The sequence below is a fragment of the Drosophila santomea genome, chromosome 3R (assembly GCF_016746245.2).
Source record: "Drosophila santomea strain STO CAGO 1482 chromosome 3R, Prin_Dsan_1.1, whole genome shotgun sequence".
NCBI lineage: Eukaryota > Metazoa > Arthropoda > Insecta > Diptera > Drosophilidae > Drosophila > Drosophila santomea.
In genome coordinates, this window is record NC_053019.2 from 18,791,130 (window position 1) to 19,343,060 (window position 551,931).

A 551,931-nucleotide genomic window follows, 5' to 3' on the forward strand; every position below is an offset into this window, starting at 1 on the left:
TGCAGCATAATCAGGAATTCAAGTCGTGCGACAACAGAAAAACTGATTTTCCAGCCTGGGGGCAAGTGGAAAAAAGAGGTGCAGTGGCAAAAATAGGAAAGAAGGAGCCAGCAGAAGAAGCTGTGGAAGCGGAAGTACAAATTCAACATCTTGCCATGTTTGTCTGTTGACTGACAGTGCAATGTGTGTGTGTGTGTGGGTGTGTGTGTGTGTGTGGCAGATATGTCCTCTGTCTGTTTGCAGATACAGATAAGATGTCTTGCACATATGCACATACTACGAGTATATGTACGTGTGGAGGTGCACATGCTGCACATAGGAGTCGCAGCTGAACCGAAGCTTTATCAGCGGCACCTGGAAGCGTGGCAGCTGCCACTACGTGACTCCTCGCCAGGAGTTCGCCAAATGCCGATTTTTATGAAGCGAAACACATAGCACTAGCTGGCATAGCTCTCCTAAGTCTAGCCTAAAAGAAATGTCAAATTAGATGCAGTAAAAACAAAGAATGTTATATTATATGATTATAAGTATTGAAAAATACATTGAAAAAACGAAAACATTAAAAAAGGATCAAAATAGAGAGACACTATTAGCTTAGTCTTCTTTCAGTGCAGCAGCAACTGAGAACAAAATGAATGCCGCATGCTAATGCAAAAACTTTTTTCATTTCTACACTAATTTGGGTCATTTCCTTAAAGTGCAGCTGGCGTAGAATCTTAGCCATGTCTTGGGGCGAAAGCAATTACAGATAAGATCGACTCATTTCACAGGCCTTTGGCTTTGGCTTCAGCTGCAACTTGAGCTGTTTGCCAAGTGTTGAGAATTTCGCTTTTCACACTTGCCACACTTGCAACACTTGCAACACACCGGCGATTTGCGATAAGCATCGTCCACTGTCACTTGCATTCTGGGCACACATGCATATTGCATTCGACTGTCGGTTTTCGCTTTCTTTTTGCCCAGTGACACAGATTGATGGCATGCAGCTGATTAATTGCAATTTGCGTCATAATTCTAGCACCCAGTCGCAGCTCTTCTCCTTTTCCTGGTTTCCCAAAGGTTGGCAGCGGCCAACAGGAAGTGCAAGTCGCCCTGGGGAACTCAAGGTGCCGCCAGTCATTGAACTTAGGCGCTGAATAAGAATGGTGAAATTTTGAAAAAAAGAAAGTAAGAAATTAAATTAAGTGTAAACCAAACTTGCAACTCGACCCTTCCAATTAAAACTTGCCCTTTTAGTTTCTTTTTTTTTCGCACAGTAACAGCTATTAATATTAATTAGGTGCCTTTGTCTGGTTCAATCAAACTGCATTCTATTCAAATGTAATTATCATAATATAGACAAGTTTGATACAGCACCCCACCCCCCTTTTCCCTTCAATGCCAAACAGTTTGAAAAGCAAACCAGGCAGTCGCTTCAATTTGCAAAGGGTTTTGACATAGAGGCTGTGATATTCGCTGATTTTCGCTGATGAGGGTAATTAAAAAGTTTTCACACGCCCACAGAAACCGCAGCAGAATGCAGTCAAATTGGCTGTGATGCAGGAATTGTAATCGTTTTGAAATCTATATGGGGTTAGGATGAAGGATGCAGCAGGATGTTAGGATGTGGCAATGGCTGCTGCTGATCTCCTGCTGACTAATTCCTCAAAGACGAGGGGAGAGCAGACGCACTTCCTTCAGCTTTTTGAGTCATCGAGAATGACGACGTCAACGACTTTGACTTTGTGCAGCAAAAACTTTTGCGTCTGCCAAAGTTCTATGACAAATTTTTGTGATTATGCAGCCTTCGCCAAAAAAAGCACAAAAATATAGTAGTATAGGGTGTTTTTTTTAGAGGTATAGAACTTTAAATTGCAATAAAACAACGATGGATTATTCGATTGACATGAATTTTATTGACATGAAAGATAATCTTGTGGCATTACATTTTAAATATGATTTCTGGCATATGACCGCCACGGCTGGCTCGGATGTAGTCCAATCTGGACGTCCAATTTGCAATGACTTTTTCCAACATTTGGCCGTATATCGGCAATAACACGGCGAATGTTGTCTTCCAAATGGTTTAGCGTTTGTGGCTTATCCGCATAGACCAATGACTTTACATAGCCCCACAAAAAGTAGTCTAGCGGTGTTAAATCACAAGATCTTGGAGGCTTATGAAAAATCGGGAACAACAGCAATCTCGTTTTGGGCCCATTCGACGAATCTACGCCTTGCTTGATGATCGTTTGGTTTCAATTCTTGCACGAGTTGGATTTTGTAAGCACGCATGACGAATTGCCAAACCAAACTGAGAATAAATCACTTGACAGCTGTTAAATCGGTCGCCATCTTGAACAGTAATGCCAACTTAAAGTTCTATACCTCTAAAAAAAACACCCGTTAGTAGTAGTCAAATTTCCTATGCATTTCTTTGCGGGGCATGCAAATTAGATTTTAAATAGTTTTCGGTTTGATTGCCGAGCATCGTAGCTGCGCAGATCAAAAGCCTAATGCCATTGCAATTTTGCCATTTCAATTTGACTAATTTGCAAAAGGCCACTGACTGAGTGCCTTAAAGTCACTCGCTGGACCGCATTGAACTGCCAGGATCGAGCAACCCTTAAATGCATTCGACTTTTGCTTTCAGGCTGCGCATTTGCAACTCCCCCCATCCACCCCCTTTTGCGGCCACAAAAGCAACTAATTAAGAAATTAAAATAAAAAAATGTGCAAAAAAAAAAATGGCCAAAAAAGTGAGCAAAAAGCCGAGCGAATGCACTTTGCATGCAAATTTTATAAAAAATTTAACACAACAGCCAGCCGAGTGCAACGGCAAAAAGTGCAACTCTTGCAGAACGCCCAAAAAAGTGGGAGGGGCTGGCCTGGCCTGGCCTGGCCTTAACCCCTTGTCGCTTAACCCTTTTTGGCTCTCATCACCTCGCTGTTACTCGCCGCAAAACGATGACAATGACAAAAAAAATGAACGCTGCACAGCCACAGAAATACCTTAAAGGTCTTCAAAAAGGCAGCTGCTGCTAGGACCTAGGGTTTGAGATAGGCTTTGGTTGGGCAGTTTGACGGGGGGTTGGGGTTCTCAAACAAAGGACCCTGGATACCTGCAGCACCAGCCCCCACCAATCCCCCTTCCTAGCCACCAAACCAAAAGGGACAAATTGCGAAAATCCGCAGCGCTGTTTTCGGTTTCTGATGCCCTCAAACTGTGTTTTGTTTGTAAGTTTTTCCCTTTTTTTTTTTATTCGCCCTGTTCTGTATGCAATGCAACGGAAATGTGAATGCACCGTAAAGTGAAGTGAAAAATGCACTTGAATTTTCCTATTTTTCCCTAACTGTTAAATCTGCGCCAAGGTTTTCCTTCTCTTTTTGATTGTATTGTAATTTTCGATGGCCAAAAAAAAATGTAGAAATTAAAATGAGGGCAGAAAACGAGAAACAAACGTAGGCATCATAATTTTCACCCCACCTCATCTCATCTCTCTAAACGGTCGTGGGTGAAAATGGGGCGGCGGGCTGGGGAAAAACGGGGCGTGGCATGTGCATGTGTAGAACAAGAACAACAGCGGTAAGAAGAACAACAATGCAGGCGCCCACGTACCAACGCCAGTGGTGAAAGGTGCCCTCAGTGGGTTTTCGATGGGTGGAAGAAATGGGAATTTTTTCCACTTTTTTTCCACTTTTTTCTTGATTTTTTGTACTTTTTTTCGTCGAGACAGGTGAGAGGGATTTAGGTGTTCTTGTTAGCGTGCTGCTTGTTCATCAACAATGCAGCGTTGTCGCCGCTTCTTCTACTTCTTCTTACGTCGTCTTCCAGGAAAATTCCATTTTCCGTGGGGGAAACACACACACATGTGAGTCCTTGCAGGATCCTAAATCACGCCGAAATCATTTCGAGCTGTAAAACTACGACTAGCTTACAGATTTGTCTTAATTATGGTCGGTATTTCGGGGCGAAACATTCAGGCATTTAAATTAACAAAAACTTTAATTATAGCTTATACAATAAAAGTCTACAGAGGTGACTTTTCTCGCTCTATATTCATACAAATCAAATTTATTCATATTTAAAGAGTTTATATATTGTTATTATTATTAAATAACTTGTAATGCTGCATATATCATATACACCTGAATGCTGGAACTTTCGTAGGTCGCTCTTTATGTTTCTAAAAATCCACTTAAATACCATTTAATAACATATTTATCGAAGACTCATATTAACTAACAGATACCGTGGATGTGGAACAACTTAGCCAGGGTATTTAATACGCCCCTCAACTCGAGTGCACATCCCTTTTCTTATGCGCCCGCTGACTCCACCTGTCCCCTCATTTTCCCACACCAACAAGTTGGTGTTGCCGAAAAAAAAGAAGTGTAGGAAATTAAAAGAATTTTTGTTAAAAGCGCTTCAAGTGGGCACTGCGATGTCGTTGTTGTTGGCGTCTCCTGGCTGCGTCATCCATCCACCTGTCCTGCCACTCTGTGTGTGTGTGTGTGTGTCTCTTGACTTGAAACACCTCATATTCACCTGTATGTGTGTGTGTGTGTGGGTGGGGGTTGGGGGATTCCCCCCACTCAGCTGAACTCGGGTGCAGTGACATGACGACAGCTTCGCGCTTTTGGCTTTGACGTTTGCTGCTTGATTTTCAGCTGTAGCTTTTAATTTTTATTTTAATTTTAATTTTTTGTCCGTTTTTTATTTATGTGAATAATTTGTGGGCGACTCGCGAGAGTGTGTGGGTGTGGGTGGGTTCTTGCCGAGTATTCGTGTGCTCCTGTGGCTGTGTGTGTGTGTATGTGTGTGTGGGAGCGCAATGTGTGAAGAGGCATGATGATTTGTTGGGTCTGTATGTGACAGGCATTTTTGATTTCAGCTGCCTGCCGCGAAATTCTGGAGCATTTTCTATGGAAACCGATTTGCATTTAACCTTTGACAATCCAATATTTAGCTCATCAATTTGCGGGAAAAGGTGTATTTGGATTTTTATCCTTTTAAAAATAAGGAACGTTTTGAAAAGAAGAAAAGTCTCATCTAGGTATTTGTATATTTTTCAAATAATATGTGATAGATACCCTTAAAACTTACTTCTAAAAAAGCTTATTTATGTACCCTAATAAATATTTTATTTAGTGTATTAACTGCGGTGTGCTGATTGCAAGAGTTTCGCTGTCACTGCTGTATTTGGCCAAAACCATTTTTTGTGATTTTATTTGGCTTTTAATTTTGTTGTGGCTTGTACTTGGCTTTTACATATTCTCCCCCTCCGGATCCCTGCCCCCTCTCCCCACCCACTTTCCATTTGCCTTTGGGGCACTGCCATGCTGTTGATGCCACACGGTGCTTTGGTGCTACCTGGCTTAGCATTTTAGCGATGCATAATTAATCTGCGAGTGAAAAGTATGGGATGGTGGCTTCCCTTTCACTCTATCATTCCCCTGCGCCACTTCAATAAAATATATCTTTTATTTTATTTTTAGTGCAGCTTTTCACTGCTGAAAAAATGTTTTTCATGTATCTGATGATGCACCATACACCCCCACTTCCCCATCGCTTTTCTTTCCACTTTGCATGGGGAAAAGCGCAAAAATGTGACGGGCACGCTTGAGTGCGGCTCTCGTACCCCGTGTTTTTGAGCCCTTAAACTTTCTTTCTTTTTGGGCCAGAAAGCCCTGGCCATGTTGTGTATTGTTTGTCAAACAACTTGAGAGCCGAAAGCGGCAGCAACTCCTCCTACCTGTCTTATGTGTATTTTTTTTTTGCTTTCTCAATGGGGGTAATGACTTATAGACTACCCCAGATATATCTTATATGTATATATACCGCATCTAGCTGGAGTTGAATTCACAACGTCTTGGTTAATCAGGGGTTAAGGGATTGAGTTTGCCAAGGGATCGGAGTAAGCCATGCATGAGCGACTGGGCCATTGTTGCGTGGCCTTTTTAATTGGCCAGCCCGCTGACGGGTTAATGTTGCAGCAACTTCTTTCGCACATTTAATTATGCTCGCCGGCAACAAACACCAAAAAAAAAAAACAAAGGCGAACGCATTACATTTTTAATTTGCAGAGCGGAATCCCGCTTCCTCACAAAAAAAAAAACTGCTTAATTTTCAGGAGTGTTTGCTTAGATTATTTCATTAAATTGACCAGAGCAGGACGGGACAAAAGACGGGCTGGCCTTTGTGCAGGACAATGCCGAGAGCGCGGACAAACAAAAGTGTTGTGAACGGCAAGGCGAAAAAAGTTTGGCCAGACTCCCAGGACTCCACTGCCATAAACGATGGACTTCGAGGACGAAGGACCTTTGGGGTGGCCAGCCGAAGGGGGTGGAACGTGCACTTAATTAAAGATAAGAATTAACTGCTGATTAGTAGTTCTTCTTTACACTTGACACTGTGCTTGCTGGCGCTAGTCCTTCTGATGCTGCCACTACTCCAATACTCCAGCTACCAGCTAGCAGCTACCAGCTCCTCCAGCTAACAACTCCCAGCTCCTGGTCCAAGTCAAAGTCCAGGCACGTAGCATCCGCTCCTTCGTCTTGGCCTAACGAGGTTTTATTTTTGTTTCCCCATCGCCGCCGCCGCCGCCCGAAAAAGTTTAGTTTGCGTTTTCACGGACCTAATGTAGCCAAATGATTTATGCACTTTGCGCAGACAGAAATTGGGTGGGGTTTGCGCACATGCACTGGCCGCATTTGCGATAATTGATGTCCAGCAATGCCTAGGCCTCCTTTTGATACCCTCGCCGAAAATACATCGACTTTGGAGCCAAGAATGCCAAGCATTCACACTTCTTTTGCAGAGTAATTAACTGCAACTAGCACTGCAAAGTAATCTAAGTAAATGCACTTTACTAAATGATGCAAAGATACTTTTTATTTGCAACTTCATTTGTAAACGAGTAACCCTGAGTTGAAACCTGATTTAAAAGAGTATGAACAGCAGCGACTCTGGATTCACCTGCAGCTCTTGTGTATAATTTAATGCTTCTACGTGTTAATCACGGCAATTAATGTGTGCCTCCGCTTTTGTCCACCAACACACGACTGGCCCCGCCCCCTCGATTGTCCTTCGAGCACATCCTTCAGCCAGAAACTGAAACACCAACCGAAACAGCTACAGATACAGATACAGATACAGATACAGAAACATACATTGCAGGCAGACACAGATACAGACACATACACAGATACAGTCACGAAATGAGCTGAAGATACAGATGCAGACCCATAAATATCTGGCACGTTCAACAAGGCGAAGGGAAAAACTTTCGTTGGCACTTGGCTTAAATGCCTCATTTTCCAGTCATTAAATTTCGCTGGCCGCTCTCACTGACCAATTTCGTTGGCCATAAAATCGTATCAAAAATGTTTTGCTTGGTGGCAAATGTTCGGGGCTACTACCAAACTACAATATGTCCAAGTCAACTTGTTATTGACTCTCTGTCTCGGTTCTGCGAAGGCTTTTGAAATATGTTGACAATGGCGCCAGCAACAAAAGCTAAATATAAATACTCAACCCACCAAAAAAAAAAAAAAACAGCCCCCCATTTATGTTCTCAAATTTTCAACCCCGCAAGGCAATTGACTTTTCGATATGCTTCCCTTTTTTTTTTTTGGAAGCATCAGCAAAAGTCCTCTAGTTTCTTTTCCATAGTTTTTTCCCCCAAATTTCCCGGGGGCCAATTTGTTGGGGTAAGGGAAGTGGGGAAAAGTGCGACAAATCAAAGCGTTACAAAGCTGAAAAATGTGTGGAAAAGTTGCAGTGCAATTTATTATATGCTTTGGATTCTGCAAATCTAGCTGATGTTGTTTTTCCTCCTCCATTTTTTTTTTTGGTTGCTTCACTGCGGAAATGTTAAATATTTGTTATTGCAGTCTAATGTTTCCGGTTTTGCGAAAGACAACAGCCAGGGATTTTTTTGAGGCCATGCAAGAGTATGATCGAAGAGTTGTATACTCATTGTATGAACATTACAATAAACATAATATATATTTAAATTCAATATAGTTCAGCATCTTGAACTGAAACAGATCGTTGAAGATCGTAGCAGCTGATTACTGATTTCATCGCCATTTAAATTAAAAGCCCACTAATATACCCAATAGAAGGCTATTCAATATAAAAATGTATTCTGGCAATGAAAACTATTAGCCCCAGTCATAAATCTTCAAGACCAAAGACCGTGCGCCAAAGGAATGGGGCTGTGTTTCATGAAATGGAGTGGTGAAGAGAGGGGGGAGAGGAGGGGACTAACCACAAGAACCGAGCTCCATTTGGCTGCACAGACGACAGTGGCAAAGTCTGGGCCAGACATGGCACAATTATGACCATTTCTGATGCATAACGCTGCATCCATAGAGCTTTTAATGCAATAAACAAGCGACTGCAGCGTCATTAACACTGACAGGCAACGGGGAGTGGGGTGAAGCTGAAGTGGGAGTGAAGGGTGAAGGGGGGAGGGGAGGGTAGGGGAGTGAAGATGGCAAGGAGCATTCCCGGCCTTTTGTCGCTCACTAATTGTCTGGCCTGGCCGAAATGTGCAGCGCATGCATGCAACGCAACGCAACGCAACGCTCCAATTCAGGTGTGTGTCAGTTGGCCGATGTTGCCACAAAACACTTTGCCGTCAATTGTCAGCTGTTGGCTGTTGGGTACGCGTTGCAAGCAGTGATGCGAATGCCAGGCACTTTCTCCACAGGGTACACAATTACTGGATAAGTTACTGGATAAAAGGTGGAAATGCTTAGCTACCCTGCAATGTGATAAAAAACCAATAAGGAGTAAGTTAAAGTGTCTGTCAAACGAAGGAAATATGGCATGGTTTTAGTTACTGAATAACTAGTGTTGCTTACACTATATACACTATATATCTCAATAGATTTACTTATTTCTTAATAGTACCTAGTTGAAGTAGGCTGCCTGCCATCACTGCCATTGAGTAGTTGTTTTAAGGCCGCTGCAGTTGCGAGTTGCTAGTTGTAGCCAAACTCACTTAGCAGCTGACAATGACAGTCGCCTGCCTTTCTTCTCCCGCACCACCAGCAGCAGCACCACCACCTGCAGCAGTAGCAGCAGTAGCAGCACCACCACGATTACCACCACCCCCTTCAAGTTCACCTGCGTTAATAGCCGCCTGGCAGCCAAGTGTCTGGGAAAGGCTTTGCCCAGTTGCCTAAACGACATTGTCACTTGCGGTTGGTTGGGCGCACCATCTCCTGCTGCTCGTACATCCTGCACGTCCTGTTCGTCCTGTTCGTCCTATTCGTCCAGTTCGTCCTGTTCGTCCTGTTTGTCCTGTTCGTCCTGTTTGCGGCTTCTGCAGTCGAGTTGCCATCGGTTTATGGCAGCTTGAGCAGCAGCGACAATGAGCCACGCTGCTGCTGCTGCACTGTGTAGTGATAAACATGCGCGCTTTTCGACACAAATCAATTAGCAATTGAATATTGGCGAACTGAAAGACGCAAAGACGGCGCAAATGTCCGACGGCCAAATGACAAATCAACTGAATGTGCAACAGCAGGAACAGCATCCGCTGCTGTCAGCCATCTCCGGAAATAATTATGCGTAAGCCATGCTCAAAGCCATTGAGATGCTGGCGGTATTTGCCATATCCAATTAAATTTGATATAATTTAGGTGTAGCACAGTTAAATCTCGTAGAAATTGCATGTCCTTGCAAAGAGAAAGTTAAGTTATATAAATAACAAAACGGAGTTTAGTACTTTAAATAATCAAAATGTCATGTTAAACCATCTACTAAACAAGGGATAGATCAGTTTATATAGATCATATTTAAAGCTCCAAACCATTAGTAAAGTTCAAATTCAATGCCGAGACTGTTTAGCAAACTTCTGTGCTAAAATTCAAACACCTACTTAGTGCTTACATCTATGGTATTCTACTTTATATAAGCAATCGATTAGGAAAGTCTTGCAAGAGTTGAATCAGAAGCAACAGGATTCAAGATTAAGTGATGCAGTGCCGGAGTGCCGGAGGCAACTGCATTCGCAATCGACCCCTGGCCCAAAAGACGGCCACTGCCGACGCGGACTGATACCTCAGGCACTTAGCCGGGCTAATGTGGGGCACAAACAGGAGCGGCGTCTCAACCACACACAACCACATTGCCCCCCACACCCCCACTCACCCACTCACTCACTCACTCACTCACCCACTCACTCACTCACCCACCTCTTAACTTGCCTTGCAGTCAAACGCAGCGTGTGCATTACTATCCCAACCACTACAGCCCGAGTCACTACTTGCCGGGCCATTACCACCAAGGACACCAAGGATACCAGGGATACCCAGGATACCCAGGATACCAGGGGCAGCAGGGACGACCAGCGCTCCTGGCGGCCGCCAGCAGCCACAACGGTGCTTATGCGGCCACGGCGGCTGGCAGCGGACACTCCGGCTACGGGTAAGCAAAGAGCCACCGCTGCACTGAGAGAAATACCTTGATACTACTAAGTATAATCTTCCTGAATGCCAAAAAAATGAAATAACTGATATGAACTATTAATACTTATTCTGGGTAATAGGTAACTAATAATAAGAAACTAAAGTAACGCATTGTAGTAGCACTTATTTCTCACCGTGCCAAAGTCAAACCGGAATCCCCGTCCAAGTTGCGCGTCTCTTATGCCAGTTTGAATTTTACAGCGGCATCGAGCCATCCGTGGAGTACGAGTTGGACCATGACCCCACCTCCTTCCATCCCAGCAGTGCGGGCAGTGGGCCCGCATATCCATCTGCCCACCATTCGCCACCGCAACCACCACCACCACCACCGCCGCCTCCGTCCACCAAATCGTCAAAGAAATCGAAGAAGAGCAACGGCTCGGTGATGAACGCACTGACGCTGCTCTCGTTCTTCTTCTTTGTGAACATGCTGCAGAACTGCCTGAAGGATCACATGGCGGACATGAATCCCACCGTGATGGTGCTCACAGCCAGCGGCACTCGCAACCGTTTCAACAAATTAGCCGAGATGAATTCACGCGAACAAACCTCCTCCACCACGGCCACCGAATCGGTAACAGCAGCGTCAGCGGCAGCGGCATCATCTTGGAATCATCAGGCTGCAGCGGCGGCTGCTTTAGTTCCGGCCGTGGAGCCCAGTCCATTGCCGCCCTCCATTGTTACGCCCACGGTGGTGCTGCAATCGCCATACGGCGGTCACACGGAGATGGCCAATAATAAGAGAAAACCACCACACCATCGCCAGCCAACGGAGTACCAGTCGCATCCCCCCGATTATCGGCCCCATGATGATGATGTTTATAATTACCATGGGCAGCACAGACCACCGCCTCAGACCTTCTCCACCAGCGCCAATGATGCCGATTTCTATCCTAATCGCACACACATCGACCACTCATCCCGGCCCGACTTTGAATCGGACTCCAACTCCAACTCCAACTGGAACTCAAACTCGAACTCGGACGCGGGCGGCGATTACTATCAGCACCACTACAACCCGTATGCCGGTATGGCGGCGACCAGCCACCAGAGGCATCCTTGGTCTTATGGCAGGCAGCGTTACTCATCCGCACCGTGGTCTTCAGCTTCGTTGGGCGCTCAGTCGGGCGTGAGCTCTTACTTGGATAATGCCCAGCGCCGGCAAGGTGATGATGATGACGATGCTCATGGTTATGGCGATGGCAATGGCAATGGCAATGGCTATAGCTATGGCCACAGGGATACGAATACGAATAGGAATAGGAATAGGAATGGGAATGGGAATGGGGATGGGTATAGGGATGGGAATGCAGATGAGGATGATGATGATGAGGATGGTCAGCAGCGGCGACGCAGCGATGCTTTCTATACTCGCACACGCATTAATTGAATGCAAGAATTCCGCGCACATTTCCATGTTGCATGGTGGGGATGTGCTGCATTAACCCATTGCACACAACAAAAACACGTGGGGGTGGCATTATGTGGATGGGTAAAACGATTTGAATGGTTTTTCTTTTTTAGCACAGCTAAAGCAGCGTTTATGGCTTATGGCTTTTTACATGCTGCAAATATTAACTACACTTTGCTGGCAATTTCAAAACTCAAATACTAAATTTAAGTAACTTCAATTCAGATAAAGTTAATAATTTAGTAAATTCTTTTAGAAAAGCGTATTAACTCTTAACTAGAAAATACTAATAAAAATAATAAAAAAATAAAAGTAACATTGCTCTTAAATGTTTTAAGTCAAGGGTTAAAAATGCTCAGCTTACATGTACTTATAATTAAAAGCAAACAACGTGCACAAGAGCTGACAAAAAATGAATGTGGAATAAAAAGGCGGTGGGGCATTCGTGGCAGCCAGACACCCGGCAAGTTGGAATCGTAATGAGAATAAATGCTAATTTGTTGCACAACAAATTACAAGTGCCCCCAGATTTTTGCCCCGTCGCTTGGCTAAGACTTTATTTTATTGCCTGCCACAGGCAACTAAGTTGCAATTTCCCGGACTCCTCACACTCCACACACACACACACCTCACACACCCGTTTGTCTAATACAAATCTGTTGCATTGTTATTCGTACCTTACTTATTTAGTGGGATTTTCTTCTTGGCCCCACAATAATCACGGCCAATGAGCCGTTGCAAAAGCAAACTCGTGTCTGTGAGATTGTGGCAGCTGTGGTTTGGGGTAGCTTTAATTAACACATTTAGCGCAATTTAAAATGCATTTTGCCATTTGGCGCGCGTGCACTGCAAACAATGCTATCAATTTCAACAACTTTGATTAAACGTCATTTGCAGCTTGCAGCTTGCCGCTTGCAGTTTGCCGTTGCATGTGGTGATGCCTCCGACTGATGCACTCTCCGTTTTTTTTTTTTTGTGCCACCATGGCTGGTGGAAGGCCATGGAAAAGGGCTGAAGTTGAAGCTGGCAATTGGCATTGTCAGCGCTTCGGCTGCGTCGCTCCCCTTTTGCTTCATTTGCAATTAAATGCACGCAGTTGCAGCAGCAGCAGCAGCAGATGCAGATGCAGTTGCAGCAGCAGTTGCAGATGCAGTTGCAGCAGCAGTTGCATTTCGGCCTCCAACTCAGTCGACACTCAAAAGCGTAATTTAAAATTCTCTTGGCTACCATTTTTCGAGGCCCTTTCTTCGCTTTGTGTCGCTGATATGGCTGGTTCCAGTTGCTGGCTGCCAGTTTTCCACGCATCGCGACTGCCTGACTGACTGACTCACTCTGACTCACGGCACGGTACCCGGCACACGGTGCGTATGAGTTATGCAGCGACTGCATGGAGCAGCCACCAGGAGCAGCAGCACCACCATCACCATCACCAGCCAGCCAAATGAAGTTAATATAAATTTTGCTTTACAACGACGCTAGGCGCACGTGTGTGGCTCTGGCCGTTTATATACGTGTGTATGTATATAGCGACTCCTGGGCCTGCCATATATTTAAATAAATTTATGACTTTAAGTGCAAAGTGGCAGCTAATGCGTGATTTTTGGAGCCAACACAAGCACGTAACTGGCGTAAGTGCCGCTCAATGGAACTCGAGTCGCTCGAAAAGTGGCTGCCAGCTAGGAGATCGAATCAGTTCATGATGATCAGGGGTTTATGGATGTATCTTTCAGCTATCTTTAGCAGCATCATATATATGTAAAGTAGAGTTGGCTATCGATAGCTATCAACGTGCCCACTAAGGGATAGCATTACGATAGTTTTTAAGGAAGTAACATCACTAGCGTCGAGAAAATATAGCGAGTGCAAGGCATACGAAGAGCAGAAAATTACCATAAGATCGTAAAAAGTTAGAGTCCAGTTGTCAAGTTGAAAGTAGTCGTCGAGGGATCAAGTCCGAGCATATAAGTTGGTGTGTCGGAGGGTCAAGTCGTCGAGTCGTTGAGTCTTCAAGTTGCAGCCATCGCCAGCAGAGCCGAGGAGGCGCCATCTCAGTTAATTGTCATCCCGCAAGCTTTTGTTACACATCCAGCATAATTCTATTAATAAACTGGCTTTAATGCCTTACATATATTAGATGTATATTCTATGTTCCATTTGCCAATCTCAGCTTTCCTTGGCACAATTACTTTGATAGCGGACTTTCAAATGTTTTCGCAAAAGTAGTAAAGCACTAATGAAGTGAAAATGATTGCGCTAGAACATTTCAGTACTTACGGAAATCTCTAAGATCCCTGATAAGCACTCAATCCACAGTAAACCCACTCCGGCCAGACCTTCGTGATTTTATTACTGCAGCAACTACCCAGCTGAGATCATAAAAGTGAAAATTCTCATTACCCAGCGGAGGTCCAGAGGATGATGAAAGCGATTTCGTATGGCCACTGGCTTCTGGCCGCCTGCACATGACACATTATCCACAATTAAACATGCAATAAATTTACTTTAAACACGCATAAATTTATAATGTAAGGACAGGGTTTTTTTCTCCGTTTTTTTTCGCCGTTCATACTCCTTTTTGTCAATATTTTTTTGCCGTTTGAAGTTCATTAAAAAATAATTAAAAATTGTAATCGACGCAATTTTGTGCCTGCCTTTGCACAATAATTTATGCTCACAATAAGCACAAAATGAAAGGGCATTAATTTGCACTCGTGTCAACTATAAGTGTGCGGTAGATAAATTAAAAGTAAACAAGTGCATAAATTTTGTAAAAAATTATTAAAGTTTCACCCACCATCACCAACACTAGATAGCTTAAGTTCCCAGCGAGATATTTAAGATGATTTTCACGCCTTACGCTGGAATCCTTTTACTGAGCTGTCTGGAAAAAAAAACACATTGGGAAAGGTAAGGGGAGGGGGGAGGGGGCTCTTTCAAAGATCTCGGTGGTATTTTGCTACAGTTTTATATGGCAAACAATTACGGTAAGTAATTTATTTCTGCTCAACTGAATTAGAAATCTCTTAGCACTAAGCCAGTTTCCTGAGGGCTGTTACCCACCAACACCAACACCAACACCAACCCTTCGAATATCCGCTTGCTTTTCCCCGCAATTTCCCAGACGTGGGATTGTGTGTGCGTGTCTGTTTATGAAGATACAATAAGATATGCAAAGAAAATTAATAGTACTACATTTTTTACAACACTTTTGTCTCGACTGCTGGCGCAGCTAGTGCGATAATTCATTGCCTGCCTGACTCCTAGTCCGTCCTTGTCTATCTGTGCCTCTCTCTCCCTCTCTCTCTCTCTAAGCGCCACGCACTTCCTGCCAAATAACCCCCCCTTTTCTCACAGTTACACTGCTACTTCAGATGTACATATTTATTTATTTCAATTTAGCTGAAATACTTTTCTTTTTCAGTAATGATTTAGATTAACTTTTAAATGAACTGAAATCTTTCTAAAACTTTTCTGTTGCTCAGATCTAATTCTAAAGGTATAAGATGGATTTTTTTTTCCAGTGCACTGCTACAACTGCCATCATTGCCGTTACTTTCGTGCTATAATCGGCTTAGTCTGCGCTTACGGTTTGCTTTTTGCATTGCCTGCGCACTTGTGTGTGTGAATTGTATGGCTATATGTATATTTGTAGTAGTTGGCATTGTGGGCCTGGCATTCGGAGTCCTTCGTAGGTGGCTCCCTTTTTGTGCTCGCTTTGTCTGTTTTGCGCCAAAAGGTGTTAAGTTGTTATTTTATTGCATTTTATTTCATTTAGCCCGGCTCACGCTCACACAGCCTTGCCATGCGCTACTCGAAAGGAGTATTATGACTTTATTGTTCAATTGGCAATTCGAGTTCCCAGTTGAAAATGAGAAGATTCCTGGCCATGTTTTAAGTGGTACGCAGATGGTGGCAATACTTTGTACAACCGTTTATCTTTTCATTTTCAATAAAATCAATTTGCCCAGCTCAAGCTAAAGGCCAAAATCCATTTTAATTTGAAAAGCTTACCTGTTTTGATTGGATTTATTTAACTATTAAACGTAACAAGCCTTCATTGCTGTGTCAAATAAATAAATAAGAGTTTAGGGGCACAACACTTTTGTAATCCTTTATCTAACTTGTTTCAGTTTCTTAGTCTTTGAAGATACGAGAACGGTTCGAAATAAGTAAATCATTTAGCAATAGCAAAATCAAGTGCCTAGCCGTAAGGTTGAGCCATTTTCTAGCCTACTACTACTACTACTACTACTACTATTACTACTAAAGCGCAACACTCGAGGGCAACCGCAATTGTCACGTGCCTGGACTTGGCTTTTCTTGGCATGCTTCATTTATCACACACACAGTAAAATGTGTCAACGTTGCATGCAGCGGTTGCAGTTGCCGCTTGAAGAGCCATAACTCATAGACAACACTCGCCCCCTCTCTCTCTCTCTCTCTCTCTTCCACCAACCAGCCATCCGTCTCTCTCGCACTCGAGTTGGTCACATAAATGTCACTGCATGTGGCACAATTGTGTCGCAATTGTTGTGGCGAATAAACACGTCATAAACCGTTGGCTATCTTCAATGGCTCGTTGAAGGGCCTCAAATGCACAGGAAAAAAATAGGTGGTGTAGGCCAAAAATTCAGATAAATTGGGATAAGTTTGATGTTTTATCTAAAAACAGAAACTTTAACGAGATATGTATTATAAATAAGGAAAATATGCACCACATCAATACGAAATTTTTGTGTTGGTCAGCTAAAGAAACTCAAAACAGGGAGCAAATAAAAAGTATGGCACTCTCTGCACTTGCAATTCAATTACACTGCACAAAAAGGAGCAATATAAATAGTACACATGCCACAGAGATAAAATATCTATTAATGCCCATAGATTGCTCCGGTTTTAAGCTAGCTACAAATTCAATGTGTGCACACAATTCAGTGCCAAATGGGATTTTGGCCGAACGGCAGCGAGTGTAAGCCATGGCCAAAACGAAAGGAGCAACAGAATCGACTAAACTTTATGTGCATGCTAAGAAAAGTGCTGCAGGAGCGACACAGACACAGTTACCAACACCGATACCAACACCGACACCGACACGGACACAGACGTGGACCAAAGGCACACGGAAGTGAAAACGTTTCACACTCCAATTGCTGGTACAGATCTCGCCCTCTCCCTCTAACCCTCTCCCTCTCTCTTACTCTTTCTATCAGGACTTTCCCTGGGCAGGTTCTAGTTTTTTTCCGCACTTTCCATCGTTTTGGCAAAGTTTACGCTGGGACAGCAGGCACATAAAATAGTTTTAAATAAGAAAAGGCGAAAGCAAATAAACAATTCCATTTCTCTGCCACAGCGGTGGGCCAGAGGGGCGGGGGGAGGGAGGGAGGCGTGTCGGGAACACACACAATGAATGTAAAGCCTTGGCGCATGAAACTGAAAATATTTCGTAGCATACTTTGCAGCGCCTGCACTGGCATACTAACACACACACACAGTGCACGGCCCACATGCATGTGTGTGTGTGGGTGTGTTTGTGTGTGTTACGACTTCCGTTTTAGTGGCCGTGTGAACTATTTACATGCACACGCAGGAAGAGCGTAACTGGTGAAATATTTAAAGTTAACTATTAAATGCTTTTAAGCATCCTGCAAAAGCAACATTCAGATTTTAGTTGTGAACTATAGTTTTATTATTAAACATATAAAAACCAGCGCTTAGACTGTATTTCATGCTCAATTTGGTTGAAAAGTAACTAAAATGAAAGGGCATCAGAGAACAGAGAAAAGGGCTGACAGCATGGCGGCTTGATTTAAATTTAAATACGCCTGTTTGTAATTAAATTGACTTTTACCAATGGCATTCATTCATATTTCGCCGTTGTTGTGCCACTTTTGTTGCTCATTCAGTGGGTGCTGCTGCTGGTGCGGATGTTGGTGTGGCAGAGGCAGAGGCCAAAAATTATGCAACTGCAGCCGCGGCGGTGCAACAGCTGTTGACACATGCCGCCAGCGGCCATTGTTGTATGGCCAACACCACTGCTGACAATGGCTGCCAACGCCCTGCCACACCCACACTTATCCCAGATCCCAGGCCCAATCCCAAACCCAATCACAATCGCAATCCCAATTCGCGAACTCCAGCATTTTTGACCGTGTTAATGGCGGCGCCACAACAGCACATAAATGCCATTGAGATTTGGCTTCATGCAATTTTAACGCTACAGGGCACACGCACACACACACACATACACTGATAGAAAGAGAAAGGCGAAGAGTGGGTGAAAGTGGGAAAGGGAAATGGACATGGAAATGGAAATGGCAACACAGCACACATTTTGCCCAATTTATGACTTTATTTTAATATAATGCCAAATGCTATTTGACCAGTGTCCATTTCAATTTCGTTTTCAATTTATGAATCATTTTGAAACGCAGCGCGAAAAGTATAAAATTGCTAACATTTTGGCAGGTATTGGAACTATTTATTTGTTTTCTTTCCTATATTCGGCCGCAAAATACATCCAGGGATGCAGGGAATGCATCTTTCTATCCTGCATCATTTTCTTTCCTATATTTGGCCGCAAAATGGTTCATTATAACGCCCGTCCGCCATTTCTGTTGCTGAATTCTGCGGTTGCCTAAACCCGCCTTCAAGCGGGGAAAATGAAAACAAATAATGGCACAATCGCCTCGCCATCTAAACCAATTAAATACCATTTATAAATATAATATATATATATTTTAGGAGTTTTTTTCAGTCTGAAAACACATATTTTTGACTGATTTATAGTACATACGAAATACTAGCTATATTTATGCGTTTATCTGAAGTGCCTAAAAGTGCATAATGCAGGTATCAGCAATGTATGTATGCACATAATGCCCCAATATAACAGCGTATTTAGGGTATTAAAACCTGATACAAGAACCAAATTGGAACGCTGGCGACAGGCTGCCATTTGCATTTTGTCCAGTTCATTTCAGGACGGCGTATAGATGCTCGGCATCTAGGCATAAATTCTATTATAAATAACATTTAGAGTGAACCGACGGCCAAATGCTGGGGTTTTGCATTTGTCAGCGCTGGAAATTGGACCGAGAATATACATGCATACATACGTACATATATAAAAGTGTATATATATTTGCGTATATGGATATCCGACAGAGGAAAATACAAATTGCGGTTTCTAAATTGAACGGCGAGTGTTTTTCGATGGTGTGTGTGCGAGTGTGTGTGTGTGTGTTTGAGTGTCTCTGCGCTCGACGCATAATCAGATTTGTTTATTCAATTTTTCATGAAATTTTCTTCGGCTTTTTTTTTCGTTGCGGTTTCGAGGCCGTCCAACTGATTGAGTGGCAATGGCATCGCGCTCTTGTTACATTAATACTGTTAAAGATTAAAGGGGATTTCGGAAGTTTCTGCGCCCAGCTGGCTTTATTTAATATCGTTCAAATGCGATGTGTGCTCTTTAATGGGATTTAAAGTAGGCCCATTTTGCGTGGCTAGCACACAATTAGTGGTAACTGAGTGGCAAATGTCATAAACATTCCATTGAAACGTACTTCTCGCTCAATCGGCATAATGAAAACAGCGTGCCGTGCTTCAATTAACATTCTCCCATGCCCGGCTGATAATTATCAGTCCTAATTAACGTTTCATAAACTGTAACGGGGCGGATTATCGGCGTATTACGTATACGACGTGTGTGCCGGCTCCAAAAGGGAAATTAATCAAATTAGCTTCGTTAAGCCAAAGCAGCGAGCGACTTGCGATGCCCACCAGCAATTGCTAAATGTAAACAATCATATGTGAGATAAATAGCAAATGAATATCACAGAGCAAAAAAAAAAAAAGAAAAAATAAAAACGAGTAGCTGGCATCAGCGACCGCAACAAAAACAATTAAGCAAAATTGTCATAATTACAGCAGCACAAATACAGGCAAACAATTGCCACAAATTGTGACAATTTGCCGCCTGATTAATGAGTGTCTGTGGTTCGGTTCTCCGACAGACAAAACCAGCGCGGAATGCCAGTTGGGCAGATGCGAGATTATTTGCGGTCATATTTTATGGCCTGAATTTGAAAATGATATTCTCGCACAATCTCGCAACGATTGTAACCGAAAATCAGGTGTCTGAGCGGAATTCGATTTTACCAATAAATATTAACAAATAATTTGAAGACAATTTTCTAATGAGGATTTTGCCGAAACTTGAATCGTGTTAGAGGAACATAGTTGCTCCGTCTTAAGGTTTGAAAATGCTTTAATGAAATTAAAAGTTCCTGTAGTTCAACTTAATGTTCCAATTCAATTAACATCAAGCGATGGTTAGTTTTCATAAGGAAGTACTGAGATCTTTGTACCGATTGTCAGCTGTCAGCATATGAGTCCACAATACACTTCGTTTAGTTGAACACTTTCAAGCTCACTGCTCAACCAGTTTATTTCCTGCACTACTTAAAATCAGTTATAAAACATGGACTTGCAAATTCGGGTCGCAATAATTCTGATATTAATGACACATTTCAGTCAAGAGACGCTGGAAAATGTGGAGAGTCTGCAGCTCAGGTTTCTCAGCAAACTCGTTGATAAGATTCGACGAGAAGAAGTAGTTGAAACGATGCTAATATTGCAACACTCAGCTATGGAGTGTGAGATCCAGGATTGGAATTATCCAGAAATTCCTACGCTGCGTCTGAACGAATTTAATATTATAGAAGTCAGAAGACATTTTAACAGTGTGATAATGGCCCTTGTTTGCATCTGTAACGATTATGGAATGACTCTGCTCGAAAGTCTGGCCAAGGACTTAAATCGAATGCGACAGGCGCGAATTATCCTGTGGATGGACAAAAAACTAACACATAATTTACTTAATGTGATTGCCGCTCAAGTGGAGAAACATGAGTTTTATCAAATGATTATCCTTGAAGCTACGCAACATCCGATGGACACAATACCGATACGACGCCTTGACATTTTTCCAAGTATTAAATTTGAAAAAATCGATGATATTTTAGACCTTAAAGGACCCATATTTTACACGCCCGAGGAAAACTTCAAAGGCAAAGTCTTCAATCTGCTGCCTGATTGGGAGGCGACCATGTGTATCAATGTCACTTTATCGCCAGGTGTTTCGATACCCATAGTTCGAAATAGTGACTACGGCATTATCCAGTTCGCCTTCATATACAATTTGAGTTTCAGAGTTTTGAATGCCTCGTACAAGTTGCCAGTGGACGGCACATCTCTGGTTCCCGACATCCAATTGAAAACCCAAGTGCACACGAATATGGAAAATTTAAAGAATTGGAATCCCCACGACATATCCTCGCTAATGGTTGCTGTTCCCTGCGGCAAAGAGCTGAGCATCGAGGAAGTCTTCAAGCAACTGGATGTAAACTCTTGGCTGCGACACATTTTCTTTGTCTACATCATATTCGTGGTGGCTGAAGCCTTTATACTCGTTATAACCCACAGAATATCCGGCAGATCCTGCCGCTTCAGCCATCTAATTCCAGTGCTAAATCTTCGTGCATTTCGAGCTATTTTGGGCATGTCCTTTCCGATCAGTCGAAGATCTAGCCTATCGCTTCGTCAGCTTTTTCTGGCAATCAACATTTTTGGACTGATCTCCAGCAGCTTCTTCAACTGCAAGTTGAAAGCTGTCCTGATGAAGCACTCCGACCAGCCACACGTTAAAAACTTTGAGGATTTACGAGACAGTGGACTGGACGTAATCGCAGGACCTGCGATGGATGCATTTCTAAATAGTGAAACTGGAGCTGATTTCGTTAGGAACAAGTTGATAAACTTGAAGTCTGTTAGCCAGTGGGAACAGATTGAAATGCTGCTGAACGCGAACACCTACAACGCATACCTCATGTTCTCAGAGAACTGGGAAGTCCTGAATAAATTTCACAAATACTACGGCCGCAGCTTGTTGTGCAGGTCCAAAAACTTGACCATCATAGAAGCTCTGCCCATGACCTATATCCTCAAGAATAACTCCATGCTGGACAGGAGCCTGTTCAGGTTTATGATGCGATTGCATGAGCACGGCTTTGTGGGTCATTGGCTGAAGCAATCACCATACATTCTGGGCAAAGCAGTCAACACAACTATTCAGCGAAATTATGTGGAAAGAGAAAAGGCCTTGTCACTTCATCACTTCGAATGGCTTTGGTGTATTCTTGTCTGCGGCTATGGGTCTGCAATTATTGTTTTCATCATTGAGATCGTTTTTGGGGGTCAGAGAAAAACCCGCCATAGTGACATATCTCATGTGTAAGGGTATTTTATTAAACTAATTTTATTTACATCGTTTTCTGCTCATGGATTAATGCTTGTGCACTTGAAGTAGCATTTTGCTCTGACATTTGATGACACATGCAGGATATGAATGCATGTGACTGCACTACCTATATGAATATAAAATTGTATTCTTTCTATGACCGTTTTTAATCAATATACCCAGGTTACAGATAATCGACCTCTTAAGTTAATGAAACTCCTTAAACCTCATCTATGATCATGTCATTCAAAGTTGACAGCTGCCATCTGATATCAGGAAATGGAAATTGCAGAGGCGTAAGTGGGAGTTAAATTGCAGTCAGTTTGACTTGAAGATCGTTGGTTTAAATACGAAATGGCATTGCCGGGACAGTTAAAGTGCTTTAATGTATTTCTGCTACTTCTTTTAATCTACAAGCCATCCGAAGGAACTGAGAATCAACATGAGATATTTCTAAACACTCTGCTGCAAGCTGTTCACAGTGACCGTCCAGTGGATACTTTGTTTTTACTGCACCAAAGTAATTGTTTCAATGGTTCGCTACAGGACTGGAATCCTTCAGGAATTCCAACTCTGCGCTCAAATGAACTGACTGCATTTGATTTGGAACAGAACTTCAACCACAATGCATTGGCTTTGGTTTGGTTAACAAGGAACTCTTTCAGAGAACTTTTGAATACACTGGCAAAAACATTCGATGGCTTGCGGCAGGAGCGAATAATTTTAATGATTCATCAGAAACCAGATCCAAGTTTTATTGAGGACATCGCCCATGAGCTGAAGGATCTACAATTTCTGCATTTGATAGTGCTAATTGTTCGGGAAAAATGGAATGGAAAAGTTTCGGCATCCACACTTCGATTGCAACCATTTCCGGCACCGCATTTTAAGCAGATTGGCAATATATTTGCGATCAAAAAAATCTTCTACCATTTCATAAATTTCCACGGAAGGGTATTAAACGTAAAACCAAGCGATACTCGAATATTATTTGTAGCTTTGACCGAATTGTTCGTAGAATTCGCACACAGGCACAACTCAACCTTTCAAATCCAAAACTCAACAATTAAGGAAGAAGATAACTATGACATCGATATGAACACACATCTGCACAATAGTAAATCCTTTTCGGATCACAAACATATTGCGATGGACATGAACTCAAATTCCCTGATAATTGTGGTGCCATGTGGCACGGAGTTAAGGGGCCTGGATATTTTTAAGGAACTGGGATTGCGAACTCTGACCTGGTTGGCCCTGGTTTTCTACATCACCTTCGTGGTAGCGGAGTCGACCTTTGTGTTTATATCCAATCGCTTTAATCGCCGAAATTTCAGCATGAGATATACAAACCCGTTGGTGAATCTTCGAGCAATTAGAGCCATTTTGGGCCAGGCTTTTCCCATCTCCCATCGATCCAGCCTATCAATTAAACATTTTTTCGTTTTTATGAGTCTATTTGGGACACTCTTTGTTGGCTTCTTCGATTGCAAACTCAGATCCTTTCTGACCAAGAAACCCTATTACTCGCATATAGAGAACTTTGCTGAGTTGCGGCAAAATGGATTGACTGTGGTGGTGGATCCACATACGCGACAGTTTATTGAGCAGGAAATCAGTGCTGACTTCTTTAGAGTTGAGGTTCCCAATGTTAAGACTGTCACATCTAGGGATTTAATGAATCTGGTGTATTCATTCGACATGAAATGGGCCTTTGTGTCCCATTCGATTCCTTGGCGTGCTTTCAAAGAGGAAATGAAATCGTTGAATCTAAAAATCTTATGTGAGAGCAAGAATTTGACCATCCTTGAGAACGTGCCGCTGACTTTCTCACTACGCAGAAACTCCATATTTAGTCGACACCTCCGGCATTTCATTGTTAAGAGTGCTGATACGGGTATGAGCACTTACTGGTTTAAAATGGCTGGAAAAAAGATGAGAAAATTTATTAAGACATCTCTGCGTGGATTTGAAGAGCAGCTTTCTTATCAACCACTGTCATTTGAGCATTTCAAATGGCTGTGGGCTTTACTTTGTATCGCCTACGTCATATCATTCATCGTTTTCATGATGGAAATACTTTGGGCCAAATACCAAAGACGCCCTAGAAGCTTTGGCATTGTCTAATGTTTGGAAAATATAAGTAATGGAATATTTTTTAATCAGCAAGCACCTCAAATATACATATATGTTCACCAAAAAGATGCTATTAATATCACGAGCTTGAAGAAAAACTATGTATTGCTTATGAACACAAAATAATGCTTTTACAAATATCAAAAGAGATATATATTTAATAAAGTTCACTCTAAACCGTTTTATTGTTTTAATTCTATTTATTTCCGTTTTGAAAGTTAGCAAATTGCAATTGATTAAAAAATGAAGCCACTCTCTCACTCAATCACTTTTTTCTGAACAAGATGGAGCCCAAGAAGTAAGAAAAAATTAATTTGTTAAAACGCTCATATTACATAAACTTTTATTCAGAATCACACTTATAAACTTTTAAATTTAGTAGAGAAGTACATACTTATGATATTTTGAGCTAAGCAAAATTTTACTTTATGTAGTTCTCAAGTATCAGGATAAGTGAGGCTAATAAACATAAACATAAATCAAGATACATCCTTATTAGACTACTAAAACGTATAATTTCTTTGATTAACACATAAAGGCGTTAGGTTCCCTATTCTCGAGGGGTTTCTTCCTCCTTTTAAGTGAAATCTCAGCAAGAAACACTATCATCGAAATGCTGTAGCCCAGGATAAGTAAACACCACAACCAAGTCAAGTGCTCCATGGAAAGAGGAAGTACTGGGAGTACCCTGTCATTGAAAATGGTGATTTCTTTTAGATTCTTATCATTACTTCTGGGAATATTTTTTCGCCAGTGATTGGTAATGCCAGATTCCTCCATTATCGTTGTAAATCTCATCAGCGGCCACTCCAGTATCGAATTGTTTCCCAAAATAAAGACTCTCGGCACATTCCTGGCGATTACCAAGTCCACTGAGCTGCAGTGGGCTCGTACCCCTTTGGATCGCTAATAGTTTCGAATAGCAAAAAAATTATCAGAAAATAAAGCAAAGGCGTAACCGTCTTTATGCGATATGAGAAATTTCTCTCTTTCTGCATAGGTCAATACTGCTTTTCTTGGCATATATTGCTTGATGTCCTCCAAAGCGAATTTCTCTTCAATGAAATTGTTCGCATCTTCATTTATAACAACAGTCAAGCCACTGGACTGCAACTCTTTGAAATTGGTGACCTGAGTGCGGGGATAGGGCTTTGTAAGCATCGAACTCAGCTTGCAGTTGATAAAGATGCTGATAATCATTCCAAACATTACAATTGCCAAAAAGAGCTGGTGCAGCGAAAGACTCGATCTTCGAGGCAATGGAAATGGTAGACCCAAAATGGCCCGAAATGCATATAGATTCACCAGCGGATTGAGGAACTCCTGGTGATGCGGTTGGGTGGAAAACCGAAAGGTTACCTTAAGGAAAGTTATCTCAATCAACACGAATATGATGTAGACTAATATAATGTATAAAATCCATTTCTGGATAAGTGTCGCAGGGAACGACAATCAAAAGCGACGAGAAGCTCATTGGCGTTCCAAAGTCTATGAGCTGGGATAAATTATTGAGGTATATAATGCGTTTTCTTAGCTCGATATCAAAGCGATCTACATCATTAAAAAACTGCAAATTCAGGTTGTATTTCTTTGCGAATTCAAAGACTTCTATGTCTTCGAGACGAGAAATGGGACAGTTCCTAATATTACCCATTTCTATAGTCCAGTTATAATCGTGCTTCACAATAGCCGTCTTTCCATGAAAATTCAACTCGTTATTCACAAACTCAGAGTCATTGAGGTGCCAGATATTTTCAATTCGCTTAAAGTGGGCACTAGGAAACGGAATTAGGCGATAGAATGACAAAGGACCTTCTGGCCCAACTTGCAACACCAAAAGATGCAAGAGTTTGAATTCTGTTGCTCTGTTTGAAATCTCTTGGAGGAAATCCTCTTTAGGTTCCATTTGGGTCCACAGTATTAGTCGCTGTTGTCGCATGTTCCCAAAAGTTTCGAATACATTTCTCAGCAGCCTGATGTGTTCACTTTCGCCCATACAAACTATAGTCAAAGTGCGGCTGTTAAAATTGTCCTTCATCCTTATTTTTCCCTGATCATCAGTCCTTATAGTGGCCATTCCATGGGAATTCCAGTGCTGAAGATTGCAATTGTAATGCAGATGATGTTGAACTATCACCAGTGTTTTCATCTTAAGCAGTTTAATCATCAAACGCACAACTTTGTTGAGATATTTTAGCTGCGGGAATTCGGTTTCCTCACTAACAGTTTGGCTCTACAGAAGTATAAATACCATAGTAAATTCAATACAAGTGACATCTTTTGCACTTCACGTAGTTTTGTCACCTCTTGCAAATTAAGACTGAACTTTAAACTAAAAACTATTTTGGTATTGGTCGCCCATTTACGTCGTATTGAACTATAATATCTTAATTGACAGCTGTCAGTTTTAATCTGGATTAATTTAATGGCTTTTCGCGTCTGCTTAAGTGACATTGAATGCTTAAGATATGACTTTCTCCTGTATGGAAATGTTATATAGAATACATTACAGAATATATTTATATATATTTTGATGTGCTCTTTTGATAAGCTTATTTTCTTGCTATAATTAAGTTTTTAGGTGTTAATGAAATAAATTGAATAACCATGATGTGCTTATTTGAGCAAAGAGATTATTGCTTTAAAACCTTTTCTAAGCGATATCGTCACCTTCGCTTGATCTTTCCCTCATGTTGCATATGAATCGGTTCCTGTTCTTGACAAGTATCTCAACAATGAAGACCAATGTGGCGATACTTTCTCCGATGATCAGCAGATGCCATATCCAGCTCAAGTTCTCAATGGACAGTGGAACTGGTCCTGTATTCTTCTTGGGAGAAAAGGTGATATTGTAAAATTGTTTTACAGCATAAGGAAGTTTTTCATTCCAAGCATTAGATAATCCCGTTTGCGGAATATAGTTGATGAACCTTGTAAGCATCCATTTCAAGGCAGAATTGTTCTCTAGGACATACATTCGTGGCAGATTCCAGGCAATGGTCAAACTCTCGGATTCGCAAAAAACCCTTTCATCCAACGGTCGTTGAATCGCATTTAACAATTTCCACGTAGGTGTGTACATTATATAGCTGTAGCTATCGTTTAAACTCAAAAGCATTCTGAGTGTTTCCTTCTTTTCGACAATCAAGTAGTTGGGTAGCACTCGATCAAAGAATTCCGTATCGATGTGCGTCTTGATGAAGGAGTGCGTATATGCATCCGTAATAGTTATCAATCCGCTATCTCGCAACTCATTAAAGTTTCGCACCTGCGGATTTTGGGCTGGTTTCATGAGCAGCGCACTCAGTTTGCAGCTCACAATATTGCTAAAGATCAGGCCAAAAACGCTGATGACCAGAAAGAGTTGGCGCAGTGAAATGCTTGATCTGCGAAACTCCGGAAATGGTAGACCCAAAATGCCACGAAAGGCACGAGGATTCAGCAGTGGACTCAAGCAGGTCAGGCGGATTCCACGATTGCATATCCTGTGGGTTAGCCAAAGTATTAGGGTTTCTATCGAAACAAAAATCACATAGGCAATCGAAAGGCAACATATCAATTTCAGTACACCCAATTTCTGAAGTACATCCATAAGACGCCACTTTTGACTGCAGGGAACTATGACGATCAGTGAGCAGGCGGTGTTGGGACTTACGAAGGCCATCTGGGTGGGAAAGTCCTTGGTTATGAAACGTGGACCCAGCTGTATATCGAAATGACCCGATTTCGTATCATTTTGGTCATATAATTTCAAACTTAAGTTGTACTTGATGGCGAACTGAATAATTTCATAGTCTTTGAGGGCGGACAAGGGTATAGGACCTGATGGCGACCATACTTTAAAGCTAATGTTTGAATTCACACTTTGCTTCACAATGGCCGTTCTACCTTGAAAACTTAGGCCATTTTCGAATAGAGCAGCCCCTGTTATGTCGGATATATTGTTTAATCGGTTAAACTGTGGAGTCGGATATGGATTCATGCGGTAAAGTGCTGGTACTGCGTTGGGATCATCGTTCATTGCCACAATTGTTAGCTGCACAAAATTATACCGATTGGCTTGCTGGGAGATGTAGTTGAGTAGGAACTCTGTGGGTTCGCTTTGGCTCCACAGTATGATCCTCTCCAGCCTCATGTTGTCCATGGCATTGGCCAGGCTGTCAAGGAGCCCATAGTCCGAATCATTGCCAATGCAAGCTAGTGAGACCGCTTGTTCATTGCAGTATCCACTTATTCGGATGGGTGCCATTTCATTGGCCCTCAAAATAACCCATCTACGTGGATTCCATTGGTCAAGAAGACAGTGTTTATCCTGACTATGCCTGATTGCCATTATGGTTCGAATTTGCCGAACCTCATCAATCGCATTGATGAGCTCTCTGAGGAACTTCAGCGACGGACTCTACATTCCTTGGGAGAGTGATAGATACATCAGTGGTACCACGAGTAATATTAGCACTTTCGACATTTTAAGTCAGCAGCTTAGTCTTAGCAGCTCAGGAATGTTGGAACTGTACTGAATACCCAGGAAATTACTGACTTAAGAAAGGAACTTAAGCAATCGTTAGATAGCCTGCGACGACAGCTGTCAACTGTTGTGCAAACCCATTTTCGTAATTAATGCAATTACAATTTTAAAGTTTGGAAGCTCTGTACTTCTATGAAAAAGGTAGTAGGAAGTATAATATTTAAGTAGCATTATATGAGAAGAGATTATATAGCGATGATTTGGGTTTATTTTATGCACATATAGAATAGTTCATCCTCTAAACACATCGAAATAGCTTTCTGTTGTGTAAGGCAATAATCAAACTCAAGTGAAGAAAACAATCAAATCGGTTAGCTTTCATTTTCCGGCATATTATTGCCCCAATCCCAGCTGCTGATCCGGAAAATATTTGCCTCTGCCACTGTGCATGTTTTTCCACATTTATGGGTCAACTGATGCTGCCATTCCCGCTCCATTTGTGTGTGCAACAATTGAGATACAAAACGAATCCGTAGGTTAACCGATTCCATTTGCCTGATGCCAACTGATCGACGCGTCGAGTGGAGACCGGCATCCAAAGTCTATCGATAGCGTCGACCGAGCGACAATTTTCCTCAACGGAGGCAGCAGCAGCACTTTTCCTCGCGGAAAATGATCAGATACTTTTGCAGTCGTGTACCGTTTGCTGAACCGTTTGGAACGCGAGCGCCGTGCGACGAGCGGCATTGTGAAAAGTGAAAAATGGTTTTTCCGCCCTGGGCAGTCGATGCGCTTGGGACGCCCGAGCATGTGCCGTTGCCTGTCAGCGTTTAACAAGTGTTTTCCCCCCAGTTTTCCCTCAGTTTTGCCCCCCAAAACAATCGCATCTTTAAACAACTTGTGGGCGTGAGCCAAAGCGGAAATGAGAAAATTTAATTTTAACAATTATTAATTGTCATGCGGTGTCAAATCAAATTGTGCCTGTGTGTTTTCGTGCTAATTGCGTAAATAATCTCTTGAAGTAATTACCTCACATGACTCAAGTAAGCTGCAGCTTACACAAGTACAGTCGATTAAAGTGCCTTTAAGTAAGTTTTTCCCCGAGAAAACTGCTTTGCATATACTTAAAATGAAAATAAACATAATTCACAATGAAATCTGATGATCAATACTCATTTTAGCGGAATATCTAATGTGTAGTAACTTGTGTATAGTAACCTAATGTTGTTAATGTATATATCTTAACTGCAAACTAAATAAATACCTATTGAAAACATTACTTTAAAATGAGCTTATGTGCCATCACTTTGGATACGTATTACATATTTGTTATTGTTTGGGCTTCTGCTTTCCGCTGAGATACACTCGATTAACTCGCTCAACACCTCAAGGCGTTCCTGTCGCAATCAATTTCTGTCGCCTTTCTGCATTAATAGTTTCACTAATTTTGAAATTTATTAGATCCCCTCGCCGTGGCTTACATATCTGTTTTATGTGTGTGGTAAACAGTTTTTATCACCTCCACGGGCAGTTTTGGGCTTGCAAACTGTTTGGAAAATCATCAGAGCGGCTAAGCAGAAAAGCAGACAGACGGGCTAAAAAATCTCTCTCATCCGAAAAGGCTAGTGAAAATATTAACCCGTCCCTGGGCGACGGCAAATCTCTGGCCGGAATGTTTTTTGGATCCGCTGCCTCATCTGGCTGATCTCTGGCATCAGTCAATGTCAGTTGGCCCAGTGCCAGGTCGGCTGTGTGGGCGGCGACAAACAAACAATCGTTTGGCTGTGGAAATGTAAATAAATGTGGAGTGGAGTGTGGGGAAAGTGCTCGAAGTTGCTGCACCTTGTGGCAAAGTATCTTGTATCTATGTATCTGAAATCATGACCACATTTGAAATTGAGAGTACTGCACCTTGTGGCAAAGTATCTTGTATCTATGTATCTAAAATCATGAGCACATTTGAAACTGAGAGTACTTCACATCCACCAATCTTCTTCTTTCGGCCAAGATGCGTGTGATGCTAGACTAGAAAAATCATTTTCAAGTGGATTTTGTAGCCAGTCTTTTTAACACTGAACAGTGCGTTTCATACAGCAGTTAGCTTAAATACACAATTGATCTAGAAATGGTTTAAGTATATCATGGAAAAATATACCTTTTAAACCTTTCAAAAGTTGTTTCACATATGATCCTTCTCAGATTTGATAGTTGTACAGCACATACAAAAGCATCATCCATATAGACCCGAAACGCACTGTACAAATCCAAACTGTTGATATGTACTGCCATATATTTCTCGATTGCTAACACATGTTCAAGCGACGACCAAGCATGCAAAATATTTATGGCATATTTTTTGTTGGTGGCATTTTTTGTGTCAAATTACTTTAATTTCTATTAATTTTTTCACCGCCTCCAACGCGACGCACGCTCGCCAGAAATATAAATATTTTAACACATTTTTTTTATCAAGAATTCTTTAATGGCTTCTATTGACTGAGTTTTTGGGCCTATGGACTGGGCATTGGCATTGGCCAAGTGCAAAATTTATTATACATTTATCATTTGGGCACCACTTTTTGTGCCTTTTATTATTGCGTTTCTGTTTTGCTTCACATTGAAAATGTTTATAATTTTTGGTTTGCTTTGGATTTCTGAACTTGTGCAACAATTGGCAAGAAATAAAATGTAAATTCAACAATGATATAAAGTCGGTGCCATCTGGTTGAAGGCTGTAAACTTGAACGACTTGCGAAGTGGGTCAGTGTTTCTTCTAACACAAAAAATAGAGGAAATAATTATATTTATTGATTTGGAGTGATTTTGATCTTCCATATAGGAATTTCCATTTCATACCCATTATACTTGACTGCATCATTTCCGTTTCTGAATTTCGTGCCAAAAGTAAGAGCGTCATGCACTTGAACAAACCAGATCTTTCCATCTTTTTTATTTCTTGCCAGCACCTTTGCTCAATTCCCAAAATGTTGATCATTTGGAGGCGTTTGGTTTTTATCTATATAAATTTGAAAAGGAAAAAAAATCGCAAATATGTGCAAATTGCGCAGCTGTCTTTTAATGCAAATTGTTCTCAGAAACATTAATTTCACTGTCGGCTTTCCTGGAATAATTCTCATTCGTTTTTTATGGAAAATCCTATTATTCAATGCCGATTATTCCATACATTTTTGAACTTTTAATGAATTTTGACCTATATTTCATGTAATTAAGCGATACAAATATTTAATTACTCATTAAAAGTCAAAGGGAAATTAATTAATTTGTATATCTAAGCTGGCTCATCTATAAATCTTCTCAAACATCAATTACAGTGATCTGGCGCCTGATTTTCCTCTTCATTTTCATTTCCATTTTCAAAGTGACGTCAATGAGAGGCCCTACGAGAGGCATTTTCCGTATGGTTATTTATAGTTTTATTCCGCCGATTTCGCTGCTTTGGAAAATCTGCGGGTCTGTGTCTTATTTTATTGCTGCCTATAATTGGTTCGTTTATGTGCGGAATGGCAGAGAGCATCCTGAACTTGAAATAGAGGCATGGCAAACGGGAGGGGAAACTAGAGGGGGGTTTCTGGTCATGGAGGAAGTTGCAGCAGGATTATGATGTTGTGCGCGGTGCATCGAAATTGGTCTATTTCTGGCCAGCTCGCTGCAATTTGAACTTTGGTTTCAGCGGAAAGTCTAATGACTCAAGAGCAGATCTTTAAAGGGCACTGGAAAAAACACACAAATCGTGAAGAAACTTATTTAGGGGTTGACGACATCTTTGCTTTACTTGGCATACTTTTAGGAGTTTACTTAAAAGTACCACATTAGCATTCGCATTTAGTAGGAATTTTACTTAATATAGAGTTAATTACTAAATCTTAAGACCTAGTATTTGAATCAGCAAATCACTTTATATAGAGTTCATTACTACTTATTAAGACATAATATTTAAAACATTTTACTAACCCAATTAGATGAATAATTTTCACTTTTCCATTGTGTTCATTTGCATGCTTACCTACTGCAATTAGCGATTTGTTGTTGCTCATCGAATGACACATAATGACGCATTGCTTGTATCTGTTGCCACTAAAGTATCTATAGAGATATGGTCTCCCACTTTCCATCCATCAATTAATATGCACAAGCAATTATCGAGTTTACCATATTCGGTATACTTAGTTTTGAGTGCCTATGCGCGCGTGTTGTGTTCTTCTGTAAAATAATTAAAACAAATTATGCCATGTGCCTACATAATACTGAAAAAAGAGTATGATTTTATTTGATTAATATACAAAAAAAATAAGTTTACTATAGAATTTAAACCTCTTTTGATTAAAAAATATTTAAAACTGATGCGAGGAAGATTTATTTTAATATTTCAGTTGTCAACCAGTTCAAACTTCATGTCTTTGTGATCTTTCATGTCTTTGTAAAGCCTTCAATTTACCACTACCTTAACTTACTAGCTCTTTTATATGTTTTGCCTTTTCTACACAAAGTTCTATTGCTAATTATTTTTTGAAGTGCACTAGTGCTCACACACGCCGCAATGTTGTTACTCGTATTTGTCCAGCATTATTGTCATCATCATGATAATCCTAATAATCATCATTGTGGCTGTGGAAGACTCATCACTTGGAGTGCCGACTGAGCGACAGTCGCAGTTTATCCGCCGACCAAGTCGAGTCAGTGAATCCGCCAAATCATATTTGTACATATATATTCACATAATACATATTATGCGGATAATATGCGGATAAACTAATTGACGACAATTAAACCGCCCATCCACTAAACCGCCGAAACTAATATAAAATTGTGAAAATATTTTCAACAGGTTGAAAGCATTTAAAATACAAATAAATTCGAAATAATTGCAACAAAGCAGCAACGATTTGTTTATTAAACGAAAAGCACACAGACGAGCAAAACCCCCCGCAAAAACGAAGGAGAATAAATGGATATAAAAATAAATTAAAATAAAATAGCAGAGGCAGCGGGAAAAACTCGCTAAGAGAAAGAGCGAAACATGTTCAATTTGCTGCGAAGATCGCGTCGCGGAAAAGCGCACAAGATCGTCGGCGATGAAGATGGCGATGTGGATGTGGATGTAGATAGAGATAGAGATAGACCCTTGAGATACAGTCAAATTGGGCAGATATCTGCCGCCGCTCAAAGAGCAGAAGAACCGGCGGTAAGAGCACGACGGGCGGTGATCGAAGAGCTGGAGGACTTTGCCAGCGACTTTGACAACGACAACGACACAAACAGCAGCATCAGCGGTGGCGACGAAGAGCGTTTAAAATTAGCAAAAACAGCTGCTAATGGCCGCTCCGACAATTTGTATATAAATAAAATGGGCGGCGATGGGCGGCGGATGGAGGTGGATGGGTATGGGACGTATTCCTCGGCCGCTGATCGAAATGCGGCTACCAGCAGCAGTCAAAACGAGGCAGCCAGCGTGATCGCGAGCAAAAGCTGTGGCGGTCAGCTAATTGGCACTATCGAGATTGAGAACGATATCGATGGCCCCACAACCATAACACATCGCCATCGACAACGCCACGAAGGTGAGCAGCAGAAGCGCCAATCCCTGCTCTCCATTGCCAGTTTCAAGTTGGCTGGGGGCCATACCAAGGATACTAACGAAACCGAGCCGAAAAAGCGTAAAACTCTGCAGAAGAGTCGCGATTTTCTAAGCGACATTTTCATGGCGCGTGGTCGAAATCATCAGCGTCAAAAGCAGCAACAACAGCAGCAACAGCAGCAACAGCAACAGCAGCAGCAACAACAGCAACAACAGCAGCAACAGCAGCAGCAACAACAGCAGCAACAGCAGCAGCAACAACAGCAAAAGCAGCAGCAAATTGCCGCAGTGGCAGCAGCCAAATCGCATAAAAGTAATGCCACAGACGTAATCGCCACCGCAACACACCTTGAAACGAACTCCGACCCCGCGCTCGCATCCACGACTACTTATCAAATGACTTTGGCTAATAATAGCCCAGAGAATAGCGGCCAACGAAGAGCGATCGAAGAGAAAAGTAAGCCAACTGGAGTGGAGAAGTGGCAAGAGAACCACACAACACAGAGTTTTCATTTTCCCGCAGAGAGCGAGCATTTTCCCCGACAGATCGAGCCGGAAAAAGAGCCGCGAGCAGCCAACATGCGTTCGTCTTTCATTCAAGCGGCAAACGTTGAGCGGCCAACAGCAATTGCCGAACAGCAGCAGCAACAGCAACAGCAGCAGCAGCATCCGCAGCAGCAACAGCACGGCGATGCAATTGCTGTTCTGCAGCAACATCTGGTCAGCAAGCAGCAACATCAGCAGCAACATCAGGAACAGCAGCAGCAACATCAGCTGCAACAGCAACATCAGGAGCAACATCTGCAACAACAGCAACATCAGGAACAGCAGCAACAACAGGAGCAACATCAGCAATCAAGTGACATAACCATGGGCCAAACCAGCGCCAAACCGAACGAAATCAGTTCGGCCCACAGTTCGCGTGCCAGTACGCCACGTGAGTTCCGTGAGTCGGTCGTGATTCCGCCGCAGGCGCCGCCGAGGCACCAAAAGTCACCGGAAGTGCCCAGAATCACGGTGGAGGATTGCAGTTTGCCGGAGGAGCAGCCGTCCAAGACGCCGGAAATATACTACGAACTAAATGAAACAGCGGAGGATACGCTGAACATCGAGGAACTGAACGAGGCGCATATCGAAACGCTGGAAGATGAGGTGTTCGCCACGGATATACCCGCTACTATCTATCAAAACTCGAATGGTCGCCCCTGGACGCGACTGAGTCATGTGAAGCTGGAGAATGTGCAGGAGGAAGCCGAGGATGAGGAGGAGCAGGAGGAGCAGGAGGAGCAGGAGGAGGTGGACGATGACGACGAGGCTGTGGATCTGGACTATGAGCCACATATGTCCGGCAGCAGTCAGTCGAATGGCAACTCGCGTCAATCGGCGAGCAGCGAACGCAGCGCCCTGAAAAGTGACTCCAATTTGAGCAGCAGTTATGCGGATTCCGGGATCGGGGAGCAGGAATTGAATGCACCACAGCAGCAGCAGCAGCAGCATCAGCAGCAACCACCGCAACCACCGCCGCGCAGCTCATCGCACATGGCAACCAACCAAAATGTGAACCACACCTTCATACGCGATGGCAACTCCACGGACTGCGAGGAGACCTTTCTGCAGTGCGACGAACTCGACGACATTGAGCGTTTCAGCGAGTTCAGCGAGCGATTGGTATGCATCGAGAGCATCAGTCTGCCGGATGTGGTTGTCGAGTCAACGACCGCCAATGCATCCACATCAGGAGCATCATCATCAGCAACAGTAGCAGGAACATCAACAGCACCATCATCATCATCCACAAGCACAAATGGCGGCGATGCGCAGATCAACATCAATATTGCCAATGGAGCGGGGGGCAATAGCCTGGGCAATGTGCACTTCATACCCATCCACGTCGAGGGTCGCAGTCGCAGCAACAGTCCCAAGCAACGCAGCCGGGACGACAGCTGTCTTGGCCAGGACATGGCGCCCAGCATCGAGATCGTCGAGGATGGCAGTGTGCTCAACAAGCCGGCGCGCCAGGAGAGTCCCTTCGACAACCAGGAACTCAGGTGAGCTACTTTTAAATGAGGGGGATATTAAATGGGATTTTAAAAATTGGTTCTGATTAAATATGATGAAAATCCATTTAATAACTGGGAGTTTCTTAAAAGAAACGAAATCATAAATGGCTTACAAGATCCATTTATTATTTCATTATAAATGTGTCTTGTATTAAAAGCACTATCAGTAAATCATTCTTCTTGAATGTCACTGGTGGCGTATACGTGATATTTGCTAGTCCAAGCAGCTGCGGCATCAAGTGCGGCGTATTTACTTAATCGCAAGCGCATGCCAACAATTTTGCCATTAATGTGGCACGATGCAGCCAATTTATCTTGATCTTTGTGTTATGGAACATGCCTTGTGATCTGGTTTCTCTTGCCGGGAAATCCATCAGCGGAAATTTCCCTCTCATTTGCTTTGTGGTTTTGCGTTTTCCGCCAATTCGATTTCGCGTCGAGTTTTCCAGTCAGGGACGACTATTTTTAAATGGATCGGAACATATAAGCTGTATACCCAATTTGATTAGTGAAATATTTTGTGGCATAAGCCAATCAAAGATTGGTTTAAAGACAACTTTTTAAAATGATAAAATTTTATTAGTTTCAAAAGAAAACTAAGCTCATTCGTTAGCAAAAAAGTTTAGAAGTGATTCGACTATGGATAATTTCCCTACACAAAATTCTTTGTGCAAATATCATATCTATAGAAGCGAACAGAAACGAATTCCTTAGAAAAGCCCACTTGTTTTGGCTACTGTCTCGCATTACGTATACGCAGTGTGAAAGGTGGCATTGTTTGGCCTTCGCCGATATGACAGATTATGACAGCCGTGCGGCAAGTGTCTCATAGCCAAATTGCGACAATTATTTGTACATTTTATATATTTTTATGTAAATGCTCGTGTTTAAAATAATAATAAACATTCGATTTGTGTGCAAAATCAGTTGAACACCAGAACGGGGGCAAAAATAAATTCACTTCGTCATTTCTCGTTTGGCTTTCGTTCGCGTTATTTGCAATTTTGTTGGCAACATGTTGGTCAGTTCCCACGCTCGTTTTTTGCGCACTCAGGCAGGGGGTATATCATTTATGATCTATAGTTTGAACTAGCAGTGTAGGATACTTAGGAAATACTTCGGATATTTGATAAAAAGTAAAAAGTCTTGTATTTATACCATATATAAACTTGTTTTAAACTTGTGAGTTTTAAATAACTTTAACTTCTAAACTGAAGTTCTGTTCTTAGTGCTTTGATTAAAGAGAGTTTTCTCAAATTTGAATATAGCTTGTATATACCTTAAAGTTCATTTTCCAGAGTATTCCTTGCCTCGACTTGGCTGATCTTCAGCTATTTCCCTCAATCATATTTTCCCATGTGCATAGAACACGATCTGCCTGCTCTAGTTTTATTCGCCTTGCTTATTTTAGGCGTTGTGCAAATAAAAAAGAGACAAGTAAATTTTGAAACGTTCATATTTAGAGCAAACTTGTTGAGGAAGTATATGGGATAAGATGGGGGCCGAGCACTTGTGGAATTTAATTTGGGTTGTTCTTGATTTTGGTGGATAATTGATTGGACATAAGGGAGGAGGAGGAGGAAGACGAGCAAGAGGTGGAAGCGCATCCTCCACTTGGCCAGCTAGCATTGAAAGATTGAGATTGTTTATTCCGCCGGCACATGCGGCGTATGCGTAATTTGCCTCGAATAAACTAATGGGCATCTTTCCCGAAGCTTCGGCTGCTGTTTCCTTCACTTCGCCACCAGTTGTTGTTTATCTAATCCCATTTAATTATCAACTTGGGCATAAACAACAAAAGAATCCAAGCTGGCAACTATGCATTTGCCTCGCAAAGTTCACAGGCACCGGCAGAGATGCTCTTGCCAAAAATAATTCAAATAACTTTCAATCTAAGTACACAAGTTGCATCTGTCCTTTGTATCGTATTCCCATCGTATTCTCACTCTCTATAACGCTGTCTATCTTTATCTCCAACTATCTCTACAGACAACACAGAAACGCGTGTCTCAAAATTTGATAAATGCACATTGTCTATACCAAAGTTATGGGACAGTGAGGAAAATCAAAATAATTTTCATTAAATCTATAAATCAAACAAAGTGGAGGGATTTGTTGTAGTGTAATATTAATACTTTATCTATGTTAAAGCTTCTTTTGAGGATCCTGCAATTACAATTGAAGTACTCTTTCAACTTTGACTTTCTGGACATTTAATTGATATTCCCAGTATCCCTTTGTTATCAATTTGTCACTAGTGAAACGCACTGTATTCCTAATAGAGAGCGAGGAAATAATAGAGAGTTGGCAAAATGCGCGAACAAAAACAGCGGAAAAACGTTGATTTATAAATAAACTTTGCGCATTTTCGCAGCAACCGAGAATCGACTAGGATAAATTCAATTAAAACGTATTTCATTATTGCGTTGAAAAGCCAAAACAAAACAAAGCAAAGCACAAGCCCATATATATTATATAAAAATGTATCTGTATCTTTGTCTACGTTCCCGCATCCGTAGCTATAGATCTCGCTACGTATTGTATCTCAACAAATTATGGTCGAGGAAGACGTTGGCAATGTCTTTACACCTCATTCACGTTTAACGAGCTTTTCCATTCAAATTACGTCAGGCGAATGTCTAGCTATAGGTAAAAAGCGCTGGGATATTAAAAATAATATAAAAATAATAATTATTATTATATTTCTGCGGTTTTCCATCTATTTATTTATACCGTTCGTGCTGCGTGCGCGGAAAACGTTTGTGATTCATTTTGTTTGTGTTGGGGATTATTCAGTGACAAGATTTGTTTGAAAAATTCGTCTGACAGTTGAGCTGTACTGTCTAGGGATTTATGTTTTTTTTTTTATTCTATTCCCACAATTACTCATCCTTCGCTTTTGGGTTCCCAGAAAGGAGCTGAAGCAGCAGAAGGCTCGATTCGCCAGCCAACTGGACGAGGCCCACAAAAATGCCAGTCAACTGGAGGCCAAGGTGGGCGACATGCAGTTCAAGATCCAGAAACTAGAGCAGGAACTCTCGGTCAAGCAATGGAATGTGGAGAGTAACTATCATATCATATGGAAAACATTTAGGGAGCCATTCAAATCATATCTTTTACTTTTAGGACTGCAGGGCGAACTGAGTGCAGCTCACAAGGACGATGAGTATGTGCGGAAAAAGCTGAAACTTCTCGAGGATGAGAAGGTCCACCTACGGCACAAATACAGCGAAAATCAAGATGAATTCCAAAACAAATATGGTGAGCATAGTGCTATTTATTTAATAAAACTATTATACAATAACATTTGTCATAATTCATTATCTATTATTTATGATGGCATTTATGGAGTAATTAATTTCCGATTATGAAGGCAATTTATTTGAATTTTTTTGAATTTTTCTCGTTTTTTTCAGACGAACTTGAAGCTCAGTACAACGAACTAACCGAGAAGTACAAAGTGACGCAGAGCCTGGCCAAGAGCCTGCAAACCCAACTGGCCTGTGCCCAAGTGGAGGCCGAGGAGTGGCGCCAGCAGGTGGAGCGGATCCGAGCGGATCTGGAGGAGCAGATACGCATCCTGAAAAACGCGCTGGACAACTCGGAGGCGGAGCGCAAGATCTGCGAGGACAAGTGGCAGAAGGAGTTCGAAATGCTCAGGACGCACAATCGAGGTGAGATTTCTATCTATAGATAAAATATAAATATAATATTTTAAATAATTTATAATCGATTAAGAGCGCGAGGAAACGCTGATGACGGACTGCGAGTGGCAACTGCGGCAGATGCAGCGGCAGTGCAAGGACAAGACGGACAAGTCCAACTACGAGCGGAAGCAGGCGTCCGCCAAGGCGGAGGAGCTGGAACTGGAGCTGCAGTCCCGGAGGAGGGAGTCCGAGATGCTGCGCACCTGCCAGGCGCAGGTGAACTCGCTGCGGGGCGTGGTCAGCGAACAGGAGCAGTCCATCCAGACGCTAATGGACCGCATCGAGAATCTGAAGGGCGATCTGCAGTCGGCCAACGAGAATCTCGAGGCTCAGATCGAGGCGGTGCACAAGATCAAGTATCAGTGTGATAAGTGGGTACAATTCGGTGTTATCAAAGGGATTTACGACTAATGAGTATGCCACTTGCAGTGCCATCTATGACAAGGAGCGCCAGATGATCTACAAAATCGATGAGGTGCGCAATGAGGCGGCCGCCTTCTGGGAAAACAAACTTTAGTAAGTCAAAAGTCCTTTTTATATGTGATGTATGTAGAGTGAACATTGATTTATTTACAGCACAGAGATGACAAGACTGACAAATGAACTGGAGTCCGTGTATGTGGACGAGCGCCGCGAGGCGTTGGACAAACTGCAGAACGAGCACATCGAGGAACTCAGAGCGCTGACCAACAGATACACCGCCAACGAGGAGGAGCTGCGGGCTGAGGTGAGCTCATACTAACTACTATACTAATATAACTTAATTAAAATATATACTTTTATATAGATTGATGATCTGCACGAGAATCTGGAGCAGAAGAAGCAGGACTTCCTCAGCCTGCGCGAACGTTCGGATAACGCGCTGCTCCAGACGCGAATGCATTTGGATAAGGCCGATCGCGAGTACCAGAATGCCATGTGCCGCGAGGAGGATCGCCGCGTGGAGCTGGAGGAGCGGCTCCAGAAGGAGTTCGTGGCGGAGAAGGCCGAGATGGAGGAGAAGTTCCGCGAACGCCTGGGCCAGGTGAAGGAGGAGTTCGCCAAGGAGCTGCAGCTCTCCACGCAGGAAATGGTCGAAACACATCGAAAGGAGCTGGGTAAAGATAACAATTGCTATATATATATAGCTCATGGATTATTGTAAATATTCCAATTGGCAGACTCTCAAAAGGCCAAGTTGCAGGCGGAGAAGGAGGAGGCGTTGCAGGAACTTGTGGAACGACATCGCGCGAAAATGGCCGCTGCCGATGAACGAATCAAGTGAGTGCTTGCAATGTGGCATGCCCCACCTAATAGTGCCCCTCCCCCCTGACCGCTGCTCCGTATCAAATTGCCCGAGGAAACGACACCATTGGCTTGCATTGAATGTCTGCATCCTACTTATTTGCATCCTTGAACTCGATCCATTATCACATGAACTCGTATTCTGTTTCTCTCGTTTCTCTCATTTCATTTCATTTATTGGATCAGCATGGATCAGCGTTTAGGTCCAACGACAGCCTCTCCAGCCCTGTGGGCGTTCGCAAAGGGGGCGTGGCCGTATATGCCCACACTATATGTGCTTTATCTGACCATGTCGCCGCTGATCGCCATCGCATGCCTGGTGTTCAATATTGTCGCCGTGATCTATATCAAATACCGCCACCTCCTAGCGCGCCAATAAAATATTAATATCATCCCCTTCGTTTCACGCTTCAAAATGCTCCTTGATTTCAATTCAAACTCTGGGTATATCATCGAAAAACCTCCTGTAGATTGTAATGTCATGTCATGTTTGTTGTAAAGTTGGGAGGAAGTAATTATCTTTTCTGGAATGCAGCTTGTCACACGTTGTCCTTCTGGTGCGAATCTCCTAATTATTTACTTTCTTTTTCTCGCTATGTGTGTGTATCCACTTCAATCCACCACCCACTCTATATAACCTGAATAACCCCCACCCGATTCCGAATCCGAATCCGATTCTGCATCCGCATACGTATCCGCGCATCTGTATCTGCATCTGTATCTGCATCCGTATCTGCATCTGCATCCGTATCTGCATCCGCAGCGATGTAGAACTTCGGCACCAGCGCAATCTCAAGGACCTGAAGGCGGCCTACGATGCCGAGAAGGCGGCGCTGGACAAGCGCGACATCAGCAACGCCAACGAGATCGAGCAGCTGCATCGCAAGTGCCGCTGCCTGACCAACCTGTAAGTGCCCCCAACCCCCAACCCCAAACCCCCAAAACCACCCACCAACCAAACCCACCCACTTTCACCCCAAGGTCGGAAACTTAAGTCCAAAAAAAGATGAAGTGAAGTATCAAGTGAAAGATGAAGTGAAATTTGTTCTATGGAAACATGATTCTGTTAGTTATTGTTTAGGTAACATTTTAGAAAACGTTTTGAATTTTGGAAAAGCTATTATATAGATTTATAGATAAAGTATAAAGATAAAGTATAAACTATTGCACTATTTCTTACAATAATTTACTTTAGCTATGAGGTTGTATTCCAGAATATTAAGAACTTATAAAACGAAGTACACAATCTAGGAAATTGGATTTAATTACTTATAAAACGAAGTAAATAATTTAGGAAAATGGATTTAAGAACCCGACCCGTAACTCTTTATATCTTTACCCCAAACTTCAAACTTATCTTACTTTTGCTTGTCCGTGTTGTGGGATGTTGTACGCCAACTCAGTATCCAGTATCCGTATCCGTGTCCGCCTTGAATGCACCATCACTACATATTACTATAGTAAATATTGAAGAAGCTTTGAAATCCTTTTTCCGCAGATTCGAGGAGATGCGCATGCGATACGAGCGGCGAGATCCTCGAGCGGAGGATCTGCGTGAGATATCCGAGTTGAGGACGCGCTGCGAGAGTCAGGAGCGGGATTTGTATGTGCTGACCGATCGGCTGCGGGAAATGCAGATACAAATGTCCGAGATGCAACAGAATGGGGAACGCAAGGGGCAAGGTGGGAAGGCGGTGAAGAAGCCGCCGCCCAAATCGATAGCCACCAGCTGTGACGTCATATACGAGGAGAACGAGGAGCGGGAAACGCCCGACAAGGAAAATGGTGAACTGGAGGAAGAGGAGGAGGAGGAGGAGGAGGAGGAGGTGGAGCAGGAGCCCAGCGACACGGAATCAAATCACACGATCGAGGTCAATGGAAAATGCGATCGGATCAACGAAGATGACGCCCATCTCATCACCGCCGTGTGATCGGTCAGATCTTCTATAGATATACATATATCTATATATATATAGATCTTCCAATTTTGTGGCTGTATTCTTCGAGATCCCCAGGAGTGGATGTTCCAGGAGCAAGGATGTGTGATCCCGGGTGCTTTGGTGTGCTTCATGTGCTGCCCTCCGTATCGCTGGATGCGGAAACCGACCCACTCAACCAAATCGCTCAAAGCTTGAACTCATAAAAATTGTAAATGAAATTTCTGAATTGGTTTCTGAAACCGCTAAAAAAACAAAAGGAACGAATAAATGTACATATTTTTAATTAATTTATTGAGGCATATATTTATTTAATGAGAAAATCAAAATGTTTATTGCTGGTACTTAGCAGCTGTTAGCTTAACAGATGTCTAGCGATGTTAGGTCGAGAGAGTAGCGTGTGAGAATTTAGTTCTTAAGAGAGGCGCATGCGCTCAGATGTACTAAAAGAACTAAGCTCGTCGATTTAGTTCGGATTTCAAATATAAAAAAGCATTTGTGGCGCGGCTTAATTTAAATTACCAAGGGCATTTACTACTACCAATTAATACCCTTTTATATTTAATAATATAAAGTGCATACAAAAAAATTAAATACATTTTTGTGCAACATTTGTTTTTAAAAAATCCTAAGTTCGAAGCCCTCCGAACTCGAACACAACCGGTTGCATCGAACCGAAAAAGTGACCGTTCGCGCGCTGTGCGTGTGACGCTAAAAATGCCAGCTGAGGCGACCAACATATACGAATATATACGAACGCATTTATCGCCGCGCGGTCAGTCGTCGAAATGTTCGAGATCCGGTCGTTTTGAAGAACCAGCTCGAGCGGTCTTGTCGCGTGAAATTGAAACTGAAAAAGCCGGCAAAACTGAAGCAAGTGTGTTGTGATTCAGAATTGAGCAAAACGAAAACGGTGGCCAAAACGAGCCGTTTAATGAGCAAACAAGCTGGCCAATAACCAATTACCATTTACCATTTACCATGCCATCAAGGCATCGTGTAACAACGCAGACACAACCGGCAGCAATTAGTTAATTTGAAACGTCGTGTGTGTTCCTCTCCAAAAAAAAAAAAAAGAAAAGAAAAAAACAAACCAAGTAATTTACCAAGCATTTAAACTGCATTTGTAGCATAACACTTTAGTGGCGCGTAGGAGAAAACAGCAAGGTCGTTAGGGGTCGAATGCGAAATTGTTTGTGATGCAAGTGACAAAATCAAAATTGGAGTAAATAGGTAAAAGTTGTAAGAAAGAGGAGACACGGATATTTCCCCTTTTCGCCTTTTTGGCCATTTCTGTGAGCATCTTCGCGTCGCGTAACGGTAAATCTTTGCGCCCTGCGTGTCTTCGTGTGCGTGCGTGTTTGAGTGTGCGTTTTTTTCGGTTTTGTTTTCATCTCCTCCTTGCCGTCCTCCTTCTGCTTCCTTCCACCTTCAATTGCCATCTCCTAATTTCCACTACGAACGGAGAAACACGAAAACGAAAAGTAAGTGCCGCTACTTTTATTCCTCCTATGTATGTCCATATATGTGTTATTGTAAAAGATTTGCAGCCATGTGTATGTGTGTAATTGTGTGTGTGAGGGAGATTTCGTATGTGCGATAGTGTGTGTGCAGCCTCCACCAAGCGCCGCATTTAAAGGATATTCCTAATCCGTTTTATTGATTGCAGGGCAGAAAGGAGCGGCGAAAAAAACAGCAACAACAACAACTACACAGCTGGAGTGCTCAAATTGTTTGCGTGTAACTGTGTGCGTTTTTTGTCTATGTGTGTGTGTGTGCTCGCCCGTGTTTAGTTTTGTTGTTCTCGGCAATCTGTGCCGCTTTTTTATGTTTTTATTCCCTTCCCATTTCCACTCTATCCTCATCCTCCGGGGTTGTTGTTGTTGTTGTCGGTGATTTAGTAGTGCCTGCTGTTTTCGTTTCGTTTCTTCTTTTTCTCCCTCTTATATCCCTCTAATTCTGACTCCTGGCCGGCTTTTTGTTGTTGCTGCCCACAGATTTCCTGACAAATGTTAATTATTTATGCAACACTTCCTTTGCACTCTGCATTTTGTTATACAACTGTCCATTTTCACTCCTTTGGCTTAAATTGTATAAACACTTCCTAAATCTCTTGAAAACTTCCCTTTTGAGATAGAAGAACTTAAAAAATTAAGAAACCACTTTTATAAACATTGTTTTATTGATGCAGAAAATGATGCACAGCAATAACAGCAATCAGAAAGACATTTAAAAGTTCAGAAATGTCTACACAATGATTTATTTAAAGTACCTATCAAACCTATGTATGAACATAATTAATTGCTGTCTCGACCCATAATTAAACGTCAATTAACAGAACATTGATTATTTCTGTTTTCATAAGGTGCTTTCAATATGTTGACTCTTATCTGTAGACACTCGATTGAAATGTCTTTTAAACACCTGTCTTGCCAGTGTCAAAATAAAACCTTAAACTGCCGACTTTAGACGCCGAAATGATTGTCTTTTTAAATCGCACAATCACACCTTCTTTTGCCGTGTCTCCCTTTTTTTTGCCTTCTTGTTTGTGGCCGCTTATCTGTGCTTATAATACGTGTACATTTTCGCTGCGTTCCATATCTCGGTGAATAACTTCATCAGAAAATTAAGCGAAATATGCCTGGCACCTGCCCCCGTGGGCATAACTCAATAATCACATCAAATGTCTCCACTGGACTTGCAGCCGTGCTCCCTCCAGATGCCTCCCTCCAGATGCCCACTTCCTGGAGCAGCGGTCGCAACACCTCCTTAAGAGGTGTGTCCACTGGTCTCCCTGGTATCGCTGGCCACCTCAACTCCCAGATCTTGGCTGCCCAGCCTTTTGCAGCTCCCCAGCCCCCCAGCCTTTTCAGCTCCTCAGCCTTTCCAGCTAATGCCGCACAGCTGCGCGCCATTTAAGTCGCTGACAAGTGTTTTGCCGGCATCTCCGGAATGCGACGGATACGGTGGCAAGGTGGGGAGAGCCGAGGCCCAGAAAGAATCGCCTGCTTCCACGGTTGCTGCTGCCACAGAAGCCGCAGCAAAAAGTGGCAGCCAACATTGCTACCAATCATGCGATAAGCGAGAGGAACACTCTTCACAGCTGATGCTATTTTACCTTACAATTGTGAGAAAAGTTTAGGCAAATACAGTGCGGGTTAGCAAATTAGATTTTCTGGCTGGTTATCTGGTTTTGATACTTTAAAAAGCCTTTATTCGTTCTATGTTGAACACTTTAATGGACTCCATTAGGCAATTAGTTGTTGGCAAACAACACATAATTGCACATCTACAAAGTGTGCAATTATACGGCGAGTAATTGGTCAAAACAAAATTTACATAAAAGCACAGTTGTCTCGATGATTTTGCACTATTATTAAGAGTCATTAAAAATTCGCTTGAAATGTATACAATTATGAATGCAAAATTGGTAGAAAATTCATGGAAGTTTCCATAGTTTTGCATTAAATTTAAATTGTTTCGCATTAAATGCAGGAGACTACGTAAACCCAACCAAAGAAAGCAAAAGTCGCATCGGCCTTTACACTTCCCACACTTTTCAATTAAAGTCTACGTTTTTTTTCGCACTTTGCCAGCAAGTTCGTGCAACTTGCAGGCGAACAACGTGTTAACATGGCCAAAAGCGGTGGGAGACTCGGGACTCGGGCTAATGAAGTGATTAGACTGCGATTTTGCTGATGTTGTTCGCTTTAAGAGTATACGAAAAAAGCATAATAATAATGGAAAAGAAAAAAAAAATGAAATTGGATGGGGAAAACTAACAAAAGGCCGCGTGCGCAGCCATCAAACGAAACGAAAAGCGTGCAACTGCAACAAAAACACCGGCAAGAACAAGAGCAGAGGAATGACCTTATATTGCAACTGCAAGTCAAACAAAGGGCCGCTAATGGGTGGCATTGAGGGGGGGGGGGAGGGGGGGGGAGGAAGGTGTAATCCCTGCCGAGGACCGAGCACAGAAAACCGAGAACCGGTCGATGCCCATTGCCCAGTGCCCATCGCCCAGTGCCCATCGGAGTACGCTTTCCGAACGGAGCGGCTACTGCGGGGCAATTGGGCCAAAAGCATAAAAATCAGTCAAGAGTCGCCTTCGCCAACTCCGCTCAGCATTAAAAGCGACAAACAAACAAACAGACGGACACTGAGCCAAACAAAAAAGATGTATTCCCCATAAAGATAATCACAGATATAAAGTGGGATTTATGGTACTGATAGGCATAAATGTATATCTTAATATGTGAGTTGTAAAACAAGGCTTGGAAACACAATAAATCAGACGCGGAAAAGTTTGTGACGATTCAAATATTCTCTTTAAAAATTCTATACTTTTTGTTTATAGTTTAAAATGACGAATGAAAATGAAATGCAAAAATTGACCTATGAAATCTTATCTAAAGAAGTAGATTGCCATAGCTTAAATCAATTTCGTACCTTCGAGTTCTTAAAGTTATAGAGTAAACTTTTCAAAGGTATTACCCTCTAAATTTCTTTCTGTGGACAAACAGGAGTGCAACTCCCCAACTGGGAATGGAAATGGGAGTGGGACTGCCGACTGGTGGACTGTAGACCGGGGAATACGAATGGCACTGTGACTGGGCCTCGTACTCGAAATCGCACTCGCACTCGCACTCGCAGTGGAGCTGGATCTGGATCTGGACCTGAAACCTGGACACTCGCATCCAAAAGGCCGCCCGTGCGAGCGCAGGCAGCGCTAAAATCGATTTTCTCGCAAACTTGGCCAGGACGGGCAGCCGCAGGCCAACAACTACTCGCTGTCCTCGGCCCTCAGTGCTCTGTCCTGCTCCACATTGCCCCATTCCCGTTGCCATTCCCATTCCCACTCCCAAGCCCACTTCCATTCCCATTCCCAATCCCAGTCGCAATCCGCCGGCTCCTGCTCCTGAGCCTCCTGGTATTCTGGCTGTAATGGATATGGTCGAGGCGCGCGCGGTTTTCGTACCCGAGATCCTCATGGATTATGGGGGTATACTGCGTTTGACCATCAAAATGTAATGGTCAAAAGGAACCACTTTTGTTTGCTTGCTTCAAGCTTTAAGCTTTAAAAAGAGTAGTATATCTTTAAACATAAACTAAGGAATGTTGAAGACAGTTTCTAAAAAAAAGTGATAGTTTTTTATGTGATATACGATTACATTACATTCCTTTAAAGTTTTGTATTTAAGGCGTTCTTGAAACACAAAAAAAGTACTAGGTATTGCATAGTCGTAAGTACGCTCCACTGTGCCTTGCTTACTGGTTAATGATGATGCTGCTAATGATGATTCCTTTGATGACGACGACGATGATGATGTTGACGATGCGGATGATGATGGGGATGATGCGGCGACCACGGTTTCGCTGATTTCGCTGCTGGGGTCTGCTGGTGCAGCTAAAATTGCAAGTCAAACTGTCGTCGCTCGGCGTTGTTTAGTTGTTTTACCCGTGGCATGGCGCTGCTCCTTCCTTCTCACTCTCAGCATTCTCTCTCTCTCACTCTTTCTCCGCCTTGGTAATTGCAATTGCAATTTTCTCCAACTGCAGCAAGTCCGGCTCCTCGGACTTCATAGCCATCGTCATCGCCATCTCCATCTGCGGCTCCATCTGTGGCTCCCGCTCATTCTGCTCCTGGGGGTTAGTAAATCTGCAAATTGCATTCGACTAGCGAATTTAGTGGCAACCGGAGTCAAGTCCATTGCTCTGAGTTATTTAATTTGGGTTATAAATAAATTTGTTTAAAGCAATAATTCGCCTTCCGCTGCGGGAAGGTAACAAAAAAAAAAAGGATAGGTTTCGCTGTAATGTTTGTTTGAGATCTATAAAAATTTTTGTTTTATTGGATGAGTTTATGCCCAGAATGCTTCCTACTTCAATAGTTTGATTGATTACATTTAAACATAGTGTGTTGAAAATATAAGGGAAACACTAAGTCTACAATGGCTTTTAGTTAAGACAAGCATTTTGAATAATTACCAAACTAGTAATAAAGGCAAACATGATTCTCGCTGCACTCTACATCTTCGGGAACACAGTCCTCTTGAAGTTTCAAACCAAACAGCAATTTATAAATGCAATAATCAGTTCCGAGTGCCACACTCACTCACTAACGAATGGTACTAATTGAAATCATATTGCATCCACAGACTGCCGGTAGAGTGGGGTCTTTCAGGGCGGACAGTGGTGCAGAGGTGCAGAGGGTGGAGGTGGGCTGTCAGGAGGCCAAACCAATTCCCGTGAAGAACAACATAATTCGAGGCCAGCAGGGATGAGGGGCAACTATGTGATATGCTGCTGCAGCAGTGCAGCATCCAAGACGAGAATCTACAATCGAGCATCTAGACACGCAAGCAGCAGCAGCAGCAGCAGCAGCAACAACGGCAACAGCATTTGCATTTGGCCCGGACAGCAATTACCGGAGTTGGCTCATGATGTTGGCCTCATGATTCTCGGCTGGCCTGAAGCCTTTGCCACCTGCTTGTCTGGGAAATCTCTGGGTGTCTTCCCCTGCCCGAGACCCGTCATATTTGCAGACGCGGCCAAGATAATAGCACTAAAGATGCAGTTAGGCATACTTCCAGTCATTACTACCGTTCATCTACATTTGTCTGCACTGCCGTTGTGTGACTTTAGGGCCTTAAGCGAACTTATAAATTTAAATTCCACAGTATCTTCTTATCGTTATGTGTGTGCTATCATCTTGGCCGTCACTGTGGCTGCGTGTGTGTTCCCAGCAGCTTAACTGACGTGACTGTCAATAGAGGGATGGGAAAGTGCGAGGGGCATGGGACGGAGGAGCGCTTCGCGTTTTCATGTTTTTCAAGTTGTCTGCAAACGACACCCAGCGACGTCGCCTTTTGCACTGATTTTTGCCTTGGCGCTGCTCTGCAGGCTCATCACAGAAAAACAACAACAAATCAACAGCGGCGGGGGCATCAATGACAACCAAACAACAAGCAGCAAACAAAATCACGAATGCAAGATATGCCAGATCCAGATGTGTCCGACTTGCAGATACCCATGGTATTACTTAATACATAGCTCTTGAAATTGAATATCTCAAAGATATCATTGTATCTTATAGAAGCAATAGTTTTAGTTTAAGGTTTAAAAGAATTGATATATAAGTTCTGCATTTGATTGAAATTTCCAAGTTCCTAAGCTAAAATATTGAAGACGTAACTATCTGTATTAGATCATAAAACACCTGTTAACGTTTAGACATCTAGAAAGCCAATATACCTTGTGTATCCATGAGATACAAGGACGATGATGACGACGACATCGTTTTATGGAGGATAGACCTTGGGCTGCATCTTGCAACCCTTTAGGAATCCCTGAACCCATTCCATGCCATATATCCTGTGTATATAAGGATGGAACCCGCATCATCTCATTCAAAAAGAGAGCTTTGCTGCATTTTTCCTACTTCCTCCGCTGCTCTTGTTGCTCTTCCTGTTGTTGTTGTTGTTGTTGCTGTTCCTGCTGCTGTTGATGTTTTTGTTTATTTTGTGTACCGAGTTCTTGTTGTTGTTGTTGGTGTAGTTGTTGTTTTTGCCATTGCTTTAATTATTGTTCCGTTTCGTCTGGCATTTGCCGCTGCACTTTTTCTTCATGTTTTTCTGTTGTTTTTTCATCAGTTTTTGTTTTGGTTCTTGTTTTTTTGTTTTGTTTTTTATTTTGTTTTATTGCAGTTCTTCTGCATTTCCAGTGATGTGGTGTGGGCGAAAGGAGGGGGTGAAAATAATACAATAGGCGCACCGAATCACTTAAATCATTCACAGCTTGGGGCGGATGTGTAATGGATACGGCTGATTGAAGAGGGAAATAGTCATGTAGTGCACAAATGCATCAGTTTCTGCAGGGTTTTGTTATTATCGTTGATTTTGTTGGCTCTTCATCACTAGGTATGATTGGAATTTGCATAGATGTGTATAAACGTGTATAATAATTCGAATATTTAGCATTGCTTTCTAAAACTAGATATGAAAAGGTTAAAACTACTCGAATAGCCTGATCTAAATGTGTCTCTATAGCAATCTCATAGTTTCACTTGGTCTTAAAAGTGAATTTCAAACTAATTACCATGCTTAAAGAAGAGGCAGAATCCCTAGAAATTCTTGTACCTGCTTGCAGCCAGGTACCTGTTATCGAGTGCCCACCGTAAGAGGCTTAGTCCAAAAACCTTGTGCTGCACTCTGCTCAATTGGTTGCGCTCCACTCGCTTGATAAGATCGCTGATCCATTAATTCGTTTCGGCGCTCTGTTATTTTTTGTGATCTCTTACCCAAATCCTCTTTTTTTTCGACAGTGAACGATGCCAGTTGGTGATTCATTTTCGACTTTTGTGCGATTACTCCTCGCATTGTTTGTTCCGTTGGGGGGAGATTCTCGCATGTAATTATTTTAAAGCGTTTTCCACTTTTTTTCATATTTTTTTTTTTTTGCTATTAAATGTCTGTGGAAATGCAATTGCAACGATGCTGCCGACTCTCACCCGTGAACTTCTAAAATCCAAAGCGAGACCCAACCGCCCAAAAACATTTCACTTTTCTTTGTGCCAAAACGAGTAAAAACAAAACTCACAAAACACCAACACAAAAAAAAAAAAGAAAACTCGAAATGAAATAAAAGAAAAACACAAATAAAATGCAAAAGTTCGAAGCCCCCAGAACGCTTTTGCCGCTTACTTTAACTGCCACGGCAAAAGGAGCAGCAGCAGCAGCAGGAATAATACAAAATAAAAGCCGAACGAAATGAAATAAACAAATCAAAATGGAAGAGGACGAACCACGAATGCAGCCAGGACCTGCTGGAGTTTTCCAGGCTCCTCGGCGAACTGCAACGTTCCAGATACGTTCCCATTGCAGCACGGGGAAAAATAATATTGATCATGAAAATGTCAGAGATAGTTGTTATTCAAGAACTTGGCTCAGAATACAGAAAATCAAATACTTCTCAAAAGAAACTTAATTTTATTTAGACACATATTCCATTATGATTATAATTTAGAAGCATGGATATCAATTAGCGCCTAAAAGGGTTTAACCAGTATTTTTTCTCCGTGCCGTTGTTAGCCATTTTTGTGTGACTTAAATTGCATTTTATTTCTGCAACGTTGCAAAACATTTATTTACTTTCATGGTTTGTTGAGTATTTGCCAAGCCACAAGGAACTACTGCAACGAAACGACAAGGCATGAAATTCGCCAAGGATAAGCACGATGATGATGTAATGATGACGATGTGGCAGTGGCAGCGGCATAGGACGACGACGTCGGAGTTTCAAACAGGCCCTGCGAACAGGAACTGTTGACTGCTTTTGAACTTGTGCGTCGTCGTCGTCGTCGTCCTCGGCAATTGCATCCTTAGACAATGACGCGTCCATAGAAGGCGGCAGCAGAATGAGTTGAATTCACTGAGCTCCAGACATTTTGACAATCGACAGTCCTCTTTTTTTTATAATTTTTCTGTATTTTTTGGCGGTTTGGCAGGGGTGTGCCTTTTAAGTAGCAAGCGGATTTCGCAAAGGGCTTCGAATTGTTATTATATTCATTTTTTGTTGTTGTAAATCCCCCTTTTCAAAAGTTTGTCTTTTCAACATTCTAAATTACGAATTTATAGCAAATGATTTAGACTTTTGAGCATAAAGTATTATTTTTAATTGCGAAAATTCTTTCTCTTACAGATTTCGAAGACCAAAATATTGATGAACTCAATTTTACTATTTGACAAATTGTAAGTATCATTCTTTATTATTTAGATAAAGTTTTGGTGTTTAGTGCATATTTTGCCTTAGAAAATTTGTTGTCGGGCGGATTACTCAGATGAAGATTTTTCAACACGCCGATCGGATTGAAATTGATGAGGCCTGTGCCCCGAAAGTTGCCTCTGCTGCCGCAATTATGCGCTAATTAAATGCTACATAATTTTTTGAATGCCGAAGACAACTAAAAAATGCATAACATATGTTGTGCATCCCGAAAACGCTGCGTTCTCGATCTGAACCGCCGTCTGGGTATCTTAAGCCAACCAAACAAAACCAAACCGATGAAGAAGCCGGAGAACCAGAACCAGAACCACCGCTTTCATGCCCTGTGTCTGGTCTGGGTGAATTGTGGCCTCATGCCTCGGGCTCGGGGCACAAGAAACAATTTTCAGTTGGGGCACACACAAAGAAAAACGAAGCAGCAGCGTCAGTGGCAGTGGCTGTGGCAGTGGCTGTGGCAGCGGCAGCCATAACCATAACATGTTTTCTTATTAATTATAGTTTACGCAATGCAGGGGACAGGCCGAAGACAACAACAGTCACAGTCACTCAGTGATCGAGACTGGCTGGAAGGAAGCTCGACTTGACCATGTGCTCCTCCTCCAGTTCTTCCTTCTCCGGCTGCAGTTCCTCCTCTAAAAAAAAACTAAAAAGAAAAGAGTTCACTTAATTTGACGCACAAATGTCAGTCACAAGATGTTGTTGAACCGCGTCAGTTGGTCGGTTGGTTGGTTGGCTTGGAGTTTTTTTTTCGGTTCGTTCGCCTTCACAGCCCGGCTGCCTGTCGTTACTTTAGTTGTGAAAATAACTCAATAACTAATCCTTTTTGATGGTAGAAAAAGGGTTGGTTATTTGCCGAGGGCATTTGGGTAAGTCAAGGCGAAGCATGTGGCAAAGAGGCTTCACTACTCAGCTGAGCGGACTTGACAATAAAAATTATCATAATTATATTTAAATTAATATGCAACAAGGCCCGAAAAGAAGAAAAATAACCCAAGCCGGCAATTTCCGCGCGCCGGACAAATTACAGGAAATGCCAAACACCAAAGGGGTGCTTCTAGCGGTATGTGTTTTTGGTGTTAGTTCACAAACTGTTTATATTAATTAGGAACCCAGAGTAGCTTCACACTCCGCGTATATTACCATAGAAGTCGCACCCACGCGGCTCCATATAAGAGTCCATTTATGACACAGCCTTCACGGAAGGGCAACATATTTTATATGACTGTTTCAGTTGAATGAGTTCGTTTTCACACCTTTCAATCAATGAAATAGAAACATACACTCAGAAAATTTCAAGTTTCTTTAGTACTTTCCATCAGCAATTCAAAATGTTCAAGCGTTTTGTTAAAGAATGACTTTAATACAGTTTCTCGATAATCCCGAGCGAGCTTAATGTCATTATCGCTGCTCAAACTTCATCTATTGGCAGTCAAGAAGTTGCTAAGCCCACCGACAGACTGAAGGAGACTTTAAGCCCCTTTCGACTCGGTTCCAGCCAATCGGACGGACTGAACACTGAACACGATGGTGGGGCAAATTAATCTGGGAGCAAGACAAATAACCAAAAACTTGTAACAAATGCGCACGACATTAATTATGCAAACCGAAATAGAAACAAAGAAGAGACAACAAAGCGGACTAAATTGTTCAGTTTGCTTTATCTAAATCATGAGCGGCATTTTAAAAATCATTAATCATCGATGCTGATGATTCAGGCGACGTGAGCAGAGCAACTCGAATTCGATCCGAAATGAAATAGAAATCGAAATAGAAATTTAGCATAAGTTATGCCGAGTTTGAAATTAAATAATTAAAATCACATTGCTGGCCGGCCGTATGTTGAATTAACTTAATTATTTAATTTATTCCCATCGAGTTGTCATCAAAAATGCAATAAAAAAGCCGAAATCCGTAAACTACAAAACATTTGTCAAAGCCGCCCGCTCATCGGGCTGAAATTAAAAATTTGCATAAATTTGCAATTGAATTGCACAGAGCGTGGGAGTCGACAATATTAGTTTTTAATTGCCATATAAATTATAAATAAATTCACGCTTCTTCCGCGCATTTCCACGCATTTGAAACGCGAATAGTTTGCATAAATTATACCACTGAATTCTGCCTGAGTGACTGGCTGACTGACGGGCTGACTGACACCTGGCGAAAGAATTGCCCGAAAAATGCATGACAATGCAAATTAATTAAAATATTTATAAGCTTGTACCGACATGCGAGAGGATGTGGTACAGGTAATTGATAATTAAATGAGAAGTGGGCAGAGGGAAAAATAACTAAAATATTTAAAGATTAGTACATTTTTGGATAGGTCAATATTAACTTTTGCATGCAAAGAAAAAAAAATATTATTAGTTCCCACACTAAGCAACACTTGCCATTTAGCTCTGGGCTTCATTAGTTTAACCTCCAAAATTGTTTATTATTTATGACTTTCATTAGGCTTAACTGCTATCCTCTTTTTTCAATATTTACAAGCATTTAAGCACTAAATAAAAAACAACTAAAACAACAAATGGATAAAGCTTTGTTTACATTACGAATTTCATGTTAGATTTATTGGGTTTTTCGTTTTTATGTCATTATTGCTGCGGGGATGGTCTATAATTTATTTAATGATGCTTTTAATGTGGCTCGATTGGAGTTTTTGTTTTGTTTGGTTGGTTTGGTCGGCAGTCATTTTCGCTGGCCATAATAATGGTGTTTAGTGGGGCTTTGGGCTATTTGCATTGCATTTTACCCACCATATGCATAATGAGTTTAATTGTCGGTTCGTTACTTAATTGAATACATTAATAACAAAAGCACCGATCGCGCTCCACAGCGATGTGTGTGCTTATGTGGATTACAGGCCGAACGAACAACTCTTGACATTTAAGCCCCGTTTTCAAGTCAAATTAAAAGCAAATAAAAATCCGGCGACAGCGGACCACGTTGTTGCCTGTTGGCTTCACATACATGGCTAAGAGTCAGCGATTTAGATAGCAATAAAATGCAGCTCACCTCACTGAACTGCACATGCTCCATTACCAATTCAGAAATCTTTAGGCCGTGCGGCTAGAGAGCAATGGGGAATGGGGAAGCATGTTGCAACAACCACGTCAACAACATTAGAGGAGTCACGAACTGCGGCAGGAACACGCTGCAGCAGCAACAGCGCAGCAGCAACCGCAGCAGCGACTGCAGCGAGAGCAATATCAAAAGCAAATGCAACATCGGCAGGAGCAGCAGCGGCAGCGGCAGCTAAATTGTAAACATAAACAAAACATTTATGACTATTTACAGTTGAGCCCAAGACTTGAACTCCAACTGCCATCGGTTTCCATTTTTTTTTTCTTCGTTTTTTTTTCAGGGCGGGGGGCTCTTGTACGTGAGCAATATCTCTAGTTGTTGCTGTTGCTGCCGTAGATGTTGCTGATGAAGTTCAATGAGTTTTCGGGTGTGAAAGGGTCAATTGTGTAAATAGAAACGAAAAACTGTGAACAGCAAACACACAGCTACAACAGCAGCAGCAACAGCAGGAGCATAGCAACTAGGCAACCGAAATCGAACAGGGAAAACATACAGATGAGGAAAATGCAGGGGAAACAACGGGGTCGAAAGAACTCATAAAAATATCACACGCATATAGGAAAAGCATTTGCGATAAGCATTGCACTATGCAAACAATCAGGGACAAATACAAACAGACAACGAGCGCACACAATCGGAGTACCTAGAACCCAGATACAGTGGGCACACGCATAAGTGGATTTAGAAAGAGAATTTGTGAAGGGTCTTCGACACAGGTTAAAACATTTAAAATAAGCTTAATTATTTAACAAAGCGTTTTTGTGTATCATGTGCATGACCAACATACTTTAAAGATTGCTTAAATTATTTTCCTAATTTATTCAATAAAAATATATTAGCGATTTCTCCCACTTAGCGGTCAATCACTGTTAACAATAAGGTTCAATTGCCATCGAAACTGGGAGTGGGCAATAGATATAGAGAGAGAGTCATAGGGTTTTTATATTGAACCAGACAGTCGCTTTTTTTATGATGCAATTAAACATTGTGTTTAATGCATTTGTAAATAACAATAAATAAAAAACATTTACTACAGCAATCACGATAATGCAGCCAGGGGCATTTCAGTTCGGCGGGGGTAGCGATAACGCGATAATGAAGTTGAAGTTTCGAATGCCTCTCACATGGCGAGCTGCTTTATTTGCCTACAGGAAATAAAATTGCCATAAAAACCGCTGTCTCTGTCCAAGCGCGTCTCATAAATGCATATAAATTATGACAGTAAATACGATGGTGGGTGATGGCGGTGTGCGGGGGGATTTTCAGCGGTAACTGAAGCTCATCTAATCTAAGCCCGGCCTTTTAGACCAGCTGGTTGAGCATTTGACGAGGCAATTTCGGTTTTATTGCAGCCGTCAAGTGTCATTATAATCGGGCATTTAATGGCAACTCTTCAGTTCAGTTGTGGCCCACATGTTTGCTCCTCGCTTTTTCCTCGATTTTTCAGAGAAGGCTTCTGCTAATTGATTTTGAAGTGTGGGCTTCCATTTGACATGCATAATCTGCATTTAAGTGTCTTGGGCGCCAGCGTTGACAATTGACATGGCATTAGTTTCGGGGTGAACAATAAAAATTAATCCTAAGTGGCTTTGAAAATATAACGAATTTATTGAGCTCCACTGCCAATTCATGTTGTACAATTTTTGAGATGGGATTTATGACTTTATTGCTTTGAAATGCTGTCAAGGGATTTATTTGGATTTTCTTCGCTAAAATTTTATAATAATTTGCTAGAAAATTGCGATGCAAGTTAGATTTGCTTTGTTTACTTACCTTTAAAATACCTTGAGCGCAATAGAAAGATTAACTGCATACATTTGGATAATATTTAAGCCTGTGCCATTTAGTTACTCAGTATTTAATCAAAGGTTTGCTTGTGGCTGTCGAGTTTTATCAAAGGTTTTCCGCACTTACGAGCCATTTACATATTTGACTGCCTTCAAGGGGTCGTGCGTTAGTCCTTTATCCCGCAGTGCAATCAATGCAGTTCCCCCTTGGATTTTTATTGCCTTTTTTTTAGTATGTGCGTGGCAGGATGCAAATGCAGCAGGATCAACAATAGAGCTGTCAAAGATGCAAATGTCGAGTGTGTGCGTTTTTTATGTCCCAACCTCTTAGTAGGGTTCTCAATCGATTCGCATCCGCAGGCTACTTTAGGATTTTCATTGTTTTGGCTAGCAAAACAAAAAGCAAACCCCTTCCCATCCGTGGGAGCCTGGGTTAATTGAAACCACTCGCAGAGAGGTCTCAATGTCACATAATACTCAATCAAATTAGGGCTCAAGTTGACTCAAGTAATTAAATCTAAAACCAACAATTGCCGCACTTGAAACCTAAGAAGAGGCAGCCACGGCACGCACACACTTCGTGGGTAAACTAGCCGTAAATAGCAACAATTTTCATATTAATTTTCATAATTTTCCAATGTTGACAGCAGAGTAAACACAAATACACGTTGGCAAACAAAGGGCAAGGAACGCCAGGAAAGGAAAGGAGCAGGAAAAAAATGTGTAAGGGATACTCGGACACAGGACAATGGGGGGTAAAACACTGAACCTTGGTCACTTGTTGGTCAACGGCAACCTGCTGTGAGAATGTCAGAGTATGTATATATGTGTGTGTGTGTATCTATGTGGCGACAATTTGCCTAATAACACTGGGCCAAAAGAGCGGATGGGCAGGAGATCGGGGGTGTTTGCCTTGCTTTTCAAACCTATTGGGCACCCCGTCTCCTGCCTTGCGGTTAGTTTGAACTGTTGACTTTGCGGTGAGCACTTTAAATTGATTAAGTTGAATTTGTCTAGCGGCGCCACCGCCTTGCGGTCTTAACCCACCTGTGCCCCCAGCCACCCCCCAGCCCCTTAACCCATCCATCCCAGTCGGATACTTAATGCCACACAAACTGCAGCTGCTCTTTGATTAATTCATGTGTGGAGTGCGGAATGGAGGAAAGGAGTCTGCTCTACGACTCTGTAACAACTCGTGAGACATTAAAACACTTGAATGCCAAAAAACTTTGCAGCAATTTGTGTCGACTTGGCCAGAAGGAGTTTTCAAGCTAGAGTTCGCGTTCGCGCTCGACTTTTGCTGAAGCCTCAAACTCTGACTGTGCACGCGGAAAAAAATGTTTAGAAATTAATTATTAACTTCAATGTTTTCATTGTACTTTTCTATATACTAATGTTCTCAAAGGATTGCCAAAAAGGATATTACAAGACCTTTTAAAAATGTGTGGGATAACCTTTTTGGTTTCCTATAGTATCTACTTATTGCTAGCCCAAACTTTATGCTTTTTTCTCCCTGTATCCCGTCACTTTGTTTGGCTGACTGGGCTGGCAAAAAAACTTTCCAAGTCAAGCGTTGAAATTAAACTTTAGAGCGAAATTGTAAGTGCCCCCAGACAACAACTAAAGTTACAAGTCACACAACAAAGGCAGTCAAGTGAGCGGACAAGAGCGCATCCTGGCAATACAGGGACAAAAGGGGGCAGCTGACAATGAGTTGAGAATGTCATCCCAGCCGAAAATTAATTTTCCAACGCCCAGAAAGAACACACACCTCATCAACTTTGTCATTTTTGCGTATTTTACTCTTTGCTCCACTTAAAGTTTTTGCCCCTTAAAGCGGTGCTCACCTTGTCGAGCGATTTTTGTGCAACGTCATTTCATGCTTGAACACGACGAACTGACCAGAAGTTGTAAACTGTGTTGCGAGGAAGATGGCCCGAAATGAAACTTTTGCTGGCCAAACTAACCACAAGATTCCTCTGGTCCGACAGTCTGCCAAGTTATCCGCTTGCCACCTCCACCTCCAGCCCTACTTTTAGCCAACACCACCCGATTCTCCACTCCTTTCACGTAACTCCACTCTCTACTCCACTGGCAATCATATCAAAGTGTCAATGTACATGGTCAGGCTGCCTTGGACTTGCACTTTGCATTTGGTCAGCACGAAAACAAACTCAAACACGAGGAAAAAGTGTCGTCCAAATGAAGGGAAACTCATGATACTCTAGGAAACGTTTTAAAAAATATATCACATTACTTTTAATGTGGTTACTATATTACAAAATTAAGCCTAAGCTAAGGATTTTATGTAAATAAATACTCTAACACTACACATGTCTCTGTTCATTTCAGTTGAATTCAAAACAGACACTGACGCACAAGGAAACCTGTCACTTGGGAACATAAAGGTAAGTTTGTAAAATCCAAATTTAATTTCAATGTTGATTTTGTAGGCTGCTTTAATGAATTCCTCTTGGGTAATAAGGTTAACATCTGCTTGCTCGCGTTTTTTTTTTGTAATTAAATTTACCATTTTGTTGGTTCTTTTCTTAAGCGCTGTAATTAATGTCTTGTGGCCCCGACGTCAAGTGTTCACTGTACTTGGTGAGAGTACCTATTTCAGCCGCTGCAGTTGCCTTCTGCTGAAGAGCCCACCATGTCTGGCATGAGCCTACAATCGACGACGCCTCCACACACTTCACTTGTCTCCCCACTATCCTTGCCTGGAGCCCCCAATTCCCCTATCCCCCTATCCTCCCCTCACCCACTCGATTTGGCCCCGCCCCTTGTCCCACGCCCCCTTTGTCGCCCAGTCTCTGTCTTGTCCTGATTCCCGCGCCCCAGCTACAATTGCAATTTGTGCACTTTACGCTGCCAGTTTGAAAATTGTGCACACATTCATGGGGCAAAGTGGGAGGGAAAAGCGTGGGCGGGGTGGCAAGAGTGGGGGGACTCCACAAAATGTGGAGTCTCAGTCTGAGTGAAATTTTTGTATCTTGGCGAGTTTGCGCGGAGAATGTACCAACTTGTCGTTGCACTTGAAAAATATTGGCACTTATAAGTTGCTGATGAATTCACATTTATAAAAGGTGCGAACGCACTTTTTACACCATTTATTAATGGTCCAGCTACCAAAATTATGCCAACTTGTAGTTTATTTCAATTTCAGTTAAATTTCTTTTTTAATGCACTGTTGCATTTCTCCACCTGTATTGCCGACCAAATCTTGCTAGTCATTGTCGACGTTGTCGCCCGAGATGGAAGCGTGCAACACTAGCTGCATGCCACATAGTTGCTTCTCAATTGAAAAAGTTGCTCATTTTTACACACTTTATTTTTGGTGCACTCCTGGTTTCAGTTCAGTTCAGTTCGGAGTTTGCCGTTTGGAGTTTGGGCTTTTGGCTTCGATCGCTGTTCCCTTGTTGCACTTACAACTTGGAACATTGTTTCAGCACTTAAGCGACACACACACCAGGTGAAAGAGGAGCCAGAGGTTGAGGTGGAACTGATTGAGGGGGATCGGTATCCAAAAAAAAAAAGGAGGAGGAGGAGGAGATGAGCAGGGCAACAGCATATACCCTGCCCCCCACAGAGATGTGTGCGCTCAAATGTTTAAACATTGTGGCAGCCGCAGGAAAAAAGTGGGAGGGGTTTTCCCCACAAAAGCAATCCCAAATACTGAACCCAAACTAAACCAATCCACACACAGATTCAGATTGGGGCAAACACGCTCACATACACATACAGAGAGAGAGAGAGCAACGAGATGCTGCAGCCTTTTGTTTGAAGTTTGTCTTCGAATGGAAAACTTTTGTGAAAATTAATTACGAATTCGTGAGGTCAATCGTTTTTCGGTGATAATCGAGTGGGTGCCAAGCTCTGGAGGGTGTTTTCCTGGGAACGAGTTTATGTGTAGGGACGGGGGACAGGGGACAGGTTGTTTACAAGCGCTTTACAGCAGGGGGCGGCTATCCCTTCTGTTCATTTTCTCCGACCGCCCGCCCCGGAACCCCTCTCTCTTTTTGTGGATGCCATGCTGAGTGTGTGCGAGTTGGAGTGCATTTTTGGTATTCTCACTTCCTACTTGGCATTTTCCAAAACACTCTGCCTCATCATCGGCAGCCAAATGGATTTTGGGAGGATCCCATGTGGGTTTCTTTGAATACCCTTACCAACAGATGATTGATTATCTTTTAAAGAAACAAATTTAACATTCTTATTTGTTGTGCAGCTTAATTATAATTTTCTTTTCTTAGGTATACGAAGTGCATCTATAAGTCTAGCTTCCTTAAAGTTCTACCCTTCACTGTTTGGCAGTTGGTTTTTGCTGTTGGCTAATAATTTGGTAATTTGCAGTTTTGTTGTCGTCAACATTGTCGTGCCAAAGATTTTATAATTTTCTTCAGATTTTCGGAAGTGGCTCCCACTGCTGTTGCTGCTGCTGTTGTGGCAAAGTTGCTGCTGCTGCAATTTCTGTTGCTGCTGCTGCTGCTGTTGCATTTTGCATAATTTTCCATTTGGTTGTGGCTTGGGCTTGTTGCGTGTCTGCCCCGGCAAGTCGTGAGGCGTAATTAAAGAGTTTATTTTATGATTTGCGGTTCGTTGATGCCGCTGCTGTTGCTCTTGCTGTTGCTCTTGCAGCAGCTTCTTCAGCTCCTTGCTGGATGCCTGGGTGGCCCGAAAGTCGAAGTTGATTTTCCAGATGAGCGTCTTTTTTCCCAAAGGTGCCTCGCAGCTAGTCGGGCATGGCATGCAGGCAGCCTGGCATTGGGGATCCGAGGATCCGAGGAGTGAAGCAGTGAAGTAGTAGTCCCAGCCAGCCGGTCTGTGTGGCAGCCTTTGACGTTGTCATCGCACTTGTCAGCGGCACGACATTGTCCCCGCAAATCCCCGATCTGAAAACGTTTTCGTGTCCTTTGCCAGGCCCTTGAGCCATTCGATGATGCTGTGTCGTCGTCTTGTTTGCTTTGGCATATTGGGGAGACATCCTCGACAGGCACTAATTTTAACTAAATAACTTTGATGAGTTGGCTTTCGGGCGGGCTGGCCTGGCCTGGCCGTAAGGCTTAAGGGCAACCAAAAACCTTTGCTCTCGAACCCCGAGCTTAACCTTTGTTTAACCTTTCTTAAGCTGCAATCGTTACATTTTTTTTGTTTTGTTTTGTGCGCCCAAGAACATATTTGTTTAGGTGCTCGATGGGATGTCCTTTAGGAAAGGATTGTATTTGTATATTTAATATATTCAACGCACATATGGCGTCGACTGGAAACCGAAAAACCCCTGCCTAAATGCTTTAATTAAATGAAATCTCATGGTTTTCGGATGGATCAAGGGGATGGGCGGGGGGATACAGGACATTGGCCGGTCCTGTAACACGTTTCACAGTTGCACGCACAACTATGCGAGATGCTGGTCCTTCGACGTTGAAGGTTGGAGGCGGGGTAATGGCGGAGCACCGAGCACCCATGGAGGGTTGTCAGAGGTCTGGCATTCAAAAATTGAAAAACCAAAATTTAAGCTGGGCCAGCTTTTTGAATTTATGACCAAATGGCACACACACTCACATGGAATACGCATGGGAATGCATGTAAAAACTATAAAGGATCAGCCCAGCCACATAGTGTAAGGGGTGCTGGATTGGATTGGGTTGGGGGTAGTTTTTGCCAGCCATTTTTGGGGTGGCGATTGCGTAACACCACGTAATGGCATGAGCAACGAACATATATTATATGCGGCGGGACAGAAGGGAGCATCGCCATGCAGGAATGGAAAATACATTTGATTAAAAGTTGATAAATTACCTCTAATACATTAGAGCGGACACGAAATCGGAATTGGCTCGCTTGTGTAGCGAAAAACTATTCAGTGTCTGAGTTGTAAATAAGTATGTGGAATAAAAGGGGTTTTTAATCGTATATTAGTTAAAAATGTACCTTTTCCTTACATATAAATCACTTTTTGTTCATTGCCTAAAGAACACATTTCAAGAATTATAGCAACACAAAGGCACAACCTATTTCAAAACGCTCAAAGAATAGAAACCTGTTCGTTGCCTGGCGATTGAGAGAGATAATTTTCCGTACCACTTTCTAATTACTTTGTGTCGCTTCCTCCCATTGCAAATCCTCTTCGATTGCTGCACTTTCGATGCCTGCAGTTACCTAAGCAGGTATTTCGCATTGGCTCAATGAAGATACATGCCTTGGCAATGGACGGCACACTCTCTCCTTTAATCCCAAAACCAAAATCGGAGACTGGAGACTGGAGGGAAAGGACATGCCTCCTATCTCCATCTGCTGGCATAATGTGACACGTTTCGGGGTTGTTTTCTAATCCCAAAACGAAGCAAAGGCCAGAACATAGAGTAGTGGGCTCTTGGGCTAGGGGAATGTGCCACAACCTGACACTCTGGTGTCGGAGTTGTGAAATCAGGCAGCAAAAATTGCTCGGCTTACCTGAGCAGCAGCAGGACCAGCAGCATCAGCATCAGCAGCAGGGCCAGCATCAGGTCTTCATATGCCATATGTATCCAAGGGATACGGCCGAAGCAGCAGCTGTAAGATGGACACACAAAAAGACAATTATTCATGTATGCATTGGACTATAATGCTCTGCTCAGCTTGAAACTCACCTGAATGGCTTGAATAGCTTGAATGGCCATGCAGCATTTCACTTTGCATTATGTAAAACATTTTCACAGGCGACAAACATTTGCATGATTAACCATAATTGAAAATCCGAAAGAGACAACGGCGGTGGCGTTGGCAGTGGCAGTAGCAACTGCTGCCTTCCTGGATCGTAAGTCCAATCAGTAGCGCTCCATTCAACTCAATTTATCTACGCATGCCAGGCAGCCAACCTTCGGATTTCGAATTTCTCAGCTCCTCAAATCCCCAGCTTCCCAACTGCCTTGTCAGTAGTGAGTCATTTCAGTTCGGTTTAGTTCAGCTAACTTGAGTGGAGTCACCTACGGTTGGGCGGAGATTTGCTTTTCCGACTTTCGGTGCTCTTTTCCCATTTGGAGTCCACGCCCATTTCGGCTGCCTTGAAATGCGATGAGGTTGGTCTCATTCTTCGGGGTCCACCAAGGTTGACTTTCATAGGTTCGGCTCGAAAATTGCTAGAAAGTTGAGAGCCTATCATCGTGTAACAATTATAGCCATAATTTATGGTCAGGCAAAACTCGGGGCTTAATAAAGTAATTTTGTAAATATTTCACGGTGCTTTGATTAATTTAATAAATAGTCTTAGCTACCTGATTCGTTTAACTTAAAATACATTGCTCAAAAAAGAATTTTATTTTGTTTTGCTTGAGTAGGTGTAATTGAAATTCAGGGAAGCTTAAAAATAAATTTTTGATGGAAATTATTGATGTGAAACTTTTTTGAAAAAAGAACCCGTTTCAAATGGGAATTTCGTGCTTTTACCAGACCGACAGCTTTGACCCGTAACTGTAATTTGAAACTCATTCATAATTGAATCTCGGTATGTTGTGCTGAGGAAAATGCTTCCTGCTCATTAATGTTGCAGAAGGCGAAAGGTAAGGAGTGGTATTGAGGCAAAGGTAATCAGTCAAGTGCAACTTTTTCCAGGTCTTGCCTCATTTTCAGCCCGTTGAATGCCAGTGGCTTTTGTTCTTTGGGGGCTAATGGAAGGCTTCCTGTTTAGACGGGGTTTTGTTGCTTTAATTAGTTGATCGCACGTGATAGGAGGGCCAGCAGCACTTGTATACCTTTAGCTCTACCTGCTTACCTGCTAACCAACTAAGCCACTATCTCTCTCGCTTTGGTTGTTATATTAGCACTTGTCCAGCTTTAAATTGCTTGTAAAGATTATCTATGGAAAACTCACACTCAATTTGCGCTCTCCAACTTCGGCGTGCATATATGAGGTAGTAATCTGTGCAAAATCTTAAGTAGCTTACAATGAGGGGCGTTGGTTGTGGCCTGGCCCGAAGACAATGCAGATTGCAAATGGTGGGGTTTGGTGTAGCTCGTTGTGGTGGGGGTGGCAATGTTGTGCTTGGTTACCAATACCATCATCTAGACGTATATATATATCCTACACTTGACCGTCCATTCTCTATCCTTGTAAGCCAAAGGATACATAAATTGCAGATGTGCGGAGTCCGAGGAGCGGACAGAAATTGCTTGGCAAATGCACAGCTGTTGCCAACAAATCTACAAGCAATTCGAGTTTCAACTGAAATAACAATAATACCCCCACTCACAAATACACACTACCACATACATATATTGGAGCAACAGCAGTTGTTGCTTCCGTTTCATGTCCTTGTCGCTCCTTATTGCTTCTGCTGCTGTTCTAGTTATCCTTGTTCTTGTAGTTGCTGTAGCCGGCTAGTTGTCCTTCCTTCGTTCGTTTGTTTGTTTGTAATTTGATGCGCGCTTTTAGTTAATTGTGGCATCAGGACATGAACATTTCGGGCTATGCGCAATAACTATGCCTCTTTCGCTGGCGCCTTCTCAGTCGCAGTGTTGTGACACCAGCGGTACAGTGCGTCTTATTAATATAACTACTAAGAAACAACAAACCAAAAAAATGATTAATTAATTTTTATTTTTACAGTTTCAAAGTCTTTATAAAATATGAGATTAAATATATAAAATATTACATTTTCAATGAAAATACATATATTTTTGAAACGCAATGCCCCTACGTGTGCATAGCGTCTGTAAATTGTCGGCCAAGTGACATTTTGTCGCAGTTGTTGCTGCCCAGTGGGTTGGCCACTCTTATTTCTCGGCTTTTGATAGCTTTGTTAGCCAAAACCATATCGAGGTTGGGGAAATTGGTTGGGGAAAATTGGGTTTTAAATTTGCGATGCACTTGTCACCCATGCCCAACCTGCCTGGCATATTTTAGTTAATTAATTTTGTGGTCAAGTGCACGCAAATCGTCTGATATGGATCCCACAAATATATACGCCTGACTTTGATTGGCAAGTGATTTTGAGTTGTCTGGGCGGTTTTTGCAGTCTCCGAATGGGCGGAATGCCATGGCCCCTTCTGGATTTAATTGCATTTGCCAAATGCCGAAAAGGTGAAATGAAGCCTATTAGGCTCTCTGTCGCTGGAATGTTTTTGTGTGAGTTTATGTGAATTTAAAACCGATGCATTCTGCATTATTGCTCACAAATTCACACACAACCAATCGAGTATAATTGGAAATTGCGGTTGTCCTTTCATGTCAGATGAGATGGCAAGTGGCTGCTGTTTTCTCAATTCATCTTTTGGTTATTATCAATTATCAAAAAGATGAGCTAAAATAATTGATGTCAATTCGTATCTTACTATGAAATAAATTTGGAAATATTCCAGTAGGAAATTATTGAAAATATAATTATTTATTGGTTCCTGAAACCCGACTTTTTAATAACAAACACATTAGGGATTGCATAAAAATTTTGGTTTACAGCATGGGTTAAAATATACCGTCTCAAAAATTCCCAATTTATATGAACCTTGCTTGTCAGAATTTGAATGTGAATTTGGCCTGATTAATTAATTATACAACCTTACTTCCGCCGAAAGCTCAAATGGCCTTGCCCAAATCAAGCCAAAATGTTGAAGCCACTTCAGTTTTCAGTTTACCGCGATTTTCTCGTATTGCTCTTAACCCGTGCTCATTACTAATTGAAGCACTTTACGAAAGTTACAAATTTACAATATTTTTCGCCGTAATTATGCTTGGCATATGCGCGTATATTTCAACAAGTTTGGCCCATTCAACAACCCCTCAAATTGGGGTTAAAAAATGTATCGAAGCACGAGTTTCCATCACCCTCAACACTTTTCCACATGCAAAACGAATGGAGTGGAGGCCAAACCCACTTGACCACTTGACCAGTTGGTCATCGTTCGGGAGTCACATTAGTCATCTTTGGCTAAACGCTATTTGGGTTTCGCATTTCAGACTTTTATGCAGGGATTCTGCGAGCTCTGCCCTTCTTTTATTGGGTTTCTCGAGTGCGACTCGATGGGTTGGGGGTCTTGGGTCCACTGATTAGCGTTTTGCATGCGAAATGCATAAATCACTTTGGAGGCGCGGAGAAAACGAGTGGAAAAATGGGCAAAAAAAAAGAAATGGACAAAAACGAGGGATATTCCGACGGCTGCAATTGCCATTTGGTCTGCGGCGACGTCGTTGACATTTTTATTGCCTGAGAAAATAGAATTTTTTCTTTATTTACTCGCAGCTCTAGTTGCATTTTGCCTCTTTTATTTGTATGCTAAAAACAAGATTTAGCTGCATAAATTTCGTTTTTATCGCAACTAAATGGCCGCAAATGCTCAGCGGTTGATATGCTGGGCTAAATAAAATATATTGACAATAAATAATACAACAATATCAAGGAGTGGGAGGAAAATGGCAGTGGAAGGAAGTCCTTGGCAGTGGGCGTTGATCTCAATGGCCGAGTCATAAAAGCTGAGTATGCATGGCATGAATCATGGCCTATAATAAAATTAACTGATTGTTAAGAAGGAATAACATTTTAAGCTCAGCGAGGACCAAAATTAAAGAAAAGAGGAACGTGAAATGCCTAATGACACATATACAGACCTAAAAGTTTAAGAGCCGTTTTATGTTAGAGATAAATACAATTGCAATTTAGAATAAAAAAATTGTGAAAATCTCTTGCTGCAGTTAAAGTGTGCTGGATAATAAAAAAAAATATAATTAAGATAGTTATTTTCTAATTGCTCGTTATTTCGCAATTTCGTAGGCAATAATATAAATATTTAGCGGCTGCCCGCCCTCAAAAGCATCCAGGACCATTTGGTCCTCCTACCCGCTCCTAATATGCAGCATAAAGTCGTAACTTAATTTACTGCTGGAGGAGGAACTACTGCTGCTGAGAACGGGAAAAGCTGGAGCCATGGCTAAAAGTGTAATAAGGAAAAGTCTTTTACTAATTGAGGCCAAAGAAGCAGCGGCACAAATTATGAGCACGAAAAGAAAATAATAATTTTATTTTACAGCTTTTTTTTTTCTTTTTCATTTTTGTGCTTTGTTTTTGCAGTTGCTATTTGCTCCTTAATAGCCGTCAAGATTCTGGGAAAGAAATAAAGCAAACGGCGCAAGGCACACAGAAGAGCCAAAGATGAACCCTTTTCTCAGGCTCCCCAAATGTGCGCAAGCGTTGAGCTGTGAAAAGGCACAACAGCAACACCGCAGCAACAGCAACAGCATCAGCAGCAACACTGCAACAGCAACAAGAAGTGGCAGCAGCAACAGCGACGCGAGGCAACCAAGTGAAGTGGCGTGTGGCGTCATCAGGTTGCAGATGCTGTTGCTGCTGCTCCATGGCCGCCTGAAAAAAATGCGTTCTACTTAATGTTGCATGCATTTATAGCAAATATTTCCCATGCCCCACGCCTTGGCCTGCCCACAATTGCTAATGATGCAGGAGCAGTTCAGCAGAAGGAGCGACTCAAGGAGCTGCACCTAAACAAAAAATTATTAGTAAAGGAAACAAAACAGTATTCTAATTACATTATTTTTATAAAAAAGATGCTTCAATCTTAATAATTATCGTCCTAAAAGAGTATATATTTTGGATTCAATTTTAAATGTTAGATGAGTACTAAATGCATAAATGAAACCTTTTTTTGTTTGGGTGTAACCTTCGCTGGGTGCCACATCTCATGGAGATCCCATTCCCAGCTGCTGCCGCTCCTGCCAGTGCAACTTAGTTGGCGCTCTTGTCATTAAGCAGCGCAGCATTTACAGTTCTTGCCCGCTGGCTCCACTGAGCTTGGCTTACTGCTTTTCGATTTAACTGCTGATAGCTTTTGAAGTTAGAGTAAGTTACGTAGTGCACTTGGCGCACACTTATCTATCATTATCATCAGTAACACACACACACACACACATACACACGCACATCGTGGCAACTTTTCTATTACGCTGCAAACTGCACTTATCGTCATCATCAGCAGCAGCAGAAGCAGCAAAAGCAGCAGCAGCAGCAGTATCTGCAACAGCAGGCACAGCAGCAACATCTCTACTTCAAGTGCAGAAGCAGCAAGCAGGTCGATGATGACGATGCAGCCGAGGAAGGAAGCGAGGAAGCACTGGGCCGGGTAACGTCCACTCTAATCACTGTATGCATCAGGCTTGATGGCATTAGTTGGACTGCTGGGAGCTGTGGAGTTGAGAACTGGGAAGCCGAAGCTGCCACCGCTGGATGAATGCCACTTGAGTTGTTGCCATCTCAGCTCTCAGCTGACGCCGACGATGACGATGAGTGCGGACTGTTTGGCAGCTGTTGATTCCCGCTCCCGCAGAGCGGTGCAGTGCGTTTCGGCGATGTAAGGTCAGATTCGTTGGTTTCCAAATGGTTGATCAGGATATGGGAAGGTGTAGCAAACTGTCGAACCACATTGACTATACTCAGATAAATTTTATTATTTATATCTTAGCCAACCAGTGAAATAGATAAAGCAGAGAAATTTTAACGATGAATTTAAGGCCAAGAATCTAATAATAATAATACATCATTAATGTATACTATCAGCACTTAAACTGTACTGTTAATAAAGAAAGACTCTTTTTATAGCCTTGTTTACTTATAATTAGAGTGAGATATTTTTCCATCGCTCAGCTTCGTTGCCACAGTCTTTTAACGTTCGCGGAAAACTGTATCTAACCATCTCTCGTTTGCCCTATCTTTTTTCTCGCTCCCCAGCCTGCGGCCTAATTTTGTATAATTTCTCTGTATTTTTTTTTGTATTATGAATTTGCTGGAAAATTGCAATTTTATGTGCAATTTCTTGTGGCCATCCTCCTGCAACGCCCGGCTCCTTTGCTCAGCCCCGTTGGCTTACATTTATTAGAATAATTTAATTGCTTATTAAATCATCTTTGCCTTCATGACTCCTTTTTTCATATTTTCTCTTATTTTTTTTCTGTTTCGTTCTAGGTGAGTTTGTTGATCTACTACGGGGTCTGTGGACTAATTAGTTTTGCTGTTGTTGCGGCGTTTGCTGCTGCAGTTGCTGCAAGTGCAGCTGATATTACTGATGCAGTGGCCGGTGCAACTTTATTAACTGCTCGAGGTTTCAATCTGCGGCTGTCAAATTAAATGAAATTTACACTTTACCGTTAAATTGGCAGGTACGTTAGAAAATTGCCCAGCCAGGTTCATAAATTTTTACACGGGGCTCTTTTGTGTACATTTTAAAGTTGATGCGGGCCAACGGAAAGCGACTGCACCTACTCCCCAACCATTTCCCCAGCATTTTGCCCCACAGTAACGGCGTCCGATTTTGACACAATTTTGCAGTTGAGCGGCATAAAAAATAAATATAGTTATAGAGAGCAAGGAGTGCAAGGGTTGGACTGTCCGGATTGGATTCCCCCGGCTCTATGTATTATGCATTTGGCATTTCGTCATCCATCCGTCCTTTCTGCCACTGAAATTCCAGCTGCATGCCTCAATGCACTTTGCGCTGAAATATAGAAATTCCACTATTTGGTTTCTATTGCTCTGCTTGTTTGTTACCCCTTTCATGCAACTGGTTTTTGTGTGCATCCAAAAAGGAGGAGGTACAAAAAAATAATGCTTACAGCAAATATAAACATGCAAAAAAGTTGAACAAACTCTGCTTGCTTTACGTTTTTGTTTTTCCCTTTTTTTTTCGAGTTTTAGCCTTCAGGGCGGAGGTTTGAGTCCATTTCGGAAAAACAGAAATGAAGGAATACAACAAATAATGCAAGCGAGCCGATTTTTGTTGTTGCACATAGAAAGCATAATGCAGCATTGAGAGTCGCCTGGGATTAGTCGTTTTGGGGGATACACTTTCACTTCCCGAGGAAGTTGATGAACCGAAAGTTTAATTTAGACTTTCGTGTTTGTTTGGGGTGAATCGTAAAATTTATGGCGTACTTCTAAAGGGCTTTGGTGGAAATTGAGTATAGAATTCTTAAAGATATTAATACGAGCGTTGAGTTTGTTTTGCCTTTAAAAAGAATCAGCCATGGCCTAAGAGATTAGAAACTTTAAAATGTCATCATATGCTTTTTAAATATATTTAAATTCATGCCATACTAGGCAACTATGTATAATAGTGTCATATGCCCTGGCCTTTGAGAACTTAATGCTAGAAATGCTGGACAGAAAGAGAGATGAAAAAATAGGAGAACCATGAAATGGAAACTGCAATCCAAATATGAATCAAACCATGGCCCAGGCAGGCACGACCCAAAACCAAATGGGCCAGAAGACCAGGAACGGGCGAAGAACGGAGGAGCTGGCTTTATGGCCAGCATGCTGGCCACTTCCCCGCCCTTGCAGGCCTTTTGGCCAACTGGACCAGAGATGTCTGTCTGCTGCTGCGGCTGTTGCATTGTCTTGTGGCTTTTGGCTGCAGTTGCACTTGGCGCTGCTATTTGGGTTTTTATTTAGTTTTTTTTCTGTTGCTTCGGCTTTTCCTTTTTACTTTTGCCGGCATTTGGCTTTGACCAATGGCCAGGGCGTGTTGCCTGTGTGTTCCCTATGTTCTAGGCATGTTTTGGTTTTGTTAAAAAACATTTCGACATACGTTCTTTGTGAGCTGAGTGTGTGTGCATTGCATTGTTGTTGTACCATAGTTGCAACATGGTTTTACACATGTCCAGCTGACCTAATTCCACGAATATTTAAATTTGCTTCAAGCTTGTACAATGTTTATTACATTTTGCGTTATGCTAAATTCATATTTGATTTCTGTTTGAGCTGGAAAATTGTATTCTCGCAATGGCATGCGAGTATGAATCAATTAAGAGCACAGCCTCCCTCAATCACAAATGTTATTTGGCCGCAAAAGTCCTAAATCAACATGGCCATAATCCAAATATGTGTACCCCTAAAAGGTCGCGAAGTGTTGACAACATTGAAAATGTTGGTTCAAACTAAAGTATTTGTGTAAATATTGTTTGGCTGGCATTTGATTTCTCGGGCTAATGCTAATTTTCATTCTAGCAAAATCAGTAAATAAACAAAACTTAACAATGGCAATTGTTGTTTTCCACGTTTTCCCCGTTTTTCCGGGTAAAACTGCAGTGCCACAGAATCAACCACCGAAATGGATGGAAACATGTTTTCATTAGTCGAAATTATTAGATGGCTAGCCGTTCACCCCCCGAATGTGATTTGATTTTCCATATTGTTCCAAGCACGCTCTCTCTATTCCTCCATATAACGCTCTATCCATTTGGGCAGTCATCAATACTTGTCGCACAAATCCTTTACACCATCGAAAGGAGCACCCCAGCGTTCTGGGAAGTTCATTTATTTTGTGTTTAACAGCATTTAGGGATTGGAATTTTCCACGCATTGTCTTATTTGCACACCCCGAAATCCAAAATCCGGGGGTTGCTAAATAATTTATTTCTTTTCTGCCCGTTAATGCCCTTCAAGTGTTCGCTGGAAAGCGTAAAGTCCTTTTTAGGCCTCCTGATTTGTCCGTGGATTAATTTGACCCTGAGCCAGTATTCTCTCCCTTTTCTCGGATATTTAATTTATTTGGCCCTTTTTGTCTAAAAACTGACCACGCAAAACTTTGGCCTTCAAAAAATGTTTTTGAAAAAATTTTCGCTTCCCCCGCACAAAAAAAAAAAACAAATGGAAAAGAATGAAAAGAAATCAGCGCGCAAAACCCCAAAAAGCAATTTCTATGCACAGGCAACAACATAAAGTCAATTTACAGCACGAGCCCTGAAAGAAAAACACACAGGAAAAAATATATATAAACAAAAAAAACGCGAACCAAAATCCGGGACCAAAGTCAGGCTGCCAATAAATCCGTAACGAATCCTTTTGCCAACAGCAGCGGCAAGAACAGGAAAGGATCTACGCTTCAGTGCATTTTTGATGGACGTATCCGAGCGTAGCATATTGATGGCAAGTTTTGCGCATTTTACGGATATTGCACAATTTCTTTTTTATTCTTTATTTGGGCTTTGCACTCTCACTTGCCCGAAAAAAATGATTAATTATACTGGCAAAATGGGCGTGATTGAGGCAAACGTTATGCGAGGACTTTTAATTGGCTTTTGAGTCATCGACTAATAAAGATTAATTGTTTTTTAAGAGCAAAAATGTTGACAACAATGCCGCCGGCCGAAAGGGAAGCAAAAGGCCGAAGGCAAAAAAGGCCTAAAGCAAGAGGCAGGAGGAGGCAAATGTGTGTGGAAATGGGAATTATTGGTAGAGTTTCAATGGCAAAGGACACTCGGATGCGTCGGATGGCCAGGACATGGCAGGACAGTTTATCTATGTCAGCACAGTGGTACGCACTCAATTGGAAGATTAAATGCAAGCCTAACAACAGTCTGCTCGCGGTCTCGTTCGGGTGTGATCTCTTGAGTACAGTGCGTTTTGTGCTTATAAGGATACAGGCGAAAATGGTTGTTAACATGCAGATTTTCAAATGCTCTAAAGAGGTATCCAAAAGTATATTATAAGTAATCATTGAGGCTTTAATTAATCGTCTGAATGAATGATTTCAGATCAAAAACCAGATTTCAAGTAGCAATTTCTTAGATCAATAAACAGATTTCAAGTAGCAAGTTACAATATTTTGGGCTAGCATATACTTACGCTACGCACTGTAGCCCATCAGTCTGCGAACCAGCCACTTGCCAATGCTGCACTTTATATTTTTTTTGTTGCGTTTTACTTCAGACAATGTGTTATTGTGTTCCCCCGCTTCTCGATTTCGGTTGCATATGCGGTGGTGGCTACTGTGGACCGTCCATTGGCAGGTCGAAAGAACGAACGAACGGTTCAAATGGGCCGCTCGATGTTGCTGCTGTTGCGCTGTTGCCCTGTGCTGCTTGCTGTTGCTGTTGCTGCCTCATCCATTTTTGCGTATGAATTGCAAAACGCCGCACATATTTCACGTTATTGTTTGGTGGTGCTCTCCGTCTGTCTGCTCGTCTGCCTGTGGCTTCCAGTTCTGGGTAAAGCAGGTAACCCGCCTCCTCCTCCTCAGATCCGATCCGATCCGTTGGCATTCCAAGTCGTGCCACACATTTGATATATGTTTTGGTGTCGAGCATGAGTTAACTGTGTCACAGGCATCGTAAATTTTCGCCACATTTTCCAAGGGTTCGATGAAAGGAGTCGAGTCGAGTCGAGTGTGTGGAGCGATGTGTGGAGTGCGAGGAGTACTGCATTGAAATTGCTAGAAATAATCGTAAAATGATGAAGTCGTCCGCAGCAATATGAACTTCAGCTTGGGGACCGAAATAAATGATTTGTGTGTGTCCTGAGTTTGCATTTCTCCGGGGTGGCGGCACTAAATTATCTCATATTTCTTTAGCGTTCACTGAAATGGGTATATGTATGTGTATAAATGTATATCTAAATTAGTTGAGTAGTTGTATTGGGGACTAATTAGGCGGCTGCAATTGCACTTTCAAGTGGCTGACAGCAATGACAGGATATACGTTGTATACCTTCGTATGTATGTACATACATACATGTGTTCGGATATGTCATGAAAAATGATACACAAAACCCGCTTTGGCCAAGGGGCAGCTGCCCCTCGGATGGATGCCTTCTGTCTTTTATTTGCTGCCTCTGAGCCCTTTTGTTTTATGCCGCCAATGGGCCTTTTGTTGTTGCTGTTGTTGTTGGCCTGGGGTCTCTCTTTCGCTCCTTTTCGAGTATAATTTCGTTTAATATTGTTCATTTTAGTTGTGTAATTGTGCGACGTTGTCAAATGACAACTCCACCTCCTTACTCGCTTCCTTCACTTTCGTTTTTCAATTTTTCATTTCAACCGAATTGTTGGCCATCCTCTTCCTTGGTTTTTTTTTCCTTCTTTTTTTGCCGTATTGTTCTTGGCCGCAGATCAGTTTACAGGCTATAGGGAACCCAGCCTGGTCGAGGGTCGCGTGGGTATCGGATATATATATATAGATATATGTATATATATAGTCCTTCTTGGTACCTACCTGCGTCCTCAGAGATCCGCAGCCCTGTCATATAAGGTTTGAGGTATAAAAGTGGCTTAAAGGGCAGCGCCACATTTTGACATGACATTCTTAGGTTTTTATCAGATCTAAAGCAGCAGTCAGTCGGTTGGAAAATTTTCTGCTCTTCCCTTTAAAAATGCGTTGTATATATCGTATCGTAATTTTCATTAATGGTCTGTGGCGACTCAGTTTTATGAGGCATCTGTCTGGGATGAGATGAGATTCTGCTAGGCCAATCAAAATGATGAAATTTCAATTCTTCGCCGTGGGTTCTACCATGTGAAATTCGAGCTAGTTGAGTGGTTTTTAGGGTAATGCGGCCTGACACTGATTTGGATATGTTGTGAGCGAATAGATTTGACAGGATTGAGATGGGCATAAACTGTTAAAAGGTTAGGATCTGATACGGATTGGTCTGGTCCTAGGGTGTTTAGGTGAAGATGGCGGCAAGATCTTGATATGCAATTTGAAGCGTTTGAAACGGAAATGAATTTAAGTAGTTGAAGAGTAGGAAAATATAAATTATTGGTTAGAAATGGCAAAATTCTGTCGCAAATAAGATAGATCTATTAATACATATCCCGATTAATCACTTATAAAGCCGAAGTAAAGACTTAAGGCTTTTCATGATTAATTAGCAACTGAAAGAAGTAAGCTATTAATGTTTTTGCCCGCATTGTGTTTAAAACAAAATGTGGCTAAAGATAAAAGGCAAACAACTCACGGGCTTTAAGCCCAAATTTATAGAGGCAGCTTGATGATGAAAGTTGCTTAAAGATAACAAATTGGTTCGATCATGAGGCGGATACAAAATCTTACAAGTTTCCCAAACTTAACAAATTGCTGCGATCATGATGATGGCCCATGATCGAAATATCTTTAGTCAAGGCCTTTGTTATCATAGTCACGCCTATCGAACGCTTGTTTTCTCAATTGTATCTGGCGGATCGAAGCACACCGTTTAACCCCCTGTTGCCGGAGCTTTGCCAATATCCCGTGGCGAGTGCGTGAGGCGATCGAAGAAACGCACTTGGAAGTCATTAATCAGGGCCCACTTAAACACATTTAAACGCTTACGAATTGTAACGAGCCCGACCACGATTTATTTCTTCTTTCGATTGTTTTGTGTGCTTTTTTTTCTTTCTTTATTATTATCATTATTATTATTATTATTATTATTATCATTATTGATACAATGCCGTTTGTGTTAACCGTTGCCATAAATTCACTTTAACCGATGACGACGACGCATGCGCCGCTGCCACAAAGACGGCGATGAAATCTCAATAAGAGAAGCTGTGGGGACACAAGTAAGAAAACGAGATCGCTGGCAAATCGGAATGTAAATTTTGTCGCTTCCCGGGAATTGATTTATATCTGCTGCATGTCTGTTGGCGGCGGCCCCTCGTTTGGATTGGATTGGCTTGGATTGGCGTGGCGTACTTCACTCCACTTTATTATTCATTGGAAACACAAGTCGGTCTGATGCTGATGAACCATTCGAATGGAGTAAAAATTAAGCAGAAACTCTACCCCGACAATACCCATAAAACCAACCGATGGCAAAATCAAAGCCATAGCAGCCACGCAGCGTAGTAAAAGCCAATGTCGGAGCTTTGAATTTCAATTAATTTGACTGACTGCCTGACTGATGGACTGCCCGAAGGGAGGAGAACCTCGTAAATGTGGGCTTTTTCATTTTTATGGGTTAATTGCCATTGTAGGTTCGCCTCGTTTCGGTTCAATCAAAGGCAAATGGCAAAAAATAAAGGCGAACAGGAGGGAAGAGCGCAAGTTTATTTATCTTCCGCTTGGGAAGAATTTGTTGTGATTTATGTGACTTCTTGGGGTTACGAAAATTGATAAAATATGTGACGGCAAAAGGAAGACGACAATCTGGCACATTGACAAAATGCTAAATTGGAAATTAATCAATGAAAATTGAATGCAAAATTAATATTTATGGGACAGCTTTTGCACAAACGCCGAAGTCCAATTATGGCCATCAGATTTAAATATGAAATATTATTCGGATTTGTTTATTTCGCATAAAATGGAGCAAAAGGAAAATTAAAAATTCATTAATGCATTGGTAAACAATTGCGCCAAAGTTGGTGGTTGATAATTATATAAAAATTTCAAGAAAAATTAATTTCATTTATCATTTCAACAATTCACTTTATAAATGGCAAAAGGATAATAACAATTAGGCCTGCGGTTAAGAGCGAATTGAACTTTATATTTAAAAAGTTGCATATCACCACAACATAATGGTCACTTAAAATAAATTTCGACCATCAATAAGGTTTTTCATACGATAAAATTGACTTAAATCGATGTTTACAGAAACTTAAAGTTTTCCCCATTCGGCAACCGCACACATCAAAATAATAATCATTGTAATTATAGTCGAAGCCATTGTAATAATCATAAAATTGTGAAAAATATTCAGACCAGTGGACGAATAAATTGCCTTGCCAACTTTTGACCATTTTCCCCCACACTTTTTTCCCTGCCAATCCTTAACCCTTTTCCGCCTGTCTGCCGTACACAAATTATGCCTGCATTTAAGTAATTGTTGCAGCCGATGACAACGCTGCTGTTGCATGTCCTCCACTGTCTATCTCTGCCACTTGCACTGACAGCAAAAAATACGCAAAAATGAAAGAGTGCATATAGTGTGTATATTTGTACATATCTGTATATATGGAGTGGAAAGCAGGACAAAGCGGAATTCATAAACTGCAGCGACGACAAATTGATAGAGGGCAGGCAGGAAAGGGGGGCCAGGGGAATATGCACATCGTATAAAATTTTATGAAACGCCATAAAAATATTTATAAAATTGTCACCAAGCTACATGTTTACGAGCATTTAAAAAATGATATTTCCAATAATGCGAAAATTATACAGATAAAAAAGGGAATACTTAAACTGATTACACCAACGGAAATTACACAGATCGTTGAGATAGGAAACGTATGGTGTTAAGGGTATTTAATGGGGTTTCTTTATAGTTATGGAAAAGGAAAGATATAATATTTGAACTGAAATAAAATTATATTGCAAATTTTGCATCTTTTATCAAAATATATTCAAAGTAGTTAATAATGTAATATCATATTATATTTTTCAAGTATTACATTGGTTTCTGAAAACAATTTAGATCGATTCCTAGACATTTTCTTTATGGTTTTCACAGGGAGTACGCTTCATTGATTTCGCCCAGCTTTTGACAGTTGAATGCATTTCTGATGCTCATTTCAAGGGAGTGGGAATAGTTTGGTCCATGTATCTGCAGTTCCGAAATGGCGTGAGTGTTGCACGTGTCACTAACACAGCAGGCGGTACTGGGATGTGCAAAATCGAAAGAATATTTCACACTTGCTGACCCGAAGCGATTCCATGCACACGCAATTCGAAATTGACTAATCCAAAGAGCATTCCTGACACTTGCCTTACCACCACCACCACCAGCAGCACCGCCTCCCCCCTTAGAGGTTGCCTTCGTCACTAATGACTTGGCACTTTTCGCAGGACAGCAGCAGCAGCAGCAGCGGCGGCAAAATCAGGAACAGCAGGCAGGCAACCTGTGCCACGCCCTTGGCTGTCAGGCATTTGTCATATTTCTGTCAAATAAGCGCTTTTAATATTGATAGCTGCCGCCTGCCACTGTCAACAGGATGTTGGCCTCAGCGCGTTTTCAGCGTTTTCAGTTCGCAAAGTGTGGAGGACTCCGAGGCTCAGAGCTTCAGTGCTTCAGATTCCTTCCAATCCCACGGAATCAGCTCAGTGCAGCTCGGAACGCAATCAGGCGTTTTATGTGAGCAGCTTAATGTGAATTTATTGCATTTCAGCCAGTTGCCACCCGCTTCCTGCTCTTCGCCCTTACATAATGAGTCTCCATTTATTTCCTTTTCATCTTTTCATTTTTTTTTTTTTGTTTTTTGTTTTTTGGTATATTTTTTTCTTGGGTTTTCCTCCTCTTGAAAATAAATCAATAAGTATGCAAACGTCTCTCGCTGAGCTGCCAAATTTTGATTATGAGGGTTAACGATTTAACATTTCATGGGGTCAGCGTAATGATGAGGATTTATGGGATGCCAGTTCGACTTAACTGTAGCGCCATTTGTTTGCCGCACTGAACTAACAAATAAAGACAAACATTTTACATCATGGAACATTAAAAACATTAACTTAAGACTTAAAGTTGGTGTGGGATTTCCAAAGGCACAGTTCGTTGAAGCCACCTGCGCCTTTTTTTCTTATAGTACGAGTATCTTTTTGTTTGACCACCCGCTGCGCTTGAATACCGAAAAAAATGATATAAATTTATTTATACTGCGCCAGAGAGCTTTGGCTCTGGGGCATATTTGCCTTTCGCGAATGTGTGTTTCTTTTCGGTTTTCGGTTTGCAAAATGCAAAATGAAAAATGCCAAAAGGTCATCAGCTTTTGGGCCCAGCATGAAGCATTTTCGCTGGGAGAGTAAAAATTATGATTGCAACATTTGTGGCTTAGGCGATGGGCTTGGGAGATCATTATTAGACGGCCGCAGAGTGGATACTTTTTTATTATACGCAGCTATAGCCCTTGGTTATGGGTTATGGGTTGTAAAACTAGAGTAACAACATCAATCGGTGGCCGTGATACTACTTCAATTGAAGGCAATTACGTGGTGAGCCTGTAGGCAATGAGATACACCAGATAGTGCAGTTTTATATGGGTAGTGTGTTTAATTGGCTGAGAAGATTTAGTGGTTGCAATAAACTACACATGGTTTAATTAAACAAAAAATTAATAATAACATAATAAAATAATAAACTAAATTAATGTGCCGACTAACTAAAATTTTAATAGGCATATTTGTGCATTTATTTGTGCAATTTACCTAATTCAAATAAACGAACACGATGTAACTTAAATCATTTTTAGCAATTAAAAAATAAACGTTTTTATTGCTGTAATTCAGACCATATACATTACGAGTTGAGTATAAAACAGAAAACCCTTTTTTGAACGGGTTCTGTTTTATATTTATTAATTGAAATTAGCATTTAGACAGATAATTATCAAATCGAATGAAGGCGTAATTTATAGACAAACTCTGCTTTCAATTAGCCATAACAATAAAATATTCTGTTTGCTATTACGGCTCAATCAATAAGTATTTAAGTTTCACATCCCAAGAGACCTGATCTGCAGTGCAAGATTCATATATTGCAGCAATGGCAACCTCTTTTGAGTCAATTGCTGCTTAATTGCCAGCCAAGACTTCTTGCATTACGACCTGTCCCATTGCTTCGTGTTCGAGCAATCAATTCCTTAAAGTTTACACAACAATTGCGGTTTAATTAGAGTCATGCATACTACATTATAAATGCCAAAGCCAGACATGTGTGTGAATCTGAAACTAAATCTGGTTTTGCTCATGGTTTTCGCCCCGAGACAGGGACAGTTTTCAATATTTATTGCTGGGTGTGGCATTCAGCCCCCCCGGTTCACCTGCCGGTATTGGCAGCATTGGTATTAAAAAGGGGCTAGTCTAGGGTTCGAAATTCGTAATTAATTTATTGAATGCGTTCGCCTGCTTTCGGTTTCACGTGAATGTGTGTTTTAGCCCGGAGGTTGTAAAATTTTAATGTCCACTTCATTATCTCGACTTGAGAATCTAATTACCAAAAGTGACTGCAGTCAGGTCGCCTCGGCCCAGTTCCGTTCCCTTTTTTCGGGACATTCTTGAAGTGCCCAATATATATATATATATATGTGACAGTGAATCGTTTTGGCTGCTTTTTTTGTTCCTGCAGCTGACGCCACAAAAGTCAACAATTTTCTGGGCTCAATTAAAAGAGTCGAAGTGAAACCGAAACTTGGCTGACTGCCGACTTGGCCGGGCCTTTATTATCTTGATGAGCGGCCAAACTATTTTACGAGCTCAACAACAAGTTAATTAGCCGTTGGTATTAATGCCCCCAGTGGCGGCAGTTGCTTGAAACAAAAATTTTATGTTGTCAAATGGATTTTGGTGGCCTCTTCGCCGTTCCACTTCCTATCATTAATGAAGACGCCCTGGTCTGTCGGCAATTTATTTGCTTTTCTCCTCTTATTTTTCTGTATAATTTTTATTGCTCAATGACTCCGGGGACTATGCAAAAATTGTTGAAATATATATATCTGTATATATACAGGGATGTGAACAGTGACTGTGTGTTTGCTCAGCTAATGATTATAATTAGATTGCGCAGAAGTGCGTGGACTTGGCCATCTTAATTGCCATTAAGTCAAAGTCGTGGACCGGTGAGCGTGTGAACATTTTGTTTATGCCGTTTCCGTTGCGCACCTGCAGAAAAATAGATGTAAGAAAAAACCAACAGAAATAATGATAAATGAAATCAACGAAAAATTGTTTCGCCTGGCTGTGCAAATAATTTTTAATTAAATGGCGATTGCGCATACGCCGCGTGTCCCGCCAAGATGTAAGATAGATAAATCGCCAGACAGCCAAGTGCCAGCTGACACAGCTGTTGGCGACGTGTTGCAATTGCTGTTGCTGTTGCCGCTGCAACTGCAACCACTGCACCATGCCATAAACTCAACAATCCCAATTGTAATTTGCTTGGCCGTTTATTGAGCCGCAATTTGATTTGCTCGGCAACACCTCTCACAATTGTCTTAAACTAAGGCCAAGAGTCAAACACGATCCCAATGACAGCGTTTTAATGTAAAAGCAATAAAAGAGAACCACAGGCCAAACCGACCGACAGACAAATTAAAATGGCCAAGGAGACCCTACAAAAAGAAAAACACAAATCTGAGAAAAATCGTTTCTGTATTAAATGCGTTACGACAACACGCCCACACGGCATCAATTTGTTGACTGAAGCCAACAACTGCAACAAGTCCGGCCGGCCACAATTTATTCGATGATGTTGCATTAAATTGTTGTTCGCATCAGTTTGGTATAGTTCTCTTTTTTTATTTTTTTGGCCCCTGCCCCACCCGCTGTGCCCTGCGTGGGAGGAAGATACGAAATTAAACAGAAACAAAAAGGGGAAAACCCAAAACAAAAGCAAAACAAATCGAGCCCCCGACAAACTTTGACCCCAAATAAAAAAATGCATGCCAATAGGTCGGAAGTGAAAGGGTTGGGTTGTGTGTCATAGGCACCCAGAAGCGCTGGCATTTAAAATTATGTCGGTTTTATAATAAAAATGTAATGTATTATGATTGAAGTTGGTGTGGAAGTGGCTAATAAACAGCTGGTAATTTCAATAATGTCTATGGATGTCAGAAATAAAAAAAATTTCCAATCAATTAAGACCATTAAATCGTTTTAAATTCGTTCTTTTTTTTTTGCCAATAACTCAAAATGAATTTTCCAATCAATCTGCCATCGAACGTTTGCCCACTTTAGCCACACATTTTCCATAAAATCACTGAAATAAAAATACTCAAGCTCGTAATTGATTCCATAGACTCTTCAAAATCACTTTCCCAGCAATTTGCGATTGATTTCCGCTTAGCGCAGCAAGTAAAAGTTCAATTCATGACATTTGGTCGACAGTTTTATTGGTGAATAATTGGTCATCATTGAAGTATTTGTACGGCGAACTCAATACCGAATACCATCGCCGAACCCGTCCATGATTGATCTATTCAATGCCAATGAAAATGAAAATGGAAACAAAGCAGCTGCCACACCAGGCAACAAAAACAACAAAAACAACGAAAACGACAACAACGCAGCCACAAAAGTAAAGGAAAAACTAGAGAAGAGCGACTGAAAAAACAAGAAATCAGCTTAGTCACTAGTCACTGGGAAAAGAGGTGGGGTGGGTGGTGCTCCATGGTTCTGGGGAGTGGAACATAAATTATATGATATGTTTGTCCTTTAACGAAAGGTGTGGGGGTGGTGAGATTGGGCGAGGCCTTCTGGATTATGGGAACGATTATACCTGGCAACTGGAAACGTAAAGGGTGTGCTAGGATTCTAGATTGTTTGGATTTACTAAGTTGGACATTTTAATTATACCCGTTACTCGTAGAGTAAAAGGGTATACTAGATTCGTTGAAAAGTATGTAACAGGCAGAAGGAAGCGTTTCCGACCATATAAAGTATATATATTCTTGATCAGGATCAATAGTCGAGTCGATCTGGCCATGTCCGTCTGTCCGTCCGTCTGTCTGTCCGTCTGTCCGTCTGTCTGTCTGTCCGTCCGTATGAACGCTGAGATCTCAGGAACTACAAAAGCTAGAAAGTTTAGATTGGGCATACAGACTCCAGAGACATAGACGCAGCGCAAGTTTGTCGATTCATGTTGCCACGCCCACTCTAACGCCCACAAACCGCCCAATACTGCCACGCCCACACTTTTGAAAAATGTTTTGATATTTTTTCATTTTTGTATTGGTCTTGTAAATTTCTATCAATTTGCCAAAAACCGTTTTGCCACGCCCACTCTAACGCCCACAAACCGCCCAAAGCTGCCACGCCCACACTTTTGAAAAATGTTTAGATATTTTTTCATTTTTGTATTAGTCGTCTAAATTTCTATCGATTTGCCAAAAAACTTTTTGCCACGCCCACTCTAACGCCCACAAACCTGCACTTCTACTAGCTGAGTAACGGGTATCAGATAGTCGGGGAACTCGACTATAGCGTTCTCTCTTGTTTTAATAATAAAATAGCTCAGATTGATGAATATACTTTATTTAAGTAGCTATCAGAACTATACTGAGTTTTTGTATTTTTGTATAATATGTTAATATTTCATTTAATGGGTATCTTGGAATCTATATTGCAATTTAGCATTTCTATGCGCTTCTCCTTTTGCGACTGCTCGTTGACGAGTCAAGCAACCACTGAAATAATCCATTAAAGATAAACTAAAAGCAAACACTAAACTTTAGTGCTAAGCCTGTGGAAACCGCAGTGCGCCCACAACACACCCACCCACTCACTCACTCACTCACTCACTAGCCATGAATGGATTGATAATCAATCATTTATCAATGAACGAGGAAGCCAAAAGCGCGGCACACGCCTTTCCATAAAAATATCGTCTGTGTGTGTGTGTGTATAAGCTTTTAGTTTGCGTTAAACGCCTCATGGATTCTCGAAAGCGGAAGCAAGTTTTCGAGGGGGTTCCCACCCATATATGTTCGAATATATATATATGTATACATACGTCTATGATGGAGCGATATGTGTGCATGAGCAGGAATGCACGCATTATAAGCCCTTTACCTAGATAAGAAGTTCGTTTCCCAGTCGCAAGATTGTGGGAATTTTCGATGGGGTGGCGAAATGAAGTGAGAGGGCGTGTGCAGTTGTACAAACCGCAGCTGCTACTGGATTTAATTAATTTTCTAGCATTCTGAGTTTGATTTGAATCTCGGCGGCGCAACGAACGTCATCAACATCAATTGTGGCAATAGCCGCGGGCTCTATTGATTTGTGCGAGATATATTATGGTGGGAATACCAGATTTTCCTAGAGGTTCGGTTCCGGCCATGGATTGGCGGAGGGTTGGCTGGTTGGGGGAGGGTGAGGGGGGTTATATCATCTATTTTGCATAGACATATGCGGGCTCACCATATGCGGCCAGCCATTTCAAATTTATGCAATTTTCCGGCCGCTTTCTAAATTATTGAAAATAAACGTTTTTCGCTGACTACTAAAATTTTCCCCACTCACCATTTTCATTTTTTTTTTTTATCCATTTTTGCAGGAGCAATGCGGCGGAGCGGTGGCGCCAAACAAAATGTGAGGATAAACCAGAGTTGGAGCCTTCTGGGATTATGCTAAAAATGCTCAAAGTGCGATATAAATTTTTATGAGTGTACGCGCTGAATTTTTACGACTGTCTAGGGGGCGGGGAAAATAAATTAGAGAAAATGCCCCAGGGAGGACGATTTAAAACAATACAATAGCTTAAAGTGGCAACGGAAATTGCATGCAACCAGAAGGCGTGGCACTGGTCGCCCCCCCCACCAAGCACGTGACGCGCACACCAAGCCAACAACGTAACCTAATAGAAGCCATTTTGTAGCGCTAATTCGCAGGACACACGTAAACACAGCACAGCTCCGTCTTACGTAAAAACACCACCCATCTGCCAGCGCGGAAATCAACCAGAAACCATACACTCACCTCATCCTCACCGTCACCATCACCATTACCGTCATCATCATGGCCGTTAGCAATATTGTGTGCGAGTGGCTAAGAGCTTTGGGCCTGGCCCAATACGCAGAGAGCTTCCTGGACAATGGCTACGACGACCTGGAGATCTGTAAACAGGTCGGTGATCCCGATCTGGACGCCATCGGCGTCGAGAATCCTGCCCATCGACACAAGCTGCTCAAGAGCATCCGATCGCTGAGGGAAAAGGGCGCCGCATCCGTCTACTTTATGCTCAACGATCCAAACTCGCTCTCGGGCAGCATGGAGATCCTCTGCGAAACACCACCCAACAACGAACTGGAGCTCGTCCTGCGGGAGCAGCTGGAGACGGACGGTGTCCGGCTCACTGCGCATCCATACTCAACACCGGTAAGTGCAGCATTTTATATGTGGGTTACATCACCATTAAAGCCCCTCGAATTCTTTCCCCCAAACATACTAAAGTTGTGCTACAGAAAATTCAACTTGGCAAAGTCGTGCCGAGCATCATTAACATGTCAAATTCGACTCCCCTGGCTGATATGGAATATATCTGAGGCGTGGCCAGTCAAGGGGGGATTTGGGGGGTTTAAATATCTATTAAAAAGTATCTGCCCCTGCTGCCTGTCATAAAACTTTCAATCCAGCATGCTGAAATAACCCGCACACACCCGCTGCAGGCCAAACTTTGGCCAGAGCTTTCTATTACGAAATCCAATTGCAAACAAAACTGAAATTGCACTCGCCCGGTCCCCTAAACTATGAAATAACCCTCCCTCTATTTGGGTTGGGTTCCGGTTGAACCCAGCCAGTTCCATTGCCGCCCACATCGAAAAAAAAAGAAGATAGGGAAGCGAACCAGCTATGCTGCTCCCTGGCGAAAAACTATTCAATGTCAGTTTACATACTTAAATTAAAATTCTCGACATGCGAAGCAGAATCAAATAATGGAGAAGGGCAAAGGAATACCAGGAGCGGATCCGGGGTTTCGGAGGGGGAAACGGGGATTGGGGGATCCCAGGGGCAGTTGCATCGTTGGCAAATGTCAACCCGGTCTGGTCCGGTCCGCACTTGACAGTAAAATGGAGAACATTTAAACAGAGGCAAAGCAGCAACTCCACCTTCGGTCTTTGGTCTCCTCTCATCCAGATCCAAGTGCTCAACACCAACTCTCCGCTGACCAGTGGCCTTTCTGTATGGGAATGGGAAGCTTTTAGCTTTGGCTTCGCCAGTGTGACTATATAGTATAACCCCTTATCCACCGACTCGAGATTCGAGACTCGAGTGTCATGTTGCTCCATGCCGGTCTCCATTGTTCTCCACTCAGCAGCGAGGTGCTTCTCTCGTGCTGCCCCTTCTCGTCGTCATTGTACCCGAATCCCCGAATCCCTGAATCCCAGAAACTGTAACTCCAACTCCTGGCCAAAGCATCTCCCAGGTAGGCGACATATCATGTGTTACCAAAAAGGCACCGATGGCCCCGAAAATGTTTCGTTTTCTGACCAGCAAATCCACCAGGTGCACTGAGAATGAAGTGTTGCAACAAAAAATGAAGGAAAAAATCACAAAAAAAAAAGTTCTATAGATGTTATAACAATGATTCGACTTTGTTAGGTAAACTTAAGATTTTAATAGGATTTTTTTTTACACAAATTCGATTTCTGGTATTGAATTTCCCTGAATTATTTCCAGTGCAAAGGAGCATTTAAAAAATACCTTTAGCCTTCTGGCTTCAGGTTCTGGGTTCTGGGTTCTGGTTTTATTGCTGCGAGCGAGTGTAATTAAAATAATGCCAAAGAGCAGACAAGTTGCCGGATAAATGGCAACATTTGATGGACTTCTTCTTTGAAGCTATGGGAAAAGGCTAAAGATGAAGCGGCAGCCCCGGCGGAAGTTTGATTTATTATGCAAAAATATTTCGCAGCTTAAAGTTATAGCCCCTCCAAAGAAAAAGAAATCTTAGAAGAAGAAACCTTTTCAGCAGAGACTAAGAATTTTGCACATCAGTTCAGTGAAATGTGATTTATTTATATGAGCCAGGATATCGCGAAGGATGGGCACACGAATGGAGTGGAATGGAATGGTCGGCAACGTTGGGGGCACAAATCACGTCATTGAGTTGTTTTCATCAAAAGGGCAGGCATGCAGAGTCTCAGATTTTTAGTCGCAGTCTCAGTTTCAGATTCAGTTTCAGTTTCAGTCCCTCATTCATTCATTCATTCAGTCACTCACTCACCGGTCGTCTCCTTCACCGTTGGCCAGTTTTGTGTGTGCGCGAGTATTTTTATCCCGAAAACTATCTTTGGGGCCTGACGACCAACAACCAACGGACAACAGCGGACAACCGACAACCGTCGACGTCTTGCAGTTTTGTATCTGCGTATATATCGCTGGCATACAATTTTTATTTATTACTCATTCAGCTGCAAAATTGTTCCTTAATTGCCCATATCAGCTGAGAAATGAAATTTATTACCTGGCGTGTGTATATCGCCAGTGTCCAGTCGTCTTCCTCCGCCAATCCAGTCTTCTCCTGTCTGTTTGTATCTTCGCCTGTCTGCCGCATCATTATCAGGCTCAACTGAACCCAAGTCGGGCTCTCGGACTCGTAGTTGGAGTCGGGAGTCGGGAGTCGGGAGTCGGGAGTCCATGGAATCGGCAGATATTTTCCCCCAGCTTCATCGACATCATTAGTTTTGTGCGCAGTGCCGACAACGTTTTGTATATTTACTTAATATTGCATTCGGTGCTCCGCTCGCTCTTGGCCAAAGAAGCCATGACCATTTATCTCGGACTCCGAGGAGCAGCCTTCTGTGATTTCTGATTTCTTATGCCAATTTACTTGGGACTGGTCGTTGAGGTTGCTCCACATTGTTGGATGAGCCAGCCATACGGCCATTCAGCCATCCAGGCATTCTCATCATCCAACAAGCAACATCATCATCATCATCGTCATCATCTGTAGCTGTGGAGCCACCATAGATCAAAAGACAGTTTGCTTTAGTTTTCCCTCCTTTGCCGTTGTATAAATTTATTTTATGTGCCTTTAGCCTTGACCAGGTCAAGTTGGTTGTGCTCTTTGGGGTCGTCTCCTGTATGTTTCCTCTGTATTTTATTCTTCCTGCCCGCTGACCGAACGAACAACTTGGCTGACTTTAAGTTATTTCTGCACCGGGGCTTTATTGATTTGTCCTCTTTGATCTTCTGGCTGAGCTGTGGCATGATTTCATTTTTATGAACTCGAGTTTGGATTGTCTTTTTGCCCCTTTCCTTGGCTTTCCTGGATTTTGCGTAGCGTGGCAAGTAATTGCCGCAATTCAATTTGTTCATTTTGCCTACGTGCTGTGTGGCTTTATTATTGTTGATTTTACTCGCCCATTATGGCGGAACTTTTGTAGGAAATTGGTCAGTTGGTCGGTGCTGTTCTTGTCTGGTCTTACTGCTCATTTACTTTCGATTATGTGCTGCCCCTGAATTGAAATTAATGGGCAAATATAAATCATGTGTGTGCGGGAATTATAGTTTAGGTTTCATATCTCCAAGAAATGCCATAAATAACATTGATTATCTGCGAAACAAATTTTCTAAAAACACATATGACCCTTCAAGTTTTAAACTTTTCTTGTACATTTTTAAGTCGCTTTGAAGTTTAACCCTCAGCTTAATATTATAACTCTGTTTGTAAGGGCAAGTTTCAGTTGCTGTTTATTTAACCAAGGGTGAAGTTCTTCAACCCAGAATCTTTGACAGATTTCATCTAAATCTCTATTAACCATCGCCCCAAACCCTTTGGCCAATTAATTTTGGTAAAGTCTTCAGCAGCTGGAGTGAGTTTTCTTTCATTTACCCGCATTTCCTTCGACATCTGCATACATCTTGAGCCTGCATTTTCCAGCAGCTAGAATTCAACTTTTGTCATTGCACTAATTAAGACAAAAAGCGGGAATTGTTATGGAGTTTTTCATCATCGCCCCCCGCATCGAAGCAGAAACATCAAAGCAGCCAATTTTCCAACTCCCACCCTGGGCGGTGGAAAAAGGGGGAAAATTTGCATAGCTTTCACCATTCAACTTAATCAAGCATTTAACACCAAAAAGTAAAACTGCGAAACCATTCATTGCTCATAAAAAATTAAAGTCTAATTGTGCGCGGCGGCAAAAAGGAAAATGAGGAAATTGGTGGAAACGCTGAAATCGGTGTGGAAATGGTGGGGGCCAAAAGGGAATCCATGTCCAGGGCAACATTGTATTTTTTGTTTTGTTTTCCTTTCACACCGCCTGCCATCCGTTTTGGACCCTAAAACTCGACTGAATGGCAGCGGGAAAAGCCCTCTTCAAAATATATATCCGCCTCCTAAGAGGAGCATGAGCTGAAGCACAGGAACAGGAATTGAAATTCGAGCAACAGGAACAGGAGGTAGGAGGCAGGACAACGGCAAACCGAACCGTTTGCTAACGTGCTGCGGCTGCGTGCTTTTTAATTAATTTAATTGCAATTTAATTACGCTTGCTATTTAATTAAACACATTGAACAAGCGAACGCGAACAAGTTGGCCGTTACATTCCGACGTTTGCTCAAGCCCAATTGCATGTAAGTACGGGTTGTGCTTTTACTTTTTCCGGGGGGCGGATCCTTGGCCCTCTAAAAATTTTGGCAATAGTCTTTGCTTTATTTTTTGGTGGCTTAATTAGAGCCGACTGCACAAGTTTAATTGATTTCGTTAGCTGATAAAGAGTTGGCCCTTTCAGTTGAGGGGTGTGCAGCAAATTAGTAGAAACATTTCATGTATGAATAAACTTTCGAAATGGAATTGGTTTTATAGAAACTGAACATCTGAAGTTAAGTGGTACAAATACCTCTTACAAATACCGCAACACATTTCCGACACATAATTTAGTTTGCCAAGTGTGTAATGACTTTTTCCTCACCATTTTTGAGATACATTGTTACATCCTGGTTTCAGCTGTTTGCTCCCCATAGACCTGGATAATTTGCAGCTCCGTTGATAATTGACGATTAATTTAATAGAATGCCCAAGTTGGGAGTTGTGGACACTGCTCTTTTTTCTGTGTTTTTTTTTTTTATTTTGTTCCTACTTTCCTGGCTGCCCGTTGTCGGCATGCTCAATTGTGCGAAGTTATTTCGCATTCGCCGCAAAGTGGCACCAAAATGCTGTCGTCGCCTGTCGCCTGCCTGTCGTGGCGGTTGGCTGTTTCCTCGGTTTGGTTAGTTCTAAACAACTTGCCACATGCTTCGAAGCTGCAGCTATGGAGCTATGGGGCTGGGGAGCTGGCAAGCTGGCGAACTGTGGATCCATGGACTTGGCCTTACTTGGAGTTTATCTCATATTTCACATGCCGCCGCAATTACTGCGGCTACTTACTGCTGCTGCCATTTGCTCCCAGGCCCCCAAACCCCAAGCCCCAAACAACTCCAGTGTCAACTGGCTGGAAAAAAGAGTAGGAGCCGCCGTGTCCGCTGGCTTGAAATGTTTCATAAATACTTGAGCAACGCGGCAAACATTTTGCTTATAAATCAAAAAGTGACCACGGCGGTTTCTCTTTCTCCTTTTCTCCGTTTCTCCGTTTCTCTCTCTCTCTTTGCTAGCTCGTTGACAGGCGCTTATAAATCTTGTCGCGCACTTCGCGACCAGCTTCCCCAATGGACCACGGTGGGCCCGGACCAAAAGCCCAGGCTGGCATCCACCGACAGCGAGGACGACTTGAGGACGTGGAGTTGGCCTGCCCAGTTGGCCAGTGCAGCCTACGCCAGAGCCACTTGTGCGTTTCATATAACCAATTACAGAAAACAGTGAGAGACAGCGCGTGGTAGGAGCTGCGACGAGGATGAGCGGTGTGGAGCGGACTTGTCCTTTATTCAATTTGTTTCCAAAGACTTTTAGCTTTTTCATACCCTTGCCTTTGGAGTACCTTACAATTTATGGCAATCTAAATAATATACAAATGTTTCATGTTATTAAGTGATATCTTAAATCCTTTCTGCTAGTGCGAACTCTTCAGATTGCTTCAAATTAAGCTTTGGTCACACAACCCATTTAAATGTGACCATCGTATGCGGATAAAAGTATATTAAAGTTCGAATTCCGATTACTCTACTCTATCCCATTCCAACTTGTTAGCCTTAAATTTATGTTATTCGAAAGGAAATATACTCATTGGCAGCAACACAGCTGAAAAAAGCAGCGATGGGGGGGAAATGCGATAGCTAAACAAATCGCATTCGAGTTGACATAACTCGCTGTCAATGTGTCGTCTGTATGTCTCATAGTTGCTGCCGCTGTTGCTGATGTTGCTATTGCTATTGCTTTTGCTATTGCCATTGCTGATGTTGCTGCTGTTGTAGCAGCAATTACACATTTCACAATTGTGCCACGCTAATGATGGGAGTCCCACGTCCAAAGCGCCGTTGACAACTGCCTGTAGATTTTTGTGACATTAGCCAATTGTACAATTGCGTGGAGTGAAAGGCGGCCTAGGAGCATAGAGTACCGACTTCATTGCTCCGTCCCCAGATCTCCTGACTCAAACGGACTCTCCTTTGGCTTTGGGGTGATTGTGCTGTCCAGTCCATTGATATGCCCGTCGCTGCTAAATGTCAATTAATGTCATCAACTTAGTAGTTGGCTTCTCCTCCGTCCTTTTGCTTGTATTCCTCGTTTTTCGCTTTTTTCCATTTTTCTGGTTTGGTTTTGCTTTTCAGCCTTTTGAACGATTTCGCTTTTAATTGGGCGTTCGGCCAGCGACCAGCCTAGATTTTTAGTGGGCGGTTCTATAGGCAGATTCCACTGCTCTTGACTTCAACCGCTGAATGATTAGCAACCAGCAAGTGAAAGTTGTTTGCCTGACACATTTACTGCCTGGCAAGGCAAGGCAAGGAACTGCATTCAAAGGGACTTCGTCCTCGTTCCTCGTTCCTCTCTCCATTCCATTTCCATCTCTATTCCTTGCTCTAGATTTGGGCCGGGTTTTTCAAGCTGAAGCTAATTAGAGCAGTTCCAGGCTGCATGCATAAATCAAACATTGCACAAATGCAGCGGAGGTCCAGGGATGTGCTGGTTGTAGACGCATCCTTGGATTGCAGTTCTGTTTGCAGTAATTAACAAGCAGCTGCAGCGATTAGAAACGAGTTACCAAAAAAAAAGGAAGTATGAAATTATTGTGCCACTCAATTACGACTACTAAATACCCAAACATGCCAAAGGAAAATTTAAGCATTTACGGTGTAAGGCAATATTTAAATATATTTATATATTTATTTATATATTTATATTTATATTTATTCTGAGGCTTATCAAGAAGATGTGCCAAGAGTTTTTAAACAACCTCAAGATATCACAGCACCCCAAACTAGGGTATAAATGCAAATTTCAGTGAATCGAAAAACTGTTGCAGCTAGATCGCAGATTCGCAGCAACTGCCTAGTCTTCTCCCAAAAAAAAAAAAGAAAAATAAACCTGGTTGCAAATGTTGTGCAAATAGTCACAGAATTTGGTGCAAACGCAGCTCGGGGCCACGAAGAGATGGGAATTTCTGGGGTTATAGGTGTGGAGTGTAGTAGAGTGGAGGAGTGGAGGCAACTCATATCTGTTTGGCTCCTCAGCTCATGGATTTTTGGGTCGCTTTGGTTTGAGTTTTTGATTTTTGCCTTGGCCATGTTGTCATAACTCTCCCCATGCCGAGATGGATGCTTTGGCTGTTGCAGCGGGTGGAGTAAAAGGTTTCACTGGGGTTCAGGATGGGGATATGGTCGTTCACGTTGCGAGATGTTGTTTGGCTTACACTAAACGACATAAGCATAAATCTCACTTACCTACAACTTGATTTACTTACTTCTGTCTGCCTTTCTTCCTCCTCACACTGCTCGCTCTCTCTCTCTCTCTATCTCTCTTTCGCATTCTGTATCGGTCTCTTTCTCTGTGCGACGTCATAACGAATGTGGCCCTGTCAACATTTCAACTTTGCGCCATTTATGTTGGTCAGCCGCCTGCAGTTTTCTGCTGAGCTTTGAGCTCCAAGTCGTGGACATTGGGTGTGTGTTTTCCAGTGTGTGTGGGAGTGGGTGTTTCACGTTTATTTCTGCATGTGCAGACATTGCCCTCTGTCTCTGCTCGTAGGCGTAGCGTTTTCCCTTCCTATCTCCTGTTTCCAGTCTCCAAAACTGCGAAAAATGATGAGCGAATTATTTATCATTGGTGTCGTTTCATAAGAATTACATTTTTAAATAGCAAAAAATATTCCAAAAATCTATTTTTTATATTTTTCTATAGTATTTCTACATAAGCAAGCATCTAATATTAGAAGTTTCTATGCTCATCTGAAATGTTGAGTTTCATATACTTTTTCTCTCTGTGCAGGAGTATTTCATGGGTTACTTCATAAATATATTTCCTGTTTTATGGTGGTCCACTCTCACTCCGATACGTTACTTATGATTCATTTGGCAATTTGGGGTCGTCTGACATTTGATATAAATGTTGAACATTTTGTGCAGCCTCGTAAGGATTTGCATAATGATGATGATGGCGATGATCATTGATGGGGCTAGACTAACTAGGTTGGGGGTTGTTACGGTTGTCCACCAGCATGGGTTAAGCCATCAGCTTCTTTCACATGACACGCCGGTGCCATAAATTTACAATTCCCCCGAATCGGTTGGCGTCTAATCCCTGGACTCCAAAACACAACCAACCAACCAGGCACAGCTAACAGCCACACCTCACTAAATACATTTCCATTTGGCGGCCACCTGCACCATTTTATCACCTCGGAAAAGGCTTGCACGCAAAAACCAATTTGGAGCACCCACACAAAGGAGGAAATTTAGTTGTTAAACTCAAACAATTTCAACAATATTTCTGCACATAAATTGCCGCCATTGGAGGGACACTTGTCCCCTTGCGTGCCCCTCCCTCGGTTGACATTGTTGCACCATTCAGTTCAGTTGCATCCGCTGCAGTTGTTGCGGTGGCTGCTCCCCTTTTTCTCCTTCCTTTTCTTTCTTTGGCTTTTTTTGGTCAGTCAACGACTTCGCCTGGGGGTCATAAATTTCCACTCGGCGGCGGAGGGAGCACCGACGACATTTGGCATTTTCCCTGCATGTTGCTTCAAGTGAATTATGTTTGGCAGACGCAACTGCAACAGCAACTGCAGCAACAATGAGCTCTTATTTATTTATTTGCATTTAACTTTGGCTTAATTACTTTTCCAGCCATCGGAAAGTGCACATTGATCAGAGGCATATTTTTAGGAGCGTATTCATTGTTTCCTTTAGTTCGTTTTGAAATAAAAGATATTATTTTTAAGGACATCGTTTTGCTGAAATTCATGCCCTATAAGATTGCCTTCCATTTGGCCACTCCACATTTCCTGAGCCCTAATTACTGGCCATACATAATCGCTGGGCTCCTCTTGCGGCTGCTTCCTTAATCCAATGCTTTGCCAGAATCGGACCCCTTGATTTGCTCGATAATATTACATTTTCATTAGCCTGTCCGTTCGGCTGCCTGCTGGCTGCTTAATTAATTTTAGTTGATTGTGCGACGCGTGGCATCTGTGGAGTGTCCAATAACCAGCCGAATTTCGAGCGCCGACCGGGAATCTTATCTCCTGACGACTCGCATTCTGGCGATTCGATTCGTTTCGCTTCGCTTTGAAGCTCAGGATGAAGCTCGCTCATCAACGGGTTTTCGCAAGCATATCAGTTTTCATAATTGGCACTGCCCATAGTTTGCCGGTGGTTGTTGTTGTTGTTGTTGTTGTTTCTGCTTTAGTTGCGCAAACATTTCATGTTCAAGCTTCCCACTCAAGTGGACATTTGAGCCTCCTTTTCGGCCGGGTCTCTCATCAGAGCTCTTCGGAGGAGACGGAGACGGAGACCCGACTTCAGTTCTGGTCCATTGCCATGGCAATGTTTATGTTGTTGCGTTGTATCTCTGCTGATATGTGCAGCATCATCACCTCATTTAGATATGCGATATGCAAACGCTTTGGCTACGCTTTACGACTGCCGTAGCAAAAGATGCACACGGAGAAAATGTATCAAAATTTTTAATTTCTACAATTTAAACAGCTTTTAATGTGACCTTGCAGTGTAAAATACAGAATTTCTTAGTTTTATTTTTTAAGCAAATATTTCAGACTGAACAGTACTAAAGGAAAGGCATATCTTTTAAAAATATGGTTTTACATTACTGAACAGTGTTTTCTCCCTGCACATGTGTCTTTGGGTCTGTTTTTTTTTCCATTTGCAACTCGGTTGTCGTTGAACTTGACCCTGAGGCTAAGCCAATGAAGAACATGCGCCTTAAATGCCAGAAACCGACTCGGACACGGATGCTTCCTTTACAGTCTCGAGACTGCAGACTCCAAACTCCGGTTCCCAGTTCGTGTTGCTTGGTGCCAACGCATTGCACTCAATGAAATGAATTGGTTGACATTAGTAAGCAGACGAGTGTTGTTGCAGTTGCAGATGAAATTCTAAACGGGCCGAGGGACTGGACCGAAGACCATGACCAAGAGGTGTGAGAAGTGGTTGTGGGTCTTAGCTGCCTTTAAATGGGGTATATATGTCGGATTGTTTAAGCGAAAATTGAGATGGAGTCGGATCGCTTAGGTTGCGAATGGTCAGGCCGATAAGATACGAAAATTGAATTGGTCTGCTGTATGTGGGAATGGGATGCTTGGGAAGGTGCTACCACAAAATGCAGGAATTAATCAGAATAATGCCAGGATAAACAGAATACTGTAAATATCCTATGGTTACAACTACATTGAGCAGTGTGTAAGATAACAGATAGCACATCAAATATGCAATCTAGAAGATAATTGCAAATACAATTATGTTAAGTTTACTTCGTAAAAAAGTGTATCCATTGCTCACTGAAACGTATATTCTTAGAATTCCTGAAATTTGTTGATGCAACCACTTGCAAAGCAATTTATTTCTATTTAAATGCTTTGTAAATTCCTAACATTATTAAACGTTTCTCATCCGCGAACGTTTAATATGCCATGACCGAGTTAGGTTCATCATGACAATTAAGCAACCATTTTCAGACGTATGTATATACTACCCATGTATGAATTCAGTTCCATCTGTCATGGTCTATCAAAAGTGTTGTCACTTCACAGCTGTCTGAGCTGCTCAGGCCCAATTCATATCAATTTTCATATAGCACCCAACTGCAGCTTCATTTCCCAGATACATTCTCTCACTCACAGCCTCGCATGCATAATAATTTCTGCCTCAGTCCCTTTATTCCCTAGATTCTCCGCCTGATTCCCCCCGAATCCCCCGGTTAGCCTCCCTTTTCTATCCTGGCTCCATCCATAAAACACCCAACAGACTGAGACGGGACTCAACCCAATTCCATAAAGCGAAAATCTCAATGAGCGTGTGGGGGGAGGCATTCACATCCATATCCCATGTCCATATCCATATGCTAAAACGAATTCGCCGTGGCGCACTTGTCTAAAATGACATAATTTACGGCGTAGCGCAGTGCCGCAGTTACGCCCACCCAACAGGGCGAGGAATTTTATAAATAATATTTCACTTGTACATATGAAAATTACCCGGTCTCTCGCACGGTTGTAAACATACAGTGAGCGAAAAGTGTGCAATGCTTAATGTCACCATAACTCTTAGACGATAATGTAGACATTTTGTTTTAAAACTATAAGTATACAATTCATAATTGTATAAATTTATATGCTTACATATTTTTAAAGCTTTTCTCATTTGCAACATAGTGGTTTTCTATTAATTGCAATTTCTAGAAACAATTTTGCCGCAGTGAATGCGAATGCTTTGAATGTATTCATAGGGCCTCGTGCAATTTCTTGACTCTGCTCTGAGCTGTATGTTGGTCTGTCGGCTTTGCTCTTATTGCCAAATAAATTCGTGCAGCAGTGAAAATGAAATGTGTAAAATATGTGGCACGACTGTCTGAGCCGCAGGCAGCAGCGGCCAACAGCCAGCGGCAGAAAGAAGGAGGAGGAGGCCTTGCCCCAAACTTACGGCCCCAGCTTGGGGCAAAAGCCATTTTTATATGGTTTTCACTTTTTGTGAGTTGCTTGCTTGCTGGCTGTTGTGTTCTGTACTGTTCTGTTCGCTTGTTGATTGTAGTTGCAGATGTGTTGCCGTTGCCACACCGCAGCAGCACCAACAGCATCAGCACCAGCAACACTGTCCTGCCCCAAACTCCAGACCCAGTTTCGGTTGCCGCTTCTCCACCGCTCGGCCTTAATTAACTGCTTATGAATCTGCATATGCAGAGGCAGTCGTCCTCCCTTTGTGTGTAGGTGCTGCTTGCTGCTTGTTGCAAACTCGAAAAAAGCGGAGAAAAAACAGCAGAGAGATGTGGAGAAGAAACCAGCAAAAAAAAAAAAAAAAGAGAAAACAGGATGCTCATTTAAATATTTAATGAAGTGCCTGTGTTGCTGCAAGAGATCTAGGCTGCAGCTAATCGTGCCAAGCTCCCCACATGTAACAGTTTCTGTTTTTTTCCCATCTACACTTTACTTTTCATTTTTCCTTCTCTTGATTTTTGGTTGTGTTTTATTTTTTTGGGCGCCCAGCACCTCTTGACCCATTTCGAGGCTGTCTTTAATTAGAAATTAATTGCAACAAAATCGGGCGGGGTAGAAAAGATACAAGAGTATAGAGGAAGTTACGAGCGGCGCCTGCAGCGCCTTGAATTGATGGACATGAGCTCGTTGGAAGACTTGGCTTGACACATGCCAAAACAGGCAACAAACTATGAGGCGGCCTTAGTTTTTTATTGGCATTGGTCTTGTGCACACGAAAAAAAAGTTTCTTCACTGTTATAATATGAAATAATGAAAACTTGAATCAAGAAGCAAAATGATGGAAAAAGTAGCAAAAGCGCTTTGATAGCTTGCAAGAAATTCAGCTTTTAATGGCAATGAAATAAAAGGAGCTAACGATTTTCTGTTGTGTACTTGCTGTGGCTTTTTTACTTATTTATTTCGGTTTGCATTACATGGACATGCCTTCAATTCAGTTGGCAACACCTTTCAGTCAAGTCATGGTCTGTCTGGGGTCTGGGCTCTGGCTTTTGGTCCATTGTCTGTAGGGCTTCACTGCCGGTTTCACTCCGCACCGCCTACACATGGAGCTGGGTGATTTTTGCTTAAATTTATATTTACTTTTGCCCGGCTGTTGGATGGACCTCATGTTGTTATCATGTGACATATGTGCATCAACGCCCCATGTTCGTTCGAGGCCTGTCAACGCGGCCCAGAAAGACACCCGTGGTGGTGATTGTATTGGTGGTGCCGATGGTGGAGCTGCACTGCTGCTGCTCCTGGTCGTAGTCGTGGTCGTGGTGGTGGTGGTGGTGGTGGAGTGGAGTGGGTCCAAGATTTATGCTGACAACTCGGTGTTTGATTGGCAAATGGATGGGGTCGTGGCTTCGGGGGAGCCAGCGCGTCGTATGCGTAATTTGACAAGTCTTAAAGTTACCCGTGATTTAATGCCGAAGAATACACACCCAATATACACACAGCAAAACTGCAGCCAGAGAAGTGGCAACTTCCGCATGCCGCTAATTGGCAGGAGCTGTGTGGCAAGCTGGTGGCTGTAGGCGGGGGGCTGGTGGGGCAGGAGCCACAGGGGGCATCCTTGGCTGGCAATTAACCCGCATTGCCCCAGTCGCCGGGTAGTTGAACTCCAAGTCAGGCTTTTGTTCTCTCCTATGTGCTGGGCTGTGCTGTGCTGTGCTGTGCTTTGCCTGCACCGTCTTTCTTTTTTCGGCAATAAACTAATGAGCGACAAAATGCAAAAGCCGCAGACTAGTGAGAATGGGACATTTAGGGTGGGGTATTCACACTTGGCATGCAACCTACACTTTGAAAAATGTATATAAGTACGCCATAGGAAACTTAAAAAGAAACAAAATATCTGTAAGATAGAAGTTCAAATATCTCTACCCTTTTCTCGAAATAATAATAACTTAACAAGAAGTTTCAGCGAGCTTAAATTCAATCAGTTGCCAAGCACTTAGAAACCAAGTTTTTCTTTTAGAATTTCTAAATAATAAAGTAGGCAAATTGATGCCTCTTCTTTGAGTGCAGCCTTGCCTGTTCTGGGCCTTAATTAGAAGGCAACTGCCAGCGACCAAGTTGGCTTAGACGCTGACGATGACACCCAAACAACTTGCAACTATGCACTATTAACCCTTTGTGCCTCATGTGACTGTCTGCCAGCGAATGTATATATGTGTATGTGTGTGTGTGTGTGTGTGTGCATTTGCTATTGCATGCGGGTGTCCTCGGCAAATCTCATTTAGCAATTTAGCCGCACACCCACTCGTTCGCCTTGGTATCTGTAGTCTGGCCCGGTTATGCCGGCCCTGTCCCTGTCCCTGTACCCATGGCTCCATGGCCGCATGGCTCCACGGATCCGTGGATCCTTGGCTCACGTCCATCAGTCGTTTGCTCGTTTGCCTGCTCGCTCATTTAATTAACAGTCGCGCGCCACGCCATACTCCTCGTGGAAAAAAAAAAGGCAAAGTAAAGGAGGCTGGGCGGGCTCCATTTCTTTTGGTTCTTCTCTGAAACCGAACCGAACTGAACTGAAACTCAAACTCAAACTCAAACTCAAGCTGGAGCTGGAGCTGAACCGAAGCCACATCTATAGCCAAAGTTGGAGCCTGGCTCAAGGCGTGCTGCTGCAATGATTCTTTCCATCCCTTTGACGGCAGATGAGCAAGTTGCATGTTTTTTTAATTATGAATTATCGTTCCGCCCCAGAGGAGATGGCTGCTTGACTGACTGACTGACTTGCTGCAGTTTGCTTGGCTGGTGGATTGGTGGATTGGTGGATTGGTGGACTGGCTCGCATGGAGCTTGTTGCATTTAAATGACATAATTATGGCGCATAAAGAAACTCCCACACATGCGGCGGCGTTTCAAAGGTAACCAGCCAGCAGCAGCAGCAGCGTCAGAGAAATGCAGACAAAAGGTAATGTTCTGCCCCCATACCGCTTGGTAAATTAAATATTTCCGAACTGGCGGCAGACAACTTGAAAAATTCCCGCACAACAAAATACGAGTGCCAAACAATGCGAAAAAATACAAAAAAAAAAAAGAATCTTTATTTTCTATTTATATTGTATAACAATTTTTATTTGCACTGCCGGAGCCACTTAACTGCCACGCCCCCAGCAGACTGCACTTGAGTTCCTCTTCTATTTTCTTTTTTTTTTTTTTGCCCAACAGAGATTCGCAAAAATTTGGACAATTGAGAGCGTATTTGAGCGTTAAGGCGCATATTATGTGTGCAAATATATTGCTGGGGAAAAAAAATTTTGATTTCAATTCTGTTTGATTTATATGTATTTTCTGTGGGTTTTTTTTTTATTGTTGCTGTACTTCAGAGTGAAGGCCACTTGTGAAAACCATTTTCATTATGAGTGGTGGGCAGCCACCAAATATAAAAAAGTGTAAGTGGAATAAAAATAAAATGTGTAATAAAACTGCAAATAGAAGAAATAAAATTCCATATCGATTTGAGCACACAAACAAAAGTCGATGGTCTAAACAAATAAAATGATGAGCGCCAATGAAGCGGATGCTAAAATGTTTGACTCTCCAGGGGAAAAGAAAGGAATCCTTTTTGAAAAGGAAAGGGCACTTTGTTTGTGTGAATATGTGTTTATTATCTAGTACAGTAGTTATCCCTTAAAGTTATCAGTAAAATATACACGAAAGGAAACAATCTATGATTCCTCGTGGAATCAATATATATTTATATAATTTCGCATTTCATATGTTGCTGTTTGCATCATCGCACTTTGCGTTTATTCACTGTTAACCAATTGCTGCAGATTGGTTTCGATTTTCAAGTGCAATGAAATTGATGAAGCACCAAACTCTTGCAGGTTTTTGTATTGCATTTTAGTTCAATTTTAGTTGAAGTATTTAACTTAATTGAAATTCTGTTTGACTTTTCACATAAACAAAAATCAAAAGGGATAGGCAGACACTGATAAAAATATAAAAAAAAAAAAAACTAACGCAAATGGATAATTAAAGCTGTTCAAGGCAAAAACTGGATATCAAAGAAATATCGCTTTCGGGCCAACAGTCAGCTTAATGAGAAACAATGTCAGCTGCAACAACTAACTAAGCTTAACTCGGTTTGAAAATAATTATAATAGTAGTTATAATCATTCTAATGAATCCTTTATGAAGAACTACATTTTCCACTGCAATTAAAATGCAGCGAACCCCCAAAAATAAAAAGTACAATGCAGGGGACAACAATAGAATGCCTTCGCATAAAGGCTAATTAACTATCGATTGTTTTTGCTAGTGATTTAATTTTTTCATCATTTTTTGAGCGAAACTTATTACATGGCAATTATAAATGCCCGGCAATGGGTTTGCAATTAAGCATGCATGAAACCACAAATTTGCATTAAAAGCGCACGCAGTATTAGCAATTGAATCGAAAATAGTTTTTATCTATAAATACGAGCGTAATTTTAAGCTGATTAATAAAAATGCGAAAATTGAACGCAGGCTTAATAATCCTTCAGCAGCTTGGTTAAATTACTAATTAAAAGGGGAAATTAATGTTGGAATGGTGCGGAAAATCCCTGCCTGGCCCTGCAAAAAGGAGCGTGCCAATGAATAATAAATGATTTTAGTTTGCCACACTTCAGTTGCTCCACTTTATGGCATTATAATATGATAATTTCATCAGTAATCTAGACTGAGGCTTAAGTAATAATTAATTTTATTGATCGACAGCAGCAATAATTGCCCTGCTTAAGATTCGAAGAACGCATGATAAATGGCCCGGTATTTTGGGCAGTCATTCATCAAGTTCGTTGGCTTGACAAAAACTTAACAACTACATTGCTTATACGCAGTGTTCGCGCTAATGAGCCTTAATTGCTTCACCCGAAAACTAGGCAACACTTTGCAGAAAATTTAAATATCCAAACACACGCAGCTGGGAAAAAGACCTGGTGCGAGGCTGTTAACTAACTGTGTGGATCGTCAACACCTACGACACTTGATTTATGACCCACTAAGGCACTACCTCCCCAAATTCCAAAATTTCCTCCCCACAAATCTGCAGCGAAATGAATTCCTAAAGCTTTGCTACTATGACTGCTCTATGTAGCACTTAATGGTAATGCATAAAAACGCACTTAAATAATCCCACGCAATTAATCCAGCATACCGGTTTCGTATTTTATTTGTAGCTTTCTTTGCTTAATTGGTAAACATTTTGTTACACTTTTACGAGCGCCAAGGTGAAGGCAGCAAATCAGCCATCACTCTGCCACATCGAAGAACAGAAAGACAGAAAAACAGAAGTCGCAGCTTGCTGCACAGTGGAGTTCGTTCGGTTAATGGAGCAACTTTTAACAGCGTTTACACACACCCATCAACCATCCAGGCACACACGCACCCAATTTAATATGGCCTTTTTATTGTTGCCCGCTACTTGCCTTTGTTAATTAAAACACAAACACGTGCAGTACGCATAAAATATTCAGCAGGGAGTCCCCAGTCCCCACCTTATAAGGCCACATGCCCTATCTCTACGCATATCGCCCCAAAGCAGAATGATATCATGCCGTTTACACTATGTTTTTTATGACCCACATAGAGTTGTAGGAATATCTGAGGCTGGGATCAATTGGACGTTGCAAGAGAATATCAAAAACATTAGTGGAAACATTTAAATTTAAATATCACATACAACATTCAAGCCTAGCTTAAAGTGTAATCTGTTCCCATTTTAAAAACCACACCATATATGCATCCGAAATAATTGTATGTTGTATGCCCACATTTTTCGCTTAAATGCAATGCAAATTTAATCCTTTTAGCAAGTCGTTTTCATTACATTAACGAGACAAATAACATTTTGGTTTTATCAAAATATTTTTTCAAATTTACTTTCAAAGGGCGAGCAATATAATAAAAAAGCAAACAAAATGCCCAGTTCGTGCTCCTTTGGCTGTTTCATTTTTTTACGCCTGTTTGTTTTAAGCGGCAAGAATATTTCAGTTATGCTTTTTTCACATGCCGCGGCAATCATATTCGTTTATCCGCATCCATATCCCTTTTCATGTTTGTTTGCTTGCTGTTATGTGCAAAACAATTTCATGTCCCGTTTGTGTCCTCTCTAGCTTTTTTTTTCATTATTTTTTTTTTGTTGCTTCTGGTTTGTTGGTTTCGCTGCAACATTTTATGAATGCCAAAAATGTGCGTGTTTCTGTGAGAAGACGGATACGGCTGGTTGCAAAAAGGTTGATGTGAAGACTTCAATTATTGAAATGTTTTTTTTTTTAAATAAAATATGTAACAGCTTTAAATTTGTTAAATGATCAATTGGTTACCTTTATAACAAGGAACATTTCAAGAAACCCATTTCTACAAATTCACATCTGTATCATTTCGCTTAGTTTGTAATTCTTGGAGCGCTTTCAATGCCAAAAATATGTAAAATTCTGTGTTTCCTCACCGTAAAAAAGCGGGTAACAAAAACATGAAATGCTTTCGTCATAAAAGATGCAAAAAGCGTCGACATGCCAAAGGATATTGTGTGATGATGAGGAGTGATGAGGTGGCGCCACGAAAAAAATGCGAGATTTGGTTATGCAAGAGAACAGAAAAATCAAGTATACGCAGCGTCAGACAAATGCAAAGTGGCAGGCAGCAAAAAGCGAAAGGAGAATATGTGAGTGCGAAGCCATCATGTGTTCATATGTATGTGTGTGTATGTGTGTAAATAAGGACGAAAATTCCTCAAACATAAATATGAATATTCCACAGCTTTAAGCCCGCACACTTTAATGTGCTGAAAATGTGAATTAAATTGAAATGGGTGCGACGGACGGGACTCGACTCGACTTGATTCGGCTGCATCTACAGCTCGCAGTTCGCAGTTCGCAATTCATGGTGGTCGAGGGCCTGTCACGTTGTCTGCGGTCGACACAACTGAAATTCACCTTGAAACGGCCACAGAAATGATGTGTCCAGTGCAGTTGGGCCGTTGGGGCAGCTGCCACAGTCGACCGCAAAAGAGTTAAGAGTTGGCAAAAATCTTGATGCAATTATTCATATAAAACGCAACACGCACGAACTGCAACGATACGATACGAAACGGAACGGAACGAGCCCTAGATGCAAAAGACCCTCAACAAGTTGAAGGTGTGTGCCCAGCGGCAACAGCTGCGACCCGATCCTCCGATCCTCCAACTCTCTGATCCTCTGATCTTTTGGATCTATCTCAACGCCACTGATCCTCCACTGACAGTTTTCCTGGGAACTTGGTCATGGGCATGGGCAGGGAATTCAGAACACCGGCCCCAATGCGAAATTCATTTGTCATGCTTATAATTGTCCCACTCCGTTTCGTTCGCCAGCCAAATTGCAATTTTACGGAGCAAGCTCGGAGTATTTTTTTTTTTGTTTTTAGTTTTATTTTCCTGCCGCTCTTGTTGTGCGTGGCCCGCAGATTGGCCAAGCCAGCAATTTTAATGAAAACGTTTTGGCCCAGCCCAGCACTGGAAAAAAAAACTCTCTAGGATGGAAATTCTAGTCATTAACGGAGGAGGATGAGTTCATCTTGACGTAGTTAAATGAAACAAGGGTCCTATTAGTAAAAATATATGCTGTATCTAAAATTGGACACGATTATGGTGAATGCTAGGTGTTGGTTTACGGACTTTCTCATTTGAATTTCGTCTTGCCATTGGGCCAGTCCTTTTTTTTTTGCGCAGTGCATCCCTTAGTTTGCGTCTGAGATCCTGGACTGCCTTCACGTAGCCCTTGGTTCTGGCCGCCGCCTGTGTGTGGGGCCGCCTCGATTGCTGTCAGTAATTATGCTTAATTTTTGGCTGTTTGTTTGTATTCCTACGTTGTTGTTTTTTGTTTTCTTTATTTTCTTACTCCGGGCGCGAGCAAGCAAGCAGTTTTCTTGGAGGCGCAGTGAAAGGGCATTCGTGGCAGTTGAAACATTTATTTCGGCTGGCCAAGAATTCGGCATCCATTCCATCCATCCGGGTTTGGGAAGCCAGCCATCGCCATCTCATGGCTTTTGTCTGTATTAAGTTGTTTGGCAGCTGCTGCCGCTTTTGCTTCCGTTGGGATAAAAACCGAGGATGAGACTGCGACTGCGACTGAGAATGGGGATGAGGATGAGAACGAGAACGAGGAGTCCGAGGATGATGATGCCCGGTTGGTACGTTGTTTAAAATTGAATAATGCCCGCTCATTTGGTTTTATGACATTTCGATAATGATGATTGTGTGTTGGCTGCGGCCTTTGTTCTGGGCTTAACTTTATAAGGCAAACAAATTGTTGTAATTTGGCCGCAGCGCCAAGAGTTAAAGACCGCAAAAGTCAGAGTCAGTTGGGCCAAGACTGTCGACATTGACGGGGTAATTCAATGCAGCGAAATCGTATAATTCCCAGACAGCGGCGATCAAAACGCTCACTGAGGAGCAACAAAAAAAGCAAAAAGAAAAACACAAGAAAAAAAAGAATAAAATCCGAGGCTGAAAATGAAATCGATCATGATTGAAATCGAGCAGAGCAGAACAGCTTCGCTTCGTCTGCGTCTGCAGCATCGAGAGCTTCGAGAGGGCGAGTGTTTTGTGAAACATCAACATTTTGACAGGCACACAAATCCTCTTGAAAATGAGATTTATAAAACACAGCGATGCGGCCGCAATAAAAACCCGGCGAAAAAGGGCAAAGTCATTGTCAGCCGAGTTGCGCTTGGCTGCGAAATCTCAAAGGCAAACAGAACAATAAAAAATGTAGAGGATATACCAGCACAGTGCTGGTCAAATTAGTAGAATCAAAAGTGACTTTACAAAAATTAGTTCTAATCAAATACAAATATGATTAGCAAAGATGGATTCAAACGACTTAGCATAAGAGCATGCTGATCTTAATAATGTTCAGCATTTCTGTAAGTTGAATGATTTCTAGCATATTAATAAATAAAAAGGTCAAATGATTATTCTGCATAAGTTTCCCATAAGTAAATACTATTGCTGCGACCCCAAGTGTAGAGATACACCTTTAATCGGGCAGCCCCCGATGTGGTTTAATGTGTAACATGTAGCCAGGTCGGACTGTCGACGGTGGTGGAGCTGTGGAGCTGCATGGTGGACCGTGTTGTTGCCAATGTTGCTGCCTCATGTTGTCGCGGTCTTCACTCAGGTCCCGACTCGAGCGTATTTATTTTCATTTCGAAGACATTGTAGTGTCATTTCAGCGACCGCAGCATGAAAAGCAAATAAAAGGCAACAACACAGCACAACACAACACACTGCCTCGCATCACATTGCAACGCATCCCGTCCGATCCGATCCGATCCAATTCGATTCGATGCGATTCAATTCCAGTCCGAATCCGAATCCGTGGAACAATCCGGTGCTTTGCTGCAGCTTTTAATTAAGCCAAAGAGCAACCAGTTGCTGGACGTCTTCGTCTCGGCCAACTGACTGAATAAAAAGATGAAAAGAAAAGCAATACACAAAAGAAGTACAGAAATAAAAACAAAAATAAAAAAAAATGAAGAAAAATAATTTATCTGCCGCCGCGCGCGTGTATCTGTATCTGTTTATCCGTATCTGTATCTGAGCCCGGCAATATGTATCTCTCTCGCCTGACGATGTTGCATTTGCTTTGTTTGCTCAAGCCTCAGTTTTAGTATCGGTATCAGTCGCAGTCGCAGTCACAGTCGCAGTTGCTCTGTCCTCATCGCTGTCCCGCTGAGCCAGCAACACCCCAGATCTGTGGGCTCACTGTGCGTTGGTATACCCTGGATTTACGGATTTCCTAGGGTATGTCGCATTGTTGTCTCTAGTGAGCCTGCAATTTGTACACTTCTGTTTCAACATTGGATTGCTCTAAATGCCTTATCAATAGTTCTTCGATTGAGCATTGATATTATAGATTCGACAGTTATACTAAACAATATGTAAACACTACGTAAAGTTCTCTATTTATGTTTCAGCAGGTATGGCCCATTCGATAGACCTCTTTTGGCGATTACTCCTGGTTTTTTTTTTCTTTTTTTTTCTTTTTTTTTTTTTTGCGCAAAACCCAATCCAAAGTCAGAGCTCAGGCTCAGCCGCCCGGCAGCATCTCACGTTCATGCGTGGCCACATTTTTTGCAGCGCTGCCTGCGTTTTGTTCGTTTTTATGGCAATAATTGCAACTTGATGACTTAATTGCGGATGCAACTTGTTTTCCAGCTTCAACCTCAGCTCCGCGTATGCCTGGAAATTGAATTTTTCCACCTGGCCTCCACCCGTCTGGCTCTTTACTTTTTTTTTCGCCCCTGCCCGCCCCATTTTTTAAGCAGGATATGCTTTCATTACTATAGATAGATAGATAGCTCGTGGATAGATTGTGGGGGGAGGGGGGAGGAGCAGTGGTTTGCGACTGCAATTTTCCCCATTGCATAAGCAAATAAAAATTCATTAATTTATGACTGCCAACGGGCAGAGCAAACCGAAGTTCCAGTCAGGACCCCGGTCGTCTCCTCCGCAGTTTGGAGTTTCGAGTTATTTTTATAATCGCAGCAACGTGACATTTATGCGAGTGTTCATGTAAATGATTATTACGTGCCGCAGACTGAACGAAACCAACCGACGGCACCCCGCTGTCTCCACTATAGAGTGTTTAGCTCCCCATACTCCTCCGTGGCCTCCCCAGCCAACCAACCAACCAAGCAAGCAACCAGATCCAAGTTCCAAGTTCCCACTTCACAGAGTTGTTTGCCCAAGTAGATTTCATTTGATTTATTCGCCCCAGCAGCACTATCTCCCGCTCCTTTCCATCTTCTGCTGTGGCAGCGCCAAAGTAATTTTATGTTTAATTAAAAAGAATTCTGCGTCATTTGCTTGGAGAGTCTGCTCTGTTTTGATGGACATTCTTGCTATTCACGCTGCCACACTGCCACGTTGACTTGCTGTCGATTGTTGTTTGTGCTTGTGTTGCTGTTGATATTTATGTTTAATTATAGTTAACATGTTTTGTGTCTGTAGGTTTTTGTTGGCATCGGAGGGTTAAATGGAGGCAAATGGGAATGTCTATGTCTGTGCACGACTTTGATGTTCGTTTTGTAATTACATTGTGTGGGCCATATTCAAATCGAGTTGGGCTCTCTGATGTGTGTGGACCGATACAGTGCGTATCGGCGCTTTAAGACGGCTGTCTGTCAATCAGCGGCTAAGTTGGACAGGTTAGTTATAGGCTGTTGATAAATGGTGTTTTTCCGGTAGTAATAACTATAAGACAGTTTAAATTGAAGTTTTGCAATCCGTTACAGATACTTTCCTTGAAAAGCTAACTATCTTTTATTTTGAAAATATGTTGGGATGAATTTATGGGGTAATAAAGTACTTACAGAAATTAAAACTTTTATAAATAAACAATAATATGCGAAACATGCTGCAACCCCTGAAAAACATCGCATTGCGCGATTAAAACTTTCTCATCCAACCACTTAACTTTGATTGATCGCCCGGCAATCAAATGAACCTCATTTGTAGACCCCAAAAGCTCTTTTTATTTTAACTGCAATTACAGAAATTCAAGACAACAAAAAACACACAATTTAATTAACATTTCTCTTTTTCCCTTTATTTTTCGTTCCAGGTAAGTTGTTTAACTCCAACTGAAAAAGCCAAAAACTTCTGCAGGCCATATCGAAACGTTTTGTCAGACATTAAAATCGAAACGTGGGTTAAATGTAAAACGTAAGTGACTTCAACTTCCACCGAAAATACAAACCGACTTCCAACTCGTACAAATGCCAAGGGGGTGGGGGGAAAAAAGGGGAATCAAAAATTGATAAGACCCGCCCCGCTACGTAGGGAGTTTAAAAACTCATTTAGTGTCCAATCAAGCGGCCATAAAATAAAGTCAATAAATCAAGCATAAAAGTAACAAATGCACGGCCAGTTCACAGATAACACGCACACTCACACACACACACACTTTGCGATGGGGATACAGATAGGCACCCATACAGATGCACTTGACTGCATTTCAATAAAAATTCGATACGTTTTGAGGTTGGGATTGGAGTTTTGGGTTGGGGCTCCTGCCGGACATTGAGATGGGGTAGCCCTGTAGTCTTCCAACTCCAACTCCTCCTCTTTATCAAGGTGTGATGATCACTTGCGTGCCATCGGCGCCTGACTTGCATTTCAGAGCATCGCCACCTCGGCACCTCCAACCTTTTTATCCCCACCTATACCCCCTCCACACACACACAAACTTCCCTTTGAGAATCAATAAAAATAAATCGAAATGTCACAGCGCTGCATGTTTTTTCAAGTGTGAGGTCCCGCAGCTCTCAATCTTCCTCCATAAAACACACAAGCACACACAAAAAGCTCTGAAAAACTGTAAATGACTTTGTGGACAGCCAAATTCATTGGAAATTCAATCCGCCAACTAACGCTATATATTAATTTCACAAAATTGGAAATTAGTTGCCCTTAAAGCTATTGAATTACCCGTCAGTGGGCGAGATGCAAAGCTGCAGAGAGAAAAATACTTCATCAGAAGTATTCAATGTCTTTCCACACAAGATGCACCTCAAAGCCATAAAATATGAACAAAAATATTTAAACTATATCATATATCTGTATGATATGGTATTGGAGCATAAATTTGAGTGTTTCACACTACACCCATTTGAAATATGTAAATGTTTGATATGATGCCAGATCGAACTGATTACATTAAGGGCAAGCAGGAAAAGATGAAAAGCATTAATATGGTAATGGGGGGGTTTGATTTTTTCGCTGTGTGCGTTTCGATTCAGAAAAATCAACAATCGATTGTTCGGGGCCGCACATAAATCCCCGAAATGAGAAATGTGTGGCACACAGCATCGCAGTGCCCCATCAGCGGGGGTCTCCGTGATCCCACCCCCCTTCGTGCCCACCCTTTTTTAAAAGGGTCCAAGCCCAGAGCCAACGACTATCCACAAATTGGTCGTGTTCAGCTTTAAATCGTTTTACGTAGTTTCCATCGAGACAAGTTTCGCGGCCCCGTAAATGTTTGCCAAATGTGGCGCTGTTTGTAAATCACGCACGCTGCAAGTTGCACGCAACCGTCGTCGATCGATTACCGCGCTCTTTCGCTCCCGTCTCCCATCTACCCGTCTCTTTCTCAGTCGCAGATTCGGCCGGTACAGCGGCCCCCCACCGCCTTTTGGATCGCCGGAGTATGTTAATCTTGGTCAGCCGTGACTTGGCTGGAACCCCCTCCCCGCTGCCCGCTCCGCACCTCGTCTTAACCCATACCTCCTCACATGGGTTAAAATTTATGCGCTGTTCAAACGGCGCGTAATAAATTTGTTTGCTCTTCAACTGTGTGCGCGCATGTTCATTGAAATTGTGGCAAGAGAGGAGACAAGTGGATAGGTGGCAGGAGGGGGCAGGAGGGAAGCGGTATCAAACCGAAACGAAAGTAGGCTCATACCCCAGTACGAATTCCAATACCCAATGCAATGCAAACCCAGTTCCCAATTTCAATCCGTGCTCCAATACTGCTACACTAAGAATAAATAAAATAAAACCCACACCGGGACTAACCAACTTTAATGTCCGGCAGTCAATAAAAATTCAATCAAGTTCGGTTGCAAAATAAAGTCTTTTGACCGCTTTAAACAAACTGTTACCAGAAACAATGTGGCGTTTCGTAGACGAATGCCTATAAAAACCTTTAATGGAAAATACCAATCTTTAAGTATTTCAAATCTTCACTTTTAGCACCTTAGAAATGAATCATTCTTTTGTTTTGGATGGTAACCCATTCAGGACAATCTCCCATTTTCATCCGAAAACCTCCTATTTCTAATTAAAGCCCGATTTGCTTTCGCAGTGTATTGCATTGCATTGCCGCCAACGGCCACTTCATTTTGTAGCTTTTAACAGCGTTTCAGCATTCTTCTGTATTTGTTTATCTAAACGTTTTATTCATTTGTGGGGTTGCTCCTGGCTGCCAGCGTGTTGTGTTCTGCATTCTGGGTTCTGCGTTCTGTGCTGTGGAGCTTGCAACTTGGAACTTGCAGCTTGCTGCTTGGGGTTCCCGTGGCACATTGCTTTATCTTCTTGGTCAGTCTTTTGGCTTTTGCAGTTCGTGCTGCCGTTCCCGGCGGCCTAATTGATGCGCACTTGGCTGGATTGCTGGTGGTGGTGGGATTCATTTCGAGCACCCCCTTCCTTAACCCCCTATTGCCGGAGTTTTGCTGCGCATGCGCAACATTCACACTTTGCCGGCTTCAGTCGCCGGTTGTCGCTGTTCGCCCGTCGCCATCTCCGAGTTGATTGCACATTTTATTTGCGCATTTATTTGCATTTTTTCTCACACCCAAGTCCAGTTGGGTTTCAGTTCGGTTCAGTTCAGTTAAGTTCCGTTCCGATCCGTTTGGTGCCCCTTGTTTGTTTTGCTTGCCAATGCCAATGCCAATGCAATTCAATTGTCTTCCGAGTCTTCTGAGTGAGCGCTTTTCGTCTTGGCCCTCTTCATTTGTTTGTTTGTTTTTCCATTTCTGCTGCTGCTGTTCCTGCTTTTGCTGCTGGGGGGTTTTCTCATGTTCGCCGCCGACTGATGCCGCCTCCTTTAATAGTTCATTTAGTTTGCATTTTTATGAAGTCTTTGTGTGGGTTGTGTAATAAATTTAACTCAAGTTTATTTATGTGCCATCGCCGAGACATTTATCACTCAATTTGAAGGCGTAATTGGGCGCAAAACGACAGGAGGCTGCCACAGGAGGCTGCCACAGGAGTCGTCGTCGTCGTCGTCATCGTCTTCGTGGCTGTTGTCTCTTCTTCCCGTCGCAACTCAACTCAACTCAACTCAACTTAAATCAACTACGACTTTGCCTCTGACGACTGACAGCCGATATGGCATCTGTGTTGCATATTTTGCATATCGTTATGCAGTTTTCCCTCCTCTTTGCAGTTGCAGTTGGAGTTGCCGATGCAGTGGCTCCTTTGATTGGCATTGCCGTCTCTGGAGTTGGCCAAAATTGGATGATCCGCTCGGTTAAGGGGACATGATCTTAACGGTTTTCAATTCGTGTCGTGTGGGGACAATTTCATTTAATTTACATATGCGAAGTTTTATTCTTCTTCCATCGCAGCTGTCAAAGTGGAGTAGCTTTTGACACCTAACGTGGAATTTATGGAAATTTCGGTTTTATTTCGGTTTCCTTATTTAAAGATTAGCCAATAATAAAGCTTAATCTAAAATGTATTGTTACTAATATATTCAACTAAAATAAATTATTCAAAAGCTACCATTAAAACATTTATTGAGATATTGTCGTCGAAATATGCAAATGCATAACCCATTGGCGGAAATTTTAGTGCATACCTCACTTAGCAGCTCTCATGCATTTTTCCACACACACACATACATATGTCATGTTGAATGGATCGAAAAATGTCCAAATTAATTTACTGCTTCATCAAGCATCAATTTTGGCATTTCCCTCGAATTGTTTCCTGCGCCACCAAAAGCCAAACGCCGGCAAACGGCGAATTTCCAATCCGAAATTTTATAGTTTGAATAGAACAATGCCACATTTCGCCATACTCAAACACCCATACCCATATCCATACACACACTCACCAGACATTCAAATCTGCTTAACAGGAGCGATACACGGATAGAGAGATACTCGAACACGTGTATTTTGGCACCTGTTTTTGGCCATCGCTGTGCAACAATGGCCAGCAGCGCTGAAAATGTCGTTTAGCAACCAGAAACCATTTTAAACAATAAATAAGCAATTTATGCCACAATGCCAGCGGGAAATGGGAATGGGAATGGCAATGGCGATGGCAATGGAAATGGAAATGGTAAATGGTGGGGCACTCAGTCTGACTGGCTGGGTGGCATGCAAAAAAACTGATACAAAAGAATGCGACGAACATTCAAAACATTTTGTAATTTCATTTCGTCCTGCTCCTGATGGATAGTTGAAGGATGGCAAAGAGGAAATCGGATAAACGAATAATATGAATAAACTTCTCAGTCACCAAGATGCTGAAAACAATCGCGACACTTAGAGCAGTTAAATTTGTTGTACGTTTTTCAAGCACTCGAAATCAAAGTGGCAAATGAATGTATTTAATAAACAGGTTACCTCCCATTTGTTTATGTCTATTCTCGCCTGCAGCAACAGTGCTTTTGACCGAAAATCGCTTGCCTCGAAATTGCAATGGTGATTTTGGTTTTTGTTTTTTTGTGTAGTTTTTGTGCCAGAGATCCCAAAGTTGGACTCCGATTCCGTTACGGCTTCCGTCTGACATTTGTTGCTGTCTGATTGCCCGCAAAAGACTAGTAGCCATAGTGGTGCTGTATGGACGAGACGTGGAACAGCAGTAGCCCCAGATCCGCCAATGGAGGCACAGAGTGGAGCAGCAGGGCATAGAGCATCATCAGTGGCACATTGCATCCTCACACATAGCGAACAAAAAATCGAATTTCCCGTGCGGACTGATTCGATTTGGCGTTGCAATTTCACGCTGTGTTATTGCAAAGTGGCTGCAACTGTCGGCGCCAGGCGATATCCACCCAGCACCCACTCTACCACCCACTCATCCACCTACCAGCTACCCACCAAAACATCAAACCACTCGGCACCAACCCGGCCATGGCCATTTTAGCCACTCTGGCGATGCCGGAGCCAAAGCCACAGAAACAGAAACGGGAGACCTGTGTGCAGGCTAGCCAGTGGAAACTCGCTCGTTCAGCTACCAAAATAGCAATTTCGATGGCGCACAACAATGGCCAAAAACGAGCGAACTGCAACAAAAAATAGCGAACCGTAAACGAAAAAAATCTCATTTAGTGACGAATTAAGCGCCAAAACAGACAGGCGATTCAGTTTGTCAGACAAGCGCTAGACACCGACATGGATACTCGTGCACGTGCACTGAGAGAAATGTGTTTAGAATGTATGCTCGAATGCTGGATTCATGAGCATGAACGTTAACTTTCAAAATATGCAAAGAAAAATAAATTCTATAAGAAAAATAAATTCCTTTCGCAGAGAATATTACTTTTAAAAATATTTAAAGTCCGCTTTGGTTTTAGAGTGCACAGTTACGGAAAGGAGACCAGGTTGAGGTCTAGGTCCCCGTTTTGGGTTCGGGATTGGTATCGGTTTGCAGAGGCCTGGTCAGCGCGGGTGCGGGTTGCTGTCAAGTGCAGAAGGACGAACGGTCGACAGTAGATGACTCGGCACTATCTATGGCCAGGCATCGATTGGTTTGCCATGGTCTAAACTCAACCTCCTCGTGGTGACCAAAAACCCTTTCCTTTAACGCCGCCGACTCGTTTGCTGTTTATGGCCTTAAACGCCATTTTGTGCGCACTCATTCACGCCACGGTTTGACATTGCCATACTGGTGTAGCGTTCATCGTACTTCGTACTTTCGAACATCCCCCCGAATACCTCCTTCCTGTTTCATTGTTCGTCTGCTATTGGATCCATGGATCCATTGTCTGCACGGGCAGGACTCATACTCTCATCGCCATCGCCATCCACATCCTCATCCGCTTCCTGTGGGCGCTGCATTCTCCCATTCTGACAGATTGTTGCAAGGGCAAGTGCAATATTAGAACATGATTTATTTATGCAATTTTTACCATTTTACCATAAAGCGAGCAATTTTCGTTCACTTTGCAGTGCGCGAATTTTCCCCGTTTCCATTTGGCATTTGTCTATCATTTTCGGTGGCGCGAGCTTACAATTTGTATTTCCCAACCACTTTTTCCGTGTGGGTTCGTTTGGGGATTTCAACATGTAGTGCAGTCATGTCCATTAGTCGATGTGTCGGCACGTCAATTTGTTTGGGTCCGTTCGCTCCTCTGTCGACTTCCATGTCTATATGTGTCTGTCCATCGACAAAACTACCGGCACTGACTTGCAATGTTGGCATTGGAAATTATGATATGGAAGGCAATCCGAATCCTAATCTCGAATTGCAATCCGCGCAGTTCGGGCCTAATAAGTTCTTACTGTGCACTCACATTTTGGCAATTAGCCGTGGCATATTGACTGTAATTAGTGGAAGGGTCGAAAAGATGAGAGGGTTAACTAATGGAATGGTTTTTAGGAATGCCTCTGGAGTGATGATGATGGCACGTTGATGTGTGATTCGTTTGATCTTCGACTCCATCAATATGAGTGGAGTTTGATGCATTTCGTCAGAGATTTTGTACGAAGGAAATGCAGAAAAAACTGAATTTTCTGTAATTAAATTGGGGTGTAGAAAACCTTTGTGTCATGTTATTTCTAGTTAACCCCCGTGTGATAAGATTTCCATTAACGCCTAGAATAAGCATTCACCCTCGGTTTTCATCACAAGCGCACCACCATGATAAATGTTTCCCCTATTCCCTTTAAGCCAACATAATCAACCGCAATCAACACCAAAGAGCCAAAAGCAATAAAAGCAGAAAAAGCTGAAAAAAGCATAATCAACATTTTTATCATTAGCGATAGAGAAATATGCAAAGCAGAGCGAAGAACGAGCCAAGTATTTCCAAAAGGGAGAATGCAGCGGAAAAACTAAAAGGGGGGTTTGCGAATGGAAATGGTACTGGAGCTGGGGTGTGGGGTTCTGGAGAAATGAAATGAAGCACATTATAAATGCCAGAGTACATGCTAACTACAACAATTATCCTTAATGTTGCCAGAAACTGCCATTAGGGAGAAATGCGGGAGGGAAATCGCCTTGTCCATGGCTGATCACTTGCTGGAAAGAAATTCAAATTAAAATGCTTCCAATGGTATGCAAAATAGTTTCAATTTTCTGCCAGAGAGCCCTCCAGGAATGCTCATTATTCAACCGGAGACGGAGAAGTTGAACAGGACACGACACGGTTCAGATAGATGGATGGATGGGAATTAAATATGAAGGAATGTGCAGGACAGCTTGAATCAATATCGCGAGTCAAATTGCAGTTAATTACGGCCCAGTTGTGAGTTTTTCCCTTTGGCTAGCTGCCTGCTGCCTGCTGCCTGCTGCCTATTGATTCACGCTAATAAACCTCAACCTTTTAAACAGAGGACAAACGCCTGTTAACAAGGCGCCACAACACGCGATCGACACTATTACCAACACCCCGTCTAAAGGATATGGAATACCGAATGGGAATATAGGGGTAGCATTACCAAACACACACACTTACACATATTTATACATAATATATATCCTTTAGCCTATGGGCCACCACCCTCTGTAATCAAAGCCAGCTGCCAACTGCCGTCTGCATTCCATTTACCTTGCTCAGAGCACTTTTCAATTATGTTATTAAAACAAGCAAACGGGCAGTTAAGGACCCTTTGCAGGACCTGCCCAACATTGCGTGTCTGCCCGCTTGCTGTTTGTTGTTAGTTCTATACACTTTTTCTTTTTTTTTTTTGCCTGTTGTTGTGTGTTGCTCCAAACACTCTGCTCACATACTCGGGATATACTCGTTAAATATATAATTCTGGCTTTTTAGAATTTCCCAACTCATAAATGCTGCAGCAATAGTAATGGCAGTGTGGCAAACATGAAAATTCAATTATGAATGCCCGGCTTAAGGTTGACGCCCCGTAATTTCCATCCCCATAATCCCGCGCCGTCCAAGTCTGTGGCTCAAGGCAATTTGCATGGGTAAATATTGTAAATCTATGACGGGTTTGCTTGCAATCATTTGCAATCGGAGACCGCAGCCATCCAGTATGAGCAAAGCTATTCCATTCGCTTCTGATGCGAATCGCACAGACGTCGTCTAATTATGTCGAGTGGCAAACAAGATACAGATACAGATACAGATACAGATACAGCTACATCTACAGATACTAACGCATACTCTCGCAACCACTCGCATGCAGTCGAATGCAAATAAAAATAAATATTTACATTCAATTTCGACAAACGCGGCAGCCACTGAGCGCCAACTTTGCCAAAGGAAAATTGTGCGTAAAAAGCGGCGGGAACAGTCGACGCATATTTGTTAACCTCAAGCAACAGACCCAAACCCGAACCTCAAACAAGAACCAGAACCTGAACGCAAACCTGAATTGCACTGAAAGAAAATACGCCAAGGAAGTGGTCATATTTTGAGAAAGGAAAAGCTAGAAACAAAAGCTTATAATCAAATATGCTATTAGAAAATTACACATTTCCGCTCTTAGCTAAAGCTTTTAGGAACCAAAAATTTGTTCAATATATTTGGGTTGTTTTCATATTTAAAATATCTTGAAGATTTCTCTCGGTGTCGCACGAGTTCGATTTTGATGCCGCCCAGACAAAATCGATTACCGACTGATTGACTGAAATGCTGCGTCCCAGCGCCCACCACCCATCGCCCATCGAATGGTTTGCAGCAGGTTAAGTTTGGCATATAGATATATCGCTATGGCTATGAAGGATATATATCTATCGCTATATGGCTACATGGCTATAACGGCAGCTTCGAGGACCGAACTGTCTGTTAAAATGGTAATTGACTTTTGCGCGTAACCACAATGTGTTTGTAAACTTGTTGCCATGTGGTTGTCTATGCACACACAACCTTGCGCTCCGCTGCAATTCCACGTTGCAATATCGCGGAGATGCAACGCCGAGGGGATTTCCCGTGAACCCGAGCCCAAACCCCGTGCCCGATTGCAATTTTACAAAATGCTAGCATACGCCAAGGCGCCAAGCTCCGCCCCCTAGCCATAATGTCATATTAGGGTTTATCAACTGGCATGGCTATGAAAATTTAGAGCGATCCCTCCTCTGACGCTCGCAGGACGCGGGGGGGAGCAAGGACGAAGGGGAACGATGGGACGACAGCCTGCAATTTTCAATTTCGCGCACACTTTGCACAGATAATAGAAATTTCTTTCGCTCCTCGAGTTCCTTCTGCCACTGGAGTTTGCTGCCTGCTTTTTGCTCAGCTCTACTCTACTCTACTCTACTCTGCTCTGTTCTAAAACAGAGCTCAGCTCTGCTCTGCTCTGCTCTGTTCTGCGTTTATTGACACAAATCGCAAACGCATTTGGCATAAGTACCGGCCAACAAGCTGCCTGCTTTTCCCCGCTTTTCCTCATGGCCGCCATACCATTTGTACTTATTGTTTTCCTCCTCACCAGCACTTCCACTTCCACTACCACCCTCTTAAAGTATCTGGGTTATGAGTGGTTTAATGGCAAGTCGCTCGCTCTTGTGCTTTGTGCAGCTTTGTTGGTCGTTGGCTTCATCCAGCTTGAATGCTTTCTCCGACTGGTTAGTTCTGGCCAAGTTCTGGTGAAGGAACGTAACTATTTCCTAAGCTGCTTAGCCAAATGTCTAATGCTTTGCTTAGACAATTGCTAAAAGGAAGATTTAGCGCAGAGAAATTGCAGCAAGCCATAAGAATTGAAACTAATTTCTTTGACAAATAGAAAGAGTTGAACTATTCGAATGCCAAGTAAAATGTATTAGGTAATACGAGAATTTCCCAACCAAGGCCTAGTATTCCACCACAAATTAACCAAAATGTTCAAGTACCCAAGTAATAAAGCACTTTCCTTGATGGCCTCTCCACAATGCCAATCAAATGTGCGGCAAGAAGAAGTCATTTCCGACTTTTGCATAGGAAGGGGAGAAATATTCGCATAATTATGACTTCAGAGCGGTTACAGTCTGGCAAATTTTCCATGTGAATGAATTTCGCACAATTACACACGCGTAGGCAGAACCACAAAAAAAAATAAATACGAATGCTAAAGCCGCCAAAAAAAATTGAAACTGGGGGAGTGAGCTCATGTCGGCACATGACGAGAAGGCAGATCAACTTCATTCACAATTAAGCTAAAAATACATGCCCCCCAGTTCGCTGAATATAATTTATTGTCAAGTGCAGAGTCACAGCATTCAAGATGTAGATGTGTAACAGTCGCAACAGTCCAAAATAATTGGGCAGCGGGGAGGCCCTGAAATGCTGCGGTGTGGTGTGGTCTGGTCTGGTTCAGGTCTAGGTGTAACAAAGAAGAAACTCTGGGAAATACACAAAATGTGGGGATGGATATGGATAGAGGTGGAGTCACGCTGTCGCTCACAGAGAAATACAAAAAAAAAATCGAAAGGAAAGGAAGAAATAGCGCTGAGGGCTGGGCAAATCAACAACGCAATCTTAATGAAGGCAATAATTCAAACAAAATGCAAAATTCCCCCGGCAAACTGAAGGAAGTCACGGCGAGTCACTCACTTCACAGCGAAGACAGCGTTGAAAAATTACCGCCCAAGAAAGAATTCCTTGTTGAAATTAAATTTTTACAAAATCAAATAAAATCCAGCGTGTGGCAGTCACTCACTCACTCACTCAGTCGCTCGCTCGCTCAATTTAATTCCCTTGACTGCCTTTTTGGTGGATCCTCCCCCCGATTTTAGTATACCCCTTATTAATTAGTTTGTATATTTTTGGCATACGGAACGCGCAACACGAAATTGTTTAACATTTTATCCCGGCACATTAAGTGGCAACATTTGTCAATTTGTTTTCGGTTGTAATTTTTGGGCCCAGAGCGGTTGGGTCACCTCGCAATCTCTTGGACTCTTGGGTGTTTTGTGTGTAGTTAATGGCCAAACATTTGCCTAAATAATGAGGCACCGGTGTATTGCTTTGAATTCGATTTGGCTTGATTAAAAATATATTTCATTGTCGAGACCCGTTGGCTGTGTAAGTGGGTCGTCAGTCGACGATGGGCAGTGGGTGGATCACTTTGGAGGCGATTGCATTAGCTTCACGAGAAACAACAGCTGAGAAGCTAATCAGGCAAATGTGGCACAGTTTTCGTTAAGGTGAATTCATTAGTACACCTCCCCATACTCGGGTGCAGCTCGTTTTGGGGGACAGGACAAATGACTGAAGTGGAGTCGTAAGCCAGGTGGCACTGAGTAATGCCTTTTGGAGAGAAAAACATTTGGAAAACTCTGATCATTTAAAAGTAAAATGAATAAAATGTACTTGTTAAGACCCATGCAATATTCAAAGAAAATGTGGATAATATCTTTATCCAAAATTAATCTTTTCCTTAAACCGCCAATACTATTGGTTTTTTATAGTAAACTTTGTTGTTTATTTAATACCAACGCCTTGATATTATATTTCTAATTTAATCCGCTTCCATGTTTACTGAAATCTAGCTCGCATAATTAAAAGTGAAAAACGAGGGAAAATGAAAACGCTCGCCTATTTCCTGTCGCCCAGCAATGCAATTTTCACTTTTTTCCGCCGTGTCGCTCCGTTTTCTCATTTTGTCAAATAGCCTCAAGGCGGAAAAGCCAGTTGGTAGTTGGCAGGAGTTGGCAGGAGGGCAGGGCAAACTTTCGAAATTTAACGCCGGTCACAATGGGGCAGCAAACCACCCGAAGGAATCGCCGACGACTGCCGCCAGCCGCAGTGGCGGAGAACAATTACCACGGGTTTTTCGCTTTTTCGGTCTTATGCAAACAGGAAACGCATAATGAACAAAGTCCGAACGAGGAGCTCAGCTCAGGAGTCACTCACTCGCTTTCGCCTGGAGTGGATGGAGTATCAAGAATGGAGCACGCGACTCTATATACCCGGACAAGCAACTCCGGCTCCTGGCCGGTATTCATTCATTCATTTTTGAGCGGTTTCGTGGTTAACAACCGCTTCCTTATCCTTATTATTTTAATGCCTGCGGCAGCATTCCATCTTACTTACATTTTTCTCCACGCCGTGTTGTGGCTTAAATATTTTAACTACTGCCAGAGCTACTAGTTGGCTGTCTGTCTGTCTGGGCCGGGTCTTGGTCTTTGTGCCCGTAATTGGGGTTAACTGCGTTGTGAGCAGGTGAGCAGGAGTACTGGTGAGCTGGTAAGCTAGCTGGTGAGCCGGTGAGGAGCCAACATTGTGTGTTAAAGTGTGCCAAAAGGAAAAGTACAATTTTCTGCCGCACTCATAAATTGTCCGTGCTGGAGTTTAAATTTTTGGTTTTCCATTTCATTTCATTGCATTCATTTCTTTTCTAGCTTGCGGGCGAGCAGTTGAAAGCAATTAACTGCAATTGAAAGTGAAATTGAATTTGAATGAATGTTGAGCCCCTAAAACTGTACGGTGTGTTTTTGACAGAGTGTCAGAGTTGACACGCATGTTGAGAAAATTCAATTAAAAAATTTCACTGCAATCGTTGCGCTGTCTGTCTTTCTGTTTTTCGCCAACTCATCGTCGATTCAGTTGATAATTATTTTTACGCGCCGAGTTGCAGGGTAAAGTGCATTAAAAATGCAAATGGCAACACTTTGCCACTTTGATGCCACTGTTGCCAGTGTTGTCACGTTTGCCGTTTTATTAATTTATTAAATTAAAAACAACGCAAAAGGAGGCAACTGCGCACCGCCGTCTCCACTCTGGCATGTGTAATTGTAAATTTATGAGCGTGCCACAAATAAAAAGGAGGCTCCAGTACTATACAGTACTACAGTGGCAACAAAAAAAAAGGACCAACGAGTTCAACTGGGGCGCACTGTCAATCGTGTTGCATGAATTATTAATTATTTGCTTTTCGCACACACATCCCGATAAAGGGACGGCGATTCATGCCACAGATACAAACATATGTATATAGCGCGGCAGTGTTGCAATGCGGCAATCGGCTGTCAACTCCGCCACTTTGACAAGGGAAACACTAATAAAATTATTAACCAAAATGGCAAAAGAACCAATAAACAAAAAAAACAAAAGGAATTCGTTACGTCCGTGATTGGCAATAAAAAAACGAAACCGAAATTAGTTTAATCTAATTACCTGTCACGCTTTATTGTCTTTAGCGTAACGAAATGGATTTTCAAAAATACAAATTCAATGCCTAGGATTTTTCCAGGGGCGTAAAAAAAAAATAAAAATGGAAAAGTACGTATTTTTAGGTGGGTAGGTAATGTGAGCATCCAACCCCGGGGACCCACGCAGGACTCGCAGTTCTCCACCCCTGGCCGCCGTCCTATTTATCCTGCGTTTTCCCCCGGGGACACGGGCCATGGCATTCTCCTTGGCTCTCTGTGAATTATTCAGACCTTCAATCGATGACTGGCTGCCCAAGCATCTTCATTGCATAGTACATATAGAAGTACATATACACTCGTACCTACACATATACAGCACACGCCTCCCGCCCCTTTTTTTTTGTATATCCCTCAGTGCTGCTGACAGTTTATTTGCCAAATTGCTTGCATGTAATATGAAACTTTTTTTCTGGCCATTTCTGTTTCGGGGCTAATTTTTAGTTCGGCAAAGGGATCCCAGAAAAAAGTGTCCTTGGGTGTGTGCTAAATCGAAAATCTGTAACACGCGTCACACGGCATTAAATGAGAAGGATATTTTATGAGGCGGAGGGGGTTAGTCCCCTAATATGGCATGACTCAACCGAATTCCACGTAGAATTTTATGGCAGGGAGACCAATCTTTGTTGGTTTATCTCTTTACTTGACTACATACACTGTCAGAATTAAGCGGTTTGAAGCTCATGCTAACTATGGCCAAATATTAAATACATTAGGTACATTTTTAAAAGTATGGCCATATTTCAGTCCATATAAACTGCACCCCATTGTTCACTGCTACTGACCATAATTCATGGAAAGTTTTAAATTTGAAAATCTGGCGCTGGAAAATGAAAAAGGGAAATAATGGAGGCACAGCACAGTTATTGTTGCGTTATAAATCTAATTAGAATATGTGAGCGTTCGGGGCCCGTATCTGAATATGCACGTAGACTAAACCAATTCCATTCAACATCCCCTTCCATGGGCTCATTTCATATGCTCACCGCATCTGGCCGCATCTGAAAATTGCCAATGGCGCCGCTGCGTCTGGGGTAATAAATTTGATTTGTTTCAAATTACAGAAGAACGCAATTTTATCTTCTTCTCCTTCTTTTCGGTTGCATTTTTTCGGCTGAGCCGGCAAATCGAATTGAATTTTTGAATCCTTGAAGCTGCGGTTGCTTTTTGTGGGCAATCTTCATAATTTACATAAGCAAATCAAATTGTAAACGTAATATGAAGACAATGGAGGCGGGATGGAAAAGGAGTCTGAGCCCAGCTTTGAATGGAACTATGTTAAGTGGATGGCGCAGATTTTCTCTTTTCATTTTCTCCGTTTTTTTTTCACATATTTTTTTTTTTAGAAATGTGTCAACTTTTTGCGAAAGCCTTCTTTGTTTTAGTCAATGCGTCGTAAGGGAAATTTAGCTCAAGTGGTGAGTGGAGAAAGTTGAAAGGATTGCCACCCGGAAAGAAAGAGTGTGAATCCTAAAACCCAGACCAAATAGAAAATCCTTTGAAGTGAAAGTGTTCAATAAGTGTGCCACTTGTTTTCTTCTTTTTAGTTCTTTTTTCTGCCCAACACTAGAAAACAATCGGTTTGCAGTGTGACATTAGGGACACTTACCAATACTACTGGCCAGATTCCCATCGAATTAACATAAATGACAAGCACATTTTTTTACTTGTATGAATCGTGAACAAACCTAGTGAAAATTGTGTAAAATTTCTGTACCAACTGTGTTTGCCGTCTGAAAACGTGGATATTTTATAACAACAGACCACGAAGCAAGCGAATTTCATCTACTCAAATACCAAAATTGTGGAAGCATAAGAAAAATTATTGAAAAAGCCCAGCAATAAAAGCATAATGAAGCCATTAAAAACGGCACATTAAGGTATGCGGATAGCGATATCTTGATATCATGTAACTTATATTCCTTCATGTGGGTTTCTGGCTTTTCCAGAGCTCCCGTTTCCAGTTACCCATCATAGAGCCCCAAAAATCGAGACACCTTGTGTGGCCTTCAGTTTGCTGTCAACTCTTTGCTTACTAGGAGTGACAGATTGAGGTACCGGACACACAACATATTCTTTAGCAATCTGCGTTTGCGTACGCACATATATATAGATATATGTCGTTTGGATCGTGAATAGGCCGTATCGGTAGCTATGTCCACTGCTATGGCAATGGCAGCAGCGGCATCCTCGAGTGCCACGGCAGCAGCAGCAGCAGCAGCAACAACGACGGCCATTAGCAACTCCACCACAAACACCACAGCGTCACCGGCAACAACCAACACGATGAACATCACCACGAAGACCATAACGCCGGCAGAAGTACCAATGGAACCAGCTCCAAGTATGGCTCCCAAAGCACTGGAAATCGAAGATTCTGGAAGGAATGAGACAGATGACTTGGAGCACGGTGACCCAAAGCCACGTAGGCAGCGCAAAACGACAGTGGTGCACACCTGTCCCCGCCCGCCGGGTGGCTACAAGTACTCCATGGAGTTTCTCTACGGGATCGGTAGCGGCATGGCCGGCGTAACACTCAATATACCAACGCCCTCATCGATCACCCCTCGCACCGTAAGAACCACGGCCCCCCTACTGACCACTCACATGCCATTGCTGACCACCATGGGCGTGGCGCCACCTCGTTCGTCAGGCATTCGTTACGCAGGATCTGCTGGAGGCGCCAATGGAACCACGACAACAGCATCTACGACTCCCACCACAGTCACAACATCAATTGGCTCGCCGGGATCGGGAGCCGGAGCCGAAGCAATGACAAGTCCAGTTTCATCTAGTGGCTTGCCAGCAGCGAGCGGCTTACAAGCTGCCCAGTTCATTTACCAGGGATATCTGCCCACTGGACCGCAGCGGCGCCTGTGGCACACGGAGAACGCAGTTTGGCAGTTTGATAGAAATTATCCATACAATCAGGCATACTCGCCGCCATATGGCATACCCATGATGCCGGTGGGCTTTGAGCATCCGTATGGGCAGAGAATAATATACCCGGGCTACTACAATCAGACTGCTGGTGGAATCAATGCTGCTGCGGTGTCGGGATTGACACGCACTAGTCGTCAGGTGGCCCAACAGCCACATATACTGGCACAACCCGCTGTGGGAACGGAAAATAGCGAGGAAGCGCCTGCAACACTTGGCAACGTGCCTCAGGTGAGCAGCCCGTGGCGGTATGGAAGACCGGGAACACACCGCGGACGACAGGCGGTGCCGACTGCAGCGACATCAGCTTTGCTGCACAGGGATTCAAAGACTTTTTACAACAGCATCGCCAATGGAATGGGTGGCGGTCCCCGGTTTAAAGCACCCTTTGTGGCAAATGTCCGTAGTTTTCAGGGAGGAGCTGTGGCAGCCGGCGGAACTGCAACCGCAGCAGAAGTGGCCACAAGTGTAGCTGCAACGGGAGCAGCAAGCTCCAGCGAGCAGAATGTGGCAACCAGTCGCAACAATCAAGAAGCTACGACCCAAAACAATCCCAGAAATCGTCACAATGCCAAACGGGGTGGCAAGAATTCACTTGGAAAGGAGCACACATCGAACTCCTCCGGATCCCTATCCAATTCATCCTCCAAGTCCCAGCTGAACAAGCGTCCCAGCTCGAACACCTCGATTTCACCAATCAAGCATCCACATCGCACTTATAGAAACCGGATGCGTTATACTGCACCGGAGCCAACTGAGCAAAAGGCGGTGACCACGTCCGTTCCAATAAGTAACTACCAGCCACCGCAAGCCACAGTGCGAAGAGTTTCGAAGTTCCAAGGAGCAAATGCCTATCAGGGACAAAATTCCGGTAGACAGCAATCTCGCTACTACCAATCGAGGCACATGGATGCTTTCGTCTACCAATCTGGACACTATATGGTTTATGCAGCGGGAGCACCGCCTGTGGGATTAGCAGCAGGAAAACCCGGAGTATCAAAAGCAACCGGAGCAACTGCTGGATCAGCAGCAGGAGCAGCAGTAGCAGGAGGTGGAGGTGGAGGAGCAGCTACGGTGACAGCCAGCAGCGCCACTTTGGAGGGCGAGCAGCCGCTGGACTCGGACTTTGATCAGCGCCAGGAATATGCTGACTTGGGTCTGGATCCAGCCAATGGCGGCTTCTCCTCCGACCTGGAGCCGCCCGCTCTTAAGCAGGACACCTCCGAGCTGGACGCTCAATCGTGCCTGCTATCGCATCCAAATTCCGAACTTGACGGCGATGATAATCACTCCCTCACCAGTTTTGCACCCAGTGTGGAGAGCGATGATTCCGAAAGTGAACTAAGCGATGCCTCCGTCGAGTCGGTGGTGCGCGATATAATGGTCAGTTGTCTAGCAATGGCCACCGGGGCTGAGGAGCCCGATCTCAGTGGACCCAATCTGGTGCCCTACGGTGATATGCATTACCTAAAGGAGCTGGACAGAAAGAGTCCCCAAACCAATGGATACAGATCCCACAGGCAATATCATCAGTCGCATTATCCCTACCATTCGCAACTCAGTCCAAGAGGCTTAAGCTGCTGCGGCGATATGTTGAATCAGCACTCCGAAGATTTGGTATTCAAGTTAGACCAGAGTCAGCCGGATGCCATTAAAAGTGGGAAGAAGATCCACTTGAAGGAAATAGCCGAGGAGCCGGACAACATCTCGATGGCCTCAAATCTCTCCTGCAGTCCGTCTGCCAGTTCCAGCAAGAGTGTAATGGCATCCAAGTCCAATCTTACAATGGTAGGTGAACTCTAAAATCAACGATAAATTGCTATAGCTCTCAGGGGACTAATTTCCTACTTTATTTCTTCGGAAGATTATTTCCATCATTGCATCTGTTTGTCTGAGGTTTTTCTAAGATTTACGAAATAAAATCTTACCCATAAACATTTTAATTTTATGAGGAAATGAATGTTGAAAACTGAGACCTGTTCAGAGTCCCCTGAAAAAATATATTCGGTTTCCGAAGAAGGCTTCAAATTGTCCAAATTTGTTCATTCCACACTCTTATCCCAACCCCCAAAGCCAGAAGAACACGATGATGATGAACTGCCCTTGGTGGTTCACAATCGTTATTGGCGCGAATTCTTTGGTTACACGCCAGCAGATCGCTTTTTACTGCGAGCCAAGTTGGTGGAAATGAGACGTCCACCGAAAGTAATGGGCTGCAAGAACAAATGGGAGCCCCTGTCCCTGTCCGTGTGGAGGAAGTTCCTCGAGTCTCAGCAGACACGTCACGTTTACAAGACCAAAATGCGACTGTGGCGTGCCATTTACACAGTGGCCATGGTGAGTTTAGCTGGGAGTATTTAGAGAAAAGCTACAGTTTTCAGTACATTTACAATCTACAGAAAAACTATCCAAGATATGGACTTTATTTGGTGGGCTCATCCATTTCGTACTTTGGATCCAAGTGCTCAGACATGGATATCTGCATGCTGGCCTGCACAAATCCGAACATTGATCCCCGCATGGAGGCCGTCTATCATTTGCAAGTCATGAAGGCGCTACTGAGCCGCACGGATATGTTCCAGGATTTCAATTTGATCGAAGCACGGGTGCCCATACTGCGATTCACCGACCGATGCCACAAAGTGGAGGTGGACATCAACTTTAATAACTCCGTTGGGATCAGGAACACCCATCTCCTGTACTGCTACTCCCAGCTGGAGTGGCGAGTTCGTCCGATGGCCTTGACCGTGAAGCAGTGGGCCCAGTATCACAACATTAACAATGCCAAGAACATGACCATATCGAGTTACTCGCTCATGCTAATGGTCATTCATTTCCTGCAGGTTGGAGCAAGTCCACCTGTGCTTCCATGTCTGCATAAGTTACATCCGGATAAGTTTGGTCTGCTGCAGCCCAACGATTTCGGTTATGTGGACATGAACGAGGTGATGGCTCCGTATCAGTCGGAGAACAGCCAATCCCTGGGTGAGTTGCTGTTGAACTTCCTGCACTACTACAGTGTGTTCGAGTACGGAAAGTATGCCATCTCGATACGGGTGGGTGGTGTTTTGCCCATAGAAAAGTGCCGGGCAGCCACGGCACCCAAAAACGATATACACCAATGGAATGAGCTGTGCATCGAAGAGCCCTTCGATCAGACGAATACAGCTCGATCGGTGTACGATACGGATACCTTTGAGCGGATCAAAGCCATCTTTGTGGCCAGCTACAGGCGACTGGAATCGACGAAGAATCTCAGTGCCATATTCGAGGACTACGATGGACCCACAATAATGATGCAGCAGCCATCGGTGGACTCAGAGGTCGAACTCTACGAGGGTCAGCACCACCGTTTGCTACCGAATCGAGGCTCTTCCAGATCCAACAGCACAATGCCATCGCCGCGTCCTTCAAAACTAATGGTGGACAAGGCAACAACAGCTATTTGGGATGATATTAACAACAAACCAGATGCCCAGCCAGTAAGCAATTACCATAACTATGATGCCAGTAATGATGGCAGTCAGATGCGATCCAAGGATAATCCTGTGGCCAGCCAGCCACCAATTGCTTAAAAACTCTAACCTAAACGAAAAAAAACACTCAGCACATTCAAAACACACTCAAAAAGAAAAGAATTATTTGTACATACGCGCTAATCAGGATTTTAAAAAAAAATTGAAGGGTTGTGAACGGAAGTTTTTTGTAGTAGTTGCCGGACGCTTTTCAACCGATTTAAATTTGACGTTGGATAATTAAATAAGCATAGTAGGAAAATAGCTGATTTTCGAATCACTTAACGTGAAATGACCATATAAATAACCACACGCCTATCTCAACGCAAAGTCGGTCGCAAAAAAACACAAAAATCTGCTAAGATGCAACAAACTGTTTCAAATGTTTGCGTACCACAACGGCTAAACTTGTTTTCACAAGCTTCACAGCAAGACAATTGCTAAAAAAAAAAAAAAAAATAGACAAAAAATACAAAGCGTGCATTAAAACAATAAAGATCAAAAAAAAAAAAAAAAAAAAACACAAATTAAAAATGTAAAAAAATATAAAGCAGTTTGTATAGTGTAGGGAAACAAACATTTTATCTCTACACGATTCATAAGATTTTTACTGGAATAGGTTTCTAGCACAAACTATTACAAAACACTAAAAACTGTACAAAAAAGACGTAAAACATGAAATTTGTAATACAATAAATACGACAACATTTGTAACTAAATAATAGAAAATGTAAAAAACGCGCAAATCTTCACAGAAAGCTTACGAGTTAAACAGTTGGGTTTTCAAACTCAACCAAGAACTTGAATTAACCTGATGATAGCGCCAAAAAAAAAATTATATAAAATAAAATCATTCACCAAAATGTCGTTTGTTACTTCAATGCGTTAAAGCTTTCACTTAACTTCAGTATTATAAATGCTAATAATATATTCTCCCTACATACAAGTATGTGCGTAAATCAACTCAATGAAATCATCCATCATCCAGCTATTAAGTCCCGAATCTGAATCCAAATCCGAATCTGATCCCAATCTCCATGCCTTCATTTCACCACTTGGACTCTCTGGGGTCTCGAACTATATGCGAATGAAATTATTTAGGATGCTCAATTTGATATTCCGCTCTGATTAATTCTTAGTGGTTGCCGTCATCATCGAATATCACCCTTGGGACGGACACTCTCCTCCGGATGGCCGAAATTCTCGCACATGTTTCAGTTTGGCAATTATCTAAGGAAATCAAATCAAATCATTGATGCAGCTGTTACGCCATACGCCATATAGGATAGATGAGATGACGGTGGTAGCTGGATGTACAATGAGGGGGCGTGGCAATAGTCCAGGCATTTGCCATCCCATCCACAACACTGTTACCATCTGCATCTGTTTTCGGCCTGGTCCTCCTCCGGTATCAATGGCAACCAAAAATGTCAGTGCAGCAAATTATTTCATCAATTGCAATGCTCGATTTCAGGAGCTTCAGTCAGTCCACACAATCAGCACTGCGATGGCAGTGCTGTGCTGCGTTTTCGGGGTTGAATGGGTGATATGTTGGGTAATTGATATAATGCCGATGGTTCCTGTCGTCGCCCACCTAATGGCGAAAATTGTCAACGGGATTTGGTTTGGGATTTCAGATTGCAATTGGGTGGCTGGCTGGCTGGCTGGGTGGTTTTCGAATTGGATTGCTTTGCCTGTAATGCAATATCGAATGGCGCGGCGACGGCAGCGTTTGTAGCTTCATAATCATCATCATCATTAACGCAGCCGAACAATTGTCACACTAATTTGTGCATATGTGCAAAAATGTTTGGCAATTAAACGGCGAAGCGCTGCGAGCAGCTAGCAAGCAGTCAGCAACGAAAGTCCCTCAACCATTTTTCATTCAGCCAAGTAATTAATGTCTTTTGTTAATGGTAATGCATTTGCATTCGCAATTGGAATTATACCCCAATCCGGGGCTAAGACAATTTGCACAACAAAGGGCGCGTTGGTCGGTGGAATGCTAGAGATGAACTTCATTAAAATTTCGCACGGAACGGAAAAATTTTGTGATGCCGCAAGGGGAGGGGAGGGGCGGCAAAAATAGAGAGCAGCAGCTGGTGCATTAAAATTCCTGTCCGGGATTTGGTCTTTGGTCTTGAATAATTATTCATTGTCATTGTAATTGGCGTGCCAGGCGCTAAATGGAATCATAAGGGGGGAAAAAAAGGCGTGGAAACTTCGGTTGACAATTTTCATTTTTCCACCATGGCCAGCAAATTGAAGTTGCTCGATTACTTGGACACTTTTCTTCGGTCTTTTTTGTTCTTCCTTTTTTTTTTTTGTACCTCCCACATGAGAGGTTTTCCTTTTTGTCTCGTCGAGCGGAGAAAGAGCGATTACTCCCCATGGATCTCGGGATCGGGATTGGGATTGGGCTTGGGATTGGGATTGGGATTGGGTTTTCGGTCTTGGCTTTTATATTGTTTGGGACACGTACGGGAATTTTCATTCGATGTCATTTCAATTTTCCTCCGCTCCTTTTTTATGGACGCACAGAGACAAAAAGGGTTCGCTTCGGTTTGGTTTGGATTGGAAAAGATGCAGCAGCAACGACACAAGGACTCGACATGGGATTGCGTTTCTATGTCTCTGGGCCTTTGTTACCTCGATGGTCACTGAGCAACAAATTACCTGAGGCAGGTGGACAGGACAACTGAATAAGAGAGATAGAGAGAGAGTTAACTGAACGAGTCGGGTGAATGAACAAATGAATGAGTGCCCCAATGGGCAGGGGAATGTGTGTGATGTGTGGAGTGCAGGGTTGAGTGACTTCTGATTGAGTGCAGGCCCAACTCAACAACAACTACTGCCTTATTTAAATGAACCTCAAATGCCCTTAATGCAATTTAGTTTTTCAAAAACAGCTCACTACATTTTTGCCCATATTTGTTCTTTTAATTGCAGGTAAGCTCATTACGACAAACCTTTTTAACACACCACAAAAGCAGCAGCAGCAACAGCAGTAACAACAATAATAAATAATGTTAGCGTAAGTGCTTGTCTACAATTTTAATTAGATTTAAATGCAATTTAATGCATTTGTTTTTGGATTTTTTGTTTTTGCGTTTGTCGTTTTTTGAGCCATGTTTTGGTTTGCCTAATGCCAAAGCACTTAGCATAATTCAGAAACAGAGAGCGGAATTTAAATTTGAAAACAATAAATCATTTCAACTTTGTGATAAATGCCGTGCATAATACAATGTAGATTAGTGTGGGCGAATTGCTCACATGTGTGTACATTCCCGCACAATTAGAAAAGCATTAAATATTTAAAATCCAGCGACAAATTGTGGAAATGTTTTCCGCGCTTAGGACAAACATTTGGTTTTGTTTGCACGCACTTGATTTTATTTACTCTACGCCAAATGAAAGGGATCTTAGTTTTGTACAAAAGAGCACTTATATAGATTAATATAAAAATATGTTCTACAGTGGCGCACATCGAAAGCCATTTTAGAATTTATATTTGTATTTACGCCAGCACTCAGAAATTATTATTCGGGGAACTCTATTTTACGATCTATCATAAAAATTAAACTTGCGACATATGACATTCGTTTGTTCGCTAGTTTTATGACTCATTTATGGTTTGTTTTTCAGTTTCCGCCCTTTGTGTTTAAAACAACTCAATTTCTGTAACGGCCACGCCCCCTAGATAGTTAAACGCCTTGGCCATAACAATTGTGTAAGGAAGCGACGAAAAAATCAATCAATGTAAAGCGCGCGGGGAAAGTTGCCCAGCGATAAAGCTTTAAGGCGTGTTTGAACTGTCGCTGCCACGCCCACTGCCGCCGCCTTTTCCGCCGATTCGGCAATCAAGCTCATTTATTATGCATTTTTCATATGACGGCTTTTCTTTTTTTTTCGCCTTTTTTGCCTTCACTGGCGAATTCTGGGCAGACAATTTAAAATCAACCGCAAAAAAGCTGCATGTCCTGCCTCCTCAGGCTGGAAAATTGTGAAAAACCACAAGTGTGGGAAAGAGTAAGGGCGCCGAGGGAAAGGGAGAGGACACACGCATGCCAGAGTTGCCTTTGTGTGACAAGAGTGACAAGCGTTGGAAACAAAATCGATCGCAACAATCCACGCACACACAAATTACCCGCATTTTTTGCTTATGGGAAAATTGAAATTCATGCAGAGCACAGCCCTTCATCATCCGTGTCCATATACATATCCATATCCATATCTGCCCGAATATATCTAGCTACAATCCATATCCCTGTCGTATCGCTGTCATCGATGGTCCTCTAACAATCCATCGATAAAGATTTCTTTTTGCACAGTTGCGGGCAAAAATATGTACATGTATCTCAAGCTGAAAATGCATATGTATAGACATATATAAATTATGAATATTACTGCTGCATTCCATGGCTTTATGTGGGCAAATAGCTGTGCTAGTAATGCGACCGCCACTGTAGTTCGTTACATAAATTGTAACTTTTTTGGGAATGTTGAAGAGTTACGAAAAGAGTTTTGGAGAGGGTCGCTTGTTTACCTGGCCCCTGAGGGTTGCCACATGCACATTTGCATATCGTTTCAAGTGCGAGCCAAGTAAAAGGGGTCGTACTTTTTTTTTTTTGGTGGGAAGTAGGCGTGGCACTGCTTATCGCCGCAACACTTGCCGCGAACGGGGGCAAGTATTTCCGTTGCCTGGGCACGCTTGTTAGTCGAGGAGCCGCCGGAAAAAGTGATGGTGGGGGTTGAGGGGTGGAGATATAGGGAAATGGAAAATGAGGGGGTGGAACTGCAAGTGTCAGCTCTGCGGCAGAGTGCAGAGTTCAAGTCGAAGTTGCTGCTGGTTGTCGCTTAACGATTTCGTGTCATTTTTTGCATTTCCTTCAGTTTTATTCCTTCACTCCTCGCAGGATTTTCCTCCTGCGGTTTTCCGCTTTCAAGTGTGCGGCGGCGACCAGTCTTATCGCGTGCTACCTGTGTGGCACCTTCAGACGGCCACAGACTGGGAGAGAGTGATAAAAATTAATGCAATAAAAAGTAACAAAAAAAAATAAATGTGTACGTATAATAAGAAAAACAAGCGGCGGCTCAGGAAAATTCATACTCGGGAAAATAAATCACCAAGAAGGAGAAGCAGCAGCAACTCGTAAATTTCTGTGGCCTCTTCGTGTACGTGTTAAAAACTTCTCACGTGTCAGTCGTTAGGATCTCGCAAACGTGAAGTAAAGTCACAGGACTCGGGCGGATGTTCGCTCTATCTGCATTGCAGAAGATAACTTTTGCCACTGTCTGGACGGGCGTAGCATTTGCATTTGCATTTGCGCCGCCTCTTGGCTCGATTATGAATTTTTGCCATAGTTATTTCTCGACAACGAAATGATGAATGTGCCATCCTGGCAAAACTGAAAGCGTCTGCAATTAGTGGTAGGAATGGAGACGAGGCGGGCCAAGGAGTTGTCCTCCAAGGAGTTGTACTCGTCGCGTCGCGCGAATCCGATCAATTAAAAAGCAACTTACGTATGCCGGTGGTCATGGTGCTGCAGACTGTCAGCTCCTTGGCGCTTGCCGTGATTAATTTCAGTGCCCATTTGCATGCGCCGTGGTGAATGATGCCATAATCCTTGCTGGCTGCTGTCCCATCAGCAGATCCTGGCTCATTCCTCGCTGCTAGTTTAAGTAATTTGCGGCCTTAACTGGAGGGCATTGTGAATATGTTAAGCAGCAGGAAACTTACTGCCACAAAACATTTGCAACACAAGTCCTTTTAATGAGAATCCAATTCGGGAGTTTAGTCATGAATTGTAAGCAGTATTTTGGGCATTTCATTACACGTTTTTCATTGGAGATGCCCTTGTCCTTGGGACTTCTAAAAGAGTATTTAGATATTCGGCTTCCAACTTTTTGTTCTCCTCTCCGTTGCTAAAAGAAAGAAATTAAAAGAACTTTGAGTTGTGCTGGCAGGGATAAGGCTTAAGTGTATGCCCGAACTCAGACTCCTGTACCTGGAAAGTCCTGCGCACTTTTGCAGGACCTGGACAACGTTGCAGTCCGCGCGGCGAGGAATATTACAAAAAACGTGCCAAACGTTTATTTAAAAGGATTTATGTGCGTTACGTGCTAAATGTGAAATAATAATTTTTCTCACTCATTCTTTTTACCCTCGATGTCGGTTTTTTTCCTTTGCTTTCTTTTCTTTTTAATACCTCTTGCTGCGAGTGCAGAATGCAGTTAGAGTGGGTGAGCGAACTTATCTCCCCATCTCTTTCTGTCTGTCTCTCTATCTGTGCAGCATTAACTCAAGTCCTTTTCGCAATTTTTATTGAGCTGACCGAAGAACGCATGCAATTTTTGTGGTAAAACCCGAGGCTTTTGGACACGGACTTTCCAACTGAGATTTTTCCGACTACCAACGCTTAATTGCATTTCGAGTTGCTGTTGGTGGTGGCTGTTGGTTGTTGTTCCAGTTGTTGTTGTGATTCCTTCATCAGCTCGTTGTGGGTCTTAAGTGCTAGCCGAAAGGAAAAGTTTTTCCAGTTTTCTCTTCCTCAATTTTTCTGTGGCTGCCATTGCCAATTTCTAGCTTTCTTCGGGCAATTTCTTTATTTGTATTGAAATCGAAAAAGCGTGGCTGGGGAATAGAGTAGAGCCCGAACTGGGAATTGGAGTGGCGGATGAAATGGACAGAGAAGAGTGGCCACAACAATGGACAGGACACAAGTCCATGCCCAAGCCCAAGTCCAAGTCCAAGTCCAAGTCCGAGTTCTGGTCCATGTTCATTTTCCCAGTTGGGTTTCTACTTATTATTATGTGCTCCACCATTCTCTTTCCAAGGCTATATAGTGCCACCTCTTTCACGCTGGATATTGCTGGCTCTTTCTAAGGCCGTCTGTGCGTTTGCTTTGCACCCCGCACGCATATAGCATAATAATTAGGTGTAGAGTCCTGCTGCCAGACTCGTCCTGTTAATGCGAGACTCCTTCTGTCTGACTTCAGTGAGACAAAGTGGGATATATGCAGAGGGGAAAGGGAGACGACCAGTTGGATATGGGCGGAGATTTGGGGTCACACTTTCCACAGTTCATTTTGCGGCGCACAAAGTTTCTTAATTTTTTCCTTTGCCTTTTGTCTCTGGCAAACACGAAAAGAGAAAAGTTTTAATATGATTTGCAGTCAGACAGCTAAAAATAATTAAAGCCCAGTTGGAACAACCAGTCCCTTAAAGTCCTGTCCCTTCATCATCATCTTGGTTGGGTTTCTGAACTTTACTTAGTCATAACTTATGCATATGCATCTTGGCCTCCAGGAATTCGCAGGATAAGTGGGCGTATGTGAATAGTTTTTCTCGCAGACTTCGGCACTGTAATAAATAAATATTTTATCGTAATATATACAATTTTAACGAAAGTCCAGAGAAAGTTAAACAAATTGTTTTCCCATTTTATTGTGAGCTTTATTAAAACATTTCCATATTTTCCGCAACAACTGAAATGTTATACAACAATTTTTATACATTAAACAAAGTGCTTTTGTTTCTGCTTCACCCATTTCTCCCATTTATAATTCTATTGTCTGTCTTTATCACGATTTTCTTCAAGACTGCAACGCGTATTCGATGTTCTGTTTGTCAAAAGCAGGTTTCCTTTCTTAATTTTCTTCCGCTTTCTTTTCGAGTGTAAACAATGTGCTCCTTTTTTAACTTTGCCTTAACTTTACTTTTTTTGTGCTCAACTTATTACCTTAAACTTGGCGAAAAGGTTGTTGACTGGCTGCAATTTGTTGACACAGACAGACGACTTCTAAAGTGGGTGTAAGGATATGGGCCTGAACGTGTGTGGATAGCTACATATATATGTATGTACATACTTAAGGTACCTATGTGCATGTGTGCGAGTTGGGGCTGTTGTCCTTGGATGTGACTCTTGGGCATGTGCATGTACCCAAGAAGTTTGCAAATTGAAATTCATATGCGAAAAGTGTGCGTTTTTGCGCTCTTGATGTTCCGTGTCCTTTCTCACTCATTGTTTTGCATTTGTCGAGTGCATTAAGGAAAGCCTGGATTTCCGTTGTAATTTTCATTAGCAAAACGCAGCACTCCACTCTGTTGACCACGCCATGCCATTTAGTATACAGTCTTTCTCTTTCTTTGTGGTCCATGCCTCTCTTTCTTGCAGTGTCGAAAGCTTTAAAGGCGCTCAAGTGAAAGTAATCTTCTGCATTTTATGTTTGTCTAATTCAATTAGGACAAGAGAGAAGATAAAAATGGAGAATGAATAAAGTGAAATAAGAACTCCAAAGGAGACCAGTATTTACCAAAAAGTATCCAGACCACTGGCCAAACTTGAAGATTTTTAAAGACATCGTCGCTTCAGAATTGAGTTAAGTTGCTATCTCTTCCGCAACGCCGACTAAGGCAATAAAACTTCAATTAAATTAAATAAATCTCTGTAAAAATGCGCAACTTTTCCATCAGTCTGGCCGTAAGACAGGGAGCAATCAACAAACAGCCTGCGGTCATCATTAAATGTCTAATTTATTTCGAAAACAACAACAGGAGGAACGGGAGCAACAACTTGGCCGAACGCAAAAGGGAAAACTCAGTTTTTACAACAGGATTTTCCATTTTCTTTGGCCAGCGCGTCGTAAAAATTGATTTAATAAAACAGGCACGTTTCCATTTGAAGTGCTGTAAATTTTAATTTAGTTGTTGCTTCTCGCACAGCTGCGACACGCCCACACTTTTCCGATGGGCGGCGCTGGTTGGGCAGGAAAACATCATCAAAGCTGAGAGGAAAACTTTGATAGAGATCACACGACGGCCTTCATTAACAATGGGGAAAAAAAAGGGAGCAGCAGCTTCAGCGGAACCGCTTGAAACGGAACGGAAGTGACTTGTAAACCATCCTGGTTGTCATTTATTTTCTTTGTTGTCCTGTTTATTATTATCTCTTATCATTGCAGAAGTTCCACTTTAATGAGTTTTATCTAAGAGGTGGGCGGTTGTCTCCCGAATTGACTGCTATTTTCAAAGGCCGCGAGCAGTGAGCACACCGAAAGAAAATTAGAATACTTGGGGGCAATCAAATGGAAAATATGCTACTGTTACTTTGTTATTTGCTCGGCACCTGGCCACCCCGCTGCAAATGGAATTTATGAATATTTATGAGTGTGACAAAAGTTTTGCGAGACCTGTTTAGTTTCGCTCCGTTGTTTATTTTATTTAAATGCGCCTTCAGCTATGCAATTGTATATTAATTCCCCCGACTGCCTCAAAATATTCCCGCTAGACAGCGACAAATGCTAACTGACAAGACAATTTCGCTGGGGTTGGCTTTCTGAGCAAAAGTTTTGTCGGCTGGGATAGAATGGTTAGAGTTTGGCCAGGATCCCTAGCAGCTGACAGCCTTGGCAACAACAGCAAATAAATACGGCAACAGCGGGCTACAGCAAAACTTGCCACTCTGACACACGTTGACATCGAATTATGCAAAAATGGTAAAAGGCGAATTAAAAATGCAAATTCCCATCGACCAAAGTTGAAGGACACCCCTGAAAATATATACACAAAACTTGGCCACGGGGCTGGAGACACGGAAAATGGAAAATGGGAAATGGAAAATGGTACCGAGTAGAGGGTCTATGTCCAAGAACTAATCAAGTCCGCCTGACAGTCGTCGTGGGCTGGAACAGATCCCAGGCTAGACATTATTTGATGATGCTTGAATTGACTCGGACAACTCAAGTGGAAATATCACATTTCGGCTGGGTTTTTTGGGGGAAAATATTAGCCAGGAAAATGCGCTTGCTTCTCGAACTTGATTTTGCGCTGGAACGTGAACTGAAATGATAATTGTGCTCTTATCTAGTGGAAAATCTTTTGGGCTACGATTTTCCAAATATATTTAAATTTCAAATATGAATTTTTGTCAGCTTATGTGATTATCACGTTTCACGTGTACCTTAAAGTTAGATACAAGTTAAATTCACTTTTATTGCACTTGTATATTTGTATGTTTTAAAGTTTATATGTATATGTTGCTTGAACTTCAGCAGAGTGAAAACATTTCATTATTTCTATTCATTGACTTTGGTTGTCAGCTCACGCCTACGTTTAGTATGCGCTTCAATTGAAATTGTTTTGCGGGTGGGTTTATTCATGTGATTGTCATTCGCTTACGCATGAAAATGCGCTGTGACGTGCACATGAAAATAAATTGAAAAAATACCTTTGCTGCTTGGATTCTAGTCGGCATCTTTCCCTCAGTCAACGCTTTGTCAATCTGTCGGTTTTCATATTTTCAACATTTTCCCAACAAAATAGCTTAACTGCCTGTGTCAGCTGCATGCGGTTGTGGTGGTGCACGATGTGGCAAGATGGGACGCGGTGGTTCTCAGTGGTGGTGCCCCCAAAACCCAATAAGTATGCAGTAGGGTTTGCCATTGTCAACTGCCTCTGATTGCTGGCTGAAATGCTGCTGAGCTTCTTACCTGACATTACGTATACGCCATGCTGTGTGTCGCGGGGAGTTTTTATTGCTTTCGATTTTCATTTTGACTGCTCGCACGTGCGGCGACACGACAAGGTTTTTCAAGGAAAATCGAAACGTTGAGAGAGAGGAAGAACCGCCACGCCTGTGTCCCCTTTGCGAAACTTTCCAGTTCGATGGCGTAAATTTTCTTTAAGCATTATTTTATTACATATTTCCCAGGCAGCCGGAGCCGCCTTGTCCTTTTCATCCGCTGCTTGGCTGGCTGGGTTTGTTTTCGCTTTGCGTGAAATTCAATTTCCCATTTGCCACACATTCAGTTCATGTAGCCAACTGAGACTTTTCTTTTTCCCTTTTTTTTTTGTTTGCCCCAGCCATCACGACACTCTCTATTTCTCCGCCTCTCGATATAAAGATATTCATTCAGCCTGCCACACGACTTCATTTTTGCATATATCTGCGAAGCGAAGGAATTGGCAAAAATAAGCCACTACAGTGCGTTTCGACGTTGTAAGGATGAGATTATTTTTCCGCTTGCAGAGTTTATTATTCTCGCAGTTTATGGGCTAATGAACTTTAGTTACTATTAAAAAGTATTGTCAATGTAGGGATTTCTAAACAAATCTCCTTCAAAACTTTAGTTGTGAAATGACTGATCTAGAGTTCAATAAGTTGAAATTGGGAAGAACAAGCTCATTTTATCACATAAATTTAATGAGTGTCCTATACTTGCCTTTGTCTTATGTGGTTGAGTTACCACAGTTTTTTCAGCCCAGTTGCACCCTGTAGCTTAATCGTTTTTCCCGATCTATCGACCCCCTAAGAACCCCTATTTTCCCGCCTTTCGACTTTATGCCATCCTTTCGTGTGTGTTTCAATGGCTTCCCGTCTTATCTGCAGACGCCATCGCTGCCGCCGATTTACTTTTCCGTTCGCCGTTCGGTTTTTCCAACAACGTTGCAGGGGTTTTTCTTAACGGTTGGAAATTCATTGCAAATATTCTTGATTTTTATTGCGTTCGCTCGCAAGTGAAATTGCTTCAAATGTATTTGAGTTTTGCTTTCTTTTTTTTTTCAATTTTTCCCTTTTTTTCTGTCTTTTTTTTTTATTAGTTCTGCAATGCTAGACATTTCTGGCCTGTTATCCTTGTTCGTCCTTTTTGGCATGCCAAATGCCTGCAAAACAATTTGTTCGTCGCGTTGCTTTTTTTGTTGGTTTTATGGAATTCCTTTCGGGTTTATTACTTTGTTTTGTTGGGCTCTTGGCGAGATTTGGTCGAAATTCATTCTGTTTATTTGGCTCCAACATGCAAACGCTTCGGTTTTGTTTTGTTTTCTTTTCTCCGAAGCATTTCCCACATTTTTCATGTGCATTATCTCAACCGATTTTGACATAATTTATGTGGACAATTTTTGGCCATCGTCTCGGGGATTTCTTTCCCCTTTTTTTTTCCTTCCATTTTGATCAAGTGTGCAAAAATGTGCATTTAATTGTGACTCATTTACATTTTTTCCTCCTCGCACTTGTGCAGCCCTTTATCCTTGAAAGGGTACCCTAAAAACGTGAAAAAAATATACAGCCAAGTGGGAAAGACGATAAAATAAAAAGCAAACAGAAATACAAAATAAAATATAAATCATACGCACCATTTAACAATGGCGAAAGCTGCGCCATTGCCAATCCGCAATACAATGGCATACATAAAAAGCATCGCAGCAACGCTTTCAGTATCACTTATAATGCCACGCCCCCAGCGCCAACCGACCGCCCCCTCTTGAAGCTGCCATTTGCAACGGAAATCAAGTCGCACATGCGAAAGTAAAAATTCAAACAATTGTGAGTGGAAAAGGAGCAATAGGAGCCCAGTTCGTTCGTCGAATACAAACATTTAAAGTGAAATTCTGCCACATTTAACCCGGGAAAAAAGCCATTTGAAAGGCGAAACAAAAGGCAACAAGCTGCTCTGTCGAGGTGGAACAAAAAGTATATTCCTTCTTTCAAAAGCAAGAAGGTCAGCAGCTAAACGTACCTAAAAAAAATAACATCTAATGAATGTTGAAAATCAATTACAAAAGCGAAACAAAGCGAATTCGCAATCGAACGAGAACAAAAGCGAAAACAGAGTGAATAGGGAGCCAAAGAATGGAAAATTGAAAGTGAATATGCTAAATGTGGCCCATGATGATGATGATGATGGTGATGTGATGGTGTTTGGATCCTTGCAGCTTGTTGCCGCTCAATTGGTTGAAGGTTCAATGATGATAGCACTGCCATTTCAGCTGCCCCAACGATTTCCGATCAAAATTGCCAGCCATTAGAGGAATATTGAAAAAACAGGTGCTTACATTTTGTATCGAGCCACTTGGCCAAAAATTTTCAACTTTTCAAAGAACCTTATGAAACTTTTAACGAATTCAGAGTGTATTTCACAATATTTAGCAGCTGAATTTTGAAACGATAAAAACTACAAAACTTTATTCATTCACTTTTTATTGCATAAAAATGTAGAAGATAAAACTTAACAACTTTCGGTTTCCGATCAAACACTTTGAAGTTCCTTTAATGGGGTTTGCCGCACAACTTTCTCGGCCAAAAGCAAGCTTAGTAAGCTTTAGTACTTTAAGAAACGGGACTCATGTGGCAGCCGCAGTTGGGAAATGTGGAAAATGGGGAAAATGGGGAAAATGGCAAAGGGAAAAACTTGCATACTTGCAGGCTTTTCAATAAGCATAAAATAAGCAACTGCAGCGGTGTGGGCGAGCCTTGAGAGTTGAGTTTAATATAATGACACATTTTATGATTGCATTTGCTTGGCCCAGGCGGCAGTCACTGCAGCTGGTCAATCTCACGTCTCACGATGGGGCATAAAAAGTTGGCCAACCGATGGGTAGGATGTGCCACTGGCCCTGGACGCAGCAAAGTCAGCAAATTGTGCAAAAATAGAAGGCGTTGCCTAACGAGCTCTAAGAACTGCTGCTCCGCTGTCCTGTTTCATCCCATCTAGGGTTTCACTCAAAAAAAAAAGTGCTATTCCTCAGATATTCTTCTTAAGCAAGGGATATATAATGATGATTCAAGTTTCTTTAATTAAAATGACAAAATTCCTTATAATTATTATAAAACGTTATTTATGGTAAAAACTATTTAAGTTTGCTTTACATTTTCGAGTGTATCTTGTAGTGTGCTGTCTTTTCTGCTTATGCCCTCCGTTCGACGACTGCTTTTGAGGTCTTTTCTCGGTGCTGGCCCTCGTTTTTCTTCTGCCGTGTTCATATACACAATTACCAGCTAAGGCGATTTGCAATGGCAAAAACAACAATAGCAATAACAGCAACAAAAACGACATCAGGTGGCCCAACCGTGCACTCAAGTGTTGTGTTATGCCATTGTCCTTACCGCCAGCCACGCCCCCCCATTGGCTCCTCGCCGCCCCCGCTGATTGTTTGACAATGTTTACAGGTGCAAATTTCAAAGTGAATTGCTTTTCTATCGCTCGGAAAAGTGCTGCAACACGCAGGCAACCTAAGTAGTTGCTGCTTTCCCATCCAGCTATCCAGCTCACTCGGCGCCGAGAAATTTTCCTGGAAAATTAGTACCAGCTACGGAGGCGGGGAAAACTTGAAGAAAAGCCGAGCTAAGCGGATTTGTTTATGGCTGCTGCCTGTTCGTGACAGTTTGTCATACAATCTCAGCTATTAGGCTGATGGCACCAAGGGGATTCCACCACCTGAAGACAGACTCTCCACTTCGGCAATTGACAGGTTATTGTCGTTCGCTTTTGGCTGTCTCAGTTTTAATTGAATTGTCTCCGTTTTCAACGGACAAAGGGCATTTATTAACAATAATTGCATTTTCCCATGGAATTGGAAGTGGAGCACAAGAAAACTGTCAGCAAATGTCCAAAACTAATTTATCAATAAACGAGCGAACAAGGCATGGAAAATTGCTTTGGCTAACCATAAATGGTCAAGTGTTTGGTAAACAGACACACACACACACGCACACCCACCACATGCTGCATGCTCGAAATTTAAGTAAAAAGTTTGCAAAAATAATGAAGCATTGCCCCGAGGCAATGGAATGGGTTTTTCGTTGAGATTCAGGGAAAATGCAAATTGCAAACAGGCGAGACAAACAAAATCCCCAAAACTAACCAAGTGGGGATCCCAGAAAGCACACACGCTCGCACCCACCGAAAAAGGAAAACAGACACACCTAGCTGACCACAGGATCCTGACCAGCCAGGACATCTGTCTGCAGCAACCTCAACCCCAAAGTGCCCATCCTTCGGCCAGCCTTTGAGTCCATCTCCCCATTGGCTGGCGGCCAAAGCAAACGCACTGGCACGCAAGTTTACAATTTTTCGAAACCAAATAATACAGGGAAGAAAATTACACTTTGATAATGTGTTCAATATTCTCTATAATAGGTTGAAATTACTTTTTCCTGATTAGCAAGTTTATAGTTTATTTCGCATTTAAACAACTTTGTTACCAAATTATTTTCCGGTGTTTCCACGCCCACTTGACCAGGACTGATTGCTCGCTTAGCTGGCCCCTTCCATTAGATTTGATCATCTGACTGGCTCACAATGAAATTTTTGTTAAATTTTTCAGTACGCTCCGTCCGTTTGAATGCGGGGGCTTGGTCGCCAGGTCTGCGTCTGTGTCTGGATGTTGGCCCCAAAGGATTACCGGTGCTTTGGCCTGTTCCCGTGTCCTTCTGGCTGTCGCACAGTTTGGCTACCATTGCTGTCCGGGATTCCGTCGCGTGTCACGCACTTGTAGTGCCCTCCTTTGCCTGTCAATCTCTTCCCGTATTCACACATCCAATCAAGGACCTTCTCGTTCTGCAGCATCCAGAATCGAGTTGCATTTGGGAAAGTGCCTTATGCACAAAGTCAAGCAACTCTTTCACATTTCAATTTGGATTTTATAACTGTCTCACCTGGCTCCCTGGCTCCCTCGCTCATCCCATGTGATGTACCCATCTATACTTGACTCGGGGTAAAAGTTTGCTCAACTTGTTTTCAATAGTTTCCATTGAATATACATGGCCAACTTCCTCCGCTCGGCTCTCGGTATGCTTCTCAGTATGCTCTGATTGCTCTTGGTCCGGTCTTATTGATTTCCCTGGCCTGACAGTGCGTGTCATAATTATAAGTTAGAGCCAATTTTGAAACAGGAAAATATTTTCGGAAGAATCTCTGCCAGAACTGAAATTTACAACAAATATGTTTCACGCCAAATCCATAGTTCTTGTTAAAAAAGATATGAGCTTTACAATGCTGAAGCGCACTGTTCAACTTCTTGTTTGTAGGTGGAACTTGCATTTCATCGATGCCTTCAGCTGCTGGCCAGAAAATGTTATATGGGCAAGACAAGTTTATCTGCTCGAAACTTATTCAATCTCTGGAGAAATTATCCATTTGCCATTTTTGTTTAGCTCGAACTTAATTTCGTTATTGTTATTGCTGCTACTCCTGATTGCCAATGGATTTGAATTGCAAATATGCAATTTTTACAGCCAAGATTTTGAAAGCAAAAATTCTAATCAACTGCATTTACCTTTCTTTTCTTTGCAGGTAAGCTGACTGTTCAACGTGTTTGTTGTTTTGGCCTCGGCATTAGGTTTTTATAATATTCTTCTCTGATAAATACACCCATCATCTGGCTAAGTCCGCGATGTCAAGTGCAATGTTAAAGATCATAAATCAGGGTCACGGGGATAGCAGTTATTTTCGGAGGCTTGGAAATATAAATGTCCAATTTGCGCTGCCGGGAAGTTTTCCCCACCGAAATGATTAACTTGATTTATGCGTGCGGCGACAAAGTTTCGAAGGCAACGCCCCGAATGCCAGGTGCTGCTGGCCAAGAAAAGTTTGGATAAAAAATGGTATACAACCAAAAAAAAAAGAAGAAAAAAATGAATGGGCCAAGTGGAAAAAATGGGAGAAAATACATTTGTCGCGTCGCGTCAAGGCGTTAATTTCTTGGCACTAACTTGAGGCTGCCCGAAAAAGTATGCTACACCAGTTTTTGTGCGAAGGTCCTTCTGGTGCTTTTCGGTGCTTTTGTTTCAGGAGCTGGCACTATAACAAGCTCCATTAGTTGGCCATGTCGTTTCGACAGCTGCTAGTCGTCGTCTGGCTGGCAGTGGCCTCATTTGTTTTAATGTGTCAATTTGTTGACTTTTCCTGCTGTTTTGCCCCCTTTGAAACTGAAATTGTGAAGGCGGAGTCTCCTTTTTTGTGGGATGCGGAAAATGAAACCACCTGTAATCTGTCAGCAGACGCTTTAATAAACGTTTAATACTTCGAGCAAACGAAATTGACAAAACCAACAAACTTTTGATTGGTCCAGGCAATTTTTTATGCTGTTAGGAGCAATAATCATTTTCTTGTGGCTGGCAAAAGCTATTAGTTCTTCATTTTTACGCCTTTTGCTTTTTATTCTTGATGTCATAAATCAATTGATGATTAAACCTGCCAAGAAAGTTTATTTTTGAATTTATATGCTTTGTTAAATTTAAAAATATTGTATACAGCGGCAAACCATATTTTTCATCCAAGAAAGTTAATGCAACATATTGCCTGGTTTTCGGTTTGATTTTTATGCTTCCGCGAGGAAAACTTTGTCATAAAAATGTGCTCCATACTTGTTTATTGATGCTCTTTGATTAAGTGTTAAGTTGGAGTTGGATACTTTGAGGGATCTTTCGGAACTTTGGCTGCCATTTCTTATATTCCATTGCTTAAAGCTCACTTAAGGCAACAATTTCGCCTGATTTACAGGTCATATATTCTCCCATGTGTTTCTGTGTGTGTGGTGGGGGAAGTGGGCTCCATTAAATTTTTATTAAGTGCAAAATGAAATTGCCTCACTTTTGGCCCCTCTTTCGCTGTTTCTGTATCTGTCTCTGTTTCTGGCTTTTGTTTTTGTTGGGGGGCTTAATGCGCTTTAAGCCCGCTGGAACTTTGGTGGCCATTTAAAATTTGTGCCGACATAAAGCATAAATTATGGCGTTTGTCGGGACTTACGCCCCGCCTCCTTTTCCTTTCCTTTTCCCGCCTCTTGAACGTTAAACAAGCTCATATATGCATACGTGTGTGTTGGTGTGTGTTAAGCATATGGCGAACATTTTCCTAGCCATTTTCCCATCCTTTTTCCACGTCGTTTTGTTTATGTGAAACTAGCGCATTGAAATTGCATTTTTAATGCGCTTATTAAAATGATAAAGTGGTCGACGATACCCCTGCTAATTCTTCATAGAATCCCGGACAACTAACTATATGTATATATATAGTAGTAGTACACGTGTTTTGTTAGCTCATTATAGTTGTAGTTGTTGCTCTGCTCACAGTGCATTACAATGAGCTTTGGTTCTTTTCTTTTTTTCGAAGCTTTTCTTTTTTGGCAGCCAGGCAAAAGTTAATTAAGTTGCAAATGCCGCGCGTAGGTACATTAAAAACTAATTGCTGCTATCGTTATCGTTACGGTTGGGCATTAGCGTTACGTAACGGCAACGTAGCACTCATTACGATACGCTTGGCTACTTTCGCACATTTAAAGACTGCAAATTGCCCCCTTGAATGTAAGAAAGTAGTGCTTTAAACTTTAATATTATTCGTAGTGAAAGTACGTATTTGCAGCAAAACTTATCAGGATCCATTTTCGTAGTACATTCAAACATCAAGCTTCTCTCTGTAGAAGCTTTCAAAATAGAACTTAAGAATTTATTCAGTATTGCATTGCAAGCTTATATTCAATTTATATTCTCAATTTAAATAGTACAACTCTACATCCATTTTGCAAATGCAATTTTGCCCTTTCCGAGTTTCATTTTTAATTCAATCGGGATGATTTTGGCGTCATAATTTATTTATACCAATTACACTTTGCCCCCGAGTCCTGCCAACGATTCTCTTTAGCTGATTGTTCTGTATCCTTCTCAAGCGCTTGTGTTGTGTGTTTTGTTTTCTGTTTTCGACCTTAATTTCATTGACGCGCCCACATTTTGCTGACATGGCCGCAGACACCCACACACACCCACACCCAACCACACACAACCAAACACATGCAGATACCAGAGCACACACGTAAAAAATTTGTTTGTCCTCACACTTGAGTGCCAGCCACAGCCGGAATTTTTCGTCCTTTTCGCCTCACTTTCAGTTTGTTTAGTTTTTTTCTTCTCCGTATTTATTCCTGGGATTGTGTGTGTGTGTGGTTGTTGTTTCTCTTTTTTTTAGTGTTACGTCGTTTACATTGTCTAAACAGCCGGAGTGCCCAACAAGTGTACGGGTCTTTGGCATAAAGGTGTATATCGTTCAGCAGACCTGAAGCCCCTACCCCCACGCCCACCCCCACCCCCAGCACGTATATATTTGCCCCATCTATTCCCAACTGAATCCCCCTTTTCATCGCACTCTCGGCAGCTTCTCATCTTGCCGGAAAAGTTTGTTGGCTCTTGTTTTTTTTTTTCGCCGTTGCGCACTTTTTTATGATTTCCAGTTTCAGGCTTACCACCACACCATAAACTCCTGTGTGTGTTGGTGTGTATGCACTGAAAAAATGATGTACAATCTAATCATTAATAAAAAAAAAGACTGTTCAAAAATATCTCAAACAAAATAAATACATAATTTCAATCATTCTATAGAAGTACATTTAATACAGCAGGAAACAAAAGCATTCCTGAAAAGCGGATTATCTTATTTATTTGGAGTATAACAAAAAGGCGAAAAACAAGCAAAGTTATATTGCATTAAGCCCTCATTTTTTCGTGTGTATCCACAAATACATATACATATTAAGGAGGACTTATTCACCCCCTGCTGTTGCTGCCACGCGTTGTACATTTAATGGCGTTGATATGGTTTTATGACCTTTGTGGCCTGTTACACATACGCCCCCGAAAATTGCATTGTTGGCTTTATTTTTGCCCTCCTCTCCTTCTTTTGCTTTTTTATTACATTTATTTTATGTTTTTTATGATTTTGTGCTTTTGTTTCTCTCATTCGGTACTTGTGTGTGTGAGTGTGTGCTGAGTTTAATTTTCCATTTCGCCCAGCATCACCAAGGAGTCATAATTTCTAAGTTGATTTTCTTGTTCGCCTCGAAGGCAAGTGGGATGGTGGCCTGTAGGCTTTTAAAAATCTGTTTCTTTTCCATTTTATTCTGTGCAAATGCAATGCACTGTGCTGAAGTGCCAAGTGCATTTCTGCGAATATAAATGAAATTGGATTTCGCTCTGCCGATGTTTGCGCCTTTGTTTGTCCTCGTATTTCAAATGTGACAAATTGAGTGGTTGCCGCCAACGCAGCCCCATCTCGTGGTTGAAAATTGTTTGCATTTTTAAAAGATTCATTTGGGCTGGGGGAAAATCGAGATGCGTTTGCTTTATTGATGCCAGACGGCAAAAACCACAGAAATGAAAAGGGTGTAAAACATCCGTGAAAAGGTTGAAATTCAGGACAGACTACCTTAACTTGGCATCAGCTGTTATTTAAAACGCCCTGTGCTCTTGAGTTCAAAAGAATTGTAAACTACGTGAAAGGAGATCACGTTAAAACATTCAATACACTTTAATTGGGTTCTGAAGGTGATCTAAAATCATTGAAATCAAATTAATTGGTCTATTTCCAGGTCAATATTCTTAATGGAAGTAGTATTAGGAATTGAGTTATCAGAAAACAGAAATTACATGTACCAGGCACCACCACAAAAAACCAATTGATTGGCTTGGGCGAAGGGCGGCAAAAGAATTTAACGGCCGTCTCTAACTTCCGATTAACATCATCCACCTGGCCCATTCTGGCAGTCATAAATCCACAAAATTGACCCGAAATTGTGGAAATCGTTGATTTATAGCTGCGAAGCAGACAATTCCATCAGGAAATTGCGTGACTGTTTAATTGAAATGAGTCGCAGTTCGTGAGTGCCTTGGCCGTAATATGCAAAGCAAGGACCTCTAAGACCTCTACTTGGGAGAAAAAGGCCGAGCCAGCCAGCAGACCCAAAGGCAGACATGCCAGACAGTTTATGGCCAGAAGAAAGCCCCAAGTTGACTTGACTGACTCTCCTCGAGCGTGCTCCAAAATTCATGAGCCACGAAAACGCATAAATATAAAGTTTTTCCCACCCTGCTTTGCCAAAATTTTTATTCAGCTCCTTATGTGAGACACGAAAGTGGGACAAAATAAAAGAAGCGAAAATAAAAGTATAGGCCAAAACAGAAATGCGAGGAATAGCAGGCAATTTTGATGAAAATTATGACAATAATTGTCATTAAATCAAAAATGCTCAGTAATTGTCTCATAAATTTACTATGCAAATTGTGAGGCAGGGCCATGAAAATCGAGTGCTTCCAAGGGGGAAAGCGGGAAGGTAAAGGGACCAGGTTTCGTGTTGGACTTTGCAAATTTTACGATATCAATAAAAACGTCGACAATATAAACTTTACTTCTGGCTCGTGGGCACTACCTCCTTTGGGCATTAAATTTGTATAGCATATTTCTAGGCGCGCACGTTGGTTTTAGTTCACGTTGTTGCCATGTTTGTTGTTTAGAGCCCAAAACGAGCGGCGCACAGCCACAAAAGTTTTTACGACGCCTCATAAAAGCCAAAAGCCGAACTGGCCAAAAGGACTCGCTCCTTACTCGTCACTCCTCGCCCTTGCACCCAAACTGCTCAAAAGGTAGCAGGACCAACTTGTGCTGCAAAGGATTAGATAAGAGGCATATACCCAATGGCCCGTTCTTACCTTTTTATGCCCATGCACTTGTCGTCGTCGTCGTTATGTGGACGTTCGGCCTTCCTGTTCGGCTTGTAACTTGTTATGTTACGTTGGTTGGCATTAAAAAAGAAGCGGCAGCAAACAAAAATGCAAATAAAAAACCAATATAACGTCTTTAAAAAAAAAAGGGAAACGATGCCCGCCCAGCGTCGATTTAAAGTTCGACGCCCACAAATTTGCACGAGGTCGAGAGCGAGAGGCGGGAACATGCCAAAAGTGGGCGGTGACCACAGGAAGCCGCAAAGTGGCTTTTTAATGCACAGCAGGAGCAGCAACAGGATCAACAGGACCAGTAGGTTCAGCTCAACGGCAACACAGTAATCTACGACCAAACACAGAAGCCACAGTCAAAGTAACCAGAGTACTGGCAACATTAACCATTAAAGACACACTTGCAGCTTGAACAAAGCGATTTACAAGAGATACGAAAACTAAAGGAATAAACTCATTTGTAACTTTGACACTTAGGAGTAATAATTTTTTAATGAAAGCAACAAATAGTATAAATTAAACAAATAGTCTCGATAATAAAAAGGGTTCATCGCAATAGTGTGAGCCCAATGTAACAGCAACGCAGCCACAAAAATTGCAGAAACTTTAGCAAATAGCAAAGTGAATTTCAGATATTTCGACGGCAGCAATAGCATCAATGTGTGTGTGCAACAAATACAGGCACATGCCATTATATATAAAAATCAGCCATCAGCGAGATGGATGAAAATCGCAAATAAAAAAAAAACAACACTTGCTGAAATTGCTTACTTTGCTGCCCACAAACACGCCCACATTGGTCGGTCGGGCGGAGGCGTGTGTGCGTGTGTGTGTGCAGGAGTGGTTAAGCATGTGTGAGTGTGCTTTGCAGGAGTATGTGGTCTGTTGTGTTAATTTAATTAAGGCCTTGTTTGCCCTGCTACAACGCAACAAATTAAATACACATATTTAAAGCCACTGGCAGAAAAGGGTTCTATGGAAATCGCTCAAGGTCGGCCAAACATATTGATATTTATGAAAAGCCAGGGCTTTAAAAATTCCAATTCAAAGAATCAAGTCTCAGCCTAGTGGTTGTTTTGGCCAAACAAAACCATGTGTTGGGCAACACAATTTGAACGCTTCATTAATAATTCAACAGGAGACGTGGCCAGCAAAAAAGGGGCCATAATACAAACCTTTTTCCATCAATAGCCAAAATGTTGCATATCTTTACTAGCTGTACCATATATTATGCTTGACTAGGTCAATCCCAAAACTCTGAGCCCAAAAAAAGGGAAATGTAATGAATAGGTAGTGCACGACGAGCAAATACCCTCGCTAGATTATTGTATCAACAGAAAAACAGAAAAACCGAGCAAAAGGTTAAACAAAATGTGGAAAGTATACAATATTATGGATTTTATGAATTTGTTTTTTACCTGAAATCATTAGGTTGAAGAAGGCATTTACCAAAGCAAAGCAACTTTTGTCCCATTTAACGATATCGTCAAAAAAGCTAGCAAACTGAGAAATAAAAGCAAGAGTTTTCGATTTTAGACATCAAATCCGTGTGATTTATGAATCTGAGCTGACACAACCTGAAGAAAATTCAAGTGGCTGTATTATTTCTCACTTTTCCAAAGAATGCACAGCATCAGCGTTTCCCCGATTATTTCAGACAGCTGAGAAATTATTATGTTTTGCTTTTAGCGTGATTGAAATGAAATTAAACTGCTTGCCGTGCACGCGTTTCGGTCGTCTGCCAGCTGCCAAGGACATGTGTTGACATAAACAAAATTAAACGAAAGCGAAAAGAGTGTGCTAAAAAATGAAGATAAACTAGAAGACAAAGTTGATGGCGCCAGCACAACAAAACATTTCATTTACAAAATGAAAATTTAGTAAGAGGCAAAGAACGTAACAACCCCCTAAACATATTTTCTCATGTATATGAAATACACGCATATTTCTCTGAAGGATCGTAATCGCCTGTTCTTGGGTTGCTGACAATTTGCGCGTCTTATTTATGGACAATTTTTTTTATTGTCAGCTGCATTGCAGCACATATCCTTGTACTCGTATCCATATTGTGTGTGTTTGACAGCAAAAACCTTTTAAATCCTTGTTAACTTCTCTAAATGCTCAGGTTGCTTTTTAAAAGTGCCGTTCCAAATGTGTGCATATATATATATAAAGGACATTTATATTGCTCGTGGGCTTTTCTTTGTGTCATCAGCAGCGGTATTTGGTTGAAAGTAAAAAGTAAATTGAAAAGCATTTCAGAAAAGGTTTTTCTCGTATTTCTTCACATAATTCTTATTTCTGATTGTTGGTTGGTTGGTTGGTTGAGCTTGCCTCGAAGCCCCGAAGACTTTGGCAAATCGAAACAAATGAGTATGGAAATCGGTTTTTAGCTGCTAAGTGAAAATTATGTGTGCAAAGTCTCTGGGGGATTTTGAGTGGAGAAAGGCAGCCCATGGGAGCAGATGGAAACAGACAATTTAAAATGTAAGAAAAAACGCTCCTGAAAGAGAATAGGGAAAATGAAAGCTTAACCCTCACTAGCAACGCGTTGAGCGGCTTTAGTATTATCTTCTCTGCAGTCATTATTCATTCATTTATTCTCGGTTTTCATTTTGATTGCCCGCCAAATCTATGCAAATTAGCCCGGCTTAATACAAAAATGCTTAACAAAATGGGGGAGCAGAGAAAAAAGAAAGAAAATTACCCATAAGGCATTCAAAAATAGTTTGCGACTTAGATGACCATGAATTGCAACTTGCTATCCAACATTTTTTCAGCCTTTCTGCGAAAGAAGCTTAAGTGTAAATGCGGCATATAAATGAACTCATTAACTCAACCTGGCAGAGGAATGAATTGGCCCCAAGATAATATTTTTGCTATTTGAGAAATGTACTTTTCATTAATTTGAGACATTTAAATATTTACACAGCAGCCAGTCAGCCAGTCGGGTGTATAATTAATTGTTTGGCCTTCAAGTGGCTGACTGGAAATTTTTCACTTGGCTGGTAAATTATGCGAATGGTGCCGCATTTCACACTTTAAGCTGACAGCCAAAGGAGTTGGAAGTTGGGAAGGTGAAAATTTATGCAACGAAATTAATTCCATGCAAAAACAATTAAGTTAATTTAGCAAAAGGCTGAGCGCGGCCAGCCCAGCTCGAAAAGCACGAAAAGCGCAACAGCAGAAAAATCAGGCTCAACTGAAATATAATAAACTTTTTTTTGGGAAAGTCAGGGGCGTAGTAGACGCATTTCATGGAGCAGTGCGCGCGGGGGTTGAATTGTTGTAAAATGCTTTAAATTTCCCATTGCCATTGCCATTTGGCATTGCCATTGCCTTTGCTGTTGTTTCGCCTGTGTGTTGTAATACAAACGCAATTAAAACCCGCTGAAGAGGCGCAAACAACAGACAGCCGCTGGGGGCTTCGAGGGGGGATTGTAACATAAGAGGTGGGCGGGGTGTTAGGTGGCGAAATTGTGGGTGGGCTCAGGGCGGAAAAACCTGGAAGGGAAAACCGGGGAACCGGGAGCCAACAAATGAAATGAACGAACAGAAAGCGAGAGAAACGACACCGTAAAACATTTAAATGCCAAAAAATAGACAAAAAATGGACCGGAGTAGCACAAAGGGGGTGGGGGTGGGGGTGTTGTGAAGGCCGGAAAATGGCAGGGGGCGGAAAAGGGGAGGATGCGAGAAAGAGAAAGGAAAAGCGGACGGAATTTCGCTTTCAAATTTGCGTTGGCGCGTGAAATATACTTGCAAATGTATGCGTATATATTTAAGTGTGTTTGTGTGAAAGGATTGCGAATTTCACAGTCAATGCATTTAACGGATCGCAGATGAAAAGCGCGGGGGGAAATGTTAACAACCAGTGTAATTTCACAGCTGAGCTCGGGCAGTCCAAAACGGGAAATTTTTTAATAAATACACAGAAAACAAAATCTACTTGTGGAGATTGGAAAATATTTAAATTAAATGAACCTTTATCTAAAAACTATTGCTACAAATCTGGTGAATTAACTGGTTATTTTCAAGTTTACAGTGAGTGAAATGGGCAACTTTTTCTTGCTGTGTAAAAGGACGGCCTGAACTAGATAAGAGAACTTATCTCATCTGCTGATTGTTGTTTCATTTATCACGCAAATGTCAAGATCCGCTGGCGCAGCTCAAAATGAATAGCGAAAAAAATACGATTTTAATTGCATTTCAGCTTCCACCACCCTCTCGCTGAGGTGTTAAGTGGCAAAGGAGTTAGAGAAGGGGTCGTAAGCAGAGTAGCCACCCCCTTGGGCGGCTCAGCATTGACATTGACACAACCCCTGGAACACCACCCCACCCTTGGCTCTCCCTCAGTTTTCCCTACTTATTCTCCTTTTGCAACTCTCCAATTTTCAGCTAGCCAACTCACAAGCGTGCAATAAATTTTTCAATGTCATGCGTATCTATATAAAGAACAAGAACAGGAGAATGTCCTCGAAGAGGCGGTGGTCTAGGTGTGGGTGTGTGGGTGTGTGGGTGTGTGGGCGTGTGGATGAATGGGTATCGCAGCTAAGCCCTTTGTCCTTCGTCTTTAGACCACTAAGCACCCAAACAGCAAAACAAACTTCCAATCAGACCCAAGTCAGTCACCCCCTCTCTCCATTCTGGCTGCGACTTTGTGATAAATGTGCTACAGCTTTTTGTCTTTACTTCATTTGAAGTTGGCTTGGCTGGGCTTGGCCAGCTGGAATCGGTTTTTCCATCTCCAACTCCAACTCTCGCAGATTCCAAGTTGTGCTGAAAGTGTTGAAGCAGCACTTTGGCAGCGCATCAACGCCAACGAGCCCCGCCCACTTCCACCACCACCGCCCCTTTTCCACACCCCATCCCACCGTTTAGGGCCATCGGCATGTTTGCTTTTTTATCTGCGTTTTGCATGTGACTGCGAGTCTCGGAATCTTGAGCGTAGCTTCTGCGATGCCCTGAAAAAGATAGCTTTAATAGTCAGTGAGTAGAGGTTTAAGTCAATTTAACTCATTTAACATTAAATAAATCACTATGACTTTATGATTATATGATCATTGAAATGTTCTAGCATTTTCTCTTCAAGTTCGTTAAAGTGTGCATTTAACATCAGCGGTAGCCATGTTCAATTGCGTAGTTGTGCAAAACTAAAAGTAACATTATTTTGCAGAAAACTAGTACCAACGTTTCCTAATGCTAAGGGAGCAATTATTCGGAAGAGTATTAAAAACTTCAACCTTTAAGCATCCCCTTCTGTGTAGTGTTTTTTTTTTGTATCTGCGCACAAGTTACATTTTTAATCGCGCCTTTGAGACTTCATTAGTGCAACAGCAGCCAGGAGAACGGAGCGGCACGTAGACAAGACTTCTGTGGGCGGGGGGAGTGGCATATATATAGGGGAAGGACGATAATATGCCAGGAGGATATAGCGAGACTGAAACATGTGCGACGTTGTTTCAAGTGCAGCTGATGCTGCCGCTGATGCTGCTGTTGCTGCTGATGATGGTTCCTCGGCAATAGCCCTCCATTATTCCCATTCCCAATCCCATCCCGGTTTTATTCTTGTTGTCTGCCAAATGGCGCATGAAACACAGGCGAAGAACACTATCCACCCCTCTCTGTCCCGCTAAGTACTGCCGTCCCGCTCTGCGAGTGTCTGGGCACTTGGCTCTACGTGAAGTGTTGTCTCTGCTTTTTGCCGAAACCCTTTCTCTTTCTGGCCTCAAATGAAGAGTGTTTGTCTTGAGCTTCAAGTGTGGCAGGTTGTGATTTTTGTGATTTAAAAACTAAGCAAACAACAATAATGCTTAAAAACCAATCTCCAACATTTCATCAGTTATTTGAGATTGGGATCTCGAGCGGTATTTATGGCTCATATTTGCGCACGAACTTGACATCACTTTGGCGGGCAAAAACAACATACAAAAAAGGGAAAAACGCATTTTTCCCTGAAAACTGCCTTTAAAACCTGGGCCACATGTCGTATGCGTGTTACGTGCCTTACTTGGCAAAACATAAAATATGCATAAATTCCAGCATATTTCACGATTCGTTTCGGTTCACTCTTGTCTTTGTTGGCAGCGACGACGAGTCGTAAAAACTCAACATCCAGCTAAGAATTCAACACAAAAATGTTTTCTCTATATAATATTTTCATTTCACTTGCAGCTTATTGACAATTGACATGAAATTGCCATTTTCTTCACCGTGGCGCTGTTGCTTCTTTTATGCTTTTGTTATGCGAGTGCAAATAATGTAATAAAAGTTGAAGTCGAATCACAGTCCCAGTAATGAAAGCATAGAACATGCAACGCAACGCGCCACATTTTCTAGGTTTTCTTTCTCTGACTCAGCAAAATGCCACGAAATATTGACATTTTGCTGTTTAAATCCGCCGTGAGTCATTTTCCATGGAAAGCTCTGTATCGGGTATTCCTGGGAAAAGTAAAAGGAAATAGTTGGAATACTTCCTGGTCTTGCAAATATGGTAAACATTTGTGGGGTCTTTGGTTAGCTGCTCTGCCGTTCTCAACTAATTGGAACTTTACTATGCAGACATAAAACTTGGCTTTGAGACTTCAATTCTCGGGCACCCTTTTTAGCTTCTGTTTTCCAGTAAAGCCCTTAAGTCCTTGGACAATCCATCTATCCATCTATCTTTCTCTTCTTGTCCTGATTTCCTTCCCCCTTGAGGGGGAGTGTCATGCGATATCTGGCAGCTAAAAAATTCTATTGCACCTCCGCTTTGATATATCTCAAATCCCAGCAATCTGTTTGCCAACCAACTGAAACCGAAAAAGATTTATGGTGTCTCAAAAAATAAGAAGAAGGTAACAAATTTTGTTGCCTAGGTGTCAAGTAGCGTATATAGCAATTTGTAAATAATATTTTTTATTGAAATCCTAGACTTTTGACGGTCATTTTCAATCAGCAAACTGTTGCTACACACCCCTGCTCCTTAATACGTATATAAATCACGGCGGTGATGTCGTTGCTCGTCCTGACTAACTGGCTAGCTGAAGACATAATTAATTAGCTTTTAATGCTGCTGCCGAGACAAGAGATAAATCCCTAGCCAAGGAATGCCGCTGGCACTTCGTTTCGCGGAATGGGCGGAGAGTGCATTTAGTCAGACGGAAAATGATGCCGGGAAATGCCAAGGCAGCCGGCGGTTGCTTGTGAATCTGACAGAGAGACAGATGGACAGAGAGACAGACAGACAGACACACGGACATATATGCCGTATCCTTTGTAGACATTTCGTTAAAAGTTAGCACAGAGCACTGCCAACAATCAAATCAAAAGCAAACAATGGGCAAAAATGTAAGAAAACATAACCAGAGATAAGCGGCTTCAGTTCAGGCAAAAAAGATGGCGACAGACGGAAACGCAGACGGGCAACGTACAACACAAAAAACGAAAAAAAAAAAAGAAAAAAACAGGATCTGGCCAAAAGGAACAAGCAACGCTGCCTGAAATGGGAGAGTGCAAATGTCGGCGTGTCCTTGTCCACGCCCTGGGTCCTGAGTCCTGAGTCCTGGGTCCAGGGTCCTGTTCGCATGCTTTTCCCGACTGCTGTTGTCTGCTGCAAATACCGCAACATGTACTCAAGCAGATAATGTTAAATACCACTCGAGAACGTATAGCAAAGGCAAAGGCAAAGCCAAGAGCACCAGGGAAGCACCAGGCGACAGCAAAGGAAGCAGCAAATCCATGGAACAACAAAAGACATAAGCGCTATAGCCGCTGCTCTTGGCCAGAACTCAACTGGCCCGCCGTCCCCAGTCGAGTCTGCAATTGGTATTTGGGATAGAGTACGGATGTATGGGTCTTAAACTGGCAACTGGTACTGCGACTGCGACTGCGACTGGAACTGGAACTGGACGAGCAGTTAAAAGGACACCAGCAAAGGACACATGCAGAATGCGAAAAACGAAACCGAAAGCAAAGACAGCACTGTGCCAAATTGTCTTTGGGATATGGATTTCTTTTCTATATTGCTGCGATTTGGACATCTCAAATAGAGCATTCCAAATGGGATATGTTTAACCATATTAACTGAAATGGGATATGTTTAACCATATTAACTGAAGTAACTTTCTTTCTGCTTAGCTTGATCTTTGTTGTGCAATCCTACTTTATTGTCAGTGTATGGCCGCCAGGTCCTGCTGCACCCATCCAATTCCGCTGGCCTCGGCCTGTTGTCAGTTGCCTGGCCAGTCAGACGCATAAAGCGAAACAAAAGTTCAAAGACACGCCGTGTTGGGGAGACATTTCCGAGGCGACTCCTCCGGCTGCTGCAGCTTCATTCAGTTAGCTGATTTTGTTGCTACTTCGACTGCGCCGCGCCTGAGCCGGAAAATTTAAGCGTAACATTAAATAATTTACAAACCAATGGCGCGACAATGCCAACGTCGTAGTCGTGTTCGGCTTAATCGCCGGAAGTACGCAAAAAACCCAACTTGAATGGGGATCCCAGTTGGATGTTGGGCTGTTGGCTCCATGATGTTGGAGAAGTGGTTGCTGGGTGGTGCCTGGTGCTTGCTGCTTGGTGTTTTTGGTGGGGCAGAGTCACCAGGGCCAGGGTCGTCGACGCATGTGCATGTGGCAGGCGAAGAAAATCAATAAAACGTGCGAGGATGCGGTGGTTTTGCTTTTTGCCACTTTTACTTTTGCGACGAGGAGTCGACTGCTGGCAGGACAAGCAGCTTCCGATGTCGTCCTGCAGCCTTCGTTCATCCTGCTTTGTCATTTGTGTGGCCTGCAGCTAAATTTGCCTGTCTATGTGGTACTCCTCCTGTTCCGTATTTCATCCCGGCTCCCTGTTCTTTGTGTTCACCAACACACACTCACACACACACACTGTTTCCAGGACTTAGGTGTGGCTCCTGGCAGCTGTTTCAGCGCTCGTCCTTGCTCTTAGTGTGCAGGCTACAAAGTGCAACAAAGCGAATTGAAAATGGAAAATTGGCGACTCCACGCACGCTTTGAATACTCTGAATGGAAGTATGCGAGTTGCCAAATGCATTTTAATAGTTACTTATAAATGAAACAAATATGCATTCAAGGAAAGCTACGGACTCTTTTTACATGTATATAATTTGAATAAATTACTTTTTTAAAGCTTACCGTTGAGTGTATGTTACGCCATGGCCTCCGAAAACCTTTTCATTCGTTTTACATTTTTACAGAGAGCAAACCATTTGGAATATGGGGAAACGATAGACTTTGGAATGGGTCCTGACAAGCGTTAATCTCGAAATAAAATATTTGTTATGCACGGCATCGAAAGGGAAGGCGTCGCAGGACTAAAACGGGTGAACATTCAACCACCAAAAATTCGTAGCATACTTAGGAGCTCACGAAGTCGTGAACTGTTCCTTGGGCTTTTTCCTGTATATTTGGTTCCTTCCAATTTTTTTTTTTTTTGCTGTGAGTGAGTTGCTGATTATCTTTGGCGGCAGGGCGAAAGCAAAAGCAATAGCGACTTTCCATAGACTTTGCATAAATTTTCAACTGCACAAAAGTTTTCAAACACACTCAGACGCTCGCTCAAATGTTTTGGGATATCTTTTACTTCTAAGCTCTGGCAAATTGACAAAGAACTTCACTCGAGTCCTGCATTTTCTGTGGCTTCCTTTTTAGGGCCAGGTGTGTGTTTATCCTGTCAATGTCTCGCAGTCGTCTCGCTATTTGCATATCAACTATGCGGAGCTGGGTGTGTTTCGGTGTGTGTGTGTGTAACACGCTAACATTCTGTTTGTATTTCATTAATATTTCAGAGGTGGCGTTGTTTGAAATCAAAACATAAATATTAACATACACGAATTGAAACGCTGTATCGCCGCGAGCGCATTTCCTGCCAACTTCACACACACATCGCAGCCAGGCCGCAAACAAGAAGAAAAAAAAGCAAATCGTAGAACCCAGACCGAAAATATAAAAAGCAGAGAAAAAATATGATATAAATGCCGCCCGCAGAAACCGCAAACCAAACAACAAATACCCGAAACAACACACACCGAATAAAAATGTTCCAAAACTCTGAAACAAAAACGTACAGCTCAAAATAAACGAGATTTAACCCGCTGCAATGCAAGGCAAATATTTTTGTCTAGCACGAATTGGATTTTGGTATTGGGATCGGTAACGGGATTGGGATTGGGATTGGGATTGGAATTGTCCATTTTCCAGGCGGTGATTCTGATTTGCTTGTTTTTCATTTAACACGCAAATATGTTGTGGCATGCAAACGATTTTGTTTCATAATTTTAAGCAAATATGGCACGGTGGCACGGGAAATTGACAAGAAACACAAGAAGAGTTAATTATAAAAGTGATATTTATTATTTATCGGCTAGAGATAAAGCCAATTACGTCTGGCAGATTTATGCGCTGTTATTGCAAAATACGAATTTATTGACAAATTTTTATTGGAGTTGTTTTCGGCTTAAAAGGAGATCGAAAGCTAACGATAGTGTCTTAAATAATGCAAAATAAACCATAGATGATAAGCCTTAGCTTTTAGCTTCAGGAGATATTCAATTTACTAATTTCCTCTTATTTTCTTCTCTTTTTAGGTAAGTGCATCATGTCCTGAAGCCTGCATCATGTCCTGAAATTGCAATCGATGTTTCATCAATGTTTCCTTGCTCTCATTTGTGCACATCGTACATTCAGAGTTTTACATTTGTTCATTCCATACATTATTTCATTACCCGCATTCACTGTATCAGATTTTCATAATTTCCATCGTTTTTAATGTAGTTTAGAGTTTTGCCCATCCCTACTAACAATCCGTACCGGAAACGTAAACTTTATGTATAGTATGTGCTTCGCTCTGTGTTTATTGTAAGTCTGTGTGATTGTCGTTACAAATTGTGGTAAATATTTAAACATTTTCATTATCATTTCGCAGACAAGCGTTGGAAATCTGTCAGAGATTTGCCAAACCGCCAAAAACAATTTGTGTGCCTAATTAAAAATTTAAATTACATCAAATATAGGAGGAAAGGCAAGGTTGGCAGTGCTGAACAATTTGTGCGTGTGACAAATTCGCTGGCGAACGAAGGCCGCGCCGAAGTTGCAGCCATTATGACATGCATTATGGTTAGAATTGGTGTGAGGATGGTGAGGGGGTTAGGGGGGTCTTATTCCGGAAGGACGAAGGACGAGGCAATATGCCACATGCTGCTGCCACACTAATTTGTGCGTTGTGCCAACTTGGGTGCGAAAAACACAGAGAACGACGCCGCCAAAAACTTTTGCCCAGTCGCAGGAAGGTCCTTGCCCCGCCCATGTCCCCGCCCACATCTCTGCTCCGGCCCCCTCGTTGAGTGCAGAAATTAATTGCATTAGAAAAGTTACCCCAAACTGGGGAAGAGAAAAGAGTCGGTGAGCTGCACATGTGCCCCATGCCCGGGTAGCAAGTTGCGCTTATTTAAGTTTAGAAATGCCTTGCCAAAGTTACCACCTCCCTCCTCCTGCCACCCGCCTCTCGGCTCCTTCTGAATTTTGCCGAACAAACGTTTGTCAGCAAACTTAATTTCTGAACTTTTGCGAAGGCAAATGGCAGCCAATCCCCAATTTTGCCCCAGCCCACAATTCGGTGCTTACAAAATGCTCGTCACCAACTTGAGCTGCGCTTTTTCAACGTCTTTCCGAGTTTTCAGTTCCAAGTCCACCTCTCCCTGCGAAAACGAAGGCGAAGGATGTTTGTGCATATTTTAAAGGGGAAACTTGCCAGACGCACATTTTACATAAATGTTGCACTTAAATGCACATTTTGTCATAATGTTGCCCCGTCTCACCGTTGGGAGCAGAAGTGCTTTCAAGGGGTTTCGCTCCACTAAAAGAAAAAAAAAATAAAAATAGGGACGATAAACCGAAAAATGAAAATAACTAAAAAGAACATGAAAATTCCCTGCCTTTAAGCTGCCTTGGAACTTCGAGCTGGGAGCTTGGCAACAAAATTAAGATTCTTGTCTGGGCGTCAAGTCTATAACAATTTTCAATAAATAACATTTTGTTTATTTTTGCCTGCGCACAAAAATATTTCTCTCAAGGGTTAAAAGAAAACTTTTGTAACTGGAGGGCGAGAGCGTAGCACTTTGTGCACTGAAATGGAAATGAAAACTGTTGCCAAATGAAGGTAATGCCGGGGGTTTTTTCTTTATATCCTTTTCTGAGTGCGTATGTGTCTGCGTTTTCATGTGTCGCTTGTTAGTGCAATTGCGATTGCCATTGCTATTGCAATTGAAGAGAGAAACAAACGAGCCATTGCATCTGCCCCAGTACCTTCCTCCTTTGCCAAGTCACTTTGTATTGAAATTAGACACATTTCCGTTCAATGGAAAATGCCAACGGCTGCTGGCAACCCCTCATACTTTTTACTTTTGTCACCCCCTTTTTGTTGAGCATTGATATGCTTGCAAGCACACAGAGAAGGTCAGCATAATAGCAATAAAGGTTGAAGTCACAAATATTTTAAGTGCTCGGGTTCTACAGAGGCATTTGTTGCTGTGCTAATGTTGCACCGCCTAAAGTCGTACAATATTATATCCCCATTTACTTTTTATATCAAATATGTTTTTTTCTATAAAGTGCTATTTCGGTGACCTCGACTGTTTGTGCAGTCTTATGCACTTGGCTGCAGCTGCAAAGTATGCTATAGATTTTTGCTCGAGCGCCTCGCACATCCTGAGGTAACTGTGACGGCAAAGGTAACGGCAATGGTAACGGTAACGGGTGTGTAACGAGTGGGTGGTTGGGCGGCTGGGAGTGCGTGTTATGAACGGAGCTGCGAGCGGGGGGTAAGCGGCAGCTGTCTGTCTGTCTGGCGACACTCGTTGACATTGGGGGCGACAATGCGTCAAGGCGGGCCACCCTCGCCCACCTCCCCCCCCTGACTCACTAATTTGCATATTTATGCAATTATACGCTACCTTTTGTGCCCAGCCAACGTTTTTGTACGTACATCAACCCTTTTTCGGGACTCGAACGCGAACCCAACCTCAACAGTTGGTCGCCGGCACGGGAAAAACAGTCGCTGGATGAAAATACAGGAGCAGTGGAAGAGTCAGGGGCAGTGGCAGAGGCAGAGGCACAGGCACAGCATGTCACTTGTCACGCCAAACACGAACACGTTAAATGTCAACAATGAAGTGACGCAGCACGGCAACAGGGGGTTAAGGCGAAGGGCGATGGGCGGTGGGAGGTAGGTGATGGGTGGTGCGCCAAGGGTTAAGGTGGGTGGCTGGCCCAGTAGTTGGGTGGATGAGCGGTCATTGTCCCCTTGCGCGCCTACCAACTGAGACAACATCCGCAGCGGTTCGGATTTCACAAGCACTGAGGAAAACAATGTAAAACTACATATACAAATTAAATGAAATGCATTTATTATACAATGAAATCATGTTAAAAGATGATAAGTTGCATTTTCAAGACTGAATTGTGCTTGGCAAAGTTTTCAATGAATTGGGATCATACATTTAATGAATTGCTGTGACTGGAACCAGATTTTCTCGCAGTGCAGCACCCTTCAATCCCTTATCCCTAGCGCCGCCCCACCAACGCCCCTTGTCTCCTGACATTTGACACTGTCACAGCGTTTAGTGATTTATTTGATGGTGACATGCGTCGCTGTTGTTGCCGCTTCGAAAAAACTGAAAACTGGAAATGGGAAAAGGAAAATATTTCGGAACGTAGCAAACATTTTTGCTTAATTTTTGTTATTTCTATTTGCGTTGGGTATCGGGCGAGATGGTAGATGGTAGATGGCTTCTATTAAATGCAAATGAAGTTATGAAAATTGCTCAGCAGCCCTCAAACCGCAGCATTGTTGCCGCGTGCCAAACAACAAAAAAGGGTCCGGGCGATATCTTCAGCAAATGATCTCAATCAAGGGGAGCGAGCATTATGAAAATTGCATAATTTCGCCATAAGGGTTGCACGACTACCATACTATGGTCGTTTCCTAAAAACCCCGCCAATGGCACTTCAATTAGAGTAGCAAATAAAAACAAATATAAACAACATTTTGCGGCGGGTTCAAAGTCTGCAGAATATCCACTAGCAGCATCCGCACATCAGCTCCTTTCAAGACTTTTCCAATCCGACAAGTTTATAATCCCGTGCGCCGGGAAAACGGAAGACAAGATCTTGGCCCCGGCTTGTATGTCAACAGCTTTAATTCGGCCTTTCATTGGCTGCTATTGCTGCTGCTATTGCTGCCGTTCGCTTTTCAATTACCAGCTCAATGGCTTCGAGGAAAATCCTTGCAACAATGCCAGGAAGCTGTGGCAGCCAAATAGTTGCACTTTTCCAAGGAGCCAGCGTCTGGCTGGCTTTTCCACTCCTCCCGCAGCTCGCAGCTCACAGCTCACAGCTCTCGGCTTCAGCTTTTCAGCTTCAGCTTTTCAACTTTCAGCTTCATTGAGCATTGGACATTTATTGTTGCTGCGCATTAAGGCATTAGCAGAGGAGGTTGGCAGCAAGGATCAATGGGGGGGGGGATCATAAAGGCTGGCCAGGAGCAGGAGTTCCACTAGTTATGAACGTATTTTTGACTTTGTTCGACACTTTTATTGCCCAAGTGGTGCAACGTTTACATTAAAGTCAATCGCTCGCTTAAATGTTTCCTCGCCAATTTATAAGCACTTAAAAATTGGATTTAAAATATTCGTTTCATTCAACGTGAACGTATTCATTGAAATGTCATTTTATATATTCATATGCCTTTAAAAGGCATCAACTTGGACCCCTGTTTGGCAACATTCGCAGCTACCCATTATTGTTATTTGATTTATTTATTTAGCTGGTTAATTTCTTGCGGCATTCGCAAGGGGTCCTGGCCTTTTTTGATCCGTCTGCATAAACTTTTTGACAGCAGCAGCAGCAGCGAGATTTTGGGATGAGGAAAACGGAGGAGCACATAGTACAAATTCCTTGCCGTGCCTTTGACTGACATGATTATAAGTTTGTCTGGATCTGAGTCTGAGTGTGAGTCTGAGCCGGGAGTCTGTTGCCATCCTGAGTCAGAGTCTCAGTCTGGATCTCGTCTCGGCACGTTAACTCAAACGAAACTAATTTAATGCGCTGCAAAAGTATTCAAACAATTGCACAAGGCGACGCCCAAAGTGAAAGCAGACAAAGCCAAAGCACAAAACACAAAAAAATATATAGAATGAAATGGGGAACACAAAAACCGAACTGAACTCAACTGAAAAGGAACATAGATGGATCTGGGGGTTTTTTTCGGGGAATTCAGAACAACTCGTGCTCACATCAAACGAGCGCATTTCATTTGCCAGCCAGCGAAAAGGAAAAAGTTTTTGTCTTCCCCCGTTCACTCTCTGTTTTTTGTTATATGTATTTATTCCTTTTTTTAGAAATATACTTATGTATAGAAATTTCGTGTTCTCGTACTCCAGGAAACAAATTCAATTGTTGGGGCGTGTGCGTGATGATGGTGAAAAGGGGGCGGGGCCGACGAGAGAATGTTAACAATTTTATTTATGTTTGCTTTGAACTTGTCTTCATTATTTGTCAGCGACAACAGCCAGATATCTTCCGATTAAACACTTCCACCCAGATTTAACTCACTTCTTGCACTAAAAATGAGTAGCATTAAATTGTATTATTATTCTAACCATTTAAAAATTGTGACACAAAATGAATGCCTACATTTCGTTTAGATTGAAATTAAAATTAGCTTAAAAACTTTGGCCCCAACCACGTGAAGTCATTACTCACGAACAACCATTAGGGCACCTTTAAGTCCCCAAACCGAGACATGAAATATTTGGGCACAAACTAAATACATTTGTGTTAATTTCCACACACACACACGCACACTGAGTGGCAAGGGAAGGGGGGGAGAAAATGGTTGCCGAACCCTTTCGGAAAAATTTGCATATGTGTGGCTGCGCCTTGAGCGATGGGCAAGCGAAGGGAAGGGAAGGGAAGTGGAGTGAAGAAGTATGAGCCACTCATACATCAAACTATTAAAAGCCTCGTGCAAAAGCCTCCAGGGCATCGCAACGCAGCCACAACAACCACCTTTGGCATTAGAGGGCGAACCGACCCACACACACACACACTCGCACACACACATCCTGAATGTCCTGGGTGTCCTTTCTGTCTTGCCGGCATTTGTCAAATGCTGTTACCGGGCTTCAGCGCACCATGGAAAAGTTGCCTGCCAAAATAGCAACAGTTTTTCCATGAGCCCGAGAAAAGGAGCGGGAAAAGCTCTCCAGCAGCCGAAAAACTTACCGCAAAACCCAACATCTCCCCTACTCTCACTTCCACCTCCACTCCCATTCCCCAAAAAAAGTTGTAGTATATTTGTGCTTAGGTGGAGAAAGGAGAGCGCCAGGTGCACATATTTACATATTTTTGGGTACACAATTTTTTGGTCTGAGCCCTTTGGATATTTGCGGGCAAATGATTTTAAGCCTTTTGCCTTGGCTGCTTAGATTGTTTCTCGGCTCCCCAGATGAGCTGCTCACTAAATTAGTTTCATTTATCTACCGAGCACCGTAACGTTGTTTCCCCCGCAAAAGTTTTCCAGATTGCAAGAATTCGTGTCTTGTTTTCTTTTATTTTTCTCTCATTCTCTGTTTTTTTTTTTTTTTTTGGTTGTGGGCTTGGCTCACGTAAATTTCCACAGCCGACCCAGACATCATAAACAATCCATGTGGCTATCATAAATTGCTTTTCTTTGGCAATTTCCCCACATTTTCTCAAATCCAAACAAAGTCTGGGTCATTTTTTACGGCAGCCCAGACTGAAGGGTAGTGTGTCGGGGAAATAATGGGAAACTTCACCGGGGTCTTAGAGGCAATTAAAATAAATTATGATGTGCAGATTTACGAAAATTAAGAGATTGTTTTTCCTGCCACTTAAAGAGGAGTTTGCAGCAGAGCCGAACTGGCAAAGTAAACTATGAAATTACGTAATAAGAGGAGTGCTGCAAAGGGATAAGTGAAATCAACTTGCAGGTTAAACGTCTCCTATCTGTGGAGCGTCCCAGGACCTCTGGAACGAGGGCAACACGTGCTGTGGCCTCATCAGCAGTCAGAGCACCTGACGCGACCCCCACACACACACACACATTGGAATTGTGGATGAGGAGGGGTTGAGGTGGGGGAGAAAGGGATTTGCCTTTGGTTTTTCGAAGAGAATCCCGGCTCCTTGGGCAATCAAGAATTCAGGTCATGTGCATGTGAACTCAATTAAGCAGCACATAACTTACAAACCGGATTACAATCATCATCATCAACAACATCTGAGGGAGGGACCTTTTGTACCCCCGGAAGAGCAGGAAGATCCTTTGCGCCTTGTTGTTTGGCATGCAAAGCAGTCGGTGGCCGTAACAGTTGGACCCTTGGATGCCTTCGCTTTCCTTTGACTTCTCACCCAACGGAACAACGGAATATGTTGCTCATACGCCCCGTTGCCCCACAGAAAATTGCCCTGCCGGTGGTAAGCGTAACCTTTTTCGGGTGCAAAACAATTTGCAACCATAAATTGCAGACCATTTTTGGGCGGTAAGGTCAACAACAACAGCTGTCGATTGTCGAACTTATTTCGCATGTAGAGCAGGATATGAGAATTTTCACTTGAATAATTAATTGAACGTAACAGTTTTTTGGACGGCTGATGGCTAGCTGATGGTGGGCACAGATGGGTGGGATTTACCCTTGTTGCGGTTGCCTTGCTCCCTGTCCATCTGGCTCGATTTGTGGCCATTGTCTCCTCCTGTCTTGTCTTGAGGCTCCATTTTCCCTTCTCTTAATTAAGCCATATATACACCAGCAAGTCCTGCAAAGGTGGGGGGTTTCATTCGCATTTGGGGTTGATTACTACCACTACTCCGACTTAGGCTGCGAAATTCATTTTTTCATAAGCCGCTTTCGAGCGTCGCCGCCGCAACAGGCAAAACAACATTTAAGCCTTTTCGTGATAAGCATTTAAATAAATTAAATCCAAATCCGCTTTCCAACCCCCCGACCATTTGGATTCTAACCGCATGCGAGAGCTCTAATGAAAAATAGCGAGAGTGCCGGGCATAAACAAACACAAACCGACGGCGACAAAGCCAAACAAAAAATGGGAAAAAAAGATTGCAGGCGACATAAAGATTTGTCAACGTTGATAAACAACAACAAAGGCCAGAAATGCGACGCGACTGGATTGCTGTGTGGCATGAGTAGTATGAGTAGTATGTGCATGTGAGCTTGTCTGCTTTGTGGTAAATTTTCACTGCCCCCCCAGTTGGTTGCAAAAAATGTGTGTGTGATGTGTGTGTTGCTTGTGGGAAAATCCGGGCCGGGGAGTGGCAGGCTTGATCCGGCGAACAAACAAAACCGAATCAAATGTGCAACTGTTGCGGCCAGTGTTGCTGCCTCAGCTGTCGCTTTGATGGAAAGTGTCAATCTGTCGATGAAGAGCAGCCAAATGACAAGTGTCAGGCAGCGGGAGACTCTATAATCAAAAGGGTTACCCTGTGTGAATAAACGAAATAAGCAAAAAATTCTGATCTGAGCACTGCACAATATATAAATACGTTGAAATATGAGATATATCTTACTATATACATATGTATATATATAAGATTGCGTTCTCGTATAGCTAAGTGTTCATATACCCTCCTACAGGGTATCAATCGGCCGCAAACTAGGCGCATTGTCGTGCGCTGTTAAGTATGCTATATTAATTTGCATTGTGCGGATTTGCACTGACGCTCCTTTTTCAATCCCAATGCAGTGCACTGTCTGCGGTGCAGATGCATTCAGATCATTGGTATGAGTGCGAGTTTTTGATTGATATGACACTGATGCCATTTTGGTGTCTCATTTGAGTGGAATGTTTATTGTCGGCTTTGTTCGCCCAACAAATTCTTTTCTAAACAGCGTTTATCACCTAACCAAACCAAACCACTTTAGCGAAATAGAATACCCCATCAGTTCAATCAGAATGCTGTGGCACAGCGTCCACCAGCAAAAGCGTGTCGCATACGTTGCCATTAGAGATAATCACTTTTGCATTTTTAATGCCCTGCTCATGGACACACGGACATAAAATGAAATTGCAATTGCCAGAGCGCCAATAGCTTTGATAAGCCATAATCATTTCGATACTTATGCAGCAGCGAGGAGGGGCTGGTGCTTGGAGACTGGTAAATTAGCATAATAAATGCTAGTCGTGGCTCCATAAAATTTTATTAATTTCCCAGCGCACACAAAACGCAGCAAAAACGAGCCACTCAAGGGCTTAACAGATTTACAGCTCGCAAAAAGCCAAAGCCATAAATACGGCAGTGCAAAAAGCGTGCAAAAGTGCACTAAAAGCAGACAATGACTCATGGGCGGGCGGGCGCAGAGGTGATTGGGGGTCACCCACCCCCCCTCCCCTTCTTTGTTTGTTGTATGTACGCCACTTTCTAGGTCAGCCAATTGGCAAGTGCACTAAAAGCCAAACGGGCGGCAAGCAAACGGACAGATAGTTGTCAAGCGGCCGTCGACGTTTGCACCGTTCATTCGTTTGTATGAATGTGGCAAGGTATGCGATGAAGGGGCGTGTACCGCCCATCATGACCGCCCTGCTGCCACCCATCCGTGGGCCACTCCTCTTGCACCTTGTGCAACGCCGGCTGTCAACAGTGTCTAACGGGTTGCCCTGGGCCCAACTGACAAGTGTGTACGCCTCACAGATGGCTGGCAGATTGCGATTCCTGGCTGCAGACAGTGCACTGCGAGAAACGCTCACCTACTACGCAAAGTTTGTGTCAATTACTCTTTTTAAAGAGCAGAAAGCTGTTTACTAATATGTACAATTTTTAATATATCTACATAACCTAAAGTTTCTTTACCTATAAATAAATAGACAAAATTTTTTTCTAGTATATTGCACATTTGCTTTGATTGAGATACATTTGCTCGATGTCAAAGACGTATTTATGACTTGACTTGTTTAGTTGTTTTGCATTGCATCTTTTCTTTTGTGAAAATATGTCATTTCTATTGATTACGTTTCTCGCAGTGTGAGAAGGCCGACGGAGAGCAGCATGTATGCACTTTTCGGCACAAAAACATGGGCAGACATTGTGTCTGGGCCTGTGTTTTTGGCTGGCTTCATTAGGAAGAAGGGTGCACTTGTCTGTTGTCTGTCTGTTGACTGCCGACTGTTTCTGCCTTCTGGCTTGTGCCCGCTGCCACTGCCTCTGCCGCTTCCACTTTTGCCCTGCCAAAGTGCCAACAGGCAACAGCCAACTGCCTGCTGTCTTTCTGTTTGCCATTTGCTGTTCCTGCTCCTCCTGCTCCTGCTCCTCCAGCTCCTTCATCCCGAAACCGAGAGCACAAACTATTTACGTTGACGCATACTGGGACAGAGAACGCCCACTTGGGCACACCCAACTTGAACCTACACATCACCTACCTCGGCCCCTTTGTTACCCACTCAAAAGTTCAATGTACGCGCTTTTGTTTCGCAAAAAAAAAAAAAGAAACCAAAAAGAAAAGAGAGCGCAGAATGGGAAAAAAAGGAAATTGTTGTAGGCCAAACGTTGCCATTTTCTTTTCTCATTTTCCGCGGCTTTCAACGCCGCACACAATCTGCGATGTCACGCCCACTTTTGGCCCAATGCCAGGGCAAAGTTGGTCTTTGGGTCGCCGTGACTTGCAGCTGATAAAAAATTAAGCATAGTTTTAGGCCAGCCAGCCAGCCAGCCAGCCAATGCTATTTCTGCTCTCCTGCCACAGCCGCAGTTTTAGCCTCAGCCAGTGCCACTGCCACTTTTCTACTTCCACTTCCAGCGACTTGATGAAGAAAGTTTTATTGCCCCGGGGCTGGGAGTCTGCTCAAGTCCATTTGCCTTTTTAATTTTAAACAAATATTTTGCCAAAGCGTTTTTCTGCTTCGCTTTTCCTATTCCCATTCGTTTTCCTTTTTTTTTGGTTCTATTAAAATGTTGACAGCTTGTTTGGCGGCAAAAGTTTTTCGCTTTCTTTAGCTAATGATAATGAAATTATGCTGACATTAGGAATTTAGCCAAACTGCAAAGAAACTAGATAAATTCCCCAAATTTTCAGAAATATTCTTTATTTTCTTTGATCTTATTTTGAGTCACAGAAAATTCCTGGCATATTTATAAACTTTTTATTGAAATAGATGAACACTTTTAGATACTACAAGCTTCTTGTTTCGTTGTGCTGGTGAACATTTTTTTAGGGGTGCACAACAAACAATGCAAATTGATTGCGGGCAAGGGAAACGCGTAAATTTGGGCAAATATTACTGTCAGTCAAACGGCAAGGAATCAGGTTTTCGTGGGGTTGGAATGCCTGATCCGCCCTGAGCCACAACTCACAACTCAGGCAAAGTCTTGCCACATGCCTGCGCATACCAAGTACCAAGTGGGTGAATTCGTGGCACGAGAATGGGCTGTGGCAACATGGCCATATGTGCGGCATAATGAGGAATCCCGGCGAAGGCAAGTCGTGCATGCAGTGGCCGCATCTGACAGCAAATCAATTCATATGCCGCCCGGCCAGAAACCAGAAACCACCGCCGAGTAGGATCATTTGGTGGCCATGGTGGGTATGGGCGAATAAATTCATCAAAACGATGGTCCCCATTGTTGTGGGCGGTTAACAACTGCAAATATGACTCGAGGGTGCGCCGCACAATCGTTACACTTATACAACGTCTAAACGGATTCGCTCGGAACAATGGACAATGGCCGAGGCCGATGGCGGAACTTAATCCATTTTGTCTTCTGCTTTTTACTCGGACAAATGAAGTCAATTGGATTGTGATGCGACTGCCGGCCGAGCAACTGGCCACTGGCAACCGGCGACCGCATCAAAGTAAATTGTTTTAAGCATTCCATGCTTGATGCCATGGATTAGCATCGGCTGGCTGTATTGGGTGGGTGAAATGACAAAGAGCTTGGCGCCGTTTTTGCGCCTTAACGAATCCATTGCACTTTCTTCCTCTGAACTTTGCACCCTCTTCCACGGACATGCGGACATACGGACATACGGACATACGGACATGGCCACATTTATTACACACGCTCATTTGTTTTTCGTCCGCCGGAGCAGCTGTCATATTAAGCAACTTTGACCATTCGAGTGGCCACGCTCGAGATAGAAATCTTTTTTGTTCATTTCATTTTATGTCCACTACAAGGACAAGGCCCACGCACACGCACACACACGCATTTCTAGCAATTTCCTGGCTTTCTCTTGGCCATCTTTCCCCCACTCAGCCGTGTCTGCTGTCTGACCAATGCCTCAATTTGACATTGATGTGCCAAATGTGGAAATTTTTCTCCACTGACAAAGCAGGAAAAGGCAGCAAAAAAGACAAAATAATAGTAGTGAAATGATGCGAGTCTTAAGCAAAGGGTCATATACACTATACTGATAATATTATGAACCAAAAGGTATCTTGAGTGATCTTAGCTATAGTTTGATAAAAAAATATACTTTAGTAACAAATTTTTAAAATCATTTTGTTATCCAAACCTTGCACACGGGCATACTACCCCTTGAGAAGGGTATTATGAAAAGGGAGCCCACTCGTAAGCTGGCTGAAACTGTAACGGCAAAAGGCTGTTGAAATGTAATTTGGCAAAATATTTGGGTGCTATCCTCGCTTGACTTTGGTTTCGTGTGTTCCACCCAAAATGAAACTCAATCTGTCAGTCGCTCCGTCTCCGTCTGTCGCCGTCCGTCTCTCTCTCTCTCTCTCTCTGTCTCTGGCTCTGTCTCTGGCTCTGTCTGTCTGCCCTGCCAGTCATGTTGCCACCTCACCACCGCCCACTCCGCATGGCCTTTCAAGGCCTACAAGGCACCCAGCACCCGTTTTTACCACCCCCCCGCCCAAAAAACCCAAACTCCTCATACGTGCGTTAGTCATTTTGGCACTTTCCCATGTCGTCAGTTGCTTTGGCTTTTACTCATTCGCACAGCAACGCCTACACATATTCATACCATCGCACATGTGAGCGGATTGTTTTCCCCCATTTTCACCATTTTCCCAGTTTTTTTCTTCTCCTGTGGCAGATTAGTCTATGTACTTTGGCGTGGCTGTTACTTTTTTTCGAGTTTTCTTCCCTGTTTGATTGTGCATTTAATGCCAATTTGTTGTGTTTCCTGAGGAACTGACAATCCTATGACTAATGTTTGTCCTCAAACGAAATGAAATCAATCATGGACACAGACAACTCAAAGAAGTCTAGAAGAATGAGCTTGTTTAATTAGTTAGGTTGAAACCCAAGTTCTAGTTAAGAAACTCAAAATACTTAATATTTTAATCGATTTAATGACGTTTTAGTTAGAATTTCCACCCAAAGTGCCCTTCTACTTTCACTTCTCTTTAATTTATGAATCGTTTGCAGTCTAGACATAATGAGTATTAATAATGCTCTAATCTCCCTTCAATGGCAACTCCCCCAAGATTCGCTGTCCATTTGCAAACTCATTTACAATTAAAACAACATTAATTTTCCTATAATATGACCTCAAGCATTTGTCAGTCTGTCCGAAAATGTAAATTGCCAGAGCAGCACAAGAACAACAAATGATTGTCCATCGTGTTGAGTCGGGCGACTCCCCCCTCATTGTGTATAAATGCCGCAAAAAAGTAATTAAATTACGCGCTGTAAACCAAAACCCAAACCCCAAAACCTGAAACCAAACTGAAACCAGGCCAAAAACCGAAGCCAAGCCAAAAACCCCAGGAAAACTTAAAATGCCCCGCCCACGCAACAAGCGTTTAGCCACGCCCACTCGCATTGCGAGGGCGTGGAAGGGATCAGGCAGGTCCTGCTGTGTGCGAAAATTTCGCATAATTGCGTCAGGCGAGCGCATAAATTGCCAAAGACAAGCGGCCTGGGGGCACGTGCGTATCCGCAGGGGAGTGCAAATGGCTGCAAACTGGAGGGGGGGAATCCATAGAAAGTAAAGAGGAAGCACTCGGCGGGGCAGGGGGCAGGGTGCAGCAATCAAACGCTGCACTTTGCGTGCACATATGTCAAATGGAACAGCGCAGCTGCCCTCCCACCCCCTCAACTCACTCAATACACATCCCACGCCCACAAAGTGCAAGGACTCGCCGGCATTGTCCTGTTGGGCATTGCATGGCTGTCACTCCAGCTGATAAAGGGGAAAATAAGAGACACGAAGGGCGGCAGAAGCGAGAGGGACGGAAGTGCCGTGCATTTTGCCAACTTAAATTATATTAAGTATGAAATATAATGCTAATTATGGCTGATTTCATTCCATTTGATGCGCAAAAGAACACGAACGAAAACGCACCCGCGCAGCAGAAGAGAGACAATGCAAATGAATTAAAATTAAATGGCTGGGAAAATGGAAATGAAATGAGAATGGAAATTGAAACGTAATGCCAGTCGTTTGTTTGACTCTTCCTCCTTTCTACTAAGTATTTTGCCCTGCAGCTGTCTGACTTGTACGCTTTCATGGCAAACGCGGCGTATGCGTAATTTTTGCCTTTTTTTTCGCATACGAACGACGACGGCAACGCAACCCTTTGACAATTTCCACGCACTCCAACTCCACGCTTGCTTTTTATGTTTGAAATGATTTTTCCATCACTTACAAATGAGAAATTAAATTATTTGCTGCTAATGTATGTAATGTATGTGCGTTGAAAAGCACCACCATCCCCCGCCCCCTCCAAAACGGAAATGATACAGCAGAAAGGGGGGCAAAAGGGCAGGGCAGCCATCTGAAGATGAAATTTGTGCGCCGTGTGTCGCGTGGAAAACTAAAACTCATTTCTGGCAAATTAAACTTAAATGTGCCACGTTTTGGATGGAATGGAAGATGCCAGGCGAAATGAGTTCAGTCCGGAAAAGGAAAAGGGCTGCGAATGGTTAAAGGGGGTGTGTGTGTGTGTGTGTCGTGTGTGTGCTGGTGTGTGCTGGTGTGTGCTGGTGTGTGCTGGTGTGCGAGCATCTCAAATGTGAAAATTAAAAGGCATTTCCGCAGAATGTCAGCGTCATATTGTAAAACATGAGTATTTAATTAGAAAATACTTTTAGGCAGCGCCATGCAGACAGCGTACCTCAATATGGCACTCTCGTTTTGGAAAAACACATGAAAAAAGGAACTAATTTGTATACATTTTTAAATATAATCCATATTTAATTATGTTAATGAAGAATAGAAAAAGGAATTTTCATTTAACTGACATCGATATGAATATATCCGCTTATAAATGAAAATATGCTACAAGTTGATACTGATGCTTGGTACATCCATTTATATCATCTTATCCATTTATTCTTATTTCACCTATCATATCGATGACATCTAGCGATACTTTTCGTGCCGTGTAGCCCTTCGTTTCGCCATGTCGATACATGCGCCTGGCTAATGAATTCCAGCAGGAAGAGTTGAGCCCAAGTTTTGTGCTTTTTAACAACTTAACATAGTTTTGGTCTCGGGTCTCGAGTCTCGAGTCTCGAGTTTGTTGCCAGCTCATGTAAGGATGTAAGTACAAAATAGCATTTTCCTTAATGGAAAACCTCCGCCTAGGCTCACAACTTTGCATGTATGCGGGATATTAACACGGAAAAACCAACAGCCAAAACAGCGAACTACAACCAGAATGGTGTTGGCTGAAAGTGCCGGCCAAGAAGAGGTTCTGTATGTCGGCGGGGGGTTCAAAGGGCAAGGATAAGGACAAGGACGTGGGCGAGGACGATGGCGAGGATGGGGATGGGGACAATGATGATGACGAGCCACGACTGTGGCAATGATGATGATAACGATGATGGCTGTGTTAATGGCCAGGCATTATTCAGGGCCTCGTTCCCAGATTGTCACACAGCGATAGGCGAGGGCGTGTGTGTGTGTGTTAGTGAGTGAGTGTATCTTGATTGCCGGACAGTTGGGGGTTAAACGGGGTTGGGGGGGGCCCAATGTCCACTGGCCATGTCAAAACTCATTTGCCGGTAACGAGCAGCCATTGTGCTTATAAAAGGATTATTTACAAATCACTGACTTTCAAAAATTGTCAACTGCAGGGCAAATGCCTGAGGACCACCCCGCTCCCCTTTCACCTCCAACTGGCTGCTTTGATGTACAATTTATGGAATTAACCCTTAAGTGCTCGCCGGCATCAGACAGCAGCCGTGGATCACAACGCTCCAGTTGATTTCTTTCGCCTGATTGCGGCTGAAACGGAAACGGATCTGACTTCCCCAATCCAGCGAGCCAGCCATCCATCGCACAACAATTGTGACTTGCAAATAGATTTTGCGATTTACAATTCGCAATTGATGGCACTCTAACTGAGTTGACTGAGCGTGGAATGGGCCAACTTAAAGAGGCTGAGGTCTCGGTTTCGCCCTTACCCCCTAATTGATGCCCTTTGTTTGCCCTGTGGTCACTCTAATTGGTGTTTGCATGTGGCTCTCGTAGTCTTGTGTAAACACGAGATTCTGGCTGACCAGCAGCGGAAAGGAATCCATCCTAACTCTACCTCTCTACTCGTGGCGCCCCGCCTCTTCAACTCCTGAGCTTCTTTTGTAATTTTGCGTGCGTTGTGTTTGCTCATTAAACGGATTTAGCCAGGCGCAGATGCGGATTAATTCGCATGGGCTGTGTTCGACTCTGAATGCTCTTCAGGATTTCGCAATTGCAACTTGTATATATCTTTCAATAACAAGAAACTATAAATTCACACAAAAGATAGATTATGATTCCTGTGAAAGCTTATTTTTCGAATATAATTATGCAGTAGAGCTTCACACATAGTGCCACATCCCTCATACTCTATCCAATCTGATTTATTATGTTCCCCTGGACAGACGTCATCAATTAGCAGGCCGCCAGTCGAGTGGCTGGCCAAGTTTGCGGAAAGAATTGACAGCCAGGGAGCTGCGAGTGTTGTTTCGACCAGGCCTAATGAGCAAACCAAAACAGACGGCGTGGCCTTAACGCCACTTGCGAAATCACATGTCAAAAGTTATTAGCCCGTCGTGTAATTTGTGCCGGGCTGATTACCAAAATGTACATGAAACACATAAACAAAGTCATTTGGCCTGGCTTGGCTTGGCTGGCAGGAATAACAAAATACGTTGCCAAAAAGTTGCGATGTTGCCTTCACTTGGGTCCTGTGTGTTAGCTGCTGTCATTGCCAAAATCCTGGGCCAAAGTTGCTCATCGTACAACCCATCGCACTTTTTTCGCCCCTCGATTCAGGCTGTCAATATCGTGGCAACATATTTCCTCGCTTAATATTTTTTTGCCCCGGCTCCTGTCGCTATTTCAGCTGCTGTGTTACTGTCTGCGAGGACGTGAGGGCGTTAAACTCATACATCACTTTATCCCAGCTTCGACTTTGGCTCCAGCTCCAGCTCCAGCTGCTACTCCCTTAACCTCCATCCTCTATCCCTGCATCCTGCATCCTGCATCCTGCATCCTATGTCCTGGGACGCTTGGCAGGCTCCCTAACTAACTGCCGCCTCGCCAGCTGTTTGTCTTGGTCTGGCGCGTTTTTCTCGCACCGCGATGTGTGTCAAGAGTTGCCAATAAAGCTGGGAGCTGGGAGCTGGGAGCTGGAGCAGTAGCAACATCCCAAGCGCGCAATTCCCAACCCGATCGCTCCTGCAGAGGAGCTATTGAAAATAAATTTATAACGCATACGTCATGTGAGCCAAGACAGAGTTCGCAGTTTATTGCATTTGTCGCTGGCATTGCAAAACTTCAATAAATTATTTTATTGCGACAGTTATTTTGCTTGCTTTGCCCTCGTCGTCGTCGGTTGGTTTTTATGAATTTGTTCAGCTCGCAAACACATAACGATGAGCATAAGTACGATATAGTATATCTATATCGAAATCCATCTGGCACAGCAGCAAACTTTCTGTCAGTTGCCATTTTCGTTCATTTGGCACTCAAGTCTTTGGCAGCCAAATTGCAAATGACTTTATGAATTTGCTGTTACGACTTGGACAAGCTTCGATGACCTTTGAAGTGGGCGGACAACCATATACTCGTATGTAGTAATAATCAAGCGTATATGAAACCGGGATGAAATTGATTCCGCATGAGTCATAAACTCCGTATTGCATAATAAACTCGTGCACGAACATAATGAGTTGTTGAAAGATGGGATCGAGCAGACAATTGCTACAAAACGGAGTCAGTTTATTGCGCATTAAATGTTGATTGATGCAGGGAAAGTTCGGTGATCCGATCATTTTGCGGCCATATCAACTGCCTCAACCATACCAACCATTTCAATTGGGCATTAAACACACTTTGTCAGTCATGAAAGGCCGAAACACTTGCGTTCCCCTTCATCAAAAGTTGACACTTTGCGAGTTAACCTTTAATGAAAAGGCCAAACAAGCCAGCAGCCTGGAGGGCTCATTGTGAAATTACCCAAAGCGTAAAAGGGGCGAAACGATAGGAAAAAATAAGAAAATGGAACTCTGGCTGGCTGACTGGCAGACTGGCAGTAGTAGTAGCCGTATTGCCAAAGGCTATGAAGCGCTCCCTTTTTTTTCACTGCTGGCATCCTAGTCAAAGAGGCAATAAGTAGCAAAAATTACGCTAAACGTGGCAATTTCCTCGCAAATTGCGCAATATATATACAAAGCGGGCTCTTATACTCTACGCATGTCTGGCCTGAAAGTCCTTGCTCTACTCATTTAACTAGGGAGAGGAGAATAGGCTAAATGATCAAGGTGGTCCTTCAAATACCCTATCAGATTTAAAGAAATATGTGACTCAAAGTTATTATATATAAATACTGCTTTAAAATTGTGCTTTTATTGGGATTCTTATTTCAAGTTTGCTCACGAAACTCTAAAGACTTCCTGGTAGCACTCAATTAGCGTCACAAATTGGCATAAAAGGTTACTTAAGCCAGCAAAAAGGAGTGTATAATAGGTCCCATAGAGGACCATGGCAGGTATTTTTCATCCGTCAAATTACAGCGCACCCATAACGGGAGCCCGGCAGATGCCCAGGTAAAATCCGTAGCCAGGTGGCAGGCTGAAGCCTGTCAATTTCCACATGGTGGCGCCACATGAGGTGGGTAAAATCGGGCAGGATATGGGGCACCATTTTGGGAGCAGGGACCATGTGGCAGCGGCAGGAATCGGGCGATATTTTAATGCGTGTCATATTTGATTGATGCCAGCGCAGGGCAGAGCGAAGTCGTGGAACAATGTCAAGCGTTTAACATTGCCCCGAGCGCCACTCAAAATGTCAAGGCAGTCGGGAAGCCCCACCACCAACCACCCCATCTCCGACCCAATCCCCCACTTTAACCCCCCCCCCCCCCCCCAGTTACCCAGTCACTTCCGCTCTTTTTTCGCCCTGCAAAATTGCCCCTGCAGGTATGCAATGAAAAAGTGCGTAAGGGGAAGCCCATTGTGCCTTTGTGTGAGTTTGTCTGCGAGTGCCTGTGTGTGTCAGTGCCTGTGTGTGTGAGTGAATGAGTGCCTCTGTTTTGTGTAATTCAACGTGGCAGTTTGTTAACAATTTTATCAGGCCCGAGATGTTTCGCCTACCAAATGAGGGAAATGCGGGAAATCGCTTCGAGAGCTGTAAACAGAGTTAAGTGTGTGTGCGTGTGTGTGTGTGTGTGTGGGTGGGTGCCATAATTTATGCCCAGACTAAGTGCATTATGTTTGGCACACGGGCTTTTAGTTACTCTGGCCCGCCCCTTCCCTCTTTCTCCTTTCCCTGGGGCAGACTCAATTATTTGTGGCAATTGGCAGCGGCAGTTGGCGCAACTAATTTGACTTGAGCGCCGTATTGTTGGCAAGCAGAGGCAAACATTTGAGCTGGAACATATATGGATTTATTTAATTATGACCCGGGGTACACTTAACTTCAAATCCGATAATGCGTTTTATTAGCCAAAGTGCCCAGCCATAAAAACTATTTATTATGTGGAGGATATATATGTATATATAAACATTAATTACATATATATAATCACCGCCTGTATCATATATTTACCCTTGCGTTCCAGAATAACCTGTAGTTTAGTCATGGTTACGGTTATTGCTCCTAACTAACCGGACACGCGAATTAACCCCTTACATTATTAACCCGGTGTCTAGACCCCATCCAACGCCAACATCAATGTAGCATCATTAACCGCTCTAGCTCTTCGCATCTACCACCCACTCTCTGACTCACCCGATTATTCATCCAATTAGCCCCACTGTAACCCCTCCGCACACTTTATAGCATTCATATCCAACCAACTCTCATCTGAAAAATACAAAAAAAAAAAAAAGAAAACGAAATAGAACTTGGCCAAGTGTCTTACGTCTTACCGATCTCTCTGCTGCTCGTTTCTCGCTCTTTTGCAGGATGGACAACGCGGCCATTTAGAGGGCCTGGCATCCGTCTATTGCGAGTTGCTAATGGCTCCCTTCGGGGACATTTTGGCCACTCTCGAGCGGGCGCGCCAGGCGGCCTGGGCGGAGCGGAGTCCGCTGCACTGTGCAGGTGTCGGCGCCCAGGTTGTGGGCGGATCAGGTGGGGCTGGCGGCAGCACGGGCAGCGGCAGCGGTGGGGCGGCCAGCGGTGGCAGCGGCGGCAGCAGCGGCGTACTGCACCACCGCCAGCAGCATGGCCATCGTGGCCATTCGATGCACGGCGCCGGTCTGCCCAATAGTCATAGCCAGCCCATTTATGTGCCCGGAAAGTACTCGGTATGTATGATGATGACCCGGAACAACCGAAACGCTAAACACCCACCCAAAACTCCCGCCTCCTTAATCACCAAAAAAAAAATTATAGAAGAATGACTCCATTAGCGGCCCCCTAAGGAAAATATTTACAAAATCAACAATATGAACGAAGAATTTTCCAAAAAAAAACGAAAAAAAACGAAATTGATGTTGGCGTTGCTTGAAAAGAAATAATTGAAGAAACCATTAAGCCTCTATGCGAATAAATTTATTTAATTGTGTGCTAAGAATTGTGTAAATATTTTTTGCTTGCTTGCGTTCTCCACTTTCACTTGCATGCACTTGTAGTTGTGTTTTAACCCCCCAGAATCGTGGCCAATAAAATGACTAATTTTCCATTTCCGAAACTTACAGCCCTCGAGTTGTCTGTCCGACAAGGAGGAGGATGAGATCTACGGCTTTGGCTACGGCGTCTTTGCACCCCGCGTGGCCAGAGGAGGGTTAACGCAACAGCAACAGCTGCTGCAGCAGCAGACGCTGCAGACGCAGCAGAGCATACAGCAGCAGCAGCAGCAGCTGCAACAGCAGCAGCAACAGTTACCAATTGTGCCAGGACAACAGCAGCAAGGACCTCACCAGCATCAGACCCTGCCACCGAATGTCGCGCATTTGAACTTTGTGCAGCAAAAGTGAGTACAGGATTTGAATAATTCGAGTGTTCGTGCTCTCTCCATTGAATCGTAGTGCTAATATAAATTCTATTCCATTCTATTCTATTCCATTCAGCTGCCTGAGTCCGCGCTCAGCTTATTTCTACGAATTTCCACCGACAGCTGGTAAGTTGAAAAGAGAAATGTCCAGAGAAGTAAAGTTCTTAGCCTGGCAGAGGATTTCTAAAGCTTTTGTGTAAAGGTGATGAGCTTTGTACTTAACGTTTAAAAGGAATCTTTAGACTTCAGTTCCTAAATGTACTTATTAAAGTGCGGAAATGGCAGAAAATGAAGTACACAATTGTAATGAGGTCAGAACTTTGTAGGTTACCCAGTAAAAATAGTAATTACGTAAGAATTAGAGAGAAGTGTAAGAAAAAATGCAAATCTTCTATGAATATGCATAGATACATAGCAGAAGTAATAATGAAATAGTAGCTAAGCAACGTTTATATGTTTTACTGCTTTTCTCATAGTAATTTACTTGGACTTAAATAATCCTTTAAACTCAGACCCTGCCAGGCTCTGAAAATATAACAAAAACATGATGGACTCCGTTCACTAATTCAATTTATTTCCTTTTTATGCCGATTTTGCCCCGCGTTTTCCAGAGGGTCGCGAGACAAAGAAACGCACCACACTGGCCCGACTGCTGAAAGGCTTGAAGACTGTCAATCGCCGGGATCGGAACAATCAGCAGAATGGCGCCCAAGCCAGGGTAAGTAAAGTAAAGTACTCCCTCGATACAATTTCCCCGCCCGCCCTTTTCGGCCAACGAGTGAAACTCATTTTCGCGCTTCGTTTTATGACCGCAAGCAAATTGTTTGTCCTGTCCCGCAAGTTTTGGTCCCATCCCCAGACTTTCATTTGAATCAACTGCTGCGGTAATTCTTTCAATTTATTTGCTCGCATTTCGTTTGGTTTCCTTTCCATTCCTTTCCATTCGAATTTCCCTGCCTCTTCTAGGCTGCCATTTTATGACTTTCTGCGTCTTGACTTGAATATTCCGCAGTCTTCTGTGTAGTATACTTAATCTTGGCCCTGGGGACATGTAAATTTTTATGCGCGCCGCGCTGAGCTGAGCAGCAGCTTCTCCTTTTTGCCAGCTGAAAAGGTTAAAAATGTTTTGCCAGCGGCCATGTCTACATTGCCACTTCTCATCCTGGCAGTGCACCAATAGCGCCAGGACCAACGCCATCAGTTTCTCAGTTTCCTGCCTCCCACCTTTCCCATTTAGGGGGAAGTTGTTGTACACTCGCTTTATCTGCGCCGCTCACAAAGGATTCATTCAGCGCCTTTGATTAGAGCAACCTTTGGGGAAAAGCATCAGGATCAGGACCAGGAGCAGGACAGTAGCAGAAGCTGGCCCAAGCTGGAGTCGCAGCAGTTGGGACAGCTGGGATGGCAGGGATAGCAGGGGCACTGTTCTTGAGTCTCGAGCCTGGCAATGAAACGAAACTGCGGCCAAGAGCAGAGATAACGTGGCACAGGACGGCGACGCTGCTCATAAATAAGCAAGGACATGCATAAATTGTTCACAAGCAGCACAAGCAGAAAGGAATAAATAAAGGCGCCGAGAGCAGAAGGAAAAAATATAAATAATAAACTGGCGGGGGAAAAAAAGGGCAGCTAGGCAGGAGGAGGTCCTTCTCGGCAGGTCCTGGCGCACAGATAAGCGCAGGAAATGACTAAGGATATGTGCCTAAGTAGCGGCATCCTACTCAACAGCCATGGCCTTTCAAAATATAATTAAACAGCACTCACCTGGCCATGTGTTTGTTGCCTGCTTGCCTGGTTCGTTGGCTCTGCCACCTGATTTGCTATTTATGATAAGAAAACAAACGCATTAAACAGCGAACCGAGAATAAGGGTCGCAGGGTCGAAGGGTCGCAGGGTCGTAGGGTGACCCTAACCTGACCCTTGACTCGTTATTAATTAAAAATTAAAGCCCCGCTGAAAGGTGTGAAATACAAAATGGCGTCCTAATGGCGATAAAGCACGTTGCTGGCCGCCTTTCAAGGACTCCCTCTTGATTTACGAGCAGAGCCCCTTCACCTTCCACCTTTGTGCATACTTGAGAAAGTTAATAAGCCTGGCGATTGAAAGCACGCCACCTTGTGTTCTTCTGCTCTTGTGTTCTGTCTGAAAATGAATTTAAAACTTTGCCCCAAATTGATTCCATTCCATTCCCGTTTATTTTGCAGGCGGCCAACGATCGTCTGCGGCACTTTCAAATGATAAACGGCGGCGCCGGCGGACAGCAGCACAGTTTCGAGGAGACAATCCACAGGGTGAGTACCATTACTAGGTGGTGGTTGCACCGATAAAAGTACACTAATAAAACATTTAACACGAAATCTAGACGGCTTTAGAAGCTGTGAGAAGGGTAATCTACTGAATTTAGAACCTTGCTAATGCCGTAAAATAGCATTTAAAGGAGCAAATTCTTCAGGAGAAACCTCATCGAAAATTAATAAGATTTTTTACTTAAAATCTGCTGTCATATTTCTTTAGTTTGCTTAAAAAGTGGGATGTGTGCTAGTGGGATGTTTGGTTGCTTAGAATGGGATAGTGGCATAAATATTTATGCCGCACATTTAACAAGCTGATGCTGCTGCTGCTTTGCTTCTTGCTTCTGTGTGTTGCAACAGCTGCGACAGCCAGCAAAATTGTGATGCAACAAAAAAATTTGCACAAACTGCAACAACAGGGGTAAACTTTCGCACACCACCCTGCGGGTGGCGGTGGCGCATTCGTGGCAACCCCACCTTTTTGACTGCATTTGCAATGCAATTTCAACACGAAAGCTGCGGCTGTTGCTTTTGAGCACGTTTACCTGTAATGGCATGAAACCAGCAACAAAAACAATCGCAAACGGGACGAGTGCCGCGGGGCAAAGGGGACGAAGGGGCGGAAAAGGAAGTGGCAGCGTGTGGATGCATGCAACATTTAAAAGTTCATTGCCGTCAACATTCATTATTAATGACAGCGCGCACGGCGCCAAACTAAAAACAAGCAGCAAAATGCAATCAACGGCGACAGCAGCAACAGACAGCAGCAACAGCAGCAGCAACACCTGAAGCAACAGCAACTGCAACAATAGTTAGCAAATGCATAATGCATTACCAAACATCCCCCCAAATTTGAGTGCGCCCCTTTTCCATTTGCAGCGCAAAAGAGTAGACTTTAAATTTTTGTTAGCAAAGAAATTAGTTGCCACATTCATAAATAAACAAAGTCACTCAGCAAACGACCGGAGCTAACAAACAAACCATTTTCCAATTGCAGTTGAAAGTACAAGAGGCCATGCGGAAAAAGGAAAAATTTCAACGTGAACACGAGGAGGTAAGTGACATGAACATATCCACATATCCACATATCCATACATCCAGATATCCAAATTCAGATATTCAGATAACCAAATATCCGGTGACCACAAGGCAAAGATTTATGCCTTCAAGATGTCTATGGCGAAATTGATAAATGCATATGGCAAACATGTGCAGTGGCCAGGGATAAATCAAGCATATTTGTTTTGGGCACTTTTCACAAATTAAATAAACATAAAACACTCGCAGCCCGAGGGTTGGCTCAAATTGTTAGCAGCACAGACAAGTGCAGGCCAGAATGCACTATTAATTTCACAGATTCCGTAGCCTTATATTTACATGCATTAAATACACAAATGGAAGAAACAGTTGCAATTGCACAGGCCAAAGGTTTTGCTTGCCTTTCTTGCTTCTCTTGCTTTTTTGGTGCCCTGCAGCCAAAGGTGCGTTTCGTATTTGTAAGTTTGCTTTTAAGTCAGATGTATATATACAACTTTAACAAATGCACTAATAAATCAAAATGTGTAATTTCAAGTCTGAAGAGTTCTAATGGCATAAAACCAGACCGTAATATTCATTAAAATCATTAGGGTAAACCAAGCCGACGAATGTTTATAAAAATTTACACGCTCCAATAAAACTGCTTGATATTCTTTTCGTATTATTATGGAAAATCCATTCATAAAATTTCGCTTAATTATGAGACATAAACTCGAGCAACTTATGGTTGCAGCACGCACTGTTTGCACCCGAATTTGTTTTCGCAATGTATAAATGCTACGACTTCTATATGGACAAGCCAATTAAAAAAGCTATTAAAAATATTTGATATAAAAACAGCAATTATTCCAAGGCATAAAAGCCCGAAGACCAGGCCAAAAGCTCCACCTACCAAATGAATGTGAGTGTGCCAGTGTGTGAGTGTATGAGTGTGTGTGTGTGAGTGGCGAGCAAACATGCAAAACAGACGCAGACAAAATGTTAAGCACACAGATACACACCAACACGTGCTCACAAACTGGCGCACCCCAAAAGCAGGCAACAAAAACAATGAAGTGCAACGTGGCGAATGATAAACTTTGTTCTGTCATAAAATGCAAAAAAAAAAAAATATATTACTTTCCACACTTGAAAGCGTTGTCCAAACGAAGGACATGATAAAAACAAATGGGCGTGTCGCCGAAAGAGAGTAACTTATTTATTTATATGCCAAGAGAATTAAATGTGAAAGCCGAGCAAAATATTTCATGTTGATTGCTTGATACTCCAGGCTGATGGATAGCGTAGGCACACAGATTTTGCAAGAGAGCTGAGACTTTTCTTTCGGCTTAAAACCGAAATCGATTAGGCAAATCATTACCACACAGTACTGCACATCTTCCATCAACTTGGCAGCAGCAGGCTAGTTAATTATGCCAGTTATCGGGCTCAATGATGGATGCACAGCATACTGATGAGAACTCGAAAGCACACTTACACTGGGGGAAAACCATTATCTATATAAGGTTATGGTATATATTTCATAAGACAGCTATGAAAACTAGAAAGCAGATATTTTCAATTGATGCTGGGCTACTTAATGGTAATCAAAAGCTTTTTTTTTCCAGTGAACTCACGCAAATTGCGTTGCTGCACGACAATTTGTCGACTGTTTGCCAGTCCAGCAAAATGTGTGCTCCTAAGCAAGGGCAATAATTTTTGTGCATAAATGAAAAGCACACAAGAGTTGGGGCTACTGCGCTATATACACGAATATACTAGATCCTTTTTGGAGGGATGGGTGGTCTGGGGTGTCACATTGTTATTGTTGTTAGTGCTGATGCTACTGCTGCTTAACTTGTGCAAACAACATGCTGTTTGTCTAATTGTAATTGCTGTTTTTGCAGCAGCCCAGCACCCACATGGAAAGCAGCCTCTGCCGTTCAGGCCTTGTTTTCCATTTGGCCAGGAATGGCTGCTATGGAAAAGAAACTGCTGCTCTTCTGTATGTGTGTGTGCGGAGCAACATGAAATATTTATGATGGGAGATGGGGGAGGGCTGGAAGTTGCGTTCCATTCCTTTTTTCCCATTTTTGGGGTCTTTGCATTTGGCCAGGCAATTAAGCAGGCGTCCCCCAAGACCTCAGATGTGATTAGAATTGTAAGACATGTGGCAGTGTCTTCTTGGCCACGTAAATTTCAATTTGGCAGCGAAAGCATCTACATCTAACCAATTGTGTGGGAGTGGACCATATAAGAACCCAAAACAAAAAAAAAAAGCAAACCCACTACCATTTGAATGCATTTTTAATGTGACTGGCCAAAAAAGCTTTTAGCTAATTTTTCAGCGTCCCGCTTTTATTGCCAAGTGTGTCTCTATTTTCGCTATTTTCATCGTTTGCTGTTTGTTTGGCGGCCCTGGCATGCTTTTCGCTTTCCGGTTCGGCAGCAGAAGCATTTTCATACATATACAACTCGTATAGCTCGTATATGGTCTCGGAATTAGTATGCAGCGCACATAGAATGCCATTATGCTGCAGGACACTCAGGACATAGACATGCCTGCTGCCCAAATACAGAAAAATAGGAACCAGAAACAAGTAGCTCATTCTGTGTGGTAGTTCGTAGTTCTGCTTGCGCTGGGAAAATTGTTTTAGTTTTCAAATGGAATTTTGTAATTTTAACGCCTTTGCCTCAGCTCGAGACTTGGCTAATAAGATGCCAGCCTTAGCAGCAGCAGTAGAAGTAGCAGTAGAAGTAGCAGTAGCAGCAGCAGCAGCAGCAGAAGGAAGTTGACAACATTTCGTCCTTTCATTTCGCACAGCAGTCACGTTTGGCATGCAGACAAAGTGCTGCCCAAATAGGAGCAAACATGCATACGAATGCGAGTGAGCCAAGCGAAGGCGTTGACTTTAATATGGACAAGTTTTATTTGGTTATAGAAGTCTATGTAGTCTGATGGCGAAGGGTGCCCCAAAAGTTGTCAGAACGCCGAGCAATACCTCTTTGAGCATATAAAGTTAACACACAGCCGATTAAACTGGATTAAAATAAGTTTCACTTGTTGCGAAATACCCCAACCCCATATTGAGTAACATTTAATTCACATAAACTAATGCAACATTGTTTCATCTTTAATAGATCCTGCGTGATATTCGACAGGGACTGTTGCAAATGAGTCGCGGCGAAGGACGCATGGGTAAGTTTGCTGCAGCACCGAAAAAGGATAAAGGAAAACTGGTGGAAGGGAGGGAGGAAGGGAGGGAGAGAAATCTAGGCGACTGCCCCCGAAAAGTATGCAGCCAGGAATTTTACACTTGAAGTGCTTCTGTTGCAAGTTCAGTTGCAACAGCCTTCGCAGCTGCAGTGGCAGCCGCAGCACCAAAAGTGGGCGTGGCTGGTCCGCCCGTCTGGCGAGCGTCGCATGCATAAGCGAGCATAAAATCTTATGTCCGTTTCCGGACCAGAATACGTACATAAGCCCCGGACTTTGGGCTCCGGAGCAACTTGCTCTGCTGCTCTGCTGCTAGCATGTGGCAAATGGCATTGCAAGTTTTGTGTGCAACGTGGCGTATAATAATATTGTGTTGCAACCATTCTGCTGGCTCTGCACATTTTTCGGTCGCTCGCAAAAACTTTTCAAACTTCCTCCTCCCTTCCAGTTTTTTTTCGTTTCCTTTCTTTTTTTGTTCTAACTAATCTTAAAAATAATCCTTACTTTGCGGCTGCTAAATTTGGTTTATTCCCATCTTGCAGACGATACGTACATGTACGACGAGGCGCTGAGAACGGGCGGTGGCATGGGCATCGCCGGACTGGGCATGCCCCTCGGAGTGGGCGGCAATGGAGGGGGCGGGGGAGCGGCCCATTATGCGGTGAGTGCGCTGCATCATCAAGGTCATTGGTACGACGAGCCGCCCTACGAGAGCGATCCCGATGACTTTCTCATGGCCGGGCTCAACTGCGGACCAGCTGCCACAATTCAGGTGAGACTCATCCTTTAAACACTTCTCAAATAAATCTACGAAAGGCTTTAAGTTTAGAGGTGTAGATATAGATATTAAGTTCTCTCCCTATATTATAGTACACATGTATTATTTTCATTTTCATGGTCATAATTGCCTCTAGAACATTTTTCATTACACAAGCAAACAGATTTTGCGTAAATTTATACACTTTTTCGGTGACTCGTTCAATGCGGCTTGTGTCTTCCACTTGAAAAATAGAATTGGCAGCGGCAACATTGTCGCAGTTGCAATCACATTTGAAATTTATGCGCCGCATCCTGCAACGCCGTTAATCCTGATCCTGCTAGTAACCAGACGTACTCCTTCGCGTCGTGGGCCAAAGCCGATCCAATGCCAGCTTCCATTTCAATTTTTTAGCTCGAAACCCACTTTGATTTCTCTGCGGAATTTGCCAGCCAAAAATGTTGTGAGGGAGTTAGTTCCTTTCCGCGTTCATACATTTTTTTTTATATTTTCGTGGTTGCCCCCGATGAGTTTGGCTTGAGTTTTTCTTCAGCGATTTTCGCTTTGTGGCTTTCTTCTATTTGCTTTATTAAATTATACGCTGAATATATTTTTGTGCTGGCGCATTGATTTCTACCCACTTCGATTTCTATGTCCATGTCCTTTGGCATTTCTCGTCCTTTCTGCGCTCCTTTGCTGTGTGCATAACTCCGGGACAAACTGCGACTCGAACTCACTTTATTTTTATTGACAGTCAAAAAGTGCATAATTCTTGTTGACTTGCTCGACTTTGACTCTCTCTTACAGTTCGATTGTGGACTGATTCTTGTGGCAGAGTGGGCGTCATGGAAAACTCTGCGAAAGACGTCGGCGTCTTGAGACTTTTCCTTTTGCATAATTTTCTTTGCCCCTTGATTTTTTTATTTTCCTTTTTTTTTTGTTCTGCGTCTCCGGGAGTTGCGCTTTTGTCGAAACGCATTAGGCAAGTTATCGGGGGAATTTGTTTTCTTAGTCAATTGAAATCACTCAGCGCTCCCGAACTCTGGGAGGCCTTTTGTGTGCGGGCCTCTTTTCCGACATTGCTGGCCCCTTTGATGTGGCCACGAAATTTGTTTAAAATTGAAACGAAACTTTTGCGGCTGCCGAAAAAAGGTTAAGCTCGCGTTTGTGGCTGCTTAACGGACCGAAGTAGCCGGAGATAATGCATTGAAATTGAATTGTGTTGGTTTGGTTCTGGGTCCAGTCTCCTTTGATCTGAAATGCGACCCAAAATCGTTTCACTTGATATGGCTGTATGCTATGTCAAACCGATTCCAGCAGACTTTGCATACCAACAAATATTGCGAATTAAACGAAATCCAAACGAACCCAAATTGCGAACGAACCTTCAACACACTACCAACGATACCATATTCGCTTGATTCAAAAAATCTAATTCGCATTGGAGGTTTTTCCACGCTCCCTGCGCACCCAAAACTTTGCTGCATTGCCCAAATTAAAAACGGGGAAAACTTTGCAATTTCCCTGGCCAAACAAACATACGCAAAATAAAGTGGCAAAAAAAATAAGGAAAACGGGAAAAAAAACCCAAATTTGTGTGCCCAAAATTTAAAATTCCAAGCTGAGACCGGCACCATCCGCACATCAAATCAGTGCAACAACAAATAAACCAGCTACTCCCCTCTCACGTCCTCGTAAAGTTTTATAACTTTGTTAATTTTTCATAATTTTGTTGCTCTACAGCGGCCAACAAATTCTACTTGAACGCTAATCCCCATGTTGTGCGTACTCTGTCTCCTTTCTCTTTTACAAATGAATGCGCACTGTGACAAAATTTATAGTATATATATTATTATTCTAACAACTAAGTAGCGTATGTTAAATTAAGTTATCGGAATAGGAAACTATAATAAGTTTCATTAGAGCACATAGTTATAGCATTAATACCATTACACCGCATACAATCTTAGATGCTAATTCCCTTATCCAACGTTTCGTTTCTCGATTCTAGATGGCGTTTTTCCCCCAGTGTATGTATGCCCCTCACTCACGCTTCTCCTCTCCACTTTTCTCTTCGCAGGGTGGCCGTGTGCGCTTCTCGAACAACCGCGAGAGCACGGGCGTAATTTCATTAAGATCCGCCGGAGATATTTCATTGCCGCAACGTGGACCGCCGCGTAGAGGTCTTATCGTGCCGCAGCAGCCGCCAAATCCGCCGACAATAATACCCTTAACGCACGCCAGGTGAGTGTTGCAAGTTCATTTCAATCAGGGGAGGTGGGTGGGTCCAGTGGTCGGTCGGTTGTTGATTGCCATTATTATTTGCAGTTGAGTTTATGGCCAAAGGGCCGACACGTCGAAGGTGGCACATTAATAAATAAAACGGCGGCGCAGCTTTTTGGAGTGGGCAGTTATGATATGGCAAATACAAAGGTCGTACCCTTCTTTTCCGCACTTCAAAAGGGCACCAACTTTGTGGAAAGGAGTAGGGATCAGTCAACCATAAAACTGTGCCACAAACGAGCGCAGTCGGGCGTGAAAAGGCCAAAGCTTTTGGCCAGCTTTTCGACCAGCAAACACTAATAGCTGACCAAGGCGAAAGCAATCAAACAGCTCAAGTCTGGCATCTCGTATTTATTTGTCAATCGAAAAAGGTGCACCCCAAAACATAAACCCAAACCCAAACTCAAACTCAAACCCAAAACCTACAGACACACGGACAGAGACAGAAAAAAATCGGTGAAAAAGGGTAGACTTCACTTCATTAGTGCGGTTATCAACGGGTCTGCAGCCAGGCAAAGCGATTGAATGAGCGAATGAACCAATGAACGAATGAATGAATGGTAGCTTGAATGAGGGAATTAGTGACTGACTGAGTGAGTGACGAACGTTGGAACGGAGAAAGGAATGAGGAATGAGGAGGTACACCAGCTTGACTGGCAGACGGCACACATATCGAAACGCATCGAACCGAAAGTCATCAATTTCATATTGTTACGCATGCCACACTCCTGATATATATATATGGATTCTGGATGCTGTACGCTGGATGTTGGATGTTGGATCTGGGATGCCGGATCCAATAAAAGCAAGACATCGACAGGCCGGGACACTTGAATGAAATGGCATTATTGCTACTTCATCGCCAATCCACAAGTCAGAGCGCCAGCTCCTCAATCAGCCAGCTAGGTAGACAGTAGTCCTGGGATGCTGGGAAATGGTGGAAATGGGGGGGGAAAACATGCAGGAGGACAAGGAAAGAGAGCCTGCGTTTTCCACACGTACGCATACAAAAGAACTTGCTGAAATAACTTATACGCCTCGTGCGCCGCTGGGGCCACAAACGAGCCAAACGAAAAGAAAACTTTTTCTTCTCACGAATTGCGAGCGAAAGCCAAAGAGAATGGGGAAAAACGAAGGTGGAAAACAAACAGCAAAGGCAACCAAAAGTGAAAATCTCAACAGCGCTGAAGCAAAATGGTAAAAGGAAAATCTGCCCAAGTAAAAGAAATAAGAAAAAAGATATCAAGTATTTATTTATATGACCTTTGTTTGCCACTCGACCTCGGGTCGTGTATATGTACATCCCAAACCTCTCGGGCCAACACCTTCGACTTTCCTTTGCTTATTGTTTGCCGTCAAAATGTTTGCCGTTTTCGATTTTCAAGTTTATTTGGCCATTATAAGGGGCGCTTCAAGATGATATGGCTATCAATTGACAGAGATTCCATTTGCGTTGAATGGCAAGGCATTCGCTGGACCATAGATTACAAATTCATAACAAATATTTATTTTAGAACTCCTTTCCAATTATTCCTTTGCTAATAATTACCATACTTGCAGATCTCACGATCGCGAAAGCGGCGACTACGCGGGCTCCATCTCAGACCTGCAAAGCGTTACCTCCAGATTCAGTACGGTGTCGGTAAGTGCAGAAACCCCAAGCTCCACTTGGATCGGGCTCATTTAACTTGCAGCTATGGTCGCCTCACCAACTCCTCCAGCTGCTCCAACTGCTCCAGCTGCACCAATAGCTCCAACTCCTCCTACTGCTCCAACTCCTACAAGTGAAGATACGCTGTGCGACTGCATCTGAATGCGTCTAAATTGATTAAGTGCTCTTTGTGACAAACAAACTTCGCATTTGGCCAATGTCGTCTGGTCGAAAATGGACGATAGCCGAAATGCACGTAGATAGAGGGAAATAAAAACGAGCGGGCGACCGAGGAGCGCACACAAAACTTGAAAAGCTTTTTAGCCAAGTTTTTCCCCCGTCCCACCATCGCTTTTAGTAGAATTTTTTCCTTGTTTTCCCGGAGTCGGAGTTTGGCACTTAAGCCAGCTAAACGTTGTCGGAATACGAACGGCAAATGCTATTGGTTTGGATTTGCTGTGCTGGGAGTTGAGAATGAGAATTAGGTTCGGCGACCATTTCATTTGCAAAGTTGACTTGCCCTAACTTGGCTAATATGGAAACGCACTCAATCCGCTTTACGCCCTCCTTCCCCAATCCTCCCTTTTCAGATTGGCACCAACAACTGCACGGCCCGGTATCGAACGCTAAGCGGCGGAATCGGGGAATCACCATCGCTGTCGCCCAGTCCCTCGTCGGATTACGAGGACATCGGAGTGACCAGGGGTCATCACGGATGCCTGCCGCCCAGCCTGCTGGCCGCTAAGGCCAAAAAGAACGGATTACCGCACGGCAAGGCGAATACCATTTGCCAAAAGGCCACGGTGCATCATGTAAGTTAATTAAGCGCTAATGCCGCTAAAGGAAAACACATTTGCAGGTGGATGAGGTGGAGGATGAGGTGGTGGAGGAGGTGAGGGCACAACACAACTGCATCCCAGATGCATCCGTGCAGCCACGGAGATTTGGTTGACACATTATGTGGCCTGCGAAATGTAATTAGCCCCTTGGGCTGCTTGCATATGCAATTGGCTTCATCGAGGCCTTAGCCAACAGTAAAGCCAAAGCCAAAGCCAAAGCTAATGCTAAGGCTAAAGCCTCATAATGGCCCGACTGGACCACAACTCGTTGGTGCGACATGCACTCTAAATGCAAATGCCAGTTTAATGAGTTTTTATGGCCGCTTGCACGGTTTTGGCGCGCTTTGCAAAAGTGAAAGTTCATCTCGCCCAAACTTTCGAGGCGAAACGAGGCCTGCCAAAAAAATATGAGCAAAGTTTTGGTGTCCAGCATCGCCGCTTAAGGCTCAGAGAAACTAATGCAGTCAGTGCCTATTGCCAAATATTCAGCACAGAAACATATTCTAAGCCAATATGATTTGTTTTTATTCAGAAAATAAACTAAATTCAGATCAAGTTTAAACTATTAAATAAATAAAATATTTTTGTACATAAAGCAAACTAGTTATGTAAAATGCAGTGCCACAAATATAGTATGTGTTAGCAATTATTCTCCGTGTAGACAAAGTCAAGACTCTAATACCTCCTCCACTGCCTGAACTTGCTGGTATGTTCGTTTTAAACTTTTTAATGATTTAACTAACAAAACTTTCCTGCTGTTCCTGTTCTTGTTCTTGTTTTTTTTTTCGGTGCTCTCCCCTTCAACATGCAATTTATTGCACAACGATGACGACGACGACGACGACGTGTACGACGCAACCCAAAACATACGTACGGAAAAAATACGGCTACGGATAACTTTCACTTCACTCCTGGCTGGGCTTGGGGATTGCTATGGATTGGATTGGATTGGATTGTTAGTCGGGCGAGATGCGTAGCTCGGCAAAGGAAATTGGCGCATTTAATGAGAATGGACGAAACTTTGTTGCCACAAAGGATACGTCGAGGGATTTCAGCAATTCCCAAGATAATACCGACCGTGGCAGCATGAGCGATCAGGCGTTCGCCTGTTCGGCCAGCTCCGTGGAAAGTTTGCCCAGCGCATCCGGTTCGAGTAAGTACACGAATATACGGATATACGAATATACGGATAGTAGGGATAGGGATAGGGATAGCAATGGAGATGCAGATACAGATACGGATGCGGGAACGGGAACGGGATGCGGGGCTTGTAGATACACAACCGGGACTGGCTGTGTATCTTTGTCTGAGCTGGCAATTTAGAGTTTTTGGACTTTGATTTCGCCCGCTGCAGGAGCAAGCCAGCAAGTCTGCTGGATGCTCCTTTCCTTCCCGATGGCCATGGGAAAAATTCCCAGACTGCCTTGGTTGGCTGCCTTGGCTGGCTTGCATATTGGTCTATTAACAGTTGTAGTTCTTGTTGCGGTTTTTTGTCGCTCCTTCAAATTTTGCCAACTTAATGAATTTTTAATGCACTTGCTGCTCTGCCCAGCCAGCCCCTCGGGAGGCCAATGAGCCAATGGGCCAAGTGCCGATGGGCGGGGCAGATTGCAATGTCGGGGGCGTGGTTAAATGAAGGGCAACCGCTTCCTTTTTAATGAACAAAACTTTTGGCCAAATAAAAGGCAATACCCGAGGAGCAAAATCAGGAGCAGGAGCACCGGCTTAACTGGATGGGTGCGTGGTTGGGTGGGCAACTTGGAAGAGTGCAAGGAAAAATACTTTATTTTTCATGTGGCCAGGACACAAAGCAAGGATTAGCCAAAAGCTTTGGCCAGCAATCCAAACAAAAGCAACGCAAAGAAAACAACAGCTCCCAAAAAAATAATGGGAAACTTCAAGTGCATATTTGAATATTTTCGGGGCCAAGTGAATGTAGTAAGTGTGTTGTCTGTGTGTGTGTGAAAATATTTGAAAAGTTTTTAATTAACCAAACGAATGAGTGTGAGACTTCGAACATGCATGGCTGGATGTTTGTCCCTAGTAAATTCCTTGGGTCCTGCGGCTAATTGGCTGTGGGCGCATTAATTGGAAATTTGCCAGGACAAACTTTGGCCCAAAAAAGCAGGGCAAATATTTATCAAACCTTCTCTTCCCGCCTCTCGCATCGTCACCACAGGCACACAGGCTCTGGTTCGTCCTGGCAGTCCGCATAGCTCCATTTCGGCTGAGGATCGCACCTCGATGGCCAGCTGCATCTGCAAGGCCAAGGCTCTCGTGGATAGTTTGCCCAATCCCTACGACAAGGAGGCGCTCAAATTCAAGGTGAGTGGCTGAATTCAAGCAAATATGAAACGTTCATTAAAAGATTTCCTGAAGCACTTTAATCTAATAATTTTACATCCCATCTACAGAAGGGCGACCTTATCGATGTGCTGTCGATGAACGCCTCGGGCATTTGGAAGGGACGATGCCACGGCCGCGTGGGCCACTTCAAGTTCATCAACGTGGAGGTGCTGCCGGAGCAGCGAATGAAGAACTCCAGCAGCAAGACCCTGGCCCCCGGCTCCCGTTTGGCCAATTCTGGAAATGGCAGTCACAATGGTGGGCCCTGCTCCGTGGAGGACCTGCTGATTCGCATCGGACTCAAGGAGTACACGTCCGTGTTTGTGCTCAACGGGTAAGTGGTGTAGATGAAACAAATTTACCAACAATATTTTTTGTTGGATTGTTTCACCTATCGTTCCATTTGCAGCTACGAGGACCTGGAACTGTTCAAGGAACTGGAGCCCGCCGATCTGGATTACCTGGGCATTCTCAACCAGGAGCATCGTGCCAAGCTGCTGACGGCTGTGCAACTGCTGCATGACATTGAATGTAAGTTCAGTCACCAAAAAACCGCTTGAATTCCTCAAACCTCTGGCTCATTTTATGCAACGATTTCCATGAATGGCGAACTTTTTTGGAGAATTGTGAAATTCATCAATTTAGATCGAAGCTTTATTAGACCTATATGACGTACAATATAGTTTTTATCAGCACTTGATAAGTTTTATGTAGCCATAAACACGGTTTTGTAAAACAGTTTCAACTAGTAACACATGCGTTCGCCCTTTTCTGTGAATTATTGCTTGAATAAGCCATAAATCGATAGAGCCTAACCTAACCTACTCTAACCCCGAACCAAACACCACACCCACCCACACATCACGCATACTCACAGCTACAAATTTCGCCCGCACAGGCTCCGATGTGGATATAGCCGGTTCCAGCTCGGAAAATGACGAAGCCCGCCTGAACAACATCAACATGAAGCATGGAGCGTCGCCCTTTGGTCGACGCCACTTTCCCCGCGACTCCGGATGCTACGAAGGATCGCCGCTACCCAGCTCACAGACACCCACGCAGGCGGTGAACTCGACGGACGAGTCGAACAGCCTGGACGACGTGGTGACCAAGTGTTCCAGCGAAATAATGAAGCGCGTGGAGAGCGCGCGCCGTTGCAAGGACAATCCGTTCAAAACCACTCTGCCAGGCGGAGGACGATTGGGCAAGAAGTCCTTTCTCGGCGGCAACGGCCTTATGGCGGACGATACGCTCACGCGTGGAGGGCTTAGCGAGAAGTCGAGCGATTCGGGGGTCAGCAGCAGTTCGCTATCGTCGGGTCCGCTGAAGAGCAGCACTTAACATTTGCCCACCATACTGGCCCACGAGCTGCTGCTGGGCGTGGGCTCGGGCATGGGCATGGGCTTGGGTCTTGGCCTTGGTCTTGGCACCATGAGTCATGGCACCACCGGTACCCTGACGCCCCACGGAGTGGCCACCGCCACCTCGCCCACCGCTCATTCGGCACCGCTGGGTAATATATGCAACACGCTGCCACATGCACCAAGCTCCTCCGGCGGCGGCGGCAGCGGCGGCCTATCTTCCTCCATGGCCAGCAACCTGCCACTGAACCGGAATCTGGTAATGCTGCGCAATCATCTGCGCAAGAATACGGGCGGTAGCATTACCGGAAATGGCGGCGTAGGAGCTTCCGGTGTTGGAGCACAACTGCTGCAGGATCAGGACGACAGACTGGAGGATCAATAACCCATTTACTACATCAAGTTCTTAGTTTAGTCTCCCGTTGAGTTAGGTGTATTTCAATTGCTGTGATTCGATAGTGAAAACAAAAGGCCAACACGCGTCTTTCAGTTCAAATGTATAGTATGTATAGAGAGAGATAGACAGACAGTTAGATGAGAGAGAGCGGTATAGTGGGGGATGTGTTTATGGGTGAGAGAGATAGCAAGCAGAGATAGTCAGAGTCAGTCAATCCTTCCTCCGATAATGTTGGCATTTACACATATATTTAACACTTATATATAGATACAGACTTTACAGACTTATATACATACACAATCTGCAGAAAAGGAGAAATTTTATATACTTAGTGATATAATGAAAATATTTATATATTTTGACTAATTTTAGTTAGTGTGAAGCTATGCATTGAATGAGACTTGTATGATTTGCCATTTGATTACCATTTAATTGCTTTGTGTATGCATATTTCTCAACGTGATATTGTGAAACGTCCAACTTGAATTGCATTTTAAATAGATTCATTTTCAACGTTTTAATAACAGACACACATAGAAGTTGATTCCTATTTTAAGGCACTAAACTGAGTGCAAGCAATAGACCAATTCAATTTTAGCAACCAAACAGAATATTTATAAACAAGAATAGAAAACATAAGAAGGAACAGAACACCAACTGCCATTCGAAACTAATTTTAATTTGTTAAACTCGTATAAGGACAATGTAAATGGAATGAATGCATCGTGCAAATCCGTCAAAAACTTGTATAAATTAATGCCGAAAATTGCCAAATCGAGCAAACAAAAGTAATGTACGCTAAGCAATATTTTCAAATCGTAGCGTGTCGTTTCCGGATCGTGTGTATATATATGGAATGATCCAGTTAAGATTTATTATGCCTCTTATAGATGATATCAAAACGTATCCACAATGAGCGATTTAGCGATAATCAAAAGCAGACAATGAAATTAGTCAGGCAGCGCAAATGTTTTTAATCAGTTTTCAGCAATTAGTTAAATAAATGAACGAATATTTATCACGGCACAACAACTACGAATAACATATTTAAATTAAAACTGATTAAAATACATATTAATGAATAGCATAACTAAGCGTAGAGCATATGATTCTAATATAGCAATTGACAAAATGTAAATGAGTTTATTCGAAAAACGCTTTGACTTCTACTCAGAACGTAATTAAACCTGAACATATTTTGTGACATAAGATATCGATATTCATATTGTAACTCAATTAACTCTAATCGCAAATAAATTAAATCAAATTTAAACAACAAACAAACAAATCGCACGTGTTACAGCCAGACGAAGATAAGGTTAAAGACATATATGTATATGACAAGAGGATGTGAAATACTGGATTAAAGGCATTTTTTTAAATTTAACTCCAACGTACATATAAGTGTTTCAACTGTAAATTGTAACAAAGTCAAAAGAATATTTATATATTTAGAGACAAGATGGGATGAAATGAGAAGCAAAAACAAATCGAACACATCCACACAGCATGTGCTAGCATTTTCTAATTAACACTGTAAAATGATGTAATTTAAAGACAGAATATATAAGCAATATTAAAGTTTAACCTAACAAGGAGCCACAAAATCGATCATAAGGTCAACACATTACAATTGCAAAACAAAACAAAACAAAACGAAACAAAAACCATTAAAATTCCAATACACAAAGTAAAACGAGAGCGCAAACTAAAGTATTCAGAGTTCAGTAAATTTTAGAAGAAATTTTCAAAAATAAAACCAAAACTCGGTGGAAAATGATGATTCATGTTTATGCATAAATCAAAATAAAATTCTTTAAATAAAAATGAACATATCTAAAAAGTAAACACTGTAAGAATGTCTTATCATTGGGATGGGTCGGAATGCTTTCAGCATTTAGAAGGAAACTATTTATCATATATCAAGTCATTACCTTTCATTGGCTCTTATTGGCATTGACTTTCCCATACCCTTGGTTGCAGTTGCCCATAATTTTCGATGGGCAGAGCTCTACTTAAGCGATTTCCAGCTTTTGATCGGGCAAAAGAGGCCGCCCCAATGGCTTTAAGCAGCAATTTGGACTACACTTTAGGTTCCAGGCAATTGAAATTTAGCGAATGGCCTCGCCAGCTAATGTTATTCACCTAAACCCAACTCAAGATCTGTGAAATCTAAACGATTTTCAAACCAGGAACCCTTAAATCTCCGACGCGCTCCGATAAACATGCCTAGTTTTGGTGTCGGTGACAGTCAATGGATTAGCACAGCGACACGGCGACAGCAGACGAGAACTGCTCTGATTAAATTTACAGATCCACTTCTTATCCCAGATCTATACTATCTGTATGTTGATGATGGTGATGATGGCGATGATGATGTTTATTCATAGAGTGACAGTCGTCGCTGGCTTAGTTTTTACAGCGTCTAGTCGGGCGGCCGGGAACTGAATTTGCGCTTAAGTGCTTTAGTAAATTGTTAAATTGCTTTTGTCTTTCGCTCGGCCAGTAGTCAGTAGTCAGTAGTCAGTAGCCAGTAGTATATGAATATATGAAAATTGATATTATTGCATTTGCACAAGCCCAGCCAAGTGGACTCTATCTCATTGCCAGCAACGTGTTCTCGGCTTGGTTTCAGTCACAAACGAAACTCAAATGCGGCAGCAGCTCAAAACGAGCGCCAAGATAATCGTTTATTTAATCCAATAAGCAAATAGAAACAATGGAAAGAGTATAAAATACAAATTCTAGATAAAAACCCAACGTCAAAGTGCAAGTGCAGTGGGAGTGTCTTAAATGGCCGTATATCAAAAGATTCTAATCGGGCTTATTTCGAAGCCATAGCCGTGTGTCTTTGCTTTGTCTAGTCTCCGAAATATTTGCGGTTCTCAAATGCAATCGTCTTGGGTCTATCTTATCTGCTGAGAGACTTACGTTCTCGCTGGACTACCGGCTTATGGCCTCTATAAAGATGAAATTGCATCTGCAATCGCCGGGAGGCCCCATATCAATGAAATTAGTTTCCTTATATGTAGAACTGACTGCAATCGAAATGTAAACACTTTTACGACCAACGACATATTGCGCAAATCACCGGGCTCATTAGATCCCAATTAACCATTTGTTTTGCTGTCCAACCGATTAGCATAATGACCCACACAGCTCTTATCAGTGGCGGCGGAGAAAGGTGATTAGATTCGCGAGCCCTGCGAATAAAAAACATAACCTGCTCAACGGGGAAGCCGTCGCCTCCAGACACATTTTTGACAGGTTGAGAGCGCCCGGCTCTCGCAATGTTCGTACACATTGGTGTAAATCAGATAGACGTCCTCTTATCAGTAGTTCGTTGTTTTATAATGCCCGTTTTGGACTGATAAGTCGATCCACAACCGTTTGAGCACTCAGAACAGCACCATCGCGTGTTGGCCCCAGTTGATGAGCTCTCGCAGACGTCCTCATCCAAAGATTCGCCGTTTTGTGACGGAATGTGAAAAGTGCAATAGAAGTGGCAAAATCCGTTTATATTTCCAAATTTCCCTCAGATTGGGATGATTTCTTTAATGTGCCTATACTCATTCAATTAAATTAAGTCATAATCAAAAGTTTTAAAACCCAAAGGTTAAGAAATATCAGTTTTAAGAAAACCTATTGAAAACATCTCAGTTTTTGTGCTTACAATCTAAAAAAGTGGTAAGTGAAATAATGAGAAATTATATTTGCTTTTGTAAATATGTTAATAAAAAAAATTAGAGGAAGTGACCAAATTTGTAAATTTTATCGGTGAAAAGATAAAACTTAATTAGCAAATATATCAATAAAATGTTTTGTGGCATCTATAAAGTAAATACAATTTCCGCCAGTTTGCAAACATCCATCAAAAAGATATAATGGCTGCAGTTTTTGAGCACCATATAATCAAGAATGATTTTATGCCGCCCAAACAAGCAAATCGTATATGCCTCAATGTGATTTTATATTCATAATTTGAAGATTTAACAACGTTTTGGCGCCAACTGGCGTGGTTAGAAGCCCCGGCAATCTGCCTTAGCTAATTGCCTAGCAATCTCCGCATCCGAGCTGAATTCTGTGCCCCAGATGCCATAAAGATAAGTACGCTTATCTGGCCCATCGACTGACTGGGGACTACGGCACAGCCACTGGGAGTATTGGTAGTGCAAAATGAGAGACAAGAAGGAACAGGCGAACAGCCGCAAGGCCTCCCAAGTCTCGGGACACTTTTCCCAAATGGACGTCGACGACTCGGAGTTCAACGATCCCTTCCAGGCTCTGATGGAGAAGGCTGGCAACCATGGGCGCTATCAAACCCTATACAATTTCGTATTTGTCGGCGGTTTGGCCTTCAGCGGTGCCATGATCTACATGAATATCATCCTGGCCCTCAATATACCCGATCACTGGTGCACAGTGCCAGGCAGGGAAAACACCAACTTTTCACTGGAGGAGTGGCGAGACATCACCCTGCCCAAGTAAGTGGGAATGCAGCCATTCAAGTTCAATAAACTGAATCATGTTTTGGAATAGACAGGCTGACAACCGAGGAAGGGAGACGTTCAGCAACTGTGAAATGTTTCAAATGAACTTCTCCGAGATCACGGACTGGTCAGCTTGGAATGGCAATCGGACAAAAACAACAGAAAGTGAGTTCCATTTTTCTTATGAAGATGCTAACCATTTACGATAAGAGTTCGTCAAGAGTTATATTTAAGTTGAATTTGCGCCCGAATTTTAGAAGCCATATCTTACCATATCATGTGGCGTTTTTATTCCCACCATATGCACTTATTTATTTGTGTTAACTTTCTGTGAAACCTCATCAAGTGCTGGGCTTATTGCCAAATATTTAACGAGCCAACCATTTTCCATCAAACCACTTTTTAAGAGAAAGCAAATACATACGTTTGCCGGATTAGTGGTGAAATTACTTGGCATTTGGCTGCTCCCACTGCCGTCTTCTTATAAATATTTGCAACTTTGCACTCGAATGCATTTTACGACCCAGTCCTCATTTCGAACCACTCCCACTCCCACTCCCACTTGTCCTTTCAGCCTGCCAGAATGGCTGGAGTTACGACAAGACCTGGTACGAGAGCACCATCCCCACGGACCACAACTGGGTGTGCGCCAAGGATTTGTTCGTGACAAATGTGTTCGTGGTGGGTCGTGTGACGGAGGTGGCCGGCTCATTTATATTGGGACAAATGGGCGACTCGTAAGTAGCGCGACTTCCACCTAACTAAGTTATGGCAGCGCCGGTAATTGAATTTGTCCACTTGGCCGCAGCTACGGTCGCAGGTTTGTGTACTATATCAGCGTGGTCTTCTGCTCCCTGGGACGCCTTGGGTCCATCATGTGCACCAGCTCGTACACGTGGTTCCTCATCATGTCCGGCATCGTGGGCCTCACCGTGAACAGCCTCTTCCAATCGCCGCAAATTATCGGCATGGAAATCTCGCGGGAGTAAGTTTCGCCAAAGTTTTGTGTCCAACTTTTATTGCTGATGCACCCACTCCATTTTGTATCCAGAGAGGACCGGAGTCGAATTGCCTTCTTCCAGAGCTGCGGCTGGTCCATTGGCACCACCCTAATGCCACTGCTCTACTGGTGGCTGCGCCACTGGGACTCCTTCATGTGGCTCACCTCGATACCCACAGCGATGGTTCTGCTTTTTTCCAAGTAAGTCACGCAGCAATAGCCCCACGAAACTCTAATCATCTTCCAAGTTTCTGCCGTGACACTAATTGTTTCTTAAGTTGGTCAATGTAGTAGTTAGAAAGTTCCCCCCAGTGAATATAAAGCTATTCCATCCCTTACGAAATACATCACTCTGTAAAAGCAAAGTCCCTATATGCATCCTTACTGAAAACTGCCAAATCTTTAATTTCCTGCAGATACGTCATCGAATCGCCGCGTTGGTTGATTAGCAAACAGCGCTTCCGCGAGGCCATTGTGCAACTGCAGAAGATAGCCAAAATTAACGGACATCGCTTCGACATGACCGAGAAGGAATTGGCGGAGATCTACAGTCGGGACAAGCAGGACGTCACCTACGGCATCGCATCGCTCTTCGCTGGCTGGCGGCTGGCACGCAACACCACCATCATGGGTTTCAGCTGGTGAGGAATGTCGATAGACTGCGGGAAAATGTTTGAAAAATATAGTTCTGGATTAGAAAGATATAGATCTAGTGGGCTTATTAGAAAAGTTTTATAACTTTGAATATTTTCTAGGGAAGAGTATAGTGTGTCCTAAGAATACTTAACATCTATATTATAAAAATGTTAATATATAAATGATTTTTTCAACTGCATTTGGCACTTCACACCGATAGCAATTTGCATCTCTAACTGCTGATTCACTTCTTTTTCAGGTGCGTGGTGGCCGTCTCCTATTTCACGCTGGTGCTCTTCAGCTCCCGCATGGCGGGCAATCCGTTCCTGAACTTTTTGTTCCAGAGCATTGTGGAAATCCCCGCCTACGTTGTGGGCCGTTATATGGGTGAGTGCTGCGAGGTGTGACGCCACGCTGATTGGAGCAGTCCATCAACGGCGACGGGTCCTCTTACCCACCTTTTTTCCAATTTCTACCAGGCGATACGTACGGCAGACGGTTCACCAACTCCGTGTCCTTCCTCATCTCGTTCGTCACCTGCCTGCCCATCATTGTGTATTCGACGGACGAGCGGTACGAGAACCTGATGATCTACCTGGCCACGTTCATCAAGTTCCTCAACGCCCTCACCTTCTTCACCGTGAATCTGCAGTGCCTGGAGATCTATCCCACGTGCATGCGTCAGACTGGCGTCGCATTGGGCACCATTCTGGCCAACGCCATCGGAGTGCTGGCCCCGTACCTGGTCTATCTGGGCACCACCGTGGACATCCGGGCACCGTACTACATCCTGGGCATCCTCTTCCTGCTGGGCGGCATTGGGGCCCTCTTCCTGCCGGAGACTCTGCACAAGAAGCTGCCGGACACCATGGAGGAGGCGGGTCACTTTGGCAAACACGATGTGAGTGCAATCTGGGTCGAGTTTTTGCTGTTTGCCCGTCTGTAAAACTGGCCAATTGAGATATAAATCGAACGAGTGTGGCCCTTTTTTAAATCAGAAAATATTATAAAATATTTTAAAGAATTCTTTCAAAATTATTATGAATGCATTTATCTTAGAATTCAGGTACAAAATGCTAACAGTATAAGCAAGTTTAGAAATCTCTTTAGCAAACGTGCAACAAAATATGAAAATCAGCCAGGCAATTTCTCTGTAATTACTTTCTCCAAAGTGGCAAGAGTTCTTCAACCTTCTTCCGCTTCATGAGCAATGAGCCACGCTGGAGTTTTGCTGGCACATCTAATTTATAATCTAAATTATGCAAAGCAGCCGTAGCCTAATTTCATTTTTCACAAATTTAATTTACAGAAATTCTTCAGTCTGCCGAAACCGCCGCCGGCGTCGGAGAAGGACGACATGCTGTCATCCCATCCGGAGTTAACCAGGCTCAGACGCTCGGAGACGGCGCCCTGAATCCCTGAATCCCCGAATCCCCGAATCCCCGAATCCCGGAATTGGTATCCACGAGACCTGCGAACTCCATCGAAGTGCTCGCCGGCAATCGATTCCCGTTGCCATTCCCGTTCACCACTCACGCGCCCCTTGTGATGTTACGTTAAGTTTGGCCCCAAGTATTGCGAATAAAGTATTGTTATGTAGGCAGCCGTAATAAGACCCGTATAAATCACAAATCACCCGAACGCGCCCGACCATCGGCGCACAAAGAAATCCCGGCAATGAGTTTATCAGCGCATCTGTCAGAAATTTACAAATTACCTGGGGTGGCTAATGCTGTGGCTAATTTAATAAATGACGCGCCACCAGCACACAGCCAGCATCGCACACATGGCGTATGCGTAATGCGTGGCAGGCGCCTGATTTATGCAAGTTATGTATCAATTTTTATCACCAGTTGCAGGAATTGAGCCCTGGCCCTCGTCTGTCCCTGTCGCACTGGAAGTTGGCCAAGTGCTAAACTGTAAGCAGCCACTAACACCGAAACCAACTGACAGCGGAAACGAGAGAAATACAATGTATTGAAATGAAGGGCAAGGATAAGCCGACGTTGGAATGCACTTTAAAGCGGCTGAAAATAATTTAAAAAAAAAGGAAATTAATTAGGACAAATGTGTTAGCTTACTACAGGTATATTTGCATATGAGTAAAATCCCTAACATACAAGATTTATAAATATTTAAATAATATATTGTTTTCCTTTGAAATCCCCCTTTAATGTATATAATAAATAATGTTTGTAGCATGCAAGTTCTGCCACTTAAATCTCTCTATATTATCACAACTTTTCGCTGCATTTGGCAAGTTAAACCTCCTCCAGCAGACTGATATAGTCCTCCTTGAACTAACCATCTCTGCCCTGGTAAAAACTTTTACTCGTACGGCTTGCCAGAAACAGGACGTGCAACTTTTGTGCGCAAAGGTGTTTCGTTTTTCAAGTTATTTATTATGATTTATTTGCCAATGTGGCGCGCTGATGTGCCAACGTCTCAAGCCGAGACTGAATCTTGGTCGTGCTCTTGGTCTGGGTCTTGGTCTTGGTCTGGGTCCGGGCAAGAAGCTACTCCCACTCCCACTCCGAGTTACCAGCTAGCAGCTACCAACTCCATCTGACGTGGCTGCAGTGGCGATAAGTAAATTGTTTATCCTACTTGTGAGTTATGTGCTGCGACGGCCAGCCAGCAAGCCAGGCCATCCCAGTAAGGGATGAGGGGCAGCAGCAGGACTCCAGGAGCAGCCATTCAGTTTGATGATCATGTTGATGTTGGCCCTAGGTTGGACCTCGGAACTGGAGCAGGAGCTGGAGCTCTCAAATGGCCGGGGCAGCTAACATTGTTATGCTTTCATAAACAGCTGAGCGCAATTTTCTGATAAGCCAGGTCCTGTGCCTCTCTATCTCTGTGTGCTTGCGAGCTGGTGTTGCTGGCTATTTGTTTCAATTTATCATAAAAGGCAACGCCGGAAGTCAGCCAAGCTGCAGTTGAATGAACGATGGCGTCAGCGGAGTCTTAGACTTGAGGCGACTTAGCCGTAAGAAGGCTGGCAAAAGTCCTTGGCAGCCAGCTGAGTGGCATTAGAAGGGATTCCCGGATTCCCGGCCATTCGCATCGAGGAGCGGCCTCTTTAAGCACTGCATAAATACGGCTCACAATTATCGCTGTCGCCAGCCAGGGCAGCTACACTTAAAAAAATGCCAAAGTATAATTGAAAAGCAATGAGCAGATTAGCAAATTTCGTTATCAACTGAATTCAGATGTAATAAAAGCTATGGTATAAACATTTTCACATTGAAGTTCCGAATTTCTTTGGGATTGGTATGGATTTTTAAAGGAGATGCCACTTTAAGAATGTAGTAGAACAGCTTGCGCTAAGCTGGCTATTTCTCCCAAGTGTACCCAAATTACCCAACAACTTCAGCTTGTCTTGAGAACTGGTGCTCCTCCGGTCCAGTTTGTCCTGGCATTCTCCTCCTGGCAGTAATGAAAACAAATGCCCGGCCATTTGCAGCAACGGGGACAATTAAAGAGGCAAACATTAGGAGACTGCAATGGCAGCGAAACGTTAAGTAAATCTCGAGTGCATTGCCGCAATGGAGCTGCGAGGCTTTTACTACAAATTTTCCCGGGGTTTTTCATATTTCACGCAATTGAGAAGGAGCCAAACTATTTGCAATATTTCAGGCTGCCACACGAACGAAATCCAGACATGAAAAATGCAATGCTTGCTTGGGCTTCCTTCACTGGCTGAATTGTGGGTGGAAAATCGGTGAAAATGCGGCAAAGTGGGTGGCATTGGGCGCAAGAAGCGGGTGCCACAACAGTGATTGCGCTTTATTTGTGATAATAAAACACACCATCGCGCCGAGACGACGACGACGACGACGACGACAACGTTGGCAGAGTTGCTGTTGGGTGGTGGTGGCAGTTGGGTGTAAATCGAACCGCGAAATTGCAACAAACTGCGCGTGCATTGGCCTCCACGAAAAAGGACGAACAGGCCAGGACGAAAAGGGTGGTTTTGGGTGGTGGGGGGTGCGGAAACAGAGCAGAAGTCAGGACCTTGCTGTCGGGGCATAAGAATATTTAAGCTGCAACAACGTTGCAGCAAATATTAAAGGAAAACACCAACGGCAGCGGGGCGCAAAAGGATTTACTGCATATTTCATGTTCACAACGAACCAATTTTACGCTCTTCAAATCCTATTAGTCAATGGCCCTATGGGGATGCATCACCACCACCACCACCTCCAGTGGCAGAGCCACCAGCAGCACCACCAGCAGCAGTAAGAATACACGTGGGCAAATACCCATTAATGTGGGTTAAAGTGCATTAGAATGCATACTGAATGTTGGGACATACAATTGTCATGGAAATGTGGTTCAATTTACCAAAGAAACTATAAGTAACTATATATTAGTAGTCTCACTATAACTTATATATAACTTACATTCTTTAGAATTATTCAAATAAAAATCTATAAATTTCATTACCTGATTTGGTTGCAACTTTATTTGCAGTGCAGCCAACAGGAGCTTCGGCGGAATCAGGCAGGACTTTCAGCCAAGGCAGCTGTTTCGGCAAAGGGTTGAGATCCATTGGGCGCTCTGGTGTGGGTTGATGTGGTGTGGTGTGGTGTGTGGTGGTGTGGGGTGCAGCGAAACGGAGCAGAGTGGGTGGTGCAGGGTGATTGGTGATGCCTTGGCTGAGATACAGCGATTTACTGGCACACACTCGAGGATACGTATCTATAGATATATCTTTATGTACATACGAACGCCATATATATGTATATGCACATATATACAATATAAGTAAGACTCTGGCCTGGCCTGGGTCAGCTTAGTGTGTCTGGCATTTCCGCACGATTATGCATGTGAGTGGCGGTGTGGTGCTCGCTCTGGCCTTTTGGGTGGGGATAAGCCCAGTGGACAGCCCGCAAATGCCCGCCTGGAAACGGTTCTCATCAATCTAGTTACTTCGAGAGCATGAATTATGAAAAACGTGCAAAATGCAAACGGAAATTAAAATTTATACAACAAAAAAAAATATAGGGTTGGAGCACACAATGGGTTTGGGGGATTGAGAACTTCCACTCGGTTAGACAAATGCGCTGTGATGGTGGCCCCAGCACACGGAAATCAAAGAAAACACTACCCAAAAGACCGAAATAACAAATGAAAAAAAAAAAAGAAAAGGGGACCAGAAGCAGCGGGAGCTGTGGAAGGGAAATATGTTTGGGGAAAATTAAACATATTATCCCAGACTCCGTTCCATCCAGTTTCTACCCGGCACAGCTGTTGAAAAACAAACCTCAACTTTGGCAGCATACAACATTTTTGTCAGGGTCCTGCTGCTGCTGTCCTTTATTAATTTAACAGGTCCTGGCAGTGATGCGATGCGACTTTGACTACAACTTGAACCACAACGAAGGGGCGAGTAGTGGATGAGGGGCAGGACCAGCGACCAGGAGTTCAACAAGCCATAAAACATATGAGGCAGCCGAGTCGCATGCATTTTTCATGAGGCGCTGGCTTTTGTGCCCATCACAATCATCGGACGAGGCCCGAAAAGTCCCCACTCCCACACCCACTGCCTCCCGAGTCCCGACTTCCATTTTCCTGGCGACGCCAACAATCATCATCGGCACTCGTCCCCATCCGCTCCAGTGGAGTCAGCTGGAGGACTTCTGCTCCTGCTCCTGCTCCTGACTTCTCCGCTCTTGGCTACACTTGAACTTACACTGACACGTTCGAGGTTCGAATAATGTAGAGATGATGGGATTGGGGTGGAGGCCCTGCATATTTGTTTGGGAATATTCGAGTAGGAGCCTGCTGATGCATTTTCTTTTTTCTGTTTTTCATTTTCAGACTTCACACAAATTGCTTTCATTTGTTTTAATAGGATGTGGAAGGATCTACAAGCTATGAGTTCAGATTAGAGTTCAGCAAACTTGTCTAAATACATATTTTAATAGAAACGGAATAATATGTGTGTTAAACAAGCGAAAAAATACAGTTGACTACGGTTATCTTTTTAAAAATTAATGTGGTGTATTACAATGCTATTAAATTTATCTTTTACTTCTGCGTTTTAGTACCGATAATCCGTATCTAATAAAATAATCTAATCTAATAAAAATCTAGTTAGTTAAAGAGATGTCTCTATCTTTCTTCTCTAGAAACGAAATATCTTTATGGAGCAGTTACTGCCAGCAAACAAAGTGAGGGTACCACTATTACGTGAAGTGTTTCCCCTTATTTATCTAAATAATCAGACGCCAATGAGCACTCTTTAAAGTCTCGGTCCTTGCAACTCGCATTTGATATATTCAGCCACTATTTGTAACCTCGCCGACTCACTTCGCATCCTGTGATTTCCCCGCCAGGAGCAGGAGAGGGTTTAGAGCAATCTCAGCTTGCAGGAAGCGTCGGAGCAATCATCAATCATCCGCCAGAGGCAACTCGGAGATCCGGTGGAGCACGTGAAGGGACAGCGACATTGATGGAAAACAACACCTGGATTTCGCCCTCCCAACAGTGCTGTCACTTTATCTCTTCGGATTGGCCTTCTCAAGATAAGGAAAGATCCTGATGATCCTGACTTATTTTTCTAAATCAGCACACCAAAATGATAATCGATGCCTTGGCAGTCAGGTGTTCAAAATTACCCAGTGAAACTCGCATTTGTTGTACATTTCGGGAAAACTCTTTATTTCTATGTGAACTGAAGTTGAAAACAAGAGAGAACGCTATAGTCGAGTTCCCCGACTATCTGATACCCGTTACTCAGCTAGTGGAAGGGAGAAGGAGAGTCTTAAACACAGTTTTTGGCGATTTGTAGGCGTTATAGTGGGCGTGGCAGAAAGTTTTTTGGCAAATCGGTAGAAATTTACAAGACTAATACAAAAATGAAAAAATATCAAAACATTTTTCAAAAGTGTGGGCGTAGCAGCTTTGGGCGGTTTGTGGGCGTTATAGTGGGCGTGGCAGAAAGTTTTTTGGCAAATCGATAGAAATTTAGAAGACTAATACAAAAATGAAAAAATATCAAAACATTTTTCAAAAGTGTGGGCGTGGCAGTTTTTGGCGGTTTGTGGGCGTTAGAGTGGGCGTGGCAACATGAATCGACAAACTTGCGCTGCTTCTATGTCTCTGAAGTCTGTATGCTTAATCTCAACTTTCTAGCTTTTGTAGTTCCTGAGATCACAGCGTTCATACGGACGGACAGACAGACGGACAGACGGACAGACGGACAGACGGACAGACGGACAGACGGACAGACGGACAGACGGACATGGTCATATCGACTCGGCTATTGGTCCTGATCAAGAATATATATACTTTATATGGTCGGAAACGCTTCCTTCTGCCTGTTACATACTTTTCAACGAATCTAGTATACCCTTTTACTCTACGAGTAACGGGTATAAATATTCGATTTTTCCATGAACGTATAACGTATGCAAATTTCGCTATACTTTTTGCGACTATTTGCCAATTTTATTGTTTTGATTACAAGTGCAAAACATTTGGGGCATATGCTCGCTAAATATTTGTTTTAAACATTTAATATTCTAGGGGGGGGTGGTGTATACATATAACTATACAAATGTGTGTAAATATATTTACTATGTTTAAATGGGTAATTCTGACACGCTTTCGCGCGTGCTCTATTTTTATAAATATTATTTATTTATTTATTTGGGCAATCAATTTGCCGGATTTTTTGTTTTTGTTTTGTTTCGGTTTCTGTTCCATTTGCATTTGAAATGCTTTGGCCTTTTGCTTAAACACTTACGTATGTAAATTGAAATTTGTCGATGGCTGACCACCATCAGCGTTTATTGTAAATATATTCGTATGTGGCTAAATGGTAGGTATGTATGTATATTTGCTGATGTATATTTGTATGCAGACCGTAGGTCATCAATATTCATAATAAATTAATAAATATATATCTGTATGCCTGAATGCCGAGCCAGGATCCAGCGATTCCAACAGATCGGTATCCTTCAGCTCTGTCTCTATCTCTTTCGCTGTCTCTGTCTCTGTCTCTTTCTGTTGGTTGTTTATTGTGATTTGTTGCGCTCGACTTGGCCACTTGGCCATGTTAAAGGTGTCCTGGCAGCGGGAAAACCCGGATCCCGCCGCTCCCCCAAGTGGGTCAATAAGGCTGGTCATTGATTTACGGCCGGCCAGCTGTGGCAGTACTAATTTAAATTATGATTGAGCTTACGCATAAATTAATTGTCGTGAACACCTAGCAGAGGCTGGGATCAATATCGAAATGCCTCTCGCTTGATTGGCAGTGAATGTTATGGCCATTGGCCATTTCTATGGCACTCGCATTCGCCAATCAATTTTTATTATGTATTATTTATTTTTGTTCAAATTAAAGCGAGCATGCTGCAGGCTGCATTTGACTTTGTATTTTACAGTTTACGCTTTAATTGCTGTCTCTGGTCTATTTCTGCCGATTGCTCTCATTGTTTTTGGCCATTTAACTGACCGTGCTGTTGTATGGGTACTCTATATATGTATGTAGGTATGTATGTATGTATGTTATGCTGTATATGCCTATGTATTGGTAGTGCAACAATTATCGTATATGTATATTAAACTGGCGCACAATTTTACACTTGACTGCCCGCTCAGAGTTTGTTGCTTTGTTTTCACTTTGCCTATATTTAATTTCACCTTTTTTCACTGTTTGCATTTTGTTTGTTTGTTTGTTTGTTTGTCTATACTATTTTCACTATTGCTGGTTGCTGGTTGGCTGGTTGACTGATAGAGTCTCTGATGTGCTGCATTTAATTTAATTTCATTTAAATAAAATTATCAACGAAGCCTGGCAGGGTTAATTGCACGTTAACACACACACGCTAGAGGGACAACGAATAAAAATTAAATATTAAATGGCTGCCGCCATGGCAGTCATAGAAATTTGGGGCGTGGGGCATGGGCCTTGCGGCGGGACAAGTGCTTAAGCTAATTGCAGTTTCGCGACAAGCGGAACCGGAAACGGGCCTCGCAGATGATCCCTTGGCAAACGCACTCACGTAGCCGCTAAATGTTTCAATTTTCTGGCAGCTCAACGCGGCGCCGCAGACATTTAATAATAAACGCAGCTGCAGCACCGAAATGGCCAGAACTTTCCCGGCTATCTCCCTGGCTTTTTGCTAGTGTGGCTGATGGCAGGGAATTGGATTTTCGGGGGGGTGGGTGGCATGACAAAGACAACCGCGAGCAAATGGCCATCGACCATTTTTGATGCCTTTCGGCCAGAGAGCAAACAAAATTAAAAACGAATTTCAAATGCCTTTGCCAGGCTCAAAAATGCAAATCGCATTCTCTGTCACCGAATAGAGATGAGTTATTCTTGCGCACCTCAAAGCAATAGAAACAGAAATGCTTTAAGTTCACAAAGCGAAAAGTTAAGTTTTCCCTAAAGCAATATATCTTGAAAAAAAAAACCTTATACATTTACTAAAAATCTTTAAACTGCCAAGTACACTGTGCATTGAGCCTGGGGACAAGGAAAATACTAAACTAGAACTGCTTCAAGGACTTCCCATCACTGGCGACACGCACACACGGCAAGAAAGAGGGACAATCGCACACCTACAGGCCTGCAGGACAAGTTGCATACTTTCGGGCGCAACATGCAATTAAAATGCAAAAAAGGCAAATGGTAGAGCGACCATTTCGGCTTCAGGTCGATTCCGTTCCGTTCTTTCGTTCCGTTCCGCCTGCAGCTGCAGCTCGAAAAACCAAAGACCAAAATCGATGCAGTGCCAAGTTGAAACGGAAATGCCAGAGCCGAATCGGAATCCGCATCCGCATCCGCATCCGTCCGTTCGTCTGTCCGTGAGCCTGGTGTCCGTGTGTCTGTGCAACGTCTGCGGTTAGAACAAGTTTGCCAGCCTGCATCTGTGTTTTTGCGTGTGTGACTGCCGTGGGTGTGTGTGTGTGCGTGCTAGCCAGTATGCAAGTATGCAAGTGTGCGAGTGTGCGAGTGTGCGAGTGTGCGAGTGTGCGTGTTGATTTAGCGTTAAGCTTGTTGGATTTTTGCGTTTTGTCAACATTCCCCCGGCCAGTTGTCGATGCATTCGCAGACTGCTGCTGCGGCGGCTTTCTCGGGCTGTTCAAATAATTGCCGATAGACTTCGGGGCAAGAGCATTTCGAGATTGATTCTGGTTGGGTGGCAGCATGCACACAGAGAAAAGTAATCACCAAAATTGGTCATAGATTCGATTTGAGTTAGAAAATGGCTTTTGAGTGAACAGCAAGAATCGGTGCCATTAAAATCTGAAGGGTGTTTAATTGTTTCAACAAGTGTCGGAATTGCAAAGGATTCAGATAACAGTTGATTTTTCGGTTTATACTTTGAGTTCGATTTTCTCTCTGTGCAGAATGTACTGTTGGATCAATGGGGAGGTGAAGTGCTGCTTAGACTAGGCTTTGTGTTCATTAATGGTCAGGTTGGACTATACAGTGGGGTGTATGGGTGGTATGGGTGTGCTGATCAGGTTGCGTATCTCAATTAGTCCTATAGGTAAGTTAAACTCAACACTTGCAGATATGATTCCTATAGCTATTTGTCCTCCTATTTGTTAGTTATAAATGCATTAATATTGCTTCGTTGGCCTGCTCTATTTCCTTTACTATTTAGCCTCATCCTTTATGATTATGATTATGATCCTGCCTTTCTTAACATTGTGTATCACCTGATTGAGAATAATGATTGATTCAACAATTTCTATAAGTGAGTATGTGTTTTTTCTTCTGTTATCCTGAATATTGGTACTAAGCAGCAGCGCTGCTTAGGGCCGAATCCTAGGGATGCTTCGTATAATTATTGAGCGGCATCTCGTTCACATGGGTGTGGGCCACCTCCTTGTTCCGGTCATGTATGGCCATTTCCATTGGTGCACTGGCTGGCTTCTTCTGGGCCGCCTTCTGTGTCTTTAGCTGGAACATAATAAGCGGTTAATTAGGATACGTTTCAGAGTTCACAGCTCTCATATTTACTCTCTGTATGGTCTTTTCAAAGTCCTGATGCGGCTCTGGTCGCTTCATCGTGCTGCAGTTTCTCAGGCGTTCGTTGGTCTGCAAAGGGATACACTTTAAATAATAGTAAAAACATTATTGTATTATTTAAGAATAAATTTTCTTATGGAGCAACCATTTGGCTTTGGTCACCTGTTACTTTAGTTTCATGCACTTGCTTTATAAAAGGTTGAATAAATTGTATTTTGCCGTCATTTTGGTATGTTATTCCGGCTATTTCGTGCCCGCCCATGATTACTTCATTAACCCGAGTCGGACCGAACAAATCGACACCTCAAAACAACCGCAGCCAAAAACTTCAAATGGAAATGGGTAATGCCAAATGAAAAGCGCCGGGCAGCCGAGAAAGTGTAATGAAAGGGCAACGCTGGTTCCTCCTGTCCCCGGAGCAGCATTTCCGCAACAGACCGTATAATGAGTGCCGTTGAGGAGCTCGGAACACACGCTCCGGGTGACCTTTGACCGGAGGAAAAAGCACAGCAATGGCAACGACAACGGCAACAGAATCACGAGCTGGGGCCAAAGAAAGGTAATGAGTGCCAGAGGACACGCCGCACACACACACACACACACACACAAACAAAAGAAGTTGTCCCGAACACGGAGCACAATTGTCGCCAGTGCTTAGCCCAAGTCATTTTCAAAATTGACCGCAAAACTCGGGAGCAACCGGAGTGGACAATCTGCAGTCGTGGTCCTCGGCAGCGGCAAATTGTGCTTAAATATTAAATGAACAGCCGGCGAAGGAGCGAAGGAGCACACACAAAAGAAAAACCGGACAACAACCGTAAAACACGAAAAGTTATAAACTCCCGTCGGACTGCGAAGGACACCCAGCCCAAATAAAAGGGCACACAGAAAAAAAAGAAGGTAACCAAATAAAAAAAAAGAAATGAAAGCTGGAAGCTCGATGGAAATGGAAATGGAAAAGTGCACGGCGACAGGACACACAAAACAAAACACTTTGGCACGCCTGAAATAATAAAAACAAATGCGAATGGAAAAAGGACAGTCGTGTGTAGAGGGAGCACCACCTGATCCCCACCCACATCTTTCACATCCGGCATAACAACCGCAGCAAAGCCGAAATGCGCCAAGGTGCAAATGACCAGGTAACGTGGAGTTCCAGGAACGTGCCTCGTCCGCAGGTCCTTGACAACGCCCCCGACAATGCGATTGGCGCTCTCGTCCCCAGCTTTGTCCTCTGCGATTTCAGCACTCGGTGCACTCAGAAAAATCAATTTAGCTATCACTCATAGTTCATATTACAATAATTTATAAGCTAAATATACAATAATCTTAAGATTCCAAAAATAAATAATAAATTCTTAGCTAACATTGCAACGATTATTAAGATATAAATATATAAGATATAAATATGGAATTTCTGCAAGTGCATTGCGCATCCTGTCGTGGATTTCCATCTGTATCTGGTATCTGGCACTTGCACTTGCAGGACCCCCGCCCTCATCGGCAGTTCATATCTCGGAGTCTGCCATTTGCATCCGGCACATGTCCTTGCCGCACTGCCCGCTCCCCGTGACCCCTGACCCCCGACCCCTGACGTCGTGCTCTTTTTGCTCCTGCTCTGTGTTGTCATTGTCTGGTCTCGACCACTCGCCCAACGCAAGTCAACGCAATTAACGGTAATTGCCTTTTATCGGCTTAGCCTTGATAAAGTTTTCCACCGCCCCCAGGCTTTTCCGCCCCGCCCATTTTCCCAGAACGCGAACTTTCCTAGTTATTGCTGCTATTGTTGTTGTTGTTGCCGCGGCCATCGTTGTTATTTGTAGGTTTACGCGGTTTTTATATTTTAATTTAATTTTATAAGTAGTCCCAGTGCTCCGCCCCACACTCCCCCTCCCCACCACTCCCCCTCCCCCTCCTCATCGTCCACCAAACTTGTCCATGGCAAAAATTCGACATTAAACAGAGCAGCGGATGGTCGCGTTTGGCGGGAAAGGGGAGGTTGGTAGGGGGATCGGGAAAAGTTTTTGTTTTGAATGCGGCAAGGAAATGCTTTGAAGTTGGCTCCAAATTATGGAACTTTTCATGGCTTTGCAGAGAGATAGCGAGCGGGGGGGGGGGTAGGGACATTCTCGCCATCCTGAATGAAGGAGCCGGGAATTAAACTGCGACCGAAATGGGAAAACTCGTTCCATTTTCATAATTCTCAAGCAACTTAGGAGGTGTCAAGTGCTCGACTAATGAAAATGTCACTGTCTATATGGCGTTGAACATAAGTGTTTCGAATGGAAACCTAAGCTCTAATTCTTCTTTGCCCGCAGATAGATAGTTAAGATTATTCGAGACCTAAAGCAGAGGAAATTAAAAAACTAAAAGAAATTCCATAGGGACGATGGAGAACATTCCTATATTTATTTGGTTGATTTACCCAAATCCTTTTTACCCTCTTTTTATATGACAACTAAAGTTTTACCATTGCCAGTAAAGAAAACAAGCAAACAAGGAAGTAAGCCGAAAAGTAGGCAATAAAAATGGTTTCTTAACCGGAAATGACAAAATCACACACGAAATGGTTTCGATAAAAAAAAAGGTCTACCTTCTGTGTAAGTGGCACCCAATTTGCGACCTCCAAACTCACCTTCAACTGCATTCCCTCCGTGGCGTTCAGCTCATCTCCACTTTGCCGGAGGCCCTGCAAAAACCTGTGGAAGACCGTTCTCCGCTGCTTGTGCTTGTTCCGGCCCTCTAACCAATCCAATTCAGATACGGTTCCAAATCCAAATCCAAATGCGAGGCAGTCAGGCGAACAATCAAACCGAGAATCAAACAGACATTCATTTGATTAACCAGACAGTCAAAGTTTAAGCGCAAACCAATTTAATTGAATTAAAAGCCATAAAAACCAAACAGCCGCCAAACTGTCTCTAACCACAGCTTCCTGCTCTCCCCCCCGTCCACCGATTTTAGGCACTCCTCACCTGTTGCCGAAAAGTCGTAAAAGAAATTGGTCCGTGCTCCCGGATAACTGTGCTGCATCCCGTTCAGATTCAGTGCCGACTTGGAGTCGATGGCGTTCCGGGCCATGCGATTGGCCAAATCATTCTGCGTGTAGCTGTAGATCTCGTTCTCCTCGCGATTCGATAGGCAGCTGGAGGGCTGCACATGCACGGAAAATATATATAATATATGTAGATCGATAAAAATAAAGTTTATTGATTCTTAAAGACCTTATTCATAAATATTCAATAGGGTGAGAGCGATTTCATTGCTTCTTATGAAGAAGGATTAAAGCGATAATAAGCTACAGCCCTTTAATCACAAAATAAATTATATATATTTATATCACTTCCCAAGGAAACCCTAAGCTGCTGTGACAGTGAATTTCTCTCAGTGCATGCACACATAAAAGAAGAGCACACATGAGCATGCATAATAAACGAAACGGAACGAAACGGAAATGAATTAGAGTCTGATTAGCTGGAGGTCGTAAAAGCCTCTGCGGCCGTAAAAGTCACGGAGTTCGAAGTCGGAGCATCTGCTTACCACCACCGAGTACTTACCAAGTACTTGCCGGGCACATAGAGCGGCTGGCTGTGGCTGGTGGGCATCACCGAGGAGCTGACCAGGCCCGTTCCGCTGCAGCTGGGCCCGGCCATCCGGCGGGAGAGCGTGTGCCCCGTGGAGATGCGCACGTGGCGCTCCTTCCACTTGGACAGGCGCACCTGCTCGATGGCGTCCAGCACGTCGTCGTAGGGCATGTTGATCTGTTTGCTGTAGTGGGCGGCCAGGCCCTCCAGGTAGCCTCGTTTGCCCTCCTGCATGGCGAGAAAGCAAATGAATTTCATCACAAATAAATATGGATAATCAAGAAGATGCAGAATTACGTATAGAAACATATAATAAACCACTCAGTATCGGTATTTCCATCATTATACATATATCTATATATTTCTAAATCAGCTATATTAAAGCTCATAATTTCCTGCGGTGCACGGGAAAGTTGCCCAGATCCCGAGAAGTCTTAACCGCAATCCACTAAGGCCAGGGTCAAAAGCAACTCCTCAAGGAGCAGGCAGATCTCAGAGAGGCGGAGCAGGGCGGGCGCACAAGTGTTAATATCTTCCGGTAATTAGCGTGAGGCTGCCACTTAAATGTGTCCTGTTTGACATTCAAAGCGGTCACTGAAGCGGCAGCATCGTGCTCCTTTATGCTGCTCCATCTGCAGCTGCATCCACATCTGCATCCCCATCTGCATCCACATCCGCATCCGTATCTGCATCTTCTGTGTGTCTATGTCTACGTCGATGTCTGCACCTGCATCCTCGAGCATCCTGGGGCACAACTAAATCCACTGAACCCCCAAACCCCGCGGCCTGGCAAATTCATTTAGCGTCGCATTCATGTAATGCACATGCAAACATTTGTGCTGAAATGCAACTTGTCTGCAGCTGTCAGTCAGTTAGATACACAGATACTACTACTACTACTACTACTTCTGCCACTGCAGCTGTAGTACATACCCTCCCACACATACCCACACACCCAGGGGGCTGTCTGTCTCATCAGCGCAAAGTGCAATTAGTTGAAGTTGGAGCCCGCGCGTCAACATGGCCCAGACGAAGGGGGCGTCGAGGGGGCCAGAAGCCAACAAGTCCTGTCCCCCCTTGCAAATTCCCTTTTTGCCCGCATTCATCCTGCAGACACCTTTCTTCGCTGCCATTCGGTATAATTCCATTTGGGGCTTAAAGTTGCATTTCAATTTGCGCCGCCACAAAGACAACAATCGTAAATATTTAACCACATCTTGGCGCACAAACTATGCCAAGTACTGAGCCATCAACATGGCACCAACAAGAACAAAAAAAAGGACCTCAACTGCTGCTAATTAAAATGCAAAGCAGCAAAACCAGATGCAGCCTATGACTAAGTTTTCACACATAGCCAACAAACACTCTTTGAAGGGAACAGGAACAGAAATAAAAGTGCCAGTACACAGAAATAAATAATAATAATATTTCTTAAAGGACAGTAAAAATATAAACCAAGAACAAATGCTTTGTGATTGGTTCTTTCTATTTCGCATTAAACATACAAGTGCCTGCAGTGCAGGAAAAATTCAAACAAAATGTTATTCTATTTTTTTCAGTAGAGCTACAAATTTGGCATCAGGAGCATTAGGAGCATCAGGAGCTGGAGCGGAAGCCTGCGGATCGCGTGGCCTGCATATTAAGCAGCTGCATCGGAATCTGAAGAGTGTCTGGCAAACTGTCAACACTCCATGCGTGCTCAATAGGCACGTCTGCCACGCCCACCACGCCCAGTACAGAATCCACCCCGCCCACCCAAAAGGTTGGTGATGTTGATGATGTGCATAGACCTGAACTTTAAATGGAGATGGCTTTGCATCTATTTGCATTGCATTGCATTGCATTGCATTGCACTGCATGGGATTGCATTTCTTTGGCGGAATGCAGGCGGCGGCCCTGAACTAGTGACATGTTTTCAGCCAACAAAACGTGGACAAAGGCACCAGAAGTCATCACAGCAAACGGGGCTGCCAAATGCCTTTCAATGTGCACTTCTTTTACCCGGGCACAGTGGGCCAGCTATCTGGAAAATTCTAGCAAATTCTGATTTATAAAGAACACACAAAGATCACACTGAGTCATGTGTTTAGTATTATACAAATAGTAGTATACAAGTATTATACAAAATTCTAAGCTCACGTTATATTTTCTCAACAGTACATGCATTGAAACCACCTTCACAACTTTTGCCACCATTTCCAGTTGCAATTTGCTGGCCTTGCAATTTTGCAGCAATCATTTAATTGTAGCTCCTGTAGCCCCACTCATTTCAACTCACTGCAACGCAACCACAAGGCTGAGCTTTATCTGTAAGCCAGCAGCAACCGAAAAATACGCGCCAAAATAAACAAAATTAACGCAATGCAAAATCATTTCCCCAACCGGCGACTGCACGTTATATAATAAAATAAACAAAACAAAACAAAACATAACAGCAGGGGGCCGATGGCCTGAAGTGGACACACTGTATGTTGAGGTGACCCAGCGGGCCTTCGTTGGTTGGCCACTCGGTTTAACTAAATTAAAATCGTGTTAATTTCACATTAGAGCGCACACAACGCTGGCTCCCCGAACGACTGTCACACGTTGCACGTTGCATCCTGTGCCCACTGAAACCCCCTTGCCACGCCCCCTGGGGGAGGGCAGGATGCAAATTGCCAGGACCCTAAACAAAACGACCGTAGATAAGAGCAATCGCTGGCTGGTTGCCCGCCACAGTTAGTTGGTAGTTGATAGTTTGCCGAGGCAGGCTTAATGTTTAATTTAATGAAGTACATAAGAACAACAGGGTATTAAAACTCCAAACAATTTAAAATAGCATCTATCTTTAAAATATGTATCTGTATACATACAGAAAGGATGAACTTACCGGCGTGGAGTACGGATGGGCGGTGAGTCGTATGCCATCCGCCTCGAGGTGGCGCTTCATGACCGCCTCCAGCTCCTTCATGGTCACCGGCGTATCACAGTCGGTGGCCAGGATCTCGTTGCTGCTGCTCAGTGCCTTGGGATCGTTGATCAGGACATAGACAATGGCGGCGCCCTTCTCCCGCAGCATGCGCACACTCTTCAGCAGTTTGCCGCGATGCGAGGGATTATCAACGCCGATGGCATCCAGATCGATCTCGCCAATCTGCTTGCAGATCTCCAGCTCATCGTAGCCGTTCTCCAGGAAGCTGTCGCCGTAGTGGGCCAGTCCAATGGTGCGCAGCCACTCGCAGACGATGTTGTGGTGCGGCATGCTGGAGCTGGAGCTGGTGCTGGCATTCGCATTCGCGTATCACGTGGCTCCGCTGGGAAACGGAAGGTCCAGCGGTGCGAAGGAGACCTTGTTCAGGCGCTGCGTCTTCGTCGAGGTGCTGGCACCACTGACACCACTGGCACCACTAGCTCCACTAACTCCACTGGATCCACCGCCAGTCGCCAGCGGCTCCGGTTGCTTGCAGCTGCTGGCGGCACTGCTGCAGCTGCTGCTGGAGGTTGCCTTCATAGCAGCGGCAACAGGAGCAAGTTGCGCAGTGTACTCTGTGTAGTGTAGAAAAAGGCTATGAAAGTGATTTTCAGTGCATACTTAAAAACATGCATTCTTTAAAGATTTTCATATAAATGAAGACATACCCATCTCTTCATACCCATCTCTAACTAGAATCATAAAAACATAAACATTAAATTAAATTGAGTTTGGCTTTGAGGTTGTAACGAATGTTATGGTTTTCATTTGCCGGGCTCAACAGTGCGTATGCGTAATATGGTTTCGGCAACTTCCGGTGGCCATTTAACTCGCCTGACAGGTGTAGGTCATGGGGGGAACTGCCCGGATCTGGAGCTGGATCTAGATGGCTGGGGGAAGGGGGCAGGGGCAGGGGCAGGGGCTTTGGCATATCAATTTGCGTTAATAGCAGTCATTGTTCACTCGCAATCAAGGGAATGGGCAAGGACCTCTGCCGTTCTGCCGTTCTGCCGAGTCCTGCCTATAAGCACTTAATGATAATGCTCGGTCATGTACACGAGCCACTAAAACACTTGAATATGCTTAGCCCCGGAAGCCACTTGCATATGAATAAGCCACTTAAAATGACAGATGGACCACTGCAGGCAGACGGGGGAGGCAACTCCCTACGAGGGGATGGCAGCGCCCTCGGGTCACAGACAAAAGACAAAAGGAAGTCGTCTAACTATTTGTGCAATGCCCATTCCACGACAACGACACCGACAACGACCCCGATCCTTGTTTGTTGTCTCCGGGTGTGTGTGTGTATTTGTGTATTTGTGTGTGTATACTTGGCTGTAAAAATATTTTTGCTTGTCGAAAAATGAAATGCAAATGTCTGCTGGCAGCAGAAATATTGTCCAGCCGTTTACTCCTCGTCAGGTGGCTGGCCATCTACCCCAAAAAGTGTGGTTCAAGGAGGCAGACAATGGCATAATGAAAATAATGTGGCTACAGTTTGGCCACACAGGGAACTGCAGCTGTCATTGAGTGTGCTAGATTGAAGTGGTCGGTTCTTCTTCCATTTTCCCAGCTCCCAAATCTCAGCCAGTCCGTGGATTTGTGCACAAGAACTTCGATCCGAAGTGAGAGCCAACTAATTGACTCAGCTTGACTTGGCCTCGCATACCTTTCATATTGATAAACACATGCTAGACAAAATGCCAAAATGCCGGACAATGGGGCGGATGAGTGACCTCCGGCCGACCATCCGAGAGGGATGAAAGTGATGAGGCTTTTAGCAGATGAAAGGCACCAAATTGCTGGAAGGGTCCGTGTGGAACTTGAGCAGTAGGAATCCGATAGCACAGGCAATTCAGAGGCTATTTTAATATTGAAATGATTTAAGATCTGAATTGATAAGGGAATACAGCATGGGAAGGGGTTCAAAGAAAAACTTAAGAGTCAGGACTCAAGGCATTTAAACAAAGCGTGTCCAAACTTTAGTGAAGTAAAAACATCTATACTGTTGGATTTTATTTAATAGCTGGCACTTTGCTAAAATGCTTTGATAATGCGATAACAGGTTTCTAGATAAAATTGCAAATCCATAATTCAGTTATAAAACGACCTATCTGAACTATTTCCACCTCTCCCCTCTTGCCAATGTATTTGAGCTGCTGCAGCTGCAAATATTTAAACACATGCCCACCCGCATCTCAGACAGCCGGAAAACTTTCGGCACATTGTTAGCATAATAAACACATAATAAAATGCAAAAGGCAAAATCGGTAAAGTCAATTTTGAAGATGTTTTGCATACGCAGCCGTTGCAAACAGCTTGCCAAAGTTTATTTTCGAGCTAGCCGAACAAACACCGTTCCAGCCCAAAACCCCAACACCCAAAACCCAAAAAGGTTGCAATTCTCGGTTAATGAATGTCAGTGACACTCCATATACTTCCATACCATATAGCATATGCCATATACATCACATGGAAAATGTCATATGTATATATTCGTTTAAGATGCTACGGGTCGAGTGTAATTACATGAAAGCTGGACCAAATTTGCATATGCCGCAAACTGACTACGATAAGCATCTTAAATTTTCAATTTCATTGTTTATTAAGTGCCAAATAATTGTTTGTGTGCAGTGAGCCGAATTTCTGATCAAAGGTGTTCGGCCAACCCACGTTTTCCGTTTGTAATTTGCAATTTCCTGGACTACAACTTCACCGCCCTGAAGTGGATATATCCTCTGGTATAATTATGAGAAATTTGTAAGCCCTGAAGCGTGTGAAAATTTGCAAATGCATCGCGCTTTCCCCCGATTACCAACCATTGATTATCGCCTTGGCTTTCTAATTATGAAACTTTCCAAGGGGATTAAGTCCAACTCCTGTGCCATTCACAGCCCACTGTGATGAAGTGCTGAAGTGCTGAAGAGGTGAAATTAAACAGAAACAGAAGCAGCACTCACATACTCAGATAAACACAAACGCGGTCGACAATGGCCCCATTGTTTATGGGCTTTCACACAAATTTTTATGCAAAATTTCAGCCAGAGTAATTAATTTTAATATGAAAGCCAAACATGCGCGCTCTAACAATTGTCATATAATTTGCCGTCTAGACAGTGGAAATTTAGTATTTTCAATTAACTGCAATGGCAACTGAGCGCTGCAACCTGCCACCCGCCACCCGCTTAACCCATTCCAACCCTTAACACCCCACAGCAACAATGCACACAAAAAGGCGCACACTGATTATTTCCACGGCGGTGGCAGGAAGTGGAAAAAGCGAGCTGCAGCTCCTCTGGCTGACTGCCATGTTGACATTGTTGGCTCGAAAAAATACAACAAAAATATGCGGAAAATAAAAACAACTAAAATCCGGAGCAAGAAAGTATGCTTGCACTGCAGTTCGACTGTTGAGCTCACTTGTGTGTTAATGAATTTAAGGTATCAGTGAATAGAGATTTAAGTAAATCCTGCTTTCTTTGCACCATTTTAATAAATTTCTATAATACAAGAATTTTAATATTTTATTTATTTAAACAACAGCTAAGAACTATCCGTATCACTATTTTTAAAATTTTCGAAAAAAAAAATGTTGTACAAATTTTCTCAATTTTGATAAGGGGTACCATTATCAAAATTTGCGAAAAATGGCCAAAAAATTGCATTTCCTTTTTTGAGCACAGAAGATAGGGAATTTTGTTACGATTTCAACGAGGTATGGCATTCTACTTTTGGACAACTACTTTTATTGCTATCGAAAAAAAAGTAATTATTCTTTATCAAAAAAATTCAAAAAAATTGTTTGCCAAAAAAGTGTTATTTTCAATCGGTGTTTTTGCCATAGCTTGGCCAAAAATAGCCGGACAGCTAAAATAAAGACTGTTTTGTGCTGCTAATAAACATAACTAATTATGTCTATCCCTACTTTTTCGATTTTTGTAAAAAAAAAATTTGAAAAATTTTTGCATTTTCGATAAGGGGTACCATCATCTAAATTTGCGAAAAAAGGCCAAAAAATTGCATTTCCTTTTTTTAGCACAGGAAGATAGGGAATTTTGTTACGAATTCAACGAGGTATGACATTCCACATTTGAACAACTACTTTTTTTGCTATCGAAAAAATAGTGATTATTTTTATCAAAAAAATGCAAAAAAATTGTTGGCCAAAAATGTGATATTTTCAATCGGGGTTTTCGCCATAACTTGGCTAAAAAAGGTGGCAGAGCTAAAATGAAGACCGTTTTGTACTGCCAATAAACATAGCTAACTATCCCAATCACCATTTTTATATTTTCGAAAATAAATTTTTAAAAAATTTTCACATCAAAATTATCAAAATTCGTACCTTGGTTGTATGGATATAACCACAAGCTGGACGAGAACCCATTGCGAAGGGGAAATCAGCCCAGGGATGAGTTCAGTGTGAAAACAGCGAATATGAGCGGGGATATGAGTGGATCCCCCTGCTCGGACGCCCCTGGTCCCTGCCCCCTGCAGCCTTGAATCCGGAATAGCAGGCGTTCAGCAGCCGGCAGAGCGACGTCCTCAAGGTTGGCAACAAAATTGCACTGCCAGTCAGTCACTCGAAGGAGGGTTCACCAACGGGTGAGGGGGTAACGGAGTGCAGAAAATATGAGAGGGGGAAAGGGGAAGAGGCTGCAGTTCGTGTGCCAATGTCAGTGCACCTGGCGCTGCACTTGGCCCTCGGCATTCGCTTCGAGTCGCAACCCAACCCAACTCAACTCAACTCAACTCATTTCAACTCGACTGGCGGCTCCCTTTCCCAGCCAACAGTGCGTATTGCGGTGGCGGGGAAGCCTTAAAAAAATAGGGGGAAAGGACAGAAAAGGTCGGCTTCGATTTCACTTTTTTTCTTTTTTTTTGGTTTGGTCCCCAGCTCAGGCACTCGTTTTTTAATTGAAATTTCATTTGCCCCGTTTGTTTGCACATAATTACGATTCGGGGGACGACTTTTGTCGCTCGCTTGTTATGCAAATTTAAGACCAGCTCATCCCGCGTTGAATGAGTGTGAATAGACGGGAGATGCATGAATGCCCGACTGGAGCTGCATTCTCATATTTTTCATATTTATTCTTTTCGGCTTCGCTGCTGTTTCATTGTGGTGGGAATGGCCCAAAAAGGAATGGTTTTAGCCAGTCTGAAAGACAGAAAGAAGACAGCCTCCAGGCAGCTGAAGCTGAAGCTGCAGCTTCATTCAACTTCTAGTTTCTCGATGCTTGAAAAATGAGCACAAAACTAAAATCCTTTCAAATAGTGAACTCGACTGGGCATGAAGCTAGAAGCTTGAAAAGTTTACGAAATGCATCCATAAACTGTGCTACTTGCAACGTTGTAAGTAGCAAAAATGTCTCAGATTACAGCAAATTTGAATGAAGCGAAGGGAAACTAGAGTTCTTTGCTCGGTAAAGGATTTCTTTAGATTTAGTAATTTAATTTAGTAATTAAGTAAAGAAATAACTATTTCATTAAACTAGAGTTCTTTGCTCGGTAAAGGATTTCTTTAGATTTAGTAATAAACAAATAACTATTTCACTAAAATATACTCTAATATAACTAAGACTAAAGAGTTATCTAATTGGCATGTACTATTTCAAACTAATAACCTGGTTAAGCCATTAACCGAATAATAGTTATCAATCTGATATGAAGCCGTGGATTAGTAAGAGCCCCAGACCTACTTCCCCACAACGCTGCGGAAATCCGGCAGTTAAGCCCATTGACTGCTGATTGAGTAATCAACGAATCGAGACCCGTAATTCCGCAATTTACTTACATTGTGAGCCGTAATCAAGAGGTGAGTCCGGTGTGTCCTGTTCGGGGCTCTCAAGACATGCAAACACTCGCGCACACTCACGGCCAAGTTAAGCGGTTCGGAAGTCGCTATATAATCAAATGCTGCCGCACTTCATTTGCCGGGGATTGGCCAACTGCTCCGTGAACCGCAAGGACATAATCCCAATGCCGCCCACTTGTTGGGGACTCGACCACCGGGCAAGTTCTACACGGAGGGAAACTAATCGAATTGTCTGGATATTAGGCATAAAATCCGGAGGAAAACTAATCAAAATGTGTTGGCTATTAGGCATTCAAATCTTTTTCGTTTCTTTAGTTTCATTAATTTATCAGATCTCAATCAATGTTTAAATTAACAATTTTAAAGCTTTCTTTTAGAAATTTACTGCAGTATATACTACGTATTCTAAGTATGCCTTTTAAACTTCTTAGCCCGTAGTAACCAACAACAAACAAAATTTAGGAAATAAAACTTGTTTCTTATTTGGCATTATCTATAATGATTTTTATGGTTGTAAAAACATACCAAACCGGGTGTTTTATTAAGCTTTCTCTCAGTGTAGAGCCTGCCGATCACACACGCACAATTGCCGTTCGTTTGATTTACGACATCGGATTTAAAATGCCCGGCCGTAGCCTGTGCTTTTTTCTTCTAACTTTTTTTTTTGGGCGCCAGAACAATGGCTGGCAAAAACGCGCGCAAAAACGGTGACCGGAAGTGGGGTCTCCAACCGGAAACGCGGAATGGTGCAAAATGGCGGGCAAATTACGCGACAAGCGGCAGTTTGCTGCCCGGCTGATTGCAAGGCGTACGGCGGATGAGACGGCCAAAAACGAATGGGCAAACTGCAACCGTGCACCGTGCAACCGGGAGCGGAGTAAAAAACGCAACCAAAGTATGCAAAGCACGCGAGCGTACTGTGGCACCATCAGCAGAAACACGGCCTCCTGGGCCTGGGTTCTTGCCACTGCCTCAGTTGCCTCAGTTGCCTCAGTCGCCTCTGTTGGCTATGCTGCCTCTGCCATTCCCAGAGAATCGAGAATCGGGCAGAGCAGTAAACTGAACTGAACTCCTCGAGGAAGGCCGCGCCGTGAACATTAACGCTGGCGTTAACGCTAACGGTAGGATTGCGGATGGGGGTAATCGGGGGTCTGGCTGGTTGCAAGTGCCCCGTTGTAAGCGATACCCAGGAGGGAGGTTTACTTTTTTCTGCCCAGCTTTTTATTTAACTCTTTCGTTTTTTTTTTTTTTTTTCATTTGCAGGCCATGCCGTGCATTCTCTTTTTATTCTCGCTGCAGCCACCCCGAAGTTGAGCTGAGCTGAGGCTTCAGCCTAAGAGCGGAAAGTAGGTGAGGCACATGAGCTCGGCGGCAGGCAGCAGACAGCATTGGGGCATGAGGGGCGGAATGGAGGGGCAGGATGAGGGGGCACGGAGAGTGTTTACCCCGGCTTAGACGGCTCTGACAGGCCGTCTGGGCTCCAAAGCATGAATGAGTTGTGGAAGCAAATGAAGTGCCACGCCAGCCGACGTTGCAACCCGCAGCGTATTTAAATATAGCAGAGAACAGCAGCACCAGCAGTGGCAGCAGTAGCAGTGGCAGTGGCAGCGGCGGCAGTGCAACGCGTGCAGCAGCAACAGAAAAAGCAGCAGCTGCGCAGCCAGCAGAGACCAACGCTGCGATGCACTCGAAAAAAAAATGTGTACTTAATACATACTATGATTACATTCCTTTCAAAAAGCTTTATTTATATTTATGGCAAAGTTTCAGCAAACATGTCTCTCTAAAATTTGGAGTATAAATACATATAAAAATGCAAACAAATATTTTAACTTTATTTTAGATACAGTGAAAACTATGTCTTCAGTGCACAGGACAGGCGGCAGACGCTCACAGGCTATCATGTCACCGCTGGCGTCCTCATTTGTCTGTTTGCCTGTGTGCTTGTGCAATTTGTATACTTTTTATTTTTAATTTCTTTTTTTTTTTTTTGCAGCTAGACTGGCAGTCAGTCAGTTTAGTTGCTAGCGAGCCTGGGCATATTTTGTGCTTCATCATCTCGGCCGCTGATGATGACACATGCGAATGACTGCAAACAAATCCAGGCAGCGGCAGTTGCAGCAGTTGCTGTTGCTGCTGCTGCTGCAGTTGCTGTTGCTGCTGATGTAGCTGTTGCCACTGCAGACTGATATTGCTGCTGTCATCAGCAACATTTCAACTTTCTCATGGAGCGGGCGGCTGTTTGCTGATGCAGCCGAATGCGAAAAGCGGGTGGCGCCACAACTGCCACACCTGCCGACCTTGGTGGGTGAACTCCCACGGTGGCTTAATCAACGAATTACGCCGGATTGGAGTGTTAATAATGCAAATCAATAGACGACAATGCGCACTAATCGGATTGGTTGCAGAGCCATTAAAAAATATAAAACAGGGGCAAATCCGTGTTTATTTGATGAGCACATTTTGGAAATGACTTTTTGAAAAGAACATTTTGGAAAGGACATTAGAAAATAAAGCCCATTTCCAATTTTGCTACCCTTTAAATTCATATTAAGGCACTTCGAAAAAATGTGTAACTTACGATGCAGATTATAAAAAAAAAAATTATAAAAGGCTTTATGTGTGTATTAAAAATAGGAAATCAAAGGAAAATTAAGGCACAAAGCCCCAAGAAGTTGTGATGGTCATGGATCTGGGGTCTGGAGTCTGGGGTCTGGCTGAGATTCCGCATAGACGGATTCCCGGGCGGAAGGCATGGCCCGTTTCTGGGCTGTCCGGGGCACGTACTTGCGGTGGCTGCCACATAATGAGAGCTGGCTGCGGCACAAACGTGCCATAAACTGTGGCACGCCCCCATTGCCCCCTTCGTCCTCTTGGCCCCAGCAGACCTGCCTCCGCACCGATGAATATTCCATGTGGCATGCGTTGACAAAGCATTCGGGCCTCGTCATCTGGAGCATGAGGGCATATCATATAGTCAAAGTTTTTCCTTTTCCCAGCACACACATTGTGGTGTGTGTGGTGTGTGTGTGTGCTCCTCACATGGGGCATATACATACATAGACATACTCGTATATCAGGATGGACCGACCGAGGAGCAGAAGCTCCTCCTGTGAGCTGGGGCTCAACTTTTATCGGTCTTGTTTTGATAGTTGACTCGCTGCTAAGCCTATTAAGGCGCTTGAGTCGCCCAACAAGCCAAAGGCTTTTGCACCCATCGGGTTTCCACAGTCGATCCATCCATAACCATGCCACCACCACCACAACCACCACCACCACCACCACCATCACCACCCACGGAACCGAAAACCCTTTGGGTTTCTGTATATACTTTTTGCTTCTTTCAGTTTCTGTTGTCTCCCTAGGAAATGATAGGCCCCACAAGGGAGCTAAGCTCTCGCTGGCGTGTCTGTTGCTGTGGCTCCTGTTAATTATGGGTGGTGGTGGTGTAGCTTCAGTCTTTGGGTTGGATGGGGTGGTGCTTGGGCTTTGGGGTGTGGGTGGTGCAGGTGGCTGCTCGTTAGTGACGTCCTCGAAGGGCCTCATCGCTCTGTCTCGTTCTCTGTCCGCTCTGGCTGCAATTTTCTCAAGAAGCCGCACTTAAATGGCTTCCTATGCGGGTGCAAACAAAAGCTGCCAAACACACACACACACACACACATACACATATGTCTGCGCCCACTTTTGAATGTGTGTGTCTGCTACAGTTACAAAAAAAAAAAAAATTTCAAAAAATAAGGCAAAAATCGCTGCTTGAAGTGGTGGTTGAATTTTTGCTTTTTTTTTGTTCCTATTTTTGTCTTGCAACGTGCAAATGGAAAAAGAGTTGCAAATTTGTACTCCTGCTGTTCTGCGCAACACATGCGCCATTATGCAATTGATTTTTCTTCGTTTTTTTGAGTTTTCGAGTTTTCCAACGCTGTTGCATTGTTTGTATGCCGCTGACTTTTCTCTCCAGCTTTCTTTCTTTATTTTTTTATTTTTACGTTTTTTTTTTTTGGTTCGTTTGCCTGTCAAAGGTCATTCAACTTGGCTGCTAATAATTTGCCGCTGCCCTTGCAGGTGCGCCTAATTAAGCATATCCACCGCTAGCAACTAAAGTCTAAAAGTCGGCAACAAAGCGGCTAGCAAACACACACATGTACCGAGGAAGGTGTCTAAAGTGACGCTTTATATGGGGAAAAATAAACTGGAAAACACAGGCACACAAACGGGCGGAAGAAGTGCACGTGCTCTATCTCCTCGGAGGTTGCATGCAACTTGGCCGGGGCTCATAACCCTGAATGCATGACTGCAATGAATGCAAACAGGCTGCAGCGACAGACAACTCACAGACGCACCCACACTCCAACTGGAGAGGCCAATACGCCACCACCCACCACCTACCACCCATTACCAGCCCACTTCCCAGTGAAGCTCCCCTGCTTTTAAGACTTAACTGCAGCAGATTGCGTATACGCAGCATTGGCCACTTGCATTATGAGCACCTCCTGCTCTTGTGTCAGCGTGATAAGCCACCGCATCTCGCTTTGCATCTGCATTTCCATCTGCGACAGCTGCCCGCGTTTTGTGCGTTCTTACACTGCGTTCTCATTGCAAAGTGGAATGTTTGCATCTATATTAAAATCTTATACAAGAAGTTACAATGCACTATATGGTACTCAAACCAGCGTAAAGATAAGAGCTTTGGTAGTATTAGGAAAAAATAAATAATGGCCCTTATTAGGCAATTACTTGGGGACCCTTTTTGTCGAGTGTAGCACCCCCTGCAGGAGCGAAGGTCCCGCTGATCTCGACTGCATTCATGGCGAATGTCAAGTGTTGGCAGTTGGCTTGCCAAGATGTTTTGTTTGACGCCGGAACAACGCCAGCAACATTTGCTGTGTCAAGTGGCAGTCAAGTGCATTTAACAGGGCGCGTCTTTGATTGACGTTAGCCCGCGTTCGGGAACTATGGCAAAGGACGAAGGACGAGGACGAGGGCAATCGCCAAGGAATTTAGCTGCAGGCGATTGCGTGCAATTGTCAAACGGAAACGCAGAAACAAAGACGACGTCAGCACAATCCGAATACACGAATGCGAATATCAAAGTCTTCCTTTAATGCTCAAGAGCTGTAGCATTTGTGGTGCGTGTCAATCGCTTAATCCGGCCAAATGGGAATTGGAATTGGAATCGGATTGGGTTGCAACATCGGAGCTGGTTTGCTGCATATTTATGTATACTCGTGCGTCTCGTTAGCCTAATTATGTGCGAAACGACAATGAAACATTGGGCTTAATTTGAATCTATTTGGTAAATAGTTACAACACAGCTCATCGAAGATGCAGTTTCTCTTCTCCTTTAACGACCACATTATATATTAAAAGCAATCAACGTACCATTATAAAGTTACTCCCTCGCAATAAACAATGAGAAGCAATATTTGAATGGTGTGCATAGAGTGATCAACTCTTATAAACATATTACGAGCAATCTGAAAGATATACAAAATTCAAGATACCGCACCCATAAAAAGATTCAACTGGGCTCATGCGAGTTTTATAGTTTGCCAAATCGGCAGTCAGATATAACTCATACATTTATTTATGATTGCGTATTCGAGTCAAGATCCAACTTTTACTTTTCGCCGAGCCTGAAAACATAACTCGCTTCGCAGAAAGCGCAGACAAATGATGCGAAGCAAATTAAATTACATTAAACTTGGCCAAAGCGAACTAAGCTGAAGTGGCTAAAAGCGGAAAGGCCGAAACCATTTTCACGGCCCTCAGCACTATAAAAAATATTTTGGTATATTTCCTTGGACTAGAAATTACCATAAAACCCCAAAGCAATAAAGTTTTTGTTAACTCTATTACAGCCAAGTTTTATATTATAACATTTATATAAAATGACAAAATATTTTGATTTTACCCTATGTTTTCTTAATTGCCTTAAGTTTTTATAAAACTGGCTTAATTTTTTTCAAGTGCGCGGAGAAATGCAGGTAGACAATGAAGAGCAGGCAGAGCAGCAGAGCTGGCACTTTAATTACGACAAAATTTGCGTGAGTGATAGTCAAATGATGCCGCAAGCATCATTCGAGTGTTGTGGCGGGGAAATGGTAAACAAATAAGAAATAAACGCCACAAAGACAATAAATGGAAAAGAAATTATGAAATGTGTGTTCGCAGCTCGAACTGTTACAACGAATCAGAGCCATCTGACAGTCGCAGCAACACCATCTCAGTTTAGGCCAAAACCCGTTTTCGAAGTGTGATCTTCTGGCGGATTGGATTGGCATGGCGGGTAGCTGCCCTGCTGAAGTTCATTTAGCTGCCAACCGGCGAAGAGTTCACAACGCGGCGAGTGTCCAACAAGAAAAGCGAGCAAGATGCCCTCCCTATGGCTGTTAATCTCGACGGTGGGTTAAGCAGTCAACTTGACTGAGCCAAAGGATATACCTCTAAGGTGGATTTCTTCTTTAACCCACAGCTGGCTTTGGTTAGCTGTCAGGACTATCACTACCACCATCCACCCACTCCGTTCGTGGGGGAATCCCACTATCAACAAACGCCGCAGCCTCAAGCCACCAAGTTCGTGGTGCAGACTTTGGGTCGCACCTACGGCTTGGAAACCCAACGGGCACCGGCCATCTATGAGGATCATCAGACGCTTGTGGTGCCGGTCTTCCAGCCGCGACAGGTGCCGCAGTACCAGCCTCAGGCTCCTCGCCAGCAATTGCACACCTCCAGCTACCAAAATCCCCTGCTGGTCAGTACTAACTACCAGACTGGCACCGTGTCCTTGCCGCCTGCAGCTCCCGCTGCTCCTGCCCAGCCCCTGACCAGCTATGGACCACCTCACCTGCAGCAGCAATCGCAGCCCCTGCAACCACTGCAACCTGTACAGCCCCAGGCCCAGACTTCCACTTACTTCCCCCAACAGCAACAGCCAGCTGCCCAGCCACCTGCAAGCTATCTGCCACCTCAGCAGCCTGCCCAGAAACTGTTCTTCGGCAATCCGTTCCCCTACGCCCCAGTGACGACCGGCTCCGGGCAACAGGTCCTCGATGCAGGACACGGCTCTGGTGTGGCGCCCAATGAGGTGCAGGCTCAGCTGCTGCAGGCCACCGGTTCTGCGCCACCACAAACTCGAGTGGGTGACCAGGTGGGTCAGTCGCAGAGCTCCTCCTTGGACTCCTATGACTACAAGCAGAGCTCGCCCGGTGACAGCAGAGAGTACCAGAGGTTCGTGACCAGCTGCCCGGGCGGTGGCTCCTGCCAGCAGAAGGAGCTCAATCCCGGCGAGGTGGACGACAGCCACCAGCGGGTGCTGCAGACGGTGCGAGCCAGCACACAGCCTCGGGTGGAGGGCTGCTACAAGAGCCAGGTGATCTATGTGCCAGCTGGAGCTGCTGTCAATAGTCAGGGTCAGTTGCGACCAAAGAATCGACGAACTTTCGAGCGCAAGGAGCAGGTCCTCTCCAGATATCCTTACAACTAAGTGCCCTCTCTAATCACTCACCGAATTTCAAATCGAATTTATTAGTTGTTATGCCTCCTAGTTGTCATGTTCGTTGTTTGTTATAAATAAAGCGATCACTGTTTAAAGTTTATGTCACACATGCCAACCATTTCGGGTGATTAATTTGGCAAGCCCAAAAGTAGGCATATATGGAAAACACATTCGATTAAGTCAATATGTTAATCGCACAACCTGTTGCATGTTGCTCAATGAGCTGGTCAATGGTGATGGTGATATTTTATAGTGGGATTGCATATGGTCGAGCCATCAAATGCTAATTAGCTAAATTTATTACACAGCGAGAAATGGGGTCGATGTGACATAGCATAGATGCAAATCTTTGCGCGAAACTGCAAACAGAAATGTTACATTTAAATTTATCAACATAGATATATAAATAGCGAAAAATCGCTCAAATATTTCCGGTAGCAATTAAAATTTCACTTACATTTATATATAATTTAATGGCGCATACTATTCGATATATTTGATAGTAATTAAATGGTTCCACATCAATAAAATCACTAGTTTGTAATTATTGAATTTTTTACTTCCGAAACACATTTGTTAGTCAGCGTTGACTTGTTGAAGAACACAAATGTACTTGAGGGCAGCAATATTGTTTTCGCTAGTTATATTTATTGGAAATATAATGGCAGTAAGGATACAAAAAAAAATCGAGGATCTAACATTCTAAAGTTGCAGAGTCCTTTGTTTCTATCCCCAGAACGCCTCCAAGTTGGAGTTTACAAATATTAAGTGCCATGCAAAGGACACGGCCTTTCTGGACTTCGACTACTGTTTCATAAAATCCGTCAATCGGACCTATAAGTACATATCACTCAAGGCCAGTCTGCACCAAGTGCCCATTACAAACGCATCGGTATGTATACAAAGTTGGCTTTTAGAATACTTTACACTAAGTATTTAATTTGATTTAGGCAAAACTTCAAATTTTGAGAAGATTTCTGTCCTACATGCCCATAACCATAGCCGCCGACATCGATGTTTGCAAATACATGGCATCCAAGAAGAACTTGGCAAATCCAATGCTCCGACTTTTCGAGGACATTACCACAAACTACACAAACGCCAACCACAAGTGTCCCTATGATGTGGGTTAATGTGAATTGTTAATGTGATTACTTCTAAATGTTATACAATCACATCTTTGCAGCACGACGTCTTCATAGATAGACTTCCCGCCCAGTTTCTAAGTGAGCACTTCACCAATAGCCTTCCACTTCCACCGGGGGATTACGGTTTCAACAGCAAATGGTACACGAACTCAATAGAACGGGCCACTGTCCACATATATGCCACTATATCATAATTAAATCAAAATTTATAAATTTCTAAAATTATATAAAGATTTTACATCATTATTGTGGTTTTTCTCTCTCGCTCACCGATTTAATTATGTCATGAGCGTTAGCATAATTGCATAATAGGTTCTAAAAACCAGCTTCTTCAAGTCAGTCAGTTTTGTGAGTCCGAAGCGACGAGACATACTAAGAATCGTATACGGAAAACCATGAAGACGACTTTGCTGCTAACTTTTGTGGTAATACAGATCACAAATTGAGAATCGGAATATCGCATATCACATAACTCGTTTTCCCAACGATGACGTCAAACGCTTAACCCCGCTAGGTGATGATGCTCGGAGTGACACTGAACTTGGTGTGGGCTTGTGCCGACGATGGTTACCTTTATGACCAGCCCACGGGTGAGCAGCTCCAGGAAATCCGACTGATCACTCCCCCCAGGAAGCATCGCTTGAAGCCACGTGTCTACCCAGGGCATCCGCTCCAGGGCTGCGGAAACGTGGAGGCGGCGGATCACTCCGCTGCTCTGACCACCTACCATGCCAATCGCCCCCGGCCGCGTCGCATTTACAAGCACCAGGAAGTCCAGGTGGACAGCTCGTTCTTTGAGCCATCGCCGGATCGGATAGAGGAACTCAAGCGGATTCTCCTGGATCAACAATAAAGTGTAGTTTGCTTAGTTGACAAAAAACTAATATTCAATAAAAGTCTGCTTAAAGTAAAGTACATACATATCACATTCCTTAAATGGTATTATTGATTGCTCAAAACACACATAAAAACAAAGCATTTACGGTGAACCTAAATTGACTTTGTGTTTATACACAAAATCAAGATAATTAATTTCTAACTGACTCATGGCTATAGCAACTTTGTTTCCCATTAAGGAAACGTTTATTTTAACTTTCAATATTTAGGTTATTCCACGATTCCAAACTTAATTACCTGTTTTTTTATTTTTAAGTACATATACTGTTTCGATATGCATCCATGGATCGTTTAAATGTGTTATGTTGAAGCCATGGAATTTAATTCCAATTAATCTAGTTACCTGCCTAAAAATACCCAGAATCGTGTCATCCCTGTTTTTACTCGCCCCATTTGGTCTGTTTTCGGTGATAAAGTGAATGTTAATGGATTTTTGCCAATTATATGGAATTAGATGGCATCAGCAAAAAGTGGCCAAAACAACATTCCGATCAGAATGACGAAAAATTGATTGCAGTTAACAATAAATAAATAATTTATTTGTGAGCTTAAACCAACGGAAAACAAAAACATAAACATATACATGAACAGTCGATTTAGATGGGAAGCGAATCCATCTAGGCATCGTAGTTGTACTTCTTGCTATCGCCGGGATTCAGGCTGTACAGATCGTAGTCGAACTGGTCCCACTCCTGGTGATCGGCTCCTCTGGGCTTGGTGCTGCCCTTCTTCAGCTTGAGCAGTGCCTTCTTCTCCCGGTTGATGTCCACGTGGGGCACCTGCTGGCGAGCCCGCTTCTCCTCGAGCGTCAAGGGCTGAGGTGCCCGCACGGGTGTGTGACTCAGGAACTGGGACTCCTCCATTCCCAGATCGGAGTCGGGACTCATTTGGGCATCGTAGAAGTTGGCAAAGTTCTGCAGCTGCATGGACTCCGCCGGATGGTGATCGTAGTAGTCGGGCATGATGAGGTTGTAGTTCCCAGTGAGGGTCATCGGTTCCTGTGGCCTAGGGGCATAGGCGAAGCTGGGGGCGCTGGCGGATGTTCCCAGGTCCTTGGTTCTACTGTATCGAGGTAGGGCTTCCGAGCAGCCGAAGAGCACAGCCAAGCTGCAGCTCAGCAGGATCTGAATTAAAGGGAAATATATATAATGGCATATTGTTAATTTTTTGTTTTTTATTAGATAGCTTTCATTGCCGTGTTAATTGAAATATAATCGAAACACATTTCAAATCAGACTCACAAAAAAATAATACAGATTTATGGGTAATATATTCTTTTTTTTGAAAACCCAACATTTTCAATTGTTTCTCATTCTTTTAATACCAATTGGCAAATGGAAATAAAGATATAACATTTTTATTTACCCAAAATATAATTTAAGCATGCTTACCATTTGTGTATTGTACTTGAAAGCCATTGGAAATGTACGAGTTTTAACGCAAAAACTGAGTTTATATAATTGAAATAAATTTAATTTTAGCACACTGTTGGTTGTTCACACTTGCTGGGCGATCTTTATGTGATTTCAGCTGACGTCTGACTTTATTCCGCGTCAGTACGCTTAATTCGAGCTCTTAAACCAGTCTAATGTTCTGAGCCGAGCGATTTTGTATTTAAAGCAAAAGCCAGGCGAAAGCCGAAAGAATTTCATTTGATTTCAGTTCGTTCGAATTGTTTTGTTTTGTTTTGTTTGGCAGCCTCGGCTTTATTGGCATGCAAATCCGGTTTCCAAACTTTGATTTCCAACTGAGCCGAGATGTATCTGAATCTGATGCTGATGCCGATGGTGATGCCGATGTTGAGATTCAGATTGAGTTGCTGAGGTTCGCGGAGTGAGTGACACACGTTGAGGCGAGGAGCACAGGTCAGGAACACCTGAGGGAAGCCGGAGATCGGGTTTGTGGCGTCAGGGAGTCAAATACAAAAGAAATGCAAATGCGATTCTGGCCGGGATGCTCTCGACTATGAGACGCGCACGCGTTGACACACATTTGATGGGATGATTCATGGTATGTGCACGGCAATTAATCCAAATGATACGTAATAAAAATATTAATTGCACTCGCTTTGTACCACTGAACTTGGGCGCTTGTGTGGTCAGCGATAATTGAGGCGGGGCGGGTATATGTTAATTAACAAATTACAAATTGGCACATCAATCATGGCTTTTTATTGCCTCGCATTGATCTGACATTTCAAATTTTGTCACCCAGCTGTCACTTAAAGTACTGATAATCCTGCGGCAGTTCAATAACATCTCGTCACATTCCATCGGGAAAATCCCAGGCACTGGGATTTGAAAGCTGAACTTCGGTTTCGAGATAATATCTTAATGCAAACTGGTAGCTCTCCTCAGTCTGCAAATAAAATAAAAAGAAATTAGAGCACACTTTAGAGTGAGCTCTTTTAATTGGCGGCTTTTTACGATCACTTAAGATAAGAGTTAGGAAAATCTAGCCCATGTTTAAGCTTTTAAGAGATAAGCTCCTTCACTTGATACCCAGTATCTACATTTTAGGACCAGATATGATGGGTTGAATCAACTTTTGGCATTCACTTAGCTTTATTACTTGACAACTTCTGTTGTAGTAACAAATTTATGACCTCTTCAATGAATTCTTTAGGAATACGCGTAATTAATGCTAATTTTGTGGGCTTACAAGAGTATTTATGATATATTTAATATATTTAATAAATCAACCTAAGTAACGAAACAGTTTAAGAGGCAATGGAAGTGATTTAAATTAACCAAAACTCATACAAGTTTTAGCAGTTCCTGTTTGCCTTGACTATTTTTGAATAACGTGAGTAAGCGAAGGTAAAATTTCCATTTCTATTTTTGTACATTTTATATCCATAAATGAATAATGGTAAGCGACTTCTGGGAATAAACCGAATTTCACCAAAACTGACGAAATCGTAGACATATCATTCTACATATTTTAGGCTTAGATGCGATGGCCGATGGGGTTTAACCACAGTTTGTTTACAGTTGGTGGGAGTTCAAAAATAAATTAGCAGGTTCCGATGTTTTAAATGTTTTGGGTGGGAATGTCAAGCGCACACGCTCGTGACTCTAGAAAGAGAGGGAAGAGGGGGGCCAGAAAGAGACAGCAGGCCACCCCCTCGATCAAAACGAAGGCATAAATAAGTTTTAGTGTCTCGGGGAAAACCGCTTTCGAGTTTCAGCATTTCTCGCATTTTTTTGTTTTTATGGGGAAATATTTAATGCCCCTGGCAAAGTCAGAACTCATTTAGCTTTGTTTTAAGCACTTACATTTCGTTTCGTTTAATTTGCTTGCGATTTTTATTTTGCATATGCATAATCACAACGATTTTTTTATACTTTTTGGTAACATTTTGTTTTCCCTTTTGTGTGTAAACTGGCCCGTTTTTAATTCTGTATTTTTATTTTTTGTTTTGTCATTTTGCGCACATGTTTTGGAGATCAAAGACATGTTTTCGTGCGGCAGAGAAAACAATGAATATTTTTTTTGTTATTCCGAATTATATGCGAAACAATTTGTTTGCGAATTTGCGTCGGAGTCTGAAACGTATAGCATATACTTTTGCTCAAGCCCAGCATAAAATTTCTGTTATCCGAGCCCGGATTCCAGCCGTGGGCCTTTTGAGGGGGCGGCGGCCTCTGTTTGCGCTTAACTATTTGCCAAAAGCACACGCCACAACGCCGATCGAGTTGGAAGCCTCAAAGCAACGTGCCCCGGAATACAACCACAAAATTACTTACTCGCCAGACACGCCCTCTTGTTGCACCCACCTCCCGCCGTCCCTCGAAAACCGAAGGATTCTACGCCGCCTCTGCGGTTTCCTAGACAAACGTTGCCTGCCGCCCCAGACTCCTATGACTCAATCCCTGTCCCTACTGGCGAGCCAAACCAAACCAAACCTAACGCAACCAAACCAATCCAAACAGCCAAGTGTCGCCTGGGGCAGCGCATCATTATCGATGCAGGCAGCGGCGAATGCAAATCGCATTAAATCTAATATGCAACTCGACCGCAACAAACTGTGCACATCATTTACCATCGACCCAACCACCCAACCACCCAGCAACCCCAGCAGTCCCAGCATCCATACACCACCCATCGTGCAACACCCACAATCCAATCACCAGCATTTGGTCAAATGGAAACCTCAGACAGACTTGAACTTTGGGTTCATTGTTTTCCTGTTCATGTCCAGCTGAAGTCACAGTGGCCGATGAGTAATCACCGCTCACAATAATTTAATTCACCTTGAAGCAATTACGGTTTCCTTAACTCATATATTTCCTTTCATATATTTAAATACTTAGAAATGGAAGACAGTTTCAATCATTTTTTTGACTGTAACTAATGCAAACGATATACAAGTCGAGGTCGACGGCGAGGTCGACCGCTGAAAAGTTCTTGGACATCCGCGATTGAAGACTTGATGAAGGACATGGCCATCTGGCCGTACATATACCACGCCCGATAAGGACACTGGTCGAAGCGGATGAGCGCCTGCTGCACCACTATGCCATTGGCCAGGATATTGGCCACCAGCACCAGGACATACAAGCATGCCACGCCCGTGATCATCAGCTTCTTGGAGGAGGGATTCTCGCAGCGCTCGTTCCACTTGGAGAGGGCAAACACCGTAACGGCACTGAGTGGTGCGGCGGCCACTGCCATGTAGGAATCAAACCGATAGCTCAGCACCATTACCGCCGAGTGCTTGACCTGCAGGAAGAACGAGTCCACGAATATGCTGAAGTTCATCTGGGGACGGACTAGGGCGGCCAGGAGCAGCACGTACAGGGCCAAAAACGCAGCTCCTTGGCGGACGCTCACTTCCACAAGGGTCATTTCAAATCAATCTGGAGGGGAAAACCAAAACAATATCATAAATACGTATAATTACCAGCAAGCATTTACTGAAAGCAAGCATTTACTAAAAGCAAGCATTTACTGAAAGCAAGCATTTACTGAAAGCAAGGATTTACTGAAAGCAAGATTCATAATACTAATGGCTATGGAATTATTCATATATATTTTCTGAAAACCATGTTTTCACACCCCCTTATAATTTCAACACGACTTGAAGGCAATCTTCCAGTCCGATCTTGCCAAATTCCAGCTGGCCCGCTTCTTTGGGCCTGGCTAAGCGGATGGAGGCTCGTTTGCCTACCCAATACCCTAATTAAGACCATCCATCAACCCAAATAGACTTCAATTAACTGCAGTTCATCAGCCTTCGCAGACGAGTGTTGCACGTTCCTCAGTGTTTGGGTTTCGGCGACTCATCGAAGCCTTTTGCAATTACTTAACCCATTCGAAATGTCATCACAAATGCACCGGGAATCGCGAAAACACAGAGACACACGGACAGGCAGACAGACGGACAAGTGGACTGAAGTTATAACCTCATAATATGGGTCATTAGTGCAGGCGGTACAAGTGCCACGCCCATTAATTACTTCAATTTCCATTGATACCGCTGAATCTTCACACTTTCCAAAGGCCAGCGAAGTGGGAATATACAAGTAGAGAAGAAAGAAAATGGGGAAAAGCGAAAAAGTCAATGGAGGCAAAAACAAGCATTAAGCATAATTAATTGTGCATTTTCCATGCTGGCGAACTGTAGTGGAAAATTAACTGACATGGAAAATGGGAAAATTAAAAAAATGCCAATAGGGAAAATTGAAAGCAGCGCAATCTTGGCGACATCGTCAATAAATCAATGCAAATGCCCTAACAATGCCGGCTAATTGCGAAATGATTAAGCGAAAGTGGCCGAATCAAAATTCAGAATTCATTTTCATGTGCCTGTACTGCATTGTGTGTGTTTTTAATTGTGGAAAAAAGGGGGGAGGGAGGGTTGTGGTGGTGGGGGCGAAGTTGGGTGACATTGTGGACCACCCGTTGACAGCGATAAATCAGCAGGTGTAATGAGTCAAAGTTATCGTTATGCATGGATCATTAATCACACACGCATAGCAAATTAAGAGCACATTATTGCACTGCCAAACAAACACGCACACACATTCTCTCTCTTTTCAGTGGTGTTCCATGTATGTGTGAGCTCTATTGCTTGCATACTTTTAGGCATTTCAGGTGAACATTTTGGAAAGTGGGTCCAAAGGTTTGGCTTTGTGTTTTAGGATTGCAGAGTGTGGATTTGCACTGACTCGTACATCTATCAAGAGCATAATAGGGTTAAGATGATCAATGGTATATGTGCAACATGTAATTGATGGATAACTCAAATGAGGCATGGATGCCATAATCACCAAGAGGACTAATAGCACCTTGAGATAAGAGTAAATACGCTTAACTAAAGCCCTATAGTGATGTTAAGAGGTATGATTCAGAGATGCTCTAGCAGTCGCGATCCCCAAAAGTAGCTTTTGTTTATTTTTAGCACCCGGACTTGGAACATTCTTGCAGCATCTCTCTATTTACCCACTCGCTAATTGTGAATGCCAATCAGGACAGTGCCAGGACCCAGCTGACAAGACAAAGCCAACTGTCTCCGAGCTGCACTGAGTGCCGAGTGCTGGGGCACTGCCATTGGGCTTGGGTATGGGATAGGGAAGGGGATAGGGGATAGGGATTGGGATTGGGGTTAGGTTGTCTGGAGCTGCAAATGGGCCAAAAAGCTGGAGAGCTGGGCTGAGTTGAGCTGGCTGATTGCTCCAATTGCCAGGCGACCGGGCACGCACGGCTGCCTCATACAAACTTGCAACTAAACAGGACTCTGCTACAGGACTTCGCTACAGGACTCGCTACAGGAGCAGCAGCGGCAGCAACAACAATCGCTTCTGTCAACGCACAAAAGACAGCGCTGACGTAACGAAACGGTTAATTTAGAGTACGACAACGACAACGACAACGACAACAAGCGAAGGCAGTTCAAAAGCCGTCAGCGCGAGATGAGATGAGGTTGCAGATGGGCACAAAGAGAACAGCACGGAGCAGGAGCAGCAGCATCAGCACTGGAAGAAAAGAAGTGGGAGAAAATTACAGCCACTTTGAAATAAAGTATCTAGTATCCATGCAAAGGAAACTGAAACTGCAGTACTGAAACCATCAGAAAACGGGCATTTGCGATGGGTATTTTACATTCAATGTTGCAGCTTATTTTTGGAGTTTCTTCCAGTGTAATGGCAGCAACAACAGCAGCATCAGCTTTGTGCCATTTGCATAGGGGCGTGTACAAAGTCCGGGATCTGCAATTACAAAGCACCAGCTCGAGATTGGAATGAAGGCTGGCTTGGAATGGGATGGTATGGTATGGAATGGTATGAGATGGGGTGAGATTTCAAGGGGAGAAAGGGTGAAAGAGGGTTCGAGACTCTAGTCATATAAAACATTTTTTAGTGCGCTCATGCCGGCGAATGTTTAGAATTTAATTAGCCACGCTCCCTGATTATGCGCGCACGAAATTAGAGCCTCCGAATGGAGCTCCATAAAATGTGTAGCAAAGTGCCGATGACAACAAAGGAGTCATCCCCATGCCAGTTTACTCACATCTGCAAGACGTCAGAGAGTCGGAGCCACTGTGTATTCACATTCACATCCAATCCAATTTCAGTTTTGATTGCCACGACGTACTGCGAACTTAGAATTTGAAAGACTTTCTTCGATACTACCAAATACACATTTTTAAACTAGATATGCTTAGAATTGTTTTCGACTGCTACCGAAAAGATTGCTCCGAATGTACCCAAATATATTGTAACTTGAGCGTAACTTTTATGGGTTATACTTTTCTGTTAAGGCAAGTATTTAACAGGTTTCGATAGCAGGGAATGTCCCAAGGATCCTTTCGATCCCATCCCATCCAATCCCATCTATTCCGGTCATCAACTCCTTGCGGCCAATGCAAATGCAGAAGCAGCTGCCTGCTACGTTGACAGGACAAACAATGGGCGACACTTAAGCACTTTCATTTTCCCGCTCAAACACTTGCGAAAAACACTCCGCCGCAGACTGAACACACACACATACATTTTGCGGATTTTTATTTATTATTTTGCTTCTTTTCTGCGGTGGTGCCGGTGGTGTTGGTGGTGCAGTTCACTCACACAGACGCCCTACAATTTGCGAGTCGCACTCAACATGAAGTGTTTTGTGCGGTTTTTTCGTGTTGCATGTTTTATGTTCGTGTGTACGTGCACATATATTTTTAGAAATTGTTTTTAGTTGCATGTTTTACTTTTATGCTGAGTTCGGTGACAGCTCGAAACGAGTCCTGGTGGGCAAAGGAGATGGTAGGCCGGGTATTGTTCGAGATGCTTCTGGGCTTCAGAGGTGATAACTAAATCGGGTTACGAATTAAGACAGAAACGGTCTAGAAAAATCTAGTAAAGTTAGTTCAACATTAAATACATGTAGCTCTTCCGTTTACAGAATGTTGACTCAAGGTTTTCCAATATCAATATCCATGAATTTTATAAAGTTATTAACAAAAAAAAGAGATTCACATTGCAGAAACTGACAGCTGCTGCTGTCATATAGATGAAAATTGAGTGCACACACACACACACCCCCACACCCACATGCACGGCCACCAATACAGCCATGCGATCGGCCGGCCCAAAAGTATGCAACACTTGCCCGCCTCTCTATGCGCATCTTTATTAATTATGCCAGCGATTTAATTAAAAACTTAACCAGCTGTCGCCTTGAGCGCCGTGGCACTGAGCAAGGGGATCGTCTTCTGGCCACCCGCAGAAGGCGGACACAGCGCAGGGGGCGTGGCAGTGAGGCTGCTGGCAGCAGCGGCAATTTCCGATGGATTGCTGCTGAGTTGGCAACTTGCTGGCGCTGCAGTTGCCGCAGACGGGGATGGGCTAATTAAAATGCATTGTTTAATGCAAATAATGGATTATATAAGTTGGTAGTTTTCAGTGTTTACTTACGGCGGGTGGCTCTCGACTCGTGGCGCCCAAACGGCTGCTGCTGCTGGTGGCGCCTTAACGACTTTTGGCCCGACTCCTCCGTATTGTTGTGCCGTCTGAATTGGCTTTGGCTGGAGGCGCAGTTGCAGGCCTGGTTGTTCAGGTTGCACATTGACGCCATTGAACCCGGCCAATATTTGAGGTGGTTGACCCGCGGCATTTTCATAAACAAAAAAGTGTTGCCTCTGTTCTCGTTGCGGTTGATTTGTGGCCTGTTGTTGCTGCTGTTTTGGTTGCTGTTGTTGGTAGAGTTGCTGCTGCTTTTGCTGCTGTTGTGGCTGCTGCCAATTTGGCACAGTTTGGCCGAGTAACTCGTGCAACAATGGCGCCAACGCTTCGCTGCCCGTGATTTGTTGCAGATGCTGCAAGAGCGCGGCTTGCTCAATCTTCTGTCCCTCCGCCCGATTGATGCTCAGGATGCTGCTGCCGGTGTTGTGGTGCCTGTAAGCAAATAGTTTGCTCAATAGATTGACCCGCTAACCACCACCACCCACCCACTGCCTGCCTCACGGGGCGAGATTCATTGCAGCACATCCACACGACCTACTTTGTCAGCGGCTGTGCAAATATTTGCGAACCAACTCCCAAACAAACCAGCGGCAAGTGGAGCAGAACCAGCCAATTTGGATACATATTTAAAGACTTATTAGTGCCAGAGACCTTCCACTCGAAGCTAACGGCGAGAACTAACTCCGGCTAACTAACTTCACACATCAAATATTCTCCGATGCCATGGATTCTCATTAGGAGATGCTTGCCTTTGACTTTGCGTTTGCATTTGCCATGGCATTCGATTAGGTTTCTTGTTCTCGGGCATTAATTATTTTGAAGCTAATTATACATGCACATTAATATGCAAATATTATGAAGTGTGAACATTTTGATGTGCCCCATTGGTTTCGGTATGATAATTACCAGCTCGGCTTTGCAGATCTCGATTGAGTGGATCCCAATTACTCGACTGCAAAAAATATGACTAGCTAATTGGCTTAATCAAATAAAATATAAAAAATCTAATGGTAACTAATCAGTAAATTAGAAAAATGTAGTAAGTAATAAAACAATTATTTCGCTAAATAAATTACTACTTATTTGCCAAAAGATTAACTACATTTGCCACAAAATTCTTTATTAAACAATATGTTTTATATTATAAGCACCCTTTCAGCTTGTGTTAATGCCTACATAAGTTATATGATGATGCGATTCTCAACGTAAAGAGCTCTTAAACTCAAATCCATAAAACCACGCATCTCAAACTGTTGCATTAACACACGAGGCATTTCAAAGAGCTGCCCATAAATCCGAGCTAAAATGTCAACCGTCTGGCAGTGGCTGTCAAACTGTAAAGTGGCCCTTGGCTTCAGCTCCCATTTTCCGCTCTCCCTGGATGTGTGGCAAAATGTTTTTCCATTAAATTACAATTCCCCTTCTCGGAATTTCCCCTCCCCCTCCCCCGCCCCCTCCTCCTCATCATCGGCGGCCTTCGTCGACCAGCAAAGTCATGAAATTTAGTGTTGGCGGCATAATTAGACCATCAATTGCGGAAAACTCATGACAGTCATGAATGGCCGACTGTGTGCATGTGTCTGTGTTGGTGCGCCGAAACCGCAGGGGCGGGGGGCGTGGCCCGGGGGCTAGGCACACTCTGGAATAAAGTAATATGTGCCCCAAGCATAAACTCATCAGAGTCGGAAAAGCTGACAGCGATGAGGACGGCAGCAGCGACAAGAGCAGTGCCCACATTACACGGTAAAAATAACTTAATTACATGGGAGTATCAAGTAAACTCATAATAATTAAAACAGCTTAATTGATTAATGAAGTGTTTGATTTATAACAACCTAAACCGATGCTCCAATCATAGTTGCTAGAACTTTAGTAACTGCTCCTATTCCTAAGAGTTATTACTATTATATTAAATTTGATATATTTTCTTCAGTGTTGCTCAAAAGCAGCAACAAAGGGCGCCCTGAATTTTCACGATGGACGGGACTGTTGCTCACAACAGCAACAACAACAACAACTGACAGGACTTCAGCAACGCTGGCCACAATAAAGTCGGAATGTAAAGCACAAATGCTACTTTGGTTGCTCATAAATATTCACTGGAATGTATTCGGTCTCCTCCGCATTTGGCCGCTGTCCTTGTGGCTTCGCTTTCATTTTCCATCGCTTTTCGGCCGAAAGGCGCAAAAGTGTGAAATGGCCGAGTGCGAGAGTGTTCATATATATTTTCTATTTTCTATTTTTATGACGATTTTTCGGTGACTGTTTTAGCCAGCCGAGTGTGAAAGTTAAGCACATAAATTACAGGCGAGCGCCGCCAGAGGAATTAAAAGCGCCGTGCAACGTGGCCGAAAAACCAGAAAACACTTAAAATATGGCAACAAGCGCTCACGCGGGGGAATCCCCCCCTTTGCAGCCGCACAGCAGAGGTAAGGAAAATAGGAGTCAAAATAGGTTTCCTTATGGTTTCTAAGCAATTTAATATATAATATATTTATTTAAACTTGTAATCCTTGATTGCTACTGAATAAGCACGTTCTAAATGAATTTATAAATATTTAAAGAAAATAACTTTTAAGCGCTCCTAGTCTGACAAACCCAACTGCTCGCATGTGTGTGAAGTGCGGCTCGTTGGCGCTTTTTAGTAAAATTACACGCTCTAATCCACAACTTTTGAGTGGGCCCACACCACCGAAAAGTGTGGAAAAAAAAGAAAAGAGGGGCCAGAATCCAGAAAAACCCTCTGACGAGTAGGATCTCCCAGGGAGAGATGAAAGGCGACTGCCGAGGGCATCAAGGGCTGCAAGAATGCGCCAGACAGCGCCAAAGACCTAAACGCAAAACAAGCAAAGCTCGCACAAACTCAGCCTGAAAGTATGCAAAACATAATTCATGCTGATGGAATTGTATGCATGAATATATGAGGAGCGCCACCACCCCCTCCCCCAAAAATCCCAGACTCTAGTGCCCATAACCCCTGGGCTGGCTAAAAATCATATGCATCACGTGATTAAACGCGTCATGCATGAAAATGTAAAATATTGTGCAACCATATAGCTCACAGACAGCGAGGGAAAACCCCTGTTGGGTTGACTGGCTGCCAGAAGTTAAAAAATACATATAAATATAAAAAAAATAAAAAGGGAAAAGGGGAAAAAATTAGACCCCCTGCACATCATGTTTACTTGACTTGACTGGCAGTCTGGTATCCGTGACCAAAGCAAACGAGAGCAAACAAAACGCCTCGGTTACAAATTTTTCACAATTTTTTCCAACTCCCTCCTCTCCCTCCTCCCGCCCCCTGGGCCAGGTTTAAATGGAGAGAAATGGCTGAGATGGAGCCGAATCTGAATCTGAAGCTGAAGCTGAATCTGATGTTGAGGCTTCCGCTGACGGAGATGAATCTGGGCAGCACGTGCCCCAGACGCCGCCAGACATTGGCTTGAACTTGGCCATAACCAGACGTTGTTGCTATTTGTTCGCTGCCGCCCCTCTTTGTTTTTGGCGGGCTGGGAAAGTGGGCGTGGCCCTCGACTGCAATGGCGAATTCTTGCGGCTTTAATCGAGTTCTCAATGTTGGGTGAAGGTCAGAATCGTGGGCCAACAGAGAAATGAATTACCAATTTAAATGCATACGCTCTTTTGCAATCACCCTTTTTTTTCCTAATTAACTTTTGTTATTGATGACAAAAAATATGTTTTTGACGCTGCAAAATGCATTTTTTCATAAATTAAATTTCATTTAAATTAAATTCTGTTTTTTTTGTAGACACGTGACACAAGCGCTTTGAGTTGTGCTAGTGGCCTATTTAAGGCATCACAAATGGGCTTTATAAAAAAACGTAAATAATATGGTATTAACTTAATCACCAATTTCCGCTTTGACATCCTTATTTAAATGAGTCAAATTTATTTTGCATACCAGAACACTAAGCATTTCATTTTCTATTGTATATATATAATTATTATATTATAACTTTACAACTTTATATGCAGATCACTGCACTTTAAGTTCACTTGCAATCCGCCAAGCAATTTGCCATACAAATTATGCGCTCATTGCAATTGCGCTTTTCTGTCTCTATTCCAACTGATTTCTACTCAGCCATATGGAAATGGAGCTTTGGATGCTGTGGAGCACATCCGCATATAAAAAAGGAGTTTAGCAACTTTGGCTGACTTTGTGGCATGTCTGGGGGAATTTATTACTAGCACTTGGATATATGATTCAGGATTCAGGCGCCCGAAGCCCGACGCCCGGCGCACTTTTCGCGAATTATGTCAGTGAAAAATGCAGAAGTTTAACTACTTTTCAACGACTTTTACGCAATGTAGCCCCTCGAAGCGGAGAAAGCCAGAGAAAAGGGAAATGCGGTGAAAGCGGGCAGCAAACTTTCTTCATTTGCTGCAGCACACTTTGTCGCAGTTGCCGCACTTGGCTTAGTTGATTATTTTAGTCGCCTCTTTGCTGCTCCTGCTGCAGCCTACAAAATGTGACAAATCCCCGCATTTCTTGCCCCATTCTCGTCTGACACATATTCGCTTTCTTTTTATACGTTTATTTTTGTCCGAGTTCGAGGCCCAGTTTTCCACAGCAGTGCGACCAAATTATTGCGGACACGTCGCACCCACTTGCAGATAGTAGAAAAGCGGGCCAACAAAAGCGAGTAAGTATTCCACTCAGAAAGGCGCTTGTAGACAAGAAAATACCATTTAAATTGGAGATTTATCCTAGATTGAAAAATAAAAGATTACATTAAAATGTGCCAAATTTACACACATTTTAAATCCGTACGTTTTGCCTCTTTGTTCATGCTTTTATAGTGTTCTTATTTATTTATACATTTTACCATTGGAATAGTAGTTTATATTGCTTTTTTGTTTTATTGATTTTCCGAATTTATTATTGGCAGTGAGTGTGGCAATATTTATGTTCTAGTTTTTATAGCAATTTGTTATTTTGAGGCAGGCTGCAACCTGTGGCAAGCTGCAACATGCACTTAGCATACCCCTTTAACCTACAAATCGGACACTTTATATCATGCATACAAAGATGTGAACAAAACATGAGCGCTGGAGTGCAACTACTTGCGTATTAGAAGCAGCCACGCACAGCCAGTCTTCATTAGTGAGTCCATTGAAATTTAGCATTCCCAGGCAATGCATAGCATACTTTAAGAGCTGCTTCTTGGACAAAATGCCAGAGCTGTGGGAAAAAAGAAACTTTGCTTTGCTTTGCAGCAAATCAGCGAAAGCGCCAACAAACTATTAAAAACTTTCGCAACAAGAAAAAGTTGCAGGACGAAGATTCCGGCTGCAGCTACTGCTACTGCAACTGCTCCTGTTCCTGTTCCTGGTGATGGCATCCATATCTGACGAGTGCCAAAAAGCAAAAGTTTGCACCGCCAGTGCTGCATACAATGTTTGTGCTGATTGCAGCACAGCAAATGGCTTTTGATTTCACAAATCAAAAGTTTCTTGTGCGCGCCGCACGTGATTTATGCCTGCGGCAGGAGCAAGTCCAGATTCACGAAATCTGCCAAGCTGCAGGATGCAGGACGAAGGATGCAGGACGCTGCTGGCCGTTGGACGACTGCTACTGGATGCAGTTGGAAGCTGGCGAGGATCGCCGGCGACATGCACGAGCGGCCAGCTGTAAAAACTTAGTCCTGGCCAGCTGCAGAGGAAAATTAAAGGAGCCCAGTGGAATTCGAAGGACACCGAAGAAAAACAATAGTTAGTTATAGTTGCTAAAGTATTTCCTTGCCAAATAATTACTTAAGCCAAAAGTAAAGTATAAAATATACTTCAAAATAAATTTAAAAAATATTTAATTCATTCGTTGAGCTACACTTTTGTATCGTTTCTCTCTGTGCATCGAAAGAAATCCAACGAGCCATCCGGGGCAATATTCCAACTAAGTTGCCCATTTTGTTTGCTGCTTAATGCACATTTAGATTTCGCTCAAGGACCAAATGGCAGCTCATCAGGCAGCCCCAAAAAGTGGCAAGAACTCTCCCTAACGAAGGCGGCCTCCCACGAATCCCAAACACCTTGCTCTAATTGCCGGGCGAAGCTTGTGCCGCGCAATGAAAATAACACGGAAGACCTTATGGGGCAAAAACAGGTGAGAGTGCCGGTGTGTGGCATGTGGCAGGTGGCAATTCGCGTCTTAACGTCTGCAACTCATAAATAACATCAAATAATGGCACTGCACGCTGCTTTAGCCTGCTCGCTAATAAAGTGCCTGAGCACCAAAACAAGAACAGTCACTTGCAACAAACAACTAGCAACATCACCGGCAACTAGCGGCACTTGCAACAACTGCCCCACCAGCGAGCAACTAGCAAACTACCAAACGCATTCGCGTTGCAACTCGCCAGCTGCCACCCGCAGCCCCAAAAAAGTTTTGTGGTCGTGCATCCGCTTAGCGGTAAATGCAGCACAGTTAACTCTTTATGGCGGCGGCCATTTCATGTGGAAGCTATGTCGAACTGAGCATACCCTGTAACTGATTTGTTGACCTAGGCCTTTAATATATGTGCTGAGACACCGAAAGTAGACTTATGTATCTGTTGCAAGTCCAGTTTGTTTGTTCCATGCCTTTGTGCACCTTAATGATTTCTATGTAATATTAAGTTCTAGAATTCTTAGATTTTTAGCTCTAAACTCTAGTTCAGCCTTAAAAGTTCCTGACCTTATTGCGCCATGAACTTGGCATACCCTGGAAAACTTTCTACCCACTTATCAGGTGGCTGCGTTTGTTAGCCTGCCAACAAATTTAGGCTAATTAGTTGGACTTAAGCGCGGCTTATGTGCCGTCTAATGGTGGCTTCCCCTTTTGGATCCCTCAACTCTTTCGCCCTCAAATGGTAAGCACTCTGCTGGGCGGACGAGCATTTAATATATGTAATTGCAGTTGTTGTTCTTTCAGACCACAAAAAAAGGAAGAGAGCAAGCTATAGTCTAGTTACTCGACTATCAGATACCCGTTACGCAGCTAGTGTTAGTGCAAACTTGTCATTTTAGCATATTAATGATAGATTAATATATCATATTAGATATTAATGATACTTCAGTCGGAAAGGCTTTCTTCTACGTGCTTCATACTTTAAACGAACCCATTATACCTTATCAGCCACAAGTAACAGGTATAAAAATGCCCCAAAATGTTGGAAACAATTTTTCGGGGACAAACTCAAAAAATGTGGAATGGTTTACTGGCGAGACGGGGATAACACACAAGGCAAAATTGTCAGCAGAACGCAAAACATGCCAACATTAAGGCCACATTCTAGGCACTCACACCAAATTTCGGCTCATCTGTTTTGCCGTGTCATTGAAGCGTAAATGAGACATTTGCGACGCTTGTTTAATTAAAATAAATTTCAATTTAATCAAAATTCGTTCGTCGACTGCGGAGGGGGGAAAGCGGTGAGCGGAGAGCAAAGCGAGTGAACACCGTTGTGGAATTTCGCATTAAAATTGTTGGCATAGTTTTTAGGGGTCCGCAAAATGGATTCTGTGCCGTCATCGCCCCTGACAACTGTCGCTCGACGTGCTTCGAAATGCCAACAAACTTTTGTAACTGCCTTTTGGTTAGCACCTCTGAACACCATACCCTCGAAGTCACAGGTACAGGTGTTAGTGTGGGCGTGGCACTTAATTAAATCATTGTGTCAAGCTTTGATTAATAGTCATATAACAAACATTTCGAGGATTGGCTGTGACGTCAGTCACTTTGGGCACAAGTCACTTAAAGTGTGAAAGGAAAACATGGAAACGAATTTAGTTGACAGATATCTATGTTGGTTTGAAGTTAAGATACACAAATCTATAGATAAAGGACAGGAATTATTCATTGTAACGAAGTACTTTACATTAAGAGCGCCCTTTGTACAAACACAAACTCTAGTTCTAATCACTTTTCACAGTCGATTTGCCGCAGTCCAACATTAAACCACCTTTCGCAGGCATACACATTTCAGCATATTCTACAAATTCCTTTTAAATGTTATTTATTTAAATAAGTGGCTTGCCCAGCAGCCAAAAAAGTTGCTTGAATATACAGACTTTACAACTTTTATTTTACGTTTTTATTTATTTTTGTTTTGTTTTTTTTTTTGCACAAATGGAGGTGCGAGCGCATGAGGTAATTTAATTAAATGCTTTGGCTTGAAAGAAAAGTTGTTCTAATTTAATTGGACGTTTTGTTTGCACACGCCGCGAGTACTTTATACTTTTAACGCATTTGAACATGGCCATTGTTTCCATATACAACTGTGGAATCTGTTTTTTCATACGGTTTATAAGCCCTCATGGCGAATGAGCGATATGCGTATAGTAAAAACGTAAGCGCTAATTGCCAAAAATGCTGGTAAATGCAATTTAAGTTTCGGCTCCGACAAATGTTATTGCAATTGAAAAAGGACCGAAACTGCAGTGGATGGAAAGTCCGTGGAGGCCATGAAAAATGCATATTTGGGTTTAACCGAAAAATAAACAAGGCCAGCGGGCGGGGGTACTGCTACTCCAGGGGGGTGTGGCAGGTCAGGCTACACATGTTTGCAGAGAAAACTCTTTTCCACACCCCCAATCATCCCTCCCCACAGACATCGTTGGTTGCTTTTTTGCATGCCACGGGGCGCTGAGCCGAAAAGTATGCAACAATAAATTCTGCCACGACGGGAGCTTTTCATTTATTTGAAACACCACTTCCTCCCGGAAAAACCACTTCCTCGCACTCCATTTTAGCACCCAACTACGGTGCTGTACAAGTGGGCCAAAAAAGGAAATCAAATCGGGTGAGCTGTTGCCAAACTAAAAACAGTTTGTGCGCCAATTTTCTATCAATTTTCATTGGCATTATCAACTGCAATACTTTCCAAAAAAAATCCAAGTTAATGTTGAGCTCAGGAAAAATAGTCGATATAGATGATAGATAGATTTGTATATATCATTGGTTATAGATCTTGATTTCTTCAGATATAATATTCTTTCTAAATTATACAAAAGAAATGAGGACTACAAAAATGAACTGCACTTTTTTCCAAGTGAGCCTAAAGGGCACTCGAAGTGCCAGGAAAGTATTTGCATTGTACTTTTGAATGCAGCCCAAAACGCCTGGCACTTTGATGACCCCACAGCCAAGACTGCAGCATCTCGTTCTGGCCACTTTCGGTTTATGGCCCATAAATTCCGTCGCCTTGCCGGCTGCCTTTTTCCCTCGGCTGCATTGCAATTGATTTGCATGGCTTGGCCGGCTGTTAGTTAACAGCCAGCACAACTGTACGACACAAATGGTAGGGAATTTATGGCCGGCCAATCGAAACAATTGCCTGACTTCTGGCCGATTGCAGCCATTGAGCCACAAAGGACTCATTCTCCAGCACCGGCATTTTATGGCTGTCAACTGCAACGTACACAAGCTACTGTCCCCTACCAAAAGTCCAGTCTAAGTGCATTTTTTGGGTGCATCCACAGTTGAGACTGACATGCAAATACTTTCCTTCCACTGGCCGAGATAAAGTTGATTTTTGATTTGCCAGCAGAGTCACTGAGCCATGGCCAAGAAGCCAGCCAAGTGGCATTTCCCCCCCACATCCACATCCACATCCACTTCCCCTTCTGGCCAAGCTGTTGTTTGGTAATTACAAAAATACGATAAGGCTCCGAGCAGCTCGTTCAACTGGAAAGCGAATTCGAATGCCTGGGCGAATATTCATGGCCTGCTGATGAATCTATCAAACTATAATGGAATATGTTATGCCAGATTATCGATAATGCATATTTTTGTATTTACCGAAACGGCGATTGATTGCTGGATGGCATGGTTGCTAATATTTAAATAACAAAAACAGAATAAGAATTGCGTATGAATTTTAGGTGAGAGGCTGATTTCACAGGCTTAAATGTATTTAGGTAGATACTTTTTAATTTGTAAAGTGTTTTGCCCTTTTTATTTCCAACACAACAATGTCTTAGTAACTACTAAGCCCAAAATCATCAAAAAATGCCTAAATAAATATTTTTGCCTCGTTGATAAGCACACAAGAATGAAACACTTTCATAAATAAAACACTACACAAATAAGTCTTAAGAGTATGCAAAGATGCGAGTGATAGGAAAAGAGGTTTTCCACTGTTGCCAAGCCATTTTCCACCCACTCCGAGTGCTCGGTTTTGGTGAATAGAAATATGAAAATAATCCTCAAGTGTCAGCCCGAGAGATTAGTGACAACAAACCAAAGCCGCACAGCGAAATGAGATTTTTCATTTGGTATCAAATATCCGCTAAAACCGACCAGCAAAAACCAACCCAAGTAGACAAAGGAAATGGCATAAAAAAAAGATAGCTTAAACTGGAAGTGAAATGCAAACGAGTGCAATGCTCCATGAACAGGAAAGGGAAAGGGAAAAGCGGAGGCTGAGGCACAAAGTGCAACTAGGCAAATGCAAAGTACAAACTACAGTCGCACAATGCACAGTACGAATGGCACGACAGCCAGTAAATTGCAATCAATTAAATCCGACTTCAGCCAGAGCGACGCGTGCCCCATGATCCAAACCCAATGGCAAAAGAAGCCGACTATAAAAATAAAGAACTCACTTTAAGAGCCTTTGTCTTTAAATTCTTAAAGTCAATGAGGCATACTCGTAGATACCTAACTAGATCTCTGAATTTATAGAGCTCTAGATTATGCAAAAATTACTCAGAAAAACCTGCATATTTTTTATCTGTATCCCAAGCTTTAATTATAAAATAATATTTAGAAGGCAAGGTATTTACTATGTTTCCATGTTGACTAGACCCACTGTGCTGCGGTTGCAGCTGCGATAGATGTGGCACTGATCGCCATCAGCTTCCAACATCAGTTGTCACTGGCAATCGAAGCCCTAAGGTTATCATTGCTCAAACTGCCTACTGTTTTTTCAGATTTAGCACATCTCTGACCATGGAAACTAACTTCTACTGGCGCTACAAGGTGGCGGTGGTCACTGGAGCCTCCGTGGGAATTGGAGCTACCACAGCAGTGGAGTTGGCCAATGCCGGAATGGTAGTTGTGGGCCTGGCTCGTCGAGTGGATCTCATTGAGGTGCAGAGCACTAATAACACATATACACCCATAATAGTAGCTTTTTTGGTACTTTAAATAGGCACTCAGGGCGCAAGTGACCGGCGAGGGAAAGATATTTGCCCGGCAATGTGACCTCAATGATGAAGAGCAGTTGACCAGCGCTTTTAGCTGGATCCGTGAGAAATTCCAGGCCATCCATGTGCTCGTTTGCAACGCTGGCATCCTGAAGGCCAACTTCCTGAGCGGTAAGTGCAGCGTACAAAATCTGAGTTACTGAGACTACAATCCCCCAGTTCAGAGTCCCCCACCAAGGACATCAAGGAACTGTTCGACACGAATGTGGTGGCCACCGCCAGCTGCCTGCGGGAGGCACTGAAGCACATGGCTGCGGTCAAGGTTCGCGGTCACATTGTGGTCATGAACAGGTGAGTGTCGCCCATGGCCAGAAGAATATACCGCAGTAAAGGATAGTCTCCCTGAATTTCAAAAGATATTCTATGTGCTCCCATTGTTTTTTCCAATATGCATGCAGTATTTCTTCTGTGACTTAAATCATGAATCTGAAACACAACTTGGGTAAAGTTCAATGACCAAGCTGCTTGCCTTTCCGACAGCAGCTCGACTTAGTTCCTTAGTTCCTTAATTAAAGCCAATTTCATAGAAAGTGTTGATGGCCAACGAAAAGGAGAGAGCCAGCAATTGAAAGCTATACTTGAAAGGATTGTCTATTGACTCGAGACAATTAGATAGAGCTACAAAATTAGCACAACTGCAAACACACACATACACACACACACAAGAGGCACAATTGGCTGTTTTTGGGGGTAATTGTTATCATTTCGGGAGCGCTGTTTACCCAGCTGAAATGGGAAAATTGGGCTTAAATCGAAATTAGTGCAGAGCCGGACAAAGGCAGTGTGCATACAGTGATGGAGTTGGAGGTAAATCATTTTCGTACATATTTGCTTTATAGTTTTGCTTGTGCTGCGCAAACAACTGACCAAAAGCTGCTGCCTTGAGTGGCAAAATATTTGCCAAATTATGTCCTGTAGGCTCGTTGCTGTTGGGTGGTGGATGGTAGATGGTGGGTGGTGGATAGTGGGTGGTAGATGGTGGGCGGTTCAAGGGCGGGCTTAAACGGAGGGTTCGGCCAGCCGATCGGGGCTTAATGAAAGTGCAAACAATGCAGGCGGTCAGTCAATAGCTCAATGCATTTTGCATGCGAAAGGTTTTGCGCACAAAGGCGAAGGGTTCGAAGTGGTCGCCGCGTTATTTAAATTAAATTAAAAGCCATGCGGCAAACAAACAAGCACAACAGCACAAACACTTATTGATATTTAAATGCTGAGCGCGGGGTGGGGGGGGTGGTGTTGCACGCATCGTGTTTTTGCGGTGCGGGTGGTGCATTAAAAGCTTTGCATGGCCAATGTGTTTGCCCCGAACAACAGCAACAACAGCAATAACAACAACTCAATTATTCAACATAATTAAGTATTTTGCATTAAGCCGAATGCGTATTGCATTTGCATTTGCATTTCGCAATCCTCCATTGGCAGTCGTCGATGTGATTTTTATTATTCGATGGAATCCAATGCGTACCGCATTTAAAATCAAAAATTTTGCGCATTAAGCCGCATGTTTGATTTGCGCTATGGCTTTAATTTCAAATTGCATTGATTTAATTTTAATGAAATTTACTTGAGTGCATACGCACACGCATACGCACACCCACCCAACCAGATAGCAATTATTGCCCATGAGCAAAAGGCAAAATTGAATAATTGCGTATACGCACTGTGGGTTGGCAGACTGGCCTGTTGTGCATACATACGTGAGTATCTATGTGTGTGCGTTTGCTTTTTTCATGGCTGTAAAATCAGTCAGCATGCGGAAATGTTAAGGCAAATTCAACAAAGCCAACGTCAATCTTATTTATTGATTGGCTTTCAGTTTATGCAAAGATGCAAAGATGGCAATTCGATTCGTGCAGAAATCTGTGTGCGCAAAATAGATTGCAAGCACAAAATGGGATTAATATGATATCTTAAACGAATTTGGTGACGTTTTATCTTGGTGAAAAATGTTTAAATGTTTATTTAAAAATATATAATTTTGGCAGCTTTGTAGTTCTTTTATATAGCTGCGTATGCACATGATATGAAACCTTTTCCTTCGGGAAGTCTTTACAAACCATTTCAATATGCCATTAAGTTACCTTCACATTCCCACCACATCGGCAAGTGCATCATCGAAGTGCATTAAAGACACACCGTAAATACGCATTTTCCGGAATTTTCATACGCATTTTTCCGGCATAATGAGCAGCGGACACAAGCGTATTGTCCGCAATCGAATACAATTGAGCAAGGCGGACGGATAGGTGGGTAGGTGGTTTGAGGGGGTTGGGGGAAAAGGGCAGTGAAAACTGCGACTTCGAAGTTCGCAAACGTTAATTAATGAGAAAATGTATTTATTTGGCGGCGAGGTTGCGAGACAAAGACAATCCCGTTCTGGTAACGTAGTCGAGGCGTTGCTAATGAGCATGTGACGTTTCGGGGGGCGTGTGTACGTGTGTGTGTGTGTCAAGGGGCGTGGCAGGTGGGCCAGGTGGTCTGAGTAGGGGCGGTCGTCCATATGCATTTCGCTTAATGTCAGTGCAATAATATTAAGACTTAATTAATTAAAAACTGCAAGAGTATGCCGGCCGCCCAGCATCTGCAGCAACGCTGGCAATTGTTTGCATTTAATGCCCCAGGCTCGCAGCCATAAGTACCACCCCTTGCTCTTCTAAATGCACTCGAAAAAACGCACAACTACTTGAGTGAATGCGCTCATAAAAATATAGATTCATTTATATAAATATAGGAGGATGAAATGTGCAAGCTATAGGTAATTTATATTTCTATTGCATGTGTAGTAAACTTTAATAATTTTTTTTTGTAGAAGCTTTCATGTATTTCTGTTCAGTGTGGGCGTAAAATTAAAAGAAGTTTACGCAATGTTTGCATAAAATGCACAGCGACATATGCAGGCAGGTGAATGCAGAAAACTGTGAACTGAAAACTGTGAACTGAAAACGGACGTGGGTGGACATCCATGCATCCGCATCCGCATACAGTCTTTGAGGCATGCAAAGTGGGTTTTCCGTGGGCGATGGAAACTCCGTTGGTCCCGTCAGCTGCTGACCGTCATTTTCCGTAGGTGTTCGACGGCGACTTGTTTTTTGTTGCCGTTTTAAGTGCTTGAAATCCGTTGTGTTGACTTTATTTACCCACGCACACCCGCCGTTTGTGACCCCGCTCTGTCTTTATTTTCCATCCCCTCCATACCGCCATTACCTACCATGCGGACGATGCACCTCCTCCTTCTCCGCCTGCTGCTCCTTCTGCTCCTACGAACATGTGTATGGACAACATTTGACAACAGCGTGCTTGGCCATCGGATTCCGGAAGTGCCGGTGCCCTTATTCAGCGTTTATCCGGCCACGAAGCATGCAATTACGGCCCTCTGCCAAACGGTGCGCCAGGAAATACATTTTCTCAAATTAAATATTAAATTAACGGTAAGTTAAATGCAGTGCATACATGGCGCCTCATCCTCCATCTTAATCCGCGGGAAATGCGGCAAACATGACGCGTCTGGTCATTGGTTACCCTCTCCACACTTTTATACTTTTATCCCTCCACTGCAGAGCATCTGCCCGGGCATGGTGGACACGGATTTCCTTAGTGTTTACTCGCAGGCGGTGGCCGAGCTGCCCAAACTGCAGGCAAGTGATGTGGCCAAGGCGGTGTTGTATGCGCTGAACACTCCCGATGGCGTCCAGGTGGAGGACATCATCCTGCAGCAGATGCGGAAGGTCGATTAAACTTCAGCTTAACTTTTGTACTTTCTTCATAAATAATGTTACTACATTTGTACATGTTCTGAAATTAGAGAACCAAAGTGCACATTTTCATATATGCCTATATACGAAATTACATTTCAAGCAACTGATAACTAGATTTGTTCTTTGTTTATTACTTATATTATATTCGCTAAGATGTTATTGAATTTTTACCGTATTTTTATATACTTAAATATTAAAAAAAAAGATTATAACATTGCAATACATTGATAATTGCACTTTTAAAATGTTTTTGTATACTTACTTACTTGCTTTATATTCTCTAAGATGTTTATTTGTACAATCAATAAATAATTAAATGCGTGTAAATAGTTTTGGCAACATTATGTGAGCATTCCTTATATACAAATTTTAATTTAAATTGCCCGCGCTTTTAGTCGAGATGCCACTTGGCGACAGGGTTACCAGACTGCATCAAAAGACCAGGGCTGTACAGCTATGGTTAGCGAGTACACCATCCACCATTGAAGGGGCGCGCACCGCTTCTAGCTTAGTTACCCACCAAAACATCGATTACCTCTGCCAAGTGCGAAACAGTCATCGATTTTTCGCAGCTTTAGCTTATTGGTCACACTGGGGCTTATGATTAAAAAAAAACTGAACTGACTCCAATAAAAACGTGAGGTAGAAAAAGCGAATTAAGTTGATAATTGATACACACAGCAGCCGCACGGTAACCAGCGGCCAGCACCGATCCAAACGCGCGACAACAACAGCAATTGCATACGCAAATGCGCCCATCAAACGCAAGCTGCCCGCAGCAGCGGGCTCTAAAATTCCGAAATGCGTCCACGTAGTGCAAAATCCGAATCCGAATCCCAAACCGATTTCGATTCCGAATCGGATGTCCGGATGTCTGGGCCTTCTTTTGTGCCCTTTTCGAGGGTGCGGCTGTGATCGGCGTGAACCTGCCGTCCAAAGTGTGATTACGAAATGTGCTCCAAAGGCGAAATGATATTATAAAGTATAATATAATGCGTGTTACCACGTAGTTGCACACAGACAGGCACACACGCGCACACACACACTCGCACATCCAGTGGCACACACACAGAGAGACAGACAGTGAGAGAGTGAGCGAGCGAGAGGGAGAGGAATAGAGAAAGAAAGAAAGTGTTGCCCAGTTGACAAAGAACAGGTTTTAACCTAATTAACTGAATAATAGCCTAAATAATTCGCCGCCAGAAGGAAGCTTTATCCGCAAGGTCCCTGCCGCTCAACTGTGTCTATGTTTGTGTGTGTGCGTGAGCGTGTGTATGTGTGTCAAGGTTCCGGAAGTTGAGCCGCCGTAGAATTGATTTCCTATTGGCCAAGCCGCTGTTGTTGTTGTTGTTGCTGTTGTCGCCTTTGTTGTTTTTGTGGCTGGACATTGAACTTGAGTCGAAATGCGCACTAACCCATTATCCCATGCATATATCTTTTCGATCCGGCAGCCGTCTAGCCCAGCAGCTCTCTTCCCCCCACAAAAACACACACAAGCCGCTTTCTGGAGCCACTCACCCGCAACCGATAGCCACAAGAAACCATCAGGATGTTCATCTGGGACTGGTTCACCGGAGTGCTGGGATACCTGGGTAAGCATCTGCGCCCATCTCTGCATCTCTGACATTGTGCCTTGGGACGGCGTTTCTTGAGCAAGTGCCAACAAGGCAGCCGCCGCACCAAAGAAACCCAAACTCGACGGCTGTACAGCGGAGGTCACAATGATAGCGATTATCTCGAGATCTAGAGGTTGAATTGTGTTTATAGGCAAAGGGTTGGCATGACTTAGTATCACTTTCCATTGGGGTTCTCGTATCACAACAAGTGCGCGTTAAATATGCATGACTATTAGGTACATGCATAGAATACACTTTTAATTGATTTCCATGTACTTTAGCCTCAATTCTGTAAACAAACATATTTGGGGTTTTTCCGGGGTCTAGATAGCTAAACTTTTGTTTGCTTTGTAATGCTAAAAGTTATATTTATTCCACACCTAAGTACTGACATTATGTGTGGTACACAGTGCAGACCAAACTGCTAGCACATATATCACGTTTTGTAAGCGTATCTATTTCTTAGCTTCATCGTTAATCAGGCTAATAGCTTATAGTTAGCCCGAAGTCTCAGAGCTATTGTCTTGACCTCCAATGTACATATATGTGGCTGTTTGTGGCTGCGCAAACACAAGTGATCCGTCACTAGTGTTAGTTTAGCTGCGTATAATAATTGGTGACTATTCAAAACGCTCTCCTCGTTTCAGGTCTGTGGAAAAAGTCTGGCAAATTATTGTTCCTGGGCCTGGATAATGCTGGCAAAACCACACTCTTGCATATGCTCAAAGATGATAAGCTGGCGCAGCATGTGCCCACACTGCATCCAAGTGAGTCTACTCCTCCCTTCCTGGACGGAATTCGTTGTATAACTTGAACCAATTAACCAATTATCGCTTGCAGCATCCGAGGAGCTGTCCATCGGCAACATGCGCTTCACTACATTCGACTTGGGTGGCCACACTCAGGGTAAGTGCCTAATCTTGACCAGAGCTCAGGGGAATGTGCATCCAAATCGTAGCTATTTTCCGTACGTGCCCGCGACTAAATATAGACCAGTATGCAAATATCGCAGGGCGCAGCGAGCAAAACCGCCAGATCCACGACAATCAGCATGAAATATAGCGCATCAGGTCACTCATACAGCCAGTGGGTCTTACACTCGTAGCATTTGTTGCGTTCAATCAGCGCCACACACTCGAACGAACGCCCATCCAAGCAATGCCACTACAGTGGTCCCCGGCGGTTCAACTTTGATATTGCGACCTTTGAAAATTAGAGAATGTAACCCATTGTATAGAAACACTTATAAGTTTGGCATGCACCCAGTTTCTCATTTAATTGCCCTAATATATGTGAAAGAATACTATCTCCCAACCCACTGTGCACGTATAGGCGACATATTTATTATTAATATTACGAAGGCAAACATTCTATATGTAGATAACAAACAGCAACAGCACATCAGTGTGCACGAAAAACTCGCACACAAGCAGTTAATATATTTGTATAAATATGAACATTATGAAAAGTGGTCAAACATCGTGAAATGGCTTGTAGAGTCCAATTGTTTTGATAAAGAAGCTCTAGCACTTCGTTATAAGTGCAGCTCGTCATCGTGACGATTGTTTTCGCTTCGGAACTAGGCATATACTTAAGTAGAAAGGTTCTCAGCGGCAGAAAGATATCAGATTTGTGCCTGATATCAGTGACTCGCGTTTTGTTATTCCAGCGATGTTATATAAATTACAGATTGTTGGTCGCAGACAGCGACTACTGAGGTACCCTTACAAATCTTGACTAAATCAGAGCCTTTACCTTTTGTGATAAGCGCTGCTGTTGTATTTATTATCATATTTACGTCCCTCATTTACTTTTGCAGCACGTCGTGTCTGGAAGGACTACTTCCCCGCTGTGGATGCCATCGTTTTCCTAATAGACGCCTGGGATCGTGGCCGCTTCCAGGAGAGCAAAAACGAGCTGGATTCGCTGCTCACGGATGAGGCGCTGTCCAACTGCCCCGTGCTCATATTGGGCAACAAAATCGATAAGCCCGGCGCGGCCAGCGAGGATGAGCTGAGAAACGTGTTTGGACTGTATCAGCTAACAACTGGCAAGGTGAGCTCAGTCACAGCCCCCTTCCTCTGGCTTGCTATTTAACTAAGTGATATCCGTTTGGTTTTTCAGGGCAAAGTTGCACGCGCCGATTTGCCCGGCCGTCCTCTGGAATTGTTCATGTGCTCCGTGCTGAAGCGACAGGGCTACGGCGAGGGTTTCCGTTGGTTAGCGCAGTATATCGATTAAGTCAGAATTAACAACCACCAACACCACCACCACCACCAGCACCATATTTCAAGAACACCACTCAACTCTCAAACCGAAAACTTGGCTACAAAATTTCCAAAAGAAAAGCAAATTCGACCACAGAAACAAAACCGGTGGGATATGAACCCAGACGAATTCAAAACGTCAGACCTTAAGCAAAACGAAGCTGCGTGCGCAATTTCTAATTTATACAAAACAAATATTTCATAATAATAAAAACGAGAAAACCATACAATGTACATCTGTAATTAAACGACGCCGTTTAATCCAGCCACACACAATCGCGGGAAAATAGAAGCCACACGACAGGAGAACACAACACAACACAAAACAACATGAAAGTGCAAACAACTTTTCTATCTGGAACATCGGGATAAATTGTAAGGATTGTAAGGAGCTGAAGGATGCAAGAAGTGCGAGTGCGCAAGGGAAACTTTTATTAATAATTATGAATAACAAATTATAGCAAATTAAAGGTGATTTATTTAAGAGCATGTGCTTTCAACGACGATGTTCCGCGAATAAACTGTAGCTACCTACCTTTATTTCAAGTTTATGAATTGTACATGTCGCTATTGATTTCCTTTATAGTTTACTTTGGCCGCCCAACATTATATACGACTACACCCCAATTAAGTTCCGTCGAGCGCGTTTCCACCTCCGATAATGGTACACTTTAGTTTAGCTAAAATTTATAAGTTGCATGTCATCGATGTACTTTGTTTCATTTTATACAATACGAAAGGGAAAGCAATTTATATAAAATCGCATTTTTGTTTGCAAACAGAATTCTAAATAAAACGGAGAAAAGTAATTTTGTAAAATACGAATGGTTGACTGTTGTTTTGTTTGGCTTTGGGGATGAAAGTGCTCAGCTTAAATGAAACCCAGCGACGTACAAATATATTGGATTTATTTATTTTTGCATTTAGGGTTTACGCTAATGAGTCACGATCAGAGCATCTATTGAAATCAGAGAGGGAGGCAGGCATCCGATGAGGGCGAGCACGGGATCAAAGAGCTGCAAACATGCTGGTCTAAGTAGAAAAATATTACAAAACTCTGATGCGGCTGCAGACTGCAGAGGATTATGAATACGATCTCAATGCTAACTGCGCCGGCAGCGGGGCAGTCGTCTCAGCAGCATCAGTTGGCGCTGAAAGAGGCGCATGAGCAAGCCCTTGCGCTTGGCCCGCTCCCTGCATCAGGAACGCGAGGATCCGCCCATGGAAGCGGACCCCGCATCGCCGCCGCCGCCGCCAGCCATGCGTCGCTTCTTTTTCTTCTTGGCCGTTAGACTCTCCTGACCGCTGTCCGTGTTGGAATCGCCGCCATCGTCGCTCTCCTCCGACGACGATGAGGAACTGCTCGACGAGGAGGAGCTTGAGTTGCTGGAGCTGTCCGACGCGAAGCCGGTGCTCTCGTTCAGGTTAATACTATCGGCGATCTGGGCCAGCTCCGGTCGCTGGTCACGCAGCACGCGCAGCCACTTTCGCGACAGCTTTGGTCGCCCGCGAACAGTCTTGTGCCAGACGCAGGGGAAGTTCGTCTGCGAACTGAAGTTCTGGGTAATGGCAATGGTGTCGTCCAGGTTGAGCACCACGTGCCACCAGCCGCCGGGCACGAATACAGTCTCGCCTTCTGCCTGAAGCACCTCGATGGGGCGGTACTGCTCCGGCCAACTGGAAAGCTGGGTGCGCGGATATATGGTGCTGAACCAGGTGATGGCCTCGTCCCGCTGCTTGCCACCCATGGCACTGGTGACCTTAAGCATCTCCTTGGGCGTCTGCGTGGGGAACAGGCACCAGCGCTTGTGGCCGCGGATCAGCGTGTTCCAGGCACTCGTGCCCAGCGGGTCTATGTGGATGCCGGTGCCGGAGCGAGCCGGTCCCATGACAAACCAGCGGTAAGGCGGACGACGATTCTCACCGCAGTACTGGAAGAGGTCGTCGCGAAAGTACTTGGGCACCACATAGTCATCCAGAAGCTTGCGCCGGCGATGGTGTTCGCCGAAGCTGCTGTCGAAGATGTACAGCGGACTGTCGTCGCGCGTGCTCTGCATGTACTCCACGTAGTACTTCATCTTCATCTTGACGCTATAGCCCTCGTTGTCCTCGCCGCACTTGAACTTCTGGTTGCGATACTTCTTCGCCAGGCGGGCCAGTGTCCACTTCTCCAGCGCCAGCCAGCCGTCGGTGCAGCCGCGAATGATGACCGGTTTGTAGGGCCGCTCGAAGCGTTCAATGAACTCCGATTCCGGCACCTGCGACTCCTCGATCCGCTCCAGGTTATCGGTGAAGTCCCAGAACGGCTCGAACTTCTCGCAATACCGCATGGCCGACCACGCATTCTCGCCGTCCAGTTCCGGGCGAGCCTTGCGCTTCACCTCACGCGTGCGCTTGCGGGAACGCTTGGGCAGCTTGAATTCCTCGCTCATCCTGCTGAAATTGGCCAATTTTCTACAGCTCCTGGAAATTAAAGCAGCGTGATTGCAGTGTGGCCAGCCGACGATGTTTCGAACATGCTGCTAACGCGACGCTGGGCCGCACCTGGTCACCCAGCTGGTCGCCGAGGTAGCACTGCTTTTCGAGTTTTATCGGTTGTTTTCCGAGTAACGGGACGTTATCGAAGGCTGGCCCGTTACTAGCTTGCACATACCATTGCTAGTTGCGACCAAAATTTGTATTTTCGTTGAGAGCCAGGGCTGCAAGACTTTAAGGTGACCAACACTTATCTAAATTAAAAATTTAAAATAAATCAATGTAAAATTTTAAATATAGTGTGCAGCATGTTTCATATTAAAAACTCTCATAAAAAATGTGGCCAATAAATAATAAAGTGTAATTGAGTACTTTAAGGAAGGTGGCGCAGTTTGATTTTGCGTTACGATATATGCGATACAGTGGCGTAGCCCTGGTTCGTTGGCATTTCTCATGTGACAGCTGTGGGCGAATGAAAATAATGATAAGCCAAGTCGGACGAGGTGGAGTTTTTGAAAACCATTTGAAAATCGTTGATAACCAGGTGCCCGCTTCTCTTCCAGAGCTCTACAAGGTGCCGCTCCGCATTTTAGACCATCGCGTGTTTGTTAACGGCGAGATCGAGGCTTTTCTCGAGAACTTCGAGGTGCGGCGCAACGACAGCGAAGTGGAGAAACTTTTCCAGGTCACCGAGACAGTGGGATCTCTGAGGTACGATCTCTCCCGGTGCAGTGCAACCGGCAGCGGCAGCGGAACCGAGAACCTCGCCCAACTGGACACGGAGGTCAACCATCTTCTGGACGGGGTCAACGCACTCTTGGCGAAAGCGAAGGTGGAACGAACTGTTAGTGGGTCAGCGTAATCTCCGCCTTTTTATCATTGATTAATTGGTCTTCCGTTCGAATTCCAGGCCAGCACCCAGTTGCAGGAGGCGCGATTGGCACGTGAACAACGCCGGGCGGAGTTTCTTACCAATTTGGAGCACGGCTATCGTCGCATCGAGAACTCGTTTGAGGAAAAGGAGGAGGAAATCGCAGAGCTCTACTCGGATTTGCAACTGAAACTAAACATTGCCAAGTAGAAACCATGCTGAAGTCAACGATCGTGGATGCTCGGGTGCGCCTTGTGCCGTCGAAGAAGCTGCTGGATTTTCTGGATGCCCAAAAGGAACATTTCCAGGAGGTGCCCGAAAATGTGGCCAAGATTATGAAGCAAAAAGGCCACACACTGCCTATCCGCACTAAGATAATCAAGGATTCCGGCTTGGTCTACAAACGTCCAAAAATCGATTACGATCTGCTGAAAAAACTTACTGAAAATCTACCCGACACACCCAAAGAATCCGCTAAGGGTCAACCGGAACCAGATGCAGAGGTCAAGGATAGTGATGATAAAGAGTCACCAAAGCAGGTGAAACATTTCTTGTACCTAAACGACCTGCACTGGCTCTCAAAAACGCTGGCTGAACTGCGCCGTCAGGATCACTGCCAAGTCTTTCTGCACCAACTGATTGAGTCCTGCGATCTGCTCCTGCCCGAGAACGAAATGAAGCCGCGCAATCCTGAGTTGGAAGCTCGCTGTCAACGTCTTCGCGCAGAGCAGCACAATCGGGATTACCTCAAAATGACCAAGAATGTGGATGCCGGATTAAAACACTACCCAGAGGACACAATCAGCTATCAGAGTGAGTGCAAGTGGCCAGCTTATCAGATTCACCCTTTAAAACCGTTTTTTTGTCTTCCAGTTAAGAGCCTTAATAAGCAAATCATTGCCGTGGTGCAGTTCATCTTCTCTGTGGCCGCTGGCTTCACGTTCGGCTTCTTTGGCGTCAATTTGATGGTGGGTCCGCTGCCTTTCGGCTTTCGCATCTTGCTGGGCGTGATTGTGGCGCTCATCATAGCCCTTGCTGAGATGTACTTCCTGGCCAAGAAGCTGCACGAGTACGACGAGGTTTTGGACGCTCCCAAACGTAAGCCGCAGACAACGACGCCGACAAAGCGCAAGGGGGTCAGCACTCCGCCCGCCGAGGGAAGTCAAGTCCAGACGTTGAAACCCCATGCTGACTAGATAGCTCGGGACTCAAAATCGTTCTTTGTCGTTGTATTATTTCGCTTTGCAATGTTAGGTTATATAAATAGCTGTAAAAGTTTTATTCTTTCGGGATCGGGGACTTGGATATCGATTATATGCTACGTATGCTCGTTTCCACCATGAATGCAATCCCTATTCGTAGTGGTTCGGCTGCGGATTGGGGTTATTCCAGCCCTCGTCCACGGCGTCAGATCCGCCACGTCCCAGCCAGGCCATAAGGTAGACGAACAAGACAAAGGCAAAGATTCCGGCGGTCACCAGGAACCAAGTGCGACGCCACGGAGGCCTGGAGGAAGGCGCATAGAAGCGGCGTGTCCATCGCGAGAACAGTTCCGCAGGAGTGCGGCGCTGGTACTTGTTGTCGTCTCGATCAGTACCACCAATTGGCGGCTGACGGGGGAGCAACGGTCTTCGGCTGCTGGCTGTGGAAATATGGGATTGTGATTATACTATGAAACTAAGATGTATGATAGATTATACGCACCGTAGTCGCCCGCACTTGGGGGATTAAATGCATCCATAAGGAGCACGGAATGTGGACTCACGGCGTCATGGCCATTGGGCTTCGTGCGCTCTCGCTCGCCACCGGAATGGATGTGGTGCACTTTGGTCATGTTGCTGACGGCCGCCTGGCTGGCCACCTTAGGCTTAATGGCCTTTAAGCTGCTGCTCTGCTCTTCGGAGAGCTGGGCGAAATTGATCATTTAAATCGATTAAAAGTTTACTAAGTGAAATACTTACCAGGGCAAGTCCCAGGCCATTCCTGCCCCAGTTAACCTGCGACAGGAAACTCTTCAGAGCATCGGCCACCGGCGAGACCAGGTTAGCGTTGGGAAAGATCTCCACAGTGCAGGCGGGGCACTGGTGACCCCGAGGGGCTGTGTTGGCAGGCAGTGCAGCTTGGCGAGCGTTCAGACAGTCCCAGTGGAAAACATCTGGAAATGGCAGGATTATGGGTCAGTGTGCAGTGTCTGGGTAAGCTAGAAGCTGTCAGATCCTTACGGTAGCAGACGAGGCGCACACAATCGCCCTGCTCCAATGTGGTGCTGCACAGAGTGCAGTTGGAGATGTAATCGCTGTCCCGCAGCCACTGCAGATACGACTGCACGATGCACTGGAAAACGAGTGGATATGGTGAACTTCAAGCATCCATAAAAGCATTTTAGGGAAATCCTTACCTTTGGATGAGACTGAACCATACAGTGTTCGCAAACATTGACTCGGTGCTCAAAGCAAAACTGGTTGGTAACCAGGCGCTTGGGGCACTTGCACAAACCCATTTCGTTAAATTCGGGGTTCCTAAGGCGGTGGAGGAATTGCACTTGGCGGCCTTGGGACAGCTATCGCATAATAACGCCCCAATAAAGTTAATTTTTATTCCGTTTCGCAGCTATTGTCGGAATTTTCGAGGTGGCATTCACATATTCAACAGCCACGTATCTGTTCCTGCGCTCCGGGCGAATGGCAACCAGCTGACGGAGGTGGCAGCGAATATCGTAGCGATGTATAACGAAATACGATATACCAGTTGGGTGTTTTGGGATTTAAAAATCTGTTTAAATTTTTACCTCTTTAAGGTAATCAAACAATGTTTGGGCTATAAAGAGCTAACTAAGCTAGCAGTTGAATTTTAAATCCTTAAAATAAAATAAAATCCTGCGTTTTCGAGGTAATCCCTAATCCAACCAATCTCGCATATATTCACAATTTATAGCAGTTACATCGCCACAATTGGAGCAGTTCTTGATGACGGGACAAATGCCACAGGGCATCTGCACCAGTCCAGTCGGAGGAAGTGGGGAATTAACTGCCCGGTAGACGAAGGAACCATCCTGCTGACGCACTCGCTCCGCGTTGCCATCGTACACCACCGTTTTGAGAATTGTTTCCAGATCGGCCTCCGCCAGATTAACCTTGCTGATGCCCAGGTCCGAGATGAACTTCTGCACCTCGTTGACCGTGCAGCAAGACATCTGCTTGAAGGCCAATGGACCTTCGCGCTTCTTTTCCGCACTGTCGCGTTTCATTTGCAGGAAGCGCAGACACTGCTGGTTGAGCACATCCACAAACTCCACCTCAAAGTCCTGATCTTGGTACCAGGCGCCGCCCGTAATCGAGAGATCCGGCTCCAGGTTGTACAGCATGTACACCTTCTTTTTGCTGGCCTGCGCGAGAAATATTTGCAATCACATTGGAGTGGGAATAAAGCATCATAGAACCTACGTTCACCGACTTGACCGCCTTGATGAGCTTCTTAGTTTCCAGGTTCTTGAGGATCTTGTTGAGCTGTATCATATTCAAGTTGGACTTCATGCGTATATCCCGAATCCAGATGCCTTTGTTGCCGCCCTCCTCCACGATGCCGTAGACAACCTTCTCCTCGTTGTCCGCATCCTTGGGCAGGGCACTCTTTTTTTCCGGGTCCTTGGCGCGGTACACCAACTTCTCACCCTTCTTCAGGATCTCAATCCCGCCCTGCTGCAACAGTATATTCAATGCCTCCACCCGCGTGGCCGCCGGCACATCAGGCAGCGCCTTGGTCAGGTCATCGTTGGTGGCGCCAGCTGGGATGCCCTGGACCACCGCCAGCAATAGTTGTGACACCTCAGTGGCCATCTTTCTATTTTCGAAGATTTTTAATTTAAAATTCAATTAAATCGAGAATAACATCACGCTTACCGTAGAAAGCAGAACCAAAACAAACGGTTCCGCGCGAATGCCTAGCGATGTTAAGAAGAAGAAAACAAATCACTCGCAAAAAATACCACAAAACAATTTCAAAAAAGTTTACATGTTCCTTTGAATAAATAATACATTTATCAAGACTTACCACACTTGTTTGGTTGGAATTGACTTAATAAAAAAACGAAAATTAGCCAGAAACATAATAGTAATAACTAAAGACTTAACAAACAAGAATATACAAATATTTCAGGATACATTTCTTTTGTTAATATTGGAAAAATATTAAAAATTAAATGAAGTCTATCGAAAATTAAAAATTGTTGTATGAAAAACTCATTTTAAAGTTACATAAATAAAGCACTATTTATGCAAAGTAAATTGTTTTAATTTTGGATTATATGTTGAATTAAGATAAAACAATTTGAAGGCTTTGGGAACACCCCAAATGGAATATCGTGAACCTGCTATGTATATACCAAATGGTATTTAATTTTAAAAGTAATGGCATTTTTAGCCACACTGGTGCCAACTGTTTTTTCGAACAGATCGCCGGACGCACTGTTTCTGATTGGAGTGTTCGCTGCCTGTGCATTTAAATTGAATTAAATAAATTCCAAAACAGGAAGAGCAAATACATCTCTCTGCGAGTTCACCTTTACTGTCCGAAACAGGTAATTATCAGATCTTCTTGGGACGACCTCAACCTCAACCTCATCATCATCATCTCATTATAATACGCTAGAAATTTCGCTAACGAAATTAGCGGTGGCAAGACATTTGTCGTTGCTGTTGTTGATGATGCAAGCAATTTCTCCACATTATGTAGAATTGCGTTTGCCGCTTCACAAATCACACATACACTCAAGCACAGCGGCGAACTGAATTCGCACACCAATACAATCTCAAAAGAACCTCGTTAGCGAAATGTGTAAAGGTGAAATAGAAGTCATTCCATGCTGAGCGCGCCTCGAAGTAAAATGACCCACACCCTATAAAACAGGCCATCGGGAACAATGCAGCAATAATAATCTCGAAGCGCTGTAAACTTCCACTATCGCAATTGTTTAATTGCCCTGTGACGACGCGGCGTTCAGCAATGATGAGTAATTTCGCATAAATTTCCTCAATGCCGGGTTGTCTAAAATATTTTGTTGCTGTTTCGGCGTCTCAGTGATAAGCATTTGTTGTTGCGCAGACCCGAGCTTCAAAATGTTAACGGTGCTAATGTCCTTTATCCACAAGTTCAAGGTTAAATGCGGCAAATAGTACGCATTACATATTAACTGAAGCCTGGAAAAGCACTTTCACTTTCAGAACTTTTCTCTCGTGCGTTTTCCGGCGACAAAAGCTGCAAGCTGACGAGCTTTACTTGCACGCTTTCTGCGCGTGTCACTCACGATGAGCGAAAGAGAGAGAAAAAGATAAAAGGAAAGCCCATGCTCACGCACTTGCATAATGGCAGTGCGAGCGAGACGAAGCTGTTTTCCGTGGAGGAGATTAGGTTGTCAAGGTCAGCACAGTGGAATTCTAGGTGGAAGGGGGGCAGTTGGACAGTGGGCTCTTTTCCCCGTTGCTGATTTTCTGTGTTGCCAGCTGATAGGCGCCGTCTAACAGCTGATGATCGGTTTTTTGTTTACCACGCACACACATGCCGACATCACGTGTGTATATGATAAGACGTACATATGTAGGTACAAATCTGCAAAAATTAAGCGCAATGGATCGTTGAACCTTCTATGCCGATAGCAACAGAGCTTTGCGACAGTTAACTTCGGAGCTTCCGCTCGTTGGATAAACTTTTCGCATCTTCTTACTCGAAGGCAGTGCGGGGATGTTGGCACAATGGGGTACCTTAATTCTGCAAAAAACTTAAATGTCGGAGGAAATTATGTGCCTCTCTCTCGAAGTTCATATTAGGTTTGTTCTTCATCTTTATATTCAGTGTTCAAAGATTAAAGTTATATATTAACCGGAACTCAATTAGAAGAAGCAATATAGGTCTTTTGTAGACTGAGCAGCTGGCCCTCCCTGATCGAGCATACCCTTGAATGTACCCTTTTTGCTCGCTTTACAGCTTTCTAGCTTCTCGCCAAAGTTGGCTCTTTAGGGGTGGCCTGTTGCGTCCTCGTCTCGCCTCTCTGGGCCCGAAACTCTCTCGCCTCTGCGTTGCTGCTCTCTTTTTCTTTCGGGCTACCGACATTCTGAGCGCTTTTCGCTGCGGCTCGGGAAATTTCCGCTTGCCAAAAAAATCTGTGCGGCAGTCGAACTTTTTGTCTCGTCCTCGCCGCGTCCGCTTTTCCATATATATCCCGATTTTCGTCTCAAACTTGAAAGATATATTGCCAATATATTGCCCTCGGCTAGACGCTGCATTGTGTGTGTTGTTGTGCGTGGCGTTGCGTGTGCAGCTGCAAGAAGATATAGTCTATATCTCCATCAAAAGTACGATTCCCGTTGGTTACATACTGCCCGTTCGGTAGGCAACAAAATGGTGAACGTAACCATCTACGATGAGGCTCCGCAGCTGAAGGTACGCCAATGTCACGGGAATGAAAGCCACCAGAATTGGTCCATAAAGATATGCATAATCGTCATAATCAGTTGGCTGGCGGGTTGGCCCGATATCAGAGTCATTGGGGGGAAAACTGGGCAATTATGCAACTGCAGCTGAGAAAATTCTGTCGGTCGCGGTCGGCACAACTGACCTTCGGCGGTGCAGCGCTGCCGGCGTCGAATTCGCTGCACACTTTTCTTCCGCCTGCTGCTTTCTCTCTGGCACTCTCTCTTCCGCTCTGCCTTTCTCCGGTCTTCTCTTTTGGGCCACCCACAACCTCCCACTCAAGCACTTCACGTACACGCACTTTGTTTACATCAGCGAATTCTGCAGCGACAGATACGCGGTTTTCAAGAAATAATATAAACAGTGCGAAGAAATATTATATTATAATAAAAAAAGAAAATGAAAATGATTGTTAGTATGGGATAAACAACCGTAAAGGCCTACGAAATTTATATAGCTAAAGGAGGAGTAACATTTATTATTGGTTATCGGTAATACCATTTTATATATCTAGCTTTATCAATGGCTTATTTACACATGCTACTTAATAAAATCAGAATGATAAATAACGTTATCATTTGAATTACGGAGAAATTGATTAAAACATTACATACATATATATTTATGTAAATATATCTACCTGATCTGTCAGTTCCCAAATATTCCACACTCTATAACTAGTATTGCAATGACTTCCCGTTTGGTTAACAAATATTATAGGTGCGGCGAGCATTTGGGCTTAAAACGTCGTGTTTGGCTCGTCTGGTTCTATTTATAAGCCGGTGGTAAACATTTAATTTGGTCGATAAACACTGTATCGATTTATGTGCGTTGATATGAAGAAGGGTTATCATGAGTTTTGCACGCATTCACCGCGTTTATGTTGGGGTTCTATATGTGTTTCATAATCTTATTGCAATATTTCAGCAGGGAATGATTTCAATCGTTGGTTCTTTTTATTTTTTGCTTGGTTTTTAAACGGTTAAGGTTTCTTGTTGCTAGGGAGTTACTGCTGATTATTTGTGTAATTTGGAAAGAAAAGGTTTAAATCAATAAACAAGACGTACCGGTTTTATTGCAAATGTTGGTAATTAGCGTGCTGATTTCTTAAAAACAGCAAAGTATTAATTCGCACTATTTATAAATATGAACAGAAATCGAAATAAACTTATACAACTTATTTTTCAGCCCAACGAAGTACCGCAAAACATGGCCGCAGGAGCTGATACCCAACTGGAGCACATGTGCCGTCTGCAGTTCGACTCGCCAGTGCCCCATGTGCGTCTGTCCGGAATTGTGTGCACCATCGGACCTGCCTCCAGCAGCGTGGAGATGCTGGAGAAGATGATGGCCACCGGCATGAATGTCGCGCGCATGAACTTCTCTCACGGATCGCACGAGTACCACGCCGCCACCGTGGCCAATGTGCGCCAGGCGGTTAAGAACTACTCGGCCAAGCTGGGCTACGAACACCCCGTGGCCATTGCCCTGGACACCAAGGGACCCGAGATCCGTACCGGTCTGATCGGAGGCAGCGGCACCGCCGAGATTGAGCTGAAGAAGGGCGAGAAGATCAAGCTGACCACAAACAAGGAATTCCTGGAGAAGGGCTCCCTGGAGATTGTGTACGTGGACTACGAGAACATTGTCAATGTGGTGAAGCCCGGCAACCGAGTGTTCGTCGATGACGGTCTGATCTCACTGATTGTGCGCGAGGTGGGCAAGGATACCCTCACCTGCGAGGTGGAGAACGGTGGCTCTCTGGGTTCCCGCAAGGGTGTGAACCTGCCAGGCGTGCCCGTCGATCTGCCCGCCGTCTCCGAGAAGGATAAGAGCGATCTGCTGTTCGGTGTGGAGCAGGAAGTGGACATGATATTTGCTTCGTTCATCCGCAACGCCGCTGCTTTGACCGAAATCCGTAAGGTTCTTGGCGAGAAGGGCAAGAACATCAAGATCATTTCCAAGATCGAGAACCAGCAGGGCATGCACAACCTGGACGAGATCATCGAGGCCGGTGATGGTATCATGGTGGCCCGTGGAGATCTGGGTATTGAGATTCCCGCCGAGAAGGTGTTCCTCGCCCAGAAGGCCATGATTGCCCGTTGCAACAAGGCTGGCAAGCCTGTAATCTGCGCCACCCAGATGTTGGAGTCCATGGTGAAGAAGCCACGTCCCACTCGCGCTGAGATCTCTGATGTGGCCAACGCTGTGCTCGATGGTGCCGATTGCGTCATGTTGTCTGGTGAGACCGCCAAGGGCGAGTACCCGCTGGAGTGCGTCCTGACCATGGCCAAGACCTGCAAGGAGGCCGAGGCTGCCCTCTGGCACCAGAACCTCTTCAACGACTTGGTTCGCGGCGCTGGTACCATCGATGCCTCTCACGCTGCTGCCATCGCTGCCGTTGAGGCTGCCACCAAGGCCAAGGCCTCCGCCATCGTGGTGATCACCACCAGCGGCAAGTCGGCCTTCCAGGTGAGCAAGTACCGCCCACGCTGCCCCATCATCGCGGTCACCCGTTTCGCGCAGACCGCTCGTCAGGCCCATCTCTACCGTGGCCTGGTGCCACTTATCTACAAGGGTAGGTCTTCCGTTTTTCGAAGTCGAAAGTTCTTTAAATTATAACTATGTTTTGCACTTGCAGAGCCCGCTCTTGGTGACTGGCTGAAGGATGTGGACGTGCGCGTGCAGTTCGGCTTGCAGGTCGGAAAGAAGAACGGCTTCATCAAGACCGGAGACTCCGTCGTTGTGGTCACCGGCTGGAAGCAGGGCTCTGGCTTCACCAACACCATCCGCATTGTGTAAGTGTCTTTTCTAACGTGTGGATATTTCTATCTATACTATCTATCATTATATTAATAACACTAACGCAATTATCAATCTTTTCAGCACCGTCGAATAAACTTTGCCGCTCAGGAAGTACCTGGATGCGTCGCAGCTGCGGCAGGCGTCGCGTTGATTACTGTTAATAACCAAGTTAATTTATTAATTACACAATATTCGGAATATTGGAAACTGCAGGAGGCTGCTGGAACCGCTGTCAGAAGCGCCAAAGTCCGGCCCGGGCCTCAAACAGACACACAAATATAATATACCATTGTTGAATAATATAGATTTCTTCGAAAATTATAATAAAGTCATCACTGTATTTATGTACGTATGGAAAGTAATGTGCAATCTGCTGAGTAACGGGTATCAGATAGTCGGGGTACTCGACTATAGCGTTCTCTCTTGTTTGTAATTTAAACGTGCGAGTTCCACGATTAGTTTCTTATAATTAATGATTTTATACGTTTTTGACAGGTAACACTATACATTTTATTTTTGTTTCGGTGTATCAAAATTAATTCAAAATTCATCCATACGCAAAAATTCTTAGCCAAGGGTCCAAAGTGCCCATATGTTCCACTTGCCTGTCAAACCTAAGATATCGCTGCTATGCCAGCAATTGCAAGAAACAGAAGGTACGTCGTCGGTTGGTGTCAATCATCCACTAATGAATCCTTTCTAGAAACCACCGAAGTTCCGGCTGGACCGTGGACCATTCGCCTCCCAGTTGGATTACCAGTCGCGACTGCAGTTCCAAGCACCTGCCCTAAGTATCCCCCTTAGCAGCATCATATGCACCATTGGACCCTCATCCAACTGCCCGGAAGTGCTACTGGAGCTCATCCGGGCGGGGATGCGGGTGGTGCGTATGAACTTTTCTCACGGCAGCCACGAGTACCACTGCCAGACGATACAGGCGGCTCGTAAGGCTATTGCCATGTACGTGGAGCAAACGGGTCTGCCCAGAACCTTGGCAATTGCTCTGGACACGAAGGGTCCGGAGATCCGGACGGGAAAACTGGCTGGTGGCGATGATAGAGCTGAGATAGAGCTAAAGGCCGGAGACAAAGTAACACTAAGCACCAAGAAGGAGCTGGCCGACAAGAGCACTAAGGAAAATATCTACGTGGATTATCAGAGATTACCTGATCTGGTCAAACCAGGAAATCACATTTTTGTAGACGACGGATTGATTGCATTGATCGTGAAGGAAGCAAAGGGAGACGAAGTGATCTGCCAGGTGGAAAACGGTGGCAAGCTGGGCTCCCACAAGGGTATCAATTTGCCAGGTGTTCCGGTGGATCTTCCCAGCGTAACGGAGAAGGATAAGCAGGATCTTATATTTGGGGCGGAGCAAAAGGTGGACATGATCTTCGCATCGTTCATCCGAGACGGAAATGCTCTGAAGGAAATCCGCCAAGTACTTGGACCGGCGGCAGAGTGTATAAAGATCATCTCTAAGATTGAAAACCAACAAGGTCTGGCTAACATAGACGAAATTATCCGTGAATCAGATGGCATAATGGTGGCCCGAGGTGATATGGGCATTGAGATACCCACAGAGGATGTTCCCCTGGCCCAGAAATCGATTGTGGCCAAGTGCAACAAGGTAGGCAAGCCCGTGATCTGCGCCACCCAGATGATGGAGTCGATGACGAGCAAGCCGCGACCAACTCGTGCCGAAGCCTCGGATGTGGCCAACGCTATTTTCGATGGGTCCGATGCCGTAATGTTGTCCGGTGAAACTGCCAAGGGAAAGTATCCCGTGGAGTGCGTGCAGTGCATGGCCAGGATCTGTGCCAAAGTCGAAGCTGTTCTCTGGTACGAAAGCCTGCAGAACAGCCTCAAAAGGGAAATCCGAACCAGTGCTGCCGACCACATTTCGGCGGTTACCACGGCGATTGCGGAGGCGGCTACGGTGGGTCAAGCCCGGGCAATTGTTGTGGCCAGTCCGTGCTCTATGGTTGCTCAAATGGTCAGTCACATGAGGCCGCCGTGTCCCATTGTAATGCTCACGGGTAGCCAATCCGAGGCGGCTCAATCTCTGCTCTTTCGCGGCGTCTACCCACTCCTCGTCGAGGAAATGGTTATTGGCAGCTTGAACTTTAGACGCATTATGCAGTCGGGTCTGAAGCTGATGGGCAAGATGGACATCCTGGAGCCGGGTCAGAAGGGATCGGTGGTGGTGGTCAATGCCATGTCAGCGGAAAAGGTAACCTTCCGGCTGTTCACCATCCGTCAGCAGACCAAGGAAGAACGGGAACAGGAGGAGCGATGCAGACAACTGGCTCTGGAACAGATCTGCAAGGAGAAGGCTAAAAAAGAGGCGTGCAGAAAACTCCAGGAAGCGGAAGAATGTCGCAAGAAAAAAATTGCCGAAAAATGTAAGCAGTCCGAAGAGAAGCAAAAGCCTTGCCCCAAAAAGCCTTGTCCCAAGCAAGATGATAAAATCTTAATATGCAAGCAAATGCAAGCGGAAGCTGAGGAAAGAAAGTGCAAAGAGGAGTTTGAACAGATGTGCAAATTAGCCGAAAAGAAGGAGAAAGAAGCTGAAATGTGCAGGAAAGCGGAAGAAGAACGACGAAAAGAGGAAGCTGAAAGGCGCAGGAATGCGGAAGAAGAACGAAGGAAAGCGGAAGAAGAACGAAGGAAAGCGGAAGCTGAAAAGTGTAGGAATGCGGAAGAAGAACGAAGGAAAGCGGAAGCTGACAAGCGTAGAAATGCGGAAGAAGAACGAAGAAAAGCGGAAGCTGAAAAGTGTAGGAATGCGGAAGAAGAACGAAGGAAAGCAGAGGCGGAAAAGTGTAGAAAAGCGGAAGAAGAACGAAGGAAAGCGGAAGCTGAAAAGTGTAGGAAAGCGGAAGAAGAACGAAGGAAAAAGGAAGCTGAAAAATGTAGAAAAGCAGCAGAAGAGCGAATGAAAGAGGAAGCTGAAAAGTGTAGGAAATTGGAACAAGAAAGGAAGTGCAAACTGGCTGAAGAGAAGAAAAGAAATGAGGAGGAACTTAAGATAATAGAAGCAGAAGTAGCCAAACTGGAAGCAGCTGAGAACGCCAAGCGTTTGAAGGAGGAAGAGGTAAAGAAGGCGGAACTAAAGAACTGTAAGCTACTAAATGAAGCGAAGAAACAGAAGGAAGAGGCTGATAGGCGCAAGAGGGAGCAAAGAGAAAGGGAGCTAGCTGAAATGGAAAAGAAATGGAAACAGTTTGCGGAAAAGAGGAAGAGAAAGAAGGAAGCAGAGATGTGCAAGAGAATTGAGGAGGAAAAAGAGAAAGCCGAGGCAGAATCGGCCGATAAGCTTCTAAAATCGGTGTGCGAAAAATTAAAGCAATCTCTCTCGGATCCTGACAACTCAAAAAAGGGCAAGAAATAGATTGGAAACCTATGGCAGACTTTTATGGAACATTTTAAGTTTAAAATGCAATGTTGCACACTGATTTCCAAATGAAATAAATTTGATATTGCATTTTCTTAGGACTGGCAAAACTTTTGAAAAGGTCAACTCTAAAGATAATAAAAGCAACATTTTTCTGAATATGCTTAATGGTTGTTATTTTGGTTTTCACCCATCTGAATGAATTTACAGAGCCGATCAAGGCCAGAATATTTGTGTTCATATCTTTTATTAATAAAAATTCTTTATTAATAAAAATTCAAACCTACTCTCTCGTTAGCCAACACTAAGCAAATAAACTGATATATATCGGATATTTGAAAAACAAGCTATCGAAGCATTTAAACATAATACTTATTTCATACATACTGCCAACATTATATTATAATGTCATAACGCACGTTCACATTTCAATTTATAAGAACTAAGCATATAATCATTGGTCAAGTCATCATTAATTTAATACAATCAAATTTTCGATAATAATCGTTTACGATTGATTTCACCACAAGATGAGGAATATCAACTTTTTGAAATTAATCGTCTGCAACTGATTTCACCACAACATGAGGAATGGCGAAATAGTTCTCTCAGCTGACAGTGTTTATACCAATAAAAAGGCTGGTTATAGATTGTTCTTCATCGGGAGAAGAAGCAACTACCATGTCATTGCCCACGACCAGAGCCACCACGGCCACTACCACTCATGCTGTGGTCCAGGCTTTGGAAACGTATATTCAAAACCAGAATTTGCTCGGCGAGATCGCTGAGCTGGACGACATGCTGTACGATTTGGTGGCCATGCACAAGGACAACGAGCTGGCCTTGAAGCGGGTGCTGCAGTGCATCCACAACCTGTTGCAGACAAACAGCAAGTATAACGTTCGCTTTGGCCCAAAAGTGTTTCACAAACTGGTCTCCGTGGTGATTGCCGACAGTCGTGAGGATTCGGCCAGCCGGCGTCAACTGGTGGCCAATTTACTGGTTTGCGTGCAGCTTCATATACGAAAGTTTCCGCGTATCGAAGCTAAGTTCGTGCTGCAGCAGCTTTGGTCGCTGAGTCAGAGCAATGAGCGCCAACCACATGCGGCCCAGATTCTGGTACACCTTTTCGATGATTTTGTCAACAACTTGGGAACGGAATGCGCCCAGGAACTGCCTGTGCTAGCGCGGAATCTTCTGCAGTCTGATGTGCGCGACGATCGCCGCTCAGCGTATTTCCTCATGCGCAAGTTGCAGGAGATCGAGGATGTGCTTGCTGCTCTGCAGTGCAGCGAAGTTCAGTGGAGCGCGTATGTGGGCATTATGGAGAACCTGGAGGAGCAGCAGTCCCACCTCGTGCTGCCCACTTTGAGCACCTTGCTGCCACGCATGGGCTTGATGTCTAACAATTTGAGTGAAGATTGGCTCGGTTGGCTTAGGATTCTGTGCATACGCCTTCTGGGCGACAACAACATCCTCGTGCTGCGCTGGACCCTGAAGTACTTCCTTTCCCATTTTAGCCTAGAACAGATATCCCGCTTTAATCTTCTAACTGAATTCCTGTCAGCTACCAATCGAACGCAGCTGTATAATCCGGAGGTGCCCGATTGCCTCACTAAGCAGCAAATAACTGATTTCGTTGCCGAATTCCCGGCGGAGATTTTGCTGGAAGCGCTTGTGTGCGTTCCCTGGCATGCAGTCCCCCTGATTCACTGGCTTCAAACGTGGGAGCTAAAGCAGTTGCCGGTGGTTTCCAAGGAGCTGCTGTTTCAGTTGGGCGCTCGCGTTCGCTCCCTCCAAAATACAGTTTTACGTGGTGAAGCTATCAACTATGTAATTTTCTCCCTAAGTGTAAGTTCAGCTCATATAGCAATTGTAAACGTTATTTGACTCGTAGCTCTTTACAGGCGACAATTGAAAGTCTGTCGTTGGGAGACGACCTGCTCTTCATGGAGTCTTTGTACAATACCATCGATCGGTATCAATCCCATTCTCAACTAGCAGACAAGATAAACAAATGCAGCGATTTGGAAAGACACATTGCTAATTTCAACATTCGTTGCTGCGAACTTGTATCTCAAATGGACTATAAACACGATGTATTTGTTGCGTTCTTGGAGAAATTACGATCAGTTCCAAAAGCCAAACATGGCTGGTGGCGACTTTTACCCATATTTCTCCATCGGGAACTGGATCATCCGGAAAAATATTTAGATTTCTATCGTTCTGTCTATAATGTAGATACTTCTTTCCTTGAGAGTGGTGTGAGTCTAGAGCAGATGCAGCAGCACCTACTTGATCGATTGGAGTGCCAGACCAGAGAGGAAAAGTCCTTTGTACGCGAGCACTCCGTGGATCTTTTCGTAAAGATAAATCTACCGACCTGGAGCAAGCTGGAAGTTCTTAACCTAAATCCCCTGGAACTTTTGGATCAGGGCACTGAAGAAACATTTACCACCTTGTCGAATACTTTGTCTACGCATGATAAACCCTTGGCTGACAAGAATGTGTTGCCCGCATTTATCTCGCGATTGGGAAAACTTAAGGCCAGAGAAACGTAAGTAATTGATATCAGCTAAGTCTAGTTACTACTTAATTGTTTCTCAGGCAAGCCATCCTCAAATATGCTGTGAAAAATCTTTCGCCAGAAGAGTATGAAAAGTGCGTAGTGGACGTATTGGAGAAAAACACCTTTCTTTTGGCTACAATGGACTGTGAAGATTATATTAAAGCACCCACCTCGTTTGTTATTAAAAAAATGGTTGAAGGAGAAACCACTACTGGCGATGCACGGCAAGAAAATAAATACTTTAACGCAAAATTCCTGTATACAACGTTAATAATAATTCCGCAGCATAGAACGCGCTTTTGAGCAAATCTCGGATACTGGAGCCATTAGTCGAGCAGGATTTATTCACTATGCGAAGAACAGCACTGGTTTGGATATCAGCTCCATATGTGATGCATTGCTTAAAATGAATAATGACCTGTCCAGAAAGAAATCACGCTATTTTGCAAACTGCAAAGAGCACAGAATAAAAATGCGAATAGGCAAAGCTTTGCTTGACCTAAGCGACAGATGGAAGTGGTCGGAAAACCTGTGGGAAGCTGCCTTGTGCCCCAGCGATCAGCCTAATATAAGCTTTATGTACGAGTATCTGGTCGCCAAAATGCTGCTTAGCATCGATCCATTGCTGGAGCAGTTAAAGGTACTGGCAACTCTAAAGCCGAGCCAGCAAATATCGCTTGTTTCTGTAGTCCACATCTACTGCTTGTCTCGCTGGGAAAGTATAAACCATGAACAGCTTTTCGATGTGTTTGCCGTCCTGTTGCCTCTCACAATGGGAGCAAATTTTCAGACTCGTTTGCTGGCCCAGTTGGTTTTGCATCGGCTTTGTAACGAGTGCGATGATCGTAGGTAATGCAAATATTATTACATTTCCCCTTGTCGAATATTTTTAATGATAGTTTTCATATTTCTAGCATTCAAATGCCAGTAGCTGATGCGTTAAAGAAGTCCATTGAAGTAACATTGGGCGAAAAATTAAATGAATTTCAAAGCGAAGCACGGCTTTTGTTACCGGAAATCGGTATACAATGTTCTACATCCGTTTCGGATGCCATTCTGTGGATGACGAGTGCACCATTTGATGAGAACATCGGTTTCGTTAGCTGCTCGTATGCCTTTAGAATGAAACTAAAACGAGCCCTTGAAACGTTTAACCGAAAACAATCGGTACTGATACCTGAACTTGCATCGCCCTTGTCTGCATTGAACGGAAATGTGCAGCGAAAAATGAATCCCGTTGGAGATATATATCCGGAGAGTGACTTTGACGTTTCGAGCAAAGCTAGAGTTGACCACGAACTCATTGTGGTGGCCTCGCTTATAGACAAATTGCCAAATCTGGGCGGGTTGGCGCGCACTTGTGAAGTTCTGGGCGTTAAAACACTAATATTGGGTTTGAAATCACAGGCAGAGAAAAGCGATTTTACAAACTTGAGGTATGAACTTTTACCATCGCGATATCCCGTTTATGTAGTTTCATGTAATTATTATAATACAATTATTTTAGTATGACTGCTGAGAAAACTTTGAACATACTTGAAGTGAATCCGGAATCGCTTGCTGGATTCCTGCTGGAAAAGCAAATGGAAGGCTATAAAATCGTCGGGGCCGAGCAAACAGCACACAGCACAAACTTTATTGACTTTAAGTTTCCCAAGAGGAGCATTCTACTTTTGGGGTTCGTAACTAACACAATAAGCCTATTTTTCGAAAACTTATTGTTTTGCATCCCTCCTCAGGCATGAAAAGCATGGAATTCCAGCGAACCTTATTGGATTCTTGGACTACGCCGTCGAAATTCCCCAGTATGGGTTGGTGCGCTCTCTAAATGTACATGTGGCTGGATCACTTTTTATTTGGGAATATTGTAAGCAGCACTTAACGAAGGAGTAGATCCATAATTTGACTACCAATAGCGCAATTCACAAATGCCTTTTACAAATTCAATAAATACATACAAATTTTGTACAAATGTATCATTATAGCTACAAGCTACTAGTTTTATTTTAAATATGTTTATTTGCTTACAGTGGAGTTAATTAATGTAACCATAACTCATGCATTTAAATGTTCGCGCCGAGTTATCGATAGGCAGAATATGTCGATGACCTGTTGGCGCTGAGGAAAAACAGCTGATCTTAAAAACATAACAAACCAACTATAAACAACTTTTAAAAGACGGAAATGAGCTTCTCGGAAAACACCTCCGATTCAGAATGGTAAGCCATTGAGCGTGGAAAATCTCAAATTCTCTACAGAGACATTGCTTACAGGAAGGCGAGCAAGGAGAAAGTACAACGGACGGCTAAGCAATCATTAAAGCGGGACAAGGAGCAGAGAACTCTGAAGCCCAAATACAACCAGAAATTCTGCGAAAAGTGGCTTAAGATTTTCGATCCGTGGCTCCGACGGGCGGCCGAGGATCCCAACAAGCCCTTCTGCCGCGCTTGCCAGTGCACCATGGACTGCAATCGATGCCACCTGGTGCGTCACGAGCGAACCACCAAGCACAAGCGCAATCTGGAGGCTCTGCTCACGAAGGGCGAAGGCGCGGCGCTCCAGGAGTTCCGGATTCGCCAGCAGCGTAGCAAGTACTATCACCAGCGTAAATTGGTGGTGATCGAGCCCATGGCTGAGAACCTCGAGTTGGAGACGTCTTCTCCTCCAGAACCTATCCCCATTGTGGCCGTTGCAGATCAAAGCTGCTCTTCTGCAGCCATAGAGAAGGTTACAGTACCCAAACAGGAGCTCTTGACAGAGACAGAGACCACAACAAAGGTGACCGAACCCTCGTCAAGTCATGCCAATCGCAGTGACTGCTCCTCTTCCGCCTCTAAGCAGGAGGGCATCAAGTTATTAATGCAGATCCACCAGGACAAAAACGAGCTCATGGAATCCTTTCGCGAGCTCATGGGAAGCCAGAGAACACAAAGTCACACACCGCCGCCCAAGGAGAAGAATCATGTGGATCTGTTTTTCGAAAGCGTTAGTTCCAGCGTGAAAGCCCTCTCGCCAAAGTTGGTGGCGGAAGCCAAGATGCGGGTATCACAGTTGATCTGTGAACTCGAGCTACGCGGCCTCAGTGAAGCCAGTCAAACGGACGCACTGAATCCAAACCCTCACGCTAATGAATCCCTCGTACTCCGCCCGTCATGACAAGGGATTGCCCATCAGCCAGGGCTTAGAGGCTTACAATAGTCAAGTGCATATATTAATTTTCAATTTTAAAATAAATTATATTGATTTTTATACGAACAATGTTAGGATGCTTTATTTGTTAGTTGCATTAAAAAAACTATTTAAAATAGGTGCCAGAAATCGTATCGGACTGCTTATCGATAACATCAAGTCGGCCACTGCCATCACCAATGCGCGGCTGTGTTTACTTACAATAATTGTTAAATTTGAACTAGTTAATGCTATTTAAAGTCTATAGTGCCGAAGTAATCATAACATAAGGATGTGGAGCACTTCGAATGCGTATGAGAAGATGACCACTGAAAATGAGGACAGCGAAGTGCATGAAGCTAGGTACATTAAGGAAGAAGATCACATAGAGGTATCATTATTAAATTTACCAATCTTAAAGCGAAATAAAATTATTAAATTATTAGCAGCCCGAGAGGAAAAGTTCGCAGCTCATTAAGCGAAACAACATAGCACTACGGAGAAACCAGTTACCCTATTTAAGACCTATGCCGCAGAACCGCCAGGAACTTGTTAAGAGCATCGAACAAGATCGTGAACTTCTGGCGGCGTACTTCAAAAGATTGAGCTCCCAGCGAGATGAAGTCACTTCACCAGATGCAGCTCCATCGGCAGCTGATCCGCCTGTGCCTCAAAGGAATAGCTACGATCTATTCTTCGAGAGCGCCTGCATCAGTGTCAAAGGTTTGCCACCCAAACTGGCGGCGGAAGCCAAGAGCCGCATCTCCCAGATTATTACCGAATTCGAAATCCGCGCCATCTCAGAAATGGAGGAGCAGGAGCGCAAAATGCGGGCGCAGACCAGAATGGATAATGCGTCCGGGGTTGTCTACGAGTTTCGTCCCTGCTCGTAAAGTAGGTTGGGCGTTTGCCTTTCAAGCACCTTAACTCATCCTACACACTTCACATTCGGACGCCACCTAACTCTGGACTATCAAAATTCATAATAAAATTTAAAGCATTCTACATCCAGTTAACACACAGGCGGTCATTTGGTCGCGTTTCGGCCCTAAATTATTGTTTTTCGTTGATTCGTTGATAAAGGTGGATCGATGGCCGGAAAGCTGAAAGTATGCATCATTGGGGCTGAGGGCTGGTAGGTATTTTCAATGGCCAAGTATTACACTCCTTTGACTGTTTAAAATGTTTCTTGTAGGGGCTCGGCCATTGCCGCCGCCGTGAGCAACAATGTCTTGGAGGGAGACTTCGACAGCCGGGTGCATTTATATGTCTACGATGAAATGATTCGGGACACTGCCTTATCGGAGATCATTAACACTCGTCACGAGAATGTCAAGTATCTGCCTGGGATCAAGCTGCCCAATAACCTGGTGAGCAAATTCTTGCAGTGTTTTTTTTTGTCTGCATTATAAAAAACAATTTTGTATTAGATCGCTGTAAATGATCTTTTGGAAGCTGCCCAGAACGCAGATATCTTGGTATTTTCCACGCCACAGGAGTTCGTTCAATCCTACTGCAACATTCTGTCTGGTAATGTTAAGGAATCTGCCTTTGCCGTCTCCATGACCAAAGGCTTGATGAACGAGAATGGCGGGGGGATTGGGCTCGTATCGCACGCCATCAACGAGAGTCTGGGTATCCCGTGCTACTCCATGATGTCCGCACATAGTGCCATGGAGATGGCTCAGGGAAAGCTGTGTGAGGTGACCATTGGTTGCAGCGATAATTCTCATGCCAAGCTGCTGATCGCTGCCATGCAAACCAATAACTGCAGAGTTATTTCTGTTAATGACGTTGATGGGGTGGAGCTATGTGGAACGCTCACAGACGTCGTTGCCTTGGGAGCGGGTTTCATCGATGGAATGCGTCTAGGCGAGAACGCCCGGTTGGCTGCCATCCACTTGGGTATCAAGGAAATGATGCGGTTCATTAAGACGTTCTTTCCCTCAACCAAAATGTCCACATTCTATGAGAGCTGTGGCGTGGCCAACACGGTGGCTTCAAGCTTTGGTTTGTACAAAGAAAAATTCAGCAAATAACAATGTATAATATTAACTTCTTACATTTAAAGTCGATAAAAATGTGACATTTGCCAAGAGCTTAATAACATCAGGCCAAACCATTGAGGAAATTGAAGCTAGCCTACACAGTGGCCGCAAGCTTTTGGGTCCTATTGTGGCCAGTGATGTAAATGCATTTCTGGAGAGTGAGCTTATGCAACACGAGTATGTAGAAACTGAATCCGCTTTATAGCCGATATAAATATCCTTTGAAAACTATAGATTTCCGCTTTTCACGGCCATTCATTTAATATGCCAAAGCGAAGCTCCGCCGGAACTAATGATAGAGGCACTCAGTAACCATCCAGATCTAAGGTAAAAGCGCTCTCTACTGTTCAAATTAACCTGAACCCATCATCATCATCTGTTTTACAGCAATTCATCCATTTCATATTTACTAAACCATGAAAAGAAAGAACTAAATACGGACCAAGGCATGCCCGAACTGAGGACGGCTTTGGATAAGATACTGGCCGAGGCGGGAAACGATAACGTTAAAAAGCTCAAGGTGATAGACGACTGGACAGAAGTAAACGAATATGACGTCGAGGAGACGTTCGAGCGACAAGTGGCGTCACAGGATTCCTCTCCTGAAAACGAAATTATCCCAAACCGTCTGAGTGTCCAAGCTGCCCGGCTTTATAATGACATTCGGGACGGTAATGTTGGGGTGGCCTTTAGAATGGACATAGATGAAGGCGATCGCCATGTGCGGCTCTTGCTGGAGAAGGAAGGCGTATTGTCCAGCGATGCAGACAAGACTGCCGTTTCATCCAGATTGACTGCAGGCCAAGAAGATGACAATGCCAGGCTGGGACAAGGGCACTCAACAAACACTTCCGATCATATGATCAGCAAAGGCATTCCCAGTGGCTTGACTACGAACGAAACGCCTGATGTCCTGGATTTGAGTTCCGAATCCGAACCACTGCAATCGTCTAAACTAGACAGCCAGCTGATGGAAGATGCAGAGGCAAATTTCTCAGAGCGTTTAAAAGTGGATCAACTGAAAGAGCAGATTGATAAACAAGAAGCGGACAATACTAAAGCCCAAGAAAATCTTATAAAATCTATAAGGCAAACTATTCAGGCTCTTGGTGATAAAGATAAAATGGAAAATCTAATCGCTAAAAGCAAAATGGAGGAGGACCCCTTTCAACTAAAAAACCAAGTTGAAGCGGAGACTTTGGAACTGAAAAGCCAAATGGAAGAGCAAACTTTTGAGCCAAAAAATCAAACAGAGGAGGAACCTTTCCAAAGTAAAAGCCAATTAGATGAGGAATCTTCTCAAGAAAGAGGCCTAATGGACGAAGAAAATGTTCAGCTTGAAAGCCAAATGCAAGACGAGTCTAGCCTATTAAAAAGTTCCACAGATAATTCCGAATTTGTTGGACACAACGCTGAGGAAGAGCAATCCATTGAAGAACCAACTGATAACCATCAGTATAAATTAAGATCAGAAGCTGATAACCTTAAAACACTTATGTTCACCGATTCCGAGGAGCCCCTGGAGTCCGAAAAGCACATTGAAATGAAACTTCAAGACGAACACGATTTTGATCTGGATGAGGAGCCCGCCATAGGGAAAAAAGACCGTACTTACACCAAAGAGAACTTGGAGCTCGAGGAGCTGCTTGAGTGGCAGAAATTAAAGAAACCAGATGGAGACCATCAACTTTATTCTTCAGCGGAACTGGAGGATTCGACAGCCGTTGAAAACCAGCCGAAGTTCCCCATAGAGCATGATGATAGGTTGCAGGATATGGATAGCTATCAGCAAAAGGAACTCGTTCAAGTAAGGGCTGAGAATAAAGAGATTAGCGGAGCCGAACGCGAAAAGGAAATCAACTTGGTTGGCGAGCAACGGCCGGATCAAAATCAAGATGAGGTCTACTTGCGCCAGCACAATGATATGAAGGCTGACGACACTGGCCACCACGAGTGGGATTGGCTAATGAACAATGAAAAGATCGATCCCGACGAGCAGAAGATGTTTGCCCACGAAAGGATGGAAACTCTTAGCGAGTCTGATCAGGATAAGCTGCAAAATCTTAACAATCAACTAAAGGAAGCCCTGCAGCATGATTTGGATGTGATGTCGGCTAGCAGGAGTAATGAATCAAATGATGTGCTCTCCGAGGAGGACTTCAATCCCAAAGCTAAGAAAATTACGGAACAACCAGGAAACCCCACTCCCACCCAAATCCCCGCGGTTCCCTTGCCAGTAGTAGTGCCTAGGAAACAATCCCAGATCCGCGAGGGCAGTCCACAGTTCCAGAATCAACCCAAATCTGTTCCACCACCCTCGCCAAAAACCAAACCAAATGCACCCGTCGAATTTGGGAACACGGACGAAGTCATGGATTTGAATGAGTCGGCTTCGGAACGAAAGGTCCCTAAGGGTAAGAAAATATCAAAAACTGAGGCGGTGATTGAGCCAGTCGCCAAGGATGTCTCCATTGCGGAGCCAACTGAGTCGTTGCACACCAAAGAGGAAACTTCACCAGCTAAGCAGAGGGTGCCGGAAAGCAAAAGGAAACAAAAAAGTGGCTCAAGAAAAACATCAAGTGATGCGGATCGCAGTCAGGCATCGCAAGAAGCCGAGAAGCATCGGCAAACTACAGAACACAAGAAGGCACAACTGGAAAAAGTGGGTAAGAAGATCAGCGTTATGCGAACAGGTCAGGATCGTCGGGTTATCTACAAGGGTCACAACCCCTTCAGCAGTGAACCGGACCTAGAGTCTAGACCACCGATGGACACCAGCTTTGAAAAGGACAAAACTGGCGACTACCAGGAACTTGGCCATCAGCGTCGCAAAGTAGTCGTGACGCCGCCCTTCCATCCGCCTATCAATCCTAGAGTACGCATACCACGACCACCTTTCGATGGACGGGATCACGAGTTCCATACGATGACTACAACGCCGGTGGCCAGACACCTTGCTCCGGCACAGAAGTGGTCGTCTCTGCCCACGACTCTAAAGCGGAATCGCCCCTCCCTGGTTGCCACCATACAGGTCAAGCACTTTGCCGCTCTGCCCAGTCAGGCAATGCCGAGCCCCATATTGAAGATGCCGATGGGAGTGCCGCGCACGCCCACGTTTTCAAAGATCCTCTGCGCATTGCAGTTAGGATTGCTGGCCTCCTATCTCGCTTGCAGAAAGGACTAATCTCTGGACTAGTGGCTCGGCTTCTCGAGTCCCCCCATTGAAGCATTATCGGCTCTAGTGAATATAGAATACTTTTCTTTTTAAAACAATAAAAGGTGTTAGATTTAATCTTAATCAAAGGTGTTTGATTTAATCTAAATAAAGGGTGTTGGATTTAATCTAATGGCTATAACCATATCAGTTCTTGCAGGTGCTCCTGCTGCAGCGGCACTGTATGTTGACGGTGGAAGATTGCGCGATTCTCCTGCGATTGTAGTGGCCGAAAGTTCTTTAGCAACGGCCGACCGCGCTCATCTCTAAGGTTCCAGAACTTCGGCAGATCCTGGTGCGAAATGGGAAGGACCTCACCGAACACATGCCACTGAACCACCGGTGAGCATGGTGGGGTCGTCAAGGAGCCCTTGTACGTGTAGAAGTTGCCCCTGTCCAGGCTTCCCAGCAAGGATCCGAGGGTGAGCCGTTCCTGCACAGTGTAGGTGGCATTAAAGTTGCCCAAATGGAGAAGGGAATGAAATATTTCACTGAGTCCGGGTTGATAAAAAATGGGTCCCGACTGAAAGTGAATTGGAATACGTAAGTTAAACTTAGATACCACAAATCCTGTATCTCAACTTACACGAACAACCTTAAAGAGCACCGCCAGTACTGTAACGCCATCACGGTACCTGAAAGCCTCCTGAAGGTTTAGATACTTAGTGTTCCGGTGGACTATGTGCATTTCCAGATCATGTCGGCGTCCATTGAGCACGTGCTCCGAGCCCTTGCTCTCGGGCGATCCCCAATGGAAGTGCACGGCCTCCGCATCGTAGCAGTCCTGCAAGAGTCCTCCAGTTACGTATGGTCTCACGCCATAGATGGTCGTTGGAACCTGAAATTCCACTATCAACGGAATTGATAAGTGCTCTCTTTCACTTAGTAGTCCATCTAGTATGTAAATACCTGTGTGTCCACTATTCTTTACTGTCACCAGCTCATCGAAGAACTCATCATAAAACGCAAACACCAAAGGGGGCAAGCTAAGGGATATCACTTTGCGCCTACTAATCGCAATGGGCGACTGTTCGGATCCACCACAATGTGGGTATTTTTCCGGCCACCTCTCCGGGGACTTGTAGTCGAAGTCAGTCGACCTGAAATCTGTGATAAAGTTATATAACTAAAATTTGAAGTTTGCTATATTATATTGAACAATTCTAGCAATTTGAACCACTTTTTGGGCAATCTTCAGCTCCCATGTTTAAAGAAATGAGTGATGAGACTCCGCCACCAGTGGTCGTGGTCACTTTGCAAACCATTAGGAAGGCCGTTGGAGCAATTTCTGCACTTGCCAATTTCCAAAAACGTCTCCGCAATTTCAGCTATTTCGCAGAGTCTACGGTTATGTTTAAGCGTATCATAATTGCTTGATTTTGGGTCCGGACCATGGAAGAAGCCTCCTTTTGTTTACATTGTTCCGAACGATGGATCGCACACGCCGCTCTTATAACAATGGATGGTACTTCGACATCTACTCCGCCCCCGAAATTGACGCGCTCATTGGGTTTCATGGGGCATTTGTGGATGCAAATTTAATTATTGTTATTATTTACAGCCACCGGCTTGTTTGCTATCCATTAGATGAACCGCGATGAGACAGTTTTATGGGCGTCGAGTGTGACATATGAGTATGAGGGTTCGGTTTGATATAGTTCGGTTCAGACGGAGGGGATGGCTCATAAATTCCCGTACGGGTTGAGGCTACGCAATAGGTGACGTTGGTTGCGGGTCGGAAAATCTCAAGATCTGGGGTACGTTGTCTGGGCGCTATCGGCCTGCTATCGATGGCGACGGGGATTGCGTCTCAATACCAAGGTGATCCACAACCGTATCGTATCGTATATGATTCTTGGGACGCGACACACCTCACTGGCTTGCATTTCGGTACTCACTTGCGGCGAAGGGCAGCAGAAACAGAAGTCGCTGATAGAAGTCATCAAAAGCCGGAAAGTGCATTTTCCACCTGATCACTCGCTATACGCTATCCGCTATCCGCTATACGTCTTCTAGTCGTCTGGTCGTCTTCGCCAATCTAGTCCAAATTCGCTCCACACAGTAACCCCTGACCGAAAGACCAAAGATATCCACGCACGTTGCTCTGCAGACTGAACCACGATCGGCTTAGGCCAAAACCTTTATACCAAAAGGGCCACAGTGGGCCACTGTCTGGGTTTTTGGTTTCCGTCTCGTGAACTGGGAGAGCAACATTGTCAAACGCTCCACGGAGCAGCAATAGATGGTAATCTCGACTCGAAGTTGTCATACCCGCTACGGGCACTGCTGTCTGAGCACTATTACCCCGAAATTAAAAACTATAATTGAAAAAAACTTGGTTCGATAGGGACAAATGCAGATTACACAAATTGAAGTTGAAATTCCTTGACATAACTTAAGCCCTCTGTTGTATAATGTCTGCAAGTGTCCGATCATGTTCCCATGTTCTGCAAGTTCCATCAAAAAACGTTTCATTTATTTACTGAGAAAGGAAAAGTTTATTTCCTCAGACAAGGGAGTTTCGGATAAGTTGGAGATACTTCCCTGGCAACAAAATATTTTTAATATATTTAAAACACAGAAAGGCACATTGCTTACTTTATATAGCAAATACAGATAACATGAGACCGACTTAAAATACCTCGCAAGTGCTTCTTGTTACAATGTTTTAAGATATTTAAAGTTTTTTTTTTAAAGAAAACCCACGTAAAACATGTTTGTTTTGATCTCTGCTTATGACATCCTCTTGTAAGTCAGATACACGGCTCTTTGGTTGGTTCTTGAATTACATGTTAATTTTGGAAGCCTGGCTTAGAAAGGTAGCAGACTGCAGACTCTTGAGATCCAGTTGCTGAGTTTTCGTCAGCTGCAGCTGCAGAGTTAAAAGAGTTTTTATTATTTTAAAGATATATCGCACAATCAAAAAAAATGTAGAACATGGCTTTTACATACTTTTTTTTACTTATACAATGCGAACTTGAAACAGCTTTCAGGTGAGTTTACTTAATAAATCAGCTAAATTTAAAACAGAATTGTCGAAAGGCGCGGGGCAGATATCTCGATAGTAAAGTAGATAAAAATTGTAAAAAGAAATTTTTAAAATGAAATTAGCCAACTTGTTTTTCGTACCTTCACCGATTCTGAAGATACTTCATATGAAATTAAATGTTTAACTAAAATGCATATTACGTGTTGTAAATTTTATTCAAGTACTTCGTATAAATAAATAAATAAGTAGGGCCCAAAATCAAAATAAGCATTTAATATGCATTCGGTTACAATTAGTCAACCTTATTGACTGGAATGTAAACACTTCATTTTAACTCAATTTTATGGCAAAAGCACAAAAACAAGTACAAAAATTTCAGTAAATGTTACTATTATTGATTTTCCCCAGTCGCGATTCGAAATTGAGCGTAAAACCCAGCGAATCAGCTGTTTGGCGGCAACGACGGCACAACAAAACAATTAATATCCGCCGCAGCCGCAAAACAAAACAAATAAAAACAACAACAAAATAAGTGAACAACAATAACAAAAACAAAACCAACTGCGCCGCGATAAAATTGTTTGCCAATAAGAATCGGGCTTAGTGCGGATTGGCATCCGAAAGATACAGGAACGTGGTGGTTGCAGCTGCACCGGGAAGACGATGGTTTTCTTCAAGTTCTTGAAGAGCAAACTGTAACGTATACACATAAAGGCACCACAGATCAAAACAAAGTAAACACACGCGAAAATCCCAATGAAATAGAGATACAACATAAAAGATACAACGAAAAAAAGATACAACCCACGAGAATAACAATGCGCGAAATTCAGGCGTAAGTATGCGAAGGTGTGGGCGCGTTGTTTACGTCTAGGAAGTATCTGGTGTCCCCCGAGTGTTTGGCTACCTGGTACCCACATATGTAGGTGGGGAATCTGCAAGAGAATTGGAGAATCGGAGAACCAGTGGGATTTCGAGACTTAGACCGAGAACGCGAACGAGAATGAGGCGAGCAAAACACCAAAACACAAAAATCCAAAACGACGCCGTGCCAGCAAATAGTATCTGTGTGAATGAATGGGCCAGCTTTGTGGGGGTGTGTTCGTGTGATTATGCTGCCGTCTGGACATCAGATAATGCGAATTATATTTTGTTTTTGTCTCGTCATGTTGGCCCAGCCGCGCGCGTTTTTGCCGCGCTTTGTATCTATCAGATACACTAGCCGAAAAGTATGTGCGGAATGCGCCGTGCTTTCGTATTTCGGATTGTTTTTTTTTTCTCCTTTTTTTGCTTTTTGTTTTTGGTCGAGGCTTCGCGGGCTTCCGCCACTGGACCGCGCTTCAATCGCATCCGGACGGTGTCGAGGTGAGCACACGTTGGAATTCTCTGGTCTCGAGTCCCGAGTCTCGGTTCTCCGGCGCTCGTCAGTTAAACAACTAACATCGGTACCCTTATCATCCGCGAAACGAAGTCCGCTGTCAGACATGAGGTACTAGCACCTCCAAAAGAATGTAGTTTACCCCCAGCCAACCGGACGACTAAGCCCCCCACTAAACTTTATGGTGGATAAACCGAGAGCTAAATAAAGAGGCGAGGTCAGATAAGGCTTAGAATAAAGAGCTACTGAACTGAAATACTGAAATATGAGGAATGCCTGTGAGCGACCAAAATAATCCTTAAATTGCATTAAAAACTGGCTAGAATCGTAAACGTTTTCTTCTGGAGCGATTCAAGCCTTGTAAATGTATACATTATCCTTACTTCATCATGGAGTAGTAACGTCAAGCTTAACAGCTTAGTCTGTTCATATTGTTGCGAGCCATAAGTGCCACCTAGGATATGTCTTAAATAGTATTGTATCTACGAAACTTTCAATAGCATCTCTTCTTCCCATCCAGCTCACAATTTATGACGAAGACAAATCGCTTGGTGATTTTGAGGCATGGCGAAAGTGATTTCAACATAGAGAACAAATTCTGCGGCTGGCATGATGCGCCATTGAGTGATTTCGGTGAGATAGCGGTTAACTTAACTTGAAATACCCACTTCATCTAATCCTTTTACTTATTTAATAACTAGGCGTGCAGGAGGCCCTGACTGTGGCGATTCCAGCGCTCTCCCAATCCCAGTTGGAATTCGACGTAGTCTACTCATCCGTACTGAGCAGATCCCGTCAAACGGCAGAACTGATCCTCTCCAAGTTGAACTGCGCCTACGTGCCCATAAAGGAGGATTGGCGACTGTGCGAACGGCACTACGGAAATCTGACAGGTTGCCGGAAACGAACCGTAGCCGATCGCTATGGCGAGGAGCAGGTTCAGGCGTGGCGACGTGGATACGACTGCGTACCGCCGTTCATTGAGGAGAGCAATCGGTACTTCTACACCATTTGCAGCAATCCCATATTCGATGATGTTCCTCGCGGGGAGTTCCCCCTCGCGGAATCCCTACACATGTGCGTCGATCGGGTGAAACCCGTGTGGAAGGAGGTCAGGCGGGAGGTGCTCAAAGGCTCCCGGGTACTGATGTGCGTCCACGGTACTGTGGCGCGCGCCCTCGTCCAGCACATTGAGGGTGAGTTAGAATAGGTGGTTTGACAGCTCAAGGGTTACATACATCTTTGGTTACTCGGTAGGAATCTCCAACGAGGCCATCGAAAAGGTTAACATTCCAAATTGTGTGCCACGCGTTTACGAGTTCGATTTGAGTACTGGAGGCTTGGTTGGAGCTGCCATCAATCTGGGGGATCAGGAGTACATCAGACGGAAGACAGCCCAGGTGGCAGCCATTGGTGACTGATTGCGGAGCACTCCGATCGACTTTTGTGGAATTTACATCGATATGTGGCCGTCTGCATTTACTTAAGCCTCTACCGTTTTAAGTCTGAGGAGATCGGCTGATAAGGATATTATGACTACTATTTATTCGTCTACCCCATCTGATATTTTCGGCCAAAAATATACAATTTATACAAAATATATACGATGGAGATGATAACATATACATAAATGTAATAAAAATAAGTTATTTCGTTTCATAAATACCAATTGGATGCTACACCCAATAAAAACATTTTCAGTTTCGAAGTATATAGTTTATTAAATTGCTTTTCAAGCTCCATTATGATCCAAAAGACGATCTAGTAAATGCATTATGTAATACTTTCAGTTGCTGCCACAGCCATTTGCCTGAAGTGCAATCAGTAGTAGCTCTGCTCGTTGTAGAGCGGACTCAAGTTGTTTGGCAGGATGTAGATGTCCTCGGGACGACCGTTGAACACGAAGGGACGCTTCAGGGATGTCAGCTTGGAGTCCTGCTGAGGAACCGGCATGGAGGCGAGTCCAAAGCTCTGCTGCGAGCCCCCGTAACTACCCATCGATGGCGACGACATGGGTCGGTAAGGATTACTAGGCGTTGGCGGTCGCATTCCATATCCACCGCCACCCAAGCCAGGTGTCAAGGATCCCATTGCCTCGCCCGGGGATCCATTCACTTGGTAGACTCCTGTGGGCTTTCCGTTGGCCAGGAAGTTGACGGGCAAGTTGAAAACGGAACCGTAGGCGGAGAATGAGGGCATGGGCTGGTAGGTCAGCAGTGGTGAGAATCCCCCGCCAAATGGAGCCGTTGGCATATTGGGCAAAAACATATAGGGCGTGGGCGGCAGTCTTACGTAGTAGATGGGTGAATTGCGGGCTGGTGACGCGTGATTGGCACCAGGACGTCGACCACCGGAGGCTCTGGACATCACCACATCCTCGAGGTCGTTGCTGGCACCAGAAAAGGCGGGATAGAACATGTCCGGAGCCAGGTAGAGCGGAAAGGGGATGAGCACTGGCTGGGCATAGCCAATGAAGGGCAGCATCTTGGGCATGGCCTCGAAAGGATTGCCCTGCGGTGCGGCATACGGACTCCAGGGATAGTTGGCAGAGTTGGGCAAACGCGACTCCTGTTTCGACTCCTGCAGCAGCTGGTAGGGATCTTGCTCCTCCTCGTCCTCCGATTTCAGATCCTGCTGCTCGCCCAATGCGTCCTGGACATACTGCTGCGTGTGGATCTGCTGTCCTTGCGGCTGTTGTTGCCCTGCCTGCTGTCCTTGCTGCGAGGATTGCACCTGCTTCTGTTGGCTCTGCTTCTTCACGAGCTGGACGAGATTGGCTGCCACGGATTCGGCCACTAGTTGCTCCAGCACCAGCAGCATCAATACGATGCTCCAAATGTGGTTACCCATTTGATAGCTGTAATTGGATCATGGCATTGGCGATGAGTACATCTACTGTTGATCCCCGACTGACCCCAAGCCCCATTTAAGCTGATTTGCATGCTTCAGGCTAGTTTCTCACACTCCAATTGCGCAACCAGCGGATTTTCCCCATTAGAACAGGTGAACAACGGAAAACTATATGGCCAGTACTTTCGATGGGGGCAAAAAGTATACTCCGAAGTGTGGCGATCGCCATGCTTATAATTCGTAATTAAATCAAGTAGGCACTTTTGGTTTACTAATATCTACTTATTAAATGGTATTCTACTTTGAGGTTAAGCCGCTATATTTAAAATTCTTCACCTTATAATGTGTTCTTCTTTAAAATATTTTTAAGCAATCACTGCATGAACAGAAATGTTTTAAAAATTACCCTTTATCTAATATGATTTAACACTTTTTCCACAAACACTTTAAGTACAATTTTACTTGGTTAATAAGTAAATATCGCTGATTGCTTAATGTGGTAGAAAAGTCCCAATCGAAATGCTAACGATTCAATTGGCCCACTGGTCGGCAGGCGCGTTCAACTGGAAATGAGTGTGATCGCGGCCAGAATCGACGCTTTATATAAGGGGGCCTGGCCAGAATCCCCGCATTCCCAGTGGCCAACTCTCTGCCGACGGCGCAGTCGAGGGAGCTGCGCATGCGCAGAGTTGAAGAAGCGAAGTGAAGTAGTTAAGAGCGCAGAGTGTTTGGGGCCATACGTTTGTTTGCATTTGCCGGGCATTTCTCAGCGATGTGAGGGCAACATGATTTTGATGTTCTGTGGCAAGTGATAAATCGGCTAATTGCCAGCGGCTTAAACGCCGGCTTAATTAGCCCCGACTGTGAATAACCCTGCCAGCTGCAAATTATATAAATATCCACATGCAATTGCAGCATTTTGCTAGCCAGCTTCGGTGGAATCGCGAGCAATGTTAATTACACCGGCAAAGGGTCCCTCGACTGGTGTAACAAGAGCCCTGCGAGTAACGCCCGCGATTATGCATTTTAATTTTTATGACAGGGCAAAAGAAGACGTCGTGTTTGAGTCGGAGATGGGCTCATTAGTCAATGATATCCGCCCTGCATTCCACATGGCACCTAGCATCTAGCACCAAGTAGATAGCAGATTACATATAGCACCTAGTGCCTGGTTAAAGCACCTGCTCCTGCTGATCTAAAGATCTCTTCCCAGTTGCATAATTGAGCATAATTGTGCGATTGCATCGGCGTGCCTACATATTTAGTTAGTGTGCAACTTTATTGTCCGCCTAACGATTACCAGGCAAGATGCCCGTAATGCCACTCAAAGACTCCCATGCTGGCCAGACAAAAAAAAAAAAAAAAGTAGCAAGGAAAACGGGAGAGAAGAGTCTGTCAAACAGGTCATAATTATGCCAGATACTCCAGATAAACCCCTGCAGGCACTATTAATATTCTAATATGAATAATTTGTTTATTTGTCAAAGCCAACGGCAGTGGCGCCGGCGTTGAGATTAGAGCAATAATAAATTACGCAGCTAATTAAGCGGCGGCTGCAGCAGCAGCAACATCCACGCAGATGCAAAAGATACAGATACACGAGTACGGCGACTGCCGCAAACAAGCGACGACAATAACGAACGGTTCGTGTTCTATGTGTGTATTACTATTACCCAACTAAAGGCACTATCCCGGAGTCCAGCTAAAAACCAAGCCCAAATCCAAGTCCAAGTCCATACCCAAACCCAACTTGGCCAAGCCCCATGCCACACGTAATTAGCCTTGGAATGTCCTTGTGCACGTGACTAGCCCCGCTCCTCGATGCCTCGATGCCTCGGGCGCGAGGATCGCAGTCGCCCTGGTGTGGGGCTAAATATAAAACGCGCGTGCCTGCGGATCATCAAACTTGGCCACTTTCCTAACGAAGCCACGTTAGGTGACAATGTCGTTGATGCACTGGTCAAAAAACCTTTGAAAGTCGGTATGGCATCTTGATGTTAAAACATAAGACTAATGAAATCCTGACTAGTTAGATGGTCTGATATCAATGAGAAATGTTTAACAATGATCGGTCCCAATTAGTCCGATATATTTCAACACATTTCATTTATGAAGTAAGTCATATTATAGTACTTCCACCGCTTTCTGCGGTGTAGGATCGGCAGTACTATCTTGGTATCGGTATTCGGAACGTAAACAACTAACAGCTATCAGGCTACAAGGGTTCATTAACACCAACTGACAGCCTGGACACAAACATGGCCCAAACAAAACGCCGTGCTTGCTGGGGCCCACTGCTGATGGCCATTGCCATTTCAAAAAGTCAGAAGCTCTCGTATTAAATCATCAGCTTCATCATCGCGTCGCTACCGGCACACTCGCTTGAGCATGGCCCATCTAAAGTAAACCACTTTTGTTTTTTACACCAAAAGAGGGGTATATAAAAAGAAATCGAAGCTAAGACAGAAGATCGGCGGAGAACTGGGTCAGAAGCGGCACGACCGCCGACGAGAATCTGAATTATTGAAAACCCCTCAGCAAGTCGCCCTTCAAGCAGACTATGCAAACAAATTACTCAGTATCTAAATAGCCTTTAAAGAAAAAAATTCCTCTGATTCTATTAGTTGGGTTTCAAACTTTTTGTCTTAAATACCCCTTAGCTGCACTTGAATACTCGCCTCACACGAGCCACACTCAGCTACTTTCTTTAACAGCAAACAAATTCTGAAAAGCGTAATGATGTTGCTTGCAGTTCAGTTTGCCAATGCCATTGACACAGTTATTAAGCAAACAGTTGGCTAAAGAAATTGAATCGTCACTTCCGGATAATGTGGCTGTGATTGGAACTCAGAGTTATCAGTTTAGTTTTTCAATTACCTCCTATCAATTGGGTTCAATTAGCTTCAGTTCTCAGAGGTTCTTGATAAGAAGTTGGAATGTGTTTGCCTAGAAATACTACTTTTCACAATAAAATTTTTCGAAGACGAGGTGGCCGAGAGGTTAAGGCGTTGGACTGCTAATCCAATGTGCTCTGCACGCGTGGGTTCGAATCCCATCCTCGTCGTAAAATATCCTTTTTAATTATTTTGTTATTCTTTTGAGTGTTATATTTTGTTTTGCTCTTAACCTAACAAAAGAATATTAATTTTAACGCTACAAAAGGTTATAAATATAATTAATATGGAAAGCAATAAAATAATATTAAGGATTTAAATTTAAAAAAAATTAGTTTTCGACGAGGATGGGATTCGAACCCACGCGTGCAGAGCACATTGGATTAGCAGTCCAACGCCTTAACCTCTCGGCCACCTCGTCAACTTGGAATTCGCTGTTTTAGATCGTTTTTTGAAAGAAGGTATGCAAATTATTTGGATTAATACACTATGCGAAACATGTCCTTATATTTATATATTTACCATACATTGTCAAAAAGTTGATTGACTTCTTAATACTTTTGCCAACAGAGTTTCTGGAACAGGGCTTTTGAAAATTTAATAATTTGTTTTAGTGTTTGTTATTTCTTATAATTAAAAGCTAAGTGATAATGAAAATCCAAAAAATACCTTACCAACTTATATTTTTTTTAATCACTTTGTGTGTTAACATTTATTGTGGCTCCAGGTTGATCTTAATTTAAAAAGCCCATAAAATGCTTAAATAAGAAGGTCACCAAATGGTAGAGGTATTCTACCAGCTCTAATAATTATGTCGACTTAGTAAAAATAATTATTAAATCTTTCATTGCAAAAATAAAAAAGTATGTCGACGAGGATGGGATTCGAACCCACGCGTGCAGAGCACATTGGATTAGCAGTCCAACGCCTTAACCACTCGGCCACCTCGTCCAGTAACAGTGTTACGCCCAACAATGCACTCATCCTGAGCAGAGCAGCATATCACTTTGTTATCGACAGCAAGCAGTATTTTTCACCATTAGAACATTGCCATTGCGGTGGTTTATGTACTTATATAATTACTTTTTAACTGCGAAATAAACTAAAGTATGAAATACGTAAGTGAAAGTTGGTCATCCGCTGCTGAAAAATGTCATATTTACCAGACAAAGACCTTGTTAACTAAGCCTTTCAACGAATAGAACCAACACTGCTTGCCTGTAAAGCAAGCGGTGCAGGAAATGAGCATTTGGCTGCCAAGGTCACATAAGACGAGGTGGCCGAGAGGTTAAGGCGTTGGACTGCTAATCCAATGTGCTCTGCACGCGTGGGTTCGAATCCCATCCTCGTCGTGTTTATTTTACTATTTTTTTAACATCACCTGAAGTTAAATAACGTTTTTAATGCTACCGAAACCTAAAAACAAACTTTGTTTACCCAACCATTAAAACACAGACAATAGAGTCCAGATGCTAATCGTGTTTCAATTGAATTTAGAGTTTTACTGCCTCGTTGGCTGAGGGGAGACAATAATGGCCATTTCAGCAGTTTAAAAGCAATGAAAATAGATACATTGATAACAGCTTAAGTGTCGCTGATGGTGGCATTGGTTGATCTTTTGGACGGCCGATAAGATGCGAAGTGCGTGGAGGATTCCGGGGCGACCGCTAACTAGATGGGTTCTGCAGAAACCGGGTTTAATGACACCGTGAAAAGGGTCAGGCCAGACCAAATATGACTTGGGATGCCATTAATGGCTCGTTTGGCTCTCAAGGTCGACGGGTGGGATCGGCCGTGGGGCGAATTTTTTTGCACGCCGTGGAAATTCGCATTTAGGCCACCTTTAGAGATGGCAAATACAAACAATGCCCACTCTCGAAATTAAATTCCAATTGAAATAATAGTTCGCTTTTGCTGCCGTCGGCGAGCAGCCAAAACAATATAAGCCGCCGGGTAATTAACGATGTTTCCAATGATTTCTTTCTCGTTCGCTGGCCGGCTAATTAATGCATTTAACGCAATTACAATACAAAGATCAGGGTATATTATGTTTGCCGTTCGGTTGGGATTTCGTCTGCTTTTCCTTTTAACTGCGCAACTGGTTTTCAATTATCTAAAACTTACTTCTCGCTCATTAATGGAAAAGCCAAAGAATTTTTGTGCCATTTGATGGGACGTTTTAAAATCCTCCAGCCACTGAAAAAGGCTATAAAGCAATCATTTACGATCAATACACACATATGTCTATTATTCGCTTGCTCTGATTGTTGGCCACTTGGAAAGTTTCGCTGGTCGGCTATATGACCAGTATAAGTCACCAGGTCGGAAAGACATGTATCGGTGAAATCTTAATTCGGTGTGGGAGGTGATGATGCCTTCGGAAGACCTGGTCAAGCTCTATATGGCTAAGGATTTACATGTCATGTCAGCCATGTCAAGATACGCATCTTCAAAGACAATTGATCTTTGATGACAGCCGAAGGTCGAAAGTAATTGATGATCACAGATCGCAAGCACGCCAAATAATAATTACCAATTTTTGTTTTATTCAGCTGCCATTGCCTTGACATATTTCAAACACTTTAAATATTATTGTATTTCTTGCTAATTTTTGTGGTTTCAATCTTATTATAGTCCAAACCAACTAAAAAATTATATTTTTTTGAAGCTGCTTTGGCCTGTAGCCTTATAAGTTTACGGATTATCTAGTTATTAAACAGCATATCTAAACGGTTGTTAAATAAGCTAGTAAAACAGATTGCAGCAATTAGAACATGGGGAATCCCCTGGAGTTCTGCTTTTTCTCCTATGTACTCACTCAGTCACTCTTTCTTTCTTCGCTGGACAGCTTGAAGAGCTCTTTCCCCGAACCACTTGAGCCCCTGGTTATGACTCAATAGACCCAGACTCAATGGATCTTGGACAGCCAACTGGCAATCCAATTCGCCAGCCAATCGCCCCCATTCGTTGTCGGTGGAGGCCAAGCTCCACTGGAAATCGCAACGCCCATTTTAACCTGCTCCCTGCCCCCGGGGACTTTCACAAATCCCGCGCAAGAATTCGCTAAACGTTTTGGAACGGATGAGCAAATATTGAATTTTGCGGCTGACAATCGATGGCTGGCTAGCAGGTCTTTTCCTTTCGTTACACTTTTCTTTCTGCGTGCTCCACAAATATTTGACTTTCGATGAAAGTCGCTGAGCTGGCGACGTGTTGGCAGTTATGACCCCGATATCCAGGGGGCCTAAACTCTCAGAAATGCCAAGTGCACCGCCGAATCGGGATGGTTGACATAGCGTTGCGGTTGCGTAAGTCTACAGCTTCATTCCGAATGCATTCGATGGAGATCCGATGTGGTGTCCACATGCCAAGCACCCCGAATGACAAAAAACCAAACGCCGGAGACGCAGTTGGAAGATGGTAGAGATGGTGATGGAGACAAAGGCTTAGCTTAAAGTGCTCGAACGCCACATGTGAGTCAGTTTATGGGCTCTGTGGGTTTAATGAACCTGCGAATTTATCGACAATAAAAGATTCGCTATAATTGGCCCATATATAATCGTTGCGATTTAAGCCGGCTGATTAGTCGGCTTTGCAGTGACGTACCACTCACTGGCGGTGGGTGTTCCCGCCATTCATCTAAATGGATCTTGTAGCCCGACGCTGTGTGTCTTCATAAGCGGCTAATTAAAACGTTGCCAATGTAAATGAAGCCTAAGAGCCCCAGCCGTCTCACCATCAACTTCACTTCACGGCGTGCTGGCAAATGCTTAAAAATTCAGTAGCCAAACACGCAAGCGCCGCCAGTCGCAGTGCAGAGACAACATACCAGAGCCGAGAGTTTGGAGTTGGGAGTTAGGAGTTAAGAGTTAAGAGTGTGTCTGTCATTCAGACCCGAAGACACCGGCCAAGACTACTGGGTCCCAGTCAGAAACTGAGATCGAGTCTGCTGATGACTTTGGCGAGGTTGATAAACACGGCTGGGTTCTGTACACAGGGAAAAACATATAAGAATCTGTGATGCACTCAACTGGTTTATTATCTAAAAGGAAATTAAAAGCTACACTTAAGATTTGATTATACCAGACAACCCATGATGTTCACCATTTTCAATGACAATTCTCTTTAATAAATTAAAGTACGTGTATGTAGTATATCTAACTTTTTTGTCAAGTGCACTCCCAGCTGTCTGTTTTGGTGCCCCGTGCTCGGGCCATCTACTCGTATTGCTTCCGTCAGCATTAAACATATTACTCTTAATAATGCCTAAAACTCCGTTCACACAAGGCGCCTGAAATGGGTCTGAGCCAGAATCAGTATCAGTATCGGAGTCAGCTGAATCAGAGGCACGAAGACGTTACAGATGCACAGAAAGTGGCGTTTGCAGCTTGTTCGTGATTTGTGTTGGCTAATCGTTAACAATTACAATTAGGCCCCTGACTGACCGTTCTGCTGGCAGGTGGTGCGTGCAGTTGGCTGTGAGAACGGGTATTTTCCATATATCTATATATATGTATATATATAGATTCCGATTCCATTGGCCATTTGGCACATGCGAGAGCTTACGCACTTCAACACACACTTTAAACCGGAGGCCTAATTGCCGGGAGTTCTGCTGCCACGGCTAATTAATATTTAAAGTGCCTTTACAACCAGACAGAAGCTGGGAAGTTGTACTCTTGGTGTATTTGCGGTTATGTCATTTGTTTTATTTTATGGCCCAAAATTTTAGATTGTCTCTGTGGTTCAAGAGCGCTGGTGAAAGATGTCTGGGCCCTGGGAAAGTTGGAAATGCTTTTACGTAATCCCTCAGCGTGTTAGTTGCTTTTACTTGTTTAATTAACGGCTCATAAAACTGTGCCTCAAAAGGAAGTCATTTAATTAAAGCATGTTTGCCCAATATTCGCCATGGGTTATGAGATTTTTCGATGATTTATCAAGGATAATTCTAGCTTAATGGGTCACGGCGTTCACACTTGGCAGCTGCAAGGTCGAGGGAATCCTCTTTTAATCAACCAACAACCAGCAATCAACGTCAGCAGCTCACGCAAAAGTGTTTAGAAAAATGCCACGAACACCATTTGCCACTCCAATTACATTATGATGAGGGCCAAAACGCACAGATCCCTTGGAGCGCCACACGCATCTCAGAGTTCTCAGGGAGTTGGAGTTGGAGCTGGAGCTGCCCGGTGGCCTGTCAATAAGCCAAACCGAAAAAGCACACCTTAGTGTGTCTACTTGCAAAAAAGAGAAAACCAGACCGGACTGAGACCTAAAGCCCTACCTCAACGAAGGCTTCGTGTTACCCCCAGCAGCTTTTGTTGTCGTAGGTTCATTTGTAACTAATTTGTGCACAGTATCGTAAAGACAAAGGAGCTGCCGGGCGAACTAGACCCCGTTTCAAATCCCGAACTGAAGTCGGGCACAAGCTCTTAACCCTTCTCTTTCTTACGAGAGATATCAGTATTATCATAATACTTTTTTGTTTAGCCATTTAATCAGGTGTCTTTCTTTAAACAATAGGCTACGTTTATCATGTTTCAAAAGAGTTGGGAGTTAAAAGCATAATGAGGTATCTTTAAAAACGATCTTAAAAAAATGTGCAAAAATTAAGAATAGTAAGAAAAAGACGAAAATTCCCAAATTGATTTGTAAACATTATTCAATCCGTGTTATCATAACAAACGGAGAAAAGATTCAAATATATGCAAATATATACAGTTGTACATCGGAAATTTGTTCCAATTAGTTGAAGATTAATAATAATATTACCAACAAACGATATTTATATTTAGAAAATTAAAATACTAATATATTTCTATAATGCTACTTAAAATTTTAATTTTTTTAATCACGGGTTAAGGACAAGTCCCCTGTCTTTCTATCTTTCCAGAGGCTTAAAGAAGCTGCCCGCCGAGGTGTAATCCAATCGAGAGCCCACCGTCTGGTCAAGTGGTGTTGGATTTCCTGCTCACTTCTGGTCGGAGAGCCGAGAAATGCAAGACTGATGAATTTGTTAAGCAAATGGCACATGCGGTGCAGGCAAATCCCGCCAAGTGCAATTTGCAAGTGTAACAGTAAGTGGACAAACAATAAACTGGCTAATTTATGGCCGCTCAACATCCGAAGATCATCTGCCATACGGGGAACCAGTTAATTCTCCGGTCTTCATCGACTGGGACCTCACACAATAATAAATCCAGTTGCCGCTGATGACGACAGAAAGGCAGCGAAGTCGGCAGAGACGGCGGCAGCGCCGTTGGCAGACTGATTTTTGATTTAAGAAGAAAAAGAGAAAAAAACAAATTACAAACAGTCCGCAGATCTCATTTATTTGCCGCACGCCGAGGCGTTCACAACGTTCAAAAGCTGCGCGCTTAAGCTAAAAAAAGAAAAATATACAGAAGCATCGGCAAAGCAGTGCGAGAAAAACGCGAAAAGTGCATCTAAGATATCCGCTGTAAAATTTAAATAATCCAACCATAATCGTGATAGAACGTGTGCCTACCATTACGCATAAATTAATTTCCACAATCTATTGAAGTAATAATCTTCGGTTGAAGGACACCTTGGCAATAAATTGTACAATCGGCAAATACAATTAAGGAAAATCACTAATCAACCAAGCCAACCGGCACCTGCAGTCAAAGCCATTTAAAGTGAGTGCGATTAGAATATAGACGTATAGACGAATGCCCATAAAAACACATTAAATCATTTGCATTTGACGGCTGGCAGACGGTTCTTAATAAGTTTATAATTGCTGCCCGTCCGCATCGAGTTTGCTGCCTAAGTCTTTCGTTTGCAGCACGTTCGCTGCCTAAGTCTTTCGCTTCCCCCGTTTCGAGTTCGTTGCCTAAGTCTTTCGTCTTTCACCAGAGAGGAGCGTGATATGATTAATCATGGCTAGCATCACGAAAATGACCTTGGCAATGCCGTTGATATAGGCGCAAAGTAAAACAGCCTTAGATAATTGAAGTCAGTGAGTGGACAAATTAAATTTAGCTTTTCCAGTTTATATTTCCTGAAGTGTGCGAAGTGCGAGTCATTAGGGTTTTAAACAATTAAATTGTAATGAGCCTAGGCGTAATGTGTGTGGTCTCTCGAATTTCACATTTTGCTCTTTTGGTTTCAATTATCACAATGATCCCTGAGCCACACAATTTCATATATCATATATCATGCGAAGATTCCGATCAGCCCACAAAACAAATTCCCAACTTTCTGCAATTTGTCTTGGTCGCGTATTTTGTCGGGAATTCTAGCAGACGCAAGAACTAGACAAATGTCTTTATCGGAAAAACATAAACCTGAGGTGATTTGCCTATTCCACAACCTGTTGAAGCGGTGGGCGAACCGCAAACGCCCCTAGTTAGCCCCAAAAACCGTGTTATCCACTTCGATCCCAAGTTTTTCGGTTGTTGCGCCGATCAATTTACTTTTTACTGGCTCATTAATCACTGAAGCGTTGAAATCTGCGCCGCGGATGGCGCTCGACTCGCTCATTAGCGTAATTGCTCTGCCGGCGTCGCTTTGATTAGCGTGCATTAAATGCTTTCATTTAAATCAAATCGAAACGAAAATTATCTCTGGCCTGTGAGTGCCTCGGTTTTCATGTGTACACATGTGGCGAACGTGAGAAACTTACAATGTAAAGGCGAAACATTTTGCGCTTTGATGCGCACAGACAATTTATTTGTTATTTAATTATTCGGCTTTGGCATGTGACTTGCAGAAAATCGCATTGGCTACCATTATGATTATTATTGTGATTGCGAGCACTTCGAGTTCGCCACTTCGGTCGCCACCCCATCGATCAAAACCTTGAACAATCGGACAACCCGTCGAGTGGGGCGTGGGTGGCACTCAGCACTTTCATTGCCTGTCGCCTTGACATTCTCCCTCCTCTCACAAATATTTACCCGGCTAACTGGCCTTTCAACTTTTCTTTATAACTAAATTTTCGAATTAAAAATGTTTACTTTTCTTATTTAATCTGAACTATTTCTGGGAAAATCACTAGTCTATGATAAGGCAATTATAATAATTATTTTTAAATATTTTGCCATAACTTTTTTATCTCACCAAGCTGTGTGTCCATTTCCAGAATGTCGCCGCTGCTTCCACTGGCATCTCTAATCATCTTGGCCAACTTGGTGGCAGCTCGACCCTATTCCTATGGTCCACGGGCAGAAGCGCCTCCCACGAGATTGGCCAACCGGATTGTGGTGCAGTCGCCCTCGCTGGACAACTTGTACATGGACTACGTGGTCACATCGAAGCCGCTGAATCTGCGCAAGTACAACAAGAACGGCAGTAAGACGAAAAAAACGAAAAAGGACTCGAAAATATATTACATACCCGTACCCCCACTGCCCTTCCGACACATACCCGGCATCGGCTTGGACTATCAGCCGATGAAAATCAATCCCATCCTTCAAGAGTCGGAGAACACAACAAGGAAGACCACAACGTTGCGCCCACCGACGACGACATCTAGCCCCAATCTGGACCATCGGAATCCGAGTAAAGTACTTCGAGTGCAGCACCTCAAGGATTACTACTTCAATGGGCGTCCACATCGACTGCAGGTGGCCCATGCCGATAAGAAGTCCGGACTGACGGCCCTTAACCTGAAGTCCAACTTTTACTATAACAAAAACATTATTTATTAGTATTGTTAGTTAGAAAATAATAAAAACAAAAGTAAAGCCTACAATTTCTTTGAATTCCGTGGCTTGGTTAGCGAATCTGTTAAGCAGCTTTTGAATGGAACCCAACATAAAAAGGAAATCGCAAAACCTTTCAATTGGATCGCATTTCCTATGAGCCGAATTGACAAAACCCCCGAATTGGGTCAAATCCAAGCGAAAGAAATCTCTAAAAGCTGAAGGGGCCATTAAATTTGATGATATCTGTTTGGATCATGATATAAGAGTTAAGCATCATTATTAAGTCGGCTTCCGCTTCGGTAGCATCATCGGTAGCAGCTAAAAATCATCTTCACGTGTGGTCCGACCATCTGTCCAATCCATTTAGTAAAAGTAATTACTGTCACCGTTGTCTTTGCGCATGCCAAATGCTTCGAGTTGTGCAATAAATAATAATAAATAATAAGGCGCTGAAAAATGGCCAATCGAACTGGGAAGACTTCGAAATGGGGGCAATTAGAAAATATTTATGGGAATGCAAATTTGTAAATAGCAATTGGAGTTGAAGAGCTCATTAGATGATTGTGTGCTTTCACTCGTGAAAATTCATTGAGAATGCGTGAGAAAACTTAAATACAGTTGAAATTCTTTATGTGGAACATCTTATACGAAGCTGATTAATTTTTAAATTATATTAATGTGCCTGTTATAGTTCCCAGTGTTATTCTAGTAAAGGTTAAACTATCATTTAATATATTAGGTATAAAGTATTAAATATAAAAAAGCTTTGTGCATACGATTTTTCAAATGTCTGTAATTGGTGTAAAGGTGAGTAGCTTCACTGTAATCGAATTTCACGAAATTAGAGCTTAAACGGCTTTTTGGCCTACAACCCGTTGCCACAACAGGGCGCCTAGCAGCGGCTATTGAACAAATTCACGGTTCTCACCCGTGGCCATCCTCTTTTTGGCCGTATCTCAGCAGGCAGTTTTCAGCCTCATTTCGGAATTACCTAAACTACAAACTATTATTCTCCAACAATCGATAAATATATTTTTTTGTGGCAAGATGAGCGCGGAGGAGCGTGACCGCGAGTATGTGTGCAATGTGCAACTGCATGTGGAGCCCAGCGAACGGCCCAAGTTGCCGCCAGGGTGTCCCCCTCCTCTGGATTCCCGGAGTACTGAATCGGAGCCGCAGCACTCAGAAGAATGCTGCGTGGAACTGGAGAATGTGACGGTGAAGTTCCGGCTATCGGACTCCGAAATCCTGGCCCAAGTTTATCCCAACTGTATGCTCTTGGGCGAGATAAAACAGGATCTTGCTCGCAAGTTTGAGGTGGCACCGGAATGGCTCGTCCTCCGACAGGATAACCGTGTGCTCTGCAACTCCGTGCCTTTGAACTCGACTGTTCTAGATGAGTACGGCATTCATGAGTTCCAACTGGACATGTGTAAGGACGGTAAAGAGGATCACACCTCCAAGCTAGATCTGGATGTCTACTATGAGTAGGTATAGGAAATGGTATAGCCGAATCCATTTTACATTTAACCTTCTATTAGCAAACACCGTCTGGCCGACTTTATCACTGTCCACATCTCTGGTGATGACGCTCTGGATGGCCAGTCCAAGACCGTGGTCGTAGAGATCGAGAATGCGGCCATAATTAAGCCATTCCTCTGCGGCTACCGGGATCAAATCACGGGCAAGGAATACTTGGACGCCTTTACCCAAACTGGTCCGTACTTTGACAAGATGAAGTACAGGAAGTACAAGACCAGGGATACGCAGACATGGGAGCAAAAGGAAAAGACTCTGGTAGGTTTCAAAAACATTGATTTATATATTACAATCTAATCTAAAATCATTCCAGAACACAGCCCATGAGCAGTCGGTGCAATGCCATCTGGATGGCATTAATATACTATACGTTTCCGCCGTCAATGAGTTTACCATAATTCCTGGCAAGTACCAGACTTTTGCCCAGAAGGAGCGAGCAGAGCGTAAACTGGAGAAGATTTTGCTCATCCAGCGAAACTGGCGGCGCTGGGTTTTATGGAAATATATTCACCTGCGGGCGCAGGAGTATCGGTAGGTGGAATACTTTAAATTTACATTAAAATACTAAAGTATCTTATTTCAGTCGCCTGGTGCAGAATCGCGAGCAGGAGGATGAGCGGTATGAGAAGTGTGTGGAACAGCGCGTGGAGCGACATCGGGTGATCAAGCAATTCCCGCGCAACAAGGATGACTTCGATCTGCTCTATGCTGAGGTGGGTCGCTGGAAAAAGGCGGAGCTCAAGCGAATTACTGCCAATTATGAGGGGCCTGCACGGATTGCCGAGGTAAACATCCTGCTGGACAAGGAGATTCAGCTGCTAAATGGCGTGGAGCGGCAGCGTAATCTCGTCTACAAGGCCATGGAGGACTTTCGCAAGGATCAGCTGCTGAAGGAGATGGGTAAGCCGATCGAGTGGATCGGCTACAAGGACACCAAGATCCATATGGATCTTTTAAGCACACAGCGAGTGCGTTTCCTCACCGAGATCTACAAGGATCTGCGTAAGCCGCGGAGCAAGGAGGATCGCTTAGAGTTCATACGACAAGTCATGTTAGTACTCACCGAGGAGACTTGCTTTCCAAATTTTCCAGAGCTCTTTGAACTCTTTGACCGCGAGAAGAATCTTTTGCTCTATGCCAAGTCTTTTGATGTGGAAATCTTGCGCAAACGGCAGACCATGCTCTTTTTCGATCTCATAAAGTTCCAAAAGGGCGAGCCCAAACAAAGTAGGTTTTGGTCATATATGAATAGTGAATTAATTATTTAGAATTGTGATTTTCAGGGGTTCCATCGCGCATGTGCATTGTATGCAAAAAGGTTAAGACCTATGCCGAATTTGCCATTAGAACACGTCAAAGCCATGTGGACACCTGCAAGCACTGTTACTACCTAAAGGTTGGTTCTTCATTATTCCACATTTTTAGTTGATTATCCAAAATATTTCCATACACAGCTTACTGCTACTGAGAACACAGTGTACCAGTCTATTCTCCGGTGCATCCATCGGGATGAGCGAAAACGCAAGTGCACCACATCCTTTGCATTCGTAATGCAGCCAGATGATGTTCGCCACATCATAGACAAAATATGGCACGGACATTCGGCTCTTAGCAAGTCAGAGAATCTTAGTGAACTAAGGTAACCTCTTCACAATATAGAGATTATAAATTAAAGTTAAAATGCCTTCAATTCAGATTGCCGCGTTGGAACAAGAGCGATGACTGGGCACCGTGGAACTCAATTTGCCTGACGGAACGGGAGACGCGAGATCACTACAAGATCGATGACATCGAGAAGGTGTATGATCCCAAGTTCGTTTTGCACATCAGCAATCTTCACATGCTAGCTCGCAGTCTATTCCACACCTTGGCGGCTGTGGCCACCGAGTTCCAGGAGACGGGCCAATGGTGGAAAGTTGGCATGAACAAACAACGTTCCAGTAAACTGGATGCCGTCTAAGAAGTGTGGTAAACACTTCATATAAAATAAATCCTTCGAAATTTGGGTTTAGCTTGTAATTCAGAGCCTAATTTAACATTTACAAAATTTAAACAATCCAAATATTGATCGATCATTACAAGAAAAATTAAATAAACTATAACTGCAATTATTTGCTACTTGCAATAGCCTTGAACTTTGACTCCAAATACTGAACACGTTTCAGTAATTTGTCACTGGTGCTGAACTCATTATAGGGCACGGGAATAACGTGATAACCACTCTTTTCTAGCAGGTCAAATGTCAGATTCGTAACGCCGCTGGCGCAGCGATGCGTTCCGTGGCAAATGTCATGGAAATCTATGACCATCAGCGCCACCCTAAAATCAGGATTCAGTTAATATTTTCAAGATTATAACTTGTAACAACTTGCCTAATTGCATTCGGATTTTCCTTGTCCAAAGGCAGAGGGTTTTTGTTAGCATCGAAATGGCACAGTGCATCTAAAACGACAGTCGATCAGCAAAATGGTACACATTAAAAGGGGACACTCTCACCTATAAGGAAGCCCATTTTAGTGTCTACCGCGGTTTGTAAATGATTGCTGGCCGGCAGCAGACTCTTCAGTGCATCTAACATTCCATTTACCAGCACTTGTTTTGCTTTGGGATGCGCCATGGGCACCAGATAGACGGGACTGTCAGTGGACAATAGAGGACCCTTGTAGTCTGTTGCTATTAACTGCGCATAGCTATTCAAGTTGAGTAACCTCATTTTGGAGGTAGCTGTGACTCCAGCTTTATCCTTTTTCAATGCTTCTAGGAAGTCCGCACTGAAAGCAATTAATAATATAAGCAATAACTAGAAATTCATATGCGTTACTCTAAAACTACCTTAAAACGGAAGCCAAGTGGCTGTGTTCTACAAGACCCAGCATTGTTAGCGACCACACAAAGCTCAACCACTCAGATTGCTTTGTAAAATCCTCGCGGACAATAGATTTTACCAGCTTTTTGCTCACTTCCTCCAGTTGAGCGCTTTTGAAGTTTAGCAGGGCCGAGGTAAGGAAATAGGCACTGAGATCTTGGGGACGGCAGATTTCACTATTCTTTACAAGCCACTGCGTCAGTGATTCCAAGATATCTAACGTAAAAATAAATGTAATTAATCTCAAATTTGTTTAGGAATTTTTATATGCGAGCTAACCCAAATCTCGGTAACGCAAAATGCCCAGGCTGGTGATTATGGATCCTACAACGGCTGATTTCTCCACATTCTTAGGCAGCGCTGATTGCACATCCGCACACACTTTGGCGCCTAGAACGGAATCCTGAAAATTCAGTGTGGACATAGCGTACAGCACATCCGCAGCTTGTTTTAGATCCAGCGTTTCCGACGCGCTGCTGATATTAAAGGCCAGGGAGCGCAGGAGAGGAGTACTACGCCTCTTCCGCTGGGCCAGGGTGCTCATCACCTTGACCATCTGGGGCAGACTGATGCTAGCTATCAGCTTAGCGGCCTCATCATCACCAGCTACGCCAAGCACCGTGTTTAGATCATCCGTCCGGAAGCCGGAAATCCGCTTACCATTCTCGTCAAGGCCCTTGTTGTTACCACCATTACTTTTGGGAACCGTCCTGCCCAACATCCGGCAAATGCGCAGGAATCTTGTGTCGTTCTCAAACTCCGAAATCTTCACTCGATCCATGGAGCTCCACTCTGCCAGAATAGAGACAATTCTGAGGGCATGCTTCCTCGAGAACGCATTGTTGTTCTCCGTGATGGTCAGCAGTCCATTGACTGTCTTGGCATTAATGATTCGCTCATCGATCTTGCTGGAGGCTTGGTTCTTGCTCTCATCTCTAAGACTGTCGTTCTTGAGGGATTCGAAAGCTGCAGCTACCATGTTGCCTGGGAATCAGATAGAGTGGATACCAATTAGTAAAAATAACAGGCATTGGAGAATCCACTTACCCCTGGGCTTTTTGGCATCCGCAGCCGGCGCGCGTGCTTCCGGCTCCACTGCATCCGACTGTCCTCCAGTGGGGGCCAGGGGAATGCCCGCTGCCCTAACACTGCTGCTGTAGGCTGCACGGCGGTACAACTGGGTGACAAAACTGCCGGCAAAACGTTGTAGTCCCAACATTTTCAGTCAATCCGCACGCTGCAAAAAACCACAGAAGTTTACATAACCTTTTTGTTTACATTTTCAGCGGCCAGAAATGGACTTTACAAAGCATGCCAATGATATAGCCTTATATTCATGACTTGGAAAGTCTTATTCCCTTTGAAATCCTTCACGTTTCATTTAGTAATATCATTTATTTTAGTAAACTTTCCTATTGAACGTTGAGAATCCACAGATGACGGCAGCGTTCAGCTGTTGCTAGTGTAGGCTAAAGCCCGTCTACATGCAAAGCTTTTGTAACACTGGTACGCGAACAGTGTTGCCGGCTCAGCCTTTTGTAGCTAGACTTGGCGTTTTTTAGCCGGAACTTAGGGATTATTGCATGTACTTTCGTCATCAAATTCCTTTCAGTTATTTGGAAAATGCTTTAAATTTCAAAACGTTCTCATTGTGCTTCATGAAGAAAAAAAAACTCATGTTTTAATCGGCTTTTTGTCGTGCAAATTTGCAAAGCTATTTTTGATCAATAACGGCTACTTTCAGCTATTTATCGGATTTAGCTACACTTGAACAGCCAGAGTTGGCAACACTGTTTGCAACACTGGACACGACAGCTCACCAAATATTAGCTGCTGTGATTTTGTTTTACAATTTTCGTTTAAATTTTTACATTTTTGTTTGCGGAAAGCGCGGGTGCGAGACAGGTGCGCAGTTTCCATGCAAAAGTGCAATTCGTCAGCTGGAAAACAGTCAGAAAACGGCACGCCAAGCGAAAACGAGTTCGACGTCTTGTTGTAGTTGGATTTTCCAGCCACTTTTCGACGAGATTGTGTGAAAAATTCCGTAGCATTCAATAGCCTCAAAATGGTGGATAAGTTCATCAGCATGTGGAAAGTGCGCGAGTTGGCGGACAAGGTGTAAGTGATCAGAAATATCTAGGATATATCCATACGCATATAAAATGGGATGTGTGTATAACATTCCCTCAACGCCGAAGTGAATGTAAAGACTCCCACGCCCCAAGTTTTCTGCTTTCCCGCCACGCCCCCATCTCCTCAAGGACTTCAAAAGCTGTATGTCATGCAGAAATCCATAAAAATTCATTAATCTATCTAAATTATGGATGAACTGCATCGGGGTGCTGGATTAGGTTCACGTTTTTAACTGCTTTCAAGGTTGTTCGCCATTCCAAGCGAGCTTTACCAACACAGCCGCATTCCGATATGGATATATAGGTGTATGTGTGTATGTGTGGGGCTTTATCAAGAAACAATTTGTTTGCTTTCGACTGCCCAAATATAACAAAATGTTTCCACCTGTGTTAACAGCTCCACTTCCAGGCTTTCCAGTGAAATGGGTGTTTCTGTTTCCCCATCGAATTATTAATTATGGCTGCCCCCTTTCACCTGAGCCTTTTATGGGGTACTTATTCCAAAAAAGAGGCTATAGTTCGAATAAATAAGGAAAAGTCAATGGAGCCTCGCTAGCCAGCACCGAACTCATTAGGTTAAGTGCACGGGTATACTTTTTGTAGGGCTTATCTAGAGCTGATAAGGAACACCTAGCTGGCCCGGTTTGCGACAATTTGCCCTCTTCCATCACGTTTCGAACGTCTATCAACGTCGCAGCCAAGTCATACGTATTAATTTTTTATCTGCATCTGGGCATTGTAAATCTGTATTGTCACACAGCGTTTACTTTAAAATATCAGTTAAGATTAACTGGCACTGTATCTATTTGATTATCTATTCGATTGAGTTTATTGAATGCCCCAAGTCAATATGCCTTATGTTCATTATATTCTATACTTACGTCTACATTAACTAAAGATACCAGGTTTGATCTATGAGATATACAGGTAATATCTTAAGATAAAAAAGGAGTTAGATTAATAAATATGGGTGTGCTTCCTTCTTATAAAAAAACATAATTTTAATCAATATTCAAATCCCCTTGCAGCACCAATGTCGTGATGAATTACACGGAAACGGAGGGCAAGGTGCGGGAAGCCACCAACGATGATCCGTGGGGGCCGACGGGACCCCTCATGCAGGAATTGGCCTACTCCACCTTCTCATACGAAACATTCCCGGAGGTGATGTCCATGCTGTGGAAGCGCATGCTGCAGGACAATAAAACCAATTGGCGACGCACCTACAAGGTAAAGTTTTAAGTTTAAACTAATAAATATAAAACTAACGAATATATATTGACTTACAGAGCCTCCTTCTGCTAAACTATTTGGTGCGAAACGGCTCTGAGCGGGTGGTAACCTCCTCCCGGGAGCACATCTACGATCTGCGCTCGCTGGAGAACTATACGTTCACTGACGAGGGCGGCAAGGATCAGGGTATTAATGTTAGGCATAAGGTACGAGAGCTTATAGACTTTATTCAGGACGATGATCGATTGCGCGAGGAGCGTAAGAAGGCGAAGAAGAACAAGGACAAGTACATCGGCATGAGCAGCGACGCCATGGGCATGCGAAGCGGTGGCTACAGCGGCTATAGCGGTGGCTCTGGAGGAGGCGGCGGTGGTAGCGGTGGCTACAATGATGGCGATTACCGCTCTAGTCGTGGAGACAATTGGTGTAAGCAAGCAGTTTCGGTTTATATATTTTTTATCAAACAGTAGTTTGTGTATTAATGGTATTTATGGTTTTACTGCAGACTCCGACAAAAGCGCAGAGAAGGATCGGTATGAGGATGATGATACTCACTACGATGGAGAGCGGGAGGGATCCGATAGCGACTCACCCAGTCCAAGGCAAGTGTTTACTTTACCAATAAACCATACTTATTTCCTAATGTTCACATATCCGAGCAGACGTAACTATCGATACAATGACCGCGCGAGTCCCGCAGAAGTGGCCAGCGAGGGCAAACCTTCCAGCCTCAACATGAACATTCGTTCGAAGACCGTCAGTTCCCCTGTCTCCAAGCAGCCCACTTCAACAGTGTCTGCCAAGCCAGCGCTGTCCCAGAAGAAGATCGATCTGGGTGCAGCAGCAAACTTTGGAAAGCCAGCTCCTGGCGGTGCGGCTGGCATCCACTCGCCAACTCACCGCGACACTCCCACCAGCGTGGATTTAATGGGCGGCGGCTCGCCGTCGCCGTCTACTTCCAAGGCAAACAATAATACGCAAAGCAATAACAACGATCTGTTGGACGATCTGTTCAAGACCTGCTCGCCACCGCCAGGGCAGGAGAAGACGCTGAACAGTGCCGCCGTGGTTGTGGATGACGATGATGACTTTAACCCGCGGGCCAGCGATGCTAGCCAGCAGGAATTCGGTGATTTCGCCGCTGCTTTCGGGCAACCCTCATCAGGATCGTCGATCAGCGAGCCACCATCAACGGGCCTGGTTCCGGCTGCGAACGATGAGTTCGCCGACTTTGCGGCGTTCCAAGGCTCCACGACGTCGACCTCTGCCCTGGATGGTAATCTGCTGAAGACTGCCACGCCGGCAAACGATTCGTTTGACCTGTTCAATTCAGCTCCCACCTCGACGGCATCTGCAACAACGGCTACAGATCTCTTGGCGGGCCTGGGCGATCTGTCCATTCACCAAAGCATGCCCATGGGTGAGTTGCAGTTCGATTCTCGTAGCTTAACATAGTCGTAAGTTTGAAATAGGTTTAAGATTAGAGTAATTGCCTTGCCCTTAGTCACTTCATGATATTTAGGAATCGCTGCATGAAGGTGCGCCTTCCGAGCTTGACTAGAGCCGTTATCTCTACCTCGAGCTCCACAGCCCCACACAAAGATACACTACCTCATCCTCCCACATATAAACGGCAACATTTTCCAATCGGATGCACTCGTTCTCTTCTCGTTCTCTCTCGTAGCTGTTGAAGAGCAGTTGTCATCCGGTAATGATTCGATGTCGTCGCCTTCCCCACAGCCGCCACCTGAGGCAGTGCGTCTGGCTTATTCCAAGGCGCAGAAGCAGCTGCGCGACTTAATGCAGGTTCAGAGCGCTTCAGCGGTTGCCCAAGTGGCAGCCATTCTGAGGGAGCTGCATAACTCAAACGCACTGCCCGGATTTGCAACACCTGAACAGTTGGTTGGTCTCGATCGTCAGACGTGCGACTGGAGTTGTCTTGCCCATGGAGAGTATGCCGCATTGCTGAATCAATTGGCAGAGCTATTCAGCCAGGATTGGCCAGAGCCTTCGCAGGATGTCGAAGTCATTAACTTCTTTAAGCTCGATCACAGCTTTGATTATGTATCGGTTGCCTTTGAGTCACTTCAGACCAGATTGGATAAGTTCCCCAGTACTATTAGTTCCTTGCTGGAAAACATGGTCAAAGATGAGAGCCTAATTTCTATCGCCTTGCTGCACATCTCCCGCCAGAGAGCTTCCTTGATGCAACGGTTTGCTCGGACCATCAAAGTTATGCCGGAAAGAAAAGTTGAGGAGCTGGATGCCCAGGTTAAGGCGTTCTTCCAATTGCTCATCGGTCTGCCAGCCCAGGTGGCCAATCGAATGGGCAGAAGACTACCGGAGACATTTGCTCCAGTTTCTTATCAGCAGCTCCTGCTGCGCCAGTGGCTGAAATCCTTGCACTTTGTCCTGCAGTGCGACGATAATGGAGAATACTTTGATTTGGAACCGTACTCCTGGCTTTTGTCGCAGGTTATAAACCTAATTTATGATGGACCTACTTTGGAGAGAATTTTGCGAGTACTTAAGGACTATGCGGTGGCTCCCAGAGGAAGAAAAGTAGTGCATACTATATTACGAGAATTGGATCCCGCTGCTTGCCTAAAAACGGCACAATCGGCGCTTTCTGCGGAATTGAACCTATACGTTCTTATAGGTGCTGCTACCTTGGAGACACCTCACTGGAAGCATTGCTTGCTTCAGAAGTTGCCACTCCAACGAACACCTGAGGATAATAAGCAGCTTAAAACATTGGCCAGTTATCTTAACGCCGTAGCTCCTGCTCAACTGCAGGTTCTTTTTAATCAGTTGCTTGGAATCTGGTCAAAGCGCATTTCCTTGCAGAAACTCGGTAGCCAAGAGCACTTGGCCATATCCAAATTTCTTGTGTTGTCGGGTAAATGCCTTTGTCGGAATCTTGAAATGGATTTGAACATAAAGCGTCAGCTCCACGATGGACTCAGTAACCATCTGCAGTCCCCAGATGCACTGCAGCGACATGTGGGCATGAAGACCGTGGAGCTTATATTCAATTTCATTGCCTTGCCTGACACGAAGGAGGATGATCGTCTACGATTTGATTACGATACATTTAAAGATACCTTTCAATGGCACGTCTTTGAAGAGTTTGATGAATTGGCTCAGTTTGAAAGCCCGAGCAAGTCTAAGCTAGATGAGAAGCCTTGTGAGGATCAGCTGAAACAATTAAAACTACATCTCAGCGACTTTATGAGTACATCAGAACAGAATGAACAGCAGAAGCAGAATATCGAAATAAAAGCAAAGTCCGCTTCCAGAACTCAAAATGTAAGCATGCAGCTGGACTCGGATGACGACGAGCCACTGGATGAAGACGATTATGATTTTAAGCCCTATGACATGTCCAACGATACAACCACCACCATTGAGCAGCGCCCCAAATTCGTTATCGACTTGCTGCACCTTCTCCGAGCAAAAGTGGAGAATTACCAGGTGTTCGAAGGAGCCATGGGCACAGCAGAGCAACTTATACGAAGCCAGCTGGCCAAGCATGATACTCAGTTGGCCTTAGATCTGCTACAGCTTTTCCTAGTCATGGAAATGCAGTTCTACTATGAGCACTTCGAACGTACGCAGTTTAAGTGTTGCGTGGCCATTTGTGTGACGCATCCTGGTCCCTGTGCCGAGTACTTGTGCCGCCAGTTCCACACGGATAACTCCACCTACGCGTCCAGTGTCCGTATTCTTATCCTTCAGGTACTGGCAGCAACGGCAAAAGAACTTTCTGGCGATGAAAACAAGCAGGATGAGATGGAAATCCTGGATGTTGTGCCACCGGCTGCCAAGCAACCGCGAAAGTTTGAGTTTCAGCAGGAGGAGGAAAGTCCGGCCGCTCGACTGGCCGCTGCGCAAAGAATTATCCGCGACCGTCTGCGGGCCAAGACGAAGAGATATTTTAGCAAGCCGAAAACCGCAGATCGAATAGAGAAACCCAACCCATTTCACCCGGTTGCCGGTACCTTTTTCTTCAGTTTGGTGAGGGGACAGCGCACCCGACAGATGCTCTTCGTAAAGTACGAAAATATTTCTCACGACATCGACACCCAGTTGCTGGTTAACCTTCTACACACCCTGTCCGTACTGGTCATGTGCTCCCAGAACTGTCCACTGCTGCCGGCGATGACCCGCGAGATCTTTGACCTGTGCGCTTTTGTGCGTTTCAATGCCGAGGCTCGCGTCCGTGCGGCCACACTGCAGCTAATAGGAATCGCCCTGGTCACCACACCAGCTCATGTGCTGGCCCAGCACTTTGCGGAGTCGTTGAACGAACTGCAGCGCTGGCTGGATGACTTCATAAGATCGCCGTTGGTGGGTGGAGAGACTTCGGAGGAGTGCCGGGAACTGGCCCAAAGCATTCTGGAGACCTGCTACAAACTCTTTGATACAGCCGCCATGGAACAGGCTGCCTAACTTGGGCATCAACTTTTGAAAACCTGTAGCTTCTTAAGAGAATTAAAATATCGAAATTGTATTTAAAATACACTAAGCTTATCCCTTGTTAAGGAAAAACGAACAATTGTTTTGCGAAATATTCAGAGTTATTCTCCTAAATATTTCCGAAATACATTAATAACATAGCTGATTAATTACAAGATTAAGTCATATTTTATATTACTTCATCATAATAACAGTAAACGCAGTGTCCTTAAATATTGTTGTAGTATTATAAAACACTAATAATGGACTCGAAAGAGAGATATATTTTCCAGAAATAAGATAATAGTTCGAGGAATTGTTGCTTATGTATCTCTCACCCTTCAAGCCATTGTATTGCAGGTATACATATACGGATTTACCTCATTTAAACTATGTACTTTCTTTTGTTTATTTGTTTTTCTCCTACTGCATATTTGTATTGCAAACCACACACACATTGGATCCAATATTATTTCTCAAATATATACATATGTATTTAATAATGGTGAATTGAAAAGCATTTCTCAATATTCCGGGAATTGTGCGGCCTCCGCAGCCGCGGACTCATTAGGTAAACCAATCAAAAACGTCAATAGCCACATACAAGATACGAACCTATTCTTTCCTTCTGTAATTGCACTTGATTTGCTGCGCAAACGCTTCCGAGTAGTGACCACCTCATTAGCCAATCACCAAGTAGCCGCATTCGCAATTCTATCGAAGCCACACATTCAAAACAGCTTTTTGTGAAACCGAAATGAAAACGAAATGTGAAACCCCGAATAACATTATTATTGCTTTTGTTTATTCCAGACAATATGATGCCTCCCATTGCCGCCGTCACGGGCAATAATCTGCTCCAGCCCATGTCGGTGACCAATAATAACAATAACACCAACGGGGGCGCAGTCAATGCCGCTGCCAGTGTCCAGCCCACCAACGTGGGCGCCACCTGGTCGGGCGACCTGAAGGGCGGCAAGATGAACATCGACCTGGACAACCTGCTGATGAGCAAGTCGGGCAAGCCCAGTGCCCCGGCCCCCTCGATGAACGCCCTGAAGACAAACAGCCCGGCAAAGGCCCCGCTGAATGTGCAGACGGGTGGCGGATTCCCTGGACTGTCGCCAATGACCAGTCCGAATATATTTGGGGCTCCGGCACCACAGCAAAGCATTCCACAAAACCAATCAGCATTTGCCAACTTTGGAGCGTTCCAGCAGCAGCAGCAGCAGAATCACAGCAATAATAACAATAACAGCTCGTCGGCATTTGACTTGTTTCAATGATATTTTTTAGCCTAATTAAACCCAGCCAGCCTTGAACCTACTACCCAAATTGTCCACTCTCACATTCACATTTCCACGATCGCTAAACCTGTCAGTTCTATATATTATTTACGTTTTCCTTTCCCCTTGCTGTACAAAGTTTGCGACACGTGCAATTTGTTGCTAAATTTATTGTTAAACAATTTACCCCCCAAGGCAATTTTCCGGATCAAACCCAATAACTCCACATCCGTCCTGATCGTCCACTCGGAATTTGAAAGTCGTCATCAAATGCAATACAGAGTAGTTGAATAATGGTTGTACTGAACGGATTTGTTAGCACAACGCGCGGACGGACGGCTGAGCGATCCATCATTGAAATTGTTAAACAAAATACTACACGTAATGAAATCAAACAATTTTAGCAATAGTTAACGTTACGATGTGTCTGTATATAAATTGAATGTAAAGCAAATATGAAATATAAAATAATTGAAACCAATAATTATGAAAGTGTTTCTTAATTTAATACTCCAACTCATAAAATTTCGGTGGGAATGCCCTCCAAAGTATATGTTTATTAAATTTGAATTGGGATCCATCAGGGTCAAAGGAAATACAAAAGAAGAATGTAAGTAAAAGATAATTGTGTGGACTAAAACTAAGTTGAATGTAATAGAGACATTTACGCCTCCACGGCTTCCTTGTTTTTGTTCTTCTTTTTCTTCTTCTTCTTTGGCTCTCCATCATCGTTTCCATTGCCATTCTCTGCCTCGGCGGCTGCTCCATTTCCATTGCTGGCGCCATTCGTCTCGCCCTCATCCTCAGCCGTCCGCTTCTTCTTCTTGTTCTTCTTTTTCTCGGACTGTGGAGTGACTGCCGCCTCTAGGCCAACTGCCTCGATGGCCTCCTTCATCACCTCAATGTTCTTGCGCGGCACATCGCCGGACTCGTAGAACTTGAGACGATCTTCGACTTGTTGCTTAAGTGTTTCGCCGAACACGCTCGTCGGCTGCTCTAGGAAACAATCGATACGCGACGCAATGGAGCACTTGTTGGCCAGGAAGCGAGAGATGCGACCCTTGTTCTTCAGGCCAGCTCGACCGATGAACGAGGAGTGATAGATAAGACCATACTTGGGCGTATTGGAGCGGGTCTTTAGAGCACGGAAAAGCGCCTTTTCGGCACCTAGGATTTGTACTGTAGATGCTGGGTACTTGGCCAGATTGGTCAAGCTGCCGGCATGCGAAATCAGGCGGGCACCGACCTGGTCGCCAATCAAAGACTGCAGATTGGGCGCCACCAAGTTCATCTTGTTGTGCAAGTAGGTAGACAGTTTCTTTCGGTACTCGGACAGCTTGACTACGCGCTCGGCGAACAGCTCAATGTTCATCAGATCCACAATGGAGATGTCCATGCCCATGGACATCTTAGCGGCATCAATGATAGCCTGAGCCTTGGCGGAGTCCATGACGATCTTCTCAAGCTCCTCCAGCTGATCTTGCGTGAGGTTCTTGCGATCTTTGATGAACTTAGCCGCCTTGGCGAACATGTAATTGTCGGGAACGATTTTGACCAGTTCTGGGAAGTGGTACGAGTACCACTCGCGTATCCGCATGGAGAAGGTATTCACGTCCTTATCCAGCTGATCCAGCAGAGCAATCGACTGGATGATCATGTTGTCGGAACGATGGACATTGAACTTGACCTTGGCACGCGAGTAGCTGTGGCCCAGACCCAGCTGAGCAACGCCAGCGGACTTGTCGGTGAATCCTGGAATAGATGAAACAGGATTTAGTTAGTAAAAGTGGATTGAACTGGCAGAGCAGATATCTTACCCTTGACCAGCTTGGCGAAGTGGAATCGCACGCCACGCAGGATCTCAGGAACCACTCCAAAGTGACTGCACTGCACGCCAATGGCCTCGGTGATGGCGGCTCCCAACTTGGCATCCGCAATACCCAGGGTGCACTTCTTCTTCTTCAGCTTGGCGAAGAAGTCATCCAAGAAGGAAAGCAGATCCTGAGGCACAATACCCTCAGAAATGGCATTAATGTTCTCCAGAGCGGCAATGGCCGTCTTGAAAGGCGCAAATCCAGCCAGCTTAACAATGGAGTTGAACTTGGCGAGGTCCGTCACCGAGGACTCCACCTGGGGCAGGAACATGGACACCTCCTCGAACTCCTTGACGGAGAAGAGCGAGAAGCCCGCCGCATGCTCGTACAACACATACAGGTTCGACTGGAGGCGGGGAAATGGAAAATTATCAGTCTGATGCGGTGGCAAACACATGTGGTTTTGGGTGCTCCGCATGTGTAGGTTAGTTTTCGTATGGAAAACATTTTCATTTCAACGGCAACCCAAAGAGCATTTAAATGTATGACATTAACAATTAAATATTTACCATATCTATGCCGAATATATGCTGATTTAATTAAAAATTATTCACTTTTATACACCCACGATGCTGCTACAGTTGTTTTTCCACGTGCTTACTTCAAGTGTGACCATGGCAAGCCAGATGGGAAATCTCGATGACATACCAGAAAACATACCGCAGTACCGTACTTAATTATTTTAACAGGCTGGCCACGTTGATAACCTGATAACCTGTCGCGTTGTCCCTCTCGCACCTTCATCAACTGTCTCTGTGTGTGAAAGCAATTTTATTTTTATTTATAACAAATTTGTTGCGTTTATAAACACAACAGAATAAAATAGTTGGCTCGGCACTCTTCCTGGAACTGCTCACATCAGCTGTTGGGCTGCGGCACTAGCTTACAGACCGACCAATTGGACTCAAACACAGATACCATCATTGCCATTTCCCAGTTCACCAGAGAAAGAAACCTGCTGCGAATTCCAGCCACTTTTCTTCAATTATTATTCGGCGCTAATTGTGTGAAAATCGGCTGTAAAGAGCTGCTGACGCGACACAGGAGAGCCGGAAAAGCGGTGTGGCACTCGCCGGAAAATTTTACGCATAGGAAAATTCCATCGGAGGCCCAGTGAAAAGCGGAGCACAGCAATTGCATGCCATGGACTTCTTGTTGTAAGTTCTCAAGGGGCAAAACGGAGTACAACTGCAATCCTTTCGAGCACAAAGAAAGCTCGGATCACCCCGCCCCCACATCTGACTTTCCGGCTTTGTTTGCCTTTTTTGGGGTGATATCCCCAACTCCTGTACAGTGGTACTTCCCTAATTCTGTCTGCGGTGTCTCGCATACTTGATCAAAGATTTAAAAACAATTACGAAAAAATTGCACTTTGTATTGTTTTTAAACGAAAAATTATTTAATTTACAGTTCTTTGCACTTACAAAATATCACCATTAATATGTTCAGTTATGAATTTATTTCATGGACAATTTTTATTTACTGTTCAATCTATAGAATATTTACTGTGTTAATGAGTGGGGTTGTTTGGGGCCGCGACTTATTGCCTTTCTCTACCCACAGCGGTTCCCGTTCCAGCAAGACCTTCAAGCCCAAAAAGAACATCCCGGAGGGCACACACCAATATGATCTCATGAAGCATGCGGCAGCCACGCTGGGATCGGGAAACCTGCGCAACGCAGTGGCCCTTCCAGATGGCGAGGATCTCAACGAGTGGGTGGCCGTCAATAGTGAGTATTGTTTAATGCAACTTGTGAAAGAAACCCAATCCTTATTCTTATGCCTTCGCAGCCGTGGACTTCTTTAATCAAATTAACATGCTGTACGGCACCATCACGGAGTTCTGCACCGAGGAGACCTGTGGCATCATGTCGGCTGGCCCGAAATACGAGTACCACTGGGCTGACGGTTTGACCGTAAAGAAGCCCATCAAGTGCAGCGCCCCCAAGTATATTGACTATCTGATGACTTGGGTGCAGGACCAGCTGGACGACGAGACCCTGTTTCCCTCCAAGATCGGCGTGCCGTTTCCAAAGAACTTTCACTCCTCCGCCAAGACCATACTGAAGCGTCTGTTCCGCGTGTATGCGCACATCTACCACCAGCACTTCACAGAGGTGGTGACGCTTGGCGAAGAGGCCCATCTCAATACGTCCTTCAAGCACTTCATCTTCTTCGTGCAGGAGTTCAATCTGATCGAGCGGCGCGAACTGGCCCCGCTGCAGGAGCTCATCGATAAGCTGACGGCTAAGGATGAGCGGCAGATATAGGAATCACTGCATGGAGCCGCGAATTCCCGGGATTCCGGCGGCGGTGGCGGTGGTCTGGGCTTGCAGTTGGACTTGTGATGAAAGCGCTCTGGCAGACTCGTGTATTACGCTTTAGTTAGTTACCGCCAATACTTTTATGTTTCGTTCATTGCTTCATGGGGTGCCTCCCACAAAAAAAAAGAAAACAAAAAAGAGCCAATTGGCAATGTGAACCGAACTATAGCGGGCTAATTGCTGATCCAGAGCAACTACTATATTTTTATATGTGAAACGTAACTTTAAGGAGTATAAATCATATTTATATGTATATGTAAAGGAGAAAACAAAAGCAGCAACAGCAACAGCACGCCTTCGGTAACTAACACCTCCCGCTTTCGAGAAACAACCAATATTACGTTCACAAAGTATGCGTGTTTCCTTGTTTATCGTTTTTCTTTCTGTATGTATTCTATGTATTTATTACTATTAAAACTATCGCTAATTGCTCGCGGTTCAGCGGATCAAGCGATTTTGTAATGCAAACCCCAGCAATGTGAGGCGACGGTCGACAGCACCCAATAACTGATAATAATTGTAGACTTGATAAACATTTTTGATACGTTTTATACTAATAAAGAGAATATTATGAATACTCGACTCGTTTTTTTTTGGTTTATCGTGCATTGACACTTTATTTGGCAACAAAAAAAAAACGAATAATGATTAATACAATGAAAATAGTAACCTTTTTTAAAAAGGTACAACGTAATGCCTTATAATATAGAAATATTGGTAAGTGGGGAATTAGGGGGTACTTGTTGTAGTACCCTTCCATAACATATGACAACTGATATGCGCCTTTGTGCATTTGCGCATTCTGAATGTTTTCGCCTAATCTATAACATTCGGCTAATCGCCTTCTTATCACTGTCGCCACACTAACCCCAATCACTTGAGCTTGCTTTTGTATTTGTCTTGTTCCACATAGAAATCGGCATTCTCCTCGACCAACTGTTTCCACTTCACCGACAGCTCCTTATAGCTCAGTCCATGGCCACCGAGTTCCTTTGGCAATTGATCACAAGACACGGATGTTCCCTCACGACGCACAAAAAGTCGCGATCTTATCTTCGGCGTCATGAATATTCTGAAATAGTAACAATTTATGGTATGGATTTAATTTTGTAATAACAGACAGCCCACCTAAAGGTATTCAAAAAGAAGTTCACATGGCGCGGGGCGTTGGTGAACTCCAATAGCTTGGGCTGACATGGATAGGCGGTCCAGCTCTCCACGGATCTCTTGATGAGCTTCGGGTTCATTTGGAGCGCATGCCCGAGTTGAACGCCCTGCATATCCAAAATCGCCACCATTCCGCGGGCACAAGTCTCCGGATCGAGCTTTAGCAGCAGGTCCAATATCATTTTGCTGGTCTGAGAAACAAAGGTCGTCGATATAAGTACATTGAAGGAAAAATGTATATGAAACTAAGTGTATTTCATAATATTACATTAATTCTAATGAGTGTATACATTATGTTCTTTTTAATTAAATAAGCTAATGTGGCCTTTTATTTCATAAATTGCGTATAAGAGATTTATATAGGGCTTCTTTTTTTTCAGTGCACATGTACGTGTTTAACAGCATATATCTTGCCAAGTTTGTACATATTTCCCTGACTCACCTTAAAAACATTATTCTGGCTGTGGAGCTTGGGATCGTGGGCTGCTGTGCGTATGACCACCACCATCCTTTGTTCGGCATCCGGACCGATGGGTAGGAATACGCCCAGCTTCAGTAGCTCCTGGATTTCGGGCAACTGGGGATCGCGATTATCAAACCATTCGGTGCGCTCCGCCCGCATTTGGTAGAACGTTTTCAGTTTCTTCTTGGTTCGCTCCACATCGAACTTGGAGGTGCGGAGGAAGAAGTGAAGGTTCTCGAATGTGTTGCACCCGTTGATCTGCGGATTGGCGACGAGCCAGTCGCTGAGATCCTGGACCTGCGCCAAAACCCTTTCGGGGTCACCATCGGTGGTGGCCACTTGTCTTTTGGAACTGCTGCTGCGCGACCACATGGCGGTCTCTTGGCGGCAACGACTGTCAGCGAACTAAAACCATTGTTTATAAACAAATTGCGACATGCACTCGCTAAATGAAATAAGCTTTTCAAGCTTTTACGCGTACTCAGCGTTTTTTGTTAATCGTTAGTCTCGTCGGCATTTGGCATAGGCAAATCGCATTCTGATATTACATAAGTGCTGATCCGTTGCAAGCTTAATTGTTGCGTTTTGACTCAATTGGATTAATTTAATTCGAATTGATTGGCGAGAAAAGCTGACTTAGTCACTTTGTATTTTAAATTTGTCGATTTCGATAGACGCTGATGCAGGCATATTAGGGATGGGAGAATTCGAATACGTTTACAGTCTCTGCTAACTGGCTGTTTACATTAACATTGTAACGGTTTTGTGGTGTAGAAAGAAATATTTGTTGTACTTTACAATAAACTTTATTCACATAAAAAATAAATAATTGTTACATTTCAAACACTTTGCTTTACCATAATTACCTCCTCATAACCTCCGCATTGCTCATCCTGCTCTTTTTTCATATTTTTCTTAGATCGATGCTTAGGCTTTAAAATAGATTGTATATTTACAAAGATGTTGTACGCAAAACTTAAGTCAACGTGTGGGGCGGTAGATACTTGTTTCTGGGTAAAAAGGACTCAGGAGCAGGAGGTGTTTGGAGTTTCGTGCTGGTTGTGGTGCGGGATGGTGGTGCTGGTTGGTGGTGGTTTTTTGGTGGTGCAAGTGCTCAAAATGACCCGTTGAAGTGCAGGTTTTGTGAGGCGAACTGCGGTATCCCATGGTTGAGAGCTAAAACTTTACTGATTACTTTCAATTCATCAAGATTTCTTAAGCTGCTAAATTGACTAAGATGATTGCCACTGGGGCCACTCGGTCTGCTCTTAAAGTGTGCATTACCTGGACTAATTTCGCCGCTGGCTTTTGGCTGCTGTTGCTGCAACTGTTGCTGCTGCTGTTGCTGCTGCAGATATTGCTGCGCATTTTGCTGCAACTGGTTGCTTAACTGGGGCGTCAAGTGCTGCCTGTAGAAGTTCTGGTTCTCCAGGCTCGGATTGGCATTGAGACCAGGCTGCTGGCTAACAATCGTGGTGGCAAAGGAGTTGCTCGGCTGGATCTCCACATTGGAGTTCAACCCGAAGTTACCCACTCCAGTCTCCTGGCGGAATTGCCGAGCTCTTTGCTGTTGCTGCAGCTGTTGCTGTTGCTGTTGCTGTTGCTGCTGCTGTTGCTGCTGCTGTTGCTGTTGCTGCTGCTGGTGGAACACCGCATTGCTGACGTAGTTGGGCACCAGCAACTGTTGCTGCTGCTGCACCTGCTGTTGAAATGGCTTGTAATTGTTATGGGGCAAGGCCTGAAGTTGCGACGCCTCGGCCGGTGCAAAGTTGAACTGATTAGAGGGCTGGACCTGGGGATTTTCGTTCGCCTTCTGTAGAGATTGCTGCAAATTTTGGAAAATCTGCTGCACTGCATTTGCTGGCGGCTTCTGATAGTTATTTGCGTTTATGTTGCCATTGTGCAGGGCGAATTTATGACCCGAAACGGCATCGCGCAGTGGCAATTGCTGCTCAATTGGATATGTGGGATAAATAACAGTCTTGGTATGTGTGCTGGGTATAAATTCGACCGAAGGTCTTATGGAGTAACCACCGCCCAAAGTGGGCGGTTGCAGACCCGTCTGAATGCCCTCCAGCGGACCATGTTGCTGTTGTACTTGAGGGAGTTGCTGCTGCTGTTGTTGGTGTTGTACTTGCGGCAGTTGCTGCTGCTGTTGTTGCTGCTGCTGATGTTGCTGTTGGTGCTGTGGTTGCAAAGTGCTGGGTTGGGCAATCGGTGAGCCCTGGAAACGGCTCTGAGTCTGCTCCTCCAGCAGCTTCAGTTGGCGCAGGATCAGAGCCTGTTGCTGTTGTGCCTGGACCTTTAGCTGGTAGATCTGCTGCTCCAGAGCTCGTTGTCGCTCGATTAGGTAGTTGTTTACACTGGGTGGCTCAGGCAGATTGTTCAGAGGCTCCTGCTAAATTAATCATTTAATATTTAAATATTGAAAAGTTATTATTATAAAACATGAAATCAAAAGGTATTCCCTAGTCGTTAAGATGTTGTGATATAGTTTTAAGCTGCATACCTTTACATAATTGCTTGTGGAGCTGGCCAGAAAGGCGGGAGTGGTGGAGAAACCACCGCCGGCACTGGTGCTCGTGCTGATCTGGGTGGTGGAGCTGCTGCCGCCGGTGGGTGGGAACTGTGTGGGCAGCGGAGTAGCCGGTGGCTCTGTTTCCAAAACATTCAGCTTAGTGATGGTTGGTCCGATGTGGGGCAGCTGCTGTTGCTGCTGTGGTGCTGCAAAGTTGCTGGTGCGCTGATGGAGCTGGTTGCCCGCCAGCAATGGGCGGAACTTTTGAGCCGTGCCACGCTCGTCCAGATCCACCGTGAAAGCGGTTACGAGTGGCGCTTCCTGGATGCGAATGTCCTGCTTGTCCACCAGCTCTATGTTCTCCCCATCCTCATTGTGGGTGGGCCTAGGAGTGGTTGTGGTTGTCGTCGTCGTCGTTGTGGTGGTGCGACGTCTGGTGGTGCGGGGTCTGGGCGTAGTGGTTGTGGTCGTACTCGTGGACGTGGTTGTCGTGGGCGTGGTGGTCTTTCGCACATTGCTGATCTCGAATTTGATCTCGTGACTGCCGCTGTCGTGGGAGATCTCATTGCTGCTCACGGATCCGGAAATGGAGCTATCCACGCTCCGGGTGAGCTGGCGATTCTCTGGACCCTCTGCCTCCGCGGATTTTGGTTCAAGGGACAGGGAAGCGGCGGGTTGATTCAGTTTCCGGATAGTGGTCTTCTTCCACAGCTTGGAGCGATCGATGAAGGAGGAAAGCAGCTGCTCCTGGGCATTCTTCTCGTCAAAGGTGGCCGTGTAGAATTGGACAGTGGGCACCACTGGCTCCGGATCGTTTCCCCTGGTGCTCTCCTCCAGAATCTCATCCTTGTCGCGGTGCGATGGCAAAGTGGAGGTCTCTGCTCGAAGGAGTAGGGAATGGGAACCACTGCTGCTGGTACTTTCCTCACCACTCTCCGTGGCAGCCGCCTCCTCCTGTTCCAGCTTATCAATGGCCCGAAGTAAGGCCTGCCGCACAGAGTAGTCCAGCTTTTGAATGGCCTCCCTGGGAATGATCTCGTTGCTCTCCGTGCTGGCACTCTCCACCTCCACCTCCTTTTGATCGCCACTGGATTCCGCATTGGTCACATGGAGCTTTAGAGCAGCCAGCAGAAGAACCGCCAGCAAAGCCCAAGGCAGGCTGTTCAAATGTCTCTGTTTGCGAGATAAAAAAAAGGTATGAAGATGCAGGCAACAAAGAGGAAACGTTAATGGGTACGCTTAAATTTTAATAACTTAATAAGTTCGACAGCCTTCTCCTAATGGGCGTCTTATTTTCAGGCCTCATTTGCTTTAATTGGTGCACGGCTAGTTGGAGACACCTTGGGCTAATTGCCTGTGACACCTTAACCATTTCCAATTGCTTGGCATTAGTCAAAATGGCTTTTGCTGGAATGCTTTGCCGTCTTTAAGATGTTGTAACTTGTTGGGACATTGTAAATTATGATATGTTCATTTATCTTAAGCTAATGGTTATGTATTTTTAAGACCAATTCCCGATTTTCTACCTGATTCAAACTAGCAAGCCTACTTTATATGCACTTGTGAAAATGTATAAATGCATCAAATTGCAGAGTAGCAAACTAAGAAATTGTGCCTGTTACGTATTGAATTAAAGTGTGACAAATGTTTATAAAATAATGTTGAATTTAAGCTGTGACTGATTTTTATATAATTTTAGTGCATACGAAGTTTCCTGATTTTCCTGAACTAAAATTATACTTTTTATTGGAACCTCTTAATAATTTCGAGTGCATTTTATTTGCCACATTAGAAGCCAAGCCCAATTGCGGGAAACTTTTGCAAGCTGGTGGAAAGTGGAAAATACATGCTCCTCCATCTGCAGTTTGTGACCCCTTCGTATTTGTAAGCCAAAGTCCGCTAATCTCGGCGTGGTAATCTTTCCGGCATTTGCGCCGCTGGAAAATCATAACGTTTTTGCTGCCCACTAATGGTATTCGGATTTCTTGCTTTTTTGGGGGAATCTAAGGCTGCGTTTGGGCCTTTACCTGTTTCCTATTTCTTAGCCATTGCCTTGCACAATTTGCCATTTTCAACAGCTTGACGATTGATTTCTGGTGGGTTTTCATGCGACTGGAGTCCGCAGACCGTTTGCAAATTGGCCAGCAAGTTGCAACTCTTGTTTGGCTGTGGCCAAGTGCTTAGGCTAATTGTTGCATCAACGAGCGGAGAAAAAGCAAACCATCTGACCACCTGTCGCCGTAGCTACGTGAGTTTTCCACTTTGATTTGGTTTTGTTTTTTCTGTTTCGGCTTTGGTTTCGGATTTGGATTTGGAATTTTGGTCTGCGTTTTTGGGGGCTCACTTTGGGTGCCCAGGATTTTTTGTGTGGCAGTCACGTTGTTGCCACTTGGCACTTGGCATTACTCCGCGTTGTTGGCCAAATTTGAACAATCGTGGTAAAGTCGTTGCCTGAGTGGAAAATATTTAATCGGCATCAGCAGCAGCAGAGGTATTTGAAATGAAAAGCCCATTGGATTCGCAGCAAGGATTCCAGTCACATGCAATGCCAATGTTGCATAAATCGTTACTTTGTACAGAAAACCAAGTTAGTTATTTAGATTTTCGAAGACAGTACTGATAAGCTTTGAAAGTTTAGATATAATCATTTTATTTAGTGGTTGCGGTCAGTGCCCAAATGATAAAGCTCATTTTTCAGTTAGTCCCCTGCAAGTAATCAATCTTTTCCATTGAGTAAATCTTTCAACTCTGATCAACACTTTTGACTGAAGTTCGCCCCTTAAACTTTCTACTTGTTCGCCTTCAAATCACCGAAGGCGTCTCCTTTGAAGTCTATTGCTATAATATCGAACATGAGTCGACTCTTTTCACACTATAAAAGCTGATGAAAATAATCATAATTTTTCACAATTTTACTGCCGCCCTCCTTCCGCCCAAAACCAAGGCCAGAGTTCAAGTTCTGCCAAAGGGCAAAGCATTATGGACCACGCCAACGACCAGGAGGCAACCACTTTTGATGGGAAATAATTTTGGCTGGCAGACATTTCTCTGCTTTAACTGGCTTGCTATTGACTTTCCGTTTGAGCATTTCGCTTTTTGGCCAACAAAATCGATGGCCATGTCTGCTTGGCCGCTCATTTGCGTCAATTTCACTATGGAAATCATCGTGGGCATTCAGTCAGTCAGCCAAATAGTCGAACTGTCCGTCAGTCGCGTCAAGTTGGCGCTAAGCTAATCAAGTTTACCGGCTTTGATTTCACGGATCGGCTGGGAAAAGGTTTATACAAAAAAATATTTGGGGGGAGGTAGGAGGATCCACTGGTACAGCAAAAAGAAACAGCAATCATCATAAATTGTAATGGTCAGTTGGGAATCTCTGTAGCCACATACGAGTATATTTAAAGGCGCGGGGCTCAATTGCATGTGGGCACTTCCATTTATTTCATTTCGAGCCATTTCCCTGCCATGTTGGCCACTTCAAAACACGAAAATTTCAGGCTGCATGTGCGGAAGTGCTTAATTGTAAATATCTGCGGTATTAGAGGGGATTTCTTGAATATTTCCATTATATTTCCTAGGATTATCCCTTTTTATTTAGGAGATTCATTTACCTTGTTTTATGTGAAACATCATCAAAATCATTTAATATTCTTAAAAAGATTATGCAAAAGGAAAGCTAGAGCGCTAGTCACTTAATGAGTGAGTTATAAATATTTGAAGCATAGTTAAGCTTAAAATTTTAATTGTTTTATGGCCAAAGGTTAACAAGCCCTGCAGCACGTTGAAAATTTCTCTGTTTAAAATTCGCGCCAGTTCCCAACTAAAAATCCCAATCAAAAGACGCCGCACATTTCCGTTTTAATTGGACGAATTTATATGTGTATACTATGTATATTTTCACGTGGTAAATTCATGAAATTAACAAGCGCGTAAAGCGCCATAATAAAACTCCTTTAATTATTTGTAATTATTTTCGCTGGCCGCTGGGTTCCGCAAAAGGCCCGAAAAGCCACAGATATTGGCCACAAACATGCGGCAAAGTGTAAAAAGTGATTTAACAACAATCGGACAACGCCAATAAATTAGCAATACCTCAATGGATAATGGCCCAGAGCCGTCTATATAATTTATTTATCTCTTGTGTGTGGGTTGAAAGTGTTTTTTCTACACTGTTTTACTCCCCACTTGAGGTAAGCAAATATTGCCTCGGGCCAAAAGAAGCAGCCAATTGCATAATTCGAAACTGACCAAAAACCGAAACTTCACTTTCGACGTGCGGATCGGACTGGGTAACCCAGTTCCACCGGACAACAATGAAAATGTGGTACGTCATATACGTATGCCAGTAATTCGAGCTGTCAGTTTGGATGGGGGAGTTTATGCTGCTGGATTTCCCCGTTTTTTCAGTTTTTATTGTGATTAATTTCACGCCTGCTGAGCCCCGCTGCACCTCAGATATTTCGCATTCGCATTCGCATTCTGCAGATGCATTTTGCATTTTTGCAACCGGTGGCTTGGTTGCATCCACATCCACAAGCCACGCATTATTAAGCAGCTGGCTAGATGATAAACCCCGAATTTCGAGACCCGCACCCGAAAGTTGTTTATCTGGCTCTGGATGTAACAGTTCGCCATATAACGCAATCCCAACTCCCCGCTCTTAGCTCCCAACCCAATCCCATCGAGATGCCATCCCCTCATCGCCAATTGGCGAGTTGGTGCAAATTGGTGATCATGCTTTATGTGGGCCAGCATACATATTAATGTTGTAAAAATTATGTTGCAATCCCGCTGCCCCAGCAAAACCATAAAATGCAACTATATCATATTAAAAGACCTGTTCACGCCCAAATAAACGATTTATGGATCTAAAGGAAAACCTATTTGGGTATATTTATCTTGGCGTAGAGCTGGTATAAATCGCCTATTATTAAGTTATACAAATTGGACTGTATTCATAAGCAAATTTAACTCGATAATTAAAACAATAGGAACTATCATGAGCAAAGGTGTTACAGAAATCTTCTGCGGTCGAAATTGATCAATGTCCAAATAGAGCTGTCAATAAAAATAGTATCGTGCTGCTTTATATCCCCTTTATGAATTTTTAAGGCTTGAATAAATACAATAGAATCCAACCTATACAAATGCTTTGACAGCTTGGTATAACTTTACATATCAAACAATTATAAGTAATTATTATTTGATTTCTTAAAATGTATAAAAAAAATGTAAAAAATTCACACAAGTTTTTCTCGACAAACCCATAACTCTGTGAGGGCATGCACAAATCGATGCTCTATGGCTACCAGTTTGTAGTCTTTATCAATGGCGATAGCCCCAGTGATCGGTTGCTCAATAAATTTGTTACAGTATTTTACGGGCTTTTAACTGCCTTTGTGGCTACCAAGCTTCGTTGTCCACGGAGCCATAAAAAACATCCGTAATTGCGTGTGTGGGCCTCTGGCAGCATCTTCTCCGCCGATCTCGTCTCGATCCCAATGGAAGCCACATCCAGTTCGGTGCCAGACAGCAAGTCCCGTGCATTTGCATTTGCATAATTTCACACTCACATTTCGAGACTGACGCGCCCTGATCTCGGATTTTGCGGCATTGTTTCGACGTGATATCAATATAATCTATGATCTGTGGGCCTAGGCTGGCTGCTTTGACATGGAAGCGAGCTTTTGAGTTTTGATTGGCATTGATTGGATCGCTGGCGATTGACCAATGCGGCGATATAGCGCGATTTGCGAGGGGATCTACTCCGAATTCAAATTCATAGCTGTTTACATTTCGATTAGGGCCCATTTCGCTGACTATTTATTTGCATATTTATGTGCATTTAATTGGGCTTTGGTTGCGTGTAAGCCGTTTGTAGATAGTTGCCATATCGGCTCTTCACTATGGCAGATCGCAGATAGGCAAAGGTTATCTGTTGGCTGATTGGCCAGAGGTCATGTTTATAGATGGACCACCGATAAGCAGCTGAACGGCTGAAGTTCAAGATTGGAATGGACATCGAATTGAATTTGCCAGACGAATGATAATATTATTATGCCGTCTGTTACAACAGGTTATAGTTTTTATATGTTTATGCCTTGTGCCACGCCAAACTCTCGCTGGCATTAGTGGCTGAGTGAAAATTCGTGGACTCCGCTTATTGACCAACGCTTTTTGCCATCTTCCCGGCTTTTATTTAGCCACACAGCATTTCATAATAAAAATAAGACAAAATTACCAATGTGCGCATATTACGATAAATTTCCGCAGCATATACTTGTACATACAGTTGCAGACATGGAGTTAAGGTTTTTCCATCCTATAATAATTTCAGTTTGTTTGTTTGTTGGTGTTCGGTTCGCGTAATGTCTGCCCATTGTTTGGGCTTTGGATTTTAAGGAGGGGCTGGAGGGAAATCTCTGTGTTTTCTTTTTCCACTTTTTTTTTTCCTCGCTTTTTGTTTTGCTCTTTACATCTAATGGCGCGTTGAGACAAAAATGCAATGTCAATGGCATCATTGGGCCGTGTACTCGCCAATTTCGGTTTCACTTTTATCGATGCCCGGGCATCTGGTCTCCGAAGATCCGAATGTTGAGGAAGAGCCCAGGCGAGCCAAGCCAAGCCAAGCCAGTGTCGAGTCGAGGTGAAGATGAAGATGCTGCCGGTGCAGAGATCATCGGTGGCCAGTGGAAGTGGTAAATGTTTTTATGCCCACCTTTGTTTGGCCTGTCTATATAGTTACATATTATTATGTAAATCGCTTACATTGTGTGTGCTCAGCGTCGTGTGCCAGTTCCCTCTGAAAACTATCTACAATTGCCGTTCGAAATGCTGCTGTTGACCTTTCGGCAGCAGATGCGTCGATGGGTTTACAAAACAAAAGACTTAGGCAACGAACCCGTCACTAAACTCCCCCTAAAAGCGTTGCATGACCGCCAACTCATCCGCTGCACTTGCTCAGCGGCATCATACTCGTAGTTATACTTTACAAGTGGCGCTGATTTATGAGAGGAGTATCTCCATGCCCGTTCCCTGTTCCTTTTCGTTGCCCATCTATCATATGGTAAATTGTAAATTGCTATTTTGACAATTGCACAATTTCGTGCAGACCATGGCTACAGATACAGATCTCCTCGCACGATATATGTTCGCTGCTCAGTGTGCGGGCGGTTTTTTCTTGTTATTTATTTCTGGCTGAATCCATGAATTGGATATCTTGTGAATGAAGCGCCGATCGTGAGTGAGTGTGTGGTACTTTTACTTTTGTTACCCTACAATGGCGCCGGGTCAACAGTTCCGATAAGCAAATCAAACAATACTCTCCCGCTCCCTGATCAATGACTGTGAAAATTGGTGCCCCGGAGCACTTGAAAGCGTTAATTGAATTAACCGGGAGAAACTCACGTGTGATAAAATCGATGAAAATCTAGTTTTTGTGTAATATTTTAAGGTGCGGATATAGTACAGTATATTAAGCCAATTGTGTTTTTCATTAATAAAACTGATGTGGATAAGAAATAACTACAGAGATGTATTTGTATGGGTATTGTTAAACATTAAAATATTTTATTTTGATGTTTATCAAGACTTTAGGAAATTATTTGTATTGTTTATTCATTAGATAATTATAAAGATAGTTTATAAAGATGAGCTCGGGAATTTGGTTGTTTCGACATTTACAATTATTTTTGAAATACAATTGGCTTCAACATTTTAATAGCTTTCTTTTTTTTTGGTATTGATGAAAGCGACAATTGAAGAAATTATAAAAAACTATTATAAAATAACACGCATTTTGTTTTTGAAGGGGTATTATCGGTGTATTGTCTTCACGGTTTTCTATGACATCATTGATGTGCTTTTACTATAAGTTCCTCCACTCTTAGGCAGACTTCCAGCTTTACTACCTCAGCTTTAAAGTTAATATTAATATTTTCTTAAAAATATTAAATTTTTTAAGCACATAGGGGAGAAGCCCCCAGTGTCCCTTGACACTGACTGCCGCTGGATGATTTATGACCCGTTGGCTAATTTTGGGCTGGAGAAATCAGCGGCCGGCAAGGAAGCCTCTGTTTTTTTTTTTTTTTTTGCTTTTTTGCCAACGCAAACAGAAATGTGAAAAAAAGGAAAACGCAGCATAATCAATTTTAAGCATTGTCAAACTGCAATTATGCAATGGTGAAAAGTGAAATTTTATTGCATGTCAACAACGGCAGACATCTACACACATCTGGCGTTTTGGGACGTCTTCACAGATGACTTGGTAGATGGGCAGGGATGGAGTTTTTATGCTTTTTGGGTCTGGGAATGGGAATGGGAGTCGATACGGTTGCTCGGGTCCAGTCGAAGGCTGCTGCCAACTCTCAACTTTGGCTGGCGAACAGGTCGCACTGGCACTGGCCATTTGAATTTGGCCATAAACTGTCGATTGCATAAGCTGGAAATCGGATATGCCTGGGGTGTGGGCCGTAACCTGGCCAACATGCGGGCCAAAAGGCCCATAAATCCTTGATGGGTTGGCCACTCTAGTTGGGCAAAAAGGCCGACCAGCACCTGTGGCTAAAGTCTATCCGCTCTCGTTTTGACCTCAGAGTCGCCACTTTATATGCCAGTTTTAACGGTCCTAATCAGGCATGGTCACCAAATGGACTTTGAGTGATTAGGGGTCGTAAAACAACTGGAACTCGATCGGTAGCTGGCAAACGCATTAAATGCGTCTCACATGTCGCTAATTAAATTGTTTTATTGACTCCGAAACGGAATCATTAAACGGCATTAAAAACCCATTACACAAATGACTTGGCAAATGACTTTCAATAACTTGGTCTTCCCAAAAACGTTGAAATCCCATGCATATATTCATGTTTGGGCTATCTGATCGATTGGCGACGATCGCAGCTGTCAGTCCAAAACTCGTAACTCCCACGCCTGTATGTCTAAAGTGCCAAAACTGGGCGTGGTCAGATGTCTTACTAATTGGGAGTAATTTAATTATCGGTGAAATTTCTATCGACGTACGTTTGTTAAACTTTCTGACTGGCAGTATCAAAAGTTGGGGGATTTCTTGAGGAGTAAACTAAAACAATGCTAAGTGATCTAGTGAGGAATAAATTATAAGATAAGCTATAAGAAATATTTAATAGGTTAGTTGGTAAAAAGCTACACAAACTCAAAAAGAGTTCTGAGTATAGATGTAGCCTCCTTTTCTGAAAACTTACCACCAGCATTTTGGCTATGTATTTTGAGGAATTGTATCCAATTTAATAGCGCAGTAATCCGATGGTTTGATGACCACTCCACCACACTCTCTATTTCGCTTTTGGACGATGCACGCAATCAAATCGTAATATTCGAATCGAGACAGAAACATAAACTAATCAAATGCGAATTAGCTGTTAAAGTTTCCTTTATTGTATGTGGATTATATACATTTGATTTGTATAATGCCAATATGCCGCTGGCTGTCGGCTGTCGGCCGTTTCTCGTTGCACTTTATTTTCGATTAATTGCCAAATTTCGAATCGTTATTTTCGAATTAGCGGACAACAGAGTTCACACCGGCCGATAATTTTCGCGGCTCAGAGTTGGTTAGATTTTGTGATTTTTCTGCTTAAAGGTTGCCTTTTAGCTGGGGCGGCTAACCGCTGGCAGAGGAGAACTGAACCAAAACCAAAAGCAAACCAAACCAAACCGTCTGAACGCTCGATGCAGACTGAGCCACGAACGTTGCGAGGTTTCCTGGCCGAAGACAAAAGCATAAGACCATGGGCCGACGAAGATGCTGCAGATGTGGTTGTTGTCAGTTGGCGATGAATGAAAGCTCATTATGGCCATCTCGGCTTGTATTTTTAATTTTTTACTTTTTTTGCTTTTTAGTTTTAAGCTTGAACTTGGCTGCTGGCCAACTGCAAATTTACTTTACTACACCTTTAATGGCCACCCATCCGTCCATGACGCAACGGAATTCTAGTGGAGCTGCACTCCCTTGGGCGCTAATTAAGTTTCATACATTTACATTTATTGGGATTTTGGGCTCGAGGTGGCTCACTTTCTCAGCATTACTCAACAAACTCGTTGGTTTTGCTTTTCCTCCGAAATCCTTGCCCACAGCTAAATGAGCACCTACAGCCAGTTTGGGCCAACTCACACACGTGCCGCAGATCAAAGTTGGCTTTCAGCTTCCTAGTAGCCAATTTTTCGTGGGCCATTTTACGGCGCGAATTTCTCTCGCATTAGCGCCAATTCAGCATGTAAATTAACTCATTTCTGAAGACGCATGTTTCAATATTCGATTTCCGGCTGCCTTTTCCACTTCCGCTCAACTTTGCCACTTGCAATTATTTCTTTGATGAGGCTCTGATGAGCAGCCAACTGCCAAACAGGCTAAACCTGGAAGTGCTTTTGGCCATCAATGGCAGACATGAAATGAAAATGCAACTTAAGGAAAGTAAGTGTTGCAAGTTATAGTTAATTGGAAATATATGCAGCGAAAAGGGTTTTCCGTAATAACATACTTTATTGCCTATGGTAATACGGAGTAGTTTTGTTGATCGTAAAATGCACTTTTTAATAAGTGCCTAAGTAAGGCACCATTGCATTTAATAACATCTTTTGGGTATTACCATAACAATGCTAGTAGCTGGCACAACACCTTTTTGGTAACCTGTCTGGGAAATCACTATTTGGCGGGGGAGTGGAACTGAAAAACCCATCCTCTGTCAATGGAAAATCGGCAGGCAGTGTAAAGCACTTTCCGCCACCCGACTAGTTTCCACATGCCACCGGGAGGAGAGTCTGGGATGCACATCTCTTAGCGGCAGATTGCTGGGCAAATGCTTGGTACAGACCAACAGAAAGCCACAAAAGCGAGCCAAAAACCAAACATCGAACACGTTGAGCCTCACATAGCATCGCATCGAGTGGCAAACCAGCTTTCTTCGTCGTGACTTTTGATATTTGAAATGATGGCGAGACGCCTCGACGCCGCCGCCGCCTGGTGAGCTTTTGAACCCGTTTGCACCCTTTTTCCAACTGTTCCATGCGTTTTTCCACCGCCACCCCTCTCTCCCTCCCTAACTGGCAGTTTTCAATTTGACTTTTCCGAGTCGAAGTCGTTTGCTGCTCTGTATGCTGAACAAATTTTGATTGCGGCCAGGACACAGACCCTGCTGCACATGCGCAGATCATCTGGCTGAACGTGATGGTCCGCAGGCCATTTGGCTGGCAGTATCACCATAATACACTCAGAGCACCTAATTCTGTATTGGGATGAAATTTACCAGCAAATATCTTGAATATCAGATGGCTTCATATAGCATGTTTGCTTGTATATTGTACATATGTATTTAGAATTATTCATAGAATTTTTATATTTTATTTGTGCAAGAAGGATATCAGACTCGTTCCTGGAACTTTTCAGGGAATTCTTTTTTCGCAGTGAACGCCAAATGGGAAAAACATGTAGCATGGTTGCTCAGCTGAGCTAAGTGAACTGAATTCCTAATGAAGTTTTGCGGTTACGGATTGGCATCCGATCGGAGGTGATCCCAGCTGCCATAACTCAAGTCAACCGCAATTTTGACCCCCCCACAGAGGTCCATTTGGCAACCCACCGGTGACCTTAGCCACTTGATTCAGCCCGCCACGCCTTGGTCTAACTACTGTTTACAAAGCTCGGATAGGCCGCATAATAAAGTCATCCATCTGGGCAACCAATCATCATCATAGCCGGGGGCCAAGCTTTATTATGACACTTGATTGAACCACCCGACCGATATTGCCATTTTGATTCCCAGGAATTTATGATTGGCGGTGGCAAATGAAATCATAAATAGCAAAAAGAGCAACGAGTTCACTAAATGGCACAAACAAGACGCACAATCGAGAAATTTGTTTAAAAATAAATTTTGTATAAATTGCATAGATTTGACATAAGACAAAGGCCTTTGTGCCCAACGAAATAAACGTGTCAATGAGGGCCGCGGTAATAATTTAAAATGCAAATAGTCGAAAGAGGCAATCGCAGACCGTCGTTTAAGGTGTGAAATATGAATGCGGCAGAAGCAGCTCTAATCTTCGGACTGGCTCCATGAAACCCGAGTAAAGATTTGCCAACGCACTCCGGATAATCATATGCATCCAAATGTGTTCCCCCCATATACGACCATATCCATCCACTCTCGTTTTATCGGGCGTCTTCGGTTACAATTTACATTCGGGGCCTTGTCAGTTCCGGATTAGACAAAATTGCTTTTTAAGTAAGCTAAATCAATCATTTGACAGCAGCTTAATTGTCCAGCGATCGGTGGTCACGCCTTTCCCAAAAAAAGAGGCTATGGTCTTCTGGTTTTTGGACAGCTGCTGCTCCGGCTACCGGCTGAACTCCTGACCCCCACTTTGTATTGTGGCCCATTGTGGATAGTTCAATGCCATGGCAGCCAGTTTTCCTTTGACTAATTTTCACCATGATTGAGTGGAGTTTGGGGAACCTAAATGTCAGGGAAACTTGGAAATCGAAGGATTTTGATTGATGCGTGAAGTAAGTGAAATCTTGTTGAAAGAGAAATCTCATTAGGTCTATGTGAAGATACAAGAACAAATTGAATTACTCGGCTGACAAAATATGAAACTGTTGATTAATTATTTCAAAAGCTAATTAAAAGCAAAGTACAAAAAAAATGGCAATTTTTAAATTATGTTGAACAAAGGTCAACATTTCTATTATTAAACATTGGCTGATGGGTTTTCACCTTTCAATCAACCCAATCAAAACATGTTTTCCCTGCAGCCCGATGAAGATGTGGCCAATTAATGGCACCTCGATTTACGATCAATTTTTTAGGGCTTAATGATTATAACTAGTTAGCCATCGAATATTAATACAATCCATCAAACGATATAATATGAGATGATTTCCGAGATCATTTGGTTTCTTTATTTGCGCATTCCCATCTTGTTTATGCCTTGAGCCAATCAAATTTATACATTTATTCGATCCACTATATTTTTCAGGCCAAAAGATACATTTGATACGTTTTGGTTAACAAAATGCCAGGCAATATCAATCAATTATGTCGCATCCAGTCGCATCTGCAACTCTAGAGCCCGACCCAACCCCGAGTTGTGTGTTTTTATGTAACAAAGTGGCTTAGATTTCGAGACAGCTAGTGAGATCATAAATCTTGTGAATATTTTCGTTCGTCGATTGCGTCAACTTTGCGCACTTTGCATTACATATTCGAGATCCACAGACCAAAAATGATTTGTTTTCCTTCATTTTTTTTTGGCTAAGCTCTTTTGGGTGATTAACATTTGGTTGACCCAACAAATTGTAGGTGGATCTGGGGTCGCGCACCCTGAAGATGGAGGGTGGGCATTGGTGAACGCCCACTTGTGGTGCGTGTGAAAACGGATTGGCCAAATTAACAAACACTAAAGGGTTTTGCCATGGTCCAATACTTTGTCTCCGGATTTTCATCTCTTACTTTTCTTGTTTTTTGGCCCAACTGATCTTTTGTTATGCTGATTGTCCGTAATTTGTCATACGCTGCGGGCCGACTAATGAAGGTTGAGAGTGCTTATGGAGCAGCCGGAGACATGACAGTTCGTTTTCAACACATCTTTATGTGATTCGCTTTCGAGTGACTCCCACAAATATTGATACAGAATGAGTTACGGTGGTAATCAGTCAGTCTCGGGCTCTATGAGGAATACTCAATCATTATGGGGCTGTAAATATTATAGTATTTTTACTGAGTTATTATTTACACAGGGAAAAAGTATAAGACAGATTCGTCATTTCATTGCATACAATTTAATGGATAAAAGACTTTTAGTGCCTATACAGTTAACACAATTTTATAGCTTAACCTAAGCAAAAACAATAAAAAAATCGCTACTCAGTTGGTTCCGCCAGCGGCTTTGTTTCCTCTCCACTCTCCGATTTGTGCGCTTGCGCCCAGTCAATGACATATTCCCGCAGACTGGACAACGCGAGGACGGCAGGAGTCTCGAGCTTCTGATCCTTGGCCAGCCAGTCGCAGTATTCGGAACGCGAGCAAGCGCCAGCGCTGCCAAAGCTCCGCACATAACGCACACTCGCCAGGTGGTCCGGCCATTGGCGCGAGATGCACTCCAGCAGGGTATCCAATTGGGCAGCGGACACAGCACTGTGCTGGCCACAGGCTGAGCCAGTTTTCCACAGAACGTTGAGCAGGCGGCCCAAGCCAGGAACTGATATCCGGGGAGAGAGCAGCGGCAATAGCTGCAACACCAGGCGATATACTCGCAACTGGATATGGTCGTAGTCCGCCAGTTCCGAACGGGAAGCGGCCAAGGCATACCACAGATTGTTGAGGATGCTGATGACACCCTCGATGATATCGAACTGATGGAACTCGGTGTCGCGAATGACGCCTACCAGCCAGGACAGGATGCCTACGTGCTCCAGCATAATTTTCACGGCACCCGGAATTTTAACGCATGTAGAGAGCACCGAGAGGAGCAGCAGATTCGTTTCCAGATTGGCCAAACTGGAGCCGTAGAATCCAAGGAGGACCTTGAACGTATTGGTGGATACCAGCAGGAAAAGGTCGGCGCTGCACTTAATACCGCATCTGAGCAGCTCCACGATAAACTCACGGTACTGCTGGTGCTCTGGTTCCTGCGAGTAGAAGAACACATTGAAGTCGGGTATCGTCTGGAAGTTGAAGCTCTGTTTCAGCCGTAGGTACATCATCAGTCGCTTATACAGCAAATGCGTTGGCTCTGTGCTCAAGTTAAAGCTGTGAGCGATAAACAGGGCAGGGATCAAAGGAACCCTAGGCGTTCCGCCATGCGTTTTCCTCTGTGCCAGCCAAGAGTTTCTCAGATCGTTCAATCCTGCCTGAATGTTCTCATAGGCCTGCGTCCACAGCGGACGCTCGTAGAATTTGGAGAGTTCGAAGTGAGCTCGGTAGCGTTGTTGGCAACTGGCAGCCGCTAATCTCATGTCCCTATCCAAAGATGATAGTCCGCAGAAGGTAATCGCCAGTAATCCATTCTGGACAGGCCAGCGAGCCCAGACTACAGACTCCGGTGCGAAGCAGTGCATCATCAACGGCAACAGGAAAGCGGGATCGTAGCAGGTCTCGTATATATTCTCGCGCTTCGGGCAAATTCGTCGTAAATCCTGTGGGAAATCTTGCTGGCCCTGCTCCACCATTTGCTCCAGCTGATTGTCGCCAAAGCTTAGGGATTTCTTAGCCGGATTTTGAAACTCCACGGAGGGTAGTTGTTGGCTAGCATGCAGGCTCCTCCAAATCGGGAAGTTTTCAATCGTGTACTCGCTAGTCTCTCGAACAATCATGGCCAGCACCTGAGCCACATTTGTATCCTGCTGTTGCAGCCGTACTCGCTCATCTTCGTCCGCAGCCCTCAAGGCGTAATGGGCCACAGCACTTTCGCCCCAAATGAAGGGTCTGAACTTATCCAAACCCACGTCGAAGCGTTCGTAGTGCTCCAGCAAAGCTAATCCATATCGATCCGCAGGAGACAGTTTTGCATGATAGGAACCAAGGATTACGGGTACGTGAGCCGATTGCAGGGCACTTGGTGCCTTTCTGGCCAACACCTCCATTAGCTGTAGAATGCGTGTTTTGGTTTCACTCGGCTTGCCCAAAAGATGGTCAAAACAGCAAGAGTGCGTGCAGATCATTTCATATAGAAGTGTTGGTGTGGCATCCTCCTCCTGCTGCACATCCTCCTTATAATCATCGTACATTCCATCACACAGGAAGGCCATCAGCTTAAGCACAAGCCCATTAGTTTCATCCTGAAGCGGCAGTCGTTCCTCGCCGAGGTGAAGGGCCAATTTTAAGCAACTCTTGCAAAAGTTAAGCCACTGCGGGTTCTTCTGCAACCGACTCCAATCCAGGGGTAGATCATTGGACCAGTTCGTCTTCCACCACTCGTAACAGTTCCAGGAGATTTGCTCTAGCTTGGGCAGATCCAAAGCCTGTTTCTTCAAATCCAGTGCTAAGAGTTGAACATTGAGGTTTATATAATTCACAAAGACAGTGGCTTTTTGCTTCTCATCCTTGGCGGCAGCAAAGCCCTGCCAGTAAATCTCGCGCAAAACTCGCACCTGGAAGAGTTCCACGGAATCGAGCTTAAGTTGTTTCTGACAGTAATCGAAGCACTCCGACTTTGGCATGCAAAGCGCAATAAGAAGAGCACTAGCCTCCGAATGCTCCCGGTAGATGAGGGCAGCCTTCTGTGGCTTCTCGATGCTCTTCATGAAGCCGTTCTTGTAGGTCTGATAGCAACGTTGAAGCACTGGTTGAGGTATCTGATAGTTCTTAGTCAAAGCAATATCCAGGAGGGGATACACCAGATCCTTCTGCTCCAAATTGCTTGGTAGTAACTCTGTAAATTTCTTAGCTAATCCGGTCTGGCGCTCGAGCAGCAGGCAGGCCAAACGGATGGCGGATTTGCTGAGTTTTCGAGAGGATGTAAAGAAACAGGCAAAGAACTCACTGTCGCACTCATCCAGGTGATGATGGTAATTTATCAAAAACTCCAAGAGCGCGAACTCCAATGGTTCCAGTTGCTGCTCATTCAGCTCGCCGAAGTCCTTGTAGAAGGTAAGGAGTACCTTAAATGACTTCCCGCAATCAATGGGCTCCTTTAACGTGTTCAGTCGACCCAGCAAACGCAGCAGTAAATCAAAATAATGATTTGGTTTACCATTCGGGATGAAGTCCTTTGCTTGCACTTTGGTTGTTAGCAGGTCCAGCATTTGGGAGCATTCAACAGAGTTGAATTCAAATGAATCCACCAATTTCACACACTCGTCGAGCTGTGGTTGATTTCCCAGTTGGTCCACCGGTGTATCCAAAGCAATATCCAGAGTCTTGATCAGGTGCAGTCGATAGTTGGCCGTATAGGTCTCGAATCGAGGCAAGCTACGGCAATGTTCCATCAATCTCCTAAGGAAGATCACATAGTTTAAGCGAGATTCGCTCGTTTCACTAAGCAATTCAGTGGGGTGCAATTGCCACAATCGATGGGTAAATATATAGTGCAGCATACTTTGAGTGAAATTTTCGTCCTGCTGCTCATTATCATCTGACTGCTGAACTTCTTCTGGCCCATCCACCTGACTGGCAATTTGAAGGAATTTGATGAGAAAATCTGCTGTTAGCTCTGCTTGCAGTTTGCTCAATTTCTGGCTGGTAAAGTAATGGCTAAAAACGAAAAGCAGATCCTGGACATAGATCATATTGCGACGTGGATTTCCGAGGCTGGAGTGCAACAACATTTTCTGGCCCTCTTCTAATTGTAACTCGAACTTGTTTTCCGGCTCATCCATTTTGAATACCTGCTCGAAGGGCATGGTCTCACTTTCTGTGCTAACCTTTCGCATTTGCTTCAGCAAGGGCCACTTATCAAATATGATGTGGGGAAGTTTCTTTGGTTTAACAGAATTTCCTTCACCAGGCAGCCAGCTCTTCATATAGCTAGTGTGCTTGTCTAAGTTCTCCTCGTAAATTTGCAGCACTACTTCCGGCTTGGTGTGATAGTGGAAAAGCAGAACAAATACAAGCTCCACATATTCGTCGTAAGGTTCCTCCAATTCTACACCCTTCAGCAACAGCGGCATCATCTTGCTAAGGGTGAGAGTTTCCACATAAGCCTGCACCGTTTGACCCTGCTCGATTTGAGCAAACAATTTGCTAAGGTTCTTGGTGATAATGGCAGTATCCGCAACGCTTTGTTCCGGAAGCTCAATCTGTCTCCAATCCAAGCAGAGTATAGTCAGCAGGATCTCAACAACGTTGGTCACCGTAGCGGGACCAAATCCAATAAGGGCCTCTATCCAGATGTTGATCTCGTGCCTACAGGAGTCAAACATTCCCGTGTTTTGGAACAGGCGGCTCAATATGTTTCCAGACTCTGATTTGATCGATTTTTCCTCCAGCATGTAGGCTTTAATAAAGGATTTAAATACGTTGCCAAAAAGGGGTTGGGTTGGGTTTAAGGAGTGCGGAAACAGCAGCAGGATGGTTTTAATCGACTTCAATTCTAATTGAATCTTCAGGAGTTCCTCCGGTTCATTCACTTTATCAAAATCAGTTTCGTATAGGGGTCGTAAAACATCCAAATAATCGAGAATTTGACTCGTCTTATTCACAAATGCTCGATTCTCTTTGCAGAGAAGCAACACCAGGTCCAAAGTAACTGATAAACTCTCAAGTACATTCACGCCTTCCGTCTTTTTCTGTTTGATGAACATGAAAAGCGAATATAGGATGGACTCGATAGTGGGAAAGTGGACCAGCAGATGGTTAAGTAAATCGAACCTAAATTTACGCAGCGAATTGCCAGCTTTTTTTGATTGCTCTCGGACGGCAATGGCATGCATGTAATTGCTGTACTGTTTCATCATGGAAAGAAGTAGGTACAGCACAGCCAATCTCAAATTAAAGTCTGTATCGCTCAGGTACTTCTTACCCGTAATGTGAAGTAAAGCTTCGATAGGCAAACACAGCTGCTTGATCCAAAAAGAAAAATCCGTTAAAGTCATCTTATTAAATGCTGTTGATAGAGCACTGGGCGGGACTGCATCAATGATTTGAGCCAGAAAATTAAAAACCTTTGGCAAATCCTCCGATTTGGTTTTGAGCGGACTGAGCAGGGTGGAACAATTCCTCACTGTATTGCGTCCCAAGTCTGGGCAAGCAGTTAGTGTTTTTATGACCAAATCCACTTTGCGCGGATTTTTGTACGGCTTGTATAGAGAGCCAAGTAATCTGCCCTGCAGTTTGTTTTGCTTTTGGCGGTAGTGCGTCATCGCATCAAAGCAGATGCCGTGCTTGCGGGAAGTAAGTAGGACCAACAGTAGTTCGTGAACGGCAGCCGATACTGCTTCCGCCTCCTGTGGGTTTGGACGCGTCCTACCAACACGTTGTGATCTACTGAACAGCGCTTCGAGTCCCATGGGTCCCTTCCAATCGTAGAGGCAACGCAGACTTTTGCAGCACTCCAAATCAAAAACCAGAACCTTCTTGGTCTTCTGTATGTCGGGGTTCTCAAGCACATATTGCCTTAGTGCGTTAAGCACCACGCACACGGTTATATGGTCATCGTAAACCAATCCCTTGGCCAACACGCCGATTAGTTGTCCTCGATCCAGGATGTTCCGGATAAGTAGTGTATTGCCTTCGACCAGGAAGGCCAAAATAAAGTGGATAAACGCTTTACGCACTGTATCCTCGCATTGGTATTCGCTCTTTGCATGGGACAGCAATTTCTCCGTCACAGTCACGTTGGAAAGCACATCATAGGAATTCAGAACTTGCCGACCCAATTGAGGCTCCACGCATACAATGGCCGTGAGCAGTTTTAGGGCATTACGCCGATGTAGCTGTGTTGATTGCATCTGATTCTCGAGAACCGCTCCATGAACCTTGAGAAAATATCTACACCCGTGGACGGCCGACTCCATGTGGCTCTTCTGGTTGGTAAGTATTTCCATCAAAACTCGTTGCAGAGCCTCTGTGAGGTAGTCCACGTGAAAATAATTTGTCTTATCGATCCTTTCGAATGCTTCTGCTAGTTCCAAGGGCTTCCCGCGCTTTTCTATGTACTTGGCCGCAAGCTTAGGGCGGGTGGTGGAGCACATATGCAGAAAGTGACGCAGTTCTGGAAGGAGGATTCATGAGTTAAATATCTTCAATTAAACGAATTAACCCACCTGTTATGAAGTTATTGCCGCGAAGCTTGGTGCGGAAGTGCATCATCTTGAAATCGTTGGGAAAGTATATGCCGGGTTCGGGTTCAATCCCGGAATCTGGACTTACTTCATCCTCCTCCTGCAGTTCTTTATATTTCCCTTCTTTTGAAGTAGAGGCATCTATCTCCACTTCCACCTGTTGCTCTACATTTTCGTCGGATACTTTTGTATTTTTTGACTTCTTCTTTGACGGTGTAGAGTCAGCAGGATCGGTTCCATTAGTTTCCGGCGTGTTTTCATCGAATGATTCCTCAGTTTTATTCTTCTTTTTCTTTTTCTTCGGTGTGTCGGACTCCTTGGACAGTTTTTTGGGCACCTCCACTTCACCGTCATCCTCTTGCTCTTCGGTTGCCTCCTCGTGCTTCCTCTTTCTTCGATTGGTTTGAATTGCCATTTTGCTTGAATAATATATATTATATTTGCCTATTTACTGTATAAATCGTTTAAAATTAAATTTAAATACAAAAACAGCCGAACACACGTGCTGGCAAAAAATGGTATGACCCCCTTTGAAATACCGGATAATACCGCCGTTGTTTCAGTGTTGTATAGGGCGACAATTGGCGCGTACTTAAATCATATACTGTTGAACAAAATAGAAAACATAGAACAGAAACATATTCAAAGAGATTAAAGATTTAATTTAATTAAACAATAAGTTTACACTCGCCAACAATAAACAACGTATTTTACTACAATAATAACTACAAGGGGTGCGCAATTGAAAAATCCACATCTGGTCGCGATAATGACTCATAATCCAATCTGTCATTTGACAATTTACACATTTTTTCCTCGACATGAACGTTTTCTCTATTGTTTTAACTGGGTCTAGTCATCCTCCAGGGCCGCATTGGTGGCTCCTCCAGAGCCATATCCAGATCCTGCAGGAGCCGTGGTGGTCACCGATCCAGCGACCGGGAATTCCGGCAGAGTGGAGCGCTGTTTAGCCGGAGCCGGCGGAACCACGGGCAAATCGACTGATTTACTTTTGCCTGTAAGCACACAATTATTATTAGTCGCTATTATGGGCTTATGCAGATATCTGCAAATCGATTACCAAAGCAACAACCCATTATGGTATACTCTTGACTGATTCTCGGGGCGAGTGGGCTAATTTGCTGAAAGTTCTTTGAGCACTAAATCGGGCAAATCAAATCGTTGGCCAATTGACTGGGAATGTGTATGTGTGCACCTGAGGCGTGCAAACGACTCATGGATAATTGATAAGCACTGCTGTTACTTTTATTCTCTTTTTGTTTAAAATGTAAAGTGGGTTATTTATGACTGTATGGGCAGGTCTCCTATCAACAGTGTAGTGCCCCATTGGCCGTATTGGCCTCGTGCAAATAACCGTACAACTGTGATAAAAGCGAACATTGCCGGTCGGATATAACCGCAGCGAAGCGACAAACAAACCAATTATGATAAGCTCTTATCAGGGAAACCGTTTTCAATGCTGTCTAATTGGCGCTAAATATTCAATTGCCGTTTTGATATCGTTAATCGAAAAGTTATCGGCAGAATGCTCCGCTCTAGTGGGCCTAATTTCAAAACTCCAAACAAGCATTTGAGAATTTATTTATTTTACGTACATAAATAGTTGGCACGAGTCCTATCGGTATTATAAACTGAAACAACAGTTCACCAAACATTTGCGTTTGTTTACCAGTGGCCAGTGAGACCGTTTGCTGAGGCATCCGAAAAACCACCGATTCACAGTTCCTCAAAGTGCGGGGGGTGCTGAGTTCATTATCAGCCGGAACGTAAACAGCGTCGCTGCTTTTCACGCTTTCCGATAAAAATGTTTAAATCACACTGTGTTAATTAGAGCCCAAATCAAAATCAATGCGCCCGTGGACGCGAACGACTCGAGATCGTGTGCGCGTGAATGCGGATTAAGTAGCTACTAGCTAGTTTAACAAATTCAAACACTTGCTACAATAAAAATAAAGGTGCGTGAGAATACGTGAATTGTGATTTTTGGCCTGTGAACGAATCACGAGCAAAGCGGATAAACAAAAGCCATAAAAAACAGATTCGCACGAGAATCATCGCAAAAGTCTGTGCGCATAAATTACGCCAGCCAATTGGAATTGGAAAAGTCTGGTTTTCGGCGAGCATCCGCATCCGCCATGGACGACGAGTTCAAGCTGTGCTGGAAGAACTTCCAGGACAACATTGCCAGCGGCTTCCAGAATCTGTACGACCGCGGCGACCTGGTGGACGTGACCCTCGCCTGCGATGGAAAGCTCCTCCATGCCCACAAGATAGTGCTGGCCATCTGCAGTCCCTACTTCCAGGAGATCTTCACCACCAATCCCTGCAAGCATCCCATCAGTGAGTACATCAATACACTACCTCGCCGGCGTCCCCTGTTTAAATGCTAAGTTATACAGAGTGTCTTACATTGTTAGCGAAATGCATATGGATTTAGATAGCGTGCCCTGTGTCGTGGGTATGGTCCTCCACAAATTGGTCAAGTTTTATGTTCCGGGCTTTTGTGGCCATGCATATGGATGATCCCAATGACACATTGCGTTCCTAAGTGAATCACCCGTGTGTCTTACAAATTGTTTAGCTTCTGTCATTAATTTGTGCAAATATTTTGTTGGAATATTTATAAGACAGAAGAAGGGTCTAAGCTCTAAACAAAACCATGAATACTTGCTACATTGTTTAGATCATATCATGCCCTTCATATAAATAGTCTATATAATGACTTTTACTTTTCAATGCCAGGAAAGAGTGCCTACTAGTTACATGGCCGTTTGGAAATTAGAGCCTGATTTTCTCATTCGGCCACAGTATTCCTCCAGAAATCGGTCAGTTTATCACTGGGACAGCGGTGTCAGTTTATCGAGGAGCCGGCCCGTCAGCCTGTCTGTTCGTCACTCTTGTCAAACGCTTAGATATAAATCAACATTTGTGTTAAATTCCATGACACATTCGGTGGTTATCAGCCCAGCTCCACCTCCATTTCGATTTCTAGTTCCAGTCGAGAGTCCCAGTACGTCTAGGGCTTTACAGTATCACTACCATAAACCCAACTACCCATCTTATTAACTTTTCACTTAACTTTAGAACTCCGCTTGAGAAGCTTAACTTAGCTTTTTTAACGTACCTGCGGTATAATCAAATAATAATATTAGTCGGTTGATGGATCGTCCATTAGAATTATTTATTGCATTTGTCAGCGATATTACCTATATAAGAGATTATGAATAGAATATGACAATTCAGAAAAGTTATTGCTAATACTTATGTTCCTAAGAGTTTTAATGAGTTGTATTTAATTACTAATTACTATTAATTAGTAAGACTAATCTGAATAAGTCAAATTCTAATTCAAATAAAACTTATTCTCGTACGCAACGTGGTACCTTCCCTTTTCTGATCCACGTACCAGTTAGTGGAGTTTGACTGTAGAGTTGTAAATCTAAAGACAAACAGCAGCAACCCACTAAGAATCGAGGTCTGGTGATAATCCTCCGGTGAGCCGAATGCCGCCGGGTTGTCTATGCCTGCGTGGTAGCTGCCGGAGTCCTCCGCCTCCGGAGGCACACCGGGATTGTTTACCCTTGCTACGCACGGAGTATCCATCGTGATAAGGTCCATGGCGCAGAGCGCAGAGTCGGAGTCGGAGCCGCAGCCCACTTCGATCGGATCGGGGAGATTGGGTGCGTTGCTGACCTCATCAAATGTACTTCAAATGGACTCTAGAACGGTGGTGTACTATTTATGTACGCTATATGGTGTATATGGTGTATGGATATGAGATATCGCCGTGGCCCCTCCTGGTCGGTTCGATTCCGATTTCGTTCGCGGTCGTGTTGAACACGGCTGCCTGCTGCACGGTGGCTTTATCTGATCAGGCGGCCATAAAAAATAAGGTTTTATCTTTTCAAGTAGCAGCAGGAAGGTGCTACCTACCCACGAACGCTGCTACAAGAGGTATTTCCAAAGATAAAGAATATTAATATACCCTATAAATAACGGCGAACCCAAGCGGGGGCAAGTTATTAAATATAACCAACCAACCAGCCAACCAACCAGCCAGCCAACAACAGTCATCGAGGTGCTAACAAGCCAAATGGCTGTGTGTGTTCCGTGTGTAACACGCAGCAACAACAATAGTCTAAATATTTTTTATCTTTTTATCGCGTTTAACAATCATTTATTGCCCAACTGAGCAACTGGGTCCGCCCTCACACCTTCACCCTTCATCCAACCACTCGAAGTTTTTAGTTTTCGAGATATTGATTAGAGAGCCTCGCTCGATTGATGTATGTATGTGTGTACGAGTATGTAGCATACGTGTTTCCGCTGCTCCGGACGTGTAAATCAATCCACACCGTGCCGGCCAAGTGGTTATATCTGGCCAACAGTCGCAGTCCCCAATACAATGCTAATCCTCCAAAATTATCTATTTATTATTGGCATAAACAAGGCGGACATCGTCTGGGGGCAGCGGTTTTATCAGCCCAGCGTTTAGTGCCAACCACTTTACTTTGGGTATCACTCTTGATCGTAAAATAAGATTTTGAACTTATTGCTCGTTAGATAACGCACTCAGACAGTCGCAGCATGTGCCATGCCATGTGTGATATTGGGCCTCTCCAAGAACCAGGTCCAAGCCTCTTCCCTTCCACATCCCCCCAGTCACCTGGCCACCTGGCAATTCCCACTCCCGATTTGAAGTAGCCACGGCGATCGAATATAGCCTTACCGTTGCTTACCGGCCAGCTTTTGGGGTTGGGAAGATAATATAATATCGATCGCCGGACTTGTCGTAAATATTAAACACCCAATGTTATTAATATATTGCCGCACCGTGACTAAAAGCAAAGTCGTCGTTCCATTTGCTTCTCTACGCTTCAGAGGGGGTAAACAATTTTTAAGGAGACCTGCACTATTTATTTCGGCAAAGTAATCCATTTTTGGCCACGTTGGACTTTGAGTTCCGGTGCGTTCTTAACCCCTAATCTTCAATTTCGATGTTGTACGCTTGCCAAGATTATCAAAAGTGTTTGAATTGCTCGGAAACTAAGGTAGATCATAGTTTATTTTCTCTTGTGGGGGAGATATAGAACGATTTTGTTTTATTTTTTTGAATGGGTTAAAAAATGTGAAAATCTGAATCTAATAAAGAAAATACATTTTTTATAAAGATCTTCTCAAAAAGGAAACCTCATAATAAAATCTAAACTAAATGTTATAAGACTCTCACTCCAATATTAAGTTAAGTAGAGTATGTATTCTGCATAAGCTACTTGAACTTATTATTTAAAAAAACCTAAACGCTTTTAAGGGCGTTAATCCAATTGAATTATCGAGTTTATAAACCCTTCTACATTTCCCGCTTCTGGGTTACCCAATCGATCGCGTTGAAAGCTGTTTACGTACAGCAGTATTTTATGGTCTCTTCGTATTATATCAAACTTTGACTTTGAGCATATGAAGTTTCATAAATGCTTTTATTGCCCATATGTGTTGACAATTTGTAATTTATTGGCCTGCCAGAAGCCAGTAGCCAGTGGCCAGTGGCCAGAAATCGCCAATTGACGTGGCAATCGACTAAGCTGGGCTAATCCCTGCGCCAGCCGGACTCCTTCGGGGCATTTCTTTGCGAGAAGAGTTGGGGGCGGGAAAGGGAAATGGAATGGAATGGAAGTGGAATCAAAATGGGAATCTATGACCAAGCTCTTGGGTTGGCTGGGTCTCTTGTTGTCGGTTGGGCTTCTTGGCCTTTTATCAGGTTGTACTACTACCAGCGCGACAATTCGATTCGACTACTCGACTATTATGGCGTTTGGAGATAACAAATATTTATGAATGTTCGTGCGACGACATTGTCAAAATGAGGCAGCCCACTCCACTACAAGCCCGACGGCTCTACGAATCACCGAGGGGAACAACAATAGAACCTATTGGCGTTCTGATTCGATAAACATTTATCATAATCATAAAATAAAACTGTTTCGAAAACGATCGCCTGCAACCCGATTGGTGGAACCATTTGGAGTGGGCGTGATCTTGTTTGGCGAGGGTGTTCGCGTCCCAAAACAAATCAAAATCGAGCTGAGGCAGATATCTCTGCAGTTCCCTAGTACCCAATCCCCAATTCAAGACGCTCTGATATCAGCAGAGATCACTGCGGGTCAGGCGACTGTTGGTGCCGCAGATACTATATGGCATACATTTAGGCAAACAGCGATCGAGACGCGATGATCTGAGTTTTGGGTACTGTCGATTCCCCCTTATCAGCAGCATGCACGGATTTATCACGTTCTCCGTGAACTTTAGACAGAGTTTATCTACGGTCGGGGACCATAAATGGTTTATTGATTCAAAAGAATTTTGTATATGGATCTCTTTGTCTTGATTCACGCTCGCACTTTATCTCCGGCGATGCTGGCCGTGTATCTGCGTCTCCGGGCACGGAAAAGTGAGGCAAATGATAGTGATAGTGGTGTATACTACTGAGTGCCCTCAATGTGGAATCCCGTATCTATCTGGCATCAGTTGAGTCTCGATGTGTGCACTGTACCCCTGAAGCAATATATTGCTTCACATATTGCCTGGATTTTGATCTTCGCCAGGCGATCACTCGGACGAATACGGACATGCCAAGGCGCAGATAGATAGATAGGCGAGACAAAATGATCCGTAATGACGACTACGGCAAATGATAGGGCACAATTGATGTCGTCGTTCGTCGTTCAGATTAAGCAACCAAGTTTGTCTGTTGCTGATCGGCGATTTAATATTGTATTTACATACAGCCGTACATATGCGATGTATGTACGCCTGTTTGTGTAATAAAATTGTTATTGAGAACAAGTGATAATATTGTTTTTAACTAGATGTTGATGCTGCGAGCGACAGGCACAGTGGGCAGGGGTTGATGGGAAGGCACTGATAAGAATCAGTTTCAGATCAGCAAATTTTTGAATAATCTGTCAGCAAAAGTACCAACCTAATCTGGCATCGGGTTTAAGCACTTTAATTAATGTGTGAATCCTGCTTTTGGCGAGAAAGCTAAATGATGAACCATCGTGTATAAAACCTTGAATTAAAGACTCTTTTTAAATGTATTTACAGGTTTAAACAGAATTACTTAAAACACATAATATTCTTTGAACCATCTTCCTCTGCAAAAACAATTAACAACTTATATTTCCACGGCTACAACAAATTTATAGAAATTTTTGTAGAACCCAAAAACCCACTTTATGGCTCACTGTGAACTATGAAATATTAAAACTTATGTGGCATGATCTCTAACCACCCCTGAGATAACAGATCCGCACCACTGTGGATCCGATTCGAATCCGGACTGCTCCACAGCTTCTTAGGACGAGTGGGGAGCACGCGGATGATATGTCATGCTACTTATTTTATAATTATTGCTGTGCTACTGCGCTGCTGTTGTTGAGTTTATATTTAAGTTTTCAGATTTCTTATCATAGCTGTTTTTATGTATTGATTTAGTATTTGAGCGTTTCGATGATAACATCTCCACTACGAATGTGACCTCCTTTCCTACTGATGTTATTATTGTCGTTTCGAGTCTTTATGTAAACAAGCAATTAGGTTGCATCAATTTTGGGTTGAGGGAAACACATAAAAACAGTTTGTAATCAGTCTGGAAACATTTCAAAATCCCCTTAAGTTTAAACGTTTTTAAAACAATCACTGGGCTGTTGACAAGCACGTTTTTGGATTTTTCCAGGAATGTTGTTTGTTACTTAAAAAGATGTACTTATCAAAATGTGTTCTTTTTGTGCATTTCTCCATGGATTGCCTTGAAAGGCAATAACATATAACATAAATAACAAATTTATTTTATATCTCCAAATCTTTCTAGTAATACTCAAGGATGTAAGCTTCAACATTATGATGGAGCTACTGGAGTTCATGTACCAAGGAGTGGTGAATGTTAAGCACACGGAGCTGCAGTCGTTCATGAAGATTGGCCAGCTGCTGCAGATCAAGGGCTTGGCTACCAATTCGAACTCCTCGCCAGGATCGAGTGTATCCGAGAAGTCCTCTAGTCAGCCACCGGCAGAAGAATCAAGCAACACCAATCATCACAGCTCCAACAATAATAGCAATAACAATAGCAAATCGGAAACGGATCACAATGAATCCAAGGGCCAGAGCAATTCAAGAACCACTTCGCCAGGTGGTGCCAGCAGAGCCTCCAACGATGCCAGCCACCTCTACACATCCAGCAAACGTCCGATGCCGTCGGATTTTGGCAGCGATTCCCTGTCCATTTACTCCGGCAAGCAGTTGAGACGCTCCCTCAAGGATCACGGCTCCGGCGGAAGCGAAGGAGGCGGAGGCGATCACGCGGATAGTGCAGCCGGATTGGACAACAGCCTGAATTCAGAGGAGTTCTTCTTGCCACCCATTCCGCAAATTACGATGGGAGAACAGCGCTACGATCTCGGAGGTCTGAAGCGCGAATCGGATGGTCACCATCACGGTCCATTGTCGGCTGGTGGAGGTAGCTCGGGCAGCGTGGGCAGCCTCACCTCCTCGGCCTCTCCATCTGCACCCATCCGAAATCCCTTTGCCCCGGCCTTCAGCATGGACAGCTACAACTTCTACAAGGGCGGCAACAGCAGTGGTCCCAGCGGCAGTTCCAATAATTCGGGCGGCCCATGTGGCATCAACAACAACGGATCCGTGGGCTCCGGCACCGAGTACCCCAACGAACTGTACATGCCCAACGATTACTCCAAAAACTTTGCCAACCACATGGACATTCCCTCAAGTAGGTGGCCTCCTGATTTGTGCCGCTGGCACTATTTCGATCACTTTTCTGTTGCATGTAGCTTGGCATTCATTTTGACTTATTATTTTATTCTTATTAAGATTGGGCTATTATTTTGCATCCACCATTTGGCATACATATGTAACACGATCATTCACTCCACGTACACACTAGCCCACTGAACTCATTGTCACTAACCACTAAGGAATGGAACCAAATGGAGACCTAACAGAGCGGCCATTGATTGTAGAGAGATATTTGCTGATTTAACTGGGGTAAAAGTATTAAGCTGAAGTAAATACTTGAACTGAGCGCATAGTTAGATAAACATCAGATAGCTCTGATTGCCCGTGAGATTCAGTTGTTCGATCGACCTGGCAGACTGGTGGGCCTCAAGGCACATGTTTTGCTGCAAAACTTTCCAAGGGGTTGAAGACTATTCGATTCACTGCAAAATGGGGTTTAAAATGTTAAAAAAATGTAAAAATTTATTCAAATCATTCCTAATAGTTCGTTTACAATGCGTTTATTCTCCATAATGTTGGTATTTTGTGCTATTCCTAAAAAGTAAAGTTTGGTTCAGGTTCGAAACGATTTAAAACACTTTCAGCTGCATTTGAAACACACATTAAGTAGTGCTTTTAGTTGAACCACATTTAGTACTGGCTTTATAACGTGGTACAATCGAATCCTTGTAACGCCTAACAATCCGCACAGTATCGAGAACACGCACACCCAACCGCATATTCCAAACGGAGGAGGAGTGTGACTCCTCCCCCGCTATCCAATAGCTTGCCTCTTTCCCCTGTAAATAACACCCTTTGAGCGTCCAGCGAAGAACAGACCACTAATGATCCACCATTGTCCGGAGCAGGCGGCAGCAACATGGTGATGCTGTCCACCACCTCGCTGCTCCACGGCAACTGCGTGTTCAACCGGAACAACACGGTGGCCACGCAGCAGGGCATGAAGACCTACTGGCTGTGCAAGTCGTACCGGATCAGCATGTGCCGGGCGCGGTGCATCACCCACTTGGGCAGGATCATATCCGCCACGGGCGTCCACAACCATACGCCGCACATGCGCGGCGGTCAGGGATCTACGGCGCCATCGACAGCGTCTGTTTCTGGAAATCCAGCGCCTGTGCCCATTTCCAGCCAAGCGGCTTACTCTCTAACGGATGGAGGTGGCCACTTGGGTCCGGATTTGCAGCATGGCAATCGTGTGCCAAACATGTTTGCCAATCAAACGCCTCCACCGCCGCCACCACCACCGCCACTCCCAGTGACATCAACGCCGCACCACCCGCATCATCACCACCACTTGGGACAACCTCTGCCCAATCTCCTGGTGCAGCACCATCCGACGCCATCGCACATGGAGCAGCATGGCAGCTCAGCGAGCCTCTTGCACAATCCAAATCTAATGCACCTGCAAACCCAGACACACCACCAACAGCAACACCACCAGCAGCACTCACCACACAATCCTCCGCCTCCGCAGCAGCATAATCTGGAGCTGGGAGGTGGCTCGGGATCGGGAGCAGTGCTTCTCTCGCCGGCGCATCTGCAGCAAAGTCCCCAATCGAACCGGAGCAGTCATTCCCTCCAGGCACAGAGTCCACCTCCACAGCCCGTGGAGGAACAGCAGCCACACCAGCAGCAGCAGCAGCAGCAAGAAGGAGCCAGCTCTGAGGTTGCCACAGATCCCAGCAGTGCTCACGTGATCAACTCCATCACCATATCCCCGAACAGCAGGCACACCTTCAAAATGGAGAACATGTAAGGCTGTCGCCGCGATAACACCATCGTAACATCGCACTGCCTCAAAAGCGGAGGTGTAATTTATTTTTGATTAGCTAGAGTTTTTAGTAGAAAATTGAATTTGCTTCGAAAGAAAGAGAGAGTAAGGAGTAACTAATGTAAATACCAGTACCAATGTGCATAATGTATTTGATAAACTAATGCGAAACGATAAACCAAAAGTTACTAATGGGCGCTGTGAAATGAATCCCAGATTAAGCTAACCAAAGTAATTTTGGATATGTTTCGTGGCCCTGTGCGTATATCAATGGGTATTCCAATGGCCAAGCACTAACCAACTACAAATAGGCTTATTAATAGAATAAATGGCACTTTCGGTCTGATATAATAATAATATTATGCCAGGTCCAAAGCTATCTTTAATTTATAAAATCATCGAGCAGGTAAGTGAACTGCATGACACACATAAACACACATAATTTTGGGCTCATTCGTGTATGTCCTGGCATCCAAAACCAAACATAACCAGCAGAGGGAGCGGAGAGTAAAGCTCCAAGCATACCCATCAGCAGCCTCAGTCCCAAAACCGATGCTCACTAGCCTTCTCGTCCTGTATTGTAGTCGCACCCGGCGAGCACTGGTTCCAGGGCAAGCTGGAGTTCATGCTGAGCCAGCGCGGCAAGCCGCTGCTGGTCCACGACGGGCACACCTTCGGCATTCAGTACGTGCGCAAGGACAAGAAGTACTGGCAGTGCAACCTGTCGCGCAAGTTCAACTGCAAGGCGCGCGTGACCACCACGGACACCGGCGACATCATCGTGACCAACAACGAGCACTGCCACACGGAGATACGTCAGCACCTGCGCAAGGACTACCAGCGCAACAAGGTGATGATGAACGCGCTGATCAACCTGAGTACGAGTCACATGCGACGCCACAATATGGGCGGTCTGGGTGCCTTGCCCATGGTGCCAGAGGTCCTGACCCAGGGCACACCCATCCACGAAATGGTTCAGAACCTGCACGAAATGGCAGCAAAAGCATCGGCGGGACAGCAACATCATCAACAACAGCAACAGCAGCGGGCACATGATCTGGAGGAGCCGCTGGACTGCGGACTCCGGTCCTCGGTGGCGCTCGATGAGATGGCGCGCAGCTTCATGACCAACAACAAGCCCTCAATTGCCTTCCCGGGCAGCGAATCTGGTCATAACCAGCATGGCAGCGATACCAAAGAGGAACCGTCGTGGAAGGAGAAGATTGAGGGCGACGCTTAGGCTTACATTCAAATAGCAGGTCAAATGGCAGTTAAGTACAAAAGTGGAATGATTGCAATAATACTCAAATACACTAAAGACGGCGTAACCAAAATAATTCCAAAGAATTTAGTTAATACATAAGCGAACGTACAATCTGCTAGAGCATTTCCATGAGTTTTTTATCGTTTTTATTATTGTACGTTGCGTTAGCTTTACACTGTAATAAATGTTGAATTTGAATAAATCTTTTTATATGAACTACATTAGATGTTTATCACGCGGCTCAGCTTCTGGATGCGGTTGAGCAGCAGATCGCCCTGTTTGATGGTCGCCTGGTATTGCCAGTTCTTGTTGTCAGGCCGATTGGTCTCCACAATGCCGCCGACGCGATCCACCTTGGCGTGCAGCCGTCCGGCGGCGATGAAGCGGGCCAGCTCCTGGTCGATGTAGTCCACGGTTACGCCGAACGACTCGGCCATATACTGCAGGGTGAGGGAGCGGTACGACTCCAGCAACTGGGTGTATCCCAGAATGCGCATCTCGCGCACGTAGTAGCGGTAGTGGGGGTGAATGAGGTAGTCCGAACGCAGATGCTTCTCTACGCCGGCCAAGTGCACGTAGAAGTTTTCGTATTGGCAGTTGTACAAGGCGAACAGGAACTGTTTCACGTCGGGCAGACCGTGGAGCACCTCCTGGATTTCGGAGCCCTTGATCACTTTGTCGCGCAGCTCATTGCGGGGCAGGGCAATCATGGCCACGTAAACAGTATAACGCACAAAGGTGGGGTAGTCCATCAGCTCATATGAGGTGAAGGTGCTCACGGTGTCCAGGAAGAAGGTGGCTGCCGCCTTGAAGTCACGCACTGCCACCGAGTAGACGCCCTGGTATACCTTCAGCCGGTTACGTCGATCCCAGTCACCGCCCTCCTCGATCAGATACTTGGCCTTGTCGATGTTGCGAGTGATAAGATCATGGTCGAGGTAGAACAGTCCCAAGCGGATCAGATGGAATACGATGTCCAGGCGGTGGCCCAGGGAAACGGTCTTCTCGTAGGTCTTGCGGAAAGCGGTTTCTGCCGCAGCCTTGTCACCAATACGGCACAAGTACTCGGACTTCTTTAGGTTCGCCTCGCGTACTTCCATCTCGCCGAGATTCTTTTCCGCATCCTCGATCGCCGCGTCCAGCTGCTCCACCTCCACGCGGTTGTTCTCCTTCATGCGCGCTAGCAGATCTTTGTCCACGGCCCAGCCGAGTTCCGTGCATATGTGCTCGTACCACGGGGCCATGTTCTCCGTGCGAATCGCCTCCAGAAGCTTCGCCTTCAACGCCGCATCCTGCTTGTATTCCGCCAGGGTGAGCAAGAACTTCGTTTGGGCCAGCTCCAGGTTAGGGTTCTTCTCCAGACCCTGCTCCTCCAGGTTTTCGGCAGGCATTTTGGTCGGATTTGTGGGTTGCGGTTTGTTAAGCACAGAGAAATAGTTGATTTTCTTGACAAAACTTAATTTTGTTTTTGTCAAATCGCAGAGTCATGTACGACCAGTGTGACCCCAAAGTTATCGATAAATTTTACCGTACATTTTTAAAATTGCCGAAAATACCAGAAGAGTGTTCGTTAAGATAGCGACGAAACTAGAACAATGTTATTTGCCAATCGGAAGTTGTTATTTTTAAAGTATTTTTTTAAATTGCCAGGCTTACTTAATTTGGAACTATTATGAAAAGCAAAATAATCTGCTCTTTCATGACAACTTGACAAAACAGGGCTTAAAATAGTCGTAGAATTCTTTTTAAAATAACACTACCTAAATAATTGGTGGGAATTCGAGCTTCATATGCCAGTAAACTCAATCTAAGTTTTGAAATTCAGCACTCGAATGAACATTTCTTTTTAAATAAGTGTAAGACTATTTAGCATTTGGTATATACTGGACCACGAACGGCCACACTAAAGGGGAGTGAAAATTGATTTTCTGATAAAAATTTTCGCTTGAAGCTCCAGCATCGTCCACTGTCCATGTATATATCTTATATTTGCATATAAATATATATATTATACCGACTTGGACTAACCATCAGATAGCGCACAAGATGATTGGCGGCCTGTTCGTCTACAACCACAAGGGCGAGGTGCTGATCTCGCGAGTTTACCGCGACGACATCGGTCGGAATGCCGTGGACGCCTTTCGGGTCAACGTCATCCACGCCCGCCAGCAGGTCCGCTCGCCAGTGACGAACATTGCGAGGACCAGCTTCTTCCACATCAAGGTCGGTGCCCGCTGTTCCTTTGACATTTTCACGCAAACTCATCATCCAATCTCCTTTCACAGAGAGCAAACATTTGGCTGGCGGCTGTGACCAAGCAGAATGTGAACGCTGCCATGGTCTTTGAGTTCCTTCTGAAGATCATCGAGGTGATGCAATCCTACTTCGGCAAGATCTCCGAGGAGAACATCAAGAATAACTTCGTGCTCATCTACGAGCTGCTGGATGAGATCCTCGACTTTGGCTACCCGCAGAACACGGACTCCGGCACTCTGAAGACCTTCATCACACAGCAAGGCATCAAGTCGGCCACCAAGGAGGAGCAGATGCAGATAACCTCGCAGGTCACCGGCCAGATTGGTTGGCGTCGCGAGGGCATCAAGTACCGGCGCAACGAGCTTTTCCTGGACGTATTGGAGTACGTGAACCTGCTGATGAGCCCGCAGGGTCAGGTTTTGTCTGCCCATGTGGCCGGCAAGGTGGTAATGAAGTCTTATTTGTCGGGTAAGTCAGCATAAATCATCTGAAAATTATTCCTATTAATAACCGCCATGTTGTAGGCATGCCCGAGTGCAAGTTCGGCATCAATGACAAGATCGTTATGGAGTCTAAGGGACGCGGTCTCTCCGGAAATTCAGAGGCGGAAACCTCACGCTCCGGCAAACCCGTTGTGGTCATCGATGACTGCCAGTTCCATCAGTGCGTCAAGCTAAGCAAATTCGAGACGGAGCATTCGATCAGCTTCATCCCGCCGGACGGAGAGTTCGAGCTGATGCGTTACCGTACCACCAAAGACATTTCGCTGCCATTCCGAGTTATCCCGCTGGTGCGGGAGGTGGGTCGCACCAAGATGGAGGTTAAGGTTGTGCTGAAGTCCAACTTTAAGCCCTCGTTGCTGGGCCAAAAGATCGAGGTGAAGATACCAACCCCGCTAAATACATCGGGAGTGCAACTCATCTGCTTGAAAGGCAAAGCCAAATACAAGGCATCGGAGAACGCGATCGTGTGGAAGATTAAGCGCATGGCGGGCATGAAGGAGACACAGCTGTCCGCGGAAATCGAGCTTTTGGAGACGGACACCAAGAAGAAGTGGACCCGGCCGCCCATCTCCATGAACTTTGAGGTGCCGTTCGCGCCGTCCGGCTTCAAGGTACGCTACCTAAAGGTGTTCGAGCCCAAGCTCAACTACTCCGACCACGATGTGGTCAAATGGGTGCGCTACATCGGACGCAGTGGATTGTACGAGACGCGCTGCTAGGGCGCCCAAGCATCGCCATCACGGAGCAAGAGTATCACAGTTGAATTTAACGAAATGAAGAAGAATGGAGAACGTGTTACCGCATCTATTGGTATTTCCTCAATCAAATTGAACCAGCAGTTAATGTATTCCATGATTAGTTCCAGCAAGTCCGGAGGACGCCCGAGTAGCGGGTCCACCCCGGACACCCCATGCCGTATACCGCACACACTGCCTCCGCGAGCACTGGATATGCGGGCGGGGCGTGTTCCCTATAGACATACCACTACTAGGTACTATGATTTACTACCCTACTATGTAATTGTAAACTATGTTGTTTTTATATGCGTCGCGGGACGCCTCTCAAATCTCACGCTCACGTTTCACAACTCTAATTATTATTTGTATTATCGTATTATAAATATATATATATATATTAATCATTATTTTCATTGTGCAAAGAACAAATGCGATAAATGCAACTAAGCGTATTTAATAGACCAAAACTCTGTCAGCGCTATCAATATTGATATTCAAGTGTTAATAATATTCGAATTGTTTAATAAATTAGCATGATATATACTAAGTGAAATGTTTTTCATGGGCTAAAGGAGATCATATAAGCCATTCCCCTATATCGAACTGATATGCCCTACAATAAAACGGAAAGGTACGATTACAACCTCATAAATGAGTAATATACCACTTTATGATCAACCCCACAAGTGCTGTCTTCGCTATCAGGTGTGCACATTGGTTCCAGATCAGCTAAATCCTTAGATTCAAGTCATAATTTTTGATGATCCCCAAAGAAGTGAAAACTAGTTTTAAGCCATGAATCATCGCAACAAGTTGTGTTTATTGAAGTGATCTTTGCGTTTGCGTTAACAAAAAAAGTGCCTAAAAATGCCAGTTCGCATAAAAGCTCAGTTATCGTGGAAGGGCTTTTCACAATTTTCTAACGGCGACAAATCAATGTCAGAACATTGACCAATCAGTTTACCCACCGCGATAAAGTTTATTTCGCTGTGTCCATTAAACTATTATTTCTAGGTGTTAGCTGTTGCCAGCGCCGGATAACCTTGAGTGTCTTGGCCATCCAGATATTAATTAATTGAACTGAAAATTTTAATAAATCCAAAGACATCCGCTGAATCAGAGTGAAGCTTTTGCTTTGTTATCACCCAGCCGGCTTGGTCATCAGTGATAAGGCCACGAAAAAAAAAAACTGTATCGTCATCTTCTTAGGCTGACACGTTACACGTAACATGGAAGACATAGTGCCCGATGTGCTGGATGCGGTTCCCGCTGGCACCATTAAGGTCACCTATGGTGATGGCCTGGAGGTGAAGCAGGGCAACGAACTGACCCCCACCCAGGTGAAGGATCAACCGAATGTCAGCTGGTCTGGTCTGGAGGGAAAGTCCAACCTATTAACCCTGCTCATGGTGGATCCCGATGCTCCGACTCGCCAGGATCCCAAGTACCGTGAGATTCTGCACTGGGCTGTGGTCAACATTCCCGGCAGCAATGTAGATCCTTCCGGTGGCCATCCTGTGACAGCCTACCTTGGATCTGGTCCGCCGGAGGGCACTGGCCTGCATCGTTATATTTTCCTGCTCTACCGCCAGGAGAACAAGATCGAGGAGACGCCCACTATACCCAATACGTATGATATATTTGTACACATTTTTAATTTTTTTGTGATACTGACAGCTCTTCCCATTCACAGTATTCGCGCAGGCCGTTTGAACTTCAAAGCCCGGGATTTCGCCGCCAAGCATGGTTTGGGAGAACCCATTGCAGCCAATTACTACCAGGCCCAGTACGATGACTATGTGACCATTCGGAATAAAACAATCGTAGGCTAGATTTGTGAATATATCATGCAGGGTTTCCAATTCCCCTTCAATAAAGTTTAACCAATCGCTTATCTTGCTATCTATGCGTTGGGGTATTAACTGAAAAGTGCACGCAACTGATTAGGCGACGGACTCCGTCCGGCGATATAAGGCCAGACATCAGGGATCCGGGCCAGAGTCAACTCGCTAACGCCACACCGAGCACAAGCAGCAGAACTACCAGCTAACATGGACACCGCCGGCATTATTCCCGACATCATCGACGTCAAGCCCGCTTCCAAGGCTACCATCACCTATCCTTCCGGCGTTCAGGTTGAGCTGGGCAAGGAGCTGACTCCCACTCAGGTGAAGGATCAGCCCACGGTCGTTTTCGATGCCGAGCCCAACGCTCTGTACACCATCCTGTTGGTGGACCCCGACGCACCCAGCCGTGAGGACCCCAAGTTCCGTGAGCTGCTCCACTGGCTGGTGATCAACATTCCCGGCAACAAGGTGTCCGAGGGCCAGACCATCGCCGAGTACATCGGTGCTGGACCCCGTGAGGGAACCGGCCTGCACCGCTACGTCTTCCTGGTGTTCAAGCAGAACGAGAAGATCACCACCGAGAAGTTCGTGTCCAAGACCAGCCGCACCGGCCGCATCAACGTCAAGGCCCGCGACTACATCCAGAAGTACAGCTTCGGCGGTCCCGTTGCCGGCAACTTCTTCCAGGCCCAGTACGATGACTACGTGAAGACCCTCATCGAGACGGTCCAGTAATCTGGCCACCTATCAGCCACTGATCAGCTCTCTGTGAAATAATAAATTTTAAATACGTACTAGTTCTCATAAAAGTTATCTCATACTTGCTTGTGGGCGGTCTTCTGGTGGGCAATATCCATATACAGCTCAAGTACTTTTTATATAGTATAATTTTTGATAATATTTCCGGACTTAAATTGGCATTGCCCGAGACTTAAATTATTCTTCAAAATAGCTCAGTCTGATATCTTTCTTTTGAAGTTATGTATATAAAACCAAGAGGAAAGAATAGGTTTATAATTTATCATTTATTTCCCTTTCGCTAAGTTAGCTGATATGTTTATTTCTAATTCATTTCGAAATGATTCACTTAATAGATAAACAATTTTTCTTAGCTGTGATATGAATTTGATTTATCAAAACTATCAGTTTCCTTTTAAAATTCGAACTTTGGACACTTGCCTGCCCACTGATAAGTGCTTTTACATATAATCGAATATACAACTTCAATGACAATAGTTCTGCAATAAATGGGTTTGGAACCATAAAAGCCACAATATATTGGTTAGTCTAGTCCTTTTTGTTAAAGAAGTCAGCCACCAGTTTGTTAAACTCCTCCGCATAACGTAGGTGGATATTGTGCTTGCCCTCGGGAAACTCGAAGTACTTCGCATGAGTCAATCGCTCCCGCAGCCAAGGAATGTGCTCCGCCGCTATCATGGGATCCTTTTTCCCGTGCAGTATAAAAGTAGGTCTCTTTATATGTTCAACTTCGGCGCGACAGAAGTCTCCATCCCGTTGGTCATAGAAGGCGCATGCGGCGTCCACCCATTCAGCCCACAGTTGGGGGAATCTCTCTACGCCGTAAACCTTCTCCATGGGCTCACGCATGCGCGGCGACCACTTGGCTACATCCCGGATGTTCTTGAGGGCCTTGACTTCGTCGGCGTTCAAGTAGGCACCTGCTCCCCAGATGGCTAGGCGATCTACAGCCTCTGCATGGCGACCTGCGACTATGAGGGCCGTGATGCCTCCATCACTCCAGCCCAGTATCGAGAAACGTGGTCTGTCCAGAGCACGCATCAAATCCACGGCTGCCTGGGCATCCTCCCGAAAAAATTCAAGACCGAACTTGCGCTGCGGCGGCACTGATTTGCCGTAACCCGGCGGATCCCACGCGATGATAGTGTGTCCCGGCAGCAGTTTCGGCAGCTGCTCGATCTGAGGCCTAAAGTCGGTCCAGGCGGAACCCAGTGCTCCTGGCATCAGGAGCAGACTCCGCTCCCCACTGCCGCTCTCCACAATGTTCAAATCGGAGCCATTCACCCGAACTTTCCGCTCCGTGTGCACCAAGCGCCTGGTGATCGGGGAACGGGCACCAAAAAGTCGGCACAGATTGCCCAGCATTACGTAAGCGGGATCTAACGGGGATTTTGGAGTATGGCAACAAACTTAGCTGCTTCTCAAGTGCTCTTCAGATGTCCAGGAAAGAATATTCGGCAAATTCTTATCTTTACACACGACGCCTTGTAAAGTGCACTTGATTGAGTTCCGTTGATAACAGCTGATTGATAAGAACAGCTGTAAGTAAACGATCGGATTAGTGTGGCTGCAAGTGCTGTGCCGTTAAATCTATAATAAATATACCAAAGAACAAATTTTAAAAGAACCGATAAATTCAAATATCATTTATCAAAAACAAACCCTCCACAGTTTTTGAAATAATGGTAGTTATAAAGCCCTTGAAAGTTCAAGAGCTGCCGCTTAGTTTGAATAAAAGCTTTTCGCTCTTCCCCCAGCTTTTTGGCATTCCCAATCCTAGTCCTTGCTAGTCCACTTGAACGTCACGACTCCGAAGGACAATGGACAGCACGTGCTGGCATTTGTTTAGCCTTTAGCGTGCGTTAAAATATTATTAAAAACTGTAAGTGCCCAAGAGCAGGATCCTGGTCCCTGCTGTAATGGTCAGTGCGTGATTCGTGTGCTCAAACTAATGTGTTCCCCAGGACTGCGACTACGATTAATGGAGGCGACGGCCTTGCAATTGCTCTCCTAGGACGAAGGCCCAAGGGTATGGGAAGGGACAGGGGCAGGACAATATATACATACATATATACGCACACATACACCCACAATCGAGAGTAAGGGACATCACATTCCATTGCCAATGCAAATGCAAATCGAATTCGACTCCGAGTCGTTGAAGTTGCGTAGTAAATGTCAAGGAATTTACACGGGTCGTCTCAGAGATAGTGAGTTGGTGTGTGTGAGTGCGACCACAGGACACCCACGCACACAGCTGAACAAGCGTATGTGTGTATCCATGTGAATGTGGCATCTAATACGCTTTAGTGGTGCAGGTTATGAACCTGCGTGCTATTCGCTCATTACGCATGTGTTAGTGGGCAGCTGGTGTCTATGTGTGCGTTTGTGTGTTAGTAGTACGCATATGCATGCCTCGTGCGAAGTAAGCGAGCTTTTAATTTTTGGCATTCCCACACACTACACTGAAAGCAGGCGGTCCTTTCCTTTTTCGTAGCACACTTTTTCGGGCAAATCAACTAAGAACCAATATAAGCCATTATATGCAATATTTTCAGTTGTTTAAAACGCTTTTAACTTATCTAAATGTGAAAGAAGTATAGTGGGGTAGCAACTCCTTTGTCCAGTTCGATTGTAGCGCCCTTTTCGAGTCGTCTAGACCGCACCATTGGCTTTTTGTGAATAAGCTGGCGGAGCTTTCGTTATCCATTGGAAACAGTGCGAAGAAATTAAGTTTGAAATTGCAGTTCAGTCTTGTCGTGGATGCAGCGCGGATCGATATCGGAGACTAGAGCAGCGGAAGGAGCTGCTTAGCAAATTTCGACACACAACATTTTTGTATCCCTCAAAATTGAACCGAAAAATCTGCAAAAATAAATTCAACCAACTAACACGAAAAGAAACGCGACGTGCGAAAAGCCAGCCCAAAAAAGTTATATAAATTATTAGCGACAAGGATATCGTGCAAATTCAAAAGAATAATTGTGTAATTGAAAAATCTGTGTGCAGTCTGTGCAACTGTTTTCGTATCCAATCAATAGTTCAATCAATACGCATAAATAACTGATAAGTTTGCTGTGGAATCAACGGCAGTAAAGCGCCCATTTTGGGGGCACTTGCTGTGAGGTGCTTAGAAAAATTTTCGCCTACATTTGCGACATGCAGTGAAAATTTTTTCCGATTTTTAGTATGTACATGTACGTTGGAGCGCTCGTGGGCGCCACAAACTGCGGTGGCAGGGGTATTCGGCGAGCTTTTGCCCCAACCATAACCCCCAGTATTGCTAATACAGCCGACTCGGTCGGAGTAGCGGTTGTCTGACAACGCATCGATGCGAAATATGTGCCCGTTTTGAATTCATTAGCCAAAAATTATGCAAATCAAGTGTACAAAATGTCGAAAACCGAAGGTGCTAAGCATTAAGGACCAAAAAACCAGGCGAAATCATAAGCAATAATCGGTGCAGTGCCGTTAACAGTCGACGTGTACCGTTAACATCCGCAGCCAACTTCGCCTGGCCGAGCTTTCGCTCTCGCGCGCTCACACGCTCTCTCTTGGCAGGCGCGGATAAAACGGATTGCCGAGTAACACCAACACAAGGACACGCGAAAAGCTCGCGCTCAAGGACTGGAATACGCGACAGACACACAGAGCGAAACAGAGAAAGAGCAAGAGAGAGAGGGAAAAGGACACTTTACGTTTACGCGCGCAACGTGCGTAGGTGTCTCTGTGTGGGTAAGCCCGAGTGCCACCGTGCGTGTGAATGAAGGCGCCACATAGTGCAACATATCAGGATAACTATGCTGATGCGGCCATGACAGCCAGGACACGGCCGAACATGGACAGGGATCAGCAGCGAAATCGAAATCCGGCGGAGCTGAGGCTCCTGCCCGCCCAGCGCACCTCCACCTCCGCCTTTGAATCCCCCGACTTGCGGTTCAACAAGGCTCGCCGCCGGCGGAGAAGCGAGCAAGTGCCTCCCGTTGTCGTCGAATACCGTCGCTCCTACCGCGTGCTCATCGTCAGTGCCCTGCTGGTCAGTCTGGCGGCCAGTTTCGTGACCCTCAGCGCCGGTTTCCAACTGGACGGCTCGCAGAACTCCTTTTACACATTCCGCAAGTGGTACACCGGACTGAATGGCACCCTCGAACTGGAGTTCAAGACGGAACAGCCCAACGGATTGGTTCTCTACACCGACGACGGCGGCACTTACGACTTCTTCGAACTGAAGCTGGTGGAAGGAGCACTCCGGCTGCGATATAACCTTGGTGGCGGAGCCCAAATCATTACTGTGGGTCGTGAACTGCACGACGGCCACTGGCACAAGGTGCAGGTCCTGCGGAACGATGAGCAGACCTCGCTCATCGTGGACGGGGTTTCGCAGCAGCGGTCGACCAAGGGCAAGGAGTTCCAGTTCGGCAAGTTCGCAAGCAACTCGGACGTCTATGTGGGCGGTATGCCTAACTGGTACAGCAGCAAGCTGGCGCTGCTCGCCCTGCCATCCGTCATCTTCGAGCCGCGTTTCCGTGGCGCTATCCGCAACCTGGTCTACGCGGACCAGCCGGGCGGCTCCACCAGGCGCCAGGAGATCAAGCAGCAGCGCGACATCAAGTGCGGCGATGTGCCCTGCGATCACGGCGAGCTGCCCGCCCGTGAAAGGCCGCTCAGGGTGAGTCCATCAGTCACAGATTAACACTATACTACATTTTATTATAATGGTTCCTAATGATGATCGAAAAAGCCCTATGTTTATATGTATCCTTAATGACTTGGTAAAAAAACCTTTAATCCTGCAGGGTGTTCGGGGCGGCAACACTACCGATGCCTGCGAGCGAAACGATCCTTGCCAGCACGGCGGCATCTGCATATCCACTGATTCCGGTCCAATTTGCGAGTGTCGAAACCTCGAGTACGATGGCCAGTATTGTGAGAAGGAGAAGGCGCCATCGGAAGCAACGTTCCGCGGTACACAGTTCCTCTCCTACGACTTGGGCCAGACGGGCGCCGAGCCGATAGTGAGTGCCCAGGATGCCATATCCTTCTATTTCCGCACCCGCCAGCCGAACGGTCTGCTCTTCTACACGGGCCACGGCACGGACTATCTGAATCTGGCACTGCGGGATGGAGGCGTCTCCCTGACCATGGGTCTGGCCAATGGCAAGCAGGAGATGCACATCAAACCCTCGAAGGTGCGCTTCGACGACCACCAGTGGCACAAGGTCACCGTGCATCGTCGCATTCAGGAGATCTCCTCCATAACCAGCTTCTGTCGGGTGGGTAACATTTCACACATTTTCTTGGTCCTTGATTTGAAATAGAGTGCTTTATCCTTGCAGCTGGTTACCGTGGTGGATGATGTCTATACGGATCACTCCCACATTGCTGGCAAATTCACCATGCTCTCCTCCTCGCGGGTTTACGTTGGCGGTGCTGTTAATCCACGGGCTCTTTTGGGCGCCCGTGTGCACACCAACTTCGTGGGCTGTCTGCGCAAAGTGGAGTTCTCGGCGGATACGCTTAATCTGAACCTCATTGACCTGGCCAAGAGCGGCTCCAAGCTGATTCAGGTAGCTGGTAATCTGGAATACCAGTGCCCCAGTGGGGATCCACAGGATCCCGTGACCTTCACCACTCGCGAATCGCATTTGGTATGTTGGAACTTGTATAGAAAATATAGAAAGTAATGAATTAATATTTGTTATTTTAAAGGTCCTTCCTCCCTGGGAAACTGGCAAGCAGAGTTCCATAAGCTTCAAGTTTCGCACCAAGGAGCCGAATGGCATCATTGTCCTGGCCACAGGATCGAAGCAACCAAGGGCCAAAAACGTGAGTCTACTCATTAGGTTATCTTGAGCCATTTCGCATAATTTGCATCCTTCAGCCCGTCTTGATTGCCATTGAGCTGCTGAATGGGCACATCTACATCCACTTGGACCTCGGATCCGGAGCCTCCAAGGTGCGAGCCTCGCGACGTCGCGTGGACGATGGCGACTGGCATGACCTGATTCTTCGCCGGAATGGACGCGACGCCAAGGTGAGCGTGGATGGGGTGTGGAATGACTTCCGGACGCCCGGTGACGGCACCATCCTCGAGCTGGACGGGCACATGTACCTGGGCGGAGTGGGTCCTGCCTACAATAGCGTGTCCTGGCCAGCGGCCATTTGGACGGCGACGTTGCGCCAAGGATTCGTGGGCTGTTTGCGTGACCTGGTGCTGAGTGGCAAGGCGATCGATATAGCGGCATTTGCACGTGTCCAGGACTCGGGTGAGTAGTCACGCCAGCGATGGTCATTCAAAGATAACCCGTAACTCGATACCTGTAAACCACTTGGGCCCACAGCCTCCGTGAAGCCATCGTGCCACGTGCAGGCCAACGTGTGCAACGGCAATCCCTGCCTGAACGGAGGCACCTGTCTGGAGGGCTGGAACCGACCCATCTGCGACTGCTCGGCCACGCTGTACGGAGGACCCACCTGCGGACGGGAACTGGCCACGCTGGCCTTCAACGGCAGCCAGCACATGACCATTTGGCTGGGCAACGGACAGGGCACCAAGACGCAGACCGAGGAGCTGGTCATCCGCTTCAAGACCTCGCGTCCAGCGGGACTCCTGCTGCTGACCAGCGCAGAGTCCAACTCGCCGGATCGTCTGGAGATCGCTCTGGTGGCGGGAAGGGTGAGGGCCAGTGTGCGGTTGAGCGATCGTGAGAAGGTAAGTTTTTCCGGGGGAGGTGCTCAACGTGTCCACATGTGTCCTGCGCTCCAGAAAATCGCCTTTAATTTTCAGCCTTGGGTAAATAATAAGTTCTAACCATTCCATTTAAATTTAAGTTTAAAAAACAAGTAGTATAAGCCCAAGGTCAGTGGAAAATGAAAAGCGATTTTCGAGGGCACTGAGACAGCTATCTGAGTGTGTGATAATCCCTTCCAGAACTTACTGGCCGGCCAGTCCGTGCTCAACGACAACAACTGGCACACGATCCGCTTCTCGCGCAGAGCCTCCAATCTGCGGCTACAAGTCGACGGGGCTCCCCCCGTCAGGGGTATGTTATGTATGTATCAACAGCACATCTATGCCCTACTACGTGTCGTGCCGTGTCGTTTTTTTTTACCAACCAACTGAACCAACCAATGAACCAACCAATCGACAACCTACCAACCCCCTTCGTAGGCTCATAGGATACCCCCAGCGATTAGCTTCCATGTAAGGTGCTCCACGCACCACCCGCAGGTTCAAGTTCAAGTAGGAATGCCAATGGCCTCTCGGCAGGAAGGTGTGTGAAGGTGCTTCAGGACGGTCAAAAGAAAAAAGAATGCAAAGTGTTTAAGAAGAAGATACAAAACAGAAGAAAGCAATAATAATGAAAAGGGTGGGGGAAAGTCAATAAAGGAAAGTGCAGTCAGCGGCGCGTTTTCGTGTTTTTAAGTTCCACTTAAACTTTTTCAGTTGAGAGCTTTTCAGTTAACAACGATTCTCACACCAACACAGCCCACAGCCTCACGAACACGCACACATACTAACACATGCGATTACACTCGAAAACGAAATGCAGTGAAAATCCCAATCAAAAAAGAAATTAAAGAAGAAAATCGAAAACAAAACGAAGTATTTAGCCAGTTTATTTATCTACCATTTCTCATGACACATTTCTCGAACTTCCTTACTTCGACGATGATGAACTGATTTGATCTAGACAGCTCTGTATCTCCAACTATCCACCTATGTCTACCCCGCTCTATACTCTGTATCTCTGAACATCGTTAAGCATCTGCAAAATATATAGTTTGAACATCATAAGACACCCGACTCCACTTCCACACCATTCCACACATTGTACGCCTCTCCGAACGTTTGTTTGAATCATAAGTCGAAGGTCCTGTCGAATCGGAATATCGATGGATCCTTCGATTGCATACTCAAATAACTCATTCGTAATGATTTTTTATATACTTTGCTCTTGTAATCTCCTCTCAAAACTCTTTCAAACATCTCGATGTTGTGTTTTTATTTGCGATACCTACTTACTTACTTACTTTGTATGATTTCCTAATTGCGATTGCAAATTAAATTCCAATTACAATTCAATTCCAATTCCTAAGCCCACACAGAAAGTAATTGTAATCGAATAAGCGTAAATACGAAAGCAAAGAAAGTTGGACAGCTGTAAAGTTTCAGCCTTAAGTGTTTTGAATACCATTATATTGATTGTCTTGTACATTGTTTTGTCCTTGATATTCGAAAGTATTATTTGGTTTTCATTCAAGTTCTGGTAATTATGTTTGCCCTTGTTGCGTTGTTGAGCAAATGGCCAGGGCACATGTTTATGTTTATGTACTTTAAATGTACTGATAATCATTTCTTTTATTTCAAAAAATATTTAAATATTTTCTATTCGCAATTTTTATAATGCCTTTGGCCTAGCTCAATATTTCTTTTAGGTTTTATTGTTATTTTTTGTAAATACTTATCTTATAAAATGAGTTCTTGTTTACAGTCCTATGATAATCTAAACAATGAAAATAACTAAAACAACTGCTGTACCATAACTTAAACGACACGTGCGGTATGTAAACGTTAAAAGGTGTTTGTTTCAGACTTCTACCCAATGTAGAACAGCGAAAACAACAGCCATGGTGTTTCGAGCACCACAACATGTAATATCAGTGTCATATGCAAATGCAATTCCCCTATCACGAGCGTGATCTAAATGACCTTCTTTGAAATGAAAGCGAAATGCGAGCGAGCCAGAAAAATAATAATGAAATACAAAGAACAAAAAACAAAAAAAAAAAAGAAAGAAAAAAGCTAAATTAATGAGTAAGGCGAACAATGCAAAATGACGGGAACGCAGCGTAAATAATTCCTAAGTACAATATCGTTTTTCGTTTCATGTTTTAGGCGAGAGAAAAAAATCGACACGCAAGAACTCGGGGAAACATTTTTTTGCCCAAATCGCTCGATGAAAGTCACGCTATCGGCAAATTGCGATTGCCATTGGAAAATGGCATTAGTATTGGTATTAGCGTTTCAGCCTCATTGAGTCGAGAGGGCAAAACAATGTTTGAAAGCGCCCAGGGCTGTAATTTTGCACCATTTAATATGTAATTAGCTTTGTGTTAAGTAAACTCAACTATCGTAAACATCAATACAACAATACCGCAACCGCAACCAAATTGCAACTAACTAATCAAGCCTAACGTGTCTCACGTAAAATTAGATTCTTGTTGTGTAAGTGTGTCAAAAAAATGAAAATTCAACACCCAAACGAAGCGAAGGAGTAACTAAAGGCAGGCGATGGTGAAGGCTATAATGGAAGACTAATGACCAATATTAAAATTATGTCAATTTAGAAGCTTTCGTACCTTAGAAACTAATTAGTCCCGATTTAAAGATAAATTACTATAAGAAGGTATGATATTTTCTGATAAACTTAACTTTGAATCATATAAATCTCTTGATATTATGAATATTTTTAAAAACGATTCAGAAGTATTAGAGTAACCATCATATTAAAACGAATAACGAACAAAATATTAGATAGTTTCTTAAAAAATTAGCAATAAGCTAAAAGTTTTCCTTATAGCAGGATCCTGCTCCTGCCTCAAGAAAACATACACACACACTCACACAATTTGTGAAATGAAAGTCTCGCACACCTGCACAGGCACACACCCACACTCTCTCCAGCACCGTTGCACGGAAGTACTCACACACACACACACACACACGTGACGCGTTTGCATGTGAGCACCTGAAAACCTGAAAAGCAAGCAGCAGCCAGAGCAATGAAACTATGATAATAACCCATAAAGTAACAAGCAAAACCAATGGCTGTCAGTCGGAATGATATAGCCCATATACTAGACCGCATGACCTGCCCACGAGCCAAAGTCGGGCTACACATACATAGCCCTTCTGTACAGTGTATAGTGTATATCTTTGTTTCGTACTACTATCGCATATCGCATCGTTCGCCATCGCATCGTATCATTTAGCCCACTCAGCCATTCAAGTGTATGAATAAGTAACTGTAAATGCACCAAATTGCCAGCTGCAACAACAGTGCCCTACTTCGACTTCTGCCCACCGCCAACCGCCCACCACATTGCCTCCTCTCTTTCTCCCCCTCTATAGCTCTCTCTCTCTCTTTATCTCTATGCTATGTAGCACTGGCTGTTTCTGTTTCTGTCTCTGTCGCCGCAGTCATTTGCATGTCAAGATGTCAATCATTCGGTGGGACAACGCGTCGTATGCGCAATGTGGTCGCTCGTTAAGGCTAATGCACCCTTATTAACTTAGACGTAGTCGCCGCACACACACACACACATACACACCAAAGCAGTCAAAACACACAAAGACACACACATGGAACTCTCTAGGGCACAGATTAACACATTTCCATTTACATTTACAGAAAACATGGACAGTTTACCAATACCCAGATACCCATCGATGTTTAGTTCAATGTCGTTGAGCAATGACCAAATTACTTTTGTTTTTTATTCAATTATACCCGTTATTACCGATATAATACCTGACCTTTTGAGTTGCCATTATTTCTAGACCGTAGGTTGCCTCCGTAAATTTTTTCCATACTTTTTCTTTTCCTCGGTTCCCACGCACAGCTGAGAAATGAAAACTCAAATGAAATTATCTGAAATGTCACCGCCACCGTAATCGTATTGAAAATGTATCTCACACACCAAAACTACAAAAAAAATGTATTCCTCAAATGTCAATCAATGCATATTCGTATGTAAACAAGAACAAAATGCGCACCAACTAACCTTATCTAACCAACTTAGCGATCTCTTTACTTTTACTTACTTTCCTTTGGTTTGCGCTGTGGCAGCGATTTTCGATTATCGATTTCGTTTGGTCTTAATTAACAACTACAATTACTATCCGTAGCAGTACATTGTATGTATTGTAATCTGCACCTTTCTTTAGTATGTACCAAGCTGCAACAACTAAATAATAACAATACTCCAATCGAATTCCAACTACATTCAGCCACTTGTCGAGTGAAAAATACAACTGCTTGAAAAATCTATGAACCAACAAAACTAGATCTATGTCTACTAAAACCGCATACCTATATCTACTCTATACTCCTATATACTCTTTGACATTTGCGTATGTGCTTCTTGTCACCAACTATACTCCATATACTACTCGTACCAACTACCTATATATATATATATATCAATATATCTATCCAATCAAACGTGTACCCATATGTAACCAATGTTAACGGTACTCCGCCTAGTCAACAACTTAGAGCAAAGCCAGTCCTGGCTAGACAAACCCCATGGCGAGGCCCCCGAGTTTTATCCATCTCTTGTTTTTGGAAATATTCCTTCCACAGCCGAAACGATCCTGGGTCGCCACAGCACCATGGAGATCCGCTCGGTCCACCTGGGTGGTCTCTTCCATGCCGAGGAGGAGATCCAGATGACCTCCACCATGCCGAACTTTGTGGGCCAGATGCAGGGCTTGGTGTTCAATGGCCAACGGTGGGTATCGATGTAGTACACTTAAGTGATAGATCTCTATTTTGGCCTCTTCACACCCAGCTATTTGGACATTGTCAAGAGTCTGGGACCGGAGCTGTCGGCTCTGCCCAGTGCCACCTTCAAGTTGACAGCCCGCTTCGTGAACTCTCCGGCCGGACAGCCCTACCATGCTGCCACGTTCCGCTCCAAGCACTCCTACGTGGGTCTGGCCATGCTGAAGGCCTACAACAGCATTTCCATTGATTTCCGCTTCAAGACCGTGGAGCCCAATGGTCTGCTGGTCTTCAATGGCGGACGACGCAACGATTTCGTGGCAGTGGAACTGGTCAATGGTCACATCCACTACACCTTCGATCTGGGAGATGGTCCAGTGACGATGAGGGACAAGTCGCGCATCCACATGAATGACAACCGCTGGCATCAGGTCAGCATCAGGCGTCCGGGACCCAAGACGCACACCCTAACCGTGGACGACTCCTTCGAGATCATCAGCCTCACTGGAAACAACATGCACTTGGAGCTGGCGGGTATCCTGTACATCGGAGGCGTCTTCAAGGACATGTACTCGAAGCTGCCGGCCTCGATCTCCTCGAGGTCCGGATTCGAGGGCTGTCTGGCCTCCCTGGATCTGGGCGATGCCTCTCCCTCGTTGACCAGCGATGCAGTGGTGCCCAGTTCACTGGTGGTCAGTGGCTGCGAGGGACCCACCAAGTGCAGCCAGAATGCGTGTGCCAACAGAGGAAACTGCGTGCAGCAGTGGAATGCCTATGCCTGCGAATGTGACATGACCTCCTACACAGGACCCACCTGTTATGATGGTAACTAATACATTCTCCTCGCTACTTCTCTGATTTACAATCTTTTATGTTCCTTAGAATCGATTGCGTACGAGTTTGGCAACAACAAGGGCATGGTGCAGTACACATTCCCGGAGAACGCACAGGCTGACACGGAGGAGGATAACATAGCACTGGGCTTCATAACCACCAGGCCGGATGCAGTGCTCCTGCGGGTGGAGAGTGCCACCACGCAGGACTACATGGAGCTGGAGATAGTGGAGGGCAACATCTTCATGGTGTACAACATCGGTAGCGTGGATTTGCCGCTGGGCGAGATCGGGACGAAGGTGAACGACAACGCCTACCATGTGGTGCGGTTCCAGCGCAAGGGAGGCAATGCCACGCTCCAGCTGGACGACTACAATGTGCAGGCACTGACGCCACAGAGTAAGTAGACAAGGGGATAGTTCAGCGCAGGGGGTATCTAATGCTCTACCGATCTTCTTCTCCAAACGACTTTCAGGCCACCACTCCACCGTGTTCAATACCATGTCCAACGTTCAGGTCGGCGGCAAGTTCAGCCGGAACGGTCGCACTCGAATCGAGCGGCCGTTCGCCGGCGTGATCGCCGGACTTTCGGTAAACAAGTTACGCATCTTGGACTTGGCCGTCGAACGCGACCCCCATATCACCATCCGCGGAGATGTTCAATTGGTAACTGGAGTATTAGATAGAAATGATCTGCAGAGAATGCAGCAGGTTAGGGAATTTATTTGAAATTTTATTTGAATTCCTCTCAACTTTCAACTTTCCAAGTATTTTTCTCATCGTAAACCAAGTTTATTCAAAATTCTTTCTTTGATTAAAAACCAACAAAAAAACAAAAAAAAAAACCAAAAATGAAATCTAACCAAAATTATTGTATTAATCCGCTTCATGAGTTGTGGAACCCCTTTTCCCAAATTGATTTGACATGATTTGATTGCACCACCGAAATTCGAAACCCCAATCGAATAATGTACAGTTCCCGAGCACAATCCTGATATTTGAAATGCATAACCGTGTCAATCGTATCGAATGTAATCACATCTGTACATTGAAGTCATCGTCATCACAATCAAATCCGGGAAATTCGGTTCGACATTCAGTACAAACGTTAACCGTTCCAACTAAACAAAAGTATTAGCTACTAACTGTATAATCTAGTGTAAATGCTGCATTTGCCTTTATGAACTTATACTATTTTTAATTTACCTCGGGTGCCTTCGTTTTTTAATGTACCGCTTTGAACGCACCAATCAAATAACAAAAGCCAATTAATATTTGCCAGATTTTTCACTAACCAGCCATTTGAGTTTCCTCGATTTGTTACCATTGCTGCACAGCACATTAACCAATAACTGTGAATATATATTCAGCTATATAAACTGATACGATTTACTATGCACTAGAACTCGTCGCACTTATGCTGCATGACTCTAATCAAAGCTCACATTAAACATAAACACACACTGAAACAAAAGCATGTGAAAGCCAGTGGAGTTTTATTAAATGCGTAACCAAGATGCCAAGAAGCTTTAAGAAGCAATAAAAACATCTTTGAATCTACTTATACGATTAAATAATATTATAAATTTATGAATGATCTGAAAGAACTCCCTCTGCTGGTTTCATGTGCTCACACCCATACATACGTAATACTTATTCAAACAGCACCTAACCAACTTACTAATCCAGTTAACATACCCCATACAATAACCATCGCTTGGCCCGGCTGCCGCCAGATCAACTGAAGTAAAATTAGACTTTGAACTCTACTCGACAGACGCCGGCGAGTGGTTATCCGGGTGCGCTGGACGATCTGATCTTCTCGGGAGCCGGATCCGGATGTCGCGGCGACGACGAGGACGAGTGCACGCCGCCATTCGAATCGGGAAGCGGAGATGATCTCATAACACCGGTCTACGTGCCGCCCACCAAGCAGACAACCACATCCCAGCAGGGGAATAGCTTGAGTACCGGCGGGAGCAGCAGTGGCGGTGTCATCACCAATGGCACGGAACGGGCCTGCGATGACGAGGACTGCGTCCATGGATCCGGCGACTACGGCGAGACCACGGAGCAGTTCACCTCGACAAGCACCGCCCGCGGTTCAGGTGAGTGGCTACGGTGGTGTGTGTTGGTCTCATTTTGTCATTGGCATTTGGATCAATCACGGAAATACACAGAAACAAAAACAGAATCTACACCAAGCACACACACACACGCACACACACACTTCATCACAGACATTAGCTAGCCCCACTCCGAAATTCAAGTTAAGTATACGCCATTAAGTATACGCCATTAAGTATACGCCCTAGTAACGTAGATAACGTGTTAACGACTAAGCTGTGGGTTCAATTGTGTTCGAGTTGAAGTTTGAGTTCGAGTTCGATTTATACTCTATATATACTCGTATATTCGAAGCTCTTTCTCCATATAACCGCATAACCGTTTAGCTAGTGACGCTTTGCCCTTTTCAGTTCAGTTGTTCAATGTTCCACGGATTTCGAGGAAGTTAGGTTAATGCCAATGCAACGCCAATGCTTTGATCGCTTACACAATAAAACAATGTATATATATATATACATATATATATGAATATATGTTCAGATATCGCCTCTATCGCACCCCTCGCAATGCATCAACCCAACCAGAAACCAATATCAATCAACTCGCCGTGTCATCTCAGCTCAGATCAGCCCAGAAAAAAAAACAAAAAATATCAAAAAAAAAAAAATATATATATGAAAAGTATCGCAACAATCGTCGCCTATATCCTTCATCTCCACCTGTTGCCGATGATCGATTGCCTTCTAATTTGAACTGACAATGAGTACGCCTTATGTGTCTCTTTCAGAATGTGAAATCGCCTTCATATTTCTGACTGTGATCGCGCCATGGATACTCTGTAAATTCCCATAAGCAAACAGCAAACCAATGCAACCAATGCAACCAAGCAATGCACTTAGGCTAAGCTTCCAACTAGACCTCTGTCTAACTGTATGACTAACTCTAGCATTAACGAGAGCTAAACCACCAGCAACAGCAACCAATGCAAATATGAAATGCAACTTCAACAGCTACAACAACTACAACTATAACAGCCAGAACAACAACAACCACACCGATCATTGGCGAGGTTTTTTTATGGTTGAGTGAGGGTTAAGCGTTAAGCGATAAGGGTTAAGTTTATTGCACCACCTCGCATATATGTACTATATACCGAAAATGGGTATGCATATGGGTGCAAAGATCGAAGATGTATATGTTTTGTACATAGTAGCGATAAAAGCAGCGTCTGCAAGTGTAAGATGTGATTTTCCCAGTCCAGTTCCTTCTCCTCGTTTTCCTCCTCCTCCTCGACATTTATTCCCTCGATTGCAAAGCTCTACCGTTCTTCCAATTCCAATTTGTACATATCGTGCGAATAGATCGAAGGTCCAGCACCCACAACAAGAATGACACACCTCAACATATCTCTCAATATCTACAAATCTCTAATCCTCTCTAACTGTGTTGAATAAACTATTGAAAGCAAAGCACAACTGGCGGTTCAAGTGATTTTTGGGAGGGAAAGATAACTCAAATAAATGTTCGCGAAGTAAGCATTATAAAGCAGGACTTTGTATTTTTTTTTCAAATATTTTATCTTTATTATTTCAATAACGAACTTTTATATGTTTTTAACCATATTGGAAGCAAAGTTCAGGAAACAAGGAGAAAATCTTGAAACTCAAAATTCGAAATATAATTTTCTTCTTTTTAATGGGGTTTTGAGTAATATCGAGGGTAGCAATGCAACCACTAACCGCACAAACACACTCGCAACAAACATACCAATACAGAGCACCCACTTGAGAACGCTTCAATAAACCCAAACCGACTGCTTGCAGAGTCCAGCAACAACGAGATGGTGACCATTACCACCACGGGACGCAGCGATGTGACCACGGAGCAGCACCAAGGCAGCAGTAGCAGCAGCAGCAGCGGCAGCACTCCATCCTACGCAACCACGCAGTCGAGCAGCAGCAGCAGCGGAGGATCGGCAGCCAGCACTCCGGGTCAGGTGAGCACGACCAGCAGCGTGGCCACCACATCCACGCAGCGGGCCACCAGCAGCAGCACCAGCACGAGCAGCAGTACAACCACGACGACCACGACAACGACCACCACTCAGGCCACACCGCCACCGGAGATCCGGAGCACGGTCACCGAACGCGACACCACGCCCTATGACGTTTATGTGGCTGGTGGCGGCATGGGCGGGTCCGGGCGAAATGATCACGATCGCATGCAGCTGCCGGATGAGCATCACCCTCTGCCACCGCTTCCGCCACCCATTCCGCCGCAGGATCCACCTCCGTACGGTCCCTATGGCGGTAACACGTACAACACCAACATGAACAACTACCGTCCAAAGGGTAAGGGTGGCCGAATCAACTCCATCGAGGAGGAGCGTACCGCCATGATAATCGGCATAGTGGCGGGCATACTGATCGCAGTGGTGCTGGTCATCCTGCTGGTCCTGTGGCTCAAGTCGAATGGCGATCGTGGCTATAAGACGGAGAGCGAGAAGGCGGCCGCCTACGGATCTCACAATCCGAATGCTGCGCTCCTGGGGAACACGAGCACCAATGGATCCTACCACCAGCAGAGGCAGCACCACATGCAGGGCGGCGGCGGAGGAGCAGGGCAGCAGCAGCATCATGGCCAACAGCAGATGCACAACGGGCACAACGGTAATGGGAACGGAGGAGGCGGCGGTGGAGGCGGCATGATGTCCAGCGGAAGTGGGTCACTTGGCTATGGGAGCGATGGGCGACCCCAGATGGCGGGCTTGGTGCAGCCGAAGGCCAAGAAGCGCGACTCCAAGGACGTCAAGGAGTGGTATGTGTAAGGCGGCATGGTCGCTGGGAATTATCGTCAAATTAGCAATAATTGCAAATAGTGCAAAGTGGGCCGAAAGTGAAAGTGAAAGTGAAAGTCCCCCTAAGATACGAGAACGAAAGAAACACACACATAAGCGTATATAAATATATTTATTTAGCAGCCTCGTAACGTTAATTAAACAATTATAAGCGGACGCAGTCGGACACTGGGTGTACAAACGGAAACGGAAATGGACGGAAGGATAATAATATGTAGATGGCGCCTTGCGCAGCTCGGTAGGTGGGCATCACGCGATGATAACGTTAGCAGCAAGCAGATAGAGCAGATAGCCGGTAGCAGATAGCCGATAGCAGATAGACACGCAAATACTTTAGACAAGTGCATCTGGCCAGGAGCATTGGTTCGCCCCAAAAGGTAACGTTTAGATTACGCCTAAGAAATTATAGCTTCGACTCAAGACTTGCTAATAGATACCACTACCACAACCACTGGAGAGCAGCCACATCCATCAGCGAATATGCATATTACACTAAACGAATAAAACTATATATATTATATATATCACAGCGTTACGATAAATTATGCCACTAGCCAATCAAGTAATTGTGTAAAATATTTCGCCACAAAGTATGCTATGAAAAGTTCGAAGGAAGAAAGCCCATAACCGAAACCAAAACCAATTAAACTGCAAATCTTCTAGCGAAACCACTAAACAATTTAGCAGAAATTCAATATAAACGTACTTAAATATATATATTTATATGTAAACGAAAGAGTAATGAGGTTCTAAGTGGGTTTTTTCTTCGCGTGTAAAGTTACAAAATGTGGTGCTGTAAACGTAGGAGACAAACATTGGTTGACTACAATAATAGTAATAATAATAATAATAATGACGGGGAATGCAAGAATTTATGCTACAGAATGTTTGTTGAATTGAAACCGGCTTTAATTAGTTAAAATGTAAATGAGATAATGGTAAACCTAAAGGATAACGAAATTAAATCAAACACTATAATACGGAGGAAACAGTAGAAACCCACGATTTGGTTGACGTATACGTGATGCGACTTTTTCGTTTGCGTGCAGCAACTCGATGCTACTTTGAGTTAGTCCCTCCCACTCCCGAGCCCCACACATATACTTTTTATATGTATTTGAGACTAAATATTGTCACCGTTCTGCGTGCAATATGAACTCAGACATATCAAGGAAAAGACAAGACACAGACACTTACACACGAACACACCAAACACTCCAACACACACGCGAAATTCGAAGACACTGAAGCGAACCTACCTAGCTTTTCTACTACAACTGCTATTCAATGTGAGCCAACATTACTTTACCGTCGACTAATGAGGAAATCAAGCAACAATTTTACAGTATTATAGCAGCTTTAAGCGTATTTTTCGAAGCCCACGTGACGTATACACAATCAGCAGTCACCAGCACACTCAAAGCTAACACCCACACACACAGTTACACCAGCACACATACAGAAGCGAAATTCGATATTCAGCAAGCCGCCATTGAATTCTGTATACATATTTATAATCGCATATATCATTTTAATGCGCTATATTTAAATTTTTGTCTCACTAACAATACCAATTAGTGTATCATTTTGGATTAGATATACAAAATACCTATATACACTCGATATACTACTACTAATACACGCACACTCATCCACTCAACCCACTCACACAATCACCAACTCACGCATTCGATCACTAGCGAAATTACTGGACATACTTCTCTCGAATTCTTAATGGAAACCAAGGCGAGGTATGCTGTAAATACCTAGGAAAGTACTATATATACATGAATATATATATATTTAACAACTAAAAAAAACATATATATACTGCATTTCAAGAAACTTTTGATATATTTTCGAGTTTTTTAAACCCTTAACTTGTATACAAAAAGGAAGCGAAAGCGAAAACACGAGACAAACTAGCGAATCTAGCTGAAATGAACACCTAGGACAATTACAATTACAAGTACATAGCGAAACAGTACATACAGTACAGTACATAAACACAACTATATATACAGGACATACACGCATACATCCAAACTATACTATTTATAAATGTACATCTATACAAAATATACATGCATACCATATAACGTACGAGTATGTTTAACAAACAATGATTATTATTACGAATTACGTCCCTTCGATTTGATAATGAAACCAAACGAAAAGAAACCACAAATTTTAACGCTGTTGATAACCAAAACCATTCCCACTTATATATGTAACACTCTCTCCCGACAACTTTCTCTCTATCTCTTCACAATGTTAATGCTGCACAATGAAAACTCTGCATTTAAAGTAAACCACTAACGTTTATTCATTTCGATTCAAGAGAAAACCAAATTAAATATAACTAATTATACAAATTTGCCTTGCGATTTATCAGCGAGCACACGATATTGAATCCAAAATCCAGATGGGGAGTTAAAAATATTCGCGCTAAAGAAATCGAATCGACACGCCCCCAAAGCAAGATTTTCTTCATTGTTTCGAAACGAATTACATTTTATTAAGATCAAAACCAAATCAAGGTAAATGTTATGTATGTATGATATAGTGGGAGGATCGTGAAGTGAAGGACGAGTACAGTTAGTTGTATGGGTAAAAGTAACATAGTTAAAGCATGTAACTTAATAGTTCAAGGATCGGAGGAGAAGCGATTGCGAGTGGGAGCGCATATAGAGGGAAACGATCGCAAGTATCGGTACTAAAACTTACTTCTACTTAGGCTTAATATCATTGTTATCTAATCTATACATATATAAAAACCGACACACAACACCCAACATATAACAGAGAATATGTATATGAACATGTATTGGACGCGCGGCGCTTGAGCTGTGCCTACATATAATTATAAATATATATATATATATTTAACAAATTGTAACGTGTATATGTAGCGGCAGTGATTGTTAAAGAAATTGCTTTGTTTTGTGTTAGATTTTATAATTTACGAAAAAACAAAAATTGTAAAACGCATACAAATACAGAATGACTGACAAAACACAGAATTATAACATTGCATATAATAAATACAATAAAACTATAATTGAAAAACAAGTCTTGTTATTGTTTGTTGGATAAGTAAGATCTGCATTTAAAATTAATAGATATTGTAGCCTCCGACGCCATAAAATTACCTTTCTTAAATTTGGCGCTAACTACTCGATAACAAATCGACGGTGGGACTACTCTATCGATTTCTGCACCGGATCATTCGATGAACCGATAGATTCAGTGAAATCGATATTTTCGGACCCTCTCTACTTTCACACGGCAGCCCTGTTGAATTGCATTCGCAAAGGTGGCAACCTCGCGCGGCGACTGAATAAAATAAAATTGGAATTGTAAATTATAAGTTTAAGCAAAAACAATGGCTGCCACCCCAAGCGCTACCGGCAAGACCGAGATGATCGACCTGACCAAGTTGAGTCCGGAACAGCTAATTCAGATCAAGCAGGAGTTCGAGCAGGTGCGTTCCGCATGTGGGTGTGCGATGAGTCAAGAGCAGGGAGGGGGGACTCTGGAGGAGGGGTACCCCAATTGGCACATGCTTCTAAAAACTGCTCATTTTTGTGATCCTTAGGAGATGACCAACGTACAGGACTCGCTGTCGACGCTCCACGGCTGCAAAGCCAAGTACGCCGGCTCCAAGGAGGCGCTGGAAACCTTCCAACCGAACTGGGAGAACCGTCAGATCCTGGTGCCCCTGACCAGCAGTATGTATGTGCCAGGACGGGTCAAGGATCTCAACAACTTTGTCATAGACATCGGCACCGGCTACTATATTGAAAAGGTGATTTCGATTCCCAACCAGACTTAGAACATCTGCTAAGTGCCATCTGTTTCTCAAGCAGGATCTGGAAGGCGCTAAAGACTACTTCAAGCGACGCGTGGATTACGTGCAGGAGCAGATCGAGAAAATCGAGAAGATCCACCTGCAGAAGACGCGCTTCTTTAACTCTGTGATTGGTGTGCTGGAGATGAAGCAGGCTGCTGCAGCGAAATTGCTGCAGTCCCAGCAACAGTCGGCGGCGGTTCCCCAAAGCTCCTAGACGACGGAGGGCGATAGAGACACGGAGACCATTAAATTATTAAACTTATAAACGAGATGTGCGCATTTAATTAACGTAGTTTATTAAATTGTTCAGCTATTTTTTGGCTTCTGCCAAAGCGTTGGTGAGAACCTTGACCTTCTGCTCGTACGCGGACTTAAGATCCTGTAATGAAAAAAGATAATAGTATATCATGTTGAGAACTCGTTGGACTCGAATCTTAACGCACTTTAAATATCTGTGACTGGGTGTCGTACTCCGAACGCAGCTTGTCATACACTCCTTTGGAGATGGCTAGTTTCTTCTCCGTGAGTGCACACTTGTCTTGCTCCGCCTTGATCCACTGCTGGCTCTTCTCCAGACGTGCCTGCGTGTGATCACATTCGGCTGTCTTAAGCTGCAACATGTCCTTGGTCACCTGCAGCACATCCTTAATCGTATCCACCTGTGTCTTAAGCACTGATATCTGCTGCTCCTGCTGCTTGTTCACCTTGGTCTTCTCGAACAGTAGGGTTTTGGCCTTTAGAAGCAACTCTTCCTGCTCTTGGCGGGATTTGGGAGCATCTGTGCCGCCCAGCATGACGGATTGCTTGAGCGACTGCTCCAACTGGACCACTCGCCGCTTTAGCCGCTCATTTTCCACCTTGGCTTCCTGCAATCAGGATCGGTAAGTGGGTGCAACCCATGGAAACGATTAACTAACCTCAAAGTCTTTGCGGAGTGCTCCGATCCGTTTGCGAGACTCCTCAAGCAGTGCCTGTTTTTCGCTCTCCAACGTGAAAACCATGTCCAGCAGTTCGTTCTGCGGCTGCTCCGGCACTTCCTCCTGGCCATTGGGTGTGATATTGTTGTTTAGGTCACCGCCAACAGCTTCATCCTCGTTATGATCGGCCATTTTATGAAGAATACTTTTTAAATTATAAAAATTCGTTGAGCAATGTGCGTTTTCCGTGCCTTTTGGGCTGTGTTTTCTTTTTGTATTAATAGACCAAATAGATGCATGCGCTATTTATAGGATATCCCACTCTCCGGCTCGCTCTCTGCCTGCTCTTGGCCAGATCGCTCTCCCGAAATAACAAACGGTTTCCCTCCAATTTAGTTTACGCCTCAGCATATTCTGAAGTTCAGTTTATTATACATTGAAGCATGGATGAGAAAGGATTGCGGATGTGCGGTGTTAATACAGATCGCGAAGGGCAACACAATTAAATTGTTGTTACAATCAATGGGGCGACAATTGAAAGTGAGTGATTTGATTAAAATTAAATGCCTAAACAAGATAGAAGAAATGTGCTTCGCTCGCGGAGAAGAATGTCTAACCGTCCAGCTCGCCGGCAGCGCATGCATCGGCGTAACTCTTGCCGCTCTTGTCCTCCGGATTAAGCTTGATCATGTCGTCAATACGCAAAATGGTAATGGCGGCCTCTGTGGCGAACTTCAGAGACTTGATCTTGGACATGGCGGGCTCCAGAACACCAGCCTTCTTGTTGTCCCTAACCAAACCCTCGATCAGATCCAGACCGGTCCACTTGAGATCCGATCGCTCGGGCTTCGTCTGGCTGGAGTTGTGGTAGGAGCGAAGTTTGGCCACCAGATCAGTGGCATCCTTGGCCGCGTTCACGGATAGAGTCTTGGGAATGACCAGCAGCGACTTTGCGAACTCGGCAATGGCCAGCTGTTCGCGGGAAGCCAGCGAGGTGGCAAAGTTCTCCAGGTAGATCGACAAGGCGGCCTCCACACAGCCACCACCGGCAACGACCTTCTTGCTCTCCAGCACACGCTTCACCACGCACAGAGCGTCGTGGACGGAACGCTCCATCTCATCGCAGTAGAAGTCATTAGGACCACGTAGGATAATGGATGCGGCAGCACTAAAAGAAAATATGAATACAATAAAGGTTGCCATGTAACTGCATGCTATCATCTGCACTTACCGCGCCTTAGTGCCCTTGATGAGGATAAGCTCATCATCGCAGATGCGCTCTTGGGCGACCTCTGCGGCCTCTCCCACCATTGAGGCATCGAAGCTCTCATCGCCGTCCATGTTGGTCAGCGAGGTAAGGAAGGCGGCGCCGGTAGCCTTGGCAATGATCTTCAGATCGCTCTTCTTCACACGACGCACAGCCATGGCTCCAGCCTCAACGAAGTACTTCATGCACAGATCATCAACGCCGCCGCTAACCAGTACCACATTGACACCGGTTCCGAGGATCATGTTGATGCGCTCCTTGGTAATGTCCAGCTCACGGGCACGAATAGCCTCAAGCTTGTCGGGATCGTTGATCAAGACCTGGACGCCCATCTTCATCTTGGTCTTTTGAAGCGAGAAGTCTAGGCAGGCAATCTTGGCGTTCACAATCTTCTTGGGCATCTGCTGGGAGGCAATGGTGCAGTTCAAGGCGTAGCCGGGAATCAGCACCGATTCCCTGGCAGACTTGCCATGGGCCTTCAGGACATTGATGGCTTTGATCGAGTAGGCTGCCTGTCCACGGGGATCTGTGATCTTCACCGACTGGGCGGCGTCCACAACCATGGCGGAGAAGAACTCTGCGTCAGCACCAATGATCTTGGAGCTCATCGAGGTCTTGGCAATGTTAATCAGGGAATCGCGACCCAGCTCATCCACGGGAGCGGTCAGATGCTCCGAGATGTACTTGCAGGCCTCCTTGCAGGCAATACGGTACCCGGAGATGATGGAGGTGGGGTGGATCTTCTGCTTGACCAGCTCGTCGGCGTTCTTCAGCAGCTCAGCGGCCAGGATAACCACTGAGGTGGTGCCATCGCCGACCTCCTCGTCCTGCAGCTGAGCCAGCTCAACCAGGACCCTTCAAATTTAAAATGAGTATTTGTTTTAAAGATTTACCTAGACAACAACTCACTTGGCAGCCGGGTGCTCGACCTCCAGCAGTCGGAGAATGGTGGCTCCATCGTTGGTCACTGTGACATCGCCGATGTCGTCCACCAGCATCTTGTCCAGACCCACGGGTCCCAAGGAGCTCTTCACGATGTTCGATATGGACAAAGCGGCCATAACTGAAAGCATATAAAAGCCGAGTTGTAGCCATAACCTCACTTCACAGGGGCTTGTCCGCAAGATCTTGTAACTGCTTGGGCTCATTTGGTGTTTTTGGTAATCCCATTAGGGTAGGATCGCCCTCCCCCGGTTTTCTTCGGGAACATTCGCTATGGAGAGCGTGACCCATGATGAGTAAGAAACGTGCTCTGCCGGCAGACGCACCGCAGATGTTGACAAAACCCCGGGATTCTTACCGTTCTGTGTGCGCACCGATGCGCCGGATTGGCGGGTGCCAGCAATGGACAAAGGAGAGGCCAGGGTCGACATTTTCCTGAGTTTTTCGGCGACTTTTAATAAAAAACAGATAAATCAAATACGCTGAAGAACCGCACGTTAAACCGCCTGACTCACTTTAAGAATTGGAGATGAACACAAAAACCGATGTTTATTCGATACTATCGAGTGCAAATTTGTTTCTTGGAGAGCGAAGAATAAGTAACATTTATAAGTTTATACTACATGTTACATTAGCGCAGTATCAAGATGATATAATACTTATATGGGCTTATTTATTAATAGGCACTTCTTGCTTCACATTCGAAGCTGCCTGAAAAATATCGGTGGTCATCGATAGCCATCGCGTATTCGATTTTTTAGGTAGCCCTGTTTGAAAATTTTGGTAACGCTTTTTTAAATATTGAAATTGAATTCCAATAAAGTAAAAGGTTTTAGTGGGGTTGCCGTTCATAAAGTAGGCTTTGGCTTTGATTTCGCATTACTTGCTCAAGGCACAGTAAGTTTTTTGTCAGTTTACTCCTGGAAGTCAACAATATAAAGTCGAAAATTTTATGTTATTTTTACAACGAATTTTCCTAGTAAATTTCAAATAAGTTTGTACTTCCTAAACATTTATTCTTAACAATAACGATGTCATACTGTGGAGCGCGACCCAAAAAACCCATGACTGCCTTTATGCTGTGGTTGAACTCTGCCGGGCGCGAACACATCAAATCGGAGTATCCCGAGTTCAAGATCCAGGAAGTGGCTGTGAAGGGCGGTGAGCTGTGGCGCTCCATGCCGGAAGAGGATAAGTCCGTGTGGCAGGAATCGGCCAGCCAGGCAATGGCGGAGTACAAGAAGGAGTTGGAGCACTGGAATGCCCTCATAGAGCACCAGAAGAAGGTCTGCCTTTCGCAGACGTATACCGATATCTATGAAGCTCCCTTGTCCACTCGATTCCCAAATACTAACCAAAGGCCCACCCTTTTTGTGTACGACTGTAAGGATGACTCGATGGCTCCGATCTGCAGGACGTGTTTTTCAAAGGCCCGATGCTTTCACTAATCTTTTTTCTCAATTTGATACTACGTACGCTAAATTTTTAGTCACAAGCACTCGCAAATGTTGAAAGGAACAAATATAAATTGATTGCGGAACGCAGTTATTTTTTAACAAATTAAAATGTTTACATTGGAAATTTTCAATTTTCGCCTAGCGCCGTTTTGTTTTGCTGGCTCACAACAAGTGCGCAAAGAAATCGTGTGTTTGGACTTCGGCTTTCCCTTTTCCGGTCCACTTCCATTTTCATTTCCCTCCTTGCAATTTAAGCCAAAAGCCAATTGGGTTTTTTGTTCTCCTTGCACATCGTGGCATGTTTTTGTTCTGACTGGTTTTTCTGCTCCATGCAATTAAAGCTGCCTGCTCATGCTCCATTTTTTCAATCCTACTCACTGGCTTCTGCTTTTGGTCATGTGAAACCTAGACAAATTGTCTTCGTGCAGGGAGATCTAACAATTGCGCTCGTGAAAATAGTAATTGTTTTTTAACTATTATGATAGTTCCCTTTGTGGGCATACATATACCTAATGACTGCAAACTAATATAAAGTGAACTATATTGGTTTTTAATTTCTATAAAATTTATAATCATGAAAGAAAAAAAGGATTTATTTTAAAATGAGAACAGGGTTTTATATTATTACGTTCTTTCCTAGCTATCAACTTCTAATTGAGGGGTGTAACCTACTCTTTCGCTGGACTGTGGTGTGATTGTTTCGGCAATAGGCAAACCTACATATGTATGAACACATATAGGTTCGTACCTGCAGCTGATAATTGCAGTGGAAAAAGCAGCAATGGAAACTGCCTCCTGCAATAAAAGTCACAATGGCGACAGCTCACGACACATTGCTCTTGCCCCGCCCCCCATTCCTCCGCCCATTTCACCTTACTCCCCCATGTGTGTGTGTGTATGTGAGTGTGATTGACGGCCGGCGGGCTTTCTCATGTGTGTCGTGGCTGTAGTTATTGTTGAATTCAATTTGCCGTAAATGTATTGTTGGCCTGACTCGGCGCTCGGGACTTGTGGTCGCTTCTGTTGCCTTTGGTTACAGCTCATTAGCAGCAGCACAAATACACACAATCACACACCAGCAAACACACACACACACTTAAGCAAGCATGCCCACCAGCAAACCCACAGATAACGCCTTCGGTTTACTTAAATTCAACGAGGTCGCTAGCGCCACGATCGCATAAAAATAGCGTACAGTGAATATTACAGTGGATATTTTTACGTTTGAAGATCTGCCGATAAGGATTTTATGTTTACTGAAACTAAACAATGAAACCTTATCATATGTTATTCATAATTTACAATGTCTCATTAATCTACAATGTAACTAAACTCGTAAATAATAATAATAATAATAATAATAATAACCATTAAACACCAAAAACCAATACACTTAATTCAATAAATACTACGTTTATTACATCCAATAAGTCCAACTGTTCCATATATCAAGGCTTAACCGTAGAAGCAACAGCCATAAAGTCCGACTGAGTGCAAACAATTCCGATTGATTTATTGTGGCAATGGTTAATACGATTAAGCGATTGGGCTCGCAATGCGCGAGCCACAAAAGAGCACTGTTTGCTGGCCATCACAATGGGTTCCACCTGTACCCGAGTGTGTCTGTGAGTGCCTGTGTGTTTGTATACGACGAAGTGCACATGTGTGCGAGAGCTGGAGCTCAGCGGCTTTAATTGCCAGTCGGTTGGGCTCAGTTTGTCTCGCCGCACGTTGCTGTGGATGGGAATGTGGACATGAAAGTGGATGTGGTTGGGATTTATGCTTGTTCTACATGCATGTTGTACAAACAATTTAGCCGTAACTGCGACACATACACTGGCAAATACAGCCTGCCTCAACACTCACACAGGCACACACACACACATACGCATACGCATACGCATACGATGGGAACTCAGTATGCGTGCTGGACGACCTCCATTTAACACCAAACGTGTCATTTGTGGCCATTTGCTGGTTGCCGATGGTACCAACACACATACCAGTTGGGTGGATAAATGTGCTTTGCTGCTTTACGAGGCTCTGGCTGCGTTTTGTGGTCTATTAAGTGGCTCGCACTAAACCAAAAAATGTGCCATCATCTTTACGCGACTTGTGCAACACGGCGTATGAGCGTTGTGCCTCAAGTGAGCAACAAGCGGCGGCGAACATCCGTCCGTAAAGCTTAAGTTCTCTTCGGATGGCCACTAAAATGCCTAAGTGCACGCCGTAGCTTGAAAGGGGGTAGTGCATAAACTAAAGTTCATTAAAAGTAAAATCTGAGTACCGACATCACAAATATTTCAACTCAAAGCTGTCATACACTTCACTCTGAAGGCGCAGTAAAGCAAAAGGTTTATTTTTATCTTTGGCGGCAAAACTACTTACAGCGAATGATGGTTTATCTTGACACACAATTTTAGGACTCTAATTAACCTAGCTCCTCTGCGACGACATCCCTACTAAACCATTGAGCCGAAGAGTATAATAAAAGCTGAGAAGGATTAGGAAGCTTTGCAGGAAGAGAAGGGATGATTAGGAACCGCACCTAATAAATGGACAAGGTACTTAGTAAAAAGTACCTTCAGATTATAGTGAAGTGTTGGATCAAATTGCTAATAGCATTGCCTGTGCTATAATATAAGGATATTTACTTTATATTCTTAAATCAATTTAATGGGTTACGTTTGCAAAGGTACCAAACACCAAAGTAGGTACACTTACCTACACCTGACTCATCTCTGACCAGAAAGAAGATGTTTACGACCCTGCCCGCTGTGCATGCAACCTGGAAAGGAGACGGAGAGTCCGGCGGAGAAAGCTGAGATGTCGACGGCATCGCCCACGCCTCAGATAAAAGCGTCCAAGAAAACTTTCGCCCGCCGCCGGAAAGGACACGAAGCAACAGTAGAGCAGTAAGCCAAGCCAACAGACACGGTGTGTGTGTGTGTGTGTGCCACATGTATGGGTTGCATGGAGCTGTCTATCTGCGCTTAAGCCCGCTCCAGGTTATGTGTGTGTGTATTAAATGGACATAAAAAGCTGGCCAGGAATGTCAATGCCTGCCTGGTTGCTTGGTGGCCTGGCACGGCTTATGGCTTGGTAGCACAAAAGTGAGCAGCTCACAGATGCACAGATAAGCAAGTAAACAAATTAATAAAAGACAAATAATGAAACAAGACGGAAACACGAGTCATAAATTAAATACCAACAGCGAAAATTACCTATCCAAATGGCGACTCGAAAACTCGAGACGAACGCGAAAGTGTCCTCTTTGCGTTGTGGCTGTCAATTTTTCGTAGCATACACACAGGCGCGCGCCATCAGCCAAAAAAGTTTGGTAAATGAAAGAAGCTCGGCCTGGCCAGTAGGAGCATGAGCAACTGGGTGCCAGTACGAATAATCTACTAGCGATTTATTTCTGACGGAGACGGAGACGGTGACGGAGTCGGAGTCGACTCCGCTGCCCCAGCTGCTATTTTGGTAACTTCTTTTATACACAAATACCCACAGAATGAGGGGCATGTTGGGTTTTAGGAAAGAAAAATATGCAGAGGCATCTTCCTAGAAATGAAACATTTGATATAACTGTTTGAAATTGATATGTATTTTATGTATGAATTTATTCAACTATTATTATAATAAACATCGAGTAAGTCTAGTTATGCGACAGTTCCTTGAAGTAGCCAGCGAATTTGGGAATACCCTGGTGACTTTAAGGAATCCAGTAGTCGGGTCACTCGGCCGTGGCATTCTTTCTTGTTCATATTTCTAATTCTGCTTACTTTCAGGCAACAACGATGGATCCGACGGATGGAGGACGACGACGCAGTCGCTCGGATTCGCCGTCGCTTTCGGTAGGCAGCCGTGATGGGTACTCGGCTCCTGGTCGGCAGCCGCAGTCGTGCGTTGTCCTTTGCTGCTGTCGGTTGTGTCCGCGCTATCCGGTGACTGTATCCTCCAGTGGTTATCCTGAATCAGAGCCCTCGACTTTCTCGGAGCCAGCTCCTCGGCAGCACACACCTGTGCGCTATCGCCCTCCACTGACGACGACGAGTAACGTAAGCAAATTTGCACGTAAATTGCGCTAAATTATCTTACAACACAGCAGAAATTTGCCTGGCGCGGATTTCTTTGCGTGTGCCAGTGCCCTCCAATCCACTCCACATCGAATCCTCTTACTGTTCACCCCAAGGGGTGTGTGGTGGAGGGCAGGAGGAACACGAAATAACCGCAAAGTGTTTTACAACTTGAAGGCGTTAAGTTGGCCATCCTGGGCCTTCCAAGTTTTCCATGTCCCATCTCGCGGCTCTGGGGCCACAATGGCAAACAAAAATCTGTGTAAGCAGCTTTGCTGGCGGCTCGGTGCAGAAATGAAAAAAAAAATATGAAAAACTTGCTAGCCATCAGCTTGTCAACGGTTTGGGGTCCTCTTTTTTTCCTAGTTGCCTTATTGAATTTTAAAGATCGCGAAGTATGCCGTTTTACATGCATAATGAGGCCACTATAGTGGCTATAGCCTACGAAGGGCTAGGAAAGTGAAAACGCGATGGCATGGCAGGAACATAAATTAAAACTTTGCCTTTTAACTCTATTAACAACTTAGTGTGCGGAAGGCAAAAAAAAAAAAAAACAGTGAATGTTATTTACTATTTTTAATGGAAAGTTATTTTTAATTACCTACTCAAACTAGCACTAATTAGCGCTACTTTTTAACATTCCGTGTTTGCACAAAGTTCGCGGAATTAATCCAGGCTATAAAGTCAACGGTGGATTAACATAATTCTGCCATAATAATTAAATAATTATTGGATTTTCAGCTTGCACTTCCAGAATTAACCATACGAAATGTCTTGATCTTGACTGTTTGTTTCTCAGCAATTACAAATGATGCTAACATTTTCTTTAATCAAGCAACAAATAAAGTACAGCCACTTAATTGAATGAAAATAAATAGGCTCTTCATACAAGCAAAAGCACTTCAAGTGCTGTCTTGAATTTGCAGGGCTACATGTGGCATACTTTCCATAAGATATCCCCAGGGCGTCCACGGATCTCGCCAGGATTCGCGTTGATGTAGGCTCTTATGCTCCACTCGGCGGTTCAGCGAACTGTGCCCAAGGTCCTGGCACTTGTCAGCGGGAGGGATTACTCCGTCCGCGCTGCTTGGCTGCCCACATTTCATTGTTTGTCAGCATTTACATGTCCTTTTTCCCCGGACGCTCCCGCTGTTAATGTGTGTGTGAGTAATGGCCGCGACATTTTGTTGTTTCCTTGTTAGCCACGCATAAATTTTAATAGTTTTCCTATGCTCCAAGTGGGCCGCCCCCCGCTTTCTCCCACTCGCCACCAACTTTCACCTGCCCACGTGGGCTACGCTTGGTCGCTTGGTCGCTTGGTTTCGAGTGGCTTAAAATAAAGCCCGGAATGCCGAGGAGCTTATCCTTGCCTTGAGCTGTTCAAAATGGAATTATTAATATTTCACGTACCGAAATATAGACATGACCGACTGAAAATGCCTTCCACACACGGCTGGTGTTGTGCGGTTTGTCCTCCCAGCTTTCGCCCACTTTCTCCCACTTTCTCTTTTTTCATACACATGACGGTTGTTTATTCGCGCATCACGACTCGTGGGCCTGTTTAATCATAACGAAATGCGATTCACCTATACATACATATACATATATGAATACATGTGTATACATAAAATGCGGAGGAGGTGCGTGTGTGTGGGCCTGGATTTCCATTAGCGCATTTCATTTTAATTAAACTGGCAACTGTCACGTAGTCGATCGATTTGTTAGGCATTAGGGCAGTAATTTGGTTTCCAGCCCATTCCACCGCCCACGACGACATTATACTTAGCTTTTTTGATTTGTCTTACCCAACTATGAACAAGAAGTTGATAAAGTAAACTTTTCGAAAAAGTTCAAAAGTTTTTCGGCAAATTGCGGTCGTCCAACAGAAATATGTACACTCACACACACGCGCGCATACAGGACGAAGGCAACTTTTCAGGATATACTTTGTCCAACTACAAGTGGAATTTGTGGCCACAATTTCAATATTAATTTCAACCCTCCACCTGAGAAGGAAAATCGGAAAAGGGCAAGGGCAGGCAATTGAATTTTTCGAAAAATACCTGGAAGCTCAGACTGACCCAGATCGCAAGGATATCGCTCAGCAATGTGTAAACTGTCTTAACGAATTAGTTGCCATAATATTTCGTATTTTACTGGCAACAAAACGGTTTGCATAGTTCGGCAAAAGTTTTCGGGTGTTCTCCCCAAACTCTTCAACTCAGTCTTCAACTCAGTCTTCGGGTCTGACTCTCAATTAAACGCATTTTAAGCGTTATGTGCTGCAAAAGTTCTGTGGCAAAGTACTTATGTGTCGAGAAAAGACGGATGGAGCGGAGGGAGGTCCTCAGAAAGTTTTTCAATCGATGCCATAAAAGCAGCACCAGGCAATTAATGCCCCCCAAAAAGGCAGGAAAACTAAACTGTGAGTGGAAATTGGCGTGTTTGTCTGCGATTTTTGTTGCTGCCTTTGTTTCTGGCCCCAAAATGAGAAGCAGCATGGGCATGGGGGGCATCGTCTGCTTTTGAAGTAGTTCATTAAGTGATTGTTTGATTGATGGCTCATCTGCGTCTGATTTGATTTTCATTGCCCGATACCGCACTTTGTTTGGACTTTAATTGGCCAACTGAACAAGGCTAACTAAGCGGATAACTGGGCTGTTTATCGGGTGAACTAGCTGTTAATAATAGCCCGGCCATCGGGGTCACCTATAGATATTCGACCTTGAGAGCTCACTCACTGCATCCCCTTGCAACGGGAAAGAGAGCTCGTTGGTCGGTTATGATTGATGACCTGGCTGGAAATAAATTGGAGTGCGTTATTAATAAGCTTATGGTGCTTAATGGTCCTTTGTCTCCAATTTGATTGAATGGCATTTCAATTATCCTGTTCAATTGAAGGTAGACGTTGAGTGTTAAAACGATCGAAAGGATAATTGGAAAACTAACTGCAAGCGGGCAGGAATGCTTTTAAATTGAAACTCAATTTTAATTCACACTGACACCATTATCAAACTCAAAGTCAGGGTTATTAATTCCTCTATGGCATTGAGGCACAAGCAGCTTTAATAGTTTTCATAGACGTATCTTATTTCTATGTATTATTTTCACATATTAATTGCCCAATATTAATCAGCATGCTATTCATCTTTCCAAATAAACATATTTAATATGGCAAATTGCAAATTGCGGCCAAACAATATTCCTAATGTCCTACTCACCCACATAATTACTCTATGTATAGTTATTCAGTGAATTTGCAGTAATTGAATCACACAAGATTAGGGAGAGACAAATCGCAATTCCAGCGAAACAACTTAATCAACTCGTCTGCCGAAAATCGAGCTACGTTACGTATACGCAGCGGATGCCCGTTGACAATGTATGCCCAACTAACTAGCTGCCAGCAAATAGACATGTACAAGGACACCGCGTGGATAAGCATGTGGATGGAAATTTGGATGGGGATGTGGATGAGTATGTGTATGTGGATGGGTGAGTGGTGAAGGCGGATGGAAGAAAGGGGGAATGGGAACCAGCCATTCATAAACACTGGCCTCATCCATTCTGGCCTGCTCACCTGTCAGCTGGAGTTTGGCTAGTCAAACGTTTGTTACATTTCGCTGGCTAAAAATACGACGCCAGATGGGAGCTTGTGTATCCACAGAGTGCAGGATGTGTTGGTGGACTGCCAGGTGGGCCACGATAGTAGTTCGCTTATCTAATTATAGCTTCATTACGACGCTGCCTGATGGAACTTGGATGGTTAAAGGATGGGGCTACCTACAACCATCAACCACCCACCGCCGAAGGACAGACGCTGCCAAGTAGGCCATGTGCAGCCCATTTGGCTCTGGCCTAGACATATTATTATCTGGCGGCCAGGCAGCTAGTTTTCCCAGCTCTCGATTCCTGCGCCTGTAAGTCCACATAATCATCGCCATCGTCATTGGCTCGTGTACTCGTGTACATTATCGCAGGCATGATAATGAACCAGCCAGCGAGAAATTGCAGCCATTAGTTGGCCCAAAAAGCTGGTAAAGAGGTCTTTTGAGTGTTTACCACTTGGGCGCTGACATTTTCTTGCTACTGCGGGAATTCTATGAAAAAAAAAAATAACGAGGCGGCAAAAAACAAGAAAAACAGAAAGTGTCGACCCTGTGATTTGATTTTATTTGATTTGCCTTCACTTTTCATGTGATTTTTCGATTCTTTTCTCTTTTTTTTTCGGCTCTTGTTGACGCTGATTGAATACAAATACAAATATAAACAAATGTCTCTCACCTGCACGTAAATAAAAGCTTTAATACATCAACAAATAATGGCATGTCTGACAGTCACCTCGATACCCGGCCCTCCTCACATCCGTTTCCGCTTACCTTTTTTGTATACTCCTATACTCGTATACTCGTATATTGTTTTTTCTTGTTTTATTTCGGTTCTGCCACTGCCACGTTGGCAGCAGCGGCAAATTCGATTTTCAACATTTTACACTTTGATTTCGTTGCCGCTGTCCTTGTCATTATGTGATTTTGGTATTTTGCTAAAAAAAAACACACACACAATGGGAACAATCGAATGGCTTGGAGGGAGAGATTCTTAGAAGGAGCCGCCTTGAAAAATTCCCCGTAGAGCATTCGACTTTAATGGCGTTCAAGGCTCGAGGTCCTGAGTATATTGACATGTTATGATGCGTGGCCGAGCTTCCTCATGCCTTGAAAAGGCGTTTATGTGGACCCACCCATTTATATACTCATACACACTCTGCGTGCCTGGCCTGCCAACAGGAGCGGTCCTTTGTCTCCAGCTCCTGCCACTGCCACGTCCCGTTGCAATATGCCCCTCTTATATTAATTCAATCACTTTGGTTGCATGCTCCGCTTTATGGACAGTCCTCGGATCATCAAACTCTCGCCTTTTGACCTTTACGGCATTTGGAAGGTACAAATATACACGTATATACTCGTATTCGGCTGTAACGCATTTATGGCTTTCAGTTCAGTTCGGTGATGAAACTTTAAATTTCCTTCCTTTGGTCCTGCTCCAAGGAAATCGTTCCCAAGTCGTATGGCAGACAAAGGGACAGGCCATAAGCCTGCTGGGATGTATCTATATCTATATTTATCCTTATTGCGGCGGATGCTGAGGCTGCTGAGGATGCTGAATCCAAAGCTGAGGATGATGCCGCCGTTGTCTGTATTGTTTCTTGTCAGCTTGAATTTTTCGTGATTTTTCATGTGTCTGTCAGCAGAATAAAAAGCTCCTCTCCTTTCTTCTGTCTTCCTTCTCCATTTCCCCGTTTAGCCCTGAGTTTTCACACAGAATATCCGAGCGATGGCCCCCAAGCAATCTGCGATTGAGTGGGGGAATCCGAAATTCGAAATCCGAATGGGACGAAGATGACCTTTGCCAACAATCGGTTTCCATTTCCAAATCGCATTATATATGCTGCACCAATAAAAGTTAAATTGTCCTCCGAATGTCCTGCGAGAGGACACCGATATGGGTATGGGATTTCATATTTGTCTGCTTAATATTTCAGCGTGACCGTCAAAAGGACATCGCTGGTAATCCGAAAAGGGACTCCCAATGCGGTTCATCAAAAGCTGGTTTTTCTGTTTTTCTGCTTTTTCTGTGCGGCGGAATAAAAACGAAATTAGACTATGTGTGCAGCAGCGAGTTGATTGAATCCAGAATTGAGTTGACACTGTGCAAACTTTTCGCAACCATAATTCATTCAATTTGGCCAGCAAACTCTTGGTAACGACTGTAAATCATTTATTGAAATGCATTTCTTTGTGGGGGAAAGTTTAACAAGTTTTTAGTCGCCTAGCGTGCGAAATAATTGATGATTCTGGTTTTGCTTTCCGTTTGCAAATAACATGTCAGTTTCTCAATGAAAAACATAGAAGATAATAAGGTCATGTGAGTGGTGGGCTCCACTTTCCATTTAATATGTTTTCGATTACATTTCAATATGTATTTTTGGACACTGAACTTTGGCTCACTTATTAAATGTTTATTTATGGCCAACATGCGTGGTCCGGTCTCCCAGCACGTGCCACTTGAAACTGTCTGGGAAAAAAACCAAAGCACAATATGGGTTTAATATAAAAAATTGAAATTTAATACTTACATATCTCTTCTTAAAGTCGAAGTTGAACTTTGGAAAAACTTATTTTATTGAATTTCCATTACGTTTTATGTTTATGTTTACTTCTGACAGAGCACCGAAATCTCTAACTCAATTGGTTAAAAGTAGGTAATTGTGGCTAATGGTCCTGGAAAGTTGGCCCAACTGTCTAAGGGAGGATATCTCCCAATCAGTTGCTTACGCACACTTGGAACTGGCGCGTGTGAGCTGGATAAATAATATCGGTAGGAAATTGCTGGCATATTAGCCAGCCAGCGAAATGCCGTAAAAATGTGCTCACATTTATATACTCGAGTGTGCTCCGGTGTGCCATAAAAAGTCGCAGCCCCAAAGCAGAACAAAGCAGAGACATTCCACTCACTTGCCTGCCTACACTCAGAGAAAAATGGGTTAAGCTGGAAATGCTGCATACTAAATGCGGTAGGAGCTAAAACTTTTAAATGTGTCTTTTAACATCAAGCATTTAAACATACTTTTTAGTAGCAATTTGAGTTGGGATTTTGCTCTTGTGCAGCATACTTTTTTGGGACAGTTTCGCTGGGAGACAGAGGCACTTCGCACACAAACGCACTCACTCACTTACTCACTCCCTGGGATACAAATGCAAATGGCAATTGACTTTCAATGCGGACGTATTGGGTGGCCAGGGAGCGGAAGGCACAGGGACGGACGGACTTGGGAACTTGGGCGCAGAGCACAATGTCAAATTCAATCGCCAGCGAAGGTCGCGCACTTGGCATGAAAAGGCCGGAGCCAAAGTCAAAGTCAAAGCTGAAGTAGAAGCACAAGCAGCACCGAAAGCCATCGACCAGCGACATTGAGTATCGACTTAGGTGAGTGACTCCGCCGGAGACGGGGAACCAGAAAGCCGTGGAGATGAGGAGAGCCGGGCCGTGCCATGTACGTGATTTCATGCTAATTGTTTGGGCATTGCAGCGACGGCAGTTGGAGCAGAAGTGGGCACTTGGGCCAAAGTTTGCATAGCCAGTGCTAGCTATTCTGTTCGAAATTTGCAACTCTTTGGCAATTTAGCGCTTCGTTTGTCAATGTCGTCTGAGAAAGTTTCCAATTGTCGTCGACTTCTCGGGGCCATGCAATTAATTAACGCAAACTGCCGGTCGCCCGTTCGCCTGGCAAAGTTTTTATTTGGACAACACACATTGGAAGGTGGAAGGTGGAAGCAGAGGGCCCATCTAATCGCTGAAGGTCTTGGCTGCTGGTTGCTCAACTGGCAGTCAGTTCAGAGGAAACGGAAGGCAGACAAAACCAAGACCAAGTGCTCGTGCCAAGAGCAGGATGCCTCCTGGCTCACCTGCCATCCCCCCATCGCCCCACCTGCCCACGTGCCTGAAACAATCAGCACAGAAAGTAACAACAATTGAGCAAAATACTTTCCTGTGTTTTTACTTTTTGCCAGCTTTTTCGTTTTACTGTACCCCTTTTACATTTTTCCCCCATTTATTTTTTCTACTTTTTGCCTTGCCAAAAGCAGCAAAACTACAACAATGCCCTCTCCAGGATGTTTGTGTGTGTGTGTGTGTGTGTGTACGGGTGCTTGTGTCCTTGATAAGGATGCATCTTTTCTATTGTTAGCTTGGCATTTTGAAAAATGTTCTCAACGTGTAGCTAGCACTCTCTCCGGTGCCTCTTTTTGCTCAGCTTGAAAGCCAGCGGCTTTTGAAGTATGTGTGTCTGCCTATGTAACATGACTGCACGTGCTCCTTCACTCTCTACAGTCTCCGGTCTCCTGTCTCCCGCCTCCTGCCTCGTGTCTCCTGAATCCTGCGTCCTTTCCGCACCCACACCTACTGCACTCGGAAATAATTTGAAATGCAAAATCATGCGGAAGGCAGGCGCAGTGCGGCAGACGCAGGATGGCTGCCACCTGCTCACCGCCAACCGTGTGGCACTTGTTGTTCTTGTTGTTCTTGTTGTTGGGGACCTAAGCACCCTCAAACACACACAAATACGCATAAACAGACGCAGACACACGCACTTGCTGAATCGCAGATAAGGCTCGTGTATGGGTTCACAGGTTCTGGGCAGTCGTGCGTAGCTTTTAGCAATTTTATACCCTGTAAAGCAAGGTAGTATAGGTGTACGACAAGCGGAGCCTTCCAATAAAACTATAAATTATCGGTATGCTTACGCAAGTGTGTCATAACAATAGTGGCGCCCAACGTGGGGCTTCACTGCTAATTGCTGTCTCTCTTTGATAGCAGCCATAATAGATAAACAGTTTGAAACTTTTTGGCAAGAGCTTAATGGTAATATACACTATTTCAGTATTGAATGGGTATGCCTATTCGGGCGCCATTCTCAGTTATGTGACAACATAGAATGCTGAATATTTTTGATGCACACAAGAAAAGAGGACCCTGTATATCAATTAAGGCGTTCCTAGCACGTTTTAGCCGTTATTTTTCCGCTTTCATGGGAGCGCCGGGTGAATTAAATTTCTTTTGTCCGCTTGTATGCGTATGCTGTAAGTCATTTCCGCCAGTTGTAAATTTATTTTAATAAAGCTGCGGTGCGTGTGAAAATGTTTGCGCCTCTTAGCTGTCAAGTGGCAGGGCAACGGTCAAAGAGACCGAAACTATGACGACCCCACCATGTGGGCAAACAATTTTCACACTTTTTGGCTTTGGCCAGCCAGCCAGTAACCGTATAAATGATATAAACAACAGCCGGAAGCGGAACGGCATGCATCATGGATCGCCATACCTCCGCTCCACGCTCAACGTGCAAATACACTGAAATATTCAAGAGCCATGGAGGATGGAGCGATGGCTCCAGGGCGATGGCGATGGGAATGGGAATGGGAGTCGGCCATGGCAATGGCACTGCATATACTGGCTGCATATTTGTGGAACATAAGATAAAACGCAGCACATGTGGGCCTGGCGCGGAAAGCAGGCAGCGAAATTAATTAAAAATTGCATAACCGCCACTTTTATGGGGAAGCTGGCACCCCGCCTGGCTAGCTGGCCAACTGACTGGCCATTGTGGAAGTGCCGGAGGTGGGGCATCTCCTTTATTTAACTTTCTTAATGTCTGACCCATTTTCCGGCTCACGAGAGCTTAATTTAATTAGCAGCCCCGCAGGCGAGCGGTTTGAAAATAGATACATTGGCCGGATATGCATGCAATAGTCCACATTCTAACAGGTGAAATCGAATCATTTCTGTATACATTGTGGTTTTTATCGAACAGAATAGTTAATCTATTTACAAATTTTCTCTGCGGCGCTTTGTGTGGTAATTCCCAATCGACAATAATTTATTTGTTATTATTTTAATAAAAACAATCAGTTGTCAAAAAAATGTTGATGGGAATAGTTAGCTATGCTTGTTAGCAGTATAAAACAGTCTTCATTTCAGCTCTGTCACCGTTTTTGGCCAAGTTATGGTAAAAATCCCAATTGAAATAATCAGGTTTTTGACAACAAATTTTTTGTTATAATTTTGATAAAAATAATCCGTTTTTTTCCGATAGCAGTAAAAATAGTTGTCCAAAACTAGAATGTCATACCTCGTTGAATTCGTAATAAAATTCCCGATCGAACGGTATCCCCAACTCAAAATTCAAATTTTGGAAATTTTTTCCAATTTTTGATGATGTTACCCCTTACAAAAAATGCGAAAATATGGCTAAAAATTATTTTAACACAGTCGGTCAAAACGTGATTTGGTTGGTTAATATGGGTAATTAGGAGAACAAAAATGTAATTCTTTTAACTTTCTGACCATTTTTAGCCAAATTATACCGAAAACACCAATCGTAAATATTGAAATTTTGGCGAAAATCGATTTTCTGTTTTTTTGCGTAAAAAAATACCAATATTTTGATCACAGCATTCGAAATAGTGTTTCAAATATGGAATGTCATACCTCGATGAGTTCGTAATTAAAATTCCAATCAAACTGCGTTTTCAGAAAAAATTCTATTTTTTTCACATTTTTTGCAATTTTTGCTATGCTATGCTTATTAGCAGTATAAAACAGTCTTCATTTTAGCTCTGTCACGAGCCTCAAAGCGCTTTTAAATATTTAATAAACTAATTAATTCCATATTTGCCTTTTCCATAAATGGCTATCAGTGGCATTTTCTATTCAAACGTTTGTTTTCCATTGTTATTTATGCGATACATTTTCCGCTCGCTCTTGACGATGTTCATTTTGTAAATATTCCGAAAAATGTGGCTGGAATTATGCAGTTTATTATTTGGCAGAAGACCACTTCGCTCAAAATCCACAGGATGAAAGGCCACGGGAGCCGCAGGACGCGCAGGACATGCTGTCGCTGTCAACGCTGCTGCTGTCAGGCCTCAAAAATGCAGACCTGAAAAATGCCAACTAAAATGCTCATCTATTTTCAGCTAAGTTTGAGTTTGTGTGTGTTCGAGTAATGTAAACCAAATATACATACACTGAGAGAAAACTTCGTTAAGTATAACTCCAAAATGTGCCTTCAAGTGAGTTGTTGTTCTAGAACGTTTACGTTCTAGAAACCCTCTGCAACTTTTACTTCCGTTCTTTCTTATTATTCACCTTTGCTTTGCTAATCTCAAGTTCAGTTGCAACATTTTCGCTAAGTGCCTAAACGAAGAATGCTACTCGAAAATGGGCAGCGCGTTGTTTTGTCGGGCTGCAATGCAAATATAGCTCGTAATACTGCAATTTAAAATGTAAATGCGAACAAGGCCAAGTCCGATGATGGCCAGCATATGAATATGTATCTGCATCTGTGTTTGTGTATCTGTGTGGGCCACAATCGAGTGGCGAGGGGAGTTGGGAGGGGGCATGGCCAGATGAATAATTGAACTTCTGCTTCCGCCTTGTCAGCCTGATTGCCTCGGGGGGTTTTTGGCGTTTGAGGGGAACGCCTTAATATATATGTTTGTTTTACTTTTCCATTTTTATTTTTCGCTTTCTCTGCTGTTTGATTTGCCAAACGGTCGACATAAACGCAACAAAGTTAGCTTTGTTTTTCCATTTCTTGGTTTTCTTGGGTTTCTTGGTTGCGGCTGACCGCCGTCGATTTATCTTTGCATATTTCCAGGCATCCAATTAGTTTCGATTCGCTGCCATTCGATTCGTTTTCCGTTTGGGTTCGATTTGTTCCTGATTTGCGGGGAGACAAGCGTTTAAGCCCGATTTCATTTCCTTGCGCCGTCTTTGTCCTGGAGCCTTTTAGCACTCAATTAAATCGCCTTTCGAAGGACATATTTATGAGACCCCACTCGCAATCTCGCATTCGCCTTGAGCCCAAATAATAAATGACTTTGTCGCGATTGGGTCACTCAATTTGAACGCACTGCGTGTGCTTAAGTGGCATCTGCGGGATTAAGTCCAAATCGATTAGCGGAAGGGATGGCAAAATAAAGACCCACTTGAAGATTTTCCGGTTCTTTGCATATATTAAAAATTAATTAAGACCCCAGTGAAAAGGGCTCTTCGAAAAGTAATTAAGGCTGACCAACGCAGAAGCGTTCAAAAACCCTAATACCGAGACCATAACCAAAACCAAATCCGTATCCAAACAAACGAAAGATTCCAAATTAATTCTATTTTTTCTGAGCTGGGTGGGGCCGAGAGCAAACATCAACGCTTGTGGCTTGGGCCAAGTCGCTCAGCTGTAAACAAACAGAGGCAAACTCAAATAAGGCAAGCATCAGTAGGAATAAATAACTAACAAGCCAAAGTTGCTCCCAAACTCCCAGAGCTCACTGCACCGTCACAATGGACCGGCGAAAATAAATCACATCCATTCACAATGCGAGTGGAGCGTGGCATGTCCTGTGGCCAGGACCCATCCACTTGTTCATACAAAAGTCCAGCCATTCAGCCAATTTTTGATCTGTGGTCGCTGTCTTTAATATCTTTATTTGAGGTGCTTATTGATTCAAATTGCAATTGAATTGGAAGCTGCATTAGAAAGCTGTGCTTAATGACTGTATCGTATGCTTGGCCAACTTTGAAAGCTTAAATGAAGAGAGGAGAAAAGGTAAAGATGCTGGCTTACCAAAATATATTTATATTTAAAAATTACGTTGATACACACCGGGCTGTGAGTGATGTATTGTGATTCATTCCCCAGGCCCTCGATGCTCAGCCAGCCAAAGCCGAGACCCGGGACTCCGACTTGGCATTGTTGTGGAGCATTGTCAATGCGTTTGACAAAAGCACTTGTTGGCGGCGCGAGGGGAAAAGCTGGAGGGGAAAGCTGGAAAATGGTTGGATGGTGCGCGACCTACGAGCCTTTTCAATTTGTTGTCCTTTATTGATTTAAAGTTCACTCCAGTCGCGGTCGCTTTGTTGGCGAGTGTCGTTCGCACACAAGCCACATAAAACTCATTTCCCCGAAGGTGCGCCTGTTGAAAGGACCCAACATACTCGCATAGTAAGCCATATACCATATAGCAGGGCCATATGTATTTGGCGCACGCAAATAAACACACAGTTTCTCTGCTGACACTCGTACTTTGTTGGCCAGAGTTTACTTTCTTTGCCCTGCCCGACATGGGAATTACACGTTGGGATCGCAGGATGGGGCTCATAAGCACTGGTCCCCCCAGATCAAATGGGAAACTGTAGCTCCGGGGCACTGGCAATCAAGAAATGGGAGGTGTGCATACGGGCACGGGCTGGCATCGATTACCAGGCAAATTGCAAAATAAATGTACATAATTTCAAAATTGACATTTGCTAATGATAAGCCTCTGCCTGATGCTGATGGTGATGCTTAAATATGGCCAAAACTCCAGGGCCCAGAAGGAGAGATGCCCAGAGCAGCTGCCATCCGGATCCGGAATGGAATGAGTTGGAATTTGGGCAGCAGATGGCGTTGTCGCAAAAGGAAGGAAGCTAAATTTCGCTGGGTACCAAACGGAAATTTCCTCCCACGGCTCAGAAATTGAAGCTGTTTATGGTAAATTAAACCAATTGAGTGGGATTACGTTTTGCGCCACTACAACGCCCCACTTCCCACCTCCCTTCGACACCCCGAAGTGTTTCCAACTGGGTTTCAATTTCAGTGTCTGGCCGAGCCTGCGGCTAACGAAATTTATATACCCATACAATACAATGCCATCAAAGCCACAAGGTGTTTATGGGCTTAACTCCGGGCCCTGATTCCGCCTACTTGGCTGCCTCGCCTCCCAGATTTGGATTTGCATGTGCCACGATTTGGGGCATGCGGCTGACAAGGCGGCTGAGAAGGCGACTGAGAAGGCGGATAGAAGACAAATAGCCAGCACGTTGCGGCTCATTTGGCTGTCACAACAAATGCCGAATTGATGCAAATGTAAATGTATTCGATATCCAGGAACGCGTCGGCGGAATCCCAAGCAGATGTCAAAATATGAATACACGCCTTAGGAAATACTCTCTAAACTTACAATAACTCACCGGCAAAGCTTTTTTTCACTCGCTGTTAGTCAGCAGAAATTTTAGATTGCTTCCTTTAAAGATCGGCTTCTCTTTAACTTTGAAGAAGATTTTTATTTATTTCCCCATTTTATGTTGCACTGAGACCCAGTTTCCCAACGTAATTGATAAGCGAAAAACAAAACAATTTAAAAATTCATTTTTATTTCAGAATCAAACACAAATAAAAAAATAGGTTTTCCACCAGCAGTTAAGCTGCTTCTATTTGTATTTTGCTTTATTTAAGCACTTGGCAAATACAAATGTGCAAATACCACTTTTCTTTCCACAAACTGGCTTACAAACTGCTGTTGGCCAGCTCATAAATAAATGGCAGACAATAAATCGAGTTTCTTTTTCAATTGCAGGGTTTGGCAAACGAAACGATTGGCAATAATACCAGTCATCAGAACGAGAGCAAATGTCATACGGCATGTCGTCCCTATTCCGTGTCATAAGTGCGACACTTGGAGCTGGAAACTAATAGCCCACTGACAAACTAAAAGCCCATTACCATGACGCTGCTGCAGAGACTCCAGGCCATGTCGGCCACCACGACCAGGACAATACTGGAGGGCAGTATCAGTAGCATCAGTGGCATCAACAGCATCGGTGGCGGGAATGAGGCGCCGCTGGCGAGTAAACTACCCGTTCTGGAGGAGTCCGGCTCGCATGCCAGATATTTGAAATTCATTGCCGACGGGCTCATCGACGAGGGACTGGGCAGTGCGGTGGGCAGTGGGAGCAGCATCGCCATATCCGTCGAAGACGTGGTCGCCGGACAGACGCAGGACATGCAGGCGAGCGAAGGATCCACCGACGACGCCGACGGCAGTAGCCATCTGGCATTAGTCTTCGTCAAGTGTTTCATTATTGGTTTCATCATACTGGCCGCCATCCTGGGCAACATGCTGGTGATTGTGTCCGTCATGCGGCACCGGAAATTGCGGTGAGTCCCTAGCCATTGTGCGTTCCACCAACATCCGTTGGTCAGGACATGTGTGTGCTCATATGTCTGCGTTTCATTAATTTGCCGCCATGAATCAGGTGACATTTTCCCTTTTTGTGCCTTGGTTTCGATTTCGTTGTGTCCATTTGGCAGGCATCTTTTAACTGCAAGTTATTCAGATAATAATTGAACAAAGCATTGAACGTCAACATCAAAACATTAGTAAGCAAATATTAAAAGAGCCCTTAAATTCCGCCATTGTTTAAGCTAAATTGCCTGAGCTGTAACCTGCCACATTGTCCACGAATCGCGGATATTGTAGCTGTCAAGGACATGACTTGTGCCCCCCATTTCTTTTATTTCTTTGTTTGCTCCTTTTTGCCGAGCGATTTTGTGCGATTTGACCGCGCTCGGCTTAACGAGTAGCTACCTCCTTTTTGTGCGGCCATTAATTTGTCATCATTTATCATATTTTCCATCATTTTTGCGTGTCAAGCGCACAGAACTCATCTTGTCCGCCCACCGAACACTTCTAGGGGGCGTGGCAGGTTGGCTAAGTTAAATGCTAGATACGTGCGTAATTACATTAGAAATGTTAATAAGGGGAGAGCATAAAAATATTGTTGCCTACTTACGGGGGCAAAAATGCCATTGGCATTTACTTTATGTGCGGCCATATAATTTGTCAAATTTATGAATTGGGCGCCGCCACCTTCACATGAGATATGACCACGTGGGCGGTTGAGGGATTTGCAGGTGGTAGCAAGGTACGTACGTGTTTCAGTCGCAAATTCAAAAGCCCAACACCGCTGGCATTTAAGGAACCCCAACATAAAACACTTGGAGCGAGGCGACAATGGTGTAACCTAACCCCGGGACATTCAATGTCAAGGCGCAGACTATTAAAGCAGCCCCGGGAAAACGTCTTCCACTGTCATTGCCGTATTCATTTCGCCTTGGAACCAGCCAACGCACACCTGACATTTGTGGCTGCCACCGAGAATGAGGATGGGGATGAGGATGGGCAGGGGGATGAGGATGGGCAGGGGGATGAGGCTCATTTAGCCTACCAGGGACAGGCAATTTGGGACCTGACCCTGACTACGTCTATGCCATGTTGGCATTGCGTTGCCGTTTTTATCTCAACTGCCGTGTGCCAGCATCTTTTTCATTATTGTTGGGCTCATTGTCATGTGCGTTTTCCGCACCATTTTCACCTTTTCCGCCTCGCTAGGCAGTTTAAATCATCATGGCAAATTAGACTTAATTACGAAACAACATGTATTCCCACTTAGGTCCCATGCTACATCCCCACCATCTCAAATCCTTGTGACCCAGCAGAGTTAGGTAGCTTTTTTCATGTCCTGGATAAGCCATATGGACGACAGTTGTGCGACTTGTTCACGATTGGCCACGCAACTTAAATTATTCATGTCACACGAATCGATAAATTGGGTGACAAATTAAAGACAAATTAAAGATCAAGTACAAGAAAGCGTTTCTCCTCACTTTTCCTATTAATTAGAGCTTTCCAGGAAGTCTGCCTGCCGAAAGTGCCGACTCATAATTATAATCAAACTTGACACCCAAGAAGTTTCCCTTTTGCCTTTCATTCCCACGCAGCCACTATGTAATCGGCTTTTGGGTAACGCCTCAATAACATTTTCGTGTTGCCTGTGATGCGGGTATTTTGCCTTTGTACTTTTTGGGTGCTTTAAGCTTGACCCAAAAAGTCGACCTTTCAGAGCGTCAGTTTGTGGCCGTAATTAGGTTTGTGGGAGGTGGCTCAATGTCCTTGTGAAATATGGCATAATGGCGAGTGATTGTTAACGAGTTTAATAGATATAGGCCGGATACAAACGAAAATAATATCCATGATTCATGCAGCTTAAGAAGTTCGCATCCAAAGTTCGTTCATTCCAAAGTTTATCATGCACATTAAACCACTTTGTCTGAAGGCGAAACTTTCATTTGCAAAGTTGTGGAGACGTTATGGCTTTAAATTTGAATTCCGACCGCCCATTCGGTTGTATGCGGTTGTATCTCCGGAATGGGGTTATGTACGCCTGATTGTTTGGAAATCAGTACGGACGACCGATAAACGCATTTGCTGCTCCACATTGCGTATACGCCGCGTGCACCTAATTGACTTAACGTTTTGCGGTGCCACGCAACGTTGATGATCGCTGGTGGAAGTTGCGGTGGCGTTAAGCTAATTATTAATTAACCCATTAAACAATGAAATCCACTCAGAGCAGCGACGTTCCGCACATTAAACGGCGGTCGCACGCGGCGTATGCGCAATATGGGCACCAAAGTTTCCAACTCAAGTTGGACAGAAATCCGATGGAACGATTAGCGCTCCAAGCTCTGAGTGACTTGAAAGCTTAATGCACAAATTTAATTAGAGAACATGGCACTCTCAACTCCACTGGCACTCAGGCTGCCACTTTCTTCACCCATTTTTGGTTGGAAGCCACACTTCCGCCTTGGTTCCTGCTTAGTTCTAAACCAGCACTTACTCGTTCTCCGCCGCATCTACAGCATCATTACCAACTACTTTGTGGTCTCTCTGGCCGTCGCCGACATGCTGGTGGCCCTCTGTGCGATGACATTTAATGCTTCCGTCATGATCTCGGGCAAGTGGATGTTCGGATCCGTGATGTGCGACATGTGGAACAGCTTCGACGTCTACTTCTCCACCGCCAGCATCATGCACCTCTGCTGCATATCGGTCGACAGGTGAGTCCACGTTTACTTTGTCATTATGGAATAATTATACATCCTCTTAGATAGCCATCAAATTGAATAGTTTCTTCATAGCTTCTAGTGACAATCCTCTTGCTCCTTTGCCCGCAGATACTACGCCATTGTCCAGCCACTGGACTATCCACTAATCATGACACAGCGGCGCGTGTTCATCATGCTGCTGATGGTGTGGCTGTCGCCGGCGCTCCTCTCGTTCCTGCCCATCTGCTCCGGATGGTACACAACGACCGAGAACTACAAGTATCTCAAATCGAATCCGCATGTAAGTAACGTTTAATTGGACTATTAAATATAGTATTTATACAATGCCCTTACACAGATTTGTTGAGTTGGTCGAGCCGGTGTGTGCACCTACATTATTTATTCAATTTTCTTGCACATCCAACTAATAGAAAATTCTAATTTAGTTGAAACGGTATATCGACTTTGCATGCATTTTGCATGCCTTCGATGCCACGTGGGCGTCCATGTGGCAGTGGCAACCTTTGACTTTTCCCCCGACCCGTCTCAACGGAAATTGATTTATGTTTGTGTGGCTGAAGCAGTTTTACGCCTTTCAGGCTGCCAGCCGACAGGTAGCATATTTATTACTCCATTTTATTGGTTTCCTCCGCAAATACTTGGCAAGCTTCTTGGCAGCACCTCCTCCATCTACAAATATATACATTTATCTTTACATATACATATATATATGTATGTTCCTTGCCCGTCAGCAGCTGCTGCTAGTGATTTGCCCCCACCACTGCGGTTATCATTGCGCAATAAAATGCTGATGTAGAAATAAATGTAGGTAATTCCATTCCGGTTTTGTGCGCTCCCATTCAGGCTGACTTCAGCACAGGCTGTGCATAATTTTTGGCTTTCCACCTGGAGAAAGGCGCGGAACGCCTGAAATTCCTTTGCATACATTACCATCCGCGGTGGGAGGGGCTTTAATTAGTTTTACTTGTTTATGCTAATAACTGTCAGCGCGGAGCAGCCAGAATGTCCTGGCCATAAATCAGATTAGATGTCTTCTGGTGGCCTTTTGTCATGCCATCGCCGTAATGCACAGCGTAATTGAGTTTTTATTGTCGCACTTGGCATTGCAGTAATCGCATTGCCATTGCATTTGCCATAGCCATCGCTATTGCCGTTGCTCATACGCAACGTTGGCCGCCGAGAGCCGCAGTTGGCAATTGCCGAGCATTACGCTCCATTAGGGTTCGCCACTGGCATCCGACTGCATTGCTCAACGTCCATTTTGATTTATTGATAGTCGCTAATTGAGTTGCCCATCAAATCGCAACGATTTCGATTCCGATTTCGTTGCCACTCCTCCCACTTCCATTTCAGATATGCGAGTTCAAAGTGAACAAGGCGTACGCCATCGTCAGCTCGTCGATGAGCTTCTGGATCCCCGGCATAGTGATGCTGTCGATGTACTACCGCATTTACCAGGAGGCCGACCGGCAGGAGCGTTTGGTGTACAGGTAACAGCCATGCGAGTGGCCCCTCCATTTGCCCGCCGCCAATTAACTGTAATTACTGTGTGTGTACGCTTAGATCCAAGGTGGCCGCCCTGCTGCTGGAGAAGCATCTACAGATTAGCCAAATTCCCAAGCCCCGGCCGAGCATTCAGGTGGAGCAGTCGACCATCTCGACGATGCGGCGTGAGCGGAAGGCCGCCCGCACCCTGGGCATCATCATGAGCGCCTTCCTCATCTGCTGGCTGCCGTTCTTCCTCTGGTGCGTATACTTGATGTCTCAAATTGGGCAAATTATCGCTGGCACTCTAAGGATCAAGTGCTGGGAAGTTTTTAATTAACTCGGGCTTATATCGAGTAATTTGCACTTTCCATGCTACCAGTTTACTTCGAGCTTAGAAATATAACAAGGGCAATGTGGCTATTATGCACTATTGAAGTACCTACTCCAGCTACTTGAATGTGATGTGAATCTAACTCCCTACCGTTCTCCAATCAAATCGCAGGTACATCGTATCCTCGCTGTGCGATAGTTGCATCACTCCGCGCCTGCTCGTTGGCATCCTGTTTTGGATCGGCTACTTCAACTCGGCCCTGAACCCCATTATTTATGCATACTTCAACCGCGACTTCAGGGCCGCCTTCAAGAAGACCCTCAAGGTGAGTTGCCCATCAAGGGCTGGCCATCGAGTAATTTGCATATACCTTCCACTTCGACATCTTGATGGGACTTTTATTCTATTCAATTTCGCTTTGTTCGGGCATCCAAAACTGAATTCTCTGCACCACCTTAGACTTAGTACAGGGCTTCGGCAACTGCTGCAATCGCAAAGGACAGGGCCAATGCCAACGCCAACGCTACCGCTACCGCCCCCGCCTCCGCCCCCGGCACCCAATGCACAGAAGCGGCGGCGGCCACCATTTCGACAACAATATCGACTGGCAACGCGGAGGCGCCACCACCAGCGCCCCACCGAAGAGGCTCACGTTTAGCAATTATTTTGGTAGCTATTGGCATCACTGGTGCACTGAGAAAAAATAAACTAAATTTATATAGTATATCAATTTACATATCTTCCATATGTTGCAGTTGCACCACTAAGAAAGCTGCATTTTAAAGTTAAAAATCACATAGAAGTTAACTTTCATATGAAGACTTAACTTTTAAAGAGTAATATAATAAGAAAGATATGCAGCTAAGGACATTCTGTCGTGCTTTTTTCTCAGTGCAGCTCAGTGTTCCGCGGAGAGTGTAGATAGCGTAGCGTTCATATTAGTTGATTGAAATGCTTCTTCATCCACATCTACTGGTTGCTAAGCAAGAAAAATAGCTTTTCCTCTGCCTGAAGAATGGAAAACTCTGCACGTTCTTTGCTCTGCTGCTCTACAGCTCTACAGCTCTGCCTGCGCCTGCCTCTGTCTCTCTATCAGTTTCATTCTCGAGGGGAACTGCGGAATATGGTCCGTAGTGAATGAGGGGAGGGGGAGGGAGGGCTTTCAATGCTTGGGTTTCCTAATCGCTTGAACACTCTGCTTGCCACTTACCATCGTATACTACCATATACCATCTCTCTTTCCACGCACAGCTGGCGCTTACTGTGCTGGTACGTTGCCTGTGGCCCGACAAAAGCTAAGCCCGCCAAAGTATGCAACAGAATATAGAAAGCATAAAACGTAATATTTAAATTAAAACGGAACCTGCTCTTTGTATGTATGCCCACACACCACCCAGTTACACCTACACCTTCTCCACATCCACAGCCACACAAGCGTAAATGCTGTTGATGAAATGTTATTCTTTCTCTAAAAATTCTCCCTTTTATGCTGCACACTTCGACACACCAACACACACACATAGGCACATGGACGGGTCCTTGTTCGTCCCTTTTTTTATACGAATGCGCGGCCTTTCATTTCGTTTAGCATTTTTTGTCTGTGTCTGTTGTTTTTTTTTTGTTCCTTTCCCTTTAGCCTTTGTTTTCTGTGTGAAACCAAATTGTCACAGACATGTGCCGCCAGCACCCCGAAACAACAAAAAACAAAAAAAACACACACCACCCCCCTGTCGATTGTGTCGCCTGTCCCACGCGGCGTATGCTTAACCTTTGAGTGCTGTACAGTAGCGAGCTAACTCTATTAAATTATAGTACATAGCGTACTCTAACGGAAGCATGCGAGTTTAGTCCACCTACTCATTGTTGGGTATGTTCTTCTCCCCCACAGAGCCTCTTTCCCTACGCCTTCTACTTCTGTCGACGCGGCAGGGGGCGGGATGATGACCGGGATCTGGAGTTCGGCGGTCCCAGTCGCCGTGGTACCAATGGAGCCCAACGCACCGGATCCGGATCCGCCGAGATGGCCAACTGCGTCAACTCCACGGCCTCGTCGGAGATTCACATGAGCGTGATGCGTGCCCGCCAGTATGCCGTCAATGTCACACCCACCACGGACGCCCAGATGCAGCAGCTGCATCCTCTGTATACAAACTAAAAACGTAAAACACACATGGCGTATACTTGATTTCAACTCCAGTGCTTCACAACGTCTGTTCATGAGATGAGTGGCGCAGTGCACAGCAAGTGTTCTCCAGAAACCAGATTGCCAGCTTACAAATACAAATCACTCGACAAAAACATTCCTCAAAATGGCTGCTAAGAGGCTGCTAAAAAAGAATTTAACCACAAATAATAGATGAAGCAACAGCAGAAGCCACAGCAACAGCAACAATACGACAATCCCACAGATTAAAGAAAGCCTTCAAGAGCAGCAAATTGACGTGCAAAATAAATTGAAATATTATAAACGTATTTATGTAGATGTCATGGAGTCAGGAATTTCATAAAGCGATGTTTATAAATGCGCATGCAAATAGAAATATAAATTGAATGTTTGATATACGTATATGAAAAGCTAGATGTTAACCCCAAATAATTAAATATGAAATATGCATTGAAAGGTACTCTAAAACGAACCGCAAATAAAAGCTACACAAGTACGCAGTGAGAAAAAGTGTAGGTTTTAGGTCTGGTTGAACTGCTGAACTAAATCCAAATATTATTTATCTTTGCATTGAAAGGAATTCTATTGTTTTAAACTTACACTTTTACTACTATCAAGACTTCTCTACTTTCGTACATTTTATTCGACTAGCGAATAAAGACTGACACTTTTATTTTATCAGTGATTTAATAATGATTTAATTGAAACATTATGTACATACTCAAAGCACTCAGCCAGGCCTTAAATCCACTTCAAATCTCCACTAAACAATGGAAACTAATGTTAGTAGTAGCAGAGTGTTCGTATTGTTTGTAAAACTCATACCCTCAGTTCTTATAGATATAATGACAACGCTCATTTGATTCGTTAAATACATTAACATAATCTAGTTCATTGAAATACAATCAAATTATATGTGTCACAATACATAGCCAGCGAAGGGATTCACTCGCATTAAGAATACATATATTTATAGAGCCTACAGCACGACTAACATATCCATTGGGTCTTTAGCCTCAACTTTGATGTTACCCGACTCCAAGTCCCATACTATTGTTGTAGTCGAACTAGCTCTAGAGCTATATATATATTATATACGAACTATACGTGTAGCCACATATATAGTATATGTGTGTAACTTTCGGCACATGGATGCAAGTGACATTCATGAAACTCTTTTGTAATCTTTTGAGCAGGTGCTTCTAATACCCAAAATGCTTTTCTCTTGCCTCGACAATCTCAACAAGGCACAATAAAATAAATCTCCAGACCTCCAGACTTCAAGCCTGTTTAGTTGACTCTCGACTTTCGCTTTCGACTCGAAATTAGTTGAGTAGGAGATATTGTATAAGGAATATTATCAGTAACTGCCACGCCCCCTGCGCGAATTTGACACCGCCATTGCGCCCATAAATCAAAGGTGCTTCAGCGGAAAGCTGGCTAAAATTGTTTGCACAAAATATCAAATCGTTGCAAAAAGTATATATACGACATGCATAAAACGCCGACTTTTTCCTACGATTCGCAGTCATTATTTAAAGCGCCGGCTTAAGAGCTCACCGCCGTGGACAAATGAGCATCTCCCCTCTCTGTCGGCATGACTACACCCCTCCTTGTCTCGCCGCCGCCCCCCACCCCCATCGCCAAGTGGGCGTGTCAATATTTGCTTTATTTAACTCTCGACACTTTGTTTAAACTGCAGAACGCCCACGAAAAAGTTGGTAGCTAGCAGCAGCGTTGATAACATTTGAAATGTAGCCAAATATTGTTAACTAAATTAGAGTCGAACGATAAGAAGCTGAAGTACAAAATGCGAATGCTCTTTAAACCGTTTTGCTTCGACTAAAATAACTTGAATGTATTTATTTCTGGTTGCATAAGTCATTTCTTTGTTGCCACAAGTGTTTCCAGGTGCAATGCACTTTTGTAACACGAGGAAACAAATCAGTCGTTTATGTATCTCAGCAAATCAAAAATAGAACAAATATTTTCAGTATACTCGAAGTTACAAAATGTATACTTTATTAGGGGCTGTACCTCCATTTTCAATCCTATTTTCCATTATTTAATAATACCCCTCTGATTTAGGGTATTTTTTCGTGAAAGTGTGGCACGTGTCCGTTAACCACCTGGATCACAGCGGTAATAACAAAAACAGCCATAATTAACAAAAATACGATTTAGTTTAAACGCGAATTGCCATGTCAACTCATGGGAGCATGTGACTTTCGTCGAAAAAGTAAATAATTAAATAATGACAATTAGTTGAGTCGCCTAGAAAAGTACGCTGACGAGTCATTCCATGATGCAATCCCAGATAAGTTGGCGAATCTCGCACTCCATATAAATCCCATGGGTGACAATGACTTGAGCAACTATTTCTGCCAGCGAATGTTTGAAGATCTTATATGACTGATTCGTTTTATTTGGTTTTCTACGTTTTCACACCGTACGTTGCTAGTAGAAATACAAAGTACCTAAGCATATAAATCAGCTGAAAGAGGCTCAATGTTCAAACTAAACAAATCTTACGGAGCACTCGCGAAAATTGAAGCCAAACCAAATTAAAATACATTAAATGTCCAACGGAAACGCTGAGCTGAAGCTGAAGCTTATTTTGTAACACAAATACAAACTGAGTGTCTAATAATAATAATAATGGTAGTCAGATAATTGTTAAATATTGAATGTATTATGCATGTGAATAGTTGAAATCGATTCATTAAAGCGCGAAAATAAAAAGAGAATTTTAAAAGCAGACCACATAAAGGTAATTACAAATTAATGCTAAATTCATATATTCATACGTAACTCGGCCACAGGGCATTAAATATGAACCACAAATAAAAGTGACAACCAGCGGAAAATGTTAATTAACTTGTGAACAATATTTACAAACAACAAAACGTCAGATAGCACGAATCTTGTGGTCGATTGTCGGTCAATTTCGGAATTGTACTCAGATACCTTCCAAGTTTAACGAGCGCAAAAAAAAAAACATTAGGCGAAACCGAAAACCCTCGACTTAAGTAAATGTTAACATGTGCGTTTTTCAGTGGAAACTATATTAAATTATACATATATATTTATTATACAAAGGGATATGTTTACGGTGTGTGCATGTATGCATGTATTGTATATAGTATCGCGATACATATAAATTAATGAAATGAAGCAATTACAATCGTATGGAATAAAAGTAAAGGTAATAATAAAAAGGTTCAAAACATCATATGAGTTGCTGCTTTTCATTTTCCCCCATCCGTTCCCACGACGAACTTCATCCCAGTTCAGGTAGAGATGCGATGGATGGCTCGACCGACTGACTGCGTTCTATGGTCTATGGTCTATGGTTTATGGTCCCCTATGAGTGGTTGTTACTGCTATACGTATCTCTAAACTTTTTCTGTATTAACTGATATGCATTGTAGGCTCTGTTGAATTTACGGCCACCAATCGTCGGCGATAAGCCAAAAATAAAAAAAGAAACAAAGAAATGCGAGTTAGTACAGGAAATGGCCATAAAACTGAAGTGCAATTTCACCTTTCTTTCACCGCCTTGAAGGACTTCTTGCGCTGCTTGAGACACGCCTTGTCCTGGACGGCATCTGGATTGGGCAGATCGGTGGGCGATATCGTGGTGATGTTGTCCGGATGGCAGAAGAACGCTATCGAGTGGCGGCCACGGGCCCGAATAGTTTCCTGCTCGGGTATTATCACGCGATGTTGCTGGGGATAGAATAAAATAGATTGGGGTTTTTATATATTGATAATGAATTAACAGATTAGACCAGTTTGAAAACAATTTGATTTGAGGTCTTTAAAACTAAGTATACTCAAAAGCTTCAATATGGAAAAGTATCTGTCTTTTTAAACAAAAGTTACTAACCTACCGCCTAAAACAAAGCTGCTCAAATATACACAGCTGTGTTCTGTAGTTAGTACGTTGTAACAATGATAAGAAAAGCAGACTTAAATTGAATCACCTTAATCAATCTAGTCCACTCCAATCTAGACACTCACCAATGCGGGATATCGCCCCTGTGTCCAGATATTCAAGATCTCGCCACAGTTGACGAGAATGGAGCCGGGCAGGTGGCCCACGCGGTTCCACTTTTCGCTGCCGGGCAGCTTCACCTCCAGGCCGCCCTCCGAGTCCTGGGAGAGCAGGGTGAAGGTGCCGTAGTCCACGTGGGGTGGACACTGGATGACGGCGCCGTTGCCCAGCTTGTGCTCGAACAACTGGCCATTGGGGCCGTCCACCTCGTTGAGGTCGTCTTCGTCGCGGGGATTGTGCTCCGGCCGGAAGTCCGGCTGGTTGGACAGACAGCGCTGGTAGCTGTACTGGCAGCGACCCTTGATCACGTCGTTCTGGCCGGGCTCGTCGTCCACTATGGGCGGGTAGTAGAGCATGCGCAGGGAGCTCATGTTGTCGTGGTCACCGGACAGCATGTGCGAGTGCTTTTCGAGGAAGAACGTGTGCGGAATGTCCAGGGAGACGGCCAGCGCCTGCAGTATGAAGCTGGCCAGCGCCTTGAAGTCCGTGGCCAGGGTGCTGATGTGGTCCGCGAATCCTGGCAGCGGCTCCTCCGGCAGATTCTGCGCGTTCAGTGTGCTGATATTGAAGGCGTGACGCAGCTCCGGCGACTTGCCATCGAATCGCTGCTGCTGACCACGACTCACGTAGCCATGTTTGTCTCCATCGGCACGGATGTAGTGCTGTCTGATGTCGGGCGGCAGGTCCACGAAGTCATCCAGGTGATCCCAGGCAGTCTTGAGCTGTTCAAAGAGCAATAGTGAAAAGTTTAGTTTGTTTAATATTTACGAATGCAGTTCCCCCGGGAATAGCAGCTAATAATTTCAACTACTATCGCAGTGATATGAATAGCGCAATAAATTTTCATGCTGAGATTTTAGATTTGCTGGTTCAGCAATGACGTATGTTTCCATTTAATCAATAGAAAATGAGACCACTTTCTTGGAGCCCCTAATCTGAAGTGCTATATATTACCAGTTGTCTTACCTTCTCATCGGAGATGCCATGGTTGACCAGCAGGGCCATGCCCTTCTCGGAGAGAGCTTTCTTGAGCTGGTGACCCACGCGATTGACCACCGACTTGACCGGCACTTCCTCGATGCCTGGAACAAACAGAATCGGGATTAGAATCGATTTTCAGGCGTGGGAATAATCAGCGGAACTGCCACTCAAGTGCTAATTGCTTTGCGGTCTCTTGTTTATGGCTTCTTTGTATTGTTAACCACCTGAACACCATAAAGTATGGGTCGTGTTTATGGCAGATTGTTCACTCTGCAGCCGAAGGCAATAAATACCTGGCTCGCGAGCAATTGGCCAATGAATTGAATGTCATGGGCCATCGAGAAGTGTGGCTAAGAGGCGTTCACATTCACATTCACATTCACGTGCCGCCCACGAGCTCGTAAGACCTCCACTTTGCGAAGATAATCGCCTGTTTGGAATCTCAAATAACCCACTATTGCGAGCACGATAATGTGCAATGGCCCAATGCAAAGGTAAATGCAATCAATTTCAATGCAACGAAGGCGGCATTGACAATGCACGCCGGAAAATTAAATAGAAAATGCCGCAGCGGAAGTGGCGAGGATGGCGTTCCACACCGCCAACCATTTGGCGCGTCAAAGTTGGACTTTTGCATATATATGTATATGTAAATAGAAAGATAGCTGATATCTGGAAGAAGGATGGGGTTGGGTAGGGTGGAGACCTTGCACCGACCGCTGGCTAATGTGATCACTTACTCATTGAGGGACAAGTCATGAATGAAATCGGGGAATGCAAAGTAATTATATGTACGCGTGTATACTTGTACTTCCCCCGCGACAGTGTCACTTCGGTGTCACACCGGGCGTATGCGCAATCTATAAATAGTTTGGCTACCCACCTTCTGGCCACCTGCCCTCAGCTCTCGACTTGGACAGTGACGCAGTGCCTGTGATAAGGGTTTTCACAGAATTTCTAGCATTTCACAAATAATAACAATTACGCCCTCTTATCATCTCATTCCGGGCATGGGAGCTCTGTCGCCAGGCGGGAAGTGCTCCCATTGTTATTATTACTTGCCCAACTGGGAACCAGATGAGGCGGAATGATGATGCGGAATGATGATGCGGAATGATGAGGCGAATGATGAGACGGCGGAGAGGTCAGTCGGGCGAATTGAATGATTCCAATTGACGCCAGCAGCAGATCGCCTTTCGTTTTCATTAGGCGGCAGTCCAGTTTTGCATGTGTTTTTGCTATGCTTGTTTTCCGTTCGTTTTATTTTTCAGTTTCAGCTTAGTCGATTTCTGCTGGCATGCAATTCAATTAGGCGGCAATTGGGATGCGAGTCGCTTTTCAATTTGCCATTTCGCAGTTTTCAATTTGAGGCAGCTATGCCAGCTAGTTGTCAGTGCTAACTTGTCGCTAATTTATCTAATTGAATCAGTAGATTCAGTTGATTCAGCCGACGTATTCGTATGCCTTGAGGAGGCCAAGTTGGCTGAAGATCATCTCTATCGAATGCCAGAATTTCTCGACGTCTCGATTTGTTTCCCCCCATGTTTTATTGTGTTTTCGATTTGATTGGCGCTAGCCGAACCAATTTATCGTTGAAATTGATTGGCTTTTATGCATTTATGGTCAGACATAAATTGCGGGCACGCGTTAAGCATTTCTATTGTTTGTTTTCGACGCCATTTGATGCTGTATACTTGTAACTTAATTGCACTGGGCGAATGAACTCTTAAAACACTTCAACAAATTCTGGGCTATGCAAATTCAATTGGAATGTTTCAGTGATTTTTCATCGTCATACCATTTCCATATACCCATGCGGGAATAACCCCTAATACATAATCCACAAATAGATTCGAAATTCCCACTTGAATCCCGCGGTCGAATTAATTCAATTCAATATTTATAGACCCATTTGAGCTCGTATATATGTGGCAGTTTAGTTGCGGAATTTTCGCCGAGAAATATGGTCGTGCAGTATAACTTATTTATAGAAAACTGAATTGCGGCCATTGGAAATGGGCTGAAATGGGCTTAAATGGAGGAAAATGGTTGCAGATGTCGGGCTAATGGAAAAATAATTTCAATGGCATTGAAATATGCGCACAGAAGTCAACGGCAGAGGTAATTGGCCAGAACAACATTATCGCCTGCGAATCAAACATAGCATCAATGTATTGAAGGTTGCGAATTTGCTTGGCCAGCTGTCAATTTGAATTGTCAAGAGAACTTAATTCAATTGCTAGCACTGTTCAGGTGGCTTTAACCAATTTGTCGGGTCAAGAGAGAAATCCGGCAGCCAATTTCTACGTTTCTACGTATATTCCGATGGCGAAACAGGCAAAACGCGATTGTGGCCATTAAGCCACGTCAGTCAGTCAGCCCAGAGTCAACAGGTTTAAGCCAGTTTCAATCGGTTGCGGCAAAAGTCCAACTACTTAACATGCTCGCACTGTCGCCTTTCGGTAGTATCATCAAATCAAATCAAACAAGGTGAGGTCCACCGACGTCGATGATGATGATGATGACGCCGTGGAGTGAATCCCCAAAGCACCCAAAACAAGATGCGTCACTGAGTGGTTGTCTCCAAATTGCTAACTGGTTATTGGTAATTTTGAACAAGTAACTGGTTAATGGTCACCGGCAGTGTGTAAATAAAGCTGCAACCAGTAAACAAATATTGAAACGCGCATTGCGTTCACAACAAAATCAGGTTCCGCAACTCGAATAAGTGTAAATATTTTGATGAGTACTGTTTGAGTTTCCGCACTAAATGACATTGGGTCGATAGAAATTAAGGCATGCCTCAAATGCCACAAGCTCGACTTCCAATATAGTTCAAAAACCTCTCGGCGCTCACAAAAAAGCGCAACAAAAAAAACAAAAAAAAACAAAACAAACAAACATAAACAAAACAAAGGAAAGAAAAAAATCCAATTGAAGTTCCGTTGACATAAAAATGCCGCAAGGCAGCGATTTAATTGCTTCTAGCTAGCTGCTTTTGGGGGTCAATGGCTCTGATGGGGCGCGAAGGTCAAGAGTGTGCTTCCACCAAGGCCAAGCCGCACTGTACTCCCAGCGAACTCGAATCTCTGGGTGAGCCCTCGACGAAACCTGCGGCCCGATAAGCACACAGTGCGTATGCGCTACATTTCCATGGCGTTTCATTGCCGCCAGAAGGAGAAACTGTGTCACGTATCGCCGAAGACCCAGTTAACACAATGGGCACGGCGCCCAAGTAGGCAAATGGAAAATTTTGGTGTGGCCAAAGAAGGTCCGAAGAAACAGAGAAGGAACAAACAAAGTCATTAAATCTTGCTGGAACCAATTTCAACACAGGTATCTCAAAGGTTAGCCAAAGAAGTTCAAAGTAGTTTGGGCAGCACAAACAAGATCAGGAAACTCAGATATCTAATACTCTTGGGAATCTCACAGATACACTACCTCACAGATACCTTCATTAAAGTCATCCTGCATGCAACAAGAATAGTGTGATAATTAATTCTACTGAGTGTGTAGTGTGATTTTTCATTACCATTTTAAATATTTATGGCCATAGAATAGATATGAATGTGATTTAATTATTCCACCACACTGATCCACATTTGTGCAACTGAACTGATACTCTAAACATCGAGCAGTGCGCCTGATCTATTGCGATCGGTACTGACTTAAAGAGCAATTACTCAAAAATTACTCATGATCTGCGATACCCAGAAATCGCAGCAAAATAGCAGGCTATAACAACGTGATACTTGGTTTCCCTACATACGTATACACATAAGTGTTCTATTAAAGTACTTCATAGATTAACTATCTACTTTCAATTAGTTGACTTCGCGCGATAAGGTAGCAATGCTTCGAAACTTTACAGCCACATTTCCCCCATCTCGCCAAAAGATCGCATTTGCATTATTCATTTGCTTTCGAAGAGAACCGCAGGTGCAGGGATCAGGTGTCCGGTGCACAAGTCAGTAATTACTGCAAATTAACTACGACGTAGTTGTAACGCCTCGAACGAAATTAAGTAACTGCCATTTGGGGAGCCCGGTTAGTTAGCCCTGAACAATTGGGAATAGTCAGCCGAATAGAACTGTCGATGACTCAGTGACGACTGCACTTAATTGCGCCCAGCTGAATGTGAAGAGTTTGAGTGCACTGAAAAAAAACCCATGCCTTATTAGAAAGATTGCCCATTTCCTGCTACTTAAAAAACCGCAATCTTATCGACAGAACAGACGTCATATTATTTAATCAAAAGTGTCAAATGGAAATACATAAATTGAAACATAAGAAACAAAATGTAGCTGAATAAATGTTGTTTGTGTTTATGACCCATTATTTTGGGAATCCATGAATCATTGGATTTATCCGAATTTTACTGTTTGCTCATGGGGGAAATTACAGCACATATTTTCTTATGCATACTTGCAGATGCTTTGAAAAATGTCACTTTAACTTGTAGACTTTTGCTGAGTTTATACACAATAAAATAATACAAAACTATTCCAACCTGTGCTTTTATGGATTAATACAAAAGCAATACAAACGCAGACTTCTAAGTTGTTTATGCAGGTGGCTATCGTGGAGGAGAATTTATCTTAAGCAAACCGGCCGAATCATTTTCACCTTTCCGAGACAAGTCGCAGATAAGTGCTATTTTTGAATGGAGCAACTTTCCATTGATGTCGAACTCCCGCCCTTTTCTCACCGTGTACGAGCGCTGGCTGAAGTGGCTTGCCTAGCAACGAGTTGGAGTGGCGATCGGCGGCATGTTTAATGGGAGGTTGTGGCTCGGTTCCATGGGGGAACACTACACACATGGATGATGGAGCCCAATGGATGGATGGATGGAGGGAGGGGGTACTTACCACAGTGGGCGAGATCGATGATCGGAACCACGCTGCGCGAGAGGAGCGTGTCGAGTTTGTCGTCGCTGCTCTTCGTTTTTATCATTTTGAGTTGGTGTGTCTTTGTGCTGTGACTTCGAGTGACTTCCAGAGGGTCTTCTGTCTTCTGTCTTCCGTCTTCGATCCTCGACGTCCAAAGTTCTTTGGTTTCTGATTGGGCAGATTGGGGAGAGCAATCGAACACTCGCCGCACTTGTGCTCGCTATATCTTTATCACAATTGTGTTGAGGACGGGGGGAGGGACTCTTGGGACCGGAGGGAATCCGGGATCCGGAGACGAGGTGCACTTCCAGCGATGGCTGACTAAATGAAACTGAATGGCAGCAGCGCGCAGAATTCGATTATTAGACTGGTTATGCCGATAGCGAATAAAAAAAGAGGAAAACACACACAAGCATTAAAATCGCGCATCCGAGTGTTTCTTATTTTTGTTTAAATTTCGTTGGGGTGCGAGTATTTGTTTTTGCAATGGCTATTGTTTTTGTTTGGCTGGCGAGCAAACGCTTTGACAGCACAGTTTGTAGGGGGGTCTTTATTTTCTTTTTACGATCCAATACGATCCGATACGATTGATACGAAGTACGAACGGCTGGCTGGCTGGCTGAGTGATTGGCTTTGCTTTCAGATTTAGAAGGGCGCGTGGCGGACGAGAGGCGATCGAACAATCGCGACGCGCTTCTTGGACGGACTAAACGCCGGTTGTTTGGAGGGGGTTTCGTATCGGGGTTCCTAACTGGCGGGTTTCCGTACGCTTATCGCACCTGACTGGCCAGAATTTTAGCTCAGTTTACGATTTTATTTTGCAAAAATGAAACTGATTGTGTGGGGTGGTGGTGGTGGGTATGTGCGGCCTGCATGTGCGTCGCAATTAGATAAACTTTAATCAAATCAAAAATTGTGATAACTAAATTAGCACTTGTCGTTTAGCGGGAAGGGGGAAGGGGTAAGAGGGGATAGAGAGCTCAGTACACTGTGTACAGTGGATATTCCGGCTTATGGTGAGCAGGGCCCGAAAGGTGAGACTGTCTAAAGCCGTCAACAGGTAGCCCCATCTCATCTCATCTCGGTTTGCTTTTGCAATATTTGTGATGGCTATTAACGTGGCTCAGGTACACACGCATACCCAGCTATACAACCATACAGATGCGGATGCATACGTGTGTGAGATACAGATACTCTGGTTGCGGCGGGCATGTATCTTGTATCTTATGTCTGATGTCTTGTGTTTTGTATTTTGTATCTGGCAGATCCCGTTTGCCGTTTAACGGCACTCGGACTCAGGTGCGAGCCCTCCTGCCCGCCTTTTCACCCCCTAAAAATGCAAAATTCAAAATTCAAAACCAAACCAGCTGAGCTGTTGCCAAGCGGCTTTGTTCGGGAAATGCCGCCTGAGCAAAGTCTGCTTTTTCAGTCAGCCAGCCAGTCAGTCCATCAGTCAGTCAGTCCATCATTCAGTCAGTGCGTCAGTCTGCACGGATTCGGTTTTATATCGAGAGGGTTGGGTTTAATGATACAAGCAGGAGGGGAAATGAGTAAGCATTTGCCTCGCCTCTTTAGCCATGCAAAAACATTATGCTCACACTAAGAAACTACTAAAAAACTACTCGAAGCGGCTTATTCAGCTGAATGTTGGTGATTTGTATTTCAAAGTTGAAACCGAGTGGATGGAGGGCTTTTTGCTTACAGTGAAAACTCGCTTTCTTTTTTCGCACAGGTTTCGCTTTTCATCGAACGAACACCCGACCCGAACGAACAGCAAGCAGTTGGCCAACAACACACGGTAGTAGTCTAGTTAGTCAATTTTCGTATCGCTTTCTGCTGCTTTTTTTGCACACTCTCCATCATTTTGTAACGCACTCCGATCGCGAATTTAACCTAGATACACCTGAACTAGCGCAGAGAGGAACGGCGTCTGTCTCAAAAAAAACATTTGCGATCCGATCCGCGATCTTCGGTCGATTCGGATCCAGTTCGAAAACGATTGCGCTGTTATCGGCGCTCGGACGGGGGACTATCGATATTTCTACACTCACGTAGATCGTGACCATACAGCTGTATATGTGATCGATTCCCACGTAGAATATCGTGTCAAATGTAGACAATTTAAACTATACACACTAAATAAAGATTAATTGTTAGAAAATTTAGAACTATTCGGTAAAAAGAATTACAATATATATATGTTATTATAAAATTCATTTCAATCTATCATTTTTTACCAGAATTTTATAAAATGTAGACATTACTTGAAATGTAAAAGTCATAATTTATTAATTGCACACAATTACATTTCATTGTTGCTATTGAAAAAATTTACATTGGGTTAAGAATGCTAATGATTTGCACATGTTATGTAGAGCCGTAATAAACTTTTGCCCCAGATTCGTTGAGTTATTGAGATCGCTGACCGTAGGTGTCATTAAACTTTTTATACCCGTTACTCGTAGAGTAAAAGGGTATACTAGATTCGTTGAAAAGTATGTAACAGGCAGAAGGAAGCGTTTCCGACCATATAAAGTATATATATTCTTGATCAGGATCAATAGCCGAGTCGATTTGGCCATGTCCGTCTGTCCGTCCGTCTGTCCGTCCGTCTGTCCGTCTGTCCGTCTGTCCGTCCGTATGAACGTCGAGATCTCAGGAACTACAAAAGCTAGAAAGTTGAGATTAAGCATACAGACTCCAGGGACATAGAAGCAGCGCAAGTTTGTCGATTCATGTTGCCACGCCCACTCTAACGCCCACAAACCGCCCAAATCTGCCACGCCCACACTTTTGAAAAATGTTTTGATATTTTTTCATTTTTGTATTGGTCTTGTAAATTTCTATCGATTTGCCAAAAACACTTTTTGCCACGCCCACTCTAACGCCCACAAATCGCCCAAAGCTGCCACGCCCACACTTTTGAAAAATGTTTAGATATTTTTTCATTTTTATATTGGTTTTGTAAATTTCTATCGATTTGCCAAAAAACTTTCTGCCACGCCCACTATAACGCCTACAAATCGCCAAAAACTGCGTTTAAGACTCTCCTTCTCTCTTCCACTAGCTGAGTAACGGGTATCAGATAGTCGGGGAACTCGACTATAGCGTTCTCTCTTGTTCTGTATCAGTTCATAGGCGCTGTATACTCTTGGGGGGTTACAAAACAAAAAAAACCATGTAATATAATAATAAAAAATAAATATTAGAATACTTACTTGTCCTCACTCTTGGCTTCCCCTTCACCCAACAGATCGTTGGGAGATATCAAGATGGAGTTGTTGGGATGGCAGAAATACGCAATGGAGTGTCTGCCGCGGGTTCTTATAAGTTCTTGTTCAGGTATGACGACGCGATGAGGCTAGAAAAGAATGGACATGAGATAAGGCTAGCGGAAAGTTCCAGTTTGTGGGAATAACCTACCAGGGCGTGGTAACGCTGCTTGGTCCAAATGGACAGGAGTTCCCCGCCGTTTATAAGTATGGCGCCAGGTAGATGACCCACCCGTTCCCACTTCTCGCTGCCCGGCAGCTGCACCTCCAAGCCACCTTCGGAATCTTGGGCGAGCAGCGTGAAGGTGCCATAGTCCACATGGGCACCGCAACGAATGGCGCCCTCGCTCTGACCCGGCTCATCATCCACAATCGCCGGATAGTAGAGCATCCTGAGGGTGCTCATGTTCAGCTCATCGCCCTCCAACATCTGGGAGTGCTTGTCGACGAAGAAGGATGGCGGTATCTCCAGGGCCACCTCCATGGCCTTCATTATAAACAGAGACATGGCCTTCAAGTCCGTGCACAGTGTGGTAATGTCTTCGGCGAGTTCTGGGAGTGCTTCCCTTGGAATATTCTGCTCATCCAGCTTGCACACATTGTAGGCGTGACGCAGCTCTGGAGTACTTCCATCAAATCGCTCCATTCCGGGACTAACGTAGCCATAATTAACGCCATCCTTTCGCCTGTGACGATCCTGAATCTCTGCTGGCAGATCCAAGAAGTTGTCAAATTGATCCCAAACCGCTTTGATCTGCGGATTAAGAAATTAATAAAAGAGCGTAGAAAAGGAGATAACAGTTACCTTGTCTTCTGCTATGCCATGGTTAACCAGGAAAGCGATTCCCTTCTCGGTGAAAGCCTTGTGGAGTTGCTGACCAACCCGATGGACAAGGGACTTGCCTAGAAATGGTGAGTAATTATTACAAAAGAATATAATATATTCTATATAAAAATATTTCATAAAGTGTTAAATGTTATTCTTTTGGCTTATCAGGGCACCCCTTAGAAAGGTTTCAATCAATTAGTTACTTTTTAGGGATGGTGGCAGCCCAAGCAAACCCATTTTTACATATGCTGGTATGTATTGTTATTCCTTTAGGTAGCGTCGTGTTTTTAAGTTAATTTAATAAAATATATAAGTAGGGTGGGGACTGGGAAACTTACCACAATGGGCGAGATCGATGATCGGCACAGCACTTCGCGAGACAAGCGTTTCCAACTTGTCCTCTCTTATCTTGCTGTTTATCATTCTTGGTAAATAAGCCCCGCGTAGGTAAATCAAATACAAATAGATTGCTTCTGGAAATTATCTGAAAACTCAAACCTCCGAAGAGACGATGTGAACACGACCAGCTACTCCGGCAGACTGACCCAAACAAACTCCGACATTCGCATTATTATTATTATTGTCTAAGCGGTACATACATAGCATATAACAAACCATTTATATAACATACTCTTGGGTGCAAGCAAAATATAGTTGAAAAGAAGAAGTAATTCAGAAACACTGCTATTTATTACAGATACTAGAGTAAGGCTTAGTTAAGAATAGTTACTTAGGAATAATTATGTGCATATGCGCCTTGTGCCAGAGCCATAGCTATATCATATGCGCTATGTGTCCTAAAGGAAAACGATCAATAAAATGAAGTTAAGCTATTCATACTTACTTACCCGCCATTGATCGACAGTTTGGTTGTACTATCTAACTCTTTTGGATCAATCAGTGCGGAGTTATCAGGATGACAGAAATAGGCAATGGAGTGCCTGCCCCGATGACGAGTATCAACCTGATCGGGAACCACTACTCTATGTTGCTGTTGAGTGAAATGAAATAATGAGTAGGTCGTTCTAGGTCAAACTTAAATCATACCAGGGCGTGATAGAGCTGATCTGTCCAGATAGCCATGGTTTCGCCGCAGTTTATGAAGAGTGCTCCTGGCAGATGACCCACCCGCTGCCACCTCTCACTGCCACGCAGCTTGACCTCCAGTCCACCCTCCGAATCCTGGGCCAACAGAGTGAAGGTGCAGTAGTCGGCATGGGCGCCACACCGGATGCAACTTCCATGATCTTCACCTTCCACGGGTGGGTAGTACAGCAATCGCAGGGTGGTCAGGTTAAAGCGATCATCGGACAACATATACGAGTGTTTGTCCGTGAAGAACGAACGTGGAGCACCCACAGAAATGGCCAGTGCCTGTAGCATAAACCTACCCAATTCATTAAAGTCACCTACTAATGCATTAATGTGACTGGTAATTCCTGGTAGCTGCTGCTCTGGTAGAAACTTATCCTGCAGTTTGCATATATTGTAGGCATGGCGCAGCTCCGGTGTCCTGCCATCAAATCGCTCCATTCCCGGACTCACGTAGCCATGATTTTCGGCATCTGGAGCTTTGCTTCTTTCATATGCCAATTTAACCTCATCTGGCAGCTCGACATAGCCATCGAAATACTTCCAAGCTGTTTGTATCTAAGTGATTTTGCAGTCAGTTCTTTATGGCCAAAGATTTGAAAATTATATACCTTCTCATTCAATATTCCGTGGTTTATTAGCAGAGCATAGCCCTTTTCTGACAAAGCCTTTCTCAGGTTTTTAGCCACGTCCTCAATGCTGTTTTCTAAATCTATAATAGGAACAGCATTTTGTGAGAGCAGGGTCTCAATTTCTGATTCCATTCTTATTTTAGATTGTGAAAGTTTCTTATCAATTGAACTGGGGATGGTGTTTTTCGAACGTCAACCAGAATAAGACTGAAGTCAAACAAAGAATATTATTATTCAGAAAGATTGTATGAGAGATTGTACTTATGGTTAATTTTTAATACTATACTTTTGGGTAGTCTTGTCAGGTAAGTAGAAAACATGTAGAAGATCATATATAAGTCATAAATCAAGAATATTTGTTTAACTTGCCAAATACCATCCTACAATCAACACCCTGATAATCCACAGATATGTAGCAGTTATCATTCATAAATAAATACAATCAACACTTACATACGAATCGTTTGTTTATTGTTTGCAAATAAAATATACAAAATTACATTTCATCATAGAGTTGGGGACAGCTCAGCGCGGTGGTGTCGACAGGCAAAAGTTCAAAGTTCAACGATTTTTGCTCGCCATTCGCCTGCCCTAACATGTCTTCGACTTTCACAGTCCATAGGATAAAGTCTAATCACTAAACTATAATATTTGGTACTATTACACTATCCCAATACAGAAGGTGCAACGATCTCTAGCACTCTGCAGTGGCGACTGATCCAAACAAGTACTACAAATGGGGCCGCTTTCCTCGAACTAACAAAATACTACGAAACAAGCTTACGCGACTACAGATTGTATAATATCCATCTTGACCTATGTATACCTAGGGGGAGGATATGGGAGGGTGGTGGCTTGGGAATCTGGGCTGGGATTTGGGATTTGGGGATTTAGGGATTCAGGGATGGGGGAAAGGACCATAAAAATAAGTGTGCATAGCTTAAGGTAGCGCCAACTAACGTCGCTTCCTACTCCTTTTTCGCCGCCAGCTTGGCCTGGGCAGCCGCCTCCTTCTTGTAGTTGGCCACGTAGAAGGAGCTGAACATGTAGGTGAAGAGTCCAGCATTGAAGGTCAGGAGTGCGGCAATGGACTTGGGGAAGTTGCAGTTGGGCTGGAACTGGATCTGCAGCGTGTGCACAAAGATGATCAGGAATTGGACCTACAGCAAACAGCAAAACATTAAATCAAATCCAAGTTTAAATTATGTTAAAGAACACTTACAATCTGCAGGATGGTGATGTACTTCTTCCACCAGAGGTACTTTTGCACCTTGGGTCCCATCGCGGAGAGCAGGTAGTAGGCGTACATGATGATGTGGATGAAGGAGTTGATGAAGCCCAGCAGGGTTCCATGGCCACCGGCAAAGTACTTGACTCCAATGAAGGCGCACACGGGCATCAGGGTGTGGTGGTACAAGTGGAGGAACGAGATCTGGCGCTGTTTCTTGCGCAGCACAAAGAACACGGTGTCCAGCAGCTCCGTGATCTTGGCAATGTAGTACAGCCACACAGCACGAGCCATCTAGAAGTGTTATTTAAAAGATATTTAAGAGATATGAACACCCATAGATGCTAGAATACCATACCCTCATGGAAATGGGATCAGATTCATAGGTCACGGGCTGACACTTGAAGTTGTAGTGGCCACCCCAGCCGCCCTTGTATCCCTCGTAGAAGAGCACCCAGCTGAGGAGCACCTGGACGGCATTGTAGACCAGGAGAGTGTTCTTCAGCTCGAAGGGCTTGCGATCGCGCATGTAACGAGGTCCTGCGTACAGGCAGAAGTACAGGTAGGCTCCAAGGATCATGAACAGCGGTCCGGGGGCATTCGACAGGAACCATTGCTAAAAGAAACTCAACTCATTAGTTATTTCATTTAACGCTAGGCGCTATCACTTGAACGGGAATTTTTGGCTCTCTGATTATCTATTTTTAAATGCCATCAAAACAAAGAGAGTTCCGACAGATTATGATATGTTCACTTAAAACAAATTTTGCAAACAAGTTAGTTAAGAACAAGAACCGCTTATGTAAATTTCGTTTAACGCCAAGAATCTTATGTCTCTGTGCTGATTTCATGTTATATGAAACCCCAAAAGTAGCTTGAGTAAGACAAAATTTAGCGGAGTTTAACAGAAAGTAAAGCATTACAATGGCAGTAAAAGCTGTTTTGTTTCTTTTTTTAACTGATTAGAGAATTAGATTAGACAATACCCACCTTGGTGCGCAGATCCTCGTGCTCCACGAAGAAGTTGACCATCCGGTCAACAATGGTCGTCGTCTCGTTCAGTCTGACCGACATATTGGCAGCTGGAAGAGTGGGGTAATCAATAGATTAGTTGGGTTGTGCACTGCCCCATGGATTAGCACCTTCTACGACCATGGCGTAGAAGGTAGAAGCAAAACGCATTCGATCTGTGTTTGATTTACGCGCCGTGAGCATTTCCTGTTAATCAACCAGGCACACAAACTTAAAGTAATGCTGCCCAAGGCGAAACCGCGCCTACGCTTCGCCAGATCAGCGGAGTATATATACATATATATAGAAACATATGTATACAAAAAGATAGTCACCGATATTTGCAGTGCGAAATGTCATATTTGTAGAATTGTGTAAATCAGGCATAGCGTTGCAAATTTCCGAATGCCAATAACCCGGCGAATTCTGTTAAAGTTGCGGAAAAAGCCGCCAGGCAAACAGTTTAAAATGTAATTTATCGCGGGCTCATTCGACCGCTTAGACCCAAAAACGGTCGCATCAGCACTTACACGATGTGCATTAAATTCTTTTTTACCACAATTATGAATTACGTATATTGTTAAGTGGCTGAAAGCAGTCAACGACTGGGAGCCGGCCAAAAACAAGGGACACATTGTGGCTTACGTGAACAGAACTGGTTTCGATGCGATTGCTATGGCTGCGTTAACTTGGCCAAATTAGCCGGTAGATTCCCCCAACTGCGTCTGACTAGTTTTTGTTGCGACCTTTTGGAAAAACCCAGGAAGCAGGATAGTCCAAGGACAAACTGTCAGGTTCATGCATCATTAATTTTATGGCTTTAAGATGGGGCAACCGGTTGCCACTGATTATTGGTTTGCTAGACCATCGAGGCAGCACAAATCAATGTTGAGTTTTAAAGCTTAAAATATAAATGATGAGGAGGATATCTGAGCCAATCGTTTTCAGACTTATTTAAACACGTTGTGGGAAGCCCTTTTCTTTGTCTTCAATCCTGGCTATTTTTATTCAAGACTTAGTCAACAAACTGGAAGGCAAGGACAACAGAAGGAATTTTATGGGCATTGTTTCCAGCGAAACCAGTTTTCGGTGCAGTTGCAGTTTCTGCGACAGTCGATGATTGTGATTATCGGTTGGCCAGCCCATCACAAAATCACAATCCTTTAGCAATGCTGACTAGGCGGTTTCAATGCCCGCTGATCTCGGTCATTAACTACCCATAATGGTGGCCAACATCAATGGCTTCTTGACGCACTGCGACTTGGGCAAATGGCTGGCCCAGTTTGGCTTTGTCTAACCCACTTGGCCACTGGAATCATCATTTGGCCCGGGCTAAATTAATTATTTGAGCACCTGCCATCTGCGACTCAGGTTCGCACTCCAAGTGAACGCCATCATCGAATTACCCAGCGTTTTCTGTACAGTCATCGCTCTTGGCGGATTGGCAGATTGGCAGATTGTCGGATTGGCGGAGCTGAGCGCCAAAAATGCATTCATTCGGCTGGATATTGAGATATTGACTAACGAGAATTTCGTCTGACTTATTTGCATTATTTCGAGTGCCTTTGCCGAGTGCTTTTGCAAGGCCGGCACTTTCAATCGACCAAATCCAGCCAGCCAATGGTGTTTTCGAGGGTGTGAAGATATTGCGCAAGAAATCTGCCAAGCCAACATACAATCTACAAATTCTACAATTCCAAAACGCTATATACTATCCTATATCAGAATAACAATTGATTTATTGAATGCAGGAAACTAAGCTTTCAACGTCTTAACATTACTCAATCTTGCAGATCTCTATGCTAATTCCAAACGTGTTTTGTTTGCCAGCCAGCATAGATAATATTATAAACATTATTCCGTGTTTGTTTTTTATGGCTGCTCCACTAACCTGTTAATGCAATGCACACTCGCATTTCACCGGCTAAACTCAAATAAAATAATAAATGAAAATAATAAATATTGTATAATCAAATCAAAATGTTCTACCGGTTTGCCGCAGCTGGCAATGAAATTTAATTCTATTTTATTCGGTGGTCGAGTGTTGAACTTGGACTTGGTTTTTGATTTCGGTTTTTGGTTGTGGGACTTTCGACTGCGAAGCTCTTTTATGGCCACTTAACAGTCATAAATAGTTAGATAATATAATATGTGGACAATTCCAGTTTTTGTATCAGGAGGCCACTGCTTCCATGAGTGTTTCCCCCGCCCATCGAGAACCTTTCGGTCTCAGAGATCAGCGTAGACTAATCTCGTCATTGGAATCGCTGTAAAAAAATGGCATATTTGTTTGCCTATTGATTTTCAGAATCGTCCGATGTTCAAATGCAAATCAGTTTGAACTTAATGGCCAAAAATCCAAAAGTCAGAGTTATTTTGCATATATAGTGTAGAACATTTCACCGCCTTTCAAGGGCCAAAAATGCCGAAAAATAAGACGACTAAGCGATGGACCAATGGAAACCTCTGGCCGGATTGACCATGAGATCTGCTCTGGTTTTGCATAATTTTAAAACAAAACATTGCGCAAATCCTAGTCACTTTTCCTACAATGTTGACGGCCGTTTGCATGCCAATTAGCGATTGACAGTGAACGAGAGTGCGTGGCAACGGCAGAGTAAATATTAAATGAAGCCAAATAATGGCAAAGTAAATAAATATTATATGTATTGAAGTATCACCCGCTGGCCCGCCGCCCTGACGTCACATTCCAGTTTATTATTATGCGATAATCAGCGCGGTTAGAAGTCGGCCGATAAATTCTAGACACGCGCCGTGCAAAAGATTCGCACGTTTCGTTCTGTCGCCAAGCTGGCCACCATTTTTGGTAAGCCAAGCACATGGGGCGTATACGCAATGCGCGGCTCATTACGCTAGGGATTCAAAAGTCGGGCTTTATTCTATTTACAGACTTTTTGGACTGGACAAACTCTAGGCTGATAAGCGGACGCATGGGAAGGTCTGAGCGGCGAACAAAATGGCTTGGAATGTTGAGGACGGCACTCATAGGTGAAATGGAAGGGGAGCACTCAAAAAAAAAATGTATCATAGGGCTATTAGCTATTAGCAAAGACTGAGTTTCATATGCAGCATAACAATAAAATATAAATATTATAAGAGTTTCTTCCTACCCATCCTAGTTTTAACTTTTAATGGATGATTTGGTTGATGGCTACCATAAATTTGAAACATAATGCAGGTTTCGTTTTTTGTCAAGTGTATTCCAACAAAAGAGAAGACAAAATATTGAATTCGAAGACGGAGCGGCAGCCTCTGATCCATCGATTGAATGGACCTAAAGCAATGGCATCGACATCGGCAACGGCAACGCATTAAAAGTCTCTGCGAAGGTCGCACGTTTTGAGGAAACAAAAAAGCGGAGTTTTGGTACCCGAACTCTTGCATTGGAGAGCAGCTTGACATTCGTCCACATTATCCGCTCCCCAGTGCGGATGCGGATCTTTCGGGCGTGGCTAGCCAAACACATACTCGTATATGTATAGTATATAGTATACATATGTGTGTGCATAGTAGGCAGCATAGGCATCATAAACATTGGAGACGTATTATCTGTGGTCTCAGTCTCTTTTCGTTCGCTGATTTGAATTTTTATGGGCTTAGCTATTTTGCATTAGTCTTAGTTTGTGCTCTGACCTTGAACTAGTGGCTAGGGCGAGCTGCTGCAGGCGCATAAATTAGTCGATTTAAGCTAAAACCACATTACCGACTTCCGCGTGACGGCCTGAAATGAAATGAAATGAAAACTTTCCAGATGGAATGCCAGTTAAACAGACTCCCGGCATTCCTGTCTCCAATTAACTGGACTCGACAAAGTTTCCATTACTACATTACTACAAATGTCTGTAAGTGCTAATTGAGTCAACTCATTGGCAATATGTCTAGATCGATCGAGGTATGATGTGTGGGTTATACGGCAGCGAATCGATTTGATCGGCAGTTCCACAGTTCTACACCCTCGTCCATTGACGAAGGCGGCACGAATGTTAATTATTCCATATGCTTTCTTCTGTTATTGGATTATTTAAATATTGGCAATTTGTCCTTATAAATATGCAATTACCTGTAAATATTTCCCAATGCAATTGCACACGAAAAACAAGTCAAAGTTCGTTGCCAGAGTCTTTCGTTTGGACAGCAACAGAATAAATTACAAAGTAGAAAAATAGTCACTAATTGCGCATGCCACAAATCAAATCGCTCAATAGATATTCGCATCGATCACTGGCTGTGTGTGTGACGGGCCCTTCTTTTAATTATGATCAATTAGGTTGGAGAGTCTGGGAAAAGTACAAAAGTACAGCGACAATTAACAGCTTTTCATAAGCAGTCATCAAGTGTTTCTCTACTCAATGATCATTAAAACTGCCTACTGTTTTTCCATCAAGATTAATGTCATTGCACTTGCGTTTGCAAGAATCATTTAGTCCAGCTCAAGGGTGCCCAGATTGACCTAGTCATTCCTATGAGCAATAGCATATGCATTCTGTGCGCCTTCGACTTCTGACCTCCAATATTTGCCATTGTCATCACCTACATCATCATTGTCATCATTGCCGTCACCATCGCCTTGTTCTGCCTGGCGATTTGTTTACCTTGCCATTATTATCAGCTATTCTGGCCAAAAGTACCCCGTGCCGCCTTGTTGCGCATACAAGCCACTTGGAAACGCACTCGGCCGAGGGAAAGATGAAGAAATCCCAAAACGAGATGGAAATTTGGTCGATTTTTGTATTGTTGGTGTGACTGCCAGCGCATGTGACCCCAATTGGATTCAAAATATTAAAATGTAATTTGGCAGGGCGACAAATGTCACCGAAAAGTCGCATAAGCATACACAAGCACAAGCACAGGGCGGAGTTAACCAGAAAGTCGCCAACGTGCGAACGGATGTGCAGCAGAAACCTTTTGTGGACCCCGATCCCAAGATACCATGGTAATTTCGCTCCCCGCCTGACTAACTAACTATCTGTCCGGGTGTTGACGCCAAGAAAACAACAATAAAATCATAAATAAACAAATTGTGCGCATGCGTGAACGTCACCATCGCCGCCTCTTTCCAAGGGCAATTCCAACCGAATTACATATATTGGTGAAAAACTGCTGGCAACTGTATGATCGCACGAAGCGTGATATTCAAATTACATTTTTCATGAATGAACTGCGTATGCTCGTATTTCGAAATAAAAGATCAACAGTCTGACGAGCCCAATAAACTTGTCATGTTCTTATCACATCGCAACTTCGGCCAAAGTATAAACGTAATGGCCAAGTTGGTTTCGATTTTCGTAGATGTGTATCGCCTCATTTAGCACTTCTTCTGATTGTTATTTATATCGCAAACTTGTCCAGTTGTTCCCATTGTGTCGAAAGTGTAACGCGAAATTCAGGGCTAAATCAGAGAGCTCTGAGATGATATAATGCTGACTGAAATTGCGTGGCAGATGCACACGAAAAATTTAGGTGGTAATGCTTTAAAACTCACTTAGAATAAGTATTAGTTACTTTTGCACCATATTATAGCTAACTAAACAATAAATTCGAACGATGGATATGTGGGAGTGATTTCTTTAAATAAATATTAAAATCAATGTTTTGTTAACTAAGTATTATTTTTTCGCGCTGTGCACAATACAGTAGTAATGCAACAGGCAGTGGAATCTTGTATCAGGTCCAGATGCGTTCGACTCCATCTGCGAGGGATTACAGTAACGCTTAAAATTGATCAATCGCCATGCGATTTACATATGAGCCACATTAGCTATGTGATTGACTTGGCCCACTCGAACCGACTTGTTGGCCATCTTTATCTGCGGGCAACGCAGCTGGTGTTGTAAGCCTCCTCTTTTTTTCTTTTTTTTTTTTTGTGTTCGCTCCTCTCTGCCATGTTATTTATTTATACAATATTTAGTTTGTATTTTTCTTTCGAATTCGTCCATGCCCGGGTCTTTGGGCTTGGGTGTCGTTTCGCAATGACCCCAAAATAAAAAAATGTCTCAAATCTTTAACAGGTTGCCATCGTGTGCGCATAACTTAGCATAAAATCTAAACACACATTCATTTCGATTGTATTTCTTCTATAGTTCTTAAACACTTGCCTTTCTGTTGAATAAATTTTGTGGGGGGAAGCCAAAAAATATTGAATGGATGTCTGTGATTTATTTGCGGCACGACACGGCACACGGCACAAACGAACACACACAGACAAACGGATCCAGCGAAGGACAAACACTAAAATCACTTTCTGTTATCCTTCGAGGCAATATCACGCATACGCGGCGTTGTCGATCAGAACACACACTGAACACGAGGCGGCTGATCTCGAGATCTCCAGCTCCACGAGTACCCAGCGAATACTTGGCAGTTGAGGCGCCGACAGCAGACTAAGCGATATCCCAGCCCTACAAGCGGTCTTGTAGCGTTCGTATCACGGATACGAATACGACCGCCTCGCTTTCGGCCAAGATTCGCAGCCACAGTCGTGGTCGCACTCGGCCAAGATCGTATCGCTATCGTTTGGCCGATGAACGCAACAGGTGAGCGTGAGCAGGCAGCAGGCAGCAGCACTTGGTTTCGGCCAGAATCCAGCTCCAGCTGACTGGCGTTCGTTGCATGTGCTTAAGGGCCAGTTCTAGGATCTCCCCAGCTAATTACCCATCGGGTAATGTATTCAGTGTATGCCGACCGTAATGCGAAGTCGATAATTAACTTAATGAACCACCGACTCTATATGCGATTTGCAACTATTTATGAGAAAATACGCGCACATATTGCAGCTGGCAGTGGAGCAAATCATAACAGAAACCAAATAGTTAAACTGACTGCATTTATCATCGACTGGCCCATATGCCTTTGCCATTGCAGGGGGAGTTATGTGTGTGTGTGTGTGTGTATAAAGTGTGCAAAAATGATTGTGCAATTAAATGGCCCCAAAATGCCTCCGGACCAAAGCTTCCAGTGGCCACTTGATGGATTTCAGCCGCGTCATTCCCTCATTCACTCGGAAAGTCACAGTTTTCAGGCACTTTTCAGGCACCGCACACTGCATTACGCCGAACGAACTAACCCATAGTGTGCAGCTGAACAGAAGTCTACTGGGGTCCATAGACGCACCGACTACGGCCACAAATGCATGTCTGACATTTGCCACCATTGCTTTATGGCTCAATCAGATGAAAAAGACAACAAAGTTGGGGAATAATGCAGCCAACAGCGCCTCATTCGTTAATTGTTTGATGCGACACACCCACTCAGCCCACGCATTTATGAATCCAATGTGCACTTTACCGCGTTTCATCGAACTCTGTCATTCCATCGATTCATTCACAGATTGGTGTCGTCTTTAATCTTTGGATTCCGATCCGGCCGATGCCCAAATCGATTCCGATCGAGCTTCCGCCATTGCGAAGGTCGCCCCCGCCGAAAAAATGTTGGCATGCCCGACGCGTGCCCGAATCTCATTTTGGAGGTGCTCTATGTGACGAAGCTTATTTAAATTGCTAAATATTTTTGGAAATTTGAGGAAGATTCTACGCAGCGCGTGTTACGTTAAAAAGCCAGCAAGCCGCGCGATTGAACTGATTTCAAGGCGTGTCCAAGCAGATAACAAAGTAATCAATCGGAAGACGGTCAACACCACCTTTTAATAGTCTAAAATACCATGTTCCGTAAAACAAAATACTTCCTAATTCATAGGAATTGATAAAGTAAAAAAATAAAGTAAAGATAGGGCCTGCCATAGTCACAAGTGCAGTTTAATGTTTTATGAATAATCAACTACATATAATACTCGCAATAAAATGTGATGTTAGACCACTTTAATAGTTTTTTTATGGTGGTAATGTTATTGTGTTCATGTTTTGATGTTAAAAAACCGTCATTAGTAATCCACGCTTAAGTAAATAAAGGAGATATCAAAGTACTGCGGTACAGCTATAAATACCATTATTTAATTGATAACTTGGCACCAGCCTGTTTAATTTTATATTTTTCTTTTGTTTCTTTAAATCTATATACTAATTGTAAATGCCGCGTTTTATGTTCAACACTATTTCCAAATAAGCGACAAAACTCACAATTTAATAAATCAGTGTATTGTTAAGCGACGATTTCCGTAAATTTTCCATCCGAATTTTCACTTTTGTTTCTAATACAAAGCATTTCAAAGTCAATGTCGCCTGGCGGAAACAAAAGACTTCGGACACGAACTCGCGTCGATGCCCCGGAGCATTGGTTTATAGATACTACTAATGCTGTTCATTTAACGACTCATTCGATTAGAGCTTTTTATTCAAAGCATCTTTACATTGGCAACAACAAAACGAAAATAAATAAAAACAGTGGTCGGCATTATGCGGTTTTAATGTTTTTGAACTTGACAAGATACCATAATTTGCATGAAAATGATTGGATTCGGTATTTCTGCAAGAATAGGCCTGATCGTTAGGTGGCGATTCACAAAAAAAATTCTTCCTTCTCTTTGTTTTATTTTGCTCTTAATTTAGTAATTTTCGGTCGTTTTTGTCGTATTTATAGCTTTTTGTGGCAATTCTCATGCGCAATCGCCTGCGTACATTAAAACTCAATTAATGCGTAACACTTAGAGAACGCTGATGGTGGAAAAAACGCAACCAAATGCTGACGAGGTGAACTCAGGCTGATTGGAAATCAATGAACTAACGAACTGGACACACAGCGGATGCTGTGCGACAGCCTTGACCATAACACTTAAACGCCAAAAACCTTCAAAGACCAGTTGCCACTTGCTGGCTGTCAGTCTGCGTCTGCGTCTAGGTCTGCGCCTTTGAGTCTGAGTCTAAGTCTAGAGTCTCGCTCGCATGCTTATTGAAATTGACGCATGAAAGCAACTGCACAAGACCATTAATAAAGAGCTGAAAGCCAAAATCTGGGTGGCAATCTGAACTCTGCATTTTGTATCCGACATTGAACTGCACAAAGCACCGATACACCGATACACTGATATACGGATGCTGATGCATATCTCATAATGACGATGACAGCCAAGTGGCGATAGCTTCTCTTCCGGCTGGCCCACTGAGTGAAACTGGTTCCTAGGTCCCCTAGGTCGAATTGCCAAATTAGGCGTAATGAGCGTAATTAGAGTGCGGACATATGCCGTGCACTGGCCACTGAATATCGTATTTAATTGCAGGTGAAAGCCCAGTTACATTTTAAAGGTTTTGGTATATAAAAGAAAAGTTTGAAGATATCTTCAATTAGGTTGGCATTTGGAAGGTAGTAGAATAAATCAGGGCAAAACAGTGACTATTTATACTTAATATTTTCCTTATACAGCACAGCCATTTCCCCATCTGGCACCCATTTGAGTCCACTTGATTTGCATTTCCCATTCAGCGCATTGGTTTTTCTTTTTAAATTATTTTGACTTTAGGTTATATTTTTTGATTTAACGACGCACGGGGGCGAAGAGGAGTCAAAATGTTTGAAGTGTGAATCAATTTTATAGTGACAACTTGTAAAATTGGATGAGTAATATAGTATTGTATATAAAATTACTGTTAACTATTTTTCACTGTACTAATGGTACTATTTCTTTGATCAGTAAAATGCGTGAAAGTGACTTTAAAGCCATCAAACACAAGCCTCACTGTACCATTTAGCTATGCACATGCTTACGCCTCATTAAGACATTTTTAAAATATTTCTCTTTGACTTTGGTTATCTCACACTTTGCCCAACTTCCGAACTGATTTTCGCCTTATTTCGACCAAGTCATTTGATTGTTTCTTTTTTTTTCTGCTGAACTTGAATTTTTGTAGGTAAAATAAAACCACTGCAATCGCATTTAGTTGAAAGACACGTGCCGCCAAGTTGTCAAGTACAAAGTTCGATTTATTTGCACCGTGCAAAATAAAAGGTTTAACGATCTGCGGATTCGTTGATAGAAACTGGCACACAACGAAGACAATGACGACGCATAGAACACAAGGCAGCGGAGGAATCAGATCGAGATCCGAGATTCGAGATCTCGCAGACTAGACCACGGCTGCTCACTTCATCAAGGGGGTCAAAGTCAACTCAGCATTCGCCCAGTCATCAGCAGCCTGAACTCCACTAGTAACCACGATGCGGATTTCTAGTTCTCTGCAGCAATATTTATGGCTAGGCATTAGGGTGATGGCAACCGCCGAATTGCCAAATGGCAATCAGCAAACCTTAAAATACTTTTTGCGCCATGAAATAAAATATATGGCTTAATAAAGAAATCTGCACCAAAACGCTCTGTTAGAAGTCTCAGTTTTTTTTTTTATTGTTTTGTTTCGCTTTATGTTTTGTGATAGCTCTGCATTTATAATGTATATGGTGATATAATATCTTAGGCTCCTTGCGCTTTGTAACGCGTAATTTGTGGTGTGCAGTGTGTGTGTGTGTGTGGATGTAAAATCAGACCTCATTTAACGTTCGAAATGTATGTTCATAACGCCGTACAACCCTAACAACTCTAAGCGGTAAATACTAATGCCACAAAGGGATTAACTAATTGCATAACTTAAAGTAGAAATCGCTTGGCTGGCATTTTAGCTCCTTGAACTCTTTTAGCATTGGAACTTCTGAGCGCTGTGATGCGTTTTGCCAATTTCAGATGCAAGCAAATCTGCACTACTCGAAAGGCCAATTAACTTACGACAACATTAAGTAGACAAATTGGAATTTTATAAATAATTGTACATATATTAATTACTCTACTGCAGATTTCATTCGACAATCAACTGTTTTTTTTTGCTATTTTTTGTATATGTAAGATTTTGATGATAAATGCGCGTAATTGTGTGTAAAGTGTGTGTTTGAATTGCGTCTTGAATATGATTCCGTTGATTTTGTATAACAAGGTACAAATGCTCCCCAAACGCTAAACAGGTTGCATTGTAAAACTGCGCTAGTTCGCATTAATATATGTATTAATATGAATGGGATTGTATGTGCTTTTAAGATGATTGTTCCTTGGCATCCAGTTCAGCATCTAAAAGGTTATTGGTTCGATGGGAACAGTGCATTCGCTGTACATGACGCGGTACATGGCCATTTCAGAGATGCCGTGGTAGTGGACAAAGGCAGCCGCAATGACCAGTATGTGGAATATTTGATGTGATTGACCCTAAAAAGTAAAATACTGTCAGAAAGGTGCAAAGGTCAAAACCTTTAGGAAGCGTACCCAAATGTCGAACTTTCCGGGGAACCAGCGCTCGGGAACACGGAGGGCGTACAGCAACGCGCCAAGTATGTATAGGAGGCCTGCAAGGTTTATGTTGCCATTGTATTACCATTACTTTACAACGTATATTAAGGTGCACTTACCCATCAGAATCAGCCAACCCAGACTGGCGCGGCTCATCTGGCTGAACCAGCCCTCCATGATGCTGTAGTGAATAGCTGGAATCACACCGGACAGGCCAAAGCTCATAAACACGCCAGCGCGCAAGGGACGAAGTGACGGCTCCGAAAACTTGTCCCATAGCGAGACTACGATGGAGAGGATGCCCAGAATGCTCACAACGGATAGGTATATCACCTTTGGCTGGTAATGACAGTAGAAGCCATAGTACAGCCAAGGCACAAAGGAACCCATGATCAGCAGCGCAATTCCACAATAGTCAAGTCTGCAAGTAAGTAAAAACCATTAATATGATATCGATTCAATTAGTCTAGGAATACTTACTTAGAAAACAGTCTTCCCATCTCTACAGAATGACAGCTCAGTGTGTGAAAAGCGAATGAGAATCCTAGACATACGATGGCTCCGATGAAAAAGGCTCCAAAAACGATCTTCTCCTGTGTCTGGATCTCAACCGAGGGACGCGAGATGAAGTACAAGGCCACGCCGATGAAGGCGATGCAGCCAAGAAGATGTGTCCAGATGTTGCCAGTTTCCGTGTGCACGCGGAAAATCGATTTAAAGCACGCACGGAAAGAGGGCAGCGGTGGGCGATGGCCGCGGTGTAGGAAGTCGTTGTCCTGCAGCCACTTGGGTAGGTTTTTGTAGTGACACACTTTCCAGCTAGCCTCCCAGACCTGAGATCAAAACAAAAAAAACACATTATCAATTAGATACACCAATTGGATTGCTAACTATAAATCAACACACAAAAGAAATACAGTTGAAACACTTAAAACTATTTATTAAAATAAAAAGAGACAACAAAATACAAAAGCAACAGAATCACAAATCTTGAAGAGCGTCTTCCATTAAAAACATTCCTTACTTGGCTGAATCACATGGCTTACCTTGCGCACAAACTCCTCTGCCTGCTCGGCGGCATTGTGTGCCAATGCGCCCAAATCAATTTCATCGGAGAGAACTCCGGCCTTCAGCACTTCCGTCATCTGTGGAATACAATGATAAGACATTAAACAGTTCTCGAAACGCATATGAGAAGCAATGGCAAAGGAAAACTGCGAGCTAATGGGACTAACGGCTGGATTTTCAGCTTGCTCCTTGACTGTGTCCTGGATTCTGTGAGTTTCTTGACTGAGATCCGGCTCCAGATCCGGGTTCACACGCACTATAACCTCCGGCAGCGTCTGCATCTTGAGCGGCTAACAGAGATTCGAACGGAACTAGAACTAAATGTGCGAAGCAATAAGCGATCGTACTGTGAAGTCTCTGCCAGTCGCATACTCAATTTGTTTAGTCTTTGTTGGCGGAACAAGAAAGCACCGAATGCGTTCCGCGATAAGATAAGCTCGCCCGAAACTGTCTCCGGGCATTATCAGTACCGCATCGACGTAAATGTTTGTTTGTGTTCTAACATCTGTCGTATAAAGGGCTATACCGAAGCTTTTTGCGATCAATCTAAGCCTGACCTCTAAAGCCAATGAGCGAGCCAAAGTGCTGATTGTCGAGAGTATAAGGCTCAAAGTCAAGGAAATTTTACTTGACAGCTTTCGGCCAGACATTAAAGGCAAAGACAGATAAGGTATAGCTTAAAAGTGGCTGTGGAACATGCTTTAAATTGAGCAATAGTATTTACTGAGTCATAAAATGGGAGAAATGGCCACGATAAAGTTTTACCACAATGGTTATGGTACATTTGAATGTGGCAAATAGACATTGCCCAAGCAACATTTGTATTGATAAGACTTCCGACATTAAAATGAGGGAAAAGTGCGACTAAAAAGTGGCAGCCGATAACCACATGGTGATGGGTCAGCGATAAGAGCTACGCCACATGCTCTAACGATTGCATTTCGTACTTTTCCACCTGCTGGAAATGGAGGTTGGTAGCCCCGACTCACCTCCGCCTCAATAAGCTGTGTGTCCTCCGGGGTCGAGGGAAGTGGACAACCGGCGTCATCCTCCTCGCCCAACTCATCGTCGTACTCCAGGAGGTCCAGATCATTGGGGCTGAGCGAGTCCTCTGGTCCCCAGCCACGTCGCTTACGCAGAATCATCTGCACCTGCTCAAAGATGTCCTCGTCGGATCCTTCCCTACGCAAGGTGGCCGTGGTGGTGGTCACTGCCTCCCCGGTAGCATGTCCTTCGGCGTCCATGCCAAAAGTGGCACGGGCCTGGGTGGTTACCTCCACTTCGGCGGGGTGGCTTCCACCACTCACATCAGCCGCTGAGCAGGGTGGCTCCAGGAGATTGGTTGCCGAATCCATGGCCTTATGATTCCGGATTCCTTTTTGCACTCCACAAATAGTGTCTGTAAGAGAAATACGTACTGTTCAATACGATACATACGAATTTAGTCGTTCGAAGGCAATTGTCAAGCGTTTGTTCAACGTTTGTTAGTTCGACGCTAGCTCGTCTGGGAAATGTGATATTTATTTATTTGTTTATTGGTCTGCTACGATCGCTTGGCTATATAGTATGCAACGAACTTTGCTCCCCAGCGAATTGGTTACTTGTACGCAGTATTCAAGTTTGTATCTGGTGGCTTTGTGTGTTTGATCACTTAGGGAACTAGCTGCCAATTACTTGTTTACATAAGATGGGGTCCAAATGGGAGGGCGATCCTCAGTGGGTTAAGGTGCAGTTTCGTGAGGTTTCGTGGAAACCATTAAAGATAGCAGAGTACATGGAAAATTCAGCTAGAAGGCCACGTGTAAATGGAATGCTACCCACTGGCTTAACCCCCACCTGCACTCCACTTGCGCAGTACCCATTTTTTAATACGAAGTTATGGAAAGTGTCACAACACAAGCGAAGGGTTAATCACTCGATTTCACTGGCGATTCGTCACTACTCACTTACCACTTGAAAGGCGCGCAGTTAGCGTGGCTTCGACGGCAGGCCCAGAAGTCAACACTGGCGCAAAAAACAAGTTGCTGCACTTGCTTCAATTGTCTTCAATTGCAGTTTTTCATCTGTTTTTCCTTAATTTAATTTTTCTGTGTTTTTCCAGTGTGGCAGTCACACGCGAAAGGGAAAATCACTGGCAGGCATATGGCAACAAGGGAAATGCGGTCATACTGTGACGCACCAGCTGTTAACAGCTGTTATAGCTACTCCGACGTCACAGCTCTGTAAAACGATGTGGCAACGCTATGCAGAGCGCGCCAATATTTGAAAATGATAGCCACTGAATCGCATTGCTCCCGGTAAACAAGGTGCTTTCATTATGGGTCAACATTTTTAAGAGCTAACAACTTTTTATTGGCGATCAAAGGTGGTACTTATACTGACCAAATATTGGATATTTGCGCAAATACTTATCGTACACTGTTTTTTTTCATGAGAAATTACCGTGACGAATTTACAAGACGTCGATTATATGAATAGAAAATTTTCCCCTAGTTTGTAAACACTTCAGCAACAGAGAAATTGTTTTCAAAAATGTTAGGGCATCTCATTAAAAACCATCAACAATGAAGTCAACTTACGCCTGGTAGGTATGAATTAGCAGTTGTAGTTCCCCTATATTTAACCTACTTAAGTATGCATACATTTTCCATTATCCGAGTGCTTTTGCAAAGACACAAACAAAACAACTCAGTTAATAAATATATATTTGCGGATATTATGAGATAATAATAAGATCTAGTGGTTTTAAAATTCAAGCAATACAAAAATGTCCACTTATAAGCATTTTAAAAAAGAGCATTATTCTGCTATAAATATTCACAAATGTAGACAAATAACAATTCTAATAATAAAGAAACTTAATTGGAAAGACTAAATGGTATTTTGCTAGTGAGGAAATATCGCCAGCCATGCAGTCCCAATAAAGATTCACTTGTTTGGCAACCTCTTAATAGCGCAATTTAACTACGTTTTAATGGCGCCCTTTGAATATTTATTGCACATAAAAGCCAGTATGTTTAGTCAAGAGACATTTATCTTTGTTAAACCAATTCCATTTCAAATATGAGACCATAGAACTTGTTCTCCTCATGGGCAGCCCATTAACATCTTATAATGATATCTTATTGACCAATCCAGGCCAATATCATCCATCAGCTCTCTGCCATCAGCGTTCTGATCCGCTGCGTTAGAAACTCGGCCAAGGAGCAGATTTCGCACAGACCCCGACTAGCGGTATTAATCGACTAAATTAATATATTAAGTAGCGCTGAAGTTCAGGGTCCTAGTCACAAAAGAGAAGCGCCGATTATGCGAGCGGCTTGAATGACGAGTGTGCGATAACAAATGCAAAACGGCTTTTTGTTTTTGTCCGCCGTTGAAATGAATGTGCTTGAAATAGAAATGGAAATGCTGAAGACCCGGAAGAGTGGTGGTGACCAACACAGCTGCAGTGCATCGAGCTGGGCAAACATTTGAATATTTGACCGGGCACTTAGCACGTGTGTGGAGTACAGCCCATGGGTCACACATATCCCCTGGGAATCGGGAAAATTAGGTGAAGAGTGTAAGTGGGAAAGTGCGTGAAATTTACCCATTCATGACACTGATAATCGCTTCCCATTCGCATCGGCCTGGAAATGTGTTAACTGCGCCCGTAAACCCTATTTGCGTAGTTAAGTAAGTGCCAGTTATAGAGTTGGGGCGTGTCATCCCCCACATTGGCATACATACATATCTATGCATATATATACATACATATACATACATATATAACTATGCTGCCAATTGAGTGCGGCTCAATGACGTGACGGCGATAATAAATCAATTGTCTAGCGGTTTATTTAAAGCCAATTTTGTTGCTGGAAAAGGGCACACAGAAAGAAAAATCGCAAAATAACAAACAAATATTTTCTATACTTAACTAATCGATTTTTAAAAGGTACTTGTGGGACTTTTTTAGTACCGAAAGATTTCAGTTCATTTTTGAAACATTTCATAATAGAGACTTTTACCTAGAAATATCACAGTATCAAAACAAAATAACGAGAATGACGCAAAATCCAATTAACCTGAGTTATCACTGAAAGGTCAAAACAAATAATAAAGATACAAACTCCATTGTGCTGTCTAAAAATCGCGACACATAATACGTGTATAATGTGCATATATAATTTTTGTATAAATTCCAAACACTTTCAGTGGCACAAAAATCATCTCTCCAGCTGTATAGTAAGAATTTATGGTATGGAATTTATGGTGTCTTAAAGTATGTTCTATGTAGGTTCATTAAGTTTTAACCAAATACGGACAGAGAACCTATTGCAAATTGTTAATTTGCAACTAGAGTTATTGGAGTTATTTCCAAATAAGTTTTGTTTTCACTGTGTACTTTTTCGCTTCCCTCTTGGCTTTCGTTTTCTTTTTGCCGCTCTTTTTGCGATAGGATCTGCATGTTTTTTTGGCCAACCGGGAAAGGGTTAATAAACTTGTTCAAAATAAACCAAGAAAAAGCATGGCTTATCTGCTGCCGCCAGCAGTTTTGCTTTCTTTTCTCGCCACAGACACATTCGTTTTAATGGCTTCAAACTTGACCTTAGCACCAGAAAGCACCAAAAATCAGTCAAGAAACGAACACTAAATGTTTCTAAAGCAAAGTTAAAAAAAAAAAAAACTAAAGGCAAAACCGTCGCGCAACTTAAATTGGCCATTAACGCGGCTTCGACTTGCATCGTATCGAACCTGGACGAGTGACGCAAAAATCAACTGAAAAAAAGGTTAAGTATACGCCGTGCGGCCCGAGCGTCGACTGCGCTGCCAGCGTCGCCAGCGACGGCGACGTCAAATGTTGGCCGGCCTGCGAAGCGCGTTCATTTTGTTTATTTATACAGCCGAGCGGGTAGAACTCCATATTAGTGTCTTCTTGGCGTTTGGCGCAGTCGAATCCGAGTCCCCGAGTTCGAATCCGAATCCGAGTTTCGAGTCCGTAAGCTGAAACTGAATCTTCAGGCTACGGTCGCAGTGCGATAGTGTGTGTGTGTGCGCGCGCCAGTGCGTGTGTGTGTTAGCCAAGTTAGCAGGGAGTCGAGTCGAGTCAGCCAAAAAACCAACAGGTACGGAAGTGAAATGAATTCAATATTTTTTGGGGCAACCTGAAGGCGTGAAAGTGTTGCATAAATTAGAGAGCAGAGTTCTTGGGCGCCACAAAAAAAAAAATAAAATTGAGTTCTCAATTGGCAGTGGCTGGTTTAAGCCTGGCTAACTCTGCTGCCAGCGCCATTGGTCCGTCTGAGATTTCTCGTCGACCTTAACCCAATGCATCGTACATAGATTAAATGCTGAAAACTCGCTTGAGGAGCTGCAATTTTGCCAGTCAGCCAAGGCCAAGACTCTGGCTGCAGCATTGAGGCGGCCAAATCTAAACGATTTGAACTTGTAATCGATTGCGATTCAATTTGCAGCTGCATTTGCACCAGCACCACTGGCCTTCAATATCCGCCAACAAATGGCCGCCTGCAACTACGTAACACTCCCCCTCGCGAAGATGACCACATTTCATGGTTAGGCAAACAGATTGGAAGTCGCGCGGTTCCCACGAAGAGACCACGGCCCATATCCGTTACAGTTTCTAACGACAACACAGAGACAGACAGAGGGTTTCGTTTGGGCCAGGAAAAAATCCAATTAACGCCGCAAATATTTACAGAGTAATTAAAGGTTGTCAGTCGGCCCAAAAAGTCACCAGCAACAAACGCTGACTTAAGACATGCATACAGGGAAAAAGCTTTATAAGCCATTCTTTTGGGTTTCAAAAACTAAAATATTTCAGTTATTGAATAGAACAAGTTGTCTACAAACATCTTAGTAATATTAACTAAACAGAGTTATTAGATTTCCTTTTACAGATAGTTTGTTTATATTTAAACGGTTTGTTTGAACTTCAGTATAGGCTCTAAACTTTCCCACATTTCAATTATTTCTGAACACCATAAGTGAGCTTAAAGTACCACTAGCTGAGGAATTAACAAAAACACATATTACAATATTTTTTAACCGTGTGGGTTATAGTTATGGATGTACATATCTATGTGGCGTTTCTGCGGTTTGCCAACTGCTGGCTGACTCGGCGCGTTTTTGTGCCTCCTCTGTAAATGCCTCGGCTGGCAAAAAAAAATTAATTTACAGCGCTAAGCAAGCATGAAACCATAAAACATGTGCACTTGACACAGGCAAAACTAAATGATTAACCTGTTGCACTCTGGAGCCACGTCGGGAAAACAATGTGGAAAACAATTTAAACAATTTTCAGGTTGCTCGACCCGGCATCATATGTACCCTCTACTCAGAACTCATGCCTTTATGGTCTCATTCGATTGCATCGCAACACCTTCCAGTTTTCCAAACTTCAATGGGCTAATGTATTCGGGAATTTCACATGGCTAATTGTTGTCATTTGGCGAACACTCAAGTGCGTGTGAAAATCGTGCTGTGTGTAATCTATAGAAAAACATCCGCCCCGTTGGACTGCAATTTACACACCATATATGTACATATGAGGGTATATTATTTTTGGGAGTTCTGAAAAAGAAAATAAACTCAGTGTAATAAAATAATTTCAATTTGCTGAGTTATATATGTTTAAAGTACAAATAGTTCGTTTATGTTGCCTCAAAAAAGCAAAACTACTTTATTATCATAAACTGCAGATACATAAGATTCTCCAAACAAATCATATTTGTTTCTTGTGTAGCCACGTGGCGACGTAACACGCAAAATACCAGTGCTTCTAGGCGCAGACTTGCAAAAAACAGACATGCAAAACTTGCAGATTTCGACTGGTGGCACACTAACAACGTTTAAATCGCAGCAGCAGATACAGATACAGATACAGATAGAGATACAAATTCAGAAAGACTCATGCGCAGATGAAAGACTAATGCCCCATCGGCCTTCATTAGATTTCGAATTAGTGGCAAATTAAGTTGTTTTTACCCGAACCTTTTATTTTTAGAGGCAAATTCGTAAAAATTAACGCTTTATTCGGTGCTTTTCCGCACCGAAACAGACGCATACGAGTATGCGGCGCTTTTGGATATTTAGATACTTTTCGCATTAGTCACAACATTTGAAATTATGGCAAAGCCGTGTTCGAGTGCTGGGTAAACCCAGTTCGCAGTTCCCAGTTCCGAGTGCCAAGTATCCAAGTATCGAGTGTTCTGATACTGCTGACAAGGCAGCAGCTCTTAAAGGGTACAGAAATTGGCAAAAGCGAAAATCAATTATGCATACAATACACATAATTTTAATGCGTGCGCGGCAGAATGTGGTTGCTGGCCGCTTCTGCTTCTGCTTTTGCTTTTGCGTTTATTTTTAATTTATTTAAGGCGGAAGACCTGCTCACAGAATCAGTGCTCCACAGCCGTAGTAGATACTGAAGTGTATATAGATGTGGCCTTTGGGTATCCGAAAGTGTGGCACCAGAAGGTGCTGGGGTTTCCCAAAAAAGGGGACTGCCATCCAAAGGGGGCGTTGCAAAAGGGGGATCAACGTCAGCAGCTGCGACGAAGGCAGCCAGCGGAACACTCGCCTGACTTTCAATTGGCGTCACATTTTTGGTCGACTATGATCATGATCATGATAATGATGATGATGATGATGTAGTTGATGCAGTTGATGCGGCAGCCAGCTCACTTTTCCTGTCTCCAGTGTCAGTCTATATGGATGCCAAGTGTCTTGCATACGAATGGGTCTGGGAATGGCTGCGCCGTGCTATAGTATACCTATATTGCTATATATCTATATGGTTAAGGGAAGGCGATGTCGATGTCGATGTCGATGGCGAACGGCTTAACCCTGACAGAGACCTAGTCTCAGTCGCCGTCGATCAGCGGTAGTCAAAACATATCAATCATACGCCGAGTGTGTCCAATTAGCGACTGTGGCAGGTGTTTGCTCTGTTCTTCGGCCAGGCTCTCCAAATCAAATTACACGCCATGTGATCCATGAAGAGTGCTGCTGCTGTTGCTGCTACTGTTGCAATCAGAAGGGAACAAAACTCCAGTCATGCGAGAATCATTATAGAGCAGGCCGTGGCTTTTAACTTCAAAGTACCAGCATATAAATTCGTTCGATTGACAACTAGTTTTTATACCGATCCGATTTGCGACATTCCCAACTGCACATCTTTTTTAGCATCGCAGCTAATTGGACAAACCGATCTATATACAAATATCTTAGTATATATACACTCGTATATAGATATTCGAGAATCTTCTGCAGAACGAGTTCCGGTTCGAGTTGGCTAGGTCAGTGGTTAATGAGGAGAACACCTCGAAAAGTTACATAAGAAACGAGTTCTGGCTGCCGTGTAATTGAATACATTTGATGGGTCATTTTCAATCGAAACTCTTTTCCGTGTGCAATTTAAATAACAATGTGAAGCAAGAACACGATGCCCAATGGCTAGAACATAAAGTCCGAGTCCGATTTTATCTGAACAGAAAAACAGAAAACGAAGAATCGCAGATGTTCAGGGAGATGCCAAGATGAATGCCAAGAGTTAGTCTTTAACTTTAGTGCCAAGGCGAGAAATTCAAATGAAGCCTTGAGTCCGGATTTTTTCAGGTTTCCAAGCCATTGACTCGCGCTCTTGTCTTCAGCCAAGAATCTTAGTTCTTCAAGGCATTTACGTTTGCTTACTAAATCCAGAGATTGATATATCTATATATACAATATCGAAGAGCTGCACCAACTTTATCTCGTTCCGCCGACTTGCTGTCGTCATTCATCATTCGATTGGGGATAACTCAATAAGCGATTTCTTCGCGCCTTTCATTAATAAATCTTTGGCGTGCCTCGCCAGAAATTCCAATGCAAATCACGATCCTCGGCGAGCCGAGCAGAAATAAACGTGCTGAGCCTCTCCAAGCGATCGCGATTTAGAATACTTATTTTCATTCAATATTTCGGCAACGCGGCGTGCGGACGTCGGGCTCTGAATTCTCGATTTTTGGCCGCAAATTTCTAAAGCTTGTAAGCCTCTTTCTTACAGTTGCCAGTTGCTAGTTGCAGAAACAGAAACAGAAAGCCAACATGACGAACTACATGAAGATTGTCGAGGAGCGCATCTCTGGCCTCTCAAAAGGAGTGGGTAAGTTGAATCGCACTCGGAACACTCATGTATTAGATGAAACTAATGATGCTTATATTATTCAGATGAGACGGTGGACAGCTGGTTCCTGATGAGCTCCCCAGCGCCCGTGGTGGCCGTCGTCCTGGTCTACTTGGCATTCGTGCTGAAGATCGGACCCGAGTACATGAAGAACCGCAAGCCCATGGACCTCAAGCGCATCATGGTGTTCTATAATGCCTTCCAGGTCTTGTACTCCATTTGGATGTGCCGCACGGTGAGTCCATGAAATTGATGTATTATTCATTTTTAATAAGAAAAGCAGCATAGTGCTTGTCGAACATACAAAATAGCGGGCTGCGTTGTTTTTGCATTAAAAATGTTAAACTAAACCGATTTTATGCATTGTGTGTGCAGAGAATTCGTTAAACATTTTATTTGTGATTTTTTTTTCTTTTTTTTGACATTTGTTGAACTATAAAATTGCGGAGTGTCGTTGCGCCTTAATGAATGATTCAATGAATGAATAAACTGCTCAAACTGAAATCACTGCCACGCGAACAAGATATTTAAATTAAAAAGTAACGTAAAACAGTTAAACTACGTTTATATTTATTATTGCTTATTGCTAAAACAGTTAAGCTACGTTTATATTTATTATTGCTTATCTATGTAGATATGAGAATTAATTTTCCTTTATTTTTCGCAGTCCATCCAAGAGAGCAATGTGATGGCCTCGATCTTCTCGAAGAAGTGCGAGATCAACCGCACCAGGGAGCAGAATCTGACCCTCTACTCGGGCGCCTGGTTCTACTTCTTCTCGAAGATCATCGATCTGCTGGACACGACGTTCTTTGTGCTGCGCAAGAAGGACAACCAGGTGTCGTTCCTCCACGTGTACCATCACACCATCACGGTGCTCTTCTCCTGGGGCTACCTGAAGTACGCACCTGGTGAGCAGGGCGTGATCATTGGCATCCTGAACTCGGGCGTGCACATCATCATGTACTTCTACTACATGGTGGCCGCCATGGGACCCCAGTACCAGAAGTACCTCTGGTGGAAGAAGTACATGACCAGCATCCAGCTGATCCAGTTCGTCCTCATCCTGGGCTACATGCTGACCGTGGGCGCCAAGGGCTGCAACATGCCCAAGACACTGACCTTCTTCTTCGTGGGCAACACGATCATCTTCCTCTACCTGTTTGGCAACTTCTATCGCAAGACCTACAAGAAGGCCAAGTCCGTGGACGGAGGCAGTCGCACCACCGGCAGCAGTTTGGCCCAATCCGCACTGCGTGCAGCCGGAGGAATGGGCTGCATGCCGCAGACCATGAATGCCGGAAAGCATCTGCTCCAGAATGGCCAGGCCGGAAAGTCATACCTCGATCTGAACAACAACAGCGTGAAGCCGATGAAGCTGGAATGATTGGCGATGCCGCCTGGCGTCGATGGGTTTCAGTTAGCAATTACGTTTTTTAGAGCGGGGCTTAGTTTGTAATTTGTATCTTTATCTTTACCTTTACCATTACCATTACCATTACCATTACCTTTTACCTTTACCAACTATCAGTAGTCTGTAGTCTGCGGAGAATAACTTGTATAATGTTTATATGCCGGGCAGGCGGATAGATGACGATGACGATGATGATGATGATGATTCAAACCCAAAAAGTAGTAGGAAGTAGGACCCTAAGTGCGTGAATGTGGCCATGTTTGTGTGACTGAGAGTACGTGTTAATGTTTTTCTAGCTGAGCGTGTGTGTGTGAGCAAGTGTGATAGAGCTTATTAATGAAATGCAGCCGTAAATCGTTTCGCAAAACAAGAAAAATTCAATAAAACTTTGATTTTTGTATATTAAATAAAACCAAAAAGTCTGTGTGTGTCTGTTCTTTGCCGGCGAAATTCGGGTTCAGGTTTTGGGCTTCGTGGGGTTTTTGGACTTTTATTTCTAAGCGGGACTCTTGGGTTAGGTAACCACCAAACCGGATCCCATTGGATCCTATTATTTATGACAACACCATGGCCACGCGCACCATCCACACGCAAAAAAAAATTATGCAGATCTGCAAGGCATCTGCTATTCTTCGGCCATCAAACGTGATTAATATCTGTCGAATCACACAAGATATACTATTAAATTTTTGTCAACTGTCTGATCTGAGAACAGATTACGTTATATAAATCTCCAAAGCACATAAACGCTTCTCATAATTAAAGCTTAGTCTTCACATTTTAATTTTCAAGTCTTTTTAACTTGTCACCAAGTGAGCTGAGTATATTTTTATGAGTGTAGAACTGGGTACGCGTGCTGCGATGATTATGCAACATTGTGTCCAGTTGTGCCGTCCAGTTTGTTGGCCAGGCTTAGACACCCTGGCGACAAGTGGAGAATGTCTTTGCCAAATTAGAATTTCTAATCAATTTTTTCTGCCCTCGCCTTGACTCACACACATGTCCAGCATCACATGAAGCACCTTTATTTATGCAGATTTCGCGTATGAAACTCTTGTTGCTTCTACACATTGGAGTCAAAGTTCAAGGGCCTGGAGAAGAGTGTTGATATGTATCTATTTGGTAGGCGTGTTTTCTTAAATGAGCCTCGTTTTTGCGAAATTTGCATAGGTCAAACTCCGTTGGCTTCAAAACAGAAACGGCCCAAAAGTATGCCGTGTATTGCGATTATGGAAATTTTTCCGGTTTAATGGTAAAATATAAATAACGCCGGAGATCTTCTACAGCGTTCATCGTAAGACTGATAGAATCTATGCTGATCAGACCATAAAACTGGATCATAAAGTATTGGCATAAGCTTAGCTCCGGTTGGGCTCAGAGCTGCGCTTTGTTTTCACATGTTTGTGGTCAAGATCAAGGTCAAGTGTCCAAACCGGCTTTATTGAATACTGTATCCGCACATCGGATGGCCGCAACCCCACTCGAAGATGCGTTTTCACTTCCGCTTCAGTTCCGTTCTGTTCCGTTTTCTGTTTTCTGTTTTGACTGATTGATCAATAAAAGGCTGTGGAATTTATCAATACCTTATCTCCGCCGCCGTCGCCGCTGTTCAAGGTGCCTGCGAAATGAGCTCTAATAAGTGGCTAAGTGGTCATCGTCTTTCCAGAGTCTCGTAAAAATTCATGAACCGATCGTGTCCATCTCAGCGTCTCAGCATCATAGCATCACCCCATAGACCTGTTGTACCAGCCACGCCCATTCACATTCAAATCATCTTGGCTTCCGCTGCAGAATAGGTTCTTGGCTATAAATCAGCTGGTGATTCGATTTAAGTTGGCTCCTTGAGCAAAGGTTTCCGCGAGTGATTTATCGAAGGCTTACTGAGATCATGAATGGCTAGACTCGGATGCCAATGGGTGTGACTGCTCTTTGGGAGATACCCCAATGTTGTCCAAAAGACAACTACCATTTAAGTGGCTTGAATCTATAAATAAAAGTTGAATGAACACTAGTGATTACAGGAAATGGCTGCATATGCAATGCTTTCAAGACAACTTTGTTAATTTATTTATAATTTAAATTAAATGAAATGCAGTTAAAAATAAAACAAAGCTTCGATTTAAGCAATGAAAATACATTAGTTGCATATTAAATAATGTATTGCAAACATTTGAACTACTGCAAAACTTTGCCAAATTTTTGTTGTTTCGAAAACCGAAAAAGTAGGGATAGACATATGTAGTTGGCTATGTTTATTAGCAGCACGAAACAAGAACTTTATTTTAGCTGTGCGGCCATTTTTGACCAAGTTATGGCGAAAACGCCGATTGAAAATATCAGATTTTTTACAATTTTTTTTTTCGATTTTTTTATTAAAAATAATGCGTTTTTTTTCGATAGCAGTAAAAATAGTTGTCCAAAAGTGGAATGCCATGCATCGTTGAATTCGTAACAAAATTCCCTATCGATCCATGTACATACATTGAAATCCTAATTTTTTGCCATTTTTCGCAAATTTTGATGATGGTACCCCTTATCGAAAATGCTAAAATTTGTCAAATTTTTTTTTTTCGAAAACCGAAAAAGTCGGGATAGACATATTTAGCTATGTTTATTACAAGCACAAAACAGTCTTTATTTTAGCTGTACGGCAATTTTTGGCCAAGCTATGGCGAAAACGCCAAATAAAAATATCCGTTTTTTTACAAAAATTTTTTTTTTCGATTTTTGATCAAAAATAATCCGTGTTTTTTCGATAGCAGTAAAAGTAGTTGTCCAAAAGTGGAATGCCATACCTCGTTGAATTCGTAACAAAATTTCCTATCCACCTGTGCTCAAAAAAGAAAAATGTAATTTTTGCCACTTTTCGCAAATTTGACGATGCCAAAATTTGTCAAATTATTGATTTTGAAAATCGAAAAAGTCGGGATAGGCATAGTTAGTTATGTTTATTAGCAGCACAAAACAGTCTTTATTTTAGCTGTGCGGCCATTTTTGGTACCTACCACTTCTGCCCATTTCCCATTCATAAGAAAAAGAATAGCACTCATTGTGTTTTACGATATTTTTGTAGAAAAAATTCTAGATTTATTTGTAAATTGTGTTTGTATTTATGGTTTCGTTATTAGCTAGTTTTTCACTTGTTTAATGCCTACTTTACATACCACACGTATATAAAATCTAAAGAAAACACATTCGCATGCGTACCTACACTTATTTACACAACTAACGCTTCTTCTGCCTGTTTACTTAACTTAACTTCAGTTTCAGTTTTAGTTTCAGTTTTCAGTTGGCCGAAAGACATACGACTTCTTTCATTTGGGTTCGCCAGAAACGATGGCGAACTTCAAACGCAGCGAGCGATGATGACGATGGCGGCAAAAAGCAATTTCAACTGTTTGAACATTTACATTTAAGTTTACATTTACATTTACTTAATATGTGTATCTGTGTCTCGAAAACCTCATTTGCTCAAATATCTATTCGTCTCGTTTCTGATTTTCTTATTTTTGTTCATTTTTGCTCATTTTTTTGCGTGCTTTACGTCTTTTTGGCGGCGGATTACTTAAGAAATTAGTCAACAAGGTTGCACATAGAACATGGGTGGCTCTCAGTGGGTTTTTTCTGCCCGCTCTTTTTCCTTTTTTTTGTACGAGTATTGAAGGGGTGTGTGTGTGTTGTGGGTGCTGGTGTGTGGGTGGGTGGCGGTGGCGGTGGGTGTTGGTGCTCCTGCCTCTTACAAGGCCTTCTGCTTCTGCTTTTGCCGCTGCAGCTCAATGGCCTTGTTCAGGTCCTTGGCACATCCATCGTTGTTGTTGTCCGCCATCAGAGCCTTCTCCTTGGCGGCCGCCTGCTTCTTCTTGTAGGACTTCTGGTAGAAGTCGTTGAACAGGAAGTAGAAGAACACCGCGTTGGGCAGCGTGAAGCACACCGACCACCTGGGATACCCGCAGTCCGTGTACAGCAGCTGGGTCTGGTGGATGAAGGCGCAGCAGAACTGGATCTGCAAGGAAAATGGTCACGAAATCTCTTAGAGCTGTCTATAAAGAAGCATGAAGGTGTATCTATAACTGAGTGTGCCTATCTGTTAGTTATACTTTATTAGATATTAAGCTATCTCACTTATCACAGCTTTAAGAATAAAAAGGTAGAAATCTCAAATCTCACAACAAAATGAAACTATTTATCACTTCTAAGTGCAGCTCTAAAATAAACAAAAATACATTTAAATATTTGCTGCTTTCCTATGCAGTTCGGAGATTGAGTCATTAGCAATAAACCTTTTCTAACCCCTAACAATTTAAATTGAAATACCATGCACATCTACGGATGGCATATAAAGCGCTCTTACCATCTGCAGGTTGGTGATGTACTTCTTCCACCACAGGTACTTCTGCATCTGGGGTCCGAAGGCGGAGAGGAAGTAGTAGGAGTACATGATGATGTGCACGAAGGAGTTAATCCAGCCAATGAAGGTGCCATGTCCGCCGGGATAGTACTTGCTGGTGCCCCAACTGATCATGGGCATCACCGTGTGATGGTAGACGTGCAGGAAGGTCACCTGGCGGTCGTTCTTGCGCAGCACAAAGAAGATGGTGTCCAGCAGCTCGGTGATCTTGGCCAGATAGTACACATAGACGACGCGGGCCTCACGATAGGCCTTGGGGGTGCGGGACCAGTCCACTGGCTGGCATCGCCAGCTGTAGTACTGCCAGATGACGACGCCCTCGTAGACCATCCATACGCTGAGGGCCACCTGGAAGAAGTTGTAGACGAGCAGGGTGCGTTCCAGCTTGAAGGGCTTGCGATCCTTCATGAACTTGGGTCCCCAGGACAGCACGAAGAAGAGGTAGAAGGCCAGGATGCCCAGCAGGGGCAGTGGCGACTTGATCAGGAACCAGTCATTGGTGCGGGGATCTGCGTGGGTATTCAATCAGCATATGCGACAAAGGTAGTTCCCTCCCAGTCCAAAACTTACCTGCCAGATCGGTGAACAGAAAGTTCCAATAGTCCACCTGCGTTGCGTTGACGGCTGCCATTTTGAAGTGCTCCTCGTTGGACTCTTGTTCCCACAAATACGATTATATAGCGCCGATCGTTTCGATGTGAAATTCAAAAATCTGCTTAGCCTGCGTCGCAACGAACGAGTTTTGCGAAATCTAAACGAAATGGGGAAGATCGGAAGGGAGTCTGGATGAGCTAAAGATCTTTTCGAGTTTTTGTAGTTAAGTTATGTTAATGCGATTCTCGAGCAACTAATGCCAAAGCTATAGACTCGGCTTCAGTTTCAGCTTCAGCTTCAGTTTCAGCTTTTGACATTGCTGTTGCCGTTGCCGTTGCCATTGCTGTTGCCGAGCTCAGAGATCTAAATAAAATTAAAATAATAATCAAACAAAGGCGAAGGAGAATAGCAAATAGCAAATAGCAAATGTGTGACGGTGACGGTGAAATGCCGTGAAATTATCATGTAACAGTAACAGTAAATTATATTCATTATTATGAATTAAACAACCGCAGCGCACAACAGCCCGCAACAAATTGGTGGCCACCTCAAAACTTCAACTCCATATGGAGCCCATGGTTGCCTCACGACCCAACACCCAACACCCAACAACCAAGTAAATTGGGCAGTGCCTCAGTGACTTGGTGCCTCACGTGTGGAACGCATAAAACCCACTCGCACACCCAGCTAAATTATGTTTGTGTTGTGTGCAGATTGTTTGGATTTGAGATGGGGCTTGCCACTCTTACGGATCTCGGGGATCTTCTACAGAAGTCGTTTGCTTCGAAGTGGGACAGAGTGAAGTACTATCGTACACCCAGTGATTAATCATCGCCCAGAACTTGGGCATTAGAAAACCATCAAGTTATCAAGCACCTATGCTAAATTCCAAGCATCACGTTCGTTGACTTGACTTCAAGTCGACTCACACTTGAACTTGGCTAAGGCCGATTAAGACCACAAAATAATCGAATAGCATTATGATTTCTTTCGTCGTTTTCGAGGCTATTCTGATCGGCTTCTTGGTCTGCGAAGTGAGGAACAAATTGAAATAAAAAACGACTGAAACGGCGATATCGAGATACATTTTGAAGGGCAAGTTGGCCAACACTTCCAGTTGGCTATCCAGCCATCAACAGGTTTGGCTTCAGCTTTCCGGTCATTTCCTGCACTTCAGGTGTTATAAACTCCGTTTGAATATTACCTGCAACAGTTAGCGCAGAATGGGGCCAGAAAATTTTGAGGTGGGGTGTTGCGACAAATAGCAGTCATAAGCCAAAAGGTGCTAAACACTTTTGTTGGCCGCAGAAATACTGGCCAAATGCTAGCCAAGAAAATCCAGTTTATCAATTTTCAGTCGGAGCCACGACCTTGTCATGCGTTTCTTGTTTTTTTTTATACCCGTTACTCGTAGAGTAAAAGGGTATACTAGATTCGTTGAAAAGTATGTAACAGGCAGAAGGAAGCGTTTCCGACTATATAAAGTATATATATTCTTGATCAGGATCAATAGCCGAGTCGATCTGGCCATGTCCGTCTGTCCGTCCGTCTGTCCGTCCGTCTGTCCGTCTGTCCGTCTGTCCGTCCGTATGAACGTCGAGATCTCAGGAACTACAAAAGCGAGAAAGTTGAGATTAAGCATACAGACTCCAGGGACATAGAAGCAGCGCAAGTTTGTCGATTCATATTGCCACGCCCACTCTAACGCCCACAAACCGCCCAAAACTGCCACGCCCACACTTTTGAAAAATGTTTTGAAATTTTTTCATTTTTGTATTAGTCTTGTAATTTTCTATCGATTTACCAAACAACTTTTTGCCACGCCCACTCTAACGCCCTCAAACCGCCCAAAGCTGCTACGCCCACACTTTTGAAAAATGTTTTCATATTTTGTCATTTTTATATTGGTCTTGTAAATTTCTATCGATTTGCCAAAAAACTTTCTGCCACGCCCACTATAACGCCTACAAACCGCCAAAAACTGCGTTTAAGACTCTCCTTCTCCCTTCCACTAGCTGAGTAACGGGTATCAGATAGTCGGGGAACTCGACTATAGCGTTCTCTCTTGTTTTTTTTTTCATTTTTTTTTGGTGGTCTGGAATGGGTGGGAATTATGATCTAAGCCATATGATGTCGCATCATTTGGACGCCGTCGTGTCTGGCTGATCATCGCCAGCAAATTTGTAGGCATTTCCACTTGGTTAGTCATTTGGTAAATGTCCGAAGATCTGGAAAACCTTGGAAGCGCCTAGAGCGAGCAAATAGAAAATTGTGTCACCTATTGCCTAATATGGTCGAAGGTGGTTTTCTTTTGCCAAAATCGAATATGTGTCGCACAGGTTTAATGAGCTTGAGATCTCTGCACTCCTTATATGGCACTGGTTCTATGCTAAATGGTTCGACGCTCTGAGCCAGACTTTTATATTAGGCATTCAAGTGAAAGATACAAAATATGAAATATCTCTATCCATCTATCATCTAAGCAAAATTAGGGTGCATCTCAATGAACTAGAATTCTTTCTCCTCTTTTTTCAGCCTTTGAAGTTTTGTGTTTCTTGTTGATGTTTTAGGATATAAACCTTAACTATTGAAATGCCTAAATTTGAAAATCATATCCTGTTCAGCTGTTCTGACGATTGTTCTCTCCTCCAACGATCTGATCTGATTGATCACTCAGATATATAACTACACACACACTGGCACACACAGATGAAGCGGTTTGTTGTTGGGCACCTGTTGCAATCTCTTCGATTGCCGTGCACTTAATTTTGAGCGACGACAACTTAATGTTAACACCGTGACAACTGTTTTTTAGTCTTGTTCCATCTTTAGTCTTGCTCAAATGAGGCTGATATGAGGCACTATGTGGCGTGGTATAGTATACTTTAGTATGGTACTATATATTATAGTGTTTACTGTGGAGAGACCTTTGCTGGCATCCGCTACCCACGAGACTTGTACGCGCACTGAACTGCTCCGCCGAGTTGTACGGCGCTATGTATACAAATTTTGACTAAAGGTTCGATTTGGCACTGCTGTTTCTTCGTCTCTGCCTTCCGATTTGTTTTTGTATCTCTATCTATATCTCTATCTGTTTTTGTATATGTATCTTTATCTGTATCTGTATTCAGTTCATCTTCAGTTTGGGGTTTAGATTCAGCTTTAGTTTTTGTTTAGCCGAACTTTTGTCTCGGCTATTTGGCATCTTGCTCATCCTCATCTTTGACTTTAGCTATAGCTTTAAGGTGTTCTTTTGTGCCTCGTGGATCCCATGCGCTATATGCTATATGGTATATGCTATTTGGTATATGCTATATGCTATAGCTATATGCGCAAATGTATCGAACGATTGTATGGTCTCGTTTTTCTATGATAATTGCGATGACAATGTTGGTGTTGTGTGCGTGTTGCCGGCTTTTTGTTGCTGTTGTTGGCCAAATTCGCTTGGCTTTTAATTCGTTTTTTTATTTGGCTCTGCAGCCTTTTGTACAATTAAAAGAATCATAAAATATTCTTCAATAGTTGTCATTTTTGATCGATTTGGTCAAAGCGATTGCGGTGGAACTTAGAGAATCGCGAATTTATGGCTTTGCGTGTGCTTGCAGAAAATTTGAATAGCAGTACATAATAAACAGAAAATTCATTGGAACATTTGCATAATAAAATGTTTTTAAATATATTTTAGTACTGTTTTACACCCGAGTGGAGATCTCTGAATATGAGAGAAAAATAGCATTCTATCAAGTGAGAATATATTCTTTATATACGTACACGTACCCTAATGATACTTTCATTTTCTCTCAATTAATAGCTTCTTAAATACTATTCAGTCATTATTGAGTATTCGCTCAGTTATTTATCAATTCCCTTGGGCTGTTTCTTCATTAGCCAGAATATGAAAACAAACCCTAGAAATAGTCGCAAATCGCCTCAGAATGAAATGTTCATTCTATTTTGTTTTCAGTTTCTGGTAATTCTCCCGTTGTTATATCTTCAACCAAATTCGCTTTCGGAACCTTGACCCAGTTGAAATACTTATTCACGCTTTATCACCATTATGAACTTTAGAACCTAACCCAACTGAACTGAACTGAAATTGCGTAGGTGGTTTATAATTTCGTTGACCTTTTTCTTTGGCGAATCAGCGAAATTCCATAGACAAGCAAGTTTTTCAAGCAATTTGAGAACTGTTTACAACAAGCGTAAAACATTGCTACTATCGGCGATAAATGGGCTGATTTACAGCCAGAAGTATTTGGTTAAATGTGTTTGTGAAGTTTATTCAAGGAAACGACGCATTTACCCGGCAATTTACATACAAATTCTTGGGGCCTAGGGCTCGGATTCTAATGACCCACAATGATCGCAGCGCATTGATTAAGGCCCACTTCCGGGTCAAGTTAATGAAACCGATCCAACCGAATAGCAACTATTTTGGCCAAGACTTCGAAGACTTCGATGTCAGGCATCGAATGAAACGAAAACGAATTGGGAGGCTGAGGCTGGGGTCACCGAAATGTTAACTGTGTCACCGGTGAATTGAACTTGAACTTGCCGTTTAGCGTTTAACTTATGCCAACCAGTTCGAGTTCGAATCCGAGTGGACTGCATAAGATGTGGGTGAATGTCGACCAGACGTATGGGTGATCTAGTGAACAAGTGATTGCGTGAATCCCTTTGGTGGCCAGGAATCAATCATACGCCGTGTGCGCCGCAGCCAGCGACAGATTCTTCCGGTGTTTCGGTTGTCATTTGCATGCGTCTTTTGTTTGGCCAACAGCCAATAAGCCATAAAGCAGATCATAATCGTATGCAAAAGACGTTAGCTTATTATCGCCGCCGCTGCAGACGATTCATGCGATCGAATTCGATACATATGTATATATGTACGTTTGTATATGTATCTCAGGGGTTACTGCCAGTTATGCAAATATCTTCCGCAAACATTTACATTTAGCCAACAGCCAACAGCCAAACTGGCCAACAAACCGTTAAACAATTATTATTGAATTTGTTTGTATATTCGCGCCGAATTGCGTAGACAAAATCGCGTCGCAAGGGTAACAATCAAATGTGCAAAATCTTCTTTGCTTGTAGAATTCTTAATTGGCGATGGGACAAAACATTATAAAGTAATTATGATAACTGGTGATTTTTCTGCTTTCAAGGGCGTCAAACAGTTTCATTATTGATTTCCGTCGATAAGCAAAGTATCTTCAATAAAACTAATTTTATTTTCCTGCCTACAACACTTTTTAGTCGTAAGATTGTTAACAGCAATGGCAAATGAGGCTCTTAAATGTTTAATTGGCCGCATTAAAGTTGTTTGCGGTTTGTCGACTTCAATTTTCGAACTTGGCTTTTTCACACGCTGCTGGCGCCATCTGGTGTTCAAGTTTTTAAAGCCGAACTTAAAAAGCTTAACGTTTTCACTGCCTTGCCAGCCTGGCTGAAAAATATTGGCTTAAATCCACAAAAGTTAAGACATTAACTTGGCTAAAACTCATGGAGTCAACTGTAAAATATTCTTTTATTTAATACTAATATTATATGCAGCCTAAGCAAAAAATAAAGTATTAAATATGATTATAAAATTTATTACAAAAATTTTTTAATTGATTTTATTTATCATAATACCATTATTAAATGTGACAAGTTTTAACCGAAGATGAATGAATGGATTTTTCAGGGAATCCCACAGCCGGCAAAGAGATAGTAGACTACTATTGATCTTGAATAATTTTAAAGTCATTGATGTCAAATATAAAAGTTTATTGGATGTTTTTTTTATAACCTAATAGATATAACCTTTGTGTGTAACCTAAGAACGTTCTAAACTAATCCCTTCCCTATGTAAAACAATATAATCCTTTGATGTGAACCAATGTATCTCAATTAAGTTATATTTGTAACCTAAAACATATTCATGAAGTGTCATATTAAATATAAATGGCATTTCCCACTTTGCTTACAAATATAAATAACAAGCGAACACGTGACTTAACTAAAATTCTGAAGTAAACTCAAGTTCACCTCGAAGTAGGCCTATTATTAGAAGAGAACAAAGGGAAACTGAGCAGGTCCAATTAGCGATTAGCGGATTACATGACAGGTCGCGACTGATTGGGATGCGATTGTAACCGGGTCGATGCTCTATGGCCATAGAACTCATCCAAAGTGGCTCGTTACCGAGTGAATTGCGCAAATCGAACTCGTTTCCGTAGCGCGGAAATGCCGTAGCACCAATCTACAAAGTGACCAATAGATATAGCTTTGCGAACTCTAGTTCTCCGATCCGATCTGATCTCCAATCAATCGAATTTTTGGAGTCGCAGCTGGGCAACAACTACCACCAACTAGCAACTACCGATGGCTTGCCCTTGGGCAGAACTCGTTTCGAGCGATAAATTCATATAAATCGAGAGAAAAACAAAAAGATTAATATGTGGAGAAAAAGAAATCGCACTTCCGTTTCCTGATCGATCAGTTCGATCAGTTGATGACGACGGAGAGGCTGAAAATGCCTAAGAAGCTTGATAGATTCGAACGCGCAAAGCGGTTTTCATTTAAATGCTTAATTATAAATTCTAGTCTTGATATTTTTCTTCTGTTTTATTTTTTGCCAGCTTTCGAAACGTAACTGAGGCAATTTGCCGTCTTTGGGTATTTGTGTTTTCTTGATTTTTATTTTTTTTTTTTAGATTTTGCTCTCAACAACTGTGTCAAGTTCAAAGTGAACTTTTAATTGCTAATTGAGTGACGAGGGATCTATTCTTAGCTTAACCCGCTCTTGATTATATTCAAAGTTATGTATCGCACGGATTTCAAGTTCAAGTCGGCGACATGTGCGTTGTGCCAAGAACTTAGCCACTTTATCACTGGCCAGTCAGTCGTCTTGGCTCATAAACCAGAAAATAAACCTCAAGCCCCACTCGGTTGAGTTTATGTATTTTTGGCTTCAGATATTTCGGGCATGGAACTGGGAGCATCTTCTTTTGAAAACGTTGACTGGATTTGCTTGGCTGTAACTGAGCACAGGTTTGGCCAATTGATTAGCAGCCTTAGCGGCACTCGACCTCTAATCTTAGTTGGCCATGTTCGGAGGTTCACTGAGAGGGGGTTTTTCTGGTTCTAAATCTTCTGTAAGCTAAACCACTTACTTAATAAACAATAAAGTTATCTAATCAACTTTTGTGTGTATGTATACATTTCTGTTTATGAGCCAATGGGAATATTCAGTGTAAAATGCTAAAGCTATTCTCTAGCTAAACCTTTTTATAAATATTACTTTACTGTTACTATTACTATTACTTTTTTGTTAAAACCCCATTTAAATATTTCCCTTCTGCGCACCTGATCATTTCTATCAGCGATCGTGACCATCGAACGTGCCATCTTCTCGGCTCCACCGATTCGGCCAGCAATTCTCTTTGGCCATCATAACCCAACTGAATATAAGCGGGCATCTTCTGGATTTACCCATTCAATTAGGGCCAAAAGTGGTGTGTGCTCGGCAAAAGTCTTAGCCGCGCAACTGCAGGCCGTGGATATTGAGCTTGAAATGCCGAATGCACGAAAACATCTGCACATGTGATATAAATATGTTTAAATTAAAGACTTGCCTCTGTTTTTGGGGCCGTCTCAAGGGCATGCTCGCTTTTTTTTCTGCACCAAATTGCAACGCCATTAAGACTAAGTACTATATATGGTTAGATCTGCAGATAAAGCAGCGCAGACGAAAAGTTGACATGAAACATTTAGCAATCGAATGGCAGCCATTGCGCAACTTGAAACTCCGTTCGAAAAACTGTTGTGACGTTAATGAATAAACTGGATAAGTGTATTTAAGCGATTAATTGGTAATTGCTGCTTACAGCCCCGATAATCAGGGGGGCTGACCCACGGCCAGCCTTTCGAATATCGAATATGATTCCGTTATCAATTAAGAAACGCCGGCGGTCAAGAGTCAATCGGCGAACTTCAGGTACAATCCTTCTAAAATGCTACAAAATTCGCCAAAATGCTAAAAAAATGCTCCAAAATGCGGCCATTGTGCGACGTGTTAGCACCCACACCTTATTCTATCCAGTGCTAATTAATTTATGATTGTTAATTATTATATACATGCAGCAGCTAATGAAATTTTCTGCTTGCTCATTCTGCAGCTTTTGTTGCGCGAATGGAATGTGCTCGGTAATCAATTGGCTAACCGATAAAGCAAATATTATATTAAATCCATATATGTTACTTAATAATTTGGAAAACATATAGCAGCTTGCACCATGAATGTTAGAACTTTAATTATGTTTTGCATTACCATAATTGTCAGCTGCTACTAAAATAGTTATAATAATAATAACGCAAGTTTAATAATAAGCTTATTAACATGTGACAACTTTCCGGCTGAAATGTCGCATTTTTGTCAACACCATGGCCATTAATCAGGCGTATAATAAGCGACAAACATTTGCCATTATGATGAACACATTCAAAACATATTGATTATGACAAAGTCGAAGCTGATTCGCCAATGGCAAAAAAAGATGAGAAATCTAAAATCTAAATTGATGGAACGGAAATTTGCAAAAAAAAAACGCCGCACAAAATCGCAACAAAACTGGAGCTATCAAAGCATACATTTATCATCGAAATCTTGGTCCGCTTGGCTGGCGGCGTTGCCTTCTTTGACTTTTCAGACTTCTTTGACTTCTCTGACTTCTTTAACTTCTTTAACTTCCGATTAACCTAGACCTAGGCCGTGAAATACCATGGGGCTGTGTTACCAAGCTCATCCATCCACGTTTAGGAGCCGCAGACTCGAGCGTGGCCAATCCGCATTCAACCGTTAGCCGTGTTGGTAGTGGTGGTAGTAGTGGTGGTGGTAGTGGCAAACGTCATCCTTGCCGGCTTTGGATTAAGATTCGAATACAGCGGCCCCAAACATGGCCAAAATCATCAACGCCAAAGGTCGAACTGGCCGGGCTGAACTTCAAAGAACCATTTACTAGGCACTCAATGCGCACGGCGTTAATTTGTCGCAAAACGCAAATGGTTCTGTATGGAACTAAATGGCATAATTACGGGTAATATAAGCGAAGGCTTCGCTGCACGTCCGATAATTTACACAACTTAACGACCAACATAACCCAGTGCCTTTTGCCTTCGATCTCGATGGATTTCCACACGTCTCTTGTACCTGCGGATTGATTATGGATCTGAGGCCATCTGCGAATGGCCACCTTGACACGTTTACCACTCCGAAATTCGAAATCTTCTGGATTCTTGGCATCGTTCTAATCGCCCGAGAATTTATTTAGCATATCAGCAAACAATCCACGAATCAACACCTCCAGGGCCGATTAGCCGAGAACAGGTTATACAGCTTGTAAGCATGAATGGGAATTACAAATAAACTTCGCCAGCTGAGGTCATTGGAAGACAAGCCGGAAGTCCAGGAACCAGCATAGCTCAAGCCTTTTATTTAGTTTGACACAAAGTAAGGCACTTGCACATTAAAGATGCCATTAAAAACTTGTTTTAATTGTACGTGCTTCGTAGACAGTGGTGGACAACTCGTTTGACTCCTTAGAAAATGTAAATAAAATTATGCGAATTACAAACCATAGAGATGTTTATACTTTACAACAGCTATGAGGTGAAAAGGGAGCTGGGATTCCCTATGCTCCAACCGGAATAGTTTATGGTAAAAATGGGGTCTCATTGGCAGGTTAATAAATCCGTTTATTAATATGAGACCCGCAAAGGTTTCAGCAATTATAGGCAATAATAATTTAGTACTCAGTTTTATGGCTTACTTTGCATTTAAACGGATTAATAAAATCAACTATTAACGCGCTTCGATCATATTTATAATTAAGTTGTTACTGTAAAGTTTGGCATTGCAATTGCTAGGGGTATATTTAAGAAAATACTAGTTTATGTAAAAGAAAATTGTTTTCACAAAGAAATCACATTAACGCCCATCTAAAAATAATAGTTTTTTTTTCATATTTTAGAAGTCTTTTAAGCTTAAGATTAAAATCAATTGTTATTAAAATACCTTAATAAATGTTCATATTTTTTATTGTGTACAAACAAATATTTATATAAGAAACGTTGTGTTTTGAGGTGACATTGCAGATTAGAAAGTTCTGGAAAATAAGTTTTACTGCTAAAACTGCTGCGAATTAATCTCCATATAACAATTAAAAAAAAAAAAAACTATTAAATATAATTAAACTATAATCCAGTTGATATGCATAAAATGCATTGCCCAATTATTTAATAGATCAATTTCTACGCTTAGGTTTATAATTAACCAAAGAGTAAACATTGCAGCCAGACAAATTTCCATTTGCAAACAGCAAAGAGTTCAGCCACATCGCAGTGCATTGACCTATAAAAAGTTGAATTCACCCGGTGTCTCAAGTCACCGGCAACATAATCATCGGCATTCAATGTTGAATGCCAAACGGAACATGCTAAATATCGAAACAACTCGAACGCCACTCAGTGGGCCAAGCACACACAGATACACACACGCACACATGCAATTAAAGGGGGTTTGTGGCCAACACAGATGTAGAAAAAATTGCATGCACTGCGGCGCCAACTGAACGAAACTTCCGTTGTTCTATGGCACTTTTCGGTGGGCTTCGCCGATCGTTCAGTTACCGAAGTCGGACTCTATCTGCTATCTGGTATTTGGTAGTAGTATTTGGTAGTTGTAGTTGCAGTTGTAGTTGTGTGCCAGCCAAGTATTTTGCACAAGCGTCGTGATCGCAGCCGCTCAGCCTCTGCCAGCGATTCTGCCGCTGCTCTGCTCCGGTGGCGCTGCGAAAAAGTTACTTTATCTTGTGATTGCTGAGAAGTTTTAGATTCAGTTGAGCATAAACATTCCTACGGTGTGGTGGTAGAATCCAGCCAGATCTGCGCGTCTGCGAGTATATCCAATTCGAAATTGGGCAATAATAAAAATAGCAATAAACAGCGAGTCGAAAAGTGATTTTTCTGAGCGTGTGCAGCCAAACAAAGTGATTTCGATAGGCCCGAGCGCAGTATGCAACATCCTGCGGCGAGCCTCTGACCAAACGAACAACAACCAACACAAAGCCCACAATTTTGGATACTTCAAGTTTTAAGCCAAGGATAATCGAGGACTGAGAGCGAATAGCATCACCATGGCTATGAACTACCAAAACTACAACAGCAGCTCGCGATTCGAAATGGTCGTGGAGATAGCCAATATCGCGCTGGATGAGTTCAAGACCCATCACATATCGCGCAACTACACGGGCCTCGTGCAGCGCTACTACCAGCTGGTGGAAGAGGATTACGGCGGTAGGTGTCAAGTGTTGTTGTTGTTCGGGTGTTTCACGAATATCTGCTGCATTAACAGCTGCCGACTTAATTATAAATCCATACAAATGACGAATTGCCATGAAATTGTCATTTTTTATGGCCTGCAAATCGTAACACAAACCCTAAATGCCAAACAAAACAAATACACAAAAAAGCCAAAGAAAAAAAATGTAAAAATATAAGAAAAGTAAAAAGACAAAGCCAAAGCCAAAAGTTGAGCCAAAAAACTTCTAGGACAATTAAAAGTGATTTCTTGTGTGTGCGTTTGTGTGTGCGCGCGCTTTAAATTGCGACCTTGGCAGTGTCAATTGTATTTTTGACAATTATTAACGTAATTAAAATGTATTTACATTGCTTATCTTAGACATTTTTATAATGCGACCGTCGCCATCGACGACTTTGGTTTTGCCTTTGCTCTTCGCCGTGTGCAGCTGAGCATGTATTTATTCAGTACAATAGCAGTTGGAGCACTTCGAACATGTCAATTGCCTCTAGGGCCTGCTCTTGAGTTTCGTTTCCAAAAGAGTCACTTGCTGACTGAATATGGTTCCCCATATTCACATATTCGCATATTCACTTTCTTGGCAATGAGAAAAGTCAGCGGCGAAAGGTCAATGGCAGGCAGATGCAATTAAAAGCAGTGCAAAAAGAGCTTATTTCGGTGGCTTAGTGATACTAAAGCGGGTATAAAAAGATTACTTAGTGCCAAAATCATGCTTACGAAACAAAAAGTCTCGGGGGTTTTTACGCATAAACAAAAGACTTAGAACACAAACTTGAAAAAAAGTAAAAGTTCCGGTCTTAAAACAAAAGACTTAGGACACGAACTAGACTCACTAAGTGGGAGAAAATGTAATACTTGTTTTCATGATCAGCCTATGAGAATACTTATTAAAGAAAAAAAAAAAGAAAAATATATTTTAATTAGAATACACCTAAAACAAAAATGTATATTTTTTTTTTACATGACAGAATTATTTAGCCTAAAAAAACTTTATCGTAATTCTAAAATTTTTTTACAAAATATCAACAATATTAGGTAAATACAGTTTCCGGGAAATATAAGTTTATGCTTTTCCACTTGCATAGAGACAAACATTAAAAGGCTTATAGCTGAAACCCTTTTCTAGAAGTTTATGTTCGAATTTTAATTAAGTTAGTTATGCAGATGAGAGTGAGGCACCGAACACAACCAACTGCTCAGTGCAACAGGTCAAGAATTCCCGGCATAAAAGTGAACCCAAGCAGCCAATGGAATATTTGTAGTAAACAACTAGTTGCTGGCTAGTCGAATTAGATGATAAATCATAACAACTGTAGTAAACAGGCAGCGTTATGGAAAAGTTGGTCCATTTAGAAATGCAAAGCCCCGTGCAATTAATTACCATATTATTTCCTGGGGGTTTCTTTAAATTATCGGGCTATGACGTCGATGTTTACCAAGATATGGAATAATTCCCTGAGCGGCATGCCAGCCTCGCATATTTTACTATTATTGTTCAGTGTAAGGGCGATTGTGCTGACACTTTAAACGCTGCAAGTGACAAGTTGACTTTATATATAGCCACGATTTCATTCAGCTGGCATGGATTGAATGGCCCGGCTCAAACTAATGAAATGCAAATTGAAGCTGTTTCATCTTGTCTCTGCATTAGCATAGGCAAAACCTTTTGCACATTAAATGAACAACGAAATGTGGTAATTAATTAGGATGTTTTGCGTTTACATTTTACAGATCCGCGAGCAACGCGCTTCCCGCTGATGGAGCACCCGATGTTCACCTTTGGCATGGTGGTCATCTACTTGTCCTGGGTTCTGGTCATTGGACCACTATTCATGCGCGATCGCAAGCCCTTCCAGCTGCGCCGCACCCTCGTCATCTACAATGCCTTCCAGGTGGCCCTCAGTGGCTATATGTTCTATGAGGTGAGTTCGGATCTGGAGATTTGGAGATTAGCATAACGTTCGTCCAACTGATATCATTCCCTTGCCGGTTTCCTACAAAAACAGCACCTAATGGCAGGCTGGCTGAACTACTACAATCTGAAGTGCCAACCTGTTGACTACTCCGATAGTCCCAGTTCCAAGCGGGTAAGTGGTCGCGACCGGTCATCTAAATTCTAAATGAAATTCACTGTCAGATCGAAACTCGCTCATCCCCAATCCACCAATCAAATTTCTATTTCGAGAGGCACGCGTGGACTTAAGGAGTTTATGGTCTCTATTATATAATTCGGCATTTGTCATTTTGGCCGGTTGATTGCTGTTGGTTGATGGCTGTTGGTCGGTCTTTGTTTTCGCCTCACCTTGCTTGGTTCATCTTCCGCTGTTGCTGGCTAGCAAGTTCGTTGCCACTGTTTTGTGATGAATCACTGAGTCCGGCAGACACGAGAGCCATTTAGTTGGCCCGTAAAGTTCAGCTCAAAGCCACTTTTTTGACCAGTCATAGAGCAAATATCAAAACAACCACAAATAAAATGTTTTTAATTATGCCTCCGGCACAGCACAAAGTTCACATTCAAATTTAGTGAGCATGGCAGTTAAATGGTCAGCTTCTTAATCCAAATTCTACCTCTAATGGCTTTTCGAGCACTCATTTGTTACGCCTGCCCATCGATTGTATTTCCCTTTCCCAGGCCACTCGGCATGAACAATTAATAATTGGCGGTTTGAAGTTAAATGCACACTTTAATGCCAAATTGTTTGTGCACCACAAATTAGGCATTTATGTTAATTGTTAGTAGATTCGTAACAGCAGCAAAAACCACCTTAACCAGTCTGTCAATACTATAAATTTGGTCTAAAGATTGCAGATTGAATATAAATATTACTTTCTCAAAGTCTTAAAATGTTTTCTAGCGAAGCTGCATTCAATGGAATTTCTTTATTATTTTTTCTCACTTACCAAACCTAAAACCGCTTCTTCATTGGAATCTCCTATTCTTGCGTTAATTTAACCAAAATCAATCGAGTCGCTATAAAGAGTAGATATAAATTGCAAGCATTTAAAGCCTCCAGTATTACGGTCAGAAAAACATTAGTGAGAGCCACACCCTCAAGGCTGTTGTACTATTGGCTATTTTACAATCAAATTAACAACATTTGAAGAGGCTCTAAACAGTTCGGTTTGCCTCGCCGTCTGTTTGCAATTGGAATTGTACTTGTGGTCTGTTTGAGCTTTAAATCAATAGAGCATAAATTCTGTGAATTACCACTGACCACACCGGACCTCTTCCTACTCACTCATTGATCGATTTCACATCCGCATAAAAGAGCTCCAAAAAAAACAAAAAAACCCCACCGAGCCCAAGATACAAGTCAATAAACTCCGGCGGACCCTAGTGTCATTAGCGTTTGTCATCTAGTTTTATGGCCATTTCCATAAGTCCACGGCGCCTTAGCGAAGTCATAAAAGTCAGCATTGTTTACATTGCGCATACGCAGCGTGCGCCCAAACGTTTCACTTGCAAACAGCTGAATTAGCTGAAACAGCTGAATTCTTGCTCGCAAAATGAAAACAAAAGTGTTTGGGTACTTCGAAAACAAGAAAATAAACAACGCGAAACGAAACTAAAGAGGCGGCGGAACGAAAACTTTGTCAATGTCATTGCGCAAGTTCTTCTTCTGCGGTTTCTACGCTAATTGGCCACGTTGCTCGGTGGGCGCGAATTGCATAACGACCTTGCTAGGTCAACCGCACTGATATCCCCCCTCCCTTCTACTCCACCCCTCTAAATCTCATCCCGCAGATGCTCAACCTGTGCTACCTGTACTACCTGTCCAAGCTGACCGAGTTCGCCGACACCATGTTCTTCGTGCTGCGCAAGAAGTCCTCGCAGATCACCTGGCTGCACGTGTACCATCACTCGGTCACTCCCCTGGAGACATGGGTGCTGGTCAAGTTCCTTGCAGGTGGGTAAATCATATGTAAAGTGTATTCAAATTTGATTCAATTCAGAATTTGATCATAAGAAATGTGGGCAAGTGAATGGTCCGTGAATCAAAGATCTAATATCAACTAAAGAATGAATGAATGATATGAAATGTGGCCAAGTGAATGGTCAATGAATCAAAGATCTAATATCAACTAGGAATTATCTCCTTACTTTTCTGAATCTTCTTGCAATATAATCTAACTATTCCAATCTCCTCTTACAGGTGGAAACGCCACATTCCCGAATCTGCTGAACAACTTCGTGCACGTGTGCATGTACTTCTACTACATGATGGCCGCCATGGGACCCGAGTACGCCAAGTTCCTGTGGTGGAAGAAATACATGACCGAGCTGCAGATCGTAAGTACCACCAAGTACCACTCATTAAATGCGAATCAGTTCCAGCACAGATAACAGATACCGCCCAAAATCAAATGAAACTTGTTCAGAATTCTACGCGCCAGTGTTGCTGGCATGTGTGAAATGTATTTTTCAAGCATAGATCGAAGTCGAAGAATTAGGCTGTGGGCTAGCAATTGCCTGACTGATTTGGCCAAGACGCCGCCAAAAAATCCAAGTTGAAATGCAAACCAGTTAGACCGGCAGTCGTGCCTCAAAGTTAGACTCAGTGCTCAGCTGGCTCTGCCACATAAATTGGCATTATTCATTATTCAGTGGGCCCAAAGGCACACACACCATACCGCAGTCGCGGCGACCAGTTGCTATCCATGTTTATATTGCCAAAATAAAATGTTGGCCAATGCTTCTAACTAGCCAACTGTGTCTTGCATTTGTCTAAAATGCCGAAATGCCACTGCAAAAACTAGGATTCGGCCTCCGCCAGTTTGTTTGCACTAGCGCTTAGGTTTTGCCCAAACTTCTTTTTTTTTTTTTGGGGCCAAAGGCCAATCGCTGGGGCATCGATCTTAAATTCTCGCAGAGAGATTACGCAACAAATTAAGCCAGATTCGAAAGCAAAAAACCGAAAAGCGAAACCGATGCGAATCCAGAGATTGTCGCCAATCATGTGATCTAGATTTCGCGGCTGCTTTCTGGTTTTTCCCATCTGATTTTTATGCCAGCCAATTTAAGCATTGTATTAGATTGGCTCTTGGCTCTTGGCTCCACATGAACGGTTCTTGCTGACCAATATTTTTTGCTGTGAATCGAAACTACGCATAATTGGAATACGACAAACACGGCGTTCTTTCAATCTTTGCTCGTTTTTCAAAAGTTTCGAAACTCTCAAAACGCATGGAGATATGGCAAGTTAGTTTGTTCTGCTGGCTGGCTGACTGGCCTCCTTCGAATCGAGATTCAATGCTGTAGTTGTTGTTATTGTCGCAGCCGCTAGTTAGTGAATCGCCTTGAAGCTCTGCTCCACAGCTCCACAGTTGAGTTGTCAAACGATCGGTGACTAAGTTAAGTAGCCAGCACAGGTTCTCCATTTTGGACAGACAGTTGGGCTGGAGGCAAGCGAGCAGCAGTGGGGATTCTTAAGAAGCTAATTCAAAAATTAGTTCAATAAGCGCAAAATTGGGGGATTAATTAGCAAATCGTTTCTTTTATTCTAAAACAGCATTTTTTGCTGGAGCTTAGAAGCTAATCAAGTTTCCCCACCCAATATATAGGCATTCAACTTAAAGCAATTAAAAGCAATTACTTATGTTTAATGTCTGAAAAAAGAGAAAAGAGCGATAATTAAAAAACTTAACGATTGGAAACCTCGTAGTAACATTGCAAAATCAAATATTTTTATGTAACACGCAGATTAAGTATACATTTACCACCAGTTGCAGTCGCTGCATGGGAGGGTCCACTGTGTTTGTAATATGGGTGTATGAAATTTCACATATGTAGTGAATAGAGTGCTTAGTATGATTGCTGTTTTGGTTGTTGTCGTAGTGCACTTTTCATGATGTCTTTCCAATTGCTTTTCGCTGGATTCTACACCGTAAAAAACAAACACTAAAAACGTTATTAAAATAGCAGCAGAGCTCAATAGTTTATCCGTGTAAACTAGATGAATAATAGATGAATGTCTCTGAAGACATCCCTGATTCTATAGTTAAAAGTTCTTTACAAACCCCAATTTTCCTCAGTGCATATCGCTGCGCTGCACTGACATACTTAATGGGTAGGCGGGGGCATCTTATGGATAATTTATCTGTCATGCCAGCAGTCGTAGTTGTGATTCTACCTTCTACTGTAAGTAAGCAAGTAAGTGTTGCCAATTGGCTGCGCAACAAGTCGGATTCTTTCGGTTTTGGTTCCGTTCCTGCTGACCAATTAGCCACCAAATGCCTGACCAAACAACGCATGCACCACATTTTAGCGAAAACATTTTGGCCGGGCACAAGTTGAAGTTAAGTTCCGATTTGCCGATTGCTTTTGGCCACATTAGGTTGCAACATCCATGCCCGCAACATGCGGAGGTAGGCCAATTCCACTTCCAATTCCACCACCAAGAGTTTCCACATTTGCGGCACAAACCAACCGACCAGCTAACCAAACGACCGACCGATCCGACCAGTTTCGATTACATTATCATTTCGTGTTCGTTCCGTTTTGCGGCAATGAATGTCGAGCGGTAGCGTTCACTTTTGTCCAGCACCGCGACGAACTTGCCACACCAACCTGGGTGAGTGTCTATGTCGGCTATTGCGCCGACCACAACCGTATCCATCCATATTCCTCGCCTGCAAAACCGGGTCTTGTGCGGCAGTCGATGGCGACCACTGGGCAGACTACTCATGCAATTTCGGGTACGGCGTGTCTGAGTAAAAGTCAACAAGCCATCTAACTATCTATCTATATATCTATATATCTATCTATCTATCTATCTAGCTGCATCCAGCACTTTCAATTGCCGGTGCGGCGATCCGAGTCGCCAGTTCAGATCAGTCATGTTGCAAGTGCAACTGCCTTTGGCTTTTGTTTTTTGTTATTGTTTTCGAACGCCAGTTGCCGGTACACGCGCACTCACTCCCAATAATAATGGAATGACGTTCAATGATCTATGCCAAGATTGCGCAACAAGCATTTAGCTGGAACAGTGGTTCAATGCAGACATTTCCCATTCTTAAATATAAACTTTTAAAAAATATACTTAAACTAATCTTTAATAGAGTAGACCATTCGAGTGGGTTAATTGCGTAAATAGTTGATTGTTTAAAATTTAAACAGATAAGTGATCAATAAGGTCACTTTGACTACAATGTGAAATGTTTGCGCCAAAACCAAGACATAAAAATTAAACACACCCATAAAAATTGCCAAAATGTTTCACCGATGGGCTTGGCTAGATGGCCTTAGCAAAATAAGATGTCCATACTCTTTCGGGCAAATAAAATAGATTTATGACCCATTTGGTGTAGCGAATTTGAGAGGTCGGTAATTTATTTTATTAAAACCTTAACTAGTACAAATATAATGAAATGATTGTTAGAACTTCTTAGATCTATGCACTTAGATTAATCAAAGCAAATCCGGCACGAACCACAAACACAACACACGAGGTCAAGCCTCTTGGAAAACGTGCAAAAATAACTTAGCATTTAATTAGAAACAATTTATGAAAGAAGCCACTGCTGTTGAGCTAAAATCTTTACATGCACAATGTGGGAAAAACAAAGAAACGGTTTAAACGTTTCGATTCCTCAGAAGCAGTTTGCACTCGATAATGGCGACTTTTATGAGGAAGCTGGCCATTGGACCTGCCGGACTTCCCATAAAACCCACCATAGATGTTGCCCCACTTCCATCAATCATTTTTCAGGCCCACGGTGCTCGGTGCCTCGTGCAATGAAGCATTTAAGCGTCGACGTTGGCTTTCAACGGACCGCAAGAGGCAAACTTGGCCGGTTGCAGTTGCAGTTGCCATCTTGGCCAACATGCAGTGGTAATGGAAACCTGCAGCGCTTGGCTGGCCAGCGTAATATTTTGTAGGTCACCGAAAACTGCACACCACCGAGATTGGTACACAGGGAAAAATATTTCAAGTGCTAGCAAGCAAATGAAGATTTGTTTTATGAGGCAACAATGAGAAACCCTTGTACATTAAGATATCCGATAAGATATGTTGATCGTGTCTAAACCATCGACGATAAATCAATGATCATTAGCTTCGCTCCTCCAGTTTATTTATACATGTTATTCTAGTAGTAGCATATTCCACATTCCTTAGCATCACTTTGCCGTTCTTGAATCAAGTTACGTTCACTGGAATTTTAGACTAAACAACTAGCGCATTGACATTCTTCGAATTCTGAGTGTGTCTGAGTAGCTAGAATATTGGCGTTAACTCTTTAACATTCAGTGGGAGTGGGTGCCAATAGATAATCTTATGAACCAGCGAGATCAAACATCAGCGGTAAGTATGAAAGCCCATAACACGCGCCAACAGGTCGCCAGAGGCCAATCGAAGCCAGCTTGTTGGACTGGGCTAAACATAGTGCTAGTCAGCTAGTTAATAGCCTCATATCCCACTGACACTCCGGCTAATTCCAATCAATGTGCGCACATTGTAGCCGCACTGAGTGCTTTTTGATTGCCCGCCCAGCTCAAGGGTGCTCCACTGCCAGCCGTTTTATTAGCCGCATTCAAAGAGCTGTAACCCGGACTGCAAAAAAGTATAAGTTATGACTTGGCAGTTACAGACCCGGCTAATTGAATGACGTTACAACTTCCGTAACGAGACAAGCTCCACGACACGATGCCCTTCGACAGCGCCAATGACCATTGGGAGGTGGGTCAAGTTGAGCTTTGAAGGAGGCGTGTGCTCTCTTCGCAACTTTCCCAGAATTCAAGCGTAACAAGTCGGTTTGCCATATGTTTCCCACAACTAATATGTGTGCTTAGACATGACAACGCTAATCTGGTTAAACGCAAGATAAAAATTGCATCAACGATTAGAAAACAAGGTCCAGCTATGTAATCCTATAACTGGGCTATATAAAGATCAATGAATGAAATGCAATGAGATCCGTATAACATAAATATTATTTCTCTTTTTTAGGCCCAATTCGTGCTGTGCATCTTCCACACCCTCCGCGCCCTGTTCAGCAACCAGTGCCAGTTCTCCAAGTTCATCTCGGCGCTGCTCCTGCTGAATGCCTCCATTTTCTTCTGCCTCTTCATGAACTTCTACATGCAGAGCTACAGGAAGACCAAGGCGGCGCAGCAGCTGCAGCAGCAGCAGCAGTTGCAGCAGAAGCAACTTAATGCCACGCCCTGCAAGGCGGACGACAACAATAACACGGCGATGCTGGCGCAAAAGCTGAAAGCCAACTGAAAATTGAAAAGCGAAAGCAGTCAGAAAAGTGCTTCCACGGATTGCCCAACAACAAATGGGGGGAACAAATTTGACATAAACGGACCAGATTGGTGATGGCAACGGACGGAACGGAAGTAGTTTTTGGTACAAAGGTTTCAACTAACGCTAAGCTAAGCTTAAGAGCCATAAATACACGAGCGTGCACACACACACACACACACACACACACACCCATAGAGGAGAGGAAGTCCGCCTGCCGATGATCGATCGATTGAGCATGAGGAACACGGGGCGTATGCGCAATTTCAATTATAACTTGATGATTATCCCCTCACTAGCTTCGCTTGATTGCTTCGCTTTGCATCGCATCGCATTCTCGCCATCTGTGGCTGCATTCGCATGTGTAGAGCCGTACAACAAACTGGGTCAATTTTCGAGATCTGCCTAATGTGTAAGTCGCCTAATTCTAGAACCTCACGAACGAAGCGCGTTTAGTTTTAAATCCCCTTTAGGCTAAGTGATTATTGTAATTGTAATTGTGTATAGACGATGATGTGTAAATAGCCTGTTAAATGTTAATGTTAAATATTTGTAGTCCTAAGCCAACTAGTCTTACTTACAACATTCGCACGAACAAATACGGCGAGCACGAAATTAAAAGCCAAGACAAATAAAAACGAAGAAAAGATAAATAAAACAAAAACCAAAACCAGCCAAGTGGGTTTCAATTTGTTCTGTATTCACATCAAGAAAACAAAGCTGCGAATTGACAGGGTCGTCTGTGCGGAAGAGATCAATAAATTTTAAGAACCGACAAAAGCGTATCAAGCTCAGAAATACCGGAATCAATTATTTTGGGAGTATTTTGTTGTGCTCTTTCGTGTGTTCCACAATTAGAAACAAATGTAAGCTAGTTTTCTAACCAGGCTTTAATTACGGAAGTTACAAAAGATAAATTCAAATAAAATGTTCGTTTTATTCTGAGCAAGCTGGCAACGCCGACCTCAAGCTTAATAGTTGAATTGGTTCGCGCCACCGCTAGAGCGATAAGATGTGGTCACACCGTACTTTCGGCCCGATAGGTAGCGATAACTTATATCGAACTACTACGGGGACCGATATCATAGCTTATACCGGAGCTTGTCAAACAAAAAGAAGTAAAATTAAGTTTATACCGCAAACCACGAGTAAATAAAGGCCCCCCGACAGCATGGAGCAAATGGAAGTGGACGCCGACATGTCGGCCAAGCCCAGCACATCGTCCTCCGCCGGCGGGAGCAGCATACCACTGGATACGACAGTGGTCAAAAACCCACAGCCGCAGGGAAACATAATGGCTGCGGAGGGCACCAGTGGCTCGGTGACCATATCGCTGCATCCGCTGGTCATAATGAACATCTCCGAGCACTGGACACGATTCCGGGCGCAGCACGGCGAGCCGCGACAGGTGTACGGAGCACTGATTGGCAAGCAGAAGGGCCGCAACATAGAGATTATGAACTCGTTCGAGCTCAAGACAGACGTCATAGGCGATGAAACAGTGATCAACAAGGACTACTACAACAAGAAGGAACAGCAGTACAAGCAGGTGGGTGTCCAAGCATCTACATATGCTCCTTTATACCAGTGGATACTCTCGTTGTCCCCAGGTATTCAGCGATCTCGACTTCATAGGCTGGTACACAACCGGCGAGAATCCCACTGCCGATGACATAAAGATCCAGAAACAGATAGCCGCCATCAACGAGTGTCCGATCATGCTGCAACTGAATCCGCTTTCCCGCAGCGTCGACCACCTTCCCCTGAAGCTATTCGAGTCCCTTATCGATCTGGTGGACGGAGAGGCCACCATGCTGTTCGTGCCCCTCACCTACACACTGGCCACCGAGGAGGCGGAGCGCATTGGCGTGGATCATGTGGCGCGCATGACCTCGAACGAATCGGGCGAGAAGAGCGTGGTAGCGGAGCATTTGGTGGCGCAGGACAGTGCCATTAAGATGCTCAATACACGCATCAAGATCGTGCTGCAGTACATCCGCGATGTGGAGGCCGGAAAGTTGCGGGCCAACCAGGAGATTCTGCGAGAAGCTTACGCTCTCTGCCACCGACTGCCCGTGATGCAGGTGCCCGCCTTCCAGGAGGAATTCTACACGCAGTGCAACGACGTGGGACTGATTAGCTACCTGGGCACGCTGACCAAGGGCTGTAACGACATGCATCACTTTGTGAACAAGTTCAATATGCTGTACGACCGCCAGGGATCGTCGCGCCGCATGCGAGGCCTCTACTATTGATATGCAAACAATCTATTAAAGCTTCTGAGATAAATACACATACGATGGGTGAATGCGGTTTTATTTCAGCTGCCGCAGGGCAGGCTACATACGTATACGGGTGGCATCAAGCGATATCACTTTCTTCCTGAGCTTCCAGCTCCTCTTGCTTCGTAAATTCAATTCAGATGCACAGACAACATTTCCTAGACACTAAATTAGGTAATTTCGCAGCGGAATTAGTGGTTGTAGTCGTCCAGCTTAATGCTGGCGGCGTACTGCTGCAAGAACTCCACCTCCAGCGGATGCATCTCCTTGGCGGGAATGATGAGCGAGTGCAGCGGCCCGCCCAGATCGGTGGAGCGCATCTCGAGCAGCGTGCCGACGGCGATCTGCTGCGATTCCTGGCCCACACGGGCCAGCCCAACGCACAGTGACTGCTCGTTGAGCACTGTGTTCTTCTCCAGCGAGTCCTTCTTCTCCACAATGGACAAAAGCTGATGGGCTGCCTCTGCTACGGTCATGAAACGCGGTGGCATGTACTCCTTGCGTTTGCGCATCAAGGACTCCGGCGTGGGCTCCTTCACCTTGATGTCCAGCAGGCACAGCGTGTGCATGTTGTGCAGGCGATTCAGCTTGATCTTGTCGTAGAAGCTGTCCGGCTTCCATGTCTCGTCCCAGTAGGGAATCGACACGGTCTCGCCGAATTTGTACAATTGCAGGCCGCAGCAGCCCACGGCGTTCATGATCGATGCATTGTGTATGACCTTGTAGGGGATGTTCTTCTCCTTGGCGCGCAGTATGAAGTCTGTGTGGGTGGTGGCCCCAAAGGGATCGCCCACCACGAGCAGCGCCACGTCGGATTCGCCCGCACCGGCCAGGATCTCATCCGCACCCTGCTCCACCAGATCGCGGTCGGCCAGCAGCAGTGGTCGTCCGTAGAACTCTTGCTGCGGACAAAGCGTAGATGCATTGAGGGTGAGTGCTCCCCAGAACGAAGGCCATTCCAGATACCTACCATATCCTCAAGGCTGCAGCCCAAAATCGAGGTGTACATCTCCAGATAGACGCGACTGCATTGCTTCACTATCTCCAGACCCTTGACCGTGATGTCCTTCAGGTCGCCAAGGCCGAGGCCGATTAGGTAGAACATGCTGGGCGACTGGTGCGACTGCTCGGCCACTGCAACTCCTGCCAAATGTTATTAAAAACGCTTTTTAAATGCAGTCAACACGTGCCGTCGCGCGTTGTGTGACCGCCGCCAGAGCGCCAAAAAATACAGACTTTCCGCGAATGCACTAAAAAAGGCTGGTAATGGCGCGCTTTTTAAAAATCAAGGTCAATCGTGCAATTTCATTTAATTGTTACTTTATTAATACTTAACATAAAATATATTTGGTTTTCTTTTTTGATCTCAGCTGTATGATACTTATGTTGCGCTTAGACTTTAATAATAACTGACAATGGATATCTAAACATTATTAGACTCCAGCAGCTATTGGGACTCTGATAGCTCGGAAACCTTGTAGCTGCAAAGTTGCGGCCTGTGGAGGAAAAAATATCATTTAAATAACGTACCTTTATATAAATATCTACACTCTTTCAACTTACGCTGTTGTGGCTCCGCGAACAACACAGTAAGCTATGAAACGTTCAATCTGCAAAATAATCTTTATAGAGGCGATTTCCTCACTATAAATGTATTGGCACTCACCATCATTTCAAAGTCACCATAGGCGGTGGAGCGATCCAGGCGCACCTGTAGGAAGTACTTGTGAATCTCGGCACCCAGATTGTCCTTCCAATCAGGACACTCTTCGCGTACGCGTCGGCAATTAATGATCATGCTAAATGTGCGAATAAGCATAAACATGTCTGCTTGGCGTCCAGTGTCTGCCAACTGCTGCCAGTTGACCATTTTGACCATTTCGAAAGCCTTGTGGGCCTGCAAATAAATGGAAATTTAATTTAAAATGCAAATGATCAGTTTGAAGGGCTTACATAATCTTTATTGTCCAGTTGAACTGGTTCTCCAGTGTACCGGCTCATTATGGTGAGCAGCAAGGCCATAGCAATATCGTTCCCCAGACGACTGGACTCTACCAAGGCGGGAATCGCGGCCTGCATGTCCTGCACTCTTTCAAGGCGCTCCAATCCCACGCCAGTAATGAGCTTTTCGTACAACCCACTGGCCATGTAGGTCATCTGAGGAGATAAAATGTAAATATACGGAGCAGGTAAGGTGGCATCTTGGGAAACTACCTCCTGTAGATCCAGGGAGACTGCCAGATGGCACACCACATCCACCATCATGAAGCGCTCCCTCATCAGCAGAACATTGTCCCTTTGGTACGTCATCATCATAATGGCGAGGGTAAACAGGTCCAATAGCTGCTGCAGATTGAGTTCCAGCTGCCCGGACAAGGTGGCCATCATGCGATCTAGCAACTAAGTTGTTATACACAAATTAGTAATAGTTATTTGGTATAATGATAATTAGTACCCGTTTGGCGTCTGTGGTTTCTGCTGCGTAGGGAAACAAGTCCTTGATCGACGATTTGCGCAGGAAGGACATGATGCTGTCATGGTCATAGCCGAGGCGCATTTCGTCCTCTTCCAGGAAGGAATTATTCGACGATTCACCAGATACATTCATTATGTATTGGCGGCAAATAAAATGCGCAAAACAAAAAAAAAACACAAATAGAAAAGGAATAGAGTGACCAGGCATTAAGATCAGGCCATAACAGACTAACGCGTAGCTAAGCGCTGTACTGAAAGAGCCAACACGGTCATACCTTTATTGTTGCTCCACGTGCGGCAGTTTTTATTCTTTTACAACTTTAATAAGCGATTTTAGTGAAATAACACGATTTAAAATGCCGCCCGTTAAGAAGCCCAAGGCGCAGAAGATCGTGAAACAAAGCACGCCCAAAAAGACCATCGATACCAGCAAGAATGTGGTTTCCGGACAGGTGAGAACCGCTACAAAACCAAATGCTCCTCCGATTGCATGGATAACCGTAAACCGCGTCCATTTTAGCTGAAGAAAAAGGTGGCCAAGGCCAAGCCGCAAAAGCCAAAGGGTCCGGAGCGCGGTGTGGTCGTTGTGAAGCACCTGCCCCATGGATTCTTCGAGCAGCAGCTGCGCCAGTACTTCCGACAATTCGGCAAGGTACTCCGCATCCGTTTGGCCCGATCCCTGCGCACTGGTAACAGCAAGGGCTACGCCTTCGTGGAGTTCGAGTACCCGGAGGTGGCCAAGGTGGCTGCCGACACCATGGACAACTACCTGATGTTCCAGAAGGTTGTGAAGGCCAGCTACATTCCGCCAGAAAAGCAGACTTTCAACTTCTTCAGGACCTCGGTGAAGAAGGTGGTCAATAAGGTGAGTCCAATGGGGAATACTTACCATTTACATTTATAATCCATATGTTTACAACTTTGCAGGCCGGCAAGGAAATCTATGTCTCCGATTTAACCAAAGCCACTCAGCGCAGCGTGAAGAAGCAAAACAACTGGGATGAGTCCGCTTGCCAGAAGCGCACCGTTGCCAATATCAGCAAGATCAAGAAGCTGCAGGAGAAGTACAAGGATTTGGGCATCAACTTTTCCAACCTACTGGTGGAACCAGTAAAGAAAACAGGAGGATCTTCTGAGGCATCTACGAGCCAGGCAGCAGTCAAGAAAGCCGGTAAGAAACAGAAACAGCCGGCGAAGAAGGAACCAACGCTGGAGGACTTGCTGGGCAACACCATCAACGAGGACTCCGATGATGAGGACTACGTAGATGCATCCGACGATGAGTCCGACCTGGAGGCTGCGGAGGAGGAAGTGGATAGTGAGCAGGCCAGCGATGACAGCGACGAGGAGGAGGAGGACCTTCCACCGCCGCCCAAGAAGAACAAGGCGAAGCTGACTGACAAACTGAAGCGCAAGCCAGGCACTGGCGGCGTGCAGAAAAAGAAAATAGCTCCGGTGGCCAAGAGCAGCAAGAATGTGGCCACCCAGAAGCTGCAGCTGGCCGCAGCCAAGTCGGTGGCCAAACCGTTGCCCATGGGAAAGGCCAAGAAATCCAAGTAGTAGCTTAAAATACCTTTACTATAGTTGTTAAGTAACCGAAAACATTTTGTAAGATGAATTGTGTTAAAATATGTCCTTGTACAAACTAAAATTGCGTTTTGGCTGCGCTGCCTTGCTGTTCCTCCAGTTTGATGCGCTTGCACTTCATGCGTCGGTTTTGGAACCACACCTTCACCTGGCGTTCGGTCAACTCCAGTGCCACTGCGATCTCGTAGCGACGCAAGCGGGTCAGGTAGTTGGAATAGCAGAACTCCGCTTCCAGCTGCGTGAGCTGCGTTTTTGAAAAGGCTGTGCGTTCCTTGCGATTCGAGCTGTTTCCTCGGAGCTTGGTCGTTTGTCTTGGAACTTCTTGGCCAGCCGCCTCCTCGTTTTGTAACCACTGATCGTTCGCATCGTTGCACCAATTAGTTTCTAGTTTATTGTAATCCACGTATGCAGAAGCCGCACTATGGCCGTATACATAACTGCAGTCCGTATATCCTTCCGTTTGGTTTAGCCACGATTTCGCAATATCCTCGTAGCAATAGGACTCGTAATCGACGTTCGCGTGGGAGTTCTTCATGGCGGTTCTCTGTGCTTCTAGGGCTAAACTATTACTGAAATCTCGGATTCGGCGGAGCTGCTTTTTAAAGAGAGCGCAGAGTGTGCCAGTCCAATCTGCTATTTCACTTAGTCGCAAATGATGTGCTGCTGATATGATAATTGTGCGCAACATCTGGACCCCGGGTATGAGTGGTTATGACACCCGCAGATCGGCTTGTTGTCTTAGCCTACGAACTGTTGTCACAACAAACCCGAATCCGATTCCTCTCCCCTTCCCCGGCGTCCGGTCAGAAACGGAAGTGGATGCATGAGTCAAGTGCTTTGTGCCACCAACTGCGGAGCTATAAAATTTTAATAGACAAACGTCGGCGAGTCGGAAGACTCAGTCGGAGATTTATCTGAAAGTCGCAATTGCACGCGTGTTTAAAGTCGATGCGGCAGATTAAAAGCGCCTATAGAGTGTATATCCCTAGATAATCCATGACAAAGTGGAGTTTGATATCATAATTAATTGCGAAATGCATGGCACAGAAATGGTAAAGAAATATCCTAGTTTAATAAGGGACATATATATATTGACATATATATTATTATGAAATGAAAAACAATTAAAATAATTTAAAATGTAGAGCAAACACAGTGGTTCACTTATAACAACATTAAACCGGTTTCCGCATATTTAATGTGTTCTTCCAAATAAATCCTTTTATCTATTCATTTTCAGTAAATACCGCATTGGTATGCTAAGATCTTTTGAATTAACCGCCTTCATTTTTAAAGTAAACTAGTGTTGGAAAGTCCTTAGGTGGTTATAGGCACAACTACCTGTCAAGTGATGCCCGACTGCCACATTGCAACGGGCATTTAGAGATATCTTCTGCTTTCTCTATGTAAGCCGTTGTGTGTTTTGATTTATTTATATATAGTTTATTATGTTCTTCCGCTAGACAATAAATGTCACTTAATTTAGAACAAGTATACCAGTTAAATCTATCGATAGTAGGAACGATAGAAATACTTACCGACATTTATCGATGTATGGATACGTTTATGCTTGCCATCACCAGTGCAATAGTACAATTTACAAATTACAATCTTTTAGTACAATCTGCGATATCTGGGCATCCACATTCGCCAAAAAATGTGCGGCTAAAACCCCCCGCGACCCGCAAAGCGGCGGCGAAACAGTCGGACAAAAGCGACATAAAGAAACGAAGCGAGAAGAAGACGGGCGAATTAAACAAGTTTCGTTTGCGTGGAACGAAGAATTGCGTGGAAAGAAAGCGAGCGTAGAAGAAGCAGAAGAGCAGCAAATGCAATAATGTTTAATGTTTAAACAAATTTGCCAAGGAGTTTCGTTCTTTTTTTCGAATCGTCATCCGTGAATGCGTGTGTGTGTGAGCTGTGAGTGCGTGTGCCAGCGTGTGTGTGTGTGTGCATGTTGTGAAGTGGAAAGAGTGGAAATAAAATGAGAGTGTGCAAATGAAGTTGGCCAAGCCCAAAACAGCGAGAATTAATTAAAGCGACTAAGAAAAGTGCCCGTCGCCCAAGGATTAATCACGCCCAGGGGTCAAGCAACCACCCACCCCGCCAAACCAGCCAACCAACCAAACAAAAACACAGAGAAAAGAGTGAAAACCGATCGGCAGCAGGACGCCGAAGGACCCAAAATGAGCGAGGAACTGAAAGTGGTGCTGCGGCGCAGCGAGCAGCATTCCGGTTTCGGGTTTTCGCTACTCGGAACCACCGGACCGCCACATGTCATCTACGACATCGTCGAGAATTCGCCGGCAGCCGATTGCGGAGCGGTAAGTGTAGCAAATACACCTACACCTATACATCCAATACACCAGTGCAACTCCTCCTCTGTGTGCCTTTGTGTATGCGGTTGTGCGGTGTGTGTCATTCCATTCCCGTCTGGGACAGGAGAAGTCCTCACACCACCCCCTCACATCCACCCACTGGTGACCCCCACCTATCTATGACTTCATCAACCACCGGGCATTGGAAGCAGCCAGCGAAGAAGCAGAAGCAACAGCTCCCTGCTGGCCTCACTTTTGGCAACGCTTCGTTTTCGACTACAGTAAAACCTCGTCAAGGCAAACACGCCCAATGGCCTTGAGTTCTCTTAGGAAATGTATATATGCATCTTTCAGTTTAGTTTCCCATGAATACAATACAGCTGGGTTCAAAATTATAGCGATTAATATTCGATATAAATTATGTAATTTCAGAAAACATTTAAACGTTAGAAAACATCTATAGAGGAAAATAGACTTGTTCAAAATATATTGGTTGTACTCATCAAAGATCTATAAATAGAAATTGCTGGCGTCCAGTTAAATTATTTCGAACTTGACAATATTCATAGAAATCATGACTGTTTCTAGTTAAGACATATTTCGTTTGCGCTTTTCCAGGAAGTATTGGCAGGTTTTATTAGAGTGGTATATGAAATTGAATAATTTCAGTATAGCTTTAATATCTTTGAATTTTCTACCAACCAACAACTACAGTTGCAAAAGCTTTCAAACGGAAAACAAATTATTCATGACGTTTTATCTGACGCAAAGTGTATAAATACATATGTACCAGTACTATGTACGTGCATACCTAGATAAGTACAATTTTTTATGGCAGCTGGTGGCTTGAGTTTTGGATGTTGGATTGTATGCAAAGCGACCGACTCGCCCCTCGACTGCTGATAAGAATATTTTCCACTTCCACTTTTCCACTTCTTTTTTTATGGTGATGACCATGGCTGTCTGTCTGCTGGCGTATGTCAAAGCATTTCAATTTGCACAGCGGCAAAAAAAAGCGAAAAAATAAGAAAAAAAAAAGCGAGAAAAGCGCAAATGAGAGTCCTCCGTTGGCGTGTCATCATTGTTTGCCGCTCGTGATGTCATCGTTGCTTTAATTGATGGGTGGCAGGGTGAAAGGAATGGGGGCGCAGTGGGGGGCGGGGAGTCACACACAAAAGGCAGTGTATCAATTTACTGGCTTGTTTTGCTTTCATTTACTATTTACTGTCATCGCAGCGCATCTCGAATGTTTAGAGCCGAGTGCAAAAGAAAACAAAAGCGGGTAAATACAGCGAACAAAGTAAGGCAAATAAATTGTTTTTCTGTTGAATAAAATGCCGATATGTTTGCTCTTCAATTGTTGCTGTTCCTGAAGAGATCAATTTATTGTCAATTTAATCGAATTACCTATAAAGTGATGGCTGGAATTCACATGATATAACCAGCAGAATGAGTTTTGTTCATTTTTTATTTTTACAAATTCCTTATTTAATATCAATCATATCCTGAAGGCCTATGACCATAAAGAATACTGCAACGGAATCTTCCTCGACATTCAACAGGCATTTGATAGAGTTTGGATCCCGGGACTACTAGCCAAAGTCAAAACAGCGCTGCCAGCCAACCTGTTTGAGCTCATCAGATCGTTTCTCACAAACAGAGAGTTTTGCGTCCAGTCCAGAGACGCAACCTCTGTAAATGTTGCCATTGCAGCTGGCGTACCTCAAGGAAGCGTCTTAGGACCGATACTTTACTCCATCTATACAGCAGACATCCCCAAGCCAAGCTATTATGAAATGACCAATGACAACAGCAAAATGCTGCTGGCCAGCTTCGCTGACGACGTCTGCTTTCTCAGCTCCTCGAACAGTGAGACCGAGTCGTCACAAATGCTGCAAACTTATCTCAACGAATTCGAGAAATGGGCCATGGCGAACAACATCAAAATTAACGAAAGCAAATGCGTAAACGTTTGCTTTACGTTACGCCGTAAAACAACTCCTGCGGTACACATTAATAATGTGGACATAGAGCAAGCAACTAAGGCGAAATACCTAGGCCTCACACTGGACAAACGCCTAACCTTCCGAGATCATATTGCCAGAGTCGTCAAAATGTGCAACCTAAAGCGTAACCAACTATTCTGGATGCTAAATAAGAAAAGCAAACTACCTTTAAGATGCAAGCGTCAGATTTATCAGCAAATTATCGCACCTACTTGGAGATACGGCATCCAAATTTGGGGAGTGGCGGCTGCGTCCCACCGAAAACGATTCCAAACCGTCCAGAACAAAACATTAAGACAAATCACTGGCTGTGACTGGTTCGTTAGCGGCCAAACGCTTCACAATGATTTAAACCTGAGCCTTGTTGAAGACCAAATCTCGTTCTTCTCAAGCAGATACAACGATCGACTAACTGCCCACCGTAATCGTCTCGCCCGGAGATTACAGGGGGCTATCCCAATTCGCAGGCTCAAAAGAAGACATTTTGGGCTGCTTCTAAGATGATAGTATGAATATATTATTTACCTGAAACCTCACTACTCGAAATTTGACCTATTCCTATATATTAAGATGAAAACAAATTATATTTTATAATTAAGAGATTATTTACTTAAGACAACATTTAGGTTAAAGGCTTTAATTGACCTGTTCCTGAATAATATTAAATAAAGATGTTAATTAATTTAAAAAAAAAAATATCATTAAGATATCAGAGACTCATAGCATATTATCTTATCTAAGTAAATTCAGTGAAGAGTTCACAGAGAGTAGTCACATTTTCGAAGCAATTACGAATTTGGATTTCTCAGAATATGATTCTTCGCTGAAGACGGCCAGCGGATATTGGATAAGAATGGACTTTACGTGGGGCCCATTTCAATTGTTATTAATTTCCCCATGCAACTGCAATTCGAAAGAGGTGCAACGCAAAGTTAACAAATCGACATAATGCAAATGCAGCGCTATAAAAAGCAATGCAAAGACAACAATTTATAAATAAACTTACTCGGGCCGATGCAAACACACACATAAAGACTCAGACTTACTTTGTAATTATCGGACGTGGCAACAAAAACAAAAAAAAACAAGAAAGAACGCTATAGTCGAGTTTCCCGACTATTAGATACCCGTTACTCAGCATTTAAATTTAAAAAGTTTTTTGGCAAATCGACAGAAATTTACAAGACCAATACAAAAATGAAAAAATATCAAAACATTTTTCAAAAGTGTGGGCGTAGCAGCTTTCGGCGATTTGTGGGCGTTAGAGTGGGCGTGGCAAAAAGTTTTTTGGCAAATCGATAGAAATTTACAAGAATAATACAAAAATGAAAAAATATCAAAACATTTTTCAAAAGTGTGGGCGTGGCAGTTTTGGGCGGTTTGTGGGCGTTAGAGGGGGCGTGGCAAAAAGTGTTTTGGCAAATCGATAGAAATTTACAAGACCAATACAAAAATGAAAAGATATCAAAACATTTTTCAAAAGTGTGGGCGTAGCAGCTTTTGGCGGTTTGTGGGCGTTAGAGTGGGCGTGGCAAAAAGTTTTTTGGCAAATCGATAGAAATTTACAAGACCAATTCAAAAATGAAAAGATATCAAAACATTTTTCAAAAGTGTGGGCGTGGCAGTTTTGGGCGGTTTGTGGGCGTTAGAGTGGGCGTGGCAACATGAATCGACAAACTTGCGCTGCGTCTATGTCTCTGGAGTCTGTATGCTTAATCCTAACTTTCTAGCTTTTGTAGTTCCTGAGATCACAGCGTTCATACGGACGGACAGACAGACGGACAGACGGACAGACGGACAGACGGACATGGTCATATCGACTCGGCTATTGGTCCTGATCAAGAATATATATACTTTATATGGTCGGAAACCCTTCCTTCTGCCTGTTACATACTTTTCAACGAATCTAGTATACCCTTTTACTCTACGAGTAACGGGTATAAAAACGATTTACACGAAAACCCAAACAGAATTCTCCGGCTTTGGTTGTTAAATTTATGCGCCCGACCACCGAAAGCACCAAAAACCATCAAAAACACAAAAAACTTGGTCCCGAACAAACAAAACAACAGAAAACAAATCGAAATGCGTGAAAGCAGAGTGCAAAAAACGCGTTGGGAATTTTAAATTTTAAATTGTCGAGATTATTAAGTAATTCCACACAAGCCCAGGCCCAGGTATGATGAAAAGCAACACAAATGCATCGCGGTAATTTTCTTGAGGCAACGAACTGACATGGACGTCTATATATATACATAATACATATGGACGTATGTATGTATATATTGGATGCAGCGGCACGCACTTTTTCAATTTCTTATCGCTTTCGCTTACAACTTGTTGTTGTTTTTGTTGCCCGGCTTGTTTGGGGCTGTTTGACTTGTCTTCTATCTACATACATACATACATACATACATATGTATCTATGCACACACTACTTATTAAGTGGGTGTGCAGTAGTCACTTGGCACTTGGGGTGTCCAAAAACAATGGAATAACAATTTTTTTAAACTTTTTATGACAAACCTTGTGGTTTCAATTGATTACTTATTTTTCGTTTTTACAGAAAAATAATATTATACATGTTTTCAGTCACAAGCCTATGAGAAATTCTATTATTTAGGGGGTCGATTTCACACTGCGTTCCCTTCTAAGTTTCATATGCACAGTTTTTGTGCATCATTTTTAAACTTAACACCGCCAAATGTAAATAACTCTCAATTACACAGCTTACCATCTGTAATTAGTTGTTTTTTCAGGACCGCTCCCTCGAAAAACATAAAACCTAATGAGTAACCAACGCGTCGGCTCCTCGAATGCAATTAATTTTACTTTTTATATGCCGTCATTCTGGTTGCGGTACAATTTTATTTTTCAATGAATGCACAAACACATGTACACACATAAAATACAAGCACACACGCTCTTCCCAACTGGGTGTGTACAAATTGTGTGTATGTTGCATGTGAGTGTCGTCGGTTGTCTTTTGTCGCCTTCGCCTTCGCTTTTCCATTTTCTTTGCCTGGCTTTTCTTCTCCCTACTTCCCTGCTGCACTCTGTTTGTTGTCATTTCTGAATGCATTTGCAGCACGTTTGTTTATTTTCCCACTTCTTCAGCTCGATATATCAAGTATACTCCACACTCGCCAGACTACAAAAGTCTGCATTCCGAGGTGGCTGAGTGGCAAATTGTGAATTAATTGCGCCAAAGTAATCTAATCGATTTATAAACATGTTGTATGTAGTCTGTAGCATCATTAAACTACGAATTACACACTAAAGACTAATCTTAAGACACTATCTTAAACTATATGTAAACACTTTCTTCTATAGAACTATTGAATTTTTGCTAATACCATAGCCATAATATCCCTTATCTAAAATAAACAATGGGAACACACATGATCAAATAGCAAACACACAACTAACTTACTTGTTGATGTTTTTGGAAATTATTTATATTCGTTTAGTCATTAATCTTTTGGGGTGCCAAGTAATTTGCTCTCTCTTCGCTCGCCACTCAAAATTAATTTTTGCCCAGCTGTTCGAGGAAAAGAATTTAATATTTCCTCTGTTTTTAGGGCAAACAAAAAATCGCAAACGGGCAAAAATAAAATACAAAACCTTTTGAACATCAGTTGTGTATACCTCGACGGCATTTTGAGGTTCCCTGTTTTTTTTTTGCGCCTCCTTCGAAATTTGTAGCTTCTTTTGTTCTCGACTGGCGTTGTTGCAAAATTCTAACGTTATGCTTAATTACTCGTTAACTGGAAATGACAAACGACTTTTCGCTGTTGCCGCTTTTGTTGTCATTGTTCCCATTGTAGTTGTAGTTGTTGTTGTCTTTGTAGCTGTGTGGCTCCGCCCTCTGCGAGTAACAAATTAATTGCCACCGACAAGTCGCAGACAAAAAAAAGAAAAAATGGAAAAGAAATAGAAGAAGCTCTTGGCTCTGAGCTACTTATTGATTTTTCCCCCTTTCAGAACGAGTGTGTTTGCTGTTATGATCCCGATCTTTCTCCTTCTTTGGCAAATTGTGGGTAATGACAATTGACACGTTCAAGAATACAACAACAACAACAATAAGAAAACAGAAGAACAAGAGTCGAGCAGGTCGGCAAACTTCAAGCTCTGAAAAGCACAATCCAGCAAGAAGCATTCACTCGATTACAATTGCGAGATAGAAGTAAATGTCAAGAGATGGGGCTACAGCTTCAACTTTTGCCTTTAATGCCCTTTTACAGGGTAGTTGGAGCTTATACCGCGTATCTGAAGATACGAGGGTCGTTTGATAAGTCCGTGACTTTTTGTATTTGCCGCGCACCTGCTCTAAATACAACACTGCTCCTGTCAGCAGTTATCGATTAACAGCTGACTGTAAAATTTTGAGAAAGCTGCGTTTTTTGGTTTGCGTTTTATAGGCATTGAAAGCAGACGATCTCGTGAATTTTAACGAAAATGGAAAAAAGTGAATTTCGTGTGCTAATTAAGCATTATTTTTTGCGTAAAAAATCCATCACCGAAACCAAGGAAAGACTTGATAAATATTATGGGGACTCTGCACCATCAATTTCAATGGTTAAGAAATGGTTTACTGAGTTCCGTTGTGGTCGTACCAGTACAAGTGATGCCGAACGTTCAGGTCGCCCAAAAGAGGTCGTCATGCCAGAAATCGTCGACAAAATCCATGGAATGATATTGGATGATCGGAGAATGAAAGTGCGTGAGGTAGCTGAGGCTGTAGGCATCTCAACTGAACGGGTACATCACATTTTACATGAATATTTGGACATGAAAAAGCTTTCCGCGCGATGGGTGCCGCGATTGCTCACACACGACCATAAGCGCAACCGTGTGACCATTTCAAAGGAGTGTTTGGCGATGTTCAACCACAATCCAAACGAATTTTTGCGCCGTTTCGTTACCGTAGACGAAACATGGATCCACCACACCACACCAGAGACCAAAGAACAATCAAGACAGTGGGTTTCTCCGGGTGAACGTGCACCAAAGAAGGCCAAGGTGGGTCTGTCGGCCAACAAGGTCATGGCCACAGTTTTTTGGGATGCACAAGGTATCATTCACATCGATTACCTTGAAAAGGGTAAAACGATCACCGGCGAATATTATTCAGAGCTTTTGGACAGATTCGATATTGATTTGAAGCAGAAACGACCGCATTTGGCGAAAAAAAAAGTGCTGTTCCATCAGGACAATGCACGGGTGCACACGTGTGTAGTCAGCATGGCAAAATTTCATAAATTGGGCTACGAACTGCTACCCCATCCAGCATATTCTCCAGATTTAGCCCCCTGTGACTATTTTTTGTTTCCAAAAATGAAGAAATGGCTCGGCGGTAAGAGATTCGGGTCAAATGAAGAGGTCATCACAGAAACAAACGACTATTTTGAGGGACTTGAGAAAACCTATTATTTGGAAGGAATAAAAAAATTGGAAAAACGCTGGACTAAATGTATAGAGCTAAAAGGAGATTATGTTGAGAAATAAAACGCTTCTTTGACGAAAAAAATATATTTTATTCAAAAAGTCACGGACTTATCAAACGACCCTCGTATCTGATGGCAGAGATCCACACTTAAGATTCTGTATCTGTAACATATCAGTCGGAAATGTCTTGAGTGATAAAAGATACTTTTTGTGTACCAACTGTGAGATGCTACTTTACCTTTGTTTAAAGACTTTTAGATAGAATTTCATATTTATGCTCAAGCTTTAAATATAACTTCTTAACAGATATTAATATTCTGAAAATAAATATAAATACACTTAATACTACAGGGCATTCCAACAGCTTATCTACGATCTTGGCTCTATTTATGCATATACGAGTATTTCACCCCCCTCTCAATCGGTTCACTTGGAGTCAAAAGTGCAAAAAAGTAGAGTAAACTCGCTTTAATTGAATTACAAAAGTAGGAAAATTGCGCACGCGTTTATTAAGTTGGTTTTCTTGCTGCTTTTTGCTCTTTCTGCTCGACGGAAGGCAGTCGGCCCAGCCCAACTAAATAAAGCCGGGCTCGGCTTGGCTCGACTCAGTTCCATGCGACCCGGCTTTTCTTGAGCTGGAGCTTCCTAGGGGGTGGTGCCAGTGCTGCCGCTGCTGAGAGGTGGAAATGGAGTGGATACTTGATGGGGAATGGGGATGGGGAGTAGATGGAGATGGAGATGGAGGCCTGAGGTGCACACCGGAGTACTCTGTGTGCGCTCCGTCGCTGCGGTTCGTTGCACGCCACGGCACAGCGCACAGCAGTAGCAGTGGCTAAAACAGTCAAAGAAATAATAAGAACAATAAGTGCATAAGGCACTCAGCTAGCCGCTGCTTCAGAGATGCCACACACGTAAACACAAAATATACTTTTTAAGTGTAGGGTTTCAGCCCGAAAACCCGCGGAATAATGAATCATTTAAAGTGACTGAAATATGGCTTATATTATATACATACTTGCTTACTGAAGCTCAGTCACCTCAAAATTTATGACTATTTATTTGTTGATGCATCATATGAAGCACATTAGTCCCATAAATTATTGTAATTTGGAAATTACGCTTAAATTAATTGGTTAGTGGTTTGTTTTTGGCAGTTCTAGTCTGGCAATTGCATTGGAAATATGTAGAGATGTCTTAAAAGGTAAAATAAGAATGTGGAAAAGGACTACGACTGCTGAAAATCTGATATGGTTAGTGCAAGTTATAAACAGAGAATCTTCTAAATGTAACCATAGCTACAAGCTAGCCAACTGGCCATCACCTCCTCGGTGGCTGACTCAGATTCAGATTCAGATTGAGACTCAGGCATGCAAAAAGTGGCGTAGAAAGCTTAGTGGCGAGCGGTAGCAGCCGTAAACTTTGCGCTAAATCTCGAGCATTTATATTCGGCGTTGTTTGTGTGCTCGCTGGCTGGCTGGCTCGTGTGTGCGTCCAAGCATTGCCAAAGATGCAACAAATGCTGTTGCAGCACATGCAGCAACAACGTAGCCAACGACCATTTCGGGCGGGTGCAGTGCATCCGAATGTGCATCTGGTGGTGCTGCCACTTGCCGGCTGTCTAGCTGCAAATGGAGTGGCGGCACTTCTTGTCCCATCTCATATCGTCTCGTCTCACCTCACCTCATTGTTTCCTTTCCTTTTTTTGTTTTTTTTTGGTTTGAAATGCTCAATTAGCCGGCTCGTTTTTCGTACATACCTTCCCCCTTTCGGATGGCTATTTACTCCCCCTTTTTGCGACTTTCTGGCCCACATTCGCAAACTTTGGTAAGGCAAATGCTGCTACCAAGGCGAATGCAAATCAATAACAAAAATAAACCCTGCCTATGCACATTGTTTAAAAAAGAACCAAACCGAACTGCCTAAACAGGAAAAAAGTTAGTACAATTAGTTAGTTAAAACACGGTCTCAAATATCTTCAAGTTCTAAATCCAGAACTAGATGAAGTCTTTAGCCAAATCGCAATATGATTTACATTTAGTATTCAAAATGCTTTAAATTCAAATGCCACAATGGTTAATAGTTTAGATTCTCTCAGTGTAACTGGCAGCCCAATAAAACACACACATGTAGACTAACTTTTTGTTTGAAAAACATTTGTTGTTGGTGTCTCTACTTTTCGTTCTTGTTGCAGTTTGCTTTTATGCGTTTTGCACAAATGCAAATCCCGCACGAGCCGCATCCACACACACACTCGCATATTCACAAACACTCATATATTCGCTAGAGAATTCCACAGTGCCAGAGATTCAGACAAACATCCCGTCCATTTCGATTTCCTGGCGTAGAAAGTGCGCACATTTTTCGGATATTTACAATCAGGGAATACACAGTAAATAGGGGTAATAAAGATGGCTAAACATTGATTTAAGCTTGAGATAAAACAAGAGAGAACGCTATAGTCGAGTTCCCCGACTATCTGATACCCGTTACTCAGCTAGTGGAAGGGAGAAGGAGAGTCTTAAACACAGTTTTTGGCGGTTTGTAGGCGTTATAGTGGGCGTGGCAGAAAGTTTTTTGGCAAATCGGTAGAAATTTACAAGACTAATACAAAAATGAAAAAATATCAAAACATTTTTCAAAAGTGTGGGCGTAGCAGCTTTGGGCGGTTTGTGGGCGTTATAGTGGGCGTGGCAGAAAGTTTTTTGGCAAATCGATAGAAATTTAGAAGACTAATACAAAAATGAAAAAATATCAAAACATTTTTCAAAAGTGTGGGCGTGGCAGTTTTGGGCGGTTTGTGGGCGTTAGAGTGGGCGTGGCAACATGAATCGACAAACTTGCGCTGCTTCTATGTCTCTGGAGTCTGTATGCTTAATCTCAACTTTCTAGCTTTTGTAGTTCCTGAGATCACAGCGTTCATACGGACGGACAGACAGACGGACAGACGGACAGACGGACAGACGGACATGGTCATATCGACTCGGCTATTGGTCCTGATCAAGAATATATATACTTTATATGGTCGGAAACGCTTCCTTCTGCCTGTTACATACTTTTCAATGAATCTAGTATACCCTTTTACTCTACGAGTAACGGGTATAAATACTCGTATCGCAATCGATACGCTAAAACCTTGAATCTCCAGACTAAAAGAGTTGCAATTGAATAGAAGAAAAAGCTTAGCAAAAGATTTACGTATCCGTTCTTAAACAGGCATAAAACTGAATTAAAGCCTCCTTATTAAACATTATTTTTTTTTAATAGCTGGCAAACTTTATCCCCAAGTCAAATTACTACATTTACTTGCGATATATGGTCCACATAAAAGGGGGTCAAAAATGTAGTGAAATTTGTGCCCGTTAAGATGGCAAGCTTTTTAATTAGGCAGTTAGAAATTAAGCAAACAACTTGCCCCAAAAACCCAAAGAGAGTACATAGAAAAAGGCATAATCTTGCCGAATGAGATTGTTTTTTCCCAAAAACCTCTTTATATATTGCCTATGTATACATTTTTTGGTGACTGGGTGTGAATCACTCAATTCGCAATCTCCGGTCGTCGAGCCCATTGGCATAGTTCTGATAAAGTTCACACTTTATGGACATAATGGATCGTTCGTCAAGTTGTTCCCATCACCGGAATTATTTAGCTAAACGGCGCAGTGATAGCATCAACATTGCCATTCAGACCATTCGAGCCACTGAAAGCATTCATTCGACTTCCGATTCCCGCGATTACACAACACCCACCGGAGCATGATAATGAAATAAAGCAATTCATGCTAATTTGTTGCTCCCCCTCGCTTTATTTGGTGCAAATATGAAAGGAAATCATCCACAATGAGTGTTCCGCAAGGTCGTCAAAATAAATAAAACAGCAAACGAGTGTTTGGTTGTGTGCTCGCATATATTTGATCTGCTTTTATCGAGCAGCGGCATTCTGCAGATGTTTATTAGTTAAACGTGATAAGAGATGTCGCCCCTTGAGCCGGAAAAGAAACCCTTTGGAGCCATAACTCAAGGTCGTTAATTGGTGTTTGGGGAATTGAGTACTCCACACAAGGGCTTCATAATCCAATATTTCATTTAATTCCCTAAATTACATTCCTCAATTTCGAAATCTACTTATTCATAGTTTGGTTTCTGCACTGAATAATCTATATTACAATCTCAAATTAGCGCAATTTCCAACTTTCTGCTCTCATTCCCCGTTTCGTTTCTCTATTCTTTTCTTTTCAATTTCGCATATAATGGGGGGTGTGATTGATGTCCAATGGGGACTCAATACCTTGTACCTTCTACGGTATAAGTGCCGTGTTGAAGGACAGAACGTGTAAACAAAGACCAGACGAAGCCGTGTAGAATGCAAATAGCCAGGGAAGTGGCAAAATCATTAGTCCAATAACAGGCTTTCGGATTGAGTGAGAGCTATGAGCCATGAGCCATGAGCCATGGGCTCCAAGTGTCTGGCTCCAACCGCACACTCTTGCCTCCACCACGGCTCATGCCACGGGTCGGGTCTCAACATTTTTTCCGTTGAGTGCGTCACTTGTGACGCCCACGTGGCAAGCGGACTGACTGACTGGCTTCACCTTCTGCCTGCCCCAACATTGATTTTCTCGGTTCTGGGCGCTACGGCGAAAAAGAGGTTAGTGGGCTTTACCGTACGCGTACCCATTACTGCAGTCTGTCAACGACTCTGCGGCAATTGGAGTCCATAGACCATCCGATGATACTGTAACCGTATGTAACCGTATAACGGTGAAGGTAGTGCACGGCATCGTACTTCACTAGGTCGTCGTAGTCGCTAATACAATCAATCAATCGCCTTGTTTGCCACCACCCACATACACACACACACAACTAGCCAAGTGGGCGTCGTGTTGTTGCTATTGTTAATTGATATTGGTTTAGTTCGTGTCAATAAAGCGTCATTGAACCGAAATCAAAACATACACAAGGAGAGCCCCAAAAAAATCGAAAAAACAAACCATAGTTCACTTGGCATTAATTGTGGCCTCAAGTAGTCGATTATTGAAAGCCGAATGTGACGTGAATACGAAATGCTATTTGGTATGGGGTTTATCAGTCCAAATGCATTGACAGCCGATTATGGAGAATTAGGAAATTTCCTGATAAGCCTCCCTCTATTTACATAGGTGTCGTGTTCGAATGCCTTCCCTTTCGGAAATGCCACTAACACTTGTTTTGAAGTAAACATGGGCTTCCATTACCGCGGACACCTGGGGGTTTCCCGAACCCATTTCCACAGTAAAGTGTTGCAATATACAGATGGCAAATACTTCGGGTAAAGAAAGTATCTAAAGGATAGCCCTTTAATTAGATTTCAGTTAGTGCACTTCAATTAAGGGCTATCCCTTGAGACTTTACTATCAGGACATCTCATTGGATCAATCACTGCGATGACTTGTTTTCGTCTCCCCAAAAGTGCAGCTCATCCTATTGTGGTCGTATCTTCAGCGCCCAGTCAACTTTTTTGTGTCTTTTGCACTTTGGAATAGGGGCATGACATTGCGGATAACAAACAAGACTGGCGACCAGACCAAATACGAATGGAGCAGAATGGATTGGATGGGTCGTAGAAAATGCAGGAGAGGCTCTGTCCAATTGTCATTGGTGTCGTTGGGTGTAAAAACAAATCAATTCGAACCAATTTCAATTTGAGCAGCCAGCGGTGCAGCAGCAGCAGCAGCAGCAGAAGAAGGAGAAGCAGAGGGGTCACATGCAAGTCAGGGGTCAAAGGGTGCGGATGTAGCTGAGGGGTGAGTGGGGAGGAGGGGGGTTGCGGGTGGAGGACAGGGCGGCAGTCGAGTGTAACTGATTTAACTTTTAACTGTGCAGCCTGCTGGGTGCTGGTTGTTGTGTGTTGGTAGTTGGTTGTCGGTTGCTTGACTAGCTCGACTCGACAACTTTGTGCCCAGGGGGCCCACTATCTCAGCAGCAGTTTGCAGAGGAGCTCAGCTAAAACAGATCAAGCTATCTTTAAAAAGCTCTTTATATTATGATATAAACCATAAAAGGCGGATGAAAATGGGAAGTGATTTCTCTAGGGGAGACTTGTGTGTTTTTCCCATAGTTTCATTGAAAGGGGTTCCACTGTAAGCATATCTTACAGCTATCGTTCGCTGCTCCCCTTCAGAGCGTGAAAGTGAAATGCAAAAGCAATTTTGTTTGATGCACACAACTATGTGTGTGTGTGTGTGTGTGCGGTTGTGCATCTGCTGATGACTGCTGGCTGTTTTAAAGTGCCTAATCGAATCTGGGGAACCTCAGAGTCTCCGTGGCGCTGCAAGCCATTAATCGCGGCTTGTTATCAAAAGGCGGCGAACACGTTGCCAGGTTTCCGAAGTGGCCAAAAGTGGAGAGTGGTTGGTGGTTCCTTTGTCGTGTTATGCAGATGCTGCCACGGGGGAAAACATCAAATTTGCATTACGGGTTTGACTTTCTTTTCATTTTCGCCTAGAAATTGCCAACACGGGGTAGCTCGCTTGGGTGGCGGCCTCTACGGGTACGGATGTTATGTAAACTCAGTTTGTCGACATTTTTCGGGCGGCACAATTAATTTAAGCACAGTCTTAATTGAATTGCATTGCCGCCCGCGGCAACAGCAGCAATATGTGGCACCCACTCACTCTCCCTCTCTCTCTCACTCTCTGGCTGCAAAGTTGGCTCTCTCTCTTAGCCCAGTTTTCCCCCATTTCCGGCTCTCTCGCGCTCTCTCTCTCTCGTCTTGGCCAAATGCAGGGTTCTCTCTAGCAGAGCCACGATGATTTCCTGGCAGTTCCACCGAGCGAGATATAGTGAGAGCATAAATTAGTGCGACTTTTAGTTTTAATTGCCGCCCGCAATTCGCGTCAAGTGTCTCCGAAGGAAGCACACACCCAACATCCTGCCTGCTGCCAACTTATATGTGTATATACATATACCATCCTGTGCATTAATAATAACCGACGCAGCCAAGAAGCCAGGAAGGCCGTGGAGGAACAGAACTAATTATGCAATAATAGTACAAAAGTAATTTGAGCTCCCTGTTGTGCATGCGGCATTCATGGCATGAATTCAGGAGACGCGTGTCGCCTCGCCGCGTATCCAAACTCAAAATCCCCAATCCTAGCTGGGCCTAGCATAGCATATTTATTGAATAATCTATGAGTGCTGGGCTGACTGAGCTGGCCGGAGGTGAAGGTTCCTCCACGTACCACTCAACCCCGGATACGGACACCGAAAAGCTCTTCAGCTTGTGTGTTCCTACGTCAGCAAGTAAATAAGGCGCCAATGTCGTCCCACGTTGTGATTTCATGCTGTTTCCCCACCCAGCCCGTCAGCTCCCGCAATTTCCCACATTTCCATCGAGAAGAAAATTAAAAATAGTTTACAAGTGCCGACAGCCCAACATGCGAATAATAATAACAAAGCCCAGTCCCCGTCGTCAGTCGAGCCGAAGGAAAATCAATAGGCTTTCTGGCTTTCTGGCGTTGTCAATAGAATCGGGGGGCATTGCCAGTGATTTGCCTACTAAATGTGCCACTCTGCTTCTCCATTTCGCAGGTTGAGGCCGGGGATGTCATCCTCAAAGTCAACGGAACGGATGTCCATCGCTACACAACGAAGGAAGGTGAGTGCTGGGTGCCAAGTGCCGATTGCCTGCTGGGCTGGGCATAATGGAATGCTGTCGGAGAAAGCTGTGAATAATTAACCGAAACATATTTTTGAACAGTTCTCAAATGCCTGCGCCTGTCGGAACAGCTGGTGACCTTGGAGCTGAAGCGAGGTAGGTGGAAATGTATATCACTCTTCGAGGATGCAAACCGGTACCGGTCTTGTTCCAAACCAAACCGAACCGAACCAAACCAAACTGAACTGAACCAAACTGCTTTTCTAATTACCATGCTTAACATGGTCAAGGCTCTTAAATGGTTCTTTATTTCCATGAACCATATATATACGTTAAATCGGTTTGCATCTCAGACAATGAACTTCAAGAATTGAAAACTAATATTCCCTCTTACCCCTCAGATCCCAAGCTCAAGGCGCGGATCAAAGAGCAGCTGGCCAACACCCAGAGTCCGCACTATGTGGACATTGAGTCGCCGAACATATACGACTACCACAGCAGCAGCACCAACTCCTCGCCGAATCACCGGCCAAACGCTGGTGGTAAGGGGGCGGCGACCACGCCCTCGCAGAGCGGACTGCGCTACAAGTCGCCCACGCACTTGCCCTCGCTGCGGCAGAATTCGTCGCCACTGCTGGCGAGTGGATCCACCACGACCACAACCACCGCCACGCATACGCACAGCCACAGTCGAAACTCCTCGGCCAGCTCCACCAAGATCAAGGTGGTGGAGACGAGCATCACCACCTCGACCACGAACGTAGTGGGTCTCACATCGCCCACTGGTAGTGTCGGCGGTGGTGGTGGTGGGGAGGCCACCTCGCCCACCTTCCGCCCCTCACGCATTCCACAGGCGCTCACCAAATGTGCCGTACCCAAGCCCGTGCCCGTGCTCCATTCGCCGCAGAATAAGCGGCCGCGCCCCTCGCAGATTCCGACAAAGGCGGCGAACGGAAACGGGAACGGACATACCGCCCATCTGCCACCGCAATCGCTGCAGCACTCGAACAGCTACAGCGGCAGTCCGGTGACCAGGCAGCGGTTTGCGGACAGGGAGCCGGAGCGGGAACCGGAACCGAACTCGGCGCCTCCGCAGCCGGCGAAAGCGCCACGCTTTGAGGCTTACATGATGACCGGTGACCTTATTCTCAATCTGTCCCGGACCCCGCAGACCAGCAACCCGCTTCCCGCCCAGGCCAAAAAGGTATGTGTTCAATAAATCATTGAAACCTATAAGGGCGAGACCTAAATAAACCACTTTTTTTTTGCAGGTGGACAGCCTTCGCGATTCACCCAGTCGTCTGGTAAATCCGCGTATCAACGGCGCACTTGCACCGCGTGCCTCTGGTGAATCCTCGCCCACGTCCTCCTCCTCGGTGGACTCGCCCACCAACACCAGCTCAGATTCCGTGAAGCGTGAGGCGAAGCTGCTGCAGAAGCAACAGCAGCAGCAACAAACTTACCAACAGCAACAGCAGCGGGACAGCATCAACAACAGCTACAACCGTAAGGATTCGCTGACCAACGATACGCTGCTGATGTGCGAGGAGTTGGAGCCGGACGAGGAGGCCGAGTATGTCCTTGAAGAGGACAACAAGCAGCAGCGGCAGCGCCAACAGCAACAACGATACCACCAGCAGCAGAATCAGCAACGCTACGAATACTACCAAAACGAGGACGAGCTGGAGGAACAGGAGGAGGTTGAGGAGGAGCGCGAGGAGGATCAAACTCACTACGACATCACCAATATCGAAACCTATCAGAGCGGCGTGGGCCGAGGTGACGACGATGACAGTGATCGGCAGTGCCTGGTGGACGACGACGATGATGACGATGCCTACGACGATGAGGAGAACGATGCGGGCGACGAGGATTATTCCACCAACTCTATGGGCTCCGGTTCAGCCAAGCAACGATTGCGGGCGCTGAAACAGCGCACTGCCACCCGCCAACAGCAGCGCAACCGCGATGCCGTCGACTGTGCAGGACGCTCCGGATCAGGATCTTCATCTACCACGGTCAAGAGCGAGGCTGGCGGCCTGGGCCTAGATGAAACCTCCTTCTCAGTGCCAACCTCTCCGATCTCGCTGTCGACGCCGCTGATCGACAAGGAGACAGCCAACTCGGTGCCCACGAGTCCGGAGCCCAGTTCGCTCGTTCCGGAGTCGAGCAGTGGCGCAGGCGCCGGAGCTGTGTTGGTGCGCCGGCACAACGGACATGTGGTGCGGAAGTGTGATGCCGCCGGTTTCCGCACCAGCAAGTCCGAGGACCATTTGCAGCAGATCCAGCGCGAGGACATCGCCGCCGTGATACCCATCGACATTGATGAGGATGTGAATAGCTCGCTGAACACGCTGCTGGACACGCGTCAGGACTCCGAGGACTCGCAGGTGAGGCGTCGCCGCGCTTAGGCACTACCACTCCACGCAGGATAGTCCGCCGGATAGAGCTAGACAGCGAACAGTCGAATTTTCCTTCCGCCAGATCTCCCCCAGAACACTCGACACTCGTAGTTGATGAGTTTACTATCCCACTCTCCGTTTTAAAGTGCTTATGTAGAGTTCGGTTTTCGTTAACTGGTTTCTGTAGTCTGTTGACCATATATGTATATGTGTATGCGTGTGTGTTAGCCATTGCATTGTTCTGTAAGCCATTCATATCATCTAATCATCTAATTATCTAGACCTAGACCCAAACCCAAACCCACTGTTTTTCTTGCTCACTTGTTAACTTGTTACCTTGTTACTTTGAACTTGCCTACCTAACTTAACTTACTTACTACTAAACAACTCTCTGTCTATCTTACTCTCTTGTTTCGCGTTTCTTTCTTCTTTCGTTTTCTCGTTTCTCTGTTTCCTACTTTGACTCTTCTCGAATCGATTTGATATGCGCAATTTATTGTCCCCCGTGAGCTTTCTAGTCGATGGCCACTGTAATTGTAAACAACTCGTCACTGGCCTCGAACAACAACGAGGGCGAGCAGACCGACAACCGCAGCAGCAGCAGCAACTCCAGCGACAACAATAACTGCAGCAGCAACACCGGCGAACCAGCAACAACTGCAACTGCAACGGCAACTGCAACAATCATGACTGCAACATCAACAAGAACGATGAACTGCAGCAGCAAATTAAACTATATTTTATGCAAAAAGGTTGCCATTTGCATAGTTGGCATGCTGATTAATGTGACTTTTGTTTTTGATTTCGTTTCGATTTTGCCGATTTTGATTTTTTGCCTGCGCTTGGAAAACTTTTGTATGTAGAAGATGAGAACCTTTCGACACCAAAACGCTTATCCACAACGTACAAACACCACAACACCCGAACCAAATGCATACCACCTAAGTTTCTGACACTCACACACAGAACAGACACCGAACGCGCTTTCAGCACTCGGAAAATTGTTTAGGACTCCACAGAGAGATTGGGCAACGGCAATGGAAATTCGAGATCTGACAAAAAAATCCATAGAGCATAAATCGATGAACGATAACTTAGAAAACCTTGTTAATTCCATATTACTAATCTCTGGCTTGTTGCAAATCCTATAGGCATCGGATCGCGATCGGATCGTGTGGACCTATAATGCGCCTCTCCAGCCGCACCAGTTGGCGGCTCTCCAGAGACAGCAGCAACAGCAAGAGCAGCAATTCCAGCAGCAGCAACAGCAGCTCCACCAGCAACATCTGCAGCAACAGCAGCAACTCCAGCAGCAGCAGCAGCACCAGCAGCAGCAACAACAGCAGCAGCAGCAACTCTACGGTCAGCAATCGCATTCAAATTCACATTCAAGTTCCATTAGTTCGTCGCCCCAGCACTCGGCTGTGGGCAGTCCGGCCTCGCCCACGTCGGTTTCCTCGTCGGTGATGTCCTCGTCGGGCTCCAAGGGCGCCCTGGGCCTGGGCAGCAGCAGCAATGGTCCCATGGCCGCCGTGCAGCAACAACAGCAGCAGCAGCGGGAACAGGGCGGCCAGGTCGCGCATCCGCCCAGCGGGATTCCTGGCCTGCTTAGCTGCCCAGGTGGTGGGCCCGGAAACAATGGTGGTGGTGGAGGCATTGGTGGTGGTGGCAACAACGATCAGAGCGTCTCAGAGGCCATTTCGAATATATCTAGTCCCGACTACCAAGACGACGATAATTTATTGAGTTCTCGCGATATTCTAGGCGGCATGGTACTTAGCGATCCCAGTGATTCGGACTCCACCATTCTCGTCTCGGACGCGGCCGCCCAGCAGCGCCAGCAGCTCAAGCAGCAGTTGCGCGCCCAGCAGCAACAGCAGAGAGAAAGGGAACGGGATAGGGATCGAGACAGGGAACAGTCCGAGCACAAGGTGGTCATCCAAGTGCGCGGACTGGATAGCAACAGCAGCGGCGGCGGCAGCGTCAACTGCACAAACGGCCGCTCCGAGGAGGATGTGGTCACGCTGACGGACGAGCCGCTGGGCACGATGACCGTCGGTATGCGGGACGCCTCGCCGCCAGTCTCCGATGATGGCAGCGATGTGGAGTCCCTCCACTCGTACCACTATTCGCCCAAGGCCGTGGACTTGCCCTCGGCTATACGCCTGGCCAAAAGACTGCACTCCCTCGACGGTTTCAAGAAGAGCGATGTGTCGCGACATCTCAGCAAGAAGTGAGAATGCTAACAAACATATATATTTTAAGAAACCTTTATTAAATAATCGCTATTTCTTGCAGCAATGACTTTAGTCGAGCGGTGGCCGATGAGTATCTCAAGCATTTTATCTTTGAGAAGAAGTCACTTGACCAAGCGCTGCGTGAGTTCTTGCAGCAGTTCTCGCTGTCCGGCGAAACGCAGGAACGGGAACGGGTGCTGGTGCACTTTTCCAAGCGCTTCCTCGACTGCAATCCTGGCACCTTTAACTCGCAGGACGCCGTGCACACGCTGACCTGTGCCATAATGTTGCTAAATACGGACTTGCACGGCCAGAACATGAATCGCAAGATGAGCTGTGCGGAATTCGTCGACAACCTGGCAGATCTCAACGATGGCGAGAACTTTCCCAAGGATGTGCTCAAGTCGCTTTACCAGGCCATTAAGACCAAGCCGCTTGAATGGGCTCTGTAAGTGGCCAGATATAACATATCAACTTTAACTTTTACTGATGACGTATTCTTGCAGAGATGAAGAGGCTGGTGATCTGCAGCAGCAAAGAGCCAACAATAGTGCCCTGGGCAATGTGGGCCACAATCCCTTCCTTGATCCCCCGGAACTGGCCACGGCTGTGGAATACAAAAAAGGCTATGTGATGCGTAAATGCTGCTATGACAGCAGCTTTAAGAAAAGTAAGACTTATACAAGTAAAATGAAGGGGAGTAAAATTTACTATCATATATTTGCAGCTCCCTTTGGCAAACGATCCTGGAAGATGTTCTACTGTACGCTGCGTGATCTTGTGCTGTATTTGCATAAGGATGAGCACGGTTTTCGTAAAAGTCAAGTGAGTATTAACCCATCATTAGTTTGGTACTGTATTAGCTAGCAACTTATAACTTTAAAATTTATCAACAGATGTCCGACAATCTGCACAATGCAATACGCATACATCACGCACTGGCCACCAAGGCCAACGACTACACCAAGAAGCAACATGTGTTCCGGCTGCAGACGGCCGACCAGGCCGAGTATCTTTTTCAGACTAGCGACTCCAAGGAGCTGCAGTCGTGGGTGGAGACGATCAATTACGTGTGCGCCGCTATATCAGCGCCGCCGCTCGAGGGCGGGGTGGGCAGTCAGAAGCGATTCCAGCGTCCGCTCCTGCCCAGCAAACAATCCAAGCTGTTGCTGGTGAGTACAAAAAGGTAGTCAATACATGTACAAGTCCCTAATCTTATTACTCGTGTTTTACAGAAGGAGCAGTTGGATTCGCACGAGGTGCAGTTGGCGCAATTAGATCAGGAGCTTAACGAGCACAAGAAGGGTCCAATTCCCAGCAAGGGCTTGGCTCTGCAGAACTACAAGGAGAAGGAGAGCTACTTGCAGTATGAAGTAAGCTTTTACCACATCCCTTTCTTATAGAATTGAACTTATAAAACCTAATATCTTTAGCTTCGTCGCTATCGCACCTATGTGAGCATCCTAAGCGCCAAGATGCTGGCTGACCAGCAGCAGTTGGAGCTGCAGGCGCAGCAGCCGTCTCCAGCGTCGCACGAGGAAGAGGCCGACACATTCCCAGTGGGCACCACTGCCTGCCCGCCACCCACGCCGCAAAGTATTAACCAGAAGGATCAGCAGAAGGAGCAGCAGCAACAGCCAACGAACAGGTACAGTCAGCAGCAACGCCCCAGCGGCAGCAGCTCCTCGTCCTCCGCCCATGTGCAGCAGGACATTGGCTGACGCGTAATGGGAGTTTTCTCAGCTTGTGTGGTTTAAGCGATCGCTCCGATCCATTCGTTATATTCTGTTCTTGTCTTTCGCTATATGTTTTTTTGTTCCTTTCGCTTTCGTTGTTATTTTGTGTTGAGCTGCTTTTCCAATATTTCTTTACTGTTGTGTTGTTCGTTCCGCAGACCGCCCAGGATCTCGGTGTCGACCAATTTGGCCTGGCGCAAGTTGTTCTGGGACTCAGTTTGCTGCGGTGTTCTGTTGTGTTGCTGGCATTCCTGTTCTGTTGCCACTATTCTTCCCTAATCCTTTCTATGTGTAAATATATTTCGTGTGTGTTCTTTTTGTTTGGCATTTCGCTGGCATCAAATTACCACATCCCTTCATAAACAAGCTTTAATTTTGAATAGTTTTAACTACGATACGTATAACAATAACTGAATTCAGACTTAAGAGTTGCGCGTAGGCAATTAAAACCACTAGGTGACGAAGACCCCTAATGTAATTAGTTCTTATGTGAAAATGGTTTTATTTTGGAAGCAACCACAACCACACAACATGCTGTGAAAACTCAATGAACAATTCGTAATTGATAATTAGGAATTTAGAAACCCAAACACTCGACCGTTTCAAACGATTTAAAGTCAAGATTGGAATAGTTAACTATAGAAAGCAGTTTTTTGTAGCACTAGTAGCAATCCAAAGTTTTGGCGTTAAATGTATACAAACCGAAAAATATATTTAGAAACGAAATTAAACAAAGAATTGTAGTAAACACAAATGTGGTTCACTAGTAGAAAACGTTTACGTTTAAACCTAAGCTAGCGGCATTCAAAATATACATGCAAACAACATAATCACACCCAAAAAAAAAAAAAAAAAAAATATTATACCAGTTTTACAAACCCGCACACATCCAACAGATAGATATACAATTAAAGTAGACGGAATCAATTAAGCCATCCCACACTCACTCCCACACACTTCACAATTTGCTGGTGACCTCACCGATGTATCATATATGAATCATGCTAACCCGACGACATTTGGTGACCCCGATCCCTAGGTGAACCCAAAGCAGTTGCCGTCACTCGTTGCCCGTTGCCATTCCGTTTTCCCGTTCAAATGCATTGCTACGTTCCACCCAAATGCAAGTGAAAAGTGAAAAGCAAAACCCAAATGGAAGAATTCTTCAATCTTACAGATGGTTCGATGTCTTCTGCTGCTGTTGCCCACTCTGGCGGCACTTGATCCATTCGAAAAGCCTTTAAACAACTTAGTCTCTTGCCAAGATTTAGCCATCAGCCATCAGCCACAGTACACGAAGCACCACAACTCAGAGGCTAGTGATCCGCTCCAAGCTCCAAGAGGTGCTCCTTGTAAATGCTCTGACCCGTACTGACCTGATCACCTGTCTTCTTAAATGTGAGCAGGCCGAGGCCAAAACTCAATGTTTATTGCTAACTCTTCAGTGTCTAGCTTGGCTTAGTGCGATCCTAAACGAATTCCCACCATCCGATACCCCGTTTTTTATTTCCAATCACGATTGCTAACCTCGCTTATCGTTCTACACTTGCAGAAAAGAGAAGAAAAAGAAATAATTACTTTTTATTTCGCTCTTGATTTCGATCATTTCAAAACTCGCATACCAACCAACACACACACCTACATCACAATCCCCGCCTCTTGGCTATCGGTAAGTGCCATGCCCAGATTGAACCTACCTGCAAATTCGACTTATGCGTGTAACTATCTTTTCTCTCCCCACCACAGAAGCAGGCGATTGAACGAATTTGAATATAATACTCCAAAATGCCACGCTGCCTGCGACGGGAACACGAAACAGATCAGATCCACAGAACACCTGAACCACTGAACCACTCACCCACTCGCATACTCAGCACCACTCACGCCACGCCAAGCCACCACCCAAAACCCACTTACACTCAAGCGTTGCGGCTGTGCCGTGTCCGCCACTGAAGAAATTCGGAATTCGTGCACTTTCAATTACTTGAACCCCATCCGGGTTCTTCCGCGAGGAAGAGATCATTTGAGACAATTAGACTACCAATGCGATAATTAACGAGGGAGAATTTTACGTTTGAAGGTCGTTCATCAGAAGACATCGGCATAATCTCGGCAACCAAGAGGATTATCTCGAATTCGAGCACTATTTATCCCAAATTGGGGGTACTCGAGATCGGTTTCACCTGATTTAAAGCTACACAGTCTCGATTCTATTCGATTCGAATCGTTTCGAATTTAAATTATCGTTCACATTTGCTTGGCCAAAGATTCTGCTGGACGGCTGTTTAGGAACGAGAATGAAAACTGCTTATACACATAGACTTATTATTACAAGAGTTGATAAACAATACTTACATCATTACCTATGCTATCATTATAAATGATAAAAATAAATTATAAATTAATGAACAATATCTCTACACAACCAGAAGATGGTGAACATCGGCAGTAACAATAACGAAATGAGAAAGAGGACAAGCGCATTAGCATTAGCAGCCTAAGCAATTACTACCATACCATGTACGACTTGTTTTTGGTCTTTTGCGATACATTATCACATTATCTGTGTAGGTACACTTACTCCAATATTATGTACGGATTAATATATTTATTTAAACAATTATCGGTTGATTACGCGACATGTCCATGTAGCTAGAATATGAAATTAATATCGATTACGGGGTAAAGAAAGAAGGAGGAAACAATAAAATTAAAGGCATATATTTTTGAATATATTATGATTATTGTATTGTGTAATTATGTAAATGCAGATTATATAACATTGTTTATAATAATTTTTAACAATTCTACTGAAACGGCAATAAATTCGAAAATACAAACTAACTGAAAGTGTAAGCAACTTGCCTGCAAACCAAGCGCCTAAATGTATGCATATTGTATATTTATTTAGTCAACCATTTTAACTGGCTTACGAGGGCATCACTTAGTTTCTAAAGCAATACCCTTTCGATAACAATTCATTTAAGACAACTTGCTAACTTATGGCAAGAAGGGAAACAAGAAGACGAACGTGGAGACGGTGATTTTTATGTGAACATTTATTACTAACTGATAAGCTTTGAGTAAACTTAGGAAAGCCGTTATACTATGCATATACACGTATATATATATGAACTATATATAGTATATATGAATGCTCGTGTGAGCAACCAAACAATTACGATATGAATCATTAAATACTTCCAAAAGCATTAAATCCCTGCAGTTTGTCTAATCCTCCGTCTTGAACGTAAACGAGCTATCCGTCTCCACCAGCATGTTTTCCAAACGCAATCCCAACTGGCGTCGCTGCAGATCCACCTTTACCACCGATGCCACAATGCGATCGCCAATACTCAGCTGTGCATCATTCATGTGGCTGTTGTGAATCAGGCCATCGCGCTCCACCCCAACGTCCACGAAGGCGCCAAACTGGGTTACGTTGGTCACGGCACCTGTATGTCGGAATAGTTTTAATAAGTCTATGTTTCTATTGGGTATCTTAGTATCCACTTGCCAGTGACAACCTCGCCAATGCTGAGATCATCCAGCCTCGTTAGGCCCTGTTTGAAGAGTGGCCTCTTGTCCAGATCTGCTCGATAATCTTGAAGCAATTCGCGCTGCAGTGCAACCAACAGGAACTCCACCTAAAAGAGTATTGGATTCTAAATTATTTGAACTCTGCAAAGGGTAAATGGCACTTACCCGCTCCATGGGCAGCTTGTGCTGCTTGGCAATGCGATCGAGTTTCGGCCGAGACGCGGCATACTGCTTGATGCTAGCTATAAAGCCAGCCTTGCCCACATCCGACAGCTTTAAGTCACATTCCCCGACAATACTGAAAGCACAAAAAGTATTTCGTTTTAGATTTTACAATTCAAATTTTCCATTATAATGATTGCAAAACTGAAGCAACAACATGAGGAGCGCTGGCATTATCCCCCAAAACTGCCGCCCGCCAAGTTTCGGTATGTTGCATGTGGAAAGGTACCATTTTACGGGCACAACGATAAGCCGAAGTATAAGCCCTGCTGGCAGAATCCGCTCAGTGTGCCGGAGCAAGCTCGCTTCGGAGTTTGCTGGGAGTATCCGCCGGAGCGGTACAAGCGGCGACCACTGCCACCACCGTGCCGAGGATCGACCATTCCCATCCACTTGCTGAAGCCAAACTTTAAGCATTGTGAGAATATCTACTCCCGCTACGATTTCAAGCTCGAGCAGTGTGTGCACGAGCAAACTCTAGTTGTTGATCAGAAAATGAAGGTCCTAAAGAATGAGCTGGAGCAGGCTAAGCCATTGCAGATTGAGAAGGTTAAGGAGATGCGTTACCATGGAGTGCGTTATCGCATTTTGGCCGGCTCGACCGGATGCACCAAGACATATCCCGAGTACTTAAGCCGGATGACCGAAGAGCGGGCCCTTTGCGAGTTTCAGAGAGCCTACAATATCGTTAATCAGTCCAAGTAAGTCAATTTAAAATCCATGGTCACTTCTAATTCGATTAACTTTTCAGCACCGATTTGAGAAATTTATATCTGGACATGCGTGAGTCTAAAAAGGAGCTGGATAATCGCGTAAACAGGTTGGACCGGACTTTAGATAGTTCATACTTAAGAGATCTAGATTTGGTGTTGCAAATAATCAAGGATCTAAACACATATTTTTTTGGCGTGATTGTGAAACTGAAGACGTGGGCGGAACTGATGGACCCTATGAAAGAGCACTCTATTGAGGACTATCTGGGGCTTTTATGTCAGAAGATGGATTTCCAAACTTTCATGAGCGCCGGCATGGAGAACTGCACCTGCAAGCGGTGCGACAAGAAGGATCCCTTGAAGCCGTACCTTCCATGCTGGTGTCAGCTGGAAACCAGCGAAGATATAACAAATCCTAAGAATTTCGATGATGACTGTCCAAAGAACATTGCTAACATCAAGCAAAACGACAGTGACATTGTGACACCTAGTTCCACCTCCTTGTTAGTGAGGGCGGCGGATGAGAAGGCCAGACTTGCAGCGGAACAGGCGAATTAAAGTGCCTCATAATTTGCTTATCATTATCATTAATTCGTTAATAAAGTCACATGGAAATTGGACTCACCTTTCCACAACTTTATAGCTCTCCGGATGCACCCAAGTGCAATCTAAAGGATTCTGTAGTCGCCCTCCAACGCTCAGGGGTTCGATGCGCACAAAGCCGGCGCACTGGACAAACGATTTCTCACCTATGGTTCGCACCGAGAGCAGATCCTTTCGGGTTTTAAATGGTCCTTTCTGCGTCCTATACTCAATGATCTTCTCCGCTTTCTTTTCCGACAGACCAGCAATGTGTCTACATAATATATCACTTTAATAATATATCACTTATTGTACCAATAAACACTCTTACTTGAGCACACTCAGACTGGCTGTGTTTAGGTCCACGCCAACATAACTGACGCACTCGGACACAACGTCCTTCAGCGATTCTGTCAAAATCTTCTCGGAAACATCGTGCTGGTACATACCAACTCCCAGGTGTCGGGGCTCTATCTTAACATATTCACTTAACGGATCGTTCAAACGACGCGCTATTGACACTATAATAATTGTATTTTATAATTGTGCTTCATTTCAATTGATCTTAGGCCAAACCTGCACTCCTCTCGTTTGTATCCATATCGGGAAACTCCTTAGCGGCCACATCGCTGCAGGAGTAAACAGATGCACCATTCTCGTTTACAATGCTGTAGCGAATGCTCCTGCCATCCAGAACGCCGGCATGAAACATATCGGTTAGCCAGTGCTCCGTTTCGCGGCAGGCAGTACCATTGCCCAGGCCGAGAATTCGGCAGCTTTATGAAAAGGCGAGAAGGACGTGTTAAAAACTATCTTTGCAAATCTAGCTCAAAATATATATACTTGTGATCTGAAAGAAGCTGCACCAATTTCTGTTCAGCAGCCCGCTTGTTTGACCTGGCACCATGAGGGTAAATGACACCCGTGTCCAGCACATCAGCAGTCTCGGATATGACCGCCAGTTTGCATCCATTTGTATAACCAGGATCTACGCCCAAAATGCGTTCGCCTTTCAGGGGCGACATCAACAGTAGTTGCTTCAGGTTCTTGGCGAACGTATCGATGGCTGCCTTTTGGGCCTTCTCTTTTAGATCGGCTCGAATCTGCCTGCACATCAAAGGCTGCACTGTAATTAGACACTTATTAACATATCTTTTGGGCTACATTCAATTTCTTACACTTCTTCGCGTAGCACTCCTCTAGAGACTTCGTGAACACCTCCCTTCTTAAAGGATATTGCAAGCCTTCGTTCATGTACTGATCGGTTATAAAGCGCATCAGATCTCGTTTAAGGTAATCGTTCGTTTCTAACTTGACAGTAAGAAATTTGTGCTTCTCCCCACGATTGATGGCTAACATTTGATGTGGCTTTATAGTTTTAACATCACCCTGGAAGTTGAAATAATTCTCAAACTTTGAGCTGTCCAATTTTTTGTCTGCAATGCCGCTGGATCCCTTACTGGAGCTTGCTTTACTGGAGGAACTAGATTTAGACGATGTCGCCTCCTTGGTCTTGCTGCACTTGAGGAATACCCGGTGCACATTTTGCCTAGAAAGATATAGCAACAAATTTCAATTAAAAAAACACTTATATACGAAAAATTGCTTACAATCTCCGTATTTCCTCCAAAACATTTGTGTTCTTGCTAATGTTGTGAATTATAATGTTGCAGATTCCGCTCATCACAAGTGCCTCCGTAGCCAAGGCCTCGTTACCGCGGTCCACAATTTCAGAAAGGTTGACCTTCGGTGCTAAACCGTACAGCAAACGCTCGGCGTACTCCTCCAAGCCCAAAGCTTTGGCGCGTTCCGCCAAAGTGCCCTTACTGGCTGGCTTGTAAGGTGCATATAGGAACTCCAGTTCTTCATTGGTCTTGGCGCACATCAGCTCCTCTCTAATTTCCGCATTTATGCTGTTTTCGCGTTCCAATTGACCGACAATATGCTCAGCTTTTTTCCGCAGATCGACGATTTCTATGTATGTATTCCGAATGTCTCTGAGGCGATCAGGGGCCATGTGATCCACCAGATCTCGACGGTACCTGCCATGACATATTTATTAATGCTAATATAAATATATAAGTTATAGGCGCACCTGCAAATAAATGGTATAGTGTTTTCATTCTCGAAGAGCTGTACAATATTTCGCGCTGCCTGCGGTTGTATGTTCTCCGTTTCGGCCAAAAGCTCGTGGATGTTCCACACCTTTCGTCGCTCCCAGAAGGAGCTGCGTCCAGTGGAAGACACCCTGCTGGAGCTGGCTGCAATATCGTCTGGTTGTGTCATTGCTGTTGAGCACACAACGTTCTCCGTCTCGGGATTGGTCGCATTGGCTGCAGCATTCAAGTCCTCTTTATCCTTTCTGGCCCGTTTTCTCTTGGGAGCCGGAGCCTCGGAACTGTTTTCAAGGGCTACGGGTTTATCCCTTTTGCTTGTAGTTGCATGTGCATCCTGGGCTACCGATTCCGGATTGGTCTCATTGGGACAAGCATTCTCGTCCTCTTTTTCTTTACCACTCCGCTTTTTCTTGCGAGCTGGTCCCTCAGCAGCTGCATTTTTGGATGAGGGCCACCGCTGGCATTTGGTCCTATAAGGATATCTGGTAAATATACTCTTCCCTACGAGATAATGAGGGAATCACTTACACGCCGGCCTGCGCATTTGCTGCGCGATCTATCCGGCGACTCTTGGTCTCCTGCGGCCTGTAATCATCGTTTTCCGTAAGATTCACTTCCTCATCTGAGTCGGAGGAGTCAATTACCAGAATTTTTTTGGCGACAGCGCGTCGAGGTCTTTTGGACATGTTGAATATGTATGTATCAACCGGTCTGTGAAACTGAGATTACAAGTCTGGGGTCCACTTTAATCTTAATTTCCTTCTATTTGCCTACACCCAAAGGTGCTATCATTAGATTGATTTGTTCTTAAATGTATGTTTAATAAGCACAATATTAGTATTAATTAGTAATTTATTTGATATTCTTAAAAAAGGTAACAAATCACTGAGAAGTCAAACAATTTTGCGTGCCCCACTTGTGGGCGCAAATTCGTAAATATTCGATAGACGGCATCAGCTGTTAGCGGCCCTTATCGATAACGATCGACAATGAACAGCTGCTGAAGGCGGTTTGATTTTGCAGTTGGTTCCTTTTTTTATTAATTTATTAATGAAAATGCTGAGATGTGCATGGCAAAACGGTCCAAGACAAAGCAACAGGTGGCTGCGGCATCTGTCCAATCAAATCTGGAAGCGTAGCTATAGCAGCAAGATCAGGAACATAGGAATTCTGGCTCATATCGATGCAGGTGAGAAGAAGCACTGCAATTTTGAATACAACAATGATTTATTGATCCATGAACCCGTTTTAGGCAAAACAACGACCACGGAACGCATGCTGTTCTATGCGGGCAAGACCAGAGCTCTGGGCGAAGTGCATCGCGGCAACACGGTCACCGATTACCTAACCCAGGAGCGCGAACGGGGCATAACGATCTGCAGCTCGGCGGTAACATTTCCGTGGAATGACCACCGGTAGGAGTTTCCTGTGCTCCTTCGCTTACTTCTAACTCTTGACACCATTTAATCTAGCATCAACCTATTGGACACACCCGGCCACATTGACTTTACCATGGAGGTTGAGCAATCTCTGTATGCCGTGGATGGTGTGGTCGTTGTTCTGGATGGCACGGCTGGCGTGGAGGCACAAACAGTCACTGTGTGGTCGCAGGCGGATAAGCACAAGCTGCCACGTCTGATATTCGTCAACAAGATGGATCGTCCTGATGCGGACTTTGATAAGTGCGTTGCCGATCTGAAGGATAAGCTGGAAACGCAACCCGTTTGCCTACAGTATCCTGTGAAGAATGAAGATGGGGTTTTAGGTATGGTTTGCAATTCTCTTGAAAGCTAAGCTAAGCTCCTTCAAATTTAGCCATCAATGACGTGATCACTCTGGAGCGGCTAAGCTGGCAGCAAAAGGACTTGGGACGCAGCTACAAAAATGTAAAACTAGAGCCCTCCGATGATTTGCGGCAGCTGCAGGAAAAACGAAATGAACTGATTGATCAACTGTCGGGATTAGATGACGAATTGGCCGATGTGGTTATCAGCACAGAAAGCTTTGACAAAGTGGACAATGCATTAATCGAAAGAGCTCTGCGACGGGCAACCACTCAGCAGAAAGTAGTGCCCGTACTGCTGGGCTCCGCCTACAAAAATGTGGGCATACAGCGTCTAATGGATGCTGTCAACTCCTACCTGCCTGCGCCCGAGGAACGAAACCAAATCTACGACTGCTTTGGGTAAGCACTACTTCTAAAATAAGTAAATGTTTCATATTAACATATTTACAGAACAGAGGTGGCTGGCAAGGTGTTCAAAATTGTGCATGACAAGCAACGTGGTCCATTAACCCTAGTAAGGATTTTGAGGGGCGAAATAAAACGAGGCATGCGTTTGATATCCGCTCGCGGACAGGCAGAAGTTGTGTCCAAGCTGTATGAGCCATTGGCTGACGAATACCGAGAGGTCAGCGCTGTGCAGTCGGGTGATGTGGTGATATGTGCAGGTCTGAAGGTAAGCTGCACCCCATATGCATAAATTAGCAACAATATAGAATTCCTTGTTTCTTAGTCGACGGTAACAGGTGATCTGCTGACCTCCAGTCAGTCTGCGCTGAAGAATGCACAAAAACGCCTAAAACAAAGCCAGGGTAACAGCACTGCGGCCAAAGACGAGGAAGACGACGAATTGGACGAGTCAAACGAGCTGTTTGCTATTGACCCGCAAATACCCGATGCCGTGTACTTCTGTTCGATCGAACCACCCAGTGTATCCTCGCAAACGGCCATGGAGCAGGCACTCAAGCAGCTGCAGAGGGAGGATCCCAGCCTGCGTGTGAGCTACGATTCTGTCACCGGACAGACCGTGCTCGGTGGAATGGGCGAGTTGCACATGGACATCATCAAGTCGCGCATCCTGAGCGAGTACAAAATCGACGTTGATCTCGGTCCTCTGCAAATTGCATACAAGGAAACAATTGAATCACCGGCGTTAACCACGCTAAGTGTGGAAAAGGAAATAGCTGGCAGCAAGCAGAGTGTCAGTATAACACTGGAGGTGGTCAAGAATCAAGCCGAGTTGTTCAGGTTATTTGAAATACTAAAAAATAGCATAGAAATCGAACTTAACTTTGTTTTTCCACAAAAGTTTAGATAAGTCACCGGAGAACCTGCCAAATCTCAACACATTGCGGCCACGAATTCTTCAAGTTCTTCGGAAGGGCTCCATCAGCGCTCTAGAGCGTGGACCTCGCGTTGGTGGGCAGGTTGTGGAGACTCAGATTCGCCTGCACAACGCAACTATTGGACGTGGTACTGCTGATTCTTTTGTCATGGCCACCGCAGCTCAGTGTGTGCAAAAGGTAGCTAAAATATTATTATTTCTTGTAACTGGAATATATGGTATATAACCTTACAGCTACTGAGCACGAGTGGCACTCGGCTGTTGGAACCCATTATGGCCCTTCAAATTGTGGCACCCAGTGGACGTATTTCGGGAATTATGGCTGATCTTTCACGGCGACGAGCCCTGATTAACGATGTCCTACCTAAAGGCGAAAGAAATAAGGTACACCTTGGTTAGGTGCATAACTTTAAATGGCGTGTATAATAATTTTCCATTTTTTATAGATGATTCTGGTAAATGCTCCGCTGGCAGAGCTCTCCGGCTACTCAAGTGCCCTACGCACGATTAGCTCCGGCACAGCCAGCATGACGATGCAGCCGTGTGGCTTCTCTTCCATGAATTCTGTGGACGAATCACTGGCGGAGCGCAGAGCTCAGGGTCTTGAATAATTTTAGTTCACCAAGAACTATTAACTGTTAACTAATTGTAGTCTAGTAGGCAGATGACAACTGGCACGACTGACAGAAATATATGTACATTTTTACCTGTCCCCAGCAATAGATTTTTTTTTGTGATCGAATACATGTCGGACCCATACATATTCTGTTGATCACTTTCAGACCCGAGCCTCAAGCATTTTAAAATATTGTTATAAATTCGCATGACAGATTAGTTGAATTGGTGTTAAGCACTAGGCGAATTCATGGCGTTCTCCACACAAAAAGAGTTCTTTCACGTACCCTTTAGCAATGAGACATACGAATTTGAGTGTGTCGATGCGTGTGTCAAGCTGAAGAGGTATCCATCCACAATCGACGACAGGTCTTGGTCAGCAAACGAGGATAGGAAGTCGCAGTTCGTGGCCGATCTGGTGGCCTGCAACTCACCGATAAAGAAGGAGCGTGATGGCGAGCCTACCGCTAGAACTCCATTGGGTCCGGAGGATGAGTACGGCAGCAACTTGGTGGTGGGCGATAGTTTGATAAATGCCGCAGACGACACCATTGGCCGCATGCAGGATCTGATGATCAAGAATAACATGCTCCAGAAGAAACTGGCCGATTCTAATGACAAATTAAGGACAGCCAACGAGGAGACCGACGAGATCAAGCGGATTATGGACCAGCGCTATGACCCGGACAAGAGCAAGGCTCTGAAAAAGAAAATCAAGCAGCTGGCCGATGACAATAAGATAACTCCGCAGGACGAGAAGGAACTGAACAATCTGCAGGCGGCCATTGACGACATGAACAAGGCACACGACATCCTGGAGGCTGAGAATGCCAATCTAAAGCGACTGATTGAAAAACAATCTAAGCGCTGCAAGATGGATAGCATTCCAATCGATCCGGAAAAGAGCAACGACATTCCTTATCTGCAGAAGAAGATCGACGATTTGGGTAAGGAGCTGGCGCTACTGCGTGAGTTTGAGGACGAAGTTATGAAGCGCTGCGCCAAAAAGTGCGGTGCCGAGAGTGGTGGTGGAGGTGCTGGTCCTGCCGCTAGGACGCGAGGTTCTCCTGGCAAGGGAGGTTTCTCGCCGGATAAGGATGCCGCGAACATCCAAAAGATTCTAGCAGATCGTGATGCCCTGCGTAAGAAGTGCAAGGAACTGGAGGAGCTCGGCGATAAAGTCAACCAGCTGGAGGAGAAGGCCAATGAGGCGGAGTGTCTGACATGCAACTTGGAGGATCATCTGCGGAAGCAGTGCCGCTGCATGGAGCAATTGCAGTGCGAGATGCACGACATGCAGAACTACTACGAGAACGAGGTGGACAAGGCTAGGGGAAATGAGGAAATCCTTAAGGTATGTTATTCCCCACCTGTCTGCTCAGTGTTAGTAATGTGGATTACTTACCTTCCTCGTCCCAGTGCCGTTGCAAGCAGATGAAGCAGGAACTGTTGGCAGCCAAATGCGCCGTCCAGCGGGCCCAGTGCCAGCAAATGGAGATCGATGTACTGCGAAACGAGCTGCGAAAGCGGGACACTGCCCTCAACGCCTACGACTGTCAGTTCCAGCAGATAATGGTAAGCATACGCACGAAGCTGCTTGGACAGAACATCTAATATCTTTTCTTTCGGCTTCCAGATGAAGGCCAAGATGTTTAAGGCCGCCGGCTACCGCTTCCTTGACGACCTGCCACCCGACTGCACTGAAAGTTGCGTGGATGGCCCCGGTGAGGAGGAAGACGGAAACGAAGCCCCCTGAACTTATCTTAACTATTGTTCAGATTGTTTCAAAATTCAAACAGCCATTGATCAAAATCTATAGTTTTATCAAATTAAACCATTTATTCAATCGTAAAATGGGATTCTTTTCATATTAAATTATTAATAATGTACTTGCAAAGTAACGGACTATTTCTTAAATTCAAAACTAGCTAATCGAATAATCGATTTTGGTTTGTTTACCTACTCAAACTTATCGAGTGAGCTATCGCCGTATCACGTTTGCCAGCTGGACGCGTTAGTGTGTTTCGGTTGATTCTTCCAAAGTTTGTTATTGAGGAGTTTCGTATTTATATAATAGAAATCAAATACCATGGAGAAGCTAGCGTCGGCCAAAACGTGTCTTAAACTGTTGCAGGTGACTGCATAAATATGTTTGCAATCAAACACAATTCAATTAACATTGCATTCGTTGTGTATCCCAGGTTATGCCCGGCGTGCAGCAGGCGGCCGCTCTTCCTGGTTGTGGCCTGGGCGTAATGCGTACTCCGGTGCAGAATCTGATCCAGATGCAGCAGGTGCGCCACCGACAGACCAAGCACTGGAGGCCCGAGTTCAAGCGCTTGCGTAAGTTCAAGTTCGTGAAGATGGATCTGCCCAATCTGCGCGAGAAACAGGAGGACATCACCAAGGAGGAGATGCGCAGCCGGATGAAGGAGCGAGGTGTCTTGCCGCCCCGTCCCTGGATGGAGCGACCTTTCCACATAAGCTGCACGGGCGGTATCTTCGAGGCTTATGTTCCTCCCGAAGGCGACGGCAAAAAGTCGATTATTTCAACATCGGGTGCCAAGCAGAAGCTGGAGTTTCTGGAGAAGAAATCCAAGAGTTTGATGGCCGTGCGCAAGATTCGTTCCTACGAAGAAAGCTTTAGCACCGATGATTTCGGCGCCGAGGCCCAGGATATTTACATCCAGGCGCACACCCACATGGCCGCCAAGGAAAAGTACAAGATCCGCGAGTTCGTCAGCGAACGCTGTTATCCGGAGATGATGCACAACGTCAAGGACAAGACCATTCACTGGAAGTTCCTGCAGTCGCTGGAACCCCCGCGCGTTGTCCATGCCCGCGTGACTGAGGTGATTACCAAGGAGAACCAGTTCGCTCAAGTCACCGTGCGCTTCCACAGCCAACAGATGCTAGCCATCTACGACCGCTTTGGTCGTCTGATGCACGGCAGCGAGATCGTCACCAAGGACGTGCTGGAATATGTGGTGTTTGAAAAGCACATTTCGAATGAATACGGCAAATGGCGGCTGCACGACAAGATCATCCCCGACTGGTTGCCGGCCAAGCAGCCCGCTCCCATCACCTATCGTCTCATCGAGGATGAAGAGGAGCCAACCAAGGAATTGAGTGCCGGTGATGCCGAGGTCAAGCAGGTGGACTCGGTCAGCGAACAACCCAAGGAGCAACTGCAGCTGGCCACCCCGGTGGAGAGCCATACCAAGCCGTCGCTGGCCATTTGATTGTACTTTTTGTGGGCCGCCTGGCGGCTCAGAAGAATGCGTGTTAATATTGCCTAATGCTTTTTGAGTCGTCATTTGGTTAAATTATAATTTTTAAAACTGTTATTGATTTTTCTTTCTTTCTTTGTTTTTTTTTCATTCTTTATGAATTCTTACTTTGCTTTTTTGATTTGGGAACCATTTAGATACGGAAAAAATGAAATTAGAAACGAACTTATGTTTTCGTATGGGATGAAAATTAAGGATTACTTGTAAACATTTTAATTTCATTGCTGAACTTTCTATGATGAATAGAAAATGTATACTAAACTTTCTTGTAAACTTTAGGTAGGTAAGCCACTATATATTATTGAATAATGCGTACTACTTATTATTTGCATATTTTTATTCAAAATGTTGTAAAGCTAAAGCTTAATGTTGCTAGTTATAAATACAGGCGATCACTCAGTAGATAACATACAAAAGCTCGTCATGGATTGTTTGGACATTTAGAGAATAGGGAATAGGATATACAGTATCAATAAATAGTGCACATATATATACAAGCAAGATCAGTAAAGCCATTTCTAGTACGTGGGCGCACTTATATCACACAAAGCTGCTGCTGGGCTCGTCGAGATAGGCACACCGTGAGCCCGCCTCCTCCAGAGACTTTCGTCCCAGATCCAGTGGTATTTTGCTCGCAAACGTTCCAGGTTTGGAGGCTTCTTTGGGTGATGTTGGCACCTGTTTGCTGGGGGAGAACTTGTTGCAATAGTTGCCCGTGGGCTGGGCCACGCCCCAATTGGAGGGCTTAATGGGCAGCACCTTTGGCTTGGGCGGCAGCGGTGGCGGCGCTTTGGCGAATTCCGTTTGATCCTGCGTCGCGGCAGGCAAGTCAGTCTCTGGCTCGTGGTCCACCTTCATAGGCGACACCGGCTGTTGGCTCCGTGTGATGGAGAGACGTGGCGCCGGCTGTGGAATTTCCGTAGGCGTGGCGGGTACCTTGCTCACGGGACTCAAGCCGGCGCGCACCTTGCGCAGCTTTGATACAGCTGCGCTGAGATTCTCCTTGTTTTTCAGGAAATCCGGTAAATCGAAGTTGATTTCGGTGCCACGCTGATCCTCCAGTCGTGCCAGCTGTGCGCGCTTTAGGCCCTCGAGTAGTTCATCTGTAATTGGATAAATAATCAAGTTAGTTTAGCATTCTTTGGGGGAGGCACGTCAAGGCTACCCACCTTGGTGCTCGGCTACTCGCTCCGTCACCTGCAGCTTCACACCCGCTTTCAGCTTGGCTATAATTGGCTTCTTGGGATCTGCGACTGCTGAAGTCGCTCCTGCCTCCTCGGACTGTTGACTGCTGCTAGTGGACTTCTTCTTGAGCTTGGGGAGCTTGCTAGCCGGAATGTTGCCGCCATCGCGCTGCTGACGCCGCAAGGGTTCAAAGAGCGATGATGACGTCGAAGGCGCCTCGTTGGACTTCATGGAGCACAGATCTACGGGCCGCGACTTCTCGCTGGATGCTTTGTCAGCCTTGCTGGCCAGCAGCTCGTTGAACACCTTGTTCGTTAGCTCATCCAACTGACCCTGCGGCAGTGGCTTCATAGGTTTGCTTTGCTTCGGCGGCATGCTACTGCCGCCGCCTACCTGAAAATCCGAATTTAGCATCACGATGTGCAGTCGCTGGCCATCGGCCGTGGTCACAGGCTGATTGAGGTCGACTGGCGCTTGAGTATCCCTCATGATCACCTGCACCTGCTCCATTTTGTAGTTGTATTTGCTGAGTATAGGTCGAATCACCTCGTGCAGTTGCTTCTTGGGCTTGCTCTTTACCGAGATCACCTTCGGATCAGGCAGGTCCAGCTTGAAAGCCACCCGGCGCTCGATCACCACCTCCTTACCGGCCAGGATTTGCGATGATTGCTGCACATCGATCGATTTGGTGCTGCCCTGGAACACTATGTCATAGTAGGGATACACAAGGTTTCTCTTTTCCAGCAATCGTTCGACCAGTTCTCCCACTGTCTCTCCAGGTCTTGTCTGCACTATGGTGGTGGCGCCATCGGTGAGGATCACTCGGCACAACGAATACACGCTCTCCGTACTGGCTCCTTGTCCACCAGTGGCTGTGCCCGCATCAAACGAGGACAACGATGACCTAGAACTGTGCAGATCACTTAGGGAATTCTGTCCGCAGACAAGCTTGAGGGAGGCACTGGTGAGCGGGGCGGTTGGTGGTACTGGTGGTGCCGGCATCAGCGCGTTCTGCAGGTCAGCCATTATCTCCGTGCGATCGCGGGACTTACTCCGCGTCTTCCGGTGCCAGGGAAGCAAACTTTTCCGCCTTCTATCCTCCGCATTGCTAGCCGATTTTTTGAGCTGTGAGAGTATGAATTCGTCTTAGTAAGGATTGCGGTTATGCATTTATGAAAGAAACACTCACCTTAGAGAAGGCACCTAAGTGAAAATTTGTCTTCAACAGCTCGTCCAGATCCAAACCGCTGTAGGGTAGGGGCTGGTTCTTCTGTTCCGCCTCCACGCAGCTTTTGTACAAGTCCGAACGAATGAAACGCTGATAACTATCAAACTTCATCAGGTTGAAAATCTGCTTTTGTGCTGGCGCAAAAATGTCTGGAGCGGCACCGGCCAGCTTCTCCTCCGTAAGGCTACGTGCCTGCGAGTCCACGTTGACGGGATCACTGCTGCTGTTGGCCAAATGCTTGCCAAAGATCTCTCGGGCCTGAGCCACTCGATCTGCCTCAGATTCCAGCAGACGATAACGTTCGCAGGCGGTCCAGAAGTAGATGTTCTCCGCGGAGAACTCCTTCTTGAGAAACTCCGAGAACGTCTGCATGCCAGCGGCATCCTGAAGCATCCGCTCAAAAGAGCCGGCCCAACTGCTGGGACAGCCGTGATCCTGGGCCGCATCCTCTGCAGCAACGGACGCGGTAATGGCGGAGGGCGGGGCAGGTGTGGTCAGGATCTTGGGCACCTGCAGCAGACTGAGCTGGTGCTGGCTGCGCGTCGACTTCAGATCGGAGTCCAGCATCAGCGTCTTGATGTACATGTCGTTGTCGGAGGCGTTCATCGAGGCAGTGCGTCTTACGGGCGACGGCTGTCCTAGCTGCTGCTGCTGCTGCTCTTTGGCTACCTTGTCGGAGCGGGGCGTGCGGAAGGAAGACTGTCCCCAGGCTCGACGGAAGGGCGAGGCATTGGCGGGCAGAGCGCGGTTCTGAAAGGATTAGAGAAAGATACGAAATTATAGCGAGCTGTCTTTAAAATACATAACAAAACGATGGTAATGATAGACTTAAATTGAAATAAACTCACTTAATCCATTGAAAAATAAGGTAATAAACACTATATTGTGGCCATTAAGAAAGTTACGTAAGAAATGTGGGTAGTCAGTAGTAATGACTTGTTTTATTGTTCAGAGAGGGAAATGACGATAGCAAATAGTTTCCTCATGCAACCCTTTAGATTTCAATTAAACTTGCAGCAAGGAAGCACAAAGAAGACATCGATTCATGGCCCATTCACAAGTACTAATTGCGGGCAGCCAGAGGAGACTGTCATTATCATGGTCAGAGACGGGCACGATAAACTTTTGAACTCCTCAAATCAACTCATAAATTTGCTTGTGTGACGCATCGTGGGCCTGCTTCGGTTCGGTTCCCCTCCGAAAACTATCTTTTCCAATTGTGTGTTAAGACATTCTGGAGTGGTTCCATGGGAGTTGCTTCGAGTCGAGTTCCCCTATGCTGATGATGATGATGTTGATGGTGGTGGTGGTATGGTGCCCATTCCATCTACTTACTGCACTTGGAGCTACGATAATCGCTGCTCAAACAGACGGACTGAGAATCTTTAGTCGCCGCATGGTGGTCATTGTATTTGTGCATTTCCCACCGACTTTTCGTTTAACGACAGCTTTTGTGCGCCATCCCCTTCAGGCGAGAGATTAATGAATTCCACTCCTAAACCCATCATTCTATTCAGATCTCGAGTTTCGCAGAAACCATAACTCACTCCCAGCTAAACTCAAAAAAGATACATACATACAACGCAACATTTGTTTTGTCGACTAACGCTGATTGTTATAGATAAAAGAGAAATTTTCAACATTTCCGGTTGGTTTCCACTTGCTCTCTCGCAGTTCGATCTTAAAAGGGAAAAAGCGCTTTTTGTTCATTTTTTCTTCATTAATAGAAACCAATTTGTATCGAGTTGTGCGAGCTCGTTTATACAATCTTTAAATTGGTTCGACACACGCTACCAATTGTGCAGATTGAGTTGAAATGGCATTTGTGTCGTCAAGGGAAGAACTTCTATTAATATTCTTATTCTTTATATTTATACAAACTCGATATGCAATAAAGTGCAATTTCATCATATCAGGAAACCATTCTTGTGACGCCATAACGTATGAGATATGCCAGTTCATATTGAGACATAAATACATGCATATACTCGTACACAGTGCAGTAAAGATAGTTTTATCGCTCTGGTAAAAGGCAAATTAGAGTATGTGGGTCAGAACTCAAAAAAACAGCACTTAAAACTACTTAAGCTGCACTTGAGTTTGGCTTTATTTTTTCTTTAAATGGGGCCTGAAAATTCCAGAAAACAAGCTGACACAAACAGATTCAGCAGGCGAAAGCTCAGAGAGGAGCATAAATCAACGCTGATTGCCAAACAATAGGAGGCGACTACTAAAGGGGGGGTGGGTATATAGAGGTGGTCACTAAGTAGGAAGTGAGCAATTTGCCAAAGAAAATAATTAAAATAAATAAACGACGGCTAATTCACAGATTGTCGACTTTGCGCTGCAAAATCCGCAATCGAATGGAAACAAAGACGAGGCAACCGAATTTAGCAACAGTGATTCGTGCAAGAATGGGCAGCAATTAGGTCCGACCACTAAGAAATCCCACAGCTAAAATATACAAAAAGTACACCGAAAGAAACACTAAAAACACTATAAAACACCAGCAATCTCCATTCCGTTACATTCAGTGGTCAAAAAAGGGAGTGCGGGCCGGAGCATATTTCTCCGCTTCAGTGGACACTGACTTGGACATTTTCCGGTGCCGCCATGGTGGGTACGTTCACATCCACATTCGCATTCCCATTTACATGGCCATGCCTCTCTGGGGCTGTCTCCACATATTAAACTCATCATCGAACACTGAGAGAAGTTAGCAATTAATGTGATTACTCTTCACTGCTTGAATTTAAACAAAATCACTGCTTGGTTTATGTCATTAAAACGCTTTACAAGACATTAGAGCGGCATGGTAATTATAAAAAATGTCTGCAATTTTCTCACAGTGCACTTATAGACTCGGTTCAACTATCCAGCTTGGCTTCATCTTTATATCGCTCTCTCGAAAACGAGTGCCAAGTCATTGAGCTGAGTTTGCATTTCAACGGCGGCACAACTGAGCTGAAGACAAACAAAGTCCCACGAGTGAATTATCCGCAATGGCTTTCGGCTCGGGTTACCACTCTTTGGCTTTGGTGGCTGGCCACAATATAATTTCTCTATATGAACACCCGATCTCATCTGCTCCATCTGCCGCAACCTGTCGCCTTCTGGGGTGGCACTTAATTAGCAGGGCGGCGGTAATTGGAGTCTGGAGCCGATGGAACAACCGCAATGGTCTGCTGGACATGATGGAAAATTGAGATCCATCGAAGGGTTTCGTTTCGGTTACTCTTTGGGGCGTATAGCCATGCCGCCTGCCGTTCGTAATCTTGGAGCCCAGACACTTGAGAATATCACGTAGTCTCGTTCGGGGAACCCACACCCTCCCAGATCTTTCGGGCAAATATCACGCATATCGGTTCATTGGAATTACTTTTCAGCCGATAAACAGGGAGGGTAAATATGTTATCAAGTATGACGAACTGGCTTTTGGGGGTCCCTTTAAAGATATCAAATATTTGATGGTGTCTAGCAGTTCCTCGAAGTGTGCCAGAAATTCAGGGAATTTATGACCAATCATATGCATTATTTGTACACATACAGCGGCGGTCAAATTAATGGCACATCCAGATGTCATTAATAAATTGCGCATTTTAGGGTGGAATGTACGAATGTATGCGGTATCTTTTAAATTGCCATGGGTTGCCTTTTAGTTATTGAGAAATTAATTGCTCAGTGAACACTTTGAACTTTTATTAATGGAAGCCATAACTTGCCTCATCCGTTCTCTAGATTGCCATTAAAACAGGTTAGCTATTTGCATTATTGAAACTAACTTAATTGTTTGTTTTGTGATATTGTGTCCATTATCTAAAATATAAACACTTCACTTAAGTGCTATGATATGAAAATGTTAAGTACTTCTAAAATTAAATACTTAATGGGAGTACAAAGCGGTAGTGTGGTAGTATATTTATGAACTCCATTGTACTCGCAGTACACTACACTCCCTATAGAGACAACAATGAAAACGAATCTTATCTGGCGAAAGGCCTGCATTTCAAAATAAAGCGAAAAGAGGGCGGATTGGGGGTGGCTCATGCGGAGAAAGAGGAAAAGAAGGGAGAAGAGAAATAGAGTGAAAGATAGAGACAGCGAGTCTCGTTAGAATTGCAAATGATCAACTAACCATAGGCGTTGATAAACCAGAACGAACCTTCGGATTCTCTGGATTTCGTATGATTTTGCGGCGTTTACGACTCTATTTCTTAAACAATTTTGCGGTATTCCAGGTGACAAGGTGTGTGTGTGTGCTTGTGTGAGTGCGTGGGCAATACAATGGCAGAAAGCGAAAACGTGACGCTTTTGTCAATTGGCTTTTTCAACACTTTCGCACTGGAATTCACAACGCGGCACCGCACTGCACTCTTTGGACTTTATGTAATTGCTTTATTTCACTTGGAAGTACTTGTATCTTTCGGAAAAAATGGAAGCCGCGCCGAGAGCCGCGAACCCGTCGATTCAAACGCAAAAGTATCTGTGAAGTTGCCGAGGTTTAACTGCCAGCAATGTTAAGTTTCGAGATTGCAGCAACAGAACTGTTAAGAGTCGAATGTTAAGCAGAATGCAGAGAAGAGCGAGAGCGGCAGAGAAAATATTATTAATTAATATTAACTATCTCGATCGGTGGAAAGTTGTGTAGAACTTTTGGAACAAGAGGCAATGAGTGCACAGTTAAGTTAGTGCAAAGATAAAAGTGCAGATCGTGTATACTTTAAATCTTTTCAGCGAGAGAGCGCCAAAGAGAGTGATCTTCTGAACAGCTGCTTTAACAGTTTAGGGGAGGCAACAAAAACTGGATTTCGAAATTCGAATTCGACTCAGAGCGTGCGTGTGTGTTTGTGCGCTGCTTACTCATTTTCAATGGGAATGAGAATGTCTTTTGTTGTTTCTTTTTCTTTTTTTGGTGGCTGTTTCGTACGTTGCTCTTTGTTGTTAGTATTGTTATTGCTTTTGCCTATTTGCCTGACACCGGCTGCTGGAAATTGCTTTTGTTGTTTGCTTTGCTGCTTATGAATGAACCGCATACGCACACACAAATACAAGTTTGCACAGCTTGTTGTGGGTGTGCTCGCTCCCCCTGTCGCTGTCTCTTTCCCTCTCGCTCGCCCCACCAAGTGACGCACATTTTTGTTGATTTTCCTTAATTAAATGTTGCTTTTTTCAGCCTTTTGGCCAATTAATTAAGTGGCTTAGCGCGCATTTTGGCCGCATTTTACACGGCGTATGTATTTGCGATGCCCATTTAGGTATGCAATGCAATTGGCTTAATGAGGCAAAAACATTTGTAGTTTGCGAAAACATGCCGACGAGTAAATAAATTACTCTAAAAATACCCAAAATACGCTGGCAAATAAATGAAGCGATACGATCCCCTTCCATTCTTCCAGTGGTCTAAACAAAGAGAGCCCCAGTCAATTGGAATAATTAAAATGCCAAGCAAAGGCAACTGGAATGCGGGCGGCTGCTGCTTTGTTGTTATGCATTTGGTTGATAAATTAAGCAATTCGCAGATATACAAAAGTGAAGATCGATGAGGGAGGGTAGGAAGGCTGGGAAACCGTAGGGAACGCGTGGAAGCCGACCCCCATCTGCGTCCAATTTCCAGATCATGTGAGCACTGGAAAATTCTTTTATTTTTCCTTTTCGCCGCGTGTGCGTTTTTTTGCCTATAATTTCACAGTTATTTATGATTTGTTTAGCTAATGGCCAGTGGGCAAAAAAAAAAAAAAATAAAGGGAACTATAATTTTCCACATTTTACGCACTTCGCTCTGGTTTCCATCTGCGTTTTTGTGCGTGAATGAACCAATTCCAGCCAATCCCATCTGTTCCGTTTCCCAAATCCACAATTGCAACAACAAGCATCGTTTTACATTTGTGAATAACAGTGGAACCTCCAAAGGAAAAATTATTAGTTTTACAGATATGGGTTTTGTATGACAAACATTTGCATTTTATGTTGTTAAGAATCAAATAAAAATTATTAAAATCAAAAGCACTTTTTTTTTCAAATTTCAATTGATTCTTATGTTTCAGTTACGGCAGGTTTGCCTGTATCGCTTTTTTGAACAATTGTGCACATTAAATTAAATATCCGGCATGCTGCTCGTTTTCCCTGCTTCTTTTTGTTTGCGTTAATTTTATGGAAGATAATGCGGGTCATATGCGTTCCGTTCTGAATACTCCAGGCGGAAGATACAAATACTATGTATTTAAACGTTGAGTACAGGAATATTGTACGGATATGTGGATGGAATATTTACAATGCCCACAGACGTTTAACGACTTTTATACGGCCCAAAGTGTGGGCAATTCAATGGGAATGGGAATATTTACTTAATTTCTTTATTGATCAATGGAAATGGTTAATATCGGCGTGGGCCACTTTCCCACCTGGCAACCGAGGAGCCAACTGATGACCAGTGAGCCCCATTGAAAAGTGAAATGCGGCACGCGACGCCCATGCAAATGCGATAATTAGAAAGTCATTATGGCTGGCAAATCGTTGGCCCGATTTGGAATTAGATGGGGACATCTTCGCTTGAGGTGACACATTGCATGCATATAGGAAAAGTACTTCTTAAATGGGAAATCTATGCAGTAAGAGTGAGTCTAATAATAACTATGAGGCTGTTTTCAACTCTTATGATGAGATAGTCTGATCTTCAGGATGTCTGTCTTAATTAAGACTATGCGACAGCAAGATAACTTTGTAACTTAAAGATGAATACATATAATATAAAATCTCATGTTCAGATACATGATCAATCTAGTGGTTCTACGTCTCGAATTCTCTTCCTTAATTCCAACCCAGAATCTGCGCAGAATTTACTGCTGATTGATTTGTGGCATTACAAACAACTAATTTTTATTGGCCAATAAACTATAACTAAATGGCGTAATCCAATTTGACGTACATCTAGAATGCAGCGCAGGGTAAACACCACGAAGCTGACGAGTTCAAAGATCAATCGGGGATTACTCTGTGGCTGGGGGATTCGCTGGAAGCCAGGTGCCGCCATACGGACAACCATCAACGGATTTTACGGACACGCATTAATGGCCATTGATTGACGACGACTCGGGCGTAAATAAACAACTTCCAGTGAAAAATTATGAAGAGTTTTTGGCGTAAACAAATTTGGAACTAAAAACATATCGAAACGGAATCGAATCGAATCGAGGCGAATCACATTGGCGCCAGCTGGCGAAGTACACTCAACAAATTAAAAGGGGTCTAAATGTTTGAAAATATTTAAATAATAATAGTTTTTTCTTTGTAAAATATTTTAATTTTCATTTTAAATTTGTTAAACTTAAATATTATAGCTTTGACACCATTTTTCAGCTTATCGATATAGCAAATGTATAAAATGCGAAATTTCGTTGGAATTTATAGAAAACATTTTAGATCTAAACTTAAGTGTAATGAAATGAAGCATTCAACATAGTTTTCATCTCATCTATTCAGTCCTGACCTAGTATTCGAAATGCAGTCTTATATTTGATAATAGATATAGATAATAGATTTCCTAATTTTAATAATTTCGTGAATATTGTTGAGTGTACTCCCAGGCGAATAAAACCACTTGGGACGTGAATGGAATCTAGAAGTGACTCACTCGCATGACGTTGGTGGTGTCGCGCAGCGGAGGCGGCTTGCTGAAGTCCATCTGCTGCACTGCATCCGGATCGCTGAGGGATCGGCGCAGCGTGGTCACCGATGCGCGCTTGGAGTGAAAGGAGCCGCGCAGGAAACGCGCAAACTCGCAGGCGGCATTCTTTCCAACGCGACAAACGGCCCGTGGAGGTGTGACCTTGAAGCTGGGCAGGAGTGGCGCGTGCATCTCGAAGGAGGAGTCCGGCGAGAGATTGCGGCTATTGGAGCTGCCCGACTGGGAGGTGAGATTGGAGCTGGCCGAGCTGATGCCGTCGTCGTGCTCCTCCTCGTCCTCGGAACTGGTGGGCACTTCTCCGCCAGCTGCAGCCAGTGGCAGTGGACTGCAGCCCAGCTGCTCCTCCTCCCGATCCCTGGTCACTCTAAGCAGCACCGGGGAATCGGCGCGGTTATCCTCCAGCTCTGGCTCACTGAGCTTCCGGCTGCCACTGCGCCTCTTGGTGGCCGAACTGAAGAACTGCAGCACGCGGGAGGCACTGCGGCAACTGCGGCGTTCCGCCTGGACACGTGCCATGGCCATGGGTGGTGGCATCAGGTCCTCCGCCTCGGCGCATTTCCTGGGCAATAGCTTCACCACCGCTTGCTCCTCTGGCACGGTCTCCGGTGGCATGGTTATGTGCGGTGAGGCACTGCGCCTGCCACTGGCGCTTTGATAGAACTCCTTGGCCTTGCGGCATATGTAGGGTGAGCTAATCTTGGACTTGGCCTTCGGTGTGCTGGCCTGTCGCTCCTCGAAGTCCTGCACAAACCGGGTCAACTGTTCGCGATCCAGCTCCGTGAGGCAGCGATGCCTGACATGTTTGGGCGTGGAGCCGGCCGAGGATCCCGGATGTATTCTCTTGATCTCGAAGCTGCTGTCAAAGGTGCCGGAATCGTTCAGCTGGCTCAGCGACTGGACGAACCGCTCCACCATGCTGGCGATGCTGTCCTGGTTCTTGGCGATGGGTATTCTGGAGCAACTGCCTCGATTGGTATTTGTATTGTTCATGACGCGCACTTGCCTAAATGGGTTCAATTCAATTTGATTATTACTTGCACCTTAAATGCGTGTAGCAATTAAAACGCAAGGTTTTATTTTGTGGGTAGGGGGTTAGGGAGATGGTACTCCCAATTATTTCGATTTTAGCCACGTTCACGCTGCTCGACTGTTCGCGTACGACTGAATTTCCCCGGCCAAATGGCCAGCCGCCAAAGGTAAACTTTTCACGCAAGTGGGGAAAAGCTATGCAAATTTCGAGAACTTATGTACGTATCTCTCTGGGACGCCTGCGCCCTCGAGACCGCAGACATGTGCGACTTCTTCAAATGTTGAGTAAGCACTTTTTGCTTTTTTTTATGGACTCTCCACGCTGTTTACTGCTTTCTTCAGACGTGCGATTCGCATGTGGAATACCTAAAGACTGACGGAAATTGTCACTTGTCGATGTGTCTGGCTGTGAATCCAACGGATCCATTGGATTCGGATTTGGAATCGGATTCAGTGGTGCGTCACCCATGTTGGCCCATAAGGAGATGCCAGTGGGTTTGCGCAATCGAAGAGTTTGGGCTCAAATGCGTTTATACGCATGTATATAGAATGTGAAACGAGCCTTATAATCAAAACAAAAGTTATAAAGAAACAAAAAATGCTTTTATTATGTTTATCGCTCGAATATATAGACTACAACTAATGGGGCGCCCACAAAAAGCGCTCTTTACTCGCCTTCCTCTATCAGGCATTTGGCATTACTCCCCTGACTAAATTCGACAACAAGCCTTCTTATCAATTTTCGGGTATCAAAATAGCTCAGGAATTCCTGTGTAAACAGCAGAAAGAAAAGTGTGACTGCGCAATATGAGCCAAGAACTTAATAGCTCTGACCCAAATGGTTAGAATATACATTATGTATGTATCAGCAAAGACACACGAGAATCGTGACCACTCATGGCACTCTAATCTTTGGAAGTTCCTAAGGGAGCACGTCAACTCCAGGTTTAAATGGAATCCAGTCCAATCGTAAATGGGAATAAGTTCTTCTTGGAACTTTCGACACCCAGGAAAAGTTGTCATAAACAAGTGAGCCTCAATGTGTCGAAGGCGATTATTAAAGCCTTTTATGCACATTTTCATGAATGAATAAGATTTTAATCTTGATTGCGTTGAATCGCCTGACATGGAAAGCCATAATAATTGCTGTATTATATAGAATAATATTTATTCATCGCACAATAACGCGTGACAAAATGAATTCGATTGGATTCAAGCAGTTGCCAGTGACGACAATAGATCAAAGTGATTTCTCGTACTGCGTCTCATTGTTCTCGCCACAGAATGTGACATCATTTGGAGCTGAGAGAAATACTTCCCCGTGGAAAAGTGATTATATTGATCGCCTTTTGGCGAAATTCGGGGAAATTCCGCAGGAATCACGGCTGTGTAATAAATCTGCAAAGCTGTCTGGGGCTATTCCATTGAATAGGTCAGAATCGGAATATTGGCCACAATCAGACTATTTTTGGCATTTAAGTGGAAGCAGCAAGCAGGCGGAGATCTGTTTGATTTTTCACTCTTCGATTTTTAAGTGGAATCATTTCTTGGTTGAATGTGAATTACTATGTTCGTTTACACCAAAGGCAAATAAATAAGGAATTCGTGGGCTGTTTTAAATTGGGCGAAATTTGCGATGAACAGTCGAGCGGCAGGCAATTAATTCTGAATAAAACTTTGGGTTTTTATTGCACACAGTTGGTATTTGGCTAATTTAATTTTCCATTATATATTTTTTTTTTGGGTTCTTGAAGTGTTCGAAGAAAAGTTTATAAAAACATTAACGCACACCCACTGGCCATTAGTTATGGAGAAATGTCTTGGGGGAAATACAACACAATCATAATTCGAAGTCGCTAGCGATTTGTTCGCGTTCCGTAGGCGGTTTAATGGTTTTTACGCGGTTTTTAGCTATGACGTCGATTGGGGATTTCATTTGTTTGATTACATTGCATATCAAGGCAATAAAATGGAATGTTTTCTTGGCAGTGGAATTCGCAAAGATTATGAATCGCAGAAACATTTTCATTTCATTTTTTTCTTTTTTTTTTTTGTTCGTGTTTACCCTCTTAAGTTGTATATTATTTAGCACATTCTATTTTGGGGGCCAAAAACACACAGAAAACAGAAACAGGCCACAAACAAAAGTTCAATTGACTAGCTGTTTTTATTTATCCAGCCAATATTTTATGCCCGTGCGAGATTTTATTTTTGGGTGGCGATGAATGATTTATCAGCAGGTTTTGGGTCCAAGGTAATTAACAGATATCGCTTTAAAGTCTTTGATATATTACAGAATTCAATTAATTGGTTCCATGGTTTCAGTGATTAATAAACTTGGAATTTCCGGTTGTCTTTTTGAGTTTGGGGTTTTTATAAGTTATCAATTGCTGGTTACTTCAACGTACACTTTGCTGCTGTGGGTGCCAGTCAATTGGCCCAGTTTTCTATATAAATTAAAACTTATTGACTCTTTCAATTTGAGTTTTGGTTTCGACTTGGTAACCAAATGCGTGGCGATCGAATGAACTGCGCTCGATGACTGACTCAGGGTTTCTGAACGATGTGCGACGTTTAGGTCGCTGTTAACCTGGCTCAGATGGAAAGCAACAACAACATGTTGCCCATGGCAGTAAGCAGGTGAAACAGCAACAGCGCAGCTGTTTGTACGCCGCCATAGGAGCGAGTGAGAGACAGAGAGCGCATGCGCGCGTTTTTCAACGCGGGGCGGTTTACAGGCGGTTTCGTCCGCTTTCGCCGTTCTAGCTCTTCGTTGTTGTTGTAGTTGTTGTTTTCTTGTCGATCGGTGGTTAGTCACTAAAACCTGAACATAAATACCGACATCGGGGTGGAAAATGTGCAGCGGAGTCAGGTGTTTTCCACTTGCACTTGCCGAATGCATTAATTTAATACCTCATGCAATTTTATAGCGATTTTATACCCTGTACTTCGCATATTCATTGGACACTTCCACAAAGATGTGACTACGAAAACAAGTTATAGTTTGAGTCAGATGACGCTAAAAGACTATTCGTAAAATTTGAACGATTACAAAAAATCTTAAGCTTATAATTATAATAATTAAAGGTTTACGACGTCATAAAAACCGTGAGTCGCAAAGAGCGAATATTCCATTTCGAGTGGAAACGTTTCAGGCTCATGGCAAAAAATGTGTGTAAATGTATTTTTAAAACAATATTTATTGTTATTTCTTCTGAAATTTATAGTGCTCCCCTTCTCTAAATAAGATACCACATTATTCACGCATTATTCCTAACTAGTATAACAACTAATAGCTTTCTAATTTAAGAGGGTTTTACTTTTACTAAAAGATTTATAAGTAAGAAGATCATATTGCCTTTAAAGCCAGAACTCGCGGAGTATATGTATGTATCTTACGATTGCCAAGGGCCAACCGATTTTGGTTGGGTTTTTTCGGCCAACTGCTTTGGGTCATTTCAATTGGCAGGTTACGTGCCTGGAGCGCAAGGTGTTTATTAATAGCAACCATTCGACATTCTGGCATTTCGGCACTTTGGCATTCTGGTGTTTCTGACGTACTTCGGACCGCTCTTATTTTCGCTGCTATCAAAATATGGGGGCACAAAAACAATAACTCACATACAGTGCGTTCTGTTGGAGCAGGCAAATAATATGCATTTCAAAAATAAACATTTTGTTTGTCATTTCCATTGCCATTTGTGTTTGGCCTTTGGCATTTCGGGTTGAGTGCCAGTCAAACTGATAAGACCTATGATCACAACCGAACAACTTTGGGCAATCATTTTCAGCGCAAATTACACGACTGATGGATGTATCTGATAGATACATTTGGCTGACTGGCTGGCTGACTAGCTGGCTTAGAGGTTTTCCATTCCCACAATCGTCAGCTGGCAAATACGTTATGAATTCGCTGGGCCTTGGTAATAGAACTCACATTCGGAGGCCGAATCGTGGTTAATTGTGGCACAGAACTTATAAACTGCCAAGCAAAATGGTATAGAAATCAACCTGCCAGATAGCCAAGAGTCAAGAGTGCAGAGTTCACTTCCCATGACGATCTACTGGCCACTTCCACAGGAAGGAAGCAAAGTAACGTTCATTTAGCGGGTCACCCCGACTTCTTGCCTTTTACCCCTGCACTTGGATATCCTTCAGCACGAGGGTTGTTTTCTTTTGCACCTGTGACGGCATGTGCCACACCACCTTTTTCGGAGGAAAACCACACGGGTTACCGCCAAAATGCCGTCAGACCAGAGTCAACCTGTTGGAACACCCGGCCAACTACTTATGTCATGTCCCCGATTGCGTGTCTATACGGCTTGAAAATAATTCTCAAAAGTGCACTTGGCTTGCTTACTCATTAGTCCCCAGCTGGATATCTTTAAAAAAAAACTAACTAGAAACTACTGAAATTTAATTAATGTAATTTACATCCATTGGGATCCCAAAAGTACACAGTTAATATATGTACAACAGCATTGTATCAGCTAGAGAAATGATGGATGAGATTACTAAGTGCTATATCAACATTTCGATATGAACATGTGTGATTTAATTATCTTAGTGCTAATATTTGGATGTTCTAGACAGCTGAAAAAATGTATAATATGCTTAGTTTGTGATAGACACAAGGCAGCAATAATTACCACCTTACCAGGTGTCACAGATTTATGGATGGGCAAACAAAAAGAAGCACTGTTTGCCGATTGCGACCATGAGAAAAGAAATAGAGCATTCTATCAAAGGCGCAAGAACGTGCTGCAATAAGCAAACAAGCAGATTACTAATGCCAAACGACATAAAGCGCTATGAAAGACGACTTTTGGTGCTTTAGTCACTTTTGAGGTGAGTGGGATAAGGAATTTCGTGATATAGGGGTGAATCGCACTCAACTCAGTCAGCCAGGCATAAAACTAAGTAAATATCGTACTAGCAACGCACGTCAGCAATATAATTTATTCCACGAGGTATTCCAAACCTCTGCCTAATTACTGACTTGTGCATAATAAGAGGTAGATCCCACAGGTTTTTTGAGAGGGGCAACTCATCGATCACCGAGGCACCGATATAGGTGTGAGATATATCCACAAATCACATATTGTCAGCTTACCTCGATCTCCTTCTCCTCGGAGTACAGGCCACAAACGAGTTCTCGAAATGACATTTTTGCATCGAGATGATCACTTTTGTTGTTTGCCCGTGCAAAACAATTGCACTTGCAATTTGTACACGTTATTGTTTTTTTTTCCTTTTTTTGTTCTTACTTTATCTTAATGAGAATTTATTTATATTTATTTCAGTACCAACTGCTGACGCGGCTCCTTGAACTGCCGTTGAACTTTTTATGGAGCAACTTTTGCGCGACGTTTATTTTATTTATATTTATATTTATATTTCAATTTTAATATGCCCATGTGTACTATGTATTTAATACAAAACAAATAAGCGAGGGAACAGCACAGCACAGCGAGACGAAAGTGAAACTGCCGCAAACGGGCGACCGAATCTCACAAAAATCGTATAAAAAATCGCGTGTTGTCAAATCGAAAATCAAACTAAATTACGAGTAGCTGATGGGAATTCTGGGTAGGATTGGGGGGCGGCCGGAGGAGCGAAAAGGTCAGTCGGCGTCGACGCCATTAATTGCTTTAGATTGAATTAAGCCCGAGGCAGAGGAATCCACGACGCAGCCGCTCGGGATGGAGCTGCACTGGTACTGGTGATCGGCTTCAGTCGTGACCTACGCCCATGACGTCATTGGGTTCGGAGCACTCTATATTTAGCCAGCGATTTCCGCCCTTATCACCCATGACGCGCTCGAATCCCCAAAACGCGATAATGGCGATCGGAGCTGTAGTGTAAGGGCCTGGCCGTAAATAGTAACTAAAACCGATGAAATCCGTACCCGAATCGCAGATAGCGGCGGAACCGTGGCCACCTATTGCCAAGGCCCAACTGTGACTACTAAAACTCCCGGTAAGCGGACAAAGGAACGCCGATATATGGCCAACCAGACCACAGAGAGAGTCCCCTTATCTGGGGGCCCAGGGAGCAGAAGGAGGAGCAGTGTGGAGCGATAAGCTCCGAGAACGCAGGTAACTTGGAGCGGCGTCCAGGTAAACAGATTTTTGCCCGCGCACAGGGGCGGTTCACAAATCCCGGGGGTTCTCTATGCGTTTTAATATATATGTAGTATGTTTTTGTGATTCAACTAACATATTTTAAAGGGCAATAAACGCCAAAGCATTCCACAAAACTATGATTAATGTAATAATAAAAAAGATAAGGCTCCACTTACCCCCAAATCCGGTTCACTGTTTGTAGCTTCTAGAAGGCAATGCGATGACGAAGATGCGGACATGCTGCTCCGATCCTTGTGCGATTTGTGCAGATTCTGCAGGCTGGCCCACGTGTCCATGGTCTGATCCATACATGCACCACTGACCGACGACTGCACACTGTCGAGGGCTTCGAATCCCAGCGAGTGGCGCGAGCCAGGTTGACCAAACACCTGGGCACTCAGCTTGTGCGGCGTGGTTGGCGTCTCCAGAGCCAATGATCTGCGCATCTTGCGGGGCACACCAGCAGGATGGGCAAATGTGTGGCCTTCATCGAGAGATGGAGCCGCCGAGTGCAGCGAGATGTCATCCATGGAGGCCACGCCAGCCAAATGACGCGGTGAATCGTCGACAAAGAGATTAAGAACATCATCACAGGAGCGTGTGGATGTGAGATTCGTAGCGGGACTCTTGATCAGATTGAAACTGGCCAGGAGATTGGGTCGACGAAGAGAACAGCTCGCTGGCGGCGATCTCAGCAGGGCGGCATGATCGGGCATGGCGCGCACAGTCAGTCTGTTATCCGGGATTCCCACTATGCCCAGTGGACGAGCGGGTGCTGGATAAGTTGGTGGTCCCGCATGAGGCGCCCCTGCCCCCGCTCCTGCAGCCAGGAAGTCCACCACCAGAATGCGATCCGAAATATTAGTACAGTCGTTGTTAAAGCCAATGCCCGAATCCGAATTGGAGGTGGTGGTGGAGATCTCGCTGTGGTTCGATGGCTGCGGCGAGTGAGCAGCTGCTCCTGCTCCTCCAGCTGCGCCAGCTCCAGCACCCGCCTCGTAGTCTGCCTGATGACTCCGACTTGCCGGCGGCAGAATCCGCATGGTATACATGCTCCGCACGAGATTCACCACATATTCCGAGTTATTGGGGAACTCTAGACACAAATTCGAGATGGGATCCCGGGTGCACTGCAGGCGGAACTCGTGGGCTCGCTGCAAATGCTGAGCATGTTCGATCAGCTTGGTGTCGATTACGAAGACATGGCAGCTGTGCGATATACTGATGTGGCCAGCAGCTGCTCCGTTTCCCGCACTCGGCTCGTACTCCTCCTCGATCTGGGTGTTGTGCACGGCGCTAGTGACCAGACCAAAGAATCGATTCTCGCTCTCCGACGACGAGCTCACGAAGTTCAGCCTGGCCGAGGAGTAGGTGGCCAGCACTCCGCCGCTGGAGCTCTGCAGGCTCAAGCTGTCCGGCGTGATGCACATCAGCACAATGGTGGGCTGTCGCTTCTCCTGTCTCAGTTTCCGAATGCAGGATCGCACTGTCTGCAGCTTGGAGCTGTGCGAAATCTGCTTGGGCATCTCGATGGTTCCCAGATAGCCCACAATAACGCGGTACTCCAGTGCAGCGCTGCCCACAGCCCGCACCATGGCACTTACATTGGCCACATCCGCTGCTTTGGATAGATTGGCTGTCAGAGGCGGATCCTCCAGAACGGGTTTTAACGTCGGGTGCTCGGGTGATGACTTTGATTTGTGCGATTCCACTGCCTCTGGTGGGTTTAGCTTCTTTTGGGGCGAGTTGCGTAGTCTGTGCAGCTTGGCCTTGTGGTGTAGAAACCGGGGCTTATGCCTCAAACTGGCTGCCAACAGTTGACCCCTTAGCGTGGCATGGGCGTTCTCCTCATCCGAGCTGTCGGAGTAATAGTTCTCGGCAATCTGCATGCGAATGCTGCCAAAGGAGTTGCCTATGAGCTGCACCACTGTCTCGTGCGGCAACTTGGAGACATTAAGACCGTTGACGGATATGAGTAAGTCACCGGATCGCAGGCCAGCTTGCTCGGCGGGTGAGCTGCTGATGATGCAGGACAGCCGGCATGGTTGCTGCCCGGAAATGGTGAAACCGAATCCATTGTAACCGCGTCGCACTTCCACGGTGCGGATGCCATTGTAGTTGTAGTTGGGCCGCTTCTTGCGACGCCGCTGGTGCTGCTGTGTGTTGGATCCCGCGGGCGTGGTGGCGTTGGTTATGGGGGCGGGCCCACTACTAACAGCCGGTGATGCATCCTCCGCTGCTGCTGCTC

The 551,931-nt window shown here is 43.8% G+C and overlaps 75 protein-coding genes, 1 long non-coding RNA gene and 4 other non-coding genes across 126 annotated transcripts in view; 45 read left to right on the top strand and 35 right to left on the bottom strand.

Moving 5' to 3' along the window:
* Positions 1–9,332: 9,332 nt before the first annotated feature.
* LOC120453374 lies at positions 9,333–11,854 on the top strand. Its single transcript, XM_039638048.1, has 3 exons — positions 9,333–9,565; positions 10,211–10,423; positions 10,666–11,854. The coding sequence occupies exons 1-3, from the start codon at positions 9,477–9,479 to the stop codon at positions 11,852–11,854; spliced, it is 1,491 nt and encodes a 496-aa protein (XP_039493982.1). The 5' UTR covers positions 9,333–9,476.
* An 8,665-nt stretch (positions 11,855–20,519) lies between these two features.
* LOC120454214 lies at positions 20,520–22,166 on the top strand. The gene has a single exon (XM_039639311.1). It carries the CDS (start codon positions 20,520–20,522, stop codon positions 22,164–22,166), a length of 1,647 nt encoding a protein of 548 aa, XP_039495245.1.
* A 357-nt stretch (positions 22,167–22,523) lies between these two features.
* On the top strand, positions 22,524–24,296 carry LOC120451613. Its single transcript, XM_039635453.1, has one exon. It carries the CDS (start codon positions 22,524–22,526, stop codon positions 24,294–24,296), a length of 1,773 nt encoding a protein of 590 aa, XP_039491387.1.
* A 534-nt stretch (positions 24,297–24,830) lies between these two features.
* LOC120451614 lies at positions 24,831–26,559 on the bottom strand. The gene is given in 2 exon segments (XM_039635454.1): positions 24,831–25,734; positions 25,736–26,559. Coding segments are annotated over 2 exon segments (1,728 nt in total).
* A 399-nt stretch (positions 26,560–26,958) lies between these two features.
* On the bottom strand, positions 26,959–28,773 carry LOC120454223. The gene is given in 1 exon segment (XM_039639323.1): positions 26,959–28,773. A coding segment is annotated over 1 exon segment (1,815 nt).
* A 732-nt stretch (positions 28,774–29,505) lies between these two features.
* Positions 29,506–43,647, top strand: LOC120451612 (myb-like protein P). 4 transcript variants are annotated; one of them, XM_039635452.2, is made up of 13 exons: positions 29,506–29,861; positions 33,620–36,417; positions 39,341–39,492; positions 39,556–39,690; positions 39,846–40,103; positions 40,168–40,507; positions 40,566–40,652; positions 40,713–40,863; positions 40,924–41,233; positions 41,297–41,396; positions 41,607–41,789; positions 42,184–42,327; positions 42,919–43,647. In XM_039635452.2, exons 2-13 carry the CDS (start codon positions 33,812–33,814, stop codon positions 43,349–43,351), a joined length of 4,899 nt encoding a protein of 1,632 aa, XP_039491386.1. In that variant the 5' UTR covers positions 29,506–29,861; positions 33,620–33,811; the 3' UTR covers positions 43,352–43,647. The 4 variants fall into 4 exon arrangements, with proteins under 4 accessions (XP_039491386.1, XP_039491385.1, XP_039491384.1 ...); XM_039635450.2 differs by lacking the exon at positions 41,607–41,789 and having other exon boundaries at positions 29,512–29,861; positions 33,620–34,826; positions 34,893–36,417; XM_039635448.2 differs by lacking the exon at positions 41,607–41,789 and having other exon boundaries at positions 29,512–29,861.
* A 493-nt stretch (positions 43,648–44,140) lies between these two features.
* Positions 44,141–197,947, top strand: LOC120454709. Of its 5 annotated transcripts, none has more exons than XM_039640254.2 (20): positions 44,141–44,841; positions 53,057–53,106; positions 60,367–60,422; positions 85,734–86,554; positions 181,175–181,519; positions 181,913–182,187; positions 182,285–182,334; positions 182,820–182,926; positions 184,413–184,499; positions 185,497–185,553; positions 188,658–188,715; positions 189,273–189,502; positions 191,568–191,731; positions 193,331–193,412; positions 194,012–194,233; positions 195,221–195,413; positions 196,440–196,585; positions 196,675–196,940; positions 197,016–197,137; positions 197,484–197,947. In XM_039640254.2, the coding sequence occupies exons 4-20, from the start codon at positions 86,195–86,197 to the stop codon at positions 197,945–197,947; spliced, it is 3,228 nt and encodes a 1,075-aa protein (XP_039496188.1). In that variant the 5' UTR covers positions 44,141–44,841; positions 53,057–53,106; positions 60,367–60,422; positions 85,734–86,194. The 5 variants fall into 5 exon arrangements, with proteins under 5 accessions (XP_039496188.1, XP_039496189.1, XP_039496190.1 ...); XM_039640255.2 differs by having other exon boundaries at positions 197,505–197,947; XM_039640256.2 differs by having other exon boundaries at positions 189,273–189,391.
* LOC120454708 (poly(A) RNA polymerase gld-2 homolog A) lies at positions 124,705–130,374 on the top strand. The gene is made up of 4 exons (XM_039640253.2): positions 124,705–124,936; positions 125,006–127,784; positions 128,070–128,333; positions 128,396–130,374. The coding sequence occupies exons 2-4, from the start codon at positions 125,211–125,213 to the stop codon at positions 129,569–129,571; spliced, it is 4,014 nt and encodes a 1,337-aa protein (XP_039496187.1). The 5' UTR covers positions 124,705–124,936; positions 125,006–125,210; the 3' UTR covers positions 129,572–130,374.
* Positions 197,948–197,998: 51 nt separating the features above from the next.
* On the top strand, positions 197,999–200,212 carry LOC120454711. The gene has a single exon (XM_039640259.2). The coding sequence runs from the start codon at positions 197,999–198,001 to the stop codon at positions 198,350–198,352; it is 354 nt and encodes a 117-aa protein (XP_039496193.1). The 3' UTR covers positions 198,353–200,212.
* Positions 200,213–201,737: 1,525 nt separating this feature from the next.
* LOC120452726 (carcinine transporter) lies at positions 201,738–206,711 on the top strand. The gene is made up of 10 exons (XM_039637091.2): positions 201,738–202,051; positions 202,352–202,848; positions 202,904–203,019; positions 203,429–203,591; positions 203,663–203,839; positions 203,906–204,055; positions 204,271–204,495; positions 204,750–204,877; positions 204,970–205,391; positions 205,800–206,711. The coding sequence occupies exons 2-10, from the start codon at positions 202,541–202,543 to the stop codon at positions 205,902–205,904; spliced, it is 1,794 nt and encodes a 597-aa protein (XP_039493025.1). The 5' UTR covers positions 201,738–202,051; positions 202,352–202,540; the 3' UTR covers positions 205,905–206,711.
* Positions 206,712–215,282: 8,571 nt separating this feature from the next.
* On the bottom strand, positions 215,283–222,510 carry LOC120452174. Its single transcript, XM_039636282.1, has 6 exons — positions 221,940–222,510; positions 219,044–219,298; positions 218,462–218,639; positions 218,122–218,228; positions 215,478–215,555; positions 215,283–215,417 (listed from the first exon to the last, which is right to left on the bottom strand). The coding sequence occupies exons 1-6, from the start codon at positions 222,309–222,311 to the stop codon at positions 215,283–215,285; spliced, it is 1,125 nt and encodes a 374-aa protein (XP_039492216.1). The 5' UTR covers positions 222,312–222,510.
* An 11,696-nt stretch (positions 222,511–234,206) lies between these two features.
* On the top strand, positions 234,207–235,318 carry LOC120453536 (RNA polymerase II degradation factor 1). Its single transcript, XM_039638287.1, has 2 exons — positions 234,207–234,236; positions 234,308–235,318. Exons 1-2 carry the CDS (start codon positions 234,207–234,209, stop codon positions 235,316–235,318), a joined length of 1,041 nt encoding a protein of 346 aa, XP_039494221.1.
* A 619-nt stretch (positions 235,319–235,937) lies between these two features.
* Positions 235,938–236,721, top strand: LOC120453013. Its single transcript, XM_039637529.1, has 4 exons — positions 235,938–235,997; positions 236,067–236,222; positions 236,281–236,454; positions 236,517–236,721. The coding sequence occupies exons 1-4, from the start codon at positions 235,938–235,940 to the stop codon at positions 236,670–236,672; spliced, it is 546 nt and encodes a 181-aa protein (XP_039493463.1). The 3' UTR covers positions 236,673–236,721.
* A 115-nt stretch (positions 236,722–236,836) lies between these two features.
* Positions 236,837–237,331, top strand: LOC120452887. Its single transcript, XM_039637343.1, has 2 exons — positions 236,837–236,903; positions 236,993–237,331. The coding sequence occupies exons 1-2, from the start codon at positions 236,874–236,876 to the stop codon at positions 237,329–237,331; spliced, it is 369 nt and encodes a 122-aa protein (XP_039493277.1). The 5' UTR covers positions 236,837–236,873.
* A 343-nt stretch (positions 237,332–237,674) lies between these two features.
* On the bottom strand, positions 237,675–239,319 carry LOC120452379. Its single transcript, XM_039636572.1, has 2 exons — positions 238,767–239,319; positions 237,675–238,499 (listed from the first exon to the last, which is right to left on the bottom strand). The coding sequence occupies exons 1-2, from the start codon at positions 238,791–238,793 to the stop codon at positions 237,993–237,995; spliced, it is 534 nt and encodes a 177-aa protein (XP_039492506.1). The 5' UTR covers positions 238,794–239,319; the 3' UTR covers positions 237,675–237,992.
* A 2,322-nt stretch (positions 239,320–241,641) lies between these two features.
* LOC120452129 lies at positions 241,642–245,075 on the bottom strand. The gene is made up of 2 exons (XM_039636212.2): positions 244,891–245,075; positions 241,642–242,237 (listed from the first exon to the last, which is right to left on the bottom strand). Exon 2 carries the CDS (start codon positions 242,224–242,226, stop codon positions 241,729–241,731), a length of 498 nt encoding a protein of 165 aa, XP_039492146.1. The 5' UTR covers positions 242,227–242,237; positions 244,891–245,075; the 3' UTR covers positions 241,642–241,728.
* A 956-nt stretch (positions 245,076–246,031) lies between these two features.
* LOC120453185 (putative cyclin-dependent serine/threonine-protein kinase DDB_G0272797/DDB_G0274007) lies at positions 246,032–246,988 on the bottom strand. Its single transcript, XM_039637749.1, has 3 exons — positions 246,871–246,988; positions 246,285–246,764; positions 246,032–246,215 (listed from the first exon to the last, which is right to left on the bottom strand). Exons 1-3 carry the CDS (start codon positions 246,954–246,956, stop codon positions 246,032–246,034), a joined length of 750 nt encoding a protein of 249 aa, XP_039493683.1. The 5' UTR covers positions 246,957–246,988.
* A 10,221-nt stretch (positions 246,989–257,209) lies between these two features.
* On the top strand, positions 257,210–261,425 carry LOC120453636 (farnesol dehydrogenase). Its single transcript, XM_039638428.2, has 5 exons — positions 257,210–257,427; positions 257,489–257,654; positions 257,708–257,834; positions 260,836–260,971; positions 261,101–261,425. The coding sequence occupies exons 1-5, from the start codon at positions 257,287–257,289 to the stop codon at positions 261,275–261,277; spliced, it is 747 nt and encodes a 248-aa protein (XP_039494362.1). The 5' UTR covers positions 257,210–257,286; the 3' UTR covers positions 261,278–261,425.
* Positions 261,426–261,824: 399 nt separating this feature from the next.
* LOC120454682 (GTP-binding protein SAR1b) lies at positions 261,825–266,006 on the top strand. 2 transcript variants are annotated; one of them, XM_039640198.2, is made up of 6 exons: positions 261,825–261,940; positions 262,750–262,890; positions 263,562–263,681; positions 263,755–263,820; positions 264,734–264,969; positions 265,039–266,006. In XM_039640198.2, the coding sequence occupies exons 2-6, from the start codon at positions 262,848–262,850 to the stop codon at positions 265,153–265,155; spliced, it is 582 nt and encodes a 193-aa protein (XP_039496132.1). In that variant the 5' UTR covers positions 261,825–261,940; positions 262,750–262,847; the 3' UTR covers positions 265,156–266,006. The 2 variants fall into 2 exon arrangements, with proteins under 2 accessions (XP_039496132.1, XP_039496133.1); XM_039640199.2 differs by lacking the exon at positions 261,825–261,940 and adding an exon at positions 261,967–261,989.
* A 66-nt stretch (positions 266,007–266,072) lies between these two features.
* Positions 266,073–267,781, bottom strand: LOC120454678 (bifunctional arginine demethylase and lysyl-hydroxylase PSR). Its single transcript, XM_039640193.2, has one exon. It carries the CDS (start codon positions 267,611–267,613, stop codon positions 266,381–266,383), a length of 1,233 nt encoding a protein of 410 aa, XP_039496127.1. The 5' UTR covers positions 267,614–267,781; the 3' UTR covers positions 266,073–266,380.
* A 243-nt stretch (positions 267,782–268,024) lies between these two features.
* LOC120454683 (biogenesis of lysosome-related organelles complex 1 subunit 5) lies at positions 268,025–268,737 on the top strand. Of its 2 annotated transcripts, none has more exons than XM_039640201.1 (3): positions 268,025–268,159; positions 268,220–268,504; positions 268,567–268,707. In XM_039640201.1, exons 1-3 carry the CDS (start codon positions 268,069–268,071, stop codon positions 268,602–268,604), a joined length of 414 nt encoding a protein of 137 aa, XP_039496135.1. In that variant the 5' UTR covers positions 268,025–268,068; the 3' UTR covers positions 268,605–268,707. The 2 variants fall into 2 exon arrangements, with proteins under 2 accessions (XP_039496135.1, XP_039496134.1); XM_039640200.2 differs by having other exon boundaries at positions 268,026–268,159; positions 268,220–268,500; positions 268,567–268,737.
* Positions 268,738–268,742: 5 nt separating this feature from the next.
* LOC120454679 (transmembrane protein 199) lies at positions 268,743–269,793 on the top strand. The gene is made up of 2 exons (XM_039640194.2): positions 268,743–269,340; positions 269,401–269,793. Exons 1-2 carry the CDS (start codon positions 268,743–268,745, stop codon positions 269,721–269,723), a joined length of 921 nt encoding a protein of 306 aa, XP_039496128.1. The 3' UTR covers positions 269,724–269,793.
* LOC120454680 (zinc finger protein-like 1 homolog) lies at positions 269,778–271,186 on the bottom strand. Its single transcript, XM_039640196.2, has 5 exons — positions 270,926–271,186; positions 270,750–270,861; positions 270,489–270,682; positions 270,232–270,433; positions 269,778–270,169 (listed from the first exon to the last, which is right to left on the bottom strand). The coding sequence occupies exons 1-5, from the start codon at positions 271,025–271,027 to the stop codon at positions 269,880–269,882; spliced, it is 900 nt and encodes a 299-aa protein (XP_039496130.1). The 5' UTR covers positions 271,028–271,186; the 3' UTR covers positions 269,778–269,879.
* A 222-nt stretch (positions 271,187–271,408) lies between these two features.
* On the bottom strand, positions 271,409–272,467 carry LOC120454681 (probable DNA-directed RNA polymerase III subunit RPC6). The gene is made up of 3 exons (XM_039640197.1): positions 272,427–272,467; positions 271,971–272,367; positions 271,409–271,912 (listed from the first exon to the last, which is right to left on the bottom strand). Exons 2-3 carry the CDS (start codon positions 272,361–272,363, stop codon positions 271,424–271,426), a joined length of 882 nt encoding a protein of 293 aa, XP_039496131.1. The 5' UTR covers positions 272,364–272,367; positions 272,427–272,467; the 3' UTR covers positions 271,409–271,423.
* Positions 272,468–272,954: 487 nt separating this feature from the next.
* LOC120451279 (pyruvate kinase) lies at positions 272,955–278,145 on the top strand. Of its 3 annotated transcripts, none has more exons than XM_039634824.2 (4): positions 272,955–273,103; positions 276,181–277,570; positions 277,634–277,790; positions 277,879–278,145. In XM_039634824.2, exons 2-4 carry the CDS (start codon positions 276,202–276,204, stop codon positions 277,889–277,891), a joined length of 1,539 nt encoding a protein of 512 aa, XP_039490758.1. In that variant the 5' UTR covers positions 272,955–273,103; positions 276,181–276,201; the 3' UTR covers positions 277,892–278,145. The 3 variants fall into 3 exon arrangements, with proteins under 3 accessions (XP_039490758.1, XP_039490757.1, XP_039490756.1); XM_039634822.2 differs by lacking the exon at positions 272,955–273,103 and adding an exon at positions 274,701–274,962; XM_039634823.2 differs by lacking the exons at positions 272,955–273,103; positions 277,879–278,145 and adding an exon at positions 274,699–274,962 and having other exon boundaries at positions 277,634–277,794.
* Positions 278,146–278,287: 142 nt separating this feature from the next.
* Positions 278,288–281,353, top strand: LOC120451277 (pyruvate kinase). Its single transcript, XM_039634821.2, has 2 exons — positions 278,288–278,453; positions 278,501–281,353. The coding sequence occupies exon 2, from the start codon at positions 278,672–278,674 to the stop codon at positions 281,189–281,191; it is 2,520 nt and encodes an 839-aa protein (XP_039490755.1). The 5' UTR covers positions 278,288–278,453; positions 278,501–278,671; the 3' UTR covers positions 281,192–281,353.
* A 404-nt stretch (positions 281,354–281,757) lies between these two features.
* Positions 281,758–285,717, top strand: LOC120452710. Its single transcript, XM_039637074.2, has 7 exons — positions 281,758–283,045; positions 283,102–283,751; positions 283,802–283,987; positions 284,049–284,612; positions 284,678–285,199; positions 285,271–285,441; positions 285,503–285,717. Exons 1-7 carry the CDS (start codon positions 281,876–281,878, stop codon positions 285,654–285,656), a joined length of 3,417 nt encoding a protein of 1,138 aa, XP_039493008.1. The 5' UTR covers positions 281,758–281,875; the 3' UTR covers positions 285,657–285,717.
* Positions 285,718–285,914: 197 nt separating this feature from the next.
* On the top strand, positions 285,915–287,022 carry LOC120452030 (protein suppressor of variegation 3-7). Its single transcript, XM_039636078.1, has 2 exons — positions 285,915–285,982; positions 286,037–287,022. Exons 1-2 carry the CDS (start codon positions 285,948–285,950, stop codon positions 286,917–286,919), a joined length of 918 nt encoding a protein of 305 aa, XP_039492012.1. The 5' UTR covers positions 285,915–285,947; the 3' UTR covers positions 286,920–287,022.
* Positions 287,023–287,125: 103 nt separating this feature from the next.
* On the top strand, positions 287,126–287,951 carry LOC120452029 (protein suppressor of variegation 3-7). Of its 2 annotated transcripts, none has more exons than XM_039636076.1 (2): positions 287,126–287,322; positions 287,378–287,951. In XM_039636076.1, exons 1-2 carry the CDS (start codon positions 287,224–287,226, stop codon positions 287,822–287,824), a joined length of 546 nt encoding a protein of 181 aa, XP_039492010.1. In that variant the 5' UTR covers positions 287,126–287,223; the 3' UTR covers positions 287,825–287,951. The 2 variants fall into 2 exon arrangements, with proteins under 2 accessions (XP_039492010.1, XP_039492011.1); XM_039636077.1 differs by having other exon boundaries at positions 287,381–287,951.
* LOC120452028 lies at positions 287,873–292,277 on the top strand. Its single transcript, XM_039636075.2, has 6 exons — positions 287,873–288,066; positions 288,127–288,301; positions 288,362–288,941; positions 289,003–289,156; positions 289,214–289,306; positions 289,367–292,277. The coding sequence occupies exons 1-6, from the start codon at positions 288,023–288,025 to the stop codon at positions 292,161–292,163; spliced, it is 3,843 nt and encodes a 1,280-aa protein (XP_039492009.1). The 5' UTR covers positions 287,873–288,022; the 3' UTR covers positions 292,164–292,277.
* Positions 292,278–292,316: 39 nt separating this feature from the next.
* LOC120452281 (carbonic anhydrase 15) lies at positions 292,317–294,311 on the bottom strand. The gene is made up of 4 exons (XM_039636412.1): positions 294,092–294,311; positions 293,103–293,300; positions 292,780–293,042; positions 292,317–292,716 (listed from the first exon to the last, which is right to left on the bottom strand). The coding sequence occupies exons 1-4, from the start codon at positions 294,153–294,155 to the stop codon at positions 292,330–292,332; spliced, it is 912 nt and encodes a 303-aa protein (XP_039492346.1). The 5' UTR covers positions 294,156–294,311; the 3' UTR covers positions 292,317–292,329.
* Positions 294,312–294,667: 356 nt separating this feature from the next.
* LOC120453822 lies at positions 294,668–295,387 on the bottom strand. Its single transcript, XR_005616563.1, has 2 exons — positions 295,146–295,387; positions 294,668–295,065 (listed from the first exon to the last, which is right to left on the bottom strand). It is a non-coding gene; the product is annotated as an uncharacterized LOC120453822 (long non-coding RNA).
* Positions 295,388–295,517: 130 nt separating this feature from the next.
* On the top strand, positions 295,518–298,252 carry LOC120453821 (phosphoglycerate mutase 2). Of its 3 annotated transcripts, none has more exons than XM_039638702.1 (4): positions 295,518–295,877; positions 297,081–297,193; positions 297,262–297,756; positions 297,818–298,252. In XM_039638702.1, exons 1-4 carry the CDS (start codon positions 295,846–295,848, stop codon positions 297,979–297,981), a joined length of 804 nt encoding a protein of 267 aa, XP_039494636.1. In that variant the 5' UTR covers positions 295,518–295,845; the 3' UTR covers positions 297,982–298,252. The 3 variants fall into 3 exon arrangements, with proteins under 3 accessions (XP_039494636.1, XP_039494637.1, XP_039494638.1); XM_039638703.2 differs by lacking the exon at positions 295,518–295,877 and adding an exon at positions 295,921–296,017; XM_039638704.1 differs by lacking the exon at positions 295,518–295,877 and adding an exon at positions 296,055–296,190.
* A 56-nt stretch (positions 298,253–298,308) lies between these two features.
* Positions 298,309–299,962, bottom strand: LOC120452291. Of its 2 annotated transcripts, none has more exons than XM_039636426.1 (2): positions 299,817–299,962; positions 298,309–299,417 (listed from the first exon to the last, which is right to left on the bottom strand). In XM_039636426.1, the coding sequence occupies exon 2, from the start codon at positions 299,408–299,410 to the stop codon at positions 298,382–298,384; it is 1,029 nt and encodes a 342-aa protein (XP_039492360.1). In that variant the 5' UTR covers positions 299,411–299,417; positions 299,817–299,962; the 3' UTR covers positions 298,309–298,381. The 2 variants fall into 2 exon arrangements, with proteins under 2 accessions (XP_039492360.1, XP_039492361.1); XM_039636427.2 differs by lacking the exon at positions 299,817–299,962 and adding an exon at positions 299,747–299,764.
* A 2,430-nt stretch (positions 299,963–302,392) lies between these two features.
* Trnas-gcu lies at positions 302,393–302,474 on the top strand. Its single transcript has one exon. It is a non-coding gene; the product is annotated as a tRNA-Ser (tRNA).
* Positions 302,475–302,643: 169 nt separating this feature from the next.
* Trnas-gcu lies at positions 302,644–302,725 on the bottom strand. Its single transcript has one exon. It is a non-coding gene; the product is annotated as a tRNA-Ser (tRNA).
* A 448-nt stretch (positions 302,726–303,173) lies between these two features.
* Positions 303,174–303,255, bottom strand: Trnas-gcu. Its single transcript has one exon. It is a non-coding gene; the product is annotated as a tRNA-Ser (tRNA).
* Positions 303,256–303,574: 319 nt separating this feature from the next.
* Trnas-gcu lies at positions 303,575–303,656 on the top strand. Its single transcript has one exon. It is a non-coding gene; the product is annotated as a tRNA-Ser (tRNA).
* Positions 303,657–308,630: 4,974 nt separating this feature from the next.
* On the top strand, positions 308,631–311,020 carry LOC120451891. 2 transcript variants are annotated; one of them, XM_039635898.1, is made up of 2 exons: positions 308,631–308,963; positions 310,412–311,020. In XM_039635898.1, the coding sequence occupies exon 2, from the start codon at positions 310,413–310,415 to the stop codon at positions 310,977–310,979; it is 567 nt and encodes a 188-aa protein (XP_039491832.1). In that variant the 5' UTR covers positions 308,631–308,963; position 310,412; the 3' UTR covers positions 310,980–311,020. The 2 variants fall into 2 exon arrangements, with proteins under 2 accessions (XP_039491832.1, XP_039491833.1); XM_039635899.2 differs by lacking the exon at positions 308,631–308,963 and adding an exon at positions 309,094–309,286.
* A 935-nt stretch (positions 311,021–311,955) lies between these two features.
* On the top strand, positions 311,956–314,523 carry LOC120452957 (IQ and ubiquitin-like domain-containing protein). The gene is made up of 7 exons (XM_039637446.1): positions 311,956–312,463; positions 312,518–312,773; positions 312,829–313,046; positions 313,099–313,742; positions 313,799–313,911; positions 313,970–314,154; positions 314,211–314,523. Exons 1-7 carry the CDS (start codon positions 312,024–312,026, stop codon positions 314,473–314,475), a joined length of 2,121 nt encoding a protein of 706 aa, XP_039493380.1. The 5' UTR covers positions 311,956–312,023; the 3' UTR covers positions 314,476–314,523.
* On the bottom strand, positions 314,517–316,887 carry LOC120452958 (FAST kinase domain-containing protein 4). Its single transcript, XM_039637447.1, has 7 exons — positions 316,794–316,887; positions 316,429–316,618; positions 315,661–316,365; positions 315,348–315,597; positions 315,012–315,286; positions 314,888–314,957; positions 314,517–314,834 (listed from the first exon to the last, which is right to left on the bottom strand). Exons 2-7 carry the CDS (start codon positions 316,598–316,600, stop codon positions 314,624–314,626), a joined length of 1,683 nt encoding a protein of 560 aa, XP_039493381.1. The 5' UTR covers positions 316,601–316,618; positions 316,794–316,887; the 3' UTR covers positions 314,517–314,623.
* Positions 316,888–317,155: 268 nt separating this feature from the next.
* LOC120450896 (clathrin interactor 1) lies at positions 317,156–324,974 on the top strand. Of its 2 annotated transcripts, none has more exons than XM_039634137.2 (6): positions 317,156–317,499; positions 318,542–318,743; positions 318,803–319,172; positions 319,252–319,348; positions 319,409–320,166; positions 320,431–323,707. In XM_039634137.2, exons 1-6 carry the CDS (start codon positions 317,447–317,449, stop codon positions 323,196–323,198), a joined length of 4,248 nt encoding a protein of 1,415 aa, XP_039490071.1. In that variant the 5' UTR covers positions 317,156–317,446; the 3' UTR covers positions 323,199–323,707. The 2 variants fall into 2 exon arrangements, with proteins under 2 accessions (XP_039490071.1, XP_039490072.1); XM_039634138.2 differs by lacking the exon at positions 320,431–323,707 and adding an exon at positions 324,018–324,974 and having other exon boundaries at positions 317,161–317,499.
* Positions 324,975–325,010: 36 nt separating this feature from the next.
* LOC120450897 (nucleolar protein 56) lies at positions 325,011–327,004 on the bottom strand. Its single transcript, XM_039634139.1, has 3 exons — positions 326,874–327,004; positions 326,308–326,710; positions 325,011–326,242 (listed from the first exon to the last, which is right to left on the bottom strand). The coding sequence occupies exons 1-3, from the start codon at positions 326,874–326,876 to the stop codon at positions 325,155–325,157; spliced, it is 1,494 nt and encodes a 497-aa protein (XP_039490073.1). The 5' UTR covers positions 326,877–327,004; the 3' UTR covers positions 325,011–325,154.
* A 75-nt stretch (positions 327,005–327,079) lies between these two features.
* Positions 327,080–329,265, top strand: LOC120452699 (MOB kinase activator-like 1). The gene is made up of 3 exons (XM_039637056.2): positions 327,080–327,521; positions 327,928–328,094; positions 328,156–329,265. Exons 1-3 carry the CDS (start codon positions 327,508–327,510, stop codon positions 328,632–328,634), a joined length of 660 nt encoding a protein of 219 aa, XP_039492990.1. The 5' UTR covers positions 327,080–327,507; the 3' UTR covers positions 328,635–329,265.
* Positions 329,266–329,316: 51 nt separating this feature from the next.
* Positions 329,317–330,774, bottom strand: LOC120452698 (retinol-binding protein pinta). The gene is made up of 3 exons (XM_039637055.2): positions 330,298–330,774; positions 329,817–330,046; positions 329,317–329,760 (listed from the first exon to the last, which is right to left on the bottom strand). The coding sequence occupies exons 1-3, from the start codon at positions 330,688–330,690 to the stop codon at positions 329,562–329,564; spliced, it is 822 nt and encodes a 273-aa protein (XP_039492989.1). The 5' UTR covers positions 330,691–330,774; the 3' UTR covers positions 329,317–329,561.
* A 520-nt stretch (positions 330,775–331,294) lies between these two features.
* LOC120452568 (transcription factor SPT20 homolog) lies at positions 331,295–342,066 on the bottom strand. 2 transcript variants are annotated; one of them, XM_039636849.1, is made up of 4 exons: positions 342,058–342,066; positions 332,828–334,009; positions 331,603–332,713; positions 331,295–331,494 (listed from the first exon to the last, which is right to left on the bottom strand). In XM_039636849.1, the coding sequence occupies exons 1-4, from the start codon at positions 342,064–342,066 to the stop codon at positions 331,433–331,435; spliced, it is 2,364 nt and encodes a 787-aa protein (XP_039492783.1). In that variant the 3' UTR covers positions 331,295–331,432. The 2 variants fall into 2 exon arrangements, with proteins under 2 accessions (XP_039492783.1, XP_039492784.1); XM_039636850.1 differs by having other exon boundaries at positions 331,603–332,716.
* Positions 342,067–346,633: 4,567 nt separating this feature from the next.
* LOC120451468 lies at positions 346,634–353,115 on the bottom strand. Its single transcript, XM_039635153.1, has 2 exons — positions 352,575–353,115; positions 346,634–352,522 (listed from the first exon to the last, which is right to left on the bottom strand). The coding sequence occupies exons 1-2, from the start codon at positions 353,005–353,007 to the stop codon at positions 346,734–346,736; spliced, it is 6,222 nt and encodes a 2,073-aa protein (XP_039491087.1). The 5' UTR covers positions 353,008–353,115; the 3' UTR covers positions 346,634–346,733.
* A 145-nt stretch (positions 353,116–353,260) lies between these two features.
* On the bottom strand, positions 353,261–353,847 carry LOC120453748. Its single transcript, XM_039638581.2, has 2 exons — positions 353,674–353,847; positions 353,261–353,608 (listed from the first exon to the last, which is right to left on the bottom strand). The coding sequence occupies exons 1-2, from the start codon at positions 353,687–353,689 to the stop codon at positions 353,445–353,447; spliced, it is 180 nt and encodes a 59-aa protein (XP_039494515.1). The 5' UTR covers positions 353,690–353,847; the 3' UTR covers positions 353,261–353,444.
* A 338-nt stretch (positions 353,848–354,185) lies between these two features.
* Positions 354,186–364,681, top strand: LOC120453741 (broad-complex core protein isoforms 1/2/3/4/5). 2 transcript variants are annotated; one of them, XM_039638573.2, is made up of 3 exons: positions 354,186–354,953; positions 360,484–361,398; positions 362,273–363,382. In XM_039638573.2, exons 1-3 carry the CDS (start codon positions 354,749–354,751, stop codon positions 363,181–363,183), a joined length of 2,031 nt encoding a protein of 676 aa, XP_039494507.1. In that variant the 5' UTR covers positions 354,186–354,748; the 3' UTR covers positions 363,184–363,382. The 2 variants fall into 2 exon arrangements, with proteins under 2 accessions (XP_039494507.1, XP_039494508.1); XM_039638574.2 differs by lacking the exon at positions 362,273–363,382 and adding an exon at positions 363,783–364,681 and having other exon boundaries at positions 354,188–354,953.
* On the bottom strand, positions 364,592–366,029 carry LOC120453743 (26S proteasome non-ATPase regulatory subunit 6). Its single transcript, XM_039638576.2, has one exon. It carries the CDS (start codon positions 365,851–365,853, stop codon positions 364,684–364,686), a length of 1,170 nt encoding a protein of 389 aa, XP_039494510.1. The 5' UTR covers positions 365,854–366,029; the 3' UTR covers positions 364,592–364,683.
* Positions 366,030–366,335: 306 nt separating this feature from the next.
* Positions 366,336–368,505, top strand: LOC120453742 (AP-2 complex subunit mu). Of its 2 annotated transcripts, none has more exons than XM_039638575.2 (4): positions 366,336–366,436; positions 366,497–366,685; positions 366,748–367,186; positions 367,243–368,505. In XM_039638575.2, exons 2-4 carry the CDS (start codon positions 366,509–366,511, stop codon positions 367,938–367,940), a joined length of 1,314 nt encoding a protein of 437 aa, XP_039494509.1. In that variant the 5' UTR covers positions 366,336–366,436; positions 366,497–366,508; the 3' UTR covers positions 367,941–368,505. The 2 variants fall into 2 exon arrangements, 1 of the variants encoding a protein (XP_039494509.1); XR_005616555.2 differs by having other exon boundaries at positions 366,357–366,685; positions 367,243–368,031; positions 368,081–368,505.
* A 358-nt stretch (positions 368,506–368,863) lies between these two features.
* LOC120453746 (protein D3) lies at positions 368,864–369,852 on the top strand. Its single transcript, XM_039638578.2, has 2 exons — positions 368,864–369,588; positions 369,652–369,852. The coding sequence occupies exons 1-2, from the start codon at positions 369,188–369,190 to the stop codon at positions 369,788–369,790; spliced, it is 540 nt and encodes a 179-aa protein (XP_039494512.1). The 5' UTR covers positions 368,864–369,187; the 3' UTR covers positions 369,791–369,852.
* Positions 369,853–369,935: 83 nt separating this feature from the next.
* LOC120453747 (protein D3) lies at positions 369,936–370,614 on the top strand. The gene has a single exon (XM_039638579.2). The coding sequence runs from the start codon at positions 370,010–370,012 to the stop codon at positions 370,538–370,540; it is 531 nt and encodes a 176-aa protein (XP_039494513.1). The 5' UTR covers positions 369,936–370,009; the 3' UTR covers positions 370,541–370,614.
* A 197-nt stretch (positions 370,615–370,811) lies between these two features.
* Positions 370,812–372,107, bottom strand: LOC120453745 (valacyclovir hydrolase). The gene has a single exon (XM_039638577.1). The coding sequence runs from the start codon at positions 371,927–371,929 to the stop codon at positions 371,093–371,095; it is 837 nt and encodes a 278-aa protein (XP_039494511.1). The 5' UTR covers positions 371,930–372,107; the 3' UTR covers positions 370,812–371,092.
* A 1,204-nt stretch (positions 372,108–373,311) lies between these two features.
* On the top strand, positions 373,312–390,872 carry LOC120450948 (neurexin-1). Of its 9 annotated transcripts, XM_039634222.1 has the most exons (14): positions 373,312–373,690; positions 373,753–375,233; positions 375,361–375,837; positions 375,901–376,212; positions 376,274–376,390; positions 376,446–376,830; positions 376,906–377,276; positions 377,496–377,616; positions 381,934–382,081; positions 382,142–382,899; positions 382,957–383,307; positions 383,384–383,619; positions 384,665–385,016; positions 386,799–390,872. In XM_039634222.1, the coding sequence occupies exons 2-14, from the start codon at positions 374,328–374,330 to the stop codon at positions 387,800–387,802; spliced, it is 5,538 nt and encodes a 1,845-aa protein (XP_039490156.1). In that variant the 5' UTR covers positions 373,312–373,690; positions 373,753–374,327; the 3' UTR covers positions 387,803–390,872. The 9 variants fall into 9 exon arrangements, with proteins under 9 accessions (XP_039490156.1, XP_039490155.1, XP_039490158.1 ...); XM_039634221.1 differs by having other exon boundaries at positions 373,312–375,233; XM_039634224.1 differs by having other exon boundaries at positions 373,312–375,233; positions 384,686–385,016.
* A 254-nt stretch (positions 390,873–391,126) lies between these two features.
* LOC120453458 (probable prefoldin subunit 5) lies at positions 391,127–391,969 on the top strand. The gene is made up of 3 exons (XM_039638175.1): positions 391,127–391,316; positions 391,431–391,640; positions 391,702–391,969. The coding sequence occupies exons 1-3, from the start codon at positions 391,218–391,220 to the stop codon at positions 391,897–391,899; spliced, it is 507 nt and encodes a 168-aa protein (XP_039494109.1). The 5' UTR covers positions 391,127–391,217; the 3' UTR covers positions 391,900–391,969.
* LOC120453457 lies at positions 391,959–392,864 on the bottom strand. The gene is made up of 3 exons (XM_039638174.1): positions 392,603–392,864; positions 392,129–392,551; positions 391,959–392,064 (listed from the first exon to the last, which is right to left on the bottom strand). Exons 1-3 carry the CDS (start codon positions 392,792–392,794, stop codon positions 391,996–391,998), a joined length of 684 nt encoding a protein of 227 aa, XP_039494108.1. The 5' UTR covers positions 392,795–392,864; the 3' UTR covers positions 391,959–391,995.
* Positions 392,865–392,993: 129 nt separating this feature from the next.
* On the bottom strand, positions 392,994–395,336 carry LOC120452793 (T-complex protein 1 subunit alpha). Its single transcript, XM_039637186.2, has 4 exons — positions 395,170–395,336; positions 394,779–394,932; positions 393,834–394,724; positions 392,994–393,770 (listed from the first exon to the last, which is right to left on the bottom strand). The coding sequence occupies exons 1-4, from the start codon at positions 395,240–395,242 to the stop codon at positions 393,215–393,217; spliced, it is 1,674 nt and encodes a 557-aa protein (XP_039493120.1). The 5' UTR covers positions 395,243–395,336; the 3' UTR covers positions 392,994–393,214.
* A 384-nt stretch (positions 395,337–395,720) lies between these two features.
* LOC120452022 (high mobility group protein D-like) lies at positions 395,721–396,371 on the top strand. Its single transcript, XM_039636070.2, has one exon. It carries the CDS (start codon positions 395,843–395,845, stop codon positions 396,257–396,259), a length of 417 nt encoding a protein of 138 aa, XP_039492004.1. The 5' UTR covers positions 395,721–395,842; the 3' UTR covers positions 396,260–396,371.
* A 3,811-nt stretch (positions 396,372–400,182) lies between these two features.
* LOC120451320 (octopamine receptor beta-1R) lies at positions 400,183–424,512 on the top strand. Of its 3 annotated transcripts, XR_005616370.1 has the most exons (9): positions 400,183–400,329; positions 414,297–414,877; positions 417,422–417,619; positions 417,737–417,908; positions 418,982–419,118; positions 419,192–419,374; positions 419,619–419,772; positions 419,907–420,116; positions 421,336–421,467. XR_005616370.1 is itself a non-coding variant. In XM_039634891.1 (8 exons), the coding sequence occupies exons 2-8, from the start codon at positions 414,444–414,446 to the stop codon at positions 421,600–421,602; spliced, it is 1,545 nt and encodes a 514-aa protein (XP_039490825.1). In that variant the 5' UTR covers positions 400,183–400,329; positions 414,297–414,443; the 3' UTR covers positions 421,603–424,512. The 3 variants fall into 3 exon arrangements, 2 of the variants coding, with proteins under 2 accessions (XP_039490825.1, XP_039490826.1); XM_039634891.1 differs by lacking the exon at positions 419,907–420,116 and having other exon boundaries at positions 421,336–424,512; XM_039634892.1 differs by lacking the exons at positions 400,183–400,329; positions 419,907–420,116 and adding an exon at positions 402,212–402,772 and having other exon boundaries at positions 421,336–424,512.
* A 143-nt stretch (positions 424,513–424,655) lies between these two features.
* Positions 424,656–433,506, bottom strand: LOC120451321 (UPF0676 protein C1494.01). The gene is made up of 6 exons (XM_039634893.1): positions 433,241–433,506; positions 431,518–431,869; positions 426,635–426,750; positions 425,635–426,390; positions 425,156–425,340; positions 424,656–425,045 (listed from the first exon to the last, which is right to left on the bottom strand). Exons 2-6 carry the CDS (start codon positions 431,600–431,602, stop codon positions 424,976–424,978), a joined length of 1,212 nt encoding a protein of 403 aa, XP_039490827.1. The 5' UTR covers positions 431,603–431,869; positions 433,241–433,506; the 3' UTR covers positions 424,656–424,975.
* A 382-nt stretch (positions 433,507–433,888) lies between these two features.
* LOC120453924 (UPF0676 protein C1494.01) lies at positions 433,889–436,172 on the bottom strand. The gene is made up of 6 exons (XM_039638859.1): positions 435,978–436,172; positions 435,616–435,713; positions 434,962–435,564; positions 434,757–434,899; positions 434,661–434,688; positions 433,889–433,986 (listed from the first exon to the last, which is right to left on the bottom strand). The coding sequence occupies exons 1-6, from the start codon at positions 436,060–436,062 to the stop codon at positions 433,948–433,950; spliced, it is 996 nt and encodes a 331-aa protein (XP_039494793.1). The 5' UTR covers positions 436,063–436,172; the 3' UTR covers positions 433,889–433,947.
* An 84-nt stretch (positions 436,173–436,256) lies between these two features.
* LOC120452554 (2-oxoglutarate-dependent dioxygenase htyE) lies at positions 436,257–437,520 on the bottom strand. The gene is made up of 4 exons (XM_039636827.1): positions 437,343–437,520; positions 436,687–437,289; positions 436,488–436,630; positions 436,257–436,436 (listed from the first exon to the last, which is right to left on the bottom strand). Exons 1-4 carry the CDS (start codon positions 437,493–437,495, stop codon positions 436,370–436,372), a joined length of 966 nt encoding a protein of 321 aa, XP_039492761.1. The 5' UTR covers positions 437,496–437,520; the 3' UTR covers positions 436,257–436,369.
* A 292-nt stretch (positions 437,521–437,812) lies between these two features.
* LOC120452911 (elongation of very long chain fatty acids protein AAEL008004) lies at positions 437,813–446,015 on the bottom strand. The gene is made up of 5 exons (XM_039637373.2): positions 445,719–446,015; positions 439,582–439,673; positions 438,950–439,207; positions 438,586–438,885; positions 437,813–438,523 (listed from the first exon to the last, which is right to left on the bottom strand). Exons 2-5 carry the CDS (start codon positions 439,663–439,665, stop codon positions 438,332–438,334), a joined length of 834 nt encoding a protein of 277 aa, XP_039493307.1. The 5' UTR covers positions 439,666–439,673; positions 445,719–446,015; the 3' UTR covers positions 437,813–438,331.
* Positions 446,016–449,886: 3,871 nt separating this feature from the next.
* On the bottom strand, positions 449,887–454,029 carry LOC120452242 (adiponectin receptor protein). 3 transcript variants are annotated; one of them, XM_039636366.1, is made up of 7 exons: positions 453,857–454,027; positions 452,896–453,305; positions 451,885–451,983; positions 451,319–451,671; positions 450,958–451,259; positions 450,815–450,894; positions 449,887–450,757 (listed from the first exon to the last, which is right to left on the bottom strand). In XM_039636366.1, the coding sequence occupies exons 2-7, from the start codon at positions 453,259–453,261 to the stop codon at positions 450,623–450,625; spliced, it is 1,335 nt and encodes a 444-aa protein (XP_039492300.1). In that variant the 5' UTR covers positions 453,262–453,305; positions 453,857–454,027; the 3' UTR covers positions 449,887–450,622. The 3 variants fall into 3 exon arrangements, with proteins under 3 accessions (XP_039492300.1, XP_039492301.1, XP_039492302.1); XM_039636367.2 differs by lacking the exon at positions 451,885–451,983 and having other exon boundaries at positions 453,857–454,029; XM_039636368.2 differs by lacking the exons at positions 452,896–453,305; positions 453,857–454,027 and adding an exon at positions 452,074–452,257.
* Positions 454,030–456,813: 2,784 nt separating this feature from the next.
* LOC120453098 (elongation of very long chain fatty acids protein 7) lies at positions 456,814–462,908 on the top strand. 2 transcript variants are annotated; one of them, XM_039637631.2, is made up of 4 exons: positions 456,814–457,017; positions 460,956–461,054; positions 461,120–461,310; positions 461,743–462,908. In XM_039637631.2, the coding sequence occupies exons 2-4, from the start codon at positions 460,997–460,999 to the stop codon at positions 462,460–462,462; spliced, it is 969 nt and encodes a 322-aa protein (XP_039493565.1). In that variant the 5' UTR covers positions 456,814–457,017; positions 460,956–460,996; the 3' UTR covers positions 462,463–462,908. The 2 variants fall into 2 exon arrangements, with proteins under 2 accessions (XP_039493565.1, XP_039493566.1); XM_039637632.2 differs by lacking the exon at positions 456,814–457,017 and adding an exon at positions 459,789–460,209.
* A 2,680-nt stretch (positions 462,909–465,588) lies between these two features.
* LOC120453635 (elongation of very long chain fatty acids protein AAEL008004) lies at positions 465,589–470,473 on the bottom strand. Its single transcript, XM_039638427.1, has 4 exons — positions 470,419–470,473; positions 467,468–467,648; positions 466,841–467,406; positions 465,589–466,492 (listed from the first exon to the last, which is right to left on the bottom strand). Exons 2-4 carry the CDS (start codon positions 467,526–467,528, stop codon positions 466,226–466,228), a joined length of 894 nt encoding a protein of 297 aa, XP_039494361.1. The 5' UTR covers positions 467,529–467,648; positions 470,419–470,473; the 3' UTR covers positions 465,589–466,225.
* Positions 470,474–478,378: 7,905 nt separating this feature from the next.
* Positions 478,379–488,774, top strand: LOC120453017 (elongation of very long chain fatty acids protein 7). The gene is made up of 6 exons (XM_039637534.1): positions 478,379–478,831; positions 480,588–480,778; positions 480,863–480,943; positions 482,602–482,764; positions 483,011–483,147; positions 487,805–488,774. The coding sequence occupies exons 1-6, from the start codon at positions 478,672–478,674 to the stop codon at positions 488,078–488,080; spliced, it is 1,008 nt and encodes a 335-aa protein (XP_039493468.1). The 5' UTR covers positions 478,379–478,671; the 3' UTR covers positions 488,081–488,774.
* Positions 488,775–489,157: 383 nt separating this feature from the next.
* Positions 489,158–490,401, top strand: LOC120451596 (COP9 signalosome complex subunit 6). The gene is made up of 2 exons (XM_039635416.2): positions 489,158–489,650; positions 489,712–490,401. Exons 1-2 carry the CDS (start codon positions 489,273–489,275, stop codon positions 490,354–490,356), a joined length of 1,023 nt encoding a protein of 340 aa, XP_039491350.1. The 5' UTR covers positions 489,158–489,272; the 3' UTR covers positions 490,357–490,401.
* Positions 490,397–491,597, bottom strand: LOC120451598 (diphthine methyl ester synthase). Its single transcript, XM_039635418.2, has 2 exons — positions 491,354–491,597; positions 490,397–491,285 (listed from the first exon to the last, which is right to left on the bottom strand). The coding sequence occupies exons 1-2, from the start codon at positions 491,486–491,488 to the stop codon at positions 490,575–490,577; spliced, it is 846 nt and encodes a 281-aa protein (XP_039491352.1). The 5' UTR covers positions 491,489–491,597; the 3' UTR covers positions 490,397–490,574.
* An 89-nt stretch (positions 491,598–491,686) lies between these two features.
* LOC120451597 lies at positions 491,687–493,053 on the bottom strand. The gene is made up of 6 exons (XM_039635417.2): positions 492,839–493,053; positions 492,598–492,783; positions 492,337–492,540; positions 492,050–492,280; positions 491,947–491,993; positions 491,687–491,879 (listed from the first exon to the last, which is right to left on the bottom strand). The coding sequence occupies exons 1-6, from the start codon at positions 492,989–492,991 to the stop codon at positions 491,831–491,833; spliced, it is 870 nt and encodes a 289-aa protein (XP_039491351.1). The 5' UTR covers positions 492,992–493,053; the 3' UTR covers positions 491,687–491,830.
* A 50-nt stretch (positions 493,054–493,103) lies between these two features.
* LOC120451595 (MKI67 FHA domain-interacting nucleolar phosphoprotein) lies at positions 493,104–494,509 on the top strand. The gene is made up of 3 exons (XM_039635415.2): positions 493,104–493,310; positions 493,379–493,723; positions 493,786–494,509. Exons 1-3 carry the CDS (start codon positions 493,215–493,217, stop codon positions 494,416–494,418), a joined length of 1,074 nt encoding a protein of 357 aa, XP_039491349.1. The 5' UTR covers positions 493,104–493,214; the 3' UTR covers positions 494,419–494,509.
* On the bottom strand, positions 494,504–495,192 carry LOC120451599 (homeobox protein lin-39). Its single transcript, XM_039635419.2, has one exon. The coding sequence runs from the start codon at positions 495,131–495,133 to the stop codon at positions 494,504–494,506; it is 630 nt and encodes a 209-aa protein (XP_039491353.1). The 5' UTR covers positions 495,134–495,192.
* Positions 495,193–496,026: 834 nt separating this feature from the next.
* On the top strand, positions 496,027–520,960 carry LOC120454688 (PH and SEC7 domain-containing protein). 8 transcript variants are annotated; one of them, XM_039640215.2, is made up of 15 exons: positions 496,027–496,769; positions 511,784–511,850; positions 511,953–512,006; positions 512,252–513,054; positions 513,122–514,240; positions 514,771–515,004; positions 515,404–516,485; positions 516,551–516,937; positions 516,996–517,159; positions 517,217–517,314; positions 517,386–517,661; positions 517,725–517,862; positions 517,923–518,137; positions 519,778–519,894; positions 519,972–520,960. In XM_039640215.2, exons 1-14 carry the CDS (start codon positions 496,632–496,634, stop codon positions 519,797–519,799), a joined length of 4,797 nt encoding a protein of 1,598 aa, XP_039496149.1. In that variant the 5' UTR covers positions 496,027–496,631; the 3' UTR covers positions 519,800–519,894; positions 519,972–520,960. The 8 variants fall into 8 exon arrangements, with proteins under 8 accessions (XP_039496149.1, XP_039496148.1, XP_039496143.1 ...); XM_039640212.2 differs by lacking the exon at positions 514,771–515,004 and having other exon boundaries at positions 496,029–496,769; positions 515,404–515,614; positions 516,017–516,485; positions 519,403–519,894; XM_039640213.2 differs by lacking the exon at positions 514,771–515,004 and having other exon boundaries at positions 496,029–496,769; positions 515,404–515,614; positions 516,017–516,485.
* A 254-nt stretch (positions 520,961–521,214) lies between these two features.
* Positions 521,215–526,308, bottom strand: LOC120454691 (uncharacterized protein YdcI). The gene is made up of 11 exons (XM_039640223.2): positions 525,928–526,308; positions 525,378–525,869; positions 524,893–525,324; positions 524,461–524,831; positions 524,126–524,408; positions 523,859–524,058; positions 523,614–523,803; positions 523,326–523,556; positions 521,931–522,063; positions 521,743–521,872; positions 521,215–521,680 (listed from the first exon to the last, which is right to left on the bottom strand). The coding sequence occupies exons 1-11, from the start codon at positions 526,083–526,085 to the stop codon at positions 521,457–521,459; spliced, it is 2,844 nt and encodes a 947-aa protein (XP_039496157.1). The 5' UTR covers positions 526,086–526,308; the 3' UTR covers positions 521,215–521,456.
* Positions 522,057–523,320, top strand: LOC120454694. The gene is made up of 2 exons (XM_039640227.2): positions 522,057–522,688; positions 522,739–523,320. The coding sequence occupies exons 1-2, from the start codon at positions 522,120–522,122 to the stop codon at positions 523,256–523,258; spliced, it is 1,089 nt and encodes a 362-aa protein (XP_039496161.1). The 5' UTR covers positions 522,057–522,119; the 3' UTR covers positions 523,259–523,320.
* A 62-nt stretch (positions 526,309–526,370) lies between the features above and the next one.
* Positions 526,371–529,247, top strand: LOC120454692 (ribosome-releasing factor 2, mitochondrial). 2 transcript variants are annotated; one of them, XM_039640224.2, is made up of 9 exons: positions 526,372–526,588; positions 526,652–526,814; positions 526,872–527,164; positions 527,215–527,584; positions 527,636–527,858; positions 527,916–528,430; positions 528,492–528,705; positions 528,762–528,911; positions 528,974–529,247. In XM_039640224.2, exons 1-9 carry the CDS (start codon positions 526,450–526,452, stop codon positions 529,136–529,138), a joined length of 2,232 nt encoding a protein of 743 aa, XP_039496158.1. In that variant the 5' UTR covers positions 526,372–526,449; the 3' UTR covers positions 529,139–529,247. The 2 variants fall into 2 exon arrangements, with proteins under 2 accessions (XP_039496159.1, XP_039496158.1); XM_039640225.2 differs by lacking the exons at positions 528,762–528,911; positions 528,974–529,247 and having other exon boundaries at positions 526,371–526,588; positions 528,497–528,633.
* LOC120454693 lies at positions 529,247–530,996 on the top strand. Its single transcript, XM_039640226.2, has 3 exons — positions 529,247–530,496; positions 530,562–530,717; positions 530,779–530,996. Exons 1-3 carry the CDS (start codon positions 529,393–529,395, stop codon positions 530,896–530,898), a joined length of 1,380 nt encoding a protein of 459 aa, XP_039496160.1. The 5' UTR covers positions 529,247–529,392; the 3' UTR covers positions 530,899–530,996.
* A 121-nt stretch (positions 530,997–531,117) lies between these two features.
* LOC120454695 (probable 39S ribosomal protein L45, mitochondrial) lies at positions 531,118–532,489 on the top strand. The gene is made up of 2 exons (XM_039640228.1): positions 531,118–531,276; positions 531,344–532,489. Exons 1-2 carry the CDS (start codon positions 531,232–531,234, stop codon positions 532,382–532,384), a joined length of 1,086 nt encoding a protein of 361 aa, XP_039496162.1. The 5' UTR covers positions 531,118–531,231; the 3' UTR covers positions 532,385–532,489.
* A 43-nt stretch (positions 532,490–532,532) lies between these two features.
* The window catches only part of LOC120454689 (regulator of G-protein signaling loco), a 19,885-nt gene continuing 486 nt past the window's right edge, over positions 532,533–551,931 (bottom strand). Inside the window, exons 1-5 of one of the 6 annotated variants that reach the window (XM_039640218.2) lie at positions 545,967–546,117; positions 542,476–543,532; positions 534,807–535,595; positions 533,602–534,742; positions 532,533–533,535 (exon numbers count right to left, since the gene is read on the bottom strand). In XM_039640218.2, coding sequence (XP_039496152.1) covers positions 532,973–533,535; positions 533,602–534,742; positions 534,807–535,595; positions 542,476–543,519 — 3,537 coding nt within the window. In that variant the 5' untranslated portion in view covers positions 543,520–543,532; positions 545,967–546,117 and the 3' untranslated portion in view covers positions 532,533–532,972. Of the gene's footprint in view, positions 533,536–533,601; positions 534,743–534,806; positions 535,596–538,980; positions 539,328–542,475; positions 543,533–545,966; positions 546,118–548,671; positions 548,790–549,859 lie in introns of those variants that run through there. The other 5 variants (XM_039640216.1, XM_039640219.2, XM_039640221.2 and 2 more) reach the window with 5 other exon arrangements.

Bases quoted from the DNA above. Each gene is read 5' to 3' on its own strand.
- LOC120452281 (XM_039636412.1), bottom strand. From the start codon at position 294,155: ATGCACTTTCCGGCTTTTGATGACTTCTATCAGCGACTTCTGTTTCTG. The intron at 293,301-294,091 runs GTGAGTACCGAA...ACTTTATCACAG, and splicing joins TCTGCTGCCCTTCGCCGCAA to ATTTCAGGTCGACTGACTTC. The intron at 292,717-292,779 runs GTAAGTTGAGAT...ATTCACTTTCAG, and splicing joins TGCTCTTTAAGGTTGTTCGT to TCGGGACCCATTTTTTATCA.
- LOC120454681 (XM_039640197.1), bottom strand. From the start codon at position 272,363: ATGGCCACTGAGGTGTCACAACTATTGCTGGCGGTGGTCCAGGGCATC. The intron at 271,913-271,970 runs GTAGGTTCTATG...TTTCTCGCGCAG, and splicing joins AGGCGGTCAAGTCGGTGAAC to GCCAGCAAAAAGAAGGTGTA.
- LOC120452726 (XM_039637091.2), top strand. From the start codon at position 202,541: ATGAGAGACAAGAAGGAACAGGCGAACAGCCGCAAGGCCTCCCAAGTC. The intron at 204,056-204,270 runs GTAAGTCACGCA...AATTTCCTGCAG, and splicing joins ATGGTTCTGCTTTTTTCCAA to ATACGTCATCGAATCGCCGC. The intron at 204,496-204,749 runs GTGAGGAATGTC...CTTCTTTTTCAG, and splicing joins ACCATCATGGGTTTCAGCTG to GTGCGTGGTGGCCGTCTCCT.
- LOC120454679 (XM_039640194.2), top strand. From the start codon at position 268,743: ATGCTGAAGTCAACGATCGTGGATGCTCGGGTGCGCCTTGTGCCGTCG. The intron at 269,341-269,400 runs GTGAGTGCAAGT...TTTGTCTTCCAG, and splicing joins GGACACAATCAGCTATCAGA to TTAAGAGCCTTAATAAGCAA.
- LOC120453745 (XM_039638577.1), bottom strand. From the start codon at position 371,929: ATGCTGGGCAATCTGTGCCGACTTTTTGGTGCCCGTTCCCCGATCACC.
- LOC120451597 (XM_039635417.2), bottom strand. From the start codon at position 492,991: ATGAATGTATCTGGTGAATCGTCGAATAATTCCTTCCTGGAAGAGGAC. The intron at 492,784-492,838 runs GTACTAATTATC...ATAACAACTTAG, and splicing joins AAACCACAGACGCCAAACGG to TTGCTAGATCGCATGATGGC. The intron at 491,880-491,946 runs GTAAGTTGAAAG...TTTCCTCCACAG, and splicing joins GTTCGCGGAGCCACAACAGC to GCCGCAACTTTGCAGCTACA.
- LOC120454688 (XM_039640215.2), top strand. From the start codon at position 496,632: ATGAGCGAGGAACTGAAAGTGGTGCTGCGGCGCAGCGAGCAGCATTCC. The intron at 496,770-511,783 runs GTAAGTGTAGCA...TCCATTTCGCAG, and splicing joins CGGCAGCCGATTGCGGAGCG to GTTGAGGCCGGGGATGTCAT. The intron at 516,938-516,995 runs GTAAGTGGCCAG...GTATTCTTGCAG, and splicing joins AAGCCGCTTGAATGGGCTCT to AGATGAAGAGGCTGGTGATC.
- LOC120454693 (XM_039640226.2), top strand. From the start codon at position 529,393: ATGGCGTTCTCCACACAAAAAGAGTTCTTTCACGTACCCTTTAGCAAT. The intron at 530,497-530,561 runs GTATGTTATTCC...TCCTCGTCCCAG, and splicing joins GAAATGAGGAAATCCTTAAG to TGCCGTTGCAAGCAGATGAA. The intron at 530,718-530,778 runs GTAAGCATACGC...TTCGGCTTCCAG, and splicing joins GTCAGTTCCAGCAGATAATG to ATGAAGGCCAAGATGTTTAA.
- LOC120453747 (XM_039638579.2), top strand. From the start codon at position 370,010: ATGGACACCGCCGGCATTATTCCCGACATCATCGACGTCAAGCCCGCT.
- LOC120454695 (XM_039640228.1), top strand. From the start codon at position 531,232: ATGGAGAAGCTAGCGTCGGCCAAAACGTGTCTTAAACTGTTGCAG. The intron at 531,277-531,343 runs GTGACTGCATAA...TGTGTATCCCAG, and splicing joins CGTGTCTTAAACTGTTGCAG to GTTATGCCCGGCGTGCAGCA.
- LOC120452379 (XM_039636572.1), bottom strand. From the start codon at position 238,793: ATGGCTTTCAAGTACAATACACAAATG. The intron at 238,500-238,766 runs GTAAGCATGCTT...CCTTTAATTCAG, and splicing joins TCAAGTACAATACACAAATG to ATCCTGCTGAGCTGCAGCTT.
- LOC120454711 (XM_039640259.2), top strand. From the start codon at position 197,999: ATGGGCATGGGCTTGGGTCTTGGCCTTGGTCTTGGCACCATGAGTCAT.
- LOC120453457 (XM_039638174.1), bottom strand. From the start codon at position 392,794: ATGGCCGATCATAACGAGGATGAAGCTGTTGGCGGTGACCTAAACAAC. The intron at 392,552-392,602 runs GTTAGTTAATCG...TCCTGATTGCAG, and splicing joins CACTCCGCAAAGACTTTGAG to GAAGCCAAGGTGGAAAATGA. The intron at 392,065-392,128 runs GTGCGTTAAGAT...TTTTCATTACAG, and splicing joins CCCAGTCACAGATATTTAAA to GATCTTAAGTCCGCGTACGA.
- LOC120451891 (XM_039635898.1), top strand. From the start codon at position 310,413: ATGTCGCCGCTGCTTCCACTGGCATCTCTAATCATCTTGGCCAACTTG.
- LOC120452291 (XM_039636426.1), bottom strand. From the start codon at position 299,410: ATGGGTAACCACATTTGGAGCATCGTATTGATGCTGCTGGTGCTGGAG.
- LOC120453746 (XM_039638578.2), top strand. From the start codon at position 369,188: ATGGAAGACATAGTGCCCGATGTGCTGGATGCGGTTCCCGCTGGCACC. The intron at 369,589-369,651 runs GTATGATATATT...TCCCATTCACAG, and splicing joins ACGCCCACTATACCCAATAC to TATTCGCGCAGGCCGTTTGA.
- LOC120453636 (XM_039638428.2), top strand. From the start codon at position 257,287: ATGGAAACTAACTTCTACTGGCGCTACAAGGTGGCGGTGGTCACTGGA. The intron at 257,655-257,707 runs GTAAGTGCAGCG...CCCCCAGTTCAG, and splicing joins GAAGGCCAACTTCCTGAGCG to AGTCCCCCACCAAGGACATC. The intron at 257,835-260,835 runs GTGAGTGTCGCC...ATTTGACAACAG, and splicing joins CACATTGTGGTCATGAACAG to CGTGCTTGGCCATCGGATTC.
- LOC120453098 (XM_039637631.2), top strand. From the start codon at position 460,997: ATGACGAACTACATGAAGATTGTCGAGGAGCGCATCTCTGGCCTCTCA. The intron at 461,055-461,119 runs GTAAGTTGAATC...TATATTATTCAG, and splicing joins TGGCCTCTCAAAAGGAGTGG to ATGAGACGGTGGACAGCTGG. The intron at 461,311-461,742 runs GTGAGTCCATGA...TATTTTTCGCAG, and splicing joins CCATTTGGATGTGCCGCACG to TCCATCCAAGAGAGCAATGT.
- LOC120452911 (XM_039637373.2), bottom strand. From the start codon at position 439,665: ATGTCGGTCAGACTGAACGAGACGACGACCATTGTTGACCGGATGGTC. The intron at 438,886-438,949 runs GTATGGTATTCT...TAACACTTCTAG, and splicing joins CTGATCCCATTTCCATGAGG to ATGGCTCGTGCTGTGTGGCT. The intron at 438,524-438,585 runs GTAAGTGTTCTT...TGTTTGCTGTAG, and splicing joins ACATCACCATCCTGCAGATT to GTCCAATTCCTGATCATCTT.
- LOC120452022 (XM_039636070.2), top strand. From the start codon at position 395,843: ATGTCATACTGTGGAGCGCGACCCAAAAAACCCATGACTGCCTTTATG.
- LOC120452793 (XM_039637186.2), bottom strand. From the start codon at position 395,242: ATGTCGACCCTGGCCTCTCCTTTGTCCATTGCTGGCACCCGCCAATCC. The intron at 394,725-394,778 runs GTGAGTTGTTGT...TTAAATTTGAAG, and splicing joins GTCGAGCACCCGGCTGCCAA to GGTCCTGGTTGAGCTGGCTC. The intron at 393,771-393,833 runs GTAAGTGCAGAT...ATTTTCTTTTAG, and splicing joins ATCAAGGGCACTAAGGCGCG to TGCTGCCGCATCCATTATCC.
- LOC120452710 (XM_039637074.2), top strand. From the start codon at position 281,876: ATGTCATTGCCCACGACCAGAGCCACCACGGCCACTACCACTCATGCT. The intron at 283,988-284,048 runs GCAAGAAAATAA...ATAATTCCGCAG, and splicing joins ACCACTACTGGCGATGCACG to CATAGAACGCGCTTTTGAGC. The intron at 285,200-285,270 runs GTATGAACTTTT...CAATTATTTTAG, and splicing joins AGCGATTTTACAAACTTGAG to TATGACTGCTGAGAAAACTT.
- LOC120452957 (XM_039637446.1), top strand. From the start codon at position 312,024: ATGAGCGCGGAGGAGCGTGACCGCGAGTATGTGTGCAATGTGCAACTG. The intron at 312,464-312,517 runs GTAGGTATAGGA...ACCTTCTATTAG, and splicing joins GATCTGGATGTCTACTATGA to CAAACACCGTCTGGCCGACT. The intron at 312,774-312,828 runs GTAGGTTTCAAA...AAATCATTCCAG, and splicing joins AGCAAAAGGAAAAGACTCTG to AACACAGCCCATGAGCAGTC.
- LOC120451596 (XM_039635416.2), top strand. From the start codon at position 489,273: ATGGAGCAAATGGAAGTGGACGCCGACATGTCGGCCAAGCCCAGCACA. The intron at 489,651-489,711 runs GTGGGTGTCCAA...CGTTGTCCCCAG, and splicing joins AGGAACAGCAGTACAAGCAG to GTATTCAGCGATCTCGACTT.
- LOC120452028 (XM_039636075.2), top strand. From the start codon at position 288,023: ATGGCCGGAAAGCTGAAAGTATGCATCATTGGGGCTGAGGGCTG. The intron at 288,067-288,126 runs GTAGGTATTTTC...TGTTTCTTGTAG, and splicing joins ATCATTGGGGCTGAGGGCTG to GGGCTCGGCCATTGCCGCCG. The intron at 289,157-289,213 runs GTATGTAGAAAC...TGAAAACTATAG, and splicing joins AGTGAGCTTATGCAACACGA to ATTTCCGCTTTTCACGGCCA.
- LOC120453536 (XM_039638287.1), top strand. From the start codon at position 234,207: ATGCCCTCCCTATGGCTGTTAATCTCGACG. The intron at 234,237-234,307 runs GTGGGTTAAGCA...TTTAACCCACAG, and splicing joins TATGGCTGTTAATCTCGACG to CTGGCTTTGGTTAGCTGTCA.
- LOC120453924 (XM_039638859.1), bottom strand. From the start codon at position 436,062: ATGATAAACAGCAAGATAAGAGAGGACAAGTTGGAAACGCTTGTCTCG. The intron at 434,900-434,961 runs GTAGGTTATTCC...ATTCTTTTCTAG, and splicing joins AGCAGCGTTACCACGCCCTG to CCTCATCGCGTCGTCATACC. The intron at 434,689-434,756 runs GTAAGTATTCTA...TAACCCCCCAAG, and splicing joins GAAGCCAAGAGTGAGGACAA to AGTATACAGCGCCTATGAAC.
- LOC120454214 (XM_039639311.1), top strand. From the start codon at position 20,520: ATGGAGTGTGAGATCCAGGATTGGAATTATCCAGAAATTCCTACGCTG.
- LOC120454691 (XM_039640223.2), bottom strand. From the start codon at position 526,085: ATGTCCAAAAGACCTCGACGCGCTGTCGCCAAAAAAATTCTGGTAATT. The intron at 525,325-525,377 runs GTGCGCCTATAA...ATGTCATGGCAG, and splicing joins ACTATACCATTTATTTGCAG to GTACCGTCGAGATCTGGTGG. The intron at 524,059-524,125 runs GTATATATATTT...CTTTTCATAAAG, and splicing joins CAGCTTCTTTCAGATCACAA to CTGCCGAATTCTCGGCCTGG.
- LOC120451321 (XM_039634893.1), bottom strand. From the start codon at position 431,602: ATGATAAAAACGAAGAGCAGCGACGACAAACTCGACACGCTCCTCTCG. The intron at 426,751-431,517 runs GTAAGTACCCCC...TGTTTGTTCCAG, and splicing joins CATCGATCTCGCCCACTGTG to GCATCGAGGAAGTGCCGGTC. The intron at 425,046-425,155 runs GTGAAATTGCAC...TAAATTCAACAG, and splicing joins TTCAAGGCGGTGAAAGAAAG to AGCCTACAATGCATATCAGT.
- LOC120454692 (XM_039640224.2), top strand. From the start codon at position 526,450: ATGAAAATGCTGAGATGTGCATGGCAAAACGGTCCAAGACAAAGCAAC. The intron at 527,585-527,635 runs GTAAGCACTACT...ACATATTTACAG, and splicing joins CAAATCTACGACTGCTTTGG to AACAGAGGTGGCTGGCAAGG. The intron at 527,859-527,915 runs GTAAGCTGCACC...CTTGTTTCTTAG, and splicing joins TGATATGTGCAGGTCTGAAG to TCGACGGTAACAGGTGATCT.
- LOC120451279 (XM_039634822.2), top strand. From the start codon at position 274,921: ATGGTGAACGTAACCATCTACGATGAGGCTCCGCAGCTGAAG. The intron at 274,963-276,180 runs GTACGCCAATGT...CTTATTTTTCAG, and splicing joins ATGAGGCTCCGCAGCTGAAG to CCCAACGAAGTACCGCAAAA. The intron at 277,571-277,633 runs GTAGGTCTTCCG...TTGCACTTGCAG, and splicing joins GGTGCCACTTATCTACAAGG to AGCCCGCTCTTGGTGACTGG.
- LOC120454683 (XM_039640200.2), top strand. From the start codon at position 268,069: ATGCGATACAGTGGCGTAGCCCTGGTTCGTTGGCATTTCTCATGTGAC. The intron at 268,160-268,219 runs GTGGAGTTTTTG...CTTCTCTTCCAG, and splicing joins GATAAGCCAAGTCGGACGAG to AGCTCTACAAGGTGCCGCTC. The intron at 268,501-268,566 runs GTTAGTGGGTCA...TTCGAATTCCAG, and splicing joins AAGCGAAGGTGGAACGAACT to GCCAGCACCCAGTTGCAGGA.
- LOC120452887 (XM_039637343.1), top strand. From the start codon at position 236,874: ATGAAGACGACTTTGCTGCTAACTTTTGTG. The intron at 236,904-236,992 runs GTAATACAGATC...TAACCCCGCTAG, and splicing joins CTTTGCTGCTAACTTTTGTG to GTGATGATGCTCGGAGTGAC.
- LOC120451277 (XM_039634821.2), top strand. From the start codon at position 278,672: ATGCGGGTGGTGCGTATGAACTTTTCTCACGGCAGCCACGAGTACCAC.
- LOC120453741 (XM_039638573.2), top strand. From the start codon at position 354,749: ATGGACGACGAGTTCAAGCTGTGCTGGAAGAACTTCCAGGACAACATT. The intron at 354,954-360,483 runs GTGAGTACATCA...AAATCTTTCTAG, and splicing joins TCCCTGCAAGCATCCCATCA to TAATACTCAAGGATGTAAGC. The intron at 361,399-362,272 runs GTAGGTGGCCTC...TGTCCGGAGCAG, and splicing joins CCACATGGACATTCCCTCAA to GCGGCAGCAACATGGTGATG.
- LOC120452242 (XM_039636366.1), bottom strand. From the start codon at position 453,261: ATGGATTCGGCAACCAATCTCCTGGAGCCACCCTGCTCAGCGGCTGAT. The intron at 451,672-451,884 runs GTAAGCCATGTG...TTTTGATCTCAG, and splicing joins CAGAGGAGTTTGTGCGCAAG to GTCTGGGAGGCTAGCTGGAA. The intron at 450,758-450,814 runs GTACGCTTCCTA...TTTACTTTTTAG, and splicing joins CCGGAAAGTTCGACATTTGG to GGTCAATCACATCAAATATT.
- LOC120450948 (XM_039634221.1), top strand. From the start codon at position 374,328: ATGAAGGCGCCACATAGTGCAACATATCAGGATAACTATGCTGATGCG. The intron at 375,838-375,900 runs GTGGGTAACATT...TTATCCTTGCAG, and splicing joins CCATAACCAGCTTCTGTCGG to CTGGTTACCGTGGTGGATGA. The intron at 376,391-376,445 runs GTGAGTCTACTC...TGCATCCTTCAG, and splicing joins AGCAACCAAGGGCCAAAAAC to CCCGTCTTGATTGCCATTGA.
- LOC120453742 (XM_039638575.2), top strand. From the start codon at position 366,509: ATGATTGGCGGCCTGTTCGTCTACAACCACAAGGGCGAGGTGCTGATC. The intron at 366,686-366,747 runs GTCGGTGCCCGC...CTCCTTTCACAG, and splicing joins CCAGCTTCTTCCACATCAAG to AGAGCAAACATTTGGCTGGC. The intron at 367,187-367,242 runs GTAAGTCAGCAT...GCCATGTTGTAG, and splicing joins AATGAAGTCTTATTTGTCGG to GCATGCCCGAGTGCAAGTTC.
- LOC120453458 (XM_039638175.1), top strand. From the start codon at position 391,218: ATGGCTGCCACCCCAAGCGCTACCGGCAAGACCGAGATGATCGACCTG. The intron at 391,317-391,430 runs GTGCGTTCCGCA...TGTGATCCTTAG, and splicing joins TCAAGCAGGAGTTCGAGCAG to GAGATGACCAACGTACAGGA. The intron at 391,641-391,701 runs GTGATTTCGATT...TTTCTCAAGCAG, and splicing joins CCGGCTACTATATTGAAAAG to GATCTGGAAGGCGCTAAAGA.
- LOC120454682 (XM_039640198.2), top strand. From the start codon at position 262,848: ATGTTCATCTGGGACTGGTTCACCGGAGTGCTGGGATACCTGG. The intron at 263,682-263,754 runs GTGAGTCTACTC...TATCGCTTGCAG, and splicing joins TGTGCCCACACTGCATCCAA to CATCCGAGGAGCTGTCCATC. The intron at 263,821-264,733 runs GTAAGTGCCTAA...TTACTTTTGCAG, and splicing joins CTTGGGTGGCCACACTCAGG to CACGTCGTGTCTGGAAGGAC.
- LOC120450896 (XM_039634137.2), top strand. From the start codon at position 317,447: ATGGTGGATAAGTTCATCAGCATGTGGAAAGTGCGCGAGTTGGCGGAC. The intron at 317,500-318,541 runs GTAAGTGATCAG...ATCCCCTTGCAG, and splicing joins CGCGAGTTGGCGGACAAGGT to CACCAATGTCGTGATGAATT. The intron at 319,173-319,251 runs GTAAGCAAGCAG...GTTTTACTGCAG, and splicing joins TAGTCGTGGAGACAATTGGT to ACTCCGACAAAAGCGCAGAG.
- LOC120454678 (XM_039640193.2), bottom strand. From the start codon at position 267,613: ATGAGCGAGGAATTCAAGCTGCCCAAGCGTTCCCGCAAGCGCACGCGT.
- LOC120451595 (XM_039635415.2), top strand. From the start codon at position 493,215: ATGCCGCCCGTTAAGAAGCCCAAGGCGCAGAAGATCGTGAAACAAAGC. The intron at 493,311-493,378 runs GTGAGAACCGCT...CGTCCATTTTAG, and splicing joins AGAATGTGGTTTCCGGACAG to CTGAAGAAAAAGGTGGCCAA. The intron at 493,724-493,785 runs GTGAGTCCAATG...ACAACTTTGCAG, and splicing joins TGAAGAAGGTGGTCAATAAG to GCCGGCAAGGAAATCTATGT.
- LOC120450897 (XM_039634139.1), bottom strand. The intron at 326,243-326,307 runs GTAAGATATCTG...CATCTATTCCAG, and splicing joins CTTCGCCAAGCTGGTCAAGG to GATTCACCGACAAGTCCGCT.
- LOC120452698 (XM_039637055.2), bottom strand. From the start codon at position 330,690: ATGTGGTCGCGCAGCAGCAGTTCCAAAAGACAAGTGGCCACCACCGAT. The intron at 330,047-330,297 runs GTGAGTCAGGGA...TTTGTTTCTCAG, and splicing joins GCCAGAATAATGTTTTTAAG to ACCAGCAAAATGATATTGGA. The intron at 329,761-329,816 runs GTGGGCTGTCTG...TTACTATTTCAG, and splicing joins TTCTTTTTGAATACCTTTAG to AATATTCATGACGCCGAAGA.
- LOC120451598 (XM_039635418.2), bottom strand. From the start codon at position 491,488: ATGTTCTACCTAATCGGCCTCGGCCTTGGCGACCTGAAGGACATCACG. The intron at 491,286-491,353 runs GTAGGTATCTGG...CTTTGTCCGCAG, and splicing joins GCTGCAGCCTTGAGGATATG to CAAGAGTTCTACGGACGACC.
- LOC120453635 (XM_039638427.1), bottom strand. From the start codon at position 467,528: ATGGCAGCCGTCAACGCAACGCAGGTGGACTATTGGAACTTTCTGTTC. The intron at 467,407-467,467 runs GTAAGTTTTGGA...ATACCCACGCAG, and splicing joins TCTGTTCACCGATCTGGCAG to ATCCCCGCACCAATGACTGG. The intron at 466,493-466,840 runs GTAAGAGCGCTT...TTTTCCTTGCAG, and splicing joins ACATCACCAACCTGCAGATG to ATCCAGTTCTGCTGCGCCTT.
- LOC120451599 (XM_039635419.2), bottom strand. From the start codon at position 495,133: ATGTTGCGCACAATTATCATATCAGCAGCACATCATTTGCGACTAAGT.
- LOC120452030 (XM_039636078.1), top strand. From the start codon at position 285,948: ATGAGCTTCTCGGAAAACACCTCCGATTCAGAATG. The intron at 285,983-286,036 runs GTAAGCCATTGA...CATTGCTTACAG, and splicing joins AACACCTCCGATTCAGAATG to GAAGGCGAGCAAGGAGAAAG.
- LOC120453013 (XM_039637529.1), top strand. From the start codon at position 235,938: ATGTACTTGAGGGCAGCAATATTGTTTTCGCTAGTTATATTTATTGGA. The intron at 236,223-236,280 runs GTATGTATACAA...AATTTGATTTAG, and splicing joins TGCCCATTACAAACGCATCG to GCAAAACTTCAAATTTTGAG. The intron at 236,455-236,516 runs GTGGGTTAATGT...ACATCTTTGCAG, and splicing joins ACCACAAGTGTCCCTATGAT to CACGACGTCTTCATAGATAG.
- LOC120454680 (XM_039640196.2), bottom strand. From the start codon at position 271,027: ATGGGTTTGTGCAAGTGCCCCAAGCGCCTGGTTACCAACCAGTTTTGC. The intron at 270,862-270,925 runs GTAAGGATTTCC...CTCGTTTTCCAG, and splicing joins TGGTTCAGTCTCATCCAAAG to TGCATCGTGCAGTCGTATCT. The intron at 270,170-270,231 runs GTGCGTATAATC...ATATTTCCACAG, and splicing joins CCCAAGTGCGGGCGACTACG to CCAGCAGCCGAAGACCGTTG.
- LOC120452029 (XM_039636076.1), top strand. From the start codon at position 287,224: ATGTGGAGCACTTCGAATGCGTATGAGAAGATGACCACTGAAAATGAG. The intron at 287,323-287,377 runs GTATCATTATTA...TTAAATTATTAG, and splicing joins AGGAAGAAGATCACATAGAG to CAGCCCGAGAGGAAAAGTTC.
- LOC120453374 (XM_039638048.1), top strand. From the start codon at position 9,477: ATGTCCGACGGCCAAATGACAAATCAACTGAATGTGCAACAGCAGGAA. The intron at 9,566-10,210 runs GTAAGCCATGCT...CTTGCCTTGCAG, and splicing joins ATCTCCGGAAATAATTATGC to TCAAACGCAGCGTGTGCATT. The intron at 10,424-10,665 runs GTAAGCAAAGAG...TGAATTTTACAG, and splicing joins AGCGGACACTCCGGCTACGG to CGGCATCGAGCCATCCGTGG.
- LOC120453821 (XM_039638702.1), top strand. From the start codon at position 295,846: ATGGTTTTCTTCAAGTTCTTGAAGAGCAAACT. The intron at 297,194-297,261 runs GTGAGATAGCGG...TTTAATAACTAG, and splicing joins TGCGCCATTGAGTGATTTCG to GCGTGCAGGAGGCCCTGACT. The intron at 297,757-297,817 runs GTGAGTTAGAAT...GTTACTCGGTAG, and splicing joins CCTCGTCCAGCACATTGAGG to GAATCTCCAACGAGGCCATC.
- LOC120453185 (XM_039637749.1), bottom strand. From the start codon at position 246,956: ATGTATCCAAATTGGCTGGTTCTGCTCCACTTGCCGCTGGTTTGTTTG. The intron at 246,765-246,870 runs GTAGGTCGTGTG...ATTTGCTTACAG, and splicing joins TTTGCACAGCCGCTGACAAA to GCACCACAACACCGGCAGCA. The intron at 246,216-246,284 runs GTAAGTAAACAC...CATTTTAATTAG, and splicing joins CGAGTCGAGAGCCACCCGCC to CCCATCCCCGTCTGCGGCAA.
- LOC120452568 (XM_039636850.1), bottom strand. The intron at 332,717-332,827 runs GTATGCAGCTTA...TGATTAATTTAG, and splicing joins CCACAAGCAATTATGTAAAG to CAGGAGCCTCTGAACAATCT. The intron at 331,495-331,602 runs GTAATGCACACT...GTAAAGTTTTAG, and splicing joins CAGCGGCGAAATTAGTCCAG to CTCTCAACCATGGGATACCG.
- LOC120452958 (XM_039637447.1), bottom strand. From the start codon at position 316,600: ATGTTGGGACTACAACGTTTTGCCGGCAGTTTTGTCACCCAGTTGTAC. The intron at 316,366-316,428 runs GTAAGTGGATTC...TCTGATTCCCAG, and splicing joins GGATGCCAAAAAGCCCAGGG to GCAACATGGTAGCTGCAGCT. The intron at 314,835-314,887 runs GCAAGTTGTTAC...TCCTGATTTTAG, and splicing joins GAAAATCCGAATGCAATTAG to GGTGGCGCTGATGGTCATAG.
- LOC120451612 (XM_039635452.2), top strand. From the start codon at position 33,812: ATGTTCAATTTGCTGCGAAGATCGCGTCGCGGAAAAGCGCACAAGATC. The intron at 40,104-40,167 runs GTGAGATTTCTA...TAATCGATTAAG, and splicing joins GCTCAGGACGCACAATCGAG to AGCGCGAGGAAACGCTGATG. The intron at 42,328-42,918 runs GTAAGTGCCCCC...CTTTTTCCGCAG, and splicing joins TGCCGCTGCCTGACCAACCT to ATTCGAGGAGATGCGCATGC.
- LOC120452174 (XM_039636282.1), bottom strand. From the start codon at position 222,311: ATGCCGCACCACAACATCGTCTGCGAGTGGCTGCGCACCATTGGACTG. The intron at 218,229-218,461 runs GTGAGGAGTGCC...TGGATTGGTTAG, and splicing joins TTACGACTTTTCGGCAACAG to AGGGCCGGAACAAGCACAAG. The intron at 215,556-218,121 runs GTGAGTTTGGAG...ATCCCTTTGCAG, and splicing joins CGGAGGGAATGCAGTTGAAG to ACCAACGAACGCCTGAGAAA.
- LOC120454708 (XM_039640253.2), top strand. From the start codon at position 125,211: ATGTCCACTGCTATGGCAATGGCAGCAGCGGCATCCTCGAGTGCCACG. The intron at 127,785-128,069 runs GTAGGTGAACTC...CAACCCCCAAAG, and splicing joins CCAAGTCCAATCTTACAATG to CCAGAAGAACACGATGATGA. The intron at 128,334-128,395 runs GTGAGTTTAGCT...TACAATCTACAG, and splicing joins CCATTTACACAGTGGCCATG to AAAAACTATCCAAGATATGG.
- LOC120454694 (XM_039640227.2), top strand. From the start codon at position 522,120: ATGATTGCAAAACTGAAGCAACAACATGAGGAGCGCTGGCATTATCCC. The intron at 522,689-522,738 runs GTAAGTCAATTT...TTAACTTTTCAG, and splicing joins AATATCGTTAATCAGTCCAA to CACCGATTTGAGAAATTTAT.
- LOC120451468 (XM_039635153.1), bottom strand. From the start codon at position 353,007: ATGGCAATTCAAACCAATCGAAGAAAGAGGAAGCACGAGGAGGCAACC. The intron at 352,523-352,574 runs GTGGGTTAATTC...TCCTCCTTCCAG, and splicing joins CGGCAATAACTTCATAACAG to AACTGCGTCACTTTCTGCAT.
- LOC120453017 (XM_039637534.1), top strand. From the start codon at position 478,672: ATGGCTATGAACTACCAAAACTACAACAGCAGCTCGCGATTCGAAATG. The intron at 480,779-480,862 runs GTGAGTTCGGAT...CTACAAAAACAG, and splicing joins GTGGCTATATGTTCTATGAG to CACCTAATGGCAGGCTGGCT. The intron at 482,765-483,010 runs GTGGGTAAATCA...CTCCTCTTACAG, and splicing joins GCTGGTCAAGTTCCTTGCAG to GTGGAAACGCCACATTCCCG.
- LOC120452699 (XM_039637056.2), top strand. The intron at 328,095-328,155 runs GTGAGTATTGTT...ATGCCTTCGCAG, and splicing joins CGAGTGGGTGGCCGTCAATA to CCGTGGACTTCTTTAATCAA.
- LOC120453743 (XM_039638576.2), bottom strand. From the start codon at position 365,853: ATGCCTGCCGAAAACCTGGAGGAGCAGGGTCTGGAGAAGAACCCTAAC.
- LOC120452554 (XM_039636827.1), bottom strand. From the start codon at position 437,495: ATGGAATCAGAAATTGAGACCCTGCTCTCACAAAATGCTGTTCCTATT. The intron at 437,290-437,342 runs GTATATAATTTT...AAAATCACTTAG, and splicing joins ACGGAATATTGAATGAGAAG to ATACAAACAGCTTGGAAGTA. The intron at 436,437-436,487 runs GTAAGTAAGTAT...GTTTTCCTTTAG, and splicing joins AAACTGTCGATCAATGGCGG to GACACATAGCGCATATGATA.
- LOC120451320 (XM_039634891.1), top strand. From the start codon at position 414,444: ATGACGCTGCTGCAGAGACTCCAGGCCATGTCGGCCACCACGACCAGG. The intron at 417,620-417,736 runs GTGAGTCCACGT...CTTTGCCCGCAG, and splicing joins TGCTGCATATCGGTCGACAG to ATACTACGCCATTGTCCAGC. The intron at 419,375-419,618 runs GTGCGTATACTT...ATCAAATCGCAG, and splicing joins TGGCTGCCGTTCTTCCTCTG to GTACATCGTATCCTCGCTGT.
- LOC120454709 (XM_039640254.2), top strand. From the start codon at position 86,195: ATGGCCGTTAGCAATATTGTGTGCGAGTGGCTAAGAGCTTTGGGCCTG. The intron at 181,520-181,912 runs GTATGTATGATG...CGAAACTTACAG, and splicing joins ATGTGCCCGGAAAGTACTCG to CCCTCGAGTTGTCTGTCCGA. The intron at 188,716-189,272 runs GTAAGTTTGCTG...CCCATCTTGCAG, and splicing joins TCGCGGCGAAGGACGCATGG to ACGATACGTACATGTACGAC.
- LOC120451613 (XM_039635453.1), top strand. From the start codon at position 22,524: ATGGCATTGCCGGGACAGTTAAAGTGCTTTAATGTATTTCTGCTACTT.
- LOC120452129 (XM_039636212.2), bottom strand. From the start codon at position 242,226: ATGACCCTTGTGGAAGTGAGCGTCCGCCAAGGAGCTGCGTTTTTGGCC.